At 39.5% G+C, this 576,716-nt stretch overlaps 13 protein-coding genes and 3 long non-coding RNA genes across 65 annotated transcripts in view; 9 read left to right on the top strand and 7 right to left on the bottom strand.

Annotated features, from left to right (window-relative positions):
• The window catches only part of LOC135406840 (uncharacterized), a 21,368-nt gene extending 14,686 nt beyond the window's left edge, over positions 1-6,682 (top strand). For both annotated transcript variants that reach the window (XR_010426521.1, XR_010426522.1), the window contains one exon: positions 5,265-6,682. This is a non-coding gene — a long non-coding RNA (uncharacterized LOC135406840). The remainder of the gene's footprint in view (positions 1-5,264) is intronic.
• A 63,799-nt stretch (positions 6,683-70,481) lies between these two features.
• Positions 70,482-83,655, bottom strand: ENC1 (ectodermal-neural cortex 1). Of its 2 annotated transcripts, none has more exons than XM_064642660.1 (3): positions 83,529-83,655; positions 77,117-78,929; positions 70,482-73,598 (listed from the first exon to the last, which is right to left on the bottom strand). In XM_064642660.1, the coding sequence occupies exon 2, from the start codon at positions 78,915-78,917 to the stop codon at positions 77,148-77,150; it is 1,770 nt and encodes a 589-aa protein (XP_064498730.1). In that variant the 5' UTR covers positions 78,918-78,929; positions 83,529-83,655; the 3' UTR covers positions 70,482-73,598; positions 77,117-77,147. The 2 variants fall into 2 exon arrangements, with proteins under 2 accessions (XP_064498730.1, XP_064498731.1); XM_064642661.1 differs by lacking the exon at positions 83,529-83,655 and adding an exon at positions 83,284-83,369.
• Positions 83,656-109,521: 25,866 nt separating this feature from the next.
• On the top strand, positions 109,522-127,550 carry HEXB (hexosaminidase subunit beta). 2 transcript variants are annotated; one of them, XM_064641171.1, is made up of 14 exons: positions 109,522-109,876; positions 109,966-110,123; positions 113,397-113,462; positions 114,144-114,190; positions 114,404-114,514; positions 116,886-116,987; positions 118,592-118,721; positions 120,441-120,621; positions 121,630-121,716; positions 122,269-122,341; positions 122,995-123,169; positions 123,982-124,072; positions 124,251-124,355; positions 127,377-127,550. In XM_064641171.1, the coding sequence occupies exons 1-14, from the start codon at positions 109,578-109,580 to the stop codon at positions 127,438-127,440; spliced, it is 1,689 nt and encodes a 562-aa protein (XP_064497241.1). In that variant the 5' UTR covers positions 109,522-109,577; the 3' UTR covers positions 127,441-127,550. The 2 variants fall into 2 exon arrangements, with proteins under 2 accessions (XP_064497241.1, XP_064497242.1); XM_064641172.1 differs by lacking the exons at positions 109,522-109,876; positions 109,966-110,123; positions 113,397-113,462; positions 114,144-114,190; positions 114,404-114,514 and adding an exon at positions 115,472-116,231.
• A 141-nt stretch (positions 127,551-127,691) lies between these two features.
• On the bottom strand, positions 127,692-146,791 carry GFM2 (GTP dependent ribosome recycling factor mitochondrial 2). 7 transcript variants are annotated; one of them, XM_064641161.1, is made up of 22 exons: positions 146,675-146,791; positions 146,002-146,428; positions 145,151-145,240; positions 144,529-144,613; positions 144,140-144,185; positions 143,128-143,225; positions 141,971-142,096; positions 141,498-141,586; positions 138,596-138,684; positions 138,290-138,350; positions 138,032-138,217; positions 135,689-135,769; positions 134,793-134,941; positions 134,137-134,277; positions 133,955-134,054; positions 133,189-133,378; positions 131,910-131,986; positions 131,292-131,430; positions 130,957-131,142; positions 129,504-129,619; positions 129,062-129,244; positions 127,692-128,618 (listed from the first exon to the last, which is right to left on the bottom strand). In XM_064641161.1, the coding sequence occupies exons 1-22, from the start codon at positions 146,689-146,691 to the stop codon at positions 128,490-128,492; spliced, it is 2,805 nt and encodes a 934-aa protein (XP_064497231.1). In that variant the 5' UTR covers positions 146,692-146,791; the 3' UTR covers positions 127,692-128,489. The 7 variants fall into 7 exon arrangements, with proteins under 7 accessions (XP_064497231.1, XP_064497232.1, XP_064497236.1 ...); XM_064641162.1 differs by having other exon boundaries at positions 144,529-144,610; XM_064641166.1 differs by lacking the exon at positions 146,002-146,428 and adding an exon at positions 145,504-145,601 and having other exon boundaries at positions 146,653-146,735.
• NSA2 (NSA2 ribosome biogenesis factor) lies at positions 146,312-151,290 on the top strand. The gene is made up of 6 exons (XM_064641173.1): positions 146,312-146,428; positions 146,675-146,862; positions 147,897-148,047; positions 148,377-148,556; positions 149,476-149,668; positions 151,023-151,290. The coding sequence occupies exons 1-6, from the start codon at positions 146,426-146,428 to the stop codon at positions 151,088-151,090; spliced, it is 783 nt and encodes a 260-aa protein (XP_064497243.1). The 5' UTR covers positions 146,312-146,425; the 3' UTR covers positions 151,091-151,290.
• Positions 151,291-152,666: 1,376 nt separating this feature from the next.
• Positions 152,667-191,901, bottom strand: FAM169A (family with sequence similarity 169 member A). 3 transcript variants are annotated; one of them, XM_064641168.1, is made up of 13 exons: positions 191,764-191,897; positions 177,561-177,698; positions 176,099-176,198; positions 174,961-175,046; positions 173,393-173,564; positions 171,262-171,441; positions 169,759-169,887; positions 166,178-166,296; positions 164,075-164,129; positions 163,559-163,697; positions 160,582-160,747; positions 159,536-159,742; positions 152,667-158,773 (listed from the first exon to the last, which is right to left on the bottom strand). In XM_064641168.1, the coding sequence occupies exons 2-13, from the start codon at positions 177,693-177,695 to the stop codon at positions 158,240-158,242; spliced, it is 2,022 nt and encodes a 673-aa protein (XP_064497238.1). In that variant the 5' UTR covers positions 177,696-177,698; positions 191,764-191,897; the 3' UTR covers positions 152,667-158,239. The 3 variants fall into 3 exon arrangements, with proteins under 3 accessions (XP_064497238.1, XP_064497240.1, XP_064497239.1); XM_064641170.1 differs by lacking the exon at positions 176,099-176,198 and having other exon boundaries at positions 191,764-191,901; XM_064641169.1 differs by lacking the exons at positions 174,961-175,046; positions 191,764-191,897 and having other exon boundaries at positions 177,561-177,674.
• Positions 191,902-256,791: 64,890 nt separating this feature from the next.
• On the bottom strand, positions 256,792-272,977 carry GCNT4 (glucosaminyl (N-acetyl) transferase 4). 4 transcript variants are annotated; one of them, XM_064643338.1, is made up of 4 exons: positions 272,671-272,977; positions 268,509-268,715; positions 266,118-266,193; positions 256,792-258,381 (listed from the first exon to the last, which is right to left on the bottom strand). In XM_064643338.1, exons 3-4 carry the CDS (start codon positions 266,123-266,125, stop codon positions 257,013-257,015), a joined length of 1,377 nt encoding a protein of 458 aa, XP_064499408.1. In that variant the 5' UTR covers positions 266,126-266,193; positions 268,509-268,715; positions 272,671-272,977; the 3' UTR covers positions 256,792-257,012. The 4 variants fall into 4 exon arrangements, with proteins under 4 accessions (XP_064499408.1, XP_064499410.1, XP_064499409.1 ...); XM_064643340.1 differs by lacking the exon at positions 266,118-266,193 and having other exon boundaries at positions 272,671-272,975; XM_064643339.1 differs by lacking the exons at positions 266,118-266,193; positions 268,509-268,715; positions 272,671-272,977 and adding an exon at positions 260,472-261,261.
• Positions 272,978-275,616: 2,639 nt separating this feature from the next.
• Positions 275,617-337,694, bottom strand: ANKRD31 (ankyrin repeat domain 31). Of its 15 annotated transcripts, none has more exons than XM_064641668.1 (24): positions 337,368-337,598; positions 336,592-336,647; positions 334,860-334,939; positions 331,433-331,479; positions 330,722-330,816; positions 329,669-329,709; positions 329,391-329,483; positions 323,941-324,600; positions 320,726-320,847; positions 320,147-320,268; positions 317,463-317,633; positions 314,457-314,599; positions 311,476-311,620; positions 305,869-306,075; positions 304,936-305,078; positions 302,179-302,338; positions 301,668-301,750; positions 300,826-300,907; positions 298,650-298,746; positions 296,053-297,082; positions 293,734-293,874; positions 290,367-290,463; positions 287,043-287,240; positions 275,617-277,153 (listed from the first exon to the last, which is right to left on the bottom strand). In XM_064641668.1, exons 1-24 carry the CDS (start codon positions 337,547-337,549, stop codon positions 277,002-277,004), a joined length of 4,347 nt encoding a protein of 1,448 aa, XP_064497738.1. In that variant the 5' UTR covers positions 337,550-337,598; the 3' UTR covers positions 275,617-277,001. The 15 variants fall into 15 exon arrangements, with proteins under 15 accessions (XP_064497738.1, XP_064497737.1, XP_064497750.1 ...); XM_064641667.1 differs by having other exon boundaries at positions 320,726-320,850; positions 337,368-337,595; XM_064641680.1 differs by having other exon boundaries at positions 296,878-297,082; positions 320,726-320,850; positions 337,368-337,594.
• Positions 337,695-340,311: 2,617 nt separating this feature from the next.
• HMGCR (3-hydroxy-3-methylglutaryl-CoA reductase) lies at positions 340,312-358,785 on the top strand. Of its 4 annotated transcripts, none has more exons than XM_064641682.1 (20): positions 340,312-340,413; positions 343,392-343,587; positions 343,978-344,089; positions 344,630-344,717; positions 344,813-344,897; positions 346,402-346,507; positions 347,850-347,956; positions 348,350-348,466; positions 348,969-349,120; positions 349,970-350,214; positions 350,358-350,527; positions 350,987-351,181; positions 352,218-352,376; positions 352,510-352,667; positions 353,774-353,879; positions 354,821-354,991; positions 355,829-355,969; positions 356,092-356,250; positions 356,519-356,673; positions 356,822-358,785. In XM_064641682.1, exons 2-20 carry the CDS (start codon positions 343,423-343,425, stop codon positions 356,874-356,876), a joined length of 2,646 nt encoding a protein of 881 aa, XP_064497752.1. In that variant the 5' UTR covers positions 340,312-340,413; positions 343,392-343,422; the 3' UTR covers positions 356,877-358,785. The 4 variants fall into 4 exon arrangements, with proteins under 4 accessions (XP_064497752.1, XP_064497755.1, XP_064497754.1 ...); XM_064641685.1 differs by having other exon boundaries at positions 340,364-340,389; XM_064641684.1 differs by lacking the exon at positions 340,312-340,413 and adding an exon at positions 340,568-340,741.
• An 8,403-nt stretch (positions 358,786-367,188) lies between these two features.
• Positions 367,189-368,127, top strand: MED18 (mediator complex subunit 18). Its single transcript, XM_064641110.1, has 2 exons — positions 367,189-367,322; positions 367,456-368,127. The coding sequence occupies exons 1-2, from the start codon at positions 367,250-367,252 to the stop codon at positions 368,007-368,009; spliced, it is 627 nt and encodes a 208-aa protein (XP_064497180.1). The 5' UTR covers positions 367,189-367,249; the 3' UTR covers positions 368,010-368,127.
• Positions 368,128-370,697: 2,570 nt separating this feature from the next.
• On the bottom strand, positions 370,698-447,553 carry CERT1 (ceramide transporter 1). Of its 4 annotated transcripts, XM_064641095.1 has the most exons (18): positions 447,140-447,553; positions 443,669-443,803; positions 424,928-425,044; positions 399,319-399,426; positions 398,440-398,578; positions 397,386-397,469; positions 392,257-392,414; positions 387,991-388,083; positions 385,257-385,343; positions 384,218-384,310; positions 383,558-383,635; positions 379,413-379,508; positions 378,601-378,733; positions 378,420-378,490; positions 376,970-377,098; positions 376,080-376,209; positions 374,744-374,880; positions 370,698-373,597 (listed from the first exon to the last, which is right to left on the bottom strand). In XM_064641095.1, the coding sequence occupies exons 1-17, from the start codon at positions 447,233-447,235 to the stop codon at positions 374,753-374,755; spliced, it is 1,875 nt and encodes a 624-aa protein (XP_064497165.1). In that variant the 5' UTR covers positions 447,236-447,553; the 3' UTR covers positions 370,698-373,597; positions 374,744-374,752. The 4 variants fall into 4 exon arrangements, with proteins under 4 accessions (XP_064497165.1, XP_064497166.1, XP_064497167.1 ...); XM_064641096.1 differs by lacking the exon at positions 383,558-383,635; XM_064641097.1 differs by lacking the exons at positions 424,928-425,044; positions 443,669-443,803; positions 447,140-447,553 and adding an exon at positions 402,185-402,552.
• On the top strand, positions 404,087-413,090 carry LOC135406716 (uncharacterized). Its single transcript, XR_010426443.1, has 2 exons — positions 404,087-404,321; positions 412,896-413,090. It is a non-coding gene; the product is annotated as an uncharacterized LOC135406716 (long non-coding RNA).
• A 133-nt stretch (positions 447,554-447,686) lies between the features above and the next one.
• POLK (DNA polymerase kappa) lies at positions 447,687-481,303 on the top strand. Of its 8 annotated transcripts, none has more exons than XM_064641090.1 (15): positions 447,687-447,778; positions 456,732-456,910; positions 459,345-459,464; positions 464,613-464,765; positions 465,138-465,269; positions 467,049-467,202; positions 469,002-469,205; positions 470,956-471,080; positions 471,264-471,430; positions 473,384-473,416; positions 474,915-475,011; positions 476,214-476,385; positions 477,193-478,155; positions 479,261-479,312; positions 479,452-481,303. In XM_064641090.1, exons 2-15 carry the CDS (start codon positions 456,773-456,775, stop codon positions 479,534-479,536), a joined length of 2,595 nt encoding a protein of 864 aa, XP_064497160.1. In that variant the 5' UTR covers positions 447,687-447,778; positions 456,732-456,772; the 3' UTR covers positions 479,537-481,303. The 8 variants fall into 8 exon arrangements, with proteins under 8 accessions (XP_064497160.1, XP_064497163.1, XP_064497162.1 ...); XM_064641088.1 differs by having other exon boundaries at positions 447,716-447,904; XM_064641086.1 differs by having other exon boundaries at positions 447,716-447,957.
• A 106-nt stretch (positions 481,304-481,409) lies between these two features.
• Positions 481,410-520,271, top strand: ANKDD1B (ankyrin repeat and death domain containing 1B). 2 transcript variants are annotated; one of them, XM_064641109.1, is made up of 15 exons: positions 481,410-484,567; positions 488,043-488,146; positions 490,204-490,302; positions 495,470-495,568; positions 495,660-495,764; positions 497,529-497,627; positions 498,000-498,098; positions 499,975-500,073; positions 500,939-501,037; positions 502,563-502,661; positions 504,430-504,528; positions 506,820-506,915; positions 508,915-509,113; positions 509,775-509,906; positions 510,227-520,271. In XM_064641109.1, the coding sequence occupies exons 1-15, from the start codon at positions 484,492-484,494 to the stop codon at positions 510,283-510,285; spliced, it is 1,563 nt and encodes a 520-aa protein (XP_064497179.1). In that variant the 5' UTR covers positions 481,410-484,491; the 3' UTR covers positions 510,286-520,271. The 2 variants fall into 2 exon arrangements, with proteins under 2 accessions (XP_064497179.1, XP_064497178.1); XM_064641108.1 differs by lacking the exon at positions 510,227-520,271 and having other exon boundaries at positions 509,775-510,043.
• POC5 (POC5 centriolar protein) lies at positions 511,545-537,359 on the bottom strand. 8 transcript variants are annotated; one of them, XM_064641103.1, is made up of 14 exons: positions 537,211-537,336; positions 535,518-535,649; positions 531,090-531,189; positions 529,282-529,317; positions 527,067-527,214; positions 523,822-524,000; positions 523,271-523,447; positions 521,031-521,135; positions 520,129-520,308; positions 518,888-519,050; positions 515,541-515,659; positions 514,645-514,758; positions 513,615-513,791; positions 511,545-511,970 (listed from the first exon to the last, which is right to left on the bottom strand). In XM_064641103.1, exons 3-14 carry the CDS (start codon positions 531,171-531,173, stop codon positions 511,821-511,823), a joined length of 1,632 nt encoding a protein of 543 aa, XP_064497173.1. In that variant the 5' UTR covers positions 531,174-531,189; positions 535,518-535,649; positions 537,211-537,336; the 3' UTR covers positions 511,545-511,820. The 8 variants fall into 8 exon arrangements, with proteins under 8 accessions (XP_064497173.1, XP_064497174.1, XP_064497169.1 ...); XM_064641104.1 differs by lacking the exon at positions 537,211-537,336 and adding an exon at positions 537,023-537,099; XM_064641099.1 differs by lacking the exon at positions 535,518-535,649 and having other exon boundaries at positions 537,211-537,359.
• Positions 537,360-546,331: 8,972 nt separating this feature from the next.
• On the top strand, positions 546,332-549,803 carry LOC135407237 (uncharacterized). The gene is made up of 2 exons (XR_010426777.1): positions 546,332-546,437; positions 549,721-549,803. It is a non-coding gene; the product is annotated as an uncharacterized LOC135407237 (long non-coding RNA).
• The last annotated feature ends 26,913 nt before the right edge of the window (positions 549,804-576,716 follow it).

Here is a 576,716-nt window from a genome sequence, read left to right as displayed (position 1 = left end):
TAAACTTGTGAATAGAGAGTCTGACAACAGTCAATGGCACAAATGAATAGCGCTCACAGATCACAGGAGGTGGTCTGAAACAACAGTAGCCAAACTAAGTCAACTCACCAGTTCAATGCTGATATGTAACCATCATCACACATAAATCCCTCGCAAGGCAAAAGCTTTCCAAAACAATTTTATTCATGGAATTATTTTCAATCATGCACGTAGTTTTTAAAAATACTGGGCAGAGCACTTTCCAAATACCTTGACCAATGACATTCACAAGGTCTGTTGAGCTCCATTTTTCTTACTGTCTGCCATTCTGATCACACATTCAAAGAACAATCTCCCTTCCATGCAGTTTCACATTCTAAGTTCATGCTCTGTTTATTGTCCACCACAATCCTTGGACCTGTCAGATTCAATGCCCTGCAAAATACAACCTCGGCTGTGTGCTTTGAGTGGAATGTACACCCATTGTTCCATGATGGATAATGTTTTATGTGGATGTTAAAAGGTGAACAAAACCAAGTAGCTATAGAACTGTTTGTCAGCCATTAGGACACAGCCATCAGTATGGGGAATACTTTTATTTTATTTACTCAAATATTGCCTCAAAGTACTGTTAAAGGCCAGCTGCAAAGCTTCATAGCAAATATTACTAAACAGTTATGCCACATATGTTATGTGTCTTCATAAGATTGGAGCTCACCAGGACCACTAGAGTGACCAAAGCTATTCCAAAATATCCTATCTCAAATTACCATCCAGAGAGCATTCAAGTCCATTCTCAAGTGTTAAGATATTTACAATGTTCACCAGTCCAGAAAGAAGAGGATGAGAATAGTAAAGTGGAGATTATATGATGAAAAATTATCTTCTTTAGCACAGAAAAAAGTGTTGCAAGAAAACAAAAGGTTTTAAAAAAAAAATCCAAAATGTTCCAAAAGGAAAATATGGTAACAAATCAAAATCCAATAGATTTTGATTTTAAAATATGACTCCACAACTTTGTGGACACCACTGTGCAGGTACCTCTCAGGAACAGCCCCTCAGCCAGAGCTCCTTGATAGCAATGCCCTACAACTACACAGATGCCAGAGCACTCCATGTCCCTCTCTTATGCCTTAACATATAGGACAGACATCTGAGCTGCACTCCTGGGAAGGCAAATCCTTCAGGCTCTGTAGTATACAGCAGTATATTACAAATGCAGTGTACCTTGGTAGCCACTTCAAAATTAGTCTTTGAGGTCATGCCATAAAAAAATATGTGAAAACATCTATCTCAGCCAGTGTCCCTTTTCCAAAAGAGGCCAGTAACAGATGCTACAACATGTAGAGAACTATGTGTGCCAGTACACCTTTCTATTGTCAGTCTATTAGCTACACAGGAGTAATCAGACACAGATACAAGATCCACACCTCTAGATTTAGTAGCAACAAACAAAACCATCCTCCAAAAACTTCTATAGATCTTTTTGTGACCCACCATGTCTCATGCCAATGAGTTCTTCCTCTGTCTTACTCCTGAAGTGAAAAATTTCCAATTAGATCTAACTTAATCAACCCTAATTGTTAATTAATTTTTGCTGTGTGAGGTAAAAAATGAAATATCATTCCATATTTATTTTATGTTTTCTCTTAAAATTTTTTCAGGGCATTTTCCTCTGAGCTGTGGGCTTCTCTTCAACCTTTCTGTATACTTGAGACCATTCTGTTGGTATGGCTTCCCTTCTCTATGGCATTTCTTGTCATACCTGTTCTTCTAGGGGTGAAGAGTCCACAGTGTCCAAAAATGGATATGCTAGAGATTTATGTCACATATTAATGACATTTTCTGGCTTGTTCCTTACAACTCCCTTAAGGATTATAAGTGCTGTTTTTGCTCCTCTGATCCCATCCAATTATTGGGCTGACATTTTCTGGCCTTCTTATGGTGGAGATAAAGATAGATAGATAGATAGATAGATAGATAGATAGATAGATAGATAGATAGATAGATAGATAGATAGATAGATGCACATAAATAATGTCCTCTCTCTCCATCTGCCCCTCTTTCTCCCTCTGTCCTACATGTATGTCTTCTGTACCTAGTATACTGAATGTTATGTGCCAGTTTGTATTTCAGGATCATAAGATCACCCTGCAACTCTCCATATTCATTTCAAAAAGTTGTACCTTTTAAAACCTGATAAAAGAAATCGTTAAAAAAATCAATGTAAAGAAGACTTAGCTGCCTTTTCTGAAGAGTCAGCCCTTTCTCAGATTTGCCTGCTTTGAAGAGAAAAAAAAATTTAGTTGGCTGCTCTATTCTTTACTAAACATGTGCTGTGTCCCTTATTACTTCTGACCTATGGAATTTGTAGAATTTTTATAACCCAAACTTTTTAAGGAGCATTCTCATTCAAAGCAATCCCTGTTCCATATCTGTCCTCTGGTTGATCAACCTAATTTTCCCCAACCTTATAAAATCCAAGGGTCAAACAAAGTCAAGGAGCACAAAGATTTCCTAGAATGAGTCAGTCAACTCCAAAGAGAATAACCTTTCATCTGCTATTACAAAAATCTTAATGTGACCCTACAGACAGACAGCAAAATCATATTGCTTGTTCCAAAGGGCCATAGCAGACCTCGATGATCAGGACGGTATCTACATCCGATACCGTACTGATGGAAGCCTATTCAACCTAAGGCAACTGAAGGCCCACACCAAGACCTTAAACCATCTTGTCTGGGAGCTGCTCTATGCTGATGATGCCGCCCTTGTCGCCCAGATGTTCCAGCACATGGTACATATTCCATCAGTAGATGGTACATATGTGCTACTACATCCCACTTCTATCATAAAGATGTGTTATCAGCTATAGTTTAAAGCAGATATAAAAAGCATAAATAAGTGGGAGGAGGGACTATCGTTTACCCTCATTTCATGTGGATACAATGAGTTTTGTAATAACTTTGGGGGGCAGGTCTAACAAAATTTAAAGTACCTAGAAGTAAATAATTTACAAACTATGATTAAGAGCTGTATAAAAATCACAGAGTAAAGAGAAAAAAGATCATTCAGTTGGAAAAATCAGTCACAAATGCATATTTCTTTCTTTTATGTTTCACCAAATTACATGAACTGGAAAATAAAAAAAAAAAAAATCCCAAAATGTTAAGTTTGCATTCCTGAATCGTCTGTTCAGGTAGTGAAAGTCTCTGGAGTTATGTTGATTTATAAGCCCAGAGGATCTGTCATCCATGTTTTTATTTAAGTACTGGAGTCCATCATCAGTGTTGCATTTCAGGGTGTTTTCAACATTCTGACATTGCAAGATGAAACAAAGGCATCCAATAAACAGAAACAAAGGGCGAAATAGTTACAAAATATTTGCCTGTAGATGGTCTATGAACATTTGTGCCAGTGGGTGTCCTGTATTGCTTTTAAATAAATGAAGAGAAATAGGAGACAAGTTTTCCACCTTACTGCCCCATAACTGGAAAAACATGATCACTTGACAAGAAGATAACATGTAATGGGAATAGTATAAAACCACAGAGATGAAACAAATACAGATATTCCTTAGAAAAGAACTTGGGAATGTTTGAAACAGCATTGTGGATCTTAGCTTGCAGCTTGCTTGAAGTGGTCCCACCGAAACCAGTGTCAAAATCTCCCTCTGATTTGAATGCATACAAATCCTGATCTACTCCAAACTTAATCCCTGCACAAGATATGTAAGACCTTGCATTATTATACATAGAACTTATCCATGAAAGGCATTTCTAGCTCCCCACACTGCAAACACTTGCATATTGAATGAACAACGGTCTGCATATCCCAGTAAAAGTGCACTGTCCACAGATAATACTATATTTCTTTCTGACCTACCTACCAAGGCAGATTTACTCATGACTCATGTAGAAAATCCATGCTGCCAAATGATGGGATAAGCCTGTGGCTAAGCAGGAGGTGCTGTTGGCACAACATAGCAGGAAACAGTGGGTCAGAGGTTGCTCCCCCAGGATATTGCAAGGAGTCTCAAGGATTTTTCCAGGACACTGAAAGGTTTAAACATGGCTCTATGTTTGTTTTGGTTTTCTTTCCACCTAGGATAAAACAGATAGAATTTGAGTGGGTTTTTTGGTTTGGTTTTGGGGTGAATTTTTTTTGTTGTTGTTTTTGTTTGGTTGGTTGTTGTTTGTTTTTTCCTAATAATCCATTCTAAAGGGTCAGAGTAATTTGGGGAAAATATTTCAAGACTCAGAAATCTGGAAATTATTTTCTGATACTAAATATGCACATACTAGTAATTATAAGTCCAGGTTTTCTGTGGAAACTCCAAAATTGCTGCCATATCAAATATCCTTCTGAGTTGATTTAGCTTTGGGTAATAAAACAGAACTGCTGATATACCATAATTTCCAGGAAGACTGAGGACACAGATGGTAGAAAAAAATGGAGCTGTCAGGAACTACGATCATTTGTATAGACTGTCATACTATCTATCCTGATGCTTTTCCCCCAGTATTGTCTTTCTGCAAATGTGGAATGCCTGAGAACTATTGGTGTTCAAAACAGAAAAATCTGCCTGGTCTTCTCCATACACAAGTCATTTGGAAGCCACGGAAGAAACTGTAAAAAAGTATATTTAAAGTAATATTCAAGATAAAGGTGATGGATTTACAAAAATTATCTTCTGCAGTCGAGGATAGTAATGAGAAATACCATGACATCTGCTCTATAACACTTTAAGAAGTGAAAAGTCTTCAAATTTTGGAGTGGGGGTCTATAGCCAAGAACCGTATTTGGCAATAGATTCACATCAGCTCCTTTTTCTCCATTTAAGTTCAGCACTATATTTATAGGCATCGAGCTATTTTACAAAGTGAGAAATTTAACCTAGTTATGATTTTCTCTGCTGAGATTAAATCCTTAAGAAACCAAAAAAGATAAAAATGTTTTTAAACCGTTCTCTCAAAGCTGCACAGAAGATTTGCAACAGCAACATTGCCAGAAGGCAAAGCTTCTGTCACAGTCTTGCTCTTTAGCTAAAATAACATCATTTAAGTTAGGATATTTTTAAAACATTTTAGGGTATTAAAAAAAAATAAGAAAAAGCAATAACTTACAAGAGGTAATTTTCATACAATCTGAAATCAACCAACCAGACGATAAAACCCCAGAGGATATAACCCCATATCTTCCTTACATGCTTTTAGTGACTTTCTCTGATCCTATTGGAATGCTCAAAACAACTCTTTATGTCTACCTTTTTCTCACCACCACAGGAATCAGCCCAACTCAGTGACTTTCAAGAGAGTTGGAGACATGTACAGACAGGAGAGCCTTTCCAGGTACTGTAAATGAGCAAGCTAGAGATCTCACGTTGAAGAGATAATGAAGGAAAAAAGCAACAGGAAAGAGAGAAGGATGTAAATACAAAGAAAACAGTCAAGTAACTTGAAAGAATGTTCTGGAATTATATATATGTTGGCCCAACATGTGTTTTCTTTATTCGAAATCTGAAATTGTTGCTCTTGGATAAAAAAATTCGGAGAGTGTGGATGAAGTGAAACATTAGGTGATCTCCATTAAGGCCATTAAGCATTAAGGCCAAAATAGAGTGAAAGCAGTTGCAGGATTTGGAGTTACATGTGCAAGAACTTCAGTCACCATATTTTGATTAGTCAAACTATGCTTTCCACCATTTCTAAACACAGGCAGTACTTTTCTCTGCATGCCAGACATCTACTTTATAGAATCCCATTAGTCCATCAAAGCAGATTATTAATTTATGGGCACTATAATTTTATGGAAGCATCTGATATAGGAAGCTAATTTCCTTAGCTGCCCTATTTCAGTCTTAATGTGTTTCTTCTGCAGTGTAAAGGAGAAAAAAAAAGTGCATATTTGAACTTAATAAAATACCATTTAAGGACAGAAGAAACATTTGTAATGTGATTGCACTTGTGGGAGCACCACCTTCTCCACAGAAATAGTAATTTCTGTGAACAATAAAACTTCCTAGATACTGTGAATTATTTCCTCAATACATTTATTTCTATCTGACATCTATTTACTGAGGAAACTGGTTACACAACTAAGGACATAGAGGCCTGGCCAAGTTTAAAAAATTTTTTCCAAGTGTTGATACTGTTGGTATTTCAGAATTGCTCCCAACTGTTTTAAAACCAGAACCATTCAAGGTATTTTATGACAGGACATAAGGGTGGTATGACAGGAAGGAGATCAAAAGCAGAGCAGATTTTTCCTAGACATAGCATTTGCTCTCCAGTCTCTACAGAACTGCTTTCCCATCCATATCTGCACCTACCTCCTTTGAACATCACCGCGGAAATTGGAATTTCACCCCAATTTAGCAAGTAGTTGATAGACACCATTGTAACCCTCCAGAGTGCCAGAGAAGTGTTTTGAAGACACAAAGTCTGAATTTCCAGACAGAAAACACAGTATGTGTTTGCCCTTCTGATTCATACATTCAGTTGAGACTGTGAGAATACCTCTGCAGGGCAAGGAATGAAAGACTGCTTTGTTCCATCATCCTCTTTCCCAGCCACCTGCAGGACATCCCGACATCACTGTCACAGGCTTCCCAGCACAGGATGTGAGCACGTGCCTGGTACCACTGGTTGGTTTTTCAGCTGATGCTTCTTCATCAGCAGCAGTGGAGGTCTGCAAGCACAGGTCTCTCCTCTCTCTTTCTCACTAAAAGTGTGTCACAAGGCATACAAAGCACATCCAGCCTCCCTTCACACCTTATACTCCTTTTGTCCCTTCACTGTTCAGCATGTTTGTCTTCTTTTCCTTCCCACTTTATCACATACACTGAAAGCCAGCAATGGTTCAGATAATGAGATACTAACTCCAGATGGTCTGGGCCAGCCTTGCTCACTTTTTCTTTAAGCTGTTTCACATATTTTATAAACTTTTCATACATTTTCATTTCTGTTGAAAACAGAGTTCCTTGAGGTTACTGTTGGCTCTGGTAATTCATCAGCATAAGCTTAGCAAGAGAGGGACTCTGGGTGTCTCTACTGGGTCAATTCCAAACTAAGTATAATGTCTTTGAAAGTAAATAAATGCTAGTTTTCTAAAATGTATTTGCAAAATGAAGGTTGAGTAGTATAAAGTAAGAGGAAGTTTATCCATGACCCTAGTATATCCCTGCTCATTAACTGGTACGTTACAAACTTGCTATGACATATAATCCCTCCTTTTTTACCCTTTGTATGCTTTGTAAAAAGTAAAAAAAAAAAAGTAACAAACAAAACAAAAAACCCCAAACAAAAACAAAACTCCACCAAACAAACAAACAAAGAAAAAAAATTGCAAGTTCAGATTCAGAATTTTGAGCTCCAAGGTCTTCCACAGGTCCCTTATATATGAGATTTTCAAGCTCCCTCAGGAAATCCATTTTGCGGATAATAGAAGTCTTTGTAACTCCAGGAGAATAATTCCTTCTCATCTCTGGCAGAGGAAGGACAGTGAGATGTCCTATCTGCCCTGCATTGCTACCCATATTATATCACTGGCAACACTAAAGAGCCATGAAAATGGTGCAGCAAATCCATCAAACTTTTCATATGTATATTGACTTCTAGGCTGTGCTGCACGCTCAGGGCTAATGTGTATGTGTGTACGTGTATACATGCACACACACACATTCACACTGACATATGCAGCATATAGGCAAAGAAAGAAAAATGTGCAGGAGCTACTTGAGGAGGAGACACAAGTAGCACTGGCCAGAGCAATCAAAGCATCCCAGTCACTGACAGATGGAAACCCACTGAATATTCTGTCCCTACAGGACTCTGGACAGCCAGATATGCTGGGGCTAGAGGGTAGGGTGTGGAGACCACCACTGTAGGGTTGCAGGTAAAGAAGTGAAATGTTCCTCTGCATAGGTTATAGGAGAAATGATGAGTCTGTCTGTCTTTATGTGCTGGATCCAACACACTACATTCATTTGCAGATCCCAGGAGAGTGAGCAGGTTGTGAGTGAAGGGGGAAGCAGAAAAGCTATAGTTGAAGAGAGAGAGGTGGGAAGAGTCTGGAAGTTACACATTTTAGGATTAGCTCAAATACAGGAAGGCTTGGTGAGACAAAGATAGGAGACATCAACATTCCCCTCCCCTCATAAACACCCACTTCTTCATTCCTCCTCTTCAGCAATAGTCCCTTCTACTTCATTCCCTATCTCATCCCTCAGCCTGTGCTCTCAAAAGATCCAGGCAAAACCATCACAAAAGAGTTTTCTCCTTCAAAGACAAGAGCAGAAAAAGGCATCCTGGTTCCATCAGAAGTTCATAGTATTCTGAGCCCTGTGAAAAGACTTGGACACCCAGCAGTCTCTGGTTGAGACCATGAACAGCTGGGATAAATCCAAGAACTGCCTTGGAATTTATTTTATTTATTTCAAAGTCTAATCTGTCCCTGGCCAGCAGCAACAGAGGGAAAATATGATTCACAACCACCTTTTCTAGTGTGGCAAAAGACTATTCTTTCTTCCAGGCCAGAGATAGCTAGCCTGTCCCAAAATAATCTGCTTTTTTTTTTCTTCTTCTTTTTGGTAATTCATTTTTTGCCTCTCCTCTTTGATATCAAATACAAAACTCCCTTTTATTTCATCAAGTATAGGATTTGCCAGTGTGAGACACAGTGTAAGCCAGCAGGCTCCCCATTTAACATGCATGGATAGGACATTTCACTCTGTGACTACATGTCTCTCCATCTTTTCTAACTGAACCAGTTAGCACAATAGCCACAGTGTGTGGAACAACTCTGCATGATGTGTATTTTAACGGGCACTGTAGCACAGGGGTGGAAGCATGACAGGTACCACATCACCTCCAGCGAAGCTGAAGGCATGTCAGCAATTGTGGTAGGTTGGTTGTCACATCAGGATGGCTAGCCATCCTCACTGAGCAAGAAGGGAGTTACACACCTGATTTTTTTGATAGGCTTTGCCATATGTCACAAAGTGCTATATTTTCCCTCACATTTTTTCAAGCAGTTTCCTTTATGCCCTCTCTGGTAGTAGACAGAGACATTTATTCAGTGTACAATGACGCCGAGACAAATGAGGAGCAACGGTTTTTGGCACCCATGACTTCCTACAATGCTACACTGAAATTCAGACAGCAGCCTGAGCTTCCAGCGTATCTACCTGGCAGTGATAGCCCCATCTACCCTGTGATTTATGGTGCTGCTCTGTCAGGGCCTTACTGTCATAACCCCAGCAAAAACACTAGAGAAATTTAGATACCTGCTTTTGCCAAACAATCAACAGCATCTTTTCAGACAAAGATAGGAGAGGTTAGAAGCTACTCAGTAAATTATCCAAGTGACTCCTGGCTTTCCATATCAAACTGCTGCAAAATGTTTCCTACATAACCAGGGCATTTCACTGGTAACAACTCATGGACTTGTGTTGACTCTAATTACTCAGACATGTTTTGCACACTTTGACCGAAAAATAAAGCTGTTACAATGTACTTCTTATAAGCAACCTGTAGTAGGCATTACATAAATAATCCCTTGAGCACGTAATTGAAAGCTGCTTGATAACATTTTCTCATGACCAATGTCATTCACTTTGTGTTACAAGAGGGGCACTACTATGACCCAGAACACTACACTTCAACAAAACAGCTATTTACTTGTTCAATGAACTGAAAAACAAGTTATACAGGGCTTTGATTGGCTATAGCTCTGCATTATTTTCCATTTAAATACACTTTGGAATGTGAAGTTGTAAGTAGAGTCAACAGGTTATACCATATGACATCAGACAACACAGAAGACGAGGTAGAAGGGACCTATCAAAGCCCAGATAATTTCTTAAACAAAATAAGCTGATGCATTTTAAAAAAGCTTTTTTTCCTACATTGTTTATTTGACGGCATGGCAATTTGCTTGTTGTTACTTCAGGTGTATAGTCTCCACCAAAGTACCTAAAATAGGTTTCATATAACATGACTCCCTGGGTCATGTGATAAGAGAATGCATGTGAAGAGGGGTAAAACACGAATGCAGCAGGAGTCACAGCAATGGCACATGATGACAGGCATGGAAAAATATAATCATCAGGCAAAACAAGCTACATTTACATCAACATCTCAGACAAAAACATGCTCCTTTGAAACCAGGACATACTTACAAGCCACAGGCACCAGATCTTGTAATAGTAGCAGCTAATGTATCTCAGTGCTCACGACATTTCATTTCTAGAAGCTGGATGTCGCTGGAGCATGGCTACTTGCAGGACAAAAGTATGCTGGGAGACTTCACAGTGTGTCAATGAGACAGTCACTGAAGAGAAGCTGCATTTCCAACTGAAACGGTCATAAATGAATAACAACTTGATGTGATATCTAGTTCCCATAGTCTTTTCATTGACATGCTTGTGTCGAAACGTAGTCCAACCACACACCACTACTTCTCCATACAGATTAAATTCCAGATTTAATAACCTCAGTACAGTGACTGTGCTGTAAAGACTGTGCTGTAAAAACTGTCTGGTTTAAATCTGCAATGTCTCTTTCAGAGAGTAGACTCAGTTGCCGTACTGAACTCCAGGGTGATCAGGGCACCAGGGAATGTAGTGGCAGGGCTCTCCTCTTTCTGACAGGACTCAGGAAGGAAAAGTGATCTCCATTCAAGCAGGGACTAACCTTCTATTAGAGATAGAGCTGGGATTTCTAGAGCACTGCCTTGACTTGGCTCATTTTGAAATCAGTAAGCATAATTCCCAGTGGCAGCAGAGTTAGGCCAGTGAGATTCGAGTGAAACTGAAAATTAACGATGCCTGTAAGTGCAAGACAGTCTTCTGCATACAGAACAGTGCCTGCTTAGTTTTTGTCACTGTTCTGCATCAATACGTTTGCGTATTTTCTTTGAGCAAAAGTCAGATCCTCACTATTAATGTAAAATGCTAGAGACCAATTACTTCTTACTATTTATATTTTGTTGGGTCTGTACGGGTTTATTGAAAAAGTGATCCTGCAGAAAGACTTGTGAAATATAAATTAATATAAATGAAATATAAAGGCATTTTTTTCTCACCTCATGTCTCACCTGGAAATTTCTTCTTGTGCTAGACAAAGGCTTCACTGATGGAACATGATGCCTGTCATAATAACTGAAGCACACCATGGGAAGGGGAGATCAAATTGTTCCCTGTTTTTTCCTTTCCTTTGTCCCATACTTTCTCTATTTTTCTTTTCTATGTGCACTAATGTAGATTTTACTGATCAGTGAGAAATCCTCTTAATGAATGAATCCACTCTGCAAAAATTGTATTACATATTAATTTTTTTATAAGTTTCAGTGGCCCTATATTAAACATAGTCTCTCCCAACTGTCAGTTGAACACACCTTTAGATTCAGAGTTAATATCTTTTGAAAGGGAAGAAAGGACTTTCTTTTTATTGGATTAGCAGCAAAAAAGTTCCCAAACTCTGTAACAAAACTGAGCCCTTGCCACATTCACATTAAACCAGTAGAGCAGTTTATTCTACATCTCAAGGATAGAACCTACTGCAAATTACCATTTACAGAAATAATCTGCTCCATTGTTTGAAGCAGTTCTCCATGACATTAGGGCAGTCCCAGACCTCAGGACACTTTGCAGTGCAGAGAGCCTGAAAGAAGATGTGCAATTCAGCTCTCTTCATGTCATGTGCTGTGTCTCATAAGAAAGCAGGAAAGATTTTGTGAAGAAATTCCTGGCTGTGACTCTGCGCAGACAGAGAGAGATCAATAGAATAAAAATAAGCTTTTTATAACCCTAACTTTGCAGTTTTCTGCCACATTTCAAATACTTTCCAACTTTGGATGCTTGCCCATCTTCTCTATAACGCTGATTCGCATACCTCCGATAGTTCCATTGATTGGTTTTGGATTTTTATAATGACGAAAATATAAGTATCAAACTACCCACTATGCTATGATCAAAGAAAAATATCATATGCACCAGCAGACATAAAATAGCTCCAGGAAAGATTGTTGCTAGTGGATATAGCCCTCACTGCTCATATAAAGCACAGTGCTGCCACTGATTCCTAATAGCAGTAATCCTCCCTGAATGGGTTTATTAAAGTGTCCTCAGCCTCAATGTGGGCTGTTAATGATCTGGTGATAACAGCCCACTTTGCTCTATCTAGTGCTTAACCCACACCTATTTCTGCTGTTGCCTTTTTTTTCTCCACATTTATCATTCTCTGAAAATGTTTTTAATATTCTTTCTTGCAGCACAGATGGAGAATGCCTTCTAATTGTCATTCAGAGTCTGCTTATTCTGGATCTTCTGCATAAATATACTTGCAAAATCAGCAGCCTCATATACTCCTGCCCTCCCAGTCCTGTTCCACAAGCAATTGCAGTGGTGGCCTCTTCCAGTCTTGTTACAAGGAGACCACATTCTGCCTTCCATCTCAGAGACTCACCCTGTACCTAGGTTCTCTGACTAGACACCACAGCACATTGTAGCATCCTGCTTCCTTGGCTGTCCAGTGAAGGTTCCCTTTTGGAGCATACCAGGCTCTGGGCAGAAGTACCTCCATATAATCCTATAGAAACAGCATTGCTGGAGGAGGGGGAAGGGGCCACACGCTGATTTGTGGTGGGTCTGATGCATGCACCCTGATGCATGCCAATGAATCCTGATGCGTGCTGGATTTCACTCTGATACAGTGTTGTGAAAAAAATCTCCATAGTTTAAGAATGGGTCCAGGCACCTGGAACTGATCTCATCTTTTCAAGTCTATGTAAAACACCAGAATCCCACTCACATTGCATAAAACAGCAGAAGTTCACTGTACAGTTTTTTCCATTTCAGCTTTGTCTGAATTCTCTGTTTTGCAGAAAGCATTAATGACCCCAGCCAGTAAGTTTCCAAAGGCAGGGACTGTTTTGATGGGAAAAAGGCTTAAAAGTCCTCAGCTTTGCAAATCTCAGCTTTCAACTAGCTTCCCTTTCACAGAGAAGGTTTTTTCCCAACAAAAATAGATCTAATAAAAGGTCTAAGTATGAAAATTTCAGTCAGTAATGCAATTAATCATTCTGTTGAATTCCTGTCATCAATTGATGATCAATTGATGTTTTGCAGAGATGCAGCAGGAAAATCCTAGCACTGATTTTCTTAATAATTTTGCTGCTGTTTGGTTTTGAATACTGTTAATATCTGTGCACAAAAATGTGTTTCAATTATGCAAAGAAAATGCACATAATATTCCCTGTGATTGTTTTGTTCAGGTAGTTTTGTATATTTATAGATGCAACACAGTGATGAAAACAAAATTTGAAGTACTATTCCACGAGGCATTAGATTTAAGGACATTCATCATAAGCAGTGATGTTGTTTGATGTGATATTTTAAAAGCCAAGGTGCAGAGGCTTGTTAGCTCTATCATCTGCATGTATCATCTGCAAATGTCACCTAAATCTGACTCAGAATAGACTCTCTCTCCAGCATTCCAGCAGAAATAACCTTTAAATAGGTACCATACATTTAGGTAATTGACAATGAAAAAGAGATATCAGTTCATCTATCCTGGGTGTCAAATAGGCAGTTTCAATTTACTACCCTGGAACTGTTCACCATATATCTTTTGTCTTAAAATACTCCTCATATTCAAAAGCCTGAAAAAATAAATCAAAGCCTGAGGAAGTCCTGGGGAGAAAATTTGCTACGAACACTCAAGTTGCATTAGTTGCTTTTGACTTGTCTAGCTGTCTCTGGTGTTCTAGGATTCATTTGGTTATGAATGTGTGCTATTGTCTTGGAAGATCTTTAAGGTCAAAAGTAATGGAAAGGGCAGAGATTTCAAATTGTGCCTGGAAGACATTAAATCAAATTACAGTATAGTTAGGTAGATTATCTTCCCCATGTAACTGGCTGTCCAAGAATGCATTTTTTTATTCCAATGGCAAAAGATATGAGGGTGGTAAATTATTACATTAGGGTGGTGAAACACTGAAACAGGTTGTCCAGAGAGGTGCTGGATGCCCCATCCCTGCAAACATTCAACATCAAGTTGGATGGGGCTCTGCACAACCAGATCTAGTTGAAGATGTCCCTTCTCGTTGCAGGGGGATTGGACTGGATGAGGTTTAAAGGTCCCTTCCAACATAAACTATTCTATTATTATATGACACAAAAAATGTATCAGAAATCAGAAAACTCCTATAACTGTTTCTGAAGGAATAAAAGGTATGTATTTGTATTTTATGTGTACAAAAAATAAGACACATAGCCAAGACCTGTTTCTGAAAATCCAAGTACAATCCAGAGTTGAATCTGAATCCAAATATCTCAGTGTTCATGTTCTATTAAATCATTAAACTGTGACTCACATTTCAGAGCTTTGGAGTAATTTTGTTATTGTTGTTAAATTGACATTGTAAGAATACACTGAAGCTTATGTTGCCTCTCTTCCCTACTGTTTTCGTTTGAACTGGAAATGCCAATTGAAAGCACAATTTTTATTTTTAAATCTTTGATAAACTTAAAGCACAGAGACAGCAAAAAAAAAAAAAAAAAAAAAGCCGACAACATCCTCCAAACACCAACACCCCCCCCTCCACAAGTATCTTTGGCCCTTTAGGGAAGGCTTTATCATACTAAGACCAAAGGGCTGGTTTTCACCTTTCAAAAAGGACATGATTTTAGTCACGAGTAAGGATAGATGCCTTCAATATACTTATGTTAAACAAAGCAATAATTTGAAGCACGGATAAGATTCACCAAGCCCACATTAAGAAGCTAGGTTCCTGTAAGCACCACAAACTGTGGTAAAATACCAAATTGCACAAAATTTTGGCAGGCATTTTATCAAAAGGTGTTAATGCTCTGTGGTATTAGGTGTGCCAGTCTGGTTTTTTTCCCCTGAAGGGAGCAAAGAGTGCTAGAGGCAATGACTTCCAGGGTTTCTAGGAAAGCACCGCCTGTTATGCTTTAAAAATACCCGTCTGTAGTTTCACATGGTGTTCTGAAAGGCTTCACTGATATCTGCTTTCAGAGCACAGTGATGTTAGTCTAGTTACTTGTCCTTTTAATTCATCTTTTTGTAAGTGGTTTTGCGTTTATAATTTTCAGTATGAAGGGAAGACTGTTTTTAACCAGAAACTCACAGTTAATGCTCGTGATAAGTCATTGTGACGTAGAAGGAAAGTTAGGCATTGGTAAGAGTCTCTCCAGACCACCCTCAGTATTTCAAAGCCATCTGTGCTGCACACACACAATTTTTAGTACTATTTTCCATAACCATGCAGCCACCTAGTCTCTTTTAAGAGCAGAAGTCTGGGAACTTCTCTTAAATGCTCTGCTCTTCTTATAAGATCTTCAACAAGCTGAAAGCTTATGCCCAAGAAAAACCTCTTTCCTCAGTACAACTTTCAAGAAGTAAGGATGCTGTTTTAAAATGATAGTTGTGTGAGCAATAGCAAATTACTTCATATACTGAGAAATACCTCACAAGTAACAGACAAACTAGTGTCATGTACTTTTGCATGTCTCTGCATTTGCATGTTATTTAGCTCATTATACAGGTTTATTCCCAGTTTAAATGATGCTTACACAGTTCTCACCACTAACAGGCTAACAATGATTAAGTCAAGGTGTGTACATGAAATTGCTGGATGGTATTTCTGGGAGGAGAAACAGCAGTTAAAATCTGTCTTCCAAATTTTAGGTTTACAGTGATGCCAGTACCAAAGCTAGACTGAGATTATGTCTTAAGAAAATTCCTTCCAGCTACATTTGAAAGAAGCTGATACATAAGGGTTGTGCAGCTGCTTACTAAACAGCTTGGGTTTGAATTCATTAACAGAAGGAACTGTTTGTATTTCATGTCTAACTGAAGTGTTTTGGAAGTGATGCCCACATGGCACTGTTTTATTAGAGTTAACTCAAAGTTAAGGCAAGTGGAGAAATCCTCACAAAACCAAACTATACAAACTCTTACATATGAGACACTTGGTCAGTCCTTTTACAGCTCCAGGTTGGTTGCTCTTTGCTAGTGTCCAGCTTCCCTGTGATCTGGGAGCAATCAGACTCCCTTGCTTGTGTCAAAAAAAAGAAACCCATTATGAGACACCCAGGTGCTTCGAAAACAGGTAGAAACAGATAGAAAGTGGATTAGGTGTGCCAACATAATCAAGTACTGTGATGCCCTTGTGAAGATATATTGTGCTTAACTGTCTAGTCTAAAGCTGCACAGATGACATGTGAAGTATACCCACTAGTACAGCCTAGGGCTCACATCACTTGTAGTGGGGGAGCTGCATAGTTTTTAGTCCCTTGAAGTCTTACCAGCCTATGATGAGGAGTTCAGCAAAATAAAGATTTTAAAATAGAAAAAGTAAGTGACCGAAACTGCTTTAGACAGCTGCTATATGACGTAGCAGGTGGTGAACCTACCCAGAGGTCCCAAGAAATATTAATATTTAAAAGGTCTTACATTTCGCTAACTTCAGAGGAGTGTGTGGCACTGTCTGTCACCTTAAGGAAATGGAAGCCATAGAAATGGGAATTAATGAATCAGAGAAGGGCTTTCAGCTTCTCTGAAATGTTTCTCTCACAGCACTTCCCCAGACCTGTTCTCCATCCTCAGCAGTTCATCAGCATACCAGGCCAACAACCCCCTGGGTTCCTGGTAGCAGCCCCCACCCCCCACACACAGTCTTTTCCAGGTCACAGCAAGTGAGACATAAGTACTATTCCTTTCACCACTACCTCTGTGAATCACATATTTAAGAATTATCATGAAAATCCACATTCATCACACAATCTTCACTCATGTCAACAACAAATGTCAACCAAAAAAGAAAATAATTCCCCACACCAAAATCAAGATAACATTATCACAACACTGAATGGAAGTTGACAATTTAGACACAATCCACCGCTCACGGCCACAATTACAACAGAAATTCCTCACTATCATTCTACTCTCTCACATTGTTCAGTCCATGTTTTGCCCATTACTACTCCCCAGTACCAACCTTATCTCAAATTCCTCATGTCCCATGTTAGGCATCAAAAGGGACTCTGGTGGTTTGACCCTGGCTGAATGACAGGTGCCCACCAAAGCCACTCTTGTCACTCTTCTTCTCAGCTGGATGGGGAGACATAATATGACAAAAGGCTCATGAGTCGAGATAAGGACAGGGAGAGTTACTCAGCAATTGCTATCACGGGCAGAAAAAAAAAGACTCAGCTTGGGGAAATTTCTTGCCAATTCAATCACAGCAGGATAATAAGAAGTAAAACCAAATCTCAAAAACACATTTCTCCTGCCCCTCCCTCCTTCACAGGTTTAACTTAATTCCAGATTCTCTATCTCTTTCCTCACAGCTGTGCAGAGGGACAAAGAATGGGGGCTATGGTCAGTTCATCACACATTTCTGCTGTTCCTTACTCCTCATGATGAAGAGTCCTTTCCTTACTCTAGTGTGGGGTCCTTCCCACAGAAGACAGTCCTGTATGAACTTCTTCAATGTACAAGCTTCAATTGTACAAGCTTGTACAATTCCCACAAGCTGCAGTTCTTCAAAAACTGCTCCCGTACGGGTCCCTTCAATGATGCGCAGTCCTCCAGGAACAGACTGCTCTAGTGTGGGTCCCCCACAGGGTCACAAGCCCTGCCAGGAAACCTCCTCTAGTGTGGGCTCCTCTCTCCATGGGGCCACAAGTCCTACCAGGAATCTGCTGCAGCGTGGGCTTCACAGGAGGTCACAATCTTCTTTTGATACCACCACATCCTCCAGTATGGGGTTCTCATGACCTGTAGGTGGATATCTGTGCCACTACCATCCTCCATGGGCTGCAGCAGAACAGCCTACCTCATCACAGTCTTCACCATGGGCTGCAGGGGAATCTCTGCTCCAGCACCTGGAGCACCTCCTCCACCTCCTTCTGCACTGGCCTTGGAGTTTGTAGAGTTGTTTCTCTCACATGTTCTTACTCCTCTGTAATTTTCTTCTGGCCAATAACTTTCCTTGCTTCTTAAATACGTTATCCCAGAGTCACTGATGGGCTCGGCCTTGGCAAGCAACAGGTGTGTCTTGGAGCTGGCTGGCATTGGCTCTGTCTGACATGGGAGAAACTTCTGGCAGCTACTCAGAAGCCATAGCTGTAGTCCTTCCCAGCTGTTGAAATTTTACCATGCAAACCCACTATAACTATGCTGTATAAAAAGCAACCATGTAAAGCTTAGCTCTGTCATGGTTGTCGCTGGTATACCAGGGTAGCATGGCACTTTTTGGAGTTGATGAACATCTGTCACATCGGTTTTGCCTGTAACAGCCTGCAGTTCTCATGAACCTAGTTTTTTTAGCTGTGTGATGCAATTCTTTGCTGTTCTGGGCGTTGCTTATAGCTCAAGAGTGTTATGCTACTCTGGCATTCACATGAAGTCTGCCATTGAGACAAAGTTTGGCAATTAAAAAAAATGGTTTGGTTTTTTACCACTTAGTATTACATTGTCATCTTTAGAATTAAATACACATCCCCACCTGATTCAGATAAACATTAAGATACAATGGTATCTTAATATCAAAACTCCTGGTCTTCTAGGTTTACAAGATGGCTTTTTTTTGGCAGGAAAAGAAAAGCCACACAGTGGTTGCTTTTTACTGTTGGACCAAATCAGGTATCCTAGTCATTCAGTCAAGCTCCTGGCCCTGCACAGGACAATCCCCAAAATTATACCATGTACCTGAGAGTGTTGTCCAAACACTTCTTGAACTCTGTCAGGCTTGGTGCTGTGACCTGTTCCAGTACCCAACTACCTTCTGGGTGAAAAACCTTTTCCTAATATCCAACCTAAACCTCCCCTGACACAACTTCATGCCATTCACTTGGGTTCTGTCACTGGAGAAGAAGAGATCAGTGTATGCCCTTTGACTTCCCCTTGTCAGGAAGCTGTAGACTCTGATGAGGTCTTCCCTCAGTCTCCTCTTCTCCAGGCTAAACAGACCAAGAGATCTTGTCTGCTCCTCACACAGCTTCCCCTTTAGGCCCTTCATCACCTTCATAGCCCTCCTTTGGATGCCCTGTAATATCTTAATAACTTTGTTATTAAGAAAAAAAAGATCTTGATAGTATAGTTCACTGTGTATTCACTAGGAGAAGATATTAGATGTCTGGAAAGCTAGTTGAAGTCATCAGAACCTCTTTGGTATGGACACGGGTGGTCCGTTGTGAGTGAAATTTTTGTTATCTGGCTACTGCTGCACATTCCATACCCAGGTGGGACTAGGCTGCCCAGGTTAAGTGTGAAACCTTGTATCTTCAGCTGATACTTACATTGATTTCAAGTTTGACCTGCTGCAGTTCAGTCCAATAGACATAGGTAGATGAAATTCAGAGCAGGTCAGACATTCAATCTGCTACACAAAATTATCACCTTGGGGAAAGGCTGAAAAGAGGAATGACCAGAAACTTCAGAGCTGCAGAAGCCACAGGCTTTTCTACTTCAGGTCTCATCCAATTTTGGCTTCTCAATCAAATCTGACATGCAAGCACCTTCAGAGTTAGGCAGTGTCTTTGGGTGAGGCAAGTTCCAGTTGCTTTATTGGGGATAACTCTAAATCTCCAGGATGAAGGAGAATTTCCCTAGTCTGCAGGGTGCCATAGAAAATGCCACCCAAACACTCAGGCTGGCTGCAGTAGCCTGGGAGGCCACAGTAATTAAGTAGTGTCATGCTGACACACCAGTACAATATTTGAGATCAGAATTAATATGCCTTTATGTGCTGGACAATAACAAGTGGCTCTACCACTGTTCTGTTTTAGGCTGGGACAGAGTTAATTTTCTTCCTAGTGCCGTGTTTTGAATTTAGTATGAGGATAATGTTTAAAACACACTGATGTTTTAGTTGTTGCTTTGTAGTGCTTACCTTAAATCAAAGGTCTATTCAGTCTCCAATGCTCTGCCAGTGAGCAGGTGCACAAAAACCTGGGAGGGTACACAGCCAGGACAGGTGACCCAAACTAGCCAAAGGGATATTCTATACCACAAAATGTCACGCCCAGTATCCAAACTGGAAGGAAATAGCCAGACGGGCTGCTTGGGGACAGGCTGGGCATCAAACAGCAGGTAGTGAGCAATTGCATTGTGCACAGCTTGGTTTTTCTAGGGTTTTATTCCCTTCTTTTTGTTACCTCCTTTTACATTGTTGTTGTGGTTGCTTTTTACTTTATTTCAATTATTAAGATGTTTTTATCTCAACCGACAGGGTTTACATTTTTCCAGTTGTCTGTGACCCACTGGAGTGTGGGGCTAAGTGAGCATGCATATGCATGGTACTTCGTTGCCAGCTGGGGTAAAACCACAATCCACAATAATCTCACACTTACAGCTATGCCTTTTGCTTTGCTTATCTTCTCAGCAGTCTATCTAAAATCATATTTCTTAAACTTCACTTCGGGAAAACACAGTTCTCTTGTTTCTCCAATAAAACAAAAGACAAGAATCAGAGAAAGTAAGTAAGAACTATTTGAATATTCAACGATCTCTCTGTCAGCATCCACTACTTGTGGGCTCAGAGAGGAGTACTCTTCAATTTCCCAGTTCTCTGGTATGACCCCTGTCGTGTTTTGAATCTTGTTTTCCCCCAGAGGCTAAGAAAAGTGGTAGGCCTAGCTCAAACCACCACACCCCATAGCACTCCTTACTATTGGAACACTATTTGACCTAGTGGGGGTTCACCCTTCACTGGACCACTCCCTCATGCAACTTTAACGGCCTGCAGTAAGAAGTAGTTCAAGGAACACATAGAACTATGTTTCAGTTTCTTTGCGCTGGTGTTTCCTGGGGAAGTGAGACCTATTCAAACCCTTAAAGTGTCAATCTGTCTCTCTCCTTTACCTATAACAGCTTCTTCAATTCTGTCCATCTTTTACCTGTCTGTCAAATACAGATGAAGACTCAGAAATAAAAGTCTCCAAGAAATGTTGTGAAAATTCATATTTGGATAGAAGACTGATTAAATCACCATCTGAGGGGGTGAATTAAAACCACTTTTTCCTTATCAAAACAGAGAAGCTTCATCCAGATGGCCCATAAGCACACAGGTGCTGTCCAGCTGATCTGCACATGCCCAGCTTTCAGATAATAGTAATATACACCAGTACTCAACTGGACCAGTGTGAGGAGAACTGGGAAGGTACTGGGATGGGGGAATGGCACTGCAGAGAGCAATGAGAAGGTCATGGTAAGAAAATGAGGTGCTGCAAGGAGACAGTAGTTTTTAGGGCACACACAACACAAATCCTTTGAGAAATCAGGCTTTTTTTTTGTTTTCAAGGACTATGGTATGACACATATAAACATAGACAGTGGGGAGGAATGCGAAATACACACTTCGTGGTACACTGATGCAATAGAAATCCATTTTAACTTTGTCATATTAAAAAGAAGTGGCACTATGAATACTGATCAGAGTGCAAAGTCATGTCACCCTATGGAAATAGCCTTGGTCTAGACAGTCTGACCAGACTTAGCTCATTAAAGAAGACACCACCCTCAGATGAGAATTTAATGAGGAGTTTCACAACATCCAGGCAAACTTTGTAACTGGAGCGTTCAAATGTTTGAGTAGATACTGAAAAGTGCTCCATTCTGGAAGTCAATATTATCTTCAAAATTAGCAAGAACTCAGGATCTCTGGAGCCTGAATTCTTAATAAATCTTTCCCACAAATTCTGAGCTCTCAATTACTGTAGTTTTGTTTTGTTGACTAGAGAAGATTCACTCTGAATGTCAACTGTGCAGCACTTCTACTCAATCAGAGTAGAAGTTACAGTTGATTCTTTAGTCAGAATTTGCTCATCCAAAAGCCAACTACTAGGCAGTGAAGCACTATGGCCCTTCAGCAGCCTACTGCTAATCCCCTACAATTTGCTATGAAATGGAGAATCTCCTCCAGGGATAGAGTAGACAATATCGTGTCAATTTCTGAACAAGGTTTATTCCTTGTCTGAAAGTAGATGAGAGTCCTTCCCTCCAGCAGTCTTATTTTAGGCAGGTTTGTGAAGGAGAGCCTTTATGTACAAAGAATAGTTAAAAGTTTGATACCTCATTCACAATACTAAATTTTCAGACATTCCCTAAACTTTAAAACAACATTTTCCCCACTTTAATTACCCAGTCAAGAGAGTTTCATGCTTTTCTCTTTCAAGATATTTAGTTTGGGAAACATGTGATCACTGTCAAACTATGGATAATAAGCTACAATTTTATGAAATGCCAAATATTAGCATAGATCTATTAAAACTAACTTCTGTGAAGCTTGCTACTTCTACTCAACATGACTGGCATAATTCAAAATGCTGTTGTCTCCTATAATCTGAACAAATTCATATCTGCATCATTTATGCATTTTTTGCAGTAAGACAACACCTGGCAATCTTGGAAAAGCTCTTCCTGAATCCAAACTTTGCATCTAATTTCAGTTTTGAGAGCAAAACCATCATCCTGACCATTTTTTGCTGAAAATGGCTTGGTCTGGTAGTTCAATATTTTAAACAAAGGGGTTGTATTTATTTGCTGTTAGAGAATACCCATACCCACCACCATTTAATTGAAGCCTATATTACATTCAGCAATACCACAGAACTGCACTCCACCATTCTGGAAACATACTGCTGAAAATCCAAATGGTCTCGTTAATTTAGGTCTTCTTTACACTCCTGCATTAGCTCTTACTTTGCCATCGTGGGCAAGGACTTTCTGGAGTATTTGTGACTCAGCTGATGAGCTGTTTGAAAAGACCAGGTAGTATCTTGCCTACTCACTACAAACTACAGCCTGTAGTAATATGGTTGCAGTTCAACTTTGTACACAGCTAAACACCACGCAGTTTTTCACTCATTCTCCCACAGTAGGATGGGGGAGAGAATCAGGAAAAAGGTGAAACTCATGGGTTGAGATATAGACAGTTTAAAAGAACAAATAAGGAAGGAAAAATAATAATTAGAAAAAGAATGTGCAAAACTAGTGATGCACAATGCAATTTCTCACTACCTGCTGACTGATGCCCAGCCTGTCTCCGAGGAGTAGGTCCCCACTCACTAGCCAACTCCCTCAGTTTTACTGTTCAGCTCAATGCCTCATGGTACACAACATCCCTTTGGCTAGTTGGGGCCAGCTGTCCTGGCTGTGTCCCTTGCAATTTCTTGTGCACCCCCAGCTTCCTCTCTGGCAGGGTATGAGAAGATGAAAAGTCTTTGATGTAGTGTAAGCCCTGTTCAATAACAACTAAAACATCAGTGTGCTCTCAACATTATTCTTACCCTAAATCTAAACCACAGAACTGTAATAGCTACTAGGAAGAAAGCTAACTCTATCCAAGCCAAAACCAGGACAAATAGAAATAATAGAATGAAGACATAGTACAGTCAACTTAGGGTATTCTATAGAGTCAAGGTATAACCTAATACACACAGACAGGACAAGTTACAGCACTGAATACCTGGCTTACCCCAAGAATGTAAATGCAAGCACCATGGTAGATAATAAGAAGGGAAACATCTTAACCAGGGTTCAGAGTGACCATTTTCTATTTCACTGTTGTACAGAGGGACCCCCTCTTCCCATAGGTAGATTTCTGACTCCCAGAGCTATTACTAGCACCTTGTGCATCAAGCGTAATTTGAATAGGTTTAAAGGATTAAAGGGACTGGTTCAGAAGATTAAAAGGAGTAGTTATTCTCTTGATTAAAATACAATACAAACATGGCCAATTCTAGCAGGGCTGAGTTACTGTTACTGATAGCAAGCAGCAATAAGAATGAAAGCTTTGGAAGATGCAGGTCCACCACCTAAAACCACCATGGATGACCTTGGACAAGTCTCTTACTCCTTTCCCCTTGGCTACATGGGGAAAATAAGCATACCTTATTTTCTGCATGCTACCCTGAAGAAATATAGAGATAGATTGAAAAAGGCAATGGGAGTTGTATGTACGCATAAGACATTTTTCCTGATGAAATTTTTGCTAGTTAAGGACTCAATGGACTATTGATCTCTTCTCTCTCTTGTCCGGTAATAGCACCTGAGGGAATGACATGGATCCAATGGAATGGCATGAAGCCGTGTCAGAGGAGGTTTCGGTTTGGCTAACAGTTTTGGATACTGGAATAGGCTCCCCAGGGCAGTGGTCACGGCACCAAGCCTGTCTGAGTTCAAGAAGCATTTGGACGATGCTCTCAGGCACATGGTGTGATTCTTGGGGCTGTCCTGCACAGGGCTAGGAGTTGGACTCAGTGATCCTTGTGGCTCTTTTCCAATCAGGATATTCTGTGATTCAAAAAGGCAAGTGTCATGGTTTGAGATGGTCCCAAAATCCAATCCCCTAGCTCCATTCCCCCTCCCACATCTCAACCTAATGTGAGATGGGTTTTTCCAGACAAAACACACCAGACTCAAAGTGGGGGAAAGGGAATATATTACAATGACTGTACAAATAAATACCATATCACATTATACATACGATCGCAACTATCTCTACCATGACATATAGTATTTACAATGGATCAGGTCTCCTCTCCCCTCCAAATAAAAGTCCAGGAGGGAAAGGACAGATCCCTTCCAGTCTTTATGCAGCAGCATCTTCTAAGGCAGCAGGTCCTGTCTGTCTTCTCCACATGCGGCAGCTGATTGCTGGCTTTCTGCCAGCACTCAACGAGGGAGATATCCAAGTCTCTCTCTCGGCCTCATCGCCTCCAGCCGAGGGGTCATCTGTGGGCTTCATAACCCCAGACAAGGTCGTATCACCACGTCATATCACGAAGACACGGGGGGGGGGGGGGGGGGGTCTTCGTGACGGTCTGGTATCTGGTATCTCCAGGAGACTCAGCTCCTTCTTGCAGGGCCTCTGTGCCCTGCCTCTCAGGCTGCCGCCGTGGCAGCAGTGCAAGGGGGGGGGGAGCCAAGGTCAACTCCCCCCGCATTCCATCTGGCTGTCCCGGTCCAGCTCCGGGACGTCTTTTGAGCTTCTTAGCTCCTCTCTCTCCGGTACTGCTGTACTCCAAGGCTCCTCTAAAATAGGAGTCCATCTACTCCTCCTTTCTTGGAGGTCTCAAAGGGAGTTTGAGGGGCTGGTACAGTCTTACCCCAAACTCTGTCTCTCAGCTGCTGGGTCTCTTTCTCCTCCCTTTCCAGGAGTCTTCTCTCCGGTGTTGCATGTTGTTTTCTGCTGCTCCTTCAGTTCAGGTCCTTATCTCCTGGCTCTCTGCCACCGTTTTTCTGGTCAGTCCCGGCTGCTGCTCTGCGCCCATGGAGAAAAACATCTCCCGACATAACTACAGGCACCTAGCCCAGCTTTATGCTGTTCCAGGTCCCTGCAGCCCCCCAGCCAGGGGCTGGGAGGGCCCAGAGGCCCCAAGGAGCACAGAGCCCCTACCTCGTGGCTCACAACATGGCCACTTCTCCTCAACAACCAAAAACTACAACTCATCTCTTCCGGTCTGGTTGTGATATGTTTACATTTCTGCAGGAGCGCCCATTGGGCAGAATTTCAAAACTTCTAGGAGTTTCCACCCCTTGGGGTCTACCACTTCTCTTAGCCTCTGGGGGAAAACAAAGTCCAAACCACTACAGCAAGACAAAATGCAACCCTTACAGTACAAAAGTATATATTAAGACCACAAGATATATAAGACAGAAACACCTTAAAATCAAGATAGTCTGAGCCATGTACAAAGGCTGTTTAGCTTCAAAAAGTTGTTCTGATCACTGTCTTACAAAGTTACTTGCAAACATCAGTACCAATTGAGAGCCTAAATATTTTGGGCTGAAAATTTTGATAACAATATAACCCGGGGATGACTATTAACTTCCAACTTCATAAGGCCACAACTGAAGTGAAATCCTGCTTAAGATGAATAACTCTGGGAAGTGTCAGTCACACTGCCTTTGGCTGGAACCAAGTAGAGTTGGGTTCTAGAAGAAGTACATAAACAGATTAGGGAAAATAAATTGGCTTGCAATTCACATGTGTGTGGTTCCATAAATGTGCTCACAGTAAACCCATTCCTCCCACCATTCTTTCAAATATTGTATTTCTTTCTCCTAACCCGTAGTTTCAGGCACATCACATTCTTGGCATCTTCCTTCCCGAGACAGACTGACTTTCTGCTACCTGTGTCTCATCTGTGCATCACATGGTGACATGAAAATCACCAGTCTCCAATGCTGCCGGGCTGTGTGAGCCAAAAAACTTCTTCGTAAACTGAAGAGTGGTTTTCTCAGTGCTAAATAGCTGTATTGATAAATTACAGATATTAAACTTCCAGTAACTAATAGCATTCAGCACTTATTCCTGGTTTCATTGACTTGCAAGCTGAAATGATTTCTAATGTTTCAAAATATATACCATTGCATCTAACCTGCAGTTCAGCTCAGACCCTGAGTTAAGAAATAGTCCAACCTGTCTGTTAATGCCTTTCTTACACACTGAACAAAATAAAGCATAGCATGGCAATCTTTCTCCAGGGCAATTGAATTGGTCTTAATGTTCAAAGTTTTGCTATGGTACTCTGTTCACCAAAAAAGATTTTTTAATAGGCAAGATTTTTTAATAGGCAAGATTTGCTTTGTGGCAAATCTATTTCCTCTTGTTCAAATCAAATAAAACATTAAACCTAAGCATATTGTTCACAAACAATACTTCAGACATAATTTTTAAATTTCATTTTTTAATAATCTTATATTCCTAAACCAAATACTTTACAAAGAAAGTTCAGCAAGATTTATAAGAAGCAGCAATAAGTATTACCATAACTGCTACTGTTGGGGGAAGAAAATAGACAAATATTTCAAAAAATAATCTTTCGAGTCTGAAATAGAAGTAATAAAATGTCAGGATACATACAGGTAAAGAACTATTGTCCAGTTTCAGCTTAATGATAATCAAAGAAAGACTAGTCAGGTTGTATTAATCCAAAAGAAGAGTATGAGCCCCAGAGCAAGTCTGGTTTCCAAATGATGTAGCACCAAATGACTGCAAAGGAAGTAGGCTTCTGAATGACTGATGGATTGTTTTCATTAGTGGAATGTGCATTTTTATTTCCTTAAAGAAATCAATAAAAAGTACTAGCACCAGCTTTTTGGCTCTTTGGCCTCAGGAAGTAACTTCTTAAACTCTGACTTATTTGACTTTAGACTAAAACAAAGTCACTGAATAAAGTGTTTTCTGTGACATTTCTTTTAAAAAGAATTTTTAATATGATTGAGTTCATAGAAAGTCTATAACTTATTAAAACATTTGATACTACTACAATAATTTTCTTCAGACCTGGCTTTCCTCCATTAAAGCTCAATGAAACACCATCAACCAGATGCCTGCTTTGCAAAATCATGAACCAATTTCTTCACAAAGTGAAGAAAGCTTTTCTTAAGACACTGCAATACACAGCTCTTTCAGCATCAGTAGGCAAGTAATCCCTCAGCTGGCCCAGCTGAGAGCAAGATTTGTAAACTGTATGCCCAGCAGTACTTTTTGCTTGTGCTGCAGTAACACTTAAATGTACCATCTAGGGAATAGGACCGGTTTGTCTAAATATTGTGTTTTCTCAGACATGGGAGAGACAGGTTATTTAAGAACAAACTGGAACTACAATCACATACCTTACAACAGGAAAAACTAGAAGCAGAGACCAATAAATATCATGACTCTCAACTTTTTCTGTGTTATTTATGTAGTTTCCCAATGTCAATAGCAATTTCAGAACTAAAAGTGAATCAGAATGACAATGCTGCTCATTTTTTCAGAAGTAAGGTATTTTTCTTGGAAAATCATAACAGATTCTTTCAGATTCCTCATCATCCCTCTAGCCCAATGTACTAGGCTATGTAATAGCGTACATTTCACAGGTTCCACTTTTTTTACTATCATCAGAGGACTGATCTTGCAGTCGTCAGTTGCAACCACCACTGAAGCCTACAGCAGAAAGACTAAGTAAGAATGTGATGGTCAGGTTTATGATGCTGCTGGTTAATTGTCCTCTTTATTCATAAGAGGACATATTCATTATTTATATCATATTCACTATGCGTTAGTACAGTCAAAACAGGAAGTGAATACTAATTGAACAACAACCAGTCAATTACCATAATGCATGTCAAAGGTAGAACATCATAGGGAGGATTTAACTTATTTTCCTGTGTACAGACACTTAATAGTACGCTGTGATTTATGCTTGCTTTAATGACAAAGCCTGGTTATCTAAATGCCTTTCAAAACAAATTTCCAGTAAATAAATCCAGAATAACGTAGAATTTGTTTGTAGAATAACTTCTGTTAATGAAGGAATACGGAGACCACAAAATTAATCCCTTCCACAGTCTTCAAATTGAGGTTTTGTTTCCAAAGTACACCATAGAGCTCTCGTTTTATGCCTTATATATGTATTTTTATCAGTTCCATCCTTAATCCTACCAATTCCGTAACTAATATGATTCCCACTATTCCTGATGATACACAAACACAGTGCATTGACAAGTAGAAAATAAAGGTCAGAACAAGCCAGACCATTTATTGACAAACTATGGCACAAAAGGAGCTGAACAGTGCTGTGTCAACATTTCTCAGATCTGAATTGCTGTGTAGCCCAGAGAAAGGTTCATAAATATCCTAATTTACTGCCCACTGGTACATTTCCCATAACCCATAATATTACTTCTCACATCCAGCAAGCTTTACAAGTTAAACCCATGCTATTAATCCCATTTAAAGACTAGTTAATTAATGGAATTAGGCTTCATGGGAACACCTCTGACTAAGGCAGGATTATAACTGAGCTCCCCACTCTTCCAGGTTGAGTCACACAACTCTTCCACTCATAGACAGTGCAGGTTCTGTTCTGGTGAAGTACAGAAGTCCAGAAATTAGTCAGGTATCTGCCAATAAGAACACTTAATGTAAAAGTGAATTAAAACAAAATAAAAGAAAACAGGGAATGGTTCTTTAATTTAAAAGAACTAGAGCTCCACAGGCTTGTTTTGGAATTCCTTAAACAAGTAGTCACTACCTCAAAGCCTTCTGAACAGTTTCAAGGTTTGAAAACACAAATCAAGAAAATTCATAGATTTTTATATGTGTGTTTGGCAAATGATACTTGGCTTTTTAATCTTTTGTAATCTGTTTTCCATTTGATTTTTCCTTGGGCCTTGTTAGTTTTATCTGAATTAAAGCCATGCCAGAATTCAAGTTATGCTGCCTTTTTTTTTTTTAAGCAACCAAACCTTACACCTGCATTAATACCAAAATTAACAACTGAGTTTTGTTCTAGTATTATGCTAGCATATAGAACTTCAAAATAAAGAAGCCATATATTAATGCATTGTTTGGATAATTTCATGAGCAAACTGAATGGTGTGAGCCAAACATGATGACCTAATTCTATAGAATTTTCTTTGCTTTTTTCAGACAAAAAAGAATTAAAAGTTCAGTATTATCTTTCATTCAATCGCATTTTTTAACTTTCTTGATCTGGATATTTGTCCTGTCTGATGTCTAAGTTGTATAGAAATAATATATTAAAAAGGAAAAGAAACCTTGACAGTTTGTTACCCAATATTCAAGATAAATGAAACCTTTTTTCACCGAGTACTTTCAGCACTGAGCTTATCAGATCGCTACTGACTGAACATTTGCAAGACTGAGGGCCTCCGGCTACAAAGCAAAGTGTTTCCTGAAGTGATTAATGTCAGACTGTGAGGAAGGAAAACAGTGTAGTACTTAAAATTAGACCAGAAAATAACAAAATGAAGATCAGTTAGTTGCACTAATGCCAATGCTGACAAATGTAAAGATACACTGAAGACAATAGCATGTCATACTGCAGGAAAACTAGGCCCTGAAAAGCTGTTTATTCCAAGATAGTAAGCTGATTATGGTAAACTGAGTATTGTTATGTTATTGTTCTAGCAAAAAAAAATTGTGGGTTATATGCAAATGTGCTCATCCAAATGTATTTGTTGTACAAGCAGTGAAGTCCAGAGATATAATCAAGAGTGAGCAGTCTGTAGACTTATTGTAGTAGCCTCAAATTCTTGTGTGATGCCCTTCTTTTCATCTGTGCAGACTATAAAAAGAAAAGGAGAATTTGTTTGTAATTACTACATATAGGATTCTTCTACTGTAACTCCTTCAACAGGAAGTCCCTTTTGACTCTTGGTTTATTATCCAGCTCATACACTGATGCAAGTCATGCCAATAGGTCCCTCTGTGTTCCGTCAGGGATTGTTGCTGTCAAGTTTCAGAGACTTGGCGGGAAGCTGGTCTCCAGGAAGGCCTAGTGTGAAACCATCACAGTTGTACGTAGAAATATGCAGCATTGCACAGTAACAGGACAATTTATTCTGATTCTTAAGAGAGTTCAACAGCTTTGCTGCAGGCTTCCTAGCTGACTTTAGAGAAGTTTTTTCAGAGATGTTTTTCATTTCCTTGTATTTAAAGTGATGATTTAACTCAATTTTACCTTTGTTCATTCTAGTTTATCTGTTGGGAGCCAAACTCGGAGACTTTCTTACATGTGGTTAGTTAGCATGTACCTCAGTAAATCCCAAATATTGCCTGAAGTTTGTAAAAGCAAATATTAATCTTCCACTGCCGTGATGTACATACTTTGCGGAACAGACCCAGGAGTCCTGGCAGTCTCCAAAACAAGGCATTGTAGTTTATCAGGAAAAGAAAGCAGTTTTATTCTAACCATGCTCATTTTTGAAGTTACATCATCATCAAGAACATAAGAAAGTGCCTACATTAGCATTTTACTTCGTATGAGACACATTTCTAAAACCAGTTTCGTGACAGTCCCTACGAAGAGTTTTTGATTTGCACTACAAGTGGTCTCAGAGAATAAAATTGAACTCTTTTTGGATGAAACTAAACCAGAGGATACACTCTGAGAACACAGCTAATACTCTTTAAGCTCCAGTGGGCTTTCAGCTCACAGGAGCTTCTCAAAACTGTACATACATATATATATATATATATATATATACACTTATACACAGGTCAGCCATGAAATGCACATTATTTGGGTGCTGGATCTTTAAAAGTATACAACTCAGTACATCTAGACATTAGTAGTGATTCTATAATTGTATTTTAAAGTATTTTAAAGTTACTCAGCCATACTCATTATTTAAATAAGAGGAGCAGTAAAATTTGTAGCCAAGTTAAAACTCTGTAGAGAAGAAGGCACTAGCCACATGCAAGGGCCTCAGCAGAACCCATCAGCTCTTCTCCTGGAGAGTCAAGATCTCCTTCAAGCAGCTGGTAAGAAAGCTGAGGTATCTATGTGCAAGTTCAACCTCTACAAAGTCTCATTATATTTCTATGGCTTTAGTTGCCTTACCTAAGTTTTTCTCTCACATAGCCAACAGCAACTATGTCTGCAGATGCAGGTGTCTGGTTGAGAACTTCCGGTTGCCAGCTTCTGAAATAAAACATATTTGAATTCCGAGTTGGACCCTGTCCTTTTGATCAGCATGTGTGCTTCTCAGAAGCACTTACCAGGATTATCAGTTAAGTGAATCTCAGCATCCTCTGTCACCCCACTTTCTTTCTCCTCCCTCCTTCCATCACTCCTGCTTTGTCTGCTGGTTCCTACTCCCTCCACACATGTTAAAATCCTTCCAGAGCTGATTCACATTGCTAACCTAGTGGAAAACTGTTTTCTTTTCTCTTTCTGAGGTAGCTGAGGGATGACTAAGCTAATGTTCTGCAGGATGAACAAACGAAACCAACTCACAGGGAACATAAGGGACAAAACCAAAGTGAAGATAGAAAATACATAGCCACAACAGATAAAAAGAGGAGGAAGTCCTTCTCCTTCAGTAGCTTTCACATCGGGTCACAATTTTGATTGAGTATGAAGTGCTGCTGTGAGCAATATCCTCGTTCCCCTTTCTTTTTTAAGGGATGTTGAGAAACTGGAGAGCAGGCAGCAAAGAATCACAAAAATATTTCTAAAAAAAGATATATAATTTTGAAAAACTCTATTAGACTGAGTAGTGCTGGATGCTAAATCACTTTTTTTATCTAGGTGGGAAACACAGCAAGAAGCGATAGGTAAAAGGTGAAGTCAGATATACATATATATAACCTCAAACACTCAAAATAGCCTAACAATGTGGTTTACTACACTCTGGTTTACTAAAGGAATGGTAGACTCTCCTCTCCCCTTGCTTTTGAATCAGGTTTGAATGCCTTTATGAGGGAAAGTCTGAAAGATATCCACCTCAGACAAGCATCAGTATGCAAGCAAAATTCAGTGGCCTGAGTGGGATTAGTTTAGAAATCCAGTGATCTGTCCCAGAGGCTGCAGAACTGTGACTGACACCAACTGAATTAGAAACAGGATCAGTTTGCATAAGTTCATTAACTTAGGGAAAAGAGATCTAATGAATAAGTGACTCCACAAACACCCAGCACAATGATTTCTATTTGCACCCTCAAAGGTTCCTTACTCCAGCTGCTTGTCAGGCTGAGGAAGCCTGTCATTCACTCCTTTGTAACTATACCCATTGTCCAAAAACCCTTTTCTTCTATGGAGAAACTCCTTATTTGGGTCTTATGGAGAAACCTTTAAGAGCTGAGAGAGGGAAAAGGAGCCTTTAGCTCAAAACAAAGGGAAATGGAGCTTCTGTCAGCAGGAGGCTAACAAGTAAATGACAATTTCTGTATTTCTAGGATCTGAGCACAATCTCTGCAGGCAGTGTCAAGCCCTGTGTCAGTTTCCTGCCCTGACAGCCTTCCACAATAGGTCATGAGGTCTGCCTTACTCCCCCAGAAAACCGGCTCAGCTAGCTCCCAGGCAGGATGTTCCCTGCAAGGGCCCATTTGGCACGCTATCCCTCCACCATCCTGAGGCTGGCTGATGGCCTAAATAGCAGCGAGTTATAGCTGTGTTGAAACAATCAAGTACCAATAATGGCAGAAGCAGAGCAGGAGTACATGCCATGTGGACTCTGTTTACCATTCAGTGTTCTGCATTAATAGCCATTATATTACGAAATAATGTAAGGTTTGCACCAGATGAAAACATGACTAGAATTTGTGCTGTGCATTACAATCCCAGAGAAGACTGAAGATGGCTGCACCAAGGCAAGTTATTTAGCATCAGAAACTAAGCCAGTTGCAAGGGGCTCTTTCTTTAAGCTTTCTAGGCAACTCCTTTTGATTGGCTGGGAGGAGAACAGAGAAATTGTTTCTCTGCTAAGCAGGTCTACTAAAGCCATCTCAGCAAAGGCCAGGAGGAATCTTCTCCCATCAAAAACACAGAAAAAGAGAAAAAAAAATAGCTAACTCAATTACAAGGTGGAGAAATTGCACAGAAAAGAATTCTGACACATGTCCTCCTGCACCCTATGGACACTTTACACAAGAGAAAAGATCATAAGGAACTGAATGTGCCCAGTTAATACAACATGCCAAGACCATTTCCAGAAGCACAGAGCAAGGTGATAGAACCTGCGACTCAGCAACTGTGGCATTCATCTCATTTTCTCCGAGAATTCAGTCATCCTGAGTTGTCTTCTTTCAGCAGTTTTTAATGACTTTTTTTTCTGCCTGCTCCTTTTAGTTTTTTGAATTTCTGGACAACCACTTCTGTAACAGAAGAGAATGGTCACAGAACAAGCAATGAGGTAGTTCTGTCTCAATTACTGCTTATAAAACACTGCTCTAGATGCAACTTGAGTTCTGTGACAATACATTGCTGGGAAGTCATCTCCAGTGATTGGTGCTATTGGTTTCAAGAGAAGCATGAATTTTGCCCAATTCATGAAAGAAGGAACTTCTTTTATACCCAGACCTCAGAGGGGAAAAGAGTTGAAAAAGAGTCATAAAAAGCTGTTACTGTCAAATTCATCAGTGAACTAAGCAAGAGTTCCTCTTTTACATGTCCCAACAAACATATTCTTTATTTTTACATGGTCTTTTAAGACATGCTGCATAATCATTCTTTGATCATTCTTTGATACAAATAATTCCCTTTTTGCCTCTGCAAGGCAGTAAATAGAAGAATAGCCCTTTTTTGGATAAGAACATCTAAAAAAGTAAGAAGTGTTTTTTTTTATGGAACTGACCTCTTGATGAGTAAAAACAAAAAGATCATTTATTGTAAGTGATCCTCTGCCAACAGTCCCTATGCCTGTTACAAATTTCAAACACTTTATGTTCCCCTCCAGAAAGGCTTTGTACTCTTTCCCACTCATTAGAAGATGGCTATTGTAAATAGCACTTCCAGCATTAATATTAAATACAGAAAGAAGTATGTTCAAACCAGGTTATGGCTGTAAGGCAAACTGACATAAACCAGGAAATTCGTAAGTCAAATCCAGCCCTTAGCTAGTGTTGTTGTGAAAACAAATATGTGGGAGTTAGCAAGGTGCCCAGGGTCAGCACAAAGAGTACACTTCCTGGCTTTTGTCAGACTATGTCAAAACATCGACCTGACCTAAACATTAGTTCTGTCATGTCTAAAAACAGTCTTTCATGCTGGGAAGAGGGAAAGGCACACCTACCTTCCTGTTGTGGCTGCCCTGGCTTCAGTGAGGCTCCCAGGATCCCAGAGACTGAGACGATATCCCAGTGGTGACCCACTGACTCCCAGGATGGAAACCCACCAGCACCCGCACTCAAACTGAGTGTCCTCTGGGTAGCGATTTGTTTGGATTGTCCTTACAGGGGGAAAAAAAAGTCGAGATCTTTATCACAGGCATGCCAAAATTCCCTTTGTCTTAATCTCACAAGCATCACAAGCTCCTTTGGTGGGGGTCTGTAAAGGCTGAAGGACCATGCTGCTGTGCTGCCCAAGGGATAAGGGGCTTGACTGGGCAAAAGGTCTGCCAGGGCCAGTCTGAGGCAGCAACCATGTGCATTCCTGTGGGCTCAGGAAGCCTGCCCCTGGCCAGCTAGAGTTACCAGCTTAGCCCCTCAACTGCTCCAGCAGCACGCCAGTAGTTCAGGAAGGCAGAAAAAGGGTTAACAGCCTGATAAATGTTCATTACATTCAAAAAGTTAAATTACTTTGATGAACACTAACTTGACAGTCAATATTGTAGCAGATTTTCCCAGCAGGCAAAAAGACAAACTGGGGCAGATGAGGAGGGAGGGGAACTTACTTAGAAATAATTTAGGTTTTGTAGGAATAGTTTTTCTTGTTCCCATGCGGATGTTTTACGTGTAAAATCAATGGGATCTGGTATTCTTTTCTAGATCAAGAAGGTGGCAGCTAATCTCTGCATTGCCCAAGAGAAGGGAGGAAAAACATCTTGGCCTAAATCCTTTTCTTTTAACCAACACATTTGGGAAAAAAAAATTCAGTATTGTAACTAGTATTTGATTTAAACTAGGTTAATTAAATGGACTCAAACCTCATATCATTAAAAACACACTGTGCATAGTTGTATTCATACTAATTCCTGTCAGGTCAAGTTAAAGAGGTTGAATCAAGCTCTGCTTAGGCTGTCAGTGCAGCTTTTTGGACCAGTTCAGATAGCACACACCTTCTCCGAACCAAGTGCAGATCTCACACAGAATATCCTGCAGACACAATAAATATTTAATTGTATGACATATATTTTATCTGACTCAGGAGACTGACAGCAATACAGGTGGTCAGCTCAGCACAAGCTGAGAGAAAACAGGTGAGTCAACCTCATACTGAAGTGTTAGCTTATTATTTCATGATGCCCAGTTTTTGAAGGAATACATCTTTTATAACCTAGCAGAATAATTAGGAGACTGTTTATGGAATGAAATGTCTTCAGCTTCTAATTAGAAGGAGAGTAGTTGCAGTGTCATTTGTAGGGATCTTAATAATTTATTTCATTTTTAACACAGGTGTATTTGTTCTGTATAATTTTCATCCATATGCCAACAGAAAAAGACATTTTTTGTTGTTTTCACTACACATTTCCTTCACTTTAACCCTTTATTGAATCAAGCTGGTGAAAAAAATAAATAACAAAGAAATACTAAGCTTTGAAAGTGACAAAATACAAAATGTGAGATTTTTTAAAATTTCCCATGTTTTCTTTGGTTGTTTTTTTTTTTCCCTCCTTATATAACCTGTTATTCTTTGAAGCAATGCAAACTTACAGCTTCTTCAGCTGTCATTTACACATTTCATTGGTGCTTTTCAGTAAAAAATAAAGAAATAAAACAAATATTTGTTCAGAAAACCACTAAAATCCTGTAACCATTTACTCATAGCCTGGAGTCCCTCTTTTTGTATTAGGTAAGAAAAAGCTTGAAGACTAAATTAGAGACGACATCATCTAAGTACACACTACATCGAAGCTGAGATTTCAACTAATCCCAGAGTTATTTATTTAAATGCAAGTTTCTCATTGGCAAGCTATCACTGAAAGGCCTCAAAAGGAACGTGGAGGCAATGAGGGGAATTCCATTATTCCCTCCCCCCCAAACTTCTTCTCCCGGGCACAGGACCAACACCAAGAAAATAAACCAGTCACCAAATACAGCACAATGGGCTTTTTCCTCCTTAATTACCTTTAAAATTCCCAGCCAAGCACAGAGATCCCTCACAGAATTTCTATGCTACATATTAGCACCGGTTCAGCTGAGTGATGAACCTCAGAAAATAAAAAGCTTCATAATGGAGCTGCTGACACAGCAAAGAGCATCGCCGCACAACTGAGTAGTTTACGAGAGGCCGGTTCACCCCATCCATTCCCATCCCAACCAGGCCGAGGCGTTTCTGCCTCTGAAAGCCGCCTTTTGTGCGGCTCGCCTCCCGACGGGCTGCTCCCGGCCAGGCTGTTTGCTGTTCTTTGGAGACTTCTGCTGCTTCCTACATCAGATGGAATTTACCTTCATGTAATTATTTGTTCTAGGAGCTTTGATCTCCACTTCCCTTGTAACTGCAATGTAGTCACACTTTGAACTACAAGAAAGTACCAATTTAAGGCTCTTGCTGCAAACATTATAATGGTTAATCCGAACAAAAAGGTGTTAATTGGTCTCCTGGTGATTCTAAGTCGAAGTAACAATAGGCTCTTATATTTGTTTACCAGCGCGGTATTTCCTCCTTATCCCAGTAAAAGTGCATTAGATCTGGCAACCTTTTAGGCAAGCTCCTGGTTTCTCAGCTCACAGTTTAGGACAAAACCCAAGTACCTATCAGTGTCAGAGGAGCAGTTCTGGTCTGACCCGATAAGACTGCAGACCAGCAGCTTCACAGTAAGCCATCAAAGACTGCCTACTGAAGAAGTAAAAATTTAGATGACTCCAAAATTCTCCCTGAAGCACAATAGAGCCTCTGTATGAGATGAAAGTTGTTTCTTCATATAATACATTCAAACCTTTGGCCCTGATAGAGATTTCATAGAGCTGGGGAGGAGTATTATTCTGTTTCATTTTTGGATCTATCTCATCCTGTTCAGCGGTTCAAGTTTAAACTGAAGTGCTTTAAAATGAAGAAAATGCTTAAATAGCTCAAAGTCATGAAAATCTCTCATCATTCTGGACTGCAAGATGGATTTTCAAGAGTTTTTTTTGCTCTTTGTCTTACACAAACAGGGTCTTTACTTCTAACACAACCACTGAATTTTGGTCATGGTCAGGTTTTCTCTCAAAAAAAAAAATAAAGTTACATATATGAGTGAAGACACTGAAACTGATTTTTTCAAGCCCTCGGGCTGTTTCTTCAGTGTTCTCAGTGTAATGTCAAAAGGATCAGACAGAACAGCAACTCCAGTGCTTAGATTGCATATTTCTGGAGTGCACACAAGTCTGCTGTTCATCAAAGGTTACGCAAATGCGGAATGGCAAGGGACCACCATCCCACCTCACTCTTCTGACCTCTTACGGAAATTGCCAGCTCTACCTCCCACTTTTCTCTTTCATATAAAAATAGGCAATAAAAATATTTTTATTTACTTCTGCTAGGCCAGCTCTTCCCACTGACCAGTTCTCCTGAGGCAAGTTTTTCTGTTGTCCTCTTCCTGTGATTACGGCACTTCAGAGTCAAACACTTAAAAAGTCCTGCTGAAAACACCAGGAGAGCCAGCTCTCCTGAGGACAACTCTTGAACCCTGACTGAACTCCCACTTCCTCCCAGTGTATAGGGCTGCAGATTTATTGTGGCACGAATGCTGTCAAGGTACACTCCTGCCAAGAGCACACTTGCACACCTGCACAGCCTCCCTGCAAAGAGCCTGTCTGCCCTCCCGCACCCACGTGGAAAGAGTTTTCTTCACAAGAATGGCCCTTCTTCCCCCAGTGAAAGGCTGCCCTTCCTCTCCCCTAGAGAAGCAAGATACACCTGTATTCCACAAAGGAAATATTGGTTGTGAGAGAGGAAGCAGTGTCTGGCAAGCTTGATGGGAATAAGGCGACCTGTGTACAAGATCTAGGCTGCGGGAAAGGAAATATTTTTTCTTCTGAGCCACAAGCAACAAGCTCACATATCCAGACCCAGATCACTTAGTGACATTCTTCTATCAGTAAAGGCTTTTGTTAGTTGCTACACACGTGTACACACTCAGTTGCAAACTACTATCCCAGGGATATAGCAAAATGCCAGCCCTGAAATGAAAACACCACTATGAGGGTTTATGTCAGGAAAACATTTGTTTTTCTTTTTCATGTTTGTTTTACATGACTTCCTACAATCTCCTGAATACAATCCAGACCTTTGGCAGCTGCAAGCCATGGTCTTAGGCATTGATCAATTCTTTTCCAAAATATCTGCAGTATTCTCATTTCATCACAATGCCCCGCAAGAGTGAGGGGAAGGGGAGAAAAATGTCTGATTTCCCAGCAATGATACAATTCAGAGCCTTTGCATTTTACATCTGGGGAAGCTGACAATCACTCTGAAAATGTTCTTGTTCTCACAGTTAAAATTTGAATCTATGCCTTCTTTTTCTAGCTCCTACAGTCTGTTTTATGCTGAACTTTTTTTTTGTCTACTGCCATTAGATAACTAAATATTATGTGTGATTTTGTTATGTGATAGTTGTTGGGGGCAGGTTGTTTTGTTTGGGGGTTGTTTGGCAGGTTTTTTTGGTGCTTTTTCTTCTAATTTGCTTTGAAATGGAAAAGCCTTTAGAATAGGTTGGGCAACATCATTCCAGTTCTCCTGTTCCCAGGATATTTATAGCCCCAACTTCCTACAAAAACAAGGGGCTTTACAACAGCAACTTGATACAATAAATCTAATCATAATGATAAATCACACTTAAAAATTACACTTCTGGATTATGTAGATTTAGCAATGAGCCTGGGTGGCAAAAAGAGTCAAATTTTTACTATGACAGATGACCAGCCAAAGTTCAATACCTCTGAATTCAAAGTGCAATTCATAGCTGGGAAAACAGGTCCCTACTGTATCCTACACAAACACCCTCTTGCAAGTTAAGTGTCTGCAAAAAGTCAGTCACAGAATTTTTTTCTTACCTGGGCACTTTGCACTATGTGCTTGAAGCCCACAGCTCATATCACAGCATAAAGATGTAAGGAGGTGAATTAAAATTACATGATTACCTGGAGTAGAGTGAAAATGACTGAGACAAGTTTTCTGCTGTTTTCTGTTGGTTTACTGTGCCAAAGTGAAAGATAGCAGAGAAATTCAGTCATGTTTGGAGCTTGGGATCAAGGGGTTTTCTTTTCTGAGGAAAAGAGCTTCTGGCAGTAAAGATCCAACCTCAGTTTCTTTGCTTGATTTACCCTAATTGATAAAAATAATCCAAGGGAACTGTCTGTTTCATGGCTGCCTGTAGCACAGTAAAGAACTTCACTGCCTTCATCCTCCCAGGACACACACAAAGGTAGGAATTTGAGGCAGAGGCAGGAAACTAAGGCTCAAAAAGAGTAAACAATAGTTTAGTGTCACTCATGAAGTTCTGAGAAAACAATCCATGTGTGGGGTCTGTGCAGAATCAAATGTATACCTGAATCAGACCTTCTCCTCACCCTTCTTTGCAGTTCTTTCAGTCCTAACAAGCACTGATGCTTTTCTTGCAGAGAAACAATTTTCCTAACCTTAGTTTTAATTATTGATGTCTCCTATTCTAAGTCAATCTGTAGCAAAACTGCTGAGCAAAATCAGCAGTAAACAAAGGCATAACGAGTTGCAAAGGCAGTGACAATGCATTCAAATTCCTTACAGTGCTGCTGCAAGTGGCAGTGAGACACCACAGTCACAGGCACAGCAGATATCTCAGGAAACTATCCTTCTGTGATCTTCTGTATCCTTCTGAAGAAGCAACTCAGTTTCTCAAGCCAGCCTTCCTCAAACAGTACTAATCTAATTCAAATAACAAAACTTTAAAAATATAATCATCTAGTGTTGATGTTTTCAGGGAGATATGCCCAGAAATCTGCAATTGAAAATCTGTAAGGGCAGGCTGTCTCTAATACTTCCATGCTTTTCACTCCATACCTCCTACATACCACAATGTTTTCATATCCCTCATCAACCCCTCCCCATCTTTTTATATACATTTTGCCTATGTTCCACCTTGTTGTAATGTTCTTGCTTTGCTGAATTTTTCTACACAACACCACAGATCTCCAATACAGGTCACACTCAGACTGCAGTTAATCTACCTCACCTACATCCTCCCCACAGCATCCCAGGGTCCCCCAACTTCCCTAGCTAGACCACACCATAACACCCTCAGTTCTTCCCCATGTCCCCTGTTTCCCACAGTGACAGCTTCAGCTATCCCTCTCTCTCCTCTTCTCCCCACAGCACCTTCAAGATCCCTCCCCACCATCCTCCTACAACCCCAGACTCAGCTGCACAGACACTTGCCAAGGAGCAGCCTGTATGCACCATAGCTGGTGTGGAGCCACCCATGCACTAGTCGGTATGCATGTGGGAAAAGGCCTGACCACCCAGGAATTCAGGGATGAAAACAAGGTGTGCATCAACAGGCCTGGCAGCTGCTGTTCCTCAGGAACCCATGTGACACTGCCTACCAGATGCCTGACAGTTCCAACAAATGGCACCAAGGATGGCATCTGGCTCCCAGGCCTCTGCTGCTCCTGCCAGGTCCCATTAAACTCACCAGTTTTGCCAGCTGTTTGCATGGAAAGCAGGATCAGATCCTGAAGAACAGAATGGTGCCAGCCTCCTTCTCCCATGGTGTTACCTCCTCATAGCACTCTTATAACCTGACTGCAGCCTTCCAACCACCACCCACTCTGGTGCCCGCTCTTGGAACATGTCCCATGCACAGCCACAGAGCTCCTCCTCCAATGTCTTTGGAGAAGTGTTCCTTGTCAAAGATGCAAACAAAAATCTCAGCCTGGGGCTTAGAATGCAGAGGGGCCAAGTCCCCTGTCTCTCTGAGTGTGCTTCACAAGACACTGTGCCCATTTGCTTGTATACGTGTTGTTGCTGTCGGTCTACTATCCAGAGTGCACAAGCTTTTTGGGGACAGCAGCTGTCTTTCCATTCTGTTCAGAATCAAACACACAGAATCAAACACACTGAGACCTGCTCAGGATTACAGCCACCAAAATATTTTAGTTAGCAATCCAGTAAAGTCTTACTAGACATTCAGTTTACAAACAAAATGCATTAAATTAGAAAGGAGAGGCTTTACCACCATAAACTCACTGGAACTTTACGCTTCCTTTGAGTTAATTGCTTATGGTGAAGAAAGGCCATGCAGTGGCAATGGAGAGTGAGCCCTTTTCCCAACTATTGATAAAAGTCTTGATTCAAAACTTCCAATAGAGCATGTAGGGAAGTCCCTTTATCTCCACAGAGGTGAATTCATGCTGCCCTTGCCAAAATGAGGTGTCATTTTTTATTTCCTGTTATCATCTTCGATACTTCTAAATCCCCAGGAACAGTCTGCAGGCACATTCCAGAGGGGATATTGAATATCTTATTGACAAGCTAGTACAAAAGAACTGGTTCCCATAGTCACTATCTGCAAAAGGTTTCGCCTCAGGGCTCACATAAGGGGGGGAGCATGTCCCTTCCTACACCCACTGTTCCTCCTGCAAACAATGACAGGAAAACCCACTGCTTGAAGCAAGGCTTATAAATCTCCCTCTTGATCCCTGACAGTGTTGCTTGCCTTGAAGAAGGAACAAATGCACATTCTTGAGATCAGCATTCCTAACCCACTATCAGGCCTTTAAAAAGGTGCCAGCTGAATTATCTAAAAATAGCTCAGGTACCCATGAGAAAAAAGTTACCTGCCAAACTCTGACTAAGCTGGAGAGTCTCTTGCCCAATATGCCTCTAAGATCTAGTGAGAGGTAAGCAATCACACACCTCGAAGGTTTGCATATGAACTCTCTGAAGAGGAAGCATTCCAAGTGAATTCATTAGGGTAAATACTTTGTTACCAGGATAGCCAGTTCTCTTTAAACTTTTCATCTTTGAGGCTGCCTGTAACCCAACACATCTGCATTGGGTCTTGCATCTTATCATGTAAATATTTCAGGATCATGATGGTCTTCAGTACAGCACCTGTCACATAGCATGTGTACTAGTTAATGCTGCCAGATTGACCACAGCAGCTCTCTGATTCCTCCAATCATACCAATTCAGTGACTCCTTTCAATCCTTCCGCCATGGTTCTTCATGTGTAGGCAAGACATCAGACATGGCTTTCTAATTAATCAAGTTACTCACAAGTCCTCATTATTTTTTCTTCACATAAATCCCAAGCCCTAGCCATGCCAAGCAAACAGATATACTAATCAGTGTTCTCCCTTGCCACATTCTCCAAGTCCATATGCAACTTGCTTAGTTGCTGTTGTCCATTTAAAATATCTCTCTTGTATACTCTGTACTTCTTGAACAAAACTGTCCTCATGGCTCATGCAGTCATGTACACATGAGAATGGCTATGTTAGCAATGCTGAAGGATGTAGTTCACACCATATTTTCTTCTTGGCAAAGCTGGTTTAGAAGCTCTAATTCCTCCCTCCCAAGAGCTGCCTACTTCTTTGCTATGCCACAGCCTTGAGTGCCCTCAGTAAGCTATGCACTCCTGTTTGCAACCTGGTTTGCTGCAGAGGAGGGTGGGAAAGAATGAGTGCGTGAGGGGCTGAGGAGAGAGATTTCTCAAGCTGCCTTTGTTGTTGAAGAAAACATATGGAACAACATCCTTAGATGGGAAAGATTTTTCTTATCTGTCCTCCTGCCAATTATTATCCTTCCCATATCCATAACATGAGGCAGCATAGCTACACAAACATGTAGGATATCACAGAATAATCAGTTTAGCTACTGCTAGAGGCCTCAGATCAGGTTGGTTCTTATGAAATCTGCTTGGTAAGAGAGGAGATAATACAGCTTCTCCAGACTAGCATTGCCAAGCACGTAGTTTGAACACTAACTTTTTGAGACAAAGGGCTTCTAAATCTACTTTTAAACTATACTGTAAAGTCACAGATGATACAGCAGTGGTGTTCTCCACAAACACATTGCACCAGCATGACAAAACCCACTCCAGTGCTATCACCAGATTAATTCAGCTAATGGTAACCTAAAACAGGTTGAAAAACAGGTACAGTGCCTCTGACCAGAACCCCTGCAAGTTCCTCAGCCCCACCAAAACAGCATGTCTTACCCAGCCAATGCCCTGAAGCCCCACAAGAAAGTCCATTTGAACATGCAGTTTACATGCATAAGACTGTGCAGAACATCCAGAAGACACTGGGACTCTAGCAGATGTGTTGTGCAGTGCATTTGGAAATGTAAAGAATTCCCACTTCCTAAACACATGAAATATACTATGCGTGCATTAACCAACTGTGCAGTGTGCAATACCAACAGCGGATTCAGGTGTCCCACTGTCCCTAACTGGAACTACTGAACAGAAATATGGAAGTCCCATAAAAGCACCCTGCCCCAGCTGTTCTCCAGCCCCATCCACTGCTGAAGAAAAATCAGTTGAAGGGCACAAACTGTTCAACTTCAATGCAACCACACAATGTGCTGCCTCCCTTTGACCACATCTATTCATTCTTCTAGTCCTGGACAGGATACTCTAGTTGTTTCCAGATAGCTTCATATTTTCTAGAAGAGGAAAGGATGAAAGTTATGAACACAGGCAAGCAAGGGACTGTGGGGATTGCAGAATCCACATGAATTACTTCATGCTTCATAAATACTGTGATCTCTTGATCTGATCACTGGAGAAAGCCAAATACATAGGAAGAGAGTGAAATGTTGTCATCCTTTAGGCAGAAATTATATAAGAGAGCAGTCATATTTTGATCAGCTACGTTATCTCCTTAAGTAGATAGCTCAGTTAATTCCAGGGAATCAGTGGGAAAATTGTTACTGATTCTAATGGAGCACAGATGTAATCCAGTAATCCAAACCAGTTTGCTCTTCTTTAGACTCTGTTTTGACCAAAGGTTTTGTGATATAAAATGTGGTGGGACAGAAAAGCTATGGACAGAACAGAATTAAACAGAACAGCATTCTAAACTGAATAACTCGCAAAGATTTTGTGTTTTTCTGTGCACACAATCCATGCATTACAGAACTTACACATCTAAAAGGATTGTATATTAGAAGAATAGAACAAAATTATCATTAGGATAAACTTTCTTTTCTTTTACTTGCATAACCCATAATTTTCTTGAATCACATGTTTACTGGCTGATAACATATGAGTTATAGATACAAAAAAGCTCAGTTGAAAAACCAAACCAAGGCAAAAGCCACAACAACAAAAAACCACCATTCTCTATGTAAAAAAATGACCAGTAAGACTCCGCTGTTATGGCAGGAATTGATGGAGACATTCCAATACATTTCTTTGACATCAGAAGGAGCTGAGATAGAATAGTAATACAAATGCCAGAGCACAACTGTTATCAGCCTTTGGCTCTCAATTAGCTCTTTGTAGAACCAAGATTATTAGGGATTAATGAATGAGTCTGCCTGCTTATACACAAAACTGCACAAATAAGAGTATCTCAAGATACAAGGTATTTAGTAGATCAAAACAAGAAAGGAAGGTACTCACATTTAAATGATAAAACATAGTAGGAGGCAATACAGACAGTTTTTCCAAGAAAGTTTCAGGGGAAACAATCACGTGGGTAAAACAAATACTCTGGAAATAGTCTCACTCCACAGACAATTCACATTTGCCAATGTGAACAAAGCCAGACAGCAGCCAAGACAAATCCACACCTCGTAATCACTCATTGCATCCCTGGAGCTGAGAGGAGACAAGCCTTATTAGGAATCTGGGTTCTCTGAAATGGAGGTAGTGTCCTCCTACTTCATACAAGTTAAAAGTTATCTGAACTTTCTCCCAAATTATGCACAAATAAACAGGAAGAGAACAAAGAAAAAGTCTAGCAATGAACACATTCTTCCAGAAATAGGTTTCTCTTCTGAAGGTAGGATGACCACAGAATCTCAGCTGCAATGAGGTAATTGCAGTCAGATGACTCTCAAGGTTTTCACTGGAAGCAAGCAGGACCTTTCTGCCGTACGCTAAAAAGTTGGGCTCCTATGACAAAACTGTTTTAACTCCTAGTTTCCATTTCTTCCTGCTGCTTACACGGAGGAAAAGGGTACTTGGCTGGGCTAGGTCTCTATAAGTAAGGGCCCTGTAGTAATATCATTTTTAAACACTTAGCTTAAAAAACAAAGGCCTGGGGTCACACAGATCATGCTGAGTTGGAAGGGACCCACAAGGATCATCAACTCCAACTCCTGGCCCTGCCCAAGAGTCACACCATATGCCTGAGAGTATCATCCAGACGCTTCTTGAACTCTGACTCTTGAACCTAAACCTCCCCTGACACAACTTCAGGCCATTCCCTCCCTCAAGTCCTGTCACTGGTCACCACAGAGAAGAGAACAGTGCCTGCCCCTCCTCTTCCTCTCACAAGGAAGTTGTACACTGCAACGAGGTCTCCCCTCAGTCTCCTTTTCTCCAGTCTGAACAGACCAAGTGCCCTCAGCTGCTCCTCACACGGCTTCTCCTCAAGGCCCTTCACGATCCTCGTTGCCCTCCTTTAGACACTCTCTAAGAGCTCAATATCTTTCTGACATTGTGGTGCCCAAAACTGCACACAATATTCAAGGTGAGGCCACCCCAGTGCAGAGCAGAGCGGGACAATCCCCTCCCTTGATCGACTGGTGATGCTTTGCCTGATGCCACCCAGGACACGGTTGCCCCTCCTGGCTGCTGACTCATATTCAACTTACCATTGACAAATACCCCCAGGTCCCTTTCCACAGCACTGCTTTCCAGTATCTCATTTCCCAGTCTGTACAAACATCTGGGGCCCCATTCTAGATGCAGGATTCGGCTCTTCCCCTTGTTGAACTTCATATGGTTGGTGATTGCCCAGTCCTCTGATTTTTCAAAGTCTCTCTGCAGGAAATCCCTGCCTTCAAGGGAGTCAACAGCTCCTCTGAGTTTGAGGATAGTGCTGGAGAAAGTCACATTACAACTTAAAGCATAACAGATTTCATTTGGTGCTATTCAATGTGAAATTGAAATCAAATACAGTAGCAGAGCAATCTGTAAAGAATACTTGTTTCACTGAGCAGCAGAATCCACTTAAAAGTACATAACTCACAAGCATATGAAACAAATGACATTTTCATTTCTTTCATTCCTCATGTCTTAAGATTGTGGGATCTAATACGTAAGATCCAATATTATAAATCAGAAAAATTATGAGTAAGAGGCAATGTAAGAGGCAATGTCTACGGGTTACTCTGTTCATTTAAGATTGTTCTGCAACCTTTCTTCTCCAACGCCTGTGTCTCAGCCACATTTGTCTTAGTAAGAATTACATAATGTGAAATTGTTACAGGTTTAAAAATGTGCAGGGGAATAACTGACTAAAGGATTAGTCATTGTACTCCTGCAATCTACCAATAATAACAAGTTACTACCTTTGTCACTAAAAATAAAGTGACATATTAAATTATACCAGGTGATTTGAAAGAAAGGGCGGGCTGTGTAACATATTGGCTTTTCAGAAGAACAACAGAAATAATTTGTCATTCAAAGTCTCTTCTGGTGACTCTACAGTGTAAGTCTTGCAGGAGAGGTAGTAATTTGGCTTGGAATTTCTCAAGTTTACCCAGGCAGAATAAAATAGTTCAGAAGTGTGTGCCAATGTTGATTACTTGAGGCTGTGAGGAAAATTACACTATTCAATTTATCTTTTTGATTATAAAAGAGCAAACTTCAATTTTTTTGTAGGTAGAGGGTGTTAGGCTTTTACTTGCATTTCTTGCTGTTTTCAATGGCAATGATTGAGATGGGCTAAAACTTCCATTCTCTTACTCAAATTTTATCACTTTTCAAGAAGAAGACAATCACAAAGATTGCCCAACAGCTTGAACCCATGTGGTTCAATAGCAGTTTAAACAAGTGGGCAGGGCTATGCAGTGTGGTACCTTTGGCAAGAGGGAAGCTGGAAAGGCAGAAACAGCAATCTCCTTAGCAACAGCAACCAGAGCCGGCAGGAACCATGGCTCAGAGACCTTAGCAACTAATTTCCTTTTCTTCTACCCCACATCACCCCCTTTCATGCATATTCTATTCCCAGTCTCATTTGGACCCAATGTGGCAAAAAAATTTTCAGGACTCAACTTGCTATTAATTCCCTAACCTTGCCATGTTAAACCACCAAAGCACCATACCCAAACATCAGCTCTCTCAGTCCGGTTTTAAACTCCCCTCTGCCCCTCTGCTCTCTCCAGGCCTGAAATGGTTCTCACAAGTCATCTGTACAATGTGAACATGTACATCACACATAAGACCTCTCACACAAGAACGCACATTTCTCACGTGCTTTTCTTGTATTGCTGAGCCTGTGTTTTCCTCATGACTCTCCGCCTGTCACTTTATGTTAAGCCTGAGTATTACATTTCTGGAGTGAGGAAGAAGTATCCTGGGTAACAAAAGTATTTTATCAAGAAGAGAATTGTGCACAACCATGTCAAGGATACCTTTGATTGTAACCTTTCCCATTACAGTTTTAATTGTATTATTTGCAATCAGGAAAAAAATTGCACTTGGAAACTATTTATAGCCTATATATATTAGTATGGGCTCTATATATTAAATGCAAGCCCATCGATTTTGTGTTTCAAGGTGTTACTCTAAAGCCAGCTAGAAATCAAAGACACATAGGTCCATGCTGTTGTGCGATTAGCAACACATAATTTCTCGGTTTTGCACTCCAAACTGTTTTTCTACTGCTGAATAAACATCAGATTTTAGTTCAATTTAGCACCAAAAAAAAGTGCTAAATAGGATGGAAAAAAGGATACATTTTTTCTTGTTGTGTCCTTCACTTACATAAAATGTACATAGAGGAAAATATATATTCAAAAATATCAGGAAAGTAGCCCATCATAGTAAAATAATATTGCTATAATTTCACATGAATTCTCTGTTCCAACATTTTGATTTCTTGCTGTCACACTCAGCATATGCCACCAGGCCAATGAAATGTCTTATCTAAATCCCTGAGGAAAGGACCAAACTCTGAGATGAGAAACAGTGTGGTAGGCCAGCAGCAAAAATAGGTAGCAACACAAGGGGACCTGCCTCAGGTCTTGGAAGAGAAATCCAGATTTCCCATTCCTATTAAGTTCACACTTATTAAACAGCTGTGCAAGTCACTTGCCCAGATTGTGTTAGATGTTGCTCTTAACATTTGCCCATTACTAATAGGTACTGCTTTTTTACTGAGGTAGATCACACTTCTGCATGGCTTTTGTATCAAAGGTGCTAATGGTCTCTTTTGATATAGTACCACCACACCTAAGAGCATGAGGAAGAAACTTATCTGATGGGAAGAGCAAACAAGGAGATGCTGGAGACAGCACTCCTGTACAAAGCTCCCTGACAGCAGATTGGGAAAGGTACTTCTGACTCGAGCATGATAGCATGTGATGGCAGCGGTGGAATGTGGCTTATTAATATAATATGTAAATAAATTACACGGACCCAGCTAGCTCGCTTGGGGGTTTAACACCAAATCCTCTTTATTCAAATCAGACAACGACTTATATATGCACCTCAGAACATCACGTGATTCCCTTGACCAAGCACCATGGCGTATCTCATTGTCCGTGTGTGTGGGAGTACCTGGGAACTACATTTCCCAGGATACCTCCTCCAGCATCCTTCCTGTAACCCGACTCCTACAGTGGAACAAGGAGAGAACTGGCCACAGTATGCAAATTCTACATCCTGGAAAACTGCATGGCATTTTTCTTTTTAAATCTGAATGACTGTTTGATGAAAGATTAGAGCTGCACCTACATACTGTCAGTGACATTCTTCATGGCACTCACCTGCTGGGAAGCCCAGACTGCAGCTTTTGTTATACCTGATCTGAGGCTGGGTTCAGGACCTGACAATGAGAGCCGCTGTCACTGGGCTGCTCTCTGACTTGAATGTGCTCATCTTCTCTCCTCATTGCCTTTCAGTGGGAAGTATGCAAAGAAGGGTCACCATATACATTCCCTGTTCTTAAATGGGCAACTAGTTCCAACCTAATCGAAAACAGGGTCTTTGCCGTGATCCAGTAGAGTGAGATGTATATGCTCCTCCATTTCATCCTCCCTCTTTCCTCTGGCAACCAGTCCTGAAGTTCCAATTCTTTGTGAGAAGCCTTTCCTAACTATATCTTCAACAGAGTTCCTGTGTTCCTCAAGAGAGATTCCTTTTCAAGAAACCAACATTTTAAAATACTGTTTGTCATGAAAGGAAAATTTTCCAACTCAGTCCTCGTAAGAACTTCCTCTGAGGAAGACAAGTTTATCCTTACACTTTGCTGATACCATTGAGCTTGTGATGCAAATAAGGTCTCCTTGACTCTGTGTGCAAGTCCCTAAAGTTCAAGCCCTGGTTTCTTCCTATGTAGCAGCAGTCTGCCTCAGGCAGCAAGGTTCCTGGCATCCCACCAAAGTCCATGGAAAGGTTGTGATATGTTTCAGAAGGCTCTGGTTTAGACTCTATCTGCATAACCGGCAGGCTGGGATGGTATAAGATATACCAACCTGCATTTAAAAAAAAAATCACAGCATATTAGAATTCAAAACCAAATGGTACCTAGTGATTATCCTAAAACTACAGCTGTGTGGTTCTCTTGAAGAGTTCCAGATTATTTCAACAGTATTCCTAAGAATATCCAGTCCTTGGTACAACATTGAAAACAAAATAGATTCAATGTTCTTCAATGAAACTAAATGTGGTGCTCTGTGCACCTATAAGGAGATGGAGAATAAAGATGGCAAGTGTCTTGTCATGCTCCAACCCTGGAGATGGCCAAAGAACTGCAACCGTAACTCTGCTCCCCACAACAGCCTGTTCCAGCATGCCCACAGTTCAGAACAGGAAGGATAGATAGGGCTGAGCTGTCATAGCTGAGACTCCTCCAGGCTTTTAGTGCATCACAGAAGGGCCATAGATGCTTTAGGATCCCATGGCCCTGAAATACTCCCTAGAAAATAACTAGTTTTCAGTGACCCAGATAGCCAAACCTGAATAATTCAATTAATTACTCTACTACATCCTCCAGTAACCCACAGCCCAGAACCACAATCTTAGAAACTTGGTCTGCTTGAGCCTTGCAACTAGCAAGTCCTAGGACAGCCACGGCAGGCAGTTTTGCAGTGTGTGGAATTGTCATTCTGACCCCAGGTCAGATAGCTCTAGTCAAGCAGGCTGCCTTTTTCCTTATGAGCCATCAGGAATGACTGCACTGAAGGCAGTAACTGCACTGAACCAACCTCTTGCTGGAGGAGCATCAAGCACTGAGTCTCACAGTGCACCAAACCTCTAGGGCAGTACTCAGGGAATTCAGGCTCTTCCACCACACTGAACATGTAAATTGTTCTGCACAAACTGGACACTGACTGCATTCCAATAAGGAGACAAAGGATTGTACAAAATAGGGCTGAGAGGGGCTGAGAGGGGTCACCTCATCTGTCACCCTGCCCCAAGGCAAGCTTAGCTCTACCTAAACCATTCCTGACAGATTTTTGTCTAACCAGTTCTGAAAAACATCCCATGACAGACATCCTACAGCCTCCTTAAATGGTAGAAATAACTACTAGTCTTCCACAACTCAGCTCAATACATGTTCTAACTATCTCAAAGTAAAAAGATGAAGGGGAAGTCAACTTTTAAATGTGCTAATAGGATTTAACCTCTCAGTTTTAAGGAAAGCCCTCATGAACACAGGAATGACAGCACAGTCTCTCTGACATACTTATACTGAAAGAGTAGGAGGCCTTACAGAGCAGCCAACAAAGGAGTAAGTCAACAGTTATCTGCTCTGAAATTACAGCTATAGCTCTGGAATACTATTCCCTTTGCACTAATGCTGCTGCTGGCACTTAGACAGTACCTGTGACCCACCAGAGTGCACATAAGTGTATTGGCCCCTCTGTGCTCTGCAGAACAGTCTTCAGCTGCAACACCAGCAAGGTTCTCAGCCTCAGTGCCTCGTAGGATTGGTTTTGAGGGAGGTCTGTCTCCAAGGTGGCCCAGTGGTCTCATACTCCTTCATAATCTCACTTGGGAAGACACCAGAAATAATCAGTGTAGACTGATGTCATTTCCATAGGGTCTCCCCTTCTCTGTGAGACAGGAGGGAGACCATTACCCTGTAGTAGGACAATGGTTTTGGCTGATGATGGAGGAAAAGCAGAATTGAAGAATGTGACTCTGCATGGCAGTATTTCCCCATTCAGCATGGTTGTGTGTGTATGTGCATCTGTATGCACATGTTATAAAATGTGAACAAGACACAAGTCTCAGAGGTCAACTCCCAGTTTCAGTCCTTTCAATAACCCCTAACTTCCATTGTGCTGACTGAAGTGGACGAGACCCTAAAACATAGGGCCTATTTGATTTCAAGATGTTTTTCAGGGCAAGAGGGGGTTGGGGGGAAGAAAGAAAATTTAAAAAAAAAATAAATAAGTAAAAGAGAGAGAGAGAGAAAAAAAAGAGGGAAAAAAAAAAAGGTTGTTCCTCTGTATCCTTGTCCAAAAAAAGGATATTATGTTCAGGTTTTTATGTGGCCTTTCTCTCCACCAGTAGAGCAGCTGCACGCTGGTGCTGTTGAACAAAATTAGAGTTTCACCCTCAGCTCCTCAAAGTCAACATATCTTGAAGTTATCTTCAAAATGACCCTTAGGCAATTTATAACATTTTGGAAGTCTGCAAAATAGAAATTAATAGAACAGTGAGGAGAAAAGATGATTGATTTTAGCATAATTAAACAAGTCATTCTTAGAAAGAAAGGAAAAGATAAAATGGCTAAAAGATAACAGTGGAGTTTATAAAGGAGAACACAGCAGAGTGGGAGAGAAGCTTCTCTGTGACCAATGGATTGATCGGCCTCATCCAGATAAAACACATGAGGAATCTGCATCCCTATTCTTCTCCCTGGAAAGGACTGGTTAGGTGAGACATAGCTGTGAGTTACTCTTGGGTAGAAGAGCAATTCCTGAGCTACATGACTGCATGGAATTCCTTGTGTAGCACTAGCTGCACAGCCCTGGATGTCCCAAATCTTCCCACTCACACATGGCTGCGAGTTGCTTTTGCAATATCAGTGATCTGTATATATGAGAGCAAAACTCTCAGAGAGAATTAGATTCAGGAGGCTTGAAGCTTCACAGGAATCTGAAAGACCTGGCATTTAGCTCTTCATGGCCCAGTAGAGCCAGTTAAAAGGTCATAAATAAAAGGTTATTGACCTGTAGATTTTCTTGAGACTCAGAGGGCATCATGACTTCAGCCCTTGAGTTCTTCTCACAACACAAGGATCGTAAAGGGTTTGCAGGTCACTGACCCACAGCATATGAAATCAGCAAAATAGCTGGTAGATTTACTCTGCATTTTATATGATTGTAATTGAGTTTAAATAAATTACTGAGCAAATATCACAAACTGAGAAAGCTTATGAAGAGCAAAAGTAATTCTCACTTTAAGAAACACTAAATGACAATCTGCAGCCTAAATTATATAGCCAGTCAAGCTAAGGATCATAAGGTCCTCTCTGATCTCACAGTTCATGAATCTCTGTTGTTTTCCTATAGCAAAGCTAAGTCTTTCTCTGTCCAATTTTAGTTTTTCTTGTATTCCTTCAATGATATTTCTCATGACCTTCCCCAAATCTATGCAGTTACCGTTTCTTCAAACACATATATCCATGCAACAAACCATATTTTATATATTACACACAAGAAGGGGTTGTTCTTGGTATGTTGCCAAGAAAGCTTGAGAACACAAGTCTCTCTATCACTTTGATCATGAAAGACAAGTGGCTCCAGTTACTTGAAACTTTATTTGACAGGATGGAAGTAAGATAGGAAGTGAAATGTTAAACTGCACCATAAATATCAGTGCTTGAGAAACATATAAACAAAACAGAACAGAAGAAATGGTTTTTCAAAAGGCAACACGAGGAGAGAAAGTCTCTGGTATACATTTTATCAAATATCCCTTTAAAAGCATTGCTCTCGTGCAAGTGCAGGTCTTGATTGTTGCTGTGTTCAGAGCACCCTCACTAATTCTAGAGAGTCACTCACTGGTAACAGCAGATTGCTGGTGTTTAACAGTGCTAATCAGCAAAATGCTGCTGCAGCTTTATGAGCACCTTTTCACCCACATTCTTCCCTCACTGCGACTAAATCCTTGAAGTCAATAGAATTAGTCCTGATCCAGGCTGGTGGAAATGAGAGCAGAATAAGCACCTTGTCCCTTCAAGTGATAATCCTTATAATAGTCTTCTCCTAACAGAAGAGCAAAAGGCACTGCCTGAAGAAGTTACTGCAATATTCAGCTAGACGTCAGAAGTGGATGTTTCTTTTAGTTTGGTTTTCCTGAATTACTGAGCAACCATGTTTTGGGTTCAGGCCAAAAGCATATTATATAGATGAAAGACCAATAGCTTATCTAGCCAGCCTGATTACTATTAGGATAGGACTGAGAAAGAACAAATTTTTGAAATGGAAATAGTTGCCATATTTTAAAGGATTCAAAGAGCTGAGGAATTCTCTGTGCTTTCCTTTGTATGGAGTATATGTTTAAAGACCATTGGCAGCCAATATACTAAATGAGACAGAGCAGGCACTGTGGTGACTGCCCTTTTTATGATATTCTCAAAGTCAGCTGGATAATAGCCCCAGAACTACCCATCTTTCATCTAGCCAAGAGAAGATATATCTGAACCAGTAACCATTACTGTGGACCACATCACATGAGATGCAACACAACACAGCTGCCATAGGCATTTTCTGCACTCTGCTTTGTATTCTGGAGGATAATCCTGTGTAGAAGGGCACATGCTACGGATAGCAAGCCAGTAGTCACCAATTTTTTCCCACAGAGACTTCCCCTTCATGGGAGTTTTCATCTCACAGTACCACTTGAAAAATGCAAAGTAGTTCATCCATTTTTCATCAAGAGGCACACAATTTCTAACTACCTCACCCTTACTATGGAGAAGGAGCAGGCGTGGGAACCTGCAGACCAGCTGATGCAGAGTAATCTGTTATCTTCAGTGACTGCTTCACATACCCATGAGAACTCTCATGCAGTTCTGCAATACTGACACCAGCCTACTGGGAAATCCATTTTCAGCTCACATATGGGAAATAAGAATTCAGTCAATTCTAATCAGAGATCTATGAGCCCAGAGACTAAGACACCAACCTTCCTGCTATTGTTTTATCTAAGAAAATCACTTTCAGCTGTTAACCTTTTTTCTTCCTCTAGTGAAAACTTGATCATAATTCCTTTGCGACCAAAATGCACATCAGTATTTGCAGTATGAAGTCAGGAATAATATATTAGAAACTTCAAGAGCTGTTGTAGAAATCTGTGATACAAAATCAGCAATAGACACTGTTGCCAAAATCTGGCTGGTTCACCAAATAAGAGGCTGATGCATTTCCCTGATCTGTTTTCAGTCTATGTGGTTCTGATAAGATTTTGGACAGGCAAGGAAAATAGAATATTCCCATCATGTTCTTGTGAGGAGAATAAAAGAACTGGAAATGCATCAGTAGGCATCACAATGAGCATTTAAGAATCAACAACCACAGCCTCATGTCTGTAGTTCCTCCACACCAGTATAACAGAGAGCCCCAAAAATGTATCTCCACTTGATCTCTCCACTGGTTCTTATGCTCTGACATCTGACAACACTTCTTGTTTGTTTCTTTCTCGTGCTGGACATCTTGCTCAGGGCATAGGAATTTTCATTGGCACATCTGCACGCACCACACAGATCTCATTGTGTAAGGTGAGAAATACTGATATATGTTATTACAACAGTAAGAAATTACATCTTGCTTTTATTGTATTTAATAATAGCTAGAGATACTGTAAGCATTAATCCTAGCAGGCCTGGTTGTTTTCTGTTTGTGTTGTTCTCCACTACCTACAATGAAATGCCTCCACTCTGTTCCCTTTCCGGTTCAGCAATTGATCCTCTCACTTCCTTCTATAACTTGGCCATTACTAAAAGCTGAAAGCCTTCGCCTCCACAGCTCATTATTTACTAACCGTTTTCAAATTGCATCCAAAGCAGAGCCAACTGACATACACTCCGAAGTAACAGAGAGAGAAAGAGCAGGAGAGCATTCCCCTGAAGAAAGAGCCATAGGATCTCATTGTGTTCTTCCATAGCTGTTCCAGTTAAACACTTTCCTGACACTCCCTTAGTTCTTCTCAATGCCAGGCTTGTAGAGTTGGGAATTTGGGTACTACTGCTGCTGATGCAGTGTTTGGGTTAAACCCAGGCATCAGTGCTGCTTAGTAACTCCTGAAGAGGTAAAGGTTCATCCTAGTGTATTGTGGTGGTGACTGGAGCAATAGGGGTATTTTCAGACAGATTAATCCAACAACACTAGAATATAACTATTTAAACTGTTCTCTGAATTGAAGTAACTGGTCAAACCTGTTCTAAGAACAGCTTCTGGCTTTAAGAGTAAGCAACACAGTGAAGCTGCTGCTGGAGGGGATCAGACATTTCAAATGGAAGTATTTTACACGAGTTTGGACTTTCTCCAGGAAACCATAAATGATTTTTGGGACAGAGTAAAGTCCTTCAGCTATCTCCCTTGGTCAATCATCATTCTTAGTTTGCAGTATGCAATACATTTTTTCCCCACCTTAGCAAAACATATCACTGTAGGCAGATTGCATATTCCCACCAGGTACTTAAACATAAGCTGTTAATGACTTGTGAATTCCTTATGCAGTCAGGTGGAGAAGACTTGTTTCACACTGAGCAGGTAAGGAAAATTTAAATCCGATTCCAAAAAGGAGGGGCATTGAGAGAAGTTAAATTAGCATAATTTTATATACCTAAGCAGGGAAGAGAAAGCATGGGAAGAAAACAGCAATACATTGACAGCCTTCAGTGCTTACCTGGAAGACTTATTTTCAAGAAACAACTGGATGTGGAATTTATTGTCATGGTCTAGTTGACAACATGGTGATCAGTCAAAGGCTGGACTCAATGATCTCAGAGGTCTTTTCCAATCTAAATCATTCTGACTCTGTAAGACAAGAAAACCAGCTCAAACTAGGAGTCCTAGAAAGAGGTTGTCAGTTAGGAAGTTCTTGGAACTACTTATAAACCTTGACTTAGGACATCCATTTAATATAACAAGGTTCTTGGCCAATTCCTGACTTGTTCAAGACACACTGCAAGACTTTAATCGCATAACAAAATATCAGCCATGAGAATACCACTTTAAATTTCATGAGCCATCACGTGAATCCAATTTCACCCTGCATTTCCAGTTCAAACAGCAGAACAACATGGATATGTGGATTTAAACAAGTCCTCTCTTTATGTAATAGCAACTTCTGTTGGAGTAGAGGGATGATGCAAATGAAAGGTTTTTGTAATACTTTACCAGAACCTCACTTCACTGGAAGAGGGAGCAAACTGCTATTTGCAATCAATCTGGTTCCAGTAATTAAAGGCATCTTCTAAATCTCCTCCTTAGTGGCAAGAGACTCTATTTACTGGATAATTAAAGACTGTTTCTTAAGCCCTTTCAGAATAGACATTATAAAAAAAAAAAAAAAAAAAGAGTGAGAAGGCAAGGCTGAAGTTATTGGTTAGGCTCTAAGCAAAAGCAAAGATTTACATTTATCTACTAGCTCATATATGCCTCTGTTTTGAAATGTCTTGTGTCCTTTGATAGAGTTGAGGGTGAGAAGGACACAACTGAACTTAGCAGAGTCCCATGCCCCAGCTGGAGTGAGCAGTGGAGTATAGTGCTGGCACAACTGGGCTGCATGTGCTGGCTGCATGGCAGGTCACTCCATTATCAATATCAGGAGACCCTGAGCATACTCCAGGTACTCCTAGGGATGTACTGTACAAGAGGTGAAAGGACAGTAAGGGATTCATTAGCACAGTTGGAATAGTAGCATAACTTTATGACAGTCAGACTGATCAAGGAAAAAGTATTTATTTGGTATATTTAGATGTCAAGATTATTTCACTTAGAACAAATTTTCCTGTGTTTCATTCTAGCCACTCCGCTCATTAGTTGTCAGAGTAAGGGTGGTCCAGAAATCTGGATTCTGTTTAACGCTCTGGAAAATCAGGATTTGTTTCTGTCCCACACCACAAACTTCTTTTGTAACTCCTTGTTATCACAGTGTAAGACAGAAAAAAAATACAGCTTGCATGATTACATCCCTGTGACTCCCTCTTCTGAAGTGATTGCTCAGTAAAATCACCTACACAAGATTCTCTGTCCCTGTTTGCCAATGCACAGCACAGAGCCTTCCCCTATGGACTTGTAATACCAAATGCACTAGGAACCATCTGGTTTCTGGCACCCATGTCAGAGGGCACAAAATCAGTATATCAGCTAGGCATGCATGTTTGGGCTGTTCTTAAATCCTAACGTTAAACTGCAAAATCAGTCTTTCCAAAGAAAGATTTTAAAAGCATTTTGCTAATGCATCTAACCAGTTATGGTAAGTTCTTGTAGATTCAGTGCTGAATTGTCTGCTGGATATTGTTCAGTCAGGCAGAATTGAGTCTTCTTCCTGCTCCAAGCCAACAAGTAGTATCGTGCACAGGTCAGTACAGTCCTAGCACAAATTGCTACTGCTTCAGCTAATATAGTTTGGCCCTCTACCAGGCTTACTTCATCAGATTTAGAATAATGTTATCTATTCCCACACAGCTTTCTGTCAGTCCAGGCCATGAACAGAAAAAATTATTGTCTATCCACAGAATATTGTAGGGCCTTGTGAATTATTTCCAGTTTGTTGTTAAAAAAATTCTCCAGCACTCCTCCTCATATACGTAGTATTCTGAACATTTGCAGTAGTTTACTGCATAATATAATATTTAATTTGATAATAGTTCTCTACCTCACAGCTGGATTTGAAAGATTTATTCAAGTCCAATGCAGATGTCTATTCTGTCCTGTGCAGCTTCTTATACTATCCTTATCAGCATACAATCAGCACCTACAGGTGCTGCAAAGGAGAGCTGGGTATGAGGGAAAGGGGTGCTTTCTAGGTGTACACCTGTAATTCTGTATGCACATATCCACACATGCTAATAAGCTTTGGTTTAGAGAAGTTGATGAAATGTGAGCATAAAGGCAATTTATTGGGTCTTTGATTTGAAGAAGTTAATTTTAGAGTTTTCTAAAAATCCTGTTCTTATTCCTTCTTGCATACCAGTTTTCCCTTCCCACAAAAGTCCCGTTTCCTGCCCAGGTGGTCCTAACCTTTCTGTGGAAGGGCTGGGGAAGCAATGCAGGCTCCAGTCAGGTACCTGTGGTGCTAGGTGACTTGACAGAACACCACACTGCAAGAGTCACATACCACAATGCAGGTCTAAGAAGAAAGCCTTCAACTACTGTAATAGTTTAGCAGATAGGCATGAAACCAGATTAAAATTCTGATACAAAAGCATCTTAACTGCATGTATTGTGTACCAAATCAGCTGCCTTTTTTCCAAATGATTAATCTTGCTGAGTATTTTCAAATAGAGGCTGCATAAAAGACCTCAAGAGACAAAGGCAGTTGCATGGCAGTGCTCCCTATGCTGATTGTGTACACAGTCCTGAATTCAGCTGAAAACTATATTCTTGGTCTTCAGAGGACTGTCTGTCTTGTTCCTGCCTCTTGCTATCTCACAGTCATTTGCTTTTCCAGCCCAAGTAGTCTCCCATCTCTGCTGGCTTGAACTTCTCCCTGTCATCTGTACAGTCGTCACTTTTAGGAAGTTTCTTTCTCCACCAGCTAAGTTAGCTTTTGGAAAGCTCTACATCAGCTTACTCTGCCCTTCCATATATCTCCCCTAAGTAATTCTGCTTATTTAATCCTCCCTTTGGATTCCTTCCTCATCCATAGGAGGGAAGTGTGACAGACAAGTAAATCTGCAGCTGTCGTCACTTCTCCCCTGGCAAGAAGAAGAACCAACAACCCAGGTTTTTCCCTCAGCTGAACAAATGAGAACCCATGGGCTACACAATTGCCAGTAAATTAAACCATTAATCTGTTGTACTTAATTAGTCTAGGCATACTTTCTTCTGGTGTAAATTTACATTCTCCTAAATATTACTGCCTTATAGACATTACTGATTGATTAGCAGGTTCTGTTCTTGTAACGCAATGTTTTTACCTCTTCACTGCATACTTTTCAACAGGACTGATATGTCTCAATTCACTGATCAAAAACTGATCACAACCTGCAAAAGGCAACCACTGCTGTGATTAAAGTCAGCCAAGTGCAATGCCATGCAGCTTGCTCTGTTTGTGTAAGTCACTCCAACGCCCAGCATCAACCAAGAGGTGAAAGTTGCTGACAAAAGCCACCTTTCATGAACATTTCCTCAACCCACTACTTTCTTGGCCCTTTCTTTCTCCCCTGGGAAACAAGGAGCTTTTTTGCTTTGCTCCCAAATTCTTCAAAAGAGTATGTTTCCCAGCAGTGTCTAACAAAGTCCCTTTGGAGAACATCACAGTGCCTCATCACCTTTCAGTGATGAAAGAGTTATGAAATCTCATCCTTCCATTATTCACAGGGTCACAGAGCATCCTCTCTGCACAAGCCTGTAATGTCCTCAGAACAGTCAGATACAGCCTGATCTTCTCCTTGCTGGCAGTTGGTTCAGTCATGCAGTAACAACAACTCTTAGCCCAGGCTCTTCAATACTTCATCATGAGCTGGACTCAAAACATGAGTCTATTCAAAGCACACCTTCAGCATTAAGGAAGAACAGGCATGAGGCATCAGGTAGAGAAAAATTTCCTGTCATGGAAAAAGGGGGAAATTTATGAAGATTATTTCAGAAATTGCCTCCAAAACATAAAGAGATCCAAAGAAAAGGAAAAGGTTTCTTTCAGCTTTTGTGAAAGCTTTTTAAGCTGTGCATCTAACTAGTTGTATAGCCTTGGGAGGGCCTCTTAAACCACACTCACCTATCACAGTGTTTCCCAAGTAACTCTATCTCTCCAGAAACAGGCAAAAACACCTGAGATGTTGTAATATTGTCAGCAACTAACATTTAAAGACATTTATATGACACAAACAAGATAATTTAATTAAATTATATAGAGTTATGATTGCCTCCAGATGGGAGAGACAACTTCTTATTCTTCAGAGACTATACGGTAGAATAGTTGGTTGCTTCCACCCATTTAATCTTCATAACCAAAATCAAAGTTTTCACTTGACTCTATCAGATGTACATGTAAGACTTTTAGCAATAGCAATTAGACCTTGAATCTCACTGGCTTTGCACTCAAGAACAAGTTCTGACTGGAGAACATGGATTTATGTAACGGTATACTTTCGCAGGAGTGTGCAGACATTCCTGTAGATTTAAAAATGTATGAATTTTGCGTAGAAATAATTTTGTGTTTCTCAAACTAATTAATACCAAGTTTTGAATTAATTTGGTTTGATATTGTTTCACTGAAGGCAGAGAGATTCCAGCTCCTGAACACTTCTAGCAGGGCTTTTTTAACAAAAGGCACTGTGTTGGGAAGGCTGCAGAGAGGTTGTGTTTGATATGAGGAAAGCAGTATTGAATGCACACTGACCAGATAGACCTAGCAACTCTCTACAGCTCATGAATCCTTTTGTAGTTAAGGCCTATATAACTATGATCACAGTTTTTTAATGCAAAGACAAAAAAGTGAACCTCTATTTTAAGCATTTTCTTGAATAGTGAATATATTGAAGAGATAACATTCAACTTTTGATTGAAAATAATTATTTTGTAAACTGGAGGGGGGACAAAAACAAAGTTGTAGCTGCAATGCATAGAAAAGGGAAAGAAAGATAAATCTGAGTGTTGAATTCTCAAGGACTGTTCACTAGAAAATTCTCCCTGTTTTGAAGATCTTGCCCACATAGACCTGTTTGAGAGAATGTTTGTGAACAATGGCCACAGTCAAGGCAACCTCCACCCTTTTTTTTTTCAGGAGTAGTGTTGGAAGTGTAAAGACAAAATATAAGCAACTAATTCTCTCTTTCTGATCTATAATGCAGGTTAACTAATACCTTTTTTAATTTACCAGTACACCAGCAGTTAACCATTTGCTAGTCTGTCCTGCCTTCACAGCAGATTCTTTTTACAGCTTTGGTATGATGATTTAGGTAATAACACGTGGAGGCTGAGCAGTACTTTCTTCTTTCAGATCCTTACAGAAATATAAGGTATTTGGCTACAACTATCAAGTCAAATAAAAACAATCTTTTGATCTTAGAAATCCCAAGAGCACCATTGTTTTCACCGTCCAGCTGCACAACAATGTGCATGTGATTTTTTGAAAGTGAGCCCAAAACAGAGGTATGGACATATGAAACACAACAGGAAGGTTGAGGCCTGAAATAATTATTTTCCTAAGGGCTGATACCTGTCTTGATGATTTGCATTTCATCTCTATACACTGAGCAGTGAACAAACCATGTCTTCTACTCTCTGTGTCCAACACAATACACTATTTACTCACTTGCAAACAAACATATGCCTCCTAAAAAGCCTCTCATATGTCATTTTAGAATTTTCAGCAACATCTTCCCTGCCTAAAAGTGTCAAAAGAATGCACTATTAGCAAGATTTGCACTTTGCCGGCTATAGGTCTACATAACAGCTCCTGCTCCATTTCATGAACCCATTTCCTACTAATTTCTTTGTGAGCATTACATTACCAAAAAGATTCAGAACCAAGATCTTAGCTACTGGCACAAAGTGTCAGTTACTGGATAAGAACAGGAAATATTTTCTTGCCAAACCTCACATATTTTAATGTGTTTGCCAGTCAACCACCTGCCCCAGAGACAACCTACCTTGTCCGTTGGAAAGATGTAGTCTGTCTATAAAATAACACTGATTTTTAGGTGTTTGCCTTATTATAAAAAGACTGATCCTTACTTTAATATATTATGAAAGTACATATTACATGGTGGAGCAGCAGACTGTATTTCTGAAGCTCGTGTATGTATATGGCCAATATATTCAGGGTTCCTAAAGTAAAAGCCCTCGTGAAAGTATTATAGAATCATTAAGGTTTGAAAAGACCTCTAAGATCATTAAGTCCAACATGGACTTTGTAATTCGATAGATACTGCCTGTTCCATGGGAGACTCTAAATTCAGTAGGTATATGATAATACATTATTCTTAATTTAGTACCAAATCTTGGTTATATGGGTCAGAGCCAGGCTCTACTAGCTTATGTGAATCATACACATGGCTTGTAAACTGCACTAAAACCTCCCTTCTACTATAATGCCATTTCAGCAGATAATTTAAAAAAAAGAAACATTTGTCTATTTTTAAATCAAAGTTAAATTGAAAATATGCAGACAATGACCTGATGGGAAAGCATGGAGATGTATTCAGACTCCAGAGCAGGGCCCAGTGACAGCACAAGAGGCAACAGGCACAAACTGACAAACAACAAATTCCACATAAGCAAAAATGTTTTACTGCAAAGGTGGTAAAACACTGGCACAGGTTGTCCAGAAAGGTTATAACATCTCCATACTTGGAGATACTCAACCCTGACTGGACATGGCCCTGACCAACCCACTGTGGCTGACCGTGCTGGAAGCCAGGGCAGAGGTTGAACTGCACCATCTCCAAAGGCCCCTTCCAATCTCAGCCCATCTGAGATATGGTGACTGTGTGATGCTTGAACAGGCTGGATAAGCAGTCGTTTTCAGTACTTCATACCAAAAAATTATTATATGCACCATTTCCCAGGTCCTGCATGCATGCAGGTCATGGGTTGAGATCATTTGTCTCTTGCTGCAGGCTCAGGTGAAAAATGAGGTGGAGGCAGAGCATTTCCCTGAGCCATGGCTGAGGCACACATAGTCTGAGGCTGGTCACAGACTAGTCTGGGAAAGGCAGTACTCAAGGAAACCCTCTCATATCCAGGAAAGCAAAGAGAAACTCCTCAGGTAGGTTAGTTATGCCACACATGCCTGCTGCAGGGCTTCTTGCAACTGCTCTGACACATTTTATAAGGTGATTAATCCATGCAGGATGCTGAGTTAGTGTAACAACTACCTGATTGTAGCCCTGGTCCATGCACCTGATCCCTAGATATACTCAGTGCTAAAAGCATATTCGTTGAGCATGTCTCCATCAGCGGTGCTGCTGGTGTTTAACAGCCCCAGAGGATGGGTGGATCACTAGTTCTCGTGGCCATAAGAACAGAGAGATATAAATTTAAGATTTTTGCATCTAATTCTTCACAAGCATTATGAATCCTCAGACTGGGCTGTCAAGATCACTAAGTAGCTAGTCTCTTCCTATTTTTGCAGAGAACAAAAAAGAAATGTCATTTCCCTCTCTGCCAATACAGTTCTTTGCAACTTGCTGGAAAGTATTTAATACATTTTTTAAAATGCAAACATTACCGTTTAGACAGTGGAAAACTCAGTGAACACTTACATTTCTTTTTATCCTACAGAGAAACTAACACAGCATAATGAGAAAAGAATGCTAAATAAATTCTAACAATGACAATTTAAAACTATTAAAATTGTATTGTTTATATGTGTGGTATTAGGATTTTCAAGTCATCTTAGTTGATTTCTGCCTATCGTGTTGTTCAAGCATCCTTAAGAGAAAGTAAACTCTGTTTGTCCATGAACCAATACTTTTGATGGCTTCAGTAAAAGTTACAATTTTGGCCCTTTATTTCAGTACTCTGCAGTGCTCCATCATGAAATTGCTTCCTTTCAGCATGTGCCTCAATCCTGCAAGTGATGCATGCTAACATGGTCTCTGAATGAATCCACTGAACTCAACAGAAGTACTCAGGCTGTGTGAAATTAAGCACAGAGACATGCTTGCAGGATAAAGGTTGTATCTGAGATGACGGGGGGAAAGCTAAGGCATTTTACAGGCCAGTTTTTAACCACATTAGCTCAACAAACATTGGGAAAAAATAGGTTTTGCCTATTTTAGAGATCAAAATTAATCCATTGTTTGCCATTCCAACCAAGTTAAAAAATTACTGTTACACCTTTTAATTTAAATATTTGTGTTATGGAGCTTGATTGTACAATTGTCTAAACAGCCAGCTAGTTTGCCTCTGAATTTCCAAAGCCTGTAGCAAAGTCTTTAATGGTTTGGAGGGTTTTTTTACCACAAATATTTTTCTTCTCCTTGTAACTTTGAAATTAATTAAAGCAGGAGAAAGAAATTACTAGTTCTTCCAGGGACCACAGTAGCTGCAAAGAGTGAGCAAATGTGCCTTAGCTTATTGGCAGCTCCATCTGTAGTTAGCTGTAGTTGAGCCTTGGTGTAGAGAAAGGATCCAGAGCCACATCCTCAGTTTCTTGGGCTGCAAACAGTTCTGAGCCATCTGTCCACCAGAGCCAGCAATTACAGTAAGGTAATTTATCCCCATTTTCTGCCTGTGATCTCTGGCAAGAAACTCCAAGCAGAAGTTCAACATGACTCTCCATGAGAAAGAGACTTGAGGTGAGTATGCCCTACTCTTTCCTGAAAGCAAGATGGACTGTAGATGTCCCCAGGCTTTTGAGCAATAAGTTCATATTTTTCATAGCATCAGATAAAATAACTTTTAAATAGAACCCAAATGCACTGCAAGAGGTTAACAAAGCAGAGTTGTTTGGCCACAAATACCGTGTTTTCTTGGAGGAAGACTGTGAGATAGAAAAACATCTAGTTTCTTCTTGCAGCCTTGGCCAAATCCAGTAACTGTGGGCACTAAAGAAATCCCACAAAATCTCCTCTGGCCTCTGATGAAACTTTTTCTCCAGCTTTGGAGACTTTGCATTAGGTCTGCTCCAACTGGAAAAAAGCTCCTATGTTTCTCGAGGTGCCAAACTCACCATTTGTGTTATCAATGCCTCCATCCCTGCACATGACCAGAGCATCTCTCACAAGTAGCTGCTTTTAAGCCAAGCAGATTTCCCTTCATCCCACAGTGCCCAGCTCATTGCAGTGCTGTAGCCAGGACACAAGCAGGTGGGTTTCCTGGCCATTGCCAAGTCATTTTGCTTTGAAAAAAAAGTTCCACTTTTGTATAGAAAATCAAGCAAACCCAATGTCCATCACAAGAAGACTGGCAGAAAAATCTGAAAAAACATCAGGTGAGGAAAGACAGACTTCCCTACTCTGTGACCAAAGAGGTAGTATTTTCACTTGGGTGGGAGGCAGGGAGAAGGGAACTATTTCTACAGTATCGAATTGATTTGCTGAAAATGCAAAGTAGCCAATAAATCCAGACATAAAATACCCCCGGTAACAAGAAGGGTGTTGGGACACCCACAAACAAGGCAAGGCTGTCCCTTGTGACACCATCTGCATGCACCCAGCTGTTTAAGAATGCCATTTGCAGGATCAAAGATGAAAAGCATGTTTCTGCTAGAAGAGGACATACAGAGGCTGTCTCAGAAGAGCACATATGTCAGCATTGATGACTAACCCTTTTACAGTTAACAAAGCCCTAGCTAACACAACACATCAAGTCTTACCTTACGACATGAGTATTTTCCAGGGTTTTGCCAAGTTAACCAGAAAGAGAGAAACACAGGAGTGTGCCACTCAGGGTTGCAATCAGCTAATAAGCACAGCTTGTGTGAGAAGGGGCTAAAGCTCATCTGTATAGGTAGTGCAGGACAAAGGCATATACTCTGCAGGATTATCAGGCCATGGTATATAGCTCCTGGACCATATTCAGCAGCAATAGGTAAGCAAATGCCTTTAAAAGTTTTTCACTTTCTTTCTTCCTAACTCTGCAAGATTCACTGCTCCCCTTCTAACTGTAAGGGCTGGGGCAACAGGCCTAGGCAGATATGGACAGCAAGAGCAAAGATGGGCTGAGGGAAAGTAAGGGATACGTTGGCATGAAAGTGAAAGCTGGACCACTATCCTGTGTACCCAGGGACACCTTCACCAACCTATTGATCTCCTCTCACACAGCTGCTTCCCAAAGCTCAAGCCAGGTCACTCCAGCCAGCCCCTTTGTAGAGATCCCCAGGCTTTAAAACTCTTCCCAGTATTTGTAAGACAAGATGTTTCTGTTCTTGGAGTGGAAAAGAAAGCCTTTTGCCTGTAAGATAAAAAATCCAATATGCATCTTTCCTTTGTTCAGTACCTCTCCATACTGGGAGGGATGCCAAGGAGCAGGAAAGCATTTTGAATCTGTGTAAATACTCCACTACCAGCAGTTCCCTAAATCTGTCTGCTTCCTATCAGCACTCTTTAGCTAAAGAGTAACCAGTTGCCTAAATACTTATTGTCCCTCACTGCTATGTAAAAAGCCAATTTCCTTGTGTTTACCTTAGGCAAGTCCTTCCCACATCTTTTAGACCTAGTTCTGTTAGTCTAGGGAGACAATATCTCTGTAAATAGTTTAACCCATTCTCAAGCCAATTAACAAAATGAATGAGACAACAAGTTTTCACAGCCAGTCTCACAAAGCAGCCTGACATCTTGTTGACTGGCGCAGTGTGAGCAGTGCCTCCAGGAGAAAGTGTTGGGAGACCTGAGAAGGCTCTGCTGGGACTCCTGTTTTATCCTTCAACAAATCCCCCATGTCCCAGCTTCCTAGATTGAGGCTGGGACTAAATATTTTTGCTCCCTAATGAACCTGTTGTTGTGATGAAATGTGACAAGGCATGTTGAAATCTCCTGGAAAGAGCTGCAGGTTTGTAAAGTCTTAGTTTGTATTTGTGACTCTGGCTCATATAACTATATAATTGCAATTAAGTAACACAGTCAACCATAAACTTTACCTCTGAATCAGAGTACAGACTATGACCCACAAATTCCAGAGTGATTACAAAATATCTACTGAACTTCATCTAATACCAAGCGTTAAGTAATTTACTAAATGTCTGATAACATAAGAGAAGGATTAGGAGGGGTCCTGGCAGAAACTCCTCTGGTTTTGCCTGCTTCACAGCTTCCCATTGCTTCAGAGATAAAGATTATGGTTTCTAGGGTAACTAGACACACACACACAAGAAAAGGACACATTGTCTAGTTTGGTTTCCTGAGACTGTCAGAGTAATGTCAGGCCAGCATTGCCTACACATGATTACAAAAGAGATTTTTAATATATTTAACCACTCATTTTAATTCACACCTTATGTACAGTTTTTTGTTTTAAGGGCAATTCTTGTATTTCAATGTACAGTTTCTAACAAATAGTGACACTTTAAAATTCACAGACCGTAATTAAAGTCACATAGAGGACAGATGGTCCCGTTGTTTATGTGCGTGTGTTACCACCGAGGGAGTTTGTACTTGGCTTCATGCCACACATACACATAAATGTAAAAATTTGAATAAACATAATTTTCCTATGATATTTATGTTTCTGTATGGTTTATGAGCATACACACATGCAGATGATAGACCAGATTACCGCTTCAATCACAGCCTTTCATGTTGTGGAACAGAGTAAATTATGCACGTGAAAGAGGTGTAAGGGCCAAAAGTGAGGCCATGCTGGTAAAGCTAGGGACTAGTGATCCTTTATAACAAAAGTGACTTGTCTCATTCAGTGTTTGCCAACCAGGGTTATGAGCACACATAAGCATTCCCATGTGCATATTTGTGCTGTGTCTCTGACAGAGCCCTGCTCCGTCTTCTTTTTTTGAAACCAGAAGACACCATGCAGCTGCTGCAAAGCCCACAGGACGCTGCCACCTCCTGTCTTCAGGCACACCAAACATTGTTCACTTAATTGTGGACACTCCTGCCCTTTTCTCTCCATGCTTCCAAAGCTTCATGCCATTGCATCTGAAGCAGCAGTATGACTCCACCTCTTTGGGACCCATCTTTCCCACTTACCAATGTCCAGGTTACTCAGAGACAGCATTTCTTCCTCCATCTTCAACAGTATTTAGGTGATTGATGCTGGGTCAGACAACATCCCCCCAGTTATCAAGGACCTAAACACAATGTTACTCATATGTCCCAGCTGGAAAAATGGCAAATATATCAAACTGCACTCAGGAGCGTTCCCAGGCACAGAACAGACTGTCAGTTCTGCTAAATCATTTGAGCAGCCCTAACATGGTTTTGGCCCATGCAAACTTGAGCTCCTCTGGAGTGTTCCCGGGCAGAATTCAAGGGCCAGAGCACTCCAGAAGCCACCCCAAGCAGCTAGCATGCATCCACCCCGTCTTGTCATGACAAGGGGCTGCTCAAAGAGACCAGGGTTGTTTCATGCCAGCTGGCCTCCCTGCCAGAGACTGTTTCTGGGCATGTTCAATTTACTAGCATAGACAGACCCTTTGAGACATTCCTAGGTCAAGACTGATCACCCCAGTATGCTTGATGAAGCCATACTCAGTGCTTAATGAACTGATTCCTTTCTAATCATTCAAGGCATTTAGTTTTTATACTTACCATGAATAGAGCCAATGCCTTGCAGATGCATTTTTCAGATTATCTGTTGTTTTAAATCTAATTGTACTTATCCTTTTTACATTCTTACCATAAATATCAGGCCTTCAGTATGAGAAGACTTCAAAGACTTCCAAGCAAAGGTGTTTGAATCCATGACCAGATAGAAAAAGTAACCCAGTGCCCTAAAATGACACCAGTGAGTCACTCTGGAGCAGTTTGTTCATGCCTAGTGCTGCTGTAAGCATCCCAGGCCCTGGTGAAATCCAAATCAAAAATCCAACCCAGGTTACTGTCTAGAAAAGAGCTTGTAATAAGCAAAGAAACTGATTTAACCCTCCCACAGGGGAAGGCTGATTTCTTCCATAATCCTTCATATTTAGAGATTCTCTAAGTGCCCCTCCCTCCCAGACAAAACCGGTGGCAAACATCTCAAATACAAGTCATCCAAGCAGTGCCAAGGCCTGAAAGTCACTTACTGCCCCAATTCCTTTGGGCAAATAAACACCATAAAGAAACCTGTGATTTTCAGGGGGCAGCTGAAGGAATTTTATTAGATTAGATTCAAGATTAGAAGATGTCAGAAAATTTAATTCTTGTAGAAAGCACTATTTCCTGCTACCACCTTGCATTTCTCTCTCTGTTAAACAAACACTACAATGTCATTTCCAGGGTCAGGAATTCAGGTGCTCCATTACACAAGTCATGTTGTACAGGCTGGTAATGGCAGCTGAAGCATCAGCATCCTCAGATCACTGTGCTATGACCTGTGGACACCCCTTTCTCTTTTACTTCCTCTTTCAGAGCTGTAGAGGCAATGGGATGAGATGGTAGGTAGAGAAACAACACAAGCAAGGAAGAAAGGCCCTGTTGCTTTGCCCCAAAGCAACAGATGCACACTTGAGGAAAATCCTCTTCTAGGCAGGACAGCAGGTCAGTACTTAGCAGACCGGAGCAGAACTGAACCTCCAGGATGTCTGTATAAATGCCCCTGCATGACGTTACTTTATATCTGGACAACGTGTTCAGCAATGCTTTAAGGTCAGACATGTGCTAATTCAATGTAGAAAATCAGTAGGATTAAAAACAAACAAAACAAAAACACACACAGACACACACACACAAAAAAAGCCCCACCACCCTGCATAAAAACATAAGATGAAAAGTTCAAAGACCTTGGCTGTATGTGTGCATTATACAGAACAACTGGAATGTCTTATACACAGCCAGCATTTTCTACCTTAAGAATAATTAGGAAGGATTCAAGATGCCTAATTCGGCTTCCAAGTGGTATCAGGCACTAACTAAACTGTACTGCAAGCACCAACAAACTTGCATTTCCTGTTCTTAAACGTTTTGAGGCTCTCAGAGTTTTAACTGCTGAACTTTGAGATAAAGATCATAGTAGCAGCAGCAGGACAGAACAAAGGGAAGGAAAGCACAGCTGAAGCAGAAGCTTAAACCAAACCATTTAATTGCATGTTGTCGATGTGCTTTTCTTAAGAGGACATAAAAAGGACATTATAAGGGATTCAGAGCATTTAGGGGTGAGAAAGGAGGGGAGAAAGAGACAACACTTGAAATAAACATTCTATGGAGAGGAAATCTCTAATAATTTATTGACCTTCAGTTTCACATTGTGAAAAAAACGTGAGTTGTACAAAATCTTAAGATGTAGTAGCAAACAACATAGACAATTTTATTTCTTCACTTGCACGGTTTTCTTTTAGCACATGAACCACATCTTCAATGGCCAGGAATGGGAACATTATTCTGTTCTAATTACTCTTATTCCGACAAGTGTCAGACGTATAGAAAAGGGGCTGCATAATTATACCAGAAGAGGAAGGCTGTCCTTTGTTAAATGTTTCTATAGCAACCAGCCTGCAAAATAAGAGGAACCTTCCCATCTTATGCCAGGGGTTTTGTGTGCACTCCCCTGTGACCTGCATTTGCTTCAAAGTGTGTGGTGTTTTACAGGACCAGAATGGTCAAGCAGTTAGCCAGGATTCCCACATCAATTCAAAGAGCAAGAGCCTAGTGTATTCCCTGCAGAGCCAGAGGCCCACCCTGACTTCAGCTTCCTTCAGCCTACACACAGGAATTAATTGAGGACTTGAAAGCAGACCACAACTTTAGAAACAGCTGCAGAAAATTCATTCCACTTTTGGAAGTTCCATGGCACTACAAAACACATTTCATAAGCTAAATAGATAGATGAAGGGCAGCTTCACCTCTGGACTGTAATCAGCTTGACAGAGAATACAGGTCTCAAAGCTATATGCCCTTATTCAAACAAGGAGGCCCCTGGGGACCTGGTTCTTTACTTCCTTGTACCTCATGTAGCTGCTAGTGCCTGGGGAGAGGACATGCAAAGCACAGGAAGTCTGATTTTATGGCTCCCTTCACACTCCTGACAGTGATCCACAAGATGAAAGGCAACAAAAATTCAAGGCTGTTTGCTTCAACATGGCAACCTGTGCAAGTACAGGGATATAGAAAGGAATCCTACCCTATCTAAGATGTTTTCCTATTGCTTAAAGGCCATCTAAGGGGGGTGGAGAGGTTGCGGGTTTAAACACTTTTTAAATCTATCATCTCAAGGAATCAGTCTAACCAGAAGAACCAGAATTTTATCACATCTAGCTGGACCTCACCTTTTTTAAAATCTGCTAATGCCTTCACTAACTAATCAATGTTCTGTCAGCATTCACAGAACTCCAAATACTTTATTTCTGAAACATAAGTCTACTCCAAACAGCAAATCAAATGCAAGGCAACACAGAGAAACTTCCAGTGACCAATGTAAACACTTTCAGATGACAAAGCTTTCACAAACACAGCAACATCACTGTCACAGAGAGAAAGGCAAGCATCACCAGTGTGACTATTTTTGTTTTGCATGCACGCATGCAGCTGTTTACTTATACCACAGCACACACCAACCATGTTACTGAATGTGCCAGTTAAGTTAGGCTTCAAAAACATTCAAGAAAAAAAACACAATACAATACATGCTTCATTAGAGGATCTGGCAAAGAAAGTGCCTGTGAAACACAAGCTTCTGAAATTCCAAAGAAAAAGAGTAGCTTCATCTCTGTCTAAAGACCAGAATGATAAGAAACAATTTTATTTAAAAATCAGAGTTTGGTTTCTCAGGATTGCATCTGACACTTCTGAGCAACTAAGTGACTAATGACACACCAGGATAAGGAAAATAAAAAGCAGCAGAGTTTGAGGGCCTTTTTTTTTTTTTAAGATTAAGAGGTTTGAAATTCATCTTCTATCCCCATAAGAATTTTTCTAGAGCACTTGCGTATTTGACATCTGGCCACTCAGATGATCATCTGAAATCCAGATGGATGAGGCAATTCAGTTAGTGCAAAGTTGCTGCTCTTTCTTCTTTTTTTTTAAGACTTCATCACTAACCTATCTTGAGGTTTTTTTGTTTTTATTCTTGAATCACCATTCTCCACTCCTTCAGGACAATGTGACTATATTGTAGGTAACCCTTCTCCAACCCAATAAATAAATAAATAAGTTTGGACAATGACTTCATCTGGGCTTGGTATCCAGAAACTCTTCCACAGTATTTGCGTTGCAATCGGGAAGCTGCACAAAGAGAGAGTTGCAAGAGACTTTGGCTATTCCCAGATTAGAAATTGAAAGGCATGACCAACAAATGAAATGTTGCAAGGACACCATCTACAAGACACACCACATGCAACCTGGGGAGCTGGTGGCCTGAGAAAGTGACTTCCATGGCTTCTTCCCTTAGTACATGCGTAATTCAAGATCCTGTCTTTTAATCCTTCCATTTCCAACTGGGAAGCCACTCCTTCCTCCCACCTCCAACTGTTACCCAACAGTTTTCTTCCTTCGTGCAGTAGCGCAAGTCAGCAATCACAATATGTGCAAAACATACAATTCACACAAGCCCTTGCAACATGAAGACAATTGCAGGTATCGTTTCAGCATGCAAGCACTGAACAATAAATAACTATATCTACAAGTAACATAATAGGAATAGGACAGTTTGAACTACTCATAAATACAAGGAGGAACGGGAACAAGGAGTATCGGAGGGATGTAACTTTTGTTCCCCACTGTTCCAAAAACATTTCACCATTGGACTGATCCTTACAAAGCAGGTCACTTACTGCACACAGGACAATGCAACACAGGGTCTAGAAGATGCTGTAGGCACTGCCCACAGACAAGCACTCTCCAGTCAGCAGAGTTCAGCAGCAATACTGCTATATCTTCATTCACAGCAGCATCACACTGTTTCAGACCTGGCCTGCTTTCCCTGCAGCTGGCACTTCAAACCACCACAAGGAGAGGTGATGACCATTTCAAATTTCACATAAAAACAGTGGAGTCCATGGAAATTGAGTGCTGCGCGATGCACAGCTCAGAGATGTTCTGTCTCTTCTTTTTTGCCTTTGAAGGACTGGTTAATATTGGCATTAATCCACAATTACTAACACAAGGACCAGAGCACAGGTTTGTCCATTCATATTTAAACCGTGTGTTGAAGCACTGAAGACAGGTGGGTTTTTTCTCCCATTCCTTCATGTCTAGGTTCTATACTTTACAAGGTGCAGAGGATTTTCTTCAAATGCAAGAGATGCCAAATGATTCTTCATTAAAACCACTTCTCCAGATCCGAGGTTCCAGTTTTCTTCTCCAAATAAAGAAGCAAACTAAAAGCATGGGAAGAGGTGGGGGGAAAGAAGAGAGAAATTACTTAAAGGGTTTTGCTCCAACAATGTACAACAAAGTTTTTGTTACATGTTAAAGAAAATCTAAAAGTGAGGCTTAGGATACAATCCAGTTGATGGGCTTCCCTGCCCACCCCCAACCTTGATGTTCCTTTGCAATACCCAACTACTGGTCAAGAACATAATTCTTTAGGGTCAGATTCGGACTTTATTATTTTACTAGCCTTACTCTGCAAACCATTCTATTGACCCCAGGAAGACTGTTTTATTCTTTGGGTATAAATTCAGACATTTGAAACCTAAATCAAACTGGCTAAATACAGTTCAATACGATGGGCTCCGCATTCTACGCACTCCAACATTTTTATGTTCTCCCAAAATCTTAAAAGTTTCTGGATTTGTTTTAAGCAAACACAGTGATTTCAAACTTCTCTTCTACAATATCCACATGAGTATGTAGTGCAAACAGGTTTTTTTCTATCTCTGGGCCAAAACAAACCTGGTTGGAGTAAAGCAGAATGGAAGGTGAAGATGTCTCACCCCAATACCTCCATTCACCTTAACAAATTCTGAACTGAATTTATTCACAACATAGAAAGGGCCATACAATTCCCTTACTTAAAATGTATCCACTATTCATTAGAGCAGAATTCTGCCTCATTTCTTTTTACATAGCAATGCACCATGCATCAATAAGCCGATCCTAGAGTACTTTATAAACTTGATTATTCAATGAGAAATTCAGCCTTTGGATGCTGAGACTGTGCTTTGCTTTTTCACTGTGAAGCTGTATTGAAATGCCAGCTTCTAAACCATCATCAGTACATCACAGTAATTTCTGACAGCACTGCTAGAATTTTAGGGGGTAAATCCTACTTCATTACAATGGAAATGAGCTCCAGTGCACTCACAGATCCTTTGAACACACCACATCTCTCTCAGGCTCTGATGTCTAAGAACAACAGAGTACACTCACAGGAAATAACACAGCCTACATAACAGCCCAGAGCATCCAGCGTTTTTGCAGCTGTGGGCTATTTTTTACGTCTAAAAAAGGTCTCCACACTTAGCACTGATTAGTCTTTTCTAGAAATTCTTCAGCATAGCATGCAACTCTTCCCACTGAAACAGACTATCAAAACTGAAGTCAAAACAGTGTTCCTTGTCCTAAAATGAACTTTAAAATATTATAAACAATTCCAAAACAGAGGGGAGAAAAAACCTACTCAAAACTCCCAAGATTGAGGAACTAGACAAAGTACACTGAAGTCTTCCTAAAAGCTGTCAGACTGGGGCCACACAGCACCATGAAAACAGACAGTAATCAGTAGTAATTTCCTTTTTGTCCCTCCCACCCACTGACAAAGCAGCAGGAGTCAGTAGGAAAAAAAACAACCTACTTGGTGGATGAGCACACAGCATTGGAGAGATTTCAGTCATTGCCTACATTCGGACAGTTATCTCCTGTGCTAGTTAAGGCAGTTATCTTGTGTGTTAATGAAGCTAAAATAATGGCTTTTAACAAGGTACTGCAGAGTAAAGGAAAGCTTTTTGCACCGTTATACCCTAAGAACTCTTTTTCAAAATAAAACACTCCCTCTCATGTACTGTAAACTTCAGAACAATTAAGTCAGTCTCAGAAGAGTAAGTCAATATTTTTCTTGGCACAGACCTGAGTCCAGGCATTCAATACTGCTGCTCTGATAACACTGAGAACTGCATAAAATCAGTAATAATACAAAGTAACTGAAGACATCCAGACATTATTCCCAGCTAGGGAGGAAGCTGCCACATAGAAATCAGGGCTCCCATTTGCTGGCTGTCAGGGGGCAATTACTGCCAGCACCCAGGACCTGGTAAGTCTCAAGGGTTTGTCCTGTTTTCCCAAGAGAAGTCTCGGAAAAACAAAGCAAGAACTGGAGAGGAGAGAAGAGAGGGTAGTGTTTTCAAGACAAATAACGACTTGAGACAAAAGCATCTGGTGGCACAACACAGCCCTAGATTTCCAAGCTGAGCTGCTGCTTTGCATGGGCCCAACCTTGTATCCTTTACTCAGTCAAAGCTCCCAGTCAACTGAAACACAACTACAAGATAAATCTTCAGTGTACCATAGAGAAAGCAATTTCATGACTACCCTGCATTTCTTGGTATATACTTCTATCTATACTGCTTTAAAGACTTCAGGGTTTTGCATTTACTGTAAGAGTCAGGCAAATGTCTACTGCTGCAAAAAACACCAAAAAAACCCAAAACCCAATTATCTGTCCCAAGCAGAAGACCTTAGAGAAGTCTTTATAAGCAAGCTCTTCTTCCTGTCTTCTGGAGAACCTCTGTAAGTCTGAACTTTTAGGTAAAACAGAGGCATATGCTCAGCTTGTTCAATTACTGCAACTGTATTTATTTGCCTTTTCCTTCTAACATGCCTGCCTTCATCAGTACAATATACACTGTTCAAATCCAAAATGAAATTACCATTCACGGGGCATTGATTATTTAGGATCAAGCACACACTATATTTGTTTGACTGGTGGTAACTGATTTTGTACTAAAGCCTCAGTGGAAGAGTGAGGGATAAAAGCAACACAACACAAATGGGAGTCTGCCAGATTTGTTGCAAAATACACAAATTAAAATCTGAAATTTTTCTCCCCTCCTCCTAAAAATAAGAAATGCATAACAACCAACCAAGCAAGACCAAATTCAGACTTGCTTGTGAGAAGATACAATGCTGAAGTTGCATCTGGTAAGAGCTTGGCCCATTATGTATAATTAAATTGTTTGGGAACAGTGTGCACTATAGACTGGTAATTATTTCAGCCAGCATTAATTATAAGTCTTCCTGACACTATATCTAGTTCAACATATATGACCATAAGTATTTTGAAAAAATCTCTATTTTAAAGGATAACGATGGAACAATTGCAACCTCAGTCCATGCAGATGAAACCATGCTGCCCAGGTGAGATGGAAAATTAGGCCTGAACTGCCTGTAAAACACCTCATAAAACAGCAACTTTCCCCAAAGCCTGTCTGCCTGGAAATTTAAGTGAATTCACTATCAGGCTTCAGATTATTATTTACAGTATCTTTTTTGGGTACTGTTGGTAGGTACAGAGTGACTTAGCCCCTGTCATGAGGAAAAACAGTACTGAAACTTTGCTTAGCATGCATTCAGCATTTAAAAGCACAGCAAAAGTCAGTTTTCAAAAGATTATCTGCATTTCCCCACAAGTTGAAAATGTTATTTTTGCTCAGTCTTTTACATCTAAATCATGCAGGAAAAGGCCTCATAAAAAAAGTGGGTGCAAGATATGTGGCAAACTACTTTCAGCATCTGGCTTTGTCCATGGTGCCTGGCTTACAACGGCCCATGAAGGTACATGTCTTAGTTGCTCCAGCTGTAAAATTGGATTGAACATACCCACCTCTTCTCCGAGCTGCTGCTGAAAAACTTTGTGAAAAGCATTATTACAGTGAAATTCAAAAGTGCTATTTCTTACCTGATAATCTGTAATTGCAACATATACACAATTAGGAGGGGAGGTGCTTCCATGTGCTGACAAATGCCGTGGGAATTAGTGAATAGGGCACAGTTGTTATGCTGTTCCATACATCTAACGTGGGATCGTAGCAGTCCAATGTTTTGCACCTCTGAATGCCAAAGTAGCCTCCAACCACATACAATTTGTTTCCAGATGCCACTGCATGGCAGCTCATTCGCTTAGCTGTCACATCTCCCACCTTAGTCCATTGGTATGCCTCACTGTTGAATTTGTAAGCAGAGCATGCAGAGAATTCAGTATCTCCACCCATTATAAAAATCTGGTTACCCAGAACAGCTGCAGCTGTGTAGCGCCAGGGCTGGGGGCAGGTGGCTGGTACTGTCCATCTGTTTTCACACTGATCATAGCACTGAACTTTGGGCAACTTGTCATGGCTAACGCTGGTACCTCCAAAAGCAAACAGCTTCAGCTTTGCACTGACTACAGCTGCATTGCTTACTCCCTCTCGCAGTGGGGCAACCATGGTCCATTTGTTGGTCACAGGGTCATATTGTTCTACTTGCTTTAAGGATACTGAAGGGGAAGCTGGAAGGCAACCAGTTGCTGCAGTGTGTCCTCCTACTACATACAAACAGTGCTTAAGTTCAGCAGAGCCATGCCCAAACCTAGCTACCAGCATGGGAGCAGCCTTTGACCACTCCTCATGAAGGGTGTCATACACCCACACATCTTTGGAGACTCCATTTTCTGATCCTCGTCCCCCAGTGATATACACTTTGCAGCCTATGGCACAAGCACTGAACTCTTTCCGTGGACTTGGTATGTCAGCCTTTGGAATGATCTCCTTTGCCTTTTGATCCACTAGATACAGCTTGTCACACATAAAGGTTTGGCCACCCAAAAGAAAAAGTGAATGGCCTGTTTTACGGGGTCTGGCACACAAGCTAGTGACCACTCCATCATTCTGTAAGATCTTTAACTTGCATCTTATTGATTCTTCTACAATCTCCTTGCTCTTCCGTTGCTTGGTGATAAGTTCTTCCATGGCCACATTCTCCATAAGGTATATGGCTGGCAAGAGGGCCAGTCTCACCGTCTGCAATAGCTCCGGCAAGTAACAGTGACGCTTACTCAGGTCATAGTTGACCCAGTTAATAGCTGATTCATATACCAGTCTTTCGTCTTCAGTTTCTAATTCTTCACTGGAAAGGAGCTGCACTACCATATCTTTTGGCAGTTGGAGGAAGTCTTCACTTTTACTGATACTCTGGAAGTTGCTAAGGCACATCCTCCAAGAGAGCTCATACAGCTTGGTACACTGGTGAGCATCCGACAGCAGCAGCATACCAAGACAGTTGGTGGGGTGAAGGTTTTTCTCCAGAAATTCTGCACAAGCATCCCGAATGTCCTGAAACTCCAGCATGTCACCAGCCTCCAGCAGCGACTCTGCATTCTCCTCATTGATGATAACCCTGGAAGAATATGCATAGTCCAGAAGAAGCTCCAAGACTTCTGGGTGAATCGAATTATGAAAGTTGACTTCACTGTCCTGGCTCTCTTTCAGTCCTCCGCTGAACATTGCTTCAAAATAGCGGCTACAAGCAGCTAGAACTGCTCTGTGGCAGGGGAATGATCTGTTCCCAGCATGGAGAAGTACATCTGTAAAGAGACGCTGCTGGCGCAAAAGGTTCAGGTGAGTAAGGACACTATCGGCATAGGATGACTTGTGGAACAAGTATATGTTTATGGAGCCAGTACTGGCCCTAGACTTGCGATTTTCATGCATGCTGACTGACATTTTCTTTCAGACCTACAAAGAAAGGAAAAAAACATAAGATAAATAAGTGTTAAATTCATCATTACTTTTACATATCAAAGAGTGTATCTATTATTCACTATAAGATGGGGGAGAAAAAGCCTTAATTCATAGCTGAGTGGACAGAGAATTACATCTACCTTTGGTATGTGTTTATTTTTTTGTAAGATGAGATTCATAAATGACATAGTCTAAATTTGTTGCCTAAGAGCAGGTTTATCTTGGGAAACCTGATCTCCAACTTTCATAGTAAGCAATCAGAGAAAGAAAAGGAACCAGGACTGATTTTCTCACCCTTCCCCAACCTAGACCAGCTGATTCATTACATACATACACATGCACATGCTTGCAACATTCTCCTGTACTGAATCATAGCAGGAAGAGCTACCAGACAGAATACCTAAGGAATGTCAGAAGCTGCAAAGGGAACAAAAACCTACTAATCCCATTAGGAAGCTTCCCTTTGGTATAATGATTCCATATGCAACAGCACAGAATGGAAAAAAAAAAAATCAACCCAACTCTAAAAGAAAAACCTAGTATCAATCATAAATTTAGACTTGCATAATCATAAAAAAATATGACAAGTAAATTTTACATATTCCATCTTGAACTCTGCCAGTGGCTGCCTGCTATAGTGATACAGCATATTCATAGGCAGAGTCAGCAGAAAAACGTGTTTTGACTACCAGCTGAAGTCACTGAGACGCTGCCTCTGAAACCACCTGGAGAGTCAGGTACTCAGCACACAAGCCATTAGTTCATTCTGAGGTTTGGAGGAGGCATAAAACAGAAGACATATCCTATCCTGCTCTATTTGTAACAAACACAATGCTGTTCAGTTCCTGTTTAGAGGTGAACGTTACCTGTCATGATATGCAGGTCTGTGTATGATTATGGCAGCAAGTTTCCAGATTTAACTAAAAATCAAGCCAAAGGGAGGAATACTGGCAGCAATGTAAAGCTAGTGGCCAAAAAGTCACAATGCAAATAACAGGAGATGAAGCATACAGAGCCAAAGTGCAAGCTGTGGCTGTGACCACTACTGTAATAATCTCACCTCTCTCTTCAAGTTGTAGAAAAAGCTCAGAGAGAGACAAGAACCAAACTCGACTAATTACTATTATATTTGCATGCCCCTTTTACTGCACCTTCAAATAAAGAACTGGGCAAAAGTCTACCTGGAAAGCACGCGATGCCCAAAGTCATAACATGACCTGGGGCCACTTGTGAAGGTTTTTAATGTGGATATACTTTGCTCTCACACCGACATTTTTATATTCCTGAGCATCTTTAAGCAGCACAAAATAGTAAAATTCCATTCCCACATTTCATGCTTTTAGATGATACAAGAGCTTTACAAGCGTCGAAAATAGCATTTTTAATACATATATTTTTCTAGATTCATATGACCGGAAACATCAATAAAATCAAACACACATGTGATTAATTTGGGCAGCAGACTCCATTTCAGAACAAGCAATCTGTGTATATGGAACATATAACACCTGCAGATTAACTGTAGCATAGCCCATACCATCCTCCTTGCTATCTCTGCTAATGTGCAGAATAATTGATTCGTCATATTGAACAGCAAGTTTGTGATACACCTTTTCCTTCAGTTACAGCAAAAAAAAAAAAGCCCCTAAAACCAACATAAATTAAGGAATAAAGATATGCCTTACTGTAAAACTACAATAGCCCACCTCCTTTACTCTGAAACACAATTTGTCTGATGAAACTTAACTGGGATTGAAAAGAACAAGCAAGAGTGAGCAATCCAAAATCTTCCATAATAGAAAGGAATTCTACACATCAGAGCCACAAGGCAGAGTATCTGTCTTATTCTACCATGCAAAAGTCTAGAAAGGCATTTTACCAATGCTCCCTAGACAAACCTATCAAATGCACTAACACTAAGCACAGAACAACCCAAGGCAGGTGGTATATCTTCATAAAACAAACTCTTTTACTAGGAAAATTAAATTACCTGTAATGCAATTGTATTGTCTGGCAAAAAAAAAAATCAAAAAGATGGCATTCAAGGATCCTGAGCACCAATCTCAGACTAATATTACCCACTTAATCTATAGCCAAAAATATGATACTGACTATATACTGGTTAAAATCTGCTGGCACTGAAGGATTACAGAAAGGGTCATGGCCTGAAATACTAGTATACAAACACTTTGAAGACACAGATAGGAAGGTGAACCTTTTAATGTCAACTTTTTGAAACTTTTCCAGGCACTTTACTCTTTTAAATGCTATTATGATGCAATGCAAAGCATTCACTGGATCTCCCTGGATGGGTTTTCCTCACACTGAGGACCTACTCCTGCAAGGTTTCCTCACCAAGGAGCAGGATGGGAGCTTAACACCCCACTGATCAGGGACAACAGAGAAACCAGGATCTGAAGATGCTCATTGCCCCCCACGCTCCATTCCAATTAAGTGAATGTGTAGACACCACAGTCTAGGCATGTCAGCATCTCAGTGAAAACACAGGTCATCTTCTTTCCCCCACATATTGGGGGAATTCAGAGTATACTGAAAACTTTCTTTCATCATGCACACAGGGTTCAGAAATAGGGCAGGTAAAGTTCACATCAGAAGCAGCAAATATAGGCATTCAGATCTTTCACCAGGCTGTGTACTCCTGTGAGCACCACTTGTTAAGCACCATTCAGAATGAGCCCATAACCACAACAAAAAAGAGGTAAACATAAAAAAAACACCGCCCCAGAGTTCTACAGACCATAAGCACATGGGAGAAACAGATCACTGTGTGCTACCCAAGCCCACCCACGACCAAAGAAACAAATACTGCTGTAAAAAAATAATTTAAAAATATATATATGAACCACTCTCTAACAGCTACTGAATAAGGCACTCAGTATTTCACCCCACTAAAATAGAAGACTTGGTCTCTCAGTGAGAAACACTTGCAGATTTCATATATGCTGGTCTTGAACTGTTCTGTAAGACTGCCTTTATCATCACAATGTCATCTATTCAGAGGAATTCAAAGTATTCCAATTCACATTTAAGATAAGCTAACATATTTCCCCAAACAGAACAAAGATACATATCTATATATATATCTTTTTCCTCCACTGTGGTGCTGATATGAGTTCACACACGGACTAATCAAACAAACGCCCTTACAAGCGATTATCATCATTCACTAACAGGCAGTGTTTCTGTAAATGTCCTTTTGCAGTTTCTGGCAATTAGCTCAGTCCAGAATCTTAGAAGAACATTAAAACGTATAAATGACATCTCCAATTTCTCTGTTTTGTGTTGGAAATTATGCAAGCCTCAAATACTTCAGCAGAGGTAATTTACCTTGTGAGCAAATGTTCATCTTGAATAATATGAGTCAATTCCCTTCAGGCACTTTTTTCCTTAGAAATAATAATATTTGTATGTAAAAGACAAGAAGTGGTCAGGAAATTACAGATATAGATTCTTATCTAGGAACAGAGGTTGAACCGAGACTTTGATTTATAATTACACTTCAACAGGCTACTTGTCACAGCAGCCCAGTAGTAAACACTACTTTAAGACTAAACAACAAGCTCCTTGTCCTACTTAACAGCTCTACAGGACGCAGGTCGCAGCCTAAATCAAATGAAAAATTAAGTATTTTCAAATTACTGACACCTCCCGGATGCAGGCTCATTTTAATATAACCCTACAGTTACATAGTGGTTTTTCTTTAGAATCAGTGAAACTGCTGAAAGAGAGGAAATCTGCTAATCATCCCATCGATGTAACTAACACCGCTTTCAATTGCTAAATCTTCACCGATACTATCAGTTTTGCAGAGCCAAATCGTGACCTGCCGAAAGTCTTCAAACTCAGTGGCTTCCTAGAACCTGCAGCGAGACAGAAAGCAGAACACGCTGCTTCTGCTAGGAATGCACTACGGCTCACCACATGCAGACAAAGAAAGGCAAATCTAAATTCCCCCCAGTTCGCTCCATCAGAACGCCTAAACCACTCCGTCTCTGAAAAGAAACTTGCAGGGTTTCTTCCCAACCTGATAAAAAAAATAATCAGTGCGAGAAGTTAAAACGCATTTAGTTTCCTTTATAGAGCAATAACCACGTGCAAAAGTTTCTGTGCCGGCGCAGGGAGAGCAGCGCCGCAGCCAGCTCAGGGAGCAGCGAGGCGCTCGCTAATTCCCTTGTCCTGCCTCACGCCCGCTGAGGGATGCTCCGGATCTCCCGGGGACCCAAGCAGGAAGCTGGAGCCCACCAGGGAGGCTACCAGCCTTCTCAACAGGACTCGACACTTTCCGAGGGCAGCCGCATACCAGCAACTCCCGCGGATGCCCACCCACCGGCTGCCCGGTGCCCCGCTGCCTGCGGACGGGGCGATGGTGCCTGGCGTTCCGGTCGGGGCGGAGGAGGGCCGGGCTCCGGGTCTGCCAGAGGCCGGCAGGGCAGCCTGGCTCCAGCCGGAGCAGCACGGCCGGCAGCGCCGCGGCAGCGCCGGCTCCGAGCACGCGTTGGTTCTGCCCCTCCGCAGCGCCGCGCTGCCCACCCGCCTCCCCTGCGCTGCACTCGCTCGGCGGGCACCACTTACAGCGGCGGCTCCCGGGAGAGCGCAGAGGTCCCTGGGCGGCGCAGCGCCGCGCATGGGACGGGAGCGTGGCTGTGCCGGCTCGGCGGGGCCGCGGAGGGTAAGCGGCAGGGCCGGGAGCCGCGGAGCGCCGGGCGGAGCTGGTGCCGCTGGCGGGAGGCGGGCCGCGACAGGAGGGCGGGAGGTAGGGAAGAGGGACGGAAGGAAGGGAAGAAGGGGCTGCTGCTACTGCTGGCACAACTGGCCGCAGCTCTGCCCCGGCGGCGGAGCGGAGAAGCGGTATATGGGCTGGGGGCGGGGGGAGCCTTTATGCAAAGGGTGTGAGTGACAGGCGGGGGAGGGACGGCGGGACGAGGGCAGCGCAGGAGTTGTCCCGGCTAGCGGCGATGGTGGTGCAGCCGTGCACGGGGCTCCAGGACGGCCTCCCCATCCTGAGCCGTCCCTGTCCCGGCCGGGGCGGCGAGGAGGCTGCGCGGAGCCGATCTGACCAGCCGGGCGCTGTGCGAGCTCCGCGCTCTCGGCGCCGGCACTGCGCGGGGCGGGCAGGGGAGCAGCGCTCGGGGGAAACGCGGCGGGGGGCAGACACTGGAATGGCTGCGCAGGGTGCGGAGACTCGCGCGGACGGGAGAACTCCGAGCGCTGCGGATGCCGCAGCAGCGCTGCTCCCGGTCCTCGTGGCGTGTCTTTGGGAAACCACTCCTAAGCGTCCTGGGGAGCGGCCGGGAGGGCGCGGAGGACCCTGGGCATCGCAGTCGCCAAGCGCCGCTCCCGGCGCTGCTCCTTCCCGCGGTGCCGTGGAGCTGCCGCCGCTGCGCTGTCGTGAGGCCGTCACGAAGCTTCCGCTCCGCAGATGCCCACTGGAGAGCTACCGCAACACAAAGCGAAGTCTGGCTTTAATTATTTCCCAGTTAACAAAGTATGTGAAAAACGCACTTGTGCAAAAGGCCAATTTCAATAATAAACATATTCTAGACATAACAATAGTGTTTACATAGTTGTATTGTGGGTCTCTTTACAAGAAAAACACAAGTTATCTTACTAAACATTGCGCATATTGCTAGTTTATTATTTGCTAATACCACTTAAAGAAAGGGTATTAGTTTTAAGAGGCTTTAAGGAAAATAAGAACAATTACTCCCACCAGCAGGAAACTCCTTGTTGAACACAATAGTTTGGAGAATTTGTTCTTTCCTCGTAATGAAATGTCACCCAAACTTCTCTTGTTTAAAAAAAAAAACAAAAACAAAAACAAAAACAAAAAAGCTCTGCAAGCAATTTGCTAACGTGCAGGAAGTTATTTATATTCCTGTTGCTGGACTCTAGAGTCTGCAGATAAGTGCACACTTAGTGTACAGCAGGACACATCTGTAATTCTAGACAGCCTACAGGCATATGCAAGCTCGGAGTGCATGGCTGAACAGGGAGCAGATGAAAGAGTAATTTGTTTCATAGATTATTTCTTTTTACAATATTGTTTTATTATGAAGTATTGCAGATTGCATGGTCTAAAAATGCTGCACACCTGTATGTAATAAAGTATGTTTCAAAGTTGTTTAGGTGTGAAAAGCTGTTGTAAACAACCTTGCACAAGGGGTATTCACAGACACCACTGCTCACTTGAATCATGTATCTCTAGAGGATTTTGGATTAGACTGTGAATATTCAACCTTTGTTGCACATTGTATTGTCCATGTTATGAGTCTACGTTTTTCGTTTCATTAACCATAAAATGCCTTGATCCTATTTTCCCATATTTTTCCCCAACTAAACCTGCAGAGATTCCACCCAAATCCTGTCCATTATGGTGAATCTTTCATAATCTGGTGTCAGGAAGTCAGATTATCTCATTTTATGCAACTAAAAACACAGGGATGCATTACTTCATACAGTGTCAGGGCAAACTTAAAACAGGCAGAGTTATCACCATGAGTGAAAAACCAAAATGGTAGAATAACATTACCTAATCTATTGCTTAGCAACATCTGAACTATGGCTATAAGGAATGGTCAGTGAAAAATGAGATCCACAAAGAGGACAACATACATGATGCCCACAGCTTGCAGATTTGGGCAATACTCCACATGAACAAAATGGGGCAATAATCCTGTAAGCAGGTGTCCGGATGAAGTACTGATCTTCCTTGTCCTCCATGAAATGAGGAACCTGTTGAAGTTAATCAGGGCAGAATGATTGGATGAAGCTACAAGTCATCTGTTGGGGAAAAATGTACACAGCCAGACAGACCCTTCTGTGTGTGTAACTCAGTGCATATGCACTGTGTAAAGCAGTGGGAATGGTGAGAGCAAGAGAGGGAAGAAAAAGTAACTCCATAGTCTGTGCTAACAAACCACAACAGTTGTTCTCCTCTTTGTGCTCAAGTGACAAAGAGCACCCAAAGTGTCTCTCCTGCTTTCTGCACAGGAGGTAGAACTAGATAGCTTTGGCTGAATACAGCTTAAATCACATTTAGAATAAGAATGCTTGTGTGGCTACCATGGAAGAAACACTCAAGAAATTAACTTGGTCCAACGTAAATCTTTGGCCTGGTTTATGTTGGTCTGAGAACTAAGTCAGATCGCAGTTAAACACTTTTCTGGTTAAGCCAGTTTTGTAGATGGGCCAATCTGTATTTTGACAATGCTGAAAACAAAGCTGGTCTAGCCTATCTCAGGACATAGTTTAACATGCCCGCTGAACTAGTTGAAACATGTTTCTCCTAGTATTTGTATGCCAAGATAGATAGGATCTTTGTAGTGTTGCTAAATATCATGATTTTATCACAAATCACAAGATAATTGGCCCTTTTCTCAAAGCCTCAGCTTCTAGAGTCATGTGAAATTGATAATCTCTTAGGGTTGGTTTTGTTGCTTGTTTGTTTTTAATTAAAGAGTCTGAAAGAATGACTGTGGAATTAAAGTATAGCCTTGAAAACCAAAAAGCATATAAACCTCCAAATAGTTTAATTTTAATCTCTAGAACTGTAAGTGCCACATATGACTCTGAAAACATTGGGGTAGCAAAAACTTCTTTGTTCAGTTGAAATCCAGCTTGCTATGCAGGGAGCACTGCTGTTTAAAATAAATGAGTTTCACCTTGCACTTTATTTAAATTGGTTTGGCTTCTGTGTTGAGACAAGTTCTTGGAACCTTGAATGTATAGCAAACTTTATAATATGGCTTTTTGGACACTTAAGTGTTTTGCAGGCATACCTATTCAGCTAAAACATCTTCCAGATTACCCCAACAGCACCAGCAACAGTTCTAGGCTGGCAGAGCTGTACCAGTAAAATAATCCATTTACCAGTGCAGGTTATTTCATTTGGGAGATGGAAATACATATTTTGTTTTGTTTTGTTAGTATCAGCTGAATCTACACTAGCAGGGTTTGCCAGTACAGCTATCTTGGCAAGCCTTTTAAGTGCAAACAAGCAGTATGTGCCCGCAGCACAGTCTGAGATCTCATTTTTAATGCTATTAAACAGCTGTGTCTTGGGCTTTTCCCTTGTTAGACTCTTTTTAACCACATTATTTTTGTTCAACTGCTAAATAAACAGCATGGGGTTAAATGTATTGGTGTAATTTATCTTCTTTCCTTCCTAATTTACACTTTGAATTAATTAATTAGAATGATCTAATTAACAATGTACAATAGCAGTACCAGTGCCAGAGCTCTCCCAGGGGGATGGGGCTGGGAACACCCCTCAGTGACCCACACCTGTGTTTCTTATCATTTGCCTTTGATGGGTTTCTCCCGGCTGGTCTGCAAACAGAGATTTGGATGGATACAGCACAATGTGTTATAATGCTTGTTTAGTACCAGAAATGTACTAAAACTGTTTGGTGGGAGGTCAATATTCAGTATTTCTTAGCAACAACTACACCAGTTTGTCCACTAGTTCTGGGGTGAGAAATCCCTCTTTGCCCTGTTCTCCTTTTCTCACCTCTGTGTGTGTTCATTTTTCAAAAGGGCCAGTCAGGCTGGCCCTTAGATGTCATTCCTTCGTGGCCTGACAGCTCAGACTGAAATACATGCTGCTGTCTAAACCACAGCACTAAGGGGCAAATATTGGTGTATGTGACATGTAACTGCTCCTCTCCAAAATATCAGTGTAATAAATGGTTGTGAGGTGTGAGTCCTTTGTCACTTTTAAAGTATTTGAACACTAGCCCATTTAGAGTCATCATCTTACATAAAAGAGATGGGAAAAGTCAGGCCTCAGTTTCCATTTAAGGGTGAATATGTTTCGCACAAAAGATTTTCAGAAGGGTCAATTTGTCTCTAAATAATGCTATAAATACTCCAGACATTTATATATGTCTGGAGTCAGAAAGATTTTCACTTGAGGCTTCTTGATCCTTAGGAGAAACTCTTGTAAAGCCTAACTATTGCATCTAGTCCAGATTCCACTGTTCCAGCAGTATGTACTTACAAAGAAAACTAGTATTGAGAAAAAAAATATGTTTCAGATTGTAAGGAGAAGCCATCTGCTTCTCTTTTGTATGTAATTCCTCTGTCCATCTTACCATTTTCCATTTTGTCTTACCCTCTAATTACTGCCCAAAAAGTCTCTGCTACCTGACATTATTTTTTACCTATTCCATATTGCCTGTTCTCCCTCTTAGCAAGAAAAGTGATTCCTGGTCGTGGAAGAGAACGATGATGAATCACTTTTGAGCAGGTTTGATTAGCAAGGGGTCCCAGTTATTACTGATAGGCAAGCCATTTTCCAAAGATTTGTGGATCAGCACATGACTGGGAGTACCACTGCAAAGAGTGAGTGACTGGTGCCATTTCTGCCATCATTTATGGTGACCTTCAGCAAAAGTCTTAGCACCTCATTCATATGTTCGTTGTCAGGAGATTTCAGTTTCCTGTGTATATCTTTGCTGGCTATTTCCATCCCATAACAGTGACTCCACACAGGGTCAGTGTTTTGCCTCTATCTCCAGACGGTGCAAGGTCTGAGCCTTGCAGCAGCTTCTCTCCTCTCTTGCTAAGTAGCAGTGGCCCCCAGTGGTGACAGCTAAGCTGACTTCTTATTTCAGGTTTTACCACTCAGCGCTGAAAAGCCTCCATGCTGTAACAGAAAGTTGGCATAAGGACTTCTGTGAGTTTCCCACATCTTCCACTTCTGCGGGGACCATAGGCCAGTTTCTCCTGACCCCCACCCTGAACTGACCAATGCCAATGAGGTTTTGAGACTAGAGCTATGCCTTATATGATTCATTAAAATGTTTAGTCTTTAAGAAGGAACTAGGTAATTTTAATGAAACAGCATGTCATCTAGGAAGACCCCTAAATGATGGAGACATTTTGCTTGTCTTCATCTTTTATGTTAGTATTAAAAGCAGAAATACAAAAATGTATTCATGCAAACAATTGCATTGTAAGGCCAGTAGTGCACATCTAAATAGCTATTCTTACATTCATGGCTAGCATTACACAGTTAAACACAAGGTATTTGAGGACTTTCAATACCTAAGGACTTTTTAAGGACTTTATTGAATTTATTTAAGAGCAAACATTTCTGACATTAGATGGGAGTATGTAGCCTTTTTGGACATGCAACACTGAATCACTGAAGTCTGCAAACACAGACATGTATGTCTCAAAAAAAAAATACCCTGGGGACTTGTTTCACTGTTCCACTCACTTAGATGCTATTTTGCCCACAAGTCAGAATGGAACGAGCTTTTCACTTTTTCAGGCCTGCTGAAGAAGTCAAGCCATACATAGACAGATGCCAGAAAAAAAGAAGGCAATGCAGAGGGGCTGAAATGCCCTTACTCTGTCACATACTTAGCAGAGAGTTTATCAGATTTCTTCAGGTGGATAAGAGCAAACATGAGAGAAAAACTTTCTGCTCCTTCTGTTTTTCAGCACCCAGGAGACCTTGAGTTAATTTGTCCTTACGGATATATATAGAATGATCAGGACCTTAGGTACAAGTCCAGGTTGCTCACCTGTCAAAAGTCTATGTCTCAATGCTACTATCATTCACTGTACCAAATTAAAAGGAGAGCCAAGAAAGCTCTTCTGGTCATGCTTTCCATTATCATATAGGTAGTGGATTAGTTTTCAAATTACAGGCCTTGAGTGGGAAGTGGTCCACAGAACCAAAAGAACTCTAAAGTGTATATTGTTTCCAATTTAAAAAGGTTGATGATAAGAATACATTAGAAATTTGGAACCTTAACATGGTTTGTTGGAGATCACTGCTTTAAGGAAAAAGAGAGTACAGAATTGTCTGATTTTTATGGGTTTAGGACAGATCCAGACAAGTATTTTAAAGCAAGCTTGTTTGTGTAAGTATGACTTTATTAATTTTCCTGCTCAGCAATTCACCACAAACATCTGGAACAGCATTATTAGTAGTTTTGAGGCCATATAAATTCTGGATGTTCTTAAATAGCATTTTTACAGATACTTCAGATCACTTAAGAAAGGAACACTTTTGAAGGCTCTTGGCAGAAGATGAGAAGGTTAAAACAGACTCAGTTACCTAGTCTTAATCTGTGAAGTTTGATAGTTATGAAGACTAAGTAATCTGATTCCAAACTTATTAACAAAATTAAATGTGTCCTATGGAGTTGGTATTTCTGTGGTTTAGATCAAACTTTTGAACATGTTGCCTACAGCAGGGGTTGTTTCCCAGGCATTATGTGCACAAGTAGCCTCAGTATCCTTATCAGCCTGTGTCTGTTTAATGAGAAGGACTTAAAAGGACACATTTGCTTGTTTTAAAAGACTTGTTTATGTGCTCTCTCAAAGCCTTTATTTGAGACTTTATTCTTCTTGTGTACAAAGGAAACCAGTGAATTGGATCCTGCCACAGAGCCCATGTATTATACAAAGGTTTAAAATCCTTCATGGTGTTGGTTTGAATTTTATCTTTTTTTTATGAGCAAGCCTTTGTAGAAGACTAATTCACCGTTGGTGCAGTGTGATCCACTTAGGTTTGCAGGAAAACCTTTTTTTTTAAATGAAAACGAGCTTTTGAGTGAAGAAATGTCACATTTTAATAAAGAAAGCCTTGCAAGTTACACATTCAACAGTGTGAGGAAACCAGATTTCTTAGGTGAACTGTATTCCAAAAGGGCCTATTACTTTTCTGCCTTAAATGTTAATTTGGATGGTCTAGTTAAGCCCAAGTTAAGTCAAAGGGCTTAAACTTGGAAGAATGTGTAGAGTGGGCAAAGCTTCAGAAGTTTCTTAATACAGTCAATGTGGCATTTACTCTGGTTATTGATTTGTGTCTTCAAAGCTCTGCTTTATTTTAGGCTAATGGAGTTTAATTAGATATTTGATTGCTGCTGAAGGGAGTAGAAAGGAAACTGTTGATCCTTTATTTGAGCTAAACATTTTCTGGCAGCTTTCCCAACCTCCAGGGCATGTCTGAACATGTTTTTACTTTCCTACCTGAAGAAGGAGCCGCTTGGCACGTCAACATATGTATATTTTGGCTTAAAGAAAAGACAGTAGTTTGGAAATACAAAAGACAACTTCTGTCCTTTGTAACAAGTTGGGCGTGTTAAGATGTAAAAGAGGTAATACATTAAATTAGAATTTGAAGTGCATAGTTAGAAGATGGCTGACTGATCATTTGGGCTTTCCTAAAGAAAGCTAAGTTTTTAGTTAACAGGCAATTTCCTTTTTAGAATCTACTTTCATCTGTATTTGAACTTGCAGTTTTGTTCAAATAGAATAACAAAGCCTGATGACTCATCACATCCAAATAATTGATTGGAAGAATCATCAGATTTTCCTTAAAGGCATAATGCAAATTCAGCTGTGGAAGCAATCCTATCCTGTGATGGCTAAAATAATAGAAGATTCCCACTAGTACATTCTCTAGACATGTTTGAAATTCATTCCTTATTTTGAGAAATTGCACATATCATAAGTATTCTGGATAGAAAAATATTTGGAAAGCTTTGTCATATCACAGTAAACAGATGGGAGGAGAGGCTGACAGCCTTATGACAGCGGCCCACACACAGCAGTTGTCAAGCAGAGATAGATGGATTTTGTAGTCCAAAAGTAATAGTTCACCAAAATATCTAGGCAGGTATCTCTAAGTGTTCAGTAACTTGTGTGACCTGCCCATACACTCACGGCACAAATGTACATACATATGCAGAGCCTATGGTATGCACAAGCCCAGCCAGAACTTGTGTCTATACACGTGTACTCACATTTTCTCATCTAGAAACATGAAAATTAAATTTATGGATGACCAACAATGTGAAAATTCATCAGATTTGGAAATTTGACAACAAATATATGTCAAGCAAATTTTACATGTTTGTTGTTCATCTGAAGATTAGAAATATGTGAAAATCTCAATAAACATTAATACAACTGCCAGAATTTCATGCAAATGAAAGCTTCATTCATATGCAAACAGAATGCTAAGATTTGACTAGAGTATTACCTGAGCTCCTATGACTAAGATACTTTAGAAAAACCCTTTGGCTTATTTTCTGCCCAAGAACATTTCAAGAAGCTTTTCATCTACTAGGGGTCTTTGAGATTCCATTATATTAAATGGGGAAAAAATCTTAGAGGTATAAAATGTCTTCACAAACATCTTAAATGATTTCATCAGAGGCCATTGATTTTCCCAGATCACTGTCAGATCAAAAGAAAAAAACAGAAATATTTCAAACATATGAAAAACCCAAATGAAAAAAAAACAAACCTAACAAACTTAGAATTCTCCTTTATGATTGACACAGCAGATTTCATTCAGGTTTTATAAAATAAAATTAATTTATGCTGCCTCTCTGAGCAGTGTAGTGAAGATGTGTTTCTTGTGTTATCTGAGAGCAAAACAGTTTTAAGTTTTTAAATAGTATTGACATGTGAACTTCTAAAACATGGTTCGGTAATGTGATGTGGTTTAGCTTTTTCATGCTAATGCATCTCAGTAAACAGACTGTAGAAATGAAAACACATTTAAAACACAGGACTCCCAGCTCATCCAAATGCAAAGCACAAAATTTTATCCATGATCTTCAGATAAATTTAAACAAGGACCAATCTTTAGACTCCTAAATTTTTCCTTTTAGTATAATCTAAATGTTTTTACATTTCAACATACCCCAGTATACTCTTGTATGAGAAATAAGCTCAAAAAAAGAATCCAGTCCATTGTTTTAAGAAACCAAAAGAAAAAGATACTTTCTTAATTTATTACTTCAACAAGGCTTCTAAGAAGAGGAAATCTCTTCAAACCTTCATTCTTCTCCCACTGTTATAGTTACAGCACCTACTACTGTGGAACAACCATCACTTTCAACTATGTACTTGCTAGGTATAATGACTTAGACACCTCTTTTTAAACTGTGACAGTTGTAAACTGCGGGCTGATGTCTGCAGCCATCTCTCCCCATTTTCCCTGCAATGAGGTGGCAGATACCTGATCCAAGTCAGCACCTGTGCAGGCAGGGCAGGAGAGGCACATCCTCCCTGCCTGAGTAGGACACAAGCACATGGCACCAGGCAAGGCAAGAAATTGCCCAAATCTCATGAGAAATTATGTTAAACTCACAGTTTAGGGAGTCCCTTATCACAAACAAACATGAGACATCTGAAAAAGGAACGAGTACATCTTGGCTTCATTGAAGACAGTAGACAGATGATTGGAGATGTGGTTTTGTCTCCATAATTATTACAGAGTTAGGCAATTATGTTTAGTGAAACAGACATGCATTTATATTACCGATGCTCACAAATATAAAACAGTCTCCACCCTTCCCTCTTTAAATACATCCCTTCCCCCTTTTTTATTATTACTTATGGTACCATTACTTATTCTTTATAGATAAACACATTCTTAAGGAACTTAAGGTTTGATGCACCCTAGGTTGCCATTTGCCCTCCAGGCTGCCAGGGAGTACTGCTGACTCACACTGAGCTGCTGCTGACCAGCACCCCAGATCCCTCTCCACAGGGCTGCTCTCCAGCCACTCCTCTTCCAATTTATACCTGTGTCCAGCCTTACCCTGTCCCAGGTATACAATCCAGCCTTTGTTCTTAAATTTCATGCCATTGATGATTTCCTAATGCTCTAATTAGATCTCTCTGCAAGGCCTCTTGTTCCTCAAGAGAATCAACATCACCTCCCAGTTTAGTATCATCGACAAACTTACTAATGGTGCATTCATCTCCTGCGTCCAGGTCACTGACAAAAAGATGGAACAAAACTGGCAGAACCTAGAAAGCTCAGCAGATGATGCTGCTAGTAAAGATTGAAATATATAAAGCATTGGGTACCTCAGCATCCTTCACATCCTTCATTAGTAGATAACCTCCCTGATTCACCACCAGGTTCATGTTTTCCCTGGTCTCCCTTTTGGTGCCAACATACCTGCAGAAGCCCTTCTTGTTGCACTTCACATGCCTAATATATTTCAATAACAGCCAAGCTCTGGTCTTGCTAATTTCATCCCTGCATCCCCAAGTGGTCTTTTATATTCTTGATAGTATATCCCATCTTCCACTTCCCACATACTTCTTTCTTGTGTTTGAGCTCAGTCAGATGGTCTCTGTTCGACCACACTGGTTTCCTGTGGTGTCTGCTATATGTCTTGCATATTGGGATGATGGCCAATAAAGATGTCAGGCATAAGCAGGTTGAGTCTACTTGAAAACAGGAATGGACAAATTTAAAAAAAAAAAAAAAATTGTTCCAGTTTGGACTTTGAAAGCATTCTAATATTTCAGCTTCAAATTATTATTTTTTTCCTAATGAAACCACTTCATGTTGTCCCTCATATCTGAATTATACATTAAGGCTGAGACACAGTAGTGCCTCAGTCTCTCTCTGTCAGGGCTATAGATTATGAGTAAATCCATATGTGACAGTTTATATGTTACTCTAATGGAAGGGTTGACAGAAACACTGGATCTTGGACTTGAATGTCAGGCCTCTTTCTCTACACCATGGTTTTCTTTTGTCTTCATCAATCTTGTTACAGAATGAAGCATGTATACCCACTCTGCTCATTACAGACTCAAAATTAGAAAAAGAGTTACAATTCCAGTGGGAGTTCTGAAAAGGAGAAGCTTGATGTTGAACCTGAATTCAAAGATACCTGACTGGAGGGATGGATGAAGCATATACATGAAAAAGTAATCTAAGCACAGTATCCGGTGTCTCCTGAAACTTAAGAGTATAGGGATTTAGAAGAACTATAAAAGAAAGAGCTGAAAAAGTTGAGACAGGAAACGATATAAGAATGAATAGAATTTCAACAGAGCTAGACCTGAATTAAGGAAGAAGCCTGGCAATGCTGTAGGGATTGTGAAAGGTCAGTAACACACAAGCAAACTGTAAGAAGGGTAGCAGGTTTAGAAATCAGTTCAGGCTCAAGAATGACTTCAAGATTTCTGTCTTTCACTACTGCAGTAGATAATTAAGCAAATTGCTGCATTAGTTGGGGTCCTCTTACGAAGTTTTTTTTTTTAAATATTTCACAGATGCCAAAAGAGCATCCCTTCAGGCTTTTCCTCCCTTTCAATAGAAGTCAAGAGAAGAAGGGATGCACTAGAAGAACTACAGTGATGTTCTGCTACTGACACCTGTCAAGGCTGGCCTCAGTGCACTTGCTTTAAAACAACCCATACATATTTGGAAATAGACATGGAGAGGATTTGCTTTTTTAGGAGATATTGGAGAGTAAAAAGAAAAAAAAACAACAACTAAAGAAACTGTAAAAGATTGACTATGACAGCTCTTGTAGTAATAATAATCATGTAAAAGGACATGGAACAAAATATAGCAAATGCAAAATGTCATGTAAACAAAGCTCAAGGTGCTCAACAGAAATGGGAATGCTAAATGAAAGAAGGGTCCAAGTGCCATTCTTGAAAAAGCAATCATGATTCAGGCTGAAAATAATAAAAACCTTAGACAAATAAAAGGCATGGAGGAGAGAACAGCACAGTTACCTGCTTTTCAGGGTTGTTTGGAAATTAACAATGGCAAAAGCAAGGTGGATGTGATTCAGTGGAATCCCTTTTCCACTCAATAGAAGTTCAGCTCACCTTATTTAAAAATGTCATGGAAGACTGTAAAAATGGAGACTTTGCAGCTGGCTTTTATGCAAAGCTGTTGTCTTAATGAGAAAATGTGAAAGACTGAAGAATAGTCATAAAAGAATAATTATTTCATATACCTGCAATTCTAACAGAACACAGTTCTAGAAAAGAAATAAACAACTCTTAGATTAAAGGCTTCATAGATGACCTTCACTGGAGGAATAAGTAGAAATTTATCAATTGCCTTTTTCTTTTCCTTCTTTCTCTTTTTTTTTTTGGAGCCAGCTCACAATAAGTATACAGCTTAATGTCAGCTTAAATTTCATCTACAGTTTTCTGACAGATTCATTTGCTTTTTCAGGTTTATGTCTAACACACTGACAGTTTCTAATCAATAGGAGACAATTCCCTCTGAGAGTTATTAAAATATACCTTGCATTTAAATGTAATAAAAAGCATGACTGAACATGCCTCTGTTCCTCATAACACATAAATACCACATCTGGTCCATAAAAACATGCATTATACGAAGGTTGTATGAATGCCAGATACATATTATTACATGGAACTGTTTTATCCATCTAGCCTAATTTCCAGATGTTTTATTACTTGAAGACAAAAGTATTGTCAAAACTCTTGCTGGAAGTCCATTTATTCCAAGAGGGCAAGGGACAGGAATAGCAAGTTAAGCTACAGCAAATGTTTGAGATACAGTTAATGGCAAATCATGTGACTGAATCATCAGTGCTATCATGTTTAAAGAGATGTACTTAAAATCTAAATTTCAGACTAAAATTTCATATGACTGCATTTTAAATATGCACTTACTTATTCTTCCAGCAGTAAATGGCACATAATTTCAATAATATTTACAAAAAACAGAGCAAGCAACTAATGGAAATAAATGGAAACCATTAGTACAAAAGTTGCTGGTAACTGTAACCATACCCAAAAACATATCAAGCAGTTAGTTAAAAATTCTGAAGACATTGAAAACTAATATCCTTTAATTCCTCCAATTTGGAATTGGACTATGGCATTTTTCTTGTTTGTTTGGTTTTTTGGGTTTTTTTCTTCTCTGTAAGGACCAGAAATGTGTTTTAAAATATTATTTGAAATGAAAGTCCCAGTTCTCGAAGGACCACATGACATCTGAAAAACTTGTTTAGGTCCCTCACAAAAGCCAGGTTTCTAGTGCAATAGTAAAAGTATGAGATAAAGGAGGGAATGAAAAGGCATGTAGGTGAGCACATAAAGGAAAGGGAAAGCAGCAGACACTGTCATAAAAATGGTGTTTCACCAAGATGTCAGAAGGGACAGGACACAGAAGACTTTGAGCAAGATAGAAACGAAGAATTGTAAGAATGGCACTAAAAAATAGGCAGTAACATAGGAGTTGGACAGTCACCACTAGTTTTCCTTGTGATTAAAGTACATTTCGTTAAATGCGGGATTTGGTTTAAGGAAATACAAGATATACAGAGATGTGAGGATTACCAAGTGAAAACACACATTTTTAGGATAATTGGTGTATCAGTGTGACTTTTCTGATTTCATCCCTGAAAAGAAAAAAAAATAAGAAAAAAGCAACAATAGCCTTTTTACTTTACAATCCATTTCAAAATGGCATCATAATGTGATCTCACAACTTCTGTTTCTAAAAAGTAACATTAACCTCAATTCATTCCTGAATCATTTTGAGTCCTGTTTCAAATTACATACTACTTCTCATACCATACCTTCTTTTTCAGTAAATCCAAGCAGGAGCCCAGCCATTTGAAAAAAGCCCAGACATCTCAATGATCAGGTAAAGGGAGGCAGTCCTAATAGTGTCTCAGAAAGACCTGGGGGCTACAATCTAAGGTCTATTGCATGGTTACATGCTTAGTTTGTCTTGCTCTCTTCAAACTTACTAAACATCAACATTTAAAACAGATTTACAATATATCCACTAAAAACCTAGAAAATATTTCCAAATATTTTGAGATACATAATGGCTGGGAGAGTAAAATTAAATGCAGTACTATGAACAGCAAGACCCTGTAACTTGTATTTATCCTGAAACCCAGCATAGACTATAAACATGACCCAAGGCTTAGACAGGATTCAAAACATGGGAAAACATTCATCATTCTGTCCATGAAAAATATGATGGTTGATCCACCATCACTGATAGTTCCTCAGAAGTCAAGTTAAAGTAATCATCAATAACATACCCTACTTTGCAGGTTAAGACCTATCCTACTAGAGTCATTAGTTCTCTTCTCTAAAGACAGCTCCAGGGACTGCCTGATTCATTAGGATTTCAGCAGGCCCCTTAGACCAGTCAGAAAACTTGTGTACATGTATAGCCAGCTACAAGGCCAAGACATTTAGAGTTACAGATCTAGTAGCACAGCACAGGAGATTATCCCTGGTAAACATAAACCTGGCTATTCACTTCCCTTGGTGGAAGTGAACAGCCAGCTGAATTGTTCCATAATGTGGTTTGTGCCCAAAGCCAGAAGAGTTCCCACATCCCATGTCTAAAGGCTTGTGTATAATGATTGAGAGAGCTGTGACAAGATTAAGGAGGTAATTAATATCTCTCACAGTATGTATCAGCCTAATTGCCAATATATTCTCTCCCCTTTCTCTTAGAAACTCTTTGTTCTCTTATAGAAAACAGAAAGCAATCTGGACCAAAAGATTTTTCTTATACAATGGATTGCTCAAGGAGGACAGAGTACACAGAAATATTCTGTGTACAAACACCACCAAGAAGAGAGAGACAATGCACTTGTGCAGTACTAGAAGAGAAATATCCCGTACATTCCCTGCAATGTTTCTGTGTTGGAAACATAAGTGATTTTTTCCCTTTTTGGATCGCACAAAGAAGGCCTGGTTAAATCAGTCTCGAGACTCTGCATGACTCCTGCTATTGCAAGTAAAAACAACTCAGCTTCTCTGCACTGCTAAATATCCTGACACCTCCAGGGATCAAATCTGTCACTTAGAATATGTCTATAGTGTATCTAACAGAGTGAAATTAAACTTGACTGACTACAGCATTATAAACATATAACAAAGGCAAATTCAAAACAAGAAGCTTGTTACGCACATCACAAGACTAACACATTTTTGCTCAAAATTATTTTTTTCCAAAGCTAAGAACATAAAGACTATAAATATTAATAATAGTGTTATGTTAGGAGGTCTCCAAATACTTTACAAAGGAGACACAGCTCTCCAAATGTAACATGCCAGCCAAAACCATGCTAACCAAGTCAGAAACAGAACAATCCCAAGCTAAATCAGAACAGCTGCAAATTATATGGAAGGTAGAACTGGCCTCATCCTCAGTCTTTAGAGTAATTCATTCACCTGTGTCCCACTATCAATTTTAATTGAAAGCATCTGCAAGCTCTCACTGCAACATTCTATTCTCCAAGAGAAAGACAAGTGTTGTTAAAAACAAAACAGTATCATCAAAGTTTTCCCCTCTCTCAATTTTTTAATATACTGTTACCTATATTATTGTCTAAAGCATAAGGTATTCTTCTCACTGTTCTCATAAAGTCCAAGGGAAAAAGGATATACATTTATCTTTGATTTTCTGGTCTAGAAAATGCATCTGCCTTGTATGTGCTCTGGGTCCTGTTTGCATACATGCTGTAATCCTAACACATGTTCCTGTTTCATTTTATAAGGAGCAGTGGAAGAGTTTGTATGCACCGGCTTCTTTACTGCTTCCTAAAGCATACCTCTTCTGTAATCAAAGTTGGTGTTAAAAATGAAATGAGCCTAAGGAGGCTAATTCATATCTTCTTCCTCCATATTCCCCCATCCTGGATCAAGAAGTCTGTATTTGACACTGCAGAAAAAAAAAGGTTTTAGATTATTTTCTCCTTAACAGACTACTCTCTATGCACCTTGTTGCTTTTTGGGATCATAGTCCTGTTTTCAAAAAATGAAAAATCAGTAACAATTTGCCAGCAGTGAACAATACACGAGATCTAATTTGGCAATAAACTAGAACACATTAGTAGCTAGCAACACTATCTGACCTTTTGGACCTACAGATACCAAATAGATCACTGAATCATGGAATGGTTTGGTCTGGAAGGGATCTCAAAGATCATGTAGTTCTAGCCACCCCACCATGGGCAGGGACACCTTCCATCAGACCAGGTTGCTCAAAGCCCCGTCTGACCTGGCGTTGAACACTTCCAGGGATGGAGCATCCACAACATCTCTGAGCAGCCTGTTCCAGTGCCTCACTATCCTCTTTGTGATGGATTTATTTCTAATATCTAATATTATCATACCCTCTTCCAGCTCACAGCCTTTCCCTCTGGTCCTATCACTACATACCTTTATAAAATGTCCCTCTCCAGCTCTCTTGCAGGCGCCCTTTAGGTAATGGAAGGTGCTATAAGTTCTCCCAAGAGCCTTCTCTTCTCCAGGCTGAATAACCCCAACTCTCTCAGACTGTCTTCATAGGAGAGGTGTTCCAGCCTTGTGACCATTTCCATGGCCTTCCTCTGGACTAATTCCAACAGGCCCAAGTCTTTTTATATTGGACACCCCAGAGCTGGATGCAGTGCTACAAGTGAGGTCTCACAAGACCAGAGGGACAAAATCACCTCCCTTGACTTGCTGGACATGTTTCTTTTGATGCAGCCCAGGATATAGTTGGCTTTCTGGGCTGCAAGTGCACATTGTTGAGTCACACTGATCTTCTTATCCATCAACACCTCCAAGTCTTTTGACTCAAAGCTACTCTCAATCCATTCTCTGCCCAGTTTGTTCTTGGGACTGCCCTGACCCAGATGTAGGACCTTCCACTTGACTTCAATGAACTTCATGAGGGTCACATGGGCCCAGCTCTCAAGACTATCAAGGTTCCTCTGGATGACATCCTTTCCCTCCAGTACGATTGCACAACACAGCTTGGTGTTGTCAGCAACTTTGATGAGTGCACTTGATCCTACTGTCCATGTCATCAACAAAGATGTTAAAATAGGGACAGTCACAATACTAACTGAGGAACTCCACACATCGCTGCTCTCCACTTGGACATTGAGCCACTGACTACAACTCTTTGAGTTGCAGTGACCATCCAACCAATTCTTTATCCACCGAGTGGTCCACCCATCAAATCCATGTCTCTCCAATTTAGAGACAAGGATGTCATGCAGGATGGTATCATTTATGACAGAAAGCATAACACAGGCATCCTGAACCCTTTAGGAGCATCTTTGCCTTTCACCTTTTGCTAACCCCTTTCTTGCTAGGTGATCTGACTGAGCCAGAACTTGACATATGGACTTTACCTCAGTGGAAAAACTGGAGCACATGCACCTTTTTATCTTCTTCTCCTCTGCTCTCCCTACAAGACTTACTTCCCTTACAGGACCATATAAATGCAGTGATAGATTCGCTCCATGTCCGAGTCAACTTTACTATACCCTACCTGCACCAGCACACCCAGGCACAATGACAGTGAAGCTGTGGGGTCTCTCTGTTCAGCTGCAGCAGAGAGAGGCACAGCATGGCCTGGTGGCATAGAACAGCTGAACTTGTTTTAGGGTATCCAAGGTGAACAAACAACAATATCATTAGGGTACTGGACCTAATAACTTCTGTGGTACATACATTTAGGTCATTAATCAGTGCATATCCTTAATTTGAGTATAGTGTACAATATAGATCTACTGCAGGTGGCAATAAGCTACAGCAACACTGATAAAAGAGTATTGGCAGGAAAGGACTTCTGCACAGAGTAGATTAACACCAACACCAGATGAGGTCACCTTCACCTTTACCTGGCCAAGCTCAAAGGCCCTATGGATGAAACACTGTGGCCCCTTCAGACAGCTTGTTCCAGTGCTGCACTGAAGAAGTTACCAGCTCTTCTAATGCACAGAGCATTGAAGTTCATGAACTTTCTGACAGTCCAATCCTTAAGTTTCTCAAAGTGTCTCTGAAGGTCTACCTGTAGGCCTGTCATCCTCTCTGACTAAATTGTACTGTCCACAGATCAGACATCTCATCACAATAGACATAGCATAACCCTCCATAGAGAACTGAAACTTGAAACCACTGTTTGTTTAGTGAAGACTTAGTGCAGTAAAATTAGGAGAAAGAGATGAAAAGTTTTCCAAGGCCCCATCAATGGAATACATCCTAAGTTTAGCATTTTCAGTGACAGCAAGGAAGGAGGCAGAAACAAAACAAGATCTACTCAGGTCATGAGAAATAATAATTTTATTTCCTGCCTCTCTAAACATAGCTGGTTTAACTTTTTTTGCCACTGGAAAATTCTTTTAGTGTCCTTAAAGATCACACAGGATTACCCCTGTGCACTGAAAGCTGTAACAATCACACAATTTACTATTATCCTGCAATCTGTAGTCAGTAAATTTGAATGTTAACTACACAGAATACAAGTAATCATTAAGTAGGCATCTGATTTGCATGGATTTATTCAGGGATGAAATGCAATAACATTTATTTTGCCATATATGCACAGCATGGAGGAACTCAGCAAAAAACCTAAGTGCATGGAATCCCAGGGTGGTTTGTGATCAGCTAACAAAAGACGCAAACGAGACAAGTTGTTCCCATTGCGTTCCGTTACGCCTGTAGTTCCACTTTCAGGGTGAAGCCCCGAGGAACGGGAGACAAACGGTGATTCAGTAAGAACATAGCACCACCTGCTGCCAAAGACGTGGCTTCAGAAGGGGAAGAAAATTTTTGCCATCTTTCCCTGTAATACTGTTAGGTTTAATTAAATTTAAGAAAAAAAAAAAGAATGAAAAAAGTACCTCTATATAGACTTCGTCCTCTTTGATTATTAAAGAAGTCTCCAACATATAAAATATACAAGGGTTCTGCACCTCAGATGTTGTGTGCAGACTCCTACTAGATGTTTCTTGGCCATTTCAATTATTCTGTCACATTCATATTCAGTGCTGACAAGGCACTTCTCTAGAAAACGCCCTGTTTAGAGCTTTTACACATGGGCAGATAGTCTAGTGTAAACAAAGGGATAGAGAAGGATCCGTGGGTTTGATGTGTAATTTATTACAATGATGCAACAGATAATGACTAAGATGCTGTGACAGCAATTTAACCTCAAACACAACCTCCACTTGTGTCCATGTGGATCTGCCTTTGGTTCATAATACATTGAAAGGTGCCTTTCTGTACTACTTCTCTTCCTGATTCACTGGCCTGCTAATCTGGATGTTCTCTGCTCTCTTGAGATCTTAGAATTCTGATGTCACCTCAAAAAAAAAGCTGCTGTACAGTCAGGCACATTGAGGTTTTGTAGTCAGCTTTTGGTAGCAGAGGGGCTACAGGGGTAGCCCCTGCTAGAAGCTCCTCCCATATCTAACAGAGTCAATGCCAGCCAGCTCCATGACAGACCCATCGCTGGCCAAGGCTGATTCCATCAGTGGTAGCACCTCTCGGATAATGTTCTTAAGATGGGGGAAAATAGTCCCTTGTGCAACTGCAGCCTGAGAAAGAAGTGAGACTATGTGAAAGAAACAGCTCTGCAGACACCAAGGTCAGTGAAGAAAAGTTCCGTGAAGAAGGAGAGGGAGGAGGTGCTCCTGGCACTGGAGTAGAGATTCCCCTGCACCCCATGGTGCAAACAATGGTGAATAAGGCTGTTCCTTTGCAGCCCATGCTGGTCCATGGTGGATCAGATATTCACCTGCACTCTGTGAAGGACTCCATGCTGGAGCAGGTGGATGCCAGAAGGACGCTGTGACTGTGTGGGAAGCCCATGCTCCTGGCAGGCTCTGTGGACATATGGAGAGGAGCCCACTCTGAAACAAGTGTGCTGTCAGGACTTGTGACCCCATGGGGCACCCATGCTGAAGCAGTCCATGAAGGACTGCGCCCCATGGGAGGGACCCACAGTGGAGCAATTTGTGAAGAACTGCAGCCTGTGGAAAGGGCTCACATAGGAGAAGTTAATGGAGGACTGTCTCCTGTAGGAGGGAACTACATTGCAGCAGTGAAAGAGTGTGAGGAGCACTCTTCCTGAGGAAGAAGGAGCGGCACAGACAGATGTTGAACTGACCACAGCCCCTATTCTCTGAGCCCCTGCACTGCTTGGGGGAAACAGGTAGAGAAAATTATGAGTGGAGTCCAGAGAGAAGGGAAGGGTGGAGGAAGATGTTTCTAAGATCTGGTTTTATTTCTCATTATCCTACTCTGAGTAGATTGGCAAGAAATAAATTTTTCCCAAAGTCAAGTTTGTTTTCCCCATGACAGTGATTGATGAGTGATCTCTCTCTGTCCCTATCTTGATCCACAAGCCTCTTATCATATATTCATCATAGTCTCTCATCCATCTTCTAGGTATCCCTGCCTGTGGCAGAGGCATTGGAACTGGATGATCTCTAAGGTCCCTTCCAACACAAACCGTTCTATGATTCTTCAATATTCTTTGTGTTCTGTCCAGCTGAGGAGGGAGTGACAGAGCAGCTTTGGTGGGCACCTGGCATCAAGTCAGGGTCAACCCACTACACTGAGCTTAGTCCACTTCCAGAAGACAGAGCATCTAACAAGCAGGCTCAGTACCTGGTCTATTTGCTATGCTGCCTTATCATATTATCAGTTGGAGCTATGCTGTGATTCTGGATTTTAATTTCCCCGGGAAGCAGCAAAGAGGCAGGATGCCCTGAATGGTTAACATCAGAAAACCTTCAAGGAAATTACTGTTTTGCACTGCTATCATAGCTATCTTGCACAGAAAAACCAGTGGTCCAGTCTAGGTCCCCTCTCGCCATATGAGTTGTACTCTCTCTATATATATCCTATGAAGCACTAACATGATTAGAAGTTTTGCACTTAGTAGCACATGCTTCCAGGACTGAGGGAATGCAGTTGAAAGAAGTCAGATAAGGCTGATTATAGTCCATAATTGTGAAGAAGCCTCCCCAGAAGAAAGTCAAGAACAACTGGAGCTATTTTTAAGGACAACTGTATTTGGCTAGAACTACTTGAATGTTTTGGCTGTTGTGGTAAAAGATTTAGTGATCTTCATGGAAGTAGTCCAGAAGTGTAAGAAATTCTCCTTCTGCTTGAATAGTCCTTATTCCTCTGTGCTCAAAATAGTTACTGTTTTGCTAACTACCTTGCTTTTAATCCAGGACAGCTCTACCATGTCATACCTGACAAACTGTGTGGGCAGTGATGGATAGTGGTTTGAGAAAACAGCAGGTAACTAATCAGGCACAAAGGAAATTACCAGGCACAAATCATTACTCAAAACAGACTGTACAAGAGGCCTCAGCCTTTTTCTCCCTCTGATATCTCCTTGCAATTGCTACAGACCAAAGAACCAGGGTTGATGAAACCAAAGACCGAACAGCAACCTATTTGGGAGTAGCATTTTTCTCTAAGAGTAGGAGACTCCATGAATCTGAAGTCCCCAAACCCAGAGGCAGCACTGCTCCAGACCTTACTTTCATAGAGTTCCCAGACAGCTGTGAAACAAAAAAGACAAATTAACAAATGACCATGAGGGGTTTTATAGCCAGTCAGTAGACTAGAATATTTCTGCATCTGGCATATGCTAGCACTTTCTCAGAACATGTTTTTCACACCTTCTAGGGGCTTAAACACTGAATCCACTACCTGACTCAGTATCAGAATCACTCTGATTTCCTTGTATCCAAACAACATAACAAATACTAAAACACTAGTCAGCTTCACACACTGTGAAGCTGGCAGCCACAATTCCCTTTACAAAACAATATGAATGTATTACATATGCTGTGTCCACAGATTAGCTTACACTAATCATGCACCTGGCATGTGCATCCATTCATAAACTGTCCTTTCTATTGTTTGAAACATTTCTAGCCTGTGAGTTTCCTTGAAGTTACATCAGTTAAACATCCTGTTTTGGTTAGTTCTTATCCCTAATTATGTATGTCAACATCAGTACCAACATTCTCAGCGTGTAACTCACACACAGCTCCTGTATAATCTTCCGTTTTGAAATTCTCTTCTGCCAACAAACATACTTGAAGTCAGTCCTAAACCCATAATTCAAGCACTCTTTGGTCATATACAGGATTTCTAGGCTGTCGGGGTTTCCAGCCTACTAGATCCAATGGGTACCTGGATACTCCTCATAATTAAAGGATGTCCTTAAAAGTAGATCTGTACAAAGTGACCAGGATGAAAAAGAACATATATCTGGAAAAATCTGGACATACAATCACCATACAGAAGACCATGTATAAGGTAGGTTAAGAATATACACTGCAGCGACTCCCTGCTCAATTTTATTACATATCCAAACTTCAGTGCCTATTAGAAGTTTATTCCATTTCCAAAGTGCAGAATCTTCACAGTCTTTCCCTATAGGAAATCAACGTAAGCAGCTACTTGTAGGATGAAATTATCATCCTACCTTATTAAGTCACAGCACCCCCTTGTGGGCAAGACCTTCAGCTGAGGTACCCTACGCCACTTAGAGAGTAAGCAACTGCATGTAAAGATTCGGTCCCATCTGCAAAGGATATGTACTACTTATACTTACAAGATATGTTCCACTCAGAACAGGAGACCTTCTTACAACCACGGTGAAAACATTTACTTATAATTTGTCAGTTGCAGTTAACTTAGTAATTTAGCTTAGCTTGGAAATGCAGCAAGTAAAATATCACCTGGTTTCCACATAATGGGAAACTCATACTTCTTGGTAACTGTGATAAACTTCTTTCAAAAATTAATGGATGACTCTTTAAAGTACTCAAAAATGTTTTCAAGAGACACTGATATGCAATTCCCAGTCTGATCTCAATTCACACTCTAATTTACCAGGTAGTAACATTCCCATGTGTTTACCAGACTGCAGTGGCCATAAAATATTAATCAGTTATAGTAAGACACTGTTTCCTCTCTGCCGCTTTGTTATTTTTCAAATAAGAAGTGGAGTCAACCAGAGAAACTATATCGTATATTTCTTTGCACACCTGGAAACACTGCTGAGAGGTCTCCTGTCACTTTGAAGTGACTGCTGTAGCCATAGAACATTGGAAGAACTGAGAGCTACAAAAGTGGAAGAACTTCCTCCTGTAAGAGTTAGTGCTGTGCAGCCCTGTTCCACCATTTTGGTTAGCAAGGTGAACTTTTGAGATTCCTTAATGTCCAAAACTGCTTTTGTTTTTGTTCTTATTCAACACAGTGTGTGTGTGAAGGAATCTGTACAATTCTGTTGTAGAAGTCAAGCTCAGCTACATTTATAACGTTTTTTTTACTGTAGCATTTTTCTTCCCCCTTTCAGACCTACGAGAAGAAAGGGTTAGTCTGTAACTAAATGAAATTTAACTTTTACCTTAGAGAATGGAAAAGTCATCTCTAACAGAATCAGAGGCGGCAAGTTCCTTATCTGAATGACTCATGATTGCACTTCTGTTTTAAAAATTTTGTCTTTACAAGCATAGATAAGAGTACATTCCCATTCCAACACAGTTTACAATCTAGGTAAAAAGTCTACAATAAGGGAGGATCAAAATCCATTCCTCTCAGGAGCACAACATCAAAATTATAGAATAGGCTAGGGATAAAAAGCATGGTAGATTTCCACATCCAAGACTTTGAATTGTTATTGGACCTGTTTTTTTAAAAGATCACGAAGCACACTGATGTCTTCTTTCATTGTGCTCATGCTGGAAACAATTACAGTACCAGCTCTGCAGTTTCAACATTCTGCTGTGTTCACTGGAAAACCCACTGAAATCAACTAGCCTCTGAAGACAACAACTAGAACACTGCAGCTTGCACTCAAATACCCTTTAATGCTATGGTTCCTTGCTTATCCTCTACTTCTTCCCTGTGAGCTTAGAACCAGTCTCTGTATGCAGTATAAAACTGGGTTAAATCACAGCACTAAATAGCATCTAAAAATGCCAATGCAAGCTCAGATTGTTTTTGGTTATTAAAGACACTACAGTCAGGTTTCTTTAGAAAATGAGCTAGGCAACACGAGCAGTTGAGTCAGTACAGTTGAGGAGACAATCACGCCAGGCAAAGGGAAGGTAAGGTATATGTAACGGGCAATTTGAAGCCTCTGACACCACTTGAATAGCAAAGGGTAAAAATTGCCTCTGAAAGAGCCAGAAAAGAAAGCACTGACATTTGCACATATGTCATGGATGCAGGGGGCAGGAGGGTAGATGTACAGGCATTATGTCCTGTGTGTCTCTTCAATATCATATAATAAGAATTGCTTTTTACTTATAGCATGAGAAGGTTAAATAACGTTCTGGTATGGATCAAACACTTTCCATCAAGCATTGGTCCTCCAATTGCATAAATGGATACAGCAAATGACAAAACCAGGATGTTTTGTGATTCATTCCCTTCAGGAGCAGCTCATAGTCCAAACAGGCCTGGCAAAGCCTCAATCTTCCCCTTATTCTGCTGGTTTTTCCCTCTCTTACCAGTGTGCCATCCCCTCTTTTTTTTTTTTTTGACAGGGATGAGATTAGATCAGCTCCCTGGACCTGCTGAGTGTGTCAGATCACAGAAATCTGACTTTGTGACCAGGGAGCAGTTGTGGGGTCATCTGGCAACCATGACTCACCTCCTCATTAACTGCTGTGCGGCCCAGCCCTGCAATAGTTCTCCAGGTGGGTGAGGCACCTGCACCTTCCGGGGAGCCTTCCAGACAGTGGAAAGAGCTGCTCCTCTAAACTTGCAAAGACACAGCCTTAAAGAGGAGGACAAACCCTACTGGAGAAGATAGTGTTTGCTTCTTAGTAATTCCATTGCAAGATGTCTGTGTTCTTTGCAAACAGACATTCGTTATGGAGACTTTTTTTTTTTAAACTTACTTTATTAAAATTAAGGAGTCTACACCACTACTGGGAGCATGTGACTACAGAGCTAATATTCCACACAAGGAGGATCTCCAAAGGACAATGGCTGACTCCTCAGTTACTCTGCAGCAGCAGCGTGCAGGTGTCATTGCTGTGGGCTTAACTGGTGCATCAGCTCAGCAATGACACTTCAGTGTTCATATTAACCATTCAATTAGAGGTGGCTTGAAGCCCGAATTCCTCCCCACTGTGACTTCCAGCCTTGAAATGCTTTATTTGCCTTATGAACACTTTACAACAACTTTCTAAAATTTACATAATTTCCAAGACTGGTGAAAACCCTGTTCTGTTTAGTTAAAGCTTGATACACTTCACCACAACTTGGACTCCTCCTTATTCACAATATTGCTTGTAACGCAATCCGCAGAAAACCTGTGAAAAAGTAATTTCTTCTGAGACTGAAATTGTTTCGTAGCAGTACAAGAGATGCAGTGCTTATTATTATACTTATAAACCTGTAATCTGCATCACATCTTTTCCATACAGAAATTAAGCTGGCCTAGCCATGCTCCCTCATTATTCTGCAAAGTGGTTCATATGCAGGACCACACAGTGCTGCATGACAGAGAATCATGGAATCACAGAATACGCAGAGTTGGAAGGGACCCACTAGGATCATTGAGTCCAAGTCCTGGCCCTGCACAGGACACCCCAAGAGTCACACCATGTGCCTCAGAGCGTTGTCCAAACACTGCTTGAACTCAGACAGGCTTCGTGCTCCATTTCCCCTCGTGAGGATGTTGAAGACTCCAACGAGGTCTCCCCTCAGCGTCCTCTTCTCCAGGCTGAACAGACCAAGTGACCTCAGCTGCTCCTCATAAGGCTTCCTCCTCCAGACTCTTCACCATCCTCATGGCCTCCATGGACGCTCTCCAACAGCTTAATGTCTTTTTTATATGAGAAAACTCGTCAGAGGAGCACTGAGAATCACCTCCCTCCGACGACGTGCCACCACCCCGCCGCGCTCCCCGACGAGGGGGGACCGGACAGGCGGTGCCGCGGGCGGGCTCTGAGGCGCCCGAGCCCGCCCTGACCGGCCCCGTGATGGCGGAGGCGGGGCCGGGTTGCCCTGGGAGTGGGACCCGGCGGGCTGAAGGGGCTGCTCCGCGGTATGGGCAGAGCCATGGGGCTCGTAGGGCTGCTGCTGGGGCTCGTCCTGGTGCCCGCCGTGCTGGTGAGCACCAGCCTCCGCCACGGCGCCCCGCGGACCGAGGCCGTGCCGGGGCCGGCGCCGGCCGACTGGGAGCTGGCGGCGGACGCCGTCTCTGAGGACTCGCTGTGGCCGCTGCCGCAGTGGCTCCGCACGTCCCCCCGCCAGCTGCAGCTGGCGCCCGGCCGCTTCCAGCTGGTGCACGGCGCCGGCTCCTCGGCGCGGCCGGGCTGCGGGCTGCTGCAGGACGCCTTCCGCAGGTGAGCGGCGGCGGGGCCGCGGGCCGGGGGGCTGCAGCGGCGGGAGCAGCCGCCTCAGGGCCCCGGCGGCGCCTGTGCTTCCCCGGCAGGTACTACGAGTACATGTTCGGGCATTCCCGGCGGCGGAGGTGGGGCCGAAGGCCGCTGGCTGCCCGAGCGGAGCCCGAGCTGTCTGAGCTGCAGGTGGTGATCGAGGCGCCGGACCCCGGCTGTGACAGCTTCCCGCACCTCGGCTCCAGCGAGGCCTGTGAGTACCCGCACGGCCGCCCACCGCGCTGCTCCTTCCACGGCCCAGGCGGCACCGTTAAGCGCTGGGTTTCCCATCACGTGTCCAGTGTAAAAGTCAGCAGGGTTTTGTTTTTGGGGAACTGGAAAGCACGGGCTCACTGAGGTGGTCAAGACCGTTTTAGAACAGTGGCGACCGGAAGATAATTCCTGCCCTTGATGCTGTGGGAAATCTCAGCTCACAGGGAATCATGAAGCTCATTAGACATGTCGCCTGTGATTTCTGCAGTTTAGCTACCGTACAGGTAGCTGCTACTGTCCTTTCTAGCACATAGCATTAGGAATCAGAGCTACTATGCTATGGAATATCCAGTTATGTTTGGTGAAATCTGTGTGTAGTCAAAGAGATCATCCCTTTCAGTACAGGGTGTTGAGTGAAGGCTGTCTTTGTTTACCTTATGTTCTCCTTAGAAATTACTACACTTGAATTAAAGCTACTTATACTGAGATATGCACATGGTATTTCCTGTTTTTCCAGGAAAAGCAGAAAGTGTGTGTTGAACTTGTTATTTATCTTGCAGTGTTATAAATCTACTTTCTATCAGTAGGTACCAGAAAGGATTTAAAAACATGGTGTTTATATTGGATTTTTCTGTGCTTCTTTAGTTCTGTGGTTAAAGTCCAGACTGGAGAAGTATTTTAAATAAAGAACTAATTACCAGAGAATTTTCTTAACAGAAATAAGGATGAGTGATAAGATTGCTTTTTGTCTGGGCAGGCTAGCACAGGAATCAACATATTCAACTCATCTACTTCTGTTTTGAGGTAATCTTCTGTACTAGGGAAGGCAGTTGTTTGGTATCCAGGATACAGATCCTTAGAAAAAGATCCTTCTAATCTTAAATCATACATCAGCAGCAGGATTAATTCCACTTGACTTGTAATAGAATGTACTGATATTAAATGTACTCTGTTTTTGGCACAGCTAAATAGTTTTGTGTGCAAGCTTATAATACATTTCAATGCAAATAAAATATAGCAGCAAAAATACTAAAGCTTTAGCATTTTTCTGCCACAGTCAGGTTATTGTGCTGCCATATTACTAATTTGAACTTTGAACTGGTTTGTGAACTACAGATTTTTACCAAAGCTGGTTCTTCTCTTCTGTCACGCAATCTGTCAGATCATATGATCTTTAGGTTGCATTCTTTAGAACAGGCACAGTTTTTTCCCTCTGCTCTAAGAAATGAGTTTCCTGTTAAAAATAACATGTTTTCATCATGTGGTAAGCTGAGCTTTCCAGACTTCAGTGAGTTTTTAATTTTCTGGGTTTTTGAAGCTTTTTGAAGGAACAAATTCTGAAAAATGGTGGTCACTTGATGGTTTGGATGGTGTGGCTCCTTAGTAGAGATAGTATTTATCAGTCAGTGACTATCCTATAAAAAGAGTATTGAATATGTAATGAAAGTACCTGCCCTTCTCCCTGCTGAGTTCTTACCTGCTTGTATAAAAGGTTCCAAATAGCTTGTTCTGTATTCAGTTAAGGTATTATATCTGTTCAGAAAAAAAAGCCTGCTCTCTTGGAAATAAATCTGTGACAATTGATCACAATTTACCACAGAAAGACTTGCAGTAGTCTTCTAAGTTCTCTTTCTTACCCAACCTTGCAGTAAGTGCAATCTGTGCTTAGTTTAACATGGAAGACTGAGGTACTTTCTTTGTGTCGCTGAATGGCTTTTTCCTGCTAGTTTAGGTAAATGTTTGAACTGTGTATTATATGACAAAACATTCTTTGATACATACACAGATCAAATAAATCTTTGTACAGCAGTTCACCCCTTTTTTTTCTCTGCTCTGTCAGATGTGCAATCCTGGTCAGCTTATTGCTTTGCTGTTGAAATAATAATATAAATCTATAGATTTATAGAAATAGTATATTTATATATATATATATATATATATATGTACATGGTTAAAAAAATATTTAAAATATATTTGTTTCTTTACTACAGTTTAGTGAATCATCTTAAATGCAAAACCAAAATTATTTTACCTTTTTTTTTCACCAGTACTTTGTTACACAAAGTTAAGGGACGATTGTTATGAAGTCCTTCAGATACCATTCTCCATTTTACTTACCTTACTTCATCTCCCTGCCCCCATACACATGTCCATTAGATGTGGGGTCAGTAGAGTGACCTGGCATCCTATTTGTGCATCAGGCACAGCATCACCAGCCAGTCACTCTGTGCGGTGCAGCCTCACTTTGAATATTGTGCGCAGTTTGGAGTGCCATAATATAAGAAAGATATAAAGCTATTAGAGAGTGTCCAAAGGAGGGCTACAAAGATGGGGAAGAGCCTTGAGGGGGAGCTGTATGAGAAGCAGCTGAGGTCACTTGGTCTGTTCAGCCTGGAGAAGAGACTGTGGGAAGGCCTCATCATTGTCTACAGCTTCCTCATGAGGCAAAGAGGAGGGGCAGGCACTGGTCTTTTCTCTGTGGTGACCAGTGACAGGATCCAATGGAATGGCACAAAGCTGTGTTAGGGCAGGTTCAGGTTGGATATTAGGAAAAGATTTTTCGTCCAGGTGATGGTTGGTCACTGGAACAGGCTCCCCAGGGAAGTGGTCACAGCATCTAGCCTGACAAGAGTTCAAGAAGCGTTTGGACAATGCTTTCAGGCACGTGGTGTGATTATTGGGGTGTCCTGTGCAGGGCCAGGAGTTGAACATAATGATCCTAGTGGGTCCCTTCCAATTCAGAATATTTTATGATTCTATGGTCTGATTATTAGCTTTTTTCCTTTGTCATTATACCATTAGAGTTAGTACCTGGCAATATTATATGAAAAGTTATATCTCTAATAAAAATATGTAAGCATAATCTATATGAAAGGAAGGTGAAAGGAGAAGTGAAATTTTTGTGGTTAAGTCTGGCATAGTTACTCAACCCTTATCACCATGCCTTAAAAGCGGAAATATAATCTGTTATGTTTTAAATCAATTGAGTTAAACTTGGCTGGAATTTTGGCCCATGTACAATATTTTAACATTGCCATTATTAAGCACCTCACTCGTTTTGTCTTCTTGTTTATTAACTGTTGACTCTCTGAACAGTAGCTCGCATTATATCAGAAAAACAAATGAAAAATAATTGTGCGCTGTGACCGTTAAAAACAGTCATTTAAAAAAACAAAGGGACACATGGCACTTGAAGAATCTCTAATGCCTATTAGCATTGGCCTGTCAACTCATGGTTTCTTGAGGAATAACCTTTTTCTTTTCTTTTCTTTAGATCATTTAACTGTAACTGAGCCTGTGGCTATACTGAAAGCTTATGAGGTATGGGGTGCTTTAAGAGGTAAGTTGCTACTTTTCATATAGAGCTATTTGCTTAGGTCTTACACAGACTTCATGGCAGACTAAGAACCAGCTGATCACTGAGCTGTGCCCACATTCAGTATGTCATTGGAAGTAAGCTTGGTCAGGCCAGAAGGATACTCAGATGTTGTTGGATCGATGTTCCGCATCTCACATCCAGTGGCGCACCGTAAGTGCACTCTCGCTTGCCTGAAATCAGCCAGGCCAAGCAAACCCCAGGTGCTAAAAAGCTCTCTGATCTATAGTGTAAACAGATTATTCTCTGACTGCACCTAATAACTTGACATACTGAACACATTACCACGAAGATCATAATGCTGAAGTTTCAGTCTGCTGTTCTTACTGCAATGTTACACCAACAGATGTTACTCTCAGTAACTTTCTTACTATTCAAGGATTAATTTGCTACCGCTGAGCTGTAGTGATAGTATTCAGTATCTGTGTGTAATGGAGAATTTGAATGGTTCTGTCTTCGGAATTTTTAGAACAGTGGTGCTTGAGCAATTAAGGAAACTGTGCTGAAAAGAAGGAAACTCAGCTACAAAGCATTCTTTCTTGCTGTGTGAATGCCTGTAAATAGTTGTGGTCCTGTTTTTAACTAAAACTTTTAAGGGCAAGTACTGGGTTGTATTCCACATCCCTTTCTTGGATATTTTTCCAGGTTTGGAAACCTTCAGCCAGTTGGTTCATGAAGATGACTATGGAAGTGTAAGTATTAAGTAAAACCACTGTCCTGATTATAGACAAACAGATTCTTTACTGGCTGCTTTTCTAGAAACAGCAGATTTACCCGTTTCATTCAGTAACTTTTCAGTTTGTTAACAGATTTCCTAGAAACACTTTCTGAAAAAAAAATGTATTTCCTGTTTGAAATTATGAATATTAAATGAGAGTTCTGATTTTTAAATTTTGTTCTCATAGTTTCTTGTCAATGAATCTGAAATCAATGACTTCCCAAGATTTGCTCATAGAGGAATCTTACTAGACACTTCAAGGCATTATTTACCATTGAAATCTATTCTTACAAACCTGGTAAGTGGGCAGTTTTGTATCATTATAATGAAGGCTCTTTGTTGTTGTGTTTTGTCCCCTGAAGTAGGTAGCAACTGGAGCTGATATGAAAGAAAAACCCACCTCCTCTGGCTGACTTGTAAAAGGACAGAGTGAACTTTGTTAAGCAAAGGTCAGAACAGACTGGAGAGGAATCAAGTAGGCAGACACAATGATTAGTGAATCTGTAAAGGGGGCTGGGATTTGTGGTACCTTGGATTCTCCGTATTTTTTGTTGCCCAAGCCAGCTAATGTGTTACTTCTTGGAAGCATATTCTGAGACATCTGACTGTCACCAAGCAATACATAGGAGACCTTGCAAGTTCTAGCTTCAGTGCCAGTGATTTCAGGAAAATTCCCATCTTTTCAGTAGCCAGGCTTTGGTAGTCCTTTTCTTAGGCTGCTAAGAGCAAGCCAGTGATTAAGTATTACAGAGCAAGAGAGAAATTTGGAAATGTTCACTGGAAGCTCCTGAAAAGAAAACCCCAGACAAACAAAACAAACAAACAACAACAAAACACAAAACAAATAAAACTTTCTCCAAAAAGCTTATGTAAGCACACTAAGAGTTTTATACTCCCACCTTGATGGAAAGGTAGTGAATTTTTATAAGCATAGCAGCCAAAGCTGTGGGGTTTTCTGTCTTGCACTCTTTTTTTTTTGTTGTTGAAATCCTTGTAGAAGGGATTATTTAGTGAATTGAAGTGGAGGAACAGGCATTTTCCTGTTTTGTCTGTCTTGCTTCTCCAAAATGAAATAATACTTGAAATTTCCCCTCCGTGTTGCAGAACTTTGCAAAACAGGTTTAAGATGGGCAGGAAGAGTGCAGGTAAAACCAGTCTTCATTTCTGAGGTCATCCTTGAACTATGCTCAGAACTTGTCCAATTTTTACTACTTGTTTTACCTTCAAGGTCAGTGCCTGTTCAACAAGTAGTGCTTGTGTGTAGTGTTTCATTTGCAATGGAGGGTGCTTCTCAAGTAGATACTTGTGCTGTTGTTTGTTGTCTTGTCTAAAAAAGATATCGAAAGAGACTTGCATTTCTACCAGTTTTGTGTTTCTGTAACTGTTGCTGTTCTGTTTTCTTTCCTTAAATTGCATCTGTATCTCTCCAACACATTACTAGAGCTATCTTTTATGCAATTTTGCTGGTTTAAGAACAAGTGTACTTTTCCTCCCACCTCTGTGCCTGCTTGAATCCAGGGTAATAAAAAGCATCAGTAATCTCTTCACTGACATGTGGTAATAAGATGCTTAGGGCAGCAGTTCACATACCTTTCTTATTCGTGTTCAGCTGTTGTACTGTATTTGCAGGAAGGGCATTGCTCTTGAGAGAAGAGTGGCTGAGGTGAAAGTCAGGAGATGTAATTTTCTATGTGGAAGGATGGTATTTGATAGAAATGAACAGAGACGTGGCAGTTAAAACTTCTGCAGTGTAATGAAACAGATGAGATAATTTTGGGGAATGAACAAGGTATAAATATCCTTTTGGATTTGGTGGGAGTTCCTGAAGAGATTTTATCACTTCTTTAAACACAGATTGGTGAAAAAAAGAATGGGAGAAATGTGAGAATAATTGTATTGTGGCAAGGGATTAGAAAACAGCTGTGTTGCAATCAGTCATGAACAATGTAGAGAACGCTTATTTGGCCTGCTCACAGCACATGCTTCTACGGACTATCAAGCTAGCATAACTCAGGGTACGTAAGTAACTGTCCAACTGGAGTCATAATTCTAAAATAAGTGTGTTAACATTGATCTTATCTTCAGTTTCAAAAAAAAAGGGAAGTAACGACTGTAATAATTGAACACGTAAAGGAAGCACTGTCTTTTGTGGGGAAAAAGCATGGTTTATTTTGTGTGCATTTGAAATGGATTCTTCAGAAATCAGTAGCAAGAATGGATGTACTAAATAGGAATTACAGGAAACTCCCTTATGCTGTTAAGTTTTTGAGTCCAAAGTAGTTATAAAAGTATAAGCTTTTCTGTAAGCTGAAATATATGATGGTGTATACAGAATTGCCCAGAAATGTTCTGAAGTGGAAGAAATTAATGAGCGTTTATAGCAGTTCTTACTACACAGGCGGGTAGAAGAGGGTTAGATCAAGAGCTTGTTGCCAGCAGAGGTGCAAATAGATGGAGAGGAATGAACCAGTAGAGGTGTGTGCTTCTAGGATTCAGTGAAACACACTATGCTTTTTTTGCTTGGTTTGGGTTTTTTTTGTTTGGTTGGTTTTTTTCTTTTTTAGCTGTTGCTTTAGGTATGCAGGATATGCTCAGGCGTGGACTTTTTTCCATAGGTTTTCTATGAAAGTGAAGTGTTTGACTAAAGTCTTTTGCATAATTTCTTACAGGATGCCATGGCTTTTAACAAGTTCAATGTTTTCCACTGGCATATAGTAGATGACCAGTCATTCCCTTACCAGAGCATTTATTTCCCTGAATTAAGTGATAAGGTGAGTGAACATCATTGGAGTGGGGTGGGAGGGCTGAAATCCAGTACATATTTCATGAATATAAAATGCAGAGTTTACCAATGATTGAGTACATCTGCTTTGGCTTATTGTGAAACAGTACCACATGACCAGTAATCAGCAAGTCCACATTTAGGATTCTACCTGAGTGTCTGTGTGGACTATTTTCAAATCTTCCTTGGTGGAAACATGGTATATGGCCTTCCTAACTCTTCTGTGCAGATTTACTTAATGATCCTCAGTGTTTGCAGGACTTCAAACAGTAATGGTATGCAAATAAGTAGTGAACACTGCTTGAATTTCTGATGGTGGGTTTTTTTAACTGTTAGGCTTCCTGCCACTTAGATGTAAAAGAGTTTCTTGCCAGATTTAGGTTTGGAACCACTGCAATAATACTTTTGCCTTGTCTGAGATCTAACTTTACAAAACATAACATGCCTATAAAGAGGTACGAAAGTGAGAAGTTGTTTTCTAAAACAAATACAGTGCAATGTGTCTCTTTATTTCTAGATTCATAGCAGGCTTTGTTAAATTAGTTGAAAGTCATGAGGTTCTTGCTCAGTCATGGTACGGTAGAAACCAAATCAAACATGAATACTTAAGCAGACTAAGCCTAAGTACAAGATTACTGATTCTGTTTTAAAACGCTTGCTGGAATCTGCCCCTCATGAAAATTGTGTAGGCAGTGCTTGAGCAGATGCCATGAAGAATTTTATAATTCAAAAATTGTAGATGTTGCACAGTGCAGTCAGATTATTTTTCCTAGTAATGGCTATGGAGTTCCGTCCTATGCTCCACTGACAGCTGGAGAGAGGAAGATGGCTTTTGTCTCAATAGCCTCCTCTTTGAAAATCTTCTTGTTTGCTATTACGTTTTTTGAGTAACTCAGCTGTGGAAACCATTTCCAGAGAAATGAAAGCTTAAGGTGCTACTAGTCATGAAGAGTCATGATGTATTCTTACCTAGTTTGGGTCTTTAGCAAGCATCTGTTTCACCAAACTGTAGCTGTCTGGGTCGGTCATTTGTCACATTTTTTGGGTGTGAGGGAATAGAATAACGCTCAAATTCAGTGTCACAAAACAAACACTCCCCGATACTAAATTGGTCACTATATCAAAACTGAAAAGCAGGGGTGTTGGAAGAAGACACCATTCTTTCTGAGTTAGCAGAATTTTTCCATTAGTCTTGCGTGTTATGTAGCAGGAGCCCTGTGTTTCAGAGCTAATGGGAAAAAATAACTTGCCTCTGTACAGAAGAGTTGAAAACTGTATCTTTCAGAAATCTGATGGAATAGAAACTAGCTTTTCTGTTTTCTTCAGTAACTGTGAGCTAAGGAGGAAATAGTGGTCTTCTCAAGGAGGTCTGTCTCAGTGTTGTGAACTTGTTCGTTTGTTTTTTGATTGTCTTTTTCTTCTCTCCACTAGTCAGCCAAAAAGTTCCATCAGTGCAGTTGCACATGTGATAAACCAGAAAAGGCTAACTTATAATGTAGACTGTAGAGCAGTTTTACAACACTTTAGTCCAAATTTTGTGAGCTGCTGGTATAGTGTTTTGTAAACTGTCTCTAAATGTGAGTTATTTTACAGGGAGCGTACTCCCGTAATCTCATCTATACTCCTGCTGATGTCCGTCTGGTGATTGAGTATGCCCGATTAAGAGGCATTAGAGTTATCCCAGAGTTTGATACCCCAGGACACACGCAGTCTTGGGGAAAAGGTATGTCCAAGAAAGTATTGTTAAGAAAGAAATTGTTAAGAGATTGTGGTGAGTAGTAGCAAGCAAATGGATTTTTTAAAAAGTAGTCAATAAAGTGCTTTGGAAGGCCCCTGATAATAGGTAAGGAAGGGGCAGACTCTGTGATGTCATGACCTTTACTTGTTACAGGAACTAAAATGAATGAAGAAAGTTGACACGTCCTGTGCTGGATGTGTGTGCAAAGGTACAGATCTATTCTGCCTTAGACTTTATGTTGTTGATATCTCCTCACTCAGTACTCAAGTTTAGAATAATAAGGCAGTGGCTAGAAATAAAGAGTTGCTGTCTGGTGTAGAGTAGATATTTCTGCTTTGGGAAGGTTCTTTCAAAGTGATTGATGTTTATCTCTTAGTAAAGCGGTAATCTGCCAGTGTACAAAACACAGCTAAGTTGGATACTTCTTCTCTCTCTTACCTTCTTGGTCTTACAGTAATACTTCTCTTGATACAGAATGCTGGTGTTTACATGTACTCAAGGACCAGGAAACCTTGTGCCTTAATTCAATGTGCACTGAATGCAATTTCACTGCAATTAACTTAAGATGGTCTTGGCCAAAAGTAAAGATTTTTTTAGTGCCTCATAACTTCAGCTTTTATTCATCCTGTAGGACTGTGGCTATAATGTTGAAAGATGTTTTAGGCTCTTTCTCAGTAATTCAAAATGAGAAGGAAAGTAACAAGGCAAACCCCAAATTTGCTAAACACACTCTTTCTGAATCCTTTATCTCAAGTGGTCTTTGCACTTACAGCAAACTATTAAATCACTGGCTTGCCTGGCTGTATGTGGGGGTTCTACATTCATTTGAAGAGCAAGTTGATCTCCCTTGCCTAAAATCAAGTGTTCTTGATAGCTTCCTGTAGTTTTTTTTAATGCAATACACAGGAGCTAGTCCTGGCTTTGCTTATGAACTTGGGTGGCTATGCTTTGCTTGCATTCAAATTCAGGATATTGGAGAGAAGTCTTAATGCTTGTGAGTAGGGTAGTAGAAGCAATTTAGCACTAGGGCCTCATTTGGGGGAAATGTGCTCAGAGTAGGAAACACACAGGCAGGAAGGTGCTGCTGCTGCAACTACAGTGTACTAAATAAGCTGGATTTAGGTATCTCCAACCCACATACAATAACTTGTTCCTATTTAGTTATCGTGGCTCATGTTGCTTCAGATATCTTGACTTGAGAACCATTGCGTAGTTTTGATCTCTATTTAGCCTTCCTTTCTTGTGTAAAGGTAAATTCCTAGAAGAGTGAGGTAGGACATCTACCTTGAGCTATATACCTCACACCTACTTAGATGTTAGCAAAGCAGAGTAATAAAAATAGGAAAGAGGCCTCTGAAGCATACTCTTATGCTTGGCTTTCTTCTAATTGGCTTCCTTCCTAAATCCATTAAAGTTTTTTTTATTCAAATAGTCATCCAAATGCTGTTTTTCAGACATGTTACGTAAATTAGTGTGTGTTAAATCACAAATCTGAAAGTCCAAGTCCTAATTGCCAGTTAGAGGGTTCTTCAACCTTGTCCAAGTTGTTTTATTTCATTCTGCCTCTATTTGATTATTCTTGGAATAGGTGAGCACTTAAGTCATGAATATTAACCTTTTTAATATGGGTAACTGCTTCTTCCTGCTAGTAAAGCTAGCATAGCAACATGGAAGTGCATGTCCTCTATTAATTGTTTTTACTAGGTCAAAAAGATCTTCTCACTCCTTGTTACGATGGAGGACAGCCAACTGGGTCCTTTGGACCTGTAAATCCTATTTTGAATACAACTTATGACTTCATGACTAAATTCTTCAAAGAGATCAGCAGTGTGTTTCCAGATGCATACATTCATTTGGGAGGAGATGAAGTGGACTTCAGTTGCTGGTATGGTGACAATTCAAAGAACAAATGTCTAGTGCTTCTTAAACCTATCCACATCCATTAATTATGGAACTCAGTTGCATGAGGCAGTTTTCACTGCATGACCAAAAGATCTCCACTCCTATCTCTATAATTATCTACATGCAGAGGATTTGTGATTCTCAACAAGCAAGAGATGTTGTGCAGAATTTTACTTTGTCTAGTAGTTTCACAAATGCTCAAGTACTCTGAAGGATTTCTTTATGAAAATTAACCTGGCAGGAAAGAGAACTAATATGATAGAAAAGTACTAGATAAGATAATTAACATTTAAATACTGTATGTTACAGTAGATCTTTCCATTGAGTTCTGCCCTCCAGAAAACACACTAACACTAAGTAGTACCAAGCTGATTCTTTTGTGTTTGTATTTAAAGTGTGACATGTATTAATAGAGCTCTTAATTTGTTTGTGGATTTTGAATATTTTGGAGTCTCTTTGCTGGAGTAACTGATAGTACAGAATTTGAACATTTTGATGATTCTCTTTAAACATCAAAGATTCTCTTTAAACATCAAATCCGAACACTCAGGACTTGATTTAATTTTTATAGAGAAAGAAAACTTCTGACAAATGCTTTACCACAGAAGTACTGGTTTGCTTCTGTGGTAAAAGCACAAAATTGATGAGTTCCCAGACCTGCTGACAGCCTTCCCACTAAGTCACAGAGATGCCAGGAACCCCAGAGCTCTTAAGAGTTTGAGGCAATCTGCCAGAGACCGCTTCAGAACAGGGACTCCACTAGTTTTACCAGAGAATTAGGACTATTGGCTTTACTTCAAATCAGGATGAAACTGTTCCAAAATATCAAAGTTGTGTTAGCCTGCTGCTTCTGCTCTATTTTGCATTCCAGGCTATGGCATGCCAAAGGCACCATCTAGCACTGTGTGTAGGTGGAAATGTTTGGGAAATCTGGTTTAAGACATAACAAAAATAATCTTTTCTTTAACTTGTTTCCTTGTTATTATTTAAGGAAATCTAACCCTGAAGTGAAAGAGTTCATGAAGAAGCAAGGTTTTGGCAGTGACTATGCTAAACTGGAATCTTACTATATTCAGAAGTATGTTAGTTTTTTTATTCCTGCTCGGTTTTTCACAGTCACTATCTGAGGGTGGCATTGAGGTGCAGATACTAAAGCTGATGTAATATCTATATTGTTTTCAAAAATTGACACATGGGGGACTACCCACTTTAATACATCAAATGTAAAGTTCATAGCTTTAAAATTTGGGATACATCAAGGATATCTAGGCTAGTTTTACACACACTATGAATGTATTGGATATCTTAAACTAGATATCTGCAGTAATGGCAGCACACAGGCTGTGGAGGAAAAGGTTTTGCAGCCATTTATTTGGCTCCTTAAATAACATGGATTTAGTCACTGTGTACAAGTTGCTGGTAGTTCTGAACATGAGTTTGTGATGCACACACACACTGTTATACGCATGGACTTAAGAGCACTGAAGGCCAAAACCAGAACAACATGTTTTTCGTGGTACCCTATGCAGTGATGGGAAATGTCAGATGTGCCTTAGGGTAGAAAATATTGCTACTTCAAGTGCCTGTACTTACTGAAGTTCACAAACCCGATCTTATTTCTAAATTCCAGCATTTTGGACATTGTTTCCTCCTATAACAAAGGACAAATCATCTGGCAAGAAGTGTTTGATCACAAAGCACAGGTAAGATGGGAAAATTAATAAGATACTTTTGTATAACAGCACAATATTGTGGAAGGCTTCCCAAGTAGGCTACTAAGTAGGTCTGTTTGTGTTTCTTAAAAGTTAAAGCAAGTCTTCTGACATTAGCAAGTCTCCCCAGGTGTGAGGCCTCCCTTGAAATTACCATTTGTTGACCATGTAAAATAGGTGGGACAGGAACACCAGCATTGAAGTTCTTTCTGAAGGTGAACACAGCTAATATAATGTTTTAAAGCGTCAGAGTAAAGGGTAGGGAAGTTTCTAGGAGTTTCCTTTTTTTTTTCCCCCTCACACAACTGTGTGTCTGATCTAGTAACACCAGATGCTTGGCTTTTAAGAGCTGGTCAGATATGGGGTGCATGTAGGAATCCTCTTAGAGCATTAACTGTCTGTAGTATAACCTAGGCTTCACTCAAAAGAGCTGTGTTTAAAACCAACAAAGAGATAATTAGCTTTAGACTTTGGGGGAGATGACCACAGGTAGCTTCCAAAATGTTCCCCTTCAAAACAAAATAGCCAGTTTTGAAATTCATTATCCTTTTTTCCTGATAACAGCAATTAGGATTGTCATTAATGGCTTTTTGGGGGGGGGGGGGGGCGATCGGGGTTGTTTGTTCTGTCTTACCCCCTTTTAGCTGAAACCAGACACTGTAGTTCAAGTGTGGATGGCAAACAGCTATGCTCGTGAACTGAGCAGCGTCACTGGAGCTGGGTTCCCCGCTGTCCTGGCTGCACCCTGGTACTTGGACTACATCAGTTATGGGCAAGACTGGAAGAAATACTACCGTGTTGAACCACTTGACTTCCCTGGTTTGTTACTTTTTTTATATGCATGTTCTGTGCATGAAATTTTTTGGTTTATAGAAAGGTGTAAATGGAAAGAATAAGGCTGTTTAGAGGGATCATTCCATCACTGTGATTGTAGTGTAATCAAAGGAATTTAATGTCAACTAGAACTCTGGAAAATTCTTAAATTTAAAAAAAAAAGAGAACTTTGCACTTCTCACAGGGAAAGGTGTTACCTTCCTCAGGATCTGATACTGGTGCTTGTGTGAGACAGAATGATGGACAAGGTGGGCAGGTGCCTCATACTTCAGGTGCGGAGTTGTGCAGAATGGCTGCTGGTAGACATATGTTAGCAAGCTTCTAGAGTGTGAAACTGTTTTATAGAAACATGTTCTCTCCTTCTGTCTAAAGCTGATACAAACATGTTATGCTTTCCATGGGGCTTTTATTTTGTGCAAGGTAGGTCTCAGAGCTGATTAGGAGGAACACCTGACTAAGTGGTTTTTTCAAGGAATGTTCTGCATGTGATAGAATGAACAGTTTCCATCAGGACTGATATCCCTGAGGAATGTCAGGAGGCTGAGGAATGTCTTCAGGGGATAAAAGGTAAAATACTTTCTGAAAGAGAGGAGAAGTGGCTTCTCTGGGCAAACAGCCTGGTGGTTCTCACATTCAGTAACAAGACTACTAAAATGTTAAGTTAGTGCTCAGAATAGTTTTATATGACCAAACAAGCAACTGAACATCAATCCTTTCTAAGTATCAGAAAATTAAATTTTTGATATATTCTCATCTTCTGGAAAAATAAAAATTCTGACCTTCTGCTTTGAATTCAGGATCTGAAGAACAGAAGAAACTTTTAATAGGTGGAGAAGCCTGCCTGTGGGGGGAATTTGTGGACGCAACTAACCTGACACCAAGATTATGGTATGAACTGCTTTATCATTAGGTTTTTAAAAGCCAGCTGCAAGGATCTTAATTAATCCAAGAAGACTGTATGATAGTGGTGACAGTGCTCTGTGCTGAACCTGAGCAGCTATAAAAAAATTTTATCTATTCTTGGTTATAGACCATACCTACTCTAAAACTTAGTATACCTTTACAGGCCTCGAGCAAGTGCTGTAGGAGAAAGACTCTGGAGCAGCAGGAATGTGACCGACTTGCAAGATGCCTATAGAAGGCTGAGGAATCATCGCTGCCGCATGCTCCGGTAAGATTTAGTGGCTACAGTGTATCTTGGTTCTCATGTCTTATAACCAGTGGAACAGAAGTACAGACCTAAAGTGCTGACCTGGAAGTGAAGGGAAGAGAGGTAGTCTGGTTTGTATCCACAGAAGAGGAAGAAAGATGCATTAAGATAGGAGTTCTAGACAGTTTCACAACTAACATTTAGGTTTTCTCAAACGCTGGTGCATAGTTGGACTGCAGCAAGAATGAAACATGCCATTTTATTTCTCTACAAAAGTTTATGACAATTATTGAAAATCTCAACACTATGTGGAAGTATTTCAAGGTAGAAAGAAATCAGCCTTTTAGAGAACAGGATACAAAAGCAGTTATAGTCAGCACTTAAAACTGAAGCACTCTGCTTGTATTCCTGTAGGTGTCTTAAAATGATTATCTCTTTGAATCACTGGCATTTAGCTTACAGTACACACTAGCTCCTTAAGAGCTAGTGAGTGACTGAAGGACTTGTAAGTTTTGATTTGTTGGGTTTATTTCAAGCTGGCTTAAAATCATGGCTAGGCTTCGCAAACGAAGATTTGGGAAGGCTCTATCCACATTTGCTACAGGCACACTGGTGGCTTATGAGGCCAATACGTGACAGACATATCCGATTGCAAAAGGCACAGCAGAAAGACTCCTTAGATGGTGTATTCTGCAATACACGGTTCTTTCTGCGTTGCCTTTTTTCCTCGAGAGTGATCCTGCGTGTGTTCTCAAAGGAGACAGCTGTGTTATAGATGGTGTGTCTCCAGGCCTCCCGATTTGAGGCTGGAGTAGATCAGTTATGGTGATCAATATGGCCAAGGCTGAGATGTTTCAGGGAGTCCTTGTATCTTCTCTTCGGGGCTCCTCTCTTCCAGCAGCCGGTGGCAAGTTCACCGTAAAGCAAGATCTTAGGGAGGCGGTGGTCCTTCATCCTGGAGACGTGCCCTGCCCATCGCAGCTGCGTTCTCAGTAACATGGCCTCAATACTTGTGACTGCTGCTTGCTCTAGAACAGATGTATTGGTCACATAATCTGACCAGTGGATGTTTAGGATTGTGCGGAGGCAGCGTTGATGGAAGCGTTCTAGGAGATGCAGGTGGTGGCGGTAGATGACCTGTGATTCAGAACTATATAAGAGAGTCGACAACACTGTGGCTTTGTAAACACTGATCTTGGTGCTTTTCTTCAAGTGTTTATTACACCATACTCTTTTGTGGAGTTTTCCAAAAGCACTATATGCCTTTGCTAAGCTGGCTTAAAATAATGCTTAGGAAACTAGCTATGTGTAAATTGTGCTATCTTCCTCGGTCATGAGAAAAATAGATACATTGAGGGAGTTAGCAAATACATGTTAAAAACAAGATTATAGGGCTTTAAAAACTGATGCCCTATTACTTAACAGGATGGTGCATCTCTTGATGGGGCTTAGGGAAAACACGAATACAACTGAACAGTGAACAGTGGCTGCACCACTAGGATTAGGGTTTTACAGTGAACTAAGCCATGTTAGTCCTGGACCTGGTTAACTCTAGTGCTGCATCTCCATCTTCTTCCTTAACACTGGTACTTGTATTGCTGTATAGGGAGCTGGCTGGCTGATGACAGCTGCTCTCATGGTGCTGGCATGAGAGATGCAGGGGCAGACTAAGCACTACTCCCTGTACTTACTGCACATTTTAGGACCAGAAACTAGTTTAAAGAAAAACTGCTTTGCTGCCTTAGGGTGAACTATTCCTGTTAGAAACTGACTACCTTAATAAAAGGACATGTCCTCCTGAAAATTATTCTTTTGATACAGGTTTTGAACAAGAAATACACTAGAGAAACCATCCCCTTTCCAGTGATGAAATAAGCATTCCTTAGAGCTGCAGTTCTGTTGCCTTTCATGTATACAGACCCTCCTTAGAATTGTGCAAACTCAAAGAGATGATTTAGTATCAGGCTATTGTAGTCTTAGTGTGTGGGAAAAGGATTGTGTTCCTACTTATGTTTTTATATATGGTGTATACATAGACCATGGCAATTGTAGAAGGCCAAGGAGACTTTCCAAGCAGAATGAACAGCTCTGGCTTGCTCTGCAGCTGGTTATGAGGGAGTGAGGGAATGGATGGGTAGCACTTTGTAACAGCTCGGTTGTGGTCACTGGAAGAATAACTCTGCCTATTGAAGGTTGAGGCCACTGCTCTTGAAATAATACAGTGAAAGCAGTAGCTACTATTCAGATCTAAATTCAACCTCCCCTAGGACACAGCAGCCCAAACTGAAATGATAATGGGAGAAAGGAAACAACAAGGTGGGCATCTATTCTAGAGGCCTAGACACCAGCCCTGCCTTTACTAAGTAGAGTAGGACTTGCTTAGGTGCAGCAATAGTTCAGCTGAGGTAATCCATTATTCAGTTTCTTCCACTGCAGCACTTTTAAACACTAGTAGCAGTAGTATCTAGTCCTTAAATATTCAAGAAGCAGAATTTTGACTACAACTTCTTTAACTCTGAAAATTTTTTTTATACTAGCTTACTGTACCATCATAAACTACGAGGGCTTGGTTAGTTTGTTTTTAAAGCCACATGAGAACAGACTAATTTATGATAGTGTAAGCTGGAAGAAATCTTGGCTCCCCCCAAATATGAATGAAAATTACATAATTAGAGCTGCATATGGAGGAAACATGAGGGTTGGGAGCAGGGAGAGTGTGCAAATGTGAATTGATTTATATTTGCATGTTCTTATAACTTCTTTTCAATAAAAGCTGTAAATTTTGCATAACATCAAGACAACTGGGTCCTGAATTTAAGCTTTTCAACATGTTTGCTAATAGCTCGGTAGCTCTGATTGAAACAGAGAACTGAAGTACAGTTAGAAGTAGAATAGGGCCCCTTTTCACTCCCTAGAGACGACATCTGTTATTTCTTGGACATAGTTTTGTTTATAGAATGGAGTGCCAGTATCTCTCTTCCTGCCTATACAAACAGCCAGTTGTTTGATTGTAGTCATACACGTTCCACTTTATTTTAACAGCCGTGGCATAGCAGCCGAACCGGTGTTTGTTGGATACTGCGCCCATGAAGGGAGACGGCCGTAACTGCTGCAAAGACTTCTCCTCAACAACCTGAAGTGCCTCTGGGGAATGCATATGTATTTGAATCAAGATTTAAAATTTTCACTTTTAAAATAAAATTTTTTGATAACCTTGTTGGAGTAAAAATGGTTGTTTTTAGGGTTTTAGAAACTGGGATTCTTCACTGTGAAATCCTGAAACTTGATACCATAGTTATTAATTTTAATTTCTTTACATTCTAAAGTTAAGAAAATAAAGCTAAGACACCATTTAAATAAAGAGCAAACTATCTTTTTTATTTCAAAGTATTTTATCATTTGCCAGTTTTCTGGGTAACCAGATAATTGCAACTCATAGCAAATCAGGACTATTATAGCTTAATTCACTCATTCCTAAAGGTAAAAAAAAAATCCTCCGTCATCATATTGCAGGGTGGTAGGTAGGGATTACCATCGTGGAAGAACTCTCTCTTTCTTGTATTTTTTTTGCACAGATCTTAATTTGCAGAAGTATCCATTTCACTTACTTGCTAAAGCAAACTCAGGTAGAAGTTACACCCAGTCCTGAACTCTCTTTCATAACTAGTTGCTACCAGTACAAGAAGTAATACTTAAGTTGTACTGTTTAAAGTGCATATTAACCATATACTTTCGTTCAGCTGAAAACAAATGATGACACAGACTGCCGAAACTGTAAAGTTATTTCACTGATAGACATAAACTTCACAAACTTTATTTACTAAATTAAGAATCAGTTCTCATGACACACTAACTGCACTTAGTCCTCATTTCTGTGAAAAGGATGTGCATCAATTCTCCTTAAGGATCTTATCTGTAAGATAAAAATTTGCAAAGCAACACCTTGTGGTTCCATCCTTGCTTTGCAATTACAAGGCTGTGCCATTAAAACAGGCTCTTGAACTTTCCCCCGCAGACAATTAAGAGCCCAGTCTGTTCATATGGCTGCTGACTCGTCATTTACCACCACCAGTTGGTCCCAGGTGAACGTACTGGTGTACATATGGAAATATTTAACATGGAGAATAGAAAACACCGTTCTACAGAGTAAAGTGATCACACCAACCCCATCCTCCTCTGAAGAAGTGCACTTTGTTCTTGACTGTTCAGGGCTTGATAACTGGCAAGCTCCAATGTGAAGGTTGCTGAGCCTGATGTTAAAGAACGCAGAACTGTTGAGTAGCCCTGGACAAAATGGAGACGATGTGTCACTCAGTTTAGGATAAAGGGAAGATGAGTTAACACAGAAGGCTGCTTAGACCACAGAGAGCGAGAGAGTGTCAGAAGTATACTGCAACATACTAGTAAGTTAATTTTTTAACATTACTCTATTAAAAGTGCAAAACATGCATGAGTCAATAATAATATTTTTAAAAAATTATTCCCTGTAAAACCTGTTCTAGCAGTACTTACTACTTCTTTGACTTACACTTCAGTATGTGCTGGTTTAACAATCTGAATTGGGCAAAAGAACACTACTAGATTTGTGGGCACTTCCTTTGGACCTTCAATAATTAAAATACAGTAAAAAACCCCATCCATTCTAAACTTATCTGTAACAAAAAGTGAAGCCATTTTTTGAAGCATATAAAAAAATTAGTTTTACCATTAGTAAGGTAATCACATACCATCATTTCTGCTAGTGGAACAGCAGCAACCACAACTCTGTTATCTTGGCGACTCTGGATTTCCTGAATACTACCTCTCCGCTGTGCAAGATCAGAAAGTGCTGCACTGAGATGATCTTCACTTACTGTGATTTCTAGGTTCATCACGGGCTCCAGTATTTGTATACCAGCTTTTTTCAAGGCCTACACAGAAAGGAAGGAAGGGACATTACGTCAATGTATTTTTGGGGGTTTGTTTGTTTAAAATAAAATTGACATTATAGGTACTTCTATCGTGAAGCTAACACCGTCTCTCAAATTCTCTACCTCCAAAAGCTGTAGAATTCTCAGCAAGGGCATTACACTGACAGAGCAGATCAAGTACCAGATACGGATACACACAGATTTTCCCAGCAGTATATCATGCTGCTGTATTCTTCAGCAGCTTACAGTTTCAGTGTACCTTTTGCATGCAACGGGAGACACAGGCTGATACCATTGTGTGGGAGGTGTCCGGATGCACTGTCAGTGATTGCACTGTCACATCTATATCCTGAACTGGGAATCCAAGCAGAGGTCCTGGGTGGGCCAGTGTAGAAGAGCAGAAAGAAAAAAGCAGATTTGTGTTTCAGAATATTAAGAGATATGCAAAAAATTTTTCAGGATTAATTTAAAGCTTCTCACTTTCCTCTTTGCTCTCTCCGTCCCTGTCTACCCCTGAAAGAATGTGACTACTAGTTGTGTTCCTCATTTTGTGATTTTGTCATTATCTATCTTTGCCAAAAGAGACAAAGGAATACTTTCTTACTCTATCAAAAACATAGATAATTTTGAGAACAGTAAGTTCCTGAGTGTGCTCATCCATACAACTGTTCCCGAAAATGAAGCTTTTAAAAAATACACTGTAGTATCTAAAACTTGTCTATTGAAATAAGATATCACTTGAAAAAGTAGTGAAACCTTTTGTTAAACCAGAAGCCAGAGTATTTTCTACATCTTCCTTTTCAACACAGTATGATCACAGCAAAGCCTGATACTAACCCACCACTGCAACTCCAGGGTTAACTCAATTCCATAAAGGATTAATGACATCTAGCATCTCAGACAGATTATCTCCCTCCAACCCAGGACTCTCAACCAAACCAAACTGTATTAGACTAGATGTGAGGCCATCTGAGAAAAAACACCTTGCTTTTTTCTTACAGAGAACATGGCCAGATCTTTTTGGGTTTTTTTAAGCACTTAATGGTCAATTTTAGGCCAGAGACAGCACAATTCTGAAGTGTCTTCAAGGAGCATGAAGAAAGCACACAGCTAAGAGTCATTCCACAGCCAGAGACGGGAGATGCTTTCCAATTCCACATAGCAACATGAAAAAAACACTTTGTACAGAGTAATTCTCATTTGTCAAGCCACTACCTGTTAATTTTATTGTAAGACAGAGCTCTTTGGCCACACGTAATTAAATACTTCCTATTTTTAGTCAAAAGTCAAGGACACTTTTAGTCCTTGAGAAAGCCCTCACTTTGCAGTTAGGTAAGGCTTTACTGAAAACTCATGGATTTTATGTATTTGCCAAAAATGCATCAGTAACACTAATAGAGTGCGGTGTGTACATGTTGGCCTCTGAAACCATTTCTGTCATGAAGTAAACACCTTCTCTCTTAACAGCAGATTAAACCAGAACTCCAAGCTCACTTTAGAGTGACTGAAATGAAATCAACCTGAAAACCAAACCAAAGGATGCTGACTTCCAGTCCTGAAATAGGGAAGAGTGTTCGGCAATTTTTGTAGTTAAGGAAATTTCATAATTTTCCTTTCCATCTTACATGTTAGTATGTACTACCTTTTAGTTTTCAAGCTACCAAGGAGTGTTTCCTTCTAGACTAGTATAGCTGTCATAGCACTTCCTTTACCTTGAATGCATGAATTCATGATTCCATTTTCTATAGCTCCTTGGAGTTCTTTGGGTAGTTCTCCAATAACACTCTCAGCATAGTCAATGATGGGTTTTGTCGTTGCTCTGTCCCCTGACCTGGGTCTCACCTCTAACTCTGCAGTAACAAAGTGTCGTTTATCTCCTACTGTTTTGTCCAATATATCTGCAAGAAGGAGGGAAAAAAAGTGAAACAGCCATTTGGAAAAAAAATGCTTATACATAACATTAATCTGAAAGTTAGTCATATATCATTTAAAGTACATCAAGTTACAAATCCAGAAACAAGATGTTCCTTCCATTTACTCATTTTACCTGTAACTTGGGCAGCACTTAAGATGGTTTCTCGGTATGCTATTTGAAGAGGTCCCAAATAAGTCTCAATTCCATATTCACGTTTGATTCGGTCATGAATGATCTCTATGTGTAGTTCTCCCATGCCACAGAGGATAGTCTGGTGAGAAGACAGTTGAGAGAAAGTGGAAAAACATCCAAAACTCAGAGGTTTTATTACAAATGCTTTAAGCAAAGACTTGCATGCTTTGAACTGTCAAAAACCTTCAATACTTCAAATTCTAAGGACCCTAGAGAGAAAACACTGCTATATGTCATCTGATAGTAACACACATGAAAGTGTAGTCACCACTACTGTGACCGCTAAAAACAGGTAATCTTACATTATCTTAAAGACTATGTAATTCAAACTTTTTTAAATACAGAACTGTCAAAAACATGCAGAGCACAGGGTGACTTCCTCTATTCTGTAAAGCAAAACTGCACAAGGCTCCATTTTAGTTTCACACACTGAACTTTGTATATACAACATTTAGAGAGTCCTTTTTATTCAAGAAAATCTCAATATGCAGATGAACTAACTTGACAGTTCTAAAACAAAACTTGGTTATAAGGGGAGTAGTAGAAGATTCATCTTACTTGTCCTGTGTCAGGATCTATCTTCACTTTTAAACTTGGATCTTCACGCTGAAGGCAGCTCAATGCATTATCCAAGTCTGTACATAAATATCAAACATTATATGTTTGATATAAAGTGATTCAGTAGTCTGAGAATTACAGAAAGTGCCTAAGTATCACTTTCCTCATAAGGTCAAATCTTATTCTCAGAGCAAGCAAAAGGACCCTAGAGAAGCACAGATTTTGGCAAACAAAGTCAGGTCAAATTACAAGTAACCTGAAACTTCTGATTTTTTCATACAAATTACCTGCACTACAGAGTGCTTTAATTTAATTATTTAATGTACTATTTTGAGAGTGATATTTTGTGTTTGTATGGAGACAGACTGGAACCTATAAATGATTCGTAAAGTCAATAAAAAGTATTGATCCTTTTGTACACATAAGAGAAATTGTCAACTGTTAAATGATTTACTTAAATATGAGTTCAACATGAGAAGTTCAAATGCAAATACAGATACTATTTTTTTTTCTGATTCCCCATTATCTTAACTGCTGATGAAAGCAGCTACAGAATGATAAACTAAGAGCTGAGACTGCACTTATCTGCCTTTTTATCTTTGGGGAAAAAACAAACAAAAGCAAACTAAAACATCCAACCCCCTAAAATCAGTAATATTTTACAACCCAGTTGCTCAGCCTACAGACATGTTGCTCCCAGTCTGTGTTATACCTTGCTCCATTCCACTACACTGGTATTTATCCCTCCTCCTCTTCGCTCCCAAACATGCTCAGCTTTGTTAAAATAAAGATCCAGAGTTTAAAGGGTTATTTCCAAAAAGAGTCAAATAATCAAGTCCTCTGGTACAGACAGTTGGGAAGACAGTAAGATTACAGCTCAGACTGCATGGATGAACCATGCAGATAGACACAGAGAAGTCTTGCTAAGTGAAGACATTACACACAGAGTAATAAAACTGCAAATGCCAACTGAAAAAAACCCCCACATTTCAAGGCTATTCGTAGTCATGACATATGTACAGCACATCAGTGTGACTGCAGCAAAACTCAGCATGAGTGCCTCTAACTCCTACTTCTAAATGAAGAACCACTATTCTTCTAGACACAAAAACAAGAAAAGTACTAATACTAGTACTGCTTGATGTAGTAATAGCAAAGGATATCAACAAACATGATCTAAAATACAGCATCAGTGCAAAACACCAAAAAGAGCCTTATTAGATCACTGACTGATAAATTTGTGCAAATCATTCATGTCAGCCAGGTGGCTGCATTGTACCTTGTTGTTTGGCCATTGAAGGAGGTTCAATTGTACAGAAGAAGACAGGGTCAGGGACCTCAACACCTGCCAGCAGAAGGCTGTCTACGTCACTCGCAGACCTCTTCTTCTCCCTGGCATCCCTTCCAGCTCGGCGTGCTGCAGCGACTGCTGAAGCCTTTGATGACACTATGGTATCTCCAGTGGCACTCTACAGATCAGCACCAGTGAGCCACAAGACACAGGAGGGGGAGAGAAGGTGATGTGAAAAAAACCCAACAAAAACCTAACAAAAACCCCAAAACCCAAATGCATCCCAAAGCTGGTTACATTTTAGAAAACAAATGAGATTCATTCAGCCTGTTTAGGCAATAAAACACTGAATTATTAAACTAATAGAAGCAAGCATGAAACAAATTTATTTCAACTTGGACTGTTGCTTTTGGGTAACTTATTTGGAACATCCTTCTCCATCCCCACAGGAGGTCTCTTTGTGGCATTAACATTGTATTTTAAGACTTACAGTATAAATGTATGCTCAAATCCTAATAAAATACACCTTCAGCTTGCAGTCCTTTCCAATCAGCACTGCAGCTTCCAGTTCAATTATTGACATTTGTACATTGTGATATTTCATTTTAGGAAGAAGTACATGTAAATGTACTTCAAATAAAGCAAGTTTACATACTGACAACATTATCAAGAACACATCTGAGATACAATACCATAGAAGTAGAAAGCACATTAGTGAAACAAGCTCCCTTACAGAGTCAGTATTTTTTATTACCTGTTTTAACCCAACAGTAAGAGCAATGTTGCCAGGCATCAGTGATGGTATTTCAATGTGCTGATCAGCAAAAGGCAGGAGCAGCCGGCTCATTCTCTCTCTAAAAATTAAATTCTTGTATTACTTGGGACTTCAACAGACATTCCATTTCTACATTAAAACCAGGCCTCTATCTTACTTACGTGCAACTTTTGTTAATATTATATACAGCTGACTGAGGTTTCAGTGAACCTGAGTAAACGCGAACAAAAACCAGTGGTCCACGACATTTATCATGGAGAACTTTAAATGCTAGGGCACACAGGTCATCCTTGTACCATTGTCTGCAAAATAAAAAGAACAAAATGCATACTTGTAGAATTAAGCCACTCAATCTCACAGTTACCTAAACTTCCATTCATTTAAGGAATGATATGTTTCTTATTGTAATACTAATAAAGGCAGATTTTAAAAATCATAATTTATACCAAAAAATAATAATCTAAGCAGTTCCACCTCCAGTAGGACATGTAAGATGTCATGTGATTCAGTCAACACTAAATAGGATCCCTAGACCACATTTTTGTAAAACAAGATTATTCTCAGATAATACAAAGACTCTGAAGTGCTAGTTTGACAATTGAAGATAAATGCATACAATTCCTGTAGTGCTGACCAAAGTAGGTTCAGTACTCAAGTGTATTTTTCTGTCCACGCATCTCTAAAGTTATTTAATACCTGAAAAGAGTAAACATTTTTAAAGAATATGAATGCTTTGTTAACATCTTTTATTTTCTCCTTTTATGCTTTCCTATTTATTTTTCCTTTTTCCTGAACCTCCTTTTCTACCTGTACTTACAGAAACTCATATGAACGTTCATTAGGTGCAGGCAAGTACATAGTAATGGCATCCAGTAGTGGCTGCACTCCTTTGTTCTTCAGTGCACTGCCACAGAGTACAGGGACAGCTTTGTGAGCAAGAGTGACTCTCCGGATAGCAGACTGTAACTACAAAAAAGAAACTATTTTCTGTTAACAAATGAACTACAATTTAGCCTTACATTGCACTCCAGCTATCAGATATTGCTAATTAATCCCCAATAAGTTTAAAAAATATATGTTTGTAAATACATCAGTCATCCAAACTCATTTCGCTGCTTTTAATGAGCTCCAAACCATAAACTCAAATGTTTAGATGCTAAAACAGGAGACACTGGTTTTAAGATTTCTAAACATTTCATACACATCTGCAGCTGTTCTTTTTCTAACAGTACCTTTAATTCAGAATTTTGTACCTCAACACTTTCAACATGCAGTGCGTGAAGATCCAACCAATTCAAAATGGTTGAAATGCTACTTTTGTTAATAAGAAACAGCAGCTCAGTCACAAAGTGCACTGAGTCTACCTGGAAGTTCCGCTCACCTTCCCCTAAGCTCTTTTGCAGCAGTCTAACTTTCAAAACTAAAAACAAACCCACTTTCCTGAACAAATGTACCCTACTTTTAAAATTGTGCCTAGCATGCCCAAGAATCATAGGGCATTTGTATAAAATTCATACTAAACTCAAACACATTCTGCTCTAAATTCACAATACTGTTAATTCACTGCAAAAGCTGGTGTGATTTCTTTCTGTTGATAAATCTGCAAAATCATTATCTGCACATGCCAAAGGAATAATCTCCACGTGCCAACCCAGCCCCTTGGAATAACAGCTAGCAAACACCTGTTTATGAAAAATGAAATGTAAAAATTACCTTCTCAGCTGATATTAAGTCAAAATTTTCACTGTGTTCTCCTAGAACCAGTTCAGCAAATTCATCATCCAGATCTGCAACCTTAAAGAGAATAGTTCTTTATTATTTGGCATACAGCAGTTTTACAGACAAGACACAAATCTTACGTAGGATAGATAGCTAAGCAGAGCAAGAACAAAGCCTTTAAAGACATCAGAGATCAAAAACTCAAACCACAGAAAATTATGTAAATTAAGGCTTCAAGAAGGGATGTGGGAAAAAACATTAAAATACACTTATAAAGCTGCTGTCAGACAAAACATCAGTGGGAGAGAGAAAGCTTGTATTCCTCCTTGAAATGGAAAAAACACCCAGCCATACAGTGACAGCCATCGGGGGTATAAATAAATGACTGTACTTCAAACCTGCAAATATGGCAAGGTCTGAAGTAAGCAGAAGTAACCTTTGCAAGCCAACAGACACTCAGTTGGAAAAAACAGAGAAGCATCAGGACATTTTGACCTTCTTCATGTCAAAGGCTTGTATGTCCAAGAGTATATCTGTGTTTTCAAACTGTACCGCTTTGCTTGACCTGTAAGTCAACTACTCTGTAAACCTTGTCTCACATACATCCTTGCACTGTCACAGGCTCCTGCTCCATGTGCAGGAAGGCACTTGCCCCCTCTAACGGCTATGAACCAATTGACCAAATTCTGAAATAAACCCTTGATAAGAAACCCTTGATAAGCAATTAGAAGTCTAATTGGGCTAATAGTTAAAACATTACAGGAACCTTTTTATTTAATTAAGTGAAAGTAAAGTGTGCAAAATGGCTGGTATTCAAAATACTAAATTTGACAGTGTTTCTGATAACGAGTGTTAACAGGATAGAAAGCATTTCAAAAAAGATTTTATGAACACAAGGTTATCTCAATTATCCCACTACTGGTCCACCCCTTCCTCCTTCAGGAAAGGCCCAGAAAACAAAGGGGGGAAAAAACCATCAGTGTTCTTATAAAGCTTTTTATCTGACAATACATTTCTTAAGATAAAAGGCTGAGTAATAATACCCCCATTTAAATCCTGGTAAGTTTGAAAACCAGATTGTATGAATTCTATTGAACTCAGAGCAATATAAAGCAGATCTCCCTGATTCTGATGTTTCAAAGGAAACTGAAAGCCTACCATCACCTGTTTATGCACTTGTACAATGTTATTCAAAGCTTTATGAAAGGCAGCATTTCCAACAAAACAGATCAATTTATGATTGGATTGAGCTGCCTCTAACACAGTATTTACTGCCATTTTGACCAGCCTGCAAAAACCTATCCACCTTCTAGCTGCCACTCCAGAAGAGTATGGACACCCTTCAGGTACGTAGGTCAGGCCTTGCGTGAATGTACCAAATATCCTTTAGCATCTAAGACTACAAGATACCATATTAGCCAACTGCATGACAAATTTAGTGTCTGCTTTCTTCAGTTCCCTATCTATAAAGCAGGGAGTCTTCCATTTTGTACAGCCAGGGACTCCAACTCTCTATACTCAGCATGTTTTGCCATCACATATTAACATTTCCAATGTGTGTTAAGCAACTTTGACAGATGGAAGTGAAAAAAAAAATGCAGTTCAGCAAAGACAAATGCAGAATCTTGCCCCTAAAACAGAACAAATCCAAGCACTGATACAAAGTGGGGATCAACCAGCTAGGACACAGCTCTGTAGAAGTCACCCAGAGGGTCCTGCTGGACCCTATGATCACTTCCAGCATCAAAGGCTAACTGCATACTGGGCTACATCCACAAGAGCATAGCCAGTGGATCAGAGAAAGCAGTTAGTACCGTCTACCCTGCACTTGTGAAGCTGCATCTGAAGTTCTGTTTTTAGCTTCCCCAGCACAAAAAGAAACCGACAAAACTGTAGGAAGTCCAGTGGCAAACCACTAACAGGGTTGAAGCAGAGAGATGTATTTGGTCTAACTTGGAGAGGCAAATGCTGTCTCTTAATACTTGAAATGGTGGTGGTGGGCCCACTTCAGGGAAAACAGAGCTAGATTCTTCTCAGAGGTACACAACAGAGACCAGCATGGCTGCACAGGTCATACACGGTAAATTCCCACTGGATAAAAAGAAATAGTGATGGTCAAGCACTGGGGCAGGCTGCCTAGAGAGACTGTAATCACCATCCTTATACTTGAAAACTTAGCTGAACAAGGCCTGAACAATCCGATCTAATGCTGAAGTCAGCCCTGCTTTGAGCAGTTCTCTTAAGTCACTTAAGTCACTTTTAAGCTACAGAGCCTATTTTTCCTACTGTTCTAAGTAACAGTTTTAAATACATTATGCATTTACTTTAGAACTTTACTTGTTCTATTAAGGTATTTCTGGCATCCTGGACTTCTTGGAACAGGTTTGGATCATCAGCCTCCAGCAGCAGCTTTCGTTCAAAATTTTTTCCATCATCCAAATCAGAAGTAGGTTTCCAAATTATTTTTTCCTTAGTCACGATATCAACCAGTCCTCTGAAGGTCTTGGCTTCCCCAATGGGCAACTGCAAAAACAGTAGAAACTTTAGACAGCTGCAAAAAATTATGAAAGGAGTTCCATTTGAAAAAAAGCTTACCTGTAATAGCAAAGGTTTTGTCTTCAACTTTTGTTTGATGCTCTCAACGGCATACGTAAAACTATATAAAAAACCCAGATACTAAGTTACACAAACTTAATGACATTAGTAAAATACATCTACCACTCCTTATTTACTGCAAAAATTACTCCAACAATTACATAAAAAGATGTATTTGCATATGCATTTGCATAGCATATAGTAAGTACTAACATAATTGGGTTGCTCTATGCTTAACAGGAAAACTTTATTAGAGACATTCTCTTACAAGGTTTTTAGCAATGATTAAAATATCTGTCTAAATACCTTGCCCTGCTTTTGTCCATCTTATTTAAAAAGCAAATTCGTGGTATCTGATGTTTGTCTGCTTGTCTCCAGACTGTCAGAGTTTGTGCCTAAAGCAAAAGACAAAATGGAAACATTAGTGCCAATAGTTGAACTGTGTACTCCCCAATACAACTGAGGTTCTGAGTTCAGAGTACAGAAGGGAACTATGCCGAGTGTGTTCCAACGATTCCATATGTAGCAGCACAGATGAATTTCACAAGCAGTTTTGTCTCTCAGCTGTTGTCATTTCCCTTCCTTCACTAAGAACATGCAGAAACACGAGCAAGAAAACATGGAGAGAAACTAAGTATTATAGGGGACATACATGAATGTGATGGTTTCACTCTAGGCCTTCCTGGAGACCAGCTTGTAACCAGGAAGGAACTAGGAAAGTGATCACAGAAGTATTCCATGCTATTCCTTTACGTAACTTGAGGTATAAATAAAGCCAGCAGGAGGGACCTCGCTCTCTTCCTTTCCGGCGAGGTTCGAGAACGGTGGGTCCCTGTCTCGGTCTGGCTTATCTGGAGCTGAGGCCTGCAGTGACTGCTGTTATCTGCCACGCGTGAGGGGGGAGCGCTGGGCTGTGTCTGGCCATCCTGCTTGTTCAAAGGGAAGTGGTGAGATTTTGCTAGTTCTTTAGTTGGCTGGTTACTGGGTTTTTGGATTGTGTAGACTTGTTTGGTCTTTGCCCTTTTTTTTGTCCTGTTTTGTCCTTTTCCCTTCTCCCTCCCCCTCTTCCCTTTTGGGGAGCTATTTAGGATTTCTGCAGTTGTGGTGTATAATATTTTCATTATATATATCTATCTCATATGTAAAATATTTATATATTTTTTGCTATAGCTTTGGCTGCTTAAGTCTTTTTTTTTCTTCCCTCTCTGGGAAGCAGGTCCTTGTTGTCAAGTTTTGGGGACTTGGCGGGAAGCCAGCTCGAAACCTGTACAATGAATAAACCTTTAGAATTTATTGCCAAAGTACTTCAAGCACACTCAGGCAAGCATTTCTGTGGCTACACATACAACACTAAAACTACTGTAGTTTTGCTAGTAATTTGTGCACTGCTGAGCCATTTATCATACATATATTTATTTGAAAGTTAAAACAAGTATATATAAAAATCAGTTAAGATTCCGAAATAGTCCATTCCAATACATAGAATAATGCAAGAATTTGCTACAAAGTCGTCAAAAAAACCACAAGCAAATCTAATTGTTTTGCTCTTGGGGTTGGGGCTGTGTCTCAGTTCAGGTTCACATTTGATGGCGCCTAAATGTTTTCCAACAGCAAGTTAAATAATGTGACTTACAGTGATCAAGAGTTCTCTCATCCCTTATCTGGGAAAAAGGTATGTTCCATGAAAGACAATGATTTCGCATATAACTTTTCTACAGAATTGGACTACTGAAACACTTCATGCCATATAAAGTCTAATTCCACTCTGCCACCACTTTTTCTGCACTACAACCCAAAGGCCATGTTAAAAAGGCCATTGGGCAAGGAGAAATTCTGGCTGAAAATTCCAATTTTCTACATGAAATCTGAAAGTGAGAAATTGACAGACATTCATTTCTTTACACTTCTGTAGCTAGCCAGAAGCATTCACGTCAATCAATGTTTGTAAAAGACAGCCACGAACCAACAAAACCACTCCAAAATTTAATGGTAATCCCACTTATTTGCTGCTTGTTACCATAGAAATGTGCACTATAGAACTTGAAATTAAGTGCTCAGCTTCTTGAAGCTGACAAAGCATCAAGAGATATAATAGAGTGCAACATCTCTGTACAGTACTTCAGTCTGATTTAAGTCATCAGACGCTGCGGGAAAATGAATGGGAGTGGCTGGGGGTAAAATTAGAGAAAACTGGGAAGTTATATTCACACTCTTAACAGAAGTTGTAACAGTGTGGAAATCATAGGGGGACGTGCAGTTGCCACTCCCTGGATGGGATGTGGTCAGCACGCCTGACTTCCCACACACAGTACGTGCTAAGGGGAACTAAACAGAGGGTGGAACTGAGCAGAGACACTGAGGCCAGGCTCTGTTGAAATCCTCGCACGAGGAGAACTTGGTGGTGGGGGAAGAAAGATTTCTTAACTGTTGAACAAGCAAACGTGACAAGATCACACATATATGCCTCCATCCTAAAAGGTACCTCAGATGTAATATTGACCTCCCAAAGTACAACCACCCCCCATTGTACATGAGGTATGACTAGAATCACTCAACCTCTACTTAAACATAAAAACAGTAATAAACTAAATTAAAAATGGGGAGAAGTTAGGGAAGACTCCATTGTAACTTCTAGGATCAGTCCATGGGCTGAACCTGTCTTCCCCCCATAGAGATGCCTATTGGGTAAGAACCATACTCTAACGTGCACTGAATGGAGCCAGCTTTTGCTAGGGACTAAGCTGGTTAGTACATAGCTTTGAATACATTTTTGCAGCCAGATACTATCACTGGCAATCTTCGAACCTTAACCCATCACAGTTTTCTGTTATATTAATAAAGAGTGTTATTCCATAAACTGTTAAGTCTGAGTCTTTCAAGGGTGCTAACAGCTGCTGCCAGCAGGTAACATACTGGCCTGTGGAGGCCTGGGATGCTGTTGGTTTGTATCCCTGAATCTTTTCTGAGGCATTGACAGACCAATTAAGGACACCCCCCCCAAGGAAGGGGTCTTTCCACTTGCATGTGACCCTGAACCAGTTAGCTGATCCACCCTCTGATTGAGTGGACACTGAAACTGGTCAAGGACAAGGGTCTTTACTTTCCTGGGGCACTGAGACACTAACCAAACAAAGAGGGTTTGAGAAAATCTCTCCCCTTTCATGTGACAGATGCACATACAAAAGAAAAATCTACCCGTTGTTTTTACCTCAACACCAGCTGAAGCATCAAACACTGCTACTGCTCCATCCAGGACTCTTAAGCAACGCTCAACTTCCACTGTGAAGTCCACATGACCTAAAAAAATCTTCATTTTATACCATCATAATTCAAACAGGCAACATCAACAGGTTATTACAAATTTAAACTATTTTTTTTAAGTCATGTCAAAACAACTCTTTCTTTATTTGCAGGGAACTACACCCATCAGCCTTTGAAATACACAAGATTGTTACAATGCGATCCTAGAACTGAGTACAATTTAGTGTGGAAATATCTGAGCTCACCTTACACAAGCTAGATTAGGCATCAGCAAACAATAATTATCCAAAGCTGAACAGAGTTCAGTATAGGCTTTTTTACTGATGCAATTAAACTAACTAAATTTTGCACCATATTTAAAACTAAGACATTCTACAACACTCCACTTCACCCACTCTCCCTTAGTAATAACAGCAGTACCTGGGGTGTCAATCAGATTGATTCTGTAGTCCTTCCAGTCAAACGTAACTGCAGCAGACTGAATGGTAATACCACGTTCTCGCTCTTGTACCATAAAATCTGTCACCGTGTCTCCATCATCAACATCTGTAAACAGGAACCAGAATTGGGTAGGTAAACAATTCAAAATCTGAAACTGTCCTTGAATACAGTTGTCAAGAGAGAGTTGGAAATACTGTCCCTTTTATATATATGTATAAGCTATGAAAATTAGCCTTTTTCAAAACAGTATAATGTCAGGTAATTTACCCAAGCTCCCCTTCCAAGGAACAAATGGTCTGCAAGTCAAAGACTAGCAATTCCAACAACCTTTTTATTGTTCTTAATCCTAGTAACACCATGAGAATCTTAAAAACTAAAGCAAAGTCGAAAATCATGAACAAACTACAGCTTTAAAAAACCTGGCTGCACTGACTGTTCGGAACACGACTGACATTTAAAAATTTGGTAATCAGAAGATAATTAAGTTAAAGTCAAAGTAAAAACAAACAAACAAAAAACACCAACTAAGAGGTTGAGTTTTGCTTATGGATTTTGTTTTTAATTTTTAATAAAAAGAGAAGTAGTTCCACATTTTTAAACAAGCAAGACACCAAGTTCAAACGTTCCACAAGCTTAACATTTTCTATCACTGTCATACATAGTCAAGAACAGGGAATGAAATTTAAAAGGTCAAAAATCACAGAGGCTGCTGTGACCCTTTCAATCTTGAAAAATTCTGCAAAAGTTCTTGTAGCAAGAAATTTTTTCTGAGCTATGGTTTTCAAAAGAAACGGATACTTTTTCTCAATCTAGTTTCTTTAAAGGTCAAAAGAAAACTGAAGAAACAGCTTTACCAGAACGGTCAATGAACAACAACTAAACTAAGGAGATCCTCTAATTAAATGTTAAACAAAACATAATGCACTAAAATTAAAATATGAACCTATGATCTCTCAAAGTGCAACTGCCTTAGAACATAATGGAATGTGCATTTAAAATTCCATTAAACCACAGCACAACTTTGGAACAACTGGCTTCTACATCAGGTATTCCACCAGCAACCTCTAACTGCATTGCATGTTACTGTACATTATTAAATCTCTCAAAGCTACTGAAATACAAAAAGCATTTCTAACCTCCAAGTGTTCTTATATATCCAGAATAATACAGCATTCTCTCTGTTGTCGTAGTTTTGCCTGCATCAATGTGGGCCATAATGCCAATGTTTCGGATTCTGCATAAAGTGAAAACATCGGGTTTAGTGCAATAATTTTTTTATTCTGTGATATTCTTATTTGCATAAACAATTAATACTCACTGAGAATAACATCTCGGATTAATAATATCTTTCATCTACTGCATATGGGACACAGTGTACATTCCAATACTGAAAGACGCTAGTATTGAAACGGTGTATTGAACAGTTTTGCAACAGGTTTCCATGCTCCACTTTAGGGAATGCCTCTTCTTGGGCTCATCCTCACCCATCTGCCCTCTCCACAGACAGAAGTACCTTCTCGTCCATCCCAGTCCCTGACACCTGGTGCCCCAAACAATCCATTGCATATATTTCCTTTATGCTCCAAATACAGTATCCATTGTTCCCATGATGCTGTCTTTGATTCTGTTCAACTCTTCCTTTCTAAAGTACCTCATCAGCAGCTTCCAGAACTGCTTCACTTTCTCTGTGCAGCACCATTAACATTCACCATTAATGCCAGCTGACCTCACCCTCAGGACAAAAGTAGCCTTCTAAGGGAACTTCACCCCTAGGATATTTCTTTGGCAGCTCAGTCCCCAGTTACCTTGTCCTCGTCTAATGTGGCTGAGTGCTCCCATTAACACAACGGCAGAGGTCTAGTTGCCAACACACCCCTTCTCCCTTTTTCAACTCCCAACAACACCATGGATTTGGAGCTTCCCTACAAGCCCAGTTTTGGCTATGATGATGTAAACAAGAGACAATTCCAGACCTTTCTGACACCAACAAGTGTTCTATATTGAAATGTCACAAGGGTAAAAGTAAACAAGTACTAAATTTAAATTAAACATGCACATGTGACAGGTACAGCAACAACTTATAACTCTTCATCACATCAATTGCCCTGACTACCAGTTACATCCAAACAATAAGCCAGCATGACGTACCTGGATATATCAGGATTAATGACAGAACGCAGAGACTTAACATCTCCTGGAGACAAACAAAATTAAACAATTTTTAAGACTGAACCCAATGTAGAAAATATATTTAAGAAAACTTATAAAAACCTTACTAAAAAAAAAAGATTCAGAGGCACAACTCGTGACAATCTGTAATCACTACCATCTCAAATTTCTAAAGGTATGTACTTAGTTTTCAATAAATCTCTCTCTCAAAAACAAAAAGAGAAAATCTTTAGAAACAAGAGGAAAAAGCCAACACAGAAAAGTATCATCAGCACAGTAACATCTTACTCTGCAGACGCATGTCTCAGTTCAAGACAACTGTAATGCTGAGGTTCATCTGGACTGATGATTAGATAATTAACTTATACCTGGTGGAGCACTGTAGTTTCTCAGACTGCAGTTTTGCTGTGTCACACTCACAACTCTCATTTTTGTCTTCCTGAAATACACCTGCTTGAAAGAAAAAAGAATTATATAGAATATTTATCATTATAACTAATTATTTAGTTACATTTTTGCCAGTCATACAAAAATAAACTAAAAAAAAATATCTATATGAACAGATACCGTTGTTATATATTTCTATAAGCTGAAAACACAAGCTATTTGGAAGTAGATGCTTGAAGATGATGCCCACACTGAGGTTTACACCAAGTTCGATCCCAGTAATATTTGGGATGTCTAGTAAAAATCTATTGATATCTATCAAAGTATGTTGCCAATAGCCACATTGTTTTAAATGTCAAATTATTTTTGTAAATAACACAAATTTAACAATTATAAATGTTAAGTAGTCAAAAAAATTACATAAAAATTATAAATTCATCTTCCCATTCCAATATGAAAGTACCTGTTCTGTTTGGAAACCAACTTTTAAAGGAAAAGAAAAAAGAAAAAACCACCACCACCACAATCAAAAAAGTTTACTCAGAATAACCCAAGTGTTTTCTTTGCTCACAGAGAAAGTACCAAAATTTGGGGAAACTTTACCTTATTGCATAAACTTGATGACTCCAATAAATCCACTGAAACCCTCCTCATAACTTTCCACATTCTGGCTCCACTCTTTGATGCTGTTCCCTGACAAGGTAAGTAAACCACACAAAACATTTATGAGGAGAAACAGGTTGGTTGTATCACTTTGACATAACTCAATCACAAGATTTTACTCTTGTTCCAGTCAAATCAGGTTAACACTTTTCAAGTTAAATCAGTATCATATCTGTAAAAATAATGTTATTAAGCCTTAACAATGCAGCACAAATACATGCCCACAAACACTAAGTATATTTCTCAAAGAAATTTTTAAACAGTAAGGCAAAATAATGAACATCAGAGCTTACACTAACTCTCAGAGAAGCTCTAGAGCACCGATTACAGATCAGCGAAGTGCAAATAGATTTTCCAGTCTTGAAAGAGAACAGGTTGCAGGGCAAAATACCTATTTAGGGCAGAAACAACAGAAAATATTAAGTACTACGACCTTTTAAGCATCGCCAAAAACCCTGCAACAGAAAGCACAAGTGCAGCAGCTTCCAAAGCAGCCCAAGCTGGCTGCTACTTATTTAAGGAGATCCCAGTGTTCAGCTCCAGTGATTTGATGCTCCGTGGTAGTTTCACAACGAGGGGTAAGAAACTCTGCGCACAGGCTCATCTGTACACCCTCATGTTACGAGCCGCACCCTCGTCTCCCGAAGGTGCCGCCGCGCTTCGCTGTCCGGGAGTGCGGGACGGGCGCTGTGTCCTCACACTGCCCGTGACGAGCCCACGAGAGGAGCCCCGCGGCCGAGCCCCGCTGACTCTCCACAAAACGACACCGCCCTGCCCGCCGCCCTACGAACCTCTGGGGCGGTTCTGCGCCGTCCCCGATCACCTCCTGCCCCCGCCGCAGCCTCAGCACGGCCCAGCCCAGGGGTGCGCGACACACTCGACCCCCGTCTTGGCCTCTGCCCCCGCCTGCCCCGCCGCCATGCCGTCGGAAGGCGCCCTCCCTCTACCTTCCCCCGCCACCTCACCGCCTCCAGCGTTCCCCCCTCTCGCCACGACCTGACAGACCAGACGGCAAAAAGCGCTCCTTCGGCGTCTCCTGCTCCTTTTTTCTCCCTCTCTCGGCCCCACCGAGCCCCGCGCAAAGCCCTCAGGGAGGGCGAACAGCCTGTCTCTCCGCCTGGAGGAACCAAAGCGCTCTGGGGAGAGTTTCCAGTCGGGGCCTGTTTGCGAGCGGCCCTCCCTTTTCGCCGTTGAGGAGTCCGCGGGGCTGCCGACATGGTGGGGACCGGGAGCCGGGAACTGGGAACTGGGAGCCGGGGCATGGGATGCGGGACCCAGGATGCTGGACGGGATGCTGGACGGGGACAGCGGCGTGCGGGCGGGCCGGGGAGGGTGCGGGAGGCTGGGTGGGCCCCGCACTGAGAGAACCACCGTCGGGCCGCGGCCTCCCCGCGCGTGGCAGAGGCGCCCTCCCCGCCCCGCCGGCCCCGGTCCCCTCTTACCGCGCTGCCTCTGTGCCCACAGCCGCAGAACGAGCACATCGAGCTGCACCGCAAGCGCTATGGGTACCGGCTGGACTACCACGAGAGGCGCAGGAAGAAGGAGGGCCGGGAGGCGCACGAGCGGTCCCGCAAGGCCAAGAAGATGATCGGGCTGAAGGCCAAACTCTACCACAAGCAGCGGCACGCCGAGAAGATACAGATGAAGAAGACGTGAGTGTCCGCCTCCTCTCTGGAGCCGTCCTTTAGTCCTGACGCTTCAGGGATGAGACAGGATGTTATAAAGAGCTAATCATTACTTGAGTCTCGCGTTGTACACTTAAATAGCACTCAGGCTGCAGGAGGAAAGGGGCTTTGCCACGACGAATACGTTTCGTACTTTGTCTCTTCTCAATGAATGTTAACGATTCCGCCGCTAGAGGCTTTCCTCAAGAGAAGTGTTGCTTAGCAATGACAGCGACTAATGTAATTACGACAAAAAAGTGAATCCACTTACTTAAGACTTTCACATCAACCACTGAGTTAATATGGCAAGAGGCAACAGGGTTTTTTTAATGGTTAGGAGAAAAAAATACAGTAACATACACAGTTTGAGTAGAGCATGAGGCCTGTCTTTAAGGATAAATTACAGCATCAAGCATAGACAAACACAAGCATTTTTCTGGAAATTTTACCTGTTGTCCAGAAATTGAAATCAAAATTGTAAACAGTATGCTTCATTGCTAATGTACTTTAATACCTGTCCACCAGGTTGGTTTTGTTGTTTTCAAAGTGTAGACAGTTGTTTTTCTTTGCTACTTGTAAAGATAATGGGTCTATTAGTTTGTGGTCTTTTTTCCCCCCACTTTTACAAAGACACATTCCTGACATTTGTAAGCATTGCCATCAAATCTCAGAAGAGGAGTGGCATGTTATTTTTTGTCAGAGAGGAAGTACATCTCTCAATGTATTTGGTTGTTTGCTTTAAGTCATTCAGACATTCCTTAAAAGAGATGCATGTTTTGTATTCCCATCTTGGCAGGAGGTGGCAAGGTTTTATGCACTATGCAGTCTGTCAGTTGTTGGATTAAGTGAAATACTTGTTTACCTTGAAAATTATTTAGGATTATTTCTTATATATAAATATGCAATTTTTTACAAATATCTCTTAAAAGAAAAGTTTGAGCAGGCACAAGCTAAGTTGAAAGGGTATATTTAAAAATAAACCTTTTTTTCCTGCTTCTAATACTGGTTTTCTTTCTTTGCAGCATTAAAATGCATGAGAAGAGAAATACAAAGCAAAAGAGTGATGAAAAAACACCCAAGGGAGCTGTACCAGCATACCTGCTGGACAGAGAGGGCCAGTCCCGGGCTAAGGTTCTCTCTAACATGATCAAACAGAAAAGAAAAGAAAAAGCTGTAAGTAACTGTATCAGAGTTCAGATACCTACAGTTACTTGTGACAACAACCACTTTGTGTTGCTGATTCTCAGTTTTCTTAACAGCCTACAAGCAAAGACTAATTAAAGCCTGAAACCTTTAGTAATTGAGCAGTTTAGGACAATGTGAGCATATGCAATATCTTGATTTTCAAAACTTTAAATGCTAATTAAGTAGCTATGAGTTGTATGACAAGTATGGTCTACCACTATGATTTAGGGAAATTTTATTTTATGTTTTGGCTATCCTCTTTCACTCAGCAATGTGACATGTAAGAGTATTGACCTTTTTGTTTCCCCCTCTTCCAGGGGAAATGGGAGGTTCCTGTGCCAAAGGTCCGTGCACAAGGGGAAACAGAAGTTTTGAAAGTGATTCGTACAGGAAAGAGAAAGAAGAAGGCCTGGAAGAGAATGGTTACAAAAGTTTGTTTTGTTGGAGATGGCTTTACTAGGAAGCCTCCTAAATACGAGCGATTCATTCGACCTATGGTAATATTTTTGAGCCTTAAAGATCATTTAAATAATAATTCTTGAGACTTACTACTTTGTGAGTTTCTGTGGTGAGGGAACTTTCTTGTATGATAATGCATTGAATTACTGGTTACGTAGAACATTCCTATTGGTTTGCTTGCATAAATCTAAAGTTCTGATTGCATGAGGGTGGGGAGGTGCCCCTGCAGTCACAGTCTGTGTCAAAATATCTGCTTTTATTCCCGTAACTCAGATGATGTCAGGAAGTTAAAACTATGAGATTTCAAATCTGATTTATCAGAGATACTTTGAATAGCTTTTAATGTTGGAGGCTTCTTTTTCAAGCTGCTACGGTCTCTCAGCTGTAGCAGCCAACTCTCTTAGAAGAGTCCAGGACTCCCTCCTGGCTAAAGTAAGCTTGAAGCGCAGTCATGACTGTATGCGAGGGAAGTGCTGTACCTCCAGCCTGACCTTTACTTACACAGCTGCAGGAACAGTGCCTGGGCTCTATCAGCCTGGCAGCACACAGGAGGAAAAGCTGGATTCAGTGATATAGTGAAGTTTTCAGATGAATACCTGCTCTTGTTCCCTCACAGGAGTCAATAATCACTGTGCAGGCTGCCTGTTGAATTGTACCTCATTACTAGTTTGACGGTATTACACAGAAGCCTTGGGTAGATTTTTATTGACACGAAATGATTTATGGTACTTAATGGTAAAGTACCCTTTACAAAGTGCAGGTCACTAGATAAAAACTGCTATAGAGATGAGTATTTAAATAAGTCTGACATTCTGTAGTAGGTAGATAGCATTCTGTATTCTCATCCAGTCTCTCAGAACATATAAAGCTGAGGACATAATGCTGAAAGTGTTTACTAGATCAGACATGAGAGCTTAAAGCAAGTATTAACTCATTCTAACACTTCTTATGCAACAGGGCTTACGTTTCAAGAAGGCACATGTGACACATCCCGAACTTAAAGCCACTTTTTGCCTACCTATCCTTGGTGTAAAAAAGAATCCATCTTCTCCTTTGTATACGACACTTGGTGTAATTACCAAGGGTACCGTCATTGAGGTTAATGTGAGTGAGCTTGGCCTTGTGACACAAGGGGGCAAAGTTATCTGGGGTAAGTAAGTTTACCTAGTTATACTGCAGAATTACTTTTAAAAGATTTGTCTTCATTGCATCATGTATTGTTAAGACCTTGTCCTATAGTCATTGTTAAATCTTAGGTTTGTGCTGTAGCAGAAGCAACTACTAGCAGCTATAAAAATACAAACTTCTAGTGTTAATCTTAGGCTTTCATTCACTTAGATGAAGTTCAGAACAAAGATTCAGCTTGCATGCCTATGTGTCACATTAAGCAATATCACAAGTCTATAAAGACTAACTGTGTGAACAATCATATTATGTTTTCAGTGGAAGTTGTATAGGAGTATCATAGCCAGATTCTGCACCTGGGATGGGGCAACCCTGGTTTTGAGTATAGACTGGGGAATGAGAGACTGGAGAGCAGCATTGTGGAAAACAATCTGGAGGTCCTGATTGATGTCAAGTTGAATATGAGTCAGCAGTGTGCCCTGGCAGCCAGGAGGGCAAACCGTGTCCTGGGTGGCATCGGGGAAAGCATCACCAGCCAGTCGAGGGAGGGGATTGTCCCACTCTGCTCTGCACTGGGGCGGCCTCACCTTGAATATTGTGTGCAGTTCCGGGCACCACAATATAAGAAAGATATTGAACTCTTAGAGAGTGTCCAAAGGAGGGCAGAGAAGATGGTGAAGGGCCTTGAGGGGAAGCTGTATGAGGAGCAGCTGAGGTTACTTTGTTCAGCCTGGAGGAGACTGAGGGGAGACTCATCACAGTCTACAGCTTCCTCATGAGGGCAAGAGGAGGGGCAGGCACTGATCTCTTCTCTGTGGTGACCACTGACAGGACCCGAGGGAACGACATGAAGCTGAGTCAGGAGAGGTTAAGTTGGATATCAGGAAAAGGTTTTTCACCCAGAGGGTCACTGGGCATTGGAACAGGCTACCTGAGGAAGTGATCACAGCACCAAACTTGTCTGAGTTCAAGAAGTGTTTGGACAATGCTCTCAGACACATGGTGTGATTCTTGAGTCTGTCCTGTGCAGGGCCAGGAGTTGGACTCGATTCTGATGGGTCTGTTCCAAGTCAGCATATTCTATGATCTTCATAAGATTGATTTCTTTTAATAGAGGGTTTCACTTGGACAGTAGCAAACCTAAGTATTTTTTTTATTCTACTCAGAACTCTTAAATAATCTGTTTATAAAAAACAGCCTGAATATAATACTTTGAGAACCTAAGTTTATAGCCCAGTAAAAGGTAGATCTAGATTTCAAAATGCATTTGAGTCCCTACTTTTTAGAGACTTGTAGATTGAACTTGCAAACATAGAAAAATCTAACCTATGTGATCTACTTCGAGCTTTTGTAGACATTTAATTCTCTTTTCTCCCTAGGGAAATATGCACAAGTAACAAACAATCCGGAAAACGATGGCTGTATTAATGCAGTTCTACTTGTTTAAGTTGGGTTCGATACCAAGCATTGGACGTGGGCTCCTACAAAATAAGTGTGGAGTTTCAACAGGTTTCCAAGATCTGTAGAACCTTCAACCATTCCAGAACAAGCTGGTGAGGAACTTAAGCCAGAAACAATTGCTCACGTTTTTATATTTATTATGTTTGTTCAGCTGAACATTGTCCAAATAAAGAGATTTAATTTTCATGTTTTGCTCATATGGTTTATGCTCATCCAGTTTATGAGGGCACTCTTACCCATCAACACTATAAGAAGGAAACTTTCAAATGAAACTGTCAAGATATTTCAGAAGCCAGAATGTGAATAGGTTTGCTTTGGACTTTTTGCATTAACAAAAGTTTAAAGCTACAGGTGGTCACACATGCAATAAGGTTAAATAGCAGATAGAATCAGAGTAGTTAAGGTTGGATGGGACCTCTTGAGACCGTGTAACGTGAGCCCCTTTTTAAAACAGTCACCTACAGCAGGTGTCAGAGGACAACATACAGTGAGGTTTTGAGTATATCCGAGGATGGAGACTTCACCACCTTCCTGAGCAACCTGAACCAGGATTTGACCACGCTTAGTTTAAACGGTTTTACGTTTAAATAGAATTTCCTGTATTTCAGTTTGTGCTCAACTGGGCACCACTGAGTCTTGATCCACTTTTATACCATGTGGTGCCTTCTGCTGCCTCCTCAGGCTGCTCTATGATCTCATTAGGTCTTGGCCTCCTGCACAGTTAAGCTCCCCTTGAGCTTACCAGAAACAGTCCATAAACAGGAACTTCTGATGCCTAACCACACAGAGGGATAAGAGATGATCAGCCATACCCAACAGTCTAACCATAACTTACCTGAATCATAGCCAGTGTGGAACAATATTATTACTACTGGACTTCTGAAAAATTCCAGTAATTACGGAGTGACAGATGACTGAAGCCAGTCATCTTGCAATCCTATAAACAGTGGTCCTAAGTGAGGCCCTCTGAGCTCTCCTGGGCCACAGTGGGCTGACCATTATCTCCCTGTGGGTAGAAAACCTGTTAGAGCTCACCAGTGTGAGAGTTTGCAATACTCAGAGGACCACTGCTGTTGCCAAAAGCTGATGAAGGCTGATAGCCTTCCACACTCCTCAAGGCTCAACCCTCACCCCTTGAGAAATGTAAAGACATTCAGTATGAGCATTTCATTGAACTCAAGGGAAATCTTAGCAGGTAAATTTGTATATATATATATATGCATGTGTATGCATACATATATATATATGCACACACGTGTGAATGTGAATTGATTTAAACACCCTATATAGCAAGTACAGTGTAACTGTTGCAATGTCAAATCTGTAACTAAGTCACTGTTGAGTAAATCCTATTGAATCACTTTGTAAATGGTTAAATAGTCAACGATTAAGTGCTGCCAAATTCTTAATACATAAACCATTGACCAAGTCTGGAACTAAGACTGGACTCAGTCACACTCCATAAGGAGTTTAGAAAGCTGTGGCATCCCACCCTTAAGGGGAGGGGAGCACCCAAGATTCATAGGTGCTTGTGGTTGAAAGGAACGACAAAAGTCAGAGGGTCCACAAAAGCTTATGAAGTTTTATTGGTAAATTACACAGTTAGCACGTTAGTCCCAGATCTAGTATAAGCACACACCAGTGGTTTTGGATAAAGGAAAAGCTGAAAACGGGAAGAGAGAGACACAGAGAGAGAGATGAATTAGGAAGGGAGGGAGGGATTGCGAGCATTGCTGCAGCTGACTGGGTGTCCATGTCCTGTGGAACATGTGCACCCAGGCTTTGTGGAGCCACGGGGGTAGGTCAGCCATATTCCTGCACCTGCTCTGTACTGTGTTGTGCTTATTCCCAGGAACCAGAACAAGGACTTTTTTCCTGGAAAAGTGCTGCCCTACCTCGATATGCCCCCATCTCCAGCCACATCCTGTTCTTTCTCACAGTGTGCTATTACCAACAATCCTTACCTTCTATGCGTATATAGAAGCAACGGAGTCCTCTCTGAACCTCATAACTCAACAGGAGCATCTCCCTTACTCTTTGGCATCTTCAATCTCTGTAAATAATTTCAGATTGATTCTACTTCTATTTTCCTTTGTATGCTTCATCTATCTAGTAAGTAATAGAGCAAATCTCACAAACAAACTTTGTTAAATCATGCTTTTGCAAATTTCTATTAAACCTGCTTTTGTTAATACCTTTGACAGTGATTCTTTAGGCAACCTAAAGAATCATTCATGACATACACCCCCCTCCTCCCCAGGTATTTGTACACAATGTAAGACCTTCCTGAGCTTTCTCTTCTTCAGGCAGAACAATTGCAGCTCTCAGCCTCTTCTATCACAGATGCTCCTCAGTCATGTTTCAGATTTGGAACTCTGGTCAGGAAGTCAAGCTAGCTGCCTGTATATTGTCACCATAACTTCTCTTATATGATCTGATAGAGGCAGTAGTTTGACTGTACCACAGAGCCTTCTGTTACAAACTGTTTAATTAATTTAACACATTGCCCTCATCTAGACTTAGTAACTTACTGTGATTTTTACTTTGTGTAAATGACAAGTGATTTGAAAATAAGAGAGAGTCACAAGCCAGTAAGTTATTTGCTTGAAGAGAGGGCATTTTGTCAGAACAGATAACCCTCCATTTAAGTTCCTGTTGCTTTACCCTTTACCGGACATTAACAACATGAACAGAATAATTTTCTACAGCTGTCTTGAAAAACTTTACTACATTTTATGCTATAAATATATTTATATACTAAAAAAGTAACACATCTTTCATAAGATTTATAAACACAGTATCACTAGTTTAGAAAACATCTAACACCACATTTGTGAAAATAGATGTAGAAGTATATCCCCTTGGAAATAGTATTTTAGAATAGTCACTTAAAGCAGGGAAGCTTTGACCAATTTGTTGCTATGTGTAAGTCATGTCAATGACATTGTAAATGACCAGTTTGATTACTGACACCTACACATGACTTGCTGGCTCAACAATTACTGCTCTTAAGGCATTTTAATGTACTACACTGTAGGAGTGCACTACAGCATTTCTAGTTGGTTGTCTATAGCAAACTCCATTAATAACTGCTAAGTTTACATCGTCTTGCATAACTGATATAAACAGCAGAATCCACATTGTAACATACAGAAGAGCCTATTCTGCTACTTTAAAAAAAAGTCTGTTGCATAAGCTAATTACAGAAAACTGGTTTAATTGATGAAAGATTTTTCAATTAATAACCTTTGATGTTTTAGAACTCCTTTGTAGCAGACAGATTGTAAAGTAATAGTTCTAGTGAACTGAACCACTTTAAAATGTGCTTCCTGTATAGCAGAAAGGACTCAAATACTAAAAACCAAGCAGAAGTAAAAAAAAATCACAAAATAATAGTTTAATTACTACTTCAAACATTTCAAAAGCAGCCAAGGCAGTACTAAAAAAAGGAAATATTAACACTAACAAGACTAAAGTACAATACTATGCAATAGTAAGATATCTTTCATAAGATTTATAAACACAGTATCACTAGTTTAGAAAACATCTAACACCACATTTGTGAAAATAAATTTAGAAGTATATCCCCTTGGAAATAGTGTTTTAGAACAGTCACTTAGAGCAGGGAAGCTGAAACTTAGACCTATTTGTTGCGTAAGTCGTGTCAATGACATTGTAAATGATCAATTTGATTACTGAAATCTACACATGAAATGGTACAAAAAAGCAGCAAACCGAGGTCAAACATAATCTAAAATAAGTTAAAGCTCTTTTGAAGTAAGATGTATACATTTTCATGTAAAAGGCTATGGAACAGGAGAACAGCAAACAACAATTCTGCATGAAATTAAAACTGACCAAGAGAGAATGTGCAAGAAGCAATACCAGACAGACATTTGAACAAATGTTGGATTCAAGTACAAAACCATTTAGCATTTAAGTGCAACGCTGAAGTCACAAAATGTTCTTTAAGCTCCATTCCTAGCCTAAATAAAGCTCTAAAATAATACTGCTTGCTTTCACTATACCCACTTAGTTCCACAGCATGTTGTAATAACATTTGTTACAAATGTGTATAAAGTTGATGTTTTAATCATTTGTTGCTGGTGCAATAGGATCTTAAAAATTATTTAAGAGTTTGATGGTAATAAGATAGTTAATAGACAAAAAAAAATTTCCAAGCTTAGAAACCACTGTTTTTCCCAAGATAAAACACCCCAATCAATACAGTAGTCAGACATGTTCCCTTTTATAAATTTAACAGAATGCATAGGCTATTGAACTACTGTTCCAGTGGGACAATCAGTACAGCCATAAAAACAATAAAGTCAGTATTTGATTTTCCTACTCCGTATTTACTGCAGAATGATTGATGCCAAAGAAGTTGTTATAAAATGAGGCCTTTGGTTCAAAGTACTGCTGTGATCACAATTAGAACAGTGTCCATTTTTCAAGACTGTGCTGGTTATCTGAATTTCCAATTGCACCCCAACTACCTACATTCTGTATGTAAAAGTCTGGCCATCAGCTATTATCCCAGGTACACCAGATTTACAGAAGTATCCACTCAAGAGTATACTTTAAACATGTGAATTTAAGTTCACTATTTAAAACTGACTCACTGAAATGAGATCAGAAATTTGACTGTTCTCATTAGAAACCAAGACTGTCTTAATATCATAATGTTGTAATACTTATGGTTTTGGTCTGGGGGGAGTTTTTTTGGTTGTGGTTTTTTTTTCTGTACTCACTATGCAAATATCTAACTGAAATCATTCCAACTTAGCCATGTAAAGTAAAAGCCAGGTGAGTGAAATTACCTTCTCCTGAACAGTTTTCCAACCTCACTGGGAATATAAACAATAAACACAGATATCAAAAATTCACCTAGGAGTAACTGAAATAACTGGAGCTCACTTTTCATAAGGAAAAGAATCCTTAACTTTTTGAAAGTGGATATATTCATATCAATTGAAGGATTCAGCAGATTCATCTTCAGTAAAGCTTGCCCTAAAAATGGAAGATGAATTGCAATATACTGTATACAACCACTGTTTTTTTAGGCCACCAGTCCTCACAAATCCCAAATTCTTAGCAATGCAAGACATGTGTTTTCTAGCCACTTATTTTTTAAAATATAATTAATCTCAGCAGTAAAAGAGAAACCATACAGAAGATAACAAAAGTTTTGTCTTATATGCTTTATATAAAAAGTTTCATAAGTTTTAGAAATGCTTAATGTTCACCTGAATATGTTTGCACACAATCAGGAAATATCTTGAATATTTTTCAGTGATGGGGTTCGTAAGGAGTACCTGTGTGTACTTGGCTAAGATATTATAGCTACATGCAATAGTTCAAGAAACTCAAACTTAACTCAGTAGTCTCATGCACTCCAAATTTAAAGTTTAGGTTTAAAGTTTAAAGTTTAGTTTTAAAACATATTTTTAATTTTTTTTCTATAAGCTGTTCTTAACAGATTCAAAAGGAGCATGGCATTTCATCAGCTAAAGGAAATAGCATGAATGTATTTTATAGTTAAAATATCTTATAAATAGAGTTAAACTCTGTAAGCATAAAAGTCCAAAACCAGATTCTTATATTAGCTTCATAAAAGGATAAAAGTTAAGACAGCACTGCAACTATTCAGGTGAACCTTGAATAGTTGTACCTCTATTTTTGAGACACTGTGAAAGACTAGTTCACTCACCTTGGAAAAGGCATATAAGCAGGACAAAAAGTGGTGTATGATTTTCCATTCTTAGAATCATTGTTCTTTTATTTTTGAGGTTTTAACCCATTATTAGAGGAGCTTCATTTACTGGAAAGGAACACATAGCAAACTAAGGAGTAACTTAGGTAAGTGTAACAAGTTAAACATATGGTTTGTCAGGAGAACCTCAGAAGGGAAATATGCATGGAAAGTCTGGTTTTATTTCTGTCTGCAAACAGCAGAGTTTGGTTGCTGCTTTTAAGAAAAGTTGTGAACTGGGAAGCTATCATCCTAGGAATTACACTCAGGTTAGAAAAAGAAAGTGGGAATCAGAAATATTTGCAAGCTTTCACCTGATCATTCCTAAAGGCATGGAAGTTTGGCAAACAAGCATTTGCTGAAACACCCACTAATAGTCACGCTAATGAATGTCATAACCATCTGAAATGTCAGTGTTCTCAAGAGTCACACATCTGGTAGACACAACATTTTAATAGTTACCCCACAGCACTAGCAAAGTATTTGGAAAAAACAAAGAACCACTTCCATTCAGACCAAAACAAGATCAAAAGTTGTCATAATCCTTTTCCTGTAATGCAACAAGTAATCAACTATCCACTCAACACATGCAAGTAGTTAGGAAGGCAGTTGAAATGATTCCATATGTAGTCTACACTCCATACACTCTGGAAAAACTTAGGCTTATCAAAATGCTTGCTTTGGAAGCCACAAATTGTTTACGGCATAGGCATCTCAATCTTCACACAAGAAATCCATTACCAGAATCAGCTGTGGCAGATACTGCACTGTGTTTCTACTGACTCAGCTGTTTCAAGTGATTCACATGAAAGATAAATGCTTATGTTGTGTTGATCTACTGAGCTACACCTTGTATATTTTGAGACCTAGAATGATGGAATTTCACATTCTTTTAATCTCATATGAGAAAACCTTTGGGAAGGGAACAAGAAGCAAGGAAGGATTTTTCTTGCTCTGCTTCTCTCCACAGTAGAGAACACAGTTATTTAAAAAAAAAACAGTATCTGGAGTGATGCCTGGTATCATGGCCATCTATGGGAATTTAAGGGACCTTGACAGGGCCGGGATTTCACACTGCATTTTTCTTCCAAGACCGCCACCTTAAATACACAAACTGTTCCCTTTGATAGCATAACTGTATTTCTTCAGCATGCATCCTTTATGAAGGGAGGAGACTGGCTATTTCCTTTCTTACTATGAAGGAAGTTCAATGTCTAGTGGTTAAAAATTAAATCTTGAGAAAAGGTGATGAACCCAAAAGGAAGTCCAACGCAGAATTTTAAACACACATGTCCTGTGCCTGATATGGTTTAGTTACACCCTAATGTTTTACACAAAATAGCTTTCTTATAAATAGATGAATTAACAATCAATATTTCATTTTTAAGCCGGCTTTCCTTTTTTCTTGGGTGGACCTTTATAGCCTTTGGCCTTTCTTCGCAAGTTTCTCCGATCTACAACAGGTACCTCAATTTCTGCTTCCTCAGAGCTGCTGTCAGCAGCCCTCTCTGCCACTGTCTGCGTGTAGTGATCTGTCTGCTCTGTAGACTCTTCTGAGGGCTCTTCCAACTGGTTCTTCTGTCCTTCCTGTCCAGCGGGCTGCTGAAAAGAAACACCCTCAAGTTCAACCACTATCAAAGAGCTCTGACTCAAGGCAACAGGGGCCTCCTGTGAGTTGTGCCCTGTTTCCTCATTTTGAACTTCCAGTGAGGCAGGTAAGTTTTCAGAAAGAGATTCTTCAGCTGCTTCAGTTACCACAGAGTTAGGCAGGCTATTGTCAGAGAGATCCTCCTTTGATGCTGAAGCAGATGCATTTTCAGTGGTGGTCTTTTCAGATTCTTGCTGTTCTCCAGTGCCCTCCTTCTCTACTGATGTAACTTCTTCAGTCATCACTTCTGAATCATTTTCATTTAAAACCTGCAGGTTGAGGGAAAGGGTGCCAAAACAACCAAAGGGACAATTAACTGAAGATACAAGAGGCTGAGCAACAATTGCCCTTAGCTAACGACCTCAGAGGACACTTTGGCATTCAGCATTTTTTAATACTACACACACATTCGATAAGTCAGTCCTTTCCTCCTTTTTGAAACAGACTATTTTGTGACTTGCATTTGGTAACCAGAGTTACTCTCCAATTTTCAAATTATTCAAAGGAGTACTCAGGCACAGTAAAAGCATTCTGAAATTAATCCCAGGGGAAAAAAGATTTTAGATAAATACAGTTATTTTTGCTAGCATATAACAATCTGCATTTGCACTATAAACAAAACCCAGTAAAACTTGTGTTCTAGAAAGGTATTTTAGCAGTAATTAATTACTTGTACACCTAATCAGGCAAGAATTGCTAAACAAAATAAGGATGTGGCTTTTCACTCATACCCAACTAATATTTTAGTGAGAAACAGCAGTTTCATTACTGCCAAGGCAAACTGTAGCAAACATATCTTTCTTTTTGGTTATCACATGTATATATGTCCCCATTCTGCATACTGAAACAGAAATATTAGTATATTGTTGTTATGGATTTACATTATCTGGCCTAATAATTGCTTCTCCCAATAATTTCACATCATATTAGGGACTACTTTCTATCTGTTAACAAAAGAAAAAACCCTAAACCTGCAAGATATATACACTCTAAAGGAAAAATTACTTCACATTTTGTTTCATTTATCTCACCTTTTCTGATACAGTGTCTTCTGAAGATTTTGCTGGAGACTCAAGGATTAATGGAACAAACAGCGTTAAGGGTTCTTTTCCTTGACTCTCAGACTGCAATTTTGACTCGCCACTCGGAACTTCATTTGCTGTTTCCTCTTCAGCCATAAGTGAGGTCTTACCAGTTTCTTCTGCTACCTCACCATTAAGAGGTTCTGATGGAGTTTCCTAAAAAAATAAATCACATTTTTAAGTCAAGATTATGTCCAGCTATTGTTCCCCAGCACTAGTGGGTGTATCCTGTGACCTAAATTTGCAGCTTAATGTGAGAAGCAGATAGCTCAGGTACCTAGAAATGTGTATTAAGAAGGCAGAACTTAATGCATTGTAGCTATCTTAACCAGACTAGTAGCTTGGTGTTGTAACCTGCACTAAATTTCTACATAGCTTACACTGTTAGGTGCCAAGCCAATCAGTTTTTATGCATCTCGCATGCATGCTGAAGTCACCCCTTGAACCCAACATAACATAAGATTGACTTTCTCACCCATGAGTAAGAACATAAAACCTTGGAGGCATTGCTAGGCACAAAGGGTACTCAGAGATTTAAATTCAAGCTATTAACAAGTTGAAGATAAAAGAACAGGCAAGTTTTAAGGGGACGAGTAGAAAGAGCCAAGAGAAGTCACCGAAGCAGACTAGCTATTGGCTTCTTCACATAGACTTTTTTTTTTTTAATTAGTGATACTGGATCAGATCTTGACCTTACTCCAGTTCTCTGGAATTTCTGATTAGGAGAAATCAATGAAGAAAATTAGGTTGCTAGACAAGCTAGAAATTCACCTTATTGAAGATTCTGTGAACTCTATTGTTCAAAATAGATACAGTGGAATATTCCCTGAAACTAATTCTATATTAGTGTAAGCTTCTCAGATACATTTCTTAATGAAGCATTGGTGCAAAAAAATCAAAGAGTTGATAGTCACATGGATCAAGGCAGCAAGGACCATATTTAAAAGAAATTGTAGTTGTATTCCAAACTGTTATTGCTATTACATCCAGCTCACCTCCTTCTCATTCTGTTTCTCAGGGGGTGATATATGTAGCTCTGCTTCTAACATAGACTGGCCCTCGTTTTCAGCAATTATTTCCTCATCCTTCTCAACAGTATCCACCTTAGGTACTTCTACCAAGTCTTCAGAGCTTTCAGATGTGTGGGCAAGAAGTTCCGGCCTGCAGCAGGTATTAAAATACATCTTTTAATCTTTTAGATTAATACATAATTTTAGTGATCTCAGCAGGGAAATTCTTTCATGACCAGTGTATTGGGTTTCTCCGGCCAGGTTTTGGTAGCGGGGGATCTACAGAGGTGGCTTCTGTGATAAGCTGCCAGAAGCTTCCCCCATGTCCAGTAGCGCCAAAGCCAAGTGGCTCCAGGACAGATCCACCACTGGCCAAGACCGAGCCAACCAGGAATGACAGTAACACCTCTGTGATAAGATATTTAAGAAGGGGAAAAGAAGTTATTGTATAGATGAAAACTGCAGCCAGATAAGAGCAGAGTGAGAACATGTGAACAACAAAGCAGACACCAAGGTCAGTGGAGAAGGAGGGGGAGAAGGTGCTATAGCAGCCAGAGTCAAACTTCCCCTGCAGCCCGTGATGAAACAGCTGTGCTCCTGCAGTCCATGAAGGATGACGGGGATGCAGAAAGCCACCTGGAGCCTGTGGAGGAGCCCATGCTGGAGCAGGTGGATGCCCGAAGGATGCTGTGACCCAGGTTGGAACCTAACAGTGTATGCCTCTGAGGGGAGGAGGTAGAACTTGGAATGAAGGAGGGGTGAGAGGCGGGTGTTTTTAAGATTATTTTACTTCTCACTCTCCTGCTCTGATCCTGTTAGTAACAAATTTAATTTATGTCCCCACTTTGAATCTGTTTTGCCCATGATGGTGATCAGTAAGTGATCTCTCCTGGTCCTTATCTCAGCTCATGAACCCTTTGTTGTATTTTCTCTCCTCCATCCAGTTGCAGAGGGGAGTGAGAGAGCGGCTTTAGTGAGTACCTGGCATTCAGCCAGGGTCAACCCACTACAACCATTTATAAAGTGCAGTATCACATGCTTGCCATAGGAAATGAGAATCAAGAAAACTAAAGGCATCTAAAAATGGCTAACTCCTCATTAGGAAAAAAAACCTCACATCAATAGGAAAATTGCTTTGGCAATTATAAAATGATAATATCTATCTCACTTCCATTTTATGGGAAAGAAGTCAGAAATTTCTTTAAGTTTATTATTTTAAATTTAGAAAGTAGCAATACATTACATATTTGAAAGCCACAAAGGGGTAAGAAAAGCAGCAGCTGCTTCCACCCCTCCTAGACACACTGTAGAAACGGTTTAAAATCATGGAATTATAAAAGCTAAAGATGAAATGCTGATGCACCCGATGGGTAGTAACACTAACTCAAATATTCAGTTCACACTTTTGAGATGATAAAGTTTAGATGAACTGAAACTACCAATACAAACAAAGAAAAAAGCACATGCAATAGATTTGCAGGAGTCTGCTTTGTGATCTCATAGTAAAGGCAGTATTGGGGGGTTTTATGCCCACATGCTAGTCTTGAGATGAGGACACTCCATAAGAAGGTCCCCAGTAGAAGACCCTGTTTCACTTGCTGATGTGCATGAAAAGAAAGAACCAAGCTGAAATCCCATTCTGTTGCCTTTACGATATCCCTTAGCTCTGCTCAAAACCACCATATTACACATCTTGTTCAAAGGAGCAGCAGCACCTCACTGGCTTAATTTTGCAAGGCCCAAAAATATTAACAATATTGAATATATTGTTAATATATTCAATAACCAAATACTCTCACATAACCAAATATTAGTGGTAACAGGGCAAAGCATTACTCAAGCTGTGGCAGCATTGAACAGTGCCATTTAGCCTCTTTGAACCAACTTAGGGCAGCCCACTGACAATGCAGCACAGCAATACAGCATCTGTAGTCCCACAGAGTAGTTTAAACACAAAAATAAGGCTGTGTCTAGCTGAAGACTTTGACTCCACGTAAAAAACCCACAACTAATTTTGTTTGAAGAAACCTAATGGAACAAGTTTAAGTGATTTCCTAGAAAATAATCAGGTTGTCTTGAGGTTATTCAAAAGAGGTTTCCAGGGTTGCAGTGGGTTTCTCTGGAAAAGAATGACAGGGAGAGACACATGGAGCAGGCTGGGGTGGGCAGTGTGCCTGTAAGGGAAGAGGAGGCTATTTATTTACTCAAATAGACACAGTTTTGCTTTCCAGATGGAAGCCAGTGCAAATTAGTACTCCAAGCCCTGTCCTGGAAGAACTGTTAAGGCACACAAGCCACACTACTCTTCACATCCACATTTGACAATTATTCCACAGGATAACAACTTTAAAACCGGAGATGTTTTTTTTTTTCAGGATATAAGATTAGATATAATGGTTTAAAATTTTATATAAACAAAGAGCTTTATCTGAAGAAATACTGTTTCTTATAATCCTTGTTATTAAGTGACAAGCAATAATCAACTCCTAAAATAAACAGTCAGATTTCATTTTACTGCAACATGCCACCATAACAAGAAGTCAGGAAGGGACACCTCTTCAAAGACCACACACAGCATTGCGGATACAAGTCCAGTTACATTATCACAAGAAACTGTGCTGTATGAATACAGATATTTTTACCATTGCGCAGACTCAGTTGTAACAGAACAGCCACAGCCCTCACTGTTTTCTTACTTCTATTTCTAGTTCTATTTCTATACTTCTTATTTCTAGTATCTGCTGAGCTTTCAGAGATATTACACTTTGCTGCAGTCACTCTTTCAGATGATGCCTCACTTTTCTTTCTCACATCAGACTTTACTTTCAGTAATTTTAAAATCAAGCAAGTTAAATAGGAAGTAAGCAGCAGAAATACCAGTAGCACACTCTGAGACACTGATGCAGTTTGTGACTGCCCAAGCAACAAAATAAGAAATCAGTACAATCCAGGCTTCTGGTACCTGCTTTTGGACGCAGGAAGAGCATTTTCATCATCTCCTTTGGAAGTTTCAGATCCAGGTTGCTGTCTATGTTTATTTATACTCTGACGTTTTAATTGACCACTTCGCGTCCAGACAGGAACAGGACTTGTGTAAGGCTCTTAGAAGAAAAACACCAAAAAACCCCCAAAATAAATTCAATTGAACAAATTCAGTTTAAGATCTGCATATAATTTCTCCACCCCCAACAGTTCATTAAAGAAATTGAGTCCAACTAAAACAGCATTTCATTGTGGTACTTTTTTTCTGAATAATACCTTTATCAAATTTATAAAACTGCATAACAGTTTTATCTGATTTCCTCTAGAAGGTTTATGAGTTGAGCCTCAGCATCTTAGAGGAAAGGATTTTTATACACTTAGAGGAAAGTGTTTTTATACACTTTACAGATCATTATAGGATGATGGAAAGCTGTAAGAGCCTGTAAAACTACTGATCTACATTAACTGCAATACTGATAATGAAGGTTATTTGTACCTTCAGATGTGCTTGCATGGACAGCTGTTGATTCTTTACCTTTTTGTGAGTTAGCCTGTAAAGCAAAAGCAAAGCTAATGTTATTCTAAAATTTTCTGAATTGACTAAAATACCTTCATCTTCCCACCTATGGTTACATCTTTCTAGATCACTATTTCATTGTAATGATCCCACGGAACAGCAGCTACAATAATTCTTAATTTATATCTTACCTCTCAACAAATCTTAATTTTTTTAGAATTATCTCTATGTCATGTATGACTAATTTTTCTGTGTTTTACTTCCGTTCTCCAACATAGAAGATAAGACTTGAAAGTGACCTGTCATTATAAACAATACTGCCAAGTTTTTTTCTTTAACAATTCTGTTTATCACAAATGTACACATAATTAAATGCTAGAAGTCTTTTAATGTTTGTTCCCCCTTTCTTCATGAACCCAAGGGACTACAATACAGTAGGTGGCAAAATTTAACAGCAAAGTTTTATTTTTATACTAGTATTATATTCTACAGTTTTATTTTTGTCATGACATGAAACAGAATATGGCAGCCTATGTTAAAAAAAAGAGATGTGACAAGAAAAAGAGAAATTAGTGATCAGCAGTAACGCAGGTTACATGCGTAGTCAGCTCAAGAGTCGAGTTCCCTCTCCCTAGAGCTCTTTTGTCTCTCATTCCTCCACACCATCCCAACACTTGGATTTTTTTTCTGCAAGTTAGCTGAGGATTCAGCACTTAGTGAAGTGGGTACAAGCTGTCCGCATTAAAATGTAGTTATGCACATTGCTCTTTCTTAGCTGCTGGAAATAATATGGAACTGGCAATAATAGCATGCTGGTTCACTTTTCCAGCCTCACTTCCAGTACCATGCAAGAAGGCCAGCAAAAAGTGGTCAAGTCTATATTCTGCTATTTGAAATAGTTTCAAGTGAGTTTTAAATACATAAGAATTTGTAAGCTAATAACAAATTATTCTAGCATCAAAACACACAAAATAGGGAGCACTAAGTGAAAGGTGAAAGTGAAAGCTGAGGTATGTTTTTTCATGGTTTGGGGGAAGTTGGGAAGTTTTATTTTCTTTGGTGGTCCATCAGTTTTCAAATCATTGCAGAACTGCTTATAAATACTGCAGATGTCAACTATAGAGATGCCAGCAATTCTACCAAACTATGAGGATTTGGAGCCAAGAGACAAGGGCTAGTTCTCATGTCACAGCAATAAAAATCATAGGAACTACTATCACTCTGTTATTTTCTCCAAGTATATCCATATAACTCTACAACCAAATCATGCATTTTATTAGATCATTTTGCTGATATGATTATTATTGGAATCTGACTCTAGAACTCAGAGGTGATGCTTCAGAAACTGTTATGAATGAAATACAGCTTCTGATTATTGAGAGATTGAAAACATCAACACTTTTCTGTCAGTTTTGCTTTGGAAAATATTAATTTTCTCAACTAGGAAAAGGGACATTTGACTTACATTCCAAATCTAACTTTAGATCTTAGTAGCTGAGAGTATTAATTTAGCCATTATTTCCCATTTTTAATTAAAGCATTGACTTCTATGAAAGCATGGTCATGTCACTACTACAGACAGACCTGAAGCACATCCATGCGCATGGTATTTGGAGCTACAGATTCTTGTCATTCACATTCTGTGTGGCCTCAGAACACATGCAAACCTAACACTTTCCATTGTATTGAACTACGACGTGAATGTGCACCTCTACACATAGCCTTTCTAGACAGTTTAATCTCAGAGACAGTTGAAATAATCTCCTTTACGTAATCTGCTATTAAACAGCTCAAATTACAGACCCTGACAGCTGCAGGCACAGACTTTCTACATTCATGGGGAAACCCCACCTGCCCACACACACATAAAAAAGGTATTTTTAATCCCAGCTTAGTCATTGATGTTACATCAATGGGAAACACTACACCCACACACAAAGTAATAAAAGCATTTGTCTCTTCTATATGTAGTATGGACTTGAGCCAATTCGGTTATAATGAGATGGACAAAAACAATTTCTCACAATTTGTTTTTCAGTAACAACGCAATCAAAAAAAAGAGGTAACACATTGTGTACCTACATTTAGCTGTGTTTCTAGCTCAGTCCTCTCAGTCCTCTGTCCACTTGCTTCAGATACTGCAGACTGACTAAGCTTATCCTCTGTTTGCAAACTGTTATTTTCCTTCTTTGAGGCCTCTGCTGTAAAGATTTAAAAGAGGAAATGGGGAAACAGAAAAGTATAGTACCTTTACATAAAAATTAACCATCTGTCCTGCATTCAGCTGGGGTTTCTCTTCATAGCAGCTGGCACAGTGCTGTGTTTTGAATTTTGCATGAGAATAATGTTGATAATACACCAATGCTTTGGTTGCTGCTAAACGTGGTTACCCTAATTCAAGAACTTTTCGTAACTTTTTCTCATGCTCTCCCAGTGAGCAGGTGCACAAGAAGCTGGAGAGGGGACAAAGCCAGGACACCTGACCTGAACTGGCCAAAAGGATATTTCATACCACAGAATGTCATGCCCAGTATATAAATTGGGAGGGTCTAATAACTGCAACTAGACTGTGCACCAATTCTCTTTCTTGGGTTTTAATTCTCTGGTTTTGTTGTTCATTACAATTATTATTATATCATGCTTATATTTAATTTTATTTCAATTACTGAACTGTTCTTGTCTCAACTCAGATGTTTTATATTTTTTGCAGATGCTCCTTCCCACCCTACTGAGGTGGGACAAGCAGGCATGGCACTTAGTTGCCTGACAAGCATGAAGAAAGGGTTATCTCTTCATGGAAGACATTTCATGTCACCACGGCAACTGGACCACTACGGAGAGAGAAAGATGGTTTTGCCATAAAACAAAGTAAGGTCAAGGAACCTGCACAGGTGATCCAGTTTTTGGGAACAAAACAGCAAGTCGGATGCCATTAGATCGCAACAGATCTGATTAACAAAATAATAGAAATGTATCCACCAACAAGTAAAAAGGAAATGTAAGCTTTCTTAGGCATTGTGCATTTTTGGAGAACACACGTTCTAAATGACAGTCTGATTGTCAGCTCTCTCTATCAAGTGATCCAGAAGAAGAACTATTTTAAATGGGGCCCTGGGCAATGACAAGCCCTTGAACCAACCAAACAGAAAACAGTTCATGCTGTAGCCCTTGGGCCTGCTATGCCAGGGCAAGATATAAAAACTGTGCTCTACTCTACAGCCAGGGAGAATGGTCCTGCCTGGAGCTTCTGGGAGAAAGCATCAGGAGACACTTGAGGTTGACCCCTAAGTTTTTGGAGTTAGGGACACAGAAGACAGGACGCCCACCATATTCCAACTGAAGAAGAGACAGTGGCAGTATACAAATGGGTTCAAGCTGCTTCAGAAGGGGCTGGTACTTAAGCACAGCTCCTCCTGGCACCCTGGTTGCCTATGCTGGGTGGAATGTTTAAAGGAAGGGTCTCCTCTACACACATCACGCAACTGATGCTGCATGGAGTGAGTCAATCAATGATCAAACAATAAGCCCAAATACGAAACTGCAGTTATCCAAGAATCTTGAAAGTGTTCATGGATTGTCCAGAAAAGATTTCAGAATGTCACCAGGGGAGAAAGTGACACAATACTGAAGAGGCCCCACTGTATATTAAATTGCCAGGAAATAAGAAGCAATATGCCTTGATTATTGATAGATTCTGCCACATTTGTAGGAAAGGATTGGTGATGGAGTCCACTACAACAAGTCACAGAAACTGCTGAAGGAGAAGGTAAATACAGACAGTTTGCAGAGGCGAAGGCAATCCAGCTGATTTGAGTCATTTCTGAATGAGAAAAATGGCCAATACCTTAGCTCTATACTGCTTCATGGGTAGCGCCAAATGCCCTGTGGAGGTGGTTGCAGCAACTAGCAGCAACCGGCAGCACATCTGAGCTGCCACACTGCAGCAAGATAATGCTGTCTAGGTGAACAGCATTGTGGTTGTGAAAGTAGAGGCTCATATACCCAAGAGTCAGGCCACTGAAGAACATCAGAACAATCAGCAGATGCATCAGGCTGCTAAGATTGAAGTGGCTCACATGGATCAGGACTGGCAACATAATTATTTCCAGCTTGGTGGGTCCATGACACCTCAGGTAATCAAGGAAAAGATGCAAATTACAAATGGGCACATGACCCAGGGGCAGACTTGACCATGGACACTATTGCACAGGTTACCCATAAATGTGAAACATGTGCTGCAGTTAAACACACTAAGTGATTAAAACCTCTGTAGCACAGAGAATGATGGCTGAAATATAAATATGGAGAGGCTGGGCAAATTGACTATATCACACTTTCCCAAACCAGTCAGGGTAAGTGCTTATAATGGTGGAACCACTAGAAGGGTGAGAACATATCCTCTGCCTCATGCCACCACCTGGAACACTGGGCCTTAAGAAAAAGTCTTATAGTGACAGAGTGCCCCAGAAAGAACAGAATCAGACAGGAGGATTCACTTCCCAAACAACCCCATAAGCAACTGGGCCAAAGTCCCATGAGTGGGAATATCACGCTCCCTACCATGCACCAGCCTTCAGAAAAATGAAATGATACAATGAATTGTTATGAATTTATCCAGGAGAAATGAGTAACAGGACCTTCAAACATCAGGACATACATGTAGCAAAAGACACCTGGTAAGGGGATCTGCCAGTCAGTCTGGCCCTGCTTGATCAAAATTTTACACACTGTAGAAAGGGATAAAGTTCCTGTAGTGCACATAAATAATCTGGGCTATTCCTGTCTCAGGCAAAGGCAAACATATTTGTGGAATTACACAACGACATGGGTGCACTTGGATGGGTAAGTCCACTGTATACCTCAAGGGAATTTGATTTTGTGTGAGAGTAGCCAATAAATTCTATGATGTTGATTGCCACATAACACTGTATATTGTCTCTTCTATGGTGGTTATATGCCCATCACTGCACTGGGCACCTCACAGCGCCTGTCTTCACTGCTCTGAATTTGGGGATCTGAAACTGATTGCCTTTCAACTGTCATATCAAGGGTATTACAGTAAAAATCAGTCAGATCAATGAAGAATGAACTACAGAAAAACCAGACAAGTGTAGTGGTGATGGAACTGGCTTCAGCATGCAACAATCCAACATGACACACACCATCCTTTCTGCCCTGAAAGACTGTTATGACAGGTGGACCCCAAAATCATGGACTAAATTAACTCAATGGACATTTTACAGGGATGGCCCATAGACTAAAGGAATGATAGAGGTGTGTGATGTGTATTTATATATCAAAAGATAGGAAAGGTGACGGTGTATTGGAAAGCGTGGAACCTGGGCATGATGTAAATGATACAAAAAATAAGGACTGCATGCTATCCTGCTTTCAGGTCGGATAGAGTTAATTTTCTTCTTAGTAGCTGGTACAGTGCTGTGTTTTAAATTTACTATGAGAATAATGTTGATAAAACACTGTTTTAGTTGTTGCTAAGTAATGTTCACCCTGTGTCAAGGACATAATCTCACAGGTCTCAGGACAAATAAAAATCTTTCTGTTAAGTTTCCACAGACAGTGTTCACAGAAGTCACTCTTGTACTTGTAGAGTGTTTGTCCAACTTTTAAAAGTGTCAGAGAATGAAAAAACAAAGTATCCATACCTGCAATTTTGAGATTTTCCTTTTGCACTATAGACATAATAGACTTTCTTTGGAACCAACCTCCTGCTCCCTCCACTTGCCACAAAAGGTTTTTATCTGCAGGGTACTTCTCAAGATACTGCTTACAAGCTGAGCAAACATAAGAAAAACCACTATATTATAGACACTACATACTCAGTTGTGGCTCAGTTTTTAAATTTTATCTGAAATCAAATTATTTTGCAATCTACTGTCATACACATAAACAAATACAGAAAGAACTGCTTAACAAAACAGTCAAGTCTGAAATAAACATAATATTGCTTTACCCTACTGATCCTTCTCAATTTATCCTTTCTTCATGTTTAAATATTTCCATTATTATCTGCAAACAAAGATGGATGGGTTTTTCTTCTTCTCTAGGTACCCACTCGAGAGTTGTGCAACTTCACTGTCACTGTTCCTGCCAATCACAAGACTCAACTCAGGATGGAAGAGTTCTTAAGCACATGATGTAGTCGAGTTATTTTTGTTACTCCACTTTATTATAGGCACTGGTGAAAAGCACTCTGGGAATGTTAACATGTTACGATTACATAGTTAACCATCCACTCATTGTTCACTTCTAGAATATTTTCCACTCTGCTCTCCTTCCCCCTCTTTTCTCGCTATATGTGTATTAAACATAGAGGTGAAGTTGCATACTTTGTCATTATTCTGTAGCAGTTGCCAGGAAAATTACCACTTTTCACCTATTTCCCTACTGATGCATACTCTCAGCACACAAGATCCTCACTGTATAATTTCTTGACTATGGAAAAGAATTAGTCATCGAATTCTGCTCAAATCATTTTCCTGTTTGAAGCCTAACAAACCAGGTCTTATCAGATCCAGCAACAGACAGTGGTAGTTGGAAAATCAGAAAATTTCCAGTAGTTAAGAAAGCCAGATAAAAATAGGGCAAAAGAAATGTACTTCTTGCCTGAACACAGTCCCAAGAACATAGTTTCCACAATCCATGTCATTTCCTACATGACATAGCTCTCTTAGGTTGCTAATGGAAGAACCATAAGTGTTTTCTTTGTATTTTAGATCTGTGCCTTCTGATACATAAGTTAAAAAATAGCCTAGTATGTCCTTTTGACCAGAAGTTCAGAGAAAGCATGAATTAAATGACCTCATGAGGCTTAGGTGTGTGCAAGAAAAAGATGCTACAAAGAAGATATACATTAGATCACACACAGAAACGCCTCAGCCCATTCTTCAGGCTTGGTGGGGGGAAGATGACAGCGGTAAACTTCACAGTAGCAGAAAGCCAACAGAGTTTGAATAACTTAGTCTCATGCAGAGGATTAAAAATCTAATCAGGAACTACTTCATCTTAAGTAAATCAGGATTTTTAGCCCTCTCTAAAGCACAGAACCTTTAATATAGAACCTGAGGATGAGACCACAAATACTTGAATGACACGACTCACCTGGACATGTGAAGAAACCACAAAGAAGAATAAATTAAAGAGCTCACCTGTATACACAAAGGATGACAGTGGGTATCGTAGGCCAAGAGGCCCTTCAGTAAAGGAATCCACAAAGTCTTCCAACATGATTAGCCCAGAGTCTTTCCCACGATGTTTCTTTCTCACAAACATTGTGTCTAGCACTGTCAGTTTATACTTCTGATGAAAAAATGAGTTACAAACACTTCCTGAAATAATCAAGAGGAAAAAAATATCCATCAGTGTGGGTTACATACTGTATGTTGACTGACATGCTGCAGTATGGATTTTAGCATATTCAAATAAAAAGTTTTATAGGTTATAAAAATACCGAATTATTTAATAGTAAGTAGTCTTTATTAAAAATAAATAATTTTATCATTATTAAATAATTTTTATCATTATTTAAAATAAATAATTTGTCTCTTTCGGGCAAGCTTCATAGTGTTGCCAAGATATATCAATAGATTAATACAATAGAAAAAGTCTGTAGTACCAGAGAAGAATAGACAAGACAGAAAGGAAAGGCTCACTTTGAAATCTCACTATACAACTCCATAGGAAAATTGTTCTAAAAGTGAAGCTGAAAGATGGAGGAGGGAATAGGAGAAAACAAAATTTTTTAATTGCACCTTTATGTTGATTACATCATCACTTAGGACAAATCGGAAGACTAATTCAGTTCTTATTTAAAGACTGAAACAATAATTCTGATATTTTAAATGAAGACACAAAAAAAACTAAGAGACTTTACATTGAAATTCTCCCCAAAACAACATATTATCCATAATTTAATAAAGATGGAATAGACTGTCACAACACATAGGTACTCCAGTTAGAGCCTGGAGCTAATAATGCCAAGGGTGTGGGTTTGATTCCTCTATGGGCCATTCACTTAGGAGCTAGACTTAATGAACCTTGTCGGTCCCTTCCAACTCAGAATATTCTGTGATTCCAAGGGTAGCTATGAAATCAGTGGTGATAAAGGGATGGCATACAATGGCATTAAGATAGTCCACTAACTATCCAATCCATTTTCAGACCCTTTTTCTGTGAATCGATGTGAACTACGCCAAAAAGTTTCCTTCTTCTCTAACAAGGCCAATGAGAAGCATACAGCTTGTCTATACAATATAGTCTTTGGAACCTTGTATTTTTAAGGCCAGTGACCCTTATCTCTGGGCCAGGAAGATGATCAGAAAGCTGGAGGACCATTCCTATGAAGAAAGGTTAAGACAGGTGGGGTTGTTCAGCCTGGAGAAGAGAAGGCTCCAGGGTGACCTATTTGCAGCCTTTCAGTACCTGAATGTGGCCTACAAGAGAGCTGGAGAGGGACTTTCCACAGGAGCTTGTAGTGATAGGACAATGGGTAAGGGTTGTCAGCTGAAGGAGTGTAGGTTTAGATTGGATATTAGGAAGAAATGTGAGGGTGGTGAGGCACTGGAACAGGTTGCCCAAAGAAGTTGTGGATGACCCAGACCTGGAAGTGTTCGAGGCCATGCTGGATAAGCCCCTGAGCAACCTGGTCTGGTAGAAAGTGTCCCTGCCATGACAGAGGGGTTGGAACTAAATGGTCTTTAAGGTTCCTTCAAACCCAACACAAGCCATTGTATGATTATCTTCATTTTTCAAGCAAGGAAAACCTGAGCAGAGAGGTTACATTACTTGGGTACCCTCTGGGATACCAGAAGAGCTTCACCTCTTCCTAACCATGTGTTTCCAGAACAATACTCTTCCATGTAGACTACACATTTGAAGAACACAGCACACACTCAAACATGGGTGAAATATTGATAATGTCTAGAAAGAAACGCCTTCAGCTTTTGCTAACTCAAGATAAGCACAGTCCAACCCAACTGTAAATAACTGTTCTACAGAAAAAATGAAAAAGAAAGAAAAAGGCTTTTGGGTATATCAAATTTTTTCATTTTCTAATATGTTTTGTAGAATATGAAGAAATCCAAGAACTTTCTTAAATTGCTAAAGCATATAAGTATTTAAGTTACAGATCTTAACAGCAATCTGACCTCTGACAATTGCAGGAAAACACCAACTCATTAGTCCTGCAAGGCTTGTAAAACCTACATACAATATTCTTCAAATAAGCTCCTTATCTCCACAACTTAACCCCCCAAATCCCACAGTCTTCAAGTGTCCTACCTGCAGGTTTAACAGAATAGAACCCAATAGCCTCTCCTTTTTTCCACATGATCTTAGCATAGTGACTGCTTCCATGACAGAGAAATGGGATCTCATTTTCTTCCATTTCTTGCGTTCGATAGATAATTCGATTCAGAACATAGAGAACAATTCTCTCTCCAACAGACTGCACCTAAGGAAACACAGAAAAACATTTTAGAAGATCGGTCAGATTTGTTAATATCCACACATCAAAGACCTTATTTTTCAAACTTGACAGTTAACACAGCTGCAGATGGAGTCAAAGAAAGCTGTAAGTGCTAAAGCAGGATGACTCTCTGAGGTTTGTTTGAGGGGAAGGAGATGCTCAGAAGACATAGCAATAAGTCAAGTATAAATCATTACCACAGAGGATATTTCATGACTTCAATGTTACTCTATGCAATGCATAAAGGCTGAGAGAAGTGCTGGGAGAAGGGCAGTGAAGTGGGAATGTTATGATTTAACTCAATTTTGGACTTAAGAAACATTCACCAAACACAGCAGCAGTACACCAGCCTCAGATCTCCTAGGCTAGCAGGTAAAGTCTTACAAAGGAGACATGATGAGCCTCACAGGGTAGCAGGACTTGGCACACTCAATCACTACTGACAGAGTGGCAGGCAACAGGACACGATGCAGTGAAAAAACTAGTTACAACAGTTTCTGTGCAATGAAACAAGGAATTCAATATCCTTTTCTCTGACCTGCGGGTTCCTTTTATATATGAAATTTAAGCTCACCACTATTCTACCCATTGTGAAGGAAGGAACAATCTTGCTCTCTTCCCAGTGCTCAGTCTCAGCTACCCCACCTGTAAAAGATTCAGCTTTCCTGACTTTATCACCATCTTACCATTAAGAAACACGTGAAAAGCAAGGCTGAAAGCCAAATTCTCTAGTGAAAATACAAAAACGCAAAAATCAAAGATAAGTGTCCAGATTCCCTAGGCAGATATAAATTACAATCCTGGAAAAGTATAGATTCCAATTTTGGAAAAAAACATAACTCCATGCTACACTGGTGTCAATAATGGTAAAAAAGGTCAATGATGAGCAATAAAGCTGACACCAGGCAACTTACTTTTCCAGACCTCACATATAGCCAGCATGCCTCACCATAGCCTCATGCAAGCCACCAGCTTCAACTTGCTTCTGTAAAACAGGTTCCTGAACACGTTTTTGGTTTACTAGTCTCCTGATAAGATCAGTAGGTACTGCTACAGTAAAATGCACCACTCTACTAAGATGTTTCAAAACAACCAGATAACAATGTTCTAAAGAGTAAAACAAAACCTTGTAATGCTGTTAATATCTAAATAATCTACATATGAAGCTGTGGTACAAGAGTCACTCTTGCTCTAGACACTATTTTCACTATCAGGTTCCTTTCCCGATTGTAGTACCTATTCCTTTATTTCCTTTGACTTTCAACAGCCACCTAATTTCTAAATGAAATGAAAACATGTAGTATCTCGCACACTAGCTAGAAGTAGAAGCCACATCTTGAAGTAGAAGATTAATTGCTAAGTGAACGTTGGAGTGCTTTACCTGATGAAGCCCCTGTCTAGCAGGGACAGATGTTTTCACAATGTCATCAATTGACCACCACTGGTCAGCAAGATACAGGGCTACAGCTTGAAAGAAACAAGGGAAATAAAAAGTTAGTGATTCTTACATTCCAAAAGAAACATAATCACTAAAGCTGTTACATAATCAGGAATAACACTGTAGTAACCAAGTTAAGCATCTTCTAGATGGAACTACATTAATGTAGCTCTTACTACCCTAGCACAACAAATGTGGTGCTATACACCCCACTCATGTGAAATGCTCCTTAGTCCAAACCTTTATTGATAACTGAGAATAATAAACCAAAATGCATACGTCGTGCAGTATAATATAAAGGAACTATTTTTCCAGACATAAGCACTGTCCTTCAACACTGTGCTCTAGCACCTCCTCCCACTAAAAATTGAGCCTGCCAAGGGGAGTCTCATTCATACATATATTTTAGGTTGCTAGTGGATATTGATACTGAAACTGTGCAAGTTTTAGGGAGTCAGATGAATGCAAAAAGGCTGGTGGCCACATGAGTAACAGCCAGGAAGAGTGTGATCCATAGGCATTTGTGGCAATCCTATATATGGCATTAAACAGAAAGAGAAGGAAAGGAGGAGGGAGGGAGGGAGGAAGAGAAGGAGGGAGGGAACACAAAAAACAGTGAGATGTCATCTTAGCCAGACCTGTGCTGGGACCTCAAACTAAAGATAATTTACAGTTGATGCTGATCAATCACTATCAAAAAAGAGCATCTAAATTCATGAGCAAATTAATGGATTCTAAGAATGTTCAATAAATTCCTTTTGGAGAGGTGAAGTGTACATAAAGAGATCAGGAGATACATGTTGTACTTCGATCCAGACAAGCGCCACGTTGTTTTGCTACGTATCTTCTGAATTCAATGACTCCAGTTCTGCTCTGATTAGTGTGTAAAGCTCTATTATTCATATATATGAATTCACAACAAAAAATAATAGTATGTGAACAAGAAGACAGTGAACAACAAATGCACAAGTGCCAAAACTATGAACTACAGTAGCGTGGAATGAGCAAGGGTCTGGTTACATGTATTTACCACAAAAAAAGAAGAAACAGCAACACAGAGATAAAAAACTTAAAATGAAACCTGTGAGCGAGTCCCATGGTGCAAACAGCGCAAGAACTTTGTGTGTCTGCTCTTCACCATAAAGAGGAACATAGCCCACAGTTGACAAGCTAATAGGAACCTGAAACAAGAATGTACAATAATTCAATAGACTCTTGCTAAAACAACCTTAGTAAAATACACAGAGAATGTTTAGTAAGGTAAACAAGATGAATGTTGAAAATCGACTCATTAACAGACAACTGTAAAGGACAAGCACCAGATCCCAGCCCTTACTTCAGATATTTCTTCCTAAAGACAGACTACATTACAAAGAGCTTGACTCTCACACTGTGGCAGATTTAGCTACAGTAATTTGTACTGTTACTTCTCTGTTCTGTCAACAGTTTGCATTTGTGTGCATAACTGAAGTAAGGTGTGCAAGGAGCCAGCATTACATTATTCAACTGTTGCAACTGCGCAAGCTGTCAAAGCCAACAGAAGAATGAAGCAGTCAAGCAGAGTAATAAACTGGCACAGCAAAATTGTTGTTTGTTAACAAGTTCTAAAGCGCTACGGTGGGAAGGCTGGATTCAAAAAGGTTTTGTTCCCTTAAATTGCACACATTTTAGAAATTATGAACTTGGCTGCTTGATTTTCCCCTCACAAACAACATGAAAAGGATAAAATAATCCTTCTTTAAGGAACTGAGTACCTTTCTGGAAATGCATTTTGATATTTAAATTCACATGTTTCCAACATTTAATTAATGCATAAAAAATAGACATTAACAGTGTGGTAAATAAACTTGCTTAACCAATTTAAGAAGATTATTACAGGCTATTGCCACACATGAGGACATTAATTCAAGCAACTATTTCAGCATACAGTACCTGCAGAAATGCAGGAAAGTAGTCAGGACTCTGCTTCTGCCAAGGCATCTGCAGCACTGACCTTTAGGTCCCACAGAGAATCCTCTCAGCTTCACATTTCATGAAGGCTATACACTATTGGTTTTATTGGTATTAATTCTAATAGAAATGTTCATCTGGACAGAACCAACACTAACCTATCATGCAAGAAACACAGAAGTGTCACAGCTAGCCTTTACTGAGTTAAATAACAGCAGGGAATATTTCAGATAGAAAAGAATCACTTCTGAAATCAGTGAAACTTACTAATCAGAATCGAAACCAAGCATGAAGTACACTGAAGGACTGAGATACGAAAAGAGTCAATCAGTTTCAATAAATCATGAACTCCTTAGTGATGATGATAGATTTTTGAGACTGCATGAGGTAGTCCTTTTTAGAAAAGGGTTTGAATAATCAGTTGAAGATTTAAGGTTATGGTTTTGGGGTTTCTTTTGAAATACTTAATGCATACAGATCCACTGCCTAAAAGCAGCAGACAGTCAGTGATACCCAGATTTTTATTTACGTGATTTTTTAATTTTTTTTTTATTATTTAGAACATTGGGACTATAGTATTTGCTGGTTCTTACTTTGCGGTGGTCTGGCAGAGAGAAGAATGTAGGACAGCTTAGCTTCCCCCACCGAAGATCAAAGAGGAAGTCCTCTGCTGAGCTCTCCAAGTCCTCATGACTGCAATTGTTCAATATATCCACAGGGAATGACATCCTCTGGAGAAATAAACATTATTAACATAGGTAGTTTGAGACATACAACGTCCATGTAAATAAGACCGCTGAACACCCATACTCTGCTGTTCACTACAGTCCTCTGTACTGATGACAGAAAGGAGAAATGCTCCAGGCACTTAATTAGGATGGTGACTACAAACAGTCAGTCTCTAAAACAATACCTTAACCAAATCTATGTTCACAAGCAGAAAAGGATGAGATTGGCCTATAGGTCCCCCTAGACCCAGTTGTTGCAGTTTTCCAACATATACAAGCCCCCTGTTTGCAGCACAGGCACATGCAGCCTTTAGGTGGTAAACTCAGTTATCTCTCTCCCAGATGACGTTTTTGATATCACAGGTTAAGACACAACTGGGTAGTAAAATATAAAGTAAACCACCCAGAAGACAACAACAGAAGGGATTAATCTATTTTTGAGCCTTTGCATTTAAATCCACCTCTGAAGAAACCAAAGCATTGCTGAGGACTTCTCTCAAAAACTAGCCAATTAGTATGTCTAACAGATGGTTGTTTCCAAAGCATTTTGATTGTGAACAGAAAATGATACAAGCTCATTAAAAGCAAGAGCCTGCAACAGACTAAAGAGACACACTTTAAGGAGGTGACAAGGCAAAAACTAAAGTACTGAAGCCAAACCATACTGGCAATAACTCATTAAAAGCTCTTGGATTCAAATTTTCCTTGTCAAAGGAATGTCAAATTAAGACAAACAAGAGCTCCAGGAACCTCCAGTGTACTCTTCAGGTAAGGCTCTCTCAGGTCTATATAACTATAAACAGAAATAGACCCCTCAGCTGCTTTCAAGCTATGCCACAAACTCTCAGAAGCATGAACTAACAGAAGTTCACAAGAACCTGTTCTGGAAGAACACAAGGGTCTTGATCTTGTCCCATAAACCCCTCGCAACTCTCAAACACAAAGGTTTTCATATAAGTTGTACAATTCCTAATCTCCACTATGGAGTCTTTTTTTTCTTTAGTTTTATTTTAAATCCTAGTGTGCAGTGATTTTCTTTTCCACTTTCTCTTCAGTCCTCTCTATTTAATCCACCATTCAGTATTTTACTGACACAGGTAAATCAAATGCAAAAGAACTTACTGTGACTCACCCAGCAGCAATTAAAAGTCTGCATTTTAAAAGCTTTTAAACAGCAACAATATACTACTATTCAGTTGCTTGAATAGAAGAGGCCACTCCTTCTACAAAAGTGATTCTTTTTCCTGTTAAAATTGAACAAACTTGGACCTGACTTCATGGGCATCTACAACTGCCATCTTTAATGCTGTTGCTGATAAAACCACGAATGTTTTCCATGAATGCTATTGTTCAGATATACACACACATTCCTCACAGCCATTTCCTTTCAAATTCAGGTCATTCCTTCCCCTCAGCTGTTATTTGCATTTTCTCTTGCATTCTCTTGCAGTGTCTCACATTCCTCCTACTATTGCTCACTGCCCGTATGAGATACTCAGCTGCATCTCTTATTTCTCCACCTCTTTCTTCCCACTTTTCAGGTGCTGCTCTTGCTAACAGGGCAGAAGCAGGTAAGAGACACCTGACACCAACTCCATTTGCTCCTTCTGTTTGCAAGCAAACTGACTCCAAGAGCCAAAGGTGATGTGTGCGAGCTTTTGAATGCAGCAGCAACGCACAGCAGCCAGAGGAGCTGCTGTCAAGGATGAAATTCATCCACCACTGGTCTCCTCACCTCTAGCAGATATGGCTTACCTGCCCACATTACAGTCCTGAAGCACACCAGCAATACTGTAAGCAATGCACACAGACTACACTGACATAAGTACATTGCAAGAAAAAGCCATGTAATCTCACACATGACACTATTTCTGTAAGAGGATGAGGCTTTAGCACCTGGTTAGCTGCAAGAGTCCAGGTATTCTGCTGTAAAGGAATACAGATCCGTCAAAACCACAAAACTTAATTTTCTGTATGCTCATGGAAAGGGGAAACCCCTCTCCATTATTAAAGAAATACCTAAGTGCTTGGATAACTGATAATAACAAACAAATTGAGCTGAAATTTCATTACTACATGACAAACAGACAAACAAGCTGCAAACTCTAACCCTCTAGGTAATAATTCTTGACATTTTTTAAGAACAAAATGATGTAGGACTAGAGCATGTAATAAGAAATTCAGTGGATTATCTGAGTTCCAACCACTACATCACTATGAAAATAAAAGCAGCAACCATATGTCTGCTTATAAGTAAAAAAGACAACCCCCCCTTTTTTTTGCTAATTAATAGATTAATTAAATTACCCTCAAAACCATTCACAGACCTTCTTTCTGTTTAGCTGTTTGGTTACCTTATTCCACATAGCACACTTCGATTTTATTCACTCCCAACTCAGTTATGGTAGTCACTTTCAACTTCTTTTACAGCATTTACAGAGAACATACTATGCAGAAGAAAACAGTACAGAGCAGTCTTCAAGACTGAACCAAATAAAACCTACTCAGTGCCTCTCATATAATTTGTACCATGCAGCAGATCAGACATGCAATTACAAGCTCTCATATACTTGCATGATGTACTTCCTCTCAGTGTTGACGAGATTAGAAATAGTTCACTACATTCCTGAAGAAATCAATAACTGTTCACAAAGTTGTACAGTTGTATTAAAAGCTTTAAACTAGTGATGAAAGAAGAACATTCTGTGCCAATCTACAGCAAAGCACAGGGCAGTAGTTCAACAGTCCAAAATGCAAACATCTTAATTCTGAAATGCAAAATAAGAGACTAAACACAAATGAAATGTCTTCCAACAGTAATAAAGGTCCCTCACAATGGATATGTCCCTCACAAAACTGAAGTTTGTTTGTCAGTGTTTCAAACAAAGTAAAAATACGAACGGCTCCACATCTTGACAGTCTCAAGTAAAACAGGATAGAGACAAACGAGAAAACAGCTTTTCAGGTTTCCTTGACAAAAGCATTAACACATTTTTTGCTGCAGAGGAAGCAAGAACATTGCAGGTCTCTGCTATGCAGTCCCTCATGCCCCTCTTTGTTGCTCTAAGCCTCCACGCATTGCACAACTACAACTGTCAGGTCAAGTCCTTGTCAAATGTGTGACCATGCTCTGCTCACGGGGTACCACTCCAGTTTGCTGGCAAACAGCCAGGCAGACCAAGCACATACAATCCAGTCTTAAACAATCAAACCCATCATGACCATTTGTACAAAAAAGCACATTAGAAGTTTGTGTTTAGAGGGGAGAGAAGAAAATATTATTTTTTAAATGAGACAACGCTTTTCATTTTTCAAGTAAAAGAAAATAAATCTTACACTCTTTAAAACCATATCATTTCACACAATAGTATTAAAAATTTTGTGCAATAAACTCATATGAGCCATATTTGCTTTAATGCAGAATCGCATGCCTTTCTCCCTTGTCAACATGATGCAAGCTACTAAACAAGAAATGGCATGTCCTTCTTTAGGAACAACTGCAGCACCAGAGGTTAACAGATCAATTCAGGAAATATATTTAACAGGATGAGTGAAGTCATTCCTGTGAAACACAGGCAGTTCTTTATTCACAAAACCTTTATTACTACAAGTTTTAAGGTTAAAAAAAAAATCAAACATAGAATAAGTGGGTAATATTGCAAATGGGTTTCATTATAAGTTACATCTACAACCCCTATTTCATCTTTGAAGTGCATGAAGGAGAGATCCACAGTACGTGCAACTTCCAGCTCATATGTGGATTTCAGCAAGAATCTAGAGATCTATCTATCCCCTTGCAGTCCCTCAATAATGAGTATCACAAAATAGCTGAAAGGTAAGAAGTCAAAAGCTATATTACTTCTTACAGCATGTCAGAGGGCTTAAATACAGCTTAAAACTGGTTTGGGGTGGCTTTATCTCAGGGGAAGTGAAGTTTAAGTGGTTAGGCTGACAGCCAAGGATTTTAGAGGAATCAGGATGAATTTCCAGCTGTAGCACAGACTTAATGTGAGCACAGACATGTTACCTGATCTGCTTGAACACCTCATCTACAAACACAAATAATCATTACCTCAGAGAGTAATATGAGAAATACTTTACTGAGATCATGAGATACTTGAACAAAAATTTTATCGAAACTTGACAAGTATTGGAATAGACAGTTATTTACACAGCACAACTTAACTGCATATCTCATTTTCTTAAAAAAAAAAATAAAACACAAACAATCCTCCAAGGTCTTTTCAATATAAAATAATATTTGGGACAAATAATTATGCAGGTAAACAATCATCAGATTTAAATTTGTGTTTAACAATAAATAATTATAATTTAATTTGCTGGTATGGGTTGTTTTTCTCTTTTTAATTAGGATTTCTACTTTAGAGAAGAGACAACAGGGTGCAAACAGGGTGCTAAACCAGGACAACCATGCATTTCTTATGAATCATCAACACCTTAAAACAAGTTCTATCTTAAAAATATAATCCATGATCCTAGCATATCTCCCAGACTAGCTGAAAGCTACACCTGTGGTAGCATTGTGGGAAAAGACAAATAACAAATTAAACATAGATCTCCATATATACACCAGTTCCAGAGAAAGCCAAACCAGGACTGAGAAGTCTCAAGCCACGCTCCAGGCCCAGACTGATGAGGCACAAAACCAGCAATCACCTTGATCCGAGCGCCAGGAGCATCCTTTCCATCTTGCTGTGATTGTTTCCCACCTTGCAACATCCAATTGCTGGTTTGGTGAAAGCTGTGAAACTACGCAGGAGATGGAAGAAAATTTAAATTTTTTAAAAAGTAGTATTTTCAGTCTTCTGACTTCAACCACAAAAAAAAAACAAACACATCTGCTACTTCTAAAACTGTTAAAGCTCTCCAAGAACTAATTCTATTAACAGACAAATTACATAAATGTTTCTCTGCTTTTACTACCAGCTGTTACATACACAAAGCATTTTCATTTTATTTCTTCTTCCTTCAACATCCAATAATTTAAATTGAGAGGGGTTGTTTTTAAATGTAGCTTTTTCCTGTTTCTATAAAAATACAGTTTGAAGTATTTAAATAAGTGAAAAGGTAGTTTATCATTTTCTAATATAAAATAAGTAAATTTTAAATCTATGCTAAGATAATTAATAATTTAAATATTTATACAGAGAGAATGCGCTTAACTTATCATGATTCTTGTAAGTTGAAATAGATGGAGAAAACCTGTCCCACAATCAACAATTTCGACTATTGTTGTGACAAAATTTTTATGTTTTACAAATATCCCCATCTCTTAAAACTATTAATTTTAGTTTGTAATGTAATGTACATTTACCGCAGGAAGAGGAAGACATTTTAGGAAAGAGAAGTTGTTTAAATTTTAAACAACAGAGTGTACATTTGAATTTCTTGAAAACCATACCAGCTTGAAGAAGCAACAATAATACACTATTTGATTCCACACTGAATAGACGACTCAAACCCAAAAAACTACTTACTTAGAGGTAGATTTTCTTGGGTATAATTCAAAAAGCTTGGGTTTGTATAGTCTGAGTTGGTCTTCAAATCATTATCTGCACCCTAGCTCTAAGACATAAAAATGCTATTTCCCTGCAGTATGACTTTTGTTCACATTTTCCAAGCATAGGTACATCAGCCTGAAACACAAGTTCTTGACAACTCAGATAAATTTGCTCTGGTTTAGGTTTTATTTTTTTCCTAAAAGGAAAAATAAGTATGTTTGTTTATTTGTTTGTATTGGTTTTGTTTAAAGTAACACAAACCCCAAAACAACAGGGCTTATAACCTACAAAATCACAAATAGAAAGTTCTTAAGGAAACACAGGGCAGTGGTCTAGAAATTGCTGTCAACATCAACCAAGATCTCTGGATTAATATGTCAACCACATTACCCATAATCTGCTTGAAGCAGCTTACGCAACTCTGGTTTTCTATCAGACACAGAAATCAGAGCTGTTGATTTGAATGCAAATAAACAAACAAAAATAGCCAATCCTTTCCATTCACTAATTAGTCACCACAGTGTAACTTTAATTTACATGTATAGAACAGAATTATGAAATCAACATATAGGATCCAACTTCCCAGCAAGAATTATGGTCAAAAGTTCTAAATAACAGGTTTAAACACCCTCTTGTCCAATGAAACATGAACAAAGACGGAAAAAGAAAGAGTCCTCCACATTATAAAAAAAGTATTTGCACATGATTTCTTTCAATTAAAAAAAAATTGAAAAAAGTATATGAATTTCATTAAAATAAAACAGTCTTAAAAGAGTATCTAAAAGTTCACTCTATAATTAAATCGATCCAGGATGTTCTAACATGTAATAAAAAATAACATTTGGTAGTTCTAAAAGACTAAACTGCAACTAAAATGTGCTAACATAAAACAAGAGTTGATAATAGAGTGCAAAAGAGGGGGTTTAATCAAGTTGTAGATAGATTTGCAGAAAAAATTAACTCTGTTAACAATTACAAAATTATATTCCTTTAATGAAAACAGGACAGAAAACTTATCAATTACCAAGACTGAGGTGGCAGGGTAGTATTAAAAGATATGCAACTTCACTCTCAAACCCACCTCAGGTAGGTAAGGTTCTTATGCATATGTCCAGTTAGGTACCTGTGTAACACCACTGGCATTTTGCTTAAGTAATTAAAATTAGATATTTAAATAGCCCGTTTAATCAAAGACTAAGTTCTTACATATACCAACTACTAACCTGTAGACACATTTTTCTACTGCCTCACATTTTAATGAGATTATCATCTGGTTTCTTGAAGAGCACGTCCTTCAGTAGGAAGTTTTGGAAACTAACATGCACAAGTGTTTCCTACAATGAAAGCATGCCAGAGATATACTAAATCAAAATTCTCAGACTGCTCAAAATAACCCCAACTAATAAATCTGAAAAAATAGTTTTCTTAAAGAAACCTTTCAGCTTCTCAGATTCAAGGTGAATATATGCACACACAAAATGAAAACCACTCCAGTTATGTTTGAAAATAATTAACATGTAAAAGATAGAAAGATACAGCTAAGTGGGATAATTACTTTCTGGATCTGCCTCTCTCTGACATATATCTGATCTTTCAGTACTCAGCACTCACTCTTCTTTCTAATCTCTGATTTTCCTCTATCTTCCCTTCACTATACATGGCAAACTTGTCATGGGGCTAAGAAAATAATACCAAACCCCACACTGATATGCCTAATGACCCTCTTTTCCTCTCTGGTCACTACTCTTTCCCCCTTCCACACCTCAGCAATTTAGAGTGGTTGGTGTGCAGTTCTATAGCTCCATCTTCAGTTCCCTGCAATTTTGCTCCTGCAGTTTAAACCCCACACCTGCAGTTTAAACCCCACATCTGCTCCTAAAGATCTTAATGACCTTCTATAGCTCCACACTTATAGCCCACACACAGCCACCCTCCTCAGGTGGCTGATGGGCCGCCTGGGACACACACAGACATATTGCTCTCACCCCATTCATCTTCCACAGCTTCCATAGGTTTGCTTCCTGCTTCTCCAGGCATCTAACAAGGGAATATTTTGCAGCTTTATCTGCCGCTTGCTATGAGAAGATCATCTCCTACTCCCACTTGGCACCTGTGTTTCTTGGCAATTTGTTCCCTTCTCAATCCTTCACACTTTCCTCTAACATTATCCCTCTGGTTTGCAAGGGCCATCTTATAAATACATCTAGGGATTTCAGAGATAAGAACAAAAAGAAAAGCTTCTCCTTTCACCATAATTAAAAAAAAAATCCACTGAATCTGGGTAGACAGCTGGGCGATTACCAAACCTAACATAACTAACCTAACACCACAGTGAGACTGCAATTGCAGTAACCCTATGTACGCATTTGCATCTATTTTTAAAAGGCTTGGTTGTGCTGTCCTATCCCCTATCTCTACAACTGGACGTCAAAGCTGCATCGATTAGATTAGCCAAGCACAGATACATGTTAGCAGTCTAATGAGTTACTTCTCATCAGCCAAAGAACAGTAACTCTCCCCATGGCCACTTCGAGAATATTCAACACACAAATTCAAGAAATGGTGACCATGGCTACTAGCAACGAGAAGCAGGTGATTAAGCTTTGCAATCATACTCTCCATACCCAAGGAATTACTGAAACAGTTGTCTGAGCTGCAACTATGCCACATGAAGTCTCTGGATGTCATGGCTTTCATCAGAGGAGCTGTAGGAAATTCAGTAGTTAAGTAGTATCCCATCTTTTTTAAATTATCTGTAAGTGGTTTTGCTGGGTTTACCCACTTTTTAGTGTCATTTGCAGCAGGAGACCTACAACTAAGAAAGCAGCAGCTGACTTGATTTTGTGGATGATTCAAATGAAAATGCAGAAAGGGGGATAGAAATTAATGAGATCTTTCTAGAAGTAGGAGTAAGGGAAGCAGGGAACAAAAATAAACAAGGCTGCAGCAAAAGAACCCTGTCAGCCAACCATAAAACTTTCTTGCAAACCAGCAAGCACACAGAATTGAGATGTTTCAGTCTGACCATATGACTCTATACCTCATTTACAACAGCTTGAGGATCAGAATCCTGAAAGCAGCAGTACAGTAAGTATAACACATTTAGAGCAGTGAGAATGTAAAACCTCACTGTAGATTAAGAATTGCAATTTTTCCATATAGGGAATAGGCAGCTATCTCCAAATTGTTGATCCAATTCCAGTATCTTGAAGATACTACAATTATTTTCAGAAGATGACAGATGGCTAAAAAGATAGTGTTTAATACAAGCTTCTGAATTTTACCTGCTATTTGTGCTCAGTGTTCTAGAGTAGCAAATCCTTTCAGCTGCTTGACATAATAAATGATGAATTACAACAGAATATAAACTTCTCAGACAATGTAGTTTATGGACTTACCAAAATAGTGTGGGATCAAAGAACTTCAAAAGAGCTAGGGACACTGATAACTAGAAGGAATTTTGCCTCGCCTTCCTCAAAGGAAACGTAAGGTGAAAGTCATATCACAAGAATATACCACAAATCACAAACAATGTTCAAAGGAAGTAATCAGGCTTTTAGGCAACATGCTTGGGCCACAAACAGGATAAGGAGTCATTACCGAGACTCTGTCTGACCCCAGTCATTTTATGGCGAGATATTTCAAGTTGCCATCCTAGGTGACACATCATCTCACTAATACAGTATAGGTGTAAACAGTTCTATATGTCTACAGCAAACAGCATCAGTACTTCCTCACCTTTACAAAGGCCACACAAACAGACCACTCTTGTCTAGCTCACAGTTGTACTCAGCAGTGCTCATCCCATCTTCAGAAGGATGGAAAAAAGGCATATATAAACTAAAACTATAAAACTAGAACTAAACTCAATCCTCTGAAAAACAAGCACATAACACAACTTCAAACCTAGTATCAATATGACTGAGAAGCTAGGCAAGAGTCAGGCATCTTGTAAGCTGCTGGTAAAAAATAAAGGTAGCAAGGTCCAGTATTTCTTGTTTGTGTACAAGTCCTGTTCCCAAAACAAAGGGAGAATAAAACATCAAAAGGAGTATTTCATTGCTCAGAATCTGAATCAAGAATTTGTTCAAGCATCAACTGGCTTATGTCCCTCTTCCCCAAAATGAATCTCTTCTTCCCACTGTTCATACTTGCTGTCATCCAAATCAAGATTTTCCAAAATCCCTAGCAGACAGAGCTCATTCCTGAGCAGCTCTGTGTTTACCTTTTTTCTCAGCAATCTCGTAACTGCGGATAGCTAAGTTTTGTTTACCACAGTTGTCTGGGTATAGCCACTGCTGGTTTTGTTCAACTTACCACAGCTGTATGATAAAAAAAAATCCACTAATATGCATTCACTAGGTATCAATAAACATGTTACTACAGGATTGAAGTTCTGTGTCTGAGAATTTTAGCAAAAATATCTCTAATAGCAGAAAGGAATTCACACACAACCTCCTCTCTGGTGTCATCCTATCCTTATCTCAGTCAACAAACATCCCGACATTCCAAGAACTTACACAGTTCTGTCAATACACTGCATTTCCCCTGCTTCTCACTGCAACATGTCTGTAAATTTCGAACTTCTAAGCTACACCTACTAGTGCCTAGGCTATCCTGTTACAGGTGTACTTGATTTTTTGAGAAAACAAACAAAGAAACAAACAAAATGCTTGAAAAGTTTCAATAACCTCTCTTCACTAGAAATGCAGACATTACTTGATTATTAGGGGTGGGTTTGGAACAATATAAGTAAGCTAATCAGACCTCTGAACATATCACCATATTGTACTTTGCTTAAAAAAAAAAAAAGAACAGTATTAGCACTACTAACTGATTATACTAATTCTAAATCAATGTTCAGCTTAACACTTAGTTGCCAGGAATCAGTGTATTACCTCCTGCTCCTTCAAAAAAATCCTTTAAACACACTTCAAAATTTAACACCTAGTGTATTAGAAGTATGAAGTCATTTAGGGTGAATGCAGCATTTCATACCTTTCGAACTTCATCAATACTTGGTGCTTGGGAAAGGCAGGTGTAGGAGCAGGCTCACAAACACTGCTATGTCACAACTTCTGAACAGGGTGTATTCTTCTTATACTGCCTCAGGGGCTACTGATTTGACAGAGACCACACCTTTACTGATTATTCTTCCTCTTCAGTGATCCAGAGAATTAAAGAAACCTATTCAACCACCCTTTAACCACCCCTATTTAACCACATGTTTCAATGAAGCCTAGAAGAAAGGGTAACTGAATTCAATTCATCCTGGTCCATAAACAATTTTTCACCATAAGCAAAAGCAAGAGATGATGACCCTGTGAATATGGAGGTACCCTATCCTACAGCATTATAACATAAGATATTAATTTACTACAAAACAAAGTATAGGACCAAGAGAGGAACAACTCGGATTTGAAAACAAATCAAAAATGCTGCTTTGAATAGGCTGTACGACACATAGTTCAGTACACAATTCAGACAAACAGATTTTCCTAGATTTTCAATTCAATTAATCATTTAGTACATACAGATATATAATTTATAACAATAGTAGATTTTCCAGGTAACTTTGAAAACAAAGAAACAGATATGTTAGTCCTGACAACTCTCACTAATTTTTGTGACATTTTAGGGAAGATTTGAAAGCTCATCACTCTTTTGGGACAGGATTCCTTTACATATTTTAGCAAGCTACTTAAAGGCTTCTTCGCAATATCAGGCTCAGTGGAGAACACTGACTAAATTTAAAATGATTTAATAAATATATGCTGTCACATCCAATTGTTCAGAAAAAAAAAATTCAGCAAAAGCAGACAAAACTCCAAGAATGCCAGAGAATTGCTATCAAGTCACTGCATGATGCCATTTTGGTCACATTTAAAGCAATGCAGTAGACCCATTAGAGCAGGCTTTTCCACTCAGACTTGTTTAATGCACACTGCAACAGCTGGAAGCAAAAGTCTGAGAGGAAGGTTGAATTCTGATACAATTATTTCGGTTTTAAACCCCATTTCTACTGTAAGAAAAAGGTTTTTTGTTTTTCAACAGTTTACAAAATGGTCACCCAAGAGACATATACTGATGATAGCAGTTCCAATGAAAAGCGTACACCTCTACCACAGCCGCCCCAAACTTTCACAGGCCAAGGGATGACTGTAGTTTTCTGGAATGTATAGTTGATACAATTGTCATGGCCAAAATACAACTCTGAGAATAGCGAGTAAGGTATTTCTGTGAGGAAATGAGAAGCTAGTAACTTGCACAGAATAAGTATTTAAGGAACGGCAATGTGAAAATAAGTGTAAGTAATATTCAGCGCTAATATTACTATTTGAATTTGAAATTCAGAAACATAATTTGTAACACCTTTAAATGATCACCACTACATGATGTTCATTGATTGGTACAAAATAAGAGATTGATACTAATTCTAAGAAATGAAAATGTAAGAAATGTAAAGCAAATGAATACCACCAAATCTCATGTTCTTCTTTTAATGATTTTTGTCTCAAACATGAAAATAAAAGCATTAGTAAGTGTCAGCCTTAATACTGAAGTGAAATTCCTCTGGTTTTCACTGGCAAAGATTCTGCAGTGGACTAGGTATGCAAATACAACTATTTAAACCAAACTGTGCTGATAGAATGTTTGGATAAGAAGAGTTTTAATATAATTTTGAGTGTATTATCTTTACAACACTAATAGACAATTAAAAAAAGAAAAAAACACACACATAGACATATAAAACCCCATAGTTTTGATCATTAAAGCAAAAAGAGATATTATCTACCTTAATGTGCATACTGAAGAAATTAAGAGTATTTTCCAAGTCATTTCTCAGAGTAATGCTCCTGTGTAAAGGGACTAGTTATGAAACACTCCAAACAGATTTGGTACTGTGTGGCTGGATCACGTATTGTTGGAGAGAGTAAATTATAAAAGCACAGTAGAATCCCATCTTAATTACTCATCTTGCACAACAGTAAAGAAAGACACTGTAAAACATCTGATTCCACACGAAGATGATGATACATAAGATCAGACTGGGGAAAGGGGAATAGGGAAATAACTTAAAAACCTGCTGCTATATCAGAGTCCTCAGCAGTTCATAAAACAGTGTTGAAATTGAGATGCTCATTGACAATACCTGAATTTAAACCCTGATCATATATAACACTCTCTGCCCTAATGTTTTCCCCCTATGAAAACAGTGCGAAAATGTCTTCTCACTAGCCTCCATTAAGACAAAAAGCAAGATATTCTTCAGTAAATTAAGTAGAGTACAATTAAACAGTGTGTTTAAGGAAACAGAGAGAAGATACACTGAGTTCCTACAGGAAGAGTTTGATGGAAAAGGAAGACCATGATCACTCTGACCTGCAGCAGTTTTTTAAAGAACATCCAGTGAGGCATCACCGATTTTATTACACTGATCACTCTGCCACAATGCTTATTCCCCATAAAAACTTGTGGACTATAATATAAAGCTATGACCAATGGTGCAGCCCAACACATAAAATTAGTATGTGCAATTATGCAGAAAGAGAAAAAAGTTCCCTCCTCTCTCCTGCATGGACATACACCAAAAGGCAAGTTTCAGGTGGACAGTGTCTCTATACCACAGGCTAGTTTTCCAAATTTCTGGTAATTAATAACAGAAAACTCCACAGCTCAGAAAAGCTTACAGATTATTCTTTCATGGTTTTCTCTGAACAGAACATTAATAAATATAAAAATTTGGTGAGTTAATATATTCTGTTTTCCATTAATGCTAGTAAAACCTTTTGCTCTAGCTCTTAGCGTAACCCACTTTCTCAGGCTGCATTTAGCACTCCATAAACAGGAATGCACCATCAATGGGTATCTTAGGGAAGATTCTTTATCTATGTTTTAAGCAGAATGAATCAACCCTACCTCAAAATATAATTCAAAAAGACCCACAGATCATATGTAGGAAAACAGAAAGGGGGTGTGTGGCTGTGCGTACACACACACACAGAGCCATCTTTGTGGGAAATAGCTACTGTAGCATTACAATTATTATGTTAAAGGTATATGGATGTATAATAGATCCTACACGTTATAATACGTAAATTTGAAAGCCATAATAGAAGACCCCACAAAAGATGGTTGGTCCTGGCCATCGTGGAGTGGCCTGGGCCAGAACTCACACCAAGCTCGGCATGGTGTGAGCCCCGCGGAGGCCGGGCGGCACAGCCATCTCCGCCCGTGGCCTGCAGCGCGGCCCTGTCCGGGCTGCAATGGCAGCGGAGGGTAGTGGGGGCCGGGCACTGCCCCGCGGCAGGAGCGCGGTGCTCCCGGGGGGCGGCGGCGGGGATGCCGCGGGGATGCGGACGCGGCTGCTACGGCCACCCGGCACCTGCCGCGGGCGAGGGGCCGCGGGGCAGCGGCTGCACGGGCCCACCCACCCACCTCCCGCTGCGCCCCCTCCCTCTCAGCCGCTTGGCCGGGCCCGGCTGGGCTGCGCCGGGATGCGGGACGCCCCGGCAGGTTACCCCCGGCACCCTGCCGCGCTTTACCTCAGCCAGCCTGGCAGTCGGCGGCGGCGGGCGAGGGCGCAAGGATCGATGGAGATGGAGGCGGAGGCGCAGGTAGAACCGGAGGCGGCCGGGTTCCCTGGCAGTGTTCACGGCGAACCTCTGCGCACCTCCAGCTTCGCCTGGTCCTGCTGCCCGGCGACTGATATCATCTCCCGCGGCGGCCTCCCCGCCCCTCACCGCTGACGCACTCCCGCTGATACGCCCGGAGCCGCCGCTCGCTCCGCGCCGCCCGCCATGGCGGCTACGGGGACCTGCATCGCCCTCCCGCACACACGGCGCGAGGTGTGGTACCTGCTACCCGGCAGGCAGGGTGGTGGTATCTGCACCACCGCCCCCGCCACTACGGTACATAGTGCGGTATCTGTGCCATCGCTCACCACAGCGGCAGCCCTGGGACCTTCTTTGTAGCCAGCCTCCGTGGGGGAGGTGGTACCACACCACCGCTCACCGCCGTGGTGGCGCCTGTCCTGTGGTCCTGGCACACAGAGGTAGCCCAGAGCTGCCTCAGAGGTCTGTGGTAGTCGCAAGGAGGAAGGAGCAAGGCCACACGTAGTCTCTTGGTGCTGGGCAGCTCACCATGAGGCCAGGGATGAAACGTGCCAAGGATGGTGGCCTCATGGATCCAGTCAGCAGGGGTTGCCTCCCCATCTCTAACAGATGCCCACACCAGGGGCCAGCCTAGGTCTCACCGCTGCTCAAGTTTGCCAAAATGGGGTGCTGATTGAACTCAAGTGCTGGCAGAAGTCCTTTACCAAAGGAAAATATTCATCCTTGTTCCCTAGCACCACCCACCACTGGCCACAGCGCCTGAGTGTCCACCTCCAGAAAGACCTGCGTGCCAGGGAGCTGACGAACACCAAAATAAAAAAAAAAAAAGTTTCTGTGAGAGGAAAGCATTTGCTCTTGACTCTGGCTATAAAGTGTACCCTTGTCTTATAAAGATGATCCTTTGCTCTGAACTGGGGAAACAGTAGGTGCGCAGCCATGGTGGCATCTGTTGAACAAAGAAGGCTGGGCACAAATTGGGATCACAGCCCAATATGGGGGGCAGGAGCCATTCCATGGGCTTCTCAGTGTTATGTACCAAAGACAGCTTTGGTTCCTCTGGGACCAGAGGAACAGGTATTCAGTGCATTAAAAATTATTATGTGCATGTCCAAATGTATTGGGTTTGTGTGTCAAGGTTTTGCTAGTGGGGAGGCAATAGGGGTGACTTCTCTGAGAACCCACCAGAAACTTTGCCCGTGTCTGACACAGATGATGCCAAACGACTCCAAGACAGACCCGCAACTGGCCAAGGCCATCAGCAACTGTGGTGGCACCTCTGGAGTAATATATTTAAGAAGGGGGAAAACAACTTGCACACCTGCAGCCCAAGAGTGGAGTGAGAACATGTGAGAGAAAAAACTCTGCAGACATCAAGGTCAGTGAAGAAGGAGGAGGAGGAGGCACTCCAGGCTCTAGAGCAGAGATTCCCCTGCAGCCCATGGAGGCCCATGGTGGAGCAGAGATCCACCCGCAGCCTGTTTAGGATCTCACATTGAGAGCAGGTGGATATGCCCACAAGAGGCTGTGACCCTGTGCAAAGCCTGTGTTGGAGCAGGCTGCTGTCAGGACCTGTGAAGAGAGAAGCCCAAACTGAAGCAGGTTTGCTGGCAGGACTTGTGATCCCCTGGGGCACCCATGCTGGAGCAGTTTGTGAAGAACTGCAGTCTGTGGGAAGGACTTACATTGGAGAAGTTCAGTGTTTTCCTTGGAAGGCCCCCATGCTGGAGCAGGGGAGGAGTCCTCCCCCTAAGGGGGAAGCAGCAGCAGAGACAACTTGTGATGAACTAACCACCATGCCTATTCCCTGTCTCCCTGCCCTGCTCAGACAGAGAAAGTAGAGAAAATTGTGAAGGAAGTTGAGCCTGGGATGAAGGAAGGAGTGGAGAGATGAAGTGTTTCTAAGATTTGGGTATTTCCCATTATTGTACTGTGGTTGGATTGATGAGAAATTAAATTAATTTTCCCCAAGTTGAGTCTATTTTGCCCGTGACAGTAATTGTTCAGTGATCTCTCCCTGTCCTTATCTCGATCCATGAGCCTTTTGTTATATTCCCTCTCCCCTGTCTAGCTGAGGAGGGGAGTGACAGAGTGGCTTTGGTGGACAGCTAGCATCCAGCCAAGGTCAACCCACCACACAAAATAACGTAACTTTGCTGAAACAGATTACAAGAGGGAGTTTGGGAGACAGCATCAATAGAACTTTTTTAAATCAGTGATCACCTTAAAACTCCTTTTATGACAAGCTTTGACAAAGTTCTCTTGGCTAGAGAAAAAGGGCCAAGGTTTACACTCCCTTAATTTTTTCTCCTAATTAGAGTAATACTGATTGTATTTTGCACTTGCATTTCAAAAAAAGACTTTTTTTTTTTTTACGTAGTGTTATATAGTGGAAATTGTTCTGCAATACATAGTAGTAGAAAATAGGACATCTTAATGGAGCAAGATTGCAAATTAAACCTGTCAGAAAATTCTTAAAGTAAGTACCTCCACTTCCTGTATTTTTTGCTTTCACATAAAGGGAAGAACGTAGAAATTTGTGGTGGTTTTCTACCTTCATTGTTGCTGACAGTTTCATGGAATAACCAAACATCTTTGGTGAAAAACTTTTTGACCATGGTTATTTACTAGCCATTTTAAAGGAGATAAGGAGACGTGGACATGCACAATGTAATTTCATAAAAGTATTTCCTTTTTAGGTGCTTGGGATATGGATGTGCTATTAAAATCCTCATCATAAAATCTTTTAGAAGAGGAAATCATGGCTGGGCTTCGCGAACGAAGATTTGGGAAGGGCTCTATCCACGTTTGTTACAAGCACGCTGGTGGCTAAAAAGGCCAATATGAGACAGGCACGTCCGGTTGCAAAAGGCACAGCAGAAGGACTCCTTAGGTGGTATATTCTAAGAAGAGGAAATAAAAAGACAAATAAGATCTTAAGGCAGAAAAATAAATTCAGACAGAAATCCTCCAATAAGTTACTGCCTTTGCAGGTTATCTTCAATATTGTTTAAAAATAGATTTGCATTTAAATTTATTTTTTTAACTGTTATTACTTCTTTCACGCCACCTCTTATGTCCAGAAGAATCTCCATATGAACCCTGCAAATAATATGTACTTTCTGCTGTTGAGAGGTTTACAGAGATTTTGACAAAAGATTCTTAGTCAAGACTAGTGCTTTTTCTGGTAATAATATTAATCGCACTGCAAGTTTGTGTATCCACTTCTTCTCTCCTGCATCGTCCTTACATTGCAAATTTTTAGAAGCATATTCAACTTTACTACTATGACTACTGACACCAATAACATTAAATATGTGCAGTGGGGGATCTTACAGATTAGATTACATAGAGCTAGGATGATCCCCTAATATATGTGCAATGGATCATACACACACACACAGTCCCACCTGCCTCAAGGAGTCTTTGGCTCTCTTTCAGCATTTTGGGTTGCCATGGTAATTTTTACCTTAAAGAACATATCCCATCACACTCATGGTAGTGTACAGAAATAGGTGATGCTCCCACAACTAAATACTTTTGTTAAACCTTTGCATTAAAGACAGAATGTAAAAGTAGAAGGTCTGGCATCTTAACCTGTATTTTCACATCTTTCGTCTGTGATGTCTTAGCACAATTGATACTTCCTAAGAAATATCAGATTGGAAGAGACCCTACTAAATTGTCTGGCACATCTTGCTATCAGATGTTTTTCTAGACCAATTTTTCTTAAATCTCTAGTGAGGGAGATGCCTGCAGACTGCCTAGGTGGACTTTGATATTAAAGCTTTTTCTAGTAAAAATGACGAAAAGGAAATGTAACAAGTTCTCATTGTGTCATAGTCATTAATACTATCTGCTAAATGACGAGCACACTATGTAGCATACTAAATACAAGTGTCCTATGTAGCTACAAGATACACATCCAAACATGCTTTCAGCACAGCTCCTGGGACTTGTACTCCAAACATGTTTGAGTGACGTATGTGCTTAGAAACATGAAATAATAGAATGGTTTGGGTTGGAAGGGAGCTTTAAAGATCACCTCGTCCAGCCCCCCTGCATTAAGCAGGGACATCTTCCACTACACCAGGTTGCTCAGAGCTCTGTCCAACTTGACTTGAACACTTTTGAAGACAGGGCATCCATAACTTCTCTAGGCAACCTGTTCCAGTGTCTCACTGCCCTCACAGCAAAAAAAATTCATACAAATATACTTATTATTAGATGTTACAGCTAACGATTGTGGGACTTGCACTAGAGAAAATCAAGAATTTAACAGGCAAAATACTGGGTCAAACATGGGTCTGACAAGTAAAGAACTAGTGGCAGATGCTGCTGAGTAACTCTGATGGCTACACACCTGTTGAAAAGCACAGGTAGGGCCAGCAAGATTTGGCAGTCAGGGAGTTAGTTCTTTATTGCTAACAATTCAGGAGTGCCTAAGCCATGTAAAAAAAAAGGGACAACCCTGCTCTTTGCAAGGTTTACATAACAGACCGAAGCATGACAAACCAAGCATACAAAGCACACAAAATCAGTCACTGACAGTCTCACTGTATTTCTTTCTTTTCATCCATAGAAAAGGGCAATCTTTGGGATGTTTTTAAATTATGTGTAAAGAAAGAACTGTTTAAAGAAAGAAACATGCATCTTGAAATTCCTTTTACTGACAGGTTCTTTTACAGCACATCAAGCAAGTATGTGGGCTCCATCTATCCTCCAGCTTTCTCTTATCTAACCTTGCCCATCACTCCCCACAACATGGACAAATGCAGAATTGACATCCTTTGCATAGGCATGTTCACTCCATTAGAAGTGATGACATCTTGTGATCTCTATTGATGAGATATTTCCATCCATGTGACTTATTAGCAAAAGTCTGTATGATGTACTGTGGTGGGTTGATCTTGGCTGCTGCCATATGCTCAACAAGGAGCTCTATCACTCCTCCTCATCATATGTACAGGGTAGAGAGAATATGATGAAACACTCATTGGTTGAGATAAGGACAGGGAGAGATCACTCACCAATCACTGTCACAGGCAAAACAGACTCAACTTAGGAATTTAATGTAGTTTATTGCCAAACAAATCAGAGTAGGATAATTAGAAATAAGAACAAATCTTAAAAACAGCTTTCCCCTGCCCTCCCTTTCTTTCCAGGCTCAAGTTCGCTCCTAATTTCTCTACCTTTTCCCCCAGGGTGGCACAGGGGGACACGGAATGGGAGTCATTGCAGTCAGTCCATCATGCATTGTCTCTGCTGCTTCTTCCTCCTCGCACTCTTCCCCTGCTCCAGCTTGGAGTCCCACACACAGGAGACAGTCCTCCACAAACTTCTCCGATGAGTCCTTCCCATGGGCTGCAGTTCTTCACAAACTGCTCCAGCATGTTCTGTCATAGGGTCCTCTGTAGGCTGCAAGTCTATGTGTGCTGCATCTTGGACCTCCATAGACTGCAGAGACACAGCCTGCTTCACCATGGTCTTCACCATGGGCTGCAGGGGAATCTTTGCTCTCTCACCTGGAGCAAAGCACCTCCTCCCTCTCTTTCTTCACTATCCTCAATGTCTGCAGAGTTTCTGACATTTTCTCACTTCTCTCTCTCTCACCCTTCCTTAAATACATTATCACAGAGGCACTACCACCACTGATGGTTAGCTCAGCTTTGTCCATTGGTACATACATCTTGGAGCCAGCTAGAACTGGTGCTGTTAGACATGAGGGGAACTTCTGGCAGTTCCTCATAGAAACAGACCCCTGCTACCAAATCCTTGCCACGCAAACCCAATAGAATCACACACAAAAGTGTTTGTCTCTCTCTTCTTATATTCCTATAGTAGGGCTATAGGGTCGGCTCATTCCATCTACAAAAGGATTTTTCTCTCTCATCAGAAGTTTATTGCATATCCAATGCATGCAATAGAAATAACAGTTCCTAAGCTAGCACCTTCTTTTCAATTTCCAATTTGGTAGTCTGAAATCTCCCTTTTCCCTCCAAGTACTGTACGAGTTTTGCTTTCCAACTCTAACCTTATTTGGCCTAGTCCCTACTGTCTCAAGGGCTCCATGTTCTGTCTTCTGGTATGAAAACATTTTTGAGTGGTCATAATTAGTTTTATCAAGAGGTGAAATTTCTGGAGCATTTTTATATTATTCCATAAACTTTTGTCTGCATCTTGTATTTCTTGACAAAAGCTTCTTACTCCCCAAGTACATAATGGGCATTTATACATAAATCAAAAGTATCCTAAATGAGCCAATTAGAAAGCTTTCTCATGTAAAAAAAAAAAAAAAAAAAGAAAAAAAAAAAGGAAGGTGAGAATAAAATCTGGACAATTCTTCCTTACCTTATCTTAAGGAGTCATACCATACATACGGAGATTTTCTGACCTCACACAAGTGAAACTGCATTGTAAACCACCTACACAGACTTCCTCTTGTACCATGCTGATGTTGTAGTCAGATGTGTGGTTGCCTCACAGCAGACACGCTAATAATCCCAGATGTGTGGTTTGCCACACAGGTCAGCTCTATTATTTATTGCAAGAGGGCACTAGTAATGCGGAGACCTCTAAGTATTTTCAGAGAAGGTGCCATGTAGAATTGCTGATGTAGAAAGTTCTCTAAGGGGGCTCAACCATTACAGAGGAACCCAAGAGAAGACACTTCACAATGCTTTTAAAACACATTTGCCATCCTAAGACTGGCAAATTTTTTTTTCTCAAACATTTAGGTTCATTAGTTTTTCATCCTCCACATCTTCCAGTATTAGAACTGCCTGCAGTCAGCAGCCTGGCCTCTGCAGGATGCGTATGCCCTATCTCCCTGTACAAAGCTCTTATTATGCAGTTAATTTGAAACCTGGCCTTGTGGCCCCATGACTCACTGCTCCTTCTGGCTGCAAGACTTATGACCCCTCACAGCTTTCCTAATGTGCAATGAAATACAGCAGCAGTCCCATCTGCTCTGTACAGCACAAAGTCAACCAGGCAATTCAGCACTCAGTCTTTGGGAGTTAGAGAGGCCCTGTGCAGGGCACACATGAGAAGAAGGAGGGAAAAGACACAAAATGAAAAATTTGCCGCTAAAGTACAATGAAAAACTTAAATCAAATTTGCAATACATTGTTTAAATGTTGAAGGGCAGAAAGAGTTAATGCAAGCAAGCACAACTTATCTCGATATGTGGAAGCAAGAGCAAGTTAGTCTGAAAAAATTCTTTGTGTGGATTTAATTAATAATTGGTAACTACCCATGAGAATACCTTCACCCACTTACAAGTATAAGGTAATTGCAAGGGGCTTACCCCTTTCATAAAAACAAGAAAATAAAAAACCTACTGTGCTTTTACCCTAACTTCTGACAGAAAAACACAGTTTCCTTGGACTTAAATGATTTTTTCAATAAAAACCAAAGTAGCTCTCTATGGCTCCCTTCAAATCCTTTCTTAATGCATAGTTTTGTCTGTGGTAGCTGCAAACATTTGATAGCAGATGGGAGGCAGACAACTCATAGGCTTGAACTACTCCTTGTCAGACTGGTCACTACTGTGTCCCTGTTGCCTCATGTTTTTTCTGTCAGCCCATAAACCCTGATAATTCCTTTCCTATCATGAGACTGTCAATTCTTTGAACAGAAACCAGCCTCTGGTCATAGATAAGACCCACATATGACAAGATTAGCATTTATGGTAGAGAAGAAAACGGAAGGATGGCCTTTGTCCTAAAATACCACATACAAATTACCACAGACAAATGGTAACCCTGAAGCCAGGACTTCATCCCATAGCTTCAATACAACCAGAAGAATCACAGGTTGTTGTGCAAGTGACAGGAATGTGCCCTATATTGTGCTTTTGCAGGTAAAAATGTCTCATAACCGTATCTTTTCACTTGTGTAATACCATGATTTTTAACATGGATAAGTGTGTGTGTATGGGTTTGTGACTTGTTGTTTTTAAACAATTGTTTCATCCTCAGATATCTGTGTCTATTTATCAGTATAAAACACAAATTTGGTTACTTCTTGGCATTTCCGTGACTTCACCTACTGGACAGTCACTTTTTTAGAAAAAAAAAATATCTTTTCTTCCCTTTTACTCCCCAAATTCACAGGCTAAATTGCTTTTAAAATTCCTTGCAGCTCTCCCTCTATACCTCATTTTATCCCCCGTTGCTGCAGAGGGTATGTCCGTGCATCCTGATGCACGGGACAATGATGGCATTGGCACTGCTGTGTGCCTGTGCCTACACTCTCACACTGCAGAGGAAATGTCCATGTGAGAAAAGCAGCTTCTGCTGTGTGTTGCTGAAGTGAATGCATACGAATTTCAAGTCTTAGTTCTTGCGGTCACTGTCAACTAGCATTCTGTGTGAGGAAGAGGACAGTGGACCTGTTGGAGATATGGTGTGAAGAACTTTTAAAGTTGTGTCTGGGAAATGGGGGAATCTTCCTAGGCAGCACTCTGAAGAGGAAGCACTTAGATGATGACAGGTAAGAAAGACTGTTTTGCAGAAGGGAAAGTCCCAGTGAAAGCCAGAAAATCACCCACGGGCCTGAAGAAACCCACTGCAGCACTAATAATGGAGTGGTAAAGTGACAAAGATAAGAATTTAAGATCTCTGTGGGAGTGTAAGAGGGACAGAAAGGCTCTCTGACAACATGGTATTAATTTTTACATCTTTTTTTTCATCTTCATCTAATAGCAGCAAGCCTTCTCTCAGAAACATGGGACTAGAACGACCCTGAGTCCCTCCATTTGTACTGAGGGAGGACTGACCCTAGGCACAATTCTGACAGATAGTTATCTAAACATGCTCTTTTAACCTCTAGTGAAGAAGAATCTGCAAAATCAATCTTGAAGTGTAAAAAAAATCCCAGCTTTCTAACCAAACTCCGCGTCTACGTAAGTCAATTATTTTTTTGTCTCTTGTCATTGTGTCCATGAACGTGATTCGTCCCATACAGCCTAAGAGAACATTTTTATATGAACTACTATACCTTGTTGGGTTTTTTCTTTGCTAGCCAACCCATTCATGATCAAGGATTATGTTTCTGATCCTCTTTTCACCCTTTATTGTTCTCTCAAGACTGCAACTTGACACAATACTTTCAAGCACAGTACACCAAACTGGAAAAAATACAAAACCTGCAAACTCTATGTCTCAGTTAGAAGAGACTGGAATGTTTGCTAAAGAGGATGAGTTATGAGACAGACCAAACTCCTCTCTCTCAGCAATTGTAAATTCAAAAATTAAGGGGCTTTAATCGAGGAAGTGTGGAAAAAAAGAAGAAATAACAACCCTTTATTAAAAGATATATGTATATTGGCAAGAACAGTAACAGAACATAAAAACAACTAAACAATAGTCCTGTACCCAGAAGTCCCCTTCAAACAAAAGAAAAAGTCTGAATGAACACTTCTCTGTCTTTAGCGCAGTTCTAATCACGGCCTGCAGGGGGCGCTGTTGTGTCGCTGGAGGAGCAGAGCTGCCGTTCTCTGTGTTGGCCTGCAGGGGGCGCTGTCGGGCTCTGGCGGTCACCACACGGGGAGGGGTCTGGGGGTGGTCTCGGATCGCGGGAGAAGCTGAAAAGAAAATGGGGACCCTTCTCCCAATGGAAGAAAGGGGGAAAGGAAAACAGTTCACCCCCACAAAACTCACTGTTGTCCTCAGATGACGGTGTCCCAAGACTACTCCTTTCTTCTCCCGGTGAGCACAAAAACTCTCCGATGAGAACGCAGCGGGTCCGGGCTGGAGACAAAGACAGCCTGCCTGCAGGTCGAGGCCAGCAGTCAGGGCTGACCAGGGCGGGAAGCCAGAAAGACTGGTCTCCAGGCCTCCTCTCCAAAAGCACGCACGCAAGACCCCCGTCTCCATCCCAGAGCAAGAGCTCAGCAAAAGCTGACCTGTCCTGTGCGAGGGTGGCCAGCAACTCCCCATGTGAGCCGGGCCAGCTACCGAAATCCCAAACTCCTTCCCCCCCCCTCACTCCAGCCTTCAATGGGCCATTAGCTAGGAATGCGGCCTTGCTGGCTAGACCCTTTGTAAAGCTAATTGACTCCCTTCCCCCTTCCCTATTCGAACTCCGTTCTTCCCACAGCGGAGCAGGAGAAGAAAAATTCCACTCCTTGATTTATGACCTACAACACTGTAAAACTAAGACTCTACTAGGGCAAGTAGACCAAAATAACTACCCCAGTCATCAGTACTTCCATTAATGCATCCTAGAAAACTGAAGAAAGACAGATCCTCACAGGATACAAAGAAAAACTTCTCCAATGAAGAAGGTCAAGTTTGTAACAGGTTGAACAGAAGCTCTGCAGTCTCCATGCATAGAAGATTTCATGGTGACATTTGATAAGGCCCAGAGCAACCTGGTATTATCAAGGTCCTAGGTGACCTTGATTCCAGCAGAAAGTTGGAATAGAGATCTCCTGAAGTTCAACCTGAATTACCCGGTGGTCCTGGGAAAAGAATTTCTTCCTTGTCAGAAATGTACCATTGCTGACCCATATTCAATTTGCAATGTGCTGTAATACTCAGGTCCTTTCTAAGGACTGCTCTGTGCCCTATTAGTCCCTATGTTACTGGTGTGCATTTGATTTCCCCTTCACAAATGCAGTGCCTGTTTCTCTTATCATCACTCCCAAAGAGCTTCTCTCTGACATTTCCTAAGTTTTCTGATGTTTGCTTTTTCTGAGGTCCACTGATCACTCTGTTGGTGCTACATCTTCATCTTGCAAGAATCACTCATGAGTTTTTAAGGGCTTTCTCCCTCAGTGCAGAGCAACTGGTTTTGTCACCATGTTATTGTGACAAGCAAGCCACATTACTTACAAGTCTTTTGTAAGATCATTTAGTGGGTCTGGAAGGCTCTGAAGCACAGTGGAGGGATACTTCAGCCTGAGGTGCCTTGTGGAGTTTCCTGAGAAGCAGTCTTCACAGACAGGTAGGAGCTGTGGGTTCAGTGATCCAGTCTTGAAGGTGACACTTGAATTCCGGTCTCAAATTTATCTTCATGTTCCATTCTTTTCAAATTACACACATCCTCCAACATTTACAAATACAGTCTGAGATTTTTAACCTGCAAAATCAAACATTCAAGAGGATAAGCAAATGTAAAAGTAGAATGAAACTGTTAGGTAAGTGACGCTGATCCACACTGCAGCAAGAAAATGTTCTGCTTTGAAACAACTGTGATCAGGAAGCCCTAAACCTCAATTTGTCTACAGACAAAGGAATTAAAGTTTTTTCCTTAAAACAAGGATAATCTTCAGTGATATTTGTTTTTGTTCTGTAGTCAACATTCATAACAAGCCAAACAAAATCAACTTCTTTTTTGATGACTAGAAGCAAGTATAGATTTAATACCTGTGTTTAGCATTCCGCTTCTTCAGAGTGAATACTTTTAAGAAATTAAGTACTTGTGCATGTTCCTGCAGGACCAGGAGCTATATTTTATGTTATACTCTTTGTAAAAATGATAGCTATGTTACCAAGATAGAAAAGTAATGATTATTCAGCAAGATTCTATTTTTGTTGAAAAATGTTATTTTTTTCATATTTCTCAATTCGATATTAATTCATACTATCAATTACAAAATAGACAAAATACTTCAGTGAAAGATATTACCCGTATAAATTCCAAACAGGAGCCAAAGCAAGAAGGAGTTGCTGTTGAATGTTTTCATAGTAGCTGGCATGTGTCTCTGTTTTGGATTTGTGCTGCAAACAGTGTTGATAACAACAGGGATATTTTGGTTATTGCTGGGCAATGCTTGCACAGTATCAAGGCCTTTCTGCTTCTCCCACCAATCTGCCAGCAAGGAGGCTAGAGGTGCACAAAAAGTTGGGAGGGGACACAGCCAGGACAGTTGAGCCCAGCTAAACATATGGATCATGCTCAGTATATGAAGCTGGGGGAAGGAGGATGAAGGGGAGACCTTTGGAATGATGGCATTTGTTTTCCCAAGTCACCATAATGTGAGGTGGAGCCTTACTTTCCTGGGAATGGCTGAAAATCTGCCTGCCCTTGGGAAGCAGTGAAGGAATTCCTTGCTTTGATTTGTTTGTACGTGCAGCTTTTGCGTCTGCTAAACTGTCTTCATCTGCATCCATGAGTTCTCTCACTTGTACCCTTCTGATTTCCCCACATTCCACTGGCAGAGTGGGTGGAGGAGGAGAGTGGCGAGTGAGTGGCTGTGTCAGGCTGAGCTGCCTGACCGGGATAAATCATGACCTATGACAGAGATGTGAAACAAGGCTGCGTTCTCGCTCCTACCCTATTCACCGTCTTCTTTAGCATGATGCTCCAAAGGGCCACAGCAGACCTCGATGATCAGGACGGTATCTACATTCGATACCGTACTGATGGAAGTCTATTCAATCTAAGGCGACTGAAGGCCCACACTAAGACCTTAAACCATCTTGTCCGGGAGCTGCTTTATGCTGATGACGCCGCCCTTGTTGCCCACACAGAAGCAGCTCTGCAGCGTTTAACATCCTGCTTTGCAGATGCTGCTGAGCTCTTTGGGCTGGAAGTCAGCTTAAAGAAGACAGAGGTCCTCCATCAGCCTGCACCTCAGGATGTCCCCCATCATCCCCACATCACCATTGGTCAATCAGAGCTCAAATCAGTCCAACAGTTTAATTACCTCGGTAGCCTCATCTCCTCAGACGGTAAGATTGACGGAGAGATAGACAACAGATTAGCAAAGGCATATAGTGCTTTTGGAAAACTCCATAAAAGAGTATGGCGTAATAAACACTTGAAGAAAAGCACCAAGATCAGTGTTTACAAAGCCATAGTGTTGTCTACTCTCTTATATGGATCTGAATCATGGGTCATCTACCGCCACCACCTGCGTCTCTTAGAACGCTTCCATCAACGCTGCCTCCGTACAATTCTAAACATCCACTGGTCAGACTATGTCACCAACACATCTGTTCTAGAGCAAGCAGCTATCACAAGTATTGAGGCCATGCTGATGAGAACACAGCTGCGTTGGGCAGGTCATGTCTCCAGGATGAAGGACCACCGCCTCCCTAAGATCTTGCTTTACGGTGAACTTGCCACTGGCTGCCGCATGAGAGGAGCCCTGAAGAAAAGATACAAGGACTCCCTGAAACAACATCTCAGCCTTGGCCATATTGATCACCATAACTGGTCTACTCTGGCCTCAAATCGGGAGGCCTGGAGACACACCATCTATAACGCAGCTGATGCCTTTGAGAAAGCACGCAGGATCACCCTCGAGGAAAAAAGGCAACGCAGAAAGAACCGTGTATTGCAGAATACACCATCTAAGGAGTCTTTCTGCTGTGCCTTTTGCAATCGGATATGTCTGTCACGGATTGGCCTCATAAGTCACCAGCGCGCCTGTAGCAAATGTGGATAGAGCCTTCCCAAATCTTCGTTCGCGAAGCCCAGCCATGATGATGATGACAGAGATACCAGGAAGAGCATTTGGAGACTGTTTTAGACTTAATGAGGGATGCTTAAGGGAGAAAGCAAGGGATCAAGTTTTGGGGAAGAACAAGTATGGGAAATAGAAGGATAAGAGAATCGCAGAATCACAGATTATGCTAAGTTGGAAAAGACCTACAAGGATCATTGAGTCCAACCCTCAGCCCTGCACAGGACCATCACCAAGAGTCACACCGTGTGCCTGAGGGTATCATCCAAACATTTCTTAAAATGTCAGGTTTGCTGCTGTGACCACTTCCCTGGGGAGCCTGTTCCAGCACCCAACCACCCTCTGGGTGAAGAACATTTTTCTAATATCGAACCTAAACCTCCCCTGACACAACTTCAGGCCATTCCCTTGGGTCCTGTCACTAGTCCCCTGTCTCAGTTTAATGAGACTGAAAGTGTTTTGCTGAGGAGGGTGAGTTATGAGGTAGACCAAACTCCTCTCTCTCAGCAATTGTAAATCCAAAATTAAGAGGCTCCAATTGAAGAAGTATGGAAAAAAGAAAATAACAACCCTTTATTAAAGGATATATATGTATTGGCAAAAACAGCAAAAGAACACAAAAACAACTAAACAATAATCCTGTACCCAAAAGTCCCCTTCAAAAAGGAAACAGTCTGATACTTCTCTGTCCTCTAGTGCAATTCCAATCACGGTTGGCAGGAGCGCTGTTGGATCGCTGGAGGAGCAGAGCCGGCAGTGCTCTGTGTTGGTCGGCAGGGGCCGCTGTTGGGCTCTGGCCGTCGCCGTGTGGGGGCCCTGGATGGCAGCAGAAGCCGACAGTGGAGATTTCCCCCCCACACCAAGGAGGAGAAGGGGAAAAGGGGAAAGAAGGGCGGTCTCTTTCGCACTAAACTCACTCTGTCTGCAGCTGGCTGTGGCCAGGACTCCCCTCTTTCGTCCTCCCAGAGAGGCACAAACTCTCTGATGAAATCTGAGCAGATTCAGGCTGGAGACAGAGCAGCGCATAGGCAAGCCAAGGCTGGAGAGCAGCCAGATGACCAGGTCGAGAGCAAAATGGCCTCAGAGGTTTTCCAACACACACACCCATTGCCTCCATTAAGGCAAAAAGTGAAGTGCCCCTTTCCACCCCCCACACACCCCCGAGCCTTAGAGAGGGCCATCAGCCTGGAATGTAGTTCATCAGCCTGGAATGTAGTTCCTCCAGCCAGCTCCTTTGTGTAGGTCAATCACCCAAGGCAAAAAACTGTCCTCCCCATTCAACATCCCTTCTCTACATTGCAGCAGGGGAAAGAAAATTCTCGGGTTTTTTTTTAGAACAAGTAAACCCTTAACATCCCCACAGAGAAGAGATCAGTGCCTGCCCCTCCTCTTCCCCTCATAAGGAAGTTGTCATCTGCAATGAGGTCTCCCCTCAGTCTCCTCTTCTCCAGGCTGAACACATCAGGTGACCTCTGCTACTCCTTTCCTCTCAAGGCATGGTGACCTTTAAACATGTTTTTTTGCTGTTTGGCATGTTTCTCTGGCCATGCCATATGCCTGGTTACGACAGTCAGGTGATGTTCTGTTTTCTCACTAAAATCCATTTCTAAACCATTTCCTGGGTGAGGGACTGTCTATTCTGCATGCACATGTGGGTATGGCTATCTGAGTTCCAGCAGCTGAAGCAGGGACCACATTGTCACAGTGGCCTGGCCATCCATGGTGCCAGAGACTGGCATGACTGCAGGTGTGTAAGCAAGTGTATGAGCACTAGTAAAGATCATGCTGGACTAGGTGGCAAGCAGGAGTGTCATGGGAGCTGGAGGCACATGCATCTCTGAGTGAGATGGCTACTGAAGGCATTGGGGGTCCAGGCCAAAAAGTGAGTGCTGTGGTCAACTTGATGCCTTAAGCCCCTAATTTTTTTTATTTTTCTAATATTGGTAAGCCTTATAAGTTTTATAAGTAGATTTTAAAAGCAGCAACCCTCCCTCCTTTGTCCCTTGTCCCTTTCCCTTTCCCTCTAGCACCCTTGTTTACACATTCCTTAACCCTCTTACCCCCGAATCCAGTAGAAATGTTTAGTCTTTTGTCAAGGCAAGGCCTAGATTGTTGGCAGAACAGCATATCAGGGCCTAAACCACAGAACACGGTCAAAAACTGGGTGACTATGTACCCTTTGTGCTCTGATGAAGATGAAGATGGGATGAACAGAGGGTCCCGAAATGCACCCCAGACCCATTTTCAGGGGGTGGACCAGAGTAAAGGCCACAGGGTGGACACATCTGGGATTGGATGGATGGTATTATAAAATGTAACATCTCAGGCACGGCCTGGGCGTGCGTCTTGTAACATCTTAGCCTTGGCATAATAAACCCTTTCTTATCTCACCCCTAATTAACTGCTCCGGAGATTTTTTCAGCACCTAACTCCCACGGCAACAAACTGAAAGACTCATTTCCATCTGTATATATGTGTGTCTGTGTGAGACAACTGGAAACAAGAGGATCCAGGTGACACTTGGGGATCCAGTGTGCTCATGTCCATATGTAAGGCTGCAGGCACTGGGGGCTTGTGTGCAGAGGTGTTAGCAACTGTGTGAACTAGGGATCCAGGGCCAGTTAGTGAGGCTATCAGTCAGTTATTAGAGTAATCCATATTTTCTTTAAACATATAGATATGTTTCCCACCAGCTGACTTTCATCCTAATGAGCCAGAAAAGGGAACAGTACAAGGCCATTGGTGTAGCTTGTGTTTGTGTGAGTGGTGTGGTTTTTTGTCTGAGTTCATCAATGTGGCCAGCTATGTGCATATGTACATGTGTATTGTATATGTGTGTCTGTGTCTATTATCATATGAGCACAATCTCATTGCAAACAAAGGGTTTTTGCTTTGTTTGTAAGAAGATCTTACCCCAGCCTCAAACTGCTGTGACGGGGAGAGAAGAGAGTTTGGCATCTGGTTCCAATTTAGAAAAACAAGGATCCCAAATATGGAATTTTTAATGGGGAAAAATAATTCCTCATCTCCTATATCTCTCAGAGTCTCTGGCAAGTCCAGAAAGGGTAAACAAATTACTAGAAATTTTGCACTAGTATACACTTTTTAGGCTGTATTTGAAATCAAAAGGAATTGCCACAGATTGAACTGAGCCAACAATCCCACAGTGCAGTTATAAAGTACTGGTATCTGCATGTCTGATAATTTCAAAAAGCCCAGGATGACCTGAGGAGAATATCCTCATTTTACCTCAATCAGTTATGCTGCAATTGAAATGTTGTTGTCCCAGTTCCGCTGCAATTAAGACTCTGCTCATTAGTCCTAGTGAAAATTTCTTCTCTTACAACACCGCTTGTGTACTATAATAGATGAGGAACAGACTGCTCTGATATTGTATTCCTGTTTAATGGGGAGCAATAAATGGATTTTGGGATGCCCAAAATCCTCCTGGTGCTGCTGGAGTTGGAGGATCAGGCCACTATTAACACAAGCAGCAGTTTAGGACCAGAAGTGTCTAATGTCCCGTCCAGCTGAAACTGTGGAGCAGAATTTAAACAGGCAGAATCAGCTATCCAGACTGGTATTAGAGTAGACCAGTAAAAAAAACCAGCCTTTTTTTTATTATTATGTCTTCCCAAGGAAGGTCTGGAAGCATCTAAAAAGCTTTTGTAAAGGTTGTCAAAAAAAGTTTAACTTTGATTCTGCTGTAGACTTAGAGTTTTTATGAGGACATTTTAGGTTTCTGATGTACCACACAGATTTTACAATGAATTCAGGCATAATACACAGTAGTTAAATATTTTAGTTTACCATTTAATTCTGCATCTAGAGCTCATCTGAAAGTCACAGTGGGCTATCTAAAGAGACTTACTCAAGAAGACAATTGTAACTTTCTTAACTAAAGTATGTTACCAAAAAGATCTTTGCAACCTGATAATTGATGAGTTCTGTTATAAGCTTAACTTGGAGGGTTCAATGTGGACCAAAACTAATCCTCAAATTCAAAAGTGGAAGGTAAATATTAATACAAAGTACTGTTCTTGCTTAAGTCCATGTCCAAATACAGTCCTGTAAAGTAGTCCATATCATGCGTATTGACACTTTATTTATGATTCACATTTATTTGTTATTGAACATAATAGTAAAGTTGTTTTTAACATTACAAATTGAGATCTAAACCTAGGCTTTCAAATACTTGTGAATAAATCTGACATAATGCCTTCACATAGTTTTTGTTTATTTCAGTTCTCCACTGATAATTCCTGACTTAGTTGAGCTCCCAAGAAATTCCCAGAACTCCAGGATACAGCAATGCCTGCAGTGTGATAAAATTGCGTGAAAGCAGGGGAATTTCCTGAAGCACAGCTTGCTGGTTCCCCCTCTTCAAAACAAGAGCAGATCCATACAAGTTTATTCACCTTCAGGCTGGGGCTCACACTGTGCCCTCTAGCCAGAGCTCAAGGTCTGTCTTTCCCAGCTGACTCCTGCAGTGGCCATCACCAAAGCAGTTTGGCTGGTAGAGAGGAAAGATCCTGAAATGTAAATCTGACCAGTTTGACAACTGAAATTGTTAATAATGTCTTGAAAAGGTAACAGTGGTTCATTATGGCCATCAGTACCAAAACGAAAATAAAACCACAGTGAATTGTGAAAGCCCTCCAGGGTTATATAGATCCTGGTACATAGGTAATGATGTAGGGAGGGAGAGAGAAATTAAAATTGACACAAAAAGGAGAAAATTACTTTTTCATATTTCTCTGCTCATTTCTTCTTCCCATTCCAGCAGGTGCTGTGGGTACAGGCCTGTTCAACTCCTGTTTCTCACTTGTCAGCCTTGTGGCTTCAAGGTCTGTGGCAGCCATCATGCCGGAAGCACAGTTCCAGTGTATCTGGCTGGCTGTGTGTTACATAGTACCTTCCTCCAGAACTGCCTCAAGAGACAGCAAATCTGGGCTGTTTGCATTTGATGCTGAGGGGATAATGTTTGCACTGGTCTGAAGAGCAATCACCCTCCACCTCACTCCATTGCCTGGAGACAGGAGGGAGCTAAGGGAGTGATCTTGTCTATGTATTTGTTCATTTAGATAAACTACTTTTGCTTAGTGCATACAAGAAGGAGGTAGCTGCAACCTTCATTCTGCTCTTCTCCCCGCTTCTCCCATTTCAGAGCAAGCTAGGCATACATACCTTGCAATAGAATTCCTGAAGCCAGGGGCCTTAACGGTCAGAATCACTAATCGCACTCTCTCGCTTGCTTATCTTCTAGGAAATTGTACTGTACTTTTCTCCATGCGCCATCACTCACACTGAAAGACCCCTTGAGAAGAGACAGTATCAGTGGTTGCTAATGAAAAATGATGGAAGAGGTTACCAAAAAAAGGCAACACATAATAGCATTCAATTATCTCCTTGAAGATCTTGATGGACACTGATGGAACCAGTGGTCCCATTTCAGGTTTCTCTAAGCCTGACATGGACACACTGCCATCAGGGTGCTTAAGCAGGAGAATGACAAATGCATCATGGGAAGACATGCAGAACAGACACTGTCAGAGGGACCATTTTGTCATCTGGGTGCTAGGGCACAGAGGCCACATGGGTCACTTTCTGCTATTTAACTGCAGCCAGGCAGCCACTGCAATTTTTCTTTTGTTTCTAATAAATATATTTATATACTTAGTAACAATACATCTAGCCACCTTAAGAAAGAACAGTAATTTCTAGAAAGTCTTTGGACACAGCAATTAGATATGTTTCCTTTAAAGTATTTCTGTTCACCCACAGTGAAACTGAGCTCCATTATCTTATCCTGTACTGAAAGCTGTCTGAAGTCCATGTTTAACCCACTATGCATCTGTATATTGTGAAGTGTGGTAAATTATTTTCCATCACCAGTGAAATGTGAAGGGTTGTTTTATTAGGCAATCTATTCTTCATTCTGTAAGCCATGGTTTATTAGCAGAAGTGTAGCATATATGACTGACAGCAGTGAAAGCATTAGTTGAAATCAGATTGATCCTGAGTTTAGTTCTAATCAGATTTAACAAAGGCAGACAGTTTAGGCTGGAATTGTGGAGAAAAAAATAAAAGGATGACACTAATTGGAGTGTTAAATCAAACTACTTCCCCTGTAGCAAGCCATTTTACTGCTAGGAAAATTACTCTTTAGTAGCAAGCAAAGTGTGCATTTAGTAGCTATCAATTAAGGTGATATAAATACAAAAGTCAAAATTCAACACTTGGCAAGACCAGTATAGCCAAATCTAGATTTTAATAGTAAAAATCTCCATAATGCCAAGTTTAGCATTTCTAATTGCATTATTCAAATTATCCCTGCAGAATTAATAATTAACTGGTCATCAGCTAATTTTTAGGAGGTTTGTATGTGTTTGATTGATCATTTATATATGATAACTTACTGGTGTGGCAAAGATTGCCAAAGGTTTAATCTAAAATCATGTGACTATCTAGTCATTATCTATTTGCATGTCTGTTCAAGTGAGATAATACTGTGGTTATTTAAGAAAAAACTCTAATTGTGGATCAACATAACTGGTCTACTCTGGCCTCCAATCGGGAGGTCTGGAGACACACCATCTATAACGCTGCTGATGCCTTTGAGCAAGCACGCAGGATCACTCTCAAGGAGAAAAGACAACTCAGAAAGAATTGTGTCTTGCAGAATTTACCACCTAAGGAGTCTTTCTGCTGTGCCTTTTGCAACCGGACATGCCTGTCTCGTATTGGCCTTTTTAGCCACCGGCGCGCTTGTGTCAAATGTAGGTTGAGACCTTTCCCTAATCTTCGTTCGTGAAGCCTATCCATGATGATGATTTAAGAAAAAAACTCTTACTGTGGTACAAGATGGGCATGTTTGAGTAGACATTTAGCAGTTTGAGTAGACAGAGAAAACACATATTATGGCTATACTTATATGAAGAAATATTTCGTTAACATCCTAAATCTGTTCCTAATGGGAAACAGCTTCCAGGTTACTTTCAGCTAAGACTACAAAATACATGAAGTCATACTCTCTTGTTCCTTATTAGATTTTTTTTTAAATTTTTTATAATTAATACTCTTAAGCTTTATCTTATATTAAATGTAAGCTGCTAAGGGAGGAAATATGTCTCCAGACATGGGGCGTTTCAGTAGTGCAGTGTATGGACTATGGGACTGTGCTAGGCTGCAACATAGCACACATAAGGAAGCAGTAAGGGAGTAAATATTCTGCTATACTGAAACAGGGATCTCTGTGGGATCCCATCAACTGTTATTATGGTTGCTTGACAATGGCTGGCCACCAGGTACCCACGGAAGACAATCTATTACTCCCTGTCCTCAAATGGACAGGGCAAGAAAATACAACAAAATGTTCCTGGGTTGAGATGAGGACAAGGAGAGATTACCATCATGGGCAAAACAGATATGACTTGGGAAAAATTAGTTTAGTTTATTACCAATCAAATCAGAATAGGATAATGAGAAAGGAGAAAAAAAGTTAAAACACCTTCACCCACACGTCCTTCTTCCCAGGCTCAACTTCACACCCAATTTCTCCACCTTCTCCCCCCAAGCAGTGCAAGGAGACAGGGAAGAGAGGCTGTGGTCAGGCCATCACACACTGTCTCTGCCGTTCATTTTTCCTCATGCTCTTCTCCTGCACTTGTGTGGGTCCCACCCACAGAAGACCTACAAGATCCTGTTCAATGCAAGTCCCATGGACTGCAATTCTTAAAGAACTGCTCCAGCATGGGTCCCTTCCACAGGATGCAGTACTTCAGGAACAGACTGCTCCGGCACGGATCCCCCATGGGATTACAAATCCTGCCAGCAAATGTGCTCCAGTGTGGGCTTCTCTCTCCAGGGACAACAGGTACTCCCAGGAGCCTCCTCAAACTTACTCTCTCTAGGATCCCTGCCTTATTCAGAAACATCCACTTGCTCCAGTGTCCTCCATGGGCTGCAGGTGGATATATGCTACCCCATGGACCTCCATGGGCTGCAGAGGAACAGCCTGCCTCACCGTAGTCTTCTCCATGGACTACAGGGGAATCTCTGTTCTGGCACCAGGAGCACCTCCTCACTTCTCCTTCTAACCTTGGTGTCTTGCAGAGCTTTTTCTCTCACATATTCTCACACCTATCTCTGTCTGCAGTCGCTGTTGCCCAGTAAAGTTTTTCCCCCTTCGTGGATATGTCATCCCAGAGGTGCTATCACCGTTGCTGATGGGCTCTGCCGTGGCTGGTGGCAGGTCCATCTTGGAGCTGGTTGGCACAGGCTCTGTTGGACATGGGGGAAGCTTCTGGCAGCTTCTCCCAGAAGTCATCCCTTCAGTCCCCTGTTATCAAGTCTTGCCTTGCAAAACCAATACACTTAGATTTTTCTTTTATTTTCTTTATCACATTGAGAAAAATCATGTTTCAGATGAAGGCTTTAGAGAAAATGTAAAATTAGTTTAGCTTGGATTACTACCCCAAGGGGTTTCAGTTGGCCTTCTGAGGCACACTGACTTGTCCTTGTGGTGAACATGGTGTCCCCACAACTAAAAACACTTCCCTATGCATGGGTCATATTTGGTTCAAAATTAAAATGGGATACACTAGAAAAAACGTACCTGGGTGTTCAGTTATTTGCTGCAGCAGTAATTTGGTAGCAGTTTTAATAGTATCAGTTTAAATGACAGTTTTAAGAAAAAAAGTGCATTCAGACAACTTAGAAAAGGCAAGCCAGATGAGGCATTTCCAGAAGATGGTGCTATTCTCAAGCCTTTTGCTGCCTCTCAAGGAACAGTCAGAGGATTGCCTGTATTTCTCTACTAAGTTCCAGTTTTGTATGATTTGTAATTAAAATAATCATCAATTTGATTGGGTTCCTGAATTGCAAGACTGCATGTTGAAAGGTCCACACTGCTGAACTCCCCTGCGGAGATATCATGTGCCATCAGCCTTCAGAAGTCCCCTGCTTCCAGCACCCATGTGGAGGGAATCAGTCTCCACAAGAAAGGGAGTCCTAAGGGAATGAGCTTCCAGGTTTGGGGGTTTTTTCTCTTTGTTTTTGTTTTTTTGGTCTTTTGTTTGGTTGGTTGGTGGAGGTTTTTTTGTTTGTTTAGGTTTTTGGGGGGGGGTTGTTTGTTTGAGGGTTTGTTTGAGGGTTTTGTTGGGGTTTTTTTGGTGTGTTTTGTTTTTTGGTTTTGGTTTTGTTTGCTTTTCTTCTCCAGAATCAAACCCTTCTGTTTTACTCTAAACAAGAAATTTAAGCCCAGGTCTGTAACACAAGTGGAAGACTCAGTCTCAGAGCTTAAAAACTATAACCACTCACCTATGCAGAGAACTCCCTACTCAGGTCTCAGTTCAGTTCCCCAAAAAAATGCCCATGGGAATTAATGCCTTTCAGCTGGAACAGGTAACAGGCAGCATGCTGGGAATAGAATTGATGAAAATAGCCTTAAAAGGTGAAGCCATGCAAAAAAGTGCCTCTCAAAATCTTGTCCGCATTAAGCTTCAACACTTACACTGTGCTATAGGTCTCTCCTGTGCCTCCAATACAGCTCCTGAGACCAGGACGCACTCCCTTTCAATGGCAAATGGCTACTGCTCAGGTGAGGTACAGAAGACTCAGCTCGTCTTCTCACTTTTGCTTGAGAATACTAAACCACACTCAAAAAAGTGTCCTAGACACCTACTACTGTCTGTTTTTCAGAAGAAAAGCTGTTTTTGTATTTAGTTATAAGTTGAGCAACAGTTGTGACAGAGGCTAAAACTAAAGGTTATGGAAATCAACTGGAAATTAGAGACTCAGTTACCAAAACTGCACAGACAGGCTTTGGAGCATGGGCACCCATTTCCAGAGAAGATCTCAAACCACTTAGCAGTAGTCTCATGCCTGTTCTCAAACTACCTCACTCTACATCTTGTTTATTTTTTGCTAGCACCATAGCTTCACATGGAGACCTACATCATTTTCCATGGCTTGTCCTTCAAATCAATGAATCTGTGTCTTGGTGGTTAAAGCAAATCTACCAGGTACATATGGGAAGTCAGACCAAGCCTCCCACCTTAAGCCATGGAGAAGATAAAGGTCTTGCCTTCACTCATTGCTCCTGCAAGAACCTGCAGAGGCCAATGTAACAGGCTTCTGGGCACATATGAGAAATGGGCCTTAAAAAGGCTGGGTGAGGAAAGAGTAGGTTTATAAATCCTGACAGGCTTAGGCTTCAGCTGCAAGATGATCCATGCAGCATAGGAACCAAGAGCCTCTAAATGTGCTTTGGAGAAATCCTTCAGGCATCAAAGGAATTTCACTGTCAAAATCCAAGACTCTAGCAGTAGACAAGAGGACAGTTAAACTGCGGATGGCACTGTCTAAACCTTCTGATCTCTCTGAGACTTGGTCTTTCAACTGTAAAAAGGAAAGTATCATTTACCTTAGGGTTGCAAAACGTGCTTGAATAATGTACCAATCCTAACAAAGTCACTGAACTGCCCAAGTAAATGGAGTGGCAGAACTGGATCCAAATTCTGGGTTTGGTGGGGAACAGAGCCCCAGGAGGTTCACTTGCCAGCAGCATTCAAGTTCTGAAGGATGAACTGTATGTAGTCTCACCTGAAGATGAAAAGTCATAATCATTAGTTTTGCTTAAAGAAAATGATAAATTTTAACTTCACAACTATCAAACACCAACAGCTTTTTTTTTTTTTTTTTAACAAAAAGTCTGAGAGATTTAATTCATTATTATATTTAAAACAGGTTAAATCAGCATTTTTGGCTCAGGAGATTTCACCAGACCCAAGCTTTAACTTCTGAAATATGCACAGATAGTTCATGGATGTTTAGTGCCTCATGGCTGAGCATTTTTGGAGTAAAGAAACAAACACACAGTCTGGTGTTCTCATGGTCACTTTTTTGTTACATACATTAAATTTTTTTGCTGCTGCTTCTTTTGAATGTGTAAGAGACATTCTTGGCTTCTGTTCCCCTAATTATAAAAACACAGAGAAGAGTTAAACAGGTTTTAGTTAAGGTGTGTTGTAATTTGTCTTTCTTGGTAGACAAACCCTTCTCAACTGTTTTTAGCACTAGTTTGGAAAAACTTCTTTGTTCTGGGAGAATATTTAAGCATACACTTCAGTTTTAAATTATATTTGAGGCCTGTTAGAGTTGTGGTCAAATACTTCCCTGATGATTTCAGTTAAAGAATTGGGGTGTTTAGCAGGATTCTATTTTACTTACCAAGAGAGTCTTGTCTGCAAAAAACCTGCCTTATCTGCAACAAGAAGCTATAAACAGTGAATTAGTGACTCAGTGGTATCTTAGACCAGGAAGCTGCTCTGAATTACATTTTTCGGCTTTTGGAGTATTACATTAAGCTCTGAAAATGAGTCACTGGGGATACAAGAGTGGATCATAAAAATCCGTCATGAATATATTAGCTGCATTGGGTTTTAGTGTTATAAAAGAATAGTTTCCCTAGTCCGTTGAAGACTTACTGAAAAAAAAGAATACAGAAGCATATGTTATTCTGTTCCATTGCTCCTTACACTGTTTATGGATGTGCAAACAAAGAAAGAGATTGTTTGGTGTAATGTATTCCATATGCTTAAATTCATCCACATAGTTGCTGCATTGACTTAAAAATAAGGACTGCATTTGGCTGTGTATTAACAACAGAGGAGTGGATAAGTGAGCAAAGCTTTTGGGTTTTTTTTCTGTGCTGGTATGGGGAAATCAAAGTACAAGTAAGTTTGATGTTTATTATTGATGTGGCTAGCAGATAGAAAACATTATAACCACCGTGCATGAAGTTCATTTAGGGTACTAAGAAGTAATAAAAAATATTAACTAGTGCCTCTACCAAAGAACCTCTGCAAAAATGGAAATTGCATGAAAAAAAAATTGCAGCAGACTCTGTTAAATATTATATGTAACATTCATATGCAAGCATTACAGCTCCAGTATTGCAATGCACCTCCACAAACTTCTCGATTTGCTCTGCACCTGGACACTGTGGAGGTACTGGAAAGACACAGTGACTGCCCAAATTATGGCCCCCATCTCTTCCCTCCTGACTGGGAATTTTCTGCCAGTTTGCACTGATTTATATATTAGTCTAGCAGGCTTTTATTAAAATAAGGATATCCATTGACATGGGAGATCTTGAGACACCTCCTCTTTATACCAGGTACTATCCTTTTGGCTAGAATATCTTTGTGAAATTGGCCCTGTTTTCACTGAAGATTCATAGAGTTTCAGGTGCAACTTGTATTGATCTTCAATATAATTAAGTTCCTTTGAAAATTCCAGCTAATACTTTTCCATTGATAGTGGAAATAGTTTGATGAGCTACAGATTTGCATACGAGAAAATAGATACAAAAAAGCTCCATTCAAGAAATCCACTATTCCTGTAACACAACTGAAAGCTGAATAATTGGGCACCTGAATTAAACCAGAGCATCCACACTGCTCAAAAATCCCTGTATTTTTAATTGTTAGTCTTTATTATCCTGACAGCATCCTGTTTATTAGCTTCCTAGGTCTCGGTTTGCATATAGAGACTCAAAACCAAACCCAGAAATTCTGACTAGCTAAATAACAAAATATAACGTAAATGGAAAATTTTCGTTTAGAAGGGACCAGTAAGAGTCATCTAGTCCAATGTCTGCTCAAAGCATCTCTAAACAGATCATGCTGTGCAAGGCATTTTTAAGCTCTTAACATCTCCAAGGATGGAGACTAAAACCTCTTTTGGCAACCTGTTACTACACTTGACCATCCTTGTGGTGAAAAGAATTTCCTGTACCTAACTTGTGTCCATTGCTTCTTGTTTCATTACTGTGTACCTCCAAGAAAAATCTGTCTTTCTCCCCTGTAGTATCCCACTGGGTAGCTGAAGAGAGAAAAAGATGTCCTTTTTGCCTGCTCTTTTTTCACACTAAACAGGCCTAAGTGTCTCACCCCTTCCTCATATGTCATGCTTCTCATGCTCCAAGCAAATAGGTAAAAACTGCAAAACTGTTTTCCTTTTCTATCTTTGCTCTGTTTGCTCTCTCTGCTGTGCTGCCAGCCAGATTCTTCACATGCCTTCACATACCAAACACCTTTCTGCCTTTCTACCTATAGTCTCTCATTCCCCAAAGCATATCCTACTCTAAACAAAGCAGTTAAGGAGAAAAACAGCACTCTCCTAAGATGGTCACCATTTGAATGCATTGTGATGCAAGGAGGCAAAGGCTTGGTGAAAAGCAACAAATATCATCAGGCTTGCATTGAAATGCTGAGGTTTGGCAACACTGACTGTACTTGAAGCTTCTCAGAGCAGAGTTCACAAGGGGTGCATACTGCTGACTCCAAGCTCCATAAGCTTAATACAGAATGTTGCCATAACAGACTATTTCTCCCATCAGCTGAAGCTCCAACGCACCATATATCAAGTCATGCAAACAGTCATTCCATGACTGGAGGAATTGTAGCAGAGGATTGTGGATGCTCTCTGGAGGCCAGAACCCCTGATACATGCATGAGGACCCTCAAAAGATGCTTATACAGGGTAGAAGTATAAAAAAAGTCTTTAAGCAGGGGAGTATTCTTTATCCTTGTAATTAACTGATGGAGATAAAGCTTGCTGAGACCCTATGCTCTTCTTGGATCTATTCATTCTATATAATCTTAAAGAAAGACTTGGTCAGTCTACATGAGCAGTTTGAAATGAGTTTTAATGCATGAACTACATTTCAACAACCATTTCTATTCTGCAGTTATGTTACAAAATTCACCCATTATTCACATCTCTAGCCTGCAGAAGCCAGGCAGAGTCTTGCTTTCACTGGTACCAGTAATATCACACAAGGGTCACTCATAAAGCTCCTTTTAATCTTATCTCATGAAGTTATTACACTCTTCATGCTGCACGTCAGGCAATGCTGCCATCTGTTCAGCTTTGCTGGTGCAAAAATGGCTTGAAACCAGAAAGTGATTGGGTCTGAGTGCACAAGATCAGCTTGACACCAGGCTGCAGAGGAGAGGGAATTTCTCTGTGCCGCTTCAGCCCTCTCAGAACATTGTCTGTTGTATCTTACTCACTTAACAAGCTAAGTGGGCTCAGTACAGTGTCAAAATATCACTACATATTTTCTTCAATAAAAATGAAATCTGCTTCTCTAGCTGTTTCTATGTTTCATTGCTTTCATATTTTACTGCAAGTTTGAGTGAAAGGACACCACACAGTCTCTGACACATTCCTGCAAAGTTAAAGCTACACAGCTACAAATGCTCATAGGACTTTTATTAGGTGGTCAGCTCTTACGGTGGAAAAAATTTTTAACCGAGTTTTTTAAGTTTGTGTGCTTTCTCTGGTGTAAATCAAACCACAAGCAAGTTTATAATTTCTGATAGGATGACAGAAATCATAATGAACGCACTGAGCTCAGAAAACAAACTAGCCACTAGGGGACACCAGAAATCCTACTATTATGACATACAATAAATACATTCAGCTGTAAGGCAACTAAGATGTCAAAAACAAATATATTGTGGTATCTGTCTGGGCTAAGATACATTTGAGTTTTCACCAGGAAGCAACGCCAAATTTAGTTAGTTGAGTGGTATAACTAAGAATTGTTTAAGATACTGCAATAAATATGCAATAATGAATGTTACAAATCTTTGAAAAATAACTTGCAGGTATAACTGTTCTTAATTTTATCAGAGACAAAATTGTCACAAAACACTCAACATAATGAGACAAATTATTGAAAATAATTAGTGTAGATTAAATTAGTGTGTAAATTCCTGGACATGGGAGCTGGGGTTCAATTTGCTGAAAATCAATGAACAGTATCCAGACAGAGTGAAATAATTTAGTAGCTTTAAACAGAATAGTCTGAAGATGTTTTTGGACAAAAGGGTTTTTAGAAGAATCATTGTTCTAAACTATTCAGTTGTCTCATACCGGTTTTAGTAGAATACAGAGGAGGTCATAATATCCTGATAAAAATTTCCAGCAAGTTAGCTGATTCTGTGTTCAGAACTGAGATGTGTTTTTCTCTACCAGAGCAGGAAACCTAAAAAGGTCACACATGCTAATAAAGGCAACTTAAAAAGACATGACACGAGTGTTGTCAGTGGATGGTGTTATGCTCTGAGCTCTCATTCTCCAGCTAATGCAAACCTCTCTGTCCACTGTTGCCCAGGTCCCTTCCTCCAAAAAAGGCATTGGTCCAGGGCTGTCCAAGGCTCTTTCCAAAGAAATGCTTTGACCACTGTTCACATTAATTGATGAAATGTTTCATTTCTCTGTAATGAATGTTCAAACAATGAAGCCTTTGCTAATGCATTTTGCAAATGCATACTAAGATCAATGCCAAGACAGCACCACAAGCATAGTCTGAAACCAACGGATGATAAATAATCTATTGCTGCCCCGGTTATCAGATATTGGCTTGCAATCTAATAGCTTTTACAGTTTCCCATTAGACTTGCTGGCCATCTATTTAGTCCCTGTGAAGAGATACTGTGCAGAACAAAGGAAGAGGGATGGTCTGGTCTGGACAGCTTCTCTTGCATCAAGGAAATTTAGCTGCTCACTCTGACCAGGGGGCCCTTGATGAATGGTACAGTGGAGGACACCCACAGGCAGCATTCAAACATGTCAGCAAACAAAGTAAATAAACACAAAGCTCTGTTGCCCATCAATAGGTTCAAGACTAAAAGCCTATCTGGTCTCTCCTAGTCACAAGAAGAATGGCTTAAACAAAAGTGTGATATAAAACAATACGAAAAAGAATATTTAAGTGTGTATTGTGGTCTAGGGGCCCTCAGCCTTTGGTATTGCAAGTTCTCCCACACAAATGAGGAGGTTCCACATAGTTGTCCTACCTGGGGCTTTAATTAGGACACCAGTGAATGGCTACTTTTGCCATCGGTTTAAACTAATGACACTGCAAAAATTTTTAGAAAATCCTAAGGCACTCTGCCTTTCTGTGCAGAGTGCATGCTAATATGTAATCTAAATGAAATCTTAATTTTTACATGAAATATGTTAAAAAAGGTTACTTTTTCTCATAATTGTAGTTGTACGGTATGAACTTCATCTTACAAGACAGACAGTAATGAGTAGGGAATCTCTGCTGAAATCCTGATATGACATTGTGATTCTAAAGACATTTTTGAAGGCAGGGAATTGGCAGGTGCAAGAAATGCAGCTCAGATATTATGGCATCAACTTGTTGGAACAAGTCCAGAGGAGGCCACCAAGCTGATTAGAGGGATGGAGCACCTCTCCTGTGAAGACTGAGAGAATTGGTATTGTTTAGCCTGGAGAAGAGAAGGCCTTTGGGTGACTTAATTGTGGCCTTTCAGTATCTGAAGGGAGCCTACAAGAAAGATGGAGAGGGAGGACTTTTTAAAAGAGCACAAAGTGACAGGACAAGGGGGAGTGGCTTCAAACTGAAAAAGAGTGGGTTTAGATTAGATATTAGGAAAGAAATTCAGTACTGTTAGGGTGGTGAGGCACTGGCACAGGTTGCCCAAAGCAGTGGTGGGTGACCCATCCCTGGGGGTGTTCAAGGCCATGTTGGATGGAGCTCTGAACAGCCTGGTCTAGTGAAAGGTGTTCCTGTCCATGGCAGAGAGGCTGGAACTAGATGATCTTTAAGGTCTCCTCCAACCCAAACCATCCTATGATTCTATGGTTTTCCTGGCCATCTCCCTTGCTCCAATTTCAGCAGCTCCCAGCAATTTGTTATCTATAAATCCCCCACACCTGTGTGAGAGCTGCTATTGCTGAAAATCATCATTACATGTAATACAAATCTTGTCTCAGTGAAATGTTTGATCTTGAAAGCAGAACTTAGGTGCTACAGCAATTGATCTTTAATGTTTTCATAGAGGCACAAGGTGATACCAAAAAACGGGGGCAGAGAATGATCTAGAAATGCTGAATGCATACACCACTATTTTTGGTGGGTTTTTTTTTTTCCTAGTGTAGAGATATTGGTAGGCTCTCCAAGTGTATAAAAAGCAAATGGAAAAATATTGCCAAAAGATTACTTGGGTTTATACTGTTTCTGAATAAAAGAAATTGTACAGGGAAGACTTTTATTGTCCCAGCGTCATCCATGCAACTTGCTTTCCCTGGAATAAACATGCCTAAATATAAAGTAAAATAATTCCCCTAGCCAATATATCAGTCTAGTCAAAATCTGGACTTTTTGGGTATAGTTCCACACAAAGGGAGGATGTTCCTAAATTCCCTTGTGCTTTTGAAAACCTCCACATCATATAGTCTGTTTGCCCCAGTGGACCCTTAACGTTCTCTTCTAACTCTAGTCTGAACTTACATGCCAATTTAATCTGACATTTAAAAGACACAGAGTTCTATGAAGTTTTTACACATTTATGCAAAAATAACCAAAAAGGAAAAAACACTGGTTAATTGGTCATCTATGTAGGTACTGTCTGCTTGTGCAGCAGTTTTGAAATTAGCCATAGACAAACCAGAAAGGGACATCAGAAAAAAAATGAAGGAGTGTCAGCAGGGTGCAGTGGGAAGTGGGGAAGAAACTGAAGATGGTCTTCAAGGAATTGAAGGTGCTGGGGATAGTGAGGTCTATGAGCATGAGAAGGACCGACACTGCCCTGGAAGTAGGATAGTGGGATGGGAGACAAACTGGAGAGGAAAAGGGACAAAAATCTGGAGGAGACCCATCCTCTCTAATTCTTCTCTTGTGAAATCCCTTTATAGGTATAAAGTACAGCTATTAGAAAAGTTGTTAGGCTGACCTTGGAGATACTAACTGACTTTCCAAGATTCTTAGAGATATTTGGACAGCTGGAGATACAAACATATTAGTTTCAACTATATAAAAAAAACCCAACTGCACTATTTTTAAGTTATTTTGTTTGATCCCTACAAAGGCCACAGAAATTACCATTGTTTATGCCTCAGATGCAGATTGATGGAAGAGAATATTATTTCTTTGTTTTGTAGTTTCTGCATGTCCTCCCAGCTGCTACAATGTGCAGCAATATCAGATGCCATGAGAAGAGATCTGACACTCCAGAAAATAGGCACGGGAAGAAGATTTCCTGGCTCTGAGGATAATAGGCAGCTTTGATTCACTATATTTGGAAGAGACAATGGGAATTTAGATGTGGAGGCTGTGAGAGAAGCACCAACACAAGAAGTTCTTCTCTTGGTCCACAAAATATAACCCTGCAGACATAGTCAGCAACTAGATACACACCATATACACATGGGAGGGGGATACAAGGAGGGTGTGAGAGACATCTAAAGGAAGTCAGTGGACTGTATATATGCACTGAGGTATTAGGAGGCAAGGGGTATATATGTAGAAGGAGGAATGGAGGCAGTGGGATGAAAAGGGAATCAGAGGCATTAGGAAATCCTGGCTGTGCTTCTTTTACAGAACATGAGACCTAAGACTCTCCTGGACTGCTCTATGAAATTAAGACAATGATGAACATGTTGGGACATTGGCAGCATTCTTTGTGTTTTTTTTCAGATATTTATGCTTTCCTCTAAGACAAGAAAACGCCTAGAAGACAAACCCTAGAGGAAATAACCAATGCTTGACTAACTTTCTGCATCTGAACACTACTAAATTTTGAACTGCTCAGGATTAATTTACCTTTTGCTGTGAACATCATGATCTATAGTTGAGATGCTCTAAAAAGTTCCTAGCAACCAGTCTTGTTTGATCAGTGAAGCATCATGCTTTTGTTATGGTGCTTAAGACCTTATTGTTCATGCTGTGAGTTAACCATTAAGCCTTGGTCTTAAAGAGTCAATAAAGAGAATGACCTTTTTTTGTGGTAAAAGCCTCAATCTTAAATATAATAATTCTACAAGAAAAAGCCTCAATCTTAAATATAATGATTCTACAAATAAATTTCATCCTATCTCAACTTTCTTTCAAGTTAACATTGCAGTTACCTATTTCATTTATCAACTATTTCTTTATGATAAATATAGTATGAATGATACTAGAAAAGCACTTAAAGTGCTGGAAAAATACTTATATTTTTAAGCGGAATATCTCAGGAGATTTTGTCATATGAAGAGAGTGTAAAGCCCAGATATGCTTTCCTTTAGGCTTTGATTTGTCTTTGATTTCAGAAGGAAATAGACAGAAAATCTCTCCCATGAACATAGGCACAACCTACTAGATACAGTCAACCATATCACAGTAGTTCATGCACTCCTAACTTTTCCATACTTTCTTCTGCATCTGCTTCCAAAATCTAATTTGAAATTTCTTGTCTTCTCATCTAATGCTTGAAAGGCACCCAAAGTCTCAACAGAGCAATTCTTTAAACAAATTCATCTTTGTCTTTTACCTTCACAGCAAAACTTACGTCAGGAGACCGTAGCAGGGAAACTTTTGTGCAAGACCCAAGAAAAAGGAGACTTATTTTAATTTATCATTTTAAAACTCTTATTAGAAACTTCGTTCAAATTCACAGATTCAAAAACTATTATGATATGATCTTGTCTACAATACAAAATTCCACAAACAGCTAGAAACCCAAAAATTCCTCACTAAATTATAGCATAATTTTTCAAAACCTTTTCCATCTCAGTTTGGAGCTCACAAATGGGCATAAAAAATTCCATGGGGAGAGAAAATATTACATCATGTCGTTCAAATAGTTAATTGTTCTCACTAGTTCTCACAAGCCTTCAGTCCTCCCATCTTCTTCCTCTTCTCCTTCCTAGAATTTCTTTGACCCTCACTTTCAGCCCGTGTTATGAGTTGGCTGTTAAACCCTTATCCTGATCTAAACATTTGACAAGTTTGATCTAAACATTTGACAAGAAAATCTATTTTCTATCACATGACTTGCATTACAGGTCTTTACTGCAATTTTTTACTAAACAACATAGGAAACCTCCCCTTTATGAAAACAGTTCATTTCCCTAGAAACCTGACATAGGATTTTTAAAGACCTGTGATTGAATTTCTACCTCTCTGCAGTTTCAAAATTAATTTTTTAATGTACTCAGAGTATGAGTCACTAGTCAACAGAGGTCAGCCTGTCTCAGGGTCTAAATAACAGATATTGTGAGATAGTGAAAACTGCTCATTTTCAAGAATTGTGAAAGAAAGGATTCTGTTAAATATTTTGTGGTAATTATTATCTCTATTTCAAATGGACCATAAGTTTTGTTATGTCTTACTTCGTTATGAAGTTTATTCAATTGAATTGTAGATAAAAGGTCATTGTGATCACACTGGATTTATCCAGGCTTAGGAAATGCAGCTATTTACTATCTGTGCTAAAGGACCACTTCTGGATACACTTTTGATGAAGAGAAATAGAATGAATGAAATTTTTCTACAAAACAAACAGAGGTGAAATCATAGCTCCAAATAAAATTAAAGCTCCATGGAGCTTTCAGCAGATGGTTTTGGCCAGGTAACTTTTGTCTTTGCTACATCCACAATAATTTTGGATCAGGTCTTCTGACATGAACTCCTCAACATTGCCAGTGGTCATGTGTCATTATCTTACCTTCAGTCAGCCAGTCATCTGAGATTCTATTTCTCCATGTAACAGGGTATACATTAGCCCTACTCACAATGTGTGTCTACCTGACCATAACATACATAAGGAAGAGACAGGTAACTTTTACTTCTCTATCTCAAGAGAGGGTGACTTTGGGGAATTCAAATGTAACAGCAATCAAAGAGCTATGGTCTTCACTGGCCGTGTGACCTCTTGAATGGTGTCAGTGGATCGGCACTGGATAAAGTCTTGAGATGCAATATGCAATAATGCAGCTGCAAGGGCCTCAGAATATTAAGAGGTTTCTGCATGCAGTCGATCAATGTAGCTTCTCCCTCTCAGTGGCACAGTTGCTTTCCTTCTAATACAACTTCCAAGAAGCTAATTCTTTTTACCCTGGCCATTTACAGCTTTCAGGACTGAATTTTAAAGCCAGTTGAAAGATTTAGAGACAAGCCCTGATGACTTCAGCAGTCTTTATGTTCTAATCACAAATCCTCCAAACACTTCTGAAAGTCTCCCAGCATGCACTTTCTCCATGTCTGAAATACTGGACCAGTGAATCAGAACAGTGTTGACATCAGCAAATGCCAGGTTAACAGTGAGTCCCCAGACTTGCTGTTTACAAACCTAGGTATGTAATTCCAAGTTCCTGATAGCCAATTCCTTGTCTGTTTTTAAATGCTGATTACCTACCACTTCCTCATATCCTATGGAAGAATGCTGAAATACTGGATTCTAAAAGATATCTGTCCCCTTTTCTGCGGTCCGAAAAGGGGGAGGGACCGTGGCACTGCACCAGTCCAGGACATGAAGGTGGGATGCAAGTAGAATGCTTTATTCATGCGTACACCCGCTCTTTTATCAGCTCGGGAGGGGAAAGGGCCAGAACATAGGGCGGAGCATGAGACAAACAAGCAGGGGGACAAACCAGGATAGGGACTCGGGCAAAAGAGGGAGGAACCGGGGAGAGAAGGGGCGAATGGAGGCTGTCCCGTCTCTGCAGCTTATCCAGCCAATCGGCAGAGAAACAGAGGAGCAGGGAGGTGAACAGGCCGGGACGTGCCCGGGAAATATAAATTCTGGGGAATCATACAATGTGTATATACATAATAACTGTAAAGTATGTATCATAAAGTCCTTTCAATCACTGTACATCTTTTTCCACTTCTGAGATTTTCCCCATTCTGATTCCTGGTCCTTCACAGTTCATTGTGCCTGGCTAGGCACATCCATGGATATGCTTCTCAGAAGGTGCATGTCACCTCTGTCAACAGAGGACATTGACCTGAGATGTGAATGCATTGGGAGGGAGGAGTTCAAGGGCCTTCTGCTCTCCTCAGAGAGACCACAGAAGAACATAAGATGGGAGGAGACTGTCAGAGCCATCAAGACAGTCTCTCCCAAGCACAGGCAGATTTGTAAGGCAATTAATTCAGAAGGACTACACCTATCAGACGCCCACTATGCCCATTCCCAGAAAGCCCCAGACACTGCTTAACACTTGTCAAAGATGACCCAGAGGAACAGAAGCATAGTGATGTAAAAGTCAACAGGTGTTAATCTCAGATTGAGATCTTCATTTAATGCTAATAAAGCTCACAAAACTGATTATCCTAATCTCACAACACATCACTAGTGCAACAATATAGTACTTCTGGAACGTGGGTAACATTTATTTTAAAAATAAATATGTTGAGACACTGACATGCTGTTATTTGCCTATGACGACTTGCACTATGATTTACAGAATCACAATATGGTTGGGATTAGGAGGGACCTTTTGAGGTCATTTTGTGGAGGCCCCCTGCTCAGGCTGAGCTTTTGAGTATCTCCAAGGATAAAGACTCCACAACCTTTGTGGGCAACCTCTGGCAGTGCTCAGTAACTCTCAAGAGTGACTGAGGTCACAGGAAAAATATGTTTCCTAACATTCAGACAGAAGCTGCTGTGTTTCAATTTGTGAATACTCCTTTGCTGAATCCATGCTGACTACTTTCTTGTCCTTCATGTGCTTGAAAATGGTTTCCAAGACTATCTGTTCCATAACCTTCCCAGGAATCAAGGGGATGCTGACTGACATGTAGTTTTTATTGTACTGATGTCATAGGACTTCGGTGACTTCAGTAGGCTTTAGTTAAAGTCATAAAGAAGTTGAGAATAGACCCAGGAACCTTACCTTTTAGTGTTAGCCCTGAAATGCACTTCTTAACTGTAGGGATGATCTACACTGAGCCAGTAGTTGCTTTCTGGACACAGGACAGGCAGAGGATTTGTTTGAACAGCTGAATAGTGAAGTGCCTTCCAGTATCACCTCTGAGGAAATGAGAAACAAAAAGGATGTACAAAAATAGCCTTAGTAAAAGAAGTCATGTGTGTCTTTTACTCCAAATGGCAAGCCTGCCCCAGTAGACAGTTCAGAGGGATTTTCACAACTCTCTGGCTAGTACTTAAACTGAGGTATTTCTCTCCAAAGTACAAAACATCCTCTCAGCTGTTGGCTAGCTTTCTGTTTTTGTGGGGGTTTTTCTGTCTGATTACACATCGTGTCTCATTTGCATTCCCTCCTTCTTTTTTCCTAACCCTTATGTGAACAGACACACTCTCCCCATCATATCCTTTTCCAAGCTTCCTGCTATTCTGCTGCTTCTATTAAAATCTAATCTAACATCATTATTTTTAAAATATAAAAGGGCAAAATCTATTCCCTTTCCATTGTACTAATTTTTTTCTTGGCTGCATACATCATTCCAAAACATAGTCTAGTTGTAGGGAAGCAAGAGGGAAATTCAACTTGCACATCACATCTATAACCCCTTCTGGGTTATGTGACAGGGAAGAGATACTAAATATAGAAATTAAATAGCTTCCACAGTTAATCTAGATAAAATTAAAATTTTAATATTGAAATTCAATATATAATGTAGCATTTAATCAGTATACTAAGGGGATCATGTTTCAAAATATGAAACAGAAAATAGAACATTTCATATTTTTTACTTCAGAGTCTGACTTGGGATTTGCATCAAGTTTTGCTTAGTTGCCTATAATTCCCTTCATACAAGTTATCAGAAAAAACAGTTTTAAATTACAGGAAGGCTTGGTCACAGCCCAGATGAAGCTGTACTGCTGGGTCTCTTTTGGCATTTACAGCACCTGGCACAGGACCCTAGTGGCTGAAAATTGGCTTGGGAGTCACTGCAATAGCAAAACATAATTTCCATACCCCATTCTTGTATATCCTTCAGGGCTTATGCTCGCTGCAGTTCAGATAATGGATGCATTTGGGTTCCCCAAGCAAGCTGCATTCCTCTAGGTACCAAAGCTCCCAGATTATGTTGTCATAGTACTGCTAATGCCAAAGGCTTGCAAAGCTTTCACTGAAATATATTCCTGCACCCAGATGCCTTAATAATTTATAAAGTCAGCAAATCACAGTGTTGGCACAAAGATGCTTTAATATTAAGCTGCTCTAAGTCTGGACCAGATACAGTCTGCTGAGTTCAATGAAAGGCAAATAGCAATAATGTGACAAGACAGCTGAGATATTGAGTACATTTGGAAGACACTTGGAAATACAAATATTTAACAATTTATGCATTGCTTTTGCAGATGCTTAAGAAGGATTTGATTTGTCAGAACACAAAGCTAAGCTACTAATAAGGTCAAAAACAATCTATGTATTTACAATACATAGCACAGTGTTATATAAGGGAGCAAACCCCTCAAAAGAACCATATGCATTTCTTTCACAATATGCTACATAATTGTAAAATTATTCCTCTCATCTGCTTCTAGTCATGTCTGGCACGTGACACAGGAGATAGAAATGAATGAGAGGAAAAAATCCTGCTGAATAACCTCATATAATTTTGCCCATAGAGGGAAAATGGCAGCCACAAGCAGTCAGCTCTGGGACAGAACACAGCAGATTTCAATAGCACAGACAAATGTTGCCTGTGTGCTTTGGGATGGGGAGTAGGCTGTGTGATATAAAAGAGCAGAGCAGAAAGCAGTGCCAAAACTCTGTGCTTAGTCTGTGTGGGCATGCTTCACTACCTGCAGCAGGATTACTTTTCAAGCATGTTAAGCTTTTCTTATTGCCCACACAGAAGCAGCTCTGCAGCGTTTAACATCCTGCTTTGCAGACGCTGCTGAGCTCTTTGGGCTGGAAGTCAGCTTAAAGAAGACAGAAGTTCTCCATCAACCTGCACCTCAGGAAGTCTCCCATCATCCCCATATCACCATTGGCCAATCAGAGCTCAAATCAGTCCAGCAGTTTAATTACCTTGGTAGCCTCATCTCCTCAGATGGTAAGATTGACGGAGAGATAGACAACAGGTTAGCAAAGGCATATAGTGCTTTTGGAAAGCTTCATAAAAGAGTTTGGCGAAATAAACACCTGAAGAAAAGTACAAAGATCAGTGTTTACAGAGCCATAGTGCTGTCTACTCTCTTATACAGATCTGAATCATGGGTCATCTACCGCCACCACCTGCATTTCGTAGAACGCTTCCATCAACGCTGCCTCTGTTCAATCCTAAACATCCACTAGTCAGATTATGTGACCAACACATCTGTTCTAGAGCAAGCAGCAGTCACAAGTATTGAGGCCACGTTACTGAGAACACAGCTGCGATGGGCAGGGCACATCTCCAGGATGAAGGACCACCGCCTCCCTAAGATCTTGCTTTTTGGTGAACTTGCCACCGGCTGCCACAAGAGAGGAGCCCTGAAGAGAAGATACAAGGACTCCCTGAAACAACATCTCAACCTTGGCCATATTGATCACCACAACTGGTCTACTCTGGCCTCCAGTCGGGAGGTCTGGAGACACACCATCTCTAACGCTGCTGATGCTTTTGAGAAAGCACGTAGGATCACTCTCGAGGAGAAAAGACAACGCAGAAAGAATCGTGCCTTGCAGAATTTACCACCTAAGGAGTCTTTCTGCTGTGCCTTTTGCAACCGGACATGCCTGTCTTGTCTTGGCCTTTTTTAGCCACCAACGCGCTTGCAACAAACGTGGGTAGAGCCCTTCCCAAATCTTTGTTCGCAAAGCCCAGCCACGACGATAAGCTTTTCTTCATTTCAGAGGACCTAGGAGTTGTGGGTAAAGAAAACATAAGAAAAATGACATTACAACACATGGAAAACCGATGGGTCCCAAACTGAAAAAGTCATAGCTGGAATAATAAAAAAATGGTCTGGTAATATGAAGCACAACACACTTGTACTGGGTTTGGCTGCAATAGAGTTAGTTTTCTTCACAGAAAAGGAATTTTGACTGGAGTTAAACTACAAAAACACTGCAGGTTTAGTGTTTTTTAAAAAAAAAAAACCCACAGCCATAAGATGAGGCAATTCACAGTTCAAGACTCACTATTGTTGTCAACTTTTATTTACACTAAAAAGCACACATGATGATATCTCCCATCTATGTTTCTAAGAGCAAAAGACATTATATGTAGACCACAAAGCTTTATCCGTATCTCCCATTATGACTTCATACCAAGCCTTCTCTCCTTCATATTTGGAGTCTGAAACAAAAAATTCCCAGCCTAGAGCTCTGAAAAATGCCGGGTGATAATCAGATGAACAGAAAAAGTAGAAAAGTGTTTCATCTAGACTAGAGAGTTTTTCAATCAATGGTGATGAGCTGCAGCACCTCAATATAGACATGCGTTTCAAAGAGAAGTACATTTCAGCTCTTACACTAAAATAACTTGTGCATATTGATGGCAACTTAGCAAAGCGGAAGTTTCCACTGGAGCTTAAAGCATGCTTTGGCAAAGTCCCAGCTGAACATAAATATTGCTTGTAAAGGCAACACTGACAATTTCCTGTTGAAATCAAGGGATCATTTCTTCACTACAATTCAGACATGACTCCTTATGCACGAACAGTAAACATCTATGGCTTTGTGCACGTGTACTGTGCTACGCTCTATGAGAAGCACAGCCTTAGCCTATCTTTCTGCCACAAGCCCGGCTTTGCCTGTTGTCAGAACCGTCCCCTTCCCAGAGTCATGCAGTGAAGAGCTGAAGAAAGAGTCTCTATCCACATTCTGAGGCAATTTCTCCATGGATGCAGTTCTAACTCTAGCTACTCTTTATAAGTGTTGGTACCTGAAATGAGATAGGGGATAGAGGAGCTTTGCAGCCAGGTATCTGGAGTGCCTTGCAAGCTTGGGCTTGCAGTGCCAGTCTGGTGGCTGCCCATGCTGACGGCACATCAGGATAAGGCACCTGTGGGTGCTGCCTGCACAGGAGTGGCCAAACAGCTGCTGCAGTGGAGTACACAGCTGCTTTTCTCTGCCATGGTGAGGACACTGAACATTACAGTCCTGTCATCAAGGAGTAAATATTTCAGGGGAAATCTTGATTTTGTCTGTTTCATGTATATTTTAAAGCTGATTTTAACCACTTCTGTACTATTGCTTGCTTCTTGCCCCTGTTGTCTAGACCTTGTTTCCATGAAGTTCAATGAAACCCTCATCACTAAACTCCATAGGTCTACTTCACAATCCTCAAAACCTCTAACAAATTTCCAGTTGTGAAGTGCTGTATTCTGACTTTGTGTTTGATCTCATGTATCTGTCTTGCCTGATCTCAGTAGCTATAGCACCTTGCTATTCACAGCTAATGGGTCCATCCCCTTTTTAGTTCAAGTGATAAATGTCTAGCTTTTTCACACAGCTGCTGTGCTTTATTGCAGGCAAGGAGTTAGTTAGAAAAGCAAGTGGGGAGCTGTATTTTATGAGAAATATATATTTTTTGTTTAATTTCATCATAGAGGTAGTTAGACTAGAAACATGCAGAGATCAAGTACCATATACAAAGTAACACTAATTTAAGTTCAAGATCTGTTTTGCAGCTCCCTACCCAGAGAGAGGAGAAAAAAAGCGGGATTTGCACAAATAATCAGTGGGAAAATACTGTGCCAGTCTCCTGATGATGAGGGACACAGACACCAGAGAGAAAAAGAAGAGAACTGATAAAACATGATTTTGTCTTGCTGTCTTTTTAGAAGAAGTGAAGATCAATAAGTGTGAATATCTTCAAGTATTTCCCCCTTAGGAAAAAATACTGCAGGAAAAGCTTTCATCTTCCAGATGAGCTGCTTTTTAACAAACTACGTTGGCTGCTCGCCATATTAAGCTTGACTCCTGTTTTGTTTTTTTTTAGCAATAGCTAATGAAAATGTTTGTCTGATCAGATTGTTGGACCCAACAAACCAAGATGGTAAGAGACATAAAACCCAAACTGGCTTGGTGTCAGCTGTCTTCTTGCCTGCCAAATATGTCAGCCTAGGAGAGTCACAAGCTTTGTTCTGTTCTGCTGAGCTGCATGGGAGTTATAGATTAAGCAGGGTTAATGGGCTTTGTTAGTCAATCCCAAAGCACACCACATAAAACCCTAAAGATCATAGGGCAGCCTCTCCTCCAGGGCTGGGAAAGACCTGGAGGAAGCAGAGACCTGAGCAACCAGCTCTGAGAGGAGGAAATCCCACAAATGATGAAAACCTTCCTTTTCACATTGCTGCCCCCAGGGACTTTTCTCAGTAGGCAAAAACTGAGTGTGAAAATGGGTGGTGGCTTGCTTTGGTATAATTTTATCTGAGTTGCTGCAGAAACATGAAGCTGGCTTCCCTAATCAAGTTACATGTTATCTAATATGCATGCTATTTTTTTGCTCACAGACTCAGCAATGAAGTAGTAAAGCTGTAGAGCATTTTTGTGCCCTCTCCAAACATATATCCAGATGGTAACTCAGAGATGCCTGCAGGAGATTGTGCTGGGAGGAGGAGTTTAGAGGAGCTCTCCTCACCCTCCCCATGTGAAGGGTACACAATAAAGCAGGTGGCATAAAATCATATGTTTGAGTTGGAAGCGACCTTAAAGATCTTAGTTCCAACATCCCCACCACAGGGGCAGGGGCACCTTCCCTGAGACCAGGTTGCTCAAGGTCCCATCCCATCTGACCTTGCATGGGCAAGCACAAGCTGCCATTCTGCTCCTGAGAGTCCTTTCACACAACTGCAACTAGTAATTCGTCTTTAAGACCAGTTTGATTTACAGTTGCACCCACAAGGTGTCTCAAAGCAGGCTTTGATCCATTTTCCTTGCAGAATCGATCACCACGTACTTTTTAAGTCCATAGTTTTTTTTTAGCCTCAGTACAATCTTACACTGGGGTCTTGAGTGCTCAAATCTTCACTCACAAGAGTGGTCATGAAAGCTCAGGTGAACTATTCCCTACACTTAGATTTATTAGATCTCTGCTCTTTACTACAGTTAATCTGGGTCCACTGGAGACCAGTTTATCTGAAACAGATATTAATATCTGTGCACTGAGGAGCCTGAGCTTCTGGGTCAGATCAGGACATTTTGTGCCTTCTGGTTTTGTCAATGCACTCGTGAAGAAATTATAATCTCCTTTTGCAGGAGGACCACCAAAAGTATGGCAAGAACTGGGGAAAGCAGCAGGAGAATCACATGGCTTGTGAGGAGGTGGCACAGCTATGCTTGCTCATCTGCTCTGCAGCACCATCCCTCACAGAGCATGTATGACTGGTTCCTATCTGGATGATGTAAAAGGTAGCAGAAGAGCCAAACCATTTCTTTTTGGCAACAAACACTGCTGCCTAAATAAGGAGCGTTAGGCTCTCTGGCTAGCCCAAGGAGGTCTCTCCAGAAACAATGCAGTATTTCACATAGTGTGAAACCTTTTAATGTAATCTAACTTTATGGATTTTGCAGCTAGAGTCAAAGAAATATAATGCCCTAATTACTAAAAACACCAAAAACAAGAACACCCATTTCTGCCCAGCACATGTTCTGTCTGCTTTCTGTTCCCACCTCTTCTGAACCAGTTTGCCTACACCTTGGTTTCATAGTATGTTACCACATCCTGCTCAGCAGTGAGCAGGAAATTAAAAGAACAAAAAGTAATTAAATACTACCGTAACATAACTCTTCTCACCAGAATCTATGTGATAAGACTTATAAGAGGAAATGCTGCCCCGCTCACTGGAGACCATCATATAATGGTATCACTTCACTGGAATTGGTGCAGAAAATACTGATAATCAGACCAAGACAGAAATTTCTGTGTCCTGAGTTACTGTAAGAAAAACAGGAATGAAAGAGAAGGGCAAAGCATTACAGGTGGAGAAACTGAGTATTAGGTTTGGACATAATCTGATGAAAAGGGACGTACATATTTGTACATGACAAAGCAAGCTGAGACAGTATCAATCTACAGTGTGTCACAGAGCTTGCAATTCTCACCTAAGGGCAGGTAAAATAAGGTTACTTATAAAGGATTGAGAAGGAACATAATCTGTATCCAGGACATTTCTGTCAATAAAAACAAACATTCCAGACTGCTGTATCTTCCTCATTCCCTTTTCTTCCTCGTTGTTAGTGAGCACTGTCTTATCCACAAGCTCCATCAAACACATTTTAAACTGGCCACTGGCCAGAAGAAACCAACTTTCTGTTGGATCCCAGGGTAAGTATTACTCTGCTTGAATGAAACATTGAAGTCATACCTTAATTCAAGGTAAGCAGGAAAGCCATCTTCCTAAATTAATGCCTATGTTTCCTATAGAGATAAGACATACGGACAGACCAGCCTATCCAGGACTAGCTGCCTAAATAGGATCCAGTAGTCCAAAGTGTTTTAATTTAGCTTATTTGGCCACTGAGCCAGATGTGTCCTGATTTAATGGGTGGGTTATATTTGTTGGCAGTGCTAGACCTCATTGCCCTGTTTCACACCACAGTGCCATATAGGGTATCACCAAACAGTTTGAAAGCAAACATGGCCCTGTTTTCCTGGATGCAGCCATCACCCCGGCTACAGACTTCTATTGAGCCTGCTATTTTAATGGCAGTGGGGCTGAATTTCAGAAGGCAGTGCCAAGTGCTTTGGATGCTTCAGCAACAAAAAATACTCATAATAATAGGCAGATTTAGCCTTTCTGATTAACTCAATGGCCTAGGAACTGTGATGATATCTCCATCAGCCTCTGACCAGCAGTTACATTGATAGAAAGAAGAGTCTCAAAATTACTCCCTGTTGTGTCCAAGCACAACAGAGTTGTATTTCACTATTTTTTTTCTTTTAGAGAACACAAACTTATCCTGTCCCATGCCTGGGAGAACCAGTGCTGCGGATTCAGCTCTGCATTTTCACTGCACAGCTACCTCGAAGCTTGTCTGGTCACATCAGCAATGAGGGCCAGAGTTGGACCAAGGTCATGTTACTGTGCTCCCTGGAAGGGAAGCAGTAGTGAAAAGAAATTGTAAAGAGTTAGTCCTTGTGTTCCTTTACCATCAGCTTTGAGAGATTTTGGGAGATTTTGCATAGTGCCATCTCTGCACAGCTCAATTTCTTTTCTGGGCAGAAGCAGCACTCCCACCTGGGTTCCCAGCTATCTGGAACAGATTAAAAAGAGGCCATTGCCATTTTTCTGCCCTGAGCCATTTCATTCTTTGCCTTGACTACAGCTAGCCTTGTTTTCTCATATGCCCGAGGTTCCAATGTTGCAGCACAGCTTTGTCTGACTGATTTTGCCATTGCTGAGCCACCAGCTGAAGTGTAGAAAATTCTTTATCTCTTTTTGGTTTGATTTTCACCTGCTGTGTGCTTTCTACAAAACCATGATAAATATGAATCAAGGTGACAGTAGCAGGAGAGGTCAGCCAGCGGAGGGTCACGTCCAGCAGATGCAGTCTGCTCACTTTAGTGGTCTCCCACTGAATACAGTCACTGAGTGTGAAAGATTTTGTTGTAGTTGTCTCTTCACTAATTAATGTGAGTGTGACAGCTTTCAGGAGAAGTCAGGCAGCATTTCACGGAGACAGCTAAATGCAGAACTCCTTTGAGCATTGGAGGTTGCTGCAACTGCAGACCTTAATGAAAACCTGAATACATTCAAGCATTGCAAGTAATTAGTATTTTTCCCATTGACAGTTGCCTGAGAGTGATATGACAGTGAACTTCATTCCTGATAAAGGGTCAATATATATATAAGTAGTTTATGATTCTGTGATCAGACAGATATGCAAGTTACAGAGGCTGAAAATTCATTTATCCTAATTTTCTACTTCCGTGCTTTGTTCCAGTACTCTCTTGGGCCTTGTAAAGAGCCGGCATAAACTCTAAGAGCAAAAAGTGCTCCAAAATCAGGCATCCAAACCCTTGATACAGCTGGTAATTCTATTCTGTAGAAATCCAGAAAGAGTATAGAAAAATTGTTTCCTATGCAGCATTCACAGGCAGCTGTGTGAAACATTTGCCTGGAAAATCATTTATCTGCCCTATTCACAGTGGATCAATTGTAATTTGTAGCTACATCTCCGTGGACAGAACTACTCACATTTATACTGAGGCTTAAATTTCATGTTCTGTCAAATAGCCTGGGCTTTTAATAGGACACGATCTACAAACACCTCAGTGATAATCTAATATATTGATTTTCCCCTTCTACATTTTCTCATATGTAATATCATTATAATCAGATAGTTTCTTGATTCTTCTTAGTTCCTGGTATTACTACTACCTGTGTACACACTCACAGACTCCAAACAACAAATCTGTTCAAAGCACTGAAAAGAATGCTTTGTGATCTTTCCCCTTCTGGTACTCATAAATACCTAAAATTTATGATGCATAAATTTTAGGTATTTATGCATCAATGAACTTGAAATCCAGTGGCTGTATTTTGTGCTCCTCCAAACATTTCTGGAATAATTAACTTCTTTTGGCCAGGTCCTTGTCTCCAGCACTACGAAATCAGCAGATCCAATAGAGTGGAAAGAGCTACTGTACTCTTTTTTTTTTTTACTTTCTGTAATTTACAAGCTGGATCACCAATTTGTCTTCAGCTAAATCACACATAGAGCCTGCTTACATCAACAAGACCCACACAACTTTACACTGAACTATCATTGTGTGAGTGGCAGGAACAAGCACTGTCAGGAAAGCACTGGCTAGGAATAGAGGATATAGTCAGCAACAACAGCTTACAGATATTGTGCCAGGTAATGACAACCTTTCGAAGGCAGTGGGAGATTTACTTTTATCATCTGAAGAGATCAGGACTTCATGAAAGAAAAGTTTTATTTTAAAGACACAAGGAAGGAGATCTCTGCTATGTGGGACATAGTGAAAGCAGATGTGAAGAAAGAAGGGAAAGAAATAACTGAATTTTTTTTTTACATCCTAGGAACAGGGGCAGAGCACTGTGGATATAGACCTTGCAGGACCAAGAAAAGCACAAAGGAGCAGATCTTGAATGCTGATGTCCCAGCTGCCAGAAAACCTCCCCACATTTTATGCAGCCTATGCTATGTCCATGTCCTAGCCCTGGCAGTGAGTTATTGCTGAATCCTGAAAGGATAGATGGGAGAACAGCAAAAGTCCTGAGTTCTCCCTGCTGGACCAGGCTGTGCTTGTCAGAAACAACCCAGAAGGACATGCTCTGCTTAGTGACTGGACCAAATGCTACTGTTAGAGACAAGGTAATGTGATTGAATTAACACTCTTCGTTCTTGTCTTTTTAACATATGCTTTCAAAAATTCCCACAGAGAGCTCTGGGAACCATCAAAGGCCGATCCCAAAGATCAAATCAAAGCAATGTCATAATAAAGCCGGTAGAGGTAAGGAAAAAGTGGAAAGGGCAAGTTCCTTCATATCTGAGCAAAATAGTATAAAATTCTTTAATAATCATGCCAATAAAATGGGAAGAAATTGGCCAGATTATTAACGTGCATTAATATGCACGTTGTAACCACGAAAGCACCCACCTATGTACAGGGAGCAACAAGATAATCCTTAAGAAGAGGTCGAAGAGATACACACAAACAGCATAATTATCTGTGATTCAGGAAAGCAAATACAAAGCCTTTTTTTTTTTTGAATATGTATTTTATGCTTGTATTTGCATAAAAGTGTGTGTTTATATGTCTCCATAAATACACACAGGAATATGTACTTACACACATACACGTGCTTGCGCAGGGATTGCTGTCTGTGGCACAATGAGCAACCAGAGGCAGCCCCAATAAATTCCACCTCCAGTGAGTGAACAATGCAAAAACTCTTGGGGTAGAAACATAACTTGCATCAGCTGATGCAGAAACCTAAATATCTCCTTGTGCAGCTGGCGCAGAAGAGCCTCTTATGTCATGCTCATCACACACTGGTTTTAGCTTGCCAAGTGACAGAGCCTGCCACACCAAGGGAAGTAGGAGAACTTTCTGCCATGTGAAAGAGCTTACTCACTGAAAGAGAGTTTCCTGTTCCCTCCAAAAAGAGCTCCCTTCCTAGTCGGCTTCCTTAGAGAATAATTTCAGTAGTACAGAAGCAATCATACTTTAAAAATTACCTAGAGGGAAACACGAGAGGCAGCTAGTCATTGTCCTTGAAGCCTCCCTCCTTTTTTCCACCAGAGTGTATCAGATGTGCTCTGCCATTTGAAGGACACTGAAAAAAACTAGCTTTTGCAAATTTTATTTTTCCCTGCAGAATATTAATTTTGAAAATGCAAGGGGCTTTTCCATTTGGGAATTTCATCAAAAACATACCTGACTCTTATATTAATTCTTCCTCCTCAGGCTGCATCAGAAAGCCCTGTCCTTATCTCTTTCTCCAGATTTTAGCCTTTGAGCTTGCAGCCTCCCTGGGGTTTGTCCACAGGCTCAAGCAGCCTTCCACTTCTCGGTGTGCAACCTGTGACCCTGTCACTCACAGCTCGGGAGCAACCCCACTGCCTTCACAGCCCAAAGAATACAGTTTTCAGTCAGGTGCATCCACCTGAACATGCTTTCAAAGCAAAAGCATTTTTGCCTGTCGACAGAGCATCTCTTCACCATCCTTAAATCTCTTTGGTGCTATGCACACAGCTGAGAGGAAAGAGCACTCCTAGCAACACAAGCTAAGGATTTTTGGTGATTTTGCTGCCCAAGTTCTAAGGGTTTTTTATCACCACCTCATGTGCATAACACCTAAGTGCCTGCAATTAACACCTCAAGTTCAAATCAAAGCCCTTTTACAGCCTCTTTTATATTTTTTCTAGTATCTTAAAGGGCACTCTTCACACTGCAAAATACAGCTTAGCTGAGAGCTTCAAGCAAAACCCACACTCATCTACAAGGTCACACACTAGGCAAGCACAGAAGACCACATCCTGCAATACTGCAGTTACTGCTGGTGTGCTTTTGAGCACTTTCCTCTATTTAGAGAATCAAAAGTGCAGTATTTAAAGCTGTGAGACATTAGCAACACATTAAAGAAGCTCAGCAACCTGAAGTCTTATGGGGTGTATGCAGAGGCATCCCCTTCACTCCATAGGGGGTCTAAGTGTCTAAGACACTCTCCCATCCTCCTCAGAGGAACAGAACTACAATGGCACTTTCTCAAGGAAAAGTTTCCCACTAGAAGCAGACACATCCCTCTGGAGGACAGCATCCTTACTGCTAACTCCACCCTCCCTGTTTTTCGTGCTCCCCCAGATCATTATCTCTATCTAGAGCCAAATTTGACAGGTGAAGGAGTTATAAATCATATCCCAAAAAAGGAATTGCTTTGATCACTGACAAAACAAACACAATGAACTTTTTTTTCCCCAGAGTCAATCCGCTGTCCCAGACAATAGTACACTGCTGTGAATATTAGAAAAAAACCTGTAAGTTTTACAGTAGGATAATCTGCTACTTATTCTGTAGGATTTTTTCAACCACCCATCAGAAAGACTGCTTCCTACCAAACTCTCAAGGATTTGCCCATGAAAGTTCTGGTCTCATGATGTTCTAAGGCACTTGCAGAGACTGAGTCACTTCTGCCAGGGAGCAACAAATGATTGCCCACTAAACCAAGATCTTCTCTTCCACTTGCCAGAAATAAACACAATGGTCTTCAGTACAAGGGAGGAAAGCTTGACAGTAAATCATGTTTCTGAGTAGCAGCAAATATGACTTATTCCTCAGGCTTACAAGAGACAAAATCACAGGCTGCTGGACGCTGATTTATTTAGGAAAATCCAGATTAACTGAACTGTATATTGGAAAATTTGGCTTCCCTAATTTCTACAGAGGCATCAGTCATTCTCTTGTAAGTTCCTCATTGCATGCAACCCAGATAGCATTGCCCTTTTCTTCGGCTTCATCCTACTCCTACACATTTCAATTACCAGTTTCCCTATTTTTTTGCTACTTTTGGCTATCCTGGTCCTTCCCAGAACAAGCCCTTTGTGTTCTGAACTTCCATTTTTTTTTTTTTTTTTTTTTTTTTTTTGCGGATAGTGGCTTGCTTGAAGCTCATTCCTGTCTCCCAGCTACAAATACTTCTTCATATTCCCCTGGTTACTAGTTAAACACAGCCTTATTTTCTATCATTTGGGTTGCTTTCTGTGGGCCAATGTTAATGGATTACAGTTAGTTTACCCAGGCAGCACCTTCCTGGCCTTTTGACTGTCACTAGTCATCACACTTTCCATTTGGTGCATCAACACAGCATGTCAGTTACCATCACAACCAGACAGTCACTGGAAACAGAACATGGGATTGCTTTTAGAACTGTCTTTGTTAAAAACATGAAGTCATTCATCCTCAAACGGTGAACGGGTTTCTGTTTTGGGAAAGAGGAGGGGCATTGTTGCAAATGGAGGAATTAAATTCTCATGTCATCTGACATAAATCTTCTTAGTGATTATAAATGTGTATGACTAGCTGATCCACTTACAGCAACCTGTTCTAATTTTAACATAATTTTTTATGAAATTAATCATATTTCCTGATTAATTTGTTAGAACTCCTAATTACCAGGGGGTGTATTACGCAGAATGGGAAGATTTTCCTAGGTCACTAGTAATCTCTGCAAATCAGTGTCCTGAAAACACTATACAATATCTTAATATCTTTTGCATAAAACAAATTGTTACAAAATCTGGAGATGAATGTTTGTGCGACGGCTAATGCAAATGGTATCACATCTTGCTCCCAGCTTCCAGGGCTCGCCTGCACAAAATATCTGCTGTCACAGTGATTTTTCCCACTGACTAAGACAGACTGCACAAGTCTAGCTCTCTTGAACCACTGCACCTTAGACTGTGAGTCTCATACTGTGTCGCTATTTGATACAAATTTATCCTACGAGTAACCAAATACCACAACTGTAGCTGGGACCTCCCTAGGTTTCCTGTGGGAGGTCCTCTTTCCTGCGAGACATTGCACATCTGTCCTACTAAAGAAGACGCAGCAGAGCTGTTCAGGTGAGAAAATTAAAGACATTATCCCTTTTGTTCATTGAGGATTCCATTTCTTTTCCACGTGGGAGCACATGGTGAGCTGTAACGTAAACCCCAGAAAACAGAAAATTGAGAAAATTCAGAGCTCAGTGCTCTAACTGTGGTGGAAAAGGAGCAAAGTAACTTCGTATGAAATATAGTTTTGTCCCCATGGTAATTTTTATGCTGTGCTTAGGGGACAACACATTCTTATTTCGACTGAGGAATCTGCTGTGGGCCAAGTGGGTTACTCTGGGCTTCTGTAGGAAGCAAAAGTACAAAGGCTCAAGTCTGAGTAGGAAAGATGCTTTCTACTGGAGCTGAAAAGACCTGCTATGGCAGCAGACTAAGCTCTCCCAGAGCCTGGCCAAGCCAGGGCAAACCCACAGCAAGTCAGACACACGGCAGTGTGGCACAACAGCTTCTCCAAATTTGAGCAGCCTTGCCAAGCAGGGACACCCTTTTTCTCCATTTGACAGCACCCTTTAAACATAGGTCTGGGTAGTTGGAGAAGTGGTGGATTACATTACTATACCTTGACACATACACTGATATTTCAGGAGAGCCATTAAATTTTCCTCAAAGCAGCCCTGATGGTTTGGTTTCCCACAGAAACCACAGCCCAAATGGCAGAATATTAATTTTGCTTAATCCTAAAAGGACAACTCAGTATAAAGCCCCAAGGTGACTGGCATGCACATGGCAGCTTTAAACACACTCACACACCCACACACCCCCCCCATCTTGTGGGGAAGCTGTCACAAACTTTGCAGTTGAAAGCCACATGGGTGCTTTCTGCAAATCACACTCTCACTGCTCAGAAGTGGTGCCTTCGGTGTCAACCATTGTTTCTCATCCTTATGAAGCACTGCCACTCACAAAGGCAAAGGTAGCAGTTTTGTTAAAAGTTTTTTGCATTGCTTCTGTCACTTTCTGACTCACTGTTTTGAAGGTCACTGTCTTTGAGAGATGAATAGATGAGATTTAGGTATCAAAGCTCTGTCCAGATGGTTCATGAGGGCTCTCATGAACCATCAAAGATCTAAATCATTCCGCTAACACAAACTACACAAATGACCTTCATTATTTGTCTTCTTTGAGATAAGGCCAAGCCTAAAACAATCTTTCAGGTCATTACCATGCACTTCAGGAAGGCACAATGAGTACCTTTTCCTCAAGTGGTTCTGTACAAAATATGACACATTGTTTTTCAGTGAGTTTTCCTAATAGCTTTTCCTATCAGGGCTGTCTAAGATGAAAAGTGAAGTGGAGCATCAGGCTTGGTAAGTTAGTAACCTGCTCCATAATGCATTTGTCCTACAGAAGGCAGCGAACTAACTGAATTACATTTTTTTCCTTACTGCAAATTCTTTTGTTTGCAGCCTGTGGTTAGGTAAAGTGCCCTGAATGCTGTGTGCCACAGCTAACCCTCCATGTGAAATTCACAGGAGCATCATACACAAAACTCAAATCAGTAATTTCCAGGAATTAAAACTTTCTGATATTCTTCCACTTCTCCTTACCGTTTATATGTATCACTTCGCCTGTATTTGGCACAGTAATTTTTCCACGATTCATTTTTGGCTCCCTGGCTGCTGCTCCTCATTACACTGCTCCCTGGCCCAGCGACCAGTGTCACTGCCTGAACTACACAGCTGTTTAAAGACATATGAGGCATACCTGGCTTATAGGCAGAAGGGTGACAGTCTCCTCATATTACAACACGTCTGCAGGAGAACAGAATGAGTTCTTCAAACAATAAGCATGTCCTTTGAGAAAGGAGAAACAGTTGTACTTTCAAGCCTATAAGACCATGGATAACTTTCATAAGCAGTGCACATGAGTAAGATGAATGTAAGTTAATATAGACAGATAATAAGCAAATTGCCATTAGGAAATTTCTTCAGCCATAACTTCATTAGTTCTCTAGAGGCCTCTAAGATCTGCCTGTGCAGTGCAGTTGTAGCAGGATTTATTGCATTTGCTCTCTTACTTTGCATTTCCTGACAGATCTCATGCTCCTGAGTTCTGTTGGCCCCAGATTATGAAGCATAAAACCACATTTATTCTAGTCAAGCTCAGCCTTATTGAAGTCTGTTGCTCAGCTGCTCTTCCTCAGAAGCAGCACAAGAACTGCTCTGTGGGTTTCTTGGTCACTGCAAGACAATTACATAGGCTATAAAGGAAATGAACATAAAATAAATTCAAATAAGGACGGGAAGCCCCTAATCTGTGTCTATGAGATCATAGTGGAAATACATACACACATATCTATTTCGACCCATTTATATAAACTGGCAGAATACACTGAGCAGAGGTGCTTTTCTTTAATACTGTGGGAGAAAGTTGATATGAAGCAATCAGAACAGATTCCTCAGAATGATCTTCTGGGCTGATGTGTGCTGCAGACATTCCCAAAGCTGATGGAGACAGCATGATTAATTTTTATAAATTATTGAACTAAAAACAACTTTCGGCATCTAGAAATAAATATCACTTTGGTAACTGTTGCATTATTGACCAATCTATTTACCAAGTAGTGACTCAAATGTTTATTCATGGCAGCAGGGTAACGAAGACATACATACACATACACAGAGCCACAGGCTGTTTGCAGAGGCTCAGGGGTACAACACATTTATTATTTACTGACAGCTTGCTTTGCAAAAGCCATTTCCACTTCTAATGGTGACATCAAGTCTCAGTATTCTAGTACACGTTCTAAACACTCCAGTTCTGTGCGTGCTGGTTGAGTGGCCAAGTCCAAAGTCTTAGCTGCTGTTCATATTGCTTTGTAGTTTATTTTAGGCCACAGGTTTGAAGAATATGAAGAGGAGGTTTTTCTTTCCCCTGGTCAAAGGTAGTATACACCTTGGTAAGTCATTCTTCTTGAGTTTACCAGGACAAGTGGTATAGCAGACAGGTTGCAGAGTAGAAATTCCCCAGCCACAAATGCATAAAAGAGTGCCTCCAGTCAGGAGAAAAAGATGTGAAAAAGGAGCCAGCAGAAGGATAAATACATTTTGGAGAGCATTTTCAGAGGATACACATGCCATCAAGTTATTAATATTTGGTCAGACATTTCTTGAGATTTGTTTGCATAACTTTTGTTAGTGCTTCTATTCTTCAACACATTTTGCAAACAGGTTCACTTCCAATAGCATGCTACCTATTACAACCTCACAGCATCGAGGTGTATTTTCACTGAGAAACCAAGAAAATGTTTCACCTGAAAAGTTTTTCACATTCAAGCAACAATAAAACCCAGGGTAATCTTTAAAATTTAACTTTTTTTCTGAAAGAAAGTCAATCAGTTGCAGAAAAATTAATTTTATCAAAAGTCTGTAATCCTGTAGAACAGCAGTTTCAGCAAAGATTTTCTGACAAGTTTACTGGCAACTTCCTCAAAGCCTGATATAATTTCATATCAAGCTCAGAGCTTAGCTTCAAATCAGACTATAACTAGCATCCAATTGACACTATTTAAATGGCTTTGTAATAGCAGAACCCAAGCAAAACTAATTTCTTTGTACTTGTAAACACTTTCTTTTCACAGATATTCTGCTCCTGTGATACTTTCTTTCTTCTTCTTCATAGTATCATTCCCGTTTTGCTCTCACACCTGGTTACTTGCAATATCAAAACTACCAAATTCAGGGATTTTATTTATGTCCTTGTACAGACGTGGGAGGGGACAGAGACAAAAGAAATGCCACTTAAATGGTGGCATTTATTGAGCACAATAAAGACAGCATATACACACTGGCACTAATTTGGCTATATTGAGGCCCTCAGAAATTGCTATTTATTTACATATGGATCCAGGAAGAAGGTAAGACCCCAGATATGGGATTAAGGTATTGGCCTCCATCTTAAAATGGAGGTTATCGTAGATAACCTATAGTTTTAAAAGCAGTAAAAATAAAAATGGAAAAATACTACCAAAAGCTAAAATAAGAAAATGCATACTGGGAGGAGGGCAGGGGGAAAGAGCTTTCACACCATCCAGATCTTACATATACTATTCAAGGATACAAATATGCTGCCTTTACACAGACACACCCTTCTCTGCCTCTCCCCAGCCGTCACTTTTCCCCCACGGCATCCCCTCGCAGTCTCTAGCCTTCTTTTCTGGCCTTACAGAGCTCCCTCCCCACCCAGCAGGGATGGAGCTCCCTCTGCTTGGACCTGGCACAGCTGTACCTGGGGGAATATTCCTCCCTGCCTCCCACCTGCAACACCCTGCAGCAGCAGATCCTCCAGCTACGCCACCAACCCCAGGAAAAAAACATGTCTTCATAGAGCAGCTCTGCTCCCAGAGCAGTATTTACAAATAGAATTTTTTTAGCCAATTTGATTATGAAATAAACATTTCATAAATATAGGGCAATGTGGATTGTCCATAGGAACAAACCAGTTGACTAGTCCAATGCAGCTGCAGGACCATTGTCCACTTGTGAACACTCAGATCGCCCTAACACATCAAAATCCATTCAGAGTCATTAAATTCCAAGTATTTTTCAGCAGAAATGTAAAACTGTTTTACCATGGAAGCCACTTCTGACACTGGAAAACAAGTAAAAAATCGGGTTGATTTGCTGCAGCCACAGCAAGAAGGGATCAGTCCCTTGGTGCTGAGAGGACAGAAGCATGCTCCTGAAATGACAGCCAGAATTACAGGCAGAAATTTTATTTTACTTCCATGGTTCCCTCATGCTTCAACCATTTCTCTTTCCTCCTAATATTTAGTTAACTGTAATCTTTCTCAGAGGGGGCCCTCACAGAGCCTGGAAAACTAGATTTTAAAACTCAGGAAATGAAAAAAAAAAAATTCTGGTGTAGTAAAAGTTGCTTGGAGACTGTCAATGATCACGCTTCTCAGAAAGCCTTTGAGTAAACCCCATTTATAATTTTTAGAGCAAGCTGGTGGTGGGAAGGAAATCCCTGTGGAGACAATGAACAGCAAAGAGCAACACTTCAAAGTTTGAAGTGGAATTGTTCTGGGAGAGAAAGTGATTACCTTACACCAAGGAAGGATCAAGGTGTGACTGTGCAGCAACAATCAGTACCTCTTCATTAACTTCAGTTAGCTGCTGCTTTGCAGTAGCCTATGACCTGCCAAAAATTTCAGCTTGGCTTTCAAAATGAGTTTGCATCACTAGCTCTGGACTTTCCTTTAGCTTGTAAACCAATGCTCTGAGTGGTTGTATTGGTATAGAATGCTGTAGCATAAAAGCTCAAAAGCATCAGGAACAGCAATTAGAAGTGGCAACTGCCAACTTTTCCTACATATCCAACCCAGGAGCACCATTAGCTGTGACTGTATTAAAAGTCCCAGGGTCACAGTTACCAGTTTGGATCACTGGATATCAGGACTTCAGACCAGATATCAGTGTATGTACCAGTCTAACATCTTTAATTAAGCTTATGACTTATTACTGATGTAGCTGCATGTGCATGCGCTGTACAGATAATGTTTCCTTTCACTGTTTGTGTTCCTTCCTAAGATTAAACTACATAATGATAAACTACACTGCTAAGGAAGTGTAAATTTTCCTACTAGTATGGTTTCTGCTGATTCAACAAGAGCAGAAAAATTAAAGCTAGCCACTTCTAAGAGCAGACCACCATCACTGTGATAATTAACAGAAGGGCCTTTTGTGTTTGTAATGATCAATATTAACAACTCCAACTCCCACTCCCACTTGAATTTGGCTCTATTCTTTTCTAAGATGATTCTGTGATTTTATCTGCAGCCTTAATCAAATGCAGCCTGCTTCCTGCTTAGCACAGACCATGAAAAATCAGAGTAATTCCCACATCAAGCCCCAAAGTTACCACTAAACTATGACTATCTTCAAATGACAGAAGATCAAACATACTCCTTGGCAATTTGCTCCAAAGGCAAATTCCTTTGCTGAAGAAGAGTTATAATTTGAATTTTATTGCTAATAACTGGCATTGTGCTCCAGCCACTACAGTTCTATTATATTTCTGTCTGCTAGATTAAGCAATACTGTGGAAGCTGATTTGTTAATTTTTTTCATTTATGGTCCAAATCAAGTTGCTTTTCTGCTTGGGGTTAAAAAAAGGCAGGTATCTCCATTTATCAGAAGCACTGACACAATTTCTTTTTGGCTGCATTTCCTTCCCTCTGGGTGTTATTTTACTTTTATCTGGTCAAGTCACTCACCCATAAATCAGTTTCCATTTAACATTCAACACATGGTTCATTCACATCAGCAGGGTCAACTGCAGCAATGAGCAATGGCCCAGTTGTGCCTTCCAAGATTCCTCAGTGAGGAGATACTTATGGATTTGCTTCTCTGTTCATGCCACAAGAATGGATAAATGGTTGATCACAGCAATAGACTAAAGAGAAAACAGAAATAGAAGGATATTGCTGGAGCATTTACCCCGCACTCAGAGGAAAGGAGAATCAATCCACTGCCAAAAAGACTTCTGGACCTGTTCATTGGGAAGCAAAGTAATCATGCAGGGATGAACCCAGCAGCTACACAACTCATTTTGGTTTGGCATTCCAGTTTTCAAACACATCCCCAACCCAACCTTGAAGACAGGAGAAGCTCCCGGGTGTACTACCTTTTAACTGATAGCACTCCAGGATGGTATCACTTTTTGACTCCATAAGAAAAACAGCCTAATCTTAACTGAACTGTCTGAGCAGGCACTTCCCACATCCCTATGATTTGACTGGGTGGACAAACATGATCTTATCACCAGTCTTGCCAGCTAGCCCAGTCTTGGACAGTGAGCTCAATTAACAGCACCCAAAAGAGAATGCAGGTCTTTTCCCCTTATAGTCCAGCAGTGACTGTGCTCACCTGTGTGGTGAGCACAAAGGCTCATCACCTCATCATGCCTCTGTTGAAGAAGGCACCAGCCACCAGGAAAGTGGATATTCAGAGCCATCTCTCTCAGACACTATGCGAAGTGTCACTTGGTTGACAGGAAACATTTCAATTTAATTTTAAACTCTCTGCGAACAATATCCACAATTCATGCAACCATCAGCTAACCTGGTAAATGCAGAAAGTCTCAGCTCTAAGGCAGCTGAAAACCTTGCCAAACTATGTCACCCCTCAGCTGGACTTGCACACTATGTATAATTCAGAAGTTCAATTGTTAAGAAATTTTAAATAGAGTTGAAAAAAAAAAATCTGTCAGAAAATGCAAGGAAAGAAAAATAGCAGAAATATGACAGCAGAGAGAACTGTGGCTACATATTCTTGGGCTAAGCAAGTGAGTTCCTGCTGCAGGTTAAACTAGCTTGCAGAGTGCAACACATCTCCTCACAACCTCCTCACAACCCAAACCTCCACTTCCTGTATCTGGTCATGTGAAGGGAACATCTTTACATGCCTGAGTGTTTTTCTAGTTGGAATCCACTGTAGCCCAGCCCTTACCTTCCCTTTTTCCCAGAGCTGCAATATCGAAGCTTAATCATCTGTCATATTTATCTACTCCAATGGCCTTGAAACACTGTTAGGTAGGATCACTGCCCAAAGGGTTATTTCTAGAGTGGCGAGACAGAGGCCTGTTCTTCTGCCCCCTCACCTAATGGCTGCAGTGAGCAATGCCTCAGCTGGGGAGAGCACAGCTTCTGTGGCACTGGGGAAGCTGTGCCACAGTGCCACAATGTCAGCAACAGCTCTGTGGTGTGCAGATCTGTCCAGCTGAAATGGAAGCATCTCACTTTGCATAGACTGCAACAAAAACTTTCAGGTAAGTGCTCCAGGTAAATTTTTCTTTAATATCTATACTTCTTGCTATTCTGATTCATGAAATGCCTCAGATTTCTGAAACTGTATGTAAAACTATCCCCTCAATAACAGCAGAGAAGTAAAGTGCTACAGCTACTCAGTTTTAGGATTACTCAGTTTTTCATGTCTTCAGCTCTTTATGGTTTTATTACTGCACAAGCTGATTTGGCTGCCTTGGTTTCAAATGAGGACAAGATATGCAGTACCAGAAGACATACTGTGTCTGTTCCAAAAATATATGTAGAGACTTTAAATACATCTTAATTTAAGAAAGGCGTAAGAGAGAATGCCATGATTCTTCAGCCAGTAAAACAACACAGATAACACAATTAGCTGGCTGGTCTGGAAAATTGTAATGCTGATGTGCTCTAATGAAATGAAACAGAGACGATGCTTGCTGTGCTGGCTGAGTGGGCTGATTCCTGCTCCAGTGTGGTTTCTGGAGGCAGCTACATCTTCAGGACGCTGTCTTGTCCAATCACTTGCATGCCAACAGCCAGGTGCTTTTCTGGTTCTGCTCTATCTTACAGGAATCCTGGAATCTGAGGTTTAGAAAAGAAAGAAATCACCTAAACCTGCTCATGGCTTCACAGGTTACTGCTCTGTTCCACAAAGAAGAGGGATGAAGCTTTACCAATTGTATGCATCCACATCCCAATTGAGAAAAAGCTTGAAGAATATTTTTAAGAATATTGTTAGCAATACAAAGGTCACAGAAGTTACTCCAACTGTCTGCAATAACAGCTGCACTTATCACTATTCAAGCCACAGCATCATCTGTTTTTTCAATTACTTGAAATTACTTCTCCAAACCAACTTTTCTTCTACTTTTTTGAAATACCAGTGGAGTAAAATATGGTTCATCTCCCAGTGATGCAAGCTCATAAGTGTTGTACCAGTTGAGGCCCAGGGTAGCTAAGCATGTGTACATGCACCACTTAAGTCAATTAAACAGAAATTCAGCCATGCCACACACTAATTTCACTCTGAGCCCTTAGAACTGCTTCAGAAGAGAAAACAAGTTTTGGATTCCAAAGCAATTTAGAGTAAACGAGAAGTGACAAAATTTAGTTGGTATGGGTATCTCATAGCCACAAAGGAGCTGGGACTGCTGCACTAAAAGGTAAGAAACAAATGTAGGGAAAATAACCAACCACAACATTGCTTGGAGAAAATAAGTAGATGCCTTCAATTCTGCTATTTCAAACCTCTGTAGCAGGAAGGTATCTACTTTCTGCTGACTGAAAGGTCTTGCAATGCATTTATGGCTAATTTTTTACATGCATCAGATTAAAATGGACATTCCACCTGTGTTTTCATCCTACTTCCTCTGGCCCCTAGCAATTTATCACTGAAATATTTGTGTGTAGTTATTTCCAGCTGTGATTTCCAATTCCTATTACATTTATGAAGAAATGGTGATTTGAAGCTCTACAGTATAAGATGCAGTTATTCTTATTTCCCAGCTGTTATGCTACAGTAACATATTAATAGCATAACAGCTATATATGTATAGTAGCATAACAGCCAGTATGGTGGTAATGATGCTACCTGCAGCATCTCTTTATAGTCTCTAATCTTCTCATTGCCCTAGGTAAAGCTTAGACTTGCCATCCTTTCCATTTCAGAGCCCAAACTCTGAGATGGCAGAGAAAAGAGGCTCAGCAATAGGAAAGTTGTTGCCTTTAATTTAAATCACAATGAAGACTCTAATTGTAGCTCAGGGAAGAGTCTTTTAAATAAACTCATATATGTTGGAAGCAAACACTTCAAATATAAGGTGGAAGTCAGTCCCTAGTCTTCAAATTAGCACATACTTAAATTGGTTTCTACAAAGAACACACAAAGCATCATTAAAAACCATTGACCTGCCATGAGAAAAAAAGTCAGACATTCCTTCTTCTGCTCTCTCAGATGCAACCAACACATTCTCCTGAGTCTTTTTGTGATGCCCTAGACAAATTTCAGTAAATTTTTAAGCACTTATTTTTTTGCAAGATGGGACACTAATACAGGCTCCAGGCACTTATCTCCTAAATCATCTTTGTTTTCAAAATGTACTAACTCAAGTCTAGCTTACCTTGATCAGAGATGGCAGCAGCAACCATGCTATATGCAAGCATTTCCACTTAAGCAAATCTGTGCTAAGACACATAAGTGGAAGCTCAGCAGCAAGAAAACATATTTTCCTTGTTCCTCTTAACAATATATGATCTGGCTCCTTCCTGTCTGTGGTGGTTTGACCCTGGCTGGACACCAGGTGCCCACCAAAGCTGCTCTGTCACTCTCCTCCTCAGCTGAACAGGGGAGAGAAAATAAAACAAAAAGGCTAAAAGGCTTCTGAGTCAAGGTAAGGACAGGAAGAGATCACTCATGGAAAAAATTAGTTTTTACTAATCTAGAGTGGGGGAAAAAAATCTTTAAGAAAAAAATCACCTTCCCCCACTCCTCCATTCTACCTGGGCTCAACCTCACTCCTCATTTTCTCTACCTCCTCCCCCTCAGCAGTGCAGGGGGATGGGGAAAAGGGTTTGGGGTCACTACCTCACACACTGTCTCTGCCATTCCTTCCTCCTCATGGGGAGGATTCCTCACACTTCTCCCATGCTCCAGCGTGGAGTCCCTCCAATGGGAGACAGTTCTCCGTGAACTTCTTCAGTGTGGGTCCTTCCCATGTGCTGCAGTTCTTCATTAACTGCTGTAGTGTGGGTCCCTCCCACAGGGCACGGTCCTTCAGGAACAGACTGCTCCAGTGTGGGTCGCCCACAGGATCACAAGTCCTGCCAGCAAACCAACTCAAGAGTGATCTTCTCTCTCCACAGGGCCACAGGTCCTGCCAGGAGCCTGCTTCAGCATGGGCTTCCCATGGGGTCACAGCCTTCTTTGGGTATTCACCTGCTCCAGCCTGGGGTTCTCCACAGGCTGCAGGTGGATCTCTGCTCCACCATGAACCTCCATGGGCTGCAGTGGCACAACTGCCTTCACCACGGCCTGCACCACGGGCTGCAGGGGAATCTCTGTTCTGGCACCAGGAGCACCTTCTCTCCTACTTGGCCACGCAAGACCAATGTACTGTCTCACTTGAAAAAACACCTCCTCCAAAGTTTCACGTCTATTGCTTTCTCCGTCCTCTAAGAAAGATTAGTGCTACAAAGATTAGTATACTTTAGCCATAAAAAACTAACCAGTTTTGTAGCTCTGAAGAAAAAGGCCCAGGATAGAGGGTTTAACTATCAGCTTGAAATACCAAACAGCACTGGGGTCTTCCAGTACAGATTTACTGCATTGTAGTAACAGATCATATTGTTCTGAAGTATCATATCTATGTGAGTGGAAAATATCACCAAGACCAATCCAATTTCTGTAAAAACACCTAGTAGAAACAGATATTATACCTGAAATAAAACTCAAGGTCACACTGTAAACACACACTAGTGTCCCACATATACTGCATATCTGCTGCCCAAGTCCTGGTTTTTTCATCTTTATACATTCTGATTTAAGTGCCACAGTAATGACTTTACAGTCATAAAAATACTCAACAGTCCAAGTCTGTTTTAATTACAATTGCAGATTAGATGTCTAATTTCTAGTCTTTCCTTTCACATGCTTTTATTCCAACATTGAAGAAAGCATATTGTGAGGCATTTATGTTTGTATATACTATTGTCCTGACTCTATGTCTAGCCTAACAAATTCATTAGCAAGACAAGTTGTACTAATGTTGGCTCTGCATCTCTTTCATTAAAGCTTATTATTTCCTTTTCTTCCTTACTTAACTTGTCCGTGTTAGAACACATTTAGCATTTTTGCTTTTTCATCCACTAACAAAATGGTGGGCTGGACTAGTGCTGATAGCCAGGACCAGCATTATTGCTGTGCTTGTGCATCCTTCTTGAACAGGAAAACAAGGCCAACTGATAGTCCAAATTCTCCATGTGACCAGCACAAGGCAGGGTGGGTGGAAGAAAGCCAGCATGGGCCTTTTTCAGCAGAAAAAGTACACAGGAAACTATCCAATATGTGTGAATGTATGTGCACTTCAAATCTGGGAAATAACTGACAAGAGGAATCTCTCAGAAGTGAGGAAGGGGAAGAGGAAAAGGATATCTAAGCTTTACTAAGGCAAAAAACCAAACCAACAAACAAAAAAAAAACAAACCCAAAAACCAAACCAAATCAAAATAAAAATTAACAACTCCTATGAGAGCACCCCTGTGAGAACTGCCTCTAATCTAAGTTTTGGCCCAAATAAAACTTCATATTTGCTTTGCCATAAACTAGGTTCAGGTTCTTTCCTCACAGAAAGATTGTGGATCATGTCCTAGGTACATATACAGCAAAGACAGACCTACCTGTGTAAAGAGCAACTATGATGAAGCCAAAAGTAAATAATGGCAACACTGCTGAATGTAAAGTTAAAAACAGAGATAAAATTATTCCAAAGTTAAGAAACTTACATTTTGACTGTTTTTCTTCTTCTTTTGGAAACAATGGAAAATGTTCCTCCTTCCTTAGAGGAAGAGTCCTCTGCAAGAATCCCTGGAAAGCCCAAGAAACTCAGCTAAAAGTAAGTGTTGATCCTATTGTGAGTAGGAGGCTGGGCTAGATGATTTTCAGGGCCTGATCAGCCCCGTGATTTTTGTGAACTGCCTTTCTACAACCTTGAATAGCCTTTGAAGTTACTTTCAAAAAAAGCAGAAATATCTAGAATTCATTAGAAAATCAGAACTTCATAAAGTTGCAGCTATGTCTGTACAACTTCTACTTTCACATCTAGCAAACATATTGCTGTAATGCATGATGCTGCCTCACATTGTGCCACATCCGCATCCTCTTCCCTACGACCTCAGAAGGATGAGCTGCCTTATTCCAAACTAGTTAAATGACAGGTATCATTAAACCCAGTTCAACTAAAGTAGCACAAAGTTTCATCTTGATTAAAATTATATACTTCCGTAAAGTTTATTGTGCTGGTGAATTATATTTATAAATTTATTGCAGGTCAAACAACTCCAATTAAACATGAATGGGTGTGTGTGTACATACATACATACATAAAGCCAGTTTAACTAAATACAAAATTTTAAATATATCATTAACCATGGGTTTATGTGCACAGAAGGCTGTAGCTTGGCCCTCTGGGATCCTAACATTCTCTTTTATTAACCTTTTTACCACATGGGGACTGTATTTATATACAAGTACTAATGTATGAATCTGTAAATACTATCAATATTTCATTTTCTACAAAGTGTCTACAAATTACATCAAGTCAGGACAGCCCTAGGTAGACATGGCAAGTCACTTAAGTAAGCAACACAGACTTTAAAAGTAATCCCCATTTATTTCAGAAACAATATATTAAAGAAATATGTACCTGTGCACCCACAGATTCCATAAATAGTTTGATATACAATTAGTATTGTGCAACCAACTCACAAGACCCACAGGTTCCAAAGTGCTTAGTAAAATAATAGAAGATTGTGGTTCCCATTTTACAGCTGGAACAGCTGAAACAGAAAACTCACGTGGTTTGTCTGAGGTCTTATTGAAAATCAGTGTCACAAATGTGGGAAAAGGCCTGAGACTCCTGACTCTCAAACCAGTCTTAAGCACAGATGACTTGACAGTGACTAAATTTATAAACAGAAGGTGAGAGCAAAAAGTGACTTGGTTCTTTCAGATCAAATAAGGAGCATGGATATGAGACATGATCATTACTGCAGCAATTTGTAGAACAGTAAGGCCAGATGTCCTGAAGTCACTCATGGGAAGAGGCCCCATAATAAAAGACAGATGGCTAGAAAGAAGACAGTGGCATGGAGAAAGCTAGACCCCAGGGTCCACTGGAACCACCAAAACTGAACTTCTGGCAGAGCAGTATTCCAGGGAAATCCCCAAAATGCCAAGTGGCATTTCTAAGTTGCAAGGGTTTCTGCAGAGACCCCTACACTAGCAAACACTTCCTGCACGCTGTAGCATGAGAAGCACATCTGCGAGGAGGCTCCAGAGACACTTCACTATCTGAAGATCTGGGAGGCCCACGGTAAGCAGGGGCTGTTGGAAAATACTTGCTCTACAGCTAAACTAGGCCTCATTCAGACTCCTGTCAGCCTGGGATCGTGGTGGCACAAAGCCACGGACTTGCACAGAAAGACACTTCTACACAGGGTCATAATTTCTGCAATATGGCTATTCTTATGGTTACTGCTCAATTTCGCACGTTCTGCACTTCAACATAGCACCACACTGCTCAACACTAACTAGAAATAGCACTTGTTATCCACTACGTATAGATTGGGATTTCAAAGAAGGATATTTCTATGGGCAGAGATAGAAATGAAGATTGATCTCTTTTGGCGTGGATTCTACCCTAAGGGGCTGCAGAGACTGCCCTTAGAACACACTCGTAACTTTGAAGAATAACATTGCACAATTCTGTTTCAACCAACCATCACAGATTCCATAGCATTGCACAGCAATGCTGAGCACATGCTTCACAAAAGGAAAAGCAACGCACAGGTGAGTTGGGAGAAGAGAACAATGCTACAGACAATGCAGCACACAGGGATCTTCTTTCCCTTATATCATCCAGTCATATTCACATTGCAAAGATCTGTGCAGCGCCCACAGATGAGAAGTTTGAAACTTCAGGTGAGGTCACATGGCTCATTTGGTGTCATGCTGATCTCTTGGTTTTGTCTGTGAGATGGGCACTTGCAGTTTTCCTGAGGCAGCAGACAGAGAGGTCTTTGTTTCATTCCTTTAAGAAAAGTAAAAGTGAAGGAAAAGGGGACAGGCAGACAGACGTGTTGGAGTTTCTTATGAAAGACACAAACACACTTGAAGTAAAACACATTTCTGAAATACTCCTTTGGGACAAACAATGCCACAGCCTCCAAAAGAAAATTTCCCCTCTCAGAATCACCCTGAAGAACAATTACAGGTTTATTGTGGCAAGTTACAAAACAATTAATCAGAGAGGCATAACTTTTCATAAATAAACAGCCAGGCACCTGGCTCTCCAGGGGCTTGAACTTCATACAGAATGGATGTTTTGCTCACTGACATCCTGCAGCAGACAAGGCGGAGGAACCGCAGGTGCTGTGCTTCAGCAGGACACGGCAAGGACAGCAGAGAGCACAGTGCTGCTATAGCAAGGCATTCGTAGAACTTAACTGCAGAAAGCGTTTGTCAGAGGACAAATGTACCCACTCCTTCTGTTGTTCTGCCACTTTTTCAGCCAAGCATTTTACCAGAACAGGGTCTACTTTGGAGTCAATCTTGTTGGCGAACCAGTGCCCATAATTCAGAAGCCATCTTAATTCTCCAGCCCCGTAGATGCAAACACTGCGAAGGTGGGTACCAGTGCATGGAGGATACAAATAATCTTCAAGATAATTCCATTTCACCAGACGAGTTTTGCTTTGTAAGTCTGTTATGTCCTGAGATGACCTTGGAACTTCCCCAGGGACCCCAGGAACACGTACAAGAGTGGCCCAGAAATGTTCATCTGGAGAGTATGTGTCCCTTGACCACTCAAAAAAATCTTTTGCGAGTGAGCTTTCAAGTGTATATTGAATAAATTCTCGACTTAAAACAAAATAGGCACTGCCTACAAATACTTCAATATTGTGAGGCGGCGGATTCTTGGAAATGTTGGTTTTTACAGGCATCTGCATGTATTCATAAGGCACTTTCATAAGTTCATAGTGATAAGTAAATCGTTCTCTTTTGCTACTGCTTGGCTTTGTAGTTTCCAGCATGTTTCCTCCACCAAGTTTCTTCAGTTCAGCAACCAACTCAAAATTTGACCTCAAAGGGAAATCTTGACCACACAAATTGATAACATACTTCCAAGGGACTGGAGAGCCCATCAAATCAGACAAACAATTGAAATCTGCTTGCAGACGTGAAATATGTGCATAGTCCACTGTCTCCAACTTTGACGCAATGAAAATATTTGGGAAACATTTAGCCAGATTTTTCAAAGCAGATTTGAAACTTCTTGCTGCTTTTTCATCATAATGGATGCAGTAAATATTTTGATGACTGTACAATGAATGTATGAGCCTTTCTACCATTACTGCATCTTTGTGAACAACCAAAGAATAGGCAATTGGAAAACTCTCCTCCTCTGGAGAAACAGGTTTTAGGTGGTATTTCCTAAGAGAACGATACACATGGCAATCACTTGTCATTGCTGCAACATCTTCATCAGCTAAGTCAACTATTTCTTTTCTTCTTATCTCTAAACTCTTGCCAATTTCATGAGGATCTTGTTCATATATAGATGAACAATTAATTTCATAGTGGAACACATTTCTAGGATATGAATACCTGTTTCTAACATAAGAAGAAGTGCTTAAGAAGTGCTCAACCAAGTAAATGCCCTTAGAAGGAAAAAAGTGTCTTTCAACATGGAGGATCTTCAGCAGTGCAATCAACCACCCAGTAACACAAAGGATCAGGATGTTCCTTTGTGAGGGGCATGCGTAGGGCCACTTTCGTCTCTTCATTCTGCAAGAAAAGAGAGACATGGAGTTATTTTAAATCAGAAAGAAATCATCAGAGACAATTCCAATTTCTAAGAAAGGCATGCACATATGAGTCAGCCTACACCATAAACACCACCTTATCAGGATAGGGCACTGGTAATCCACAGTTTCTTCTTAATCATCATTTTAAAATTTCATTCCCCTGAATTAGCTGATTGAAGGCAATAAACTAAAAAAACAACTTGGATTTAAGATGATTTCCAGCTAAATAAGAGTGTTGGAACAAGGCTCCTACTGTTTCCTTTCCAAACCTTTTCTAAATTTCTAATGAGTAACAAACTGAAGTACAGCAACCCCTGAACTGGCATAAACATCACTGTCCTATACGTGAGTAGGAAGGATTGTTTCTTTTTCTGAGTAACTATACGGGGTTCAACAGGAGCAGCGCTGGGATCTCTTTTGAATTTGCAAAGAATGTGTGCTTAATGGTAGATATTAGCATTTTTAAAAAATAAAGTATGGAACTGAAAGCTTCAGAATTCAAGCAGGTCATTCTCATTCTCTCTAACACTGGAGCCAGCTCATAAAAACGTCCAAGGAGATATGAATTTCTTTCCTGTCCTCACCCAACAGGATCTGGCAAGTCCAAAGTCCTTCCTCGGTTCAGGTTTCTCCTGGAAAATAGTGCTAACTTGCCCTTAAGAAAGAGGTGGATGAATACACAATATTTTCATCCACTGGTATGACCATATAATGAATGCAACCTTTAGAAGACAGAAGAGGTAGCAGTGAGCAATACCACATTTATCCTGCTCTCTGCCATGTGACACAACCTTTGATCTGACTGCAAAAACACATGGCCCCTTTTCATACAGCAGGTCATTTAATAACATTCCTGTGTAGCAAGTTAACTAAGGTATTAGTTAATCATAATAACCATAATAAAAGCTAAATACAGAGATCCTCTTTTGATACAGGTTTGCTTTAATGGCTGAGTGCTGAGTACTGAGCAAGCAACATTGTTGCTATCCCTGAATGAACATCAGACCAGAATTATATACAATCCAGCATTAAACTAAGCTCTACTTTGTCTTTACATTGAACATCTTCCAGTATTTTCTTTTGAATAAAAGCTGTTCCAGAATGCTTCAGAGTCAATAAAAGGTAAGGCCAGCAGAAGTGGCTCAGATGCCTGAAGATCCCACATATGCACGTAAAATCAAGTACTGAGGTGTGCATGCAAACATACTGCAAGACTAACTTGGGCATCTTTAGCATTTGCATAAATGTCAGGTCTTGCAAGCTGTAAGTTCATTTAAATAGCAGCCTGTCAAGGCAGAGCTGCTTCATTAGTCTGTTCTCCCTGACCTTAGCTTTCCCTGTGTATCTTTGTCCTTGATATTTCTCTTCTGGGGCAAGAGAAAGGAGGAGGAAATGTCATCTCCTTGTTTCACCTAGAAGTGCCAGGTGCAGACCAGGGTAAGCCAACATTTACCTATTTTGTAGAAGCCAAAGCTCAGCAGCTCTCTGTAGGTTTTACAAACAGTCTCCAGGTAAGAAAGAAAAAATCCAGATCTATCTCATAAAATCATAGACTGGTTTGAGTTGGAAGGGATCTTAAATATCACCTCATTCCAACCCCCCTGGCCATTGGCAGGGGGGTTGCCAACCTTCCACTAGACCTTGAACTCTTCCAGGAATGGGGAATCCACAACTTCTCCAGGCAACCTGTTCCAGTGCCTCAGCATCCTCACAGTGAAGTGAGGTGTTCATATCCCCATGAAGCTAACAATCCCACCTTCCCCTTTAGCCAGCATGTGCTTTCCTTCACATCTTCTCCAAACTTATCCCAGCCCAATGTCTAATCTGGATCTCTTCTTTACCTACTCCCTTCCTTTATCTGTGTTCCTGGAGGAAAGTCACTCTCAAAAGCTGCTCCTAACCAAAGGTAGGTTTTCAGCCACATCACAAAAGCCCTGTAGAGGGGAACACAGGTAACCTGCCCGTATTTTTTTCTTTGGAGGGAGAAGACCTGTGTGGTGTGACCTTTTTGTGAACCCCACCCTGTGCGTCCACTGAGTGATCTCCCTGGCTACGAAGGACAACACCTACCAGTCCCGGCTGGACAGCAATTGCCTAACCCAAGGAGCAAATCTTCTCTTATTCTCTCCTTCAAAAAGGTGAGTCTGGAGAAAGAAAAAGGAGGGGAAAAAACCAACACAGCCTCCACTGCTCCAAAGCCTCTCTATCTATGGCCTGCCTCAACCCAGTGCTAAACATTCTGTTGCTACTAAACCAAACAAAGCCATAGAATCTTAGAATGTCCTGAGTTGGAAGGGACTCACAAGGATCATCGAAGTCCAGCTCCTGGCCCTGCAGAGGACACCCCAAAAATCACGCCATGCCCCTCAGAGTGTTGTCCAAAAGCTTCTTGAACTCAGACAGGGTTGGTGCTGTGACCACTTCCCTGGGGAGCCTGTTCCAGGGCCCAACCACCCGCTGGGTGAAAAATCTTTTCCTTATATTTAACCTAACCCTTCCCCCTGACACAGTTTCATGCCATTCCCTCCCTGGGTCCTGTCACTGTTCACCACAGAGAGGAGATCAGTGCCTGCCCCTCCTCTTCCCCTCCGAAGAAACATGTAGGCCGCGATAAGGTCTCCCCTTAGTCTCCTCCAGGCTGAACACCCCAAGTGACTTCAGCTGCTCCTGATACAGCTTCCCCTCAAGGCCCTTCACCATCTTCGTTGCCCTCCTTTGGACACTCTCTAAGAGCTCAATATCTTTCTTATATTGTGGTGCCCAAAACTGCACACAATATTCAAGGTGAGGCCGCCCCAGTGCAGAGCAGAGCGGGACAATCCCCTCCCTTGACCAGCTGGTGATGCTTTGCCTGATGCCCCCCAGGACATGGGTTGGCCCTCCTGGCTGCCAGGGCACTGCTGACTCATATTCAACTTGTCCTTAACCAGGACCCCCAGGTTCCTTTGCATGGGGCTGCTCTCCCAGCCTTTTGTATCCCAGTCTGTCTGTACATCCAGGGTTGCCCCATCCCAGGTGCAGAATCCTGCACTTTCCCTTTTTCAATTTCATATGGTTGGTGATTGCCCAGTCCTCTAATTTGTTGAGGTCTCTCTGCAGGGCCTCCTGGCCTTCAACAGCCCCTCCCAATTTAGTGACCAAGTTTACTTGTATCTTTTCCAGTCCTGTATCCAAGTCATCTATGAAGATGTTGAAGAGCACTGGCCCTAAGATGGAGCTCTGTGGAACCCCACTAGTGACAGGTCACAAGCCTGATGTTACCCCACTTACTGTAACCCTTTGTGCCCTTTGTGCCATCAGCCAGTTGCTCACGTGTTTATCCAGCTGTGTGCTGGACATTTTGTCCAAAAGCATACTGTGAGAGACAGTATCAAAAGCTTTACTGAAATCCAGAAAGATTACATCAATTGGCTTCCCTTGATCAGGTGGGTTACCTCATCAAAAAAGGGAATTAAGTTTGTCAAGGAGGACCTTCCCTTCATGAACGCGTGCTGGCTGTGACTGATGACTGCATTGTCTTTCAGGTATTTTTTAATAACTCACAGCATAATCTTCTCCATAATTCAATCAGGCACTGAAGTGAGACCAACAGGCCTGTAGTTACCAGGGTCATCCCTCTTGCCTTGAAGAAATTCTTCCTGATATTCAACCTGAATTTTCCCTGGCACAGCTTGAGGTCATTTCCTCTTACCCTGTCACTAGGTGTGTGGGAGAAGAGGCCAACTCCCACCACGGCACAGCCTCCTTTCAAGTAGTTGCGGAGAGAGCCTTCTCTTTTCCAGGCTAAATACCCCAGCTCCCTCAGCCACTCCTCAAGGGACTTTCTCGACCCTTCAACAGCTTTGTTGCCCTTCTAAATCATTTGACTCTCACCAGGATAAAGTTAATTTCTGCAAAAGACCAGGATTTCTTGAGGAACAGTGTATGACCAGGGAATTAAATCCCGTGGGACAGAAGTGCCACTGCAAATCTCAGCAGGTTTTGACTCAAGTGCAAAATGTTTATTTCTCACCACATGCAGCTCTCAGAGCCCTACTGAAACATAGACGTTCTCTCCAGAGGAGCAGGAAATGGATGAATGTGGCAGATGAAAACAGGAACTTATATACCTACCCAAAGCACCTATCTTGGGTAGCACTGACCAGATGCTAACTCCAGTTATCCTGCCCATGCAAATTTTTTCCTCAGGTGATGCCATATAGAGCACCAAAGTTCCATCTTTTGCACAAAGATTTTATATTATGATTTTATATTATAAGCTTGGCATTGTCTTGTCTTTTCTATACGCAAGAAGACTCCTGAGACATATTTGTATGGCTCAGGACTCGAGGAGGGCAGGAGCCCCAGGTCTTCATCTGGCATAAGACTTCTGACCAGATCCTCACCACGTTATACAGCCCTTTCATGAACTCTGACTCCCAGGGAAATCCTCCTCTCCTGCCTCTGTACCACACTATTGCTAAACTCAGATTTTACCCTCTTCAAGATGGCCAACAAACACATGCATTTGTATCAGTCTGATTAACAGACCCATTATCAATTTGTTACACCAAAAAATCTGCATTTCCCTTGTCATGAGCACTGTAATGCAAGACATATAAAAAAAATTTAAAAATCTGGGAAGTGTCTCTCCCTTCACAACTGCTGCTAACACTCAGAGAAGATGAATGAAAGCAAAGCATCCATCCCTCAAGCACTGACTACAGCTCTTAGCCTCTCAAAGATCATGCCCTCAGTTGCAAAGATCACTGTGTCAAAGGTTACTTAATTCATAAAGCCATGCACACTGCTCAGGATTCAATTGCAAAATGAAAATGGGTGAAGTTTTTGGGAAGAGGAGGAAATCCTGCTCACGCTTCAGGTAGGAGCACAGAATGGTGGCTGGGAAGTGGCCCAGCTAAAAGCTTCCAGTCATGAACAGCAGGTGTTAATTGCAACTCTTCTGACTGAGAGCAAGGCTCTAGTGTGCCTTCTGCAATACTGAAGTTTAAAAGGGTTAAGCAAAGGTCAGGTGTGCTGCTAACTCACATGCAATCTAGTTACAAAACCCTGAACATCCTGTTCTACAAGCCACATGAAAAACTGATTGCATTTCACTGGCACTCCCAAAAAACATGTGCATTGCCTCAAGTCAATGTATTTCTTTCAAACTCTATAGAAACACTTCCTATTTTGGGATTTTTTGTTTAAACTGAACTGAAATAAGTCCTAAAAGAAATCCAGTTTTGAATGAGAACAAAGTATTAGAGATGGCAACAATCTACACTTTGGCTTATTCTACAGGTTAGGGGGTTTTTGTCAAAATTAAGGTGGATTAGAGCAATGTTTTCTTCTTCATTTGCATTTTTTCACAATTAAAAAGAATGTTCTTTTCTGTAAAAATTTGTAGAAGTGGCAATCCTGGCCTCCAAGGCAGACTCCAAGAGGGAATATGATCTGCCTGCCCAAAAAACTGTTCTGCAGTTTCACCTGCATACTCGGTAATTTTTGTTGGATTGTGATCTAAACACACTGGCTAAGGCCACTGTGCACTATCACAGAGGTATTAAGGTTATTGCAATATTGAAGTTTGTGACTCCTATGTTGTTTAATTTGTATTACTAATAGTTCCATAACATCGAATATCTAAGATGCTGTGGAAACAATACCAATCACTGTAAACTAGACTGATTTTGAGTGTGCCCATCTGAAGTTTCACTGTATTTACCAAACTGCTGAAAAGTGAACCTTATAAACTGTTGCATCTTCTCAGTGCTACGCAGACAAAGAAATTGTTGCAGGTCAGCTGGTGAACTACCTATCTGGGCAACATAGGATACCTCGTACCAGTTCAGGATATATATTCCCTGGGGGGAAGTAGACCACAAATACACAAAAAGGAATGGAGAGAAGCCGTGTCCACCTCCCTGTAAACTCAAAGCCCCTTATAATTAAAATAGGAGTTGCTGATGCTGTTCATTGGATGAAGAACAGAACAGTCAGATATTAACTGCCTGAAATTGTACATTATGAGTTGTGGTGGTCCAAATTTCTGCTCTGAACAGCCTCATGTGAGCACATAAATTAATTTATCTGGAATAGCATTTAAAAAAAAAATTCCTTCAGAGTAAAATCAAGTTTAAAGCAGCACTCCTACTGAGAAACCATATAACCACTTTTATTAAGTATATATGTATAACCATCATACATTATTTCATAGAATCACAGAAATACAAAATTACTTGGGTTGGAAGGGACCTTTAGTGGTCATCTAGTCCAACTTTCCTACCATGGGCAGGGACATTTCCAGTAGACTGCTTGTAGTTGTCCCACCACATCTAGATATATTTTATGTCAGGGAGCAGAACCCAATGTAGTTAAACTACCCAGACCACTTCTAGATTTTGCCTTGAAAGAAACCAGCGGAGAACGTGTCCTGTATCCTGGTCATTCTACCACACACATAAGACACACCTCGCCCAGACTAACCACCTGAAGTCCCTTTGCAGCTGGTGGAAAGATACAAGGAACTGCAAGGGATCATCAATTTGTCTGTGAGATGGACTAGATGAAGCATTCCTGGGAAAGTCTTGGTCCCAGCAACCAGGAGAGAGGAAAAGAGCCCAGCTTCTGCAACATGACTGCAAGCTCTGCAAGCTCTGCCAGCTCTGCTTGTGATGGCACAGCTTTGTTGTACTTCTAACGTGAAGTATTCTGGGGATAGCAGCATTGCACCCAACCCTGATCCTCTGCCAGGAACACCCCAGCATCTCCTCCATCCCAGAGTGGCACTCAGAAGCAACGGAGAAAAGCCAGCCTGAAAGCTGATCTGGCCAGCAGAAGTCTGAGTCAGCCCAGAGAATCAAGTTCCTGTTTGATTCTAACCTTCAATGGCTCATATGCACCAGTGCTGCAGCAGCTTCAGCCCTCTTTGAGGCCACTCATCTGTATAGGGTTAAGGAGGCATTTGAGCAACTCAGAGGAATGGACAGGTTCCCTTCTTCAGCACAGCAAAACTGGAAGGCTTTGGGCTCACACTGCTTCTCTGAAGGCATGCTTCTACTTTACTAAGACCCTAATGATTTACATATGAAGAGCCCTGGTTCCTGAGAGAGACCAAGGCTTTACTGCAGCTCCTCACACTACTATTTCTGCTGTTTTCATCAGCTCAGCTTACCCAGAGTAACAGCAACTCCCAGTCTGTGCAACTTAGTGATGCCAATGTCATTCTTGCACAAGAGGAGTCTACAGCTCCCTTCACCCTGAGCAGGAACAAAGTACCAATTCACATTGCTCTTGCTCTGCATGGCAAGTCTCACCTGTGGTCCGTACAGTACAGAGGTGTTCCTAGTTTGTCTATATTCAGAGCACACTGATTTATTAACAGCTTGTGAACTACTTTGTTTGAGACATGATCTCTCCTAATGTGTAGACCTACTGAATTTATACTACTTCTTTTCTACTTTATCATTACCCATCAAAGACATCTGTGACTCTCTAGAGATGCCACTATCAGTGGGAATAGGGATTCTTGAAAAGTTCAAGCTGTGAGTAGTCAGTGCTCTCTCCTCAGTGGTTCTGAAATACACAGTACTCTCTATGAATGCTGTCGTGAGGCAAACTACTTCCATGCTCACCATGGAGCAAGAGTTAAGTGAAAAGGTCGAGTATGAATGCAAGTCTGTGGAAGGAGAGGGAACCGGGAGAGTGGATGCAGGGGAGCAGGAGTGCTCTTACTCCACCATGTGATTCTCTCTTGCATGCAGAAGCCCTTCTGCCTAAGAACAGCATGAACCAAGCTCCTTGCTGTCACCTAGGTTAAAAAAATAAAAAGGGAATGGATATTGAGAAGAGCAGGAGTATCAGAACAGAGGCTGGGAAATTATGAAGGAGGAGAACGGAGGAAGGGAGGGTAAGTGCTTTCATGTAGGTAGCATTAACAACAACAATAAAAATCAAAGCAGCAGAACAGGTGCTTTCTCCAACTCGCTCATTACTCAACGGCACCTGAGGAATAACCAGTGTCTACACTTTTTCTTGGAAACCAGGTCACAGTGTATTTCAGCAACCAACACCATTACTACATAACACCGGGAACTATGGGAACAATTCCCTCTCCTCCAGGCAAAAACACTTTGGGAAAGTTCTCCCTGATAAAATATCTCTGTTTGCTTAATACACACCTGCTCACACAGCAGTGCAAACTTGACATGTTTGCATGACCAGCTCTATGGAAAGATGTAGTTAGTTCTTCTGTTTTTCCCTCTGGCCTACACAAATCAAGTCTGGGTCTTGATGGATCTCTGGAAAAGGTAGAGAGGCACTGTTGCTGGGAAGCTGGTGAAGAGGAAAAGTAATCATGTGCTTTACTAAGCAATTTATTTTATTTTATTTTTAGTAAACTGTCTGACTGAATTAAACTTTTAACACTACTTGATTATTCAATGGTGCTAGCTGGAAAAGTTAATTTATTAATGGGCTGGTTTCTACTGCTGTTAGCTGGTTATTTCCATTGCAAAATTATCTATTGATAGGGATCATGGGATTTCTGTAGGAATACCTTTTATTGGCATTAAATCTAAATCAGTTGATTCTATCAAGTTTGTCTGGTTTTCTACCCTCTTCCTCTGCATTGGAGCCTCAGCCTATGTCCCTGTAACATGGACACTCACTACCAACCTTGTTTTGGCTTGCCTGTTTGATGTACTACTTAGATATTCTCTAAATGATGCACAACTAAATAACTAAGTAACTACTATTGTTTACATACTTAATTGCAAGATGTGGAAAAATACGTCATTACTTTTAGACCCCACCCTAACTAAATGATAAGTCTGCCAATTTTAAGACCCTGAATACTTAAAACAACACAGTGTCACCAGGAAAATAAAATCTACAGTTTAACACAGCCTGGTTTTTGCTTCTGGAAGAGGAAAGACAGGTTCTACCACATACATGGGAAACACAGGTTCACCAAAGATTTGGCAATTATGGGTATCACACCAGAGTTTGTCCTAGTGCTAAGCATGAGGACTCTTCATTGCACAGGATACATAGATCTGTGTTTCCTAAAAGAACCTGCTGAGCATATAGTAAGTTGCTTTGCTTGTCTGTCTGCTACTCAGTCCCAACTCTTTGTATGCTCTTTAGAAAAGGCCAAATGCTCTTTTCCAGTTGTCTTCAATGGCAATCCCCATAATTTCAGTAAAATATCTTACATTAATTCCTGCATGCCCGTGTCTCAGATATATGCTGAGGTAAAGAAAGTCTGTGTCTCTACTCTTTGCTTAGGAGAAGAAGTAAGCAACTTCTGTAGGGTCATCCAAGAAGAAAACAGCACAAGAGAGATGTGAACCTGGTTCCTCTGCATCCCCAACTAATCTGACCTGTTTTACAATAACTTCTGATGGAAGCTGTTCTGGTGAAGGCCTGAAAAGAAAAAGTCTCTCAGCAAATCACTTGGTACATCACATAGTACTTTGTCCTGCCAGTCTGAGGATTTGCAGCCCTCTTAAAGTTAGAAAGTGTTAAGAATGCCCAGAGATAGTCAGTCCTGAAAATTTCCAAGCCTGATTGCTTACACATTGAGTATTTAAATGCTCTTGGCTTTTTGAAACGGGAGTATTTATGCTTACCAAGGATTTAGTGTACTATAAAGCCAGGAGTCAAGGAAAAAAAAAAAACAAAACACATACCTCAGCAAATAGAGTTTACTCCCTTCTAATTCACGGCAATCTAGAGTTTAACAGCTTTGTTCTGACTCATACAGGAGTTTAAAGCAATAATACTACAGTGGAGAGAGGGTTAACTTTTACTCCTAAGCTATAGTATAACAAAAAAATAAGACCCAAAGGGCCAGAACCTGTATTTGTTGGCAAGGAGAAGCACTGTAAAAGAGGGTGGAAGTTTCCTGTTAGACAGGAAGACAGGAGAAACTGCACCACACTGCAGAAAAGCTCCCATTAAGAGCTCAAAATATTTCTCCATTTCCTTCACCTCTCCACTAAGCTGCCTGCAGACTCTCTGCAAACCCCTTGCTGTAAATCACCCTCTTTGAGTCAATTCCCCCCGCCAAAGTCACAGCTTGTCACATCAGCAAGATCGTTTCATGGAGGGCTGCAGACCTACCTCCTGGACTTTGCTGTGGTCTCTTCCCCTTGCAGAGCTCTTTAGGATGCTCTGCCCCAGGATATCAGCACAGGCACATCCAGCTTGGTGGGTGAGCAAAGTCCCGGTGTCTGCTTCATCCTGCCACTGCCCGCAGCCTTCACCATCATCAGTGTTTCAAGCGCGTATGAAGCCGGATGTACAGAAGTAGTAGGGATGACATTGTTTCTTGCACAAATTACAAAAGAAAATTGTAAAAGTTAGCTGAAAAATAGTGAGCATCAAGGCTTTCTATGAAAAGCTGAGGAAGACATTATCTGTATAAGAACCTGTAGTGGGTTGACCCTGGCTGGACACCAGGTACCCACCAAGGCTGCTCTATCGCTTCCCTCTGAGCTGGACAGGGGAGAGAAAATATAACTAAGGGTTTATGGGTTGAGACAAGGACCAGGAGAAGCCCCTTGTATCCTTGGCATCAACTACCTCAGGAGAGAGTACTCCAAGAACCCAAAGGGCTATCGATAGGCTTTTGGTGTAGCTACTCTGAATACAGAGAAGATCAAACAAGTAGGTACCCTGCCTGGCCTCTCAGAAGATCCCTTCATCATGAAATTGCTGCAAGCCGAAGACCAGCAAGTGCCAGTTGCTACCGGAGCAGTGCATCAGCAGAAATCACACCAACCAAGACTCCATAATTCCCATCTATAAGCTAATTTGTCAACTGGAGAGCCAAGGAGTGCTCAGCAGGACTTGTTCACCCTTTAACAGCCCCATATGGCCCGTGTAAAAGTCTAATGGAGAGTGGAGACAGTAGACTATTGTGGCCTGAGTGAAGTCACGCTGCCTCTGAGTGCTGGTGTGCTAGACACAGGCAAAGCATCTAGCAGCTTCTCACACAAGCCACCCCAGTATTCCCCCCATCACTACCAAAACCTGGCCACACAAACCCAATACAGAATCCTGTATTTTTGTTTACCCATGTAGCATTTCTAAGCATCAAGAAGGTAGGGAGAAAAAAAGAAGGTAAGGAGAAAAAAAAACAAAACAAAAAACCTAAAAAAACAGATCACATCAAAGCAACCTAATTTCCTCTACAGCACGCTGAAGAGGACTTGGAGATAGGCAGGAAAGCACTGAGATGTGAGGAGTTTTTGTCAAAAGCCTCACCAATAAGATGAGCATGGTACTTCAGGTACTGAGACCTCAGGTCTTGGAGGTCTTGCTCCTTTCACAAATTAAATAGCTCTGACACTAAGCCAAGACCAGAAATTTGGGCTACTGTTCTGAGACCCACAACCCTGGTGATACTTCCTGAAATTCTGCTTGGATACGATGATCCGCATTGCAAGTTCGCCTGTGGGTAAGTACTTTATATGGTATACAATGTCTCCTACATGGCAAGAAATATATTTTTAGGCTATTATACCTAACTTTTCTGTGTATAATGGTTACAAAGAAGTCTGAGGAACTAAACACTCTACTAATTGCATATACAACAAACAATTATCACAGTATTTTCCCTCAAGGAAAGCACAGCAGCAGTAACTCCTCTCCATCCATATTTTGACCAAAATACTGTGCACACCAGCCTCCTCTTCATCATCAGACTTATAACCTGCACTTCTGAGGCTAGAGTAGGCTGAATCTCATAAGCTCCAAATCTCATAAGCTCCAAAGAGAGCTCAGGATCATGGGATCCTGCAGTCCTGCCTTAGCTCGATGGCCCCAGCACAGCAAAATCGTACAGAGCACAGTTTCTGGATTCCCCACTTAATATTTGGCACTCTCTGTATGTATAAGATGCCATGTGGCATGACAGTAGCTGGGTCAACATTACCTCTTCTCAGTCTGATGGTAGGGTATAGTGGCTAATTGTATCAAATGTCATTAATTTATTAAAAAAAATTAAGAACATAGAACATTTTCTGCGAGACAAAAGCTTCCAGCACATGTAAAGCCGGGAAATGTCTGCAGACAGCTATGCATCTTTTGAGTAATCTTTAGGCTGCTGACTTGTCCTTGCCTGAAGAATCAAGTATGCAGAAAGACCCCTCCCACCAAACAAGACACCATAAAAATGCACACAGGCCAACTGCACTCCGCAGCCAATACAAAAGGAAAAGGTCTTTGACTGGCACCAGGGTATCCTGCATGGGCCAGGGACTAGCTTCCTGACACACCAGACAAGCCACACTGTAGTTAGATAATATGACAGAACACATTGTAGGAGGATGGGTGGGTCTCTGACGTGCTGGTATGTACCCTGTCATCTGCTTATTGATGCCTCTCTCTGGGCATGATGCAATTACAGAGCTCCTCTTTCTTCACAGCTGTCTCTCTTGTACTCAAAGCAGAGGGACCTGTGCATTGCACATTGCAAATCCTGGTGAAGCCCTCTTCATTTTTGAGTGTTTCAGTGAGAGGTCTGATGAGGCTTGACTTGTTGACAGCTACGCAAAATGTAACTCCCTTGCTGGATTCAGCACCCTGCTGTTTATGTCATAGAAAAGAGCTTTTTATGACTCATCTGATGTATCTCTTAGTTCCTTTATCAATATTTCCTGGAAGACCTCAAAATGTCTTTCTGTAGCTGTAACAGCTATGCAAATGCTGTAAGGTTAATTCTTCTGAACTCATCTGGACTGCTTCTAAAGAATCTCAGAGATACAGTCTCTTGCCTTTTACCAAGCATTTTTAAGGTCATCACAGAGAGCCTGTTGACTTACTAGAATAATTTGCACATATTAGGCCAGAAAATAGCATGCATACTACAGGCTATGATCTACAAAATCTAGAGAACCTAAAGTACAAGCAGTTTTCAGTGTCTGGACCACTTTCTTGCACTCCCACTGTAATACCAGCACAAAGATGCAGCCAACACAAGTAACTGAAGCCTGAATGTATTCCTTATCACCATTACTGCTTTTCAAAAAGTTAGAGTCCTTAAGAATTGCTCATTTATATGATCCATGTTTCAAAAAGCATTAGCCAAGTTTGTTGGCAATCTTTAAATGCCTTTGCAGCTGGGCAGCATAAAGAAAAAGATAAGAAACGGACCAAACCCCAGCAGCATCAGATATATAAAACCAGAAACCACATCTGCACAAATGTAGTAGCATTTCACTTCCCTTTCTATGACCTTCTCAGAAAAGCTACATGCATGAAAGAACAAACCCATCCAGCCCAAGATGTTGCCTAAGAGTACTCAAAAGCAGATACTTGGAAACAGAACTCTTGAACACCTTTTCCACACATTCTTTCCACTTCCATTTCCTTACAGCTCAGCAGTTGCCAAAGACAGGGGTTACAACTGTCCATTTCTCATGAAATTTTGGGTTCTTCCATCCAGTCATTTTTTAACCTACCTAAATTTTCTGACATCCAGAGACTAGGGAGTATGGGGGTGGGGGGAAACACTGTACAGCTGACTTGACCATTGTGTAAAAACCCGCTTTCTCATACTTGCTTTCAATATTTTGCCCTCCAGTGTCATTTGACTGTTGTAGTTCCTAGTCGGAAAGAGAGCAAGCAGCTCTTTCCTGTTCACTGCCTCCACTATGTTACTATTAAGGACACGTGCCTCACTCAAAATGAAACAGGCTGCTTTACAGACTAGGTCTTCGGAATGAGTTAGAGGATGTTCAATGGAGCAGATGCTCACATTGGAGCACATGGATCACAGTGGAGGTTCCCCTTAAGGTCTCCTTCTTCAAACCTTACTCTGATATTAATAAATCTGTCAGCCCCATAATGAGGGAGAAGCTGCTACCGTCTCTCTTCCAGGAAAAAAAAAAAAAATTGTGACAGATTCTTGCTATCGTTACTCTTTGTTTCCTCACAAGGAAAAAGAGCCTTTTTCCATACTAAAGAAATGACTAAGTGCTCTTGGCACATTTAAACACAGATACAGACTAACATGTACGTTTTTAGCAACTTATTGAGAGATGAAAAAAGGCTAACATCACAACAAACCCGATTTCTGTTATCAAATCACCCTGAGTTGGTGTATAGCTCCTCGAGAGCAGCTTGTGCGGCTGCAACATCTGGGCAGCCGCCTGCCTGCGGGGGTGCGGGCAGGTGCGTGCCCGGCTCCAGGCACCCCTTGGTAAACTCTGCCTTGTTTTGCTTCCGAGATGCAAAATCACCCCGTAACTAACTTTTAAGACACACGGCGCCTTCTTACCAGAACTTTCCCGCAGCACCGCCGACGCCGGCACCGATCCTGCTCCTCCTCCTGCTGCTCCGGCCGCCTCCAGCGCCGCGCCCGGCCCGGCCCGGCCCTCTCGCCCCCGCACAGCACCGCCCCGCTGCGCTCCCGCGGAGCCACAGAGCTGCTGCCGCCCTTTCCTCCTCCTCCTTCTCCTCCTCCAAATTCTGCCGCCGCTGCCGAGCCTCCAAGTTTGCGCCTATGGCGAAGCCGCCGGGAGAAGGACAGGAGCTGCTGCGGCCCCAGAGCGCCGCTCCGCGCAAAAAGTTGGGGCTGAGCTCCGCGGGCCGGGCCGGGCCGGCCCCCCTCGCTGCCGCTGCCTCGGGACGTGCCCGCCAGCCGCGCTCTCCCCGGGGCGGATCGCGGCCGTCCCGGCTCCGAGAGGCGCGCTGTGTGCGGGGGTTGCGCGGACATGTGCGCGGCGCGGCATTTTGCTCCCTGACGTGGAGGAAAAATACGAAGGGCCGCCACCCGCCCCGCAACCTGGCGGGTAAAAGGAGGAGGAGGAGGAGACGGCGAGGGCCTCGTCGGCACCTGGGTGCGGGAGGAGCCTCCCCACCGCCTCTCCGGCGAGCGCGGCGCCGGCTCCGCGGGGGCGGAGCGGGGGAAGCGCCGCGCTGCGCTGCGGGTTCGCAAACACTGCGGCCGGCGCGGGCCCGGCAACAAGACAGGACTGTGCTGGGGGGATGCCCCCGGCCCGGGCTCCTCACCCTCTCCGCGGCTGCCCCGGGAGCGCACAGTCGTGAGCAGGACCCGGCTGCAGCGGTCCCGGGTCGCGTGGGCGCGGGGCGCCGGCGATGGCTGCAGTTCTGAACCAACAGGCTGTGGTCTAGCTTTAAACCTCTACTAAGAGTGAGATAACCTGCCGCTGCACCGGACTAGTGCAGTTCCACAGCGACTTCCAGGAAAAGGCCGGTGTTTTAAAGTCAGGCAGAGCTTGCGGGCCTGCACCCCTAGTACCCCGGCTCGGTGGGAAATGTGGAAACCACCACCAGAACGGAGAGCATCTGTCTGCTGCCATAGCGCAGATCGTGCAGCTGGGCACAGCTGTGGCAGCTCAGCTTAAGAGTGATAATTATTTAAGCCGCTGTGACCGAGTTACATGTTTGCTTGAACTCCCGCCACAGAAACATGTGAGTGAAATCAAAGGGACACAGATGGCGAACAACTCACCTGTGGGTTTGCTCTGCTACAGAAATATTGGTCTAAGTGGTAAAACTTTCTCCCAGAGACAAAGCCAAAGCCTTAGTAACAACACACAAACATCCAAAAAAACTCCAAACAAAACCAAACCCACAACCGCAACCCAGAAAAGCAGAGATACAAAACACTTAAAAGTTCTTTGAATTCAGTTCCCAAGTCCCATTCCTCTGAAATGTTTTACTCTCTTCCTGTATCATGATTGTTTTCTTGATATGGACAGAAACTTAAGACTTCAAATTCCAAATCAGTTATAATATTTTCCTACTTTACTGGTTAATTGACTACTGGTGACCAGAAAAAAGGCCTGAATTTCATGTATGCAGTTGCTCATTCTCTTGACTACTTAAAGTAGTCAAGATACTTAAGTAAAGTAGTCAAAATATTTAATAGTATTTTCCTACAGTTACTATTAAAGTTTAGAAACCAGAAAAAAAGTCTTCGTCTTTGTGTCATAATGACAAAACACTTGAAAACTGCAACTGCTTCAAGAATTTATCCAAATTCCTATGGCAACATTATTCACCCCTTCCTCCTCTCCACTCCCCACCTTAGTTGCATTTCCACCATCAAAAACTCTTGCTGGTTACAGTTCATCTTTGCCTGCCAAGACAGTGCAAATGTTTTGTGCTGATCCTCTACCTAGCGTGAATTTAGCTCTCTCTTCACCTATGTCTTTCTTTCTTTTCTCTTTCCCATGTGTTTCCCTTGCTTAACAGAGCTTCATAACCTCTGGCCTGCTTATCACATTGGTCCTCGCCGGACTTAAAATCTATGTATCTTGTGTTGTACTGTGTGTCTCCCAGCTGCTTATCTTCCTCCTCATCCCTATTCTTTCGAGTCTTGCATTCTTCTTCACTGGTATTAATCTCCCCCACTGATTTTAACTCCATTTTAGCAATAAATAAATAAATCTGTGGAAATATGAATCTGAATTTGTAGCTTTTGTTCACTGCATCATCTCTTTCTCTTTTTATTCCCCATCTGAATATTAAGAGCATCATAATGCTGGGGTTTTTGTATTATTATTTGCATTTCATATCCTTTTTACTTTAGCCTGCACCATGCAAAATAAATGCTAACTCACAGCCTAGGAATGGAGAAAAGGGGTTTACCCAATAAAAGAACTGAATTACAGAAACAGCAGGAGGGGCTGGGAGGACTGACAATCTGTTTGCCATTTGTGAGCAAAAGCTTTATTACTCTGCTGCACTTCAGATCACTACTAGCTGCCTATCTGACCTGTGATAACCAGTTATATTTTTATGCAAAAGTACACTTAAAAATATAAATTTAAACAGAGAGAACATTATGGGGTAAGTTTTTCCCATCTCTTAATGGATCTTCACACTAAGAACAATATTCCAGCAGGGAGAATGGGGAATATTCACAGTTTTAAGATTTGGGGAGCAGAATCCTACATTTGCTAGTCATATTAAACCATATGTTATCAAGCTATCCTTTCTCAGGACATTTATATATAATATAAAAATTGAAAAAAAAAAAAACCAACCAAAAAACCACTGGTAGCTTACTTTTACATACGGCATCAGTAAAAACCAGTGGTTTTCATGTAGCACTTTGCATTTTTACCTCTTTGCTCAGCTTGAATCAATTCAATTTTCTGTCACTATCTAAGGACTGCCTTAGGTCATGTAATCATGTTAATATAAGGGAAATCACGTTAATGTAATGGACCAAAATATTACTGTCAGACACTCATGGGTTTTTTACATTAATTTTATTAGACATCTTGCAACAAAGAAAAAATGTCAAACAAACATGCAATTCAGAGGTCATTTTAACAGTCAAATATTTTCTGCTTTTCAGTTTAAGTGCCATATTTGAATGAACACTTCCTTTTAAAACAACATGCCTTCTGGTTTGTTTTGCTGCTGCAGTTGTGAGACCACTCCATTTTCCTTCTGTGTGGAAATTGACCTTTACAAAATACCTGTTACTCAATAGCATTTACCTTTTTTGACTTCCAGGCCATTTGCATTTCTTTATTCTTACAGCCCACCTATGATTGCTCATGCATCCTATGGCACAGTATTATCTGTCTGCGTGTCAGACCCCTCTCTCTTCCCTAAACCAACTCCTCTTTAAGCCACTAATCAAATCTCTCCAGAACATCTCTTCGCACTCCAAATGTCTTGCTGAGGTTGTTTTGTATTGACAGAGATACTTCTCATCCCATTCACTGGAGTTAGCAGTAGCAGGTACAATTATTTCATCCCTTCTTATAATCCAGAGAATGAAAGAGCAAGAATGCCATTTGAATGCAGATAACTCTCATGACAGTCAGACATGTTACAAATATGCTGCTACGGCAGATTCGCCCATTGTAAAATTAAAATAAATAGAAACCCGCCAGAATTTGGAATGAACATCTAGGATGCTGTCAGATGAAATAATTTGTGTTCTGCAAACAGGCTAACTGCAATTCCTGCCATATGCCAGCACATTTTCTGCCTGTCAGAAAGACTTGTCTGGAACATGAATGGAGTTTCCCTGAGCACTTCCAGTGGCCAAAATTCCTCTTTTAACCTCTCCCAGCACCTGCCCCTCTTCTCAAATGTTATATCCATGCCACACAAAGCAAAGCTGCTGGTGATTTTCAAAGCTGCCCATCTTGACTTTTTGCCTACCCTTACAGTTTATATTATTACACAAACATGTGCTGCCATTTCTGATAGCACATGCTCAGCCAGAGCAGTTCCAGGTTTAGGTGTAGGAAGTAACTATTTGTGTTGATATCTGTCAGGTTCTGTGCTGCCCCATCAAGCATGAGCAGTTACTTAAATCTTAAATTAAAACTTGAATTCCATACAAAGTTATCAACCTGGAATATAATTCATAAGTACCACTGTATAACAGTTCTCCTCTATTTCCCCATTTCTTAATTTTGCAGCACAAAATTAAATATTGATAGTTATCTGCTACTAAGTACTCCCCTGTTCCTCACTTAATCAATCTTTCCATTCATTCCAAGTGCTGGGCAAATGATTTATCAAAATGACGGTAACAAAGCACTTAGTTCTAAAAGCACAAGTATTTACTTCTAAGTGATGAGAAGAAAAGAAATGTTAGCACTCAAGAAGTCTTTAGAATCCAAAATCTTCACACCCTCTGTAGAAACTCCAGTGCTTTTCCATTACAGAGCATGGCAGAAACTCCTCTTTACATACCATTACTCTCTCACGGAATTGAAGAAAATGTGTCAGACTTTCCACTGAGTTAAACTGGACAGAAGAGCCTGTTGAAAATGAATGCAAATGATAACAGAGTGTTTACTGGAGTAATGGAAAGCAATCATTGGCACTACTTTCTAAAAAGGTGTTTGCTATTTTTTAGACCATGTAATCATTAGTGTTCCCTACAAATCTGTAACGTATCCTAGGATTCTTGTGGGAAAAGACTCAGGACATCTTACCAGTATCTCTCACCCACATCCAGTAGACCTTCTGGTGCCCAGGCTGAAAAGTTAACCATTCCAGATACTTCCAGTTACGTAACAGGAAAATGCAGTTTTTCTTTAGTACTGATGGAATTTCACATATTATGTCTACAAAGAGATATGCTTGGTGTACTTCCCTAAATTGAGGAGTCTCACAGGGAATGCCCATCCTACAGTCCTGAAAGGACTATATAAAAAGGAAGGCATACACTCGTAGAGAAGAAATTGCAGGATTGAATAATGGGTGTTTGCAATATTTAAATATCTGCTGGACTGAATTAACTATTGCAATGAATATATTTAAGGCATTCGTGTCAGTACAAAAACTGAACTTTTTAAAACTTAAAAATCATTCACAAAGTAACATTGTAAAGATCCAGCAGTAGGCATTTCTCCGTAACAGCACAGACTCCAAAAGGCACTTGCAACTGTAGATTTCAGCATTACTTGCTTTTGTTTATCTTTCATCCTCACTTTCTCCCTTCAGCACCCTTGCACGAAGTAACAGAGTTGCTGAGCTGCCACAACCAGCCCAGCACAGAAACTGCCAGTGAGAGCAGAACTGTCACACTTAGCAGGCAGTATCAAGAGAGGGAAGACTATCATTAAAGTAGGGATGTCTTCTGATTAAAAAAAAACAACAACAAAACCAAACAACAAGCCACATCAAGAAGGTGTCCAAACAACATTCAAGTGTCTCGATAAGCAAAACAGGGTACATATTTCAGGACTATTAGATCAGTCAAGATAAATCCTTGTCAAAGTACAGAGAAAACATGTTTGAAGTGATATCAGTTGGCCATTTAGTTTGCACCTATTTCTGGGCTCCCATGTGCCACACCAAGAGTCTCTTTCTCTGCTACTACAGTTTTCCATTTGTATCACCTACACCGCTTCCAAAAAGCAAAATATATTTGCTGAAAACATTGGTAGAAGAAGCCACTGCTAAAACAAACAGTGTAGCTTGTAAGTGTTAAGACCTTCTAACTCCATGTCTTGGTAATGATTACCCTGAATCCCAGGAGCTCACCATCCAAAGCAGCGAAGCAGAAAATTGCTATTAGAAGCAAAAGGTCTGTGTTCAGAAATGCAAACAGGGAGTTTTATGTGTGTGGATGTTCCACACCCATGACATCCACAGCAAAACTTCTGACTCCAGTGAGGACAGGATTGCATTCGGCATCTTACACCATCCGTGCATCTTCAGTACCCTCAGCCACAGCATAGTACGTAATGGAACAAAGTATATGATCTCATGTCTGGGGTATATTTAAGTATGACTGACTGCAACAAAGATAGGCTGCACACAAGTCCCATGCAAGAAGTTACATCACAAACCCTCCTCACACAGTCTTTACCACTTGCGAAGCAGCTGTCAGTCAGTTGCACTAGAAGAAGACAACTTATACACTCATCTAGAAGTGATGTTTTAAAGGGCACAAACAGGAATGTTTGGACAGAAAATCAAAAAGTAGTTTTAAGAACAACTTCAGGTAAAAATAATCTTAAAAGTATGCCTGGGAATTTTTTTTATAAAAGAAACTGGCAGAAACTGAGATGAAACATTGTCATTAATTCTGAGTCTGAACTGCGGTGACATGACAGGCATGGCTTCAACCTGCTTTGCTTTGTTCAAAATAAGCTTTTTCATTCTCAAATCTCTACATTTTGTATACAAGCAGAGGGAAAATTCTTAGCACAGCCCGAATTTAACATCATGTTTTGAGAGATCATAATTGGAGAAAAGACATTCCTTTCTTACTTCAGAAATGCTCTTTGGAAATGCTCCACATTGATTTAATTTATTTACTAGAAATTCTCAACTCAAATACAAAAGTGTAAGAGAGATTCGACCAATTAGATCTATTGAAGTAACTTTTTTCTTCAGCAGCTGACAGCTTGTTGATTCCTTTGGGTTAAATTTATGTTTTACTTATCCAATTAAGATTTTGTAAATTAAATATCAGTATTCTACTGTAAATACTTTACCCGAGTGAATAATTAAAATATCTAATATCTATAACCTCTATTTTTCAATAATTTAGGTAACAGTCAACAGCTAGCAAAACCACAGTAATTTGTATTTCCTAAAGCCGCCTTCCTCAATTCTGGCATCAATGTTTGATATCAAAATTTCTACATCCATAGACAATATTTCTTCCCCAGTAAGGATAAATCAATATTTTAGTCCCTGTGTTTCTTCCTCTATATTCTGACACAGATTATTAATGTCCTTCCCATTTTTCTTTCTCAATTTTTTCTCCCCTTTCTCATTCCCTTTCCTATTATTTTTAATCATCTAATACCCACTTTGATGTTTCCTTCCTCCATTTTGCTGACTGTTAACTCTCAGACCCTTACGAAAGACTGGCAGCTTCCAGGCTGTAAACAGCAGAGAAACGTTGCTATACTGTTATCCAAAACTCAGTGTCCCCGGTACAGAGGAAAACCTAATAAATGAAGACACACACAGGCAGGGTCTTTCTCTGCTTTCCTACCCTTGCTGTCCTGTTAGGTGTTCTCAGTTTTCTGTCATCTTCTACAGGATAAAGTATCAATATTAGAATGAGCTTTTTTTCCCCAAAAATATGTGGAATACACATGTTGTCTCTTGGTAGCTTTTCCATCCCACTTATCAATAGTTTTTCTGTCTCTGAAGGCATCTATTTTAGTTCTACAGTTTTGAAACAGTATCACAGAATCAAGTAGGTTGGAAAAGACCTCTGAGATCATCGAGTCCAATCTATGACCTAACACCACCTCATCTACTAGACCATAGCACTAAGTGCCACATCTAGTCTCTTCTTATATACCTCCAGGAATGGTGGCTCCAACACCACCCTGGGCAGCCCATTCCAATGTCTGATCACTCTCCCTGTGAAGAAATTCCTCCTAATGTCTAACCTAAACCTCCCCTGGTGCAGCTTAAGACTGTGCCCTCTTATCCTACTGCTGTTGCCTGGGAGAAGAGACCAACCCCCACCTGGCTACAACCTCCTTTCAGGTAGTTGTAGAGAGTGATGGGATCTCCCCTGAGCCTACTCTTTCCCAGGCTAAACAGCCCCAGCTCCCTCAGCCTCTCCTCATAGGACTTGTGCTCCAGTCCCTTCATCAGCCTCGTTGCCCTTCTTTGGACACACTTCAGCACCACAATGTTCTTCCTGAACTGAAGGGCCCAAAACTGGACACAGTACTCGAAGTGTGGCCTCACCAGTGCTGAGTACAGGGGAAGAATCACTGCCCTGGTCCTGTTGGCCACACTGTTCCTGATACAGGCCAGGATGCCATTGGCCTTCTTGGCCACCTGGGCACACTGCTGGCTCATGTTCAGCTGCTGTCAGTCAGTACCCCCAGGTCCCTCTCTGCCTGGCTGCTCTCCAGCCACTCTGTGCTCAGCCTGTAGCGCTGCAGGGGGTTGTTGTGGCCAAAGTGCAAGACCAAGCACTCAGCCCTGTTGAACCCCATACTGCTGGATTCAGCCCATTTAGCCAGTCTGTCCAGGTCCCTCTGCAGAGCCCTCCCGCCTTCTAACAGATCAACACTCCCCACCAACTTGGTGTCATCTGCAAATTTCTAAGGGTAGATTCGATCCCCTCATCCAAGTTTTCAACTTTTGTTTCCATTTTGTTGCATCTCTACAAGACCTAGTTCTCTGGGGCTGCTAAGAATCCAAAAATTTTATTTAAGGAGAATTCCCATTAATGTGAAACTACGTGAATATCAGACCATAATCTCCAGTTGCACAGAGGTTAGTCAGCAAAGACTGTCACTTCAGTGCAGAGTCACCATTTTCTGATCATTAAAACAGCTCCTGAAAGATTACATCTTGAAAATCTCACTAGTATCTCCCTTACTTATTCCAAGCAAGAAAGTGCTGGGACTACCCAGAGGCACGGTTATGCATTTTATAACTATTTTACTTGGGGAAATTATTTGTAAAAGGAATTTAAACGCTTTTGTAGTTTAAGCAACATATTTGAGTAAATTTACAGGCATCAGTAAATCCAGTTTAAATACTTCTGTAAAACAGGTAACCGTTAGTATAATCTGAGAGATCATCTCAGGGAAAGATGATCTCATTTGCAGTATTTGGTAAAGTCACAGGAGATTTTATTCTTCTAACTCAAAAGGATCTGGTTCAGCACAGCTAGTCTAGACATGGTCTACAGATGCATAAGCAAAGAGAAGATCTAAGAACAACACACTTAAAGGTGACAGCCTTTGATCTAGAGTGCCACAAGGGAGTATTTATAAAACAAAAAATCTATTTTTAAGTGCTTTCAAGTTTCTTGGGACCTATCCACACTCCTCCCAAGAACTTAGAGAAGACCAGTCACAATATAGGAGTCTCAATAGGCATTATCTATTCAGACCAAACAAGGCCTTAGAAATGACAGCCAGCAATTCACATAACATTTTTGGGCCCTCTGACTCTTAAAAAAAGGTTTCTACTAAACTGAGGCACAAGAATTCTGCCCATGCTAGTAGTAATTTTGAAAATAACTTTTCTTTCAGCTGATCGAGACCTGTCATTTTGGAAAAAGAGATGGGTGTGAACAGACTGAATAGTAAGACTAGACCTTTCTCCAACAAAATACGTTTCCATAGTAGTTTAATATTTTTCCCCTCTGAATGCTTTTGCTTTTCTCCAGGTCTCCCCACAGTTCTTGATTCACTTCACTTGATATCAATTCTTTTTTCCTCCTGTAAATGCTGGAGTCCAAGGTCTCTGTCCTTACAAACCAATTACTAAGGAGTGATCTTTTTTTAACATTCAGATCAACCATGTCAGTCAGACACCTGAAGTTAGTCCATCCACTATAAGATACAGGTCAGCAGGGATTTTGTCAATTGTGATCCTCTTTGGCTATCCCCATCCCAATTCTGAAAGTACCTTTTCCCCAAGAATTAATTTATCAAGCAACTGTAAATTACACACACTGCATTTTTTTGAATTAGTAATTATAACCCTTCGAAAAAAAGTCAAAGGATATTTATAGCATCATTATAATAAATAAATCATTTTAGTTCGGAAGCTACCTAATGGACTTTAATGACCAGATAATTCATGGAACAGCTATAACAGTGCCAGAAGAACATAGAGCACCTTCTGATAGTACCTTAGCCTACATTTTCTTCCCTTCACATATCAGACATGAGTCACCGTGGATGATCTATAAGTTCAGTTCATCATTTTCCTATAACTGGAATTTGTATAGTAATAATGTGGAATTTAGTTCATACTTCCACAATTCACTATTCTATTCTGTTGCTTCTAGATAAAATGCTAGATTTGAGAAACATTTCCTTTTTGACTCAGTAAAGGATAGTGTTCCTCAGAAGTTCATTTTTCCTTTTTGTCCTCCAGTGAGATTGGCAAAAACAATGTCACAAAGCAGAAAAAAATATTAGGTGTTTAGAATCATTCTTCTTTCAAAGTATTTAATAACTGGGCCTTTCTTGTTGCACTCTGTATCTGCATGGGAAAAGGACTTGCAGGTATGATTAAAGATTAAGTATTCATGCCTTTTATTCTAAAGCATCACTTTCAAGGTTTACGCTGAAATCTCTAATTATTTTATGTTTCATTTGGCGGAAAATATTATTCCTACAAAAGGACTCAGAGATGGTATACTTCTTCAAAAGATATATTTTTTCTGTTTCTAAACATCTGAAGAATGTAAAATAATAATATTAAAAAAAAAAGCTTTCTTTAAAGCATTGCCCAGATAAGTGATATGAAGTAAGACAAATACATTATTTTCCATTAAACTTCTGCCTATGTCACAATCTCATACAGTAACTGGTTTTTATCTTCTTCTAGGTATCCTTGGGCCTGTTAGCCAGTAACAAATACTTGTACATGACACATTCTGAATCATTATTCTTTAGGAACCTTGGATTGGTGTATTAAGATATTGTTAAGTTTTTCAGTTAACAATGTGAGGAAGTCAAGTCTTCCAGTGTACTGCGGAAATCCACCGATGTTTCAATAACCTCTAAGAGAAACAAGATAACAATTTAAATCTCAGTGACTCTTGCCTTCTTTGACACAGATATGATTTTTTCCTCAAAAGGTGAGAGAGGTATAATTGACATACATGCAAGTACCAATTGAGAAATGTAAACAGCCTCCCACAGAAGAATCTATATTCAAGACTGAATTTATAAAGAAATAAAATATAATAAGTATTTTTAAAATAAAACAGCTGATTCCATTTTTCTCACACAAATATTTTTACACAGTTGTCTAGATGACTTTTCGGTTTCTCAATTAAATCAATCACTCTACTTCAATATCAAATTGCAAGTTCAATAACAACAACCTAGTACCTTTTATTAAAAGGGACGAAGATTGCTTTAATATGATTCCTAGGAGTCTACTTCTTGGTATGACTAGCAGGGTGCAGGTTTCCAGCATATGTTTCTTTCTTTTCAAACTTATTGATTTATTGTTGTAGACTTGATTATACAATTGTGTAATCATTTGGAAGGAAAATGCTTCTCTAAAATTATTTCTAACCACTTTAAGAAACTTGAATTTAATGTGCCGAGATAGTGCATAAGAAGCAGTTACAGGGCTAAACCTGGGTAATTAAAAACACAATACTTTAAAATTCTTGCAGTTTATAGCAAACTGAGATGCAGACTGGAAGAAATGGAGGAAAAAGTATAAATCAAACTTCAGCCCAGGTTAGAACAGCCACCTGTAGAAAAACCAACAGCTCATGTTTTTCAAGCACTGGCAAAATCTACAGAGGCTGTAACTCATTTGCTGAGTTTTATGTACAGCCTCAGAACAACTCATAGAGCCTTCTCCTAGGCTATTATCATGTGGTGATTAAAAGACTGAATTGTTTTGTTCAGAAGCTTTGTTGTAACTTTGTTAAAAGTCACTGAAAAAAAGACAAAGTATGATATAATCTGAACACTCACCAAGGTAAAATCATCAGGTAGTCTCCTAAATGCTTTCATTTCACATTACCAGTACAGTGTCAAAAAAGTCTTTCCTCTCTGTTTCAAGCAAAGCAGCAGCTGAAGCCAGTGCCTCTTGAAGCTTGCTGTGTATCACACTGCCTTTTGTTTATTGCTTCCAAAAGTAAGATAAGAAAAGATAAATGTGTTCTAGGAAGATTATCTACAACAGTTCTGTTTGCCTTAGTCTTCTCTCAGTCTCCATGGGACCACCAAAGCAGATGAAAACATCATAGTGCAGCTGATGAATTAAGAAGATGGGTCAGTTATCAAAGGATTATTTTTTACAATTGTTTCACAAAGTAAAAAGGCCAGAAAGCCAGTGTTCAAAGCACTTGACTAGGAGTCAGTTTATGTACTCTTAGGTAGTTTTCTTAAGGAAACATGGTTTCTGTATCAACAAAGAGGGGCAATGGTTGCAAGTTTTAACAAGCAAGATTCCAACTACATTCACTGGGAAAAAATCACCATAAGCACATGAATATGCTGTACAGTCATATTATGGAATGCCCATCCTTGAAAATATTCAGAATTTGACTGGACAAGGCACTGAGCAATTTTATCTAACTTGGAAACTGGACCTACTTTGAACAGAGGGTTGGACTAAAGATCTCCACAAGTCCCACTGAACCTACATTAGCCTGTGATTCTGTGCAATCACATTGTCACCTAGTTATTTCTGCAGTGATTTGCCAGTTTCAGAAAAATCTAACTAACAGGTAAGAAAGACAGATATTAAATTCTTAGAATTGGCTTCCATGACATGTAGTCCTTGATAGCTGTTTCTTTTTTCCCCCTTTCTCCCCCTCCACAAGTTTTTGGCCATCTAAAAAGTGATTTTTGTTTGGTTCTTGCTGGCCACATAATTCAGTTCTGAGTCAGTCATGTGATTTAGTACCTTCTAACCTGCTGGAAGTCAAACAACAGCAGACAGAGGATTTTGGAAAGGAAGAGTGTGCAGATGAAGAAAGCCTATACCTCAGTCACGGTATGCAAAGGTACTGGAAAACACAGCTTGGTAAATTCTGCAGGCAGAACTGTGTGCTTCTCAGTAAAGTAAGTACCTAAAGCAACTGCATCGAACTTTACAGTACTGGAAAATACTTTTACATATTTTGTCTATGAGCCGTAAGGAAGAGAAAACAGTGTAAAAGTTGTGCCTTGAAATACCTCTGAGCTTGAAAAATATTATGATGCAAAACATTTGGATTCCAGAAGGCAGAGAAATCGAAACTGAGATGGTGGTTAAATTTTTTAAGCCTTATACTGCATTTTAGGCAGCTTTTTTCCCTTCAATTAACAGGGTAATTATAGTAAGTATAAACAAAAATTTATATATGGAATGACATTTCTGTAAATTTCCAATTTACTATTTTTTATTATATTATGAAACTTTAATTTTGCATGATCTCCACTGGCTGCTATGGTTACTTTTGCTACAAAATTATTCTACACTCTTGCTGTAACAGTTTCCACACAGGACTGAGCACCCAAGGACCATACATGCTACAAGACCATTATTTTGTTAAGCAGAACTAGTAGCTGTATTTCTAAAAACATGAATGTGGCTGTTAATTTGTTCAGCAGAGAAACATAACTCCTATGAGACATTACTTTTCAATTCATATCATAGGGCAGTTCAATTTGGGCTTTTTATACATAAATCTGAAAACGATCCACTAAACAATCTGGTTTTTGTAACTTTAAAGACTACCTTCCTCCAAATATTCTGCTCTGGCTTTTACTAAGTCTGAAAAGAAAAAAAAAAAACCACAGCCCACCACCACCACCAAAAACAACAACCAAAAAAAACCCACGACAAAACAAACAAAATAAACGTGGGATAACAAAGCATTTTCTGCAGAGGTTTGTCAACCCTGGGGTAAATTTCATCCTTTGCAAGGTAGCTGCAGGGCTTATGTACAGAAGCACATAAAGAATTGCTTTAAAGTGTGGATACACTTTCAGTTTGCAATGACTGACAAAGTTTAGGCCCTTCACTTCTGATTTCTGTCCTACTGCCTCCCAGAGCAGATCTCACTCGGCACTGTTTCCCACTTCACTGCAGTGTTACCTGACACCACGGTTTGAGCGAGGTTTGACTTTGCACTTTGGTCAATCAGGATCGTCCCTCTTAGTGTAACCACAAGCAGTACAGAAAAAAGTACCAGGTCCAAGTGCAGTAAGCACTGTTCAAATCGTACAAATATTACACATAGGGTTTAATGTGCAATCAACATAAAAATATAAAACTGAAAACACAATGTTACAAGCTCAGTCAACTACACAAAGATCAGAGAATGTTTAGGAACATTTCCACATCTTCCTTTAAATTAGATTACATGAGATTATTTAGCAATGCTTATGTATCATATTTCTCCACCTAAATCCAGAAGACATTTGGCTATGCTATTATTTTGGAAAGACATTTAACTCAGTACTCAAAACGATATGGAGTTATTTTGTTAACTACATCAAAATAGCAAAATGTTTCTAATTTGGACACAGGAGAGTCAACCATACTGAGTTCTGAAAAAATCATTGTTGGGTCATTTAGATGAATCCAACCCATCAGCAGCGTCATCCTTTTTCTCCAGCACTCTTTCCCTCCCACACACTGATTCCATGCTACCTACTTTCTTTTTCCTTTCACACCTCTTGAACAGTCCTTGAATCCACCATTAGCTTTTTAGACAGTTAAAAGAACACTTACTCAGAAATTCCCTGTCAGCAGCTGTTTCTCTTTCAGCACACAGCAAAGTTTTCACAACTTCTCTTTGGGGCAAGGATGGGGTGTCTGGATGCATGTTGCTCAGGTCAAAGCTCCCAAGAGGCTGAGCAATGGAGACAGTGCTAAAACTCTGATGGTGCTGCCTGTGGTTGCTGCAGCCCCTTGTGATAAAATTCTTTCCTGAGAGTATAAAACGATAGATTTGTTCTAAGAACAAAAAGTAACATTTAAAACTGGTACTTTAATGCACAGAGCAGATATGCTTTTTATTTTCTTAACTTTTTTTCTCTAAATTTCCACTTAGCCTTACACCACCTAACACATGTAAGGGCAGACTTTCCTTTGCTCCTTTGCAGCCCAGTTGTTGCTGCTGTAAGATGATTTTTTTAAAAAAATATATGCCTTCCTTGGCAAAATTACTAGACACCACACGAATTTAACTTGAAAAGTAGCCTACTAAATATATGAGTTCGTTGCTTGCCTCAAGGAACACAGAAACATATACCATATCACATGATATCCATATCATGATCCCAGCAAAACTATTCTCACTTGCTTTCAAGAAAACTTACTGAGTTCAGCTGCTCATTTTATGCTCCATACCTGAAATAACACTAACATAAACCTTCCGAAACAGCTCCTATGGTTTAGACATTAAGAAATCACCCAGATACCCTTGAAAACACTCTCTATTCTATACAACTTTGGGGTCTTTCATGAACTAAAGTTGAACAAGAGTTGTTCTAATCTTTCTAGGTGGAAAGATTGGTTATTAAATGCATTAATGGTTATTAAAGGCATAATAGGATTGTCAGAGCACAAGAACTGGACTAGCTGTTTTCCAAAGACTGCCTTCCTGAAATAGCAATTCAAAATGAATATGCATATCACACTTACTGTAACAACTGGATAAGCTTTTATTTTAAGCCACTTTTCTGGAATTTCAATATGAAATTAATTACCTAACATCAACATCTACTCTGCAACTGACATCTGCTTCTGAATCCTTGTTATTCTTGGTCATTTTTAGCAAACGTTATCTCGTCATTACATGTATCAGAAAGCATAGAGGAATAAATTCCAAGCCATATAATAACTGTTTCCTCTGCTTTTCTATATACAGATAGTCTAAAAGTACTGGTTTTTTGCTTAATGTTTAGTTCTCACTCAGACTTGAATACAGTAATTCCCTCTTTCTGCTAGCGTGACCCTGGAACAGACCAAAGACTCAGTCTCAAAGAAGGGACATAAACTGAAATTTAGTCGGGATTCAGATGACCAATTCCAAAACTGCAATATTTAATGCTGTTCAATTTTTTTGCACTAACACACCTAAAGTACCTAAAAGTCTGCTGCTGTACAAACCTTCAAGCACCTTATTAATCTCAACCAAGCTGGAAAGATTGGTTGAGATTATGATTGGTTTCTTATGCTGGCAGCAACAGAACAGCAACTCCATCTGTCTTGCCTAGGGGCCTTGATTTGGTAGATGTTCTTAGGATACACTTCGTAAACTGGGCTGCATACAAAGTTCATTGGTAGCTGCTTCTTTCTGTTACAAAATGGCTAGATGCAGCCCCTGCACATATCATTGTCTTCCCACTTCTCCACACCCTTCATACAGTATCCCAATGAACACTGAGCTAAGATACAGGAAGCTGGAAGGACAGTGAAGGAGGGGTATTTAAAAGAGTAGCATTCTCCTCCAAAATCACTCCAATTACAGACCCCAGTCTTCTTTCTTAACAATGCTCTGGGATGCACAGAAAAAAAATTAAATTCATTAATACAGTGAGAAAAACAGAAGTTTGATTCTTTACAAAAGCAGCATTAACTTCTACTATATAACACACAAAGGCTTCAAGTATATCAGAAAGATAAAAGAGTGCCTGGGAATGCGTCCAGGCAAGCAGGACGGAATAGTTCACATCCACACCAGCAACGTTTCCTCTGCTTTTGAGCAGGCTGGCTGCAGGCGAAGTGCCTGTTGCGAACAGTGTTTGGAACAAACTAACTCCTGAACTGGGCCTCGAAACCATTTGGGAGTTGCCAAATGACCGCAACTGTTCTCACAATACAACAGTCCAGGTTAATCCTTTCCTGAAACTATTTAAGGCACTGTTTAATTTCCTACTATATATCTGGCCATCTGAAACGGAACTGAAACTGCGAACACTCTGGCTTTCCCTTCCTCAATTTCTCATCTAGGGCTAATTACACATCACAAAAAACAACTTCTTTAAGTACTCTTTTCCGGATTGCCATGGACTATTTGGGAAAAAACACTCTCTGCCCTTTAGGCTGATTTCCGTTTGTCAATAGTGTTTTTTGAATAAATAGATTTCTCAGTTCTAGAAGTTACAACGTTTATCATAAATATTCTGCAAGTGGAATAATTTAGAAGAACTAGTGAAATTTTCAAAAGCCTATTAAAAAGTTATAAAACTAAACCCATTTTAAAGTCATTTACACCTGGTATAAACTGAAGTTACTGAAGCAAGGCAAACTGAACTCATCATCTGGATGGTCTTAGCTTGAAGAAGATATCAGCAGAACATGGTAGTTTGAATATCAAATTAGTTACTTTGAATTATTATATTTTAATTTACTTTTTAAGAACAGACTAAACCTGGTATCTCAGTTCACATGAAATGCAAAATCTCATCCAGTTAATGGCACCAATCCCAAAAGCCCAAAACCGGCTGTCAAAGGGACTTGGGTTTCCCTGAGAACACATTACTTATCAAAATTAGATTGAAGTTCTTAAGTCTGCTGGGCAATTCCGAAAAAATTGTTCAGTGTCATTTTGTTTCTTATGCACTCTGTTTCTTATGACTACTTATCTCTAAAAAGAGAGTAAAATACCCCCCTGGTTATTACCATTGCTTGGGCATACTGGGATTTCCACCAACACAGATAATTCAATATGATTTGAAGATGTACATGAAATTAAAACTTATGCTAGTGTATGAGTTTGCAACAGAATAAGTATTAAAATAGCTTATTAACTTCACTATATATCAAATATTTTAATGTAAAACTTTACATAAAAAATTTTAACACAGCAACCAAGTCATAACTATTCTCTTCACACAACAAACTTATGGAAGAAAAGAAGTGTACTTCTTTAGGGTTCATGTATAGGTTCTAGCATTACTTTTATTTCAAGCCCAAGATCTGTGACAATTATGTACCCCAGAAAAAGCAATGGGAAAGCAATAGAGGAATTCTGGGATTTTAGTTCTTCAGAAATCACTTTCTGATGCTTTCAGTCATGGCGAATATTAGATTTTAAGTGGTACATACCCAAAGGCTCTCCTTCCTGTGTTGGTAACTCCAGGTCACTGGAAACTGACACTTCATCAACAATAAATTTTGACAATTCTGTCCCAAGATATGTAACCTGCACAAAGAAATCTAAATGGATAACTCATTGATTGATTTAGTGGGGGTTTTTTGATAGGTGTAAAAATTTCACTTTTCTTATAAAATGGAGTTTATGCACTTATCAGTCTAATTTGTGTCTGTCAAGATTAAGGAGGAATTCTGCTAATTTGAGTTCTAAATGAAAGAAAAAAATCCACAAGCACAATACAGTCCATGTGCAAAGCCCTCTAAACTCTGCCAGTATGTTTAGAATCATAGAATCATAGAATCGATTGGGTTGGAAAAGACCTCCGAGATCATCGAGTCCAACCCTTGGTCCAAATCCAGTCCATTTACTAGATCATGGCACTCAATGCCACGTCCAATCTGCGTTTAAAAATCTCCAGGGATGGTGAATCCACCACCTCTCTGGGCAGCCCATTCCAATGCCTGATTACTCTCTCTGTAAAGAATTTTCTCCTGATTTCCAACTTAAATTTCCCCTGGCGGAGCTTAAGCCCGTGCCCCCTTGTCCTATTGCTGAGTGCCTGAGAGAAGAGACCAACCCCCACCTGGCTAGAACTTCCCTTCAGGTAGTTATAGACGGTGATGAGGTCACCTCTGAGCCTCCTCTTCTCCAGGCTAAACAACCCCAGCTCCCTCAGCCTCTCCCCATAGGACTTATGCTCCAGTCCCTTCACCAGCCTTGTTGCTCTTCTCTGGACCCGCTCCAGCACCTCAATATCCTTTCTGAACTGAGGGGCCCAGAACTGAACACAATACTCAAGGTGTGGCCTCACCAATGCAGAGTACAGGGGAAGGATCACTTCCCTGCTCCTGCAGGCCACGCTATTTTTGATACAGGACAAGATCCCATTGGCCTTCTTGGCCACCTGGGCACACTGTTGGCTCATGTTGAGCTTCCTGTCAATTAGTACCCCCAGGTCCCTTTCTGCCTGGCTGCTCTTCAGCCACTCTGTGCCCAGCCTGTAGCACTGCATGGGGTTGTTGTGGCCAAAGTGCAGGACCTGGCACTTGGCTTTATTGAACTTCATCCCATTGGAATCAGCCCATCTCTCAAGTCTATCCAGATCCCTCTGCAGAGCCCTCCTGCCTTCCAGCAGGTCGACACTCCCTCCCAATTTAGTGTCATCAGCAAATTTGCTGATGATACACTCAATCCCCTCATCTAAATCATCTATAAAGATGTTAAACAGGACGTTTGCAACGTTTGTCTGTGACACCCCGACATTTCAATAAGTTTGCTCCTTTTTACTCAAACTACCTTTCAGCTTTTTCTATCCCTCTGAATCATTATTAAAAGGAATGTTTTCAAATACATTACTGGCAACAGGCAGTTTAAAAATAACATGGGCCTATTACAGGATGAGGATGGTCAGCTCACAAACAGGGATAGAGACAAGCCAGGGGTGTTTAACACTTTCTTTGCCTTTGTCTTCAACATAGAATACACATCAAAGAGGTCTCAGTGCCCTGAGCTGGAGGACCATGACTGTGAGAATGATCAACTCCCAGTCAACCCTGAAATTTTGAGGGATCTGCTTCTCCAGCTGAATCCCTACAAATCTATAGGGCCTGATGGGATTCATCCCAGAACCCTCAAAGAGCTGGCTGATATCATTGCAAAACCTCTCTCAGTGATTTTTTAGTGGTCTTGGGGTTCTGCAGAGGTCCCAGATGAATGAAAGCTGGTGAACACTGTCCCAGTTTCCAAGAAGGGCAAGAAGGAGGACCCTGGAAACCATAGGCCTGTCAGTCTAACTTCAGTGCCTGGTTAAATTATGGAGATTATTCTGGGAAGTACTGAAAAAAACCTGAAAGACAACAAAGTCATTGGTCACAGCCAGCACAGCTTCATGAGAGGAAAGTCCTGCTCATCAAACTCGATTTCCTTTTATGACAAGGTAACCCTCCAAATTTATCAAGGGAAGCCAGCTGATGTAACCTTTCTGGATTTCAGCAAAGCTTTCAATACTGTCTCTCACAGGATCCTTCTGGTTAAAATGTCCAGCACACAGCTGGATAAGCACATCACGTGGTGGGTGAGCAATTACAGGGTAATAGTGAATGAGGTAACATCAGATTGGTGACCTGTCACTAGTGGGGTTCCACAGGGGTCCATCTTGGGCCCTGTGTTCTTCAATATCTTCATAAATGACTTGGACGGAGGACTGGAAGGGATAGTAAGAAAATCTGCAGATGATGCAAAACTGGGAGAAGTTTCTGACTCCCTTGAACGCAAGGAGGCCTGAGGACTGGGCAATCACCAACCATATGAAATTGAAAAAGGGAAAGTGCAGGATTCTGCACCTGGGATGGGGCAACCCTGGATGTACAGACAGACTGGGGAATGAGATGCTGGAAAGCAGTGTCAGGGAAAGGAACCTGGGGGTCCTGGTCAATGGCAAGTTGAATATGAGTCAGCAGTGCCCTGGCAGCCAGGAGGGCCAAACGTGTCCTGGGGGGCATCAGGCAAAGCATCACCAGCTGGTCAAGGGAGGGGATTGTCCCGCTCTGCTCTGCACTGGGGTGGCCTCACCTTGAATACTGTGTGCAGTTTTGGGCACCACAATATAAGAAAGATATTGAGCTCTTAGAGAGTGTCCAAGGGAGGGTAACAAAGATGGTGAGGGGCTTTGAGGGGAAGCTGTATCAGGAGCAGCTGAGGTCACTTGGGGTGTTCAGCCTGGAGGAGACTGAGGGGAGACCTCACTGCAGTCTACAACTTCCTCATGGGTGGAAGAGGAGGGGCAGGCACTGATCTCTTCTCTGTGGTCACCCGAGGGAACATCCTGAAGTTGTTTCAAGGGAGGTTTGTATAGGATATGAGAAAAAGGTTGTTCATCCAGCAGGAGTTGGGTGCTGAAACAGGTTCCTCAGGGAAGTGGTCACAGCACCAAACCTGGCAGAGTTCAAGAATGGATGATACTGTCAGGCACAGGACAGTCCTGTGCAGTGAGGCCAGAAGCTGGACTCAATGATCCTTGTGGGTCCTTTCCATCTTGGTATATCCTGTGATTCTGTGATCTTTAACACTATTCTTTCAAATCCCTTATAGCTCACAGTGCAAGCATTCCACATTCTTTCAACACTTATGAGCAGTTAATCTCTGTACAGCTATAGTAATGTAGCTCTATCGTTGCTGCTCCCTCAGTAAAAGTAAGAAGACCTTTTAAAATTTAGGCTTGTATTCTTTTCTGCTTTAAGAAGTGTACAGAGATCTAGATTAGTGAAATTTGTTATATCCATTTATTATTGCTATTTTTGGCAGTAAAATCAGGCCTACCTTATTCCACACATACTTCCATGTCACAGAAATATCACTTCCTAGTAGGTCTTTAACCCATTGAACTGGATTCTGCAGTATTCGTCCTTTACTGGTTCTGATCTTGCCATTCTTTAAGATTGTAGCTTTATGACTAAATTCCTAAAAAAAAAAAAATTTCAACTCATATATTAAAAAATATGAAATAACATTCTTGAAACATGAAAAATGCTGAAGAACAATATAGCTGAAAAGTTGCAGCTAACTCTCCTTTTCTCTAAAAGTGAAAGAATTTATTGCCACTATCATAAACTGTGTGATGTAAAATAAGAGGATTTATTCCACCAGAAAAAGATGTTGTAGCCAATAAGAGGACAAATCTCCCTATGTGTTTATCAGAATTGTATTTACATCTTATTTCCTTCTAGACATAACAAGGCTTTGAATAAATTAATTTGCAACAGTTAACTCAGGCACTCACAGGAGGCAAGTCGGTGCAACAAGGAACTGCTACTCAAATGCAATCTGCCTTACACATATGGAACATGCATGTCACAGTGAAATTCCAGCAAAATGCAAAGATGAAACGTATTTGCAACAAAATTTCCCTTATATCAAGGGATATAATTTATATGTTTTAGGAGGAACCTGACAGTCTTATCTTATGCAAAATTAAGTCTAAAAGAACTTATTGTTAATGCTCCTTTGATAACATAAATACAGCTCAGTTCTGCAAACACAACCTCCAGAAGCACAACCCATTGTGCTTAATAATTGTTTATAATTGAGCAAAATAAATAACTGTTAAACAATTGTTTATAACAGAGCAAGTTATGGTTTTGTCATATTGGTCTTGGTTAGACTAACAGAGCTAAACAGTGGAAAAATCAGCTGTTGATAAACTCCATTAGAAGTTAGTAAAGTCACTTATCATGCATGAGGTTAAATAAATAAATCAGAATAAGAGGATGATCCAGCAAATATTGAACCACCTCCTACCATATCCACTGGCTTGGGGTGTCCGTAAGAATTTAAATTAAGATGATTAACCCAAATGTTTTAATGAGCACTCAATCCAGTTCACAGTTTCACAGCCTAGGCCTACAGAATTCAACAACTGCATTCAGCCTGTCCAAAGCTAACCATAGGTATGGACTATGCACCAGCTGTATGTTGTTAAGTACATCTCTATAACGAAAAAGGAAAATTTATTGATCATCTCCTCTTTGCAACGCAACAGACACTGGTTTCTAAATTTCAATCTCTATAGCACATTCTTCCAAGACATAAATGAATGTCATTTTCATCCTAGTAAAGATCACTGACTTTTCTACACTCTGAACACCAGTACTTCCACAAGGGGTTATAATTCCTTAAGATCCACATGCATCAAGCTGGTATCAAAGATAACTGTCTTGAGAAATGACAGTAACCATACTGAATTCTTCATCCTTTGAATTAGTCATCTTGCAGTTCAAAGGAATATTATATGTTCTTTAAAGAAAAGAAGTATGTCTACATACCTATCATACGGACCACCGTAGAGCCTTGTGATTTACACTATCTTATTACTAACACAAGACCACATGAAATGGCAACTCTCAGCAGAAAAGCATTCCCGAGCAGATTACAGGTGTAGAAAAAAGTGTCCTTTCTACATTAACTGCACCTGGTGAGCTGGCTGAAGAGAACCTTTCATGTTTTTATCAATATGCTGCCCTGCAAATAACTAGCTCTCATGTGGGAATTCAGACAATAATTCCCTCATTTGCTCAATACTGAACCAGGCCCCTGCCAGCTGCCTTGCAAATTTGCTCTGTATTTGGAGGGACATGGACACACTTTTCTATTAAAAAAGAGGTTTCTTTTTATTTTTTTTATTCAAATATGATTTGTATCAGACTGTAAAATTAAAGAACCAGTTAGCCTACAAGCAAAAAATTTTGCACGTATTTATGCCTATGAAATCCTTGATGTCACAATTCTTTATTTGAGGGACTTGCTTCCAAAAATCACATTAAATCACAAAACCTTTACGCTCTCGCTCCTTCCTTCTGGTTCTAGCAGTAGGAAATATTAACAAACTGATAATGCAAAGTTAAACACAAATTTTACACATGCAATAGTCTGCGTGTTATAGTTACAGGTTGATAAAAGATTTCATCCATAGCATTTTCCTTTAAAACTCATAAACAATTATCTGTAACCAATGGACAAACACATTCAATAATGAGTGCTGAAGATACAGACTGAACTATGAGAACTGCTGATTTCCCATTTTAGTGTGTGGGTTTTTTTCATAATATGCTAATATTAATATTATTAGATCTCAACAATTACCTGCAGTTTGAATTCTAAAACATTTTCTCCTGGCTTAATCCTTCCCAATTCAAGCAGATCTATCAATTGAAGCTTTTTCTTACTTTTCCGTTCATACCTCACTTGTTTTTGTTCCCATTCCTGGTTACTATAGCTCTGTGAAGATTTCTCACTAACATTTACTTGAGAATCTCTATTTGAGGTAAGATTTGTAAGCACCAAGTTGGTATTAAATGAATTCTCACTACTCCAAAAGACCATTTGCTGTGAAGTATTAGGGAAGTTCTTCATAGGTGCTAAAAAATTTACTTGCTGCTGCTGGAAAGCTTCTTTCTTGTTTACATATCTGTGTAGATTCCCACGTGTAATAACCTGCAGGCAGTCACTGGCTGGCTGACAGACATTCTTATTTACAATATTTAATGTGTTGGTCACTGAAGTGGGATTTAAAGACTTGTTTCCTTGTTCTGCAAATGCTACACAATCAATGTCTTTTTGCTGTGAGCATCTTGTTTTAGCAGTGGAAACAGTAGGTTCTGAAGGCAATGTCACCACTTCTGCAGCGTTTGTCAGCTTTGACATGTTGTCAAAGGGATATTCTCTTACACTGTTTTCAGATGCCAAAGCATGATCAGAAGCCTCTTTGCTTCTAATTGCTTCTTTATTTGCTCCTGTCTTATCCAAGCAGATGTGTGGATGCTGGCTGCAGTCCTGAGCTGAAAATCTATTTTCTAAAGAGACATGTTCTCCTTCTCTGTTTCTATTAGGCATGCTGGCACAAAGCCCCATACTAAATGTAACTACATCAGGACATACAATTTCATCAGCAGTTGAACTTTGTCTTACATCATTTCCATAGAAAATAACGCAGTTTGAGCTTTGCTTCTCTGAAGATGATGAACTGAACATTTGCTTTGTTTTTCTGTAACTTTGTATTTTCTGCACTAATTTTTCCTGGTTTTGGGCAAGAGTCAACAGACTCTTTTGCCTAGAAGCAAGGTTAACTAATTGTTTCCTCAGTGCTCCTTTTTTGAAAGATTCCACTGAAGCCCTACAGAAAATAAAATAAAAAAGGACATCAGAGTTACTGTAAACACAAAATAAAGACAGTTTAATAGATGTAACCTACTAAGAACAGGAATATGTTTCAAAGGACTCTGCCAACACCTAAAATTTCAACAATATTTTTATCCTGTATGAAGTTTAAAGTTCAAATCACAGGCTTATGGATAAACTGCAGAATCTCACAGCAGGATGTACAAGTAAGATGCAAGTAAGAATCCCATAGAATTTGGATGGAAAGCATCAAAACAACCTTGTACTCCTATACCGTCCTTAATTCACAGAATCCAAACTGGGTCTATATTATAACTGTCTGCTCTTTTATTACCACAAATAATAATAGTTCATTGAATTCAATGCCTTTCAGGTTCTAATTTGGAGCCTTCTAAAATGAGCTCAGGACGAACTACTGAAGGGTGATACTATCAGAATTTTTTTATGGTGCACATAACAAAATATTTTGTGAAGCTACACTAAAAGTACCACATGACCATTAAAAAAAGAGAACAGAGCAGTTTAGGATTACCTGCAGGGTATCTGCAATACCCAGAAATATTTATCACTTCCCTCTGGAGCAGTTTCACTCTCAGTATTAAAATGCAAATAAATTTCTGTAGGTATTAATTTTACTATCCTTGTTTCTTAATTCAGTCACCAGTTTGTTCACAAGGCTAATTTGGAACCCGAATTCCTCATAATTTTTTTTATTATCTGGTAATTCACACATTACATTTTATAGCTGGCAAAATGGCTCGTGGCAGAAATATTTCAGTCTCAGCTCAACAGCCTGTATGTTTTGCTATGGGTCTACCTGGGAGCTGTACATGCTGCTTTTACATAATCAACCAATTCTGCTCACACAAACATTATGGAGACATCCTCAGAAGCTGGCCTAGAAAGCATCCATTAAACAGGATGCTATATTCTTATCTCACCACATGACCAGCACTGAGGTAGTCTCTCTCAGAAGGAAGAAAAAAGAAGCCTTGTGAGACCTAGAGTCATGAAGCTGACAATTCACACAGTCCATGCTCACATTAAGGTGAGCACTCCTATCCTACATTTGAGTTGTCCTCACAAAACATGAATGTCTGCAAGCATGCTTCAAGCCATTTCTTTAAATGGCTCTTGTGGGCTCTTGGCTGAACACTCCTAAACTAGGGGTGCTAAAGAAACAAACCAGAGGCAGAGACACTCCCAATAGTGTCTTGAGTTGCTACTACTTTCCCCCATGATACAGCTCAAAATTAATGTCTTTGTTCAATACCTCCATTTCCCAATTTCTTCTTAGGTATTTTTCCACAGTTTTTGCATGTTCACTACTGAATTTCAATGCTCACTGTGTGCACAGCAACTGATTTGTATGCACTAGCTCAGCTGAAGTTCTTCCTTGATGTAAACGCTTATTGGAGGTAACTGAAGCCAGTGTGGATCATGCTCCCACAAAATCTGAATGAAAACCACATAGATTTACTTTCATGCCACTCCTAAAAACTTCTAACACTACTTCTATGAAGAACAGCTTCCTATCAATATAATCGCTCTATTCTACTTACCTGTATTTTTTAGCAAGGGCATCCCTCTCTGTTTTCTGGCTTGCAAGCATTTCATTCAAAGTATCTTGTATTTGAGACAGCCTTTGTATATACACATCTGTTCAATATTTTGAAATAATCAAAATTATGATGGCAATAAGCAGTAGAAAATAATTACAGTAATATCCTTTTTAATGTAGCAAATACATAGCCAGAGTATGAAGATATAGTTATAGCAGTACCTTATACTGTCATGCATACTTATAGCTCTTTACAACTGGACTACTTTGAATGAAATTCTTCAGAATTAAATGCAAGTTTAACTTAAAGAAAATAGTTTGTACTGGAAAATTTTGAAGTGCACGTACTTTGTCTAGATTAAAGAACTGCCCTATGGATGATAAGCACTGAAAATTTTGAAGTTCTTTGTGTTGCAAAGAGCTACCTACCATGACAATTATACTGAGGATACCTGCAGAAGTTACACAGAAGGTGCATAAAACTTTTATGTTTGAAGTATTATAAAATAGTTTAATGAACCAAGACTGTTCTAAGTTACACACAATGATAAAAGCATATCTATCAAGTTTTCACAGTTTCAAACCCATATTATAAAACAGAATGATAAATTGTCCCTTTTTGTTAGTTATATTCTTCTAAATTAAGAAGAACAAATATCAACTCCTCTTTATATACCCTATCTCTTAAGACATATAATATAAGGGAGGGCTAGAAGTCACGACCAGTGGATACCACCGGGATAATTTGCTAAACATGCTTAAAGTCTACAACAATCAGTGTAAGTTTTTCTTAATCATGAAAAACGAAATTATAGGATTAAAATTAGCATTTGTAAAATCCAAACTGGTTTTACAGCATCTACCAGATATTTACTTACTCAGTAATACATACATACTGCTCTTATTAAGGCAGCTTAATAGCGAATTTGAATCTGCTATTTACAGGAAGTTTCGTGCACGCAAATACCTTGAGATTTTATTCTATGTTTTAAGTTTGTCAATGTACTTCCATGTTCTTGTTCAGTCTTTTGCCTCTTCAGTAGTAATGATTATGACTTAGTTTAAGATGTGCTATATTATTAATGCTTTTGCCAGTAGTGGTAACAGAGCACCATGTTCATTTCTCTCATACTCCTAAACAGGAGAAGTATGATAATTCTTTTTGATCTTTTTATGAAATTGCACTTATCTCTGTCCATAGGCTCCTGCTTATTGTATCATCTACCTGCTTGCCAAACATTTTTCAAGAAAACATACCTATTTTAATTAAGAGTTCATACATCACAAATTTGCTAAACTATAAATCTGCATACTTCCATATTTCACATTTCTTTTTAAAGGGAAAAATTTACTTGTAAATATAATTTGAAAGCTCCATCCTATATTCAGGAAAATAGATTTAAAAACAAACCCTTTCTTTCTGTTACAAATCCAAACTGTTTCATGGGCATGAGCTGCTCCAAAGTGAACAGCCCTGCCTAGATGGCAAAGGCAGCTGGGGAGAGAGGCCCTCGTCAAAGGTATTCCTACAGCAAGCTATGCCAACTTGAAGAGTCACGGCACAGACACAACAGACTCCAACTGCTTCACAGCAGCAGCATCATGATCTCCTAGGAAGTCACTGTCACTTAGTAAATTCTTGAGATTAAGCTGAACTGAGATTTGATAGCCTAAGACAAATTATACCTCTGGGCATCAGCATTTCTGAAACTGTCCATCATCCACAGTGTTTGCTTAAAGAATTCTCTTTTTTCTCTCATAAATTATTTCAGGCTCCTGGAAGTCCTGCCACAGTAGACTAAAAATGCTGCATCTGTTGCTTTACATACAGACATAGATGTTCTTGATCATGGAGAGGCTCATGTACTTGTAACTGAATAATGCTGCCAACAGTGGGCATTCTTATCTAATGATCCATTTTCATATAATCAGTTCACTTGAGATCTGTGCCTCCAAGTGGCATGCAATTTTTTGTCAAAATATTAATTCCTATTTAAACTGGAAATACTTCAGGAAGTGCACTTACCTGAGAGATGCTAGTAAAATCTTATTCTCTAAAGATATATTTTCCAGAGGAGATAATCAAAATATATTACATGCAATAACATTAAAAAAAATTATATAACCAAAGATATCTACCCTCTAAAAATAGGTGAAACACTTGAATTTATGTCTACCTGCATCTTTGGAAGTTGTCAGTTCATATAGCAACAGTTCTTTCTGCTTCTTTTCTGTATCTTGTATGGCAGCAACAGACTTCTGTTAAGGAACACAAAATTACATTAAGAAGCAGAGCCAAGTGCACCATAAAAACAGGCCATGATACATGGCCTGCGGTTTAAATACTGGTGGACTCAAGTCATTCCAGTCAGGGAATTACTACGTGAAGGGAATGGGGCACTGCTAAGACAGACATACATACTGTCAAGGGCTTGCTCTGCAAGGGGTTGTCACAGTCTGGTTTTACCTAGGCATTCAAACTAGTCCATACTCAGAGACCCACCTCTGAGCACACTGCAAGGATTAGACAGTGAAATTCAGCATGACAGCATCACCTAGGCAATGCAGATACAGCCTACAGATACCAGCAAGAGCTCTCCTGACAATCTGTGCAAAAATCTTCCTGGCTGTTTTACATTAAGATAAACGATTTCTAAATACCTTCATCATGAAGCCAATTCATTACCGTTTCAAAAAGAACCCTTCTGGAAACATGATGAAAAGCCTCAGGACTCATGACATTTTTTCTATTCATATAACCAGTAAGAAATATAAGTATTGAATACCTTTTGTACAATAAATGTAAGTGCACAGGAATCATTAAAAGAGCGAATAATAAACACACTTGTATATGTAAAACACAACTTACCTATTATAAACCTCTGCATGATGCTGTTTTTACATACATTTTAATGGATTAATTATTTACATTATATTTTTATATTATTCAGTCAGCAAATGTCACTATGCACTACTACACTAGGAAGCAGTTTAACAAAACTCTGTTATCTATACTTACCATACTGTATTTCTCATGTTGTGGCTCCCAAGCTGCATCATCATTTTTACAGTAGTCAAAGCAACAATGTTCTGATTTCCTCTCTCCACGATTCAGAAAAAATAAATAAAATTTAATATGAATTTGCAGAAACATAATAGGTTACAAAGATACAAGGGCAGATCAAATAATAAAAAATATCTTGTATAAAAATGAAATCAAATTTAGGTAGCATAAGGAAATAAGTCCTTAAAGTTAACACTTTGAAAACCACTTATTTCCCTTCCTGTGATGGGAAATATGGATAATAAGAAAATTTGAAGACCTGAATATTTTCTTATACCTCATTCTCTCAAAAAAACCAAAACCCATTCATGTATCCTATTTTCTGTAAATAAATTATTATAATTCAATAGTTAACAGAGTTAAAAATATCAGTGCCAGGCAATACGCAGCTCCACAAATCAGCTGTACATTTTTTTTCTTAAGACTATGGGGTAATACTATAATTTACATTACAAAACCAACATACCAGCACCTTCAATTGTCGGAACACGAAGTAGAGAGTCCACAGCACTGTAAGACTTCAGAAGTTCTTTCATTTCTTCATCACAAGCTTGATCCACAGCACTTTCCCCTGCTCCATTCCTCTCATAGGGATTCGCTCCATGCTGCAGTAGAATCCTCACTGCCTATTATGTATTTTTATTATTTGTATTGTGGTAATTCTTACTGTGGACAACTATGTGTGTTGTATCTAACATAAATCACAAATAATACACATACAAATAAGATACTCTAAAACCTGTTACACTTGCAATCCAAATTAAACAAACCAGATTAACTGGCTATTATCAATACAGACTTCCATCTTACATTTCTAATTTTTCCATTAAAATACATAAATAGTTCACAAATTGTCATTAAACCTATCACTTTTATGGTACTGTTATACAAAGCAATTACAAAACATATCTAAATTAAAAGGAGCTGGTCAATTGAATTAAGACCAAAATGCGAAAAAGAAGTGGATTTTTTACTTTAATAGCAGTTTCGGTTTTCTGGTTACATGAACTGATAATTTTTTCCTAATTCCAAATAACTTGCAAATCTGCTTAATTGTAAAATGTGGAAATGAGATTAGTGGGACCAGTGGAATCATCTATCCCCTAAAATTCAGATTATATGAAAGTGCTGATGAGGTCAGAGCTCAGATGTTAAAGAATTTTCGTATGTTTGATTTCCCCATTTTAGCATTTCTTCTTATTTCTTACACTCAGAGTGCAGTTAAGTATGAGAAAGTATCAGAAAGACAATATTGTCTTGAAGTTCAGAATGTTCTCCATTGGTTTTCCCTTGCAATACTGAATAATAAGCTTATATGTTTGCAAGAACCCTAATAATAGTTTGGCACCAGGTCTGTGAATCATCCCCTTTGTTTGACTGTTTTTCACAGAAAAAGATAAATGGGATCAAACAAGTTCCTCTGACAGATATAGAAGCAGTATGTTTGAGCCAATCTGGCATTATCTTCTTTACACTCAGTTCACCAGAACTCACTCTGCCAAAAGAACACTTTATTTATTTGTGTGCAGTGCTGGGCCCCACAATTTAAGAATGATGTGAAGGTCCTCAAATGTGCCTGGAGGAGGGCAACAAGACTGATGAGAGGGCTGGAAGCCATGTCCTGCGAGGAGCCAGTAAGGACTTTGGGCTTGTCTAGTTTGGAGAAAAGAAGGCTGAGGGACAACCTGAAGCTACAGCTTCCTGAGCAGGGGAAGTGGAAAGGGAGGTGTCCATCTCTTCTCCCTGGGATCCAGTGATAGGATGTGTGGGAATGGTTCACAGGTGTGCTAGGGCAGGTTTAGACTGGACATTAGGAAACATTTCTTTACTTTGAGAGATGGTCAAACACTGGAATGGGCTTCCTGGAGAGGTGATCAATGCCCCAAGACTGGGGCATTTGGACAATGCCCTTAACAACATGCTTTGATTTCTGGTCAGCCCCAAAGAGATCAGGCACTTGGACGAGATGATCACCATAGGTCCCTTCCAACTGAAATAGTCTATTCTGTAGAACCATTTTTAAACAGCAGGGCTAGAGTCTTTACAAAAAAGAATTTTTTTACAATGGAGATGGTGAGACACTGAAACAGGTTGCCCAAAGAAGCTGTGGACACCTCATCCCTAGAAATGTTCAAAGTCAGGCAGGACAGGGCTTTGGGCAACCTGAGCTAGTAAAAAAATGTCCCTGCCCATGGTAGGGGGCTTTGTGGCCATATACTCCTCTGCTTAAGCCATAACCACCAGGGGCAGCTGTGGTGGTTGCATCCAGCTTACCTGGACTTTGGGGGATGAATGGCAATAAAGTAGCCAAAGACTGTCTGGAACAGTGACCCAGGTGTCTTGCTGGTATGCAAATATGACTGTAAGTAAATCATCTTACTCCATAAATAGTGGACAGCCCTGGGCTCTTCAAGCTCTCCTGAATAGCAGTGGTCTGCACACCAGGATCTCCCCTTGATAGGGACATCTCTCAAAGGTTGCTCCTCAAGACTGAGAGATTCCTTGCCACAACAGATTCTCAGTGATTAACTGTATGCTAAATTTTGATATGTTACCTAACTGATAGAAAGGATTGATTGTGCACACATAATCCTTTAGATACAAACTGCTGACTAAGTCTGAGACCAAGTCTGGATCTAGTCATCTGAGATGGAGTTTAGAAAGCAAGGGGGTCCTTTCTGGACATCATGACTCAACAGGAGGGTCCCCCCTTCCGGTTCTGTTCCTGTCCCTTATGCAGTAAATAATCAATGTATCTTGCCTCAAATCTTGTTAAACAACTGTCACATTTACCAGTGAACTTTGCTAACTCACTCTTTTCTATCAATAAAGTATATTGTTTCTTCTCTCTTACGTGTGAAATGCATCACTCCACTCTGCAGCATCACTCCTCCCTGCAGCAGGGTTGGACTAGACAATCAAACCAAGAATGCTCAATTTTAGTATTAAAAAGCCCAAACCTGGGAGAAAACCAAAAGAGGTTTCTGAATTTTTATGATCTGTCTGCTGTACTAAAAAAGGCAACTAACTGTACAGTTTCAACTGTCACTACTGAAAAATATTTCTTTCTCTAATTTGGATCACTTTAAAAATCCTACTTTATTTCCTAAATGCAAATCTACACTAAAATTGTATTAATAACTTGAATGAAAAGAGGATTTTGCTCTGCTGACCCTCTGCTGGAAATCAGCTTCAGGAAATCTTACGAAAAAGAAAAATGTACCTCCAAATAATTGCCAGAAACAGCATCGTGTATTGGTAAAACACCATCCAGACTTCTGCTGTTGACATCAGCACCTGCTTTCAGTAATTCTAAGATCACATCAGTAAATCCCCCACTGGAAGCTTCGTGAACTGCTGTCCAACCTAATAAAGGCAAGACGACACACAGCATGCATCTGATTTGGAAAGATCCATACAGATCGCTTAGTAGTGATTATACATTTTGCTGCATTTAAGATAAATCTTATACAAATAACCATCTTGAAAAGCCAAGGTCAACTATTTTCTGTGTAATTCAGTTTACCTCAGAGAAAAATGTAACCAATATTAAGCAGAAAATATACTGCTTTCTTTTCTACTACAGTACTAAAAATAATAAAAGAAACAAAACACTGGAGCAGAAAAACTCTAGAAATTCAGAAGCACAACATTAATAGTCTCATTTCTAATCTCACTACCGTTGTATAATATTAAGTCTGCCAGGCATCTAGAATAGAATACAAGGCATTTTGAGAGTATGAAAACAGAAATATGTTATACATTTAGGCAGAGAAAAAAGAAAAGATAATCTTGTCATCTGGTTTTTGTCCTTATTTCTTAAGGAAATAATACCTGTCTGAATGTGCTTCACACACATACATATACATGTGTATGAGCATTAATTCTCTCACCAAACTTTCAAGTTCACTTTCTGTACACATCTCTGAAAATGTGTTCTTCAGCAGAGAAGCAAGACCCTATTAATACCCCTGCTGAGAAAAGGTCTGCATTACTTCCATGCTGAGACACAAAATCCAGGTATTCACTGATTGTGCTTGCACTTGTTTAATGAACTCCTTTTCTCCTCACAATTTTAAGTCAAGAATCCATATTTATACTACAAATTATGTAAAATTGTATCATAAACAAGCCCATAAGAGAGTAATTTTCAAACCTGCATAATCCTGTTCATTGACACAAATTCCAGATGATATCAGCGCCTTCACCAAGGACAAATCTCCTCTCTTAGCAGCAATATGCAGCTGAGTTTCCCCTTTTTCATTTCTCTTAATTTTCTTCTTTCGTCCAGTTCTTGAATTACAGGTAGTGTGTACAATTACGGGTTCTTTTCTGGTAGATTCTAACAGCATATTGGGTGTTCCTTAAGAAATTTTTGCACAAAGAATGTTTAATTATAAACAGAAAATTAAGCTTCATAACTCATTTGAATTACTGTAAATGTGTGCAATACTGTTGCTTTAATTAGTCAATAACATTAACTGACTACATCAAAAGCTTAAAAGGTAGTGTGTAAGAGCTCAGACAATAAACAGACCCTAAAGAAAAGAAGTTAAAGTTCAAATCTAGATGATTTAACAAGGGTACAACAAATGTGGGATGAAACAAAAGGTAACAAGGTTAAAGTTCTATACTGTATAGAGGTAGGGAGTATGTTATGTTTCTTCATGGACTGCTTTCAAGATACCAGGCGTGGCTGCTAAACACATAAACTACACACATAAATGTATTTAAGAAACCATATAAAACTATATCAGTTCCTAATTCTGTATCGGGAAAAGACAGATACGTGTGTATACATATATATATATATATATATATATATATACACACACATATACGTGTATATAGTACTATAGATAAATTGTCTTTTAATTAAACCTATGCAGGATTGGACTCATAATTGTAAATAAACTTGATTTAATCCTTACTGGTTCACAGAGCAAACAACACGTACTTTAATTTTTATCATGTGATCATCAGACAGGTTCTAATTCTGAAACTAATTCAAATTATAAATTCAAATTGAAATACAAAGAAAAAAACAGATTACCAAAGTACTGATTATGCATGTAGAGTAAGGACAACCCCCTTCTCAAACTGCAACCAAAAAGACAAGGTATATATAAATCTTCAAAAGCTCTATCATGCATGTCAGCTTTTTAAAAACTCCTGTACTTTTCATTTTAATATCATGCTATCAATATTTTCTTAAAAATTCACAGTGGTCTTTCTCTGTTCTCTTGAAAATCTGTAATTCATTCAAAAAACCTGAAAGTGTAAGGTTTAAAACGAGCATTTTGCATGCTCTTATTCTTGGAGATTTTGTCAATTATTCCTATGAACAATTAGTTGCTGCATCTTCCTCTTCTCATCAGACAAGCTGTTTTCTCAAATATGTGCGGTCAGCAGTATCCACTGGTATCAAACATCTTCCATGATTTGACAGCTGCCTTTCTTCAGGCTCCTCCTGCACTCTGGAAAATTTGCTTTTCCAATGTTTCCTTGAAGGTAAACTACTGAGCTTGTCATCCAAGACTATTTGCAAGAACACAAAATGATATTAGAGACAGATATGCACTGAGGATAGATCCATACTAACTTCAAACTATCCTGTTCAGGCACTGCTTCAGCCAGACTATGGCGGCATGGAGCTCACTGTAGGCTTTTCAGACCTGTCTGAAAGCATTCAGGTAGTCCTCTTTGCACTGTGGGTGCTTGGCCCACACTGTATTGGCAAACAGAAAAGCTCAAGAGTTCATTTTTAAAATGAAAACTGAGATTCTAGAGCACACAGAGCCATCACATTATTAAAATACTTCTCCAATTTGAGACCTACTTTTCCATAAGATAACGTATTGTGTTTTGTCTAAAAGCTTCTGGGTCTGCACTCCCAAAGCAATCATCTGCTTTTTGATTCTTCCTTTTCTTTCCCTTTGATTCATGGGAGAATGTCCAAGGGACTGTTTATAGACATTTAAGAAAAAAAAGGCACACAACAGCCCATTATGCTAATGACCCTTAGCAATACTGGCAGCCAGTGAACAGAAATAATTGCAGAGTTTTCCAGTTAAATTGCCATGCACAACAGTTTGCTTCACGGCCGTTAGGAAACATTTGCAAAAGCATAATGGGACACTGGTATGTGAATCAAAATACTGGTTCTCTGTTGGATGCACTGCCAGGTGGGTCATGAGCAGGAAAGATCCAGATCTTGGCAAAAACAAAGTCCACTCAGCACAGTATAAAGATAAAATGAAGAGATTACAGTAACCAGCAATCAGGCTAGATCATGCTGACATACCTCAACAACTTCAACTTTGTGCTTAAAAAAGACATTTGAATACCTCAACATTGGTCTAAGAGCAAAGTTGAACTGTAAGAAAAGAAGCAAACTGTTTGTACCTTCCTTCCGTATAAGCACATTAGGAATGTTGGGAGCCTAGTAAGTGACTGACTGTAGATGACAGCAGCTCTGCATCATTTCAGAAGAAAAATTTTTATTCAAGAAGAGAATAATATAAGGAAGAGCAGTGGGAGGTAGGAACAATCAGATGACATACTGTGGCAAGTTAATGAAGAAAAGGCATAAGAGAGTAAAAATCTGAAAACTCCAAAAGTAAGAAAACATTATCCCATCTTCCCTTTTTTAATACTGCAATCTGAATGTCATTGTCCTGGACCCCAAACTTATTAAGGCCTTCAACTGTACAAAGGCCTATACCTTCTTGCACCGCCTCTCAAATGGCAACACTCTCCTAGTACAAAGGGAATAATTAAATTTTATCTGAACAAAATACTACCTGAAGAATCTCTTTTGAGGAAAAAAGCAGCCTGGGAAATGCTATTTCAATGGAGACCAAAATATAAGACACACATTCAGAATAAAGTTTTTTGAATCATAATTTTATATACAGGAGGCAAAAAATAGAAATAAAAAAAATCCAAAACCGTATTAATGCACACAGACCTTATTACAACGGTTCAGCAGGAACATAAGAGCTACAAAAAAGAACATCTATAGAAAAAGGAAACATTTCTACGTTCAGTGTTTGTTCTTCCAGTAATTAGCATGGGTAATGACGTATTAGATATGCCATGGATTTTTTTTCCAGCATGATTTAAAAAGACATTCCTACAGCAGGAAGAACAAAATTTAGAAATAGGAAAGATAAGCACTGACACTGCCAAGAACTGGAAAGCAGTAAGTAACAAGAAGCACCTACTCCTTTCCTTCTCCCTTCAGCTTCCAAAGGAGAAAACACACTTGCAGTCCAGAAACTCAAGAGAGCAGGGACTTAAGAAGGGTTGAAAATAAGCAACCACTTGAGACAGGAAGAGGGAAAAGTGTTCTGTACCACTGAAGGCAGAAGATAAGAAGACTCTGACTATCATAGAGAAAAGGATCAGCAGGAACTTCAAACAGTTTCTTGAGTGTTTTTTGTCATGTGTAACAGGACACTGCAGAGATTGGCTGATGGCCCCTTAACTTTTAAGACTAGCGAGCATCCAGACCAAACTGAAGTCCCCAAACAGAAGGAGAGTACTCATCAAACAGAAGTAAAAAATGTGCATGTTGATGGTATGTGAGCAGATGTATTTGTCCATATTGTGTGTGCATTTATGGGGGCTGGGTGTATATTTGTTATATTATTACATAACCATGCTCTTATATACACCGGTTTTAAAGAATTTAATGCACATAGGAGCATGAATCCCATTGACTTTCAAAATACACTTGATGCTAGCATTCATTTACTCATTCAAAGGCAACCAAGGTTTGACCAATAAACCCCAACAACACATAACTGCAGTTCAGAGAAAAAACTTAAATTTTTTGCTGCACACACTTGGAAAAAAAAAATCAAATGTTATATCCACACACATATGCATTCACATATGCTTCTATAAACCTATATATATATATATAAATCCACCTTTTCCTATGTATGTATATGCATACATTTATACTGACACAGTAGTTATTTGAAAGAGAAATTTTCAAAGAGCTGAAAACAGTTATAAATTAAAAAAATTGAAGAAAAAATGTCAGCAGAAAAATATTAATAACAGCTAGGAAGTATTTCACAACATATCTCACACTCAAGATGAAAAGCTGCAGTGATTAAAAAACTAACCTAGCTTAGGAAGGGAAATACAGAGCAATAAAAAATGAGAAATGAAAAAACCGGAAACGAATAGTAGCAAGTATAAATAAGAAGTTGTAGAAAACTGATGTGGAAAACAAAAGAACACAAGGAAATAGTCACAGACAGCTGAAGTCCTAAGAATGTGCTATTTTAAAAACCTATCAAAACCAGAAAAAATAATTCCCTAAGTTTTATTTGAAAGACAGAAACAAAAATTGAAAAGAGATCACAGTTTACTTTACACATAGAACATGCTGTTACATATGTATAACTTGTCTACAATATTGTGTGTAATAGTACTTACCATATTTAGCTTTCTAGAAAAATTTTCAAGCCATAAGGGTTTTATTTTAAACTAAAATATAACAATATATAAAATATTTATAAAAATAGTAGAGTCTAATCTTTGTTGCAAACAGCACCTTGCACAAATCAGAAATGGCAAGAGTAAAGAGTGACATTGTACCTCCAAATTTTTTTGAAGATTAGTGACCTAAGTGATTCTTTTTGAAACTTAAGAGGAACCCCTGGCTCTTCTCTGTAAGACTCCAAGTGTGATTCAGGGCACTCAAGGAGTCTCAGAGCAGCAGGCTGAGGGCGCTCACTAGCACCCCATCCACCTAACTTGCATATATCACCCAATGGCTTGTCATGGGCAATTCTGATATTGTCCCAGTCCCTCTTCAAGTACAGGTTTGAGCTCTGTCAATGAGCCCCACTAGCTTAAGAGCAAAGACCCTCTACTTTCTCTGAGAAAGGTGTCGCGGCTCACAACTGGGAGAGTGGAAAAAATTTATCTGTGCACCAGATTCCCCTACCAACTATCCCAAGGTCCTGAAGTCTCTTTTGATTCTCCCTGGACTATGCATTGTGGCTTTACTGCCACTCACATGGAAAAGCAATAATGGATAACAGTCCAAGGGATGGGGACTCCTTCAAGACTTAAACATGCCACAGCTCACACTGGCCAATGGGTGTCCAACAGTCTTAATTCTAGCTCTAATCAAGGCTTATCTTGTGACACATCTTTGTACTCGCTTCTGATCAAACAGCCTTTTCTGAACCTTCTTCTCAACTTAGTTCCCAAGACTGTACAAGACCCAACTTCTTCCTTAGCCATAATCACTAACTCTAACTCAGCTATTTCCTTACAAACTCACTAGCTGTTACCTACACCCAGCCCAAACAGTAGCAGTTAAGGCTTGGCAACTCATAAAATCTAGATCTAATCCTAGATTCACCACTTTTTATCCTATGGATCCTTTAAAATTCAGACTATATGCCAGTTTAAAACCAAATTTTATCCCTAGCTCTAAACCCATCAGCAAATCAAGCCATGTGCCATCTTCCGTTTAGACAGACAATGACTACTGTGCTTCACATCTTCATTTCAAATTTAAAGGTAACTCCAGCCCAAGAAACAGCTGGACATCATTATCATTTATACTTCATGAATGTACAGCAACTGCAGAAGGTAAGGAGTGCTCACTGCTACTCAGGCATCAGACACTGAAGCCCATAGAATTACTAGCAGTAATTAAGGAAACAGTTTAACAGATGGTCTGAATTTCTCCATTTAGTGGTGATGCTACGACAGAATAATTCTTTCCTACCTGATACTGAATATCCCCTGGATTTTTCCACATAACTGGTAAGAAGTCTCCTCATAGATGGGTCAGAAGCTTCTTCTAATGCACACCTTCCCATTTTATTTTTTAATAAGGGATCAGCTCCATACCAAAGTAGTAAGTTCACCATCTAAAAAAATAAGTTTTTTAGATCATATCTCTTCTGGCAGTATTTTCCATACTCCTTACATAGGCTTCTCTCTCTTGTACTTGAAGACACAAGCAACTAAAATCAAATTTCTCTATATTCTAGTTCAAATACTCTAAGCATTCCCCTAGATAAGGCATTATCCTATCATCTTATTATTTTCAATTTTATAAATTGTTCCAGTTGCCATTAAGACAAGGTCTCCCAAAATACAGCGTAGGATTCATGGCCCCATAGCTCTTAACTGGTAGAAAATAACAGGGTATGAGCCAGCTTATCCATTTAGGACATCACAGAACACACGGAGTTGGAAGGATCCACAAGGATCGAGTCCAACCCTCAGCCCTGCACAGGACCGTTCCCAAGACTCACACCATGTGCCTGAGAGTATTATCCAAGTGCTTCTTGAACTCTGTCAGGCTTGCTGCTGTGACCACTTCCCTGGACAGCCTGTTCCAGGGCCCAACCACCTGCTGGGTGAAGAACCTTCTTCTAATATCCAACCTAAACCTCCCTTGACACAACTTCCAGCCATTCCCTCAGGTCCTGTCACTGGTCACCACAGAGAGGAGATCAGTGCCTGCCCCTCCTCTTCGTCTCACAAGGAAGTTGTAAACTGAAATGAGGTCTCCCCTCAGTCTCCTCTTCTCCAGGCTGAACAGACCAAGTGACCTCAGCTGCTCCTCAAGGCCCTTCACCATCCTCACTGCCCTCCTTTGGACACTCTCTAAGAGCTCAGTATCTTTCTTATATTGTGGTGCCCAAAACTGCACACAATATTTATTCAAGGTGAGGCCACCCCAGTGCAGAGCAGAGCGGGACAATCCCCTCCCTTGACCAGCTGGTGATGTTTTGCCTGATGGCCCCCAGGACACGGCTGGCCCTCCTGGCTGCCAGGGCACTGCTGATATCTACTTTAGGAGAAAAGAAATTTTGATCTAGATGTGTCGATTGTGACTCCTGTGACTGCAAAGGGGAGCTTTGACAGCTATTTCAGATATGCAAGATATATCTGATCAAATGAAACCCATTCTGATGGTCTTATTAGCAATATTATGATTTTTGTACAAATATAAAGCCTGATTTTGTTCTTATTCAAGAAATGACCTTTTTAGCAAAATGTTCAGCCAAGCTTTACAGGCATGGGACGTGGGAAATTTACAATCTGATTGTTTCATTTCTGTGGGTAACCCTGCAGCCTTATTCCACCACTAGTGTGATTTTACTTGTACCTCTGCTTTTGTCCCTTCAGCACGTTATAATTTCAGACTGACCTTGATTCACATCCTCCACCCATGTGTTCGAGTCCCTCATTATTTCTAACCAGACTGCTAATGAGAAAATTGTTAGTGACATTTTCTCAATTCACACATGCTCCTAACAGTAGAGTAAAATAAAATGGGGTCAATCAAGAGCAAACCTCTGGATTTTTTCAACCAGTAATGTTGAGAACTCTTCTTCCACAACTGTGATCATACACACTTGCATGCTGTCCCCTTAACTGTACCAAAAAATCTTTCCTATACTTACCGTTTTTCCTGAAATAAATTAATTTGGCATATTGCAGGCACAGAAAGGAATAAACTAGTAGATAAAAGGCATGTTTCCAATCTACAGTAATAACTTCATGCAGCTTTGAAAAAAACAGCTTCAAATACTATGTTACCAAAAGTCTGAGTCACCATCACTATCACTGTTTTGTTGCTAGTCAGAAACAACAAAAACTAAGTCTGACAGATCACTGCAGCAAGACAATTTTACTGATAGTGAGCAGAGACTGAGTAAATACAGCATCACCAGGTAGCACCATTCCCTCTGGACATACCAGCTTGCATAACTCTAACTCAGCTCTGTGCTGAATGATCTTGGTGTGCCTCAAGTGACCTAGTTGAAATGACTGTTCTTCCAACATCATTCTAGTTGATGGCCCCTAAATATTACTTGCAGAGATGCAGAGTTCTTCATGCATAACCATGGACATGGTGTGTTAGGTACAGTCACAGAACACAGAAATATTTCATGAACCCACAACAGTCTGTGATGCACAAGTTGAAAACCATTCCTGGGGCTCTAAAGTCCAAGAAAAAATTATTAGCTGGAAGTCACCCTTCCTCTTTGCTCCAGAGAGATTTGTGAGGAAACAGAATAAATCTCATCTCAGTTATGAAAACAGCAAATATTTAGGGGCAAAACATCCCATAAAAAAATAATTAAAAGATCTTGGAAATCAATAACTATTAGGCAGCAAACGTGCACTTCTAGAGAAAGAGGGACACGTAGAACTCCTACATAAATTTGGGTCACCCTAGAAATATGCACAGACATGCCAGCTGGAGGCAAGCACTGCCAGACTGCAAGAGGATCCACAATTCAGACACAGGTTTATGAAACCACAACACTTGGCAACAAATCTTACAATTATTTCACATTCGCTATGCAGTTAACTTTCAGTTTTAAGACCATACAAAATATAAAGCTATGCCTTCATAACCCTCCATGCTACGTGTTAAAACAGGGTGTGCATGGCTGTGGCAGCGTGCAATACATGTGTGATTATAAAATCATGTATTAAACAGTAGCAATCTATTCCTCAGTAGTACACTGTCCCCAACAGTTAGAAAAACAATTAATTTCTCCTTCAGGAAAAATCCTGTAAAGTATGGAATGGTTTGAACAGAAATCAAGCAGGAAGGACTTGGAAGCTCCTGAATTTGTCCTGAAAAGACCAGCCACATGCAAGAACATTATGTAACCTTCTGGACTCAACAACAATAATTTGTATTACTAAATCATAATTTGTGTTCAATTTGGAATATACCTCATAATGGCCTTCTTTAACTGCATCTTGCAACGGTGTTATTTGTTCCTTTTCTGCAGCATTAACATCAGCACCTGCTTTCAAAAGCAGATTTGCTATCCCATAAAACCCTTCCACACTTGCTATATGTAGTGCAGTCAAGCCTATGAAAAAGAAAAGCATGTATTTCACATTTGGATAAAAAAAATTCTAAAAATTTATGTCAGTTTTAGGTTGCCTATTTGATAAAGATTTCAGAAAGTATACTGAAAAGGTACAAACTGATGCATTACAGTAAGTTGTATGAAGAAATATTTATGAAAAAGTCACAAGGGTTGGGAGATCTCTTGCTTTTCACAAAATTTGCACCTACTGAAGAAGCAGACGCTGCTGTAACAACATTAGATTTGGTAGTTCTATTATGAAATGAGAGAATTATTTGACCCATATCTTGGTAACTTCTCCTGGAACAAAACATATATGCTGTTTTAAGAACAACATAGTTTTTCATGGCACTCTTATTTATATAGCTATGCTGAAGAAGGTTAGTAAGAAAGAAGTTACAAAAATAAAGACGTGAACTATTACCAAACAGAAGTGTTTTTTAAGACTACCCAAGAATAATTTGAGTGTCCAAATAAATTAAAATTCCCTACTGAAATTCCATCTTCATTCCTAGCTATATGGAATAAGCTTCACAATAGAATTCTACTCTATGAAAGAGATGTTGAGGAAAAATGTGAAATATAAGCCTTTGAACTGAGTTTAGCATAGCCATCCATCAGCTCCTTAAACATGCAGAGTGAGAGAAATAAGGGAAAAACAGAGAGGATTTTCCACTTCCTATCTTCCAACTCTCAAATCAACATGCCCTCCAGAAGACCATTTTGATCAACAGTCTTACTCAACAATCTTCCATTATCAGAAGGTTGTTGTTGGGGCCTAATTCACATACTAAATATGTGAATTAATAAGGCTTAATGAAACTCTTTTGCTGCCATAGAGCAAAATTATCTTAATTTCACTGGAAAGAGAAATTCTCAAGGCTCTCTTATACACAGCTGAACCTGGAATATTGTATATTCCTACAAATTGTGTTTATTATGAAATCTGTTAAGGGGAGAATTAAAAGGTTCACTTAAGGGAATGTATTAATTTTTCCCTCAGTAAAATGTATCCTCTATCTGATACAATAATAAGGCCCCAAAAAACTGCACCTACAACACATTCAACTAATAATTCTGAGGGATTAGCGACATGAGGCAAGGATGCTGTGCATGCTCCAGATCAAGAAGAAACACAAGTTTCACTGCAACTGTTTTTCAGATCCCTTGACACCCTGAATCAAGACTCAAACTAAGAGCACAAGACAGCATTTCTAATGTGCTGTTCACATCCTACATGCTGATGTCCAGGAAAAAAAAAGGAGAAAAAAACCCCCAAACCAAACAACAGAAGATCACAAGAACTCAGCAAAGTACTGAAGCAGAATATTGTAGCACAGGAATAAGGAAAAATACTAGGCTAAAATATAGATAATCACTGGTGAGATGCTTTAAAGGAAGAGAACAGGTACAGAGGCAGAATATAATTCGGAACAATGACTCCCAGAGAGATCAAGATGAAAGTGCATGTCAAAATGGCACAGGTCTGGCAACTACTTCTTTCTGACTATACCTGCCTCATTAAAAAAAAAAAAAAAAAAAGAAGCATGGCCAGGTTAACCTCTCATCTCTTCAAGGAGTACAACTAAAAGATACTTTGTGCAGCTGTGCTGTTTTTGCACTAAAAAACCAGCAACCAGAGCCTGGGGAATGAAGAAATCGTGGCCTGGCAAAACATTAAAAAGGCAGAAAAAGGAAGCAACTGTGACAGCAAAAACTAGAAGCAGTGCACTTTGGTATACTTGTCTACTGTGGCTGCACTATCAGCACTTCTCTGTCGTCAGCATGAGGCTTTGAACCCAACCAACAAAATATTTTCTCACCTGCCTCTAGCACAAGTTAATACATATTATGAGTCACTCTGTTAGCTCAAACATCTGTACTCCAAAAGTCTGAAATCTGCTGTTGACCCAATCTATCTCCCAGTATATTCCAGAAGACAGATAATTTTTAACTTAATTTTGGACTGTTATGTGCCTGCATTATGCAATAGCCTATAACTGCAGAATGTGAGTTTTTTCCTTTCCCACAGAACAGTTGTGAAATCCTAGCCACCAGCATGGTATGAAAACACTCTAAGAATTGAAGTTTTCTACCAAATGAGCTAGTTGTCTGAAACAATCTTCTCTTTTGTTGTGGAAGTTCATCAGATATTAAGGGAGGAGATGTGGAAGTGCAAATAAGAAACAGTCTTATATTTGAAAAAACCAAGTGATACTTAAGGTGCAAAGCCTTTGACACAGAGTATCACACATGAAACTGGATAAGGTGAATTGCTTCAAACAAAACATTAGCAGCTGGCCACTATTTGTCATTCCTTTTTTTTTCACGCCCAAGATGAAAGAAAAATGGAAAATACCAAGTAGTCACAACTTTCTTAAAAAGTTAGGACAGTGCCAAATTATAAAACTACAAGTTCCCTTAAGATGTAATGGGCAAAATCAAAGTCCCTGAAAAATTAAACTGAAAAATCTATGTCTTGGTGTCTCAAGTTGGTCACTGAAGTGGACAAAACTAACCCCAACTTTCAAACCCATGAAGTTGATTATTTAATTAGGGACTGCTTTGTGATAAGCAGGCACAGAACTGTTGAATTAAGGCTAAGTAAACCTAATTGCATCACTATGTAATTTTTAAAGTGCTTACTTTTCCCTCCAAATTTTCTTTTCTCATATAGTTTTATAAGTAGATCTACGTATTTTACCATGAACAAGTACCAAGTGAAACCAATAAAAATATAATAATCTACTGACCAGTAACAAACCTACAGTCTTGTCCACTGCACAAACTCATAATATATGCTTTTATTAGTTACAAGTGAATACTTCACTGAAAATAGTATTTTAATACAACTGCAACTTACCAGAATAATCCCGAGCATTTACATTTCCACCAGCTTTTATGATCTTACGTACAAGGTCTACATCTTGATGGGTAACAGCTCTATGCAGTAAATTCTCACCATACACATTCCTCCTGTGGATTGCTGAAAGTGTAAGAGGGCGAGCCAGACCCTTACCAAAGGCTTCTCGTTCTGAAAAATAATGTTAAAAGCTCTGCTGCACAGAAAAATACCTTTTCTCTCTTATTTTGGCACTTTGTATTACAGTTGGTAAATGATCTTTCTGAAGAAACAAATGCTCATTCAATCTAGTAGAAATGAGTATCTCAAAAAACACATCACCAGTTAAATAATAATACCATTCAATAAAAGATGCCATAGGGAATTCCATAACAAAAATGCAATTGAAATGCAACACACAGAAATATGACTTTGTAAAGGTATGTTAACTTTAGATTTCTTCCTTTCTAATGACATTTTTGCAAAGTGCATTGCTTCCCAAAGGATGATAAAACTGCTATTCTGCAATACAAATCATTGTAAGGAGACCATCTCAATAACTAAGTCAGTTATTCAATAATTTAACTTTTAAGAAAACTCAAATTTATCAACCATTATTTTGTAATAATTTTTCTTTTAAAACCTCTGCTTTGTGAGGAAGTTTTTACATTCGGATAGTGATTGAGATTAGCTGCCTCAGACTACCTTTTCCCATTACTTCACAAACAGCTCAGCCTTTTCTGCAAGGAGTGAAAGGTGAATATGAGGCCTAAATGTAAAAAAATACTATCTCCCATTATGCACTCATCACAGTTTTCATCTTGGCAGAAATTATTTCCAATACATAGATGAGCTCTTCTGTACTTCACTAGCAGTGCCATTCCAGCATCCCTTGAAACTGTGGTGAAGAGCATCTGATGAAAAACAGAGAGGGAAGAAAGAAGGGAAGAAGAACAGCAGAACTTCCTGCAGGAAAACATAGTACATGGCCTAGGCCATCTACTAATGAAAACGCTTGGGACAGCAGGCTACATACACTGCTCCTCTCCACAGGCTGTAGCAGGTGTGTCTCACTGGCCCTAAAACTCTGCCCAGGTGTCAGAAATAGACCTTAAAAATCATAGTTCTTCTAGAGCTGTAACTCACACAGCCTGATGTCTCTGTTTTGTGCATGGTGATATACTGTGAGCTCAGACTAATTCTCAAACTTCTTAAGTTCTTGAGTCTATGTAGATTTTTGGAATCTAACAGATATGGGTTTATTCAGGACCTTCCCTCAGTTGAGCACATGGACAGTCCCTCTCATCTACCTGCCCAGCCTTGCAAGATCTTAAGCATTTCAGATATGCAGTCACTAGTCAAAGCTGGTCTAAACTAGCCAAGCAGTTCAGGAGGGATTAAACTGCATAGATATACACAGAACAAGGCGCAGTTTTATGCTGCAATTTACCTGATTCAACTTCCTCCTTTAAGAGGACCTATTTCCCATCACTTCCACCTTGCCTTCCCTAGCACCTTCCATGTGCCTGACCTTGTGCCAGCCCAAATGAAACTTATCATCGGGCTGTTTTCTCAGAGAATTACCAAACTAAGATGACTCATGGGCTCCTGATTGCTAGGTCTGACACAAAAAGGAGATAAACTTCTACACTGGTTTAACGCAAAGCTACCTCTACAGGCATTGCAACTCTTTCAGCAGAAATCATGCTAAAGAACCAACAGCCTATTTATTGAGCGGAAACTAGTAAGTCAGTTTGAAATAGAGGAGCAGCTACTCATTCAACTTTAAGTCTCATCAACATCATGCTTCTATCATGAATACTGAAAATCCTGCAAAAGAGAAGGTTTGTTAATTGGAGGCAGAATTCTTCACGTTTTGTAAGATCTATAATGTAGCTGTTACAGTTCAAATACTTCCAAACTTTGTAAGATGTTTAAATGACTGTAGATTCATGGATAAATCCCAACTAAGTGGCCTTTAAAAAAAAAAACAAAAAACCCCACAAAAAACAACTTTTAAGATCCCAATCTTAAAGGTGCTGGAGTGAGGACATAAGTAAGGAGATTCTTTATCCTCCTACAAAATTCCTCAGTGAGGTAAAGAACTTGTCTGTATGTATCTTCAAAGGATGAAAAATAGTAATCTTTCTGTCTGACAAAGCACATCACAAAGAAAAATACTTTACAAGATGCTCCGTAACTGTGGTAGTGAAGGCCCTATAATCCTGTAGACAGGATAACAACACCAGGCATTCAAAATAGAATAAACCATTTTGCAGAGGCCAATTCTTGCAAACGGCAGAGCCCTGAGAATGAAGTTGCACACAGAACACTAAATGATAAAAGGATATATAAATGTGTGTCGTTTATATACTTTTTCACTCTGCATGAAAACATTTCTCTTCTTGTCAGAATACACTGTCATTTTTTTTCATATAAAACACTGTGATAAAAACTGCATCCTGAAAAACTCATGATTCTTAAGGAGTTTATGCAAACAAGTCAACTGTTAGGTTGCTAATATGAAGGTTTTCAGAAGTGAGGGAAATTATCAATAATTTTAATTATTAAAATGAATGTTTCTACCACCTTTTAGATAGAAATTCATGCCACAATATATTGGTAAGGTTATTAATTGTATTTGATTCAGTATAGTTGTTCAAATAATAAAATAATCTGTATGATAACAGCATAGAATATCTTACTCCGTTTGTTGTCAATTCTCTTGCTCCTCCGATTAGCTTCTGTATACTCATTCAGAATTATTTCTTGCCATATTCTGGTTTCTAGATTCTGCTTGTCTTTAGAAGTAGATTTCTGAATTTTACTGACAAGAGATTTGCTTAGAATCAACAAAATTATTCTCTATATAAAACAATGTTGACAGTAGAGGTAATAATATGAATGTATCTGATTTTAAAAGGAAGTAACAGCATGCAAGTACACAGGCTAACTTAGGTAGTACTTAATAAAGAGTAAATCAGAGGAGAAACAAACTTCCAGATCTTTTAATAAAAGGCAAAACCTTTACTTTTTGATCATTTTAAACTCATTCACATGACAAATCAGTATTCTATATGCATTGTATTTATTACATTAATATTTTTAAAAAATTAAGAATATTATGCATTAATTTCTCATACTCAAAATCCTTGAGTTTGTTTCATGTCATACTGCCACTGTGAGACATTCTCTGCTGAATCTCTTCAAGTATTTTATGAGAGGAAACACAATCACAATCTCTGTACCTTCCTGAGGAGGTCTCTCTCAACTTCTTCACTTACCTTGATATTGTTTGGGCTGTTTCTGCACATGCTGTAAGCTCCACTGAATGTGAATGTCCCTCACCAGTTTGCTTTTTACTAGAGGTGGCATCCCAGTAATCAGGAATTACTTCTTTCTCTCTCTGCTGATCACCCACAGGTTGTGATAAAAAGAAAGAAATATTACAAGCAACAACCAGTAAGCATGCAGTAAAACAAGAGCTGTATATAAAAGAGCTCCAAGAACACTTATAAATTGTACATGTCTTCACAGACAACAGAGGTGTTGCTTAAGTGAATAACTGGATTTCTGCAGATAAGAGAGACAAAGGCTGCCATAGGAGAGGCACCCCTGAAGTAGTGTGCCATACCATGTGCTCCTGACAGAAATAGCCAAGAGAATTAGGATACTCAGAATCACAACTTAAAACATAAATCTCGGCTGGCTGACAGCAAACAAAAGTTGTTCTATCTGAAAGTTATCTGGACATATGAATTGACTTAACAGACTCATTTCAGTTTCCTATAGACATGAGCTCCTGTCCTAAAAAGTTAGATAATGTTTTAGATGTCTTAAGCTGGCCCATCTTATCTCACCCTTGCAGAAGCCTAGAAACAGACACAGGGTAAGAACCATGTTTCACTCGAAGTTCAGTGACTCCTAACTGAGAAGTTATTTCTAAAGACACACCATCCCTGAGCTACAGACACTATTGGTGAGATTCACTTTACTAACCTTCAGCCTTCTAAAAGCCAGGTAACTAGATGTCACTAGGCATCCTCATTACCCCCACTACTGACTAAGAGGAAGAGTTACTTTCAAAGATGATAGGGATTTACTCATCCTAGAGGGTGTAATTGATTTGTGTATACCAGAGACTTACCCTAACAGTAATGGAGAGAAATCCCAGCCTAAAGACAGGTCATCCCATGCAAGTTAATTTGAGCTACTTGAGTTTATTCCCTGTTTTAGCCAAGTGAGTGTAACATGCTGTCATGTACTGCTCAAGCTGCTGAAACCTGGGTACTCATTAGTGCATTACTCACTTGAGTAATGCTGAAAGCTTTTAGGACACACCCTCAACACACATGCATAGAAATTCTTTCTCAATGACATGGGAGGACTTGTTAGTCCTTTCCTGGGATACTGACAGAAATGGAGAATTCATTGATTAATTTTTTTAATTGATATATTTAGCAGAGAAGCTACTGAAGAGGTGAATTGCTTTCCCAGAAGTGGTCCTCCTGGATCAAGGGATGATGCATACCAACCTGGGATATGGGGTTGTTTAGCCTGGAGGCTGAGGGTGGCCCCTATCACTCTCTGCAAATACCTAAAAGGAGATTGTAGTAAGGTGGGGACTGGCCTCTTCTCCCAGGTAACAAGAGACAGGATGAGAAGAAATGGCTGGAAGTTGTGCCAGGGCAGGTTTAGATTGGATATTAGGAAAGATTTCTTCACTGAAAGAATGGTCAGGCATTTGACAGGCTGACTAGGGAAGTGGTGGAACCATCATCCCTGGAAGTGTCCAAAAAACATGTGGATGTAGCACTTGGGGATATGGTTTAGTGGTGAACAGGGTGGTTCACAGTTGGATGGTTGGACTTGATGTTCTTAAGAAGTCTTTTCCAACCTTAATGATTCTATGGCACTTGGGGAAAATCAAATATGTTACTTTACAAAACTATCACAGCAGTACTTTTTGACGGTTAGAGAAGAAGAAGAAAACATTTCAATGAAAAGAAACCTCACGCTTGCTTTATAAGACATCATATACTAAAATAAATGGGCTATCTAGCACCCTGACTGCATTCTACAGGACAGGACAGGCTCTCCTCTTTAGAGCACTTGTTTCACCACAACAAGAATACTCGGAAGAAACAAGAATGAGAAAAGACCAAGGTGAAGAATATACTGTTAGAATTCAACAGTTACTAACATATTAACTGGGATTTTTTTTCTCATTAAATTGCCTCCTTACTTCCTGCCTTCAAGAACACCAGGTGAAGACACAAAAAAAAAAGCTAAAATTGAGTATTAATCAACAAGAGGTTATAGATACCCATTTCCACAAGACTCTGCTTCATAATCTTAACTGTGATTTTGAGTAGATCTATACATAAAGCTTCACACAGCTGTGCTACAAATTTCAGAAATCAACATGTCAATTAAAAAGCTTTGTAAAGTGCCATAGTTCTGAGACAATTATATGAGACCTTTCAGCACCTTGAAATTGCCACGTCTGTGGCACATTTTATTACATGCTATGATATTCAGTTAATATCGCTAGGAAAAGACAGAATTAACTCATAGTTTTTGGATGCTTTATACCTTTGTGGGGAAGCAAAGTGGTTGTAAACCCACTTTAAATAGCTGGCTATACATAACTGATCATTGATTTGCGGCTCCAGAGTATTCAAAGACAACACAGAGCAGACAATCAGATTACAGGTTTACAAGAGATGCCTATTACACTTTGTAGCATAAAGATACATATCCTATATGTTGTCCTCTTTCCCTTATTATAATCTAAACAGGAAGAGATTATGGCAGTGCTTTCCTTTCATGCTCCTCTCCAGATTTTTGCATTTGAATACAAATGACCTGTTCCAGAACACCTTTGCAGCACAAGGTGTAACAAGAAGGATCACACGCTGTATCCATACATTCACTGACTTCTTCAGGGGAGGACATGGACATAAAACCATGCCTTAATTTTTTCATCAAGTCTCACATAAGCACAACTAAATCAAATAAATACACTTCCAAACACGTGTGTAAAAAATCCCCATTGAGTAACCCTTCCAGTCTACAGAAAAGACACAGCTGAATTTATTTTATAGTACTTGCAAAGCGTTTGTATGTTACAGCAGTGAGAACTGTGACAGAAGAAAACAGCACACTATAGCCAGGAGAAAAAATAGAACTGTATGGGGTAGGAATGTAGAGTTTTTGAAATTCCCATGCTGATTCTAGACTTCCGCATCAGTCACTGAATTAACTTTAACAGTATTTCCTGTCCCAGCAGGCTGAACTTTTTCATCACATGGATATATCAAAGCAGAAAACACACTATTGGACTTTTTAAACAAAAACAACTTAAGTGATTTAAACATGCAAATTACTGATGCCAGTTTATTCTTTACTAAGATTCACATCTCTAAGTAATTTGGCTACTATAAAACATTTTATGATAAACAGGGATTTCCAAATATGAATTAAATAGTGTATATACTTGCTCATTTGTTGTCCTCTGAGAGTCGGATCCTCTGAAGGCATTTATTTCTTTCACCTGACTTGTAGCAAGTTGAGGGTCCATCATGTTTGTTATTTGTGTACAGTCATCATCTAATTGGGGAATGCTGGGTTCTGAATTTAGCTGCTCTCCCTCGGTGTTAAGCTGTCTCTCAGTTGGCACCATAGGAGTGATAGGTTGTACCACAGATCCTGACAAAGCATCCAGAGGCCTCACAAGCTCTACCGGCAGAGCATCACTGCTCTCAGCTGCTGATGGATCAGTGGAAAAGGCATGACCCTGACACTCTAACTTGTCAGGCAATGGGTTTATCACTTTAAGACTCTCAGAATCACCAGGGGATGTTAACACAGCGCTGCCGTCAAATCCACCAGTCTCTATACTCTGTTCAGTGAATACATCCATGAAAATCTTCCTTGGGGATGTCAGAGAAAGATTTGTATCATTATTAAGGGAATGCTCCTCTACTGTGTTATCAATGTCAGTAGTGGTCACACAGGTTCTGTGGCAATCATCCAAAACATGCTGAAATGTATCTTCTGGTGTCTGTTCATTTAGAACTGTTACGTCTTCCACAGGGCCACCTAGACAGAGGCTTATTTCTGGAGAGAGATCCTCATTACTTAATTTTTGCAAAATCTAAAAATTGAAACAAAAAAAAGTTCACAAAAAGTAATGGAACAACTTTTTCTACAAAGCATTTAATTAATATTCACTTTAGAAGTCATCTACATATATACATATATATGTATATTTTATTATCAATTTTTACATAAACTACAAGACTCAAAGCCCTCCTTCACACAATTGCAAGAAGGCTTAGACTGAGGTCTCAGTTTCAAAAGTAGACCACTTCAGCTCTTGACCTTCATAGCAGTGAAAATCCAGAGCAAGAGAGACTAGATCTGTTAAAGATACTATGTCATTGCCAGTGACCTGAGGGTATTAAAAGGCTTTAAAAGAAAGTAATTAAAAATTTCCGTCAAGTAGAAATAATGAAAATTAGTATATTCATAATAATAAAAAACATGTAGTTAGTAAAACTAACTAACTACAAAACATGAGTTTTGATTATGTGTATCCCACACAAATGTGGAACATCTGTGCCTCACGAACTTCAGTTCAAAAGCTTAGGAGTTCAAGAAGTTTGCATATTTGAGTTTCCACACTGAGTACAGAACACAAAGGCACAACTGTTCTTGGAAAAGTAATACTGCTTCTGTTTTTCTAACCACTTTGAGTTGCTTTCAACAGATGCATCTGTTTTTATACCAAGACATAGGTTTTTTATTTTTTTCCCTATCCTTGTTTCAAACGTTCTGCAGAAGAAAGTATGGTGCCTCCACCAACCTAAACCATATTTTTTTCCATATAACATTTGTATATAATAGTGCTCTTACTTAGTAATACTAGTCTTACGAAAATACCTTTCAATGCATTTTTAGAGTCTTTCAATGCATTTTTAGAGTCTTGCTGCCAGCAAGTGGTAATACGGGGCAGTGCAAGAAACCTTTAACCACTGGTAACATGATTTCAATAAAGCTCACACACAGTAAAACAGGGCAGAAATCTGACAGCATTGAGTCACATTCAGTTTGTAAGTAAACATAAATCCCTGCTTCTTTGTTGAAAACTTATTCCTCAGAGAGCTGTTCCCTATCTTATATCTTTGTATGTAATTCTTCCTTTTTAAGTACTGACTATTTTTTACTTTGCTGTACTGAACTACACTTTCTTTTTAGACCACTTCTCTAATGTATGCAGACTATAAACCAACTGCATAAAACCCCTCTACTGGCACAACTTTCTGTACTTGAAGAACTGTGGTATAAACAGCATGTACGTACATTACAAACTTCCTAAGAAAAATGCTCAGTGTAAAGGGCAGGTGAAACTTACATTTATATTAATGGAGAAGGCAGGTAACGAAGGATTAATTTTGCAAGATCCTAAAAACCCAAATGTCAACTGAAATCCAAACCCTACGTGTGATGTGTTCAAAAAACTTCTGCCCAATGCAGATGCCTAAACTTCCTTAGCACTCATTTCTGTTGGTAAAATCCTGTGGGACTTTCTCTACAAATAATTCAAATCTGCAGAACATAAAAGAAGTTTAAACTTTCCCTCCCTAAAACCCATCTTCAGCTGCCACTTATGTGCAAAGACACTTAAAAGCCCCTGTGCCTAAGATCCCTGTACCTTCAATCGCCTGTTGAAAAGCAACAGAGGAGCTGCCGAAGCAGCAAAGCTGAGCGAGCTGTGACTGGAATCAAAAGTGGGAACTCTCTCTTCTGTCGATCCCAGCCTGGTAAATATGGTCTGAAAATACCTAAGTCTCATTCAAATGAGGAACGGGATTCCCCCTCAGTCAGCAGTTCAGCAGTAAAGTATCTGTGGTAAATACAGGTTCAGACCATCTTCCACCAGAAGAGCTATGCTTCAAGCAAATTATTTTAAAAAGGGGTTTCTACATATAAAATGTACCACTTCAGCATATTGCTGTTGATTATTTTATGCCAACCATGTCCTGGCATCTGTGAATCTCTTCCACTGGTCACACTGCTTCAAAAAACTTGATTTAAATCCCACTATTCTCATGTCTCAATTATTTGCAGGACAAACCCAAATCACAGCGCTCCTTAACCCAGGCACAAATTCTGGTGACCTAGCATCAGCCCAGAATGTCTTGTCTCCCTCTCCACCTTACCCAGTAAGCATGCACTGAGTAACAGCTGACCATAGACACAGTCAATTCCAGCTTCTGCTGATTCACAACCTAGCACCAAAGGAAACAGGTAGACAGGGAAGTCAAGAAGAGGTTTCATAAAAAAACCAACTTGACCATGGATAAAGAAACTGTATGTTAATACATGTACTGGATCAAAGGCCAGTGAGCGAGCCAGGCTTCGCCAAGCCTTAGATGTTTACTTCTCCTTGCGCACTACATGAGCAAGGTTAAATCTGGCCTGGCAGCTCCAGCAGCCAGCAGGACATTCACATCACCTTGGTATTGGTGAATTGTGACACACAAGGACTTTTCCCCTATATGTTTGAGAACAATGTGAAAATTATCAAGAAATTGTAGGCTTTTGGGTGTCACAGCCTGTGTCTTACAAGTGTTACAACACAAAAAGGGAATTACTAATACTGCAGTATAAATAATAAGGGTAGAGTAGAAATATTAAATGGACTACTGTATCTGATAGCTCTGAGTAAAAGAAGTTCAGTTGTTCAATACACACATGCAAGAGAATCACTACAGAAGAATTAAGCCTTCACGGAGATCAACATTATCAGCTTCTATAAGAGTGCTTTGCAGAAGACTACTGCAATATACTGAGACAGGAAGAAGGCACAGAGAATCACACAACATTTGAGGGCGGAAGGGGCCTCTTGAAACCAACTAGTCTGACCTTGCTGCTCAAGCAATGTCAGCTGCAGCAGGTTGCCCAGGACCATGTCCAGTCAGGACATAGGTGGAGAATGCACAACTGCTCTAGGAAACATGTTTCAGTGTCTGACACCCCTTCTCAGTTAAAAAGTATGTTTTTGTGTTCAGATGGGATTTCAGATTTCACAATTTCTTTTGAATTTGTGTCCATTTCCTCTTGCCTTATCAGTAGGAACGACTGAGAAGTCGGTGTCCCTTATCTTCATTCCTAGCTGTCAGATGTTCATACACAGCGGTAAGATCCCCCTCAGCATTCTCTTCTTCAGGTTGAACAGTTCTGGCTCTATCAGCCTGTTCTCATATGGAAGATCACAGAATCACAGAATGGGCTGTAGTCCAACGCTCCTGCCATGGGCCAGAACACTTTTGAGTACATCAGGTTCCTTAGAACACTACTCAGTCAGACCTTGAATGTTTCCAGGGATGGGGCATCTACCAGCTCTCTGGGCAACATATTCCAGTATTTCAACACCCTCATCATAAAAAATTCCTTCCCTATATCTAATCTCAATGGACTCTCTTTTACTTTAAAACTATTAGCCCTTGTCCTGTCACTACAGGCCCCAAGGAAAGGGTCTGTCCCCATCTTTTTTATTAGCCCCTTTTAAGCAGTGAAAGGCTGCAATGAAGTCTCCCTAAAGCCTCCTCTTTTCCAGGCTGAACAATCCCAACTGTCTCAGCCTGTCCTCATCACAGGAGAGGTGCTCTACCCCTCTGATCATCTTTGTGGCCCTCCTCTGGACCCACTCCAACAGGTCCATGTCTTTCCTGCATCCAGAGCTGGACTCCAGTACTCCAGGTGAGGTCTCACAAGAGCAAAGTAGAGGGTCCACCAGGATACCCAGGTCCTTCTCTGCAGAGCTATTTTCAAATCAGCTCGTCCCCAGTTGTACTGGTGCCTGAAGTTATTTCTCCCCAGATGTAGTACTTCACACCTCCCTTTGTTGAATGAGATTTCTCTCTGCCCCATTCTCAGATCTGTCCAGGTCCCTCTGAATGCCAACACAACTATCTGGTATATCACTCACTCCTCCCAGTACCATCTCTGAACTTGCTGAGGGTGCATTCTGTTCCATTTTCCGGGCCACTAAATGAAGATGTTGAACAGTATTGACCCCACTATTGACAGACTGACCACAACAGAAATCAGTGTTGCTACGTCATCAAGGTCAAGAAAACCCAGCAAGACTAATTTTGTGGCGTCAGAATTCTATGCAGATTATCTTAATTTATAGATTTATCTTGTGTTTTCAGGGACACACAGAATTAAGATGCTCACTGACTCTCTGCTCGTTGTCAAGGTGTCCATTCTGCCCTTGCTGCAAATCAGTCTGGGGTGGCCCTTGGTTCCTCTCACTAAAGATCTTTCTGCGGGACTCAGATCGTGCCAGTGCCAACATCAGCCAATATGCAAAAAGTATAATTCACTGCAGTGATTATTTCCAACCTTCTTTCTCCAGGCTCCTAAAATATCCTCTTTGGAGATATTCTCAAATGCACTCAATCTGCCTATTCTCCAGACGCTATTAATCAAAGACAATCTCTTTTTCAAGGCATTTAGATTTTGTTCTGTTGGACTAATTTCTGTGCAATGAGAATGTTTCATTTAATAAACTTGGTATTACAGGCTTATATTTATAGCTGCATGTTTTTCAGAAAAGAAAAGCCTAGGAGATTTCAAGTTTTTTCCCCTTGTTTCCAAGACAAAGAATACTTGGCCCTGGTCATCAATGGTGTTTGCTGCAAGACATGAACAATTTGCCATACTGATCTCAAATCTACCTTTGGTGAATTTTAACAAAAATAGTTGCTTTTTCCCCAACTATTACCTCAATCAGAAGGACAGTTACAGATAATCTATTCCTCCTCAGAAACCTTCCAAATGTAATGCCTTTCCCATAACTTTCATTGGTGGGAAACATTTTAAGCTACTCAAAAGTCTTCATTACTTTATCTTATCTTAAGTAACAGCCCTTACAGATTCTGTGTCATGATGATGTCTTCCCCACTTCCCTTTTACTGCTGTGCTCCTACCCTTGTATTCTGCAAGCTTAGGAACTACAGTTCTTACCTAAAAAGCAGAAAATAAAGTTTAGCTTTAAAGGTGTTTTCACCTAATGAGCTCAGTGACAGTTTCAACAGCTATGTGCTTGCTTTTTAAAATGAAAGAAACAGACATTTTTCAGTAAAATACTCTATAATGCTAAATAAATTATATGATATTTTATATACATTCTCTTGTAAAAATACACTTACCTTTTCTTCTGAATCCTTTTGAAATTCATTCAATTTCATATCTAAATTAAGGAGAGTAGACAAATATTTCAGTTTTACTTTTCACTTCTGAAAGTTCTCATTGCCTCTACAAAATGGCACTATTCCCTAAGTTTAAGTATAAAGTTTCAAACCTTAAAAATTACTATAGTCATGTTCCCTAAATGGAACTGACAATAAAATTTCTAGTCAGGCTCTGTTAGCCACTAAATTATATCCCAGAGCTATTTTGTCACATTTCTTCACTGTGTTTTAGAGGTCTGTCTTTCCAAAGACTGTCAGCAGGTGGTATTAACACCCATTCCACAGGATAAGACTTATCCCCTGCCCTCTCCACTTACAATGCAATTAGACAATAGTGCTAAAATAACCTAATAACTTACTGCCTCTGGAAAGGGATGATCCCAACCCCCCTGCTCCTATCACTCTGTTCTGACATTCATGTGACTCCCTGGCAATTTCCTCATCAGAAATAAAGTGAGTGTTTTTCTGTAGGGTTAGCAAAAATAAGGTAAAGGCAGAAGACAATTAAATAGATGGGGCAGTCCTGCACTGCTGGGAGCACAGAGGAACGGAGGCACAACTAAAGTAGCATGAAGTAACATACAGACACGGGGAATAGTAGCATTTCTATTTCTCCTTTCTTAGAAATGTCTCTGATTCTTTGATATGTTAGTAAGAAACATTTGGGAACTCTCAATGACCTATTTATCTTACACAACCATATGGCACTTGAGTACTAAGTATATTTGTGTGGCCTGTAACTTTTGTCAGAAAATTCCACGGTAATGAAATAATTTTATACTGGATATATAGCACTGGATTGAGAAAACAGTTACCTCTTCAAACAATCCTAGCAGAACACTTACAAAACCAGAACTTCTAGTCTATGACTATAAAAACTAAACAATTGTTGGAAAGCACACATATCATATTCCAAATAAATCTACATGGATACTCATCTTCAGCTTCTCAAATGATTTTCTCAAATGATTCTGGCACAGCTAGAACAACTTCCAGTTTTGTACAACATACCTACAGAATTAAGTTGCTGTTCTTCTACTGCAGCATTTAGTGAAAAATCAGACTTAGAAATATTTTCAGTAGGTGATGAATGCTTTATCCAACCCCTAGAATTAAGTAATACAATAAAAAGTTCTTAAAGAATTGTAATCTGCTCACCTTACAAAAATTTTTACAGTACTTTGAGTTTATTTATGTAATTTTGTGCTAACCATTATTCATGAAAACAGCTGCAGTTATTTCAGAGGCATACTTTTATTTTACAAGGACATGCAACAAATAAGACTTCTGGATTTCCTACATGGAACTAGCTATGTTTGCACATTCATTCTCTAAGTGAAAAAATAGCCCTTCTTGTTTTTCATTAGTTCTTTCTGCGTTTCTGTTATAAATCCATCTTCTCCTGAAATCCTTCCATAGGTTCCAGGAACAAAAGGTCTAATATTATTTATTATAAATTTTTGTTTGTCTAATGGTTTCTCCAAGTTCTGTTACTCTTGCTGGTTTAAACCAATAAAGGTAATATCATCAATATAAATAAATTCAGGTACATACTGAACATAGAACTACCTATGACATAAATATAGATCCTTCACTAAGCAAACAAGAAAACTGTTTCTAAATAGTACACTGGGAATAAAATAACATACAAATAGATGTATAATGGAATTGTTTAACTACAGTATGCCTGACTGAAATTCCTGTGTGATGTATTATACTCACTGCAGTAGAGACTGAGACTGGTCAGATGTGTATGTCTCTTGAAGTACCTAAAGAAAAAAAAATTAACCAGTTAGCAAACAAAGTATTTAATTTTTTTTTGTTTGTTGTTTTATTACCAATTGCCTACCTTCTTCCATCTGTAATTGAGTTGGGAGATGGAATTTTTAGATTCTATCGTTACATACATTACTAATAAATCACAAAAGTATTCTGCTTTTTTTATTTATACTATTTGAGAAAAATGTTGAAAAATAAGACTGTGGAAGATAACACTCACCCAGAAGGAAAACATAGCCATGCAATTAAGACATGAATGCTTCAAACTTAAGATGTTTTATACATCAAAAGACCAAAACACAAGGTATTTTAACTTCAACTTACAGTTTTAATCTTTCTTTGATAACAACTCCCTTTTTTCATTAAATAAAACAGGGTGCTGCTCCAGAGACTGTGAAGCTCAGTATACCACTCTCAATACCCCTGTGAACAGCATAGTTTAATTACTTCAAGACCTGCACATCAGCAAGCTCTAAGTGACAGGGCTGCCACATGCCAACACATGAAAGAGCATGAGGGTGATGCAACAGCAGGTGCCAAATTCCAACACTTCAGTACAAAGAGCTTGGATCTGCTTTTCGTGCCTTTGTACATAAAGGAGAGATCTCCTCTAGTATGGAAAATGGAGCCTTTATCTACTTTATAAAGTATATAAGCCTTTATACACTTTTTACAGAAAATATATACACCTTTCACAGAAAAAGGAGCCTTTATATAAAGCCTAAGGCAAACTAGGAATGATTAAGAAAGACACTGCAGAAAGTGAACTGCAGAACAGTTCTCTCACTGGTGAGCTGAAGATTGGGTATTATTAGTGAACTATCTGCACACTGGCTATAACTTTTAACAAATCATTGACATACAGTGGACATTAACAGCACTAGGAAGATTCTGGGAAAGAACACCTTGGTGCAGGCGCCAATTGATGACTTTTTTGTCTTACACAAGACATTAGGAAGGCAGGAAGATCAACCATCTTAACAATGACCTGAAGAGTAACAGGTGTAGATTGGCCAGCAGGAGGACTGCTAAAAGGCTTCCTGTAACAGAACAGATTCTTTAATTTGTCCAACAATTATCAACTCATGTAATTCCAAAATATGGCAATGAGATAGTTCACAGAAAGTTATTGACTTTGCTTAAATACACCCTTCAGGCGAGTCAGCCTGAATATTTACACAGAACATTATACAGAGACCAGGCAAGGTCAAGAGAATAACAGAATAGCTATCAAATAAATAAAATAGCTATCCCCCCTGACTGCTTTACATTGCTCTTAAAAGCTCAGGGAACTATCCTTATAACTCAGAAGACAAAGGAGCTATTTTTTCTGCTAAAAAATTAAGTTCTAAGCAAAACCATATATTGCTTAATGGTTGAAGGGTCTTCTCAAATCATATAAGTTACACAAATAGTATTTGTGGCCACTGACTGGAAGTACCAGAACGGTTTTTTGTCCTACCTCTTGTTTTTGGTAAGGTAATTCCTGCAAAATCCAAATAATTTTTCTAATTTCAACACTCACTTATACAGCCAACTATATGAGGGGACTCTGGATGTGATCCAAAGAAAGACTAATGCTAAAAAGCTGTTAGGTGCACTTCACCAAATAGGGCAAGAAAAACAAAGTATGGAAAAGCTGAAAGCACAAACTTACAATCATGACACCTGTCTGAACAAGCCATGGAATAGGAAAATGACTTGTTAGTTGAAAATGTATGTCTACTGCATTTCTGGTGGAAGAAAATTCTTAATTACAATTTCTTACATGATGGAATCAAAGACAGGACTGCATATCCCAAGCCTTCCCCCAGCCCATCCAAAGTACAAAGATAGCTAAGACTCTCTGGAACAACTGGAATGGATGTTACATTTCCTGAAAAAAATCACAGCCAGTCCAGGCTGCATGATCCTCATATCACATCACATCTAAATGCTGTACTCACCTAAGATCATTTCTTAAGACATAGTAGAAGGAAAGCTTCTATCTAACCATATTCCATGCTGGTTCTTGGAGTGGCTGGAAAAGCCACACTGGTGCAATCTACACATGTGGGTATCAAAGATGACAGGCCAATACCACTCCTTATAGCATTTAATAAAGATTTAAGTTTTACGCTGTCCCCAAGCTTTGCATGACTAAACTACCAGTGGCATGCTATAGAGGTCTCCTCCCAAAAAAACTAGTAAGGATTACCCAAACTATTTGGTGAGAAGTACTAGGTTTCTCTGCTTTTCTGACCTCTTCCTTAGTGTACAGGGTATTTGTCTTTAGACTTGGAAGAATCCCTTAATGGCATTGCAGACTGGCTAATCTGCTGGTAACTATGAAGCCAAAGACTTAGGTTAGGAAGAGGCTAGTCAGATCAGCTCCCAGAGTGGAAAGGAAGAGAGCAAATGTGCACTTCCCTCATTCCTTCCATCCTTAGAAAACCATGATAAACTTCAGTCAAGACAACCCCGGGACATGCAAGGAGCAAAATAAAGTTATAGAGAAAAGTCTTTGAAATAACAGCATCTTTTGGATTTTTGTTCACTGTTTCCCACACTGTCAGCTAAGACAAATTTATTTGCAATTTTATAATGAGCTGTAAAAACATTCACTCCAGTAGAAATGTCTTTTTTCAACGTAGCTTTTGTCATCTAGGAAACAGCTTAGCTCTTACACCTCTCTTTCACTGGAATAAGGTTATACAGACTGTGGGCTTTGGAATGGTGAATCCACAGTGCTAAAGACGGTGTAACACTCACAGTTAAAAGCAGAGAACTTGTTTGTCTCTAATTATTTCATGACCGTATCATATGCAGGTGCAAACTGATTGCTCAACTGAACAGAGGTTTATGGCCCAGCTAGCAACCATGGTAAATATGTTAAAATGTAGGCTAATTATTAGATTAGGGAATGTAGAATTATCCATAGAGTAAAACTATTACCCCATCATTATGCAAGTAGATATTGTACGCTGCATTTCAGATTATTATCTCTTTGTTTTTGAAAGAAACAATTGTCCAATCATTGGATCACAGCTAATCTCACAGTGAGTAACTAAGGGTGTATTCTGGCACAGTCAATCCACATGGTTATCTTTCAGCTCCTAAAGGGAACAATACTAAAAAGATTGTGCTCCACGACTTCTTCATTTTTGTCCTAGGCTTGTTCCTCAAATTAGAAAGGAAATTTCACATATGAAATACTTCATGAAATACCAGGGAAGAGACTTGGATACATTCCTGGAGACAACGTGCTGAAATTCACTTCAGCTGTAAGCTACCAGACTCTTTTGCATGTAATCAAAGGGAGGCCCAGTGGGTTTATTAATAATTAATCCTTAGATATGTTTACAGGAGACACTATCATTGGTGTACTTACTGGATTTATCTTGTCTTCCTTTTGACAGTATGTCTGGCCACCAAATTTCTGTATAAAACATATTTCTGGAGAAGGAGTTCCTTGAAAAAAACCAAACAAAAAATCTCCAGTAATTAAAGTTTTTATTACCTTAATTTCTACATAACTTTCTGTAATTGCATACATTATCACATAAATCAGTAATTGAGCTACATGCATCAAAGCTTCTGATATGTAAGGGATTTAAGTGACCAAATAATCTATCTCACTAGATTTTGAAATTACAATGAATGGAACAGAAATTAATAAAACCAGCCAGGGGGAAAGATTTATTTCACTTAGTGTTCTGGGACCCTCCTTGAGTTTGTATTGGAGATTAACTCTTTCCTCTTATTTTTTAAACTAACAACCGCAATTTTGATAAGCTGCCTGATCCATTTGACTAAAAATATACTTGTACTCTTATATGGAGTAATTTCTTTAATGAATATACAAAGGAAGACCTTCTCTCTGGAAAAAAAAGGATAGAAGCCCTTAAGGTTGAACCCTTAAGTTTGAAAACTAAGATGTTGATACCGACATCAGTAAAATACTAATCAAATTAATATTTGCATTATGTATCTCATCTCCAAATTGCTAATACACAAGTATGTACAAACCCATGAATAATTAAATTCTAATTCCAACTGAATACAACATGCGGCAGGTAGAAATCTATTACAGTTGCAAGGACAAAACCCCCTCGCTCAACCCTCAGACAAATGCCTACTCCACAAAGTGAAGAATGAGTCAAACAAACATTGCCAGGTCTTAATTCCAGTGGATAATCACAGGTAAGTTCAAAATGGGACGATGTTTCTTTCCTCAGTCAAAACTATTAAACAACTATAAAGGTTCAGCATCAGGAAAACATAGCCATTGGAAAAGTTTCTTCAGATTCCAATGAGCTTTAGGTAAGATTTATATTAACTCAGAGTATGCTGATAAAAAATGACAGTCCACTCAGATCTTCAAATTGGCAAAAAGACAAACAATAAAAAAATCTAGAAGAACACCATGTGTCACTTAAAGAATAGTCAGTCCAAAATATTGCTGAAATAAAACCTACAGTATGCAAGTCAAGTATATTATATAAAAATGCAAAGGAGGTACCAGTGAAACTATTATGTAACTAAGACATGCTTGCTCATGCAGCATACGTTATGGGTATTATTATGGAAGATTTTAAGACTTTAAATGAGCATGCAATCATTTATGCTGAAAGTAATTTAATGATACACTTAAAATAATGCACTTAAATATACCTACCCAAACTTCATATGCTACAGAGAATGGATATATTAACAATATTAAAGGGTTTTTAAAAATACTATAAGCAACTATAGTTACGTATAACTATTATGTGTATAGATTCCATTTATTTTATTCTGTTCAAACACATACACACAAACACATACATGTAAATAAAAAGGATACCCCTATATATAGTTCATACACTTCCCAAGACAGGGATCCTCAGTTATAGTACACAGAAAGAATAGAGAAGTCAAGAGCAAACCTAATTTTCAAATATTAAAAAAGTGCTGAAGAATCTTCTAAAATATGAGCTAAAATTATAGATGTAATAAAAGAGCACATACATTCCTAAGAATGAACTTCATGCAGCACTGAAGCATAAATAACGTAGACTCAGGCAATATCTAAAGCAACAGTTTAAAGAAATTAACAAACTGAAAAAAAGAATCCGTCCTACCTTTAGTAATACTCATCTCAGTGGTTAAAGCTATGTCCACATTAAGAAAAGCCAACCTTTGAAAAATAAATAAAATAAAAGGTCATTAAGCATTACAGTCCTATGAACTCAAAGGGCAGGTCAGAGTTTAAGTTCTCTTAAACCCTCAGTTTAAGAGAGGTGCCCATCCCAGCCTCTGACACTGGGACACAACTGGGCAAGTGCTAACACCAACAGCAAAGGACCCCCAAACTGTAGGGATATACCTGATTTTCTGCATAGAAAATCATAGGTATTGAAGCACATCACTGCTTTATGTATTTCCAAGAAATGCCAGGCCACAAAGCCAGCACAAAGAGGTGCAGCCGCAGGTGTTTTCAATCCTTTGCCATGTCTTAAATGAGAGCAAATGGAATGAAAATGGTATCAAGTCAAGGTTGCAGGGAAACAGTATCAGCACCAACTGCATTTAATAGTGTTTATTTCCTCCGAGTTGGTTTCCGGGGCATTTCACTTCTGCGGACTGAAATGTTACTCAGGAGGGTCCAGAGGCACAAGCTCCGAGGCCATCAGCGGAGCTAAGAACCACTGAGTCTAAGGGCATACAAAACGGCTCTGAATACAGAAAGCGGGGGGAGGGGAAGGAAAAAAAAAAAAAAAAAAGAAACAAAGAGGGCAAAACCCTCATCCCCGGAGCGGCCCCTCAGCCGCGGGCCCCTTGCTGTTCCCGCGGGCGCGCCACACCTGCCGCCGCCCTCGCACAGGCAGGTGCCGCTCAGAGCCATCTGCGTTACTACCTCCTCCTACAGAACTCCTCTTCCTCCACATCACTCTCCGTCACAGAGCCCTCCACGACGGTCTCGTCGCTGTCCGTGTCGGTGTCCCCGCCGCACACCCGCCGCTCCACCGTGGGCTGGCCCCGGCGCTGCCCCGGCACCTCCTCAGGCGGCCACCGGTTGCACTCCGAGACGGCCGCCATCTTGTGGAGGCGCCTCGCTGCCCCTCGGGTGGCCACGGGCGCACGTCGTTCCCTAGAGCCGCAGAGCAGTAACATACACCGTGCTCTGTGCGGTTAAAAAGGCTCACTTCTAGGCGTTTGTGCACTCCTGATGCTGATATCTCAAGAGTCAGAAACGCTTATTTGCCCAGAGAGTTACAGAGAACGAGGAGGGGGGTTGTGAAACAGGGTCTGGCCTTATCAGTGAGAGGCCCCATAGCCTCAAAGGAGGGACCCAGAATGAAGGACCACCTGGGCTTTTATTCTATAGGCTGGGGTCTTACAATCATAGAATGATAAGGGGTTGGAATAGACCTTAAAGATCATCCAGTCCCAACCTCCAGTGGCAAGGACGATTAGCCCAGGTTGCTCAAGGCCTTATCTAGCCTTGCCTTGAACATTGCCAGTGCTGGGGCATCCACAACCTCCCTGGGCAACCTGTTCCACTGTCTAATTCTTCCTAATATCTAACCTAAATTTCTCCTCTTTCAATTTATGCCCATTACTCCTTGTCCTATTGCTACAGTTCCTGACTAAACGTTCCTGTTGACTTGTCGACTCCTGCTGTGTCTCTTGTCACCTCTTGTGTTTCTGGTCACCTTGCTGGCACCACAGGTCTCCGTGCCCTTTGTAAGGGAAGGGATCTGTGCCAGTTCATGGCCTCTTGAGTCTGAGTCCACTGTCAAAGATTGCAACCACTCACTCATGGACCAATGACTCAAGAAACCCACCAACTTGAAAGAAGAGAAAGTCTGAGCATGAGAAGCAAGAGAATCATTTAACCAAAATATGATAGACTACGAGAAGCAAGAGAATCATTTAACCAAAATATGATAGACTACTAATAAATAAGCAAACGAGGTAACTTGTAGCCAATGAACTGTGACTTCTATGGTTTCTAAAATGTATATATAGTGTAAAATTTTGAGAAAACTCCACCTTGCACCCTGCACAGAATAAACAATGTCTCCTTTCTAAACTAGGCCCTGTATCTGTGTTTGGAGTCTCTACACTGGCAACACTTCCCTGGCCATCGTTAAGTAGCTAACTTCACCTGCTGTCCTGAGCACAATGTTCATATGCTCATGAGTGGGAACATGTTTGAGATAACCAAATTATTAGTTGACAATACTTTGACAGTATTTGCAGTAGCACTCTTCAGTGATCGTCTGTGAATCACAACATTTTCCTGAGGCAGAGCTGTTCTGGCTCTGCTTTACCTGCCATCTGCTTGGCAGTAGGGCAGTCTGCTCCCATACCTCTGTCAGCACAAGGCTGGGCTGCAGGCAGGCCACCACAAAGAGCTACAGATGTGAGAACTTAATGTCAGCACGTGTGGTGTCACAGACTGCAAACCCCAAATCACTGCAGTGACTCCTGCTCCCAGTGAACTTGATGATAAAATTATCATTTTTAGTACTCTCCAAATAGTGTTCATGGAAAATGTGGAAAACAGAGCTAAGATACTAAAGGTCATCTTAAATTATATATAATTTGCACTTAGTTTTTGAATCTTTATACAAATTGTTATTATGCTTTGGCTTAGTCATATCCGTATGCAATTATAGCAATTGCTGTGCATGTTATCAAGTGAGTCCAGAAATCTCACTGATAATACTTTACAATTTTCAGCTAACAAAGGTGAGATACTGAAGAAAACATGTTAAGAAAGAAGCTGTCAGGAAAGATGGATACATAGTAGTATTATTAAGATATTTAAGAATTCCACTGAAGATGAGAACAAAAAGGCCATCTACATGTTAAAAGACTGAGCTGGCATGAATGATTTCGTCACTGATAACTAATCTGGGTGGAGTTCTTAGGAAACCTTTTCAAAAAGCTTCGTTTTTTGAGGATCACGTTCATGCTTCACAGCACAGCACCATGTGGAGCTAGTAGATATATTTCCAAATGAGGTGCCACATGTAAGAAGCAGCTTCGGGAAAGCCAGAGTGTGGATCATCTGCTTCAAAACCTTTTGGTTTGTATTTGAACGTGTTAGCCGGCAAGCTCAGGCCCAGAAACACCTAACGGCAGCGCCAGCCTGGAGTGCTGTCTTGCAGCGACCATAGTGTCCCACCCGACTCGGTGCCCAAAAAGAATCACAGAATTGTTAGGGCTGTAAGGGACCTCTGGAGACGATCTAGTCCAACCCCCCTGCCAAGGCAGGGTCACGTAGAGCAGGTTATATAAGCATGCATCCAGGTAGGTCTTTGAGAGCCTCCCAATACTTCATGAACCAAAAAAATGCACTTCCCCTCTGGCCGAAAGACACAAATACAAATATATTGCCTTTTTTTTTTTCTTTATCCCCGAACGTCAGGGGCACTGCGGCTTCCCACAAGCAGGAGCTGGGCATTTCTGCGCGCACTCTTAGTGCCTCGGCCCAGCGCGGTGCCCCGGGCGGCACCAGCGGCGCGGGGGTGTTCGGGCAGCACCGCGGTCCCAGAGCACGGCGAGGCACGGTACGGGCCCGACAGCGCCGGCACCGCTCCACTGGCCATGCAAATGAGCCGCTACGGCCGCCCAATTAGAGGACGCGGAGTGGGGAGCGCGGCGGCCCATTGGTGGGCGGCCCATGGCGCGATGGCGTGTTCGCCGCTCCTGATGGCGCGTGGGGCCGCGCGCCGCTGGCCGGGCCGTTGCCGCGGCGACGCGGCGGGTGACGCGAGGCGGGCGGGGCGGGACGCGCGCTCGCGATTGGCCGCGCGATCGGGCGATGGCGGAGCCGGCGTGTCCTTGCGCGGCGGGGCGGGGCGGCAGGGCCGGGAGGGGACGGCGGGTGGGAGGCGGTGAGCTGCCACTGCGGCTGGGGCGCGGCGGTGAGCGGGGACCGCGGCGCGGCGGTGAGCGGGGACCGGCGGGGCCGCGAGCGCGGGGTCGGCACACGGGCGCGCCGTGCCGGCGGGCGGGCGGGCTGGGGTTGCGGGCCGAGAGCGGCCGGGTGGCGGCGGTTCGGGGCAGGGAGGGCACCGTCGCCATCCCCGCCCGTCGGGAGCGGCGGCCGCCCCGCCTCGGCGCCGCCCTGGGCGCTGTGTGGGGGTCCCGGGGCCGCCTTGGCGCCCGCGGGCTGCGGAGCTGAGCCCCCCCAACTCTCGCCCGGTAGCTGCAGCTCTGGGCCTCTGAGGGGCTGCCTTCCCCCGCTGTGAACGCGGTCCCGGGCAGCGCTGCAGGGTCAGTGCCCTGTGTCTGCGGTTCAGGTGAGCTCCGCACAAATTCTCGTTCGGCTGCTTTTGCCGCTGGATTCCTGTAGCTGTTGCTGAGTCAGCCCGCAACAGATGGGAAATTTGTGCTGATCTCATTGATGGTGTTGCAGAGGACTACTCTGAGCTTAGAGCTGGGTGACGAACCTTGGGTATTTAACAGACTAGTCGTACAGTTACGCGATAGGTAATTGCTCTGAAGCATTACATACGACTGATCTAGTTTGCTTTTTACACTGGTTTGGAGGAGTTGCAGCTGGGTTTTGTTTGTATTTTGTGTTCTGTTTTGATTTCCCAGGTCGAAAACAAAGGCAAGCGGGATTTATAAAGCACCCTTTTTGTACCACCATTTTGAAACTTAGCAGAATTACTTCAGTGTTAACTTTTGGGTTTATATTTAACGTTATGTCTTGCTAATTTCAAGCTATGAGTCAGTGTAACTGTATAAATATTTCAAACAGAAATATGAGCTCATGTTATGCATTGACTTTTTTTTTACGCCACTGTAATGCAGAATCAGTGTGTGTAATCATGAATATTTTCAAGAAAAGTCAACTGCATAGCAAAAACCACCATGTGCTTCAGGCAGGTTAAACTAACATGAAAGCTTTAAAGACTCTTTTTAGGTTAGGAGTTAGTATCATTCAGTTAACCCCAAGATCAGCCATGAGGCATCCTCTATTTCATAGCAGCAGTTAATAAAAAAACTAAGATATTATGGATAATTATTTTCATAAATTAATTTATGCACTTTTTTCCTCTAATTGATTTATGTGAAGCCCTTTTACTGTTTTTGTGTAGAAATGTGACAAATAATTTCTGAGAAAAGATTTTGAAATCTTTCTAGCCCTACTAGTTTATTTATTTTTTTCATGGCCAGATAATCATTCCAACTCTCAGAATTAGTTGTATTAGCCGTACTACTAGTACAACTCTGTAAAAGTCATGTGGTAACTACTAGTTCTGATTTTCCTGAAACAGAGTGACATTCAAAAGTATTTGTATTTTCAAAGAATGTTGTTTTGCCTTTCCTATTTTTTGTGTTGTTTTGAAATATTCAGCACTGAGGTATTTCTCTGGTAATGTTTTTCTAATTAAAAAATACCTTCCATTCTGCCGAGGAAAAATGATACCACTTTGGTACAGCTTAGTGGCAACATAAATTTACAAACTAGAATGTAGATTATACTATAGAGGGAAAAGAAGGGTTAACTACTTTATAAAGGAGATGTTTGCTTTTGGTTTTTAATTTTATTCTTAAAAAGCTTTCTGTCAGGAAATGAAATAATTTGTTCATAAAGAAGGCAGTCCTCTCAATCGTTTTCCGCGCTTGGTTCCATGAAGCACAAATGTCTGTCCACACCTTCCCTGTGGAAGGATAAAGAGAAATAGATCAGTGCTGTTGGTGCTCATGTGATTGAGATCAGCGCTGGTAGGAAACCAAGATGATTCTGGTATCTTCAGGAACACTTACTCAGATAGTTTTGCCTTGTTATTTTCTTCATTGAATGGCAGCTTCATTTTTGATGTCTGAGCAAAATAAATAATACCAGAAGCCCAATGGATGGATTGTTACTTTTGAAGCAATGCAAGGGGATTTTTTTTAATCCACTTTGAAGTGGCAGTGTATTCAGCTCTCAGTCTTCTATGGAAATCTTTGCAGTGCTAAGTTGGTACATGTAAATACTGAATTATAGATTGTCTCTGTTAACCAGACTACTATTAAGCATTTTTTTAACTTTATAATGCAGTTTTGTAAGGTGTTGTTTTTGTGTAATGAGAAAAGGAAACTCCAGTTATTAATGCATTTAAGAGAGAATGTTACCACATTTTGTTTCCTCGATAAACTTATGTAAAGGTACAACACACAGCAAATAGACTTTGATGGGGTCTGAAGGATGCGAAGAATGTCCATGTTTTTAGTTCTGTGAAACACAGCTGTGAGAATTTTTGGCAAATGTTTGTTATGGAAGCAAAGGGATGATGAAATGTACCACTAACCTGGGAATTAGTTATGGGTAGAAGATAACTGTCACAGAATACTGTATGTGAGGACTTGCATGCTTGAGATGAAGAAGGAACACTTTTTTGAATGTAATTAATTTGTGTCACAGAATAATATTGAACAGAAAGTAGAGAAAATGCAGCCAGAGAGATAACATTGCAATTCTTGTTGTTGAGCATTACCAGTAATGGTTAATTGGTAATTTTTATGGTTCAGCAATACTTTTGATAGGAAGAATGAGTACAAAGAAGCAACAGAATTTGGTGAGTGCTTATATAGATGGTAAAAACAGGAAGTGAAAGGTGTATCGGAATTGTGCGATACTGAGAGATGTGAGAGTAGTGAGGACTTACCAGCAAGACCTTGAAGAAACAGGGCAGATTTGTATTAAAAACAGGTTGAGAAGGCAGGAGCAGATTGTATTATATTTTGGAATCTTAGAAATAGATGTGTTTTACATGGAAGGTTGAAAGGTGAAGATTACTTTCCTCACTTGTCTGTTACTTACGTAGTTCTGCTTTTTTTTTCCTGGAAGATGACTTGCAGGAATGTGTAGATTTCTGTCTTTTCACTGAATGTCAGACTTGCTAACATACGAAATATTCCTTTGTTACAGGATTGCTAAGTATAGAAGAACAGTCTTGAAAATGTTGTCCAGACTATTTCGAATGCATGGCCTTTTTGTAGCCTCTCATCCATGGGAAGTCATTGTGGGAACAGTGACTCTTACCATCTGTATGATGTCTATGAAGATGTTCACTGGGAATGATAAGATCTGTGGCTGGAATTATGAGTGCCCCAAACTTGAAGAAGTAAGTATTTGAATTAATTTTATTGTACTTGGTGTTAATCAGTAGATCCAGGGTTTTCTGTAGAATAAGATGAGGGTGTGATGTGTTAGGAGTAAAGTATCTAGGCAGAAGCTTCTTTATTGCCTTATTTTTTAATTGTGGATATTAAAGTGGTATGCAAAGAGTGATGCAGTACAGATGGGTTTTGTTAAACCTAACATTCATCTGCACAGTGTCTAGTGAACAAGGATTTTCATATTTTAGTTTTTTAAGAGAAGACTATCAGTGATACTTATGTTATTCTAAAACTTCATTTTTAGTGCAGCTTCACAGTGGAATCTTTTATTACTGAAACTTAAGAAGTTACTTCTTACTGTAAAAGCTAACTAAATTTCTTTGTGTTTCAAACAGGATGTTCTGAGCAGTGACATCATCATCCTGACAATCACACGCTGTATAGCAATCCTTTATATCTATTTCCAGTTTCAGAACCTAAGGCAGCTTGGATCAAAATACATTTTAGGTACTGTGTCTGACTTCTATATTTGCTGTATGCATTTTAATTGTTGGTGGGGTTTTTTTACATAAATCGGTAAAAATATTAACACTTTAATCCTTATGTTCAAGAAAGAATTATTTTAATTGTTTGTTACATAGCAGAAGACATGTTTTACATTTATCAAAGTGCTTTTTTTAATGAAAGGTTGTAAGATTATATAAACACTGGAAATTTAATTCTTAAAATAACTGTTGTGTGAATCACTTAAAGTTATAGAGCTGTTTAAGCCAGTTTTAATTTTGCTTGAAATAAATTTAGAAGATTTATGGCTTTTATCTCTGAGTCTTTGAATGCAGTACAAATTTGAGTTTTAAATATCTATGAAAACAACATGTGCTTCAGTTTGTATTTTGACTGCTGTTAATACACAAGAATTCTCATGCATTTGTTATTATTGATCTAAAGGTGTGGTTTTTCTTTTTTCCCTTTTTTTTTCCTCCTCCTTATCTCTCTCTCTCTCTCTCTATGTACACCAAAAATTTCCTGTTCTCTTGTTTTTTAAAGGTATCGCTGGCCTCTTTACAATCTTCTCAAGTTTTGTTTTTAGTACAGTGGTAATTCACTTCTTGGATAAAGAATTGACAGGTTTAAAGTAAGTAATGAATTGTTATTCTTGATTTCTTGCTTGCTTTTTTTTCCTGTACAATAAACCTTGAAGTTTAACATATGCTTCTTTTTTTTTTTCAGTGAAGCTTTACCATTCTTCCTGCTCCTGATTGATTTGTCAAGAGCAAGTGCATTAGCCAAATTTGCTCTCAGTTCCAACTCACAGGTCAGGGGGGTTCTTCTTGAGGGCTTTGTTGGTTGGTGTTTTACTTTGTTGGGGCTTTTTTTGTTTTGCGATGGAGATTTTAAGTTTAATTTTCTAAACTGAACATTATCCCATGGCTGGGGGTTAGAACTAGATGATCTCGAGGGTCCCTTCCAAGCCAAACCATTTTATAATTATATATGAATAATCCAGGTGGAGAGACATACAGGCGAATACTGTCTTGGTGATATATAAATTTCAAAAGGATCAGATTTTATCCAGATTCTGTGTTCTCTTGTCTTCCAGCCAGATCAGTGTTCAAGTGAGTAGTAACACTGTTTAAATTAGTGTGCACAGTCATGTGCACTAAGTTAATTATGAGTGTGACTTTATAAAATCAGAACTTAAAACCAGCAGTGCTTACAGCTCTTCTAAGGAGGCCAATATTCCTAGGCCAAAGTTTTCCCTAAAACAGTTACTGATATAAAAAAGTTAATTTTTAGGGCTCAGGAACAGTAGATAAAGAGACATGTAATTTTACAGTGCTTCTACTGGAAAAAAGCATATTTCTAGACCAAATATTTAGCAGATGGAGCATATGTGCAGACAGGAATAGTCATGCTCTAGTGCATTTAACGCAGCACAATAGGAGGGATTGACAGGACACTTTGCTTGTCATACCTAGTAATGTTTTTTTGCTAATACTCTTAAGTTCTGAAGTAAAAGTATATTTCTTGCAATTAATTTATACTTACAAAATACTGTATGTGGTCTTTGAGCATACTAATTGTGACAAAATATTGTCTATTATATTTTAATGTAGTGTATATTATGCTGCACATTTTCTATATATGTAATATTGTTATAGCGTGGTCTATATTATTTGATGATAATTGCAAGTACAGAATTTTTTACTGATTTTCAAGAAAATATTTCACAAATATGTTTTTCCTACAGTTTTCTCCCCTTTTCACCCCAAAAACAACACCACCAGAAAAACAGCAGCAAACTGTAGAGTTTGCCATGCCTGCCTGCTGAAGGAAGTCCCTTTCCCCCCAGGCAAAGTTTTAGTGGTTTTTGTGTGCTCTTTTCTATCAGCTGAGTCTAGAGAGTTAAATAGTAAAATAATAAAGTAATAGTAGTTAGGGTACAGATATGCGGTTCCAAGAAATTTTGAAATGCCTTGACACAAGTGGCTTCTTTATGTCTTAAAATGTAGAAGTCTTATTCTGAATTTAGTGTAGTCTCTGCCTCATCAGTATTCTAAGCTTCTATAACACTGATGGACAAAGGTAGACAAATTAATCAAAATTAAATAATCTTCTGTGACTAAAAACTGTTAAAGTATGTTAACTTAGAAGAAATAGAATACATTTTCTATATGCTTTCTCATAGGAGTTAATTTTCAATATATGTTTTACAAGGCTTTATCACCATGATACTACTCAGTTTACTAATCACTTTATGTCATAAACTTAATTTGCTTTTTGTTTTCATGTTAATGGACAGAAATTTTTCTTTCTAGGATGAAGTAAGAGAAAATATTTCACGGGGGATGGCAATTTTAGGCCCTACATTTACACTGGATGCACTTGTGGAGTGTCTTGTAATTGGTGTTGGTACCATGTCAGGTGAGCCATATAGTCTAAAAGTTCAAATATTTTCAGTTAAAAAAGACTGTTTGAGAGACGTTGCGATATTGAGAGTTTTACATCATAGATGTTACCCATGAGAGTGACCTAATCTCTTTATTTACCTTCCTAATTAGCCTATTTTACTAGTTTCTTGCTAGTATGAATAATATGTACATGTTAAACCAAAGTTTGAAACACAGATAATGGCTTTCCTTGACCATGGTGCAGTAGGAATGGACTTCAGTGCAGCTGCTTTCATAAAGTTAATATCTTCCTATTGTTCCCATCACTCCTGTTAACATCTTAGTGTCTCTTCTCTGGGCTGTCCCAGCAGGTCCATGTCCTTGTCATGGTGGGGCACAGAGCTGGACGCAGCACTCCAGATGGGGTCTTAGGAGACTGGAGTAGAGGGACAGAATCCCTTCCCTCAGCCTCCTGGCTGTGCTGCTTTTGATGCAGCCCAGGATATGGTTGGCATACTGGGCAGCACATGCACACTATGATCTTCATCAGTTCTGTGTGCAGTAGCAGTTGGTTTTCTGTTAAAAAGAGAATAGTTAAGTGTAGTAAGCAAAGGACTTTCACATGAAAATAACTAAATTCTTTGTAAAATAAATTGAGGTTCCATAGTTAAGACTAAAGTGGGGTTTTGCTTGCATGTTTATTTTTATACGTTGTTTTTAATGTGGCTTGGTTTGGTTTTTTTCCCACCTGTTTCACATACTTTAAAGATATCTTCCAAAGCACTTGCTCTGCAACTTTTGGATCTTTCACAGTATTGTGTGTTAATAAGTTTTTCTCTTGTTTACATCTTAGGGAAAAAACCCATTTTGATGTTGCGTATAGTTCATTTTATACTGTTAGCTCTTTCATCTTTACTAAGGCAGTTTGGTAATGCATGTGCAGCATGGCTGTCTTTTTCTGGATACCAGACTTATTGAAGAGTAGGCAGTGTATATACTGTTTCATATTGCCTGAACACTTAATTGGCCATCTTTCAAAAAAGATTTAAATACATAATGTTGGCTACTTGTTCTTTGCTTAGGTAAGTAAGGAGTTTCAAGCTTTTAGTGTGAAGCTTTAAAATCTTGGTGAAATTTATTGTATACATTTAGAACGACATATTAAAATAAAGTTTTCTGTCAATACATAAACATACATTGTGCTTAGAATAAGCCAGTGCACAATAACTAGGGCTTAATGTGCTTGTTTTTCATTAATCTAGACAATGCCTTCTGTAATATGCAATGTCAGTTTAGTGATTTCTTGCTTAGTTCTGCAGCACTTCTTCAATATAGCCCATTGCATATTCAAATGTAAAAAATGTCTTTTTATTTAGGTGTGCGGCAACTTGAAATTATGTGCTGCTTTGGCTGTATGTCTGTTCTTGCCAACTACTTTGTCTTCATGACCTTCTTTCCAGCTTGTGTGTCCTTGGTATTGGAGGTAAGACCAACTTCAAGACAACATCAAGCTTAGTATTCAGCCCCTGTGCTACTTATAGGCTATATATTTCATCACAGAGTTACATGACATGTTTGTCTTCCTTCACTGGTGAACTAGTGACAGTAACTTGTAAACGTCACTGTAAATGAGTCACACTCAATAGTAGGAGTTCTGATCTAAAGCAGAGTAAACAAATTACATTGTAAATTATTGTCTGTTCAGCATTTTTCACTATTGAAAGTCTTAACTTTGTTTAGACAGTAGACTGTAGTCTGACTCTTTTGTTGGTAATTTCTCAATGATCAAATAAAAGTGCAGTGCTGAAGCTTATTTGTTGGTTCTTCTAATATGTACTATATATGACCCAATTTTAAATTATGTTATATTTTGCAGCTTTCAAGAGAGAGTCGTGAAGGGCGCCCTATATGGCAGCTCAGCCATTTTGCTCGTGTTCTGGAAGAAGAAGAGAATAAACCAAATCCTGTAACACAGAGGGTCAAAATGATTATGGTGTGTGGCTCTTTTGCACCTGTAGTTATGCAATCAGTGAGGTGTTCTGATGGAATGAATCAAGCTTTTGTTTCCCATAGACTCGTATTCTGCATCGCATTAGTTCAATTTACAGTGGTAGATTTTAATAACTTCTCCTGTATGTAACCCTATCATCTTCCTGTCTGTGCCATTTCTGTGCCAAACACTTGGGGCTTTTTATGTGTACAGTTCCCTCCCTCTTATCCTTCCAGTATCCTCACCTTCCTCTGCTTATTTCTTGAGCAAGGGGAAGAATGTGGGTGGGACACATCCAAAGCTACTGTACAACAGTGTTACCATAGGCCAAAAAGGGTATTAATGAGAGGTGCAGAAAATCAGCTGTTAGCTTTAAACTTTTGAGGCATGGGGGGAAAAAAAGCACAAAAAAACCCAAACAAAGAAAGGACAATATTTACTCTTAGTAGGCTAGATACCAAGTTACAGTTGAAAAATTAATATTTGGTTTTTGTTTTTGATACAGTCGCTGGGTTTGGTTCTTGTTCATGCCCACAGTCGTTGGATAGCAGAACCAGCTGCTCAAAACAGTACTGTGGAAAATTCGGTGGGATTGGATGAGAATGCACCAAAGAGAATTGAACCTAATGTTTCCCTGTGGCAGTTCTACCTTTCTCGGTGGGTGACTTCACAGAGTGTGTTTCCTTGGCTGGGGTGTATCCTCTAATACTGCCAAGCTCATTGTCCTAGAGCACAACACTTAAAAGAGTCACAGGTCTGACCACTGTAGGACTTCCTGGAACTAGAGATGACATTTCAGAGGAAATGCTTCAATAATATGCCCTTTGTCCAATCTCTTTGAAGTAGTCAAGAATATGATTGAGCCAGCTGTCCTGTATGCATCAAAGTGTTCTCTTTTCCACTAGCCCTGATACTTTTCAGAGTACACTAGAAAATAAATTTTTTAACTGCACTGGGGTAATTATTTATGCAGAGCTTCTGACCATTCACACTTAAGTGCAAAAAGTGCAAAAGCCATGCCACTGTGGCTTTTCCCTCAGCTCAGCTCAAGTTAGTGGCACGTGTGATTTCATGTTACTTCTGAAAACTCAGAACTCTCTGTTTTAGGTGGGATTTTTTTCCCCTCTTAGCAGTTCATCTTGCATCATAGTAGTCATTATCGGTAGAGGATGATAAATGAAACTGTCATTAGGGGATAGGTGTTACATCAATTTGATGTAGCTGTTACTGCATCTTTTACAGTCATTTTCTTATTGAGACTGCTTTTTAGCCAGATTTAGGTTACTCTTTAATGACATCTGAAAATTTTTGTGTTGTTAATACCATGAAGAATTATTTCTCTACCCTAACCTAGTGTACTTAGATGTCCTGGTAGAAAATATCTTTTGACTGGGATTTCTGTAGCTGTAAATTATGGTGAAATAATTACTCTTTGTATGTCAGAATGCTGTTATAAAAAATGAATTGTATATACTGTGTATTTACTTTCTGATCTGTCCCTTTTAGAATGGCCAGTATGGATATTGAGCAAGTAATCACTCTTGGATTAGCCCTTCTCCTTGCCGTCAAATACATTTTCTTTGAGCAAGCAGAGACTGAATCTACCCTTTCACTGAAGAATCCCATGACATCTCCTGTGATGGTCCAGAAAAAGGTCCCTGAGAATTGTTGCAGGAAGCAATCTGTACTTCAGAAAAACAATCAGAAATCTAACACAGTGGAAGAAGCTTTCATTCCCAAAGATGGAAATGGTAGGTAATTCTTATCATTTTGAAGTCTGAACCTATTCATAAATATTAGGAATAAATAGTGAAATCTGTTGTAACATGTTGTATTTAGTACCAAAACTTAAGTATTTTGTAAACCAGAGTTCCTTTTAATTGTCTTTGTGCAGCTGAAGTCATAAAACCTGTATTAGAGTCATCAACCAAGGCTACATTTGTAGTTGGCAGTTGCAGCCCTGTGGAAACTTCTTCACTTGTTAATGAAAAAGAGGAAGAAATTGAGTTACCTAAAGAGCCACGTTCTATTGAGGAATGTGTTCGTATACTTGGAAATGCACAGGTATGGCAAAATAATTTTTTTCTCTTTTATTTAACCTCTACTGCAATGGCTGATTTAAGAATTCTTAAGAGTTCATTTTGCAGCTTTTACATGTTCCCACTGGTTGTAGTGTCATTCTCCAGAAAATTACATTACATTAATAACTTGGGAGTGCATGGGAGCCACAACTAAAACAAAACCCTTTAGTGCGTTATTTCACCTTAAGTCAGTTGAGATGGGAGGGAGGAGTGGTTGTCATTCATTGAAGCTTCCTCATGTACATATGTAGGTGGGTGTCTGATCATAAAAGTTTTTGATCACATCCTGGCCTACTGTAAAACCTAATGTTGGCAGTTGACTCCTGTAGTTGTATTCAGATAATATCAAAGGAAAATTGTTACCCTTTTTTGTTTGGAAACATTAAAAAGGATTTTCACCAAGAGAATCTATATTTTCTCTCTCCTTCTTTTATATTTCCAGGAAGGAGCAAAATTTCTAACCGATGCTGAGGTTATCAGCTTAGTTAATGCTAAGCATATTCCTGCATACAAACTGGAAACCCTGATGGAAACTCAGGAGCGAGGTGTGTCCATTCGCAGACAGATGTTATCCAAGAAACTCCCTGAACCTTCATCTTTGCAATATCTTCCTTATAGGAATTATAATTATTCTTTGGTAAGTAAAAGGTAGACAAGCAAAACTCATTGTAAAACAATTTTCCAAACACATGAACAAGTCCAGAGGAAAACCACTAAGTTGATCAGCGAGCTGGAACACCTCTTCTGAGAGGACAGGCTGAGAGAGATGGGGTGTTGATCCTGGAAAAGAGAAGGCTTTAGGATGACCTTATAACGCCTTCCAGTATGAAGGGGGCCTGCCTATGAGAGAGCTGGAGAGGGACTTTTCACAAGGGCATGTAGTGACAGGACAAGGGACCTTAAGCTGAAGGAGGGTATAGGGTGTTAGAAAGAAATTCTTTATTGTGAGGGTGCTGGACACTGGACTAGGTTGCCCAGAGAGGTTGTGGACTCCCCATCCCTGGAGGTGTTCAAGACCAGGTTGGGTGGGGCTCTGAGTAACCTGGTCTAGTGGAAGGTGTCCCAGGAGGGGTTAGAGCTGGATGGTCTTTGTGGTCCCTTCCAATTCAAACCGTAGTCTATGATCCTGTGAAATAAATACACAGTGATGCACGTGAATTAACAATGAGCTTGGTCAAAACTGATGTAGAAGGAAAAATAAAAGGCAAACATAAACTTCCTTTTATTGCTCTTGATGTTTCTAAACACCACCTAGGGAGGTGGGCGAACTTTGCAGGTTATCCAAAAAATATTTCCTATCAAAGTATGCAGCTGCTTTATCTCAGAAATGCAGAATTCTACTAATACTGAGCTATAGTTCAGCTGAATAATACTACTTTGAGCTCAAGTTAAAACTGAAGATTACTTAAAATTAATTTAACAATACAAGGGGTTTTTTAATAACATTTAAGACTCTATAAAATTCAGTACATCTGCCTACACTTGAATAGTATTAGCTGTTGACAGCTGTAGCTGTTAACTTCTTGAGGTGGGAATTAGTTGCTTTATGGGTAGGTTTGTGGTTTTTTTACTAAGATACGTTGTTGTAGTCAGGTACATATGTCAGGCATAGTACATGCTGTACTGTACCACTGCAGTGTAACCTTAATGATTGTTTTGTATGGTTTTTTAAGGTTATGGGAGCTTGCTGTGAAAACGTGATTGGATATATGCCTATTCCTGTAGGTGTAGCAGGACCACTGTTTTTGGATAACAAAGAGTTTCAGGTGCCAATGGCAACAACAGAAGGATGTCTTGTAGCAAGCACAAACAGAGGATGTAGAGCAATATGTGTAAGTATTGTTTGACTAGAAAAACTTCCTATGTTATAAAATGTACTTGGGGTTATATAACGCATGTTTTTGACTTCGTAAACCCCAAAATTTCAGTAATCTTACTGTGTTTCCCTTCTGCTTTGGTTTTTAGCTTGGTGGAGGAGCAAGTAGCCGCATTCTTGCAGATGGGATGACTCGAGGACCTGTTGTAAGGCTGCCCACTGCCTGCGAGGCTGCAGAGGTGAAGGTTTGGCTTGAGAGCCCTGAAGGCTTTAAAATAATGAAGGAAGCTTTTGACAGCACAAGTAGGTTAGTACAATGGCTATTCCAGCTTCATTGCCCAACATAAGACTTCTGTGAATGATAGAAAACTCCTAATTGGTTTTTTTTTTGAGTTCTGCAATACAGGAAATTACATCTTCATTTTTACTATCCTGTGTAGTATGTATCTAAGAGAACAAAAGTCACTCTGCCTACATACCGAAGTTGCAATCAATAAACATCATTCAATGATAATGGTGAACACCTATATTTTAGCAAAAAATACATTCACACTGTGTAACACTTAGTAGAATATTAATTTGTCTAATCATTTAAAAAAACTTTGCATAAGCTCGTTTTGATATTTAGTAGTTACTTTGCAAAAAAACCCTCAAAGTTTGGTATTTAACCTTTCAGATGATACTACTAATATTGATAACTAATATATGAGGTTCTAGAGAATAGAAGATAAACTAATGCTAGAAATGAAATGCTAAAAAATGTAAACCAATACTAAGAATAAGTCTATTTTAAGCCCTGGAGTTTTTTCTAAGGCTTATGATTACCTGCTTGCTTTAGGAAGATTCAGAGAGAGATTTCCTCACCTGTTTTGTTTCTTGAAAGTGTCAGGCAAGTATATGACAGGCCTGACACTGTATTTCGGCCAGAATGAACTCATGCTGCTTTTTAAATGCAGTATTTCCTGGGTTTTGTGTGACTTTCAGGGCTTACTCTGTTGAAGATAAGTATGCCTTTTGCCTTGCAGTAAAACTGACAGCAGAATTTCTGAAGGCCTCGTTGTTAGTTTATAACTGGTAGACAGATGTTTTAAGGAGTACAAATGAATTGGATTGGTTAACACCTCAGATTACTTCATTTCATGAAGTCCAGTGGTAGAAAACATAAAAAGGCGGTGAACACGTTTACAGTGAATGTTTTTATAGTATTTACCTGAGAAAACACCATCACTGGAGGTGTTAAAGAAACAACTGGATGTGGCACTTGGTCCTGTGGGTTGAGTTAACAAGGTAGTGCTCTGTCAGAGGCTGGACTTGTTGACCTTAAAGGTCTTTTCCAACATCAATAATTCAGTGATTCTGTATTGCAATGATTTACTGTCATTTTGCCACTTAAAACTTATCTTTTTCTTGCAGGTTTGCCCGCCTGCAAAAACTTCTCATCAGTTTGGCTGGTCGTAACCTTTATATCCGTTTTCAGTCTGGAACAGGGGATGCAATGGGAATGAATATGATTTCAAAAGTAAGGACCAATTCTCTTAAGTATTTTTGATAAATGTGTATTTCTTTTAAAAGTAAAGATAGCCTATTAATCTGTGACTGACTTCTGAAAGACAGACAAGACATAATGCTGTTTGCAGTGCTATGAAATAATGCCAGTGTTTGTCAAGTGTAAACAAGAATAGGATGAAAATGATGAAAGAAAAAAGTAACTTTGTATTCTAATTTTTTTTTCAATTATGTAAAGGAAGTATTTTTGATATAGGGAAGTTAAGCTGGTTGCTCTGTTGCTTTGAGCCAAAAATTTTATCTAGCAGTAATTCATCTGTTACTGTGTTTATCACTTCCTTCTAAGTACAGGATTAGGAGTGTGGTGAATAGTGGCAGAGGGATGTTCTCTAGTTTTGTTTGGTTGGGGGTTTTTTTATGCAAACATGGAAAAACGTGGTCCATGGATTGTTGGGATGCCTTGAGCTATTTGAAATTAATAGTCTTAGACTTACATTTTATATGGAATAGGCAATCATAGTCATTACATAAGTGGATCTGGTCGAAAACAAGTCCTAATGTAACAGATTTCCTACTGATTACCCGTAGGGAAGCTCTTTCCACTATCCACAGTTAATTAATTTAATGCCTGTAGTGTTTCACTCTAACCCAGTTGTTGTATCTTCAGTATGGTACCATATGCCCATGCACCTAGAATATATCCAGGGAGTCCATATATATTGGGAAGAACCAGTTATTCCTCATATAATTCCCAAAGTGGTTAGAAAAAAGTCAAAATAGTTTGGATTTTTTCTCTCCCGTTTCATGTTTCTTTGTGAAATTATATGCTTTTTTTCCACTGTAATTGATTATCTGATTAGACTTAATCTAATCTTACTGTTCCACTGTCCCTGGGTAGCTTATTTTGCAACCATAATGATAAACCTAGCCTACTACCTGTTTTGCTCCTAACAGGGTACTGAAAAAGCACTGGCAAGGCTGAATGAAGAATTTCCTGACCTTCAGGTTATAGCTATTAGTGGTAACTATTGTACAGACAAAAAACCGGCTGCTATAAACTGGATAGAAGGAAGAGGGAAGTCTGTTGTCTGTGAAGCAGTCATTCCAGCCAAGGTTGTTAGAGAAGTAAGTGTCTGCTCTCTTGTTTATAAAAATACATACATTTTGCAAAACTGCAAAACTTTTGTAATGGGCCTGGATAGTTTTAGGTAAATTTGGGAAGTTTTTCCTCGACCCCCAGACCTGTACATCATTACATTTACTGACATTGAACTCCAGTACGTAAGTGTTATTTTTTTTTTTTTCTCAGTGTTGCAGACTTAGTGCAGATCTGTGTTACCACTTCTTATTCCTGTTATGGAGGAATATCTTAAATTTTGCTCACAACACTCTCTCTTTTGACTCTCTTTGGTCATTTTTATATTAAATTCAGTGTAAATCTCTTACTTGAAGGTTTCAGAATACAATCAGTATATGTGCCACTTAATTTTATATTACCGTGCATGATGTTTATTTGCCCATGTATCACAGTGTTTTCTGTTGAAACTCTTGAGTTTGGCTCCATAGTCTTACACAAAGCAAAATTGGGAAGAGTTGAGAGTCTGGAGCAACTTGACAGGAATGTTGCTATTGTGTCATGGTGAATTAATGGGATATTTCTGCCAAGTTCATTTTGTTCATTTTATTCTGAATATAAATGAGAATTTGAAATAGAGTAGATAGCTATGAGCTTTTCTCAAAGGCCTATGCAAGTCCAAACCCTTAGCACTGACTTTTCCATTGTTACTGGAACATCCTGCATTTAAAAGTCTCCTTTGGAACAAAAATAAAAGTTAGGATAATGATTGAGTCACATTCCATATAGAAGCAAACAAGGGGTGAGGGCTTATTAACCATAAATAGAGTATTTCTACTCCTGCTTAAGGAATGGGGTAGTCAAAATGTATCTATCTCTTTGTCTAGGTATTGAAAACAACTACAGAAGCTCTAGTTGAAGTCAATATAAACAAAAATCTGGTGGGGTCTGCGATGGCTGGAAGCATAGGTGGCTACAATGCACATGCAGCAAACATTGTGACAGCCATCTACATTGCTTGTGGTCAGGTAGGTTTGTTTTACACCAACTCAGATTTTTTTTTACTGAACTCAGATTAGTTCAGTAATTCTCAATCAAACACTTACTCGAGCATCTCTGATTTGTTTTGTTTCTCCTTCCTGATCCAAAGGATGCTGCACAGAATGTGGGCAGCTCTAACTGCATCACTCTGATGGAGCGCACTGGTTCCACCAACGAAGACCTGTACATCAGCTGCACGATGCCTTCCATAGAAATAGGGACTGTTGGCGGAGGCACCAACTTGCTCCCGCAGCAGGCCTGTTTGCAGGTAAAATTCAGAAAGCTCAAATCAACATAGCTTCTTCAATTAAAGCTCACTTTCATGTGATGTCCAAGTAATGTTGCGGGAATGGGGCCCCTTGAAACTTGCTGTATTTTCCATGAAAATTTCAGTATTGTCTAATGAATTGTTTTCATATAGCCAGTTCTAAGGTTAGACATTTATAACATCAGAGGGACTTAAAGCTAGTAATTTGGAAGTTCATACTAAATTTAGCATAAATTGACAGCATAATATTGCCTGCATTTCTTTGCAGATGTTAGGGGTTCAAGGTGCCAGCCAAGATAACCCTGGTGAAAATGCCCGTCAGCTTGCTAAAATTGTTTGTGCTACAGTGATGGCAGGGGAATTATCACTAATGGCAGCTCTGGCAGCTGGGCATCTAGTCAAAAGCCACATGATCCACAACAGGTAAAAAATGGAAAAATTCTTGAATTTTGTGCTGTTTTTCCCTTCTCATAAATACATGAGATTCAGTGATGATTACATGAATAGCTGCAACACATAAGAGCAGTGTAACATTTTAACTATCTAATTAGTTATCTTACTGTTTTATTAGGTCAAAAATAAATCTACAGGATCTTAAAGGAACCTGCACTAAGAAGGCAGCTTGAATACTTTAAAATGGCTTTGAAATGAAGAATTTTTCTAATAACTGACAAGGAGCACAGGGGAAATAATAACCAAAATCTGTGAAGTTTAGAATGAAGATTGTCTTCAACTCAATAATGTCTGTGTAAGATTAAAAGAACTAAGAGATCAACAGACTTACGTGAGACTGTTTACACCTTTGACCTTCTTCAGTGGCTAGTGATGACTTCATGACTGAAATTCTGTCAGATGTCTTGAACATGGCTTTGGAATTCTTTCTCTTACACATCATTTTTTAAAGGGTCACTCTTAGGTTTTTACAGGTTGAGATTATTTTGCTTACTAAGGTCCTGGTACTTACTAAGCTGAAAAGTGATGTTATGTACTTTGGGTGTTTAAAACAACAAAACAAAAAAAGTTGGTGTAAACTTGGCTTTAATGCACAGGCCCTTGCCACTTTATTTTCTGGTTAGACAAGCATGTTTTTTTAAGTGATGGCAAGCCTCATCACTTTCTATGAACTCCTAGTTTTAGTTTTGTTCACGTGTAAAACAGGTCTTAGGCTATCAGTTTAATTGAATGATACTAGTTTTATAGAAATCTGTCTATATATATAGTACTTAATTTGCTGCTGCTTCAGCTAAGCAGTGTTCAATATTTTAACTCTACAATTTAGGTTATTCCTTTATGTAAAACTTGTGATCTGTAAAGTTCTGAACCGTTAAGTATAATTTGTACTGAAGTAGGAAAAAACAGTGTCTTCAACTGTTTTGTTGCTTTGTTCAGGTAGAAAAATGAAACTGGTAACTCAAAAACAGTTACCTGTCAGACAAGACAGGTACTTAAGTAAATGCTGTTTCTCAAACTTTGACAGGAGTGCATTCAAACGCATCAAAACCAGATGTTTACACTTAGTTTAGAAGAAGTCTCTTTAGGAATATACAAACACATTGTGTACCTTACGTTGGGGATTTTTTTTATACAGTGTCACTTATTCCCCAGGAATAGGTGTGTATCCACTGTTTAAGCTGAAGTAAAATGAAGCCAGAAAATCACACTGTTCTTAAAAAAAAAAAGTAGGTTTTTTTTTTATTATTATGTTTCAATTCCCTTTTAAACTTTCTTTTTAAGGGGGGAGTATTTATTTTAAGAAGAAACCTTACCCTTTTTTCAATGAAAATTACTAATTAAGGAAATTCAATGAAATGACATGTTAATGTAACAAGCAGTTTTTTTAATAAAATACTGTACTTGGACCAGTGAAGCAGTCTCAGGTGTTCTTACTGTAATAAAGAAAACCCGGGTTTATTCTGGTTTGATTAATCTTTGGGAATATTCCTAAATGCATTGCCCTGCCTAGTTAATCACAGAAGAAAAATTATTGATATGCTTGATTTTTTTTTTTTTAATTTTTTGTTTGTTTGTTTGGGATTTTTTTTTTAAGTTTTTGTGGAGTGAATCAGTGGACTGGACTGGGTTTCCTGCAGCATCATTCCTAAAGGGGTGACTAGCAGAGGTGCTCTTCTAATGTGCAAATTTGATGTAAATCATGGGTTGCTTTGTCAAATCAACACATTAATATCCATTGTAATGAGCTCATATAGCTGATATGCAGGCATGAAGCCATACTACATGCTAGATATGTTATGATGGCATGTAAATATTAAATACCATGAATGTTTATCTTCTTGCATTTTGTTGCTAATAGCTACTATTTTTATTTAAGGAAAGCTGGAAATATTTTGTTTCTTTGTTCATTCAGTGATCTTATTTAAAGTAACACTGTTCTGGCAATAAATGGTGGTTCAGTGTTCATTTTGGTGGATTTAACTGACATTCTGTCTTGCAGAATTAACTTTTTGTATTATTACTAAATTGTGTACATTTTGGTACAGAACTACTTTTTCAGTGTCAGTAAAACCATGGAAAAGACATCTGCTTACTTGTGATATTTTAAGCTTACTTCACAACTTAGTGACATACAAACTAAATTAAGAAGGTTAAGGAAGATATGATTGGTGTACAGTGCTAAACACAGCAGGGCTGTGACATGTTCTCATGTATTCTCCTCAAAGCTGAATGAGGCAGTTTGTCCAAGGGCAGAGCTAACTCACTGCAGCATTAGAGATGCCTCCTGCTGGAGCGTACTTCCTCCCTCTTTTCCTCACATGCAGTGCAGCTCCCATCCTTGATCTCAGTCATATCCAGCAGTCTCTAATCAGATGTGCTTTTTCAGTCTCTGCAGCCATATGGGTTTTGTACCAGAGGCATCTGGTACAAAACGACAATTTCAAACGTCATTAAGTTTAGGGAACTGAATGAGTCTCATTCCCCTGCATACACCATAGTAGAGTGTTTCAACATCACTGCAAATCTGTGTGCAATTTCAGTACAAGAAACCATCTTACACTGTTTGTTTTGTGTCCTTGGCAAAACCAAACCACCTGTCTGGAATCAAATTTCTGGAGTTGCTGTGACTTAAATACCGTACTATTACAATTGATATAGTTTCCCAAATATTTTAAAACCCTAGGAAAAAAAACAGTAAAAGTAGTGTGTTTGGTAACGCTTTGCTTCTCTGTTTACCTAGATTACCTCCTCTCTCCTTCATGTCCTGAATCTGCTGGTATTTACATTCCCTTGTAACACACCAGTCCTTTCCTGCTGCCTGGTGTGGAAGTTTTGGAGCTGTGAGGCTGCAAGCACTGCAGCCCCAGCTGTTTCTAACCACATACTTGTTGCCCACTTTGATTTCCCTCAGCTGGTGTAAGACCTCACCAGCGAACAGCGTGTTACTGAATCTTTGTGACAGAAGCAGCGGCTCCTGTGCCTGTGGCACAGGGATGCACACCAACATTGCTGCATTCCGAGCACAGCTGTGATTCCAGGAAATGGGATGGGGCCCTGCAGCACAGGCCCTAGCACAGGTGTTCCTGGCAGGCACTCCAGTTCCCAGAAAAGAGCATGTCTGGGAGACCACTTGCTTTCTCATAGGAGCATGCAAGCACATCTGGGCTCTGGGTGTGTCCGTGCACAGACACTGTTTGGACAATTTTCATCCTTGGTGTGACCCTTGCTCATAAGGTGAATACAGCTGTGGTGAGTGGGCTGTCTTCCTACTCCTCCCAACTGCCTTCTGGGGTCCTGTGAGAGCTCTTACTGCTACTCATAGTGCTTTTCAGGTACCTTATCATCTCTCTCTCTTTTGGGACACCACTTACTATTTTTGGGGTGTTGTCCTCTTTTCTTTGGCTTTAGTGAGGGAAGGTTTACACTGCACAGTGATATCTGCTGAAACAAGATGATGGTTTGGGATCCTCTCTGTTGCCTCAGGGGAAGCTTGTGTTCCTCTCAGGTCCACCTTGCCTGACACACAATGCAATGACAGTGCTGTGCATCCAGTGCCACTCTTAGTACTGACAATTCTGTACCTTCTCTTCCTGCTCAGAGATGACTGCTGGCCCTAGGCTCACCTTGCATACCGGCCTATGGGAAGGAGAAGCCCTGCCTCCAAAGCTGACCTGATCTCTACAGAGCTCCAGGTCTTTTGCAAATTACCCAGTGACACATCTTCACTACTGGTTTGTCTTCAGTCTGCTTTCAGGGAACTCTGGGGGTTTTAGCTGTTGCTCACCCCCATCCCAGCAAGACAGAGGAGAGCATCAGAAGGGCAAAAGTGAGAAAACTCATAGATTGAGATAAAGACTGTTTAATAGGAAAATGAAGCTGCACATGGAAAGCAAAATATAAAGTTTATTCCCATCAGCAGGCAGACCCTCCACACACTATCAGTTACTTGGTAGGACAAATGCCATAAACACCAATGTTCCCCCCTTCTCATATTTTTCCCAGAGCTTTTAGTGCTCGGCACAATGCCATAGGGTATGGAATATCTTCAGTGGTCAGTCAGGATCAGATGTGACCCCCTGTGTTCCCTCACAGCCTCTAGCCCACCTGCAGCCTACTCACTGGCCAACAGGTGCAGGGCTGAAATAAGCACAAAAAAGAAAACATTGGTGCTGGGCAAACTGCTCAGCAACAACCAAAATGCTGCTATGTAACCAGTGCTGTTAGTCTCATCCAGAACACAGCCCTGTACAGGCTACTATGGAGACAACTAATTCCATTCCAGCCACAGCCTGTACAAAAATAGAAAATATAGATCTTGGCGCTAGTATCCACAACAGCTGAGATCCACAACAGCCGAGTAAAGACCAGCTCTTAGAATCACAGAGTGGTTTGGGTTGGAAGGGACCTTAAAGATCATCTAGTTCCAACCCCCCTGCCATGGGCAGGAACATCTTCCGTAGACCAGAGAATCACAGAGTTGTTTAGGTTGGAACAGACCTTTAGGATCATCAAGTCCAACTGTAACCTAACACTGCCGATCACACAGGCTGAAAAAGCATCAGCCTAATGGACCTGATGGTTCTTTCTTCCCATCATGTGGCCCATATGTGGCACACAGTGAAGACATAATTATGCAGCTTTCCTCCTCTCCCTGCATCCTCCTGGAGGCCTCTCCCATGGACACAGTGCACTAGACACAGCCTGTGTGTCAGCAGGAGCCAGCCCTTTATCCTTTCTCCTTGCAGCTCATACTAGGCAGCAGTAGCAGAATGGAAAGCATTTCTTTATCAACCACCCAAAACATAAGTTCAGGTTGCTCAAAGCCCCATCAAACCTGGCCTTGAACACTTTCAACTACAACTTCTCTCTTCCAGTATGAGCAGCCTGATAGTAAATAATTCCTTCCTTAGCCACTTTATTCTTCTGGAGAAGAATTTTACAAGGTCAGTCCATTTTCACAAACTGTAACACCAGGATGAAATTAACCATGCCATAAAAATTAAGCCAATTACCAGTCTCTCCTAGAACCACTGAGTGAAGGACCAGACTTAGGCAAGTTTATCATGCTCAGTGCAAGTCTAAGCACATGAGTTTGTAGCTTCTAGCTCTCCACCTGGTTTGCCAAATTGCTTCCTACTTCCCCTTAATGAACCACTGGTCTCCAAGACAAATGGAAGTCAATCCTGTAGTGTGTGTATGCCATAGGCTGCCATCATCGATCCAGAATCTCAGAACAGTGGTCTTCCAAGGAGTCAGTCACCATGTAAAGCTGCCCAGAAAATCTTCACCCTCAAAACCACTTGGCAATGCTGCAACCTTCCTTTACCCAGCACTGATTACTCCAACAGTGTTTTACCCACAAGCCACAACCAGCTAAAGCCTTCTATATACACTGTCCAAGGGTGCATGTGCTACCAAGGGTGAAAACCCTTTGGAAAAGGTCCTTGAAACAAGCCAAGTACCAGTGTAATGGTACACAGAGTGGTACATCTCACTCTCCGTCTTTTCTATGTGAGAGTTGATGTAGCTCTGAGTGAGCTAGTCCAGTTTAACAACTCTAAAAGTTAAAATTAGTTCTACTTTTGTGAACATTGGGAAAATGAGCAGGTCTATCAGGAGCACATTGCTGTTTGGTAGAGTTTCTGGCTAAACAGAATTGTACTTTTTGAGAAATAATCTTGGTTTCCCCATATGGAAATTGTTTTGGAGTAAGTCTAAAGGGTTGAACATTCACTAAATAAATTTTCTCACAGCAGTCTCTCTTAATATTTAACAATGACCATTTAAAATCCAGGGAACAGAGTTACATAATATAGAAAACTAAATGCAACTTCAGTTTTTGCTTTGGTGATACTAATTTAGGAACAGAGCCAAGTCTGGAAGCCACCAGGCTGGCCAGCTCATTGAAATATCTATCTTGGAAAATGTTCCTGCTTTGTGAGGTGGGGAGAAGTAAATTATAACATGTATTACACTGAGTCTGGTAATTAGTCATCAATTACCTGACTTTTTTGTTTCCTCTCTCTGTGCTGTAAGCTTATATAGTCCCTTTATTTACAATAGTGCCTCTGCTATTGACACATCACTGCTTGTGGTGAAATGGCTAAGAACAACCCAGCCCCTGAGTTATCTAAGACAGAAAATCACTTAGTGAGTAATCCTAGTCTTGCAAATCTGTTGATGGCTTTTAAAAAACGCAAATTGTGTAATGAACTTGTGATATAAATTGCCTATTACGTAACTGAGTGGAGTAATTGCTCCTCACTACAAGAAAAACATTGAGGTGCTGGAGTGAGTCCAGAGAAGGGCAATGGAGCTGATGAAAGGTCTGGTGCACAAGGAACACCTGAGAGAGCTGGGGTTGTTTACCCTGGAGAAAAGGAGGCTTAGGGGAGACCTCATTGCTCTCTGCAGCTACCTGAAAGCCAGGTGGGGGTTGGCTGCTTCTCCCAGGCAACAAATTTGAGGAGAAATGGCCTCAAGAGAGGAAATGGCCTCAAGCTGCACCAGGGGAAGTTCAGGTTGGTGTAACAGTTCATTTGGATACATGTCCGGAATAAAAATAAGTGCCAGAAACATTCAAACACACAAAATATCTTTTATTACAGTGAGAATAGTAATAATAATAATAAACTTAGCAAAAAGAATCAAAAGCTAAAAAAGATACAAAATAACTACCTTATTGTGTGGCCTTAAAAACAAATGCTACGAACAGCATTTATAATACGATATTAACTAGTAAAAAGGGAGTTTAAAGGGATACCAAAAAGGGATCTTAACACAATATTATCGATAACTATTAACACGATATCAGTTAGTAAAAGGGGAAATTAAAGGAAAAATACTATGAACAACTTATTTATGTAAAAATATTCAATAGCAAAAGGGGAATTAAAGGGACACTAAAGGGATATTAAAAAGTTTGTTCTCTCAGTTGCTTCCTATCAATAAGCTGTGCTTACCCACACAGACAGGCCAGGGCTGTCAGGATCTGCAGCAGCTGGTCGGTGCCCGTGCTTAGCGGGCGTCCCTGCGGAGCAACACAGCCTCGGTGGTAGGATGAGGATCGCTCAGCTCAGCAGCTCTGACACCCCATTTTTATCAGTTCCACATTACACTACGTAGGGCCAGTACGCAGTATAAGGTGATGCCTGAATGGCAGCCAAACACCAACTAATCATTACCTCATGGCAACAGTCTGCGCATGCCCTACTTGTAGGGCAAGGGGCGAGCGACCCCTGCCCACATAATCTTCCTCCCACCATCATCTTTCTCACCCCTATGTATGACCTCTACCATTGTGTTTCAAGGGTAGATGTATCTATCCTGCAATGTGTAGCAAAACCAAGGACGAACTCAGCTCTGATAATAGGGGATATCAAGCTGACTTGCTAAAAAGCACAATGGAGCTTACAATTAGCTTGTGCCATGAAGTTACATTGTACCATACTCTAGCTGGTTTCACATCCTAATATGATTCCTTTCTCACGCCTCTATGCTCCATTGATCAACTAATTCAAAAGTACCCCCCTTACAGTTGGACATCGGGAGGAATTTCTTTACTGAAAGGGTTGTCAAGCATTGGAAGGGGCTCCCTGGGGAAGTGATGGAATCATCACCCTGAGAGATGTTAAAAAAAATGACTGAATGTGGCACTTAGTGCCATGGTCTAATTGACGTGGTGATGTTTGGTCATAGGTGGGACTCAATGACCTTGGGGGTCTTTTCCAATTTCAATGATTCTGTGGTTCTGTGAATTTCAACAAGCTCGCACACAGAATTGTACAGTGAAAGACTTGTTGTTTTTAATTCACCATTAATGAATGGAACATGTTGTATGCTTAGTCTAAAAGCATTTTTGATTAATAGATGTGACACAGTGGGGATTTGGACCCAAAGCCTGTGAGATGAGTGAGAAAAGAAAGTCTCAGTTTTAGTAACAAGGAAGAAAAAAACTTCCCATCCAGTTTACATCTAACTGACCCTCCCTACTGCTGGTGTTATTTCAGTGTGAACATGGGTCTGCTCTGCTCTGAGCACTTGACAAGTTGTGACACAGAGCTGAGATAAAGGCCTGGCCCCACAAGGGCATCCTATTTCCCTGACTCAGACAGGTGAGTCAGAAGGGTTTTAAAGGGAGCGGAACAGAACTTAGGTAGGTGGCTGGGAATAACATGTTTACCCTCCATTTCTATCTCTGTTTCTCTCCACCTCCTCCATCTGCCTGATCAACTGTTGTTGCTGTCTGCTGCATCTTATCTTCAAGAACTGCAGAAAAAGGTTTTTTTTAGGATACCTTTAAAGTATGGAGGTGCACCACAGAGCCTCCAAGCCCACAGTGAAAGAGCTCAGCAGCTCTTTCTTTGTTGTTTTTTACACTGCTGGTGAGGAGAGAACTACAGGGGGGTTGACCAGTTTGGGGAAACATTTATTTTCTGAATGGCACCATTGCATAGTTTCTTAGACTGTGGGGCAAAAATACTTAAGGTTGCTGAAGCTTTGCAGCAATTTGCACTTCAAAATAGAAGACTGACATCCTCTTAGATTTTTTAGGTATCTGAACTAACCCTACTGTGCACCTCAGCTAGGCAGAAGAAACAATCTGTATCACCACAGAAAGAAGCAAGCCTCAGAAACTATTCTTTGTGAAATGCTAAAATGCATTTTTACTTTTTCTAGCTATCTCTCTCAATATCAGTTTTTTCATGCTAACTGCATTATGACCAGATTAACTATAGCTGATCTGTATATAAGAGAAAACTTATTTTTTGCTCCTTGAAGTGTAAGGAAGCTTTTAGACCATTGCCCAAACCTTTTATTGACTATTTCATTACTTTATTTCAACACAGGCCTCTTCTCTGCAATCTGGGAAGTATGTACGATGTGTGTTGACTGTGGTGGCTCCCTGGGGTGTGGTTCCCTCATATCTCCCTTATGGATTGCACTGTGCCCCTCAGGTCACCCCTGCATGGCACTACTCCAAGAGACCTCTAATACCTCAGTGCTGAAATAAAACATCGCTGCCCTGGGAGTGCACACTTCTGCCATTTCTCATTTCCAGGTCTTCAACTTGTGTGAAAATTTATATAATGTAATGGGGGGAGGCAGGGGACACCACTGCTGTGTCAGTGCTGACAAAGGAAAGACAAACTCACTGTTCACCTTCTGTGTGGCAGGAAGGTTTGTTTGTTTGCTGAGGAAAAGGTCAAAATATAACTCTAGTTTGGGGATGAACAGGAGCAAATGTAACTGGTACATACTGGGCATTTTTGCTAGTTTTTGAACACAGAGGCTTTCCACCTAGAAACAGTACAAACCTGGCTGTGTCCAGATGAGATTTCTGCCTTTCTGAACCAATGGATCGCACCTGTTGCACCCCTGATAACAATTTTAACCCAAACTGCTGCAGGTGCTGAAGCCCAGCCCACAACATCTCAGAGCCTTGGCCCCTTTGCTGCTGCACCCTGGCGCACTGAATGGCAGGTAGCGAGAGACAGATTGGGGTATTTTCAACGGAGATGTTACACGGAATCATTGTACACACCACCTCCCCCTGCGGAGGGGAGTGGGAGGAGCTGCGCTGTGTGCCTCAAGATCTGAACCCCTCAAAGTCTGACCCGAACTTTGCAGATTTTTTTATTGGTTCTTATCAGTAGCTGTAGCTGAACAATTATGACTAAGCACTTGCATTGTGAATGTCATACGCTTGGATAATCTTTTGTTTTGAGGAAAACAGAAGACAACCCCAAGATGAACAGGCTGTCTGGACGAGAGCCGCCAGGAGTGAAGTCAGCAGGGTTGGGCAGTACCTAGGGGGAACATAATGCCGACAGGGAGTGACTGTGACTGTGGACTCTCTGACCACCTACTCAAAACGGCCCCCTGGCTCCAATGGAGGGAAGAACTGCACATGGGAACTAATGAGCAGGAGAAGTGAGAGATACAACTGGCAAATAGGGGTTTGATTGCTAATTAATAGAGAAGTTATGCAACTTGTAACCAAAGAATGACGGTGCATTCATGTTTGTTAAAATGTATCAATAGCGTAAAGTTTTGATGATCGGCAAGCCAGCCTTTCATGGGTAACCACCCAGATCCCCGCTTTGTGGAAACTAAAATAAAAAGCAGAAATACAGAATCACAGAATTGTTAGGGTTGGAAGGGACCTCTGGAGATCATTTAGTCCCTGCCAAGGCAGGGTCACCTCGCGCAGCTGACACAGAAACACGGATTTAAAATGTCTCTAGAGAGGGAAACTCCATGACCTTCCCGGGCAGCCTGTACCAGTGCTCTGCCACCCTCAATGTAAAGAAGCTCTTACTCACGTTGACATTAACCTTCCTGTGATTCAGTTCCCTCCCACAGCCGCCCGTCCTGTCTCTGGGCGCGCCGAAGGCCCCGCCCCGGCTGCGCGCGCCGGGTAGGGCCGGCTCCGTCCCCGCCCCTCAGCGCCCGGCGGCACCTCCGGGCCGCCAGGCGGCGCTGCCGCCCGCGCCGCCGCCGCTCCGGCCGCCCCCGCCCGCCGCCGATTGTCCGGGCGGCCACGATGGAGGCGCCGCCGGTCACGATGATGCCCGTCACGGGCGGAACCATCAACATGATGGAGTACCTGCTCCAAGGTGGGCGGCGGGCGGGCCGGGCAACGCGGGTGGCCGCCGGGGAGCGGGGGGTGCGGGGCAGGAGCCGCGCACGGGCGGGCCGGGGGCAGCGGCGGGAGCCCGGGAGGGGGTGACGGCGGCGCTGTGTCCGCAGGGAGCGTGCTGGACCAGAGCCTGGAGAGCCTCCTGCACCGCCTGCGCGGGCTGTGCGACAACATGGAGCCCGAGACGTTCCTGGACCACGAGATGGTGTTCCTGCTGAAGGGGCAGCAGGCCAGCCCGTTCGTGCTGCGCGCCCGGCGCTCCATGGACAAGACCGGGATGCCTTGGCACCTGCGCTACCTGGGGCAGCCCGAGATCGGCGACAAGAACCGCCACGCCCTGGTGCGCAACTGCGTGGACATTGCCACATCCGACAACCTGACGGACTTCCTGGTGGAGATGGGCTTCCGCATGGACCACGAGTTCGTGGCCAAGGGGCACGTGTTCCGCAAGGGCATCATGAAGATCGTGGTGTACAAGATCTTCCGCATCCTGATGCCGGGAAACACGGAGAGCATCGAGCCGCTCTCCCTGTCCTACTTGGTGGAGCTCAACGTGGTTGCGCCAGCTGGGCAAGACGTGGTCTCTGATGACATGAGGAACTTTGCTGAGCAGCTGAAGCCTCTGGTGCACCTGGAGAAGATTGACCCCAAAAGACTGATGTGACTGCAACGTGGGTGGTTAAGGCACTGGTTTTGTAAGGGTTCCAGAAAAGGGTGTTTTTCTAAAAAGCTTTTTGAGGGCAAATCAAAACAGGGAGAGGGGAATAAAAGACTACATACCAGTTCTGTTACTTGCAATTACTGAGTGTCTTTTCCCTTCACTAGTGGATATGAACAAAAGTGGAGACTTCAACACCATTAAAAAAAAAAATTAAATGTTAATATTGGTAGTTTTCCTGCTGGGAAGATACCTATTAGAAAGCCTATTGCCTAACACTCTAAAAATGTCATTTTTACTGGAATTCATCCCTCTCCTACCCACAACCCAGTGCTGTCTTTGTTTGGTTTTTTTGAGCACCATTTGCGTTTTCTACCCAGTCATCCAAAATTTTTATGTAATACATGCAGTTAATATCTTTTAATACAGGAGGTTCTGTTTAATACAAGCATAAACCCAGGAACTGCAGTATAAAAGAGCAGGTGTACACCTCTTCATAATAGCACGTGTGACAGGAACAGCCAGGACAAAGATGCTTGTAGGGAAACTGTTTCTGATATAACCAAAGTTGGAAGTGGAAGACAATTTAGTAATATTGACATATGCAAGGGGTTTTTACATCTTTTAATGGCGTTCCATCTTTTTCATTGGAGTTGAGCATGGCAGTCTTAGTTAATAAAAAATAAATTACAAGCTGTTTTTTGTTATTGGGCTTGTCGCAGCTGACAGCAATACTGAATATTGAAATGTTAAGTGCACTTTTGCTGCATTTTTATAAAAAAATTTATTTGCAATTTTTATTTTAAAAATTATTAAAATAGTACCACCTGCTAATTGAACTACTGATGATTTTTTCGTACCTCTCTCAATAGCACAATGGTTAGTAACCTAATACTTCAGTGATAATTCAGTGCTATTTGAATTAGGTTTTGAGGGTTTTCAAATACAGTTCAATCAAAAAAAGTTTGGGAAAACCAGGAAATATAAAGGAACTTATTTACATTTCTCAAGTTTTTTACAGAGGACAACCATTTTACCCAATACTGTACCAACGTCTGCCTGAAACGTTGCCACACTTCAGCACAAGTTGCTTTATGTAACAACTAAAGGCAGGGACCACTCCCAGAAAAACCTTCAAAAAAAGCCTTTTAAGTTAACAGCTACATTTTCAACACTGGAGTTTGGGCAAGATAAACCTTGACAACTGATCAGCACTTAACCTAAGTGCAGTGTCTTAAGCATTCCAATGCCACAGGCTCTAGTGTGGATGTGGGGAAAAGCCGAGTACTTGGATGGTACCTGAGCACAACTACGCTGCAGACAGAGCAGTGATTTCCAGCAGGGCAGAAGCAGTGAGGTGTAAGCTGTGTGACTGCTCATTACCCAGAGTGAAAGTGTTTTCTAGAGGGTACAAGCACACCTGCAATTCTGTTCACACTAACTGAAGCATTTACACTTTAGATGACAATAGGTCTGACTATAGATTGACCCAAAAATAATAATTGAAAAATTTGTTCTTTTTAGGGAGAATTAGTTTAAACCTTCCAAACTGCAGCTACCAACAGTACCAGGCTTCCTTATTTTAGCTGTAATCCTTGCATAGAAGAGGCAGGTGTGCAGAGAAGAGCTTACTGCATCAATGGCTATAGCTGAGAACACTTTCGGGCAGTTGAAATACTCAAAAAGCATCTCCCTTTCTCCTATCTAATGAAATATATTTTTCTCCTATAAAAGTTAGCTTATAAAAGCTGGAGACTAAAGACTACTAGTATCAGTAATACACACTAGTAAATTGCATGGCATATCCTTAATTATCATTCATTATCCAGGGTCAAATTGTAGTTACACAGAAATGCTCAATCTCTCTTTACTGGAAAATAGGTAGTTTTTAAACTAAGCACATAAGTTATGGGACCAGGAATGTCAAGTGTGACCATATTTTTTTCATTCTATTTTTGGGGATCTCTTTTTGCAAGATGAAATAGCCACATTCTTCAAGGACAGGGCTTGCCTCAGGACTCTGTTGCAATATATTACCTGAGGCCTGATGCAGCTGAGCTTGAGATAATTTTCTTTTCTGTGCAAGTAATGCCTTCTGTTATTTCAAACTGTTTCTCCAGTCTTGCATACCTATAAGGTTTCTAAAAGTTTACTGATTACTATATAAAAAAGAAATCCCTGTGTAACAAATAAAGGTAGGATTGCTATTGATCCATTAGGCATCAGCTATCTCTAGTATTAAGAAAGCTTGCTCTGTGGAAGCTCATCTCGGTTCCTAAAATTATGCTTACTTTGGAAAAAGCCACAAGTTTATCCTTTGGCACATTTCAGTACTGGATCTCTGTTCTTCCCATGGAAGCTTTCAGAATGTTGTTAATTATGTACAAATGAAGATGAGCTGAAATACTTTGGAAGTGCTCTATATGATGCTTACCCTGTATGGGAGCACCTCTTAACATCCCTCTGATATGCCAGCACAAAATGAACTTCTCAATGTATAAACTAATGTGGCATTCAGGTTTTCATCTCAGTAATGTCAGTAACACAAGCAAACTGCTTTCCTGTTAAATGTTTTCTATACATTAGAATATTGTATATAACTTTATTCAAGATTTAAAAGTTAGTTAAAAGGTAAAATGTTTTAAGTAAGTTTCTCCAAAGCACTGGAAAGTTAAAAATAACAAGAAGCCAGGATTTTTCTTCATAATTTTTAATACCTTTCACTTTTAAATACTGGTTTTAAATTTGTGATTGTAACATGTAAGAGCCAACTTCTTTTAACTTTTAAAACTTATGATTAGAATCATAAAGCTATTATAGAACAGTTACAACTCTACACACTCAAGGTACTCAAAAATATGATTCATGTTTTAAGTCTGTAAATAAACAGTGGTAATTCAAATACAGCATTATCTGTACAACTTGACAAAAATACAGGTGGACAATCTGATTAAAGAGAATCTGCACAACTTCAGATAAGCCAGCTCAGCCCAACTAAGTAAAAGGTAAGGTTTTTTTCAAAGTGCATCACATTTTTTCACAGATAAATTCGTCAAAAATGTTCAGGTTCTCAGACAGAATAACAATGACCGTCTCATCTTCATTCCCAGTACAAGTACTATCAAGTTATGCCCTTCAGATCTAGTTTGGCAACATTAAAATTCTCCAAACAGATGCAGATAGTCAGAGAATGATATCTGATGGAGAAGACTGCTGCATTTTCAGCCTTTCAAAGTGGTTCATTCTAGAGTCAGGAGCTGCTTCTGCAAAGACCACCACAGCTGCATAAATTCTACTGATCCATTAACAGGAAAAAATGAACTCACAATGCACAGATATGTGACAGTGACTGAAAAGAGGGATGGGCTCAAGAGACAGGGCAAATTGTCTAAAAGCAAAATCCCTTCCAGAAGACAGGATCTAATAGCTACTCACAAGGACAATCTGAGAGGCCTTCTTCCTTCTTTTTTAAAAAGGTGAATTTATACTGATTTCTCAGTCATGCAACTCCTTCTAAATTCTTTAAAAAGCCTCTTACAGCTCTGGGCAGGGCTAGCTACAGTGAAGTACCAGTGCCTTTATCTAAAAGTAAAACATTTCTTTACAAATAGTATCTGTAGTGTAATTTTATTTACAGAATAAATCGCAAAAGTACATCACATTTAGTGCAAATGCAACTAATGATATAAGTTTATACACTGCTTTGTAAACTTTCCATACCTTTGTAAAATAAAGCTATCCAATTAAATTAATAAACTTGCCCGTGTTCCAACAATTATCAGAAATAGCAAATATGGAGTTAAACTCTTTATATTTTGGATTTTTTTTTTTAAAGTTCCCATCAGTGTCTATGGTGGAATATACCACTGCTTGGTTGATTGTAAAAAGATGAAGTACATTTGAGGTATAAGATTTGTTTTTTAACGTTGGTATATAAAATGCTCACTGGTGATATAGTAAACATGTACAAATTTTCATCTTATTTGCCTTACTAACATTACCATATAGGCACTTTTCTACATAGTCACATTAACAGAGTAACTCTGTAATAAGGCATATTCCATGCACACCATTAGAGAAAGGCAAATAAAAAGGGAAGAGTTATGGAGCATGAAATCTGCATGCGTGTGTTAGGTATGGTTTCATCTCTACACAGAAGATGAAGAAAGGAAGTTTTTCAACACTGTGCAGATCACATTTAATCATTTACCAAATCTTCATTGTTACTATATTCTATTTCTTTTCAGGCACCTAGCACACTATATCAAATAAGACTTTCAGCTTTCTTTTGAAAATAATATGTCTGAAACTATTTTCCTCAAGATATACAGGTTAGTGAAACACTGAGCAGTCTCTGAAGAGCTTCCAACTACAGGACATGGAGAAAAGACCTCAAAGTCAATACTAGCCTGATACAGTCCTCTCCTGATCAGCCTCTCCAGAATCAAAGCTAGGCAAACATCTGACATTTAAATTGTCACAGCAGCCGAAGGGAACTTTCCAGTTAGAACTATGCATTCTTATAGCTCTGATGGGTCTTTGATCAAGAGGCAAATAATTTTCTACATGAAAATAGCTTTTATTAAGATGGGGAAAACACATGCAGGATCTGAAAATAATGTACTCATCCTCATTGTAGACTGGGAATGTTGTCCTATGTAATCCAAATGACTTCAATAAATATTATAGTGTACCTTCTCACAGTTTGGGAAAACCCTGGATATCATGCAAGAAAGCAATCCACATATAGCATGGACAGATGTCTTCTAGGTTTCAGGCAGTCTCTTGCCCTCTTATACAGAATCTTTCTAGATAATTCTGGATCATGTTCAATAACAAAAATTCTGCGGCACATATTACATAACTAAAAAATACAATAGAAATATAAAGATATCTGGAAAAAATAAAGCTTTTCACACTCTTACTCCTTCAGAACTAAAGATCGTCATAAGAGTAAGACAATAGAAAAGGCAAAGTCATAAAGATATTGACAGCCCTCAGTTATTAACTGACATTTTATGTAACAAGATGATTCATTATAGAAATCAGCAGCAATGAACTGTGATTATACAAAGCAGAACAAAACCTACCAACAAGTCACCTACGTTTTACTGAAGCTCCTCCTCCAAACTCCCCCAAAATACCATACAAATTTTTGTGCATATAAAGCACATACAATATGCTATATGTGCATTTGTCTTTTGTGCTTTTTAGACATGCACAAAAACAGCACAAGTATCTTAGGAAGGCCGACAGTGAAATTCTGCAACTTGTTTAAAATTAAAGTGGTAACCCATGTTGGTGATTCAAAGTTGTATATGCTCTTCTTCTAAAGCAAGCAAATAAAAGTAGAGCCATATACATGTTATCAATACATGTATTTATAATTACACACTGATTCAGCAAGAAAAGTTAACAGGAGAGAGCTACTTTTAAATATTCAGCCTCATGGTGTTGCAACACTTCTTCACTTCAGTATACAAAGCCTAGAACTCAGGCCATAAAAAGACTGTAGATCCTTCGTTCCAGCATGGAGTGCTCTATGCATGGTCACTTCTCCAACGCGGAATGCTCACTCAGTCTTGTTCTGATTGCTGCAGGTAAGCAAAGACAAAACTACAGCACTGAAAAGTTTGAATGCTAATAGAAAAATGAACTTGTTAAATACTTTAAATATCACCAGAACTGCTATGATCACGTGTGAACTGTTGGCTCATGACAGCTGTGCTGTTAATGCTTCACCTACACTACTTCTCTAACAACATAAAATTAAAATTGTGAATCATTACAGGGCTACCTGTTACAGAATGATGAAATGACTACAACTTTTGGAGTTTGACACAATAAATAGAACCCAAAAATAAAGGGGGGGGGGGCTATGTCATGCATAGAAAAAGCAATAAAGCCTCATTTTCAGATGTAACCAAATGATGCTGCAGCAACAGAACACCTAAATGGAATTCCATGGTTTGACATGGAAGTTATACATTAACAAAAATTAAGCTAAGCCTTACTTAACACTAGGGGGCTCAGAAAACCCCTTAGTGATCAAGAAATCCTTTTCTAATGTCATATCATCATCTTAATATTAAAACAATTTTAGATTAGCTCAATAACCTATACCATTAAAATATATCTATTGACTTCAGGAAGCATCTGGAAATCCCTTTTCTTTCTCAGGTTCATCAAAAAAGCTAAAAATTTAAGTCACAGCCTTATAAATACTCTAGTAATTCATGTTGGTCTGTCAGAAAAGTTCCATTAATAAAAATTCTAGATCAAAACTATTCTGTCAGTACAAAAGAATACTTCGAAATGTAGTAATAATCTACCAAATATGCAATTATAAGTAGAATTTAAGATATAAAAACCACATGAGGCTCTAGAGAAACTTCAGTGTGTATTTTTTCAGAACAAGTGTAAAATGGCTGTGATAATTGAGAAAAAACAATGCTTCATCCTTTCATACTTCTACATAAATTGGACATGTATGCAAAAACTTGCAAGATAAACTACTAAAAGTCTACAAAAAACACTGCTTGCCAACTTACGCAGCCCTTATTTTTCACGCTAATAATACACGCAAATTACACAAATGTTTTACAAAAGTATATATTGCATATGAATACTAAAACTAAGCACTGAATTCATGCTAATCAGGTAAGACATTTCTAGATTGCATACTTCTGTTTGGCCTTAAATTTAAAATGGCGAAGCAAGAATAAAAAAAACATATATACCTGCTAATACTAGAATAAAATAGGCTTTCCTGCTGTTTTCTCTTGCACGTATGATGTAAAACGCTTCAAGAACTTTGGATACTCTCGTTTAGCCACTGCTCGTAGCACTGATGCTGGTGCCCATCCTCCTGGGTTCACTACAAGTAAACAGGAAGAAGGACATTGAAATAAAGCAACTCCATTAAAGGCTAGAAAAGAAAATATAAGTTCATTATTCCTTCAACTCTCTCTAAAGTAACAGGAAAGAATAAAGATGAGCAGATTTTTTTTTTTATCCCCCTAAGCTTGTGCTGTAGCACTTTCTACTCATAATACTCAAGCTCAGTCCAGGTCTATGATGCCACTATTTAGAAAACAGTAAACATGATGTATTGTGAGTCTTGGGAAAACGCCCAAATGGAAGAGGACATTCTCTATGGACTTCCAAGAAACAAAAGAAAGAGACTTGAGTAACTTTTTACTTCAAAGAAAACATAAGTCAATCTTAACTTTTCAATAATTGCTGCATTTTTCTGCAGAACTGCTACATAGCCAATGCCTTACAAATTATTTTAAAGCATTTAAACAAAATTTGAACTGATTCTGAATCATGCTTCAATTCATGCAGCAATTATGTTGCTGAAAAGTTACCATATAATCATAGTTCAGAATTTAGCAATGAAAATGTATGTTTTAAGTAACTGTGAAACTTTTTTAAAAAGTAATAAGGTGAGCTACTCTTGAAGTGTTTTGTAGCTCTAGGAGAATAGCTATTAAGTATGCACCTCCAATACTACACTGGTAAATACTGGGTACAGCAACAACACAGTTTGGCTTTGACAACTTTTCAGTCAATATCAAGGATTCTATCAGCTAAAAAAGTAATTAAAGAATGTAGACTAGATTATATAGTTGCAAGCATCTTCATACAAAATGTATTTGCTCATTCTTGGCACCAAGAGTGAGAACTGTATCTTTACTATCAGCAGCTTTTCAGCCTAATGAGATGAACTGAGAGAAGAAAAAATTTCAGCAGTACATGAAAAAAACAACACACCACTACTGACACTAAAAGCTATGCCAGCTCATCCCAGTTGCAAACATTTCTGCTCACCTTCCTCCAGCCCAAGGTTGTGTACTTAGGACTGAGCTCCCAGAACACCACAAAATGAATGATCCCATTCATCATGTAGCACATTAATTTGATACTTTTTGAATGTGAAGACCACAAGTGTGATGCTATATATAGATCTAACAGAAAATTGCATCAATGGTCTTTTTTTTTTTTTTTGCCAGTATTCAACTCCCCAGAACTGGCATCTATCGTGAATGTCATACTGAAAAATTTTAAACTTACCATTAGCTACATATGTAATCTTGCACAGGATGTTGTCCCTGCTTATTTCCTTGTTCCCCTCTGGTGGGCTTACTAATGTCTGACAAATCATAGCAATATTGATTTTGGCACGGACACAGCGATTGTTCAGCTGTCAAAAAACATGAAACATTGTAAGCCTCACAGTAAAATTGTTTCAGCATACTCAACCATGAACATTTTAATTGACTAAGAAGTCTAAGACACTGGAAACTGTGTTTCTTAAAGTCTGCATTCTAGCACTACATGGACGTAGCAAGAAAGTGAGTAAAATGAAAGGTAAAAGGTGAATAGGGAAAGAATTAAACTAAAATGCCTGAATTTCAAGTTTCTGCTTGCTTAACACAAGTGGATTACTTCAATTATTGTGACAAATCAGCAAAGGAACATTTCAAGGATAACGCATCAGTTTACAAATATCAGTTAACTTTTCCCTTGACAGCAAGCTATGGCATAGCAACCCAAAGAAAACAATCATTGCTACTATCTGATAGAGCCAAGGCAAAACTGTATAAGATAGAGACTTAACCATATATACACTCATACAAGCCTACTCCTGTATCTGACAATACTGAAGAGTTATTAATTTGAATCCCTATAAAATAACCTCTGTTCTTTAAAATTATTTCACATCTCCAGAAATTTTGCTTCCATTCTGATGAAACACCTTAGATTTGCCCACTGAGAGATAAGGCAAGAAAGCTTTTGGCTCAGAATGCCTTCATCAGGTCATTGTATCACCTGGTTTAAATTAGCTGTATTTTTGTATAAGCCCCCCATCTCCCCTCACATTAATATTGCAAATGCATTACCACATAATAGAAAAACTTCACCTTAAAAGGAGAACTTCATAGAATCAAAATAATACTTACAGGAGCACTGTCATGTTCTACAGAGAAATTGCACACAATCCATGTTTCTGGATCATTTTCACTAAATGCTGGTATTTTTCTGATGGCAGACAAATACAGCACATCCCTTTGAGAAGCTGGCCACACCCTCTGCAGAGAAACACCTGAATATAAGCTTTTCCAGGTTTGCAAATTAAGTACTTATTAACCTTAGTTAAAGGAAAAAAACCAAGCAAGACAAACCAGGTCAGTTATGTCACTGAGTGTTTCTTCAAGTCAGTAATTTAATTTTCAAAACTGAAACAGACATACTGTTATAAGTAGGTAACAGAAACTTCAGGTTGTGTGGCTACGCTTCATGCCAAAAAAATTAAGGTATAACTTTAAGGCCTTTGAAATGCAGGGAGCCAAGCTGCAATGAATTTTTCAGTAGAAAAACAGGAAGAGGCAGTTCCCTTCCTGTTTCCTCAACCTCAGGTTTACATTTTAGTTAATACTTGTAAGCTACAAACTAAACTAACACTTAAGTATATAGCGATGTATCTACATTTACTTATGTCTCTGGAGAGAAAAAAAGAGGAGAGACATATTTAAAACAATTATTTCCAAAAGCTACTTCTTCAGTAAGACAGATATGGCGAACTGATATTATCCAAGAGAAAGTCTGAGATACAAAATGCCTCATAAAATAAGAAAATATACAAAAGCTTTCCTGACTTTCATGACACTCAATAGGATAAAAGTCTGGCTTTTACCAGAATACAGTACAGATTACACAATGTCTTACTCAATCATGAGTCCTCTGTTAAAGTAGTCTAAATCTAATCCCGCTACTGTTAAAATGGTCAAAGAAAAATACCCGTTTGAACATTTGAGTATACTAATACCTAGAAACATGCAAGAAAAAAGATGAATCTGTATATTTCATTCCCATCCATTTTTAAAATTTTTAAGTTATAGTTGTTGGATTGTAATTCAAATTACCATTTTTTTAATTGACAGCAGAACCATTTTGGAAGGAAAAACAATGAAGATACAAGAACAAATGTTGTATCAACAATTATAAACCCTTGCATTATGAGGTGGTATGTCAGCTAACTGTGGTTAACAGTAGCTCGTATTTTTGCAAAAAACATCTCATACAGTGCTATAGGATTCTTTCCTGTAGTACGTGTTTATTTACTGCTTCTGTTTGCCTCAGATGACTTTTGCTGGCAGTAATACAATTATGAGATTAAAACCAGTCCTCATTTGTTATTACAAACTCTATCAGACACATACACAACCGATTATGCTCTCAAGACAAGTTTGAAAAATTGATGAAGTTGCAGTTTAATAGAGAACTTCTTCTGAAATGTTGTTCTGAAGAGTATTTTAAGTTGTTAAGCCAGCAAAGTACTCAGAGTAATATTGGAATACACATTCCTCGGACTGTCTCAGTAAGGTATGCATATGGATGAAATGTTATTACCTTATGTGTCTGGTAAATGATGATTGCATTATCTGCTAGATTTTCCACAACATGAAAATTTTCAATTGTTGCTAAAAGAAGAGGGGAAAAAAAAAAAAATCATCAGTAAACAATCACAGACACATTAGGTCAACAATATCTTTGCTGATAAACATGCAAAGTCGAAGAACCAATTCCTTACTTTCCCAGTCATTACGAACATCGACATTCCAGAAGTAGTGGCAAACTTCATGCCCTGTTACCCCTTTAACAGCATGCGTTGCTTTCAAAGGATCTAGAACTATTCCATTCTCTTCCACCTCTCTTCTGTATACCTACAGCCAAACAGAAAGAAAGAAATGTAGAAAAGAAATTGTCAAAACTGTTCATGTGTTTAATTGTTTAAATTTAATCAGTAAAAAAAACAAACAAAAACAAACCCACTTACCCAGACGACTATCACATGAATTTGCCATGAGAGTGTTCTCTGGTAACCACTGTTGCAGACATTCTAACATGGCAATTCACACTGAAATACCAGCACTTGAAGGATCCCTACTCCAAAAATTATTAAGCTACCTAATTTATCACTATGCACAAGGATTCATAAGCACAGCAGAGCAGCCAACACAGTAGCTTGCTACTCTAATATTTTTGTACGTTGAATTTACACATTACTTTGATACCAAGCTTTAAGCAGGAGGGAAGGAGAAAGTAATCTGCAAAGACAAAGCTATTGCAAGAGTTACACTGGATTTTGTATGAATAAATATATAGGAAGCCACAACTCTGGTGGACTCCAGTCCCAATCTAAACAATGCTATTCTCAGAGAGAAGTTTCAACAGCCTAACTTGCTGAGTGATAGTGTTGCAGAAAATCACAGAATCATTTAGGTTGGAAAAGACTCTTAAGATCATTAAGTCTAACTGTAAACATAACACTGCCAAGTCCACCAGACTGAAAGTATCTGTCTTCACAGCATATCATCTTACACAAATTAAACAAATGTTTACCTTCATTTCTCCTTCTTCTACCACTAGCTGCCAATTGGCATCTCCTCCTACATCTTGCAAGGAATATGTCATATGATTTTGTACCATCTCTTCCACCTTTAAAGGGAAAAAAAAAAAGGTTTTTTAACTCATTCCTTCCATCTTTTTGCACAGATACTGTACAGCATTGGAAGTCACAAGTCAATACTTCAGTTCCTGCGCAGGAGATCAATTTGAGAGCTTTCTATTACAGGTAAAGAAGAAGCAGACAGTGCTAGCCTTCAGAAACAAAGCCAAAATCTTGATTTAACTTCCAACTTCATTCTTTGAGGGCACTTCCTATCCTTCCTTTGTGCCTCTAAACTGTGAAATCTCACTACTTCTACCTAAAACAGTTTTATTTCAGCATATAGGAATTTCAGTTATCTCTAAATAGAATTAAAATGCACTGTAAGATGTTCACTGAAGAGCATTTAAAAAGCTGAAAAAAGGCAGGGGGTTGGGGAAGAAGACTGACAAGCTCTAAAAAAGTGAATAGATATCAAAAGTAATATTGGAAGAGCAGTGAAGAAAACAGTCATGAGCAAAGCATGCCTGCTCTGTTTCAATGGCATCTTTGCACAGTTGCCAGCTGTGACAAAAAAAAAGAACAGAAATGCCTACATTCAAAAGATTATGATGGTATAGAGACTCTATTATTCTACAGAGACTACATTATTCTGTTTCTTTGGTCCCCCCCCCTTTCAAACGCCCCAATTAAAAAAGGAAACAAAATTATAAAGTATCCATTGCTGTGTAATGCTTCAAATATTGAAAACATTCAAATATCTTTTAGGTGGAAAAAAGTTAAATGACTACTAAAACTTGTCACAGCAAGCAACTCCACGTGATTCACACAATTTTCCTGAATTTCTAGAAATACCTTTTTTTTTTCAAAAGGAAAAGCATTACAAGCAAAGGTTAGTTAATTCACCAACACAAAGATTAGCCTAAGAAGTTCCCAATCACAGGATTATTAGCCTGAACCTTAAAGTGCTTTTGCACAACTTACAAAAATAAGAAGTCTAGTATGCAATAAAACAACATATAAAACGTATATTTGAGCAAATAATAAAACAAGTAGAAAGCAAAATTAATAAACAGTGATATGATATAGAATGGAAGTTCTATGGAAGATATTATTTACTTTTAATTTAAGGCAGTAATTTTGTTTGTATTATGTACTCCATGGGCAATACACTTAAGACCAGGAAGAAAATAGGTAACTGAATGAAGCCAAAACCTTTAAAGTGCAACATCAAAATAAAACCCATTAGATGGAAATTCTAGTTTGTCTCAGTTTAATGACAGACTTCTTTAAAGAATGAAAAGTTATCACTTCAGGTTTTGGAGGGTTTTCTAGGTGTTTTGTTTTTGAGTTACAGTGAAAACACACTCCCAAGATTTTTGTTTCTGCTTTTGGACAAATCAACTTTTTCTGCCAGTTACTAGAAGGTTTTTCCTTCAAAAAGTTCTGTTTTTCTTATCCAGTGAAACAGTGACAGTACAATACAAATTAGGTAAGAATGTGGGCTATTTAAAAATTCAATTTATTAGATTAGATTATACTTCTAGATTACACTTCTTTCAGAAAGCAATCCTTGCCATGCTCCCAACATTTGCTTGCCACACCTTCTGGTCCCCGTGTCTCTTCTCCCCCACCTCTTTATTTATTAAGGACAAAGCTATCTCTTATACATTTATTTTTCTCTTTTGGTACTTTTTGCTTTATAGTAAATGCAGAGGGATGAAGGAAATAGCAAGGAAAGAAGAGAAGGAGGAATCCACAGGAGTGCCATCTAAACAGATTCTTACTTCTGCTTCACCAGGAAATGCAGTACCTACAGAATTGCCTTGCGCATGCTATCTGTCCAAACCATATTTAATCTGAAGACTGGTCACTGTCTGTCAACTCAGACAGTGCCTGTTTCAGAGGCACAGAGTCAAGATTTACAGACCCTCTCCCACTGGAGAGGTTCACTATTACCTCTGGGTTCCTAGCAGGCTACAGAATAGTCTGCAAAAATACCTGTAACATGTATGCCATGCAGCCTTGGCCTGAACATTAAGTGGCAAGTTCTTCACTTCAAAGGGCCTTAGAACATCTCAACCTATTAGAAAAGCTGCTATTTCTTTAAGAAAGTGATCTGACCTCGCACTCAACTGGCAGAGGCAAATCACTGCCTTTCTAGAGGCACACTGAAGAACTAGTTCCCATTAGAATACACTTATACTTCTCAGTCTTAAAAACAAGGTTGCAAGTTTCCACTTGACCTTTTCCCGATATCAAAATTCCCTCCATTCATATGAATTCTAGAAAAAAAATAATTTTTTTAAGAATTGAGATATTACCCTGCCTTCCCAAAAGCCAAATTGTCAGCCTGGGGCCAGAGGCCAATTTTTTATTAATGAAGTCCAGAGCAGTTGTAATGAAAAGATTTGCTGCTTTTCTCATCTTGCTCTCTGTTGTCTTTCACCTGCTTGTTCACTAGAAATGAAGCTCCAGAGCAGGTGTACTGACTTGTTGGTTTGGCAAAAATTTGTTCTAGAGACAACACGTAGGGGATAGGGGTGTGTGCGGGGATAGTAGCTTTCCGTAAATGAAGATCATTCTGCAGTGAGGCCATTAACTTGAAACTGCATTTAAAGGCACTCTGTAGTAATTTCCATGTAGTAAGATCCATGCAGCAGCTGAAAAGAGCAATTTGACTCCAGCCCATTTGATGCTGATACATAATCACAATTTGCATTATTGTGATAAAGACTTAGTCCATATGAGATTTGTTTTTAAATTATTAGTTCTGCAGTCACAGTACTGCTCTGATATTTAGATTTATCATATGAACACAGAAACGTTATCACAGGCATAAGAAGTGAAAATGAGGATGTCTGTGTATCTTAGCAACTGAGTTTTCCTTCCTGTATACCCATAACCTGACAGAGTACCCGTTCCTATCTTGGCAATCAAACTTGTTTTCTATTACTTACTACTCCCTGACGTTATTATCCTCTCCTCCCAAAAAAAACCTGAAAGACTAACTCGACTACTGGAGAACCAGCAGATAAGCCTATCAGTGATATGCAAGAGGACTTGCGTACTTTTTTCCTTGTGCTAAGTTCAAATTTCAGAAATAAACTGACTGCAAAAATGTTGAGATTTTAGTCCAATAGACAAATCTTTAAGGTCCTGCTCATGAAGGTAGTAATAAGGTCTGCAAGTAGTAAAATTTCAGGCTCCGCTAATGAAGCAAACAAAAAAAATCCATTCCTATTTGAAAAAAGATTGTTTGGAGTGTTTGTTAGCAATTTAAAAAAACCTCCAAAATAACAGATCCCAGAATAAAGCTCCATATTCATAATCGCATACGGACCACAGCAGAAGAAAAGTAATACCATAAATGCCATACCCGAACAACATTTTTGGAGACCAAAAAACCTCATGTGAATGCACCTACCTAATTCTAGTCTAAACTATGATCTTCAGACCAAGCACCTATAGAAATTTTGGACATCACTGGAATACGTCACTGTGGCTACACTGACGTACTCAGGATGTCAGACGTATTTTCTGAAGGATAAGCGAATACATAGATATATAAACTCTTCAGTAAAATTTATCATACCCACGATCTTGTTTGTCAACATACTTTATGGCCTTTCAGTAATCAAACCAGTTGAAGAGGTAAAAAGCAGTGATAGTAAACCACAATATTTAGCATATTAATGTCATTACAAACAAATGTTTCAGATTAAAATCAAACCTTTGACTTTAAAAGTGCAAAAAACCATTCAATATGAAGAAAGACCATTTCCAGCCTACCTAAAGCAGGTGTTATTTTACCTTATTATAACTAGAAATAAAAAAATATCAAATTGTAGGTATTTTTTTAAAGTTATTGAAAGAAATCAAACAGTTTTACAAGATTTGGGCCTCTGCACAAGTGGTATGCATGCAAGCTGGATGTAAAGAAAGACAACCATTTAGTATAGGAATAGAGAACTCCTTTGTTTGTCTCAACGTACTGGTTTAAAGCAAGCGGTGATTGATGTAACAAAAAACCCAGGTTTTAGAGAAGATGAAATACAGTAAAGATATGCAACCCCCACCTGACACATCAGTACAGTACCTGGGAGCTGAATCTGTGAACATCATCAGAGGCACTGACTAGATCAATGGAAGACATGGAGGAAGAGCGACTATAGGGCTACCAGAGACAGACAAAGAAAAAACCAAGTAATCAGAACAAAGGCACAACAGAGCGATCAGTACCAACTTGCAAGCACAAGATAATGAAGAAAAGGAAAACAAAAGCACCATAAGCAGCAAGCACAGTGGCGAATGCTGATTTCATGCACCTATTATATATTATGCTCCCAGTGTAGCCCTGACAGGAGCGTAGTGTTTCCAGCAACACTAAAAAACAGCCAACTGATTTTGATGCAAAAGACTAGATTTTTATTTTTATTGTTTTAAAGTAAAATCAATTCAATTAATTTGGGTGAAGGTATCTTGAAAACACTGGGTTTAGCCAGTTGGGATTTTTCCTTTATTGTCTGACTGACAGGCTTAATACAAATCAAGAGTATTCTAAACAGATACTCAAATTAGTATTTTTTAAGCCAAGACAAAAAGAAAAGTCCTTCAATTCCAGCTACTTTATTTGAAAATGATTAGACCATTGGAAGTTACTAGAAACACCTGAAAATCTCATCTGTCGTACAAAACATTATACAGAAACATCACAGACCAGCCCATTATTCTGAGGAGATCAGGAAAAATATCTCACCGTTTGCACAAATCGATGAGTCCCCACAGCAGTATATGCATCTCCAGAAGGTAAGGATGTTGGCCAGTGTAATCTAACCTTTTCACTTTGGGACTGCAACAACATAGGTTTAATTATTATTAGTCAGCTGCTATTGGGTGGACTGTGAAGCAAAGTGAGTCATGCTTAATGTACATAGTGACTACAAGAACTAATGCCGTCCATGACAGGAATGAAGCTGTCATTCTGCTGGAATTCTCATTAAGTGAGTGGTCCTGAAGACTGAATTCATCCAAACTTCAAGGTGTATTTCTTAGTTAAGGAAAACATATCAAGGATGCATGTAGTACTATCACAGTCACTAAAAACTTACACTCTCTGCTAAGAGACCCCAATATAGGTAAGATTTGTTAGTTACTACATGTCCACTAGAAAGTTTTTTAAATCTCAAGTATTTGTTATTCACTATATTCCTAAGCATATAAGCGTTTAACACAAAGAAAGCACCACTTTGTTATTCCCCCTCATTTTATATACTGCTATACTTTCTAATATTCTACATACTTTCCTCACATGTATCTTATCCCTTTTTGATCCTTGTCACTGAAGCGTATTCAAGAAATGAGTTAGAGAAGTAGCCAGAGCCCACAGAACTTTTGAATAAAACCAAACACGAACAGAACTATGTCTTTCCTATTTCATATACCACTAGAGTAAAAAGAAATTTTAGGTTTTGGAGGCAACTGTAGTGTTCGATACTCTTATTTCGACAGGGCATCAGTTACGTATAAAGGTAAGTTTCATACAGAACACTTATTTAGGAATTATAAACTAGAGACATTAAATTAATTTAACACATACTATCCTTCTCTATACAATCTGTGAAGTCACTTTCTCAAAATTGGCATTAAGCAACAACATTTAATTGTAAAACTGATCCCCTGATCAGTGTCAGAATAAAATATCTACAGTCTTGGAAGATGCACCTCAGGACTGAGTTTAAGTTACAGAAGTCTCTTGTGAAGTGCTCATAATTAAGATATTTTTCAAGTATCAATACCTGTTCTTCCATTTTATCCTGTCTATCAAGAGCAGCTTCAACAGCATCAAAGAATTCTTCTTCATTAATCAGACTATTAGGACCCTCCTAGAGGATAAGAAACAAAAGTAGTTAAAAATTCTGGAGACATGAAAGTTCCACTTCAATTTATTATTAGAAATATATATATACACACACATATATAAAAATAACTGATGGAAGCAAATTTCTTCTATAGATCTCAAACATTTTCACCAATATTTTTACATTACAAATCCTCAGAAAACCTATACTAGTTAAAGGAAGTTACTTCCTTTAACTACAATTTAAGGATAGTTGTATAAAGAAGAAAAAAAAACCAGGAAACTGAGTAATAGCATCAGTATGCTTTGACGTCAAATTTAGGTTTTCATTAACAAATATGTTCTCTTGAAATGCTTACAGTGTGTCAGTGAAGTACACCTATTAACATACTTGTGTAGTTAGACTCCTTCCAAGTATTTCAGTGCCTTAAGGCATTGAATTTCAGGTATTTCCTCAAAATATAACAAGAGAAGAGAAAATCCTGCGGACCTCTATTGAAAATTCTTGGAAAGCCCAGTTAAGCACTAAACAGCAGGTAGAACTGAGACAACAATTAAAAACTCCAGTTTACTAATTAAAATGGTAATTTCATAAAATTAGGTTTGTTTCTTTTACTGTATTGTAAAACAACCTGGTCCAGCAAACTAAAAGACCCCTACTTTACAACACAGATACCTGGAAGAAGCAGCTGGGTTCATAACCAAGTAGACAAAGTCCAACTTCCTATCCATTTTTTAATATTACAGTGCATGCCTCAGTGATAAAAGATAATCTAAGCTCAAGTATCTTAAATATCTGTATAGTACTATTTCTCAGGCTATGACTTGTAAGTAGAAACATGTTTGATTAATGTACATGAAAGAGTCAAGTTCGTAAAAATTATGCAAACTGCATTATAGGTGCATTATCTTACATTATTATTGTGGATGCCTCATCCATGTAAGTGTTCAAGGCCAGGCTGGATGGGTCTCTGAGCAACCTGGTCTAGTGGAAAATGTGTCCCTGGCCATGGTGGGGGGGTTGGAACTAAACAATCTTTAAAGTCCCTGCCAACTCAAGCCATTCTAATCTTCAAAAGGTAGGTTAAGCATCTCAGAATCAGACTAAATATCTCACTGAGGAGGATGCTAATGAAATATGCAATTTAACAGAAGGAACCTAAAATCACTGAATTTGACAACACCATATTTCAAGTGGCAGTGACAAACTAAAAATCAGTTCAAGTTAGACTTCAGATTTTAGGACTGCCTCTGCAGTCAGGGTTTTCATATTTGCTTTACATATCTCTACATCTGAACAAATAAAGAGGGAAAGTACAATACGAGTACATATAAGCAGTATCAAATGTAGAAGAAAATAAAATCAACAGATATATCTATAAGAAACACACTTTAGACATCAGAACATGGAAGGTAAAGACATATTTCCACTTGCAAGAAATTAAGGACTCAGATTCTCCATACAGTTTCAGTTTTCAAGGTGAAAAAGTAAATGTGGCATGAACACATTTGTAAATCACCCTTGCACAGGCTTGTGCAAAACCACTTTCCCCTTTGATAAACAACCCAATCTTTACAAGTGTATTGGGTTTGTGTGGCCAGGTTTTGGCAGCTAGCGGGGGCTACAGGGGTGGCTTCTGTTAGAAAATTCCAGAGCTTTCTCCGTATCCAGCAGAGCCAATGTCAGCCAGCTCCAGGACAGACCTGCTGCTGGCCAAGGCTGAGCCCATCAGTGACAGTGGTAGCTGCTCTGGGATAAGAAGAGGGGAAAAAGCCTGTGCAACTGCATCTGGAGAACAGCAGAGTGAGAACATGTGAAAGAAACAACTCTGTAGATATCAGTGAAGGAGGAGGAAGAGATGCTCCTGATGCTGGAGCAGAGATTGCCCTGCAGCCTATGGTGCAGCCCTTGGTGAGGCAGCTGTGCCCCTGCAGCCCACGGAGGTCCATCTGCAGTGGATCAGAGATCCACCTGCAGCCTGTGGAAAGCCTCATGCTGTAGCAGGTGGATATACCCAAAGGAGGTTGTGACCCTGAGGGAAGCCCAGACAACTGGCAAGACCTTTGGCCCTGTGGAGAGAGGAACCCACACTAGAGCAAGTTCACTGACAAGACTTGTGACCCTGTGGGGGACCCACACTGGAGCATTCTGTTCCCTAAGGACTGCACTGAGTGGGAGGGACCCCCACTGGAGCAATTAATGAAGAACTGCAGCACACAGAAGGAGTCATGTTGGAGAAGTTCATGGAGGACTGCCTTCTGTGGGAGGTATCCCACACGGGGGCAGGGGAAGAGTGTGAGGAGTCCTCCCTCTGAGGAGGAAAGAGTGGCAGAGACAATGTGGGATGAACTAACCACAACCCCCATTCCTTTTCCCTCTGTACAGCTGAAGGATAAGAAGCAGAAACTGGAGGTAAAGTTAAACCCAGGAAGAACGGAGGAGCAGGAAAAGGGTGTTTTTGAGATTTGATTGGTAGTAAACTAAGCTGAGTCTGTTTTGCCTGTGTCAGCAATTGCTGAGTGAGACCTCTGCAGCCTTATCTCCACCTTTCATCATATTCTCTCTCCCCTGTCAGCTGATAGAGCGACTTGGTGGGCACTTGTTGTCCACCCAGGGTCAGCCCACCATAAAAAGTCAGCATTTTAAAAAATTTCAAAAGCAGAATTCATACCTCATAGTCTGGCCCTCCGAAGTGGGACTTTTTCTTCAGTTCTGTCACAGCATTTTTGTAGGCTTCTTCAATTCTTCTCCTTTTCTCTACCTCCTGTAAAATTACATGACCATTTGATGCAGTGAGAATGAATTGTCAACATGTCAACAAGTAGAATGACCAGGATAGTTTTTTCTCCAAGTAGCAATTGAAAACCTGATGATTTTCTGAATATATTTGCATGCATCCATTACATGTGCCTATATGCATGTATATATAATAGTAAGCTTGGGGAACTAGCTATCTTGAGGATACTTTTTAAGTCATGTGAAAGAAACTAGATCAGCACGCAAAAACTAGTTTCTAGTTTAAGCATGGTTCATTGAGTGTCATATTTTGTATCTGACAGTTTATATAAACCTCCTTGATACAGATGCTTGGGCAGGGATAACAAAGGGTAAAAAGTAAAACTAGTAAAAGGCTAATGTGCTCAACATGGTGATATACTAATGAGTTACATCCTGTGAATTTGTATCCTAATTATAGGATCAATGTGAATAATTTTGTGGACTCCATGCAAAGACTAGCAACTTGACATCATTCTCACATAATAGGTTGTGACTGTAATAGAGCCACTGATGGTGTCTGTATCACTGTATATTTTGAATAAGATAGTAGTAACATCAGAATCAGATTAGGTCTAATATTTCCTCTGCAAATTCTGCATACTGCTAGATACTTTCAGCGAAAAAGCCACAAAGATTTCTGAAATTCTTGCAGAATTCAGCTTTTATATGTGAGATGTTTCTCTGTCCCCTCTCAGAATCTGTTCAAGTGAAAGAAAGTTAAGTCTTACAGGTGACAACTGGACAACACACACTACTTCTTGTAGATATGAGTTTATTCAGACTACTTCTTGCAGATATGGGCATAATTATTCAGCAACCCAAACTGAAATGTAAAGATTCAGTGGAAAACCATGAAGCAATATGGAAAGGCTGAGTTTACCAACTAGGAATTTGAAGGTAACATTCACTCTGGAACATTCCACTTTCTAGTAAAGCAATAGCTTTGATGTAAAACAAAGTAGTAGTTTTCCCCAGAAAAATAAAAAACCCAGCACTTAGACTAAGACAGTATTGTCTGTAACTGTGACTGTAGGTTTTTATCTTCTGAAACTGTCACAAAGAGGCAGAAACTGCTAACAAATTTCATGAAATTTTGTGAGGTTTTTTTTTTTTGAAAGATAAACTGGAGAGTTGTGAAGATGCATAAAGCATGACTTAAGTATATGTCACTGAGAGAAAGCACAGAAATTTTACCACACTTGGAATGAAAAACAAAAAAGCAAAAAAAACTCAAAAAATACCCCCCCCGCCCAAAACACAACTCCTCCTCCCACTCACCCCAAATCTCCACACTTTCTGTACTTCAATCTGCAAACTAGTGATAATTCACATATGTCAAAATACAGCTCTCCAAATTTGCCAGCTTCTCTTGGCAATAACACTAAATAAGGCAGAAATTGGGAAACTGGTTTCACAGCAAAAAAAAAATATATTACTTGCTGTATTAAAACTCTGTAAAATTTAAAGAGACATTTAAGTTTCAAACATCAAAGGTGAACAAAGTAAGTGACCTAAACATATTATTATTAAGGTAACATTTAATGTTCAGAAGATAAATTTGCTTATTAGTAACAATTAGTGAGACCAAACGAAACAAGAACAAAAAAATGCTGCCGTAGTCAAGAAAATATGAAAAGCATTATCACAAGGACTTTGTTGAAAATGAAACAATGGTCCAAATACTAAAGACAAAATCCTTTTCTTGTGTATCCATTTTAAGAAAAGTCTATTTTAAAATACACTTAACATTTTATATACTGCACTGGAAAAATAAAAAGTCAAGCTCAAGATCTTAAGAGTTAAGCATAAAAGGTGGAAAGAAAAGCTGTAACTACAATTACCTTTAGAAAACACTATTTGCTTTTGTATTAATTTTATTCAGGCCATCTATTTTGGTATTGAAAGAAAACTAGCCACAGAATCTGTACTTTAATCATCTCACAATATTTATTTCCTTCTCAGAGCATTTTACACACCTAGCCAAGAAAACCAAAAGTACAAAGATCTATACCATTCTCATCCCATGTCTATTCCGAGGGCAAAGCAATGGTTTTGCTCAGGCCCAGAGTTATAGAAGGTATTACTTATAAAGCCATGTTTAAGTACTAGATAATATTAAACCAAAAGCAGCTCTTTTATGGAATGCAGAGCTGTGGAATAGTGGTAGCAGAGGTCTGAATACAGTCAACTGCTGTCCTTAGCGGTGTGGGTGTCAAGGTGCTGCTCACAGGAGATTGCAAGGGTGGCATTTGTAGGAGTAGATCAGGGTTTCACTCTCAGTCAAAGCTATTTCACCATAATTCTATGTTGTTTAATTCATCAAAAAACCTCCTCTTCCAAAAGGCTACCCAATAGAGAAATACAAAGTAATTATTTTATATTAGAATTAAGGTAATTTACCCTGTGTGTCGCCTAAACTCCATTAAATTTCATTGACAAATGTAACTTTTAAAAAGTTGCAAGTCTACTAGAGCAGAGCAACTTAAAAGCTCCAAGGTTTCAGAAGCTTTTGCCGCTTTAATTTCTAGGAAAACAAGTCAAAATAAGTTTGTGACCCCCTTTAAAATGTACTTAGTCATGCTGTATGAGATATTACTCACATGAGACCCAAAGTGAAATTCAGGTTGGAATTTGCTAACCACTTGCAGCTTAAACAAGTGCTTTAAAGTTAGTCCACAGGAAAATATAAAAGTGAAAAATAACTAATATAAATAAATTAAAATTTTATATTAACATATTATTCTGCATTAAAATATACTAAACTAGGGGCAAAGAAAACATCCCTTCATCCATGCTCTAAGGAAAGCCTGATCAAATCAAGTGAACTGTGTTTGCTCAGCACAGAAATGAGAAGGTTTTTTTGCATGTGGGCCTAAGAGTGGCCTTCCAATACCTTCAAGAAAGTCATAAAGAAACCAAGCCAGATGCTTCACAGTAGTTTAGAGCAGAAAGATAAAAAAACAAGAGGCAGATACTGGAATATCCAGTTAATCCAACTGGACAAAAGGCAAAACCTTTTCACCCTAACAACAGATGAGCAGCAGAACGGGCTGCCCAGAAGCGCTGTGCAGTCTCCAAGCCTTGGAGACCTAAAACAAGACTTAGTAAAACCCTGAGCAACTCGATCTGACCTCAAACTGTCCTTCCTTTAAGCAGAAGATTAAAGAGAGAGAAACCTCTTGAGCTCCCTAGTCCAACCCAAATTACTCCCAATCCTATGAACAGGCTTCAAGTCTTGGACTTACTGTAATTCCTCCAACTGCTTATTGTTGACAGAAGTCACAATACAGTTAGACAGGGCCAGGCCTTTGGCATATGAACAAAGACAATACAGGATTCAAATATGGATGTATTTTGTCTGAGTGTGTTCATTCTTTGAATAGTGTACAGTAAATGTAGTAAAAGGTAAAGCATAATATACACCACATGGAAATACATTAAAAAAAAAGAGAACAGAACAACAGCTGCTCTGCACACCAGCCAGTGATGGCATGATTACGGAAACTAAAGCCTGAAGTACAACCTGCCATGCCTCCAACAACAAATCTCAGGCAGGAAGACACTGTTCCTTTAGAAGTGTTACAGTGGTTGAGTAGATTTAGCGTGAACCACCACTGCCATTAGAATAACAGATACTGTAACACTACACACGAATAATTTAACCAATTAGTATAAAGCACAATTTCATCTCTTCAATCTCCCAAAGGAAAGTGAAATAACTGTATCTTGAAGAGACTTTTCAAGTTACAACTGGTTCTCCTATTATCATCATCTCTTATCACATTAAAACATTTCAGAGACTCGCACATCATTTTGCACATATGGATAATTATATCCATGTTAGAAGGCTGCAAGCAACACACTTACTATTATGAAATAATGTCAAGTGCTTTATGGATATAAAACATATAGGATTACCATCTGTGTAAGAGCTAGGAAAAGAAAGGCTACGATGAATAGTATTACTATATCACCAGTAAGGATGAGGCCCTTAACATTTTATAGGGGTGATAATGAAAGCACCTAAAATTAATAAATGCTGTACATAAAAATAGAAGCAGTTCCTGGAGTAAAACAAATTAACAACAGTTCATTTGAAATTTTGGTTTCTAGCTACAGAAAACTTTTCCCAGCAAAAGTAAAAGGAAAATGATCTTACCTTATCTAGCCTTTTTTGCCAGCTTTCTTCACGTTTTACCATGAGTTCAATACAGTGAGAGAGTGTAGCAAGGATTCCAGCAGTAGTTGCCTTGAAAGTTATAGCTTCTCCTTTAAAGTCTATGCCATTAATTCCTTTGGGTGTCACATGTGGAAACACTAAAAACACACATAAACAAATCTCTGATAACAGCCTTTAAATCAAACAAGCACTTTACATGTATGTGCTGTATTTGAAGACAATAGACTGGTTAGAAAAAAACCCTAATTTAAAAATAAAAATCAGAAGTGGTAATAATGTTCAGCTATCCATCGCTACAGCGTCATCTTGCTATACTGTATTTCAAGCCTGCTTGTAATGCTGTATTACTCTGCACTCTGCAAATCATGTGGGTGGAGGGAGTGGTAATAATTTGTAACAATAGCAGTTTGACAGCTCAAAATGGGGCCTAATTAACACAGAGCAACCTTAAAACATATCGGATACAGCACTAAGAAAGGAACAATTTCAAAACGTCATCAAACCCAAAATGTAATACTCAAGGTTGCTTTAAGCACGCAATTATAGATTTTAAAACCTCAAAGTAAAAAGGTCTAAAATAAAAGTATCAAATGTGTAGAATTATCCAAGTACTGTGGGTTTTGCAGTTCCAATGTCTACTTCATGCTGTCAACCACACCATCTGTTGCTAAGGCTATTCAAACAAGTCACTTAAAATGCGTGACAAAAAAAAAGTACCTATTACATGTCAAACTGGTATGTAGGTTGACACAATAACAAATCAAGCACTACACATGAATGTCAGAAAATATTAGAAAGCAGAAGTAACATTCAAGTTGAAGCTGATGGAGCCTAGCAAGTTAAAGTAACTCTTGCTATGCCGCAGAACAGTCTAATGACTTATCACCTAGATTAATATTAGTTTTTCCCCAGTCTGTCAGTTTGTCAACATGCCACTGCTATAGTTTTAAAAAGTACAAAAAAGTATTTGAGTAAGTTTACCCAGTATCTGTCTGCAAGGGCAAAGTAGGGCTTTAATCAGCCCAGTTCTTGTAAGGAAGATAAATGCTATTGCCATTCCCTAATGGCACAGCACAGTATCTGCACTTTGGGAACAGAAAGCAATTGACACAGAGTCTTCAACAGTGATTTAAGTCTCCAGAGGTTTTTTATGCACCCCTTTCAGAAAGAGTCAAACTATTTTTCCAACTAGTGACCACAGACTACACACTACCAGAAGTACCTCAATAAGCATACATACTATGGTAGAATACAGCTTGGGATTTTTTTTTTTTCATGTTAATCAAGAACATTTCCAAAAAGGTAAAGATGATGGGGGCTGGAGGGAAAAAATAATAAAGGAAGGGAAAGAAAAAACTGTTTCACAAATGATCATGAGGAGAGCAGTTCCTCCTCCAGAGGGAACACAGAGGAGGCTGAGACTGAAAGTGGTATAAGCTGACAAGGTGGTGATGCAGTAGCTCCACTGAAAATAATAAAAATTACACAAGAGCTTTGCCCATAACATTTCACAGCTGAAAAAGACAGTTTTATACTAATAATTTCTCCTGTTGGTGTAGACAGTTTTCACATGCAGGGTTAACAGCACAGCTATAACGCTTGCAGATGAGATTTTTCTCTCTCAACTAGGAAACATGGAGACAAACTGAAGAAACTGCCCCTAACTGCAACACTATATAAATAGTTTCAGAAATCTCTGTGGTAGACTGTAAAGGCAATGAGGCAACCCAGCCTCATTTCCTGGAAAAGAGAGCTTTTATCCCTTTCTAGGTCTCAGCCACAGCTCATTAACACTTCCATACAGTTTTAGTCATCATATATTCTAAGCCATTCTTTAGTAACTAGTCTCAGATAGCAGTGATAGATGGAGAGCTTGCAGACTTAAAGTCAGTGTCTGTAGTTCCTTTCAACCATTACAATTATGGGCAAAAAGGAACAAGTTGTAGAAGGATGTAAAACCTGTTTCTTTGAAGAGATGGCCACGCCAGAGATTCCTTATGATGGATGTAAGTATTTTGATTCATTCCTGATCACAGGAAACGTGTCTTTCTGAAACATGTCAGAAGATGACCTTAACCCTCGCCCGAGCAACAACTGAGCTTCAGCACATTAGAAGTACTTGTCAGGAGATTTTCTATTTGGAGAGCCCAAACATCTTTCCAATTCCTGTTCTATGCTTTTCTTCATATCAGCTACATATTGATTTTTTCAGAATGAAATCAGGCATAAGGAATCTATGTTCCAAGGTAAAGGCTAACAGGAAAGTGTTCTTAGTGTTGCAACTGCACTTTGGTGATCAAATTGCATGAAGTCAGCTGAAAAAAGCTGGAAAATATTTCTCCCACTTTAACTTCAATTCAACATGTTCCAAGTGGTTCCTTTTTAATTATCCCCTCTATGCTCTATTTCTGATTTGTTTTCTCTTGCATTTCATATAACAAATACTTCATACTGTGCTTTAGCCTTGAGTAGCTTTTTATCTCTTCTCTCCTACACCTCTGTGTCTGTTAGGACAGGTGTCTTCCCTTTTTGTTCCCAAGATTCCGTGCGTAACACTTTCCCAAATGTCCCAAATATCACGTGTTTGATCAAATCTGTTTTTCAGTGAAACAGGAAAATATTCTAAAGATAGTAAGTAGAAAGAAGTTCCTTAAGCTTTTCCATTTCATGTCTCCTTAACATCTTACGTCACTAAACTAATTCTAAATACCTTTGTAGTACTCTACTTAGCTCTTCACTTGAAGATCCTAGAGAACGCACAAAAGAAAAAGCCTCCCTATCCAAAACACCATCTTCAGAGTAGGACATAAATGTCCATACTCATGTCAACCCTCCCACCCAGAGAACAAACCGCAAAAGACAAAGTGAATATGGTCCCTTGGGTCAGTTTTAAATCTAACGATCTGAGCTTTACATTGGTGCACTAGGAGTCTGAACAGTAGGCTTAAACAATCCTCCTTATAGTAAGCTAAATAAACAGGCTGAACCTATGTCTTACTCCTGGAGCAATGAGTGGAGAACAGTCCCAGAATAAACAGGCAACCACTTCTCAGCTACAATTAAGAGGATTGTTACAGTTCCTCCAGAACCAGAGAGAAACTTTTAGAAGGGAACCTGAAATTTGAGAAACCATATTTTATAGCTGCTCTGCAGGTAAGTTTTAGAAAAGGGTGAAGCTGAAGATAAAACTTTAACTGTCTGTTACTCTGAATATATGGTCATGGTTGAGATATCTACTTCCCTCACTGCATCACTTATGATTCCACTTAAGGGCAGAGACTCTAATTTTTCCTTTCTAATCAAGCTTAGCAGCACTCTGCAACTAAATATTTAATGAATTTAGCCCTTAGAAATCAAACTGAGGCACAGAAAAATGAAAATGGAGATAAATATTTTCATAGAAATAATTGATGGATAGTAAATTTAATGGAATACAGTAATCATAACAACTGGAATTAGAAATTCTGCAAAAAGCAAGGGGTTGCACAAATTATTTCCTCTAGTGACCTATAGTATGTGAGTTTATATACACATATCCATAATACATATCAATTTCTGAGCATGTAAGTTCCCAAAGGCTTGATGACCAGATGTATTAAAAATACAGACTTTCCTAATGACATTCCCCATAGCATATGCATATATGTAGCAGATGCACCACAAGAATGTAGATATGAAGAAATGTTCTAAAGGTAAATGAAGCTGAAACACCTACACAATCCTACCAAAATTAAGTCTGACAAAGACATCTCCTCCAAAATGAATCATGCAGTAAAATTAAATTATTACTTAATATTTTTTAAATAAGGCTTTTTCAGTTTTCTGACTTAACAGTCCTCAAAAAAAGTACAGTTTTATTCATACAATAGGGTTAGTGCGACTGTATGCTTGCCTATAGGTGAACATTGCAAGCTTGCCTACTTTTAGTGATAAGAAGCAAAAAAGATTTGTTAAAAACTTCAGGGCTATATGCTGCTTAACCTCTGAAATCAGCATTACAATTAATCTCAGCAGAATAGGCACTTAATAGAAAAATCTACTCATATGATGAATTCTGGATGTATCCTGAAAGCTCCTTTCATTTCCTCTTCCCTCATAACAGTTTTGGCTATACTCTAGAAAAACCATTTAAATACAACAAGGAAATATGTAATACATGGGAACAATAGCCAATTAAAAAACCCCAGAAGACACAGAAAAGGCTTATTTTGCCCTATATTTTCCAGATTCTTGATGAAGGCATTTATATGTTTAAAAACATTTTTGGTGAGTACTTCAGGAGATTCTATCATATTTGAAATTGAAGGTAGTGCAACTTCAAAGTCTCATGAATCAAGTCTAAGAAATACCTTAGGACTGACTGAATTGTCAACATGTAGAGAATGTAAACACTAAAATATTTCAGTCAGGAAACTTGAGAAGGTCTAAGAAGAATACAAGTAAACTTTAAATGCACACACAACTTCCTCCAGGCCAGAAGTATCAGATTTCTAGAACAGCAAGATATGTGTGAGTTCTTCACATTTGCTGCATGGATGCAATGAGTACAATATTCTTATCATTTATGATAAGAATAAATATCAGAATTCTGTCATCATAACAATGAAAAGTACAGTAAAAAAGAGTTAGAATTATGATAAGTGAGAATCAGTAACAGTGCTGACTTAACCATGACATAGCCATAGTATTTGGAAAAAATATAGTGGGACATCCCTAACTGGAAAAGCACTGCAGTCCACCAAATTCCTAAAGCAGGTAACATTTGCAAGAAAAACTGCAATTACCTGTTACAAATCTCAGTTCCCAATATCTCAATGATGCAGCTGTTTCAACAGAATTTTATAGTGATAATAGCTTTAGACATAGAATAGGAAATTACAGCTTGATAAATTTGCATTAGTGCTTGTGGAATTAAGAATAACTCAGAGAATCATGAAAAACAGCCAAATAATTATTATATGACCAAGAACTTCCTATCACATACACTTAAATAAACATTCTCATCATTTTCTGCTTAGAAAAGAGCATAAGTATCTGTCTTGTATCAGACTTTTCATCATACCATTTATCGTAATTTTCACCAGTGGAAAAAATTGGGACAGACTTACATTTTTCCTTACTGCTGTTACTGTTATGTACAAAATCCCCATCAGGACGCATCGTAGGGAAATCATCTTCATCATCTTCTACCACTAAATTTGAGAGAGAGTGTGTTATGGGAGTGGGAAAGCTTTTCTAGTAATTCTTTCTTGCACACTGAAGTAAGAGCATTTTCATGGGTAAGCAGTACTTTTCCCCATAACAACAGTCATGAACCCTCCCTCCCTTTTTTTTTTTTGTTTTTTTTTTGACCCAAGACCACTATCAACGTAGATGTCGGTAAATATCAGACTCTAATATTTGCTAAGTATTGAAGTTTAGCATTCGATTTTATGGTAAGAACAACATATTTCAATGTTACAACTGAGTAAGTAAGGAGCCATGATTCCAGCAGCTATCTAGTCTTCTATACCGAAAAGTTTAAAGAAAGTGAACTGCAATTATCTAGTGTTGTATTACTACCAAAATTTTCAGACTGCCAGAACAACCACAGGGATGAATATAAATGCCTCAGTAAAGTGCATAGATATGACAACAAGCTGTGCTCTGGGATAAGCAATTTAGATATTTAGACATTCACACCCTAGTCTACTAAGGTCTTGAGTGGGCATTCAGTGCTCTAGTTCCAGTCAATACATCTCAGAAGCATTCCTTATGGCAGCACCTTTGACTTGTTTAAAGAATGTACTGTTTCTATTAGAAGTAATATCCCATTGATTTTTCCAAACAAAAGGTAAGAGCAGTAAACTAACTTAAATTCATCTTATGAGGGTTAGCAATTGGTATTCTATAATGTAAAACACTTAAAAAGAGCACTTCTTTTGTACAGTTCACAGGTATAGGTTAACATCAGGCAGATTTTTATACAAATCTGAATTCTGAAGCAAAACTAGTTAACACTGTTTATGCAGAAATATATATGATTGATCCCTTTACTAAAGAGTAAACTTAAGATATGTATTTTATTTATATGACATCAAATGCTATTGTACTTATACCAAGAGGTTGACGGGGTAAAAAACAAAAATCTATGGAGGGCAGAGTTTTCAGTTACTGTGTTACCTTTATCCCTCTGGAGTTCATCCTTGGAAACTGCATCTGCACAAGCATCAAAGTATTTCTGTAAAGTATCAACTTGTCTACACAAGATGTCTCTAAAAGTTTCCATTTCTGCAAGCTTCTCACGTAAGCTATGGCCCTTCTGAAAAGGAAAAAGGAAAAAAGCCTGAAATGCTTCTACACACTAAACAATAGACTGATGCATAAATTTAAAAAATGTATTTCTGCAGAGATAGTGAAGAAATTGAAGTACACTAAAGATATTTTAGATATCAGCAGTCATGAAATCCTGCTAATGTCAGAAGACACCATATAGAAGTGTTCCTTACTCATTTTGTCCACTAGTCTCAATTTCACTCTTGATTGCATCTGCTACTTCAGAGCATTCAACAAAAGCTCATTAAAAATGTGGTCTTGCATGCTACCAACTTTATGCCCATTTGCCTGAAAACAGTCAGCCCTAGTTTAAGATCTGTATTCTGATCCTTACATCCCAGTTCATACATTAAATATTCATACAGTTGACATAAGGAGAGCCATAATTTGTCAGTCAGTACTGTATCAAATTTATTGAGCCACAGAATCAGTGTTTGTTTTCATTTGGAGCCCCTGCTATTCTGGTGAGTAAACTAGAAAAAGCTAATAAACATGCTCACAACTTTGATTTCCTTGCCACTAGAAGATGACACTACGGTTACAAGAGAAAACTGCACAGAGGCATGAGAGAGCTTCCTCATATCATCTGCTCACCACCATATGATGAAATATTAACAATTAACTAAATATTTTGTATTTTTTCTATAATTACGTGAATGAGTCTTCACATGTTACTTCTTTTCCAGGTGTCTGTGCACCAATACTAAGAAAACTTTACTCACTAACCTTGAACGAAGAGGTGGATGTTGCAGAGTATCCACTTGCTCCAGAGACAAGAGACACCATGGAGCCATGGCGTCGCAAACTTGACTCTGATCCATAGCCAGATTCAGTCTGAAAAGCAAACCACACACAAAACTAGAGTGCTGAGGCTTTTAATGAAAAAGAAATCACAAAAGCAAGATTAATGCCATTTCCTCTGAAACCCACTCATTTGGTTTTTGTCATGAAGCAGCAGTGGTTTTAATAACTCAAATTGTGCCTGCATCTAAGATGTTGATGCAGCATCTGCAAAGTTTTTTGTTATCTTGATGATTTCTAAAAAAATTGCTATGTACAACTGATATGTGCCCCCAAAAGAACAAGGCAACATATATTTAAGGGTTCAAGAAAAGGACCATGTTTCGTTATTTCGGTTTATATAACTCCTAACAAGTAATTTTCACACAGCCTATTCAAAAAGCTGTATTACTCTACCATAAATTGGAGGATTAACACGGTTCAGTCAAGATAATCAGCCTCAGTCAATCCTTCCAATCACATAAATAGTACCATTTTCTTTTTAAAAGTAACAAAATAGAGGTCATAGAAAATGAAACAATTACTGCTATCGAGTTTTCTTCCTGTTCCAGGCTTCTCTAGCAAAATTATTTATACTAGATTGAAATTATTTTTTTACTGAAAACAAAAGTCTACATAAACCAAAATGAGATACTAAAAGTAAGAGAGGAGTGACTAATTAAATAATGAAAACAAAAACATATCTTGATTAAAATAACATATACAAGATCTAAAAATATAGAGTCTGACAAATTTCCTCAGAAATCAAACAGAATCGGATACCAAGGAACTGGAGGAAAACACATTTCCCTAAATGTTAATGTGAATGACCTGTGCATGGCAAAGCAGGAGAAAAATCCTGAAAGAGAATGTAAGCAATAAACATATTTCAGAATAATATATGAAATACTGTCATTAGATGAGTTTGATCAAGTAGATGGTGACGACATTATGAAAGACTTTTCACAGAAATAAATTCTGCAGCAGGACAGAAATTCAGATGGGGCAGGGAGAAGGGGAGACAAAACAAATGGTATAGCACAGACAAGAAGCAGTGATGAAATTCCAGCTGTTGTACATTTTATGGAAAAATTTGAAACTGCATAGGCTTTGGGAAGGCAGGAGAGTGCTGCCAAATTAAGATGCAAATGAACTTCGAAAAAGCAAGGAGAAGGCACAAAAAGTTGTATGAAATGTTGGCTAAAAAGGATTTGGACAAAGTGGGACAAAGTATATATGTCTGAATTAGAAGTAAGAGTTTGGGCATACAACAGCTTTGTTTCAAAAGTGTTTTATAAGCATAAACCTTATAAGAACATTTTACAAGAGTCACCCAACACTTTGAAGCATGTCTTTTAAAATATTTTAAATGCAAATATAAAAAAACTTCACTGTTTTTCCAGTAACTTCAGTGTTTATTTAAGCATATACTACAAATATTAAGATGACCCTGAATATGTTTTTTTTACAGTCAGTTTGACAGTGGAAACTAATTTAATTTTTTCTGTAAGTTGTACACACTAGGAAAGAAGACAAAATTTCATTTCAACAGGATATGGCTTAGAGCACAGATCAATTTTAAAATGTAGCCAAAATATCCATTTCATTGAGGTTAGAGTATTTTAACTACGGACAGCAAACATTTTCTGATCACTTTCTCCTTTAAGTGAGAAAGACCTACACAAAACCTGGATTTCAGCTTAGGAAGTAAAACTTCCATATTTCTTTACTTGAAGATTTAATCAAAGCCACATCTTAATAGTAATGTTCTAGAACCTCCAAGAATAGATGTAATCTTAGAAGTAGAAAATCTGATGGCTTATATTCCACATTTGAATTAACTCATTTTCTTCCAGTATTAGGCATACAATCAATGCTCAGTTACTTTAGTTCATAAAATAAAAGCTGAAGCTGAAAGAAAAAAACCTTCTTTCCATATCAATATGTAAGCTTGTTTTTTTTAAGGTACCTTTTCAGAAGGGTATTTATTTGTCTGTCATTTATGCTTGTGATTATTAATTCCACTAAACAGTTTATCCATGCTTCAGAATTGTACACAAAACAGCATACATGATTATCATCCAGATACAGCTATCAGCTTGCAAACCTTACCAATAAAAAGGTGCTACATAATTAACTATTTATTTTTGCAATCAAGAAGCAAATTGAGCAGGCGTTAACAGCAGACCAAAAGGCACACATTAATCGAAAGCACGTGCATTTACAGACCATGTTCACAAAACTGTCTCAAGACAATTATGTCTGAATAGCCAAGAGGAAAAAAATAAAGTTACATCAAGAATACTTATTTGTCAAAAGAACCAGAAAATAAGTATTGATTTGTAACTGATGTACAGACAAGCCATCCTGCTCACAGCAGACAGAAGCAAGCAGAATAACACAAACAAAGCAAGCATGAATCATGCAAAGCCCCACCATTCTACTACCGCAACATCTAAACGAGAGCAGGTCACTGCCGCATTTATGTCTTGCAAAGCAGATCATCATTAACTATTCACTGCAGAAATAATCAATTACATTGAGAAGAGGAATGTAGACAGAAGCTTCTTCTTTTTACACAATTTTTAATTTAAGATAAAAACTGGAAAAGCAGGTAAGAGTTCATATCATAGAAACCAACAGTCTTTGCTTGAAAACAAAATTATTTGTAGAAGTTGTATCAATTCATACCATCAAGCACTAATGGTAAATTGCCATGCTCAGTAAAAAGATGCAGTTCTTTGAAATTCCATGCATACATCACAGCTTCAAAGCTACACTAAAACTGGCATTTGACAGTATATTGCAACACCTTCAGCTTTCTAAGGCAATGAGTGAAATCCATTAATCCTTTTGTTACGACAGACAAGAGGAAAGAGCCACATGATCCAAAGCTTCATGTGATCCTTTAACTGGAGCAGACGCTAGTATCAGCAACAAGGCAGTGCGTCAGAAAAGCTGCTTTCAGTAAAAAAAGCTAAGTGTTTGCAGAATCATATTGCAGATCTCCATTATTGCTTGCACTGATCCGCCACGTAGAAATTTTCTTGAGTGGAAAATAATACTCTTGAGTAAAGCACAGACTTATAGGAAAGTTCTCTCACTTAAAATCAAATAAAGCAAATTATTTTCAGGTCTTCAAGGAATTATTTTTATTACGTCTCAATTCAGTGCCTGTGAAGCACTTCAATGTACATTTATCCACCAAGGCAGATATATTCAGTTAGCATTATAAATTATTTATTATTTTACATAACACATGCAGCAGGCAGCTCCTCCTCCTAAGGCATTCAGCTCACTCTAGGAGGTGGAAACAGATATTAGGACACTGTAAGTATAATCTCATTCTCTGCAGTATTTGTGAAAAACACCATTCACACATCCGAGAGATCAAGCCACATCTTAAAAAAACAGAATAGAAAAAAGTAATAACACAAAACTAGAGAGCTGAAAAGTACTATGAAAGACTAGGTGGCAAATAAGCAGGCAAGCTCTGTAAAACAACTATGTCCCAAAGGTAATTTTTAGACCTGCAGCAAATGCTTCAGAAAGAAGAGTTAATGAGTGCCAGGATGAGCCAAGGCAGGGCTACCCAGCAGATGGCTGCACAGTAACACCACCACAGACACTACAGGTAGGGCTGTACAGGATACATTTCTGAGCCCTGAAGTCAAAGATATAATTATCACGTGACTGTAGGTCTGATTTTTCAATTGCTCTTAAGCTGCTGACAAGGGAAACCTAAGGTTTCAAAAACAAGGTGGTAGTTAGCAGGAAGGCAGAAATAGGAATTTCACAGTCAGAGCTGCTGGATGATGATTCCCCACCCACAGCCCTCCCAAACACAGTGCAGAAGACTACACAGAAAGGATAAAGCTTCTAATATGACGTCTTCTGCAACTGCAAAACCAAGGAAAAGACTTGTAGATATAACTTTCCTCCAGCAGTGATAAATGTTGCAACTCCATAGTAAATAAACATACTATGTGCACAGGAGGAAACCCCAGGAATTCTGAGCTGAAAAGTATAATAAGACAACTGAAAAATTAGCCTTAAGATTACTGTAATCGCGATATCAAATCTAAAAGCAGAATGAAGGATAGCCAGGAGGATGCCATGACTGTCCTGCTCCTCAGATTTGGGAACCACTGTATCAAAGTGATATTTCGCAAAATAAAACTCTTCACTGAGCAAAAGTAACGAAACCCAAGCTGACAATAACTGCAACTCTCAGTATACCTAGTAATAGAGTAAAGCAGCTTGTACTCCTGGGTCATGAGACTATAGCAAGACTAGGAGAGGGCTACATTTGTCCCTCCCATGAGTCTAACCTGTTAGTAGAGGGATAAGATCTGTATTGCTATATAAGAACTAATAAACTGAATTCTGCTATAAGACACTGTCAGAAAAAGCACTGATGTTCCAGCCTCAGCTCCCAATGCACTGAAGTAAGTGTTCTTACTTGCTTTCATGCTTTGAAAGCTAATGGGAGTAGTCATAGATTTTAAAAAATGAATTCATTCCACTACATACTGCCTCAACTGCACAACTGTGCTTTTAGAAATAAGAACAGTTCTGATCCCAACTGAAAGCACTTGTCTTTCAGTAGTTATACGAAATTGCATAATAGTTATAATAAATATTATTACATCATCGCTATGTATGAAATCCAAAAGGGAGTGTTGCCAGGGTCAATGCACAAGTGCTAGCTAAGGCAGACGAGCAAGGAGGCAGCAGGAAAACCCCCTGCAGGAGCCCGAGAACTGTCTCTCCCATGGAGCGCCCACTAGGTGGAGAGAAAGCCCAGGCCTTGCCGGGACTGAGCATGCAGGGATAACCCAGCAAGTCCCAACAGCGGGATGGATCAAGGAAGACTAGACCACACACTGTGTTCACAATTGACAGGCATTTCGGCAATATTTTACTTATCCTTCAAAACGGCAGGGAAGGTATGATTGCCTATTACTCTACTCCTTGGTTTGGGTTTATTTTTACTCTATTTAAGACAGTTAAGTACCATATTAATATCACCCCTGTAGAAGAGGAAAACCACATCCATCATTACTGTTAGGTGAAGAAAGTTAGGCTAAAGACCACAATCAGACTTTGAAAGAGACATCATCATTAAACAGCAAAGTGTTGGGGTTTTTTCACCTTTGTGGAAAGATAATTCTTGCAAGTCTGAGCCAGATTTGGCCATGGACTTGAGAAGCCTATGCTTGCCTTAATCAGAATAAACATTTTCGTATCAAGAAACCCCAGGATTCAAATTAAATATGCAGGTAAGGTTGTTACTTTCTCTAGAAGCAGTGGACTACAAAAAGCTTTACATTAACACAGAACATATCTGTCAGCAGGTTTATCAATAAGAAGAAAAACTACCAAAGCAAATGCTCCTGCAAAACCCAAAAAGATCATTAAATCTCTTGTTCACCTAGTGCAGTTAGCATTTATCTTGTCACTGCTACACAGGGGAACAAATATTTTTTTCTCTTCCACTCAATCCTTAAATCCTTAAGCATTCATTTAGCCATGAGAATAGAAATCTCTATCAAATGCTTGAGTATGTAATAGATAGCAAACACTAGGATGAAGAAAATTAGCACTGACATATTCCATATCCATAACAAAGGATTTAAGGAAAACTACCTTACACCTGAAGGAAATACATGAAAACACATGCTGCTCTTAAACTGTACTCTAATAACAGTAATTGGGGAAAAAGTGGGAAAAAGTAAGAGTTTACTTTGAACACATTATTTGTTTTGCATCTCACACTGTATTAAATCTTAAACAATTTTCTTCACTTTCAAAACCTATTCCCTATTCTTATTTCCTTCTTGCTGTGGCCCTTGTTTTTATCAGCTCTCAACACCTACTTCCTTCAAAAACAAGGGAGGTTCACTGCATCCATTACACAGTTGAACAAAAAAAGTTATACCAAATAAGGGACTCCCCAACACATGCAAGTTTTTCTCATGTTCCTGATACAGCTTCAGATTCCTGAAGTTGCCCAGGGTAAAGATTCATAAAAGCAGTCCCTCTATTGAGTCAAAATCATGTTTGTTTAAAAACAAAACCCAGTCTGGTTTAAAAGCTCTTTATGCAACAGAATTCTGCCATCAGTAGAAGCTTTACACCCACTTCTGTAATCATATATCAATTTGACAACACAAAGATTCCACGTGTTAAGTTCAAACTCTCTAGGCAATAATTCTGTCCAAAGGTAATTTTGCTTTTAAGCAAAAGATTAATACACTGGATAGGAGATATCAAAGTTCTGAAGGCATAATTCCATAAGAAAAAACACATCAGTTTTCCATGACAGGTAGCAAAGAATGATAGAATCATTGAGGTTGGAAAAGATTTCCAAGACCATCGAGTCCAACCTTTGACCAAACACCAGCACGTCAACTAAACCATAGCACAAAGTGCCATGTCCAGTCGTTTCTTGAACACATTCAGGGATGGTGACTCCACCACTTTCCTGGGCAGCCTGTTCCAACGCCTGACCACCCCTTCAGTGATGAAATTCTTCCTGATGTCCAGCCTGCAGAGCCTTCCCACCCTCCAGCAGATCAACACTCCCACCTAACTTGGTGTTGTCTGTGAATTTACTGAGGGTGCCCTCAATCCCCTAATCCAGATTGGGGTATTAAACAGAACTGGCCCCACTACTGAGCCCTGGGGAACACCACTGGTAACCAGACACCAGCTGGGAGTAACTCCATTCACCACCACTCTCTGCATCCAGCCAGTTTTTAACCCTGTGCACAGCTGTCCAAGCCTGTGGGATGTCAGCTTCTCCAGGAGAATGCTGTGGGAGATAGTATCAAAGGCTTTACTGTATGTCCAGGTAGACAACGACAACACCACAGCCTTTCACTCATCCACTAAGGGGGTCACCCTGTCCTAGAAGGAGATCAGGTTGGTCAAGCAGGACCTGCCTTTCCTAATTCCATGCTGGCTGGGCTTGATCTGGCTGTCCTGCATGTGCCATGTGATCATACTCAACATACTCTGTTCCACAACCTTCCCTGGCACTGAGGTTGGGCTGACAAGCCCATAGTTCCCCAGTTCCTTCTTCTGACTCTTCTTGTGGATGGGCATCACACTTGCCAACCTCCGGTCATCTGGGACCTCCCTGGTTAACCAGGACTGATGATAAATGATGGAAAGTGGCTTGGCAACATCTTCCACCAGCTCCCTCAGTACCCTTAGGTGAATACCATCCAGCCCCATAGACTTTTGAGTGTCTATGTGGCACAGCAGGTCACTAAGTATCTCCTGTATAAGAGGGAGTCTCTTCTGCTTCCCATCCCTATTTACCAGCTCAGGGGGCTGGTGGGCCTCAGGATATTCAGTCTTTATGTTAAAGACTGAGGCAAAGAAGGCATTAAATACCTCAGCTTTTTCCTCAACCTTGGTGATAAAGATTTTCCTTCATGTGTCCAATAAATGACGGAGATCTTCCTTGGCCCTCCTTTTGTTGTTAATGTATTTGTAAAAACACTTTATATTATCTTATACAGCAGTGGCCAGATTGAGTTCTGGCTAAGATTTTGCCTTTCTAATTTTTTCTCTACGTGACCTAACAATGTCCTTGTACTTTTCCTGAGTTGCCTAACCCAACTTACACAGTAAGCAACATTTGCAATACTTTAAGTCAAATGAAGCTGGTGAAGGCTCTGGAACACAAGACCCACAAGGAGTGGCTGAGGGATTTGGGGTTGCCCAGCCCAGAGAAAAGGAGGCTCAGGGGAGACCTTATCGCTCTCTACAACTACCTGAAAGGGGGCTGTAGTGACATGGGTGTCAGTCTCTTCTACCAGGTAACAAGTGACAGACAAGAGGAAATGGCCTCAAGTTGCACCAGAGGAGGTGTAGATTAAATATTAGGAAATTTTTTTCCATGGAAAGGGTTGTAAAGCATTAGAAAAGACTGCTTAGGGAAGTGGTGGAGTCACTATACCTCAAAGTGCTCAAAAAATATGTGGATATGGCACCTGAGGACGTGGTTTAGTGGTGACCATGGTGGTGGGTGCTAGGCTGACAGCTGACATGATGATATTATAGGTAATTTCCAATTTAGTGATTCTGTGAAACACTTGATACACAACCGCTGTACCAACATCTAAAAAAAGTTAAATGAAAACATTAATTGTTACAAAGACTAGCACCACATGATTCCATAATTCTCATTTGAGTTCATGGGTTAAGAACAAGTCTAACATGACATAAAACAAAATGCTAAAGGGATAAATTATCTTAATACTTCCAATGTTAAGCCATAAAACCTAGTCCCAGATACAGAAAGGCAAATATACGCATGCAAAGCAGGCCCCACATCAAAAAACTTCAGAAGCGAACTTAGATTATGCTAAGAGCTTTACATGTTTCATGTAAAAGACACATTTGGATATCTAAAGGAACAAAAATTCAGATAATTTCCAAAAGCTCACTGAATCACCAACTGGAAACATTAGAGTATGTCCTCCTGGCACAAGATATCACAGTGCACTGTCCTCTAACTGGTCAGGACTAGGAAAATTAATTTTCATACGACCTGTATTACTTTCGTATTAGTAGTTTATTATTTACGTACAAGCATTTGAAAAGATACCAGTTCATGTGTTTAAACTCTCAAAGTCAGTACCGTGTCTTACCACTAGAGGGAAATAGCGAAAAGGAAAGAGGCACTGCCAGAGGTTACTCTCGGTCAAAGCCCAACAGTAACCCTTACACTGTTTCTGCTTCAGTCCCTGGGCATAGAAACCTCCTTCCTTGGCAATTAAAACCAGAGCAGTTTTACCTTTAGCCTTTATAATTACATTTCAGACACATTGCTCAGTGAGGATAAAGTTTTCCACACAGTATGCAAGTAGTAACAATGATATTTAGTGCTGAAAGGATGGCAGTGAATTAGAAATTTTCTCTATTGAGATTAATGAAATTATTCTGAAGTCACACTTCTCAGCCAGTTCAAAACAGTGAACCAACTGTGAACATGTTCATTTCCAGTTAAGCTTGTCCACAGACAACACCAAATCAAACACACTGACTAACATTCTGGCTCAGATTCCTTAGAATTTAACAATTGGGCTCAATTTTAAAAAAAAGAATGTCTAATACTTGACATAGAGAAAATCAGTCACCTCTGTCTCAAGTACCATGTCCAAGTAGAAGACTTCTTTACATTCAGGTGCTTTGCCATTAGTCTGCAGCTGTCAAACATACAGCTCACAATGAAAAGTAGTTTTATATACAAGCCAGATGAACAGCCACAGGATTTCTTCATGTACCAAGAAAGCATTAAGTAGGCTTTCATCAAATTAGTTTTCCCTGTATGTATATGCACTTTGGGAAGCACCAGAACATTTTAGTTAAAGCCTATCAAACCCATAAAAAGTCATGATACAGTAATGATACAGACACATTTCATTTGAAAGAAGTTATCTACTCTACTCATGACACTTAAGTTTATATAGGTTTACTAAGGAGTTTGTAGAACTGTTTTATGAAACACAACTTTCAGAAAGTTCATCTTTGAAAATTAAAATATTAACTCACATTACACACAATTTCAAACACATCAGTAAAAATATTAAATAATCTGCCAATATAAAAACAACCTCCACACTATCATTGTTCATTGATGCAGAAAGAAACAGACTGCTTTTATTTGCTGAAAGCCAACACTCTCTGTGCAATAGGAAAAACAACTTCAAGCACAGCACAGGTCTCTACAATAAGCTGACCTACCCTACCCTTGAAGGAAAATCTGTAAAATGGTGGAAAAACAGCTCACAAAAGGCTGCTTCTAGTACATTAGAAGAAAGTAAACCAAAGTATCTGCAGAGGGACCTGGACAGGCTGGAGAGTTCGGCTAATTCTAAGGAGATGAGGTTCAACAAGGCCAAGTGCCGGGTCCTGCACTTTGGCCACAACAACCCCCTGCAGCACTACAGGCTGAGCACAGAGTGGCTGGAGAGCAGCCAGGCAGAAAGGGATCTGGGAGTTTAGGTAGACAGGAAGCTGAACATAAGCCAGCAGTGTGCCCAGGTGGCCAAGAAGGCCAATGGATCGTGGCCTATGTCAGGAAGAGTGTGGCCAGCAGGACCAGGGAAGTGATTCTTCCCCTGTACTCAGCTCTGGTGAGGCCACACCTGGAGTAGTGTCCAGTTCTGGGCCCCTCAGTTCAGGAAGGATATTGAGGTGCTGGAGCAGGTCCAGAGAAGAGCAACAAGGCTGGTGAAGGGACTGGAGCACAAGTCCTACGAGGAGAGGCTGAGAGAGCTGGGGTTGTTCAGCCTGGAGAAGAGGAGGTTCAGGGGAGACCTCATCACTCTCTACAACTCCCTGAAAGGAGGTTGTAGCCAGGTGGGGGTTGGTCTCTTCTCCCAGGCAGCTCAGTAAGATGAGAGGGCATGGTCTTAAGCTGTGCCAGGGGAGGTTTAGGTTGTATATTAGGAAGAAATTCTTTACAGAGAGGGTAATCAGGCAATGGAATGGGCTGCCCAGGGAAGTGGTGGATTCTCTGTCCCTGGAGGTTTTTAAGATGAGACTGGATGTGGCACTTAGTGCCATGGCCTAGTAACCACGGCTGTAGTGGATCAAGGGTTGGACTTGATGATCTCGGAGGTCCCTTCCAACCTGTCTGATTCTATGATTCCATGATCTAGTCTGTAAAATGTTCAGGACTTTGAAGACAAGTATTATCACTAATTTTACACAGAACTGTAACACTGTTGGTCACTATTAGGTTGTGCATTAAGCTGTGGGACACTATTTTGTTCTGCTTTCTGGAGGGGTAAAAAGTTCATAACAGGATAAAGGATGCCAGTGCAGTGCTGGTGCCAACACAAAAATCTCCCTACAATAAGCATTAGCCAGAGAATAGTGTAATAAAACAAGCAGTTTAGCAGCCTACTTTTACTCAAGTCTTCTATAGTAACTACATTATCTCATTTCATGACAGCACATCTGTGTTTTGTACAAGCTGTAGAGCCCTTTCTACAAGAACTTGTGCCTTAATTGCACACTGTACTATGAAAAGTCCAGGAAACTGCTGAAACACATTCAATGCCTCCGTCATCAGAATAAATTATTTTGTAGACTCATATATTCTCTACATACTGCTGAAGCTAAATCCCATTGCTGGTTCCCTTACAGCACTGTATCCCTGAAAAATTCATCATGAGAAAACTACATGTGTTAAAAGCCAACAAACTGAAACACTGATGCTATTGCCTGTAGACATTGCAGTGTGTGTATGGGGGTGTGACATGACTTAAGGAGAACAGTCATAATCTTGCTATTACATGCTTTGAACTGCAGCACACTAAAAGCTGACTTCACTCCATCGCTAAGTGAGGGGAGGGACACTCCCACCTGATGGTTGGCAAGATGGTGTTGTTCCCTGACCATTCTGTGTGGCAGTAACAAAACGCATATTCTGCCACCAGATCTTTATATTCTGACAGATCTGCATATAGCCCAGTTCAGGCACAAAAAAGCAGTAGCCATAAAAATGACAGAAAAGTGAAGTTACAGTATCTACATCCAAAAGCACTTGAGACTCAAATCTGCCTCAAAGGCTAGGACAGTAATGAAAAACTTTGCAGATTGGGTGTGTAGCACAGGGTTCTAGAAATATAAGATTTTTTCTTTAAGCCTTTTTATATCAAGACACTATAAACCTACATGGTTGGTAGAAAACCTTTCCAGCCAAGTGTAACACAAATTTTGCTCCTAATTCCAGCCCCAGATCCACATATTTCAGTCTTCCTTTTCATATGACGAAGCCCAAACACATAATGGAACATGTTTTTACTCCAGGTTTTGTGTATTCAGATGGATACTCCAAGAGAGACTACATATGACAGGTACTGTCAGCTGAACACTGACGGTAGTTCTGTTGAAGATGTGTCTAGCTGGCATGATGGTCTCTTTTCAAGAATCAAAACAAACCAGCCCAGTAAGCCCCTGAAGACTGATTAGATTTGTACAAGTACAAACCTTGAGTCCTACTTATTGTTTGATTAGATTATGGGAGATATTGTCTAAATAGCTATTGATTATCTTTGCACTTTCTCTGTACTTTTCAAAATTGGCAGATTTATCCAACAGATTTCCTCGAACACACCAATATCCCTAAACATGTGAATTATATATTTTCTGTTTAACCTTGCTTAGCATATTTGGGGGCAGGTAGAAACAAGAATGGAAATAAGTAGATGCTGCATTTTTGAACAGTGCAAGAACAAAGAGAAACTTGAAGGAGACAGAGTTTAACCAGATCTTTTATTTAAATCTGAAAGTCTGAGAACCAGCAAATTGAGGTAAAAAAACTTCACTTTGTTAAAAAAGGACCATTTCAAGACAGAGGAATTCTTTTGCGAGGAAGTAGAAAATATTGTGACATGAGCAAGGAAGAATTAACTGCTATACAAGAAATGTGGTTTTAACCATAGAATTAGAATGACTAGGATGCAAGATCTCTAGTACCACCTCCTGGTCAGATCATGTCCAATTAGATACTCAGGCCAACACCCCACAAGGATGCATTCTTCAGAGGATTATAATATCTATTTTCAAAGCCAAAGCAATTGTTATGAAACAAAACTGGAACACACAGGCAGAAAAAGATTAGGCTGGTCAAAGTGAAACAATCTACATTGTTTAAAATTAATCAAGTGTGTTGGGCTGGAATGGACAGAAAGCTTTAGTCCAGCTTTAAACAGTCTTAACTGTAACTACTTATTAATAAAGCTGCAACTTACAGCTGCTGTTCACATGGGCCCAAGAGTAGCAAAAGGGTGGCAAGACAGACAAAGAATCACTGTTTTCTGTCCTGAAAGGGAAGTTTCAACAGCTTGGAAGTGACAACATTTAGGTTTGATGCAGCAAACATGCTTGTATAGTCAACTGAAACTGCTGATTCACTGGCATTCCCCTAAAGTCTTCTTTCAGGAAATACAGTTTTCAGCAACAAGTGGACTGAGCAAATTTAGTAACATTAAATGACTTGCAATATCATATGTATGAAAGAGTTCCTGCTGATAACAGTGCTAAAATAATGGAATAGGAAGACATACCCAAGCTTAGTTTTCAGCTGTGAAAGAATACATTTAATTTAATTTTAAGAAACTTCTGATATTGCCGTAAAGGAATAATAACTTGAGTAACCCATCTAATCTTCCCCTGAAAGCACAACTTCTGTACAATATTGACAAGTTTCAGTAGCAGATTCCTACTGTACATCAGGAAAAGTAATTCTTATCAGATGAGCAGCCTCAGCTGTATTTGTTTGTTTAAACAAGCAATTTTACAGTAATACACAAATCCTCACAAGCTATTTCAGATTACTGGGGAGTGGGGGATTGAAAGATAGACACCTCTCTCTATTCCACCCTCCATCCCCCCAATTTTCTGATGCCTATGTTCATATCAATCAATACAGGACATTTAATACTAGCAGTTAAATATTAAAACCCCTCTTCCTTTCCTCTCATTTAAAATAGGTATGCTCAAGAACAGAATTTTGCTTCCTCTGGAGTAAGTCCATGCATGCAGACAACATTAAAGTAACAGCAAATGCGTATTGACACGCTTGATCTGTATCCAGAGAGAGAAAAAGACCTACAGTGAAAACTATATTAGAAGAATAAGAGGTTCCAATGGCAAGTGGACATTAATTAAAAAAACAGAGGCCATGCTGTGTTTTTGAAAAAATTCCGGCAGCTCCTGAAGTTACTCTCTTTTTCAGGAGGTTCACTGGATGATGACGATGTTGGTGTGTGTACCTCTCAAAAGAGCCAAAAAGTTACCTCTGATGAATGTAACTATGTCTTATTGGTACTTGAGCACTCCACCCAGGTGGCTGAGCACTCCTCCCCAGGGTCAGAGTATTAACTATGGTCTGTTAATATCATCTCATTGAGTTTCATTGTAATGAAGCCCACTGAAATAAAAACACTTCTTAAAAGTTTTTTTTTAAAAAGAGAAAAAGACCACATTTGGTAGATTGAGGCATATAGAGTATCCAAGACTTTTCTATTAAACTATTAATGCACAGTGATTGCATTACACAATGATCACTCAGGTGATGAGTAATAATTCTGAGTAATCAGCATACAGCATTTTGCAAGTGCCAACTTATAACTGTTTTACCACTCCCTACTTCTACATGGCAGCTCTCTATTTCCCGTTATTGATATCAGGAGTTTACCCTAATGGGAAGGGGCATTTACTACTGAAGTAAAGCTTATTACAAGTCTCTCTCCATGAGCAATACTGCTTTCAGGGAGACCATGAGAAAACATGCCTTGGAGAGTTCATTTCCTAGAGCTACTGTGTGTCATTCTGCCACTTACGACCTTGACACTTCCCTTATTTCTATTAAATGAAAGTATACACTATCAAAATGATCTACCACAGTTGTTTTTACAAAGTGAATTAAGAACACCTTTGAGGTTACTACTAGAAATCTGCTTGTTTAGCAACGAGACTGGTTATTTACTGCATAGCCAGCTGCAAGTTGATTCTGCTAGTTAGTTCTGATCACCTCAAGACTCGGCAGTAGCCTCAGGACCAAGTTTACTTTAGCCATGTATATCAGCCTTCATTAAATAGCATTACAAAAATAATAACTGACATACTCTTAGCAGCTTAGTAGTAGTGTCACAAGCCTTTAACGTAATTTGATACTGAGTCATCATCACTTATGAAAGTGTTTTCATTCACATGGTCCTGCATCCACAAGACAATGCTCTGCTCATTTGCAATTTGAACTGTAATTTTCAGGCATCCTTTAGCTATTTCAGAACACCCTAATTCACCAGCCTAATTCACCTTTGGCCATGCATGATCAAAAATTTACTTGAACTTTTCTGGGCATTTGAATCTCAATTAATTTGTATATTTAGCTAATTTAAGGGAAAGATAGGAGTAAACCATACCAACTAAGTTCACTACCTTTTGAGGGCAGGGGTTTGAGAAAAGGGGAGTTCAAGACCTCTATTAAGATTATGAAGACTATATGTTAACGCTCTGATAGATGGGGAGCATATTTTTTAATTTGGAACATATGGCAGACAATGATCACAGCTCACAAGGATATAAACATGCAAAATTGTCTTCAGTGCACAGCTTCAGATTCAGCTTCAGATAAGCATCTCCCAAAAGAATAATACACAAACTCAGCTGTCAACTGAGATACTGCTAAATGTCAAGCCTTTCTTCAAACAGACAATCCCCATACTTTACAAAGTACTAGAAGAAGCACAATCACTTAAGAGATGGAACATAAACCAAGAAGCACAATAAATTATTTCTGGAAAAACCCAAGGTAGCAGAGCTGGAGAGACTGAAGCTGAGACTGAAGAGCAACATAAACTTAACACTTAGGTACACATTAGAACAATGAAGTTCAAAGCTTACTTGGTTCTAGGAAATATCGTACTGTACAACTACAGGACAGGTAACAATCTGCAGACAGTTCTAGAGATGAATCAGATTTCGTGGTTCTCAAACTGAATAAATAAGTTAAAAAACTCATGGTGTTGGAAAACAGGGTAGTGTACACAATCCACAAAATACTCCTACGTTCTGTGCAACATGTGCAGGATCATCCGTAGGAAGACTGAGTTCAGTTTTGGTTCTGCACCTCACAGAAAGACAAGGACTGAGTTTGGAAGAGAGCTGTACAAGGTATCAGAATGTTGTAAAAGACATCTACATTAATAACAGTTGAGGAACGGGAAACTGTTCTAGCAAAAGACAAGAAATTTTAAGTGTTTCAAAAATTAAGGCAATAATCTCATCTCCAGAGTTATTGCAAGATTAGTTGATGAAGGAAAACTCATATTTTTATGAGGATGGCAAGAAATCACTTGAACAGCAGAAACAGGCTAAAATGATTTCACAACCCCTTACAGCTTTACATAGATATCTTAATCTGTCCTCCAGCCACCTCTCAGGCAAGCTTCACTGCTGCTGCAAGTCAGAGCCTTGCAATGCCACAGTGGGAGTGGGACACTACCTTCTGGGCAAAACGCATTACCATGGAGACTAACAGTGTGTGCTATACAATCCAAGTGTCAGCATCAAATAGAAAAATTTTAAAATTCGTTGTGTGCTGCAGAGCAGACAAAAGGACAAAGCAATCTAAATCAATTTGATAGGGAACACTAACTGACATCAAGACTACTTAAGAAACTTGTTCCAACATTTAGGACATGAACAAAGGCAAAAGGAGGCCTCATTGTCACACTCCTACAATCCTCCCTATGAACTTGATAAGTGAAATCAAGGTTAAACAACATATACCTACTCCCACATCTCCTGTGCTTTCCTTCATCTGCGCTGTTGTTTCCACTTAAGCCAGTCTTATTTGCGAATGGGCATAGAGGGAAGTATGGCCAGAGGAACTGGTATTAGGATGAAATGTAAAAAAATTAAAATTTTAAGGAGCCACAATTTTTTTCCTTTTCAGACCTCAGCAACTACTGCTGAGGAACCAAATATGTTAAAAATCACACATTACTGCAACACCTAACTCCAGGAGAGGAAGTAGATGGAGAAATGGCAACAGACACTATTCCTGTTGCTCCTTCCTAAATGATGCATCTGAAATTACACTATTGGAAAGTTTTTATATTAAAATAATCAACAAGACTGTTTTTATAATTAACATTCACTCATCAATATTAGAACTCCTAGCATTTGCTAGAAATTAACAGTGTCTAGTTGTCAGCAATATAGTAAGCTGATACAAAAAAATTTTAGATTTACAAAGGTCATAACATCAAAATCAAACTATTCACTGATGGTAGACATTTACACTTCTCATTGAGTATCTATTTTAAAAGTTTGTTACATCAGTATGGTGAATCAAAATGTTTCTCTATCATTCCTACTCTGCATATACTTCCCTATTCATTCTAAATTATCTTACTAATTTCAGTCCAGATAGGCAACTGATTTGGAGTGACTTATTTGCATATCTTTATTGGCATCATCAGTATATTAAATCCATCTTAGGGCAGGATTAGAAAGGTGTAGAAAAGCAGAAAATGGCCCTGTCTTCACGGAGTGTTACAGCTTTACTCACAATTGCTGAATGCCTAGGGACAAGTTAAAAATCTAGTACATTTCTGTATCTTCCTTTTCTGTTGATAATCTGAGCTCACTATTTCACAAATTGAAACTCTGATATTGGTTTCTGACCTGATTAACAGATCATAAATTTTTTTGCTCTGGCACCCACTGCCGGTAAAATATTACTACGAGAAAATTACCTCCACTAGCATTTTTTAATTTTTTCTTAGCACAATTAACTAAAAATATTCTCATAGATCAATATTTACACACAGTATTCAAACAAAAGCTTGACATTAAGTATTGTTAATGTGAAATTTCCTAAGGCATTAATAGGTTGAAGGAACAGGTAGATGCACTTGGGTCTTGGTCTGAAGGTGACTCATTCCAATTACAGAACAAAACACCAGGAACTGAGAAACTCTGGGTGCTTATAATCAAGTTCAAACTGAAATTTAAGGCTTTCTCTGATTGAAAAAAGCTAATACTGCATAACTTTATACTGAAGTTAATAAGAGAAATAACACATAGATAGAAAGTAAATTTTAATTTTAGAAATACTTCAATATTTATTTTAATATTTTACCTGACGTCCTTCACCCTGTTGATCCAGAAGCTGATTTGTATTACCAACAAGATTTAAGCAGTCTGACATTAACTCAACCTTCCTTCTAACTGGAACAACTACAGAAGTTTGAGGGCAGTCCTTTAAGGGTAGTCTGTGGGGTATTTTGTTACATTTAAGGTGCTTCTGAAGTGTACAACATTGTGGAGCTCTGGTTTTAGCCATTGTGAGTTTTACTTTTGTATGTTAGACTAGCAAAAGGTCAACTCTACCCCTTGTTCTCTCCTCCAATACCACCTTCTTTTAGAACAGTACAATGACAAGAGAAAACAAACCATGCAGATGACCATAATGGTGGAATTAATTACTCTTAATACTTTATATATAAGGTAACTGTTAGCTTTCCTTAGGTTATGTAGAAAAAAAAGAATTGCATTTTATGCAGTTAACAAGCATTTTCTGAATATTTCAGGTTGGTGATATTTTTAGATTTTGATTTTTTTCGATTTGATTTTTTTTTTTCCCCCTCAACAATATTCTAAAATGCCCTTATTAACTGCAATCACAATTATGCTGTTTAAAGTTTGCTCTGCAGTTTTCTACATTAATTTATGAACTAGGATCCGTATTCAGAAAATCATGGCTGGGCTTTGCGAACGAAGATTTGGGAAGGGCTCTACCCACATTTGTTGCAGGTGCATTGGTGGCTAAAAAGGCCAATACGAGACAGACAAGTTCAGTTGCAGAAGGCACAGCAGAAAGACTCCTTAGGTGGTATATTCTGCAAGGCACGATTCTTTCTGCATTGTCCTTTCTCCTCAAGGGTGATCCTGCATGCATTCTCAAAAGCATCAGCAGCGTTATAGATGGTGTGTCTCCAGACCTCCCGACTGGAGGCCAGAGTAGACCAGTTATGGTGATCAAACTGGCCAAGGCTGAGATGTTGTTTCAGGGAGTCCTTGTATCTTCTCTTTGGGGCTCCTCTCTTCCAGCAGCCGGTGGCAAGTTCACCATAAAGCAAGATCTTAGGGAGGCAGTGGTCCTTCATCCTGGAGATGTGCCCTGCCCAGGCAGTTGTGTTCTCAGCAGCATGGCCTCAATACTTGTGACGTCTGTTCTAGAACAAGCAGCAATGTTAGTCACGAAGTCTGACCAGTGGATGTTAAGGATTGTATGGAGACAGTGTTGATGGAAGCGTTCTAGGAGTAAACAGGTGGTGGCGGTAGATGACCCATGATTCAGATCCATATAAGAGAGTAGACAGCACTATGGCTCTGTAAACACTGATCTTGGTACTTTTCTTCAGGTGTTTATTTCGTCAAACTCTTTTATGAAGCTTTCCAAAAGCACTATATGCCTTTGCCAACCTGTTGTCTATCTCTCCATCAATCTTACCATCTGAAGAGATGAGGCTGCCTAGGTAATTAAACTGCTGGACTGATTTGAGCTCTGATTGGCCAATGGTGATATGGGGATGATGGAAGACTTCCTGAGGTGCTGGTTGATGGAGAACTTCTGTCTTCTTTAAGCTGACTTCCAGCCCAAAGAGCTCAGCAGCGTCTGCAAAGCAGGATGTTAAACGCTGCAGAGCTGCTTCTGTGTGGGCGACAAGGGCAGCATCATCAGCATAAAGCAGCTCCCAGACAAGATGATTTAAGGTCTTGGTGTGGGCCTTCAGTCACCTTAGGTTGAAAGGCTTCCATCAGTACGGTATCGGATGTAGATACTGTCCTGATCATCGAGGTCTGCTGTGGCCCTTTGGAGCATCATGCTGAAAAAGACTGTGAATAGGGTTGGTGATGGAACGCAGCCTTGTTTCACACCATTAGTTATTAGAAAGGGCTCAGAAAGTGCATTGCCATATCTGACTTGGCCGTGTTGATCCTCATGGAGTGAGATGATCATTTTAAGGAACTTGGGGGGACAACCTAAACGTTCCAAAATCTGCCACAGACCTTCTCTGCTCACAGTATCAAAAGCCTTGGTGAGATCAACAAAGGTTACGTAGAGACCTTTGTTCTGTTCCCTACACTTCTCCTGCAGTTGTCTGAGAACAAATACCATGTCTGTGGTACTCCTGTTGGCTCTGAAACCACATTGGCTTTCAGGTAGGATTCCTTCTGCTATAGCGGGTATTAGTCTGTTCAAAAGTATTCTTGCCAGGATTTTGCCAGCAATGGAGAGCAGAGTAATATCCCGGTAATTTGAGCAGTCTGATTTAATTCCTTTCTTCTTATACAAAGTGATGATGACTGCATCACGAAGGTCTGATGGTAGTTCGCCGAGTTCCCAACAGTGCACCACAAACTCATGAAATTTAGCATGGAGTGCAAGGCCCTCGTGTTTCCAGACTTCAGGTGGAATTCCATCAACTCCAGCTGCCTTGCCGATTTTCACCTGCTGTATGGCCTTAAGGGTTTCTCCTAAAGTGCAGACAGTATCGAGTTCGTATTTCACTGGTTGTTGTGTGATGGACTGAATTGCTGAGTCTTGGACTACACGGCTAGTGCTGAAAAGAGTCTGAAAGTGTTCAGACCATCGATTCAGAATGGAGGTTTTATCTGTCAGAAGTGTTTGACCATCAGCACTGAGTAGAGGACTTTGGGCTTGGTATGTAGGCCCATATGCTGTTTTCAGGGCGTCATAGAATCCTCTGTGGTCACTCGTGTCTGCGCAAAACTGTGTTTTCTCAGCTACATCGATCCACCACTTGTTCTGTATGTCATGGAGTTTCTGTTGTAGCTTGCTGCATGCAAGGCGAAAGGCTGCTTTTCTTATGTAACAGGATGGCAGTGAATAGGGTTGGTGAAACATCTTGCTGGGTTTGACAACCAATAATTTAAGAAACAGGTTGTAGCAAGCTAAACTATCTTTGATGCCAAGGTTGCCTTATCCCCCCTCTCCCCAGGCTAGTTAGGGAAAAAATGCTAAAAAAAGAGATATAAGTTTTACTCTTCTTGATGTTTCTGTATAATCCTATTCTAATTAGCTAACTCCTCTCCCAGTGTCTAATTAAAAGTAAAAAGCCATCACTCCTTCAAGATAGCCTCCCAATGCTTTTCACAGTCAAACACTGAAATTCATGTCTCCTGCTCTAGATAAAAACACCTTGTATATTATGACTTCAAAATGAAAAAGAGAACCTACCTCCCTACTTCTTACATGCCAAACTTGTTGGATATCTAGATATCCCTCTGGAAAACTACCTTTTCCAGTTCGACACACTAACGACAGGTATTGTAACAAGTTCAGCAAGACTTTAAAACAGCATTTCATTTTGAAAGACAAAAGGTTTTGAAAATCCAAGATTTAAAACACTATCAATTGATTTTGCTGAAGTCACAAAGTAAATAATGAACACATGCAGAATCTGTATCCAAAAAGTAAAAAGATGGAACAAAATGGGACAAACCTAAGCTGAGGCAAAGTTTCTCGTGAAGCATTCAATTCTAAAAAAACTCTAATCGTGTTCTCAACTCTGGTGGTATATTAACATTACAAGAAATCATTATCTGGATCTCAAGAGTTCAAGTTAATTTGCTCAAAATAAGTTTAATTATACAGAGGTTTATCACAACAAACAGCAATTCACTCCCCTCATTTTCTCACAGCACTGAACTAACAGCATGTAAGCCCGTTTATCTCATCTTAGGTTAGAAATTCCAAACTCCACTTTTAAACCACAGGAGAGAGCTGGAGTCAGTCCTTCAAATTATTATTATAAAGAGGATAACTTTCCAAAAGCATCAACACCTTGGTGCTCAAGTACCATCAATGTTTTAATACCAGAGAAATGCCTGCTTGATACATTTAATGAAACACTTACATAGAGGAAAGGACTCCTCATTTGCCTCACTGATGGTTTTACAGTAATTTCAGACAGTTCAGGAAGATAAATAAACATTTGAGAGGCTATACTTGAAATGTAAGGATTTGGGAACCTCAATACAAGTAAAGATGAATGAAATGACACAAAACCCTGCAAATTTGAACAGTTTTTATGCTTGAACATTAGCTGTTTTATATTTCTCAGCCATCAGCTACTCATTGGTTTTGCTAAGCAGGACGTTTTTCTATATCTGCTTATACTTACATTTATTATAAAATTAATTTAAAATCACTGTTTTCTCTGTTAGGAGCACAATGAAACAGTCATAAAGTTTCAGTCTATTTTTCATTCTCTGAAGATCAACAACCTTGTGACATGCTACATTAAGTCTCACAAACATACTTTTGTTAGCAAACAGCTTAAGCAGCCTACCAGAACTACCTACCCACTCAGTAAGCAACAAAGAACTTCAAAAACAAATAAAAAAATACTTTATATAGCAGTAGACTCACATTAATAAAAATAGCTGTTTAGTAAAAGAAATAATTTCCTCTCAATTTTATTCAGATTAGTATTTATCAGCCGAAGAACCTGGTTCTAAAACAAAAATAATTTTTATGCAGAAACAACAGCTTGTTAAGGAATTTTCACTTGAGTTTTGGTAACCTGACCAGAAATGTTCCTTCAGAAAATTCCAGAGTAAGCAAAACACAAATATGAACTTTAAGTGTAATTTTGTCTCATAAAAGCCCATCTTCTCCTACTCTAAATCAAGTTTTTAGGTATAAAACTTGCATGAGATGAAGTAAATTAAAGAATAGATGAAGAGTTACTTTAATCTAAGGATCATTTAAGTGTTGATTATATAAATTCGAATGAAAAATGGGATTAACCTCCAGATTCCATGTAAATATGTTTTTTCAGATCCTACCGAAGTTATACTGAAAAAATATAGTTTCTTAAATATTTTCCATACAAACTTCTAAAGAAATTATAGGATATAGCACTAACCTCTCAATGCAAATACAGAAACAAGACATTTGGAAACACATTTTTTAAGAACCATTAATAATACCAGACTGAATACTGGATTTGGACACTTACGGTTTACGTTAAATCCTATCAAACACTTACTTATGTGCCTACAGCACTTTTCTAAGGCTTATGGTGATAAGATTACTTTATATTTTTGTAAGAACAGTTAGAAGGAACAGATGCATCTCTGCACTTACATTTATCACACAAAGCTGCTACTGTATTATGAATACAACAGCATATTGCACTGGAATTACTATTAAATGTTTTGGTGGTTTACTATTAAATGTTTTGGTGGTTTACTATTAAATGTTTTGGTGGTTTACTATTAAATGTTTTGGTGGTTTACTATTAAATGTTTTGGTGTTTACTATTAAATGTTTTGGTGGTTTACTATTAAATGTTTTGGTGGTTTACTATTAAATGTTTTGGTGGTTTACTATTAAATGTTTTGGTGGTTTACTATTAAATGTTTTGGTGGTTTACTATTAAATGTTTTGGTGGTTTACTATTAAATGTTTTGGTGGTTTACTATTAAATGTTTTGGTGGTTTACTATTAAATGTTTTGGTGGTTTACTATTAAATGTTTTGGTGGTTTACTATTAAATGTTTTGGTGGTTTATCATTAAATGTTTTGGTGGTTTATCTAGAAGTGAGATGCCATAATATTTTCCTTTCCATTTAAGAATAAGAACAACTGTTATTTGCCTTAGATACTGTAAACACTGCAGAGTAAAAAGGAAATGAAAGAAACTGAAAAATGTCAAGTAGCCATGAAACTGCAAACTACACATACTGAATAAGCCATAAGATTCAGAACAGTTAAGTCCAGTGTTACTACATTAGGACAGAAAGATGCAAACTGAACTAGTTCTTGTCAATTCAGCATAAACAGAAGAATTTTATTACCACTTCCTACTTGTAGACATACTTTTCTTCTGTTTATATAACATTCCAGAACACCCTCACTCTTTGAAAAACAAGTAGAAAAATAACTTTATTAAAATAATGAAAAAAGCACTCATTAACCCTATATGAACTCTAAATACTGAAAAAAAAATGTGTACTAGAATTAACCAAGAAACCCCTCATATTCTATTCCTTTAAATGTAAAGGCAGAGATCTGGTACAATTTATTGATTTATTTAAATAACTACCAAATTCTTGCAATGTATGGAAGTTCAAACTGTCCAAACAGAAATCAATATTAAAAGAAGCCTTATTTTTTGAAGTGGAAAACCTGCATAATTAATCAGGCTTTTCCACAAAGGGAGGTCACTTTTGGAATGCTAGACCTTGTGCTCCTCAACACTCACTAATGATCTGAAAAGAGGGTTGAATGAGACAACTTAAGCTTACCTTACCACTAATAACAGACAAAAAGGAATGCAAATAGATACCTCATGACAGGGGCTGAGCACTGATGCAGGAAAAACTTCAGTGTTGAAAAATACAAGTTGGTTTGGTTTTTTTTAAGTAGCAGAGAAAAACAATTTCAATTTAACACAGTGGCAAACTCTATTACCATTCAATAATTCCATAATATGAGTTGGTGATTCCATAAAATCACAGCTTAGAACTCAGCAACAGTTAAGGTGAACCTCACAAGAGGGGAAAAAAACCCAGCATGAAAATGGTTTGAAGTTGGGCTGAGCAGAGTTCAAGACAGGATTTGGGTTTTTTTCCTCATTCATTCCTGCATGGTAGCATGTAACAACCCAGACTGCATTTCTGCTTATCTGGCTTCAGGTTAAGTTCTGCATTTCCCCAGCTGAATCATTCACCTAATCTAGTCTGAATTTTAGCCTAGGGCTATTGAGCTCCATGTCCCCACAAAGCCATACCTGAAGACCACCAAGCCTGTAAAGCAGTTTTAGAAATGCCAGTGTTATGAATGTATAGCCAGCAACTTGTTCAATGTATCCTCATAAGATGTGTCTCTAAGTTACTGCACTAGGAACAAATTTCAGTAGTTTGTCTCAAGAACACTCCATTGTTCACTTTTTATTTTTTCACTAGATGCAGAAAAGCATCCTGATTTTGTAACTTATTTTTTTCTGTTTTAATGTTATCTCCGTATCAAAGTGAAGGCAAAATGCCAAGCTATACAAAAAGGGATGAATAATCTAATTGAGATGATTTTTTTTAAGAGAACCATTATCAAAAGGCAGCACTTTAAACTTAAGAACACGTACTGCTTATTGCAAGGAAGGTCCAATAAGAGGTGAAACCTCCTTATTACATGGAGTACTTATATACACAACACTTTAAGAAGCTTAAGGTAAAAAGTCACATCTACTTAGACATCTATTTTAATTTGTATTCCTTCAACACCTGTACAACCCAGACTGAGAGATGCATTGTGCTAGCTACTGTAGTTAAATTCTACACCTTGGGACATTGCCTGTCTTGTACCTGAAAACATAACGGATGTTTTACTTACTTTCTACCTGACCTAAAGGGCTTGAAGGTCAGCTAGTTTTATAATGAAATTAACTGACTTCATTGAAACACATAAGGAACAGATCAAGAAAGGTGAACCAAAATGCTGATAAAGAGTAGTGCCATAAGAGACAAGGAGACAAAAGCCAGTAATCAGACACTAAAAGCAGACAAATGATGAGAGGAGTCTAAAACCAGAATGATAACCTATGGGATTTGACTTTAAGACTAACAAGATTAACATCTTGGATAGATAAGAAACAATTCAATAATCAGTGAGAAAGGATGAACAAAACAATGAAAAAAGTCACTCAAACATAATGCAAGCTTTTCTTGTTTCAAGCTAGGCAGAAAGATTCACAGTTGTTAGCCCCCAGTTCTCTAAAGTCTTATCTATGAAGAACAAGCAAATCAATTCCTTTGAACCATATTTAAACACACAGCTTCAATCTTGCAGCTTTTAGCTGTCATAAATACCTTCAGTACTTTAATGACTGTACAGGGAAGCTTACAACTCTGCAAGCACCATGTTTGATCTAACAAGGGAGTGAGAAAGGAAAGCAGAAAACAAAAACTAGCATACCTTGTGTTGTTCTATTGCATCTACCCACTGTTGTCTGTGGTCTGGGTCCTGAGCTCGGAGGTACCAAACACTATCATTCACACTGATATCAAATCTGCATTCATCGAAGTCATGAGGCTGTGACAGAAAAGAGTGTAAGAGCAGACAAAATTAGCAACATGGTCAATATTACCTCACAGATTATTTTGAAACTTAAACACTAATTAGAAAATCTAATCTATGTTGTCTTGAATTCATTCTAGATTCTAAATTCCGTTTTAAGAAGCTGTCTCAAATAATGAACATACACTCTCATAATGAAAAATGCTGGTCTTCTGAAATAGAAAAGCCTGTTTAATATATAATATATATATAATATATAATATATATAATATATATAATATATATAATATATATATAATATATATATAATATATATAATATATATAATATATATAATATATATAATATATATAATATATATAATATATAATATATATAATGTATACTATATATATAATATATATAATATATAATATAATAATATATAATATATTATTCAATAAAATTTTCATAAATAAATTCCACATAGAAATAAGTTTCATCTTTTCAAATGCTTCTAGTCCTTTAGCAAAACACCTACTATACAGAAAAATACACACACACGTACATATACACACACACACACACATTTTAATTTAAGAGCAGGACAAAAAAAGCATAACATTACTGCTATCTGTATTAATTTTAGATGGAATACATACATCATAGCAAAAAGGTACCAGGATGGAACCATAAAAGTAGACCATAGCTAAACAGCAAGTCAGAGCAGGAACTTAAGGAAGCTGTGACATCCTCTGCCTCAACTGTTTTCACCAGGTATATTTCACAGATAAATGGGAGCCATGTGCAATCTTTTAAAAGTTCTCCACTCAACTGCATCTAACTTACAGTTCACGTGCCTTAAATGCTAATAAGCTTTTACCAGCATTACAATGAAGCTGGTAAGAAAAGTACAGCAAAAGAACACAATGATCTAATCTGCCCTGTATCCTGACGCTGTCAGTTCAAAGTTACTCCTCAGCAAACATTCAGCTGAGCCCAATAGTCCCCACACCCTTCACCCTTGAAAATTATTCTTAGAGAAACATAACACAGGTATTTCTAAATACCTTTTTGAATTTGAATGCAAATTAAAAGTAACTGTAGGAGGCTAACAGGCTCCAGGATTAAGGCTAGCGACGCGATCTAAAGGACCACAAATATTGCTACCAGATGCTAAAGACAAGTCTACACACGTAGGTAATATCCTTTACAACACATGAACCCCTCTGCCAGTATGTTCATCTTGCAGACTAAAGCGCTCATGAAACACTCCACAAAAGAAAACCTAAAACCAAGTCTCATTTGTTGTGCACACCATTCCAGTGCTAGTGAGAATTTTTTTCAAAGAATTTGGAAATCAGAAGCTAGTTACACACTAAAGTATCTTTCTTTTTCTAAATATACTAAGGAAGGAGAAAAGCAGAACAGAATTCAAAATACAAAATTAAAAAATGAGGTAGAAAGTTTAACAAAGTACATTAAGTTTCATTTCGTTTTTTGGTTTTTTTTTTTTAAGGCTTTACATATTTGGTCAAGCATCTGAACCTAAGTTCAATTTAAAGAAATTTAAACTTTCCATGGGAAAAATCTCCAGCAACTGAAAAAACTGACAATCAAGTCAAACAACTGCAGCTACTAATTACCTAATACCTGCCCATTTCAAGTTAATACAATTCAAACAACTTTCAAAACTGGCTCTATACATCACTGGCTTCACTGAATCAGATAATAGGCATGTGAGAAGGGACATGTGATGGTTTGACCCTGGCTCAGTGCCAGGTTCCACCAAAGCCTGTCTGTCTCCTCCTCAGCTGGACAGGGAAGAGAGGTCACTTGGTTTGTTCAGTGTGGAGGAGACTGAGAGGAGACCCCATCACAGTCTACAACTTCCTCGTGAGGGGAAGCGGAAAGGGCAGGCACTGATCTCTTCACCCTCATGACCAGTGCTGGACTCGAGGCATGAGGCTGAGTCGAGGGGGGGAGGTTTAGGTTGGATATTAGGAAAAAGTTTTTATTCAGAGGGTGGTTGGGTGAAATAGGCTCCCCAAGGAAATGGTCACAGCACCAAGCCTGACAGAGTTCAAGAAGTGTTTGGACAATGCTTTCAGGCACGTGGTGTCACTCTTAGGGTGTCCTGTGTAGGGCCAGGAGTTGGACGTGATGATCCTGATGGGTCCCTTCCAATTCAGCACATTCTATAAATCAGGTCTAGGGTTACATTCAGCTCACTGTACAGTTACCATGTTACAAAAAACCCAGCTGATCAGGTGGTCCTATTAGACCAACTTGCTTAAAGATAAGAAATAACCCCCTACAATGGTATGCTTTAAAAGGAAGTTAGGCAGGTGATACATGATTTGCTTTTGACAGATGCATGTTACCTATTTAACATCCCACAGTACTTATTAATTGCCTATTTTCCATATTTTTGGAAACTGAAATCAAACTCATTGCTGCTTCTTCTTTTCCTTTGTTTTTTTTTTTTTTTGAAGACATGCTTCATTGTAGGAACCCTGTATTAACTGAACATGAAAGACAAATAAAACACCTGATCCACATGTGACCTGTTCTTTTCTTAACACAGAGCAAATGAGGTTGTTGTCAATTATCCCTTTTCTCAATTAGTAAGAGTTCACATTTCATTTTCATTGATAACTTGGCAGACTTCTGTATGTAACCTTTTGGTATCATCTGTTACATTCCCTTCCCCACTGAGCCACGGAGCTATAGACAAACTTCCTTGGTTTACCTCCTGCTATAAATGGTTTTACTGTTGTCTGTAGCTGCATCTAGCAGAGACCACCAAGTGTCATTCACAACTTCTAAGATCTGTCCGTTTTCCTTCTAACATCCTCCTCAGACGAGTCTGACCCTCTCCTTTACACCTGCTGGAAGCTTTTCCATTTCTCTTCACCTTCTTCCTGTAGACCTCAACTCACTACATTTTCATTTCATGCTGCTTTTTCCCACTCTGCAGCAGTTTCAAGCAGCATACATAAATAAATAGAGAGGGCACTGGGCAATAAAACCCAGACCAATAAGACACTGTGAATGGGAGAACCAGAAAACACTTATAGCATTTTCCAAGCTGCTTTTGGACAGACTTGTCTGTGGCAGAGGCAATCGCTGTGTGCACCAAGAGCTCCTTCTAGAGCCAGCATTAAAAAAACCCACAAAACCACCAAACCAAAAAAACCCCCCAAACCCAACCAAAACTCAGCTAAATCATAATTCTGTGCAAGAATATGCTGCAAGAAAGAAGACTCCAGCATCCCCAAACACCCTTTTGGTATGCCTTGTAATCTTTCTTCCAAGGCATCCCCAGAGAATCCTGCAGAAACAAAGGCAATTCCAAGCATTCAAGTGTCCCAGATCCTTCTGTCCAAAACCAAAGGATAGTAGCTCTTAAATTCTAAACCAGCAAGAACAGTTTACATGAAGAAACACTTACTTGGCTACAGTTACTGAGGAAGTCAGTAGCCAGCTCAGGTCTCATGAGTCATAGCTGACTGCATTGCCACAAAATCCTTCCTGCTATGCAGCTGTAAAGCCTGATGTATTCATGAAACAAACTTCAGAGCAGTATCTGCTTGAAAAACACTGGTTCGGGTGCTTAAGGCAAATCACACAGGAAAGTCTTAAGTGTTTTTATATACTTTATAACATGGAAGAGTATTCCATGGGAGGGAAAAAAGAAAAACACCTTGAATGAAGGAACTTTCACTTGCTCTCTCACTACTCCAAGTGGTATTAAAGACATTTCTTGTTTTCCCTACAGAGGAAAGGCAGGGTGGTTCACAGCAGATACAACTCAAGCCTGCATATTACAATTATTAAAGTGGGCTTCTGCCATTATTCCCATTGCAGAACTAAAACTTACCTAAGCTAACATTATTTTAAATTTTTGAAGGGTTTTTTGTATTAAGAAAATACTGAGTGTGGAACTAGGACACAAGACAAACAATAGAGGCCTACAGAAAATAAGACCTACCATTCTTTATTCTCTCTCAGATGTGAATGCCTAGCTAGATGATAGCCTCTGTTGAATTTATGCTAGTGACACAGTTCTCAGTTACTAAAAAGCAGTATCATATACTGCTATGAATATAATTGCAGTTTACAAATACACTAGTGTTATACATTGCAATAACATATATTAACTGAGTGAAGACAACCATTGTACCTACCTAGTTCGGCAGTACATAGTTATTTATCCTTGAACTTTTGACATAGCAGCTTTTTGGAGGTTTTTATTTTTTTTTTTTGCGATGCCAACAATTAATTCTTTTCATATAGAAGAATAAAAAATTTAGTATAGCTGCACACTGATTTTGCCCACAGCTAAATGTGAAAACCTATTCAACTGCTGAATACAATTCCTGGATTTCTAAATTCCAGTCATATTTAAGCCAGATTCCATAAAACCTCTAATGCTCATTCTCATTCATCCTGCTAGACCACCACATTATTTACTTTTCTGTGGACTGCATAATCAGAGACATGAAATCTTGAAAGAGAACTACATTCATAAAAGAATAATTTTAAAATGAAGGCAAATATTAAGTACTACTTGTTTTATTCCCTCTAAAAAAATATTGCAAAATTTTGAGAAATCATTACTTTGGAAAAGGCATTTTGTGAAGTAATACATTTTGGTTTACTTAATTTACTTAAGAGGTTTTGCAAAACTCTCTTAAAGGAAAAAGCTCGAATGATCTGAACTTCCTCTGACAAGAAATAACGACTGTTAGCTTTCAATCATTATCAAAGACTTTAGTAGTAGCTTTAAGCTAAAACATTATGTTTCCCCCTGCTTCTCTTAAAGCAACTCAAAACAAGTTGGCAGAACTTCAGACTCTTTTTTTCAGGTAGGCTTGAGGAAAGTGTCAGTCAAAAGTTACTTAACTGAAAATTGAGAAAACAAATTTAAGTTTTGGTAATCAAACTTCAGTTTTTCTTCAAAAAATGGCCTACACATGGCCATTATGGCCTTATATCCAAATACCTGAAGCTATTAAAAATACTGATACTCAGTCTTTAAGAAACAAAAAATGCCTTATCTAAGTAAAAATGACTTAAGATTACTCTTCCTACATAAAACATAAAGTGTTTTTTATATTTCACTGATGCAAACACTGTAGCCCATGCTTACAGACTTATGGGTTTTTTTCGCTTGTAGCATGTGCATAGGGACAAACCACTCCCCAGTCACTTCTCTTCCACTTAATAGACAAGTTGGTACATTCTGCCCTTTGCTTCTTCTGACAGGGAAGTACCGAAACATCACTTTGCAACTCTGATGTCTGTCTGCATGAACCTTCACATTAATAAGCCTGCAAAACTTTTAAACCAATTGCAGCTTAAATATGTCTTATGAAATTGGACATGAAAAGTTGTACCCTGGAAAGTGAGATGCAAGATAAACTATCATAACCAATGTTTCCCAGTTCAAGAGAGCTGAACACACAATCTTTCCCATGTGAACCGTGTCACTGTCCTATAATGCAAGGTACAATTTATCTACTGGTTAATTTTTCTGCTATTCCCATGGAATTCAGGAAAAATCATCCCTTTTCCACCATTCTTCAACTTCCTGAAATCCTCCAGTTACAAGGTACCTGAACAAACTACCACTTCCTTTAAAAAAAAAAAAAAAAAAAAAAAAAAAAGATGTTCAGAGCAGTTACCACAAAAGCTCATAGGTCATTCAATGGGTTCTGGACCAGGATGTATTCATTCAAATGCCAAAAACACCTCTATCCTCTCTAGTTTCCAACAGGAAATCCAAGAGATCATTCCCGGATAATACGGATAGGACAAGAAAGGATAGAGCGGCATGAGCAATTATTAGAATATAATAAATTGCATCTTTTACATCGTATTACTTTTGAAACAGACATAAGTTTGAAAGAGGACTGTATTCACACATAAGAAAAGGGAACATCCTCACAACAGAAAGCAGCAAACTGGACAAAGGAAGAGATGTGCACGTGACAATTTTCAATGCAATGGACAAAACCAGTATCCTATGTTAAAAAGAGAGAAAGCATAACATCTTACATGACGAGCTTTAGAAATACAGTGCTGAGCACCTTAAAAGGTAGCTTACCTGATGCAACAGAAAAAGGGAAAGTGATATAAGGTAGCAGGTAACAAGGTCAAATAAAGAAAAAAAATGTCTTCACTCCATGATTTTCAGTAAGCAGCATGTATCAAAATAAGAAAAACTGCAGTTATTGAGAAGTGAGACTAACACCAAAGTGTGTACTTTGACTGTGGGAACAAATAAAAAAAAGAACCTATTTGATGCCAGAAAACTCATATGAGCGCTTCTTATATGTACCTATGTTGAAGTGCTAACCAAACAGAGATAAAAAGTTTAAGATTTGTGCTGTATGATTGAAAAACTTAGTTTTAAAAGTACATATGAAAACTCTGTTTCAACTCCTATGAAAAACCAGCTTGGAATTGGCAAGGCCTGTGATTAGTTAGCTGGAAAAAAGCATGAGGAAAATCTCAGCCAAGTTTCGAAAAGTGCACATCTTAAAATAATTTTTGAGAGCATTTAATTCATGACAGATCCAAACCGTGAAGAAATTATGTCCTCTGACTAAAAAATGTAAAATGGCTGAAAATATGCTAACCTATAGAAAAAAAAAAAAGAACAGAAAGAAAGTGAAATTAAATACCACTGAGATGATTTAAAAGTTGTATTCTATAAGATGAACAGTATGTAAATTATCAATGGAAAAATCCTTTAAGCTGAATCAAAGTATGTGTTTTACCAAATAATATTATGCTTGGTTAGAATTTTACCAGACAAGACAGGTCTACAAAACACTGGCTTTTGTGCAGTATTAAATACTAAGAACAAGTATTTCTCAAGTTACTTTATTTCTTTATGAGTCACTGAAAAGCTCATGGGTCAACATAAAGACAGGGAGATCACTCACTTCCTGCCAGCAGGATCAAACAGATTTGACTTGGTGAAAATTGATTTAATTTGTGACCAATTAGAGTTGGATGGTGAGAAACGAGACAAAACTGAAAATGCAGGCACGGGGGATGGGGCATGAGGGCTGTGGTCAGTCAGTAATACTAACTCTGCCACTCCTTCCTCACACTCTTCATCTGCTCCAGAAATGATTTTGTCCATCACTGCAGTTCTTCAGGGTACATCTGTTCCAGCACGGGCTTTTCAGAGATTGCAGCCTGTGTCAGGATATATCCAGCTGCTATTGTTGGGTCCTACACAGGCTGCAGTGTGGTCATCTGGTTTGGTGCAGTTCTCAACACAGTCTACAGGGAAATGCCTGCACAGTGGTCTCCTCCACAGGCTGCAGGGGACCTCTGCTCTGTGGCTGGAGCATCTCTTCCTGCTCTGAGCTGTTTCTCACACTTTTTCCTCACTCCTCTCTTTCTCACACATTTCTGAGTGGTATTTTGTCCCTCTGACTATGTTTACCTTGAGGTGTCACCACAATGGCTGAGGGGCTCAGCTGTGCCCTGTGCTGGGTCCAGTGAAGCTGACTGGAACTGGCTGTGTTCACTGCAGGACAACCTGGAGTCTCCTCACAGAGGCTGCCTGGTAGCCCCCAACTTCACCATGTTCACTTAGTGTAATCATAAAAGTTCATCAAGATCTTTTTATCTCTCTGACTTCTTTTTGAAGACACTTGGCTTTAGAAGTATAACACTAAAGTTACTAAAGTAATTAATCTTGCAAGGGTTTTTTACTTTTTATATCAATATCTACCCCAGATCTAACTGCCAGGATGGAGCAACTTGGAGAAAGCATTATACTCCATTGTTTATATTTCATTAAAAATGTACTGAACCCCCCCAAAATGTTGCAAATTCTAATCCCCCTTATCTGTTGTATTTGCCCCCTGCTGCCCCAAGAAAAGTCAAGGGGAATTAGGTCTGTCGAAATTCACAACACAAAATTCTGGTTTCCCTTTCCAAGTTCCAAAATCCAAGCAAAACCCAATAGAAACACTGCACTACAATGTCTTGACTTTCCTTGTTACTCTTAAGCAAGAAGAACCCACTTTTTAGTTGCATTAGCTGGTTGTAATTTTTTTACAGGGTATAGGAAAACTTTATTGTGAACAAGCAAATAAACAGGACAACTCTATGCCTACCGAAACAGTGATGAGCCTTTGAGGGGCCAAATATGGGCTAATTGCTTATTGTTCATCACCACATTTAAAAGAATTTACACATGTAGGAAAAAAACTTCCTTAGAAATAGGCTTAAAAATATAAAGGCCTATTAAAAATTTTTACATTCTTTCCCACTAATATTTCACTTCAGGTCTTAAGTTAGCATATTTGCTTTTCAAAATGATTTTCAACACTTATTATTCTTTTAAATAATAATCTTATCTTTCCAAATCTAACTAAAGTAATGGCCAGTGAAAGCAGCAGCATGATGAGCAGAATTAAAAATTAGTTTGGTAGCATGCTATGCAGACTTTAAAATTAGCTAGGTTTAATCCATTGCAAAGAAGTTCTCTCATTGGAGAATTGCCCTTTCAAGTCTGGATCAAGCATATATTATACATAGTACTTTAGCAGTGAAACCACATTTGAAATTTGAAATTTGAAACCCAAAGTTCTCAAGCATAAACGTGGTCAATCTGGTTTTCTGCACACCTGCTGAAGAGGTTCAGATGCAGAAGCGATTGTATAGAAATAATTTTAAGATTTTTTGTGATGAATCGTCTATCTCACAGCATAATATCTTACAGTACACGATTTTTTAAATTAATATTTCATCAAATTATTTCCCTGTTAATAAAATGGAATTACTATGTAATATCAAGTCATGCTGTATTGGTTTATATGTAAACACATCTCTGAGATGTGCTTCAAATGCCTACTGAAAAAAAAATTACTTGTAATAGCAAGACCTAGAGTGTAACAGAAGTGGACTTGAAATGTCAGCTAAACTTCAGTCAAAGACATGGAATGGTACTGCGTTACTAGAAGAAAGAGGGCAAGACTGAAACAGTTGTAAGTCAGCATGTGCATGCAGCTGTCACCTTAATCCACTAGTGACTACGTACAAGATCCCTGGATTAGTGATTCAGTATTAACAGATTTAGATACACAGTGTGAGAAATGAGGATATAACTAATACGCCTGTCCTGTTTGACCAGTCTGAAGAATTCAAAACTTGAACTAATTCAAAACTGGCCTTTAGAGCTAAGTATCAGCTAATGAATCCAGTATATGAAATACTGGAAATGGAAGCGTATATATTGTTGTCTTGGTGAGAACCAAATCAGAGAACTGAGTCCCCTGAAGAAAAACTTGTATGATACTTCTCAGGCTTCCATTTGGAGGAAAATTTAATTGCATTTATCCAACACCTACATGCATCAGCTATGGAAAAAAAACACAAACAGAATGATATACCATGCAGAAAAACATCAGCCTAGAATTGTTTACCAATCACCAAATTAAACTGCTTAGGAATCCCACCATACACAGAAGGAAGATAGAGTTACCAATGAGGCAGGAAGCCAGGCAACTTTGTATCAGCTTCAGAGAATGCAGAAACATTGTGTGCGCCACTTTTTTAAAAGGTTATCTTTATAATATTTTTATAACAGGAATCACCTATGCACTGCTGCACTCCTAAAATAACTATTTGTGTATTGATCAGCTGCATTGTACCTTGCATGATGTACTGCTGCATGGCACAGAAGACCCAGCGGCACATACACCAGCAGCAACTGAACAATACAGATTTCACAAGAAAACCATGAGCAAGTATCCAGAGACGGTACTCAACCCTAGGAGAAAAACAATGCTTCACAGCACTACTACTTGCTGGTGGAGAGACTAGAGCATTCTGGACTTAGATTTATGGTGATGGGACTGGAAATTCCAATTCTAGGAAATCAGTGGAGTTGCAGCTAAAACAGAGGCCTGCTGTACCTGTGAAGGCAGCACACTACAATTTAAGATTAGTTTCATTTGATTACAAACATAAGCAACTTAACATACTACAACTGAATAAGCATTTCCATAAATGCAGTATTAACATTATTAGCAACAGGACTTATGCTAACTATGCAAGTCCAAGTCTTGATCCGTAAGGCTCATTATCAACATCTTATGAAACTGGCTCTATGAACTAGACCTTGGTACCAGATGTCTCTTTACAATATCAAATTTAAGCATGTGATATCAAAGATCTTAAAACTATGGACATAGATGAAAAGCAGAGGCCTCCAGAACCACAAACAACTCCTTAATGATCAGATACTGGTCAGTGAAAACATGCGATCCCCAGAGCCAGGAAGGCTGTTTTTGCTCTTGGTGGGAGCAGGTACTCCAGAGGAAAAGAAAAAACCTAACAATTGAGCAACAGGGCAAAGAAGCAAAAAGGCTGCAGTTTGGGATAGGAACTCCTCTCCAGCATGACACCACATACAGTCAAGGGTCATGAGCCTCAATCATTTTATAAAAGATGGTTACAAAAAATCCTAATTCCTGGGGGGAGGGGGGTGTTGGCAGAAGATGCCTACTTCAGTTCTATCCCTGTCCTGTCACCTCCTCCCACCCCTTACTGAAGAGCTCTTAAATCAGGTTAGGTTGACCTCAGGAACTAGGACCATCGAGAACAAGGATATCAGGCTAGCTACATGATACTGGTACTACATGGTACTGCATAGCTACAGCTAATTTAGGATATGTCAGATATACAACTGACCGCTTTGAATACATAACAATAATGGTTAGTGTGTAAGAACTAATGTATAGCAATAATTAACAACATGTAAGAACTAATTAAAAGCACAAAGTATGTTGCTAATGAATGTCAGCCTAAAAATGCCAGCCTTTCATTCTAAACTTAAAATTGACCTGAATTGTCAGTCTAAATTCTTTCATCACAGCTTCCTCTAATTACTTCATATATTTATATATTTTTGTACATATATATCTATACACACAATTAGTTCTGAAAGAGCTTAAAAAGACAGCTTAGGAAAAAGAGCATCATCCTTAAAAGACAGCAACTTAAAAAGCTTTAAGAATATATCAGACACCAGTGACAGTACAATCAGAGTTAAGTGCCTGGAGACATGGGGTAGTACATTCTGTTCCAACTAGTCCTCTTAACTGAGGAAAGATGGACCTCAATCAGTCGAGTGGAAAGACACACTAAACAGATTTCAGAAGTGGCTGAAGTTCCCCAGACTACTTGATCTAATTCACATTGATCAGAATTCACCCGGAACAAGAGAAAAGCAGCAACTAAAGTTTATGCCCAAAGGAGAAAAAACATGAATTAGGAGAAGGAGAAAACAACACTCAACTAATTATCTATGAAGAATTATTCTCCATGTATGGACAAAAATGAAAGGCTGGTAAGATAGTGACTTCAGAAAGCAACTAAAACATATGGCTGAGTGCAGCTGCATATTAGTAAATTAAAAAAAGTATTCTGACCTTTTAACTTAATCATTCTATGAATGCATATCCAAAAGTGAGGTCTAATATTGCACAAATCCTAAATAGAGCTGTTGTAAACACCATTAATGGCTATCACAAGACACATCAGATAACCAACAGTAAGTTGCCTAGGAGGACTATTGAGCAACACTACAACGCTGGAGGGAGTGACACATGAACCAACTGTATCCATGAACAAGAAATCAACTATTAATCAAACTTATGAAGATGCACAGAAATTCAGACTGAGCAAGAGTAAGGATTGCAAATACAATAGAAAAAAATTGCTGAGTTTTAAAATCATAGTTAACACCTAATGCAAACACTGAATATTTAAGACTTGATGTAGCATCTGTGAGAAACACTCCACAGCACGAACCTGCTCCAACATAAACCGCGGCCAGGAATTATGATCCTGAAGTGGACAGCAAATAACGAACAGTGTTAGAATTTAACTATCTTAATAAAAAGTCATGTGGGGGAACAATATTCTCACTGATAATAAGAAGTTGACGGAAGTACTGGTGGATTACAGCCCTAACTTCAAGTGTGTGGTAACACATGATTACATTCAAGTACTAAAGACTAATTCTTCACCAATATTAAGTAATCCTAAAATATTTGCTTAATACACATTACAGATTTTTTTTCTTACATCTTAATCATTATGGAATCTTCATCATAGTACACAGAACAGCCTCACCTAAGTTGATCTAGGTGTGCATTTTTCCATTTCTGACAATTTCTTCAATACACACTATCAATCATCAATTCCTCCACCATGCCAAATAATTGGTTTTTGCTTGACAAGGATATTAGCACTTTACAGCACTTGGATATATACCGGGCAATGTTCTCATATTTTCACATTAACCCATCAATGGCTGGTTCAGATAACTCACATGCATACACAAATTTGAACAGAGGATGTGAGTGCTAAAACTAATTGTCCAGGAGAATCCCACATTTCAAGCAACTTCTGCCTGCTGCACAAGCAGCAGCCCAGTATCATTATCTCCCGGGCATTACCTCCTTTTCTCTTCTTCACTCTCCTGTTGCTCTTTGGCATTTTCCTCTTCAGAAAAGAATTACCTCTGGCCTTTCACATATGAGTAAGTACTCTTGGCCACATTTGCCTCTATTTAGAATATCTGTTTCCCATTTAACCAAGATCTTCCACCAGTCTGGATTTAGCTACTTGATTATTTGAGGCACACACCAAAGCCTAAAAGTACTAATTGCCATGTCCTAAATAAACCCTTATCTAGTTAGGGCTTGTATTATATGTCTTAGTTTACTCAGGTCATCTTTTTAGTAGCAATTATGGCTGAGGAAGCACTTTATCAAATTACAGAAAATTAATTATTCAATTAAATGCTCATCACATCATACTAAACCAGATTGTTTTCCAACCTCAGACAGTTGGAAAAAATATTTTCCCATGCAATTAGCAATTATTACAAATTTACTGCTAGTGTTTCTGCCCAGGGCATAGATTTATAGCTTCGCTTTAATAAAAGCTTTTATCAACTAAACCTTATCACTTCTTGTTCAACTAAACTAGCAACAGACTGAATCAAACCTATCAGTGGACAAAAACTGCAATTACAGCATTTTTTTATCATAAGCAGGTCTGTTATCAAGAACAAATTTTGGAGCAGTAGCTAGAAATGAACAAATCCAAAATTTATCCATATTAGTTATCCAAGTGGGTCCACTTCTACACATTACCACACTATCTGAGTCAAAGATACATTTGACATGGTATAAAACGCAAAAGAAACACAGCAACATACCATTCACGTCAAGGTGAATTTTTGAAAGACTACTTTGAAAGACACAATTCGTCATGCTCCCAAGAATATTTGTCTAGCACTGACACCTTCTTCAACAAAAACCACACATCTTTATTCTAAAACTTAGATATCTGTAAGGTCTGAAGTTTCTGTGACGAAAAACTCTCATTGGAAGGTTCTGCGTCTGTTTTATGTGATGAACACATGAAGCATCCTCTCTTCATTTGTAAATCTGCTTTTAAAAATGTCAATCTGTACTTCCTCTCACAAGTGCCCAATTATTAATGGTGGCCAATGTTGCACTATAAATATAATAGAAGTACTAGAGTGAAGAAGGGCAGCTGTTCAGCTAACCTACCTCTAAAAAGTGGGGTAAGTTTTTTAATTTTAGTGGCTGATTACTGGAAACAAACATGTCGCACTCTCTTCAGACTATATAGAATGAAATGAAAAGCTTAAAATTGAAAACTACCAGTTTAGCTCTTTCATGTATAGTGTTCTTGTTCTTTCAGCAGACTGAAACTAACACATGTTTATATCTGCCCTAATTTATAAAATGAATATTTATGAAGTTCTTTACAACAGCAATTTATTACAACTTAGGGGGGAAAAAGCTAAGACAACTCACTAAGCTGTCTCTCTGCAGACTTCCATTTTCTTTTCTTCTTGCTTGTCCTGAGCTCCAGATATTCACAGCAGATACTCAAAGCCCTCACCTTTTAGAAGTTCATTCTGAAGGTAAATGGCTTGCTAGCAATTTGTATATTAATACAAAGCATCACTACTGCCTTCTTAAAGCAACTGTGCCTTTGAATTAAGTGTTTCTGAAAAAAAAAACCAACAAACTAGTTTACTTGAAAGTATCTCCACTATGCAAACTGAATTTTTTGCTCAGTCCTGGTTCAGGCGCTTCCACAGACCTGTCTAAACATCTTGTTACAACACAATAAAAACAAAGTGTTCTAAAAAACCCCAAACTAATAACCAATAGCATGTTTCCATAAAGATTTTGATATCAGTATACATCATTGATGAAGACTAACCACTGGATTAAAACAACATGGCAAGTTGAAGAAAAGCTGAAGTTTTAAGTTGAAACTCGAGGTTTTGGACCTCTTCCTCTGTAGGCAGTCACCTCTAGTGACAAAAAACACAAAGTTCACACATGGCTGAGTTTAAGCATTCTTAAACTTTATCAAGCATGACATTTTTCAAGATTGTCTGTGTGGGTCCATGCAGAAGAGCTATCCTGACCAGGCAAATCCTTTCTGGAAAAACCCTAGAATTCACCAGATAAACAGTTCGTTGTTAAGAATTTATAAAGAGATTTGAGAAGCTATTAATATAAATTACTACCATGATTAAATCAGTGATGGCCTTGCTGCAAGACTGCCTCAAGTGGGGGTCACAGAATGCTGTTCTTGACTTATCATGCTGTGACTACATTAGTAGTCATATGTACAAGTCACTCTGTACAACAGTGGTGATGACACTATATGAACAGACACAGTAATCAAGACAAAGAAAATACAAGTTGAAAGACCTGTCCCCCGAAAGTTGAACTTCCAGGTCTACAGAGTATTTTCTTTGTTCTTTTAATAAGAGACCCTAGACCTTCCAACTCCAAAACTGAGTCCCAAAGGTCCACCTCTACAGAACTGCCATGGATCCACTCTTAATCATGCACACAGAATTAATTCTCCATTGGAAGTTTGACTTTAGGAATGAAAGAACTACGAAGCTTTAAGATAAAGAAGAGTGTCTTTAATAAAGACCATCTGGCACTGACAACCACCTACCAAAGTTACTTAGTATGCTGAGATTAATACAACAAAGCTTAAATTTGTCCATATATCAACTTTTTATAAATGCCCATAATTTCCTCTCATCCATTGACTACATAGCAGAACTTTTAACTTGAGTTTCAGCTTCTACCCTTTTATAAACCAACTAAACACCTTTGAGATGTTTTTTCTTAGCTGGATAAAAGCAACTCAACATCATATAATGACTTTCATTGTCCTTCCACAAACCTAGTTCACACGGCCAGTTCTTGACGGTTCATTACTTGAGGTAATCCAGTGAGTATACAATAAATATTCATCCTTTAGTGCTTTATTCCAGAAAAATCAGCCCTTTTGAGCCCCAGGAGTTAATATAGCAAGTAGTCCAACCAGATCCCATATTTTTCATTCAATTAAAGACTACTGTCACAAGACCATACCTGTTCTGGAGGTATGACAATATAATTCTGCACTTGAAACACCCAAAAAAGCTAATTTAATTAGTCTGCCTTTCATCAAATAGAGGGGTGAGACGAGTGTCTTACAAAATATCCCTGTAGAATTATCTATCAATCCCTAACCAATGCAATACAAGTGATAAAACAAGAGGAGAAACAACTGTGGGTTTCTGCATACAAGATTCATGTCTCAATTAATATTATGACTTAGAATTAGACTGATCTTCATTGCTGGAAGTACAGTAAGACTACTCAGTGACAGCAGCTTTCCAAACTTACGCTTATACATCAACAAAACATGGACATTCTGTAATAGGAGTAGAATTAACTATGCACAGAAAATCATTACATTCCCCCCTGGATTCAAACATGCATACCTCATCTGTGTGCCTAAAAGAAAGCTTCATGAAACTCCAAGCACCTACAAAGAAACATTACAGCCACGAACAACATCTCATTTCACTCATGTCCTGCATGGTACTGAAGGAAGACTTACTGAAATACACCAGGTTAGGATAAAAGTAGTTACTACACCTGTCTCTGGATAGCAAGATCAAGGGAAACTGAACTTACAGTATAGTGAAAGATTGATGAAAAATATTAAAGATTAAGATCCCAACTACATCAAATCAGTTCAACTTACATTAAACCAGTAAGAAACCTGACTTCCCTTCCCTACCAAAGTAATCACAAGCCACACAGTAAAGAGTAAGTTCCACTGACTGCAATGGTAGTTGTCACATATTGTCATCTCAACACTGACTTTAGCAGCTTGGTGTTTTATGCATTTAAATACATGCCAGAAAGCTTATAGTTAGTAAAGACATTACAAGGACACAGAATAAAGATTAACCATCTACCTCAGGAAGAATATTTTTAAAATTTACATTTAAGTATAAGCAATTTTCAATTGAAAACTTAAGTTAAAAAAAAAATTCGATTTGATACAAAACTATCAAACCAGAAGCATTCATGCTAAAACTCTGACTTAGAAGTATGAATTCTGAAAAACTAAGAGACAGAATAATCACAGGACAGTTTCGAAAGCATATTTCTACATCCAGGAGACATGATCCAATGGTATTCTTGGACCTTTAAAATTTAGACAACAATAGTTTTAATTGCAATTAGAAATAATTAACAGGAATTTACTAGCTTTCAGGGATGCCATCTCAAACTACAGTCAAGCAATTAGACTGTCAAATACCACTCACAAAGCATGAACTTGAACAAAAATGGAACAACTAAAATATCAGATTAACTTTTAAAATTGTGGACACTTTTAATTCTTTCTCAATGTAGTCAAGAAGTTCAAGAACTGAAAACCGAATGCAACAATTCAATTCCAAGTTACCAGATGTAACAAGTGCCAGACAGAAGAGTTAAAAATTACCTGTAAGACGTTCCAGTGTTACATAATTACTAGTCAGAATACATGCTCACCAACTTCCCTTTACAAACTGCAATGTATCAAAACATTCCAGCAGAAATGGCAGCATCACTATAACCTCTCACTCCACCACCACAAGTGGAATTCAGGATGCTGAGATGTGCTCTACAGTGTGCTTCCAGATGTTCTTTCACCAACAACCTTGCCAGTTGGTTGTTGATACCTTCCTATCTCTTCCTAGCTGGCATGCTAAGCCTCTTGCTAGTGAACTTGAAAACTTTTTGGAAGTCCTGAGCAGAGGCTAAGTCAGAACTCCCAGAGACTGTTGTTATGTATGATAAATTCCTGATTAAGCAACATCTTGAGCAAGTTTAAAAAGTTTAAGCAGTTTATAAAACAGTTTTAAAATACATTAGGTGATCTGTTTCAATTTATAGATGACTATGATACATATATATGTAAAACTCTCCTTTCCTTCACAAGCTTTTTTTCCAAAATGCATATGGTTGATGTTATCAATACAGTTTTTTTTTTCAAACCAAGATGTGTTTATTAAAATTCTAGTTGTTAGCTGATTATTACTAAGAAAGAGAATACTTCTCATTTGTCATCTTTAATTCAGTTTGAAAAAACCCCCACATATTTGGTGGAATAAGAATAGTAAGATTTAACACTATTACTCTAGGAATTTGTGTGCTAGACAGAAGTCCAGCTCTTTTTACCTAAATCACATAACTGGACTGACTATTCAATGGTACTGCAGAAAAGCTACGGTATGCTTTTTGACAAGCATTAGTCATAATGCATATCCATAATTCTGAAAGCCAAAAAAGCAAATTTTTTTTCTTTATCTAAGACAAATTCACCTTTATGAGATTTTATACTATCGTAAGGATTGGAAAAGACCTCTAATATCATCGAGTCCAACCATCAACCCAGCACGACCACCAAATTCACCATTAAACCATGTCCACAAGTTCCATCATATCCACAGGTTTTTTTAACAGTGACTCCACCACTTCCCTGGACACCCTGTTCCAATGTTTTATAACCCTTTCTCTGAAGCCATTTTTCCTGATATCTAATCTAAACCTCCCATGGTACAACTTGAGACCATTTACTCTCGTCCTGTAACTTGTTATCTGGCAAACTAGACTTGACTAAAACCTCCTTTCAGGTAATTGTAGAGGGCAATAAGGTACCCCCTGAGCCTCCTTTTCTCAGGCTAAACAATCCCAGCTCCCTCAGCCAATCCTCATAAGACTTGTGCTCATTTATATGTAGGCTCTTTATTCTTATCAGTGTATTCTGAACCTTCTTTTACAGCAACACACAAACTTGTTCAGAGCAAGTACGTTTTAGAAGAAATTTTCCCTTTGGAAACATTCTACAGAGTCATATTCAGAAAGTACAGTCAAACCTTCTCTCTCTAGTGCAAAGACTGTGAAAGATGGCACCTCCTCTGGGAAGTTGGTCTGGGGTCTGGGAAAAAATGTTGCAGCCTTCAGAGGCAAACAGTATCTCTACCCACAAAAACCTCTAATGTAAGAAGCAAAATGCTGCTCACTGAAGCCACAAATGAGAACCGCTTGTTTTCTTATTAGGAACTCCTTGCCCTGCTTCACAGTGTTCCACTGACACCACTCACTGTCATAAGTAGATGACCTAAGAGAACTAGCCATACCCATATTTCCTTTCACCAAATACAAACATATAACGCCTCAAAACATGAAATAACGGCAATAATGAAATAGTACTTACTGTAATCACAGCCTTGCTCAGACAGATAGAGCCTCTGCAGCCATACTCAGTTTCATCTTCGGACTTGTAATAACTGAGCGTGTTGCTTTTCAGAACTACCCATCGATCCTGCCACCCATGAATGTAGTTGGTCCACTGTAAAAAAAAGTCCAAAGATCAGCTAATAGAAACATAACAATAAAAGGAAGTAAAATGGATATTTTTCAGGCTTTTGAGCACCTTCAGAAAAAAGCAACTTATTTTTACAAGTTCTTCCCAACTGAGAACTTTTTTCTACTCAGAGCTCCTAGAATAATTTTACAAACTCCTAAAGGTACAAAAACTCAGTTGTCCCAAAGAGCCAATATAGAGACAGATGTCTTGACTGCAACTGCATTGCCAAGGCCAGTTACAATAAAGATAATAAACATACTGATAGTACAAATTGAGGAAACTGAGGGAGGGAGAAAATCAAACATTAACTACTAAAGAGAATTTAGGTACATGATATAAAATTGGGAGTTAGGCCAAAAGACTTAAAGGGAACATGAAATAAATTTTATATAAAATGTCATATAAAGTTCTCTTCATAGAAATAAAATCATGCCCTTATCTCATGATACAGTAAATAACTATTGTGCCTAGAGGAATCAGGTTTTTATCAATTTAATACTGCTTTAGGTTTTAATTCTAACCACTTTCACAAAGAAGATACTTGCTTATCAGCAGACATTCAATCATGCTTTTGCTGTTCAGATTTTTCTAGGGACTTCACATTCACACATGGAATAAAACTGATTTTTCAGGAACAAATTCTGGACTAATTCTAGAGAGATGTAGTAAGAAGTGACTAAAAGTTCTGATTATTAATTTTATCTTTGCAACATCTTCCCAACTGCATTTCGTAGAATCATATCATATTGATAGAAAATCAGGACTATCCTATAATTCTGACAATACACTGAGCTTAGTCTTCAATCACAGTAAAAATATTATAAATTTGATAAAAACAGAACCAAAGCATTGAAAACAATCTTATCGTGCAAGCATTACTTTGATTATGACGAGTGTTCTTTGACAAAAAGCTCAGAGAAGTAAGCTCTTATTAGCATTTAAATCCAACCATTATTCATCATTTTGTAATATAAAAATGAGGAGGGGAGAAAAATCAACCAACCACCTTATTTCCACATTATACTACACTTATTAGTTAACACATATTCTATAACTACATGTTAACTCTAGTTATCAGATGATGAGGCCTAAAGAAAAAAATTACCGCTGAGAAATTCCTAACAATTTTCAAATGTAGGCAAGACCTTGATTTGCTCTCCAAATATAAAGCCCTTTTTCATCTCTTAATACAACTAATTGCTAAGTTCAGCATTACTTAAAGAAAGCTTCAGCTGTGTCAGTACATGAACTGGTAGTACAAGCTATGGAGGTATATTATTTCCTGCCTTCCTCTTTTCCTATCTCTTATGTTTCCAACTCCTCCTAAGAGGTGAAAGACAGAGCCCAAAGTTGTCTTCGGCATAAAAGCAAGGGAAAGCACCTTTTCTTTTTTGAAAAAGTTAAGAGAGACAAATATAGCAGTCAATCTTGCATCTGCTGTTGCAATCGAAGCTTGCTGTTGCAATTCAAGTGTGCCATGAATTAAGAGACTCCTTAAAGCATACTTGGGTAAACACAAGGTTTTGGCTGAGAAGTGACCACTGTTTTTCCAAGCATCTAGAAAAACTAGATGTTCAAGAAATACTCTTCCACGCTGAAGTTCTTTCTTCGTATCCACCTTAAAATCGTTAGCAGGAAACAAAATGGAAAAAAAGCCTAGAGTTTCAAAACATTTCAAAACACCAGCAGGACGTACTTCTAACAAGTTTCTCTTACCAAATTACTCCATTTCCTTCAAAGCTTTTCTCTTTAGCGAAAGGCAGAACTACTGAAACACTAAGTACATAGCAAACTGCAGCTTATTTCTTTGATTTTAGAACTTAAGTAAGTTAATAAAAATAGATATTTCCTTAGTAGAAAGTTCAGTGTGCTACCATTTCATTTCAATTAGTTTGTCTCAATTATTACTGAGGTATCAACTAACAAAAGGTAACCTTATCCCTCAAACATACTCATTGCAACAGGTTTCGCCATACTTGACTATTCAGATTAAATTCCTCACAGGAAAGTCAGTGTTTGCTACACTCAGCATGTTCATCTAAAAAAGCAAAAAGTTTGCACATACCTAAGCTACAGAATGTCTGAAGCCATGGCTTCACCTTCTATGCCAGAAACAGTACCTGGACTTAATTTTTAATTTGCTAACACAAAAATGAATTAAATCTCACAGATTACATCTCTTCTAATGATGGAAGCATCTTACCAAAGAAAACCTTTGCAATGAAAAAAACCCCAAACAAAATAGCAAAACTACACCAATCAAAAAATCTCACATTGTAACTGCTGTAACAGCCATCTCATTCTCCCTCTGCCATCCACTGTTAAATAAGAAGATCTTACAAATGCAAGCAGAGATCCTTCTTTTCTCCTAACCATTCTTCTTATCTCTGGAAGGATGGAAGCATATCCATCCATATCCATTCTCAGGATGGAAGTAGTTCAGAGAGTCCCTCACAACAAGCAGAGTGTGACCTGCTTTCTCTGCATCCAGGGCCAGTTTAAGATCTCAGTATCCTGTAACTTATGTCTCCTACCTTGGCTTGTGCCCAGCCTTATCATGAAGGGCAGGAAAAAAAAATGCAAGACGTAGTGCTTTAATTCTAAACATTATTCTGAATATACTTTCCGTAATTAAAAAAAAAAAAAAGAAGTGGTCAAACTTAGTAATTTAATATTCAACTTCAAAGTACTTCTAAAAATAAGATTTCCTGGTACAACCCGACACATACTTGGATATCACCTTATTTTCAGCGATAAAAGAGGAAAAAAAAAACCGGCTATTTTTAAAAGGGGAAACAAGCCGTAGGGCCATTTTCCTTTTCCGTTCCTCCCGTTATCTCTTGCTGCAGGAGTATTTCTTTATTGCCCTGCTTTAATACTCGCACTGAAAGCCGTGCCCGCTCCCGGGCCACCACGGTGCCTGCGGGAGCTCCCGGGGTGCCCCGACACCCAGGCCGGGAGCCCGAGGCGCGGGGAGACGCCCTCTCGGCCCGGCTCCGCGGGGCCCCGCAGCGGACGGGCGGCGAGCTGGGGGCCGGCCGGGACCGCAGCTGTCCCCGGGGAAGGATGGGCTGCTCCGGGCGCGGGGGGCGGCGGGGCCGAGGGAGGGGGCGCGGGCGCCGGCACGGCTCTGCCTGGCAGCGGCTACGCCGTCAGGTGGCGGCTGCCCCGGCCGTGCCAGCGCCGCCCGCGAAGCCGCACAGCCCCCCCCCGCCCCCCCCGCACGGCCCCTCGGCCTCACTCCCTGGGGCTGACAGCGAGAAGGGGAGCGGGGATGGGGGAGCGCCGGGCTGCGGGAAGGGGGTAGAGGCGGCTTACCTTGCTGAGCACCCCGCAGAGCTCAATGGGCAACCCGAGCTCGGTCTCAGGGTCCTCCTCGGAGCCGGAGGAATTCCAGCTCTGGTTGTCCGACATGGAGCCCGGAGCCGCAGCCACCGCCGAGCTGGGAAAGAGCCGGAGCGGCCCCCGCCCACAGCAGCCTCCTCCTCCTGCCGAAGGGACGGGAGCGCCGGGCTCTACCTGAGCGGGTGCCGCCGTCGAGCGCCGCCCACCCCTGCCAGCGACCTGCCAGCGACCGGCCGGCGACCAGGCTCGCAGCCCCAGACTCCCCTCAGCGAGGCCCCGCAGACCCCGCCCGCGGCCAGAGCCACAACACCGGGACGCTGAGGGGAGGAGGGGCGAGCGCGCGCCCGCTCAGCGCGCCGCCGCCGCCGCCATTTTAGGGGAGGCGGGCGCTCCGAGCCACCACTCACCAGCCCCGCCCCGCCAGCCGCACCGCGCGGCGCCCCACGGGAGGTGTAGTCCAGCACCGCGGAGCCGTAAGCGAGGCGCTGCTTCCCCTCGATAGTGCCACAGGGCATGCTGGGAGGTGTAGTCTCAGTCCTGCCGGCGGACTGCCGCCATCTTGATTTCGTCGTTCCCGTGAATGTGTCGGCAGGTCTCGCGTCAGCGCCCCCGGTGAGGGGAACTCCGCTCCCGAGGGCGGCGGTGCTGCTCGGGGGATGTTTGCTTTGTCTCTTGCTTTATCCTTTGCGTTATCTTTAGTGAGGCGAAGCGTCTCTCCGGCTCTGCTTGCTTTTTAGGGTGAGGAGATGCACCCTCGCCTTCCTCTCCTCGAACTGGCGGGATTCGGGGAGGTGAGGGGGTGTGAACTTCAAACTTTTCCCTAATCAAAGATGGTGGAGGCGGCGGGAAGGGGCGGGAAGTGCTGCCGGCTCCGGTGAAATGTGACGGGAGGGCGGGTCCGTCCCGGTTCCGCTTCGCCGGTGATGTCCCAGGGCGTGGGACGGGCAGAGCTGGTACTCTGATGGGTCGGCGTTCGGCACCAGCTGCGAGGTACTGCGGGTGTCCTGGCATCCATTTATCAAACTGCTTTCGCAGTTGAGGGAACAAAACGCTGATTTCTTTCTTCAGACTTAAGTCTGACACACCTGTATTCGTCCATGTTTATGGATAGAGGAATATTTGCAGAGAGGGGGAAAAACCCAACCCCACCGTTGAACCTGTCACTTCAAGATTTTTGGGCAGGTGTAGTGGTTTGGGAAGGACTTACGGTTCGTACTAACTCATCTCCTTTCTCGTGATTTCTTGGGCGGGGGGGGGGGAAGTGCATTAAATATGCTGGTTGTGGAAATTTCAGTTTTGGAATTTATACTTCTGGTTGTATCGCAAGAACAATGCTGTAGTATTCTTTCCTCTCTCTTCATCCTTATGACTAGTCCTTGTGAAATTTTCTCATGTTCGGTGGTTTGACATTTCTGTGAGGATTTAATATTTTTTTGAAAGAGAATTTATATACATTTATGTGCATTTATATGCATTCTCAATATGTAGAGGCTAAAAGTTAAATAATATTCATGCCTGTGTTAAGTCTCAGGTATAAAGATATTTACAATAAATGCAACACTGAGTGATTCATGAAGAAGCATCATTGTCCTAAACAATTAGAAATAAAGGACAGCCACAGACATCTTAATGTTTGCCTAATCACTGCAATGCACAGAAAAAACTATTACAGGAGTCTACTGTGGGTGCTACTTTAGACAATTTTCTAAAACATAAATCACTATCACAAACCTATGTTCTTTGATTAACCATCTGTTTGGAAAGAAACCAAGCCTGACTTTTAATTCTTAGTGTCAGTTGAAATGTACTGTATTTGTCAAGCAAGCAGAGTGGCCAGGTTTTGTAAATGTTGGTATGTATGAGAATAATATATAGTTTTTCTCTGCATACATTTTTTAAATTAACTGGTATCACCTGTAAAGCCAATGGTGTTAACCCGTTAAACTCTGAATGAGCTTCTTTACCCTGATCCAGAGCAGGAGGAGAAGAGGCATGTCTGAGCAAGTCCTTTTAGCAGTGACAGTGATGTGTACATAGCCATTCCCTGTTATGGTTTCAGTCTGTGACTTTTCACTTAGTTACAGAAGTAGCTTGCCTTTTTTTTTTCTTTTCCTCCCCCTCCAGGGCACTGATTGACTCAATCAGGTATTAAAAAATAAAAATGCCTAGGGAGATATTTTTTCAGGTTGTTCAACAAACATATTCATCCTTTACAGAGAGAATATTTGTTTTGATTATTAAGTCTGGTTAGCATTTTATAACCAAACTTTAAATGAAAACATACTGGATGCTAAAAGGTTTGCCTTTTCAGCTTTTCATATAATGCACTGTCTGTGCTAGCTGGTAGATTTTTTTTACATCTGCCACATACTTCAAATACGTCTTATTTTTTCCCACAGTGTCACCAGTTTATGTTCTTCCAAAAGCTGTATTGCGATTGTGAATACCTTGTGTAAATCACCTCTTTTTTCTAAATGTTCCAACTGTCTTTTTAAAATATAACATGCTGTCTGTTACTCTTAATGAGATCAGGCCATATGTATATTAGCAAGCATGTGGGTGCAGTGGGCGTAGATATGTAAAGGAAAGATTTAATGCTGAGGACTGGAAGTTCTTATAAATGCTTCGAGAGGTTTATTTTTGGACTACAGTACTCTGATCCCATGGAGGGCACATGCATTAACAATTGTCATGTGGCAGGTGTGCTTTGGAAGCACAGTCTTCCAGTTAAGTATAGTTTGAAAGGAATTTGGTGTGCCTCCCCCAAGACCAGTCTGGGATGCAAACTAAAGCACGAGAAGATCAAACTGATGTGCTGGTGCACTCACTCCCCTCTACCCCTTCTCTGCCTTTTCTACTGAACCTTTATTTTGTGTTTCACTGCTGTGTGTATTCTTTCATTGGAAGTCACCCCATCCCCAGTCTGTACCCTTTTTAGTGTCTTGAGATGGCTAGAAGTTTACAAATTATTAAGTGGAAATAGTCATCACCTTTGTCAGAACAGCACAACAGATAGTGTTGTTCTATATTGCTGACACATTACTTATAATACAAAATGGGGTGAGTTTGACTTCTAGGGATGTCAGTCATAATAAGCAGTGTAAAGTGGGTAACTTTATAAATATCTTTTTTTTTTTCTTCTCCCTATTTGTATATCTTTTTTCCACTATCATACCTTCTGGTTTAGGGTGTTCGTTGTAAGTTTTTAAAAGTCACCCCTAGTATATGAACACTTCCTAGTATGTTCATGAGCATGATCATGTTTGTTCTGAAATTTGAGACTATTTTTCTTAAGAGGATCCTTTAAGGAGCTTTGTTATGCAACAGCATATTGCCTAATAGTATGGGCTCAGAAATATTAATGATTCAGACAATTTCTTCTAAAGCAATTGTGGTCTCTGTGAGTCACTGAATTAAGGTTTTTCTTCTAAGTAAAAAAAATAAAAATAAATAATGTATGAATATGTTGTCACTAAACACATCTGTAGAGGCCATGTTGCAGATAAGTACATCACCTATGATGTAGTTTTTACTGATGAATGTTGTTATTAAGTGTCAGTTCCTTCATTATTTTCTTTATGGATTAAATTGCTAAAGCCTTTGTTTTCAGTAATCAGGAAGTGCTGGGAAAACTTAGTTAGAAACTTGAAATAAATCTTTCAGTTGAAAAGGTCTTCAGTTGAAAATGCGCAGCAGAGACAGAAGAAGATATGATGATTCTTTGTCCTTCAGATAAACTTTGACATTTTAAAGACATGAGGGTTTTTTGACAGAGAAACTGAAAGCAGAATTTAGAAAAGAATTGCACTGCATCCTGCCTGCAGAAAATTGATAGAAGATGAGTATTCTACTTCTTTTGCTCTTCACATAAGTGAAGAATTATTTGAACAGTTTGATGAATGGAATAAAATACGTGTTTTGGCATTTAATTTTGGGCATTGTCAGAAGCTGTCTCTATTATCTGTTTACTTGCAGTGTGAATTATTTACTTTTCAAAAGGATGAATTTGACTAATTTGCTGTATCCTAAAGTCAATGAGTATAGAAAAGACATAATTCTAAGGCCTCGTTTTCTTCAGGGCTAAGTCTAGGTACTTGTATGGGATCTTTGTTTTTGCAAAATGCTGAGTCAGCTGCTACTTGAAAAATAGTGCCATTTTCACTTCCATGAATTATGTTCCAGTTTTCTGTTCCATATTAATTTTTCATGTACCTTGGCTGATTACAGTTGTAAAAATACTTACATCTTTATCGGAAGACTCTGTTTTCTGAAAGCCCAGATTTTATTATATATTGAGAGAGAGAGAATAGTGAAAACAGTAACAGTGTTGAATGCACTAGTAGGGAACCTAGGTTGTTAACACAATGTATATTAAATGCTGACAATACTGTTGTGGAGTTTCTTTTGCCAGTTCCTTTTTTTTTGAAATCACTACAGGATTAAAATTGATAGAAGACTTCTCAGGGCTGTTCTGAAAGCAGGGCTCTTGTAAATATCAACCCATCTGTGGCTGAAAGGAATTGAGTAGATAGTTCAGAAGGACAGTCTGATGTACTTGCTTGCACATGCCTTTGTTGGTGGTTTACCTTGCTGAGGAGAGACTTCAAAGCAACTGATACTTAAATCGTTATCAGAGGAACAAGTTTTTACAAGGAAATGAGAGCTAATTTTGATCGTTTGCTAAATTTGATCAAGCCAGAGTGTTTCCTTGCCAAATGAATACTCAGAAAAGACAGGTGCACTTCTTTTTGGAAAGTATGCAATATGCATACATTATATACATAAGTATTCTCTCAGGTACATGATGTAAATCTTGGGGTTGTCCTGTGCAGGCTCGGGAGTTGGACTTTGATGATCCCATGGGTCCCATTCAACTCAGGATGTTCTATGATTAATATAATTGTTACTATTTTGGGATAAAATCCTTATCCAAGTAATGGATAAATCAAGCACTGTTAAATAAAATGTTCTATGGAGTTTGTAGCACAACCTTTTAAATATCAGAAATGTTAAAAACATTCTAGTGGAGTTAAATTTTTCTAGTTTGCTGAATTTATGTTTGTTATTGTCTTAGAAATTAAAGAAATAAAGCAATTTGTGTGAAATCTATTGTTCAAAGGCCCTGACTATTAGGACATGATTTTCTTTACTGAGGTGGGTTAGATGGGTTTTATTCTTTAATGATGCATGTGTTGCTTACACAGACTGGATGAAGATACTTCTGTGCAGCAAGTGGCATAAGAAGTGTAGCTTTGTGGCCACCAGTTCAATCTAAATTAGCAGTTGGAGTAAAACCCAAGTATTTTCCAATAAGAATGTTGATTTAGATGAGTTCTGGTCTTATTGGGAAGGTCTCATATAGTCTCTCGTATTATGGCATTGTTTTAGTAGCACCCAGAGATTTTGTTTTGAGGTGGTTTCCCGCTGCAATCATTTCCAGTGCAAAGGAGACATTTGGGAGGTTGGGAGTGAGAGTTACTCTTGAATCTGTCTCCTCAACTTGTTTGTTCTGCATTTCACTCTTCTATTCTTTATTCTTCAAGAACTGTTTAATGCTTGGCAAAAATTAGTGAAGCAGATAAATTATTTAATGCTTACTTGTGAAGTAGGGTCTTTGGTACAAGTGAATTTCATTTCTGTCCCAGAATGGATGAAGTCCTAGCTTTGTTAATTGTTTATTGTGCTTTCAGTGCTTTTACAGAGCTATTAACACCTTGACCTTGTCATTGAAATTATGGTTGATATTGATTTTCTTCTGAAGTAGCCTATGTAATTAAGGATTCTGGAAGGTATTCCTTTATTCGTTCTCTACATTTGTACATCAAGTACAAATACAAGCCATTTCCTTCATGCTGGTTCAGTCAACTGTTCAAAAATATGCTCAATTTGAATAAAGGTAGAGGCACATGAAATTAAATTGTTGCTCTGACTTTATTGCTGTTTTAGTCTCTTAATACTTTCAAAATACAATCAAAAATTGATACAAATATGTAGCCCTGTCTGGCTAGTACAGTTGAGTTCTGTGCCTGCTTCTAGAACAGCTTGGCTGGGATTTTATTAGTGATCTTTTTCCACTTGTAAGCATCCCAAGTTACTAATAAATGTTTCTACTCAGTAGTGGTGTTCTGTGATTCCTCTCCACATTTTTTCCCCCCTTGTTTTACATTAATGCTGGCACTCACTGCCAAAGTCTTTCTCTATACCTTCCTGTAGCAATTGGAAAGTTACCTCATCCACCCTATTTCCTCTCATTCCCAAATCACAGGAATAATAGGATAGTATTTTACTGTAGACTGCTTTCACGGACTTCTCTGCTTTCACATCTGCTTACTCAGCGTGATGCTTAAAGGGATGTAGTGTGTTCTATCAGAGGAAACAGCTCAGTCTTGCAACAACTTCTTGAAGGACAGCATGCCAAAAATTTGTCACTCTGCCTAGACTGAGTTAGTGTTTCATTAGACTCTAAACCTTTACCCACTTTTTCCAAGTTGTTTTAGCAAAACAAATTTATAACATTGTGTCATCACAAATTAAATGTTTTCTCTAGGTTAATTGAAATAGTTACTACTTGTCCTCACCACTGTCCACACTGACATTTTGTTCACATTTTGCATAGTTTCAAGCTGTGCCGCTTCTGTATTACCTTTAGATATTTCCATTTTCAGTTTGTCTATGATGACAGTTTGCAGATGACCACTGTTTTTTATCTGTCAGTACTGTATCTGTTGTTCTATTGTGGCTATTGTGATTCACTTCAATATGTTAAATATTTTATGCATTTTTTTCAGACCTATTGATCTGAAACCAAGGTAATATTCATGTTCTATTCATGTTAAGCAGATAGAAATTGTATCAGTTGTTATTCAAGTTTTCTCTTCTATAGACCTTTAATCTTGGCTGGAGAACTAATGTCATGTCCTGAAATAAATATTTCTTCTTAATTTCAACTAAGGTACTATTTGATATTTGGACATTTGCTCATCTAGTACTAGCAATGTATTTTGTTGCACACAAAAAGCTAAAAAGATTAAATACATCAGAGACCACCATTTATGAGACTTTTAAAAGACAATTATTTTTTCCATCATGGTTTTGTTTTATTGTTGAATAAGTAACAATGTGCTAGAGAAGACTTTTGACTGACATAAATTAGTGTTTAAAGCTTCTGCTATAAAACTGGGCCTTTATGAGGGATCTGAATGAGAAAGGGGAAAAAATTATGTATATCAGGAGAAAGACACTTTCAGGAATAAGGAAGAGCTGAAACACATTACAAAGACTGGAATAGGAAATGAAAGCAATCTTGTGTTCATTCTAGCTTCTTGAAGGGAAAGAGTGATAAAAGAACGAGGAGGAATAGTGGAGGCACATTTACCTTGAAGAAAATATTTATGGAGAATTGTGCCTGTTGCTTACAGAGATTGCCAGTAACCATGAAATTGTTGGGAACTAGCTGATATGGGCATGCTTATGAACATGAGCTGAAACTTGAAATGTTGTGTGGGATGCAGTGGTTTTTCCTTTGATTGAAGTCTAGCAAACTGCTCTGGTAAATGTGAATGCTAACTGTAAGAGATTGCCTTACTGCCAGTGAAAAATTTATGAAAATATTCAGCGTCATGGTATTTGACAGATACGCATCGGAGCTGTGAAGCTGCTCCTATTCCCAGAAGCTGTTATAGAAGCTCAAGTGCTACTAAAGGGTCAGGAAAATAGTTCTGGTCTCTACAACAACTTCTGTTCTTTGAAATACAACACACTGGAGATAAACACAGCATTACATACCTGATCTTGCATTTTCAGAAGACATCAGAGATAATAATCTGAATTAATAGTATATGACTAAAATTTGGATATTTTTGTTGGAACCTTTTTGTAAATATTGCTTTCTTTAATATCTTGACTTCAGTTGTCTAGTATGTTTCCGTAGAAGATCTTCAGGAAAATATGAACAATAATTTTTAAGTCATCTATGTGGTTCTTTAGTAGCAAAAATTAATTTCTAAACACAAAAATACATAATGACCTTCTTAAGTTTGGTTGCTCATGAGGCCCACTGAAGTCCTGGAGTGGAAGAGTGGCATTTAAAGAAAAAAGTCACACTCTTAGATTTGTGTGATTTGTGGTTATTTAATAGAGCAGCTGTGTTTGCCTGAAAAGGTGTGGCTTCTCCAAGTGGGGAGGGCTCCGGTCACAGGGAGCAGCTTGAAGAGGAAGTTGAGGAGTCAGTGTTCTTTCTACATGACAGGAAAACTGAACTGGATTATGAGTCAGTGCCTTGGGGTAGAAAGAAATTATTTCTGTATGCTTTTCCAGTAATAAATACATTTTAAGTTCATTATACCATTATCACACTTGGATTTTTTATCAGGGCCTGTTGTGATATGGCAAGGAGAAATGGTTTTAAACTGAGGAGGATTGGTTTTGATTAGATACAGGAAAAGTGGGTTTTTTACAGTGAAGATGGTGAAACACTCTGGAACAGGTTGTCCAGAGAGGTGGTGGATGCCCTACACTTGGAAACATTCAGTGTCAGGTTGGACGGGACTTTGAGCAACTTGATCTGGTTGAAGATGTCCCTGCTCGTTGCAGGGCCTTGGACTTGATGACCTCTAAAAGGTTCCTTCCAACTCAAACTGTTCTATAATTCTGCTTGTTTAAATCTGGTGAAAACAAGACCACAGGTTCACTCAATAGAAGATGAAATTCACTTTCTTTATTTTTTTGAGATCAATTCAGAAACTAGACAATTTTCCATATAATTAAAGCCTATTGATGGATTCAGCTATTTACTTTCGTAAAGAAAAAGGGAGGGTGTCAGAAGTTCACACGTCAGAAGTACCTGCATGTATGAGAAATTGCTGATGGAAGTAATTGAGTAGTAAAGGCTTGGTAAGTTCTACCAGTTGGATACCATGGCTCTACACATTAATGGAAAAAAAAGAATATATGACTTTTACCCTGAATTAAACAATAGGGTTTTATTCAAAACTTTTAACTTAAGCCATCTGTTTCTAAAAGATGAGCTTTAACACAAACAAGAGTTTTGAATTTGAGCTAGAAATTACTGGGAACGATTCTATGGCTTTTCTCAAGCATGAACGAGGACTAAATAAGCAGTGGTCTTCTGTAATTTAAAAATAATTCAGCTTCTTTTCTTTTAACATAATAATCTAGTGAATAGTATTCGTGCTTAAAACAGTGTTGTTTTATCTGATAGGCATAAATAGCCTATGTAAGGTGTACTAGTCTTTACCTGAAGTTGGTGGTGCTCCATTATTTTCGTTAGGAAGCTTTTAAAAGACTATGTTTATAAGTTAATAAAAGAATAGAGGCTTACTGTTCTCCAAACATTCATAGAATTGCTTTATGGTGATGAGTGTGGCAGGTCTCATGTGGCCACTTTGCAGGAAGACAGGTCTTCATATTTGTGATAAGTGTGTTGTTTTCTGAATAAGTATAAAATGCTTATTCAATAAATTAAGCAAATGAATTCCAAAATTTATTTTTTGTTACTGTTCAATTGGAACATAAATATTTGATGCAAAATCTTTTTTTTTTCCAGATATTAAGTCTTAAAACAGGTACTTGTTTTCAAGAAGTACAATGGACGATATGAAAAAAGTTGCTAACAGCTCTTGCGATGATGGATTTCTACTTAGAATGGGCCTTAATGATAACAAAGCTGGAATGCAAGGTTTGGATAAAGAGAAAATCAATAAAATCATCATGGAAGCTACCAAGGTCGGTGTGATTACATTTTTTGTATATTTTATCTGTGGTCCAGTGTCATAAGGCTCTCTTCCTTTCCCAAATTTTATCCCTCATATGTGTATATAGAGGGCTTCTTCTTAGGAGAAAGGCATGTGTTGGGAAGAAGGGGAGGGACTGTAGCTTAGTGTCACATAGGGTATTGTTGGATTCACCCACAGGGAAATGGAGGAATACAATTGTGTATGTCCTTAAGTGCTCCCTTTTTGTCCGAAGCAGTACCTAAATGTCACAGCATTTTGCAGAGGTAGTTGTGAAGGTTGCAGCTTCCTTAGGCCTCTTGTTTCGCCTTTTTCTGTTCCTTTTGTCCACTCCATCATTAATTAGCCAAGCAGATTTACTTCTATTGGTCACCTTCCTGTAACTGATGAATTTGATGTAATTAGGTTTTTCTAGTACTTTCAGTAGAATTTCTTGGTGTTCATTGCCTATCTTCTTGACTGTCTTCTCAGTATTCAAGAGAGGTGGCCAGTAGTGTGCAACTTTGTACCAAAGATCCACAGAGAACCCCACAAATCTACAAAGCTTTGAAATATTAGCCCTCTTAGTTGTTCTTCAAGAGTTCACATAGGACAATATAGGGATAACACTTTATTTGATCAACTCTGGGTTTTCTTCTCCTTGATCAAGTGGGTATTTCCTTGGGTGTCACTATGGCCCTAAAGTAAGTGTTTGATGTTTTGCTCATGAATTGTGTGTTGACTACTATTGCTCTGTGGCAGACTGCAAGGGCAGGGCAGGGGGGAAACTAAACAGGCTGCAAACAGCTCTTATTTTGCAAACTTGTTTTTGTGTGCGTGTGCAATTTCACATTGATCATACTTCATGTGCTATCAAGCTCCATTTTACTTAGATGTTTCTTGTACTTATTCTGTATGCTCTTTCTTGAAAACAGTGCTTTGTCAGACATATCCCAAATAATGATGTTTGCATAAATTATTTCAATAGCAAAGTTACTGTTTCATTTCCCGGTGTGAAATAGAATTAACTGTAAAACAAACTTTTAAAACTGACTTATGGGCATGTGTCCATTAGAATATATTTCTGTGCAAACAAAGCAAGAGAGTGTGAATACCAGATACACCTCAAGAAATCTGAAGAGAAACATTGATTCTTTTTATTAAGCTTTTCTATAATCTGCAAAATGACGCCTACAAACACTAGTCACAACTGTATTAGAGAAAGATTTTATGGCATTTCAACTGTGAAATACCACAAGAGAAGCAAAAAAAGCCCGCAGCTTAATAATAATCTTAAGTATTGGGTTGCTTCCCACACCTATATTTTGGTACTTATTTCTTTCAATGAGTCTCAACAAGTCATGTTTGATTGCAGAGGGAGAAAAGATAAAATGCATGTCTGATACTCAAAGAAAACACCCCCAAATTTCTTCTAATCAGAGATTTCTTCTAAACAATGAGACATGACACTACAGTCCTACCATTCATCTTTTTTATCACTATTATAAAAGCAGATATTTTTGCTTTTTATATAAATGCCTTATTCTTACTTGACTGTGGCTGAATTTTTGGTATCTCTGACAGTTTGGTAGTCAGACACTTTAAGCTAAAAATTTGTCCACTTTTGCAGATTTTACCAAATAGCTCAATAAAAGACTTTACCTTTTCCTGCAAATGTTATTTCCCTTGTAAGCTAAGCAGATTTTGCAAGAAAAATATTTTTCCTCGTTTTGAATTTTCCTCTTTTCTATTTCATTGTATGCTCTCTTTTCTTTGTTATGAGTCAGGAAGGGAAGTCACATTATACATTTTGTACATGATTGTTGTCTTTTTTTGTCTTCATTTCATCTCCTTTTATTTACACCTTTTAGAAGGAGCAATTAAATACTTGAGAGCAGCAGGACTTTTTAATAACCATTTGGTTTTGATCATCCTCTTCCAAATAGCTTCTAATTCTGCAATGTCCTTCAATATTAAAAGGTCAACAGAATACTCAATGTAACAAGTGAATTTGACTTACACAATGTCGTTTTGTATTTCCATATATATTAAACTATATGGAAATCTGGCAAAATGCTTAAATAAATTTTTATTAGTTTTATACTCCATACCTTGGAGGTGTTGCAAAAAATAGTTTGACTTTTATCTACTCTTTTTGAATTTTTGTTGTCAAGTGTTAGAATGAGTAAACATACAAAGTTCTCTAAATATGTCCCTTATACTCACTTAAGTATAGGGGCTCTGAGAAGGAGAGATATATTTGTGTCGTTTGAAGCGAGAGATGCAAAGCACCACTGATCTCTTTTCTGTATCATTTATATGAAAATCCAAAGAATGCATTAGAAACCGTTACTGTGTTTTATGTTTTCTGTGTTTAAAGATCAGATATGGTTGCTTAAAGGAGAAGACAAATAAAAACCTTAGTGTTTTTGTGATTTTTCTTTCAGGGTTCTAGATTTTATGAAAATGAACTTAAAAAAGATCAGCAAGTTAACCAACGAATTGAAAAAATGATGCATCTAAAAGAGAAAATTACAACACAACAGCTCTTGAAAGCACAGCTGCAGGTACTAATCTTGTAGAAGTTTTTTGGAGTAAATGTCAAATCATAAACATTATGGTGTTTTCTAGTTTATTGCATTAAGTTCTAGTGGAAGGCACAGTGTTAACTACTGTTTTGATGTTAGACATTCAAATAAAAGTGCACAATGTTTTGATGATGTCATCTTAATAAAAACTCGCTAGAGGAACAGATTGCAAAATCTCTCCAAAACGTTCTCTTAAATGAGTAAAATGAAGCAAAGTAATTCCTTTTCTTCTGTCTGATCAGTTTAAAGTAATTTATGTAAAGATTTGTTAAATACTTTGTTAATAAGTATCATATCAGTCTTGAGTTTTAGAATATATGTATGTTTGTGTTCAGTGGCCTCTGATGGAATGAGGGAGATTACAGTTTGGAATACAGAATTACTGACTTCCTCATAGAGTTTTCGATGTTGTACACCATATACTGTGAATTCTTAATTCTTGCATTACTCTAGAAAAGTAGTATTTTTTTTTGGTTTGTAGATTAGGAGGGGCCCCCTGGTGGTCTAGTGGTTAGGATGCAGCGCTCTCACCGCCGTGGCCCGGGTTTGATTCCCGATCAGGGAACTCCTCCGGGCAGATGGAGCTCGTCAGCCCTGTAAGGCCATCCATCTCAGAGAAGGTCACTCTAAACAAACCTACGTCCTGAGGACCTCGCTGCCACCGTCCAAGCTCGCTCGGCCCCGGCAGATGAACCTTAGGATTAAAGGGTGGGCTCAGTTCAGCACACAGTGTGTCTCACCTAAAAAATCCACTGCGCAGGCTCGAAGGGTAAAGACCTTTCCCAAATCTTCGTTCACGAAGACTGGCCATGATGATGATGATGATGATGATGGTGGTGGTGATGATGATGATGAGATTAGGAGCTGAAGCACGTGAAGATTAGACACATCCATTAACTTTCAATTGTGAGGATTATAGGTTGAGCTTTTTATGGTGCACAACCTTCTTTGTTCATTACAGATTTGCAAATCTCTTCTGTACATGAGATGCCAGTGTCTCAAATTTGCGCTCAGAAAAGCTTGCAATTCTGAGTACCTCAGAAAAGTTTGTTGTAAGTCTCTATGCCACAATGGTTTTTGGTGAATCTTTAGCATAGATCAATTATGACTCTGCTTGTACAATTGCTTTTTTTAGTTAACTGAGATAGCTTTTAAGTCACTTAATTACAGAAAAAAATACTTTCATTTCTACCTTACCTTCACCGCAGAACTATTTATTTTAAAGAGAATAATCTTTCTTATAAAATAAATTACATGAATGACTGGAATCTTATATATAATATTAATGTATAGTTATGTCATGAAAGAATATGTAGTGCACATAGTGGAAGCCAATGAATTTGTATTGCTTTGTCTACCTTCCTGTTGGCTTTTTCTGAACTTGGTTCTTTGATCTTTTAATATAATGTTATATTCTTTTAATATTTCTTATGAAAACTGGTTTCTATAGAAAAAAAAAGAAACTTAAAGAGAGAAATTCTCTCATATGGGTCTTACTGGGACCCAAGTTTGAAACTCCGTGTTTGATATCTTTATGCTACTTGCTGAAATAGCAGTCATCCTTATTTCCAATGGAGAAACTGTTAGGTCAGCTGTCGTACTTCATGAGAACTGTCATTAGAGGGTATAACATGCACACTTCTTTACTGGCTAAGTTTAGATCTTTGCAGCTACCAAAACATCTTGAAATCATGGATTTTGCTGTCTTTCTCGCCAGTAGAATGTGTGTATACCAAGGAATTTGTGAGGGTATTCCTCAAATTTTAGTTTTCCTTAGAAGACCATCTTTTCAGAAGGGCACTTACCACCATCGATTTTGCAAATATTGAAGATCAGAAAGGACTTCTAAATCTTAAAACTGGCATTTCTGCGTACAAATTTTTTTTTTTGGTTGTTTTTGGTTTGTTTGTTTGTTTTGGGGGTTTTGTTTGGGCTTTTTGTTTGGGTTTTTTTGGTTGGTTGGTTGGTTGGTTTTGATAATCTTAAATGTAAATGTGGTTTGAAGTTTTCCTCATGGATGTAATTGTAACATTTTAAGGGAAATTATATACTGTACAGTATCATGTAATTTTTGAAAGCTTTTCTGTAACAGATTATCTCAACAGCCTAGAGTGGAACTGGTTGAAATTCAGCAATAGTTAATAATACTTTAAAAAGTATCCAGCTACTACCAGATTTGGAAACTACTGTACTGTTGTTTGCTATTTTCATCCATGTTGGTTTTATCCCAGATGTTTATTCTGGGATAAATAGTTACTGGGTAAATAGTTACTATTGTCTTGCTTTTATTCACTCTTCTGTCATGCTTTGAAAACTCATATTTTGTATCATAGGGTAAGAAAGGAGAGATTACTCTTCAAATTGTCTAAAAGTCACTGTAAGCAAAATTAAACTTCTAATTGCAATTTGTACTTTTTAGTTTTGGGGTTTTTTATCTAGCTTATAAATAAATTTTTAAAAGTTTCTCTTTTTATCTTCAAAGGATAATTGAAAGAAGCTTTTAAAAACTTGCCAGCCTGGTTTGCCTCTAAGGAATTACTCCATAACTTTTAAGGAGATGTTTGTAGGTTCCTAGTGTTCTCTGAGTACATTTGGCTGGGTTTTGTTATGTAATATTGCTTGTATCAGTTTCTTTTGCTGAGGAGCTATCATTTTATTTAGTGTAATTTTGCTTCATTGTTTAGATGTGTTTGTTAGCTGATCAATAAGTAGCATGTTAGAAATATATTTGGGGAGGAAAAGCAAAAATAAGTTTTTGTTATAAATGTGACAAATTGAAATGCAGGAGTTGTGTAACTAGAGTAGCAACTGACAGTATTAATTGAACAATTTGAATTTGAGAGTAACCTGATAATTATCTGCAGAGCATAATTTAAAATAAGGATGCTTTTGATAATTATAGTGTGACATAAAACTCTGTTGAATTAGTAGCATAATGAAAATAATGTAAATACTCCACTTTTTTTTCAGTTGTTCATTTGAATGGCTTTCCTCCTGTGCTTTTAATTTGTCTAAACCAGTTTTCTCAGCCTCAGAGAGCGTACTGTACTCTTCTGTATGGAGTAGCCTAGTTTAAGGCCCCATTGTAGCCTTTTATCCCTCAAATCAAGTTGGAACAAAACAAAGAAAATACTTTGTAAATCATTAATCAGCAATTTAATTAGAACATTCCAAGCTCACTTGTCTTCGTTCAAGAGTCTTGAGCTCGAAAGATGGTTTTTTTGGGGTGAGATTTTTATGGTTTTTTTATTAGGCAGCTCTGTTGACAGAAGGAAAAAAAAGTCTTCAAGTGACCATGAAAATTGCATGTGAACATTCCTTTTGAGGACCATAAATGCATTGCAGTCAGTCCAGAGACATTTCTGTAATGGTACCTTAATGTCATGAGTTTGTGTGTGTTCTTGTGTCTGCAAGCAAATTGAAACTTTGGTTCCTTTTTGCTAATTCTGTTTCTTGAGATCTATTATGCCTATCATTTGATTTTTTACTAGCAGTGTCAGCCTTTTGTTGTGTAAATCAAGGTTACCATAATCATTAATGTGGTTAGATAATCATATTTTAATAGCTCTTTCTTTTTTTTTCCTGTATTTTCTCTTGCTTATAGAATGATATGTGATGCTGCCAAAACAGTTATCTTAAATCAGTAGACCATAAAAATCTCCTGTCAAATAATTCACTCATACTTTCTCATGACATGCACATTTCATATCTAATTCATAGCTGAACACTATTTCAGGAACAAGCACATGATCTGCATGACTTTTGATAAAAAAGTGCAAGCAAATTAAGCACAATTAACGTATTTCATAGAGCTATCTGCGTCTCGGCCTCTGCCTCACATTGCCATGGAGCTGATAAAGCAGTACTGCTCTCAGTCTACTAGTAGAGATACATCTTTACCATTTGGAGTGAAACACACTTTGTGTATAGGCTTTTCTTTAAAAACCTTGTCGTTTTCCTGGCAATCTAGCCTCATATGATATGAATTCCTCTAACACATATTGAGGAATTTTATTGAGGGATTGACAGTAGCTAACTTAGCTATAAATGAACCTGTTTGTTTGAGACCTTATTTCTGACAAGACAAGATGGTTGTGTCCTATGAGCTGCTGGTCTTCACCTTTCTAGGCAAATTTTTTGAAGTGTGATAGCTTTATTTAGGAGTGTTGGAAATTCTGTAATAGCATGTTTTCATTTTTTAAAAATAACCTATGTCACTAAAACGAAGTACTTCAACTAAAGTCTTAAGAAGTTTCTGTCTGAATCAGCTACATCATCTGTTTTTTTCCACATGTAGGATTTTGTTGTTTGTTGGGTGGTCTTTTGTGCTACTTTTGGGTGACATAGACTTAATTTTCTTCACAGTATCTGGCCTGGGGCAGTATTTTGGATTTATGTTGAAAACAGTGCTGATAACACAGAGATGCTTAGCTATTGCTGAGCAGCACTTGCACACAGCCAAGACCTTTTCTGTTCCTCACCCCACCCCACCAATGAGGAGGCTGGGGGTGCACAAGGATTTGGGAGGGAACATAGCTCAGACAGTGTCCCTGACTGACCACAGCAATATTTCAGACCGTATGGCATCATGCTCAGCATATAAAGTGGGAGGGGAAAGAAGGAATGGGGACTTTTGCAGTTACAGCATTTGTTTGCTTAAGTAACTGTTACATGGGATGAAACCTGTTTTTCCTGGAGATGGCTGAACACTGGCCTGCCCATGGGAAGCAGTGAATGAATTCCTTATTTAGATTTGCTTGTGTACATAGCTTTTTGTTTATGTGATAAATTGTCTTTATTTCAATGCATGAGTTTTCTTACTTTTACTCTTCTGACTCTCTCCTTCATTCCACTGTGAGGGTGTGGCTGCATGAACTTATTTGCCAGCTGGGGCTAGATGACAACAATTTTTTTTTCATTGAGTTTTTGGGTGGTTTTTGTACCAATTGCTGCAGCAGTGTTCTCTCTGGGAGCAAGTTTTGTCAGAAACTTTGTTGTTTGGGTTTTTTTATGCCAGTTTGGTGGTGATTGGGTTTGTTAGTTTTTTTCCATTAACTATATGCAAGGTGCATATACTGCTGCACTTCTGCCAGGTTAGTTTTTCAGTTATTGGTTTCTTCTGTTCAGGTGGACAAACTTGTGGTAGAACTGGAACAGACCCGTAACCTTAGCAGTACAATTGTACACATTGACATGGATGCCTTCTATGCAGCTGTGGAAATGAGAGACAATCCAGAGCTGAAGGAAAAGCCTATAGCAGTGGGATCAATGAGTATGTTGGTAAGGCCATATGTTAAACTACAGAAATTGATTACATAAATCTTAAGCCTAATAAACTATAACAATAATAGTATAGTATAATGACACTATTATATAGAAAGTGTGAAAACCCCCAAAATAATAGAAAAAACAACTGTTCTTAGACTTGACCATGTAAGGTGGATTTTATTTTGCAGTAAAAAGTGTACTAATGAAAATTTAAAGTATGTAAACAGTCTGAAAGGCAGGAGGGGGGAGGGGCAAGTGCATGTAAACTCTTAGCCTTGTCAGTCTTTTCTATGTGAAGATATGTGATTAGAATGTGATTCTTTAATAGTAAACTTTAAGAAGAATTTGATTACTGAACAGTAAACTTATTTATTCTCTCCTAAGTCCACCTCAAATTACCATGCTAGAAGATTCGGTGTGCGTGCAGCCATGCCAGGATTTATTGCTAAAAAGCTATGTCCACATCTAACTATAGTACCACTAAACTTTGAAAAATATGGCAAAGTGAGTAAAGAGGTAAGTCTGAAAGTGCTCTCTAACCAAAAGTTGGTGTACTTGGTTTTAGACTTTATCCATAATATCAGTTCTAGATAATATGAAAAGTGATAGCTTAAATATTAAACTCTTCAGTGACGTGGCTTTAAATATAAGTTAAACAAAAAATTGGTGCTTTTGGGCAAGGGGATGAAAGAGCATTACATTCACCCATCTTGCTGTTTTGCTAGTTAGTAGTGCTGCTGATAGAGGTTTTGAAAACCTCTGCGTAGTGGTAGCACTTGAGCCTTATTATTCTTAGAAGTTCAAAACCATGAAGCATGGTCTAATTATTAGGAAGTTGGAAGTACGTAGGAAACATGGAGATAATAATTTCCTAAAATGCATAGTCATAATTTTGAATACTAATTATTGGAGAGAGAAAAGCAAAGAACATTAGCGAGTTCTAAATGCAGATTTTTTTTTTTTAAAAGAAGGGACTTGATATAAAGAGCAGAAGAAATAGGGAAAAAAGAAATCATATTTTACCTTAATGGCAGTAGTTTACTTAGTGCCAGAGGAAATAGTTGGGTTACCCGAAAGCCTGGTTTAAAAAAAAAAAAAAAGGAAAAAAGATCTTTTGTATGTTTTAAATGAAACCAGTGCATGACACAAGTCTCCTGACTTCCATAAAATTATGGAAACTTACTCATTTATTTTTATGAAGCCTCAGTTTCTTCACATACAAAAAGTAAGGTTGATCTTACTTGATTTTTTTCACTTCTGTAAAAGAAAGCATATATAAATATGAGTATTTCAGAATGGATTTGAACTTGGTAAGGATCTTGGATTTCATGTTACATATTTCATTTGTTGTTTGATAAGGTGAAGTATTAAATTTTTTTAATTTCTCCTAAGTCCACCTGGAATTACCATGCTAGAAGATTTGGGGTGTGTGGAACCATGCCTGGATTTATTGCTAAAAAGCTATGTCCACGTCTAACTATAGTACCACTAAACTTTGATTTGGATTTTCACCTACGTTTTTCTCTTGGGATTTGGATTGAAAATATTTAAATATATTTCATTTTGTCATTTAAAATCCAATAGTGAATCCTATCTTTTTTCAGTTTCAGAAAGATGAAGTGCATGTGAACAAACATTGTGATACCTAAGAATTTGATCCAAACTGATAGGAAAACACATGAGGCAGTCAGATTTTCCTCCGTATTTTAAAAAAAAGAGAGAGTAGAGAAGGTAGAGGTTTTATTTTGACCATTTATTTTACTATGTTTCCTTCTAGGAAGATGCACTTATCACTAAAGATTTCCCAAAAAGTTTTAACCGTGGCATTAACTACTGCTCTAAAATGCTGGCTATAACTTTAGTTTTAACGTAATTTAAAACTTAGATGTTTGCAGTTGATGGTGGATTTTTTTAACCCTTGCATATGTGGTATCTGACACACAGTGCAGAAAGGTGCATCATCTGCTTTGCTGAGTTTCAGGTCCCCAGAGTTTTTTTCACATGCTTACTGCAGTGTCAGTGAACCTGGTGTCCTTATGCACTGATCTTAGTGACCTCTGCAGTAAAATACACTGCTCTGCATCTGTTTAGTTCTCACTTACTACTAATATCTTACTACTTGTGAGAAGCACTACTATAATTTTACAGTATGAAGAAATAATTTGTTCCTTAAGTATCTTTAATATTTATTGGTCATTTTGAAGTTTCAGAGTACATTTGTTCATGTCCTAATTGTGTGTCAAGATCTGCTCTTATAGCAGTGAGGCTTTAAACTTTCACTATGTGTTTATCAAGGTTAGAGAAATACTGGCTGAATATGATCCCAACTTTATGCCTATGGGCCTAGATGAAGCCTACCTGAACATAACAGAGCACTTGGAGGAAAGACTGAACTGGCCTGAAGATAGGAGAAGATTCTTTTTTAACACAGAAAGCCCTACAGGAGTAGGTAAGCAAATTACTTTTCATGTGGTCACCTGACACTGAGATGACAGGCAGTTTCTTTTAGGGATTCTTGGCAGAATGATGATGGCACTAAATTGTAGTTAGGATTTAAGCTTTATTTTCTTAACAGGATTTAATTGTTAGCATGGTGTGGAATTTATTATTAGAATGGCAGAGGATTTCTGTAAGGAGAATCAGTGTAGTACAATCTGTAAGTAGCAAAATAAAGAGTTTATAATATAATACAGTCTGGACCCTCTGCAGATTGGGTTGGATCATAGCACATGGTTTGATGTATCACTAACACTCTTAATCTAACTCAAATCATATAAAAGAACACGAGTCCCTCCCTCAGTCCTCGGAGGAAGCAGACAATGGGAGAGGTGTCCCTGGACAGTGGGGGGTCCCAGATCTCTCTGTCCAGCAGCAGCTCTGGTACAAGTTCCCTCTCAGGACCCATTGCAGGGGATTTTACAGACAGACAGTGCTCCTGGGGCTGCGAATGCTTCCTGGCACTGCAGCCACCGGGGTCACCCACAGGGATCACCCACAGCCCGGGCTGGCCTGGAGCAGGACCTGGGGGCGGGCACGGAGCGGAGTGATTGGCCTGGTGCCCAGGGACCCTGAGGCCAGGAGGGAGGGGAAGAAGGTGTCTGGTTTGTCTCCTTGGGGCACAGGACCTTCTGGGCCTGATAATGAGGGGAAAGGGCACAAACACGTTTCCAGAGAAGGGCTGCTCGCCTTGTGGAATGGCCTCAGTCACGATGACCAACCACGGTACCAGAAGTCGGGAGTGGGGGGTGCTGGTCACACATGCACATAACATAAGCTTCAGATATGCTGCACCCATTGGAAGTGTAAATACTTAGGTCCTTGCATATATTCTCTACCTCAGATTTTTAGTTAACAGGTCAACTTCCTCTATTGCTCACTTGTTAATAAATGTATACTGCTAATGATTTGGACTTGGAGGATATTTTTCTTTTAACGTGAGTAAAACGTGTAAAAGGTGGTACTGGGCTTTCTAAACCAAACTGCATGGTAAAACGGTTGAAGGATGCACTAACTGGAACATTTATATTATCAGTATTCAGAAATTATCTGAATAGTCATTAAGAGGATTATAAAGGATACACTACTGCAGAAAAGTATTAATAAAACAGAAAGCAGTGAACTGGCATGATCTTTACAAAATAAATATCACTGGTGTGTGATATTTATCATGTGCTTCTTCATACTTCTTTGACATCTTTCTTCCTCTGAAACACAAACAACTGCTTGGAATGTGAAACTGTAAGTGTAATGTTTGTAGAGTCAGACAAAAAGGACTGCTGAATTACTTCTTCTACTATGACTGCAGTTGAAAACAAGAAGCTCACCAGACTGATAGTTCTAGAACCACGTATTCCAGAAACCTAATTTTCTTTGGACAAAATTGAAAAAACTTCTGCAAAAGATGTTCATTTCCACCAGAAAAAGAGAGCATCTGGCCTTTAATCTGATTTGAAACAAAAATAAAGCCAAAATCTTGATGGTTTTCAGCTGCTACAGCAACAGGCCATTAAACCTTTTTGCTTTTCTGGAAGTTATGTCCAGTCTCCTAGCTAATTCTGCCAATCTCAGCCAAGTTCAAAACATATTAAAAACAAAGCAGTTATGACTCTCATATCTTCAAACAAAAAAAAAGGCAATGTCTAAATAAAAGTAGAAAGAAATAAAACCACTAGTGAACTCTGCAGCCGCTGTAGAAGGAAATCAGGATGTTATATATGGATGTATTAATCGTTTGTGTTTCTGTCTTAGATAAAGATGATATGAATATGTCTGACAAATTTAATGAGGGTGAATGCTCTTCTTCACCGGTACTGTTTGAAGACAACACATCTCACCTTAAACAAAGAAGTCAATCAGTAGAAAATTCAGTTGTCTTTGGTACTTCTGCAGAGGAAGTTGTGAAGGAAATTCGCTTTAGGATTGAGCAGAAAACTCAACTGACTGCTAGTGCAGGTATTCAGACACATATGAATAATAGTAAATCTTTGTATTTCCAAAGCGTCTTCTACTCTTATCTCAGTGGGCGTTAATTAAGAATTTAACCTTGCCACAGCGTTCTTGCGTTGCAAAGAAATATGCTCTCTTTACATGTACATGCTCTCTTCTGCAAAGACTGTGACTTTCAGTTGTTTCAGGAGATTTCACAGCTATTAAAGCCACTGCTATTTGTTTTCCTTTTTTTCTCTTTTTTAATCATTGAAACAGTTATCTTTTTGCTTCTTTCTTCTTGAAATACAAGTAGGTAATGTGGAGAAATGACCAGTGCACCTGAGCTGATCTTAGCACAGGTGGTTGCTATTTTAGTGCATCACGTAAATTGTTTCTGTCAACCAGTGGGTCATAGTAAATTCTGTCACTGGTTGCTAAACTGCTCTTAATTTGAATAGCAGATCCATATTGTTATGTGTTTCTGACTTCTCCACACCGTTCTTTGCTTAAGACAATATCAAAATTCATTAAAATGTTAGTTCTCAGAGAAGTAAATATGTGTTGAAGTTTAGTAAACTCTTTGGTAGCTTTTTAATATTTACCAATCAAATTTTATGTCTTGACTTCAGGCAAGCTACCTCTGAATCTCAAGTGTTTTGATTATAGTCTGCATGAGGTCACTAAAACCAGTATATGTCCCTAGCCACAAAGTTTGGAAGCCACCCTAGTGCTTTGTGAACCAGGTCAGTGAGGCATCAGGGAATGCTGAGCTTTATGAATCAGATGCAGAAGGCTAAGGAACTGTGAAATGTAAGCAGAGGTAACGAAACAGCTTGTAAGAGGAAGCTGGATGAGTCTTCCACCTATGTATAGTATCTCACGAGATACTATACTATATTGGTAGACAAATATCAGTTTTGTTTACTGAAATTTTGTCTTCCTAAGGATAAGTTTGTGTTTAGAAAACAAACATAGCTTTTATAAGTGCAATCAGGGATCTTAAGCCCAACAGGGAAAAACAATTAGAAGGCTAACCGAAAAAATACTGATAATCAATAGTAAGTAGAATTATTTCTACCATCTTGAATAATGTTTTATTGGTGAGCAAATCAAAAGTTGGACCACTAGGACTCTAGCACAGAGTTATTTTAGTTTTCTTGCTAAACCAATTCCAGAGTTCATTTGTAGAAACAGATACTTTGATAGAAAAGAGCCATCCCTCCTCATTCCTATCAGTGTCTGTGAAATATATGTATTTCTAAATGACTACTTGCACTGCTAGCCCACAAAATACTAAAATTTGGTAAATTTTGTCAAAAAAGTCTTTTTGCTGAAATACAAGGAAGAAAGATCTTCTCCTAAACAGTTCATTATAACTGCCATTGGAAGCATTTCCTTTGTCTCACCATAATCACATCATGAAAATGTTCAATCACGTAACTGATGTTATTTTTAAGCACTTGGTATTTAACCCTTCATGACTTATTAGGTGTCCCCAGATAACATGTTATGTTATCCTGACTATCTTATAATAGGAAGTAAACTTTATCTGTTATATTTAATCTGCTACATGTGTTTATATTCTCTGATGTCCATCTCAAAATTTTTTTTGCAGAATTATATCAAGTCTGGTTATCAGTTATTGTCATTCTTTTCCTTATTTTAGTCTTTGCCAAATATGTAGGCTGCTTATTTGCTTTTAAATATTTGACTGTTGAAATTAAACTCCATCTTGTATTTTTTTAAAGGTGGGGTTTGTTTGTTTGTTTTTAAGGAATAGCACCAAATACAATGTTAGCAAAAATGTGCAGTGATCGTAATAAGCCTAACGGGCAATACAGAATTACTCCTGAGAGACAAGCGGTGCTAGACTTCCTAAAAGATTTACCCATTAGAAAGGTAAGAGACACTATGACATTTACTCTGCTGTCATGTATGTTTTTTCTGTTCTAAAAGGAAAATTTCTACTGAAAGGATGCAGTTTTCTAGGTAATCTTCCAAGTTGTGTTTGATTTAAATTGTTCTTGGTAATGGATCTACAAGTGGAAAGTTTCCAGTATAATGTTACTTACTCTTTTTTAGGTGCCAGGCATAGGAAAAGTAACAGAGAAGATGTTAAAAGCCCTTGGAATTGTGACTTGCTCAGAACTTTACCAGCAGAGGGCACTGCTTTCTCTTCTGTTTTCAGAAATATCTTGGCGTAATTTCTTGGATATTTCCCTTGGTTTGGGCTCAACACATTTGGAAAAGTATGCTTTGGGGTTTTTTCCCTCCTATGTTCAGAATTTTCTAAATGTTTCTTTGTGTGTGTTACATAATGTACATTTTATTTTATTGACAAATATTATGGAAATATGGCTTGTTTAGCATATTTTTTTAAGTCTCTGACATCTGTTATTGTTATACATATGGCTAAGATACAACAGCCAAACATGAAAAAGCAAAGGTTTGTACAGCCCTGGTTAAATATGAAATCTAAAAAAGTCTTGTCAGGGAAGTTGTACATAAGTGTATATCAAGAAATTAGGGGAGGATCATTTAGGATAACCTCATAATTATCAAAATAGCTGAACAGAACTGAATTGCCCTAAGCAGAGGTGTTCACTCCTGTTTCCTTGAAAAAAACAATACACATTCATTAGTGTTTCTTATTATCTGATTATAATGAAAATTGCATTGGTATTTGATCTTCTCTGGTGGTAAAATTGTCATATTTCTAATGAAAGTAAGTGAAGTTTATGTGTCTTCTATGAGGATTACATATATATTTGTAATATCAACGTGAATTCGGTGGAATAGAACTGAAGATTTTTATATCCTTCTTAATATCCACTCCTTAAAAGTTCATACTACTTTAATTGCTTTTAGCTTCCTGTTTAGGAGAAGTCAGTCTGACTAGTGAATACATCTCTTCAATAATATTTGTAATTTCTAAGCCTGTCCTGGATACAAGCAGGGAACACTTGTTCTTTTAAAAAAAAAAAAAAGCAAACTGTAGCATTTTGTTGCAAAATAATATATACAGTTAACAGTTTGAAGCCCAGTAATGTGCTAGCACAAAAGTTTGTGTTGTTGGGTTTCTTTCTATTCAGAGGTATGTTGACTTGTAAGAAAACGTGCAGGAAGATTGACTTTGTAAAGGTGACTTGATAAAAGATAAAACCCAGTTTTCCAAATATTTGTTTCTGTTAATATATAAACAGACCTTGAATAGTCTTTTAATAGTTGGTGCACTCTTTTCCCTTATTCACCCTTGTTAGGTGTTGTAGTGTCTGGGAAATCTCGTACATAAAAAAACCCCAAAAAAGTTTAAAAAAAAAAAAAAAAAGGAAAAATAAAGAAAAAAGGAGCATTTCAGAAGTCAAGGTTATCATCATATGGAGAACACATTTTTCGTGGATTTAATGTCTAAGAAATTTCTTCTTTTTTTTGCATCAACTTAATTTCAGTGATTTCAGTGTGGAGAATGCAAGCCTTTAACACAGCAATGCCTGAGTCCTCAGTAAATAGTTCATCTTATGGTTGTTGTTTCTGACCACCTTCTTTTAAGAAAATCTGAACATACCAAATTTGTTATTTCCAATACTTACAAACATACAAAAATACTTACAAAGGACTTAAAAAGAAATTGCTCTGAGGAACTTCTTATATGCAGAAGAGTTGTTAAAGGGTGCTCAACTAAAACTGAAAAGAAAGAATGCAACAAGAAAACCCAGCCTTAACACGTCACCTTTAACCTGAAGAATCATTTAGACAGAAAGCAAACTATTTCCTCAGATCCTCAGATAAAAAGATATTCAAATATACAGATATGTTCAGGATTTTGATAGCAGTCCTTCACAGTTACAGCGAGGTGAGACAGCATAGGATTTGTAGTTAGTTTTGGTTTTAGATAAGACTCCTGATATAGGAGGTGAGTTGTGGGGTGGAGGGGTTGTTTGGTTTTTTTACACACTGTTTATTTTTATTGACTATTTTTATTGATATCTATGGCTGATCTATGTCTTTACTCAATCTACAGAAGTTTAAGGGTTTCTTTTCTTAAATCTCCATTTAACACTTGTTGTAGAAAAAGTTATCATCCAGACTTTATAGAAGAGATTGCTGTTACTTATTGAGGCATAATTGGTTGACTCAGAGTTTATTGAAAAGATAACAGTTCTACGTAAAGTGAGTATAATAAATTGCTTTTCTTTTTGAAGGGATGGAGAAAGAAAAAGTATGAGTACTGAAAGGTATGCCTTTTTAATATTGAGAAAAATTGCATTAATTATGAAAACTACTAAATACCATGTAGTGTATACTTTTATTAGACATATAATTTCATTATGTACTTATATGTGTTAAAAAACAACATATACAATAAGCTCACTAAATTAGATAAGGGCTTGAGTTTTTTTATATGTTCTAGTTTAATGTCAATATCAGTGTAATAGCCTGCAGTCACATGCATTTCCTTATTTTTAGGTTTCAGTTAGTGTAAAGTTCCTTAAAAAGGTGGTGCTTGTTGTTTCCAGAAGTTCATTTTCAATACAGAAGTGATGCAGGGAGAATCTGTAGAGCACCATAATAATTATACCTACCCTCATGTGTTGTCTTTTCTTAGGAAAGATGGTAAGAAAAGATGCTTAGTCCTATTGAGACGTAGTAGTTGTGAGCAGCTGAAGTAAGCCCCATAAGATTTTGGTACCATCAAATTTTGGTACCAAAATTTACAGCTTTAGTCTTGTGCTGGTTTGCAGGCTGCTGAGAGATCATGAAACTAGTTTATATGGAGGGGAAGAGACAGTCCTCTCTATACTGTTCCTTCCAGACCTTGGACTGCAACATTGCCAGAATAGCATGAATTACTCCTTGGATAATGGTATGGGACCCACAGGGAAATATTCGTCCCATTAGTTTGGCAGCATGCAAACATTCTTAGGGGAATGTGAATGATAATAAACAAAGCCTTTCCAATAGAATAGAGTAAACCTGAATATAACTTAGAGATGTGAAATCCAGTGTAACTATATGGACTTTACACTTGTAAATATAAAGCCTGACATGAAAAAATGGATCTGTGAGACCTTTCCAAAAGTATTTGCTGTCTAAGTTTTGCTTCCCATTTCTCTTAAAACCACTACTAACTGAAGGTTGCCTTTCATGTTGTTACTTAAAAGCAAATGTACAACAACAAAAAAATACTGTAATTTCCCTACTAAGAAGCTCTAGCAAAGGCAGTTGGCAACATTTTTGGCAGAAAGATAGCTTTTCCTCCTCTGAGGCTAGACGTAATTATCCTAGCTGGCATCTTTTTCTTAGCATCTGCATTATTTATTTCTGATATTTGGCTCTGATTTTGACTTTCAAATACTGAATTTCTTCTGATGTTACACAGCGTGTACAAAGGAGACTAAACTCAACTTGGCTGGCTCTGTGAATACATTTAGCGTTAGTATTCTGTCTTGCAAATATTTAAGCATTAATGACATTAAATCTGATACATTTTCAAATAATGCATGAAAAATTGAAAGCCAAATTATTTAATTATTTGAAGGGCCTTGCAAACATTTTGCAAACAAAGTATTCCTACTAATAATTACTTTTCCTTGAAGTAAATGCTCAAACCTATACAACATTCTTCTGATGTAGTTTAGCTTAACTGTATGAAAAATATTTTTAGATTGCAGCCAATTATATATGAACATATAGTAGGATTCATACTGAAAAAAGATCACATCTTTGTCTTAGAACATTCAGTGAAATAAACAGAGCAGAAGACCAGTACAGTTTGTGTCGAGAACTCTGCAGAGACCTTGCTCAAGACCTACAGAAAGAGGGACTTAAGGTATTTATATTATTCTGATTATTTCAAAAAGACACCACTTTGCACTCCAACTTATTAAATGCAGCTTTAGTGTAAATGCTTTCGGGAGCATCGTATCATGCAGTCTATCTTCAGAAGTCTTCATTGTTTCATTTACAGATGTTTAGAATGATGTAGGCAGCATTTTGATATTGTGGAGGTGTATATCTAATAATATGTGTGGGGAAAAAAAATTAAACTTATTAACCAGTTACTTAGCATAAACATTTTTTGCTGAAAGCAGTGTTTGTTTATAAGGGAGTAATAGAGCCATGCTTGGACAATCATGTAACACTAATGTATGTAAAACACTATATTTCTCTCCTATATTTATACAGGATCCAGTCAGTAGCCAGTTGTGTAGTTTTAGAATTTGATGTATGCCAAACTTGCTGACAAGTTATTCATATATGCATTCAGTGGTATGAATGGTAGAAACAATCTCTTTATTCCTTCTCCCCAGACTTCTGTTTATTACTTAGAAAGAACAGTACATGTTTTCTTTGGAGGTCTTTGTGTTAAAGCAAAGAATAACATTCAAGACCTAAAAGAATTATGGTTAGTATTCCTCAGCCATAAAAGAATATCTCAAAAGATGACAGTTTGGAAGGTAAATGATCAGCCAAGAAGGACAAGGAGATGAGCTTACAAAGGCATCAGAACAAAGGGAGTGCTAATTATTTACATTTGGATGGACATGATAGATCACACAAATGGTTTGGAAGGTGTTGCCAGTGGGAATATCTGTGCTAAACACAGAAGCTGTGTGGCTCTGATAGCACTATGCAGGAGGAAGGAAGTTTTCAACAAATCCATAATTGGGTATGCTTTTGCATGCTTAGTAGTTAGGATATGTGGTATTGGAAATTTTGAAATGATGAAATAATTTTTTAAGGTAGAAGTGGCCTGTAGGCAAAACATGAACTCTGTTGAACATGCACTGGTGGCAGATGGTCTGCTGAGAATTGTAGCCAAATGACTCAATTCAGAGAATTTGACTTCAACAGTTAGGGGCAAATACAGAATCTTGCTGGCAAATTCTTGGCAGTGCCCCTCGCTGTGCACAGATAAGCACCCGGTCTTGCTTGTGGCTTAAGGGCCCGTATAGATGCTACATCGTGATTGTTTCTGTTTCTATGACATGCTTAACCTTTTTCCTTTTTTATATTCTTTTTTTTCCCAAGGGTAAAACTGTTACCTTGAAGTTAAAGAATGTGAACTTTGAAGTTAAAACAAGAGCTTCAACTGTGCTGTCTTCTGTTTCTACTGAGGAGGAAATATTTGCTGTTGCTAAAGACTTGTTAGGAACAGAAATTGATAGTGTTGCTCCTCACCCTCTACGGATCAGACTTATGGGTAAAAATATTTCAAACTCATTCTTCGTTTTCAGAATTATGAGATCTTACAGTGTATCAAAATAATAGACACTGCACTCTAAAGTAAAATCAGTATAAGTTTATTTATCCTTTCTCTGTTAGCCTAGTAGTTTTTGCTAATTGAAACAGCTCTGGAGTGATGATTGGTAACTCAGGAATGTTTTACTAATTGAAGTTGAACTTGTTTTATGGAACAACGTACACATCAGCATGAGAGCAGAATCTTGAATCGTAGCATTGCATATTCTGGTGCCTTAAAAGAGCTTTTAAATCTGCTTTGCACCACAGCAACAGAAGTGCTTATAGATCTTAAAGTACAGAGTTCTGCAAGAAATGCAAACACTTCTGACAAAAGTAAATTTGTCTCAATCCTAAGACCTTTATGTTTCAGGTGCCTGTACATTCTGCTTGAAGCATTTAGTGATACATAAAACTTATTTGCCTAAGATATTAAAATGTACTGAAAAAATAAATATTTTTGTGGGGAAAATTCATGCAAAACTCTTTTAGACTGAATTTTAAGTAACCATATTATGTTTATAGCCTCGTGCTTTAGTGCAATCAGTTAAAAGTTAAGGGATGTTAATGATATGGTTGGGCAAGTGATTGCATCTGATAAAATTGTATTGACCTTGTGATCCACTGTTAGTATTTGCAGGTACTATAGCCACCTTTTAGAGATAAAGTGCATGGTTATTGAGTGGATATATACCTCAAAAGGTGTTAATTAAGAAATAGTATTAAGTTCTCATAAAATTATTGTTATAAGTTTATTTTTCATCATTAGGTGTACGAGTATCAGGATTTCTAAGTGAAGAAGAAAAGAAGTACCAACAAAAAAGCATTACGAGTTTCTTAAAATCAGGAAAAGAAATTGGTGTCCTTAGGCTTCAGCCAGAGAAGTCTAACCAAGAGTATTTCACAAAAAGTTCAGAAGCATCTCATAGAGGGAGTTTTTTTGATCAAAAGCGAGCAGCAAGGCTACTAAACAGTGAGAATCTTCCTCCAAATGAAGCTGTAGGTAAGCAGCTCTTTCATGATAGGAAGTCATCAGCAAATTTTGTGGAAGAAACAAAGAAACTCACAGGTTTACAGAGTTCTAATGTCTGTAAGATCTTCACCTGCCCTGTTTGCTTTGAGGAGCAAAGCAGTGATAATTTGGAAGAACTTAATAGACATATTGATGAGTGCCTCAATGGGACATTTGTTAAAGATACTGTGGAAATATCCAAGAATGACAAATCAAGAGAAGATACACTCAGCACACTCCCACAATTTAGAAATGAAAATGAAAATGGTGATGAATGGCAAAAAAATAAAACAGATCAATTAGCAAGAACAGACCAGTCTGCAAGTACGTCTAACAGCTTTACTAACAACAGCACAGAAAAATTTGCTCAGATAGTATCTGATAAGTCTCACAGAGAGCAACAGCCTAGCAATCTCAGTGACATTGCTAGAAATGTGTGTATGAAAGAGTGTCTCTTCCCCAAAAGAATATCTCAAGGCAATGAGGACCATTTTGAAAAGACTGAACATACAGCAGGAACTAGTTTATCCTGTTTCTTTGAAGCTAAAGAAGGCAGTGTTCTTGTTTGTCCAGTTTGTAATACAGAACAGAAAACCACCAGTCTTGTGTCATTTAACAGACATGTGGATGTCTGCTTAAATAAAGGTCTTATCCAGGAGCTGACAGAAAAAAAAGATTTTCCTGCTGAGAATTACAGTATGGAAAACCAGAATAGAGTTGGTGAGTATATGCACTAGGATATATTTATTATTCAAGTTATCTGCTTGTACAATTAAAATACTTTGGTAATGGTGTATTTGAACTTTTTGGAACTTTGAGATTTTTGCTACAAGCTCATTTTAGTAAGGCCTGTGTAAGAGTGAACATTTTTATCTAAAAAATACCAAATCAGTTCTCATGAGAAACTAGATCTATGACTGTAATGGTAGTTAGACAGTGCCCTCCCATTTGCCATAACGGTGACATAGGAATTTCTGTTAATGGTTTGTTTTTTATCCCCAACCATGTTCAGAAAGGTGTTTGCAAGGCCACTGAGATTGAAATGAAAATCAATTAAAACATCTTCAACCTGGATTGTTTCAGAGATTCGGTTGACAGAAAAGTTATGTTATGTGCTAGCAAAACCAGAGAGGGTGAGCTAGAGTTTAAAGGCAGAAACTTCCAAGCTTCTTGTAGATAAATATAAAATATATCATGTAACTGCACCTGTAACATGCCAAACCAGTAGACGTTTACTCAAGTAGTTTCTTTCTTTGATGAAGAGTTAATCTTTGGCCAGATTAGAAGACATGTGCAGGTAGTTAAGCATCTGCCTAAAGTACTTATCCCTATTCTCCCTAACATTTATAAGAGAAGATTAAAATGCTAGCGTGTTGGAATTTTCAGTATGCAATTAATACTTAAAATATGAACCTTTTACACAGAAAATTTTATAAACACTCTTGCTGTTACATGTGCAAACAGACTTTGATTTAAATTAAGGACTTACTGTTGGTGAAGATTCTTTTTTTCCCTCCGCAGGATAAAAAAATTAAGAACATAATTTCCAACTACCACCTGAAAATCCACTTTGCTATGCTGAAATATTTCTGAAAACTTCTGAACTAAGAGGTTCAAAGAATTCAATAAACTGAAGGCTTTTTGGTTTTCTCTTTTTAAAATGTTGATATAAACTACTGTACTCAGACTGCAGCTAATATCTGCTTTTTGAGACAGATTAAATTTGGTTATGTTTAAAAAAGAAAGTTCTGCCATGTGTGTAATTTCTGAAGCATTTTTTCTTTCTTGAAGTAATTAATTTTTGTTGTTTCCGATTACTTTTAAGGAGCTTTAAGCAAAGAACAGCAATGCACAAATCCATCACAAGGAACAAAAAGGTGAGAGTTTTCTGGAATCTTGAGTACACCACTCATTTTAAAATAATGAAGTTTAGAAAACTATTCAGTGTTGTAAACATTGCATAGGTATACATTGTATATTTTAACCTCCCTCTGTTTTGTTGTTTTTTAACTTCAGGTCTGGATTAACAACTTCACAATCAGTATCAAAAAAGACCAAGTTGAGCAATTCCAAGCATACAATCAAAATGTTTTTTAAATGACTGTGTAGCAGCATATTCTATATGAAGTATTTCATATGGTTTTATGACTGCAAATTAATTTAGCACTGTTGGTAGGCTGGATTCAGGTGCCTGCTACTTTGGAGCCATTGCATATCTGTATAGAAAGAACATGATGTCTGAGATAGAAGAAGAGGTGCAAATATAAGTAAGGTAATTTTTTTGTTGGGTTTTTTTTTTTTTAGAATAGTACTTTTTTTTTCCCCAGTTGTTTCCAAGAATCAAAATCCGCTAGCACTACGATTTTGTTTGTATTGAACATGTGGAACTTTCTGAGAGCCATGAGCAGCCTCATGAATTCTCTCTGCTGTTCAAAAAACGGAACAGATTGGGTAGAGCTGCCATTGAGCAAGCTTGTAGGGCAAGCTCCCTAGAGAGCAGGAATCATTAGCTAGGGTGCTACACTGTACTTACTGAAGGCTCTCTCAGGACACCTGACCTGCCATTCTCTCTCAGGACCACACCTGACCTGCCATCCTCACTGTGGTAATCATAGTAGCTCAGGCTGAGACTTCCTTGGACAATTCAATGCCAAATTTAGTTATTATATTGGCTGTGTGATAACAAAGAAGAGCTGAGTTGCTTGGCTTCAGCTTACAATTGTCTTCTCAGTGAACAAAAAAACTTATTGGTCTCACAGTTTCAAAGGACAAGAACAAGAACTTAGAGCACTATCAAGCTTTCATTGTTTTACTGAAAATTACTTCAGTAAGAATCGATGGACCAGCCGTGTCCATCTCATTGTGGTGAGATACGGGATGACTTCACTGATTTAGAAAATGTTAATAAAACTGCTAATTGAGAGAAGGATTCCTGCAGTGTAGTCAGACAAATGCTATTTGATCCTTGACCTTTCCAAAGAGATTGAGAACTCTTCACCGTTTGAAATTGTCACCAGTCACTAGGACTTAATTTACTCTAAATAAAAGGTCTCATGGTGCAATAATAATGAATTATGTGCAAATATGCAAGATGATGAACCTCATACTATTTACCTATATTTCTCTTTAAAATTATTTTGTATTTCTGAATAAATTATATTTTATCAGTGCATATGTTGAAGGAAGGAATTAAGTGCAAATATTTAAAATACACTTTAGCTTTTTCTGTTCATGACAAAATGCTTAAAGAAATTTTATTATACTTAAATATTTATCTGACAAATAATTTATTATGACAGCATATTTCTTAGAAGTTACACAAACAGTGCTAAACCCTGTATGAAATATAAATTGCTTTTTGACTGCAAACTGATTTAAAGAAGTGGCTACTGTAGAAGCATCTATTTTGTTGTTTAACTGTGTTGGGAATACTTGGGGATTTGCTTGGTTTTTAATCCAGTATGTACATGGTATGTCTTAGATGCCCAGGCTAAGTCCAGAATGTGCTTTTTTGTTTCCAAAATTGCTGGAATGATTACACCATCTCAACCTGTTTGTTTGCCAGATCCCACTGTACCCACAGCTCTGTCATTTGACTTCATGTCAGTGCTCCCTTACCTTCTTCAGACCAAATCAGCTGGACTAGTTCAGACTGTGCAGATTGATTGAGTTGACTTTTTCTGAACCAGGTCAGTGAGCATTCAGCATGAACTGTTCTGTTGACAGAGGTGGGAGCTGGAAACTTTTGGTAGGAAAGACATAAAAGCAGCTGGGGGAACATTAAGCTGCCACTGCTGTTTAGAAAGTGAACACCTCTCCCTTTATTAGTTTGTATCTGTCTGATTCAATAAAGTGTGGAATCTAAGTATTACCTTGTCATTGTGTGTGTATCTTTAAATTGTGTATTTTTATGTAAGAATTACTTAGCAAAAACTAAGCTACTGTAAGGGCTTGAAAAAATTAAGTTAGTTTGACTAAGCCTTGAAAGTTGTCTTACCATCTGTTTAAAAGTGAAGTGTCATAGAGCTATAATTTTGAAGTGTTGGTGTGAAGGACCAGGAATCAGAACGGGAAAAATTTCAGAAGTGGAAAAATATGTACAGCGATTGAAAGGACTTTATGATACAGACCTTACGGTTATTATGTATATACACATTGTATGCTTCCCCAGAATTTGTATCTCCCGGGCATGTCCAGGCTTATCCACTTACCTGCTTTTCTGCAGACTGGCTGGAGAAGCTGCAGAGAGGAGACAGCCTCCATTCGCCCCTTCTTTCCCCGGTTCCTCCCACGTTCCTCCCTCTTTCGCTTGTGCCCCTATCCTGATTTGCTCCCCCATTTGTCTGTCTCATGCCTCACCCTATATTCTATCCCTTTCCCTGCCTGACCTGCTAAAGAATCCGGCACACGCCTCAATAAACGATTCTACCTGCACCCTACCTTGTGTCCCGGACCGTGCTGTGCCACGGCCCCGTCCCCCTTTCGGACCACAGCATGTTGGTAACAGGTAGAAACATGAGCGGGACAGAGTTTGGGCTTGACATGTTCTCCCTGTAGGTTGATCCACCTTGGAATTATTTTGGGGATGGTTTATCACAGCCCAGTCTCCCTCTCACACATTGTAGTTTGGGGGTCGGAGCCAAGGGCTGGAGTTATTAAGAATCATACTGCCCACAAGTCAGCCGAGGGAGCCACTGCAGTGGCCCAGGCCTGTCATCTGGCTGGTGTTGCAGGGATCTGTGCCATGTCATTCTGATGCCATTTGTATACATGAGCACCTGTTGAGGCTGGGCCTGTCCATTTCACTGTTCCAATTACTACTTCTAAGCAAAGGCCGGTGGCAACAAGCAGCTGTAACCATAAAGGATGAGGATAACTGTAAGGAGCTACAGTTGAACAGACTAAGAATTCATGCACTGCAGGACTCGGAATCCTGTAGTTTCATACTTTAGGTAGAAGAACACAGTTTAATAAGATTAATACACAGTTTAATAAAAAAATACTTAAACTAGACTTCAAATCTCACCTTCTTTTACAGGAGATAATTTATGCTTTTTCTCCTTTATGCACTATTCAACATGCTTGGGTCTTACATTTTACCTTTATATTGGTTCATTTATGTATTTATTACTACTGTTACTTTAATACTAAATGTTACAGAAAGTTCTTTAAGTTCCTGTCAGAGATGCTGTGAAGGCAAGTGAGGAATATGTTATATTACTTCCTTGCTCTGCACTTCACTTTGGATTCTGCATCTCTGTAGGTTTCTGCATCAGTCTTTCTGCAGTTTGTTGGGGCCATTTGAAAGAGTCAGTATTGTGGGAAGTAGTTAGAAAATGCGGTAAACTTGCTATTTGCAAAATTTGAGCCCATGTAGTTGTACTTATACGATATGCTCTGAAATAGTACTGTATGTTAGTAATTAGAATGGAAACTAGCAGCTGGTGTTTCCTGACTGTATGTAAAATTATGATTTTACTGTAACTCATGCTCTGTTCCTCCTTTGGTGCCAGCTTTGTAGGCAAATTTGATCACTCCTAGTTGTCTCTGGTCACTCATTTTGAGAAGGAGCATTAATGTTGAAAACAGTGGGTCTGTACTACTAGCCCAGTCATCATACAGAAGTAAAACTTCCTCTTAAGGAATTTTGCTGGAACATTTGATGGGAAGCAAGAAAAAGTGAAACCTCCATAATTCAACTATGATAAAATCAGTTGCTTGTTCTTCTCACTTGGTGTATTTTCCCAGGGTTTCAGGGTTTTTTTGGCTGAGTAATGTTCATCTGCTTTAAGTACAGTTGATGTAATTATCCTGTCAGACTAAGGTGTATCAAATGTAAAGATTTTTACAGCCTGTCTGTATCAAAAGTGTTTAAAGGAGAAAAGAACTGTGAAATCTTTTGATCTGTGATAAGCTGAATCTGAGCCAATAGTTTAGTATCCAAATTTGCTCAGTTTACAAACTTTTGAGTCTTTCTGATTAATTTTACCATGGACAGGTATCGTGTTTATAATCTTGGAAATTAAAACAATGGTGCAATTTAATTACTAAGAAAAAATTACATTGAAGGAACTCAAATCTGTCTACAGTTTTGTAAGGCTGAATATTGATATTCCTGCATTCTTGGAGCTATACTTTTCCCAGTATTTGTTTTGAAATGCCAGCAATATCAAAAGCTGTTCTTGAAGTAAAATTTAGGGTAGTCACTCAATTTTTATGCCCTGAGAAAAATCATTGTCTGTGTGACATGAAATATCAATGCTGCCTTAAGTAGATCAAAGTAACAGGGGACTGCAAGATAAATTGAGGAATAGATAGATTGGATGGATCTCAGCATATCATTTCACAAAAACTGACCCTTTTGGGGGATGTGTATTTATTTTGATGGGACTTTGACAAAAGCAAATGAAAATACTACCTACCTGAAATTGTGATTGGATCAAAACTGCTAATGCATTTGTGTAGTTATGCACAAATTTATGGCAGAGGCACCTCAGCCTCTTACATCCTGAGGCTGCGTCAAGCTAGTCACCCTTCCCAGTGCAGTGTACACTGATTGACAGTGGTGAGAATAACTCTCCCAAATGGACTCCAACCTGCAGAGAGAGCTCTGGGACCACTGTATAATTAGTAATGCAACCATGACTACCCGGTAATTAGTAATAAAGTGTTACTTGTTTGTGTGGTGCAACGGGACTGCCTTTTGTCTTGCGTGTGCTTTTGGAGGTCCCAAGTGCTATTGGCACATAAGGCTAGAGAAGACCTAGAGATTGGATGGGGCAAGGATGATCCTGCTCAGTGCCCAGCTGGTGCCAAGAAATGCAGTATATTTAATTCCTGGTCTCTGTTAGAACAGACTCCCGAAGCTACTCCACACCTCTGCCCCTTGGGGCGATGCGTCCAGGCGGTGGGTGGTGCTGCGGGTGTGCCCGCAGGGCTGTGTGAGGCCTCGAGCCCCAGAACCGGTTTGTCGAGGCCAGCACAGGGCACCTCCCTCCCCACACCGACCTGGGGCCCCTTCCCTTGCGTGAGGAGGAAGACCAGCCAGGGGCAACGATGAAGGGTCTGAGCCGCCTGCTCCGCACCGAGGAAGATGCTGTGCGGGGAGCCATGGCAGCCAGCCATGAGGGCCGTGAGTCCGGGGGGTTGGAGGCGAGGCAGCCCGGGGGCAGCGCAGCCCCGGGGCCCCTGTGCGGCGGGCACAGCCCCGTCAGGGCTGCCGGGGCGGTGGCACCCTCCCAAACCCGCTTTTTGCCTTGACCGAGGAACAAAATGAGTGGTGGGGGTTTGGAAAGGACAAGGTTAAACATGAGCTCCTTTACATGTAGTGAAAGACATCAGTAAATGTGTGGATGTGGGGTCAGAAGCTGATTTTGACGTTACCTTCCAAAGGAGAAGTCCTGCAAACTGCCCAGTGCCCTGCTTCACCCCTGACCTGCTCTGGGGGGGTTCGCTGGCATCAGTCACACCTCTGGGGCTGAGCCCCTGCCACCAGTCCCACAGCCGATCTGGGCCCCCATTTTGGGGACACAGAAATCAGAGGACCTTGCACTCAGCAACACAAGTCTCAGTGATGAGCTCTCCAGCTTTCATCCTGCACACCAGTCTGTGAAAGACCAGACTGCTCTGGAGTAGGCTGCAATTAGTGAAAAGACCTGATTTGTGGAAACTGAGAGGTAGTTGCTAAACCCTGCCTCGCCCCGGTCCTGTGATCGAAGCGTGACAACCAGGAGCCCTTCTCCTGGGCTGTAGTTCCTGCTTCCAGGCTGGCAGTGGGCAAGAAGGGAAAGAAATTGATAAAATATCACTGTTGCACTCGTTGGATTTTCCTATGACCTCTTTGAATCAGAAAATTACTATTTTAGAAAAAGATTCTCATGAATTGCCCTAGAAATTTTATTTCCAATAACAAGAAAACAAAGGAAACATTGATTAAATTGAAACATTGATTAAATAGATGACTTAATTTTTAGAAACAATTTTATTGCCATTTGAATTTAAATGTTGTTATTTTTTTATTTTACCTCCTTGGAATCTTCAGCCAGTTCAAGTTCTTGGGGTTTTTTTCCATGTGCTTTTTGAGATAATTTTGGATTTCATCGTGTGGACACCACAACAGGAAATTAGAAACAGACAGGGGAGGTGGGGGAACACACACATGCAGGGATTTTCATTGTCTGTAAGTACTGAAATCTCTGCTGCATTTTTTTACTTCATTGGAGATCATCCATATTTACTTTTCTGCACTTTTTATTTTCTTGCCCTTCTAAGAGATGAACAATGTGGGGACATTCAATATACTGCTGCCAGGACTCTCTACAAAGGAAATTGAATAGAACTATTTTATTGTTATAATATAAATATGCAGTTATGATACAAGCTGTAGGGCAATAAGCCAGACATTTCGTATGAAGCCATAGAAAATACCCCCTAAAAAACCCTGACAACCTCAAGTAGATAATTGATTGCTACCGTTACTTGAAAATAGAGTGGTTACTGGTAACACAGGGAGTGCCAAGTCCTGGAGACCCCAGAGCTTCCATAAATCTGTAGTCTGACAGCTCTGTACTCCTGTGATTTCATACATGGGGAAGGAAAAAAAATCAGTTTGCAAAAGCAGCAAAAGTTTGGGCAAGAAATCAGTGTCATGGCATGTCTGGATTCTCACTGTTCTTAACTCATGAATTAACAAGAGGTATTAAGAGAGAGATTATTAAGAAACATGATGCCCGCAACAGAAGGTCTTTTAACAGCCTGGACAGGAGAGAAAAGATCAGTTATTAATTCTTTGTCTGAACTACAACAGAACTGTCCTTGCAGTACTGTGTCCGATGCAGATACATTAAAGAAACATAATTTTCTCTTGTTTCTTGAAGGCAGTGTTGAGTAAACGCTTGGGGTTGCTCATGAACGTCCTGAGGTGCATTTATTTTTGCATTCTCAAGTAAGACATATGTGTGATGTTCATCAGCAGTAAAAAATGTGGCCTGATTGTAACTAATTGCAGCTACTTAGTGCTGTACATTTTGTTTCCACATTTGCCACAGATTTGTCTTGAGCAAGGTGTCCTCTGACCATTGTTATCTGAATTGAAATTAAGTTAGTGGAAAGCTCTGGTGGATACTTCTTTAGGGTAATGACTATGTAAACTTTGAGTAAGAAATTTATTTTTAAAAGATTCTTTTGTTCATAGATCAAAGATCCCTAAGTTCATAATGATGATTTTCCAGTCAGGCATGCTCCTTGTCACAGGTGCCAGGGGTGCCTTTTTATTTGGAACTGCTTTTTTTTTCTTTTTTTATTTTCCCCTGTGCCCCCATGTTGTAATACAAGCAAAACATATTCTATGATTTGCAGAGAAATTTGGGAGGTTGCTTCATTTGTTTGAGGTGCTTGGATAATTTCACAGGAAAACTGGAAATACCTTTGCAAGTATCCAGTTTAATTTCTAACTCATTCTGTTACAGTACAACTGTGATTATTCCCCCTGAGACTATAGCCATGGGGAACGTGTGAAATGCAATTAAGTGAATGCTATACTGATTTTCCTTAGTATGCTCTGCAGTCATACTGCCTCAAGCTGTGTTCTTATTAGGCATTAATGAACTTAGACATAATGCAGTAGGATGAATTTGTCTGAGAGGCCTCTAAGGAATAGTTAATTGCTGCAGTTCCTGGTTCAACAGAGTGCTGTCCTCTTTGGTGGTATCACTGGACAAGTGATTTCGGGGCAAAATATTCTAGACAGAAGATATCTAAGTAATTATATTACAAGTGTGATACGCTAGGGAATTAAAGATATCTACTAACATTTTTGCAAGTGATTTAACCGCTATACTATTTTCTTCTAAGTGATTAATCAAATCTTAAGGTAGAAACATGAAAAATACTCTGACCCCCAGCTAAACCAGTTGTAAGGTACTGGCATATTACTTTCCAAAGTTACTGAACATGCTGTTGCAGCCACTTTAGCTGACCAAACAGATGTTCATTTTTGAATTGAGACATAGAGGAAAGGTCTCAGTTTAAAAGTGAATGTCACATTGTGGCCAGATTTTGGGTTCAAGTAGACACCTTTTTGTTTGTTTCTTTTTGCCCCCTGTAAAACCTGGTTGGTTTGGTTAGTTTCAGTTGTTTTGTTTTGTTTTTTCCAGTTGTGTCATGCCATGTGGTTACTGCTTTAGATTTTTTTGTATTTTGGTGGTGTGCTGTGTTTTAAAACAGAGCAGCTTCTCAAAAGAACAAGAAACAAATGCTGCAGTTTGTACCATTCACTGGTATGCCTATAAAATAATTTGGGACCCATTTAGATGGCAAGAGCTTTGTAAAAGAACTGTTCCTGTGAGCAGTGCAAACAAAGGTAATACATGTTCTGAAATGTTTCAGAACTACATTTATTTGCACTTAAAATTTGAAACTAGAAACACTAGCCAAATGTTTCTAGAGGTGAAAAAGGTAGTCCAGGAACACTCCTATGATGAGAAGCAAATTATTCTTGTAACATTAAATCAGGACAAATAGCAGAAAGTAAGAAAAGTATCATTACCCTTATGTTGGTTGTGGCTATTTTTTTAATAATACAATTTTTTCATCATGTTTTTCCACAGTATTGCCAGATGAGAGAGAATTTCAATATGCTGCTAAAATTAACAATTTGGAAACCATGGAAAAGCTGTTTAAAAAGAATGTTAATTTAAATGCTGTAGATACTGTGAGTATGAAGTGCCTGACAGATCACTGCTATGAAACGTGACTCCTTGGGGTTGCTTGGTGGAATGCCAGCATGCTGGTGTGTCCCATCAACTGCAAGGTGGTGGAACTGTGGGAGTCCCCTCTAGGACCTAATTAAGAAACATTTCACACATCCATCATGAACAGTAGGATTTGTGCAGCATAACTCACAGGTTTTTGCATTTAGCCACTAGTCAGGGTATCACATTGGGAAATAAGGACTTCTCAATTATGTCCCTACTATAATATTTCCTCAGTGTTCTTGGGTGACCAATTTCTCAAGTTCCCCATCTTTTAGAGTGGGAGGACTTTACCTCATTAAGAATTAATTTTTGCTACTAACATCAAAAATTTCAAGGGTGAAGTATTACCCTTTGGTTTGTATGGAACCATGGGAGCATTCTATCACATCCTCTAGCTCCAGGCTGAGATCAGAGTTCATATTTTACCCAGAGAGATGAAAATGCTTTTCTTATGCTGCCTTGAACTCTGGGCCTAAAATCTGAGGATGTATACTTCACAGTAACAAAATATAGTGCTGTATTCAACATGAGAAGTAGTTCAACAGCAACAGAGTGGTCATGACATTAAACTGGGAGTTGTGGATAATAGCATGCCCTCAGTGGCTACATATAAATCATCTATCCACGAACATCCAAAGTTAACCACAGGTTCTAAAAAAACTTTCTTTCCCATGACTGTGTTCATATTCCCCCACTGGAGAATGTTCAATAGTACATGTGAATTCTCTGGTTTGTTTGTGAAAAAGAGAGGGAGACAAAATTTTCTTATGTATAAACTTCTTTTGAACAGTGAGTGTTCCCATCAATTGCATAGTATTCTAAAAAGTCATGTAAAATAGTTCTTGCTTCCTTATTGCTTGCCAGAATTTAGGAAATTAAACTAAATACATTTCCAGTCAAGTAGTTTGAAACTTTATTCTGTCATCCTTAAATCACACTTGTATTATGAGAGAGTTGTTAGCATAGCTATGTGGGGGTTGTGCTTTGATTGATTCTCCTAATAGGGGTGTAGCTTATACTGGCAAAGCCATTCTTTTTGTTCATGTTGATCATTTCTGCCCCTGTACTCCCAAGCCAAATAAGCAAGGCTGTCAAAAGGTGAGTTTTTATAGTACTATTTCTGTGCAAGAGTTTTTTTCTGGCATAAATACACGTTGTAAATCCCACCTTTTTATGTTTTTAATGCATATCACTTTAAATTTAAACTTACATATGAATAAGTCAGATGATCTGCAGAGAAGAATAAGAGAACAAATCAAAACCTACTTTTAAAGTTAATTGGTTAGATCTCTTTATACTTCCTTGTATGGAAACTATTAGTGAATTATATTAAACCCAATTATGTTGACTTTAACTGAAAGCAAACTCCCTCCACTAAAGTTTAATTCAATTTAACAATCCCTTTTAAATTCAGACCATTAATTACTTTACAGAGCAATTAATCAAGTCTTCCTGATAAGCACTGAACCTATTTACCTGTGTAAAATTACTCACTGCTGGCAAGATGGTAGCTTTCACTTACGTAGATAATGATTCAGTCTGGGACGGTGACTAACACTGAATGAGGGAGAAATCTTGTCATGCTTTGCAGAGATTTAGTGAAAAGGAGGATATGAGAAGCAAATCTAATTGTGTAAATCTAGCTCTCAGCTTTTCAAATCAATCCATATAATAAAATAGTAAACAAGGATGCTTCTTGTACTGCATTCATCTTCTCTCGGCGGTGTTTGGTACTTCATCCCACTTGGACATTTCAGTGAAGGAACAATGCTATGTAGACTAACTAAACTATTCTGTTTTTAAAAGAATTCTCTCAAGATCGATACTTGAATTCTATCCACAAGGGAAGAAAAATGTAGATAAAGACCTAGTGTGACTGTTGAAGGAGAAATATGAAATAGTATATAGTAACAGGTACATTTGGTAATAATCAGAGAATTCCAAAATCCTGATCACCTGCACAGGGAAAAGAACTGTATTACAGACCTGACAAACAAAGCTTTGCTTATTTCAGCTGAAGCGCACTGCGTTCCATTTTGCTGTTGCGGGAGGTCATGTATCAGTGGTGGATTTTCTTCTTCATCACAAGGCTAGGCTTGACATATCAGATCAGGTAAGCTGTTTTGCTTGTTTTGATTCACACAGTATAGGAACACCTTAGGGGAAAAGTGAAAGTAGATATTTATCTTCTGCTCCCAGTTGTGCAAAGTTAAATGCTTGCTGTAAAAACTCCAGTTTGCCTTAGAACTTCACACATTTATGTGAAAAAACGTTGTTAGAGAAAATCATGTTGCCTGGAATACTGGCTAAGTTAAATACTTGAGTGGCGAGGGTGGCTGAAATACACTGTCTGTGGTAATTGTAAATTAATCATGGGCCACTTTATATGAAAGCGATCACTGAAAGTAAAAATGAGCTATGGGGATCGCGGCTCAGAAAGTACTCCTTGTATTCTTTTCCTCCATTTTTATGTGGTAGCTTAGTGCAAAACTGTCAGCTGCTCTGCAGCCTCCGAGATGTTAAATGTTTATCCGTGTATGGCTGATTTGCTTGGGCCAGATGGTGATCCACAGTGCAAGATTTGAGTCAGATATTAAAACAAAATGTATGGTGTGTTATTAATAAATATGCTATTCAAACCAGGAGTTTTCCATTGAACTGAGTAATGAAAATTGATGAATTTACCTTTACCTTTTTCTGCTGTTTACTTCTTATCCACCACATGCAGCAGTGTTTAAGTTATAAATAAGATAAATGCCAGGTTGTGGAGAGTGGAGAGAAAAAGCTGCCTTGTTTTCACATTGTGTTGGAATGAAAATAAGATGAGAGAGATCTGTCAGTTGCAGTTATCAGTGGCTCATGGCTTTGGCATGTTCTTGCAGTGTAGGTAACCATTTCCTTGTTAATGCTGGTTGAGTTGCTCTGAAATGTGCTCCTGAGCTGCTCTGTCAGTGAATACCTCATGTGCTGCTCTGAAGAAATATATCCTCCTTCTGGACCCTATCAACTCCTAAGCAGATCTTGCACTGTTGTAAGCAACGTTTCCCATTTGTCTGGCAAGCTGAAAGACATTGCCTGAATGGAAGTTTAAAATTAATTGTCTATAATATAAAAGCTAATGGAAAAGTACTGCAAGAAGTTTTCTTCAAGTATTAGTGCTCTCTAACAGTTAGGAAATGGATCCCTGGATCTTCCACAGAGTACCAGTGGGTATAGTGTAAATTTTATTCTGTATCTATTGTAAATTATCCTTTATGGCAAATTATTTTTCACTAGCCGTCTTTCAGATTTATTGAGGCAATGAGGTGACTCAAAACATATTATTGGTCCTTTCATTACCCTGATAAGTTGCATTGAAGCCACAGTGGAACCCTCCACGCATGTTGGAGTTTCTATTAGACATTTAGAATCTCATTCTAACTAAAGATTACCCTTAAATTATTAAATGTCTTTAATTCTTAGATGTTGCTTATCATCATTTTGAAAGACCATTGGAGACGCTCCGTCACAGTTAGCTTACAGGACTTAAATATTATGACATTACATTTTGTATTTGACAGTGATTCATGTACTCTCTGGCAATCAGTTTGATCTTGGCAACTGATAAGAAATAGCATGAAGACATTGTGACTTGATTTCTGACATACTTTTTGTATTAATAAGCATAAAGTCTTAAGCCCTCTTAACACTGCTCAGTACAAAAAATAAGCTAAAAACACAGCATTCCTAGCAGCAGGTAAGTGTTGCTCCCATCTCTAGATTGGAGACTTGATGTAACTCATGGAGGTAGTTAAGATGTTTATTGATTAAGAAACACATTTCTAAGAAACTGGCAATAAACACACCACTATTAATTGTATTATTAATTAGTATTAATAGTATTAGCAGTATTAATTCACAACTATATCAGTCCCAAGCTGCAGTGATTGAGTTACAATTTTATTGTTTGTTACCATTTTTAGCATTGATACAGAATTACTGAAAAGAGATCTTATGATACAAAGCTGCAATTCTTGTCCTTCTGCACTTAATATCAAGGTAGAAGTTTATCTGTTCTTATCCATCCTGCCATCCCAACTATTTCAGAGGTGGACCCAATGAAGAGTCCAAGGCAGTCCCTCGCTATATTGGAGGGAGCTTGGGTCTGCAGGTCATCTTATCACCCTTAGTGCAGGAGTCCCCAGTCACACAATTGTCCACATTTTTGGTTTCCATATGATTTTATGCCTTATTTGCCTTTTTTTTTTTGTCTTTTCCTTTGCCCACCTTTTTCCTACCCTTGTACTTCCTTTTCTCCTCCCAGACTCCCCTCTGCCAAATAGCACACAGAGAGAATCATATAAAGTGACTGAGGTTGCAACCTCTGGAGATGACCTAGTCCAGCCTCCTGATTAGAGCAGATTACTCAGAGATGTGTCCAATCAGGTTTTGATTATCTCCAAGGATGGACACCCCGTAACCTCTCCGGGCAATTGATTCCAGTGTTTGATCATCCTTAGAGCAAAAAAGATTTTTTTTATGTTGGAGTTAATCTTCCTGTACTTCAGTTTCTGCCCATTGCCTCTGTCCCTGTCGCTGGACACCACTGAATCTGGATGGTTCTTTTTCACTCCCTTCCATCAGGTATTTATGCACAATGATAAGATCCACCCAAGTCTTCTTTGACTAAACAGTCCCATGTTGCTAAACATCTTCTCATATGTCAGATGTCCCTGGGGCATGTCCCTCTTACGCTGGAAAGCCCAGAACTGGACATGATACTAGAGGTGTGGTTCACCAGTGAGTAGAGGGGAAGGATCACTGCCCTTGGCCAGGTGGCAGTGCCCTTCCTAATGCAGCCAAGGATATAATTTGCCTTGTGTGCTGCAAGGACACATCTGATTCATGTTTAACTTAATGTCCACCAGGAGCCTCAGGTCCTCTTCTGCCAAGCTGCTTTCTAATCAGTTGGCCCCAGTCAGTACTGCTGCCTGAGTTTGCTTCCCCTCAGGTACAGGACTTTGGATTTCACCCTGTACAATTTCATTATCTTCTTACCAGGCCTTTTCTCCAGCCTGTCAAGGTTCCCCTGTATTGTAGCACACCAATCTGGTCTATCAGCCATTCCTCCCAATTTAATACCACCTATAAATTTGCTGCAGGTGCACTCTGCCCCATCGTTCAGGTCATTAATGAAGATGTTAAACAGTGCTGAACCCAGGATCAATGTGTGCATTGCTTGTGACTGGCCTCCATCTGGACTTTGTGTTACTAATCAAAGAATATTTTGGGCCTGGTAGTTCAGCTGGCTTTCAGTACAACTTGGTATACCTGTTTGCCTACACCTGTACTTCTGTTTGTCTAGAAGGATGTTATGAGGGACAGTGTCAAAACTCTTATGAAAGTTGAGATAAACATTCATGTCTCTCCCCTCATCCACTAGTCTCATTGTGTAAGACTAACAATTCTAGTTACTTTTTCTCCTTATTCATACTTAGGAAGGTTTTTCAGAGCAGACTTTTGAAACAGTCACAAATTTTGCCCAAGTCTAGATTTGTCTCATAGCCTGCACACCAGATGCATGTTCCATATTGCCCTCCACTGTTTTCCACTGCAATTTCTGCAAATACAGGAAAGACACTGATAGACTGTAGTCCTGTGCAGAGCCTCTAGGATGATTAGAACTGCAGCATGATTAGAACTGTGTATGAGGAGGTGCTGAGAGAGGTGAGCCTGCTCAGCCTTGGGAGCCTTGGGAGAAGAATGGTAAAGGGGACACCTTATTGTCTGCAGCTACATATGGGGAGAATATAGAGAAGACAGCCAGACTCTTCTCACAGGTGCACAGTGACAGGACAAGAGGCAGTGGTCTCAAATTGCAACATGGGAGGTCCTAATTAGATAGAAGAAGAAAAAAAAATTCACTGTCAGGGTGGTCAAACACTGAAACAGATTTTACAGAGTTTTTTAGTCTTAATCTTCAGACTATTCAAGGCTTGCCAGGAGAAGGTCCTGAGTGACCTAATCTGGTTGGACAGGCTTTGAGCAAGAGGCTATAGCAGTGGGACCTCCAGAAGTCTCTTCCATCCTGTACTGTTTTCTTACTCAATGAATAGTTTATGAGTAGTACCCTGAAGTCACTATCACCTCATCCGGTCACTGGTCACCACAGGGAAGAGATCAGTACCTGCCGTCCCACTTCCCCTCACGAGGAAGCTGGAGGCTGCTATGTCTCCTCTCAGTTTCCTCTTCTCCCAGCTGAACAAAACAAGTGACCTCAGCCGCTCCTTGTGTGGCTTCTCCTTAAGGCCCTTCACCATCTTTGTAACCATTCTTTGGACACTCTCTTACAGCTTTATATCCTTCTTGTATTGTGGCATCCAAAACTGCACACAGGACTCAAGATGAGGCTGTATCACCACAGAGTAGAGTTAGCCCTTTTGTTTCTAAGTTAGAAACAGGGTGGGTTTTTTCTTTTTTTTTTTCTTTTTTCTCTTTTTTTTCCCCTATAATAGAAATATTTTTCAGAGAATTTGAGAGAAAAGGACCTTAAAAAGTCTAAATGGAAAATTATGGTGACTCCTGGATATAGAGCCACTACATATAGTCACCTGATTTGTCATCTGCTGCACCCAGGGCTAAATATCTATATACTTTCTGGAGAGAGAGAGAATAATTTGCAGGTAGTATTTAGTACCCCCTCTCCTCCTCCCACCCTTCCTTAAAATGGGATCAGTCCTTCTCTGGAGATGCCAGACCTTCTGTCAAGAAGAGGTCACACTGAACATTTAGATAAGTCTTGTTGCATTACATTTTCCTTAATTCCACTCATACTGCTAGGTGTTAATATTGCTTTTCTAAGAGCCTGCAGAGCAGAACCTGATACACTGAATTAATCAGTAAGATTTAAAGAAACAATCCACCCTGCAAGACAGAAGTAAGTTTTGGGTCAGAGGCTGGAGGTGCTGCTTTTTTCCCAGTCATTTAGGCTGGGGCAGGGGGCTGCTTCAGAGGCACCCCTGCTCAGAATGAGGCCTTCTTGGGGTAGTGGTGGGTGTGTGCACAGAAGGACCCCTTTGACATGGTCTGGCTCATAGGAGAAACACATCACACACTCAGAGACTCCCCACTGGCCTCCACAAAGTTAAGAGTTTGTGGGCTAGGCCCCCTCCCCTCAGCCTTTATCTTCAGTCTCCTGGCATGAGGCTTCTTTGCACAGCTTGCTACAGTAGCAATGTTTTAAGGCAATTAAAAAATCCAATTCCTAACAGTAATTTCTGTCTTTGTAATTTTTTTTGAAGCATGGCCTGACAGTGATTCATCTTGCAGCTTGGACTGGAAATCTGGATATAATGCGAAAATTAGTTAAAGCAGGTGCTGATCAAAAGGCTAAGAATGAGGTTTGTTATGACAAATTTTTATCAACTCTAAACATGTTTGTTTGGGAAAAAAATGAAACTTATTCTTACAGAGTCACTTATGGTTTTTCAGGAAGGAATGAATGTACTGCACTTTGCAGCTCAGAACAACAGCGTTAAAATAGTTGATTATTTTCTCCAAGAACTTCATCTGAATGACTTGAACAAGCCTGATGCGGTACAGTGTGTTTCTTTCTGTTTATTTCTTTGATATCATGAGGCTTTTGTTTAGGACAAAACAATCCTGACTTGGGGAAATTCAATTAATTTTAATTTATTGCTAGTTACATAAACTTTTAATTACTGACTCTAATATTGAGAAACAAGTAAAACAAACAGCCAGACAAGCACTTGGAGAAAACACCTTTTCTCCCTCTTTGATTATCTCAGTTGAACTGCAGAAACTTCTCCTCCCCTGCTCTCCTTGCTTTTGCTGCATGTGATGTTCAGTTGCATTGGTGAGGCAACGGGAGGCAGAGGAGGTTGGGGCCAGTCCACAGTGGATTCCTTTTTTTCTGCTCTTTGTTTCTTACTCTTTTCCTCTGCTTCAGCAAGCTTCTTCCATGAGCTGCGGTCTCCCTGCAGGTGTACCTTCTCTTGTGTCTCCTCTCTTGCATCCTCTCATGTCTCCTCCTGTATCTCCCCTTGTGCCTCCTCCCTGTAGCAGTGACCAGCCTTTCCTAAATACAATTTCACAGAGATATCATGTGTTCCTCTGATGGCTTGAGTGTTGGCACGTGGTGGGTCAGTTCATTCCATTGTGGAGCCAGCTGTAAATGGCTGTGGAAGGGCAGTCTCTGATGTCCTCCCGCACAGCCCCCTGCCCTTACCAAAACCTGCCAGTTATGGCCAACATGGGCGTATTTTTTCAAGATAGCACATAAAACTCTGTGCAGCCATTCTACAAAGGTGCACCAACTCTTCAACAGTGCCAGAACCTCATCCTCATCAGGTTTGCTGTGTTTTTATTTTCCCTTTCCACAATATTGGGATCTTGTTTTGAAAGCTTACATAGCTAAGTAGGATATTTTATTTTTACATGAGGAAAACTTATTCCTGTGAGATCTGTCATCAAAAGAACAGATCTCCCTTCTTTTATTTTTTTTTCAGCCTTGAACTTTTTTGACCCAAAATTCTGAACTCTTTTTACACATGACAAGGCTGACAAAACAGAGTTAATTTAACAAAACAAACATTTTTGTCTTAGGCCTTGGGAAAAGAAAGGTGAAGAAGCATCTTCTCTTTGTTGAAGTTGTTTCATAATTCTCTATTAGTTGCCTGCATTTCTTTTTCTTAGACATTTATATAGGCCACTATCAGATATGAGATGAGGCTGTTTTAACTAGTTGGTTAAGTGCCTCACTGTCTGAACAGTGGTATGGTTTTATGTGAAGATAACTTTCTGCAGTTGAATTGTAAACAGTTTGAAATTTAGACACCACCCAAAAAACCCCCAAAACATGCAGCTCTAAATTCGGGTCTCCAGGATGAAACTTCTGAGATATGTTAGTTCTGGTCTGTGCTTACAGAATTTAAATCATACATGTTACACCAGGGAAATAAATCTTGCAATTTTCTTTACTGCCTGTTTCTGAGCATCCTCAGACTTTTAATGTTCTTTCGATAAATATTTTCATGCTGAGAAGAATTAAGATTTAAATATTTTGAGCATAATTTCTACATTTTCACCATTTCTAAACAGTTTTCATATATTTTCTTCAGGATATGCAAGATGTATAATCTGTTTACTTACACTAACTATATATTTTTAGGTATTAATCTTCTTGTGTATATCTACTATTCTATTAATCTCCTTAGTCGTATGATACATACATTTTTATGTAGGATACATGTACACATATGCATGCCATGAATCTAGTAACCAGAAGCAAGTATTTCTACTTTCTCTAACACTATGTTTCTTTCCATAATTGTTTTCTAGAAAGGTAAAAAGCCATTTCTTCTGGCTTCTGAGAAAGGCCATGTTGACATGATAAACAATTTGATTGCTCTGAAACTGTTCACATCTGAAAAAGATAAGGTAAAGATTTCTTTTCCACAGAAATACAACTACAGATGTGCTTACCCAGGTTTTGGCCATTAATCTTTAAATCAGTGGTCTTGAGGGCTTGGTGTAGTACCCATATTTGCAGAACCCAGTCTTTTTGCTGGTGCACGCTGAAGTTTTCAGAAAACCAGCTAGATCAACAAGATCATGTCTACCTACATGTGAAAAGGCCCTTTTCCAGTTAGTCTCAATCTTGGAATGTGTCTTGTGGATCTGCCTCCTTCTCCTTGTACGTAAGAGAGAATTGTATGTAAAAGACCAAAGGCTTTGTGTTGGTTTTAGTTAATATATTTACTTTATTCTGTGTTTTAAAATTTTAATATTATTTGACTTTTTAATTTCAAGGAGGGAAACACAGCACTGCATTTAGCAGCCAAAAATGGTCACAGTGAAGTTGTAGAAATTCTGCTTGAACAGTGGGAGGAAATAAATGACCTCAATCAGGTAAGGACACTGAAACTACTGAAAGAGATAAAATTAGAGACATGAAAAATTGTCAAAAAAATAAAATTTCAAAAGAATAGATGTGGCAATGAGGGGACTTCCTTAGTTCTGCTGCTTTTCTAGTACCTTTGCATCCTGTTTCCTTGTTCCTTGTCCAATAAATTCACCTCTGTTAACTCATTCAATGTGTTGTCCTCTGTCCTCTATTCCTCACACAATGACCTCCCCTCCATTTGGCATGCCCTTGCATAACTACTGGTAGAAGAAAACACAGAAGGGCCTTAACCTCCACTTTCCTTTCTGTTGTCCAGCATTTTTAACCATGTGATCCCACTCCTTTTAACATCTCCTATATAGCATCTCTGGTGCTTTTCAAGCTATTCACTGGACCAGTTCAACTTGCATACCAAGCATTTACCATCATAGATACCTCAGCAAGGAGGTCTCAGATTTGCACCGTGCCGTCTGAACTCAGTTGCCTGAGTGAAACTGGCTCAAACACTGCCTGCCCGCTTTTGCTTTCCTGGGTTAGTGTTGGTGAGCTCAGCCGACATATTCATCAGTTGCATATTAGCTGTGAAGGTTGTATGCTTGAGTTGATGCAGTCATGATCTTAATTTTGAGGCTTAAACAAGGAGTAGAGAAAGGAAATGCACACTAGCTGCTCACCTCAGCTTTCCTGCTTTCCAAAGTGTCTTTGTGTCTTCTGTTTCTTCTGTGGGGCAGCTAGAACAAACTGAGCAAGGTAATTTCCCTTGCTGTGGGCTGTCATGCCCACTGTGGGAACATACTGTGTGGCTGATGGTCAGTTCTGCTGGCCCAGTGGGTGAAATGAGTAAGGGACACCCACTCCTACCTGAGGCCCTCTTCTTCCTTTATCAGCAACAGATTTGTGGGTGGAGAGGTTCTCTCTTACCCAACTTGTCTGCTATTTTCAGCTATGCAAGCTGAAGAGGCACACAGGCCTCTTTGAAATGTGGAGCCCTTTTGTTTCCAAGCCTTGTCTAAGAATGTTGCTTCTGCACACAAAGCTTGTACTGCTTGTGCCCCTGCCTTGCTATGGCTCATGGAGTGACCTTCCCCTCCAGCTGGACATATTCTGGGTGGTGTAGAAACTGATCTCTCTTTCCATAGCATGAGCAAAGTACTAAAATATGTTCAGTTTACCAGAATAATGGTGTGAGGATTTTAAGCAAAGTACAAACAGGATTTATTAAAGCTTTTGTGAATGTTAATTTTTATGAGTAATTTTTATTAAACCTTTGTGTATTTTAGGAGTTTAGAAGAAGGGAGTAGATCATTGTGCAGCTGATGTAAGCTATTTTAGAGACTTGTTGTGGAGACATGGAGACTCTTTTGGTGTGAGAAGATTTGAAATAGATATGAAATAAGATTATTTCTATTAAAAATCCTCCTTATAAGTAGCACTAGGTGTTTGCAATTTGTCAGAAATCCATGGCATTATACTGACAGAATTCAGTACTTACTGTATGTTCTATCATGCTGTTGCTGAACGGCAACAACTGCTACCCACCATCTTTGTTTCTGTGCCTGTTTTCAGCAGTGTTCTTTGAAAAGAACACAATTAATATTTATGAATATTAATATATGAATAGTTATTAAATAATTTTCTGTATCATTAAACATTACTGTACCTCTGTCCACATAAATGCCATCTGTCACTGAACTGTTGGTGAGTTGCCACATCATTCAAGTGCTAATTTAGGAGCATTCAGGTTGTGTTCTCTTGGGACCATCTCACCTTTTTTTACTGAGCTGGAAGAGCCTGATCGAGCCTATCAGAGGTGTTTTGTATCACAGTCTTATTAGTCACGTGGCTTAAATGGGAACAGACATTTTCTCTCTTTTGGTCTAGAACGGAGAAACTCCATTTTACTTGTCTGTTAAAGGAGGTCATGAAAAATGTGCTGAACTCTTACTGGATGCAGGGAGTGACATCAATGTTTTAACTCAGGTATGTACACAGCACACAGGTAGTGGGACATCCCAGGCAGTGGGAAGGATATTATATTCCCTTTTCTCTATGTACTAAAAGTGTATTTGCTCTGCTTATTTTTATGAAATGGGGAAAAATAATAAAATAGAATGGGGAATGTAGAGAGTACTAACAGAATAAAACTGATGTGGAAGAAAAATAGCATTATATTTATTTGAAAGAGTACTGTGGTGGAGTTTATTTACTGTATGCCCAATAGTACATCATATGACCAGAAAATGTAGCAGACTAGGGTAACTGAAAATCCTATGTTTTGGCAGTGACTGATCTGATGTTCTTGTTCTTGTTATCCACATCTGGTTCCTGGACTTTGGTCCAACTCACATCTGCTGAATGGCCTTGGCTTGCCTGCTGCAAGAGGATTATGATTCCAGTAGACTGAGAGCTTGTTTGTTTACACAGAATTATTATGTAAAAATGTTCTATGGATTTATTTTTAAAGTTTGTTAATGTGAGTATACTTGCTTGGTAAAGGTCTAACAGGCTAACTAACAGACTAGGACGTGTATTGACATTGTTGTTGTCCATGGCTCAGTATAGATGACAATTGAAAAGGGCTGTTGGATACTGGTGTTCTTTAGCATATTTGTTGTGATATAGTAAAAATGGGAAATTCCTTTACTATTGACAAAAGCAATTGCACATCATCCTGACTGCTGATCCACTTCTTTTTGTATCATTTTATCAAAGGTTTTTTTTTTTCACAGAGAGGATAATAACACAAACTTAAATCGAAGATTATCCTATATTTGTAGCTCTTTTTAGTACTGTTTTTTTAGCAATAAAAATGTAAGGTTTTGCTGTCTATCAAAATTTCTTTCAGAATGATAGCAGTGCTTTGCAGGTTGCAATTCAGAATGGACATCTATCCTTGGTTACTTTTCTTATTGATAAGAACATTGACCTGGTTCCTAAACCCGAGGTGAGTGTATATCGGAATAACTGTTCTGCTGCTGCTCAGCCTGTCCTGTCTTTTGTGGCCTTCCTTGGAATTCAGACAGCTGAAGGAGATTGAGTAGCTCCTTGAATTTTATACTATACACATTATCACTTAGTGGGATATTGATTAGCAACATGTATAGACCAATAGAGACAAGGTCCTGTTGCACAACCCGGGGAGTGCCTGAGCAGACTAGTCCAGTGCAGTGTAGACATGGCCAGGCTAAGCCAAGGAGAAGATGAGCAAAGTACCCTGCTTGAACTAGCAGAGCAGGCCTCCCTGTGTGCTGTGGGCAAAGAGTTAACACTTGTAATGGATTTTGAATAAAGATAACTAGAAGGTACATAAACACTTCGGTGTTGTCACCCTTTGAAGGTAAATGCACACTCAATGGCCTCAAAATCTGCATGCCACCATTCTTTGGGATTTAAAAAGAAGGGGTATTTATATTATGCAAATCTTCTCTCAGTTTAGATATTAGAGTTTTTGTTACACCTGAGGTTTGCTATGAATAGGAAATTATTTTCCATTTCTACAGCACAGGATGAAAATGGCATCTCGGCTTCATGACAGGCAGTGATCACTGGCCTATTGCAGGAAGTTATCAAGGAAGAAAAATTTATGATGTGCTGGAAATGATTTAAAGTTCGGGCAGTTGTTTTGCTACTTGTTCTCATTGGCTTTCTGTAGGAGAAGCAACTCATACAATCATAATTTATATTTTGAAAACATTTCCAGCAGGGTGTTGCATAAGAGCTTCCTTTATTTTTCTGTAGCCCTGAAGAAATGGCTGTGTTTTATAAAGACACCGAACTGGTGTCTGGCACCCATGAATGGTACTGGCATGGAATTATTCTTTAACTGTATTTCACAAGAAATTGATGAATCACAGGTTCAACATCCAAAGTGAACTTGCCAACCAGATGATTGGATTGTGACTGGTGTTGGACCTGTGCCCAGTTACTTTAATAAGTAATCACTCAAATAAAACCCCTTAATTTCTTACCAGCTGTAACTTGCTCTAAATATGACAGCAAGTCAGTTTAGTACAAAGAATATTTCTAGCAGCAATGTGTTTGTTCCTGGAAAGTAGGTTTTGACATCCGTTTACCAAATACAGAATAAATCTGTCTTCAGGCTATTCAACTAAGGGCAAACCCAATGTTCTGAGGGAGCCCTAACATTACCCTAATCTCTCTGCCAAGGATAGCAGCACATCCCAGGTAGGAACATTTAAGAGGAGAGCCTTGCCACATTCCGAAATGGTGACACACTGATGCAACTCCATATTTCTGTTTTCTCAGCTGTATTTGTCTACCTGATGCTGTAGGAGCAGGCTACCATCTCTGGTATAACTGCACGTTGAGATGTGTTTTCTGCAATCTTGAAGCTCTGCTAGAGCATATCGCCTTTGCAATGGGTAGTTTTCAATTCAAACCTCTTTCTTATTTGAATAAACTTCTAATAATGTACCCAAGTATAACAGTTTATTATTTTCCCTCCACAGCAGAAGAATTCCCCTCTCCATTTAGCAGTCATTGGTAACAATCTACCAGTAGTAAAAAGCCTTTTGGATGCCAATCATGATATAAACTCCTTAAACAATGTAAGAAAAACTGGGAATTAACTCAATTTCATTGGTAAAGAAGAGATTATGTGGATTTTGCTTGAATTTTTTTTTTTGCCTTATGAGCTCAGAGTGCAAAAAAGTAGGAAGGAAGAGGCGGTTCCCTCCTTATCTTTTTGCTTGTATTAGTCACTGGTACATGCTATGCTAATATTGTTTGTGGAAGATAAGGATAATGGGTTAATTTATTGTTCAAGTGTTACGGTTCATGTGCAATAAACGACAGAAATATTTGTCTCAATGGTATTGACCTCAGAGGGAAACCCAGTGCAGCGTGGCATTTGACTGGAAAGAAGTGAATCTTCTTTTAAAGCAACCCACAGGGTGCAGTGTTTTAGATCTGTGACCAAACCATGCTAGTAAGACACCAGATTTAAAACTGTTGCTGAGCAGTGTTTGAACAGTACCAAGGATTTCTCTGTTTCACATTCCGTGCCCCCAGGTCAATACAGGGGGTTGCTGAGGGAGCTGAGAGGGGACACAGCTGAGCAGAGCTGAGTGAAGTGCTGCTCCACACTACACAGCAACACCCTGAATGATGATGCCATAGGCCTCTGTGATGCATCAGTTAGCATGTTCAGCTGTTAACTGAAAAGATAGTGGTTTGAGCCCACCCAGAGACAGCAACATGTTTTCCCCACCTTTGCCAGGATTCTTTAGCCTCTACTTGGTGTCAGTGATCTTTGGAGACCTGGCTGGTTGTTGGTGAGTTCACTGTAGGTCACACATCCACTGCTGATGTGTGTCATATTTACTTTGGTGCTGTCATGCTTGATCCCTTTTTTTCTGTACAAATCCTCCTACAATTGTTAATGACCATCTTCTGCTTTTGCTGTGTTGTGTGTCACTTTGTATTTCTTTGCCTGTGAGGGTGATGATAAAAGCACTAGCCTTGTGCCTAATCTGGTATTTTTGGGCCCTAGAATGCCACTATCTGGGTACTCTCATGAAGAAAATCAACAATTACATCATTTCCCTTTCCTCCTTGGAGAGGTGCTTTGTTGAAAGAGGAACAAATGGCACTACCCCTTCTTATCCTCCATGATAGGTCTGCCCCACCTTCTTGTAACAGCTACTTGGTTCCTTGAATATCCTCGTGTAATCACACTGTTCATACTGGAGTGTGTTATGAGTGTGATTTTGATTATTGTTCATAAGGTTAAACAACTAATTCGAAATGCCACACAGGAATTCACCCAGAGGCAGTTGATTCTCAGGTGGCATAGTTAAAGTTCGCTGAACTCATTAGGAAACAGGTAGACTTCTGCTACTCATCATTTTGTGGCAGGGCTTGCTAAAAAGCCCTGTTGTGGATGTTGCATCATAATGTTGAAAATTATGGATGTCTAGTTGTCTTGGAACCCATTTCAGCAGGGAAGAGGTTACTTGAGAGGATAATATTGATGCGGGTTGGCAGTTGCATGAAGCACTCTGCCCAAAACACCCTGCTTTAAGAGGGAAGAGAGAGAGAACTTGTTAATTTATGATACATTAGAAGGGCATTACAGCAACTTTTCCTGAGGCAGCTGGAACTTCTGTCTGGTTTTCCTACAGAGATCCCATGTGCTGTCTTGTTTACCTGAAATAAAACTGGCAGGTAGATCACTCAGAAGTTAAATTATTTCATTCTGTGTTTTCTCACTAAGGCTGCCTCTTGTTGTGAATCAATTTTAGATTCAGCCTGAGAGCATTCTGCTTCTGGGAGGGAGTTTGATGTATTATATTTATTTGGTGTCTATAATTCCAGAGGCAGGAAACCCCTCTGCATTTGGCAGCTGATCTTGGTAATGTGGAGTTGGTGGAAGTGCTGCTTAAGGCAGGATGTGATCTCAAGGCCATGGATAAGGTAAATTGCATTCCTCACACATGCAAGGATTATATGATTTTATTTTCTGGTTTATACCCTTCAGCCTGGAAAGACTGAGGCAAGAAGAGCAATGGCTGGAAGAAGTACCAAAGCAAAGTTGATAGGCAAGTGCTTTTTAAAGGACAGAATACCAAACCCAGTTTTTACAAATTTGCTAGATTGAATTTCCCCTTTTTACAGTTACCGCTATTACAGATTTTCTGTATGACTGAATTGATGGATTTGATGTTTATTAGGAGAAAAATCTAGCTCTTTAGGAACTTATAAAAAGTAATTTTCCTTCACAAGACTGTCCTCATGAGAAGTGAAGCTTTACAAACTAGGATTGTCTCATTTTTCCCTAGCCTGACATGAGGCTTGGGGCTCTGAGCATGGGCATTGACGTGTTTTGGAAGGCTGAGGTAAGATGCTGCACTGTAATTAAGCTTTTTCATTCAGAATCATGCCTACACTTGCCAGAGAGCTGCAGTTCTCATATGGGCTAACCCAGAATGAAATCTTGTTCACTTTAGACAGCACCTTAGCCACTGGAAAATTTTCTCAACCTCTTTGTATTCTAAGAGCAGACACAGACAATTATTGTTTGTTATGACCTTAAGCACCTACAAGTCTTGGGATAGATAGTGCCCTGGTATTACAGCAATCTTGATAGAGTTCATGACTTGTTATGAGAATTTGGCTCTGAACCAGTACAAGTTGTGTTACCTTTCTGCACTGGTTTTATTTCTTGGAGTAGTTTTTTCCTTGCCTGTTTGCTGGATGACCTCTGAGGCCATGCCTCCACTGGGAACATTTGCAAGTACAGTCCCCTTTGAACTGAATTGGTACTGAGACACCAAAACTGACTAAACAGTAGACAGGAAACAGGGGGGCCTGCTTCTGTTGCACGGTGTTGTCCTGTCCTGTTGTCTTGGCCTGGCCTGGCCTCCATACCCTGGCAGCAGGAGTCCTCAGTCTCCAGGGCGTGTCATACATCTGCACGAGTTGCAAGCTGTTAGAGCAAAGGAAATGCTATCTCAGGAGCTCTTCCTTCTTCCCATCTGCAGATAAAACTGTCTTTGGTTGTGAGTGACAGTGCACAGAGAGCTCCCTGTGTGCAAGACTACTATGCTACATGTGCATGCAGGATGCCAGCATGCCTGCACCAGCACAGAAGGCCAGAAACACCCACCCACTCTGCCTCCCTGTGAAATGTAGAGCACCCCTCTAGAGGTGGAACCCATGGAGCTCTTATGGTCTCTGAACTCTTCACATATAAAGCAAGCCTATGCCTTAAAGGTTTAATGAAATGTAAATTCATTGGCTTCCAATGTGATGCTTTTCTAAAAACGAGAATGATCGTGAGCAGAACTAGGAGCTACAACTCAAAAAGTGTATACTAGGGAACTTTATAGCAGCTAGATAGTTGAAATACCTCATTACTGCATCTTCTAATTAAGAGTTTGGCTTCTGTTAGGTCTAATTTTCTAGAATGCCTAGCACTTGATATGTGGAGAACACCCTGAATATTTAAATCCAAGGCAGTTACACTCAGTGCAAATCTGAGAACAGACCATTGCAGAATTAACCCTTTAGAGCCACTGAGATGCCTTTACACTGAAGTGCTGACAGCAGAGATGGGTTCAGGTAGACTGAGCAGACCTCTGCAGCTGGATTTAAAGCAATGGCTTCTAGTTACTGTGGCTGCCCGTACTACCCATGAAGCATCATCCTATAGTTGTGCTTATTTCAGTTGTCATGAGAAAAGTAATTCTCTTTTCATTCTGTGAGCTAACCTCTTTTACCAAATAAAACAAGGCACAAGTTTGCCCTTAAAGTCAATTTCCAACTTTGCCAGCCCATCATCTGAAATGCCAGTTTAACCATTACATGGGAATGGATTGTATTGTGGTAATTTTTAATTCGAGATGCCTGGGCTTGTGTGAACTTCGAAGCAGTGACTGGAGAGTGTGAGCTAGTGTAAAGTATGCAGCAGTCTGAGTGCAAGAGGTTTCTGAAAGCAGCCATACCTCACTAGAAATTCTTTAAAGGGAAGTCCAGTGTGGGAAAGAAATTGACCACCGCTGGGCTGAGGGGATAGAGCTCATGCAGAGCATAGAACTTGGATTGTAGTTACTCAAAAGCCATAAAATTGTAGTAAATACCTTTTCCAGGGGGAAAAAAAAAAAAAAAAGAAAAAAAAAAAGATGGGTCTCTGTGAACTGTTTTTGCATTTCTTCTATGATACACTTACCTGAGATAATGTTCTGATTCACTATCTCTACTTTCAGCATGGAAAAACTCCACTAGCTGTGGCATCAAGGAGCAATCATGCCCTCATTGTAGATATGATCATTAAAGCAGAAAGGTATTACACCATGAAACAGGTAAGAGGCATCTTTCATTACACTGAATACAGCGATAAAGGAAAAGCCAATTCTGATTTTGAAGTGTCTTTTGCTTGAGGTAGTTCCTTTTGGCAGGCTGCAAGATGCAGGCTTAATTCCTGGCTAGCTGTTAAAAGTGTAGGCAGATCTTAACATTTTCCTGCATTGTGCTCTACACAGAGAGACAAAGGGGCGGAAGGAGATTCTAAACTAAATTCAATCTGTGCCATCAGCATGAGAGCTGGGATAATCTGGATCCACGATGATCCCTGGATCCTCTGGTACAGTAGAATCTGTGGTTGAAAAACGGTGGAGTGCAGATGTCTGTCACTCCTTCGTTACCAAGGGCTCAGCTGCTTTGGCAGAAGCTCCCTGTTCTGTTCCTTTTGTGTTAATTATAAAATTAAATCAATGAAATGGAAAAGAATACAGCAACAAGTGAAGGACACAGCTTAGATTGTCTGAATTTCTTACTTTCTTTCCCTTGTTGTTACTTAAATGTAGGCTGCATAGTGCTGGGCCTCCCTAAAGGGCCAAATTGCCATACCAATTTGTGACTTCATTCTCACTCCTGCTTCCTGCAAGGCAGTGTTTGTTTCACTAAGTTAGCCAAGTGTATAAGCATACTGATCCCATCCCAGTGCAGGCACAGAATTAGCTGCTTTTACCACCCCACTCCTGCCCTGTGTGGCCAAATTAATGACACTTAATGTTACAGGGCTTGTAAATCACGGATCTAGATTAATTATCATGAAAAGTGCCTCCCCCAACGCCCTGTATTGTGCATATTTGATTTGCACCAGTTCAGCTGGAGTTGTCAGCTATGTTATTGTTTCTTTTGGCTTAAAGGGGAATTAGAAGTGAAGTCAGCTGTTGCCACAGAAGACATGACAAGTCTGAAAGCAGTAAGCCCATAATGCTCCTAACCTCTTGGCACTGTGTACTGAATTGCCTGAAGAGAAAAAAAAGATAGTTAAGCAGATGGTTTTCTACAAGAGCACCAGAGATGTTTGGAAATACAAACATAAGTGTTCGTATCCTATTGCTTGAAGCTGAGAGCAGAGCCTTTGGGAGCAGCTTAGATCTTACAGCTGTGGAATATGATGTTGTTCAGGTGGTGTTACCACACAGGAAACTACACCATTTGGAACCATTATTTTAAGAACTGTCTTTTTGTTACATTGAGCTGACTTATCATCTATGACAAAGCATTAGTTACAAAAGGAAATGTCATGTAGCTGTGAGGAAGGGCACATGATACTAATGAGTGAGTGTCATCTCTCTGTTTGACCTTTTTTCCTATTTACTGTTTCTACCCAACTCTTCCCTATCATTGTCCAGGCTGGATTTGACTGGATTTGAGAGCTGCTTTTACTATCCCACCTTGCCATTGCCTCAAAACAGAATTAGCAGCAAAGCGAAGCTGTGCTGCTGCAAACATTTTTTTAGAGTTGCATCAGATGAATGGAATCAAACATGCATGATAATGGTTCTGCATGTTGAAACCAATAGCTCATGCTGCCAGCAAAGGATCTGCAAGTCTCCACTTCAGCCACATGAAGCTGACAGGTCAGAGGCAGGAACAGCTTGAGCAAGTGCCTCACCAAGGGTGGGTGCCTCTTCTCAGAGAAAGATCAGCACTTCTAGAAGCAAGAGGAAAGAGTAAGAACTGTGCCTGAAACCCAACCATGTTCAAAATGTGACATATAAAGTAGACAGAGTCAAGGAGCACAGCAGTGCTGGCACAGTATTTGCTGTTACTTTGCTTTTGTGTATCAAATACCAGAGAAAGAAAGTGGCTTATTTTGCAATTAATTTAGTAAGGCATAGCGGCAAAGGGAGGACTTTGTCAGTTCTGTTTCTATGAGCCATACATGGTTCCTTTACAGGCACTGAGCAAACCACCTGTCAGTAGCTACACCTGGTTGTCCAGGACACCGTCCACTACTCAGTAAGCAAAGGTTTTCTTACAAGATTTATCACCTGCTTTCTTTTTCAGACACATCTAGCTCATAGTGATGTTGGCTCAGACTTCAGCTTTTCCTTCAAACAAGATCACAGTATACAGACCAAGCAAATCCGTTCCTCCCTTTGGAATCTAGCATACAACCAGTTAAAACCCCGTGAATGGAAAAAACTGGCCATATTCTGGAAGTTCACAGATGAACAAATTAAAGCCATTGAAGAACAGTGGACAGGTAGTAACATCTGAGTGGCCAGACATAATATCTAGGCTAAAAAAACCCACGGTGCAGTGTTGCTTTATAACTATGTGAGTATCACACAGTGAAGGGATAGGCCTTGTCCTTGGTTCCCAGGAAGCAGTGCTGTGGAACTACAGGCCACTTCTGCTCTCCCTTTTGGCCTGAAAAAACCTTCCTCTTGGGAGATCAAAACCAGAAGCAGTGAGCAGCATGGAAGGGTCTTTCAGGTCATGCTGCAAATGAGGACCTGGGAAACCTCATGACACAGAAAGACGTTGTTCATGTTCTGTCTGCACCGCTGCCATGAAACAGTAGCTTCTGGTTTCAGGCATATTAAGTGCTGGTAAAACAATACTTCTACAGCACATATTATACTTGTTCACTGCTACTCTAGGATATATTTCCACATCTTGGGCAAAAATGAAAGGAAAAATTAATTTTAAGATGTATTAGGATTTTTTTCTCTCTTAACAGTAGCATTAGGATAAAAATGGATTTTTTTAAAAAACCTTTTATAAGCATCAATCTTCATTTTTCTTCTAGGTGAGAGGGAAATAATTGAGCAGGTTTTAAATCGTCTTGGAACTCTAAAAGTTTAAAAGCACAAAATACACTGTTTCCAGCATATTGAACAAGTACTTTGTGTATTGCATAGGGAAAAAAAGTTACAAGGAACATGGAAACAGAATGTTGCTCATCTGGTTACATGGGACACTGCTGGCTCATCAGAATCCTGTCAAACATGTATATGAAGATCTCATGGCAGCAGGATTTCAGCCTTTAGCTGGTAAGTTGATACAGAGCCCATTACACTGTCTTCCAGGAGATTGCAGTGTGGTGCCGAGGTCCCCGCTGGTGTGACTGTGGCAGGGCTGGAGGACACTCTTCCTCTCTGGGACTCTGCCCTTGCTGCGGGGTGAGGCTGCTTGAGAAAAAGCATTTAAGTGAGACTTGAGATTTCTAAAGGAAGACAAAAATGTGCAAACTTTGCTTCCCTCCTTTGTCTTGCACACATGGTTAAATTGTAACTGGCAACCCTTCAGTTAGATTAGTTTGACCTTGTAAAAACCAGAGCATGCCAAGCAAGTGTTTTCTCTTACTTTACAGAGAAGATCAGAACTTCAATTAGCACTGGCATGGACTCCAGAAAATGTGCAGTTTCATGAGTTCATCAATAAAACATGGCATATATGGTGGAATTACGTGCCAGATGGAAAGTGACTTTCAAATAATATCTTTTCTGGAAACAAAAACCTCTTTTGAAGTTGTACAACGTTTTCCAAGCTAGAAGAACTTGCACTCCAGAAATGTAGGTTACTTCTTTGTCAAATGCTTGCTATACAACAATTTAAAGAATTTAAGAGTGAATGGCTGACTGGTGATTTATGACTATACTGCTAAGCAAGAGCCACCCCTTACAATTTCTACACCTCACTTAACATTGATACACTAATTCCATACTGGAACTGCAAATTAATTTTATGTTTGACATGAAATATAAATAAGATGTTTTCTACCTGAAAAAAGGTCAAATTTAATAAGTAAAAATTATTAGTATAAATAAATCAACACTTCCAGAAATAGGCTGGCACCTGGCCTCATCTGAGATTCAGCTTTCCATAAAGTCTTCCTAGGATTATGACAAGTCATTCTTCTTCAGCATTTGAATTATATAGTGAAAATACAAAAAAATGTCATGTCTAAACTCAAGTGTGTCTGGCTACAGACTTTTCTGTCATGCTGTATACATACTCCAAAAAGAACATTTGATATTTAATACTTAACACATCTAGAAATTATCTACCTATTTCTTGTTCATATCTTGAATTAATATTGGTAGTGCCTTGCTGAACATATTTAAAGGTTTTCTCATTTAATATATTGCATATCTGAAAAATTATGTAAAATGTCTATCCTCTTTATAACAACACAGCAATATGTAATGGAAGAATTGAATCACCTTTTCTGTTTGTATATAATCTGCATTATTTTGGACAGAATCCTACTGTTTGTACTAAAAAGATAATCTGTATCTTTGTGTGAAGTTTTACACCAAACTGCCCTCTTGTGTGCAACCTATTTTGACATGTCTGCAAAGCATCACAGGAATATGAAGAACAGGCTGGTAAATCCTCAAATTATGGAATGCATGAAGTTCTGCAACATTAGCTTGAAAAATGAGAACGTTTAAGAATTTGATGAACTCAGTACCTCACCTGGCCCAAGCTGCACCCTGGGGTGTGAAGGATACCACCCTGTTGTTCTTCAGTCAAGTACACTAAGATGTAGGATATAATTAAGGTGCATGTCAACTACACTTACTCACATAAGCAACTAAAAGCATTTATAACAAAAATAAATTTAATTTTCTCTTGAACACAGATGTTAGTATCATTGGAACTAAACAAAGAGATTCAGACAAAAATCACATTGTATCCTTTATTTAAAAGTGTGCAAAAGATTCCTTAAATAGAAAGGGTTTATCTTAATAAAATAAGTTCCCAAGTAGTTTGGAGGTAGAACAACAGTTCAAGTTTTTTTCCCCTCCAGATGTTTACTACAAAAGCACTTTAAAAAAAACCCCTTTTTTTAGCAAAGGGTAAAAACATGATATGTACTTTAAGCCCTACTACATCAGATCTGAAAAGACTGGGAGGAGGTACCTTGATAAAAAAACCCCACCAGTGATAATGATATTCACTCAGTCAACAACTTTAATTGACTGAACACTGGTAGAGGTCTGGCCCTGAAGCATTCGCCCAGCTTGTCCTGCAGGTCTCGCAGTGGTAGAGCCAGAAGAATGGAGCACAGTTCGAGGATATTTAGCAGCAGTGGCTTGCGATACAGTTTGCTGAAAAGTAATCAGATACATCAAAACACTTAGTGGTACAAAAAAATTCCCATTAAATTAGCCCCAGCTGAGCTGTAGTTTAAACAAAGATTTGCAATCTAGCAAATTGAAATACACTTACCAAAACAGAAAAAAAAGGGTTACTTTAACAGAACGAGTAATTTTTACCTTTCTTATCTGTAATACAGTTTTTAGAATGTAAAGTGCTAAACTTCTAACTAGCTATCTTGAGCTTTTATCACCTCAATCTTATTTCAAGGTTGGTTCGTTTGGTTTTTTTTTACCAAATCATTCAGAATTTTCCTCTGTAGTGCTAATTTCATCATGCCAGCTTTCCTTTTGAAGCTTATTATTTGCTATGAGGAAGCCTCTGAAAGATCTCTGAAAGGAAAAGTTTTGCAATTTTATCAACAATTAATTTTCTGCACAAAAAACTAGCCACCTTAGTGTAATAAACAGTAGTTATTCTGCTTTTAATCAAGGGAAACTCTCTCCCTTCTCAGATTAACTCGAGAAATATTTCAATCTGATTGTCTTCCACTTAGACATTTATTTGCAGAAGGAGTATACAGAATATATCTTGAGGTGGGGTTTCACATTTATTACATTTTCAGAAATCAGTTTTTGATACAGTGTTCAGGTACATTCTTTGTGACACTAGTCACACACTCTGAATCCAGAAATTGTTCTTAATGAAATAATTATCACACTGAACCTCTAACCCTCTAAGGACATACAACTTAATTATGAATATCTGCTTAGGAGCCCAAATTCTAGAAAGCTGCGTGCAGCCTGCCATAGGGCTCTGAGTCACTGCAGGAAATGGGGGAAAGCAGAACATTCCTCACACAGCTACCAGTAACTCCAGCCAGATTAAGAGACATGAAGTAGCTCTGCTTGCTCTGGTTGTATCACTGAAAAGAAACCGGACTTTCAGATAACACAGAGAAAACTCAGATCCTATTTTACAGGTTATAATATAACAAAAAGTATCTTCAGTTGTTCCCTATACCTCCAGGTAAAACCATTTTTTGTTCAGACTGGTCTATATGTGTAGTGATTGCCTAGGCCATTTAGGCCACTTTTATAGTGCTCTTAAATATTGCTTCTATATCCTATGAATGCAACTATTTCAGTGTTTTCTTCAGGATAAATACAGAGAATAGGATTCAAAATACAACAAGCAGCAGACTTGACAAATTTGATTGCCTCTGGACAAGGGTTTTACTTTTCCCCCCTTGCCATTTGCTAAGCTCAGCATGTCAGGTGAGTCTGTACCTCTACCACCTCTGCTTCAGTCACTCCTGCTCTATACCATGACTTGTCTTTAAACTGTGGTGGCATGGTGATGACACCAAACCTTGCTGGATCAACTACTTCTCATGGAAGAGCTGGCTAAGAAAGAGATACGAGACTACTATACCTGTGAAATAATTACTACAGAACTAAGACAAATAGATTAAAGTGGCAATCTCCTCAGCAGAGCCTTCTACCCAGTCCAAAGACTGCAAGTACTGTTTTGCTATTTTAAACAGGACTCAAGTCTGAGTTTTGTCTAATATCGCTTCACAATATAATTTTTCTTTAAACTATAACCAAATGTATTGTAATAAGAATACTGTAACAAACATAATTCTGACTTACCTGAGTGACTGGATGATGTTTCTCAACAATGACTGAACTCATGGGTGGAGCAACTCCCATCACAGCTAAACTTCCACAAGTTCTGGATTTTTGTCCCATATCAGCTCTGCCTGTGATACGAGCAGTGATTGTTCTTCCTGCTTTCTGTTGAGCAGATGTTACTACTTTTGCCATGGGCTATAAGTAAATTAAATATTAGTTGGTAAAAAATTCTAAACATAATATCTACAGTGCTCTAATATTTTTGCTTAGTTTTATCTGCCGGATGCCTAAATGGACCACGTGATGTTGCAGGTAGTCCAGTTATGTTACACAGGACTGAATTTGCTCCACCTACTTGCAACCATCTTTTTCCATGCTAAGTAAGATATAGCATTTCAGGCAAATGACTTCTGTCCTGAGGGGAGCTAGGCTAATTTGACAAAAATCCAGCAGCATGGATAGCTTTGCTTTGCTCACTGACTGCATACTCAAGTGACAGCTGAAGGTACTTCAATGTGGAAAGAAAGCCTTTCTAGCAAGGACAGAGCAGATACCAAAAAACTTCCATGCATATAATGCTGCATCTCTCTCTGACAGCTGATAGCAAACTGTGTCAGATGGGGAAAAGAAAGGAGAGCAGTTTAGCAACAAGTACAGAAAAAGGAATGAGAAAACACTTCAAACAGCAGGATAATGAAGCAAAGCATACTCTTTCCATAACAAAAGGGTATCAAGTCAAACATTAGTTGTTCCTATTGCACTATACGTAAGTGTACATACATTCTTCTGTTCCTTATTTTGCTACACTTCTGCCTCCTCAACTCCAAAATGAATTTAAAATTGCTCTCAGTGTACATAGGTTTATGTAACATTAATGAGCATTTGCAAGCTAGTGTCTTCACACAGCTATTGAAACTCTACAGCACTGTCCTCAACTACATATCTGTGTTGCTCTGAAAAATGCAGAAATTACAATATCCAAACTAATATTTGTTATAACTGTACCTTAAAATAGAAAAAAAGAAAAAGGTTAATTTTAGCTTGTTACCAGTTTTTGAGTTGATGTCACACCAGATCCTGTTGCTGTGCTAGTGATGATTACTGGAGAATCAGAATCTAGCCTGGTCTGAGAAGTGCTTGCATGACTAAAGTGGCTAGAAAACTGTGAATAAAACCAGAGTTTACAAAGAATGAATATAACTTTCCAGAAAATAAAATTTTACTCTTTAGAAAGTCAGGTTTTTTACTATTCTAATTATCCTTCTAATTTTAATGTCTTTGCAGATATTTTACCTTTATTGTTCCTGTTTATTAGCTAATTTAAAATCACTTGTCTAAAAATTGTAGAAAGGGTGTGAATAGCATTTGTCACTATTAGAACAATAAATCAGGAGAGAGGCACACACATCTTTGTTTTAACCTACACTTTGGCATGAAATGGTTTTACAGTGGCAATGTTTTCTGGATGACTCCAGGGCAGGTCTAGAACAACCAAGCTACTGGATAATAATCTGGCTAAGCTGACATGACAATACACTGAGTTCCCTCTGTGCCTATATGTGTTACACCCCTAAAAAAGAAGCTTTAAGGCAAGCCAGCTTTTCTTCTTTTCAGAGTATTTTCTTAAAAATTTTCTTAAAAATTCAGGCATTTTTAAGAAAAACTCAACAGCTTTTTTACATAAAGAACCTTGGAGAGCAAATTCTGCTTATTGTAGTGATCTTGTCTTCATTAGTGTAATGCATTTTCACCAAAATAAAAAACAAAGCTTACTGAAAGTACAGCAAGTCACAGCAGCTGTGCTCCAGTCACTTCATATTCACAATTCAATCTGAACATACCCACAGGTTTCCTTTCATACTTTGACTCTCTTCAAAAAACTCCAACCAAGGAAGTTCAGTTTCATTTCTAGCAAATACAGTTCTGTTCCAGGAAAACACTTACCATGCCTTCCAGCTGAAGAGTAGTTGCTGGTGGAGGTGGTGGCGAGGGTGGATTATATTGTGAAGAAGGTAGCCTTCCTGCAACAGTGGTACCATTATCATTTCTCCTACTTCCTATATCTATTATTAGAAACACAAAGTAATGGAATCAGCACATAATCTAGCAAATCTTAAGGGGGGAGAAGGGGGAAGATAAGTTACCATAAAAATTTTAGTATTTCTTTGGGATTTCTGTATCTAATTCTGTATCTATCTATATTCTATCTAATGAGAAGGATCAGCCTGTTCCTTATAGGTGTACACATGTAAAACAAACATTCCCGTACTCTACCTGTCTTTTGAGATGCTTGGAAATGTTTTTCAAGGGGCTGCTTTCTGTGTTATGTCTCAACATCCCTGTGGCATTTGTCACATACTTCTACTGCAAAGAACAGATTCTTCATATTGCTTGACAATATTAAATCCAGTGTGCAGGAGCTGCTCTTATACAAAGGGCCAAAATCCAGTTTAGGTAGAGAACAGCAAAACACAGAAAGATCATACTGGACTTTCATGAGGATTCAAGATCCCTAAGGGGGCTTACTGGCAGTAAAATAAAATGTTACTTTAACTTTCCTGATAATACAGTGCAATTTCAAGAAGCCGTAGCTCACACTCACAGTGTCTTATCGCCACATATAATGGCTGGACACTGGCCACATCCTGGCTGTAGGGTTGGGATTATCTACAGGCACCCTACAGCCCTTGTGTCCGCTCACCAGGTTACGCTGGGTAAGCCTGAGCTTGCGCAAAATCCATCCAGGATTCTTTTGTCTTAAAATGCAGACATCCTGGGGATGTCAGATCTACAGACATAAGCCAGTATCTTTTCCAAGCCTTTTCAGCCTTTTCCTTTTAGAGGAACTTCATTAAAGAAAGGAGAGAGAGGTGTTCTTATTTACTCTCCTATTTCTGAAGCAGCTGATGGCAGCAGGAGTTCCAAGACAATGGAACTTTGCTCATTCCAGGGACTAGAGTGACACCATGTGGTAGTAGCAGTGTTTGGTTTTCTACTATTCTTTGAAGTAAGCAGGAAAAATAAAAGGAAGGTGCTTCAAGTCAGTGCAATGTTCATAGATTTCAAGAGTGAAAGAATGTCAGAATATGCATTTTGTACATATCTATGTATGCACACACACATTAAGCTTAAGCACAGACAGGACCAATGCACAGTTACAGAACAATCAGATATGATCTACATTATTTAAAAAAAGCTTTAGGGTTTTCATAAGCAAAAAGTCACGAGTTCTTGTGATTTCGATGTTCCCTTAAATACGTAAAGAGGTTAAAAATAATCTTCATATACTAATAACAAAAAAAGGTCTAAATCACTGAGATAACTTTTACACCATCAACACTGACACTAAGTGTTATGGACCCATGAAGGTTGTAATACTCACACACTATTAATAACCTACATTATAATGTATAGGATATGTGTGTTATCTGTATATTGTACGTATATTAAACATACATTATAATAACCTAATACTAAATCTCTAAAGGGACAAAATTCTGCTTTTATTTCCAATGACAGTAGGTGGCACTGCAGTGTTCATTTAAATTTATGACTGATGGAAGTTTTGATGTCCATAGATTACAAGACTAGAACAAAGCACAATTATCATCTACTCTGATGTTTGAAGTCCCTGACGTCCTGATTACTGTTCTAACTGATGAAGAATGCAAATCAACAGGTGTACAACCCTATAAATAATTATGTAACTAACTTCATTAAAACCACCATCTGGCTGTAGCAAGAAAGAGATAGTGTGCCTGTGGCAGGGGAGAAGGTGGTATGAGAGGTGGACTGCTTGGGACCAAGGACAACAGAGTCTGTGAGATGTTATGAAGTCTGATTAAAAAGCATAATGCTGGACACACAAAAAATTAGTGACAGGTACCATAACGTCCAGCACAGAAAAATCTTTACATATTGTGCTGGTGCAGAGTATCAGTTCCAACTTCATAGTAAAAATCAAGGAATATCTTTGGTCCATGAAACTCAGGGGTTGATCATGGCTGCTCTAGAACTCATTTTTCTTCATTTCCTCCCTACTTACCCTCTTCTTTTCAGGTCTACAGAAACAATGTTTTTGTTTCACACCATCTATCATTACTAGGGATGTTGTCTGTTCCATGTTTTTTGAAAACAGTAAACAAACAAATAAAAGCTAAAGCTTCAATATAGAGTAGTTCTTAATTAATAACAGTGAAAAATAAAGTGCTTGGGAAATGCTGTGTAATTTTATTTCCAGACTCAGTATATTAAAAAAATCCTTTGTTCTTGACTCTCTCTAAATACTGATCCTATGTTTTTATAGCACACAGCTACTATATTAGCCAGTGTCATATGAATTTCTAAGCAACTGCACAAATACTGCTTATGTTTCATAGGCTTAGACAGCCCCTCGGGTAAGTATCCTCCTACACCTTCTTCGGGTTTTTATTTCCTCTTCATATCTACATTTTTTGGTGAAGAATTTCTCCAATGTAATTCAGAAACTTCTGTATAAGATTGTTAAATTTAGCAACTGAAGCTACTTGTCTAAGGACATTAACCACTGCTGTCAGTACAGCTGGTTGTTGAGCCACATGTACAGCTGTGACACTCCTGCTGGCACAGCTATTTTCTCTTTAACGCAGATTGCTGCACCAGCACGATTATGTTCCCACTGCTACAGATTGTCTCAGTCTGAGGGGGTGATTTCATTACATCAGTAAGCGTGCACAGCTCTTTCCTGTGTAGCTGCACGGGTTTTACGGGTATGCTGCTGATATAATTAGACTGGTGTTTCCTGTTCTGGCATAAAATTACAACTAAATGCAGAACCTGAGAGATTGCTTGCCCTTTTTATATTCAAAAGCAAGACTAAGAAAGAAGGGAGAGCTGTCTGGGAAAAGCTGATTCCTTGCACACCGAGATTCCAGAGCATAAAGGTATTTTCAGGATTTCCCCTTCACTCCCCTGTAATACAGCATTTTAAGAAGTTTCCCACCCTTGGCTTCTTGTTCTGCCTTCAGATGCAGATTACCACTCTCCCAGCAACGTGGGATGAAGAAAACACGTTCTTCCTTTCAGCTATAGCACTACAAAGTTCCGCATCAGAATTTCTCAACATATTCAACAGGACTTTTTAAAGCAATAGAAATTTAATAAACTTTGTATTGCTACAAGTTACCAAGTTAAAAAAAAAAAACACAACAAAAAAGGCAAAAAGGAACTCTGTTAAAACAAACAAAAAATCCCAAACAAACCCAATGAAAATGCACATGCACTACCTGATTAGAGCTGCTGTTCATACTAACCAGGATCTGGCCTACTGTCCTTGCCCTGAAACATGGTCATTGCTTCCAGATTCAAAGCACATACACCCCGCATAAAGGCTTTCTTCATGGTGTCTTCATACTGATCCCTTTCACTGTGCAGTCGCAGAATCTCAGCTTTTGTCCGTTCCAAATTAGCAGTTAGCTACGAAACAGAATAAGAAAACTTCTCTTGGACTTATGAATGCAAACTACAAACATAATAATCAATTTGCTTTAAAAGTCACTTACTATATTTACAAAGATATGCATTTGAACTCCAAAATCTCTGGTTCACCAGAGATGAACAGCTACTTGTAACTTCTTTGTACTACAGCACAATACTAGTGCTAGAGCATATCCAGGATGAGAGGACTGTCAGACCCTACCTAACCAACTAAGCAGAAATGTATCTTGCAAGCTTTTGTCTTCTAGAAGTTAGGCATCTGGCATAACCTAGAGTTCTGCAGAAACATGGGTTCACTCAACAGAAGTGAACAGTAAGTGTTCTCAGACAATTATTTAAGCATAGGGTGAATTGTCACCACCAATCTCTTCTTCAGATACTGTAAAAAACTAAAAATGCTGAGAAAAAAACAGACCAAGTTACTTTTGTAATTTACTACTTACAGTTTTTGTGCTGGTAAGTCACATTTGGTAAGCCTGTTCCTAAAATTCTAAGTTTAATTTCTTGTTGAAATACAAAGCTCTTAAAACTTATATTTTAAAACTGTTTACTTGCCATGCACCATGCACAGGTTGACAACTTCACCTTAAGCTCTGAAAATTCTTTAACAAACTTAATTGGCACATTAAAGGCAAATTTCAGCTTTTAACAGAATAGCTATTACAGAAAAAGTACTGTACTCATCATGATCATTCAGAATAATAATGGTCTTCTTCATTAAAACCTCATAATGCGTAGCCAATATTAACAGGACGCTGTTAGAAAACAGACAGCATTCCTATTGGTGGGCAAACAGAGATTCGTCTCATTTCAGGAAAGTCCAATTTATTTCGTTTGTGCATGCAGATCAGCAACATTTTATAGCAGATGCAGGAAAAAAAGTCACATCTAAAAACATAACATCTTATATCCACTCAGATCTTCTTGTATAGCTAGGAGCTCTGTTCTGCTGGAAAATCCTCACGTTTTTCAGATTTGCTGAGAAGGAGATACTTTGGAGGGATGGGAATTGGCAGCAAAGGAGTAAAGAATAAAAAAAAAAGAAATTTGAATTTACCTCTGCAATTTTGGCTTCATAATCATTGGTGAGCTGAACACAGACATCTTCTGCCCTCAACTGACAGGCTCTTGCTACTTTATCTCTCCATTTTTCTTCACTAAGAGAGCGCCACGCTGCCCACACTTTCTTCAACAAAGTTGTCCGAAATTGTTTGTCTGCTATTCTATTTGCATATTCCTTAGGAAAAAAAATATAACCACATGGTGTGGAAGTTGAGGTTGGCTAAAAATTTAAGTATTTAAGTGTGGATGACTGTTTTACAATTTATTATGTAGACCACAGTAGGAACACCTCAGCTGAGTAACAGGTCCTGCAGCAAAGTGGTATACAAACAGCATCAGCAAGCTCCATGTTTCTTCCTGCACATGTCATGGAGCATTACTGTCCCTGCTATGAGAAAGTCTATTTGTTAACTCCTAACTGACAGAAAACAGTGTTTTTACTCTGGTTTAATGACACTCAAGCAATAACCTCACCTACATGGTGCAAACACGCACGTGTGAAGCTATTTAGTGGGTATGTGGCACATTTGGATTCACTGCAGAAATCATATAAAACCTGCAGTCTCAAAGATTGCAGATGACTAGCATGAAATACATATCATTTAAATGAATTTAGACTTCGGGATTGTTTAAAAATTTCTTTAAAACAATTCTATTATTCTACTCTGTTTCAAAGTACTCAACAGACAATGGCTTGACTTTTTTCCCATTCCAGAGAATATTTTGACAGCAGCATTCTTTTTAGAATCGATGTTTTCAAACTGTTATTTGACAATGTTAAACACATCAAAATAGAAACACCATCATTTCTTCAAACTGTAACAGGAACTGCAGCAGCTCTGATGCTTTTGTGTTCAGAGATTTCCTTTTCATTGCATTTTTATTTCGTGCACATACCTCTTGACTGGCTTTAACATGCTGAATCCGCCACAGCGTAAACTTTCTCATCAGCTCTACTCTCTCCTTTTCCTTTTCTATTGCTTGGGTCAAGTTAGTAATTACCTGCAAAAATATTTGTTAACACTATTTCAACACAGCTATGATCTCTGTAAGATCATACAAATAGAATGTACTTTATGCCTCAGTTATTTTTCACTTAAAGCACTTGCTTTTAACAGATGCTTTCTATGAATTTTCCCCTTAATGTAATAAAGTAGGAAACAAAAATCAGTAGTAAAATTCCGGTGGCTTCAACACTCAGATTGCAGCACCTTCATTGAGTAGTTTCAGGAAAAGTTCAATTGAATTGTTATTTCCTCCTACATCTGCAGGTTTCTGAGCTACTTTCTAATAATTAAATGTTACTGTAGCATAATGTCAGAAGCATCTTTTATTTCAAAGACAACTTTGATAAATCAGAAACATTTATATTAGAAGTTTGTTTCAGTGATTACTTAACTGAAGTGTAAAGAAACAACTTATTTGCAGAAAGCTTATTCGACTGTATGACCAAAATAAACAAGCTAAGTGGTTGCTAAGAACTATTTTGTTTCAGGACAGAAATTCATACAAACTGTTTCAATCCATCTTCAGAATGTTTCATGAAATATTACCCAGCAAAAACTTAGTTTCTTTAAGGAGTTCAAAATGTGAAAGTAAAAACAAATAAAGGTCAATTTGATACATTTGAAATAATTTAAAGATAATTTTTAAGAATGAGTTTTTCATAATACTGTATGTTAATCCTGTATAAGCTACTTTTCTCTCCTTAAATATACCTAACTTCTTAGTTTCAGAATAACTGAACAGTCTCAGCTACATAAGTAACATTGAAATTATCTAAAATTAGAAGTAAACTTGCATAAATTAGCAACAAATCAATAAGAAAATAGAAAGTAAATCAAATTAATATATTCAATTAATTAATTCTGTTGAAAAAGTGTCATATACTAACATAAAACATCAACTTTCAATGCTGCATGCATGCTGATATACACTAGAAGTCTTAGCCTAAATCCATTTTCGTTAATTATGTTTTTGCCAATAAAAGCATTTGTGAGATTTACAATGTGAAAACAGGAAACTACAGTACTCATAATTTGTGAGGCTTATGATTTTGGGTTAAGTCCATGTCATAATACAGCAGTTTTGATAGCCATAGTGTGATACATGGAAGCACTTTCACCTTCCATTCAGGTGATAGCAGTAGTAATTTTCTATTCATATCAATTTTTTTAGAAACAGAACTATAAAAATGGCTGAAGACAAATTTCTTTGGTAGCAGAAAAAAGATACAGCTTTCAGAATTATGGCACATTAAATATGAGTGACCTACAATGATATCCAATAGAATTAGAAGTTTGAATGCTATATGCTGAAATAAGTATGTACATATGCACTAGTTAAACTGTATTACACTAATCCTGTTCTTGTAATGTTACAACCTTTATATTTGCTTGGTCTGTAAGATTTGACTGTTTTCCAAGTGGACACAGAACATGATCTTCATCCATATTTTATCTCCCACAATCTATGTTTTTTGAAAAAAATGTGAATAGGAATGAAAAATCCAAACTTCATTAAGTGTTCCCAAGTACTAGGTTAAAAATTCATGATAGCAATAAGAGGATTCAATTATGTTATGTAATTGCAAGACTGCCAAGATTTCATATCCATTTCCACAAAACTAGTTAAGTTGGAAGTTGTTTACATTGTTGACAGCAGGAAAGTGTAAATCGCAGACCCCAAGTGTACAATCTTAAGAATATGTAGAACGTAGAATTCCAAAGAATCCTAAAACAGAGGCTCTTTAACACTTTGGAGACTGCTACACATTTGAAATTCAAGAAAACCAATCTAATAATTGAAAAACTAGAGACTTTTAAAGTGTAAGAGCTAATAGACTCATCCAAGCCTGTGCAATCTTCATGGAACAAATAAGGAACAAGAGTAGACTGTAGATTTAAGAAGCAAACAATGCAAAGTATGTACACACAAAGTGTCAAGTTTTCATTGCTAGTGTGGAGAACACTACTAGCAACAAGGATTGGTTTTCTACTACACAATCTAAATACATTATTTACTTCTTCACATTACTTGCCTCAAGAAAAATTTTGTTCAAAGAGATGGACCAAAAAATTCAGTGTGGATATTTTTAAATAGAGAGGAACTATTAAAATGTGAAACTGAAATACTACCTCATCTTTCCTGGCAATAGAAATTTCATAAGTATGTAGTAACTCCTTCAGGTTTTCCATCTCATTGCACAATTGTTTCACATGTGCAGCATGTTTCTCTTTTTCTTGTTTCATTTGAAGCTTGTGATGTTGAATCAAACTAAGTTTCCAATTTCTCAATTCTGTCAGAATGTTTGTCTGAAAAGTTAAAAGGACGACAGTAATGCATATAGTTAAACTATTCCCTCCTCCCTAATATTTTAATCTTAAAACACTTAGCAATTAAGGAGAAATGAACATTTACAGTGATACCTTCATTACACAGGACATTTATAGCTATAAATATTACTAGACACAATGAATTATTGAATAATATCTGAACATCCCTAATAGAGACAGTTATTCCAAAGTTTTTGAAATAAGATATTCTAGTCTTTACATGCAATATGCACTACCAACAAAAAAGAAAACCACCATTCTCCAGTGTAATCACACAGCAACTTTTTGGGCGCTCACTTATTCTACAACACACTGACACCTGTGATATCTATGATTCCATAAAAAATAAATACCTTAAGACTTCCAGTCCAGAGATCAAGTATATTTTCTATTTGATTGAGCTTTTCATCTTGTAAAGTTAATTCAGTCATTGTGGTTTCATTGACTTCCCTTGGAACATGTATGGACCCTTGCGAAGAAGTCGCTTCTGAAAGAATAAGTTGTTCCATATTGGCCTCAAAAGTCTGCTTCACTGATGTTAAGATAAAAATGAAACAAGAGAATAAGGACTGACACTTTGGAAAGGCTACCTGGTCCCCATTCTGAATGGAAGTCAGAAGTCAGGCACTGATAGCAAAGAAAAGAAATATTTATGGCATCAGAAAGCTCCTTTTCTCACATGAGACACAGCCCAATTCAAATATATACTTCCAAGACACAAGTGTATTTAAAGCTACAATTCTATTTTAACATTAGGCAAAATGTACTGCTACCTTTAAAAACAGTATCTTAATGTCATTTAATTTTAAAGAGGATGATCACAGCAAGAACTAAAAATATACCATTGCCAGAACCAACATCTCTAAGTAAAGGCTTCTGGACTATTAACATTTCAGATGTTAACTTTTGCCTTTTTCCTTAATGAGACTGTAAACTCCTGAGATCAGTGGTGTTCCTTCGAGCATTCACAAAGCAGCCTGTGGCTATACTTCCATGTTGATATTTACCTGCATCTATTTTCCTTAAAGCCTTAAATTTGTTTATCTAATTAGAGTTTAAACAATTTGAGAAAGGAAATATCTACTCTGAATTTATATAATGCCTTAAACAACAAGCCTTCACTTTCAGGTGCTGTGGCTATCTACCACTGCAATAAAGGTTAATCCATGCCCAAAAGCTAATAGGCATGTGTTTGAACTAAGAATAAAGAACTTAATATTCAAGTAAACTGAAGAAATAAAATATTGTTTTATATTTAGTTATTCCTGACAGAAAATTTGCTATTTGAGTTGACAACTGAATAAATAAAATTTGGAAAGAAGAAGGATTAGCAGCTTCCTGTTATTAATAACGAACAGGACAACTTCAAAAGTTCTCTTCATAAACTGAGAGAGGAAACCTCCAATATTTTAGTCTTCACTTCTGAAAATAAATACTGTCTGTACAATTGGTTTCTCAGTGGATGAATACTATATTTTGGGACAAGTCTGAAGAGATAAGCTTATCTGTTTGTCAAAAAGTAGTATCTTCAGTGGACACTGGAAATGGATGTTTCTAATTTATTCAAGGTACAGCCTGATGGTTGATACTCTTTTATAGTTACTGTCGCTGGTAGGTCTCCTGTCCAAAGAAAGTCAGAAGACCTGTCTGGCTCATAACTCCTCGCTACACAGCTACTGCACTCACACTCCCAAGAAGAAAATAAGGAAGAGACATGATGCAGAGATAGTTACAACTGCTTTTTGGTGTTTCTGTCAAGCTAATACATAACCAGACATCATAAAATTAAAATCAGCTTGCGCTGAAGAAGTCCCATCTAGCACATCGTTTCTATAGACTAAATGTCCTACCCAATATCAATAAACAGAAGACCATAAACAGATTGTTCCCCATCACACAGTATATTAAGATTGGGCTTTAGATTTTTGTCCTTCTTTCTCCTGTAAACAAGAGAACTATTGCTTAGTTAACTGTGGAATTTGAATACTCATTGCTTCTAAAAAATCTCCAAAATACGTTACATGCCAGTCAGATGATCCAGACTACTTGAAATGCATCTAATTTCTGTGATGGAAAATCTGGTTGGCATTTGACAATATAAATTATCTGACAATTGTTACCACTGTTAAATATTCCCAGTTCTGTCCTTCACCACTTGTTCCCATTCCTGCATGTCACTATGTTCTTCCTTCAGTTGTGATGTGAAGTGCATGAAGGCTTGTTTTGATTTTTAAAGTTTTACGATGTGGTTAGATTGCAAAGATATCCAATTTACACAGCACAGTTTGCAAGATACTTCCAAAGGAAAAAAAACAACGGAACAAAATGTAACCAATAAAACCAGGATATTAAAACAGACTGACCACTGCCGTAGTCTGAGATCATAACATTGCAAGTTCATCACTCCTCTTCCCTTAATCCTCCCTATGTACAGATTATCCTAACTTACCTTTCATTTTTCTTATTTACCGTATCTATTACATGCTTATATCATCATTTTACATAACTCATATTGGCTTTCCAGCATTGCCATAATTTTGTAGTTGTACACATATAAATTTAATTCTTATTTCTAACGCATTCCTTCTGTCACCTCTATTCCTTCCACAGCATTGCGTGATGTCATTCAGTTACAGTGTGCTAAGGCTATCAAGGACATGGAACCATTTGGATACGAAAAGTATAGAAATCTACTTTATTAAATAATCTCCACATGCATTTACTCCAACAAATCTCTAGACTGTATTCTTGTTATAGTAGAGGTAATGAAATTAGCTGTTTATCCAGATGTCTGTTATCCAAGTACTACCTTTGGATTTTTTCTGTGTTGTTCTAGTATCTGACTTGTTCTACTTTTATTAAGTAAATAAGCTCTGACAGAGTGTTCTCACACATGACATGCTATTAGTGGCCCAAGCTCAGTGTAGCAATTTTCTAAAATGTTCTCAGAAGTTTAATGGATCCATAGTGAGTACTGGAAGCCTGAAGAGAAGGAATTTTTCCACTTTTTGGGTGTGAGTCATTGTTACACATCTCTGCAACAAACCATTTACTGCTCCAGTCTTAGTAATTTTCAAATTTAATCAACTAAACTGGTAACAAGAACAGGAAATTAGGTTTTATGTTTCGAAGTTTAAAAGCGTTTGGACATTGAATTGTATAGTACAGCATGTTTATTCTAATTACTTTCCTTATTTGGCTGGAAGCTCTTAGGGAAGATATTATGTATATAGGTATACTTAAATTTCCTGAAATAGAGATTACCAGTAGTTAGACTTCTACCATCATAATGGTAACATTCACTTCAGTTTTTAAAACCTGAAGAGAAAGTAAAAATGCCAGATCAACGAATACTGCAAAACCAGAATTTAATTTCAGAAGGCACCATGTGGCTTTGGAAACTCTGTTGGTCTCAATATCATCACAGAAGAAGGGGAAAAAACCATTGCAAACATGAGGAGCTAAGCCGGAAAGCAAACTTGCAAAAGTGCAAATGTACTATATATATGCTATATATATTTTTCCAACTGAAGCTATTAAAAAACCTAAGTCAGAAAAGTTGTATCATTGTTCTTATACTACCTGTTGGGCATACTACCTGAAGCCTTACTGTGACTGGCATAACTTTTTGCCCTTGCAGGTCTGTCAGCTGGTGTCAGTTCTGAGGCGGACTCTGTCCACTTTGATAAATCCTGTGCAAACTTTGGAGTCACTACAGCATCATGATGTGGCTCTTCATATTCATCCTGTTGCAAAGTGATGACAAATAATTATAAAACTACAATTACATTTCTAAAGCCAAGCTATATGAAAGGACTGGAAATTATTTTCTATAATTTTTGAGAGGTGAAAAATTAAGAGAATCTCCCTTAAAGTTGCAAAAGTGAACTGCTTTCCTACAATGATTCTAACAATTTAACTTCCTCTTGTTTAATCTTCACATCCATTCTAATTACAACTAATTACAACTAGATCCACTAGTCCACAGAAAGACTCTGCCAGATGCCAGAACTGGATACTATAACAGGCATTTTAAACACAAACAAAAACTAGAAAAAAAATCCAGTTCCAAATCATATAAGCTATTAATGACTCCATATTAATTCTAATCACTACACTGCTGCAAAGAAAAATATGTATTTTTATAACCATGACAAAGATGCTACTGAACACAGTCACACTTTACATTCCATACCATTACAATTTCTTGTAAATCCAATCATTGAAAGAACTTTGATTAGCTACTATTTTTTTCAGAGTAGATATAATTATTCTCACCTTATATTATGTATTTTTAAAACTGTATAGGGAATGTGTATATATAATTAATAAAGAAACCTTCCTATTAAGAAGTTATAAACTAATATAACTGGTATGTGCCATTATACTATACTATGCACCAAAGTAAGCCAATTAACATTTTTTAAAAATCTCCTAATTAAACAGATTTTCAGAATGAAAGTATTTAGTGCTCATTGTGAAACTCTAAACTGTATTATAGCTTAAACATACAACCCAGTTATTCATTAAACAAGTTCCAGTAGCAGTTACATGCTGAAACCAATCAAACCCACTAATTAAAGATTTGGAAAAAAATGCCAGTTGGAAAATACTAAACCAGACCACTATCAGTTATTTTTTTTTCACTTAGTACTATCATACTAATTTTGTTTAGTATCCCAGTGAGGTCAAACCTCAGAAACCAAATGTGAATTGAAAAATTAAGTTCCTCTTCAAGTTGGGGAAAGTCAGAGTGAAAACAATCAATGAAAGGTAACAACCATGTGCAATGTGTTTTTGAATCCAACAACTGAAAAAGATAATATTTTAAAACTTTGTGTAACCCTTACATTTTTGTGGGTTCTAACTACTTAGAGAATTTAAGAAGCTTGGTTTTGTACATTTTATCTGAATTCTAGTTTCGATTTAAATGTCCATTTCCTATCTTCTAAACTATGATGTTAAAATTAAAAGCTGAAATAAATGTCTATGAAGCTACATAATTACAAACAAATACATAATGTATTTTTTTGTTCAGCAAGGGTGTCACATTCTGTGTAAAAGGTATACTTAGCTGCAATTTTTCTGTAGCCATATATTTCTAAATGAATACAGCTTAGATTTTATCAGATGTTAAAAGAAGAAAATAGATATCTTCAGATTAGTTATTCGACCAGGAACTACATGGATCTGTAAAAAACTCCCCGCAGCAAAACTTATGCAGAATAAAAAAGCCCCTACTAGTCTTTACCTTAGCTAATCTAAATTAAATGATTGTGCAGAAGACACTAGATCACTCCTCTGTCTTCTCCAAAGAGGTCAGGTGACCAAATTGTCCTAAACAACTTACTTCTCAGAGCTGATCCAGCTACTTCCATGATTACCTTATTCAATTCAAGGGACATAGTAGATAAGATGCAAGTTGTTGGCTCCTTTTGAGTTGCCCAATTTAATCATTAGCACACAATCTGTCCTGCTATAGGCATTCCTAGCACTCAAAATATACATATCGAGTTATGGCAGGAATTTTCTTTCGAGTTCTAACACTGTTATTAAAACCCAAAGAATCCACTCTTTGGGAATACGCACTCTTACATGCCAACAGAAAATGTCAACAGACAGCATCCAGTGATAAATCTGGAAATAAATGTTTATAAATTACAGTATTACAACACTGTTGGAATGAAGTTATAAGGCAAATATCAAAGAAAACAAAGTATCCCAACTGTAACCAGAAACTTAGACATAAAAAAATAATCCTGGAGACTGCAGTGAGAATATGTATGGAAACATTGAGTGATTAAGTGCATTACCTCAATCTTAAATTCTCCATAACAAGGATGCTGCAACTGGAATGCAATATTGACCAATAAATTTCCAATAGAATCATATTAATAAAATTAACAATATATCTTTTTTGTTTACTTACTAGCTTGGTTCTGCTTTAAACAAAACTTTCAAGCTGTTTTGTCAACTACAAAAAAAATCTGTTATTGTGTAAAACTAGAGGTTTATAGTTCTAGGGCCTGAAGGTCAGTGGAACCCTATTATAAGTAAATGGAAATTCTCTAAAACCAGTGGATTGTTTTTATAACAAAAAAGTAATAATCTTGTCTCTATTTAAAAGCAACACATTACCAAAAAGACTCAAACCAAACCAAACAAAATAGACCTTTCAAAGTTATCTAAAGGGAGCAGAACAGTTTCCTGTCAACATTCCTATTGATCAGCTGTGACATCAGTGTTCTTTTTCAACAGTAATAAACTCTTACAAGAGGCAGCTAAGAACTGTGGGCTTGGAGAAAAGAAGGCTGAGGGACAAACTCATTGTTCTCTACAGCTTCCTGAGCAGGGCAAGTGGGGAAGGAGGTGCCCATCTCTTCTGCCTGGGATCCAGTGATAGGATGTGTGGGAATCGTTCAAAGCTGCACAGGGGATGATCAGATTGGACATTAGGAAGCATTTCTTTACTCTGAGAGAGTAGTCAAACACTGGAACAGGCTTCCTAGAGAGGTGCCCGTCACCGTTTAAGGGGCATTTGGACAATGCCCTTTGTAATATGCTTTAACTTTTGGTCCGCCACAAAATGCATAGGCAGTTGGGCTAAGTCCAACTGGAACTATTCTATTCTACGTTAGACATGTTCTCATTAGCAAAACAGTCATTCATTAATATTAGTTTATCATTCTCTACAAGGTGGCCTTAGAACCTCCTTGATAATCAACCAGATCACAACAGAAAAATCTGGTCCTTTAAAATTTGTAGCACTATGTTTTTATCCGGTTTTCTTACCACAAAAAGCATTGGAAACACAGATGTATTACTATTGCTAAACAAAGATTAAGGAAACTTATCCATGAGACATGACCACAAACAGAGAAGTATATGAATTGCCTCTAAACAGGCAGTTTAAAAGGTACAAGTCAATCCACATAGAAAAAAAAGAAAGAAGAAAAAGCCTTAATTTGACAGTGTTTCTGCTGTACATGCCCATGCCGCCAAGGGACAAATGTAAAGAGGCATTTCTACAGGGCAAATAGCAAACCCTGGTTTTGTCAAAACTATCCTGTTTTGGATTGAATTCTACCAAAGGCAAAAAACCATCACCCACTACTTAAATAGGAATAACCAATTATTAAAGGATGAAAATCTGCTGCTTTCAAAAGAATAGGACAAAGACTTTATCCCGTATCTTTGCATCCTCTTGAAAAAAAGCCTAAAATAAAACTTTTGCTTCATCCCTCAAAAATAATGGCTTTCTATCCTACTGTGTCAAATTCTGGTTTCTTCATAAGACTTAACACAAATATAAAATAACACCAGAAACTGAAAAGGTAAGAAAACTGTACTATTTTACTTGCAGCTACCAACCTCTTAAGATTAGATAAGATTTTTCACATAAATTGAATTCCTTGTGAAATGCACGAAAGGGAAACCAACTGAAGATATTTTAGCATCAGATTTTTTTGGGGGCCTAATTTGTTTATTTTCAATAACATTTCAATTGTTTTCCTGTATATGTAAAACATAAAGATGCAGGTTTAGTTAGATTTTCTCATAATTATCCTTTGTGAAATAAAATGCCATGACAGTGAATCAAATAATATTGCCTCTTTCCTACCTGAAGATCTGAAGAAAGAGAACTGTCTGGAACAGAGTCTTTTGGCAAAATTGGACTTGTGCTTTTCTCCTCATCTGATGACATTCTGCACAAAGTTAGTCTATAAAACAGTAGAAGCTGAACTTCATTCTTCAGTTTCAGTATGTAAGCATATATTCACCAACATTTTCCCCAGAAACAGAGATTCAGCTGTACAAACTGCATCAATACACATTCTTTGGGCTAAACTGATTGACTAGTCTAATTATATAATGCTAGGTAGGAAAGTGCCTGATCCAGAGCATACTCAAAATCATGGAAATACTTCCACTGACTCATAAGTAAAAAAAAGGAAAGACCACAAAGCAATGTCAGTTCTTGCAGTTACAGATATACTTCTGTGTCAATCCCTCATTCTAATTCACACTGTATTGTCTTCAAACTTATCAGCTTGTTTCCAGTACAAAATTCCTACTACACAGGAATGCCTAAGCTACACTGTGCCCATACACCAAACAACCTCAACCACAGCCCAAGATGAGATGATGCCCTAAATGCTCTCCTCAATACCCTGAAGCTGAGTGGTCAACATCAGTCTCCCTCAACTTTTCTGACTCCTCTTGCTTTAGGGCCCAGGAAGACGAACAGATATAGAAGGACAAGTAATGCCTTAGGTTGAAGTAATCATTCCAGCAATTTCTAAGGACAGTGAGGCATTCTTTGAACATCTGGGAAGTAGGCAATGTTGTAGAACTGATAAGAAAACTTGAAGACTTTGTGAAAGATATATGTATCTTTTAATCTACTACAGAGATGAATAGGTCCTTGAGTGAAGAACTGAAGTTCTTGTGATAAGACTCGATAGAATAAGGGGAAAAAGGACTCCAAAGGATATGGGGGGGAAGATGAAAGAAATTAAAAAATGAGCGCAAATTGAGTATAAAGCAAGGTGAATTTGTTAATGAACGAATAGCAGAGTGATGAAGCTGCCTGATGCACATGAAAGACAATCAGACACATTGAACAGGGAGTTGTCAGAAGAGAGTAAGGACACCACCGTAAATAACCAGAGGAACTGCTCATGCAATGTAGCAAACAACTTGGAAGGAAAATTTATTTTTAGAGAGACCTTTACCACTGTCAATTATAATATTTTCAGTTGTTTTTTAAACAGATGCATTTTCTGACAGAAATGTAATTTTTAAATTGCTAGTTATACTGTCATTAAATTGACAGGAATATCTTACTTCAGCACTATCATCTTTTCTCAGAATATCAAACCCCACACATTGACATCCCAGCTCTGTCTGTAGGAATACAGATGGAAATTAATTATCTTTTTGCTTTTTGAACTATTCTAGACACTGATTCTTCCTGCACCACAAAAGCTCTCTCTGCCACGGGTATTTACACCTTTCAGAATGGCAAGCTTATTTCTGTGCTGATAAGGGACATTTTAAAAATGGTATAAAGACAATTTCAAATGCTGGGATTTCCTATTGCACAAAGTTCAAAAGATATTAATATCTCCCTACTTCTGCTGAGTCCTAATATACCAAGCATGTATTTTAAGTACAAAATAGGAAGTCTAATGAATGTTTACTATATATTTTTTATTGCTGTAGAATGGTGTGTAGATGAGAGAAGAAACACTAGCTTCCTCACCTCTTCTGTTTTCATTGTCTCCTGCTCTGATAGTTTCCTCTCTCACACACAAATTATTCCTTATCTGCACCTTTGGTTTTGGCCTCTCTACCTAATAAAATAGCTTTATACTAGCACCCTACCTTCCTTTAGTTGATAAATTCTTTCAATACCAAAAAAATACTTCTTCAGTAACCTTAAAAAATCAGCTGCAACTTCACGTGCTTTCCCACATAGATAGCTTCTCAAATTGTGGATACTGACTACTCTAAAAACCCCAGATGCATCCAAATGTGGAGGGGGGTGTGTGCATTATGGAGGATCACAAAGGACCAGCTATCTAGCACTTACAGGAATTAGATGTGTATTTGCAGTCAGAAGTTATAAATACTGTTACCTTCCCTTCTCAGTCCACATTAAAAGAACTAAACTGTTGATTTTTCTGAGACACGGGGGGGCAAATGGAGTTCCATGTGAACATAGACAAGTCCAGAGAAGTGGAAGAGAAAGTTTTTTTCTGAAAAGTTTGTGCAATAACATAAGACCACCCTCCTGATTTATGTTTTCGGTTTTCTAAGATCATGTCCCTGACACACACTCTAGTGGATCTAGTTCTTTACTTATCACTGAAACTACTCCATGGTCTTTTAAAACTCAAAAGGTTCCTTCATCATAAGCAATGCTACCTCTCCCCTCCAGACCACCCTTCCCTTCAAATCTGTTAACTGAAACTTACCTGTTTGACATTATCTTATATAAGAAGTCACTTGCTGTCACCTCAAGCTCAGTGTGTTTGGCTCCTCTTCCCATCCCTCTTCTTTATAACCATGGACTAGCCCTCCACTGTGTTTGTCCATCTGGTCTCCACCTGACTGCCTTTACTGACTTGAGCACAGCTTTAGATTCCACTAACAGTTTAATACTTAGAGTTTGAGCTTTCCTCACATTTCTATGTTTTGCCTGTCTTACTGTTAATGTTTGTGTCTAGAGTTTGCATTTTGATTAGTGCAGCATTTCAGTAAAAATCCTAGTGAACCTAAAATTCCAGATATCTGTACAAAACAACAGATTGCATTGCTAGGATAAATGAAGAGAAATACAATTATTTTAACCCTGTGTTTACAGACATGTCATTGCTACGTCATGCTACAATCATAGCATATCCTGAGCTGGAAAGGACCCACAGGGATCAAGTCCATGTCCTGGCCCTGCACCTAGAATCATACCATGTGCCTGGAACATTGTGCAAATACTTCTTGAGCTCTGTGAAGCTTGGTGCTGTGACCACTCCCCTGGGGAGCCTGTTCCAGAGCCCAACCACTCTATGGGCGATGAACTTGTCCTTGATATGCAACCTAAACCTCCCCTGACACAGATTCATGCCATTCCTTTGGATCCTGTTACTGGTCACCAGAGAGATCAGTCCTTGCCCCTCCTCTTGCCCTCATGAGGAAGGTGTAGACTGCAACGTGGTGTCCCCTCAGTCTCCTCTTCTCCAGGCTGAACAGAACAAGTGACCTCAGCCGCTCCTCATATGCCTTCCCAAGGCCCTTCACCATCTTTGTTGCCCTCCTTTGGATGCTCTTTAGTAGCTCAATATCTTTCCTATACTACAGTACCCAAAACTGCACACAATATTCAAGGTGAGGCCGCCCCAGTGCAGAGCGGAGTGGGACAATCCCCTCCCATGACTGGCTGGCGATGCTTTGCCTGATGCCCCCCAGAACACAGTTGGCCCTCCTGGCTGCCAGGGCACTGCTGACTCATATTCAACTTGCCATTGACCAGGACCCCCAGGTCCCTTTCTGTGGGGCTGCTCTCCAGCCTCTTATTTTTCCAAGTCTGCTCACACATCCGGGGTTGCCCTGTCCCAGATGGCCTCTCTGTCTTTGAAAAAATCAACAGCTCCACCCAATTTAGTATCATCAACAAACTTACTTAGTAACCCTTCCAGTGCTGTCTCCAAATCATTTATGAAGATGTTGAAGAGCACAGGGCCTAAGATTGAGGCCCATGGAACCCCACTAGTGACAAGTCATCAGTTGCTGACCCATCACACCACATGTTTATCCAGCTGTGTGCTGGACAGTTTGTCCAGAAGGATACTGTGAAAGACAGTATCAAAAGCTTTACTGAAATCCAAAAAAGATTACATCAACTGGCTTCCCTTGAACAAACATGTGGGTTACCTTGTCATAAAAGAGAATTAAGTTTGCCAAGCAAGACCTTCCTCTCATGAATCCAAGCTGGCTGTGACTAATGAGTGCATCAGAGTTGAAGACTGAAGCAAAGAAATCACTAAACATCTCTGCCTTGTCAATAGCCTTGTTTGTGATGTGACCATCCTCATCCTGTAACAGACGCACATTATTTCTGGACTGCTTTTTACTACTGACATACTTTAAAAAACCAATTTTTTTTGTCCCCCACAGTACAGGCCAGCTTCAATTCTAATTGAGCTCTGGCCACATGAATTTTCTCTCTACAGTGGAGAGCTGCATCTCTGTATTCCTCCCATGTCACCTGACTTTGCTTCCACTAGGCATACACTTTCTTTTTTTGCCATAGCTCCAGAAGAAGATCCCTGCTCAGCAAGCTGGCCTAAGAATAACTTTAATCTCAGTGAACAAGTACTAAGTCCCACAAAATACCAGACAAGTTTCTAAAAGAGAAATCAAGGGATATTAAGACACCGTCTCTGGGTCAACAAGCTGATTTGCTCAGCTGCAAATATTATATGGTGAGACACAAGACTGCTACTTTTAAGAAACTGGATGCAACTATAAAGATTTTGGTCTGACTCACCATGGTTGCTCTCCTTCTTAATTTTGAACTAATTAAGCTGTGCTCAGGTTTCTGCAATTCTGGCTTTGTTTTTAACTAAAGGTGATGCTTCCAAATAATTTAATGTTTCATGCAGATCAGAGAACTCAACACCTAGGAAAGAGAATCACAGAATGGGTAAGGTTGGAAGGGACCACAGTGGGGCATCTGGTCCAACCTCCCGGCTGAAGCAGGATCATCCTAGAGAACATGGCACAGGATTACATCCAGATGATTCTGGAAAATCCCCAGTGAGGGAAACTCCAAAACCAATCTGGGCATCTGTTCCAGTGTGTGGTCACCTGCACAGTAAAGAAGTTCTTCCTCATATTCAAGTGGAACTTCTCATGCATCAGTTTCTGCCCATCGCCCCTCGTCCTATTGCTCAGCACCACCAAGAAGAGCCTGGATCCATCCTCTTGGCACCCTCCCTTCAGATGCTTATAGACACTGATGAGGTCCCTCTCAGTCCTCTCTTCTCAAGGCTGAACAAGCCCAGTTCCCTCAGCCTTTCCTCACAAGTGAGACTCTCCAGTTCCCCTCATCATCTTTGTAGCCCTCTGCTGGACCCACACCAGTAGTTCCATGTCTCTCATGCCCTGAGGAGCCCAGAACTGGACACAGCACTCCAAGTGAAGCCTCACTAGGGCTGAGTAGAGGGGCAGGATGAGCTCCCTCGACCTGCTGGAAGTGCTCTTCCTAATGCATCCCAGGACATCACTGGCCTTCCTGGCCAGAAGGCCTCACTGCTGGCTCATGGACAGCTCGTTGTTCACCAGGACCTCCAGGTCCTTCTCCACAGAGCTGCTTTCCAGCAGGTTGACCCCCAACCTGGGCTGGTGCAGGGGGTTATTCCTCCCCAGGTGCAAGACCTGCACTTGCCCTTGTTGAATTTCAGACAGTTCTTCTCTGCCCATCTCTCCAACCTATCGAGGTCCTTCTGAAGGGCAGCACAGCCCTTTGGGGTATCAGCCACTCCTCCTAGCTCTGTGTCATCAGTGAACTTACTGAGGAGGCATCTGTCCCTTCATCCAAGTCATGGGTGAACAAGTTAAACGACCCTGAGTCCAACACTGAACCTTGGGGGTCACCACTAGGGACAGAACTATACCACCTGCCAGTAGATGCATGACATATCCTTTCCCTTTAGCTGCACCCCCCTGCAAAGCAGCGCTGCTCACGCTTTTAACTTCTCCCTGGAGCCCCTCCGCAGCTGCCCCCGGCGCCGGCAGCGTCCGCAGTGCCGCGACCGCCGCTGCCATGGCAGCCGGGGACAACAGGGACACCGCGCCGAGCGTCTCCAGGCGGTCTGGCGGCGGGGAGCACGATCAGACTGTGAACAGGAGATCTTCCTCCTCTTTGCTTTGCTTTTACAGGGCCTTTAAGGCCACCAGCCCAACCACCCGGGGGCAGGGGGCACCCGCCGGCCCGCCGGGAAGCTCGGGGTGGGGACGCGGGCGGCGGGTAAAGCCGCCGGGCAGCAATACCGGTGCGATGAAGAAGGAAGGGGCGGTGGGAGTGCCGCCCCCAGCCCCGCCGGGCAAGAATGCGGGTGCTGTGGAGAAGGAAGGCGCGGCGGCAGTGCCGGCACCGACCCCGCTGTGCAGGGACGCGGGTGCTGTGCAGAAGAGAGGGCGGCCCCGCGGCCCCAGCCCGGCCCCCCCTCCCCGCTCACCTGCGGCCGCGGCGCCACCCGCACCGGCCGTTCAAACTGCCCGAGCGGAACAGGAACCCACACGCCCATAGGCTCGGCGGGCCTCGGCAAGGCATCCCTCGATTGGCCGGTTTAGGCGGCGAACCGGCCAATCGGACCGCCCGGCCGGACGCAGGGCGTTGCCGGCCCCTCCCCTATTGTCCCTCCGCGGGCGGCTCGTGCCGCGCGCTGATTGGCGGCGGCAGTGGTGGGGGCTGGCGCGCGCGGATGGAGGCGCGGGGCGGGGCGGGACGGTGTCGGCGGGCCCTGACTGGGGGATTCCGGGTTCGAGTCCCGGCTGGCCCCGGTTCGGGTCCTGCAGACTGCACGCTCCCGGTCCGCTCCGTCCCGCGTGATTGCCTTGGGGGTGCCGGGAAGGGAACTGTGCCAGCTTAAAAACTTTGGCTTAAGGTAGGGGAGCCTGGGGCTGTCCGTGTAGGAGAGCAGCTGCTGACGGGCGTTTCTGTACAGAATGAAGATTAAAAAAAAAAAAGTAATTTAAAAGAACAACTCCTTGGAACTCCTTCATCCTTAAACGCTTCCGCCTGTGCTAATAGTGAAGCTAGAAAACCTCCCCGAGGAGCAGTTTTAAGTAATTCGTGCAATAATGTCGCAGAAGGAGCTCTGGACTCGTGGTTTCCAGCGTTTCTCTCCAGTGCCAGCTTTCCATAAAACCTTGCGTAGGCAGACGAGGGGCATGTATTCGGGAGTTAAATACGATCAGCCCTGTGGCGGGGCTGTGTGTCGCACACCCCGCCAGACGCAAAGCCACTGGCGCCGTCCCAGCGAGGAGGGTTCTCCTGGCTGCCATCTCAGGGATGTAATAGACTGAAATCCAACACTAGGTGTTAAAGATTTTGCCGTCGGGCATCAAAGAGTAGAGAGTCCGTCCATCTACCAACTTCATAGAAAATGCTGCAATATTATTTCGAAATAATTTACTGAACTCTGGCTACAGCATGTCAGTGGTATGCTAGAGCCACAAGTATCCTGATCAAGCTCCACAAGATGTGATTGAACCTTATACTGCACCAAAATTTTGCCTCATAACATGAGAAAGATAGCTTAGGCATAAAATATCCAGACATGCACAAAACTATAACTTATAATTTGCCTTTTATACATGTTTACAGCAATATACATATCTTGTTCTAGAATCTTTTGCCTCTTTGAAACACAATTGAGCGAGTAAGGAAAATATCACAAAATTTCACCTCTCTTAGAGGCATTTAAATTCTTCTCAAGTAAGCCTTTTTCCATAGTAAAAGCCTACTTCAACATTTGTTGAAGTTGGAACTTAGAGAAAGTGGCAATGGAGGGCTGTTGTTCACTGTAGCACCTAGTAAGGTCTGCATGATTTAGTGAGCAAAAACTCCAGCCTGAGGAACCACTCATTATGCAGTCACTGTGTTTCATTAAGACCTATTATGAGATTTGCTGAGATTAGTTTCCAGAAAAGCATAATGGAAGGGCTGCATTTGCTGATGGATTTTAGTAAGCAAGAAGAAGTGTGTGGTTTCAGAAATACACATTTTCATAATGATTTGGTTGCATTTATCTATGATGGGGTCTTCGGTTGCAGTTAGGGTTAAATTTGGGGTAAAAAGGAGCTGTATTTTGTGAGATGTGCAAGAGCACTGGCCTCAGAGCTTGTACCAGGACTATTCCTTTTTTTGAGTGCTAAACTGAACCTGATATCCAGCTGCAATCACATATTGGTGACTAATGGCTATACCAAAGCAAGGCATATTTCTTTCCCTTGCCACAACTGGCTTTTCTTCAAGGTCACAGCTGAGGGAGTATTTTGTAATAAAACAAAGTATTCTTGGGCAAAGGGGAGTAGGGTTGTTACTGTACAGGAGGCACAGTAGCATTTGTAGTCATGAAGGTATGGCAAGATTTGTGATCGCAGGACTTCCTCTACACATATCTGGTGTTTTAAGAGGCTATGTAGCTAAGAGTGAGGGAAAAGCTCCTCCAAAGACCAGCTTTAGATCACCAAAACCAAATGAACTCTATCAACCCTTCTAACTGCTGAAAACCAGTCTCCAAATTTACTTTTTTTTTTTTTTGTAATTGAAATAGGGTCACAAGAAAGTAGAACTACTGTTCTGAAATGCTTTTGAAATGCTTATCAACTTTTAACTTTTCAAAAAGGCTTTGTTGAAAAGTTTTATATTTTTCTGGTGCACATTAGAAAAAGAGCACAAGTTTCATGTCTCAGACCCAATAATTTATTAATCAAAATGGAGGGATGACATATGATTCTATCATTCTGTTCATGTTAATTTGTATTACACACTGCTGGTGAAAAATGTGATGAATCTTTCTGCATAAAATTGTTTTTTAAGTACATGACTACCATCGCTGCATAACACATAGCCTTTAAATATGTGTTTAGCTTTCAGTCTTACATCTTTGGGAAAATACAGACATTTGAAAGTTGAAGGAATCTGCAATGGGTGCTCAAACCAGTCTTTGTGATGCAAACATCTACTGCTACTTTGTAATTAGATGGATAAAAAGCAAAGGAGATCAAATGGTATCAGGCTGATTACTAGTATAAAAAGATAATTGTAGATAGTTAGAGAGCAATGAAATGACAATAATTACCCTATTCCCACACTGGAATATCTGATAAAACCTCCCATTGAAACTTCCTGATTTTGAATTGTATTTAAGAAATACCATCCATCTTTCATGTTGGATTCTAGTGTACCATAGAATGTACAATTATTTTCACAGAGAGAAGGAGATTTTTCTATGCCTTTATGACCACATGTGTTCGTCTTCTGCTCTAGCCAAGCAAATGCCACAGCAGTGATTGAAGCCAGGAAAAGTATGATTATCTGTGCAGACTGAGAATTAGTTTTGAAACTGTTACTGTGCTTTTTTTGAAGGAAACAGGGAGAAGGGAGGCAGGAGGTTGAACTGATTTAAGGGCATTAACACATTCAATGGCAAAAGGTAATCTCTTTTTTCTTTGAAACAGTTTCTCAGGAATTCAAAGTTCAAAGTAAACATCATCTAGTTTATATGAAACAATAATGAATTTCTAGTGTTTTCTGTAGTTCTACAGGTTACTGAAACACCTTTTTAATGTTTTCTGTTTTCCCCCTGTATCTATCATGATTACATGATGGAAATCCAAATGCTTTGTAATAACTTAAGTGTGGATACTGGAGTGATTACTGTTTAACTCTACCAGATTAACTGTTTGCTGTGTGAAGACAAGATCTGTCTCCTCTCATTTGTAGTGCTAGATGCTGCTCAGGCCTTTAGGTATATCTGGGCCTTGTACAATGTAGTCTCATGGTCTCTTTTCTGCTCCATGGCTCCATGTGTCTCAAAGAGAACCATTTAGTGTTGGAGGCAAAGAGCCAGGGAGAAGGCGCTAAGCTACACCTTTTGGGGCTCTACATTCAAAGAACTGTCACATTATGACTACCAAATTGTGCAGTGAGGCTGTTGTAATTGTGTGGTCCAGGACCATTCTTTTCTCATCATATGAACTGATACAGTAAATATAGCTGATTGACAGGTCACCCATCTCAAGTCTCACATTGAATTTTTTGTTCCAGCTGCATTAGGAATCATTTTTCAGAATACCATTGCTTCATACACAATTGAAATTCTTATTTTAGGCCAAAAATGATGGCTAAAGACAGTGCATATGGGCAATGTGACTGTGCAGTTCCACATATTTTGGAAATGACCGGCAGTCTTTTCTTGTGATAATGCTGATAGTAGAGAAACTTATCCTGTGAATGTTGAATACCTCAGTGTTAAAGGGCTCTATCTTCTACCTAAAATCTGACTCTTCCCTTGTAAAAATACTCTTCTGACTAACTTGTGTGTTATATAATGGATAGTGCATATATCAACTATATATCCTTTTTCAGAAAAAAACCTCATGTGAATTGGAATTACTATTGAGAGATTGAAAATAGTCTGGAACCTAGTATTTGCTGTGTCTGAAAATATATTCTCCCTTTTTTTTTTTCCCCCACAAGTCTATTAGCTTATAGCTTTACAGACACAAGACAGTGTTGATGAGCCTATAAGTGCAATAGGCCTAGTGAATGTGTTCGTATATACTTAAAAGTTTCTCTCAGGGCATTGGAATTTTTTTCACTCAATTAAGTGTTTTGACATCAGTCAGTCAGTCAGTCAGTCTGTCAGTCTTTTCCCCATCATTAACAGCCTCTTCTGAGAAAAGTTATGAAAGGATTTTTCATGAATTGCAAAGATGGTTTTTCTGCCAAAATGACTTATCACCATGTTAGACGAAGATTTTCAGCTACATGGGAAAAAATGCTTCTCTTACAGGTAACTATACATTAGCCTGTTTTTCAAGCTTCTATCTCTTTTCCAGTGTGGTACCAAAATGGGTCTGTCAACAATTTTGCCAAAAAGCACTTGGAATATTTTTGTGTTAATGCTTCTTTTCCCCTGTTAAGCTGTAGAGAACAGGTGAAACCTCTGCTCATAAGATATCAAAAGATAATGTCCCTAGAGATCTTTCAGTGGCAGGGTGCACATGTACGACATATTTATGATGACGTATTCAGCTGCAGGGGCAGTAGAACACCACTGTGCTTTGGAGTATTGAATAACTGTAAAAGGCACAGCATCAGCTTCTTCCAAGACTAACATTAGGGCTGCCCACAAATCTGCTATTGAAAATCATTCCTGAAGATGAACGATGGTTTTGGGTTTGTAATTGCTTCTTGGAGCAGCATACAGGGTTTTAAAGAAAGGTAAAATTGTGTTTCATATGGGAGTCTATAGAAAACAGTTGGCAGCAATTACACTGTTCTTTTTGAAAACAGGCAAAAGGTTTTCCAAGCTTAATTGTATAATGATCTATTCCTGAGGAAAAGCAATCTTTATAAATAACAATTCTGATGTTTATTGCTGTCCTTAAAAAATCTGCTCACTGAACTTGCTTTTACCACTTTTAAGAGGTTCTTTACCCAGTGGAATACCAGGCAGGTTATTTAGATGAAGTTTCCATTAAAAAGCACAGCTCCGTTTAGCAAAGGAAGTGCAGGAAAACTCTGAAATGATTGATGTGAAACAGACATTCATCCTTCATCTAAGAGCAGCCCATTTACGTGAGTGATTGTATAACAGTCATAATGTTTTAGAATCTCTTCAGCATCTTATGGTAGGATCAACAGGTTGGCCGTTGGCAGATGTACACGTATATATTTGCATTTTGTTTCAAATGCTTTCAGCTCCTTTGCCTCTAGCCATCTCTCCCTCTCTCCCCATTCTCTGGCAAGTCTTGCACTCCCTGTGTTTGCCTACTCCGCATCATCACGGGCTGAAGGACACTGTCCTCTGAGCTGATTTCTTCCTGAGACGTGAGTCAGCAAGCAAGGTAGCTGACGACATTGCCGGGATGTGCTGCGCAGAGATGTGCCTCTGCAGTGACGCCGCCTTTACTCACACAGGAGTCAGCAAAGATTTTTACATCACCTCCACACCAGGTGGCAACACATCCTGCTGCTTTGCTTGTGATCTGGATGTAAAGACACAAATGCTTATAATACGCAGCATTGTGCAGAATTCAGTCAGTATAGAATGGAAAAATCAGCTTGAGGTGTTGAATGTGTTCATATCCTGTCCACTGGTTTCCCTCCTGACTTTCTGGCTCCTATATTCGACTTTAAAGGAACTTTCCTTTTTTTTTAATGAGTACTGAAAAGTATCCAATCATCTTGGGATGTTCCACAAGAGGTGTTGTGATATTCAGCACAACGTTTATAGGACAGCTCTCTAGACATGTCCCAGGAGTCATTGTGTAAGGAAGATATATGAGGCAGGAGCTTGAGGTTGCACTGCTTAAGATGTGTAGATCCAGTTATCTAAAAGCCAACATCAGTTGTCCCACTGTGCTCACCAGGATGAGAAAAGTGCCAAAGGTCGCTTTAGTGCCTTTAGTTTGGTCCCTCTCCCTTGGATCACAACCTAGAATATGATCAAGTGTTTTTGATAACTTTTAGAGCTGTAGAATTTTCTAGAATTTGGGGCTTAATGGAAACTTTTTGACCGTTACAGGATAAGACTCAGTATTGATATATGTTCTTGATGACTTTTAGAATCATAAAGAGAGTAGCAATATTCTGGCTCTCTACCCCTTTCTTAAAAAAATAATCAGATGAAGTGTTTCTGAAATATGTATTGTTATTATATTTATATCATATTATATTAAGGTTGACAAAGACTGATGCAATGCCATTAACTAAAAGGAAGAAAATAATTTAATGAGATGGTCTAGATAGTGTAAGAGCATGCACAAAAACTGCCCTTTAAGATTTAGAGAATATTGTTGGCATTAATTTTAAAATGCAAAATATTATACATTATGACAGTTTTTTCTTTCAAATTTTCTGGTACCTAATTAATAAAAAACTTCTCTCTGCTAATAAAGAAAGATTCACACTCTTTGAAGGGTTAGCACCTCCAATTTAGACTGTAGTAAAAACTTTGGTCTTCTAAACAAGTGTTCGGAAAAGCTGCCTGTCTGTGTATGTCTGTGACATTCAGGCTGAAATGTTTTGTGTGGTATTCATGCTGCTAACTTAAGGCCTTTTTATTGCAGACATCTTCTGGGCTATTCATTGTGGATTCCCCTTATAGTTGCTTAAGGGACATCAGAGGTAGCCTCATCTGGAAAGTCTTTTAGTCTTTTATACTCTTAGCAGAAAAACAAGTGCCTGCAGGGTTCAGTTGATCTCATACATTTCTAAAAGGTCAGATGAATCATACCACAAAAGTGCTTATCTCTGTCTTGTGACCATAGAGTCTAGACAACTAGTTCAGATATCTACATTTCAGACATTTGCATTTGCTCAGATGATTCCTATCTTTTGAATTTAATTGTATTTCAAATGGAACTACAGACTCTCAGAGAATTTGATTATTAAACCCCAGAATTTTTCAGTTGGCACCCTAATTCTGCAAGCGTGGCTTGAATATTGATCTGAGTAATTCTAATCCATTTTTGGAGTAAGGGGACACAACTCCCACTACATCAGGTGAGAGACAAATCTGGTAGGGCCTGTTTCATTTCAGAGCACTGTGTTAGCGTAATAAAAACATAGCAAAAGCAGGGTAAGGGAGGAGTTTTTGTTAAAGGCTTACCTGTCTTATTTTTTAAGATTTGTACAACAAATGTAAAAAGCTGTAGTTAAATAAAAGTTTTTGAAGTATTTAAAATGCAGATAAGTAAACTGACAAATGAGACATTTATGGAAGACAGTATTACGAAAGAGGATGGGAAGATAAAGTGTATATGAAAGAAATTATATAGACAAAATTAAATTCTTGAATGTGAACTGAAATTAAGGGAATAAAAGTGCTTATGGAAATTTTTGCAGCTTTAAATGAAAGAAGAAAGAGAGGAAGGAATATGAAGGCGTGTGTGTAGATAAGTGACAGCATTTTAGGCAGAATGTCAAAAGCTTTGACATTGGAGTGAAGCCAAACAGAACCAGTGACAGTGAAATGTATGTATGGGACTACTTTAGAATTAATTGATTAATCAGCAAAATCAGAGGCTACTGTTCTGGAAATCCCCAAGAATAACTGCCTTTTAATTACTAATTTTTGGAATTCATAAGTTACCATGTAGCAAAGTGTTCTTAGTTCAAGGAGACTAGCAATGCAGGGTAAAATAAACACCGCCTAGCACTCAGAGACCATCTCTGACTATCTTTACAAGAAGACTGAGACAGAGATTGAAGATTGAGGTGGCAAATGTAGCTAAATACTATGTTATCTATAGTGTGTTGTGATGATGAAAACATCCCTGACTACTCAACATAATGTGGTGAATTTTGAGCTGCCCAACCTTACTCAGGAATGAGGTCTTTTGTTTACAACAGATTTTATAAAAACATGAATTTGGTGCCTAACGATTGCTATCTCTTCCTCTTAAAAATGCTGTAGTTGAACTGGAAAAAATTCAAAGACAGGTAAAAAGGATGATCTAAACTATGGTGTGGTTAGAACAGGAATAATAACTAGGTAAACCAGAGTTCTTTACCCAAGAGAAAAAACTGTTCTATGGAAATGTTAAAGCAGGTTAAAAAACCCCAACTGGAATGAAGGTGGTACATTAGGGATTTCTTGTTTAGTCTCACTTCCAATAAAAAGGATGGAGAACATCAGTTGATGCTAACAGAAACCTCATTCAAAGGAAGCAAGAATACTTAGTTATTCATCTTGGCTTAGCATCTGTAATATCTTTTGCGAGAAGCTCCACAAATTCACTCTACAAAGTTTACATGCCTTCAAAAGAGTAGATAATTTAATGGAAGGAACACCCATCAATACCTATTGAACATAAAGACCTTGTCTCTGATTGAGGAGTTGTAGGTGTTACAAGTTTTTGGGGGTTAGGTCATCTGGGAGAAGTTCCATTACGTGCCATATTGTTCCCTTTTTACTTTGAGTGCTCTTTTGGAGACAGAGTACTAAGCTTGATGAACCACTAGCCTTTGTTCAGACCTAGAATCACCCTTATGTTAGAAACAATGCTGATCTAAAATAAAAATAGATTTAATTGATAGCATTAAAATAGACTTGCAACAAAAGTATGTAATTTATATTGAGATTTTTTCAAGTAAACATACGAAATTTATCAGATTTCATTGAGGTAGAGTGATTTCTTTTTATTGCATGCATGAACTACAATTTTCCTTACTATTGTTTCAGGAGTGTGCTTAAGAAGACTGAAAATGTTTGAATATGTCAGTCCTGTAGCAAAACCAGTGAAGATTATAAATAGGACAATAAGTGGTGAAGAGACATATTATCTTTAACTCTGCTTTCTAATTCTCTTCCTCAGACTTATCTAGTTTGCTTCTCTTTTCGGTTTGATTCACTAAACCAAATGTTTAATTTTCTATCTCCCACTTGCTTTAGGTTAGTAAGTGAAGTTGTGCCAAACCCAAGAACATTGACTTCCTGGTTTACATTGTTATCAGTGTGTTTCTTTTCCATTTACGGGAGAGCGTATTTGCCTTGTAGTACCTACTCTGTGGTAAGTGCTGCAATCACTCCCATTTTCCTGCTTCCCTTCTCCAGGACTGCAGATCATAATTTTCCAGCATGTTATGTGAATACAGATGGATCTTCTATTTGTGGGAGAGAACTGCACAGTAATAAGAAATTTGATCTGGAAGAAGAAAACGAAGGTAAACAACTGTTTGCTGGTGTTGTGATGATGTATGTGAGGCTTGAGAGGGAAAAGGCACCTTTTAATGTAATTTTCATTTTAACAGAATTATTGAATGTGGCAGCATAAAAATAGTTAACATTTCCTGCCCTACAGTCTTGTATCTGGTTTGATGCAGAAAGTCAGAACCAATTTATGGAAATTGGCATTAAAATGAAGGTGAACTCCTTATATTCAATTACATAGATATATTAATATGAAGACAGTAATTTAGAACATCTTTAAAGATACTAAATTCTTCTACCATCAAGTTCATACTCACTAAAGTCTATGTGAGAATTTCTTTTTGCAGTACTTGGAAACATACCACCCATCTGTAGGTGGGTATTACGGTTCTCCAAGCTTTCTTTTCCATTACATAATCAAACAATACTCAAAGTTATGTTGAAAAAAGAGTTTTCAGCGGGCAACCTGCAAAAATAGCTTACCAAGAGATTTTTTCAAAGTGTGCATAGACATCAGTGACTGAAAGATTGTAGTTGGAAACAGACCTTTAAAGAATGCCTCAAATGGATGAGCTACTGTGTTGCGATAGAGAAACTGGGAGTCTGGAATTACTTCAAGTAGCGTATCTGACCTGTAGAATATTGGTATGTGTTAGTGCTTATCTCTTTCGAGTGTATAGGTTGATTTTGATAGATGGTAGTTAGGGGCAGGAGGAGAAAGTGGAGAAGGAGATGCAGCAGAGAAAACCTTAAAAATTATAGCGCTCTCAGTCTGGACAAAGACAGAAGCTAATGCAGCGCAACCAAGCATCCTTTCTCTCAGGAGAAAAAAAAAAGAATGTACTCCATGCTAATTTAGAAAACATTAATTTAGATGATATTGTAAACATTTGGGATGAGATTCTGCTTGCATAAATTTAGTTATACAGCTCAGAGTTACATCTGAGCTAGAAGTCAAAATGTGTGATTTATTTTGTCCTAAAGTGGAAATCTAAAACCTATTATGGGATACAGGTGACATCTAAAGCCAAGTGAGAAGTTTTCCATTCTTTGTTGAGGTAAGGGTGCCCTTTATGTGCTGTGGTGTAGGAAGAGGAAGATGAGTGTGGAGAAAAGAAGTTTCTTTTTCAGATTCAAATTCCGGAGATTCATGGTCTTGTTTTCATGAAATGTTAGGTTGGGAGATTAATCAATATAGCTTCTTTGGCTTAATAGAGTCACAGTAATGTGTATTGACTCTTCAAAGAAAGAGACTGGTTGTAAAGAAGTATAAAAGCAGTATGGAAATTTATGAGGAGGAGGGAGAGATTTTGGGCTCGAAACAGCGATACTCAGAATTTCATTTGACACAGTGAGAAATTGCTCTGCTGGAATCAAAACCTCCGTCTAAGGAAGGAGCATCCTCCCTGTTGGATGCTGTGAGGTGTCTGCATCCAGTTAGTGAACTGTCAATACAGACTGCAACAACACATACCCACACTTGTGATGTGCATATATGAAGTCATGGGCTCTTTCACAGTGGTGTGAGATTTAGCAGGTTGTAAGGAGCTGCACAGATTCACAGAAAGCTGGAGCACCCACACCTCTAGCAGGAGATGTGTAAGGAAGGGAACCAGCACTCCCAGATGAGATGTGTGTGCTTGTAACTAACTACTCAGTGGTCCTGTGAAAAAGATTTGCATGTATAATTGTGTTTATGTGTCTGTGATTAGAGCTTTTTGGGTGGGTTTTTGTAGGAGGTAATTTTTGTTTGTGTATATTATAAGCATTTCATATGCATCTAATATTGCGGTTTATTAACATTTTGTTTGCATCTAATATTGTGGTTTACTTGTAATGCTGAGTCTTAAATATAGAGAGCACTGATTGCTGGTTAATTACATGCTGTTAATTGCTTCAATTTTGATTTTCTGTCTGATGATGTATCACCTTTAGCCAGAGATCTCTGAGCTTGGTATACTGTGACTGCTCTAAGCATTGCTGCGTGAAGTACAGCACCATGGAAGAGAAAGAATAGGTATTTTTTTGCTGTTGCATAGTAGCAAAGCTAATAGCTTGGTGGTAAGTAAGTTTTTGATTCATGGTGACATCTTGCCAGTCTCTGAAATGCCTACCATTGAAACTTTAAAAATTTTGCTGTAGATGCAATGAAAAGATCCAATAAGCATCAGTTTTGTTATCAGTTAACTTATAGTAGTTCTTGAGGGATAGAGGAGGATCCTTCTAAAACTAGGAGCTTGATTAAGAAACATAATTCAAGAAGGACAAGTCATAGTTTCTGCATTATGACTTGAAAGAAAAGGGAAGTAGAGTAGGTATTACTGGTGGAAATTAATAAAGCACCAAGAACATTTCCTGTGAGGCATTATGCAAAGTGCTGCAGTCCAGTTTTATGGTGAACAGATTCGTCAAAGACAAAGTCTTGATTAAAACCTTGGAAATAGATAGTTGAAATCAATTTTCATTTAGTTAGATGACATAGTTAAGATATGTTTCACTATTTCTAACCATTTCTAGAGTTTGCAGCAAGTTCATAGGCTTTAGATTTTGATCTTGAAGAGCTTTGTGAAGTTATGTGTACAGTAAGCAGAGACTGTGATCTATGTTGACTTTTAACCTACTTTCAGGAAATAAGGCACTGTCTTAGCCATAATTGTGAAGCACCGTTGTGCAATCCTTAAATAGTTAAAATATTAAATTTTTAGTCATTAAGACACTATTTGCAAAACTGCATCTTACTTTTCTTCTTCATGTTGCTTCATGCTACAGTTTTGTCATTTCTGTTTTTAGTTCTTCAAAGATACTGGTATGTCTTGAACATTTTTTTTTTACTTCTAGAAGGAACAATTGAAATACAATATTAAGTAAATTACATAAAGACTCTAACTAGGTGGCCTTGGCAACCCTTAAGGAAACTCATATTGTTATGAAAAAATAGTATTTTCTTCTCTTTTTTTAATTCTGATTACTCAGATGTAGCATTGCATCAGTGCAGAACAGTTAAGTGTTATGATCACTGATAATATATGGCAAGAATACATTACATCTAGAAACTATCAGAGTCCTTTTTGAATTTCTGTGTGCTGAATGCAGATGGGACATCAGGCTGTCAGCTCTGTAACTCACTTTATTCCTGGTACCTAATGGACAAATTTAAATATTAAAGTGTTTATATGTTATTATGTATTTAATCAGAGATGGAGGTTTTGGTCAGCCCTTCAAGGATACAGACTCTACAATTTACATCATAACTACATCTGTTTAGACAGGCATCATTCTCTTTTTTTTTCTGTACAGAAAATGAGGATTTCCTGAGATACTTCTGCCTATCCTTGCCAATATTTGATAAAGAGAAGGATCTAATGTTCCTAAGAAAATAATTGGCACTAAGGAGTTCTGTTTGTTCCGTGATCTTGTAATATGTTTGTGAAGCATTTTAAACTCTAGATAGAAAACATACTAATGTGTGCAGCAAAGTGTCTCTACTTGTTAGATAATCATTATTCCTAACAAGTGATCAGATCCAACATACTTTTTCATCTGTTGTCTTTTTATTTACTCCTTCTACATTCGGATCATGAACACCTTTCAATGAGACCAGCAGCTAAGCAGAATGAGAAATGGTAAATTTGAAAGAACAGCTTAGGGAAGCCAAGCAAATAAATAACTGACTCTGCTTATGGCTGGGAAACTTACAAGGTGTATTGATTCTTAGTGTTTTTGAGAGGCATTAACTGTTCATTTCTTTTTTAACCACACATAGAAGCCTGTATTTCTAAAGCCTTATTGTGGATCCAGGGCTATAATTTGTTTGACTAAGTAGTTGATTTATTGCTATAGTACTTTTTCCAAAAGCTAGGGTTTTTTTCTTTCTCCTAATATCTGGTGGTACCTTACCTAACAGAGCAGTGCTTAAGCAGTTAATTTCATATTTGGAAAAGCTTTCTGTAGTGCCAGACCATCTCCAGAATATTCTGATACAGCTTCTCCTCACAGACAATACTAATGTGATGGTATTTTTATAGGGTTTTTTTTCTTGAGGTTACATGGATTTTAGCATTCATATAGAGTGAAAACTCCATTTATCCTTTTATCTGATCTCACTTATCTTTCCATTACACAATGTTGATTATTAGGAACTATTCAAATTTGGTCATGGGTATTTCAGTTACGTTGTGTTGCAAATTTAGCACTTTTAGAGCGTGTCATGCTCCTCCCTTGTCTGCATAACTTGATAGGACTGTAAAGTCTCCTTTGGATTTCATAATGTTCCGACAAATACAGATCATCTGAGTGTGTAGTCTGCTTTTGTTGTCTTCTTTCCCAAAATAATTTATATGTAAGCTCCTGAAAATGTGGTACTGAGAGGAATAATGCTTGGAGTTTTTAGCTTTTATTTTCTTTGATAGCCTCTGTAATTATTTGTTTGTTTACCAGTTCATTTCACATAATCTTGCATACCAACTGACTTAAATTTTTGGGACCAGTTTTGTGGTACAGTAGTTCTCTAGGTACTTTGGGGTTATTTTTAGAGAAAGGCAACTTTTCCTGGGGAGATACGTGAAATTTCAGAACAAACTTTTCCAGCAAACTTGTACCATATTTTGAAATGAATGAAGAAAGGAAGTGATGGTGACAATGAGAAAAGATTCAGTAAAACAAATACAGGCCTGTTCAAGAGGGAGTTTTGAGTTAGCCTTGCATTCCTACAAATGAGAGGTCTTAATCATGGTTTGATATTCAAATACTATTTAAAAACGAAGTAGCTAAATATCATTCATCAGTACTGTTGCTGGGCTTAAAGAAAATAAGAAATTGAAATCTAGAGAATCGGAATCTTACAGTTTTCAAATCAGTTGTTAATTTTGCACATTCCCATTTGTATGTGCTAACTATAAGATAAACAAGAAAGAATTTGATAGAAAGGTGTTCCATTGAGAGTAGGACTTCATGCTGATTTTCCTCAAATGTTCTGAGTACTCATGTTCTTTCAAAACCAGTAGAAGCTGCAAGTGTTCACTACATGTGGAGCTGAACAGTACAGGTGAACTTGCTAGTCAGCTAGTATTATTGAACAGTTGGAAATGTTTACTAGCCACAAGCCTTTCCTTTTCTTCACTCACATAGTATAGACACTCTAGATAGTATTAAACTCTTACACGAAGGAACTGTAACTTTCAGAGCTTGGCCAGTAACATTCTTAGGGATCCTAATGCTTTTCTTCAGAAGTAAGGGTAGCTAGCCCAGATTCAGCCTAAAAATTTCCTTAGTTCCTTTTAGCTTCTCTGATAGTGACCCAGATCTCTGCTGATATAAATACCTGCAGTGAAGCATCTGGCTCTGAGAACAGCCAGAAACATGCATCTGGCTGTGACAACATACAGCAACTGACTGTGACAAGATTCAGACTTGGGATTATTTTTATTTTTAGAATGATGTCATTGCTAGGTATTTTTAATTATTTCAGTCTAATACCTGAACAAGAGAATGATGAAAAAAGGTGCTCTGGTTGTAACTTTTTTTTTCTGTCAATAGAATATTTTTACTCAACTGAGCCTTTTATAGTTCTCCTATAAGAGTAAATGAAAAAAAAAAATTCATGGGCAGGATGGGTTCACTGGCCTTCAGGCAGCCATCCTAGGAGAAGGACAACTCTAATCCCAAACCTGGGCAGATGGAGCTCGCTTAGCCCTGTAAGGCCATCCATCTAAGAGAAGGACACTCTAATTAAACCTACGTCCTAAGGACCTTGCTGTCAGCATCCACCTTGCTCGACCCTGGCAGATGAACCTTAGGATTAAAGGGTGAGTCCAGTTCTGCGCATGCTGTGTCTCACCTAAAAAATCCATTGTGCAGGCTTGAGGGTGATATCCACATTTGTAAAGCTCTGTAGCGACAGACGAGGGATGAAACGGCAGGTGAAAGGTGCACTGGAAGCTGCAGACCCAACCCTGTATGCAGGTGGTTCAGGACGTTGGTTGCCTGAGACTGACCCTGGAGATGACAGTCTCTTTGGGCAGCATCCTGAATGACCAAGCAGCCTTTTTCAAGGAGAGCACTGCTTGCTCCACTCGGAGAGGGGCCTAGAAAAGGTGGCCTAACCAAAGTTCATCTCCCCTTTACCTGGTTGGTTAACCACGGCCAATGGGCATCTTCTGATGCGGTCAAACAAAGTCCAAGAAACAAAGACATACACTTGCCTTCAAAGTGTACCCAAATTGACACTCATGCTGGAACATCAGAACCATGCTTGATACTGTGGATAGTGGTCGTCCTGAGCACCGTTCTGCCCTAATTGCCCACAAACTGTCACGTCTCAACATCGACATAGCTGCTCTCAGTGAAGTTCATCTCCACGAGGAAGGCAGCCTTAGAGAACATGGTGCCAGTTACACACTCTTTTGTTCAGGTAAACCCAGAACCAAAAGACATCTTTCAAGAGTTGGCTTTATGATTAAAAACTCTATTGTCCCTAAACTTGAAAATCTGCCAACAGGTCATTCTGATCGCATTATCTCCTTACGCCTTCCACTACACAACAAGCAACACGTTGTCCTCTTTAGTATATATGCCCCAACTCTCCAAGCTGACCCTGCCGAAAAAGATAAATTTTTTATTGACCTGCGCCGCCTTACCTAAAAGATTCCCACAGATGATAAGATCATTATCCTTGGTGATTTCAACACCAAAGTAGGAAAGACTTTGAAGCCTGGAAAGGAGTTTTAGGCAAGCATGGTGTTGGAAACTGCAACGATAATGGTCGACTTCTGCTAGAATTCTGTGTAGAGCAACAGCTCACCATCACTGATACTATCTTTTCAGCAAAAAAATGGTCTGAAGACAACCTGGATGCATCCCAGATCTAAGCATTGGCACCTCATTGATTATGTCCTGGTGTGACAGAGAGATGTTCGTGATGTCCACCATACCCACTTGATGCCTAGTGCAGAATGCCAAACAGACCATCTACTTGTGCGCTGTAAACTTAACTTCAATCTTAAGTTCAAACCTAAAAGGGGCAGTATCCCAAGGAGGAGACTCCAGGTTAACAATCTTCAAACAGCCACAGTGAGAGACAGATTCCAGACAAATCTTCAAACTAAGCTCGAAAATCATTCTATAGATCCCTCTCCTGAAACACTTTGGCAACATATTAAAAATAGCATCCTGCAGTCCTCTGAAGAATCCTTAGGGTTCTCCTTCAAGAAAAACAAGGGCTGGTTTGATGAAAACAATCAAGAGATCCAGGAATTGCTGAGGAAGAAGAGAACTGCTCACCAAGCACACCTTGCTCAGCCATCTTGTCATGTAAGAAAAGCAGCCTTTCATCTTGCATGCAGCAAGCTCCAACAGAAACTCCGTGCCATCCAGAACAAGTGGTGGATCAATCTAACTGAAAAAACTCAATTATGCGCAGATACGGGTGATTACAGAGGATTCTATGAGGCCTTGAAAACGGCATATGGGCCTACATACCAGGTCCAAAGCCCTCTACTCAGTGCAGATGGTCAAACACTCCTAACAGATGAAACCTCCATTCTGAATCGATGGTCTGAACACTTTCAGACTCTTTTCAGTACTGGCTGTGTAGTTCAAGACTCAGAAATTCAGTACATTTCACAACAACCGGTGAAGAATGAATTGGATATTGCTCCTACTATGGGAGAAAATCTTAAGGCCATACAGCAGGTGAAAACAGGCAAGGCAGCTGGGGTTGGTGGAATTCCACCTGAAATCTGGAAGCACGGGGTCCAAGCACTCCATGCTAAATTTCACGCGTTTGTGGTGCGCTGTTGGGAACTAGGCAAACTACCATCAGACCTTCGTAATGCAGTCATCATCACTTTGTATAAGAAGAAAGGAGATAAATCAGACTGTTAAATTACTGGGGTATTACTCTGCTCTCCATTGCTGGCAAAATCCTTGCAAGAATACTTTTGAACAGACTAATACCCGCTATAGCAGAAGGAATTCTACCTGAAAGTGGTTTCAGAGCCAACAGGAGTACCACAGACATGGTATTTGTTCTCAGACAACTGCAGGAGAAGTGTTGGGAACAGAACAAAGGTCTCTATGTAACCTTTGTTGATCTCACCAAGGCTTTTGATACTGTGAGCAGAAAAGGTCTGTGGCAGATTTTGGAATGTTTAAGTTGTCCCCCCAAGTTCCTTAAAATGTTCATGTTACTTCATGAGGATCAGCGTGGCCAAATCAAATATGGCAATGCACTTTCTGAGCCCTTTCTAATAATGAATTGTGTAAAACAAGGCTGCATTCTTGCACCAACCCTATTCACAATCTTTTTCAGCATGATGCTCCAAAGGGCCACGGCAGACCTCAGTGATGAAGATGGTATCTATATTTGATATCGTACTGATGGAAGCCTATTCAACCTAAGGTGACTGAAGGCCCACACCAAGAACTTAAACCATCTTGTCCGGGAGCTGCTTTATGCTGATGATGCCGCCTTTGTTGCCCACACAGAAGCAGCTCTGCAGCGTTTAACATCCTGCTTTGCAGTGGCTGCTGAGCTTTTTGGACTGGAAGTCAGCTTAAAGAGGACACAAGTTCTCTACCAACCTGCACCTCAGGAAGTCTTCCATCATCCCCATATTACCATTAGTTAATTAGAGCTCAGATCAGTCCAGCAGTTTAATTACCTAGGTAGCCTCATCTGCTCAGATGGTAAGATTGACAGAGAGATAGACAACAGGTTAGCAAAGGCATAGTTTCAGAAAACTCCATAAAAGAGTTTGGCGAAATAAACACCTGAAGAAAAGTACAAAGATCAGTGTTTACAGAGCCATAGTGCTGTCTACTCTCTTATATGGCTCCGAATCATGGGTCATCTACTGCCACCACCTGCATCTCTTAGAACGCTTCCATCAACGCTGCCTCCGCACAATCCTAAACATCCACTGGTCAGATTATGTGACCAACACATCTGTTCTAGAACAAGCAGCAGTCACAAGTATTGAGGCCATGTTGATGAGAACACAGCTGCGATGGGCAGGGCACGTCTCCAGGATGAAGGACCACCGCCTCCCTAAGATTCTGCTTTATGGTGAACTTGCCACTGGCTGCCGCATGAGAGGAGCCCCAAAGAGAAGATACAAGGAGTCCCTGAAACAACATCTCAGCCTTGGCCATATTGATCACCACAACTGGTCTACTCTGGCCTCAAATCGGGAGGTCTGGAGACACACCATCTATAACGCTGCTGTCTCCTTTGAGAACACACGCAGGATCACTCTCGAGGAAAAAAGGCAACGCAGAAAGAACCGTGTATTGCAGAATACACCATCTAAGGAGTCTTTCTGCTGTGCCTTTTGCAATTGGATATGTCTGTCACGTGGCCTCATAAGCCACCAGCGTGCCTGTAGCAAATGTGGATAGAGCCTTCCCAAATCTTCGTTCGCGAAGCCTAGCCATGACAAATTTGAAGGAGGAATTTTTTTCCCGCAAGTCCTTACTGTTTGTTTCTTTATTTCTCCTGTTAACCTGTCCAGCTCCTCCCTTGAACATGTTTCTATAGTGTGACTATTTGCAATTAGCTTTTGCTGCCAGTGCTTTCGTGACATTTGTTATGTTCACTGATACTGGGTTGATTCTACAATGAGCTCTCTCTTACCACTCCATTTAAATGTTTATTGAATGTTATCATCACATTCATGCCTAATCCTGTGGGCCCTCCCTTCTTGGATGCTGCAGGGAGCACCTTTTTTTTTCCTTGAAGTTGGATTTTAGACTACTCAGTACCCCTCATGAGCTACCCAGGATCTCACTGGACCTGACTCATTATTAATATTTTGAACAACTGCTCAAATAATGTTGGCAAGCAAATAAGCAATGTCAGTTGATACCCTTACTAATCAATATAAGAATCTCTTAAACTATCTAAATTTAGAGGTTTTCTATACTAGTAGATTAAAACTTCTCCCAGACACTGGGGCTAGCTGGCAGATAATACAGTATACGTACGTTAGTGAACTATCTTATCTTCCAAAACTAAGCTGGTTGTATATAAACTGCTTTTTAGCAGTAGTTCCAAAAATGCTCTGCCTACCAAGTTATGGTCATGTACCTCTTTGTAAGATGTACAGGACAAAATTGTTTTCGGGAATATTTTAAGAGTTTTTACAGAAACATATACTCTAGTGTTCAGGGATGTTTCTGGTTATTGTTTAGACATAATCTTCAGTAGAGTCTGAAAATCACAACATTTGGAACAAATAAAAGGGTACCAATTCCCTTGGGGAACTAGAGAGGCAATTGCATACCAGAAATCGGAAGAAAAATATTTCAATATTGAAATTTTGAATTCTGTATATGTTCTTTGACCTTAGATAAAAATTTGAGATGAGGGCTGATTCTTTGCAGGAAAACCTGAATTAATATCACAATTTGTGGGGCTTGTTGCAGACCTTATAAAGTACAGTTTTATAGCCAGTATATGGCTATGTGAGAATGGACAATAGTTCATAATTCATAGTCCTTTCTGTCTGTAAAGCTTAAATGCAGATTACTATGGGAAACTCACAGGAGGCAAAAGATGCATAAAACTGTGGAGCTGAACCCATGTAACTCCTAAAAGTTCTTTCAAGATATGACTTGAAAGCATTTGCCTAGCGCTTGCTTCCTGTGGCCCCTGAGACAGTTATGGCAGGAGCAGATTCTTCTTCAGCATTCAGTTTTGCACATACTTGCCTCCTTAGGCATTAATGAGCTCCAGATTCAGTAAAGGTGAACTGGGGCTGTGTCCATGATGACCTGAGGCAGAGAGAAATAGACGCAGATTCCTATTTTCCATGTTGCTGTGTTGGGCTATAAAAGCAGACCATCTCTTCAAAACTTGCCTCTCTCTCTCAAACTGATGAATGAAACCACCTGCAAATAAACCAAGTTGAAAGGACTAGGAGACAGTAACCACTATCCAGAAAAGCACAGCTAAAGGGGTGCCTTCTGACCTAGTATGGTATAACATATGAGGTGAGAAACTGAAATCAACTAAAATATAATCTAAACTTTTGGAGGTCTATATGTGAAAAATGGAAATTGAGTTAGCGGTTTTTCAAAGTAATGATATTGGCAAGCGCAGTAGCCTTAACTTGATGGAAGTATTTCCAGATCTGACTTCCTAAGGTTTGAAGAATTTTTTACTCAGTAGATTTGAGAGGAGGGTTAAGAGTAGATATAAATATGCCGAGTACTGTGGTGCTTTTAGCCTCCATCAACATTTCTGACTGTGACCAAGGAACAATGCCATATTGTCTTGAACACAGGCCTGGAAGTGCAACCCTGGGTATTTTAAGTGTGTTTTCTCATATAATGAAATTAGGAAATGGAAGTTACATCATTTTCTCTTACAGTACCTTTATTTAATAATTACTGTTACAGTGGAGCAAGACAAACTGTTTTTTCTGGGATTGATAATTTTTCATCACCGTGGAAGAATGTTTTATCCTTGTTGATAGCATATTTAGCATAGTCCTTATCTGCATCTTAATGAAGTACAGGAGCATTTTGGTTTTAGGAGAAGGACTTAGTTCTTACAATCAAGTGGTATTTGTATATGGAATCTTTTAGATGTGTTTAAATACATCTGATTTCTCACAATAACTGAAAAAATTCATACAGGCCCATATTGTGAGGCTTTTTCTTTAAGTAAATAGCATTCTATGTTCCAAAGAAACCTCTGGTGTATGCAGACTCACCAGATAGCTCATGAAAGTTCTCATCTTCAGTACCTGAATGAACACCATGATACATTGTTTTTGATGTTACTCCTGGCATGCAGAATTAATCCAGTCATCCCCTTAGTGGTTGAAATTCACAATTTACAGCAATTAGTGCGTATGCTAATTTTAGTATCCCTTAATTTAATCTTAAGTGAAACACTGGGCTTATAGCCCTAGACTGAACCTTTTGTATAAAGGGCATTTTAGAGAATGTGAAGATTTGGACTTTGTCATCAAGGCTTTCAGATGTAAAAGATGATATATACTTGCCTTGTATAAGCCGTGGGGTTTCTCTCAATTTTATGTTTTAAAAAAAGTTTTTTTGAACTGTGGTTCACTGAATTATACTTTTTCATCATTTCAAGCATGTGCATTTTCAAACCATTCTTTATTCACTAACTTCACAGCAGTTTTGTGTGGGAGCCCAAACCCAGCTTTCAGCAAAAGAAAGCTCGGTTGACAAACATCTCATGATTCAAGAAGTTTGGACTCTTGTCCTAAGACCTGTTAATGTGTAACCCAGAGATATAAACCTGGCTCCAAGAAGAATTAAGAAAGGACTTTTTGAGATGATTGTTAAAACCATGTCTAAACCCCTGTAATCCCTCTATCCCCCATGTAATCCTACTAGAAGAAAAATTAACTATTTGGAAACTGCAGTAAAAACTTGTGTAACTCCCAAATTAACATAGGTTGTCCCCTTCATTAACATGTCCAGCCCCAGTTGCCTTTAAAATAGTATCCTCGTGTTCAATAAACTATTCCAGTTCCCCCATACTGGAATCGTGTATAGCTTTTATTTTTTCAGACTGCCGCTGCTTTGCTTTTAGTCTGATATATAGTCTGATATAATAACATATAGAATTAAGATGTGAATGACATAATTTTTGCAGAAATCTGAAATATTTGTACCCCAGAGCCAGGGAGTGCTTTTCAGTGTTTGTGGTCTTTTGACCCTGGCTGGAGGGCCAGACACCCTCCAAAGCTGCTCTATCACTCCCCTTCTCATCTGGACAAGGGAGAGAAAATATGAAAAAAGTTCATGAGCTGAGATAAGGACTGGGAGAGATCACTCACTGAATACCGTCGTTGGCAAAACAGATTTGAATTGGGGAAATTAACTGAATTTATTTCTAATCAAAATCAGATCTGGATAATGAGAAGTAAAATCTTAAAACCATTTCCCCCCACCCCTCCTTCCTTCCTGGGCTCTACCTCCTCCCCCACCATTGGCACAGGGAGACAAGGAATGATGGTTATGGTCGTAAGTTGTTTCTGCCACTGCTCAGGGAGAAGAGTCCTTGCCCTACTCCATGTGGGATTCCTCCCATAAGCTACAGTTCTCTGTGATCTGCTCTAACATGGGTCCCTTTCCATGGGGTACAGTCCTTTAAAAACAGCCTGCTCTAGTGTGTCCCCACAGGGACACAAGCCCTAGTGGGGAACCTACTCCAGTATGGGCTTCTCTCTCTGTCCCTGTCAGGAGCCTGCTCCAGCACCAGCTTCCCACAGATTCACAGCCTTCTTTTGGGCATCCACTTGCTCTGGGTCTCTTTCATGGCCTGCCAGTAGATCTCTGCATCCCCATGGTCCTCCATGGGCTGCAGGAACACAGCTGCCTCACCATGGTCTGCACCACAAGGTGCAGCTCTGGCACCTGGAGCACCTCCTCCCCCTCCTGTTCCACTGACCTTGATGTCTGCTATTCCTCTCACACGTTCTCCCTCCTCTCTTCTCTGGCCAAAATTATATCTATGCAATAACTTTTTTTCCTTCTTAAAAATGTTATCACCGAGGTGTTACTATCATCTCTGATTATCTCAGCCTTGGCCAACCAGCAGATTTGTCCCAGAGCCAACTGACATTTGCTCTATTGGGCATGGGGGAAGCTTCTAGCAGCTTCTCACAGAAGCCACTCCTGTAGTCCCCCCACTACCAAAATCTGGCCACACAAACCCAGGACAGTATCCATCAGAAGTTTCAGCCCAGAAAGTAGTTTCTAAGTTTTACATCTCCCCAGCTCTTTTTAATGGCTTAATTACTTGACATATGTCCTAGTTAGAACAGCTGGGACCAGTTCATCACTGTATGGGTGTAACCCAAAACTGTGTATTCTATAGCCTTCCATGCCATTTCCCAGAAACTGTTATCAATAGACCATTTACACCATCTGCCCAGAGCAGCCTGACTCTTCAGGCTATAAACTGGGTGTTAAGAGGCCTGCGAGATAGGAGGATGCTCCTGTCCTCACACCCATTATGGAACTCCCCACCCTGAGGGAGGTACTGGGCATTCCTGCCTGAACTGGAGGATATATAATCTTGGAGTCTTGGGACTTTTTTAACCACTCATGGGATCCAGAGGAACACTGCAGATCACCACTCTCAACCAGACTGCAACCACCACTCTCGACCGGACTGCAACAGCACTCTCACCAACAGGTTTTTTCCCTCTCCTTTTACTTTGGACTCAGGGGGCCCAATGAACACCACTGTGTTCATGCCCCAGGTACATTTGGGTTTTGTGGGTTAAAACCAACTGTTTGTCTGTATAATCATATTTATTGTATTATTTTATTAAATTGTTATTCTGACTTATAATCTCTCCTTTGAGTTGAGTTTGTTTCCCCTTCTGGTTTACCTTTAAACCAGCACATTTTTGGCGCCCAACATGAGGCAGAGAGAAGTCAGAATCAAAATTTCATTTTAAGCATTTGTCTATTTGGATACAGAAACTCCCTGATCACCATGTTGTTTGATGTATTCGTGTGGATGTTGTATCTGAGCCTGTTCATATTTCCACAGATGGGGAACTATTTGCCTATTTTGATGCTCTCTTTAAGACCAAGGAGAGGGATCAAAATTGCTTTATTAATATACTATGTTTATGTCATCATAACATCAGAAGCAGTGAGTTTCATTGTGAATGTGTATTCAGTCTTGTTTGCCTGTCCTGGTTTGGGTTGCTACCTCTGGGGCCTCATTAAAAATTGCACCCAGCCCTTTGGGGGAATAGGAGGTTGTTTCCAGCCTTTCACCTCCTTCTCCCCCTTCAGACCTACTACAACAGTCTTTGAAAATATTGAGTTCCCTTTTGATGTTAAAGGCAGCATAATGTTGTTGTCAGTATTGCATTGTCTGCTCTGTACTGCCTACGCCATGTTTAGGGTCAGAACAGGGCCTTCTAGAGAGGTTGTCTGGACATCTGCCCTGGGAGTGGGTAATGCTGAGTGGCACAAGAAGTAGGAGGACATTGGCCAGTATTTGGAGAAGTTTTCTCCTCCAGTGATCTGGAAATTCACCCCTGAACAACTGCAGGATCCTGTTAGCGTAATAAGACTGGTGAAGGGAAAATGCTCTGGCAGCTCCAGAGATGGCCAGCTCACAGCGACCTGCTGGGCCCTGGCCACTGCCTACCGGACACTACTTGACATGGTACAGCACTGTCAGGGGGAGGAGAGAAGGAGCAAATCCACAGGCACCACGTCCACCCAAACCACAGCTGAGTCAGAGGGAGAAAGAAATAAATCAACCCACACTGTGTCCACACAAACCATCGAGGAGCCAGAAGAACAGCCGAAACCAATAGCAGTCACCTCTGTCCAGAAAAGGAAATCAAAGACTAAATCAGTCCGTACAGCGAATAATGATGAAGAGGCAGGACCTTCACATCCACTGGAGGAGACAATGCCAGAAACAATCACTCGGTCTCTATCTCTAGGTGACCTACATGAGCTCCGGAGAGAGTTCACACGACAGGCGAATGAGTCCATCCTGACCTGGCTGCTCTGAATCTGGGCTGCCGCAGCTAACGATACAATTCTAGATGGGAGTGAAGCAAGACAACTGGGATCCCTGTCTCGAGATGTAGTCATTGATCAGGGGATTGAAAAGAGGCAGGAAACTCTCAACCTCTGGCGGCGACTGTTGTCCAGTGTGAAGGAGAGATATCTTTGTAAGGACCTCCATGTACAGCAAAGACAGTGGAACACAATGGAACAAGGTGTCCAGTGCTTAAGAGAATTAGCTGTACTGGAGATAATCTTTTCAGAGGACGAAAGATTCCCTAAAAGTCCAGATGATGTACAGTGCACCTCCCAGATGTGGTTAAAGTTTGCACGACTCAGGTCAGAAATGTATTACTGCTACTTAGCAACGCTGCAATGGAGGGAGGGAGAGGACAAGGTGGGTGTGTTGGTCAGTAAACTCAGGATTTATGAAGACACTGTCACCGCCCCATTATGAGCCCACGTCTCATCTGTGGAAACCAAACTGGCTGAACATGTCTGAAGCCTGGAAGAGGGACACCAGAAGCTAAGGATTGAAGAGGGACACCAGAAGCTAAGAGAAGAAATTAAGGAAAGGATCCTCCATAACTCGCCAGGACAAACAAGAGTCTCTGCTATCAGGAGCCAGCGTCCCCCAGCTAAGGAGAGAGGGTACACTCCCCGTGGCAATCTCGTTTTACCTCCATGAGCATGGAGAAGATATGAGGAAGTGGGATGGAAACCCCACCTCTTCCTTAGCAGCCCGGGTACGTGAATTGAAAAGAGGAACAAGTACCACAAGGAACTCTTCAAGGATAAATGCTGTTCCAGTCTCTCGTGGGCAAGACTCCAGGCGGTACAGGAAGACTGCAGATCACCACTCTCAACCAGACTGCAGACCACCACTCTCGACTGGACTGCAACCACCACTTTTCAACCAGACTGCAACCACCACTTTTCAACCAGACTGCAACCACCACTTTTCAACCAGACTGCAACCACCACTCTCGACCGGACTGCAATCACCACTCTTGACCAGACTGCAACAGCACTTTCACCAACAGGTTTTTTCCCTCTCCTTTTACTTTGGACTCAGGGGACCCAACGAACACCACTGTGTTCATGCCCCAGGTGCCGGGTTATACATTTGGGTTTTTTGGGTTAGAACCAACTGTTTGTCTGTATAATCGTATTTATTGTATTATTTTATTAAATTGTTATTCTGACTTATAATCTCTCCTTTGAGTTGAGTTCATTTCCCCTGCTGGTTTACCTTTAAACCAGCACAATGTAGTATGTAGCATTTCCATTTTTCCTAGTTACTTGGATATATTTCTAAGATTCAAACAAGAGTTGTGAGCTAAACTGAAAAAACACTGGGAAAGCTTGGTGAACTACCCTAAGCAAAAGCTCTGATGATAATAGTCCCTTCAGTCATGAAACCTGTCTTCTCTTTAGCACAGAATAAATACAAACCTTCTTTTGGTATTAGTTATTGTGAAATTCAGGGCCTGGACACACAGAAGTGTTGATTTGACTGGATACATGGATCATAGAAGTCTAGGGTTAATTTGTGCCTTTAGTCACTTTAATATCTTATAATTGGGATTATTTAGATTTAAATTTATTGGTTCATTTTAATTGAAAAGCATACCAACAAAGATTTTTTTTTCTCTGTGTCTGTCTTGTCTCTTTTATCAGGGCAATTTCAGCATTGTCCTCAAGGCCACACTCAAAGGGGATGCAGGAACCAGACTACAAATCATAGTTCAGTTTTGAACACCAAAGGAGATCCGTGTGTTCAGACAGTCCAGTGGATTAACCCCCTGCCAGTCCAGGTCTGCATTTCCTCCCAGCTATTAATATTTCTCTCCCTAGGGGGGCTTCTGAAATCCTCCCTGAAAGCAGGCTAATGCTACGCGGGCTGTGGGGTGCTCTCAGACAAGGTCTGCAGAAGAAAAGGCTGTATCATGTCTGCTCTCCCTAAGTCATTCTCTAAAGCTGCCACTTGGATATTCCAGAGATTGCCTGACAGAAAGATGAAAGACCAAAAAAAGAACAAATGAACTTAAGATACCTATGTACTGACTACAGTTCCTTCCTCTTTCTTCCATTTTCCATAGGAAGAGAATGTCTTGGAGATCAGTGATATAACACATGGGGCCTCTGGGACATTATCAGTCTATCTGGGAAGGTCCTAGAACTTTTATCTTGTAAAGAAGTGCAGAACAGTAGATAGATAGGAAACCAAAACCAGTAGGCAGTCATCCCTGATGGAAGAGGAAGCTGCTGAAGAGAATACAAAACAAAAGCAGGCATAGTCACTGACTGCTGACATAATTTATCCTGTATACTCAGCGTTTCCACCTTTGAAAATAAGAAAGTGCTGACATTTAGATTGTTGACATTAAATAAATGTTGAAGTAAAACTGGCAAAGAAACAGGTTCATGGCTACCTTTCCTCCTGTAGAGAAAGCTGAAATCTTTCAGGGGAGCCCTTCCTGAGATTCCAGCCCTAGGGATTTAGGATATTGTCATTTTGTTCATGGCCAAAGGTCACAAATAAATGTTTTTCGGGAAAACTATGCAGCTGTGACACCCCTGAGACACTGCCTCAGAGAATGCAATCTTCTTTTGAAAAGTTAGGAGTACTGCAGTACTTTAAGGTCTTTTATACAAATGCAGTTGACCATAACATGGTGCAGTACAGGACATCTCAAGGATTTTGATTGTGTGCAGTGATTTTGAATATTGGACTTCTTCCTAAAAGAGAAGGAACTGCACTTGGTGACTTTACTGATGCTAATTGCTCTTCACAGTGGATTGTTAAAATTTGATCTACAAGAATTATTTTTTTTTCTAAAAATATATGAAAATAAGAGTCATTATGCAAATGATGGAATAAAAAGAGACCTCTACTTAAATGTAGGAGGAAGTAGACTAAATAGCCATTGATCTTAGAAGCATCAATATATGCAAGAAGCTAGACAAACCACAAAAGAAAGTAAATAATGGAGGATTAGGGAGTGGGAAAAAAAGAAATATGATATGGAAATGCAGTAACTTTATTGGTTTTTTGTATTATTTAAGAGAGCTTTTGGTTTTCTTTTGTACTGAATATACTGTATGTTGATAGCATTTTAATAAAGGATTTGTTCCTTTTTGGTTTTATGGAGAAAGAGAGTATGATTTTCTGTGGTTAAACAGGGCTACTACAGGCCTATGCTTAAGAGATGATACTGGTGTTCTGACAAATATGTGATGATGAATAAGACAGCAGTGCTCATCAGCTGGAGGAATCAGTAGAAGCTTTGGCTGGGGTAAGACTTACCTTCAGTGTGTATATCTTTGACATCACCGCTCTAGAAAATGAATCTGACCCAGTTTGGGGAGTGTATTGAACCTTACACAGCTGTGATGACTGGTTAGAGTCCAAGTTCTGGTGTAACACTGTCTGTAAGTTCTGTACTTCCACAGAAAAGATTCATGTGAGGTCATTGCAGTGGTAGAGGTCTGCTTTCCCCATCTCCCCAGGTACACACACGTAGCTAAGGACAGAAGGTATTAGGAGACTCATAATATGTGTATGGGTTTGCTGTGGAGACATGACAGCTGGGCTTTATTAAATAAGTGACAATCTTCCTGTTCCTTTGGAGGACTCGGATTAGTCAGTTGATCCTCTAAAACCAGTCAGCATTCCATTAGCTTTGAGTTTGACTGTGTGAAAGGGCTGTATGACCAAGCATTCTCCACTTTGGAGGACCTTGAGTCCACAACTCCTCATGCCTAGTCTTTGTGTTGGATACTTGGAAGAGGGGGTTTTGTGCCTCCTAAGTGGTGTGTATCCTAGGCACCACTTTGGCTTGTGGGGACAGAAGTGTGGGTATGGCAATGGGCTTCTTAATGTTTTTATGTCTTTTGCTGATGCATGTAGCATTATATCAATACCTGTTTGTGATTGATTAGGGCTTGATATTTTCAACTAAGGGCCTTGATTAATATTTTTACAGCTTATTATAAGATGATCATACATCCACATGTGTGTCCTATGTAGGCATGCGGCATTATGTGCGATGGAATTATCTGTGGGGCAGTGATGATTAAGAAGCATAGGATCTTCCTTCCAAATTGTATGCTGCTGTTTATTATTTCTGGGACTGCAGTTCTCTTTTCTCAGTCTGATTCATTCTGAGTCATACAAAGACATCCTCATTGAAATGGGGTGCACAGCAGCAAGCGCTGTCATGCTAGTTCTGCACCATTAGGTAATTGTTTGAGTCTTTTCTAGTGGAGATGTCTGTAGCACAAGCAGTACAAAAAGACGAGGACAATGTGGGTGTCTGGTGGGAGGATTCAAAGTTAGAAGAAAATTACCTATTAGAAAAACTTCAACTAGAGCTTGCTTATTACAAACTTGACAGTATTTCAATTTTAAAATATTTGCACAATGTAATTAGAGGTACAGAAATGATTGTTCATATGCAGAAATAATCCTCTTTAATACAGTGGAAAAAAGATCATGAAGATTCATCTATTTGGGGGTAGATTTAGGGCCCAGCATTGATACTGGACCAGTTCTTATGACAGACATTATTGAAATGGTATTTAAAAATGTGTCTCACGAATCAGAAAGTGGGATGTTTAGTGATTTTTATGGGTTAACTCATCAGATTTACTGCTAACAACATAGCAACTTCTATGCATTGTTTTAATCCTTCAGTCTCATTTCATAAGAAATTTAATAAGGCCTATTCTGATTTACAAGCAGCGTTTTCCTCCTTATGTAAAAGGTAGAATTTGAAAAGGTAAAATTTGAAGCAGATAACACTACAGTAAATATATTTTAAATTGATTTTCTCATCTACTGGCTAAATTTCATAAGCTATTTACTCAGAAACAGGCAGCCTTCACTGCTTGGAGAGATATCAGATTAAAGAAAACAGCCACCTAGGACAGCACATCAGAAATGGCGTCTGTAGTCACAAAGGGAGGTATTCATGCAGGGATGAGGTACTTCCCTCCCCCATGCTGTGAGCAAGTCAAGAAGAATCATTATGGATAGCTGAAAAGTCACCTCTTCCCTCACTTATGGATGGGAGAAGAAGAAATTGTCTGGATAGTTGATTTGGAGTAAGAAGTATAGGGAAACAGAATGGCTGACAAGAAGTGTGCTTTATTTTTAAAGCATTGATTTAAGTACACTTGATTTGATTTGGTAACAGCAGAGGCTTATGTTAGATAGAAACATGAACAGAACTGCCTGAAAAACAAGAAGGGGCTGGTTGCTGTATTAGCACAAGAAAGCCAAAACATAACATTATTAATGAAAATATTTAAAATAAAAATAAATAATATTATTGAATTTTCTTTCTTGAAAGTAGAGTTCTATATAAAGATATAACATTTAAATCTGTTGTTTTACATATAATCCATCTCTTATTTTTTTAAAATACCTTTTTGCTTTGAGGTACCTTCCCTGGCTATGAATTATGAGAGTGTCTTTTTTAACTGTGTAGCTTTCAGTAAAATCCATTATCAGTTCTTTGTTTGAATTCAGTTCACATCATCTTCTCATAGGCTATAAAGAGACTCAATCTGTTCCAGAACAGTAATCACAATCCATTAAACTCTGTTCCCTGTAGTCTTTGTTCCCTGTTACATGTGATACTGTAATTGTGTGTGTGTGTGAGGGGAAAAGAAAATATTCAAGTGCCTTGCAAAATTGCCACAAAGATTTACCAGTCCAGGTAAAACATACACTTGCCTTTCTTTAGAGTGATGATAATTGCCCCGGAAAATTTGGACGTGTTTCCCTTGCCCAACTGAAAAACCAGAAAAGCACCACCAGCTCCCCCACCCCAAAAAAACCTGCCTCAGAGAAGTAGATTTTCACAAAACTGTATCTGGAAAAAGTATTCCTCTATTAACTCTTTAGTGTTCTTGATCACCAACTTAATCTGCACGGTGTGAAGAAAAGACAGAAAAATAAAAGCACCTTTCATTTTGACTTCAGAGATAATGGAGTTCATGATCTAAAAGATTGTCTCCGTAGATTGATCTTTTTCTGCCAGGTCAAACCTGTTTTGATCTACTCTAACTGCATTGATTTTCATGGGGCAGATTATAAATCTGGTGTAAGATCATAAGCCTATTGGCAGATTTAAGTTAAATAATAAATACGATAATAAAACATGCTAGATTAAAGCTGCAGGTTTTCAATGTGTTTTAAGTATAGAGGGTTGAAGTGCCTCAAAAATAGATGTCATCTGAGCAAACCGACTACAGCAATTGAGAGAGCTGCAAAAGAAGTAGAATTCTAGTATTTTTCCATTCTCTTTCTCCTGTGAACAAGAATCTCACAGCAGTGGAGTGTAGTGTGGATAGCTTCAGAGAAGCTAGGATATTTCACTTTTTATATAGCTATGTAAGATAAATCTGTTCAAATGATGCATACTGAAAGAATGAGTTTAATCAAAAATGTTGATCTGATTAGCATTTTAGCCTCAGCTCATTCATATATTTGACTTGAAATGAGCAAGTTAGTTTGGTTTCAATGAGCTGCTCACATACTCTTCAGATCTTTCTTTGTTTTGTTCTAACAATACCGATGTGTTCTGTAGTTAATAGCCTCAACCCTTACAGTCTCAGAGCTATAACTATGTCAAAAACTTGCATAGTGTGGCTTGAGGTCTGTGGTCTTTCCTGTAGGCTGCCTTTTCCTCAGTCTGCTGGACACTGAAATAATGCAGTGTCATTACAACCAGCTTTAATTTCTTCTCAATATTCACGGGAAAATACTTTCGGTGGAAAAATGATTGGAACAAGTTTCAAGAGAGAGCTCTGATGATGAATGGCAAAATGCTGGTCAAGAGTACCCCCTGGGTGTCCTTTTCCTGCCTGATTTTCTGGGATTCGAGGAAGCATAACAGGTACCTTTCAAGGCACTATGGACTCCCTGGAATTAGTATTGTTGTCCCTTTTGAGGAGTATTGGCTATTACAGAATGGAAAGGAGCTTCTGAAGATAATGTATTGGGAGTTGCCATAGGTATTTCTCTTTCTATAACATCAAGCATAATCAAAGTATTTACCTCTTCTTTTCTTCCCCAATGTCATGGTTTGAGATAGGCCCAAAATCCAATCCCCTAGCTCCATTCCCCCTCCCACATCTCAACCTAATGTGAGATGGGTTTTTCCAGACAAAACACACCAGACTCAAAGTGGGGGAAAGGGAATATATTACAATGACTGTACAAATAAATACCATATCACATTATACACACGATCGCAACTATCTCTACCATGACATATGTATTTACAATGGATCAGATCTCCTCTCCCCTCCAAATAAAAGTCCAGGAGGGAAAGAAGGACAGATCCCTTCCAGTCCTTAAGCAGCAGCATCTTCTGAGGCAGCAGGTTTCTCCTCATCTCATGCATGCAGCAGCTGTGGCTGGCTTTCTGCCAGCACTCACGAGGGAGGCATCCAAGCTCCCTCGGCCCCCTTGACACAGGCAAAGGGGTCTTCCGTGGGCTTCGTAACCCCAGACAAGGTCGTATCACCATGTCATATCACGAAGACACAGGGAAGTCTTCGTGAAGGTCTGGTATCTCCAGGAGACTCAGCTCCTTGCTTGCAGGGCCTCTGTGCCCTGTCTCTCAGGCTGCCACCGTGGCAGCAGTGCAAGGGGGGGAAAGCCAAGGTCAACTCCCCCCGCATTCCATCTGGCCGTCCCGGTCCAGCTCCGGGACGTCTTTTGAGCTTCTTAGCTCCTCTCTCTCCGGTGCTGCATGTCTAAAACTCTTCTCCTTAATAGGAGTCCATCTCCCTCTTTTCTAAGAGGGATCTCAAAGGAGTTTTGGGGACTGGTACAGTCTTACCCCAAACTCTGTCTCTCTGCTGCTGTCTTTCCTCGGCTCTCCTTCCAGGAGTCTTCTCTGCGGTGCTGCATGTTGTTTCTGCTGCTCCTTCAGTTCAGGTCTTTATCTCTGGCTCTCTGCCACCGTTTCTCTGGTCAGTGCCAGCTGCTGCTCTGCGCCCATAGAGAAAACATCTCCCGGTATAACTACAGGCACCTAGCCCAGCTTTATGCTGTTCCAGGTCCCCGCAGCCCCCCAGCCGGGGCTGGGAGGCCCCAGAGGGCCCAAGGGGCTCAGACCCCTTCCTCGTGGCTCTACAACATGGCCACCTCTCCTACAACAACCAAACTACAACTCATCTCTTCCGGTCTGGTTGTGATATGTTTACATTTCTGCAGGAGCGCCCATTGGGCAGAATTTCAAAACTTCCAGGGGTTTCCACCCCTTGGGGTCTACCACTTTTTCTTAGCCTCTGGGGGAAAACAAAGTCCAAAACACTACACCCAAATAAATGGTGTTTTCTAACAATCTGTTATTACTGAGGAACCATACAGAAACATGCAGTGTGTATGCATGGAGGGAAGAGAGAAATCTGGTAAGAAATAAATTCCCATTTTCAGTATTCAGTTCATGATTCCATAACAAAAGAAAAAAGTCTATTTTATAAAAATATTTTGACAGTCTTCTTTTAAATGTAAGCTTTGATTTCAAGGCATTTATTTTGCAGCATGATTTGACTGTGAAATAAACATAGTAATTATCTGGTCTGTTCTTCCTATTTTGTATAACAAATTTGTTTAATTGGAAATTGGATAGCAACTTGAAACCAGTTATACTTGGTGTGTGTTTAGGTGAAACAGAAAAGATCCTTAGTGGCATGGTCTAGTAACCACGGTGGTGTTGGATCAAGGGTTGGACTTGATGATCTTGGAGGTCTTTTCCAACCTGGTTTGTTCTATGATTCTATGATTCTATGAAAACAAATGTATGCTAAACAGTGGATAGTTGTACTATGTTCTGTGTTCATTTATTGGTGCTGGGGTTGTAGTTTATGAAAGCCAAGGTACATGAGGGTTTATGTCTTGTTAGAAAATATGATTCAGATAGGTGTATATTAGGATAATGAATAAGAGATTGAACATGGTCAGTGACCAAAATATCAACTCAAAGTGCTTCCATAAGCCATATGAACATGGTCTTAGACTATTATAAATGTGAAATATTTCATACTATTTTCTTATACAGTGTCCTGGTTTTGGTCAGGATAGGGTAATTTTCTGCAGTAGCTGTGAGGGGGGGGCATGGAGCCATGTGGGCGTGTTCAGGTTGGTTATTCTATACCACCCACATGATTGCCAGGAGTGGGGGGTGGAAGTAAGGGATTCTCTCTTCTGAGAAGGATGGGGGGTATGCCTTACGGTTGGGAAGAAAAGGGTGATGCACAGAGGGTCCTTCCCCATTTTGTTCGTTGTCTCGAGGTCTGTGATGCTGGGTTGGTCAGCGAGCAATTTTTGAATGCAAATCACCCTCTTTTTATACACTTTTGTTATTAATATTGTTGCTGTTATTGTTCATTTCTTATCTTATTGCTGCTTCCAGTAAATTGTTTTTATTTTAACCCATAATCTCTGCCTTTTGTATCTCCCACTGGAGAGGGGAGGGGAGCAAGTGCGTGTGTGGCAGGGCACTAAATTAGGGAGTGCTGCTCCTAAATGGTGACATACAGTTAATGAAGTTTGGTCCTAAACAAAGAAGAAATTATGTGATGTAAATAAGTTATGTGAATTAACAATTTTGTCCGTGCAAATGTGTAATATATGTAATATATTTGTGATGTAGCATCTGTAACAAAACTAAATAAAATTAGTTCTCATGTAATTTCCATAGAGATTAATTTCTGATTTTAGTCGAGTTTAGATATGAGCCTTTGATAACTACATATGTATTAAATATAGTTTTGTAATTTGTAATTTCAGAGAAGAATTAAGGAAGACTGCACGTATATATCTGCATTGGATATTTAACACTACTTTTGAAATTAAACATTTTATAGGTTATAAAATCCCATTGGGGAATTTTTCTTCCCCTGCTCCACTGTGAAAAAAATGGAGTGAGTGGGGGGAAGGCAGTCAATTAGCTTTACAAAAGATCTGGCCGAATTCCTAGCTAATGGCCCATCAGAGGCTGGGGGGAGCTGGCCGCCTGGACAGAGGACAGGGCCCACTGCGGAGTTCGCTCTCAGGGACAGAGACAGGGACCTGCGAGCGGGCATTTGGAGAGAAGGCCTGGAAGTTTTTTCTTTCTGGCTTTTTGTCCTGGTGAGGCTGGACCACCGGACTTGGTCGATTTGCACACTGCCTTGTGACCCCAGCCGGGACCTACTGGGTTTTCATCGGAGAGCTCTGTGCTTGCTGGGAGAGAAGGGAAGAGCCTTGGAACACCGTCATCTGAGAACAACAAGAACTGCAGGCCCTGCACCTCCAGCGATCCAACAGCACTCCCGCAGGCCACGATTAGGACTGCGCTGAAGGACAGAGAAGTATTCAGTCAGACTTTTTTTTTTTTCCCTAGGACTACTGTCTAGTTTTTTTGTGTTCTGTTACTGTTTTTGCCAACATACATATATCTTTTAATAAAGGGTTGTTATTTCTTTCTTTTTTTCCCCCACACTTCCTCGATTAAAGCCTCTTAATTTTGAATTTACAATTGCTGAGAGAGAGGAGTTTGGTCTATCTCATAACTCATCCTCTTTAGCAAACATTCCAGTTTCCTCAGACTGAGACAAAACATAAGTAGTATTCCTTTGTAAAATTGCAGGAGAGCCTTCCTGACATATGTACTTCCAGAAATAACAGGACAAAGTTAACATTTCTATTTCTTTCTGTCCTAGAGGTAAATAGCACTGACATCTTGGGATCAAAACTCCTTTGAAAAACATGGTTTCATTTTGTGATTTAATACGCAAAATGCATAAGAAAAATGGGTAATTTGAGAGGAAAGGATAATTAATGGAATATTAATTTTTAGAAGTAAAGTTCTGGAAAACATCTCAATTAAAATTAATTATTTATATAGTATATGTGTATTAATAGTATAGCTGTAGTACAATAAAGTTTGAATTATAAATGCCATTTCTTACAACACTGCCATATTACAGGATATAATTTAGTTCAATCAACTGACTTACACATGTTTTAGCTTGTAGTACTGTGTGCCATTTTGCATGCACTAAGTAAACCGACTGTGATAGGCACATAGTGAAATGTTCTATGTGTGAAGAACTGAATCTAGTTCCTATGATGTAACTCCTATTCATTTAGTGCTTTCAATATAGGATTTGGGAGTAGTACTGTTACCTTTAACTAAATTTGCCCACCATTTCCTATGTTACTTATAATTGCCTCAAATTTGATTGTTTGGTCTGAAGTTTTTTTTTTAGGTCGTTTACTATAGTTTTTTATCTGCTTTCAACCTTAGGTGTAAAGATGAAGTCCCTTTTTTTCCTATGCTTCAACTAAGGGTAAATGGAAATTCTTTAACTGACATTCTTGTGTCTTTTGGGAAGGTATAGAAGTTTTCAAGAGGAGTAGCCTTCCAGTCAAGGATGCACTCATTTTGTTTGTACAACCTTCTGTTTATATAAATCCACGAAGGATTCTAACTGGCATATGCACAAGCCTTTTAGTATTAGTCAAGTCAAATTGCGTATCCTAGACTGTCAAGGCATGCTTCAGTATCACACGGCTTCTAGTGCTGACAAAGCCATGCATAAGATGTTTGGGTGGAGCGTTTAAATCTGCTGCAAAGTCTCTGAGATGCTCCTGCCTGTCCTGCAGCAGGTTGAAGCTGTGCGTTGGAACTGCTGTTCTTCACCTTTTCCTTAGCCATGTGTGGGAACCTGTGCAGCACCGAGGAACTAAGACGTAAAAAGTAGACCTGATACCATGAACTGGGACTGGGACAAGAACTTGCTGAAGGGAACAATGCAAAAAGGTCCAGATTTAGAGGAATGGATGGGAAAATGTACATCCATTGAAGAAAATATATTTGTCTTGTGAAATAATGGTGAAAGATTCTATTCCTATGATTTCAGAACACCTTTTTAAAACACACTGAGGCCCTTAAGAGAATAGCAGCCTGTCTGACTAAAACTACTAGCAGATAACGACATCCAGACTGTCAAATGCCCTCTTATGTTTCTCTACATTGAGGGAAAAGCCATAAGAAAAATTAGGCCAACTTTATAGTAAGTAAGGATTTCCCTTAAAATATGAAATCTCCAAATAGCTGCTACTTAAGCATTCAGGGTAGTCTTTGTTTCTCTAGTACCTGAAGTCAGATCCACAGAATGTGTCAGAAGCAGCAGTTTTGTTTTTATTGGCAATATGCCACTCTTATTTTGGAATTGTAAAGATAAACATGATTTGGTATAAATTGCAAATAAACTGTTAATTTGAGCCTCCAGTCTTTCCTTTCTTTCTCTCTCTGTTGCCGTCTTCATTTCTCACTTATTTTTGGTTGGAAATCAAAAGAAGGGACCAGAATGCTAAAAGGTTTTCTCCAGCAGTGTGTGTATGTACTTATGTGTGTTATGAAAGCCTGTGCTGATTGCAACAGCAGGAGCCAGCTTCAGGGTACAAAAGCTGTTTTCTCTCCCTACCATTTCCTGTTCAGGAATTAATCTTGCAAGTGTGTGCAAGCACACACACACACATACACACACACGCTTTGAAGCATAATGGGTCCTGGGATTGACTTCATAAATGTGTTCCCTATAACTCTGTGAGAGATAATCTAAGTTATAATAATCTTTTTTTGCTCATGCAACTTTTATTTTTAGTAATCTGCAGATTTTGTGTTTCAGGAAACCTATAAAATGTTTGGGGTTTTTGGTTTGTTTGTTTTTGTTTTTATTTTTGTTTGTTTGTTTTTCTTTTTCTTTTTTTACCTAAAACATAATTTATTCTAATAAGCAAATCGTTACTTCTTCACAGAAAGGAGATGTATCTATTCTTCCTTTCTTTTTTAAATGAAGTTTTCAGTTTGATAGCCCAGAATGAGAAAGCTGAGATAGAAGTGCCATGAATCAGCCCATTGGTTATCAGGGAAAAACTGGAGAGCAACATAAAAATTAAACTTTAGAGATGTGAATTATATCACTTCTGGCAGGGTCCAAATCAAGTGAACAGTCAAAATTTACATCTTGAAAGGCTATGTATAAAAATTTGCAGGCATGCCAATTATGCCAATGAAACTGCAGCCGTGTTGACATTTTAAACACAAATTTTAAATTTGTGCTTCTTCAGTTAATGTAATGGTGGAAAATATTATGTTAGTAGAAAACATTCAACATTTATCGACTTTAAGATAAGGAACTGAATGCCTGTTACATAGGAATTAAAGTTCAATGTGCTTTTTTGTTCTAAGTCTTGTTCCATACTTGAGGTGGAAGGCTACATTTGCAACTAATATCGGAGAAGCGTAACAATGAATTCTTCCTTTGTAGTTACAGGATTAGTTAAAATACAAATATGATGGGCAGCAATTGAGAAAAATAGACAGTAGTAACTGAAGGACCTTATAATCCAAATTCTGGGCAGGATAATAGTTTATTGGTTTGGTTTTTGCTTCTCAATGCCGACATATGTGAACCTTTTCTGGAAAACTTAACATTTCGACTTCCTCTAAGGCATTTGAGAGAGATTTCTTGAAGCTCTGAACTGTAACAGATAGTACTTCTTATGTGTTTCCTGTGTTACTGAAACTCTGACATTCTTTTCTTGCTTTAAATGACAGATGAAAACGTGTGGTGAAATTACAGTATTCAAGGTGCTGTTGCTTTCAGCTTTTCATGGGTTGTATTACTGGTGTTTGAAATCCATCCACAAACCGATTTTTGTTTTGTGAAATGCAGTCCTGTAGTGCAACTTATATATATATATGTATATATATAATTCCAATATTAGTGTGGAGAAATGAAGCTTTGCAGTAAGGTTGTGTGGAATTAACTTGTTGGTTGGGTTTTGGATGAAGCTGTCAGCCACTCTTCAGTCAAATTAAAATTATAACCAAGTGTCTAGTATCTCTCCTATAAGCAGTTGTTGAAAACAAAATTTCTTCTTGAGTCTCATTTGTCTTTGCACAATTGGCTTTGTCAACTTCTGCATTGTATGAAGCCAACTAAGTGATGATTTCTTGGCTGAAGCAATTAAATGAATTGCAAAATGAATGTTTATAAAGGCTTTTTTTTATTTTCCAGCATGCTTACATATGCCTGTCTGTGTTCAGTCTTCCATCTGATAAGAATTTGAATGCACAAATGAGAAGAATTGAAAGGAGGACATACTGGAGTTCTGCACTTGTAAAAATGCATCTCGTCTATCAAGTTAATTTCTGCCTCCCCTGTAATCACCTGCCTTAAGTGCAAATTTGCAAAAATTATAATAAGGCAAATTATTTGTATCACTAACTTTAGAAAGAACTTGAATGAATTCTTATGTCATGCTGAGGAAGTTTACTTTAAACATATGAGATTTTAATGAGTATTTTTGAGTCTACGCTGATGAGTTTTTCCAGTTTTATATTTTTCCACTGTAATTTACATTTAGAAATATCTACTCAAAACTTTTTAGTGGCATACCTGTAATACAGTTTTGCCATCCAGATTGAGGAAGACTGGAACTAAATTAGAATTCAATGGTTGCTGGTACATTTAATGAAATAAAAGGGTGAGAACTGGGCTGCAGATTAAAAGAGGCAGTTCTAGAGAGTCAGTACTGCTGTCCTTCAAAAGAAAGAAAGATTCAAAAGTGTTATTTATGGCTACTGGAAGGGATCATTTTCTTTCCTGTCTTTCCTCTGGTGGTAGTTGCTAATACCTCTCTCAATGGTCATAGCAGTAGTAAATATATTTTAGGGCTCAGATCAACT

Source organism: Pseudopipra pipra, chromosome Z (genome assembly GCF_036250125.1).
Source record: "Pseudopipra pipra isolate bDixPip1 chromosome Z, bDixPip1.hap1, whole genome shotgun sequence".
Classification (NCBI taxonomy): domain Eukaryota; kingdom Metazoa; phylum Chordata; class Aves; order Passeriformes; family Pipridae; genus Pseudopipra; species Pseudopipra pipra.
The sequence above is the reverse complement of the archived record's forward strand: the minus strand, read 5'-3'. Positions and strand labels throughout refer to the sequence as shown.

Coding starts and splice junctions, on each gene's coding strand:
- POLK (XM_064641090.1), top strand. CDS start 456,773: ATGGACGATATGAAAAAAGTTGCTAACAGCTCTTGCGATGATGGATTT. Junction 475,012..476,213: donor TACAGAAAGAGGGACTTAAG/GTATTTATATTA, acceptor TTTTTTCCCAAG/GGTAAAACTGTTACCTTGAA. Junction 476,386..477,192: donor TCTACGGATCAGACTTATGG/GTAAAAATATTT, acceptor TTTCATCATTAG/GTGTACGAGTATCAGGATTT.
- ENC1 (XM_064642660.1), bottom strand. CDS start 78,917: ATGTCAGTCAGCATGCATGAAAATCGCAAGTCTAGGGCCAGTACTGGC.
- GFM2 (XM_064641161.1), bottom strand. Junction 138,685..141,497: donor ATGCTTCAGCTGGTGTTGAG/GTAAAAACAACG, acceptor CTTTTGCTTTAG/GCACAAACTCTGACAGTCTG. Junction 129,245..129,503: donor TCTCCCGTTGCATGCAAAAG/GTACACTGAAAC, acceptor CTTTCTGTGTAG/GCCTTGAAAAAAGCTGGTAT.
- CERT1 (XM_064641095.1), bottom strand. CDS start 447,235: ATGTCGGACAACCAGAGCTGGAATTCCTCCGGCTCCGAGGAGGACCCT. Junction 398,579..399,318: donor CATCCACCTCTTCGTTCAAG/GTTAGTGAGTAA, acceptor TTTCCTTTTCAG/AAGGGCCATAGCTTACGTGA. Junction 397,470..398,439: donor TGAACTCCAGAGGGATAAAG/GTAACACAGTAA, acceptor TCTCAAATTTAG/TGGTAGAAGATGATGAAGAT.
- ANKRD31 (XM_064641667.1), bottom strand. CDS start 337,549: ATGGCGGCCGTCTCGGAGTGCAACCGGTGGCCGCCTGAGGAGGTGCCG. Junction 324,601..329,390: donor ATCATCATGACACAGAATCT/GTAAGGGCTGTT, acceptor TTCAATTTTTAG/ATTTTGCAAAAATTAAGTAA. Junction 290,464..293,733: donor GGAAGTATGTGTGGAATAAG/GTAGGCCTGATT, acceptor TTCTTTGTGCAG/GTTACATATCTTGGGACAGA.
- HMGCR (XM_064641682.1), top strand. CDS start 343,423: ATGTTGTCCAGACTATTTCGAATGCATGGCCTTTTTGTAGCCTCTCAT. Junction 352,377..352,509: donor GAGGATGTAGAGCAATATGT/GTAAGTATTGTT, acceptor TTTGGTTTTTAG/CTTGGTGGAGGAGCAAGTAG. Junction 356,674..356,821: donor AGCCACATGATCCACAACAG/GTAAAAAATGGA, acceptor CTGTTTTATTAG/GTCAAAAATAAATCTACAGG.
- ANKDD1B (XM_064641108.1), top strand. CDS start 484,492: ATGAAGGGTCTGAGCCGCCTGCTCCGCACCGAGGAAGATGCTGTGCGG. Junction 484,568..488,042: donor GGCAGCCAGCCATGAGGGCC/GTGAGTCCGGGG, acceptor GTTTTTCCACAG/TATTGCCAGATGAGAGAGAA. Junction 506,916..508,914: donor GGTATTACACCATGAAACAG/GTAAGAGGCATC, acceptor TTTCTTTTTCAG/ACACATCTAGCTCATAGTGA.
- POC5 (XM_064641099.1), bottom strand. CDS start 537,305: ATGCCTTGCCGAGGCCCGCCGAGCCTATGGGCGTGTGGGTTCCTGTTC. Junction 515,660..518,887: donor GGACAGTAGGCCAGATCCTG/GTTAGTATGAAC, acceptor TTCTAATAATAG/ATATAGGAAGTAGGAGAAAT. Junction 511,971..513,614: donor AACATCATCCAGTCACTCAG/GTAAGTCAGAAT, acceptor ATTACTTTTCAG/CAAACTGTATCGCAAGCCAC.
- HEXB (XM_064641171.1), top strand. CDS start 109,578: ATGGGCAGAGCCATGGGGCTCGTAGGGCTGCTGCTGGGGCTCGTCCTG. Junction 124,073..124,250: donor AACCTGACACCAAGATTATG/GTATGAACTGCT, acceptor ATACCTTTACAG/GCCTCGAGCAAGTGCTGTAG. Junction 124,356..127,376: donor CATCGCTGCCGCATGCTCCG/GTAAGATTTAGT, acceptor TTATTTTAACAG/CCGTGGCATAGCAGCCGAAC.
- FAM169A (XM_064641168.1), bottom strand. CDS start 177,695: ATGTCATTCCCTGTGGATATATTGAACAATTGCAGTCATGAGGACTTG. Junction 169,888..171,261: donor GTCATCCTTTGTGTATACAG/GTGAGCTCTTTA, acceptor ATGTTTGCTCAG/CTTGTAAGCAGTATCTTGAG. Junction 163,698..164,074: donor CCATGCAAGCACATCTGAAG/GTACAAATAACC, acceptor TTTTCTTCTAAG/AGCCTTACACAAGTCCTGTT.
- MED18 (XM_064641110.1), top strand. CDS start 367,250: ATGGAGGCGCCGCCGGTCACGATGATGCCCGTCACGGGCGGAACCATC. Junction 367,323..367,455: donor GATGGAGTACCTGCTCCAAG/GTGGGCGGCGGG, acceptor CTGTGTCCGCAG/GGAGCGTGCTGGACCAGAGC.
- NSA2 (XM_064641173.1), top strand. Junction 148,048..148,376: donor AGAAAAGAAAAGAAAAAGCT/GTAAGTAACTGT, acceptor CCCCTCTTCCAG/GGGAAATGGGAGGTTCCTGT. Junction 149,669..151,022: donor AGGGGGCAAAGTTATCTGGG/GTAAGTAAGTTT, acceptor TTTTCTCCCTAG/GGAAATATGCACAAGTAACA.